This window comes from Erpetoichthys calabaricus, chromosome 6, assembly GCF_900747795.2.
Source record: "Erpetoichthys calabaricus chromosome 6, fErpCal1.3, whole genome shotgun sequence".
Classification (NCBI taxonomy): Eukaryota; Metazoa; Chordata; class Cladistia; order Polypteriformes; family Polypteridae; genus Erpetoichthys; species Erpetoichthys calabaricus.
Window position 1 is genome coordinate 5627555 of NC_041399.2, and position 515000 is coordinate 6142554.

Consider the following 515000-nt stretch of genomic DNA (forward strand, 5'->3'; position numbering starts at 1 on the left):
AAGTTCTATCTATCTATCTATCTATCTTACTAACCAAAATTTTCAAATTTAGAATTTCTCGGCAGGGTTAGACCCCATCTCAGCTGCGGTGGACGCAATACAGTAACCAGCCCAGGACAGGACGGGGCCCACACTTGAGCCAGTTTAGAGTGACCAGTTAAGCTAATCTATGATAAATGATAAATTGCAATGTTAAAAATGAAAATGAACAACTCGAGTTGCTATATGTAGAGCTAATGAAGATGTCTTTAAATTTCTGTCTTCGCCGTGGCCGTAGATGCCATCTTACACTTTTAAGTCCGAGCCAATTTTTTATACTTTTCAGCCTTTAGAAGCAGAACTCAATTGCTAAACAGGGAAATGACAGCGACAGCGTTGCTGAGATTTAATTTATTAAACCAATTGCTTTGAAAGGATTTTCTGTTTGTTTCAAGCTGGTTGTCAGACGGTGGCAAAATTGTTTCAGCGCAGCCATCGGTGGATGAGCTTATTTATTTCTAAATCACTTGATGAGCCTTCATATGCAATTCAGTCCGAGCCTAACATCTGCTTATCAAAAAAACGGCTTGTATTTTCCAAAGGACCTTTCAGGACATTAAGTAGAAGCTAACCAAATAAATCATGAACTCACTAAATGTAATTAATGCGCTCTTCTTTCAAGGTCACACCAGCCTCTGTTTGTGACGGCAGGATTTTTCTTTGGTTGTCTGGTGCTCCGCAATTTTCAAGAGGCGACTGAAGCTCTGAGAGAACAGAATACTGGATGGTTAATTCAACGTCCTTTCAATGTCAGTGGACTCGATGGCAGACTTGGAACCTTGTGGTTGAAATGAGCCCACAAAATGGTTCTGTTGACCAGGGTTGTGGGGGTCTGCTGGAGCCCAACCCAGCTATACTTTAATAATGGTATATAGCGCCTTTTGCACTAAACACGATTGGAAAGCACGTATGGTGGCACAAGGTTTGGCTTCGCTCCCCAAACTTTGTTATTATTAATATTATTAATTATTATATACTAACCAATATTTTTTCCAGAAAAGAAGTAGGTGGAAGGTGAGGGAAACTGGACAGGTTTTGTTTAGCAAAGTTTCTAATTTGAAGGCAGTGAAAGAAATGTGTTTGCTGGAAAGTTACATTTGGAGTGTAATTGTTTGTAGCATGTGAAGACGTTGTCTCTGTACAGATCTCTAACTGATTTAATCCCAAATGTTTTCCAGACATTAAAAACTGCGTATGTTTGAGAAGGGTGGAAGAAGGTGGTTATCACGCAGAGGTGCCACCGATAAAAGCTTCTCTATCTTAAAATACTTCCTACATTGGCTCCATATTCTGAGTGAGTGAAGCACAATTGGGTTGTTAGTTTATTGCCGGTGACGTCTACTTATTGGGGTACAAAGTAAAGAGTATAAAGAAGTGCTGCAGGATTTCATTTCTATTGAGGACCAAGCCTGTGTATGTTCACCTATTTGTGTCCTTGTCCAGGTTTTTATAGCTTTTATGTTTGCAGCCCAGTAATAAAACTGAAAGTTAGGTAGTGCCATGCCACCTTCTGCCTTAGGTCTTTGTAGGGTCGGCCTATGGGTACGTGGATGTTCTGAATTCCAAATAAGTGAGGTTATGATTGAATCTACCGTATATAATCACACTCCCACGGATAAGTCGGGGCTTGATTTTACTGTATAATTTCCGGTATTTTATAATGTCGGTCGTATAAGTCGAATGTGGAAAACTCACGCTACTGATCCAAGAGATTATGATATGCTAACGCCCACCTGAGAGAGTAACCATGGAGCACACAGCCTTTTTTTTCTCTCTATTGTGGCCATATGACCACACGGTAATACCCAAACTATTCCGAAGCAACGTTAGCACTGTTTTGTACTTTTTGTATCTCACACCCTCATACGCCTTTATCATAAGGGCATCCCTTATCTATGATGGAGCGTTCGATCAGAAGAAAATATGAAGCTGGTTTTAAATTAAAAGTCGTTGATGTGGCGAAAGAAATTGGTAACTGCGCTGCTGCAACAAAATTCGATGTGTCTGAGAAACTGGTGCGAGAGAAGTGTCATATTTCTGAATGGATTTATATGTCAGGGTCTGATTGTATGATTGATTTTTTGGGTTTCAAGGCCTGACTTATATGCGAGTATATACGGTAATTTCTTAAAAAAATGATTTATTGGTGTATATTGGAATGCTTTGAAATAGAAAAAGAAGCTTAGGAAGGATATTCATCTTGACAGTATTAATTCTTCCAGCTAAAGTGAGATGAAGGGTTGTCCTTCTATTCAAGTCTTGCTTAAGTTTTTTCCACACAGACGGCCAGCAAAGTTTTGTTGATAAAGAGCTTTATGTTTACTTGTGATGTTTACCCCGAGGAATTTAAACTGATCTGCAATAATAAAAGGGAAGGTGTCCAATCTAATATTGTGTGCTGGAGAGTTCACTGGAAAGAGCTCACTTTAAGTCAAATTAATTCTGAGACCAGAAATCTTTTGAAATTCTGTAAGTGCTGTTAGGACTGCAGGCACAGTATTTTGTGGGTCTGATATATACAGTACCATATCGTGCGTATAGAGAAATTTTCTGTTCAAGTCCTTCTCTGATAATCCCCTTTATCTGATAAGCATTTCGACAGTGAACTGCCAGTGGCTCAATGGCATTTGCAAAAAGTAGTGGTGATAAGGGGCATCCTTGTCTGGTACCCTGTTCTAGTTTAGAGTAGTCTGAATTAATGTTAATACAAACTAAAGCTTCTGGACTGGTATACAGTAGTTTGATCCATGCACAAGTTTCTCCAATGTAGTAAAGAGGTACTTCCATTCAACCATATCAAATTCTTTTTATGCATCCAACGATAATAATATCTCTAGGGTGTTTGACTTTGTGGGTGAATATATTACATTAAACAGGCGTCAAAGATTGCAAGCTAAGTGTCTGCCTTTAATAAATCCGGTTTGGTCTCGTGATATTACCGAAGTAAGCACTTTCTCAATCCTTCTAGCTAGGACTTTGGAGAGTATCTTAACATCATTATTCAGAAGTGAGATTGGTCTGTATGATGCACATTGTAATAAGTCCTTATTTTGCTAATTAATGCTTGGCGTAAAGTTTGAGGTAGAATTTTATTGTCTCTAGTTTCTGTAAATATTCTTAATTAAAGGGGAGCTAACTTAATTGAGAATGTTTTATAAAATTCAGCAGGGTAACCATCAGGGCCTGCTGCTTTCCCACTCTGAATTGAGGTCATAGCATCTAGTAATTCTGATAGTGCCAGAGGTTTATCCAATTCTTCTGCACTGAGAGTTGAGGTAACTGTAATTCATTCAAAAATGTGTTAGGTTGTGTCTTGTCTTCTTTAAATCGTGAACAATATAAGGACTTGTAGTAGTCTGTACATGTGTGAATTATATGGTCAATTATATGGTCAATATTTATGATCAATAATTTTGCCTCTGTCTGTGTTGGTATTTGCTGGGATTGCATTGCGAACTTCCTGCTTGCAGATTTGTTGCGCTAAGGTCTTATTAGCCTCCTCTCCATGTTCAAAGTAATGGTATCTTAATTTAAAAATGAGTTGTTCTATTTCTTTAGTTGTCAAGAGGTTGAGTTCTGAATGTAGGTTTGAATTATTTTAACAAAGTATTTGTATTTGACTTAAAACGTTATAGTTGAGTTTCTGATGTGTGCCTCTTTGTTGATTTACTATGTATTTATATTTTTACTAGGGGGCTTACCCCCTGCTCGCTTTGCTCGCCAATGTGTTGTGAAGAGGGGAGCTGAATGCACCCCAAGGAGACGCGGTTGCTCCTCCGAAACCCCCTCTTAAACGGTGATACAATGGGAAACAAATACAGCTGTTTTTTTACCTCCTCTTTGCTCGATCAGCTGCTGGCTTGCTTGATCTGCATCTCACATGGCGCTTCGAACATTTAAAAGCCTGTACAGCAGCTGTCTTTGTCATCTACTCTTTGTCTTTTATTTCCGGCCCCGTCGTGGTTAAATATCTTGGCACAAACTCTCGTCTCGCGGGACGTGAGTTCTTAATATTTTTTAGTTTATAATTTAAAAACAGAATAAGAATCTGAAAATCTAACAACATGACATTAAAGTTCGATCATTTAATTTAATATTGTTTTTTGCATCAGTATGCTGCTGCTGGAGTATGTGAATTTCCCCTTGGGATTAATAAAGTATCTATCTATCTATCTATCTATCTATCTATCTATCTATCTATCTATCTATCTATCTATAAATTCTGAAAAGAATGATACCAAACATATATATGTAGGTTTTAAAATAAGCCCGATTTAAACGGTGCAAAAAAAAGGTGGCACATAAAATTGTTGCACAAAATCGTTGCACTTTTATGCTTAGGATTTTATAGAGAGAGAGTAGATTTATTAAATTAAAGCAGCTTTAAGAAATTCTAATGTTGTGGATTCATGGAGGGGCAGGTTGAGGAGTTTTTCTCTTTTTTCAAGAAGATGGTTCCACTTAAGGCCCTGGTTTAGCTACTGGGGGGAGGCGTTTCTCTTAAGCACTAGATAGATAAGTACTTGGCATTAATGAAGCTTTCAGAAATGCCCCCATGTTTGATTTATAAATACATATCAACTCAAAAACAACCTCTTCCTTCTACTTTAGTGCTGTTCAGTCCTGTATCCCGCCATTCCAATTCTACCTCCTGTGACCACCAGAGGGCGTTGCATCAGCCCAAACCTCAGACACAACCTCACAAACACACAGTCCTGGCTTCTATGTGACAGCAGCAAAGCACACTTTCTTTCTTTCTTTCTTTCTTTCTTTCTTTCTTTCTTTCTTTCTTTCTTTCTTTCTTTCTTTCTTTCTTTCTTTCTTTCTTTCTTTCTTTCTTTCTTTCTTTCTTTCACCTGCATTCCTTCCAGGTCAGTTTTGTCAATCTGTCCCTGCCAACTCCAACTCTCCTGGATGAATTCGAGTGGTCTCTTTTATCCTGGACCCCTGGGAGTACTTCTGGTGCATAGCCCAATGGAAGTACTGAAGTCTCAAAAAGTAGGGATGGTGTGTGAATCCCATCTGCTCCTCCTGGTGGCCCCTACGGAATCCAGCAGGACTGCCTCATGGAACTACTGGTCCCAGCATGCCCTGTGAGCATCCATGTGGGAATCCCACTCCCAAGTGTATTGAGGGGAGAAAATGTTTATCAGTGTTTATCTGCTAAAAGGCCTTCCATTGTACTGCTGGTTGGGATACTCGTCCATGTGTGGCGTCCATTACACTCCGTAAAGGTGGTGTGGTGACTGGCCTGGACACAGACGGGCGGACACTGTAGGTCCAAATACCAATGCACGTTTATTCATAATTATTTACAACTAAACCGCACACACAACCCAATGCCCCAGCACCAATCACCCTTTAGTCCAGGCCTTTCCAATGCTTCTAGTCTTCCTGACCGTCTCCACTCCTCTCTCCTCTTCCACCCGACTCCAGCCATCGAATGGAGGGAGACGTCCCCTTTTATCCCCACCCGGATGTGCTCCAGGTGCCTCCCAATGAGCTACTGCCGGCACTCCCTCCGGGTGTCCCTGGCCTTCATCCCTCCAGCACTTCCGCCACACACGGGCCAGGGCTCTTCAAGTATCTGGGCGCACCCTGGTGGTGAACACAGGCCCCTATAGGGTTGAACTTCCATGCTCCTTTCCCGTGGTTCCCATAGCCATTTTTCCTCGTAGTCCGGAGGAGGCGTAATCCCTCCTTCGGTCCTTCCGGGTGTCCCAGCTGGGTACTGCCCCTAGCCGCTCGCCACAATGGGTACAAATCCAAATTCGTCTTTATAGCTTCGACTCTGGGAGCTGAATCAGTGCCTGCCAGGCTTTCTTAATTCAGTTCACGATCGACCCCAACCCAGAAAGCTTCCATTATGCTCTGCGTGTAAAGCCTGCGCTTCTTGCTCAGCTATTTTTATGTGTCAAATATCAGGAAGCTGTTGCTTCGAGGCGAATCTCAACAAATTAACATTGAAGCTCTCTTGTCTTCTCTTTTCTTTCCTGTTAAATGAACATAATTTCCACTTGAGGAATACCTTTTCAACATTCTCCTGCGCTGCACGGTATTCTGAAGGGCCCTTATTTGAAAGTCTCGCTTTTCACCGGGGTGTCTTTCATTCTAAGGCTCATCAGATCGAAGGCCTATTTATTAAAGAGCTGCTCCCATTTTCTGAGAATTCAAGTGTTTTTGCAACGTAACGTTCAATTAACCCAAATTGAATGCGCTGGTTAGAGTGATGTTTAGATCATTTAACATTGATGGGGTATTATCTCCTAATTAAAAACAAAAATTAAGTCGATTACAGGGTCCCCAGTTTTTCAGAAATGGTGCTTGGAAATGAATAATTAAAGCACAATGGTGGCACTTTTCTATTTTCTTGCAGATGTCTGTAAATGAGTTGAAAGGTGCAGAAAATGCGAGAAGTGTCCAGCTGCAGTCAGGACAGTTTTAGGCCTCGGTCAGATCCACACACTTCAGAGGTCCATAAATTGGTGCCCCCTTCTGAAGCCCCTCCCCTGTTTCGCTGCTGAACTGACGCCCCTCATCATTAGTTCAATTCCCTTTTAGTTTCTGCACTCAAATGTGTATTCAGTATTTATTAAACTTCTAAACCAGGGGTCTCCAACCTTTATTCCCCTGAGAGCTACTTTTACAAAATGAAAATGGCCGAGAGCTGCTCATGTTTTCTAACATTTCTTCTCATAGCTTATTTCAACCCAAACAAACTGAATATGCTTCTTTTACCTGAACATTTACAAAATGTTGGTGTCCACAACTCACATTTTGCATCAAAACATCACAAAAAATATTCAATTCACCTGCAAGTGCATTCTGTATGTCTTGTAAAAGATAGGCCGGCCACAGACAGACACGGCACCACAATGTCCAAAACACACACGTTTATTTCACACTATTTACAGGTTTTGCTCAGTCCTTGGTCCTTCGGCCGCCTCCACTCCTCTCTCGCAAGCTCTGTCTTCATCCACCCGAATGGAGTGAGGCGGCCCCTTTTACGGCCCACCTGGATGTGCTCCACGTGCTCCCTGATGTTCTACCGGCAGCACTTCCTGGTGTGGCTGAAGTGCTGCAATCCATGGCTCAGGAACCATCCAGGCGCCCCCTGGTGGCAGCCACGGACCCCACACAGGGATGAACTTTCCAGACCCCATGATGGAATCCAAGGAGGCTGCCCTCTTGCGTCCAGGGTAATATATTGCCCCTCTCCCGGTCCTTCCGGGTTACAGGCGTCCCTGTGGGGCAAGGTCCCTGGCCGTCTGCCATAGTCTAGTGTACCTCACACTATTGAATTAAAACGTGAATGCTGTCCAAACAAAACAATGCAATTCCAAACACACAGATCTGACTTCTTCATTTGCCATTTTGTCACATGTCACTGTGTCACTTTATTCACAGGTCCAGTCGCATGTGTGACGTGTTTTTCAGTTAGTCAGATGACTGGCACTGAGGTGGATGGTGGAGTGGAGTCACTTCGGTTCACTCTTCTGGAGTCATTTAAATGTCCGTCTGTCAGTCTTGTTCTGAACTTTGATTTCATGACATTCACGTCAGACTCACAGAGGTATGGAGACCCAAACAAAGCAGACATTTTCAGAGCTGCTTGGTGAAGATTCTTCTAGTTATCTGCCTCTGCTAAGCTCCAGAAATGCTGTTGAGACTTTAACTGCACATTATTTTGAAGGTTTACTAGTATATAAGATCTAATGTCTGTCTGTCTGTCTGCTATTCACGACAGAACTACTTAACAGATTTAGATCGGGTTTTTTCTATAATTTGCTTGAACATTCCGGTTAATTTTGTGACTTCTCTCATTTCTCTATGTATCAGAGTTCGATTGTGGTCCCGATTTATTAGCGCAAATCTGAGAAACACGTAGCGGGCCGAGGGGTGGTGCCTTCCTCACTCACTCGCCAGCTTCGGGGCGCGTGCCTTAACTCTGCTTAGCTAGCGAACGAGAGAACAAATGAATTCAACTTTGTTTGATATTTAAAATAAAGTGTTACTTAAGTCTTGAAGAGTTTGAGTCCGGATATCCTCTTAAGTGTATGCCACATTGAAAAGATAGACTGCAGCTCAGATGGTGGATCGTGATTTTGTGTTAAAAGGATCGTGATCGTGGTACCGTTGGTTTAACTTTGTGTTGCTCATGGATTCCCGTATGAGGCACATGACCTGCATTGTGAGGGAGCGTCAGTTACGGCATTACGGCCATGTGGCGTGTTTCCCCGAGGGTGATCCGGCTCATAAGATCCTCATTGTTGGGGACCCGAGTGGCTGGACCAGACCGAGGGGTCGCCCACGTAACACCTGGCTGAGGCAGATAGAGGGTCATTTTTGGAGGACAGGACTGGACTGCGTGTCTGCCTGGGGGGGTTGCAAACCGGAATCCCAAGTTGTTTCGCCGTGTAGTGGGTGCAGCAACGCACTGTACCACTGCATGCTCCCCAACTTGACTTGACTTGGGATTTATAAAGGGGAAGTGCGTAGAACTTTGCTTATGTGCAGTTTTTTTTTGTGCGTACGCAGATTTCCAGTTTTATCCATACGCCATGTTTTAGTGTGAATTCTATGGAAGGCCTTATACATGAGGCCCCTGGTCTGGTAAGATGTAAAATGATCTTTGAAGAGTTCGTAGAACGCAGAGCTTAACGTGCCTGTGTGACATTTCACTGTCTTTACTTATCTTCAGGTAATACATAATATGGCAATTTTCCATCCATGACCACCTGCGTGATATCACTTGCGATTGACATATATGTGATTGCCCACCAACACTTGAGGCAATGAATGCAATTTGCTATTAATATGAACTCACATGGAGTCGTCAGTAAATTTATACATCTGCCTGTCGCCTCACACGTTGTGATTGGTGCAAAATTCGAGAAATGGTTGGTTGTGACATACCCAAATCTTTGCTCTTGTAAAGCTGCCTTTTCCCCATAGCCAAAAAGCATAACACTACCAACACATTTATTTCGGATGACAACACATGGCTTTACCCGTGTAGATGGATTGATCACGTAACATAGATTTGTTATAAATGCTACTAGCTGCATGTGGTCTTCAGGACTAAAAACAACCTGAAAACTCCCTAGCAGTCAGTTTTACTATATTAGTGAACTTGGAGAGGCGTCAGCTAACCCTTAAGAATGACCCACTGTGGAGGACGTGGACCCACCTGTGCTTGCCTCCTCATTGGCTTTCGTAAGAAGACACTGGCGATGCCATATCTTAGCCGTATCGTTGGCATACGAGTCCTGTTAATCTTTGTCTCGAGAAAATACCTCCGGACAGGCAATGTTTTTAGTGAAGCCCTCCGTTGTTGAAATGTTTCACTTGCAAGTTGTTGAGCCGTGGCGTTTGCTTCATTTCGACGTTGTGTCTCTACATCTGTGTCATTAGCACAACGTTGTTGTTGTGCAGGGGCGTTTGCTGCACTCGTATCTTTCATAGTGAGAAGTGAGGTGCATGCAAGTGCCTAAAATATTCAAAAGTGCACGCAGGCGCCATCTAGTGGCTTAGTTGAGCATGAGCAGAGCGGACTGCTCCATACACACACACACAGGTCTTTCGTTTATATATGTCTAATTCCATTTCTGACAAACTGATATCGTTTTACAGCTTCGTTTTTGTCCAGTCTTTCCAGTACATTCCCCAGAAGTGCGTGCTGATATCTGCCTGAACATCATCCTCTGGCAACTCCCAGCAAGTTTGGACAGATCACACGCTCTCCTAAATCCTGGTGAAGTTCGGAGCTGTGTCCTAAATTATGAAAATTGCTTCTCTTATTGCAAAGAGAAGGACAACATTTGTGTCCCTCAGAGAATTTTTAGCCAGTTTGGACCAGTTTTCCCACTCTTGTGGTGTTTGATAAATACAGACTGTGGTGGACAGCCGGAGCCTTTGCCCAGCCCGGGATGCCCCTATACTGGGCAACACCTCCCCCGGGGACACGGGTTTGGGGCTTAGAAGCTCAACCCTGCTGGTGCCCGTGGTCACCGCCAGGGGGGCGCCAGGACAGTTCCGGACCCTTGGACTGCAGCACTTCTGTCACACCCAGAAATGCTGCCAGAAGAGGATCAGAGAACACGTGGAGCACTTCCGGGCGCACTATAAAAGAGGCCAGAGTCAGGAGGAGGAAGACAAAGCTTGCTGGGAGAGGAGTGGAGGCGGCAGAGAAAACGAAAGAGAAGGAAGAAGAAAGAGAAAGAGAGAGAAGGGACTGAGCAGTATTGCTGTGGGTAACTGTGTGCTGTGCTCGGAAGTGGGGAGCGGGAAATAGAGCTGTCCCACGAAGAAATAAACTGTGTGTTGTTTTGCACTTGTGTCTCTGTGCTTGTCTGCGTCTGGGTTTGGGGAGCGGCACGGCCCCGGTATACCACAGGACGCACATCACCATATCATCAAGGGGGTCTGGGATTACAAGTCAAACAGTCAAAGTGTGTGGCACAACTGAGGTGAGTCAACAAGAGCCACATGAGGACCTTTGGAAGCTGAATGCTAGTGGACCCCTGAGAGAAGGCAATAGGTGGGCACATTAAACTTCATTGATGTTTCTTTTTCTGTTTCCTCCACTTTCTGGGAAAGGTATTGATTCCTAAATAAACTATTCCCAGCCTTACCCGTGAAAGCACTCCCGCTGGATGCCACCTCTGTGTGGTGTCAAATCTCAGTCCAGACTCACTTCACGTGCAGCTCCTGGCTGGTGGAACGAGCTGCCCACCTCCATTTGAAAGTCTGACTCTCTCATTGTGTTTAAGAAGACCCCCATTTGGTGACTTTCATTCTGCTATTTGCTGTTGGATTGTATCATCTAGGAATTGTACCTCGCTTGTATTTTGCTCTCACAAGAGCTTCTCACTTGCGGTGATCAATCTGCTACCCTTGAGCTGTCACACTTGATCCCAAATAGCCCCCCAGAGTGCTGTTTACTCCATGATATTCACCACTTTTGTAAGTCACTTTGGATAAATGTGACTGCTAAGCAAATGAATGAAAATATAAATGTAAGAAGCTGCCAGTTTTACACACCCAGCTATTCCAGAACAAGAAGTGGGTCGGTAGCGTCGGTACTGGATGGGGTGCCACTTCAAGGTTTTTAGGAAAACGGCAACTCTTTTAAATTTTATTTTAACATAAATATTGCTTCTTACTGCAGAAACTTGTAATATCTTAACAATCTATATATATAAAAGCCAAATTCCACTGACTCACTCATCACGAAACCTTCTGAACCACGAGGACTTGAGACTTGAAATTTGGAATTTAGGTTACCCTCGGCCCATAGGTGCTTGCTAAAATTTCGTGGTCCAAGCGCAAAATTTCTTACAGTTTTTTAGACCTGTTTGTATGTCTGTCCGCTTTTCACGAGAGAACGACTTCACGGTTTTAAATCGGGTTTTTTTCTGTAATTTGCTTAAACATTCCAGTGATTTTGCGACTTCTCTCATTGTGCTAAGTATTAGAGTTCGCGTACAGTACCGATTTATTAGCGCGAATCCGAGAGAGACTCATCGGGCTATGGAGAGGGGACAGAGCCCTCCTCACTCATGCGCCTTACCTCCGCTTAGCTAGCAAATGACTGAACTACTTAACGGATTTTCTAGAATTTGTTCGAACATTCCAGTTGATTTTGCGACTTCTCTCATCGTGCTGAGTATCATAGTTCACTTACGGTATCGATTTATTAGCGCAAATCCGAGAGAGACTCATCAGCCTGTGGGGAGGGGTGCGGGGCCCTCCTCACTCACACGTCTGCCTCGGGGTGTAACCTTAACTCCGCTTAGTTAGCGAATGAGAGGCCTACTTAACAGATTTACTGTAGATCTTTTCTTTTCCTATAATTTGCTTGAACATTCTGGATGATTTTGCGACTTCTCTCGTCGCGCTAAGTATCATAGTTCGCTTGCGGTAACGTTTTATTTGCACGAATCCAAAAGAGACACAGTGGGCTGAGGGGAGGGGGGCAGGACCTTCCTCACTCATGCGCCAGCCTTGAGGCGTAACCTTACCTCCGCTTAGCTAGCAAATGACTGAACTACTTAACAGATTTTCTAGAATTTGCTCGAACATTCTGGTTGATTTTGCGACTTCTCTCATCACGTTAAGTGACGTCAGGAGTAGAGAGCTGGGCCGGGACCACCTCGCTGTCCTGTTTCACTAGTCACGGTGGATGGCTAGTAGATACATACAGTGCATCTAGAAAGTATTCACAGCGCATCACTTTTTTCACATTTTGTTATGTTACAGCCTTATTCCAAAATGGATTAAATTCATTTTTTTCCTCAGAATTCTACACTCAACACCCCATAATAACAACGTGAAAAAAGTTTACTTGAGATTTTTGCAAATTTATTAAAAAATTAAAAAACTGAGAAATCCCATGTACATAAGTATTCACAGCCTTTGCTCAATACTTTGTCGATGCCCCTTTGGCAGCAATTCCAGCCCCAAGTCTTTTTGAATATGATGCCACAAGCTTGGCACACCTATCCTTGGCTAGTTTCGCCCATTCCTCTTTGCAGCACCTCTCAAGCTCCATCAGGTTGGATGGGAAGCGTCGGTGCACAGCCATTTTAAGATCTCTCCAGAGATGTTCAATCGGATTCAAGTCTGGGCTCTGGCTGGGCCACTCAAGGACATTCACAGAGTTGTCCTGAAGCCACTCCTTTGAGATCTTGGCTGTGTGCTTAGGGTCGTTGTCCTGCTGAAAGATGAACCGTCGCCCCAGTCTGAGGTCAAGAGTGCTCTGGAGCAGGTTTTCATCCAGGATGTCTCTGTACATTGCTGCAGTCATCTTTCCCTTTATCCTGACTAGTCTCCCAGTCCCTGCCACTGAAAAACATCCCCACAGCATGATGCTGCCACCACCATGCTTCACTGTAGTGATGGTATTGGCCTGGTGATGAGCGGTGCCTGGTTTCCTCCAAACGTGACGCCTGGCATTCACACCAAAAAGCTCTCATGGTCTAAGAGTCCTTCAGGTGCCTTTTGGCAAACTCCAGGTGGGCTGCCATGTGCCTTTTACTAAGGAGTGGCTTCCGTCTGGCCACTCTACCATACAGGCCTGATTGGTGGATTGCTGCAGAGATGGTTGTCCTTCCGGAAGGTTCTCCTCTCTCCACCGAGGACCTCTGGAGCTCTGACAGAGTGACCATCGGGTTCTTGGTCACCTCCCTGACTATGGCCCTTCTCCCCTGATTGCTCAGTTTAGATGGCCGGCCAGCCCTAGGAAGAGTCCTGGTGGTTTCGAACTTCTTCCACTTATGGATGATGGAGGCCACTGTGCTCATTGGGACCTTCAAAGCAGCAGAAATTTTTCTATAACCTTCCCCAGATTTGTGCCTCGAGACAATCCTGTCTCGGAGGTCTACAGACAATTCCTTTGACTTCATGCTTGGTTTGTGCTCTGACATGAACTGTCAACTGTGGGACCTTCTATAGACAGGTGTGTGCCTTTCCAAATCATGTCCAGTCAACTGAATTTACCACAGGTGGACTCCAATGAAGCTGCAGAAACATCTCAAGGATGATCAGGGGAAACAGGATGCACCTGAGCTCATTTTGGAGCTTCATGGCAAAGGCTGTGAATACTTATGTACATGGGATTTCTCAGTTTTGTTATTTTTAATAAATTTGCAAAAACCTCAAGTAAACTTTTTTCACATTGTCATTATGGGGTGTTGTGTGTAGAATTCTGAGGGAAAAAAAGAATCAGCTCACTAACACATGCTGGTGCGTTCTCCTGACGTCAAGCAGCCTCTCAGGCTCATTGATCGTCTGAGGCCTCGTCTAAGAATGCCGAGGAGTTCGATCTTCAGGATCTCTTTGCACGCTGACTCTACACAGGAGTTTGATCCAGGTAGCCTTGGTAGCCTTGATGGTTCCCAGTGCGCCTACAACTAATGGAGCCAGTCTTGGTCCTCGTGTTCCACAAGTGTCTGACTTGTTATCTCAAGTCATGATGGCCTCATCAGCAGGGTCTCTCACTTGTGTTTGCTCTGCCTCCACTCCTGTTGGACTTTGCTGTGTTGGTGCCGCTGTTGTGAGTGCACCTTGGCCACAGTGCACCTTTGACGCAGCCGATGATCTTCTCGATCTCAAGTGCCATCAGTTACTTATGCTTTTCAGAGTATTTGTTTTGCGTGTTGATGTACAATGCAGTCAAGTCAAGAAGTAGGTTGGGATTCTTGACCTCCACATGCAAAAGGACCCTCAGGTTCAGGATAGCATAATGATAGGCCCACATGACTTCTTTGTACTTCTCTTTGGTCCAGTGATGCTTTGATCCTATTGCTCTCGCTGCACTGGAAGTGGATGCTTGGATGGGCAGGCCAGCTTGAGTCCTGGTCACTATCTGGGCACTGCCAACACAATGAATGGAGTTTGTTACGTGAATGGAATTTTGCTGGAGTGATGGCCTCAGGACACCTGCTACTCCGGCTCAGACCTTCATGAGCAACACAGCTGCCAGACACGGTAGCCACACTTCTAGTTTGGTGGCTCCCATTTGCGTTGTTGATTATCTTTTTTGTTTCTCTAGTATTCTATGGTTGTTTGGTTGCCTGCTCTATTAGATGTCCCCTTGGGCTTGACGCAGGTCAGCTCTTCCCTGAGCAGGTGGGCACCCAGCTTGTTAACAAGCCGCAGCCAAAGTCTCAGGAGACGCCCTGTCGGCACCACAAGATGGTAGAACTAGGACTTTGCCAACATTATTATTACTGTTTATCTCACAGAAATATTATTATTATTATTACTAGCCGTCTTAGACAAATGATTCTTTTAAATGCAAACTCTCTCCACTAAATTTACAGTGGGATGTTTGTTTGATTTCTAAGGATAGCACTGCCCTCTTGTGGCTCCTTTTAGTTAGTGGCTGATCCATGACATTTGAACAAGTACAGTACAAAAGAAATTTTCATTATACTAAGATGTTGCACTAAATGAACAAGCAAAATGTTTTTTGTGTCTATTTTGGTTTTTGTATTACAGTAATTTAAATATATTTTTGTCTTGTGATTATTGGTCGTTTCATAGTTATAATAATAATTGTTGACACTGTGTGACCCTGAGTAAGTCACTGGACCTGCCTGGGCTCCAATTGGAAAAATAAAATAAGTGTAACCAATCGGATCATAAATGTTGTAAGTCACCTTGGATAAAGGCATCAACTATCCATCCATTTTGCAACCTGCTGAATCCGAACACAGGAGTCTGCTGGAGCCAATCCCAGCCAACACAGGGCACAAGGCAGGAACCAATCCCAGGCAGGGTGCCAACCCACCACAGGACACACACAAACACCAAGCACACACTAGGGCCAATTTAGAATCGCCAATCCACCTGACCTGCATGTCTTTGGACTGTGGGAGGAAACCCACGCAGACACGGGGAGAACATGCAAACTCCACGCAGGGAGGACCCGGGAAGCGAAACCAGGTCTCCTAACTGCGAGGCAGCAGCGCTACCACTGCGCCACCATGCCGCCCAGGTATCAACTAAATAAGTCAATATAAATGTCATGTCATTTAACAATTTGGCTGCTGCTAATGTGGTGTCCTCATTTTTTCAAAATTAGTTGTGGAGGTGTTGGATAATGAAGTCCAAACTTACTGAAACCTTAGTTGAAGTTCTTTAATAAATTTACAATCAGATCAGGTTTTCCAGCAAGAAGAGTTCAGAAAGTGAAGATTCCTATTTTAAATCTTACACTATATTTGACTACTGCAAATACAATTCTGAGACTCTCACAAATCCAGAAATTCTGTTGGATCTAAGATGTTGGTTATTATTATTATTATTAGATGAACGAGGTTCAAGAGGATTGGTGAAGATTTATGTGTGTGGTTTTCTTTAAGAAAACAGAAAGAATAAAAAAGCAAATATCCATCCATCCATCCATCCATCCATTTTTCCAACCCGCTGAATCCGAACACAGGGTCACGAGGGTCTGCTGGAGCCAATCCCAGCCAATACAGGGCACAAAGTAGGAAACAAACCCCGGGTAGAGCACCAGCCCACCACAGGGCACACACCAAGCACACAACCAGGGGCAATTTAGGATCGCCAATGCACCTAACCTGTATGTCTTTGGACTGTGGGAGGAAACCCACACAGAAACAGGGAGAACATGCAAACTCCACGCAGGGAGAACCCGGGAAGCAAACCTGGGTCTCCTAACTGCGAGGCAGCAGCGCTACCCACTGTGCCACCATGCCACCCGCAAATATTAATCCATCCATCCATCCATTTTCCAACCCGCTGAATCCGAACACAGGGTCACGGGGGTCTGCTGGAGCCAATCCCAGCCAACACAGGGCACAAGGCAGGGAACCAATCCTGGGCAGGGTGCCAGCCCAACGCAGGACACACACAAACACACCCACACACCAAGCACACAACCAGGGACAATTTAGAATCGCCAATCCACCTAACCTGCATGTCTTTGGACTGTGGGAGGAAACCCACGTAGACACGGGGAGAACATGCAAACTCCACGCAGGGAGGGCCCGGGAGGCGAAACCAGGTCCCCAGGTTTCCCAACTGCGAGGCAGCAGCGCTACCACTGTGCCACCATGCCACCCGCAAATATTCATTTAACTGTAAATACAATAATAATGCAAATAATAACTAAGAATGACAATGTACTAATATATGACAATAATATAGAGAGCAAACTGCAATAAACACTAATATAACTGATAATAGTGAAAATGATATCCCTTGATACTGTCACACACGTGTGTTTAGGAGACAACTATACATGTGATTCCATGCCAGACCAGGGGGTGGCGAAGTGCACTAATTTTTCCCTCTCAATCTTTTGCAGACCATTCAAGGGAAATCCCACCCGGCTCTGGGGCAGCCAATGACGTCACTTCCGATTCTGGTATTGATGACATCACTTCCTTCACTGGCCTTTAAAGCCGCCATCTTGTCTCAAGAGAGTCAGTTCTGTTTTGGACTCAGTTGTATGAACATGTCTTGCACTTTGAATCAGTTTTGCAGCCGGGAACAATTATACGGGTGGCTGCCCCAAACCTTCTCAACGTTTTATGGTCGTTATTGTGACAATACTTAAATATAACAGTCTGAAGAGGCGCTGTCACTAAACAGTATTGATGTGATTTACTTAACATGATAATAATTCTTAATAATTCTTTACATTTATATAGTGCTTTTCTCACTACTCAAAGCGCTCTCTGCACAGGGAGGACCCGGGAAGCGAACCCATAATCTCCTTACTGCAGAGTATTAAGTATTGCAGTTACTGGTTTAAAGTAACAACTGTCTAATACAAAGAGATATAAAACTGCTTAACAATTAAGATATACAGGATATACAGTATCTATATATTGTAACAAGGCGCTATATTGTGCCCGACCCGACACAGGAGGCACGTTTAATTTTTCTTCAGCTGGAGGGCACGTCTTCCCCGTGTCCTCCAGCCACAACACACTCCCAAGTACACATTCCAACACCAAAACACTCCTCTCTTCTACCAACACTCCTCCCAGTTAATCTTGTCCTCCTCCACCTGACTCTGGCCCCTGAGTGGTGGTTGCTGGCTCCTTTTATGGCCCACCAGGAAGTGCTCCAGGTGCTTGATCACCTGTTTCCGGGGGCACTCCCGGATGGGGCTGAAGAGTCGTCCACTTGGGCTCAGGAGCCCATGCAGTGCCCCCTGGCGGCCACCCTAGATCCCAACAGGGCTGTGGAGAACTCCATCTCCCATGGAGCCCTGCAGGAGGCTGAGGCACCGCTCCAACCCAGGGGGGCGGCCATCCATCATCCAGGGGGAGGTATTGCATCATCCAGGGCTGCTCCCCCTGAATATATATTGAACAACACAACATATATACAGTGAGGAACATAAGTATTTGAACACCCTGTGATTTTGCAAGTTCTCCCACTTAGAAGTCATGGAGGGGTCTGAGATTCCCATTGTAGGTGCATTCCCACTGTGAGAGACAGAATTTTTAAAAAAATTCAGGAAATCCCATTGCATGATATGTACAGAATTTATTTGTATTGCACTGCTGCACATAAGTATTTGAACACCTGGCAATCAGCAAGAATTCTGGCTCTCAAAGACCTGTTACTCTGCCTTTAAGAAGTCCACCTCTACTCCACTTAGTAGTCTTAATTAGTAGCACCTGTCTGAGCTCTTTAAAGACACCTGTTCACCCCACAGTCAGTCAGACTCCAACTACTACCATGGGCAAGACCACAGAGCTGTCAAAAGACACCAGAGACAACACTGTGGACCTCCACAAGGCTGGAAAGGGCTACGGGGCAATTGTCAAGCAGCTTGGTGAAAATAGATCAACTGTTGGAGCAATTGTCAGAAAATGGAAAAGGCTAAAGACGACTGTCAGTCTCCCTCGGACTGGGGCTCCATGCAAGATCTCACCTCGCGGGTTATCACAGATGATAAGAAAGGTGAGGAATCAGCCCAGAACTACATGGGAGGAGCTGGTCAATGACATGAAGAGATCTGGGACCACAGTTTCAAAGGTCACTGTCGGTAGAACACTGTGCCGTCATGGTTTCAAATCACGCATTGCATGGAAGATTCCCCTGCTCAAATCATCACATGTCCAGGCCCGTCTGAAGTTTGCCAATGACCATCTGGATGATCCAGAGGAGGCATGGGAGAAAGTCATGTGGTCAGATGAGACCAAAATAGAACTTTTTGGTCTAAACTTCACTCGCCGTGTTTGGAGGAAAAAGAAGGAGGAGTTGCATCCCAAGAACACTATCCCTACTGTGAAGCATGGGGGTGGAAACATCATGCTTTGGGGGTGCTTTTCTGCGAAGGGGACAGGACGACTGCACTGTATGAAGGAGAGGATGAATGGGGCCATGTATTGTGAGATTTTGAGCAACAACCTCCTTCCCTCAGTCAGAGCACTGAAGATGGGTCGTGGCTGGGTCTTCCAACATGACAATGACCCAAAGCACACAGCCAGGATAACCAAGGAGTGGCTCCGTAAGAAGCATATCAAGGTTCTGGAGTGGCCTAGCTAGTCTCCAGACCTAAATCCAATCGAACATCTTTGGAGGGAGCTGAAACTCCGTGTTGCTCAGCACCAGCCCTGGAACCTGACAGATCTAGAGAAGATCTGTGTGGAGGAGTGGGCCAAAATCCCTGTTGCAGTATTTGCAAACCTGGTCAAGAACTACGGGAAACGTTTGACCTCTGTAATTGCAAACAAAGGCTTCTGTACCAAATATTAACACTGATTTTCTCAGGTGTTCAAATACTTATGTGCAGCAGTGCAATACAAATAAATTCTGTACAAATCATACAATGGGATTTCCTGAATTTTTTTTTTACATTCTGTCTCTCACAGTGGGAATGACACCTACAATGTGAAGTTCAGACCCCTCCATGATTGCAGGGTGTTCAAATACTTTTGTTCCTCACTGTATATATATATATATACAGTAGATATATTGTCACTGAGAATTGCATCTAAGCTCTTCCCGGATATGTGATACCACCCCAAGCCGAGAGAAAGCACTGCCACTAACTGTCTTGTCATTCTCTCTTCAAGAAACCACCCAGTGAGGTCAAATGGCCCCACCCCTTCTGGTACTGGAGCCTAAAAAGGACGATCGCCTGGAAGGAGGCCTCACTTATCAAGCAGACAACTTAGCCAAAGCAGCTCCGTGTCTGACATTTAAGGCATCTAGGGTGGGAGGGGTGTGGCCCACTCAGGGCATGGTAGGCGGAGCTATTTCTCATCAAGTGGTCTTCACAAGTGAGCAAGTGGATAACCTCACAGCAGTAACAGGGACAACTAAGGAGGTACTGAGGGATTTGGAAATTGTAGAGAGAGAAGAGCTGTGTGGATTAAATAGGCTGAAATCACCAGGACCAGATAATATTTACCCTTGAGTTCTTAAGGAGGTTAGCGAGTGCAGATTTAAATCCTTGACACATATTTTTAGGAAGTCACTGAGCACTGGAGAGATTCCAAAGGACTGGAAAATGGCAAATATCATCCCGTTATATAAAAAGAGTGACAGGGCAGAGCCAAGCAACTATAGGCCAGTAAGCATAACATGAAACATCACAGGGAAATTAATGGAAGTAATTATTAAGGATAAGATTGAGCAACACAAGGCAAGGACAGGAATTATTAGGAACAGTCAGCGTGGGCTCAGAAGAGGGAGGTCTTGTTTTACTAACATGCTGGAATTCTATGAGGAGGCAACAAAAGAATACAACCAGAGTGGAGCAGATGATGTTATTAATCTGGACTTTCAGAAAGCATTTTTATGAGGTGCCACATGAGAGGGTGGCCATCAAACTTAAAGAAGTGTGTGTTCAGGGTATTGTGTGTAGATGGGTGGCTCAGACACAAGAAGTAGAGGTGGCGAGGACCCTCATCAGAATTGGCCGATGTTAAGAGTGGTGACCAGCAGGGGTCAGTGCTGGGGCTGCTGCTATTTTTAATATCTTAATACATAATTCGCCAGTCTCCTCACTCACTCACTCACGTCTGTCCAAAGCCGAATGCGCAGTCACCTTCTGCGCAGCTGCCCGAAAAACCTTACAAGACCGACATTGCGGCAGGCGGCAGATTTACGGCCGCAAAAATTCAAAGAGAAAGGCGACTTCGATTAAAGCTCTAGAGGCCTGAAAGGCGATTTCGACTACAGCTCGAGGCCTTATTACGTATTCATTCAATACACCTATATCAGGTTTGTGGTGCTTATACTTATTATATGTTATACTATTCCACTCGTGCCCGTTTCATCTTACGTTGTCAAAACGGGCTCTTTGTCTAGTATATAAATGATTGAGATAGGAATATAAGTAACAAGCTGGTTAAGTATGCAGATGATACCAAGATAGGTAGATTAGCAGATAATTTGGAATCTGTTATATCATCACAGAAGGACTTGGATAGCTTACAGGCTTGGGCAGATTTGTGGCAGATGAAATTTAATGTGAGTAAGTGTAAAGTATTATACATAGGAAGTAAAAATGTGAGGTTTGAACACACAATGGGTGGTCAGAAAATCGAGAGTACAACTTATGAGAAGGATTTAGGAGTTGTAGTGGACTCTAAGCTATTGACTTCCAGACAGTGTTCAGAATCCATTAAGAAGGCTAACAGAATGTCAGGTGATATAACGCCTTGATGTGTGGAGTACAAGTCACAGGAGTGGACTGTGTAAACCTGCGCACAAATTTAATAAAAATAATGTTAACCTGGGCGGCACAGTGGTGCAGTGGGTAGCGCTGCTGCCTTGCAGTTGGGAGACCTGGGAACCTGGGTTCGCTTCCCAGGTCCTCTCTGCGTGGAGTTTGCATGTTCTCCCCGTGTCTGCGTGGGTTTCCTCCCACAGTCCAAAGACATGCAGGTTAGGTGGATTGGCGATTCTAAAATGGCCCTAGTGTGTGCTTGGTGTGTGTTTGTGTGTGTCCTGCGGTGGGTTGGCACCTTGCCTGGGATTGGTTCCTGCCTTGTGCCCTGTGTTAGCTGGGATTGGCTCCAGCAGTTACCCCCGTGACCCTGTAGTTAGGAATATAGCGGGTTGGAAAATGGATGGATGGATAATGTTAACCTACACCAGATTTTCTCATTACAGTATTCTGCTAAATTTTTGCAAGATAACACGTGGACTTTATTAAAATATAATGATATAATCTATTAAAACAGTGCAATTCATAATTCATGACAATACCACGACAGTGTGAAATGCGATGTGGTGTCATGCGGAAATTAGTGAGGAATCTTCTAGAAAAGGACCCAAATTAAGTCTAGATATTCTGGATGTCATAGTCCTAACTCTGGTTGCTGTCATATCAGCCGGTTATCATGTTTTTGCGCATTAATATTTGGACATTAGGCTTATGGCCTACAAATGAAATGTGTTTCGACAGGACGTGTGAAATTCTCAAGTGAATAATTGGACTTTCTCTAATGCATACCACTACGTTTCTTTGCATTTCTGCTGTATTTTCCAGATATTCAATATAAAATAGGAAAGACTGTTAATTGGGTAATAATAAAAAATAATTATAAAAATGAAAGTCCCAGAAATTTAATATGCAAATTCTGTCACACGTGCACAATGTCAGGGCTGTTTATGTGGTAAACCCACCCCAAGCTGAGGGGTGGCGCTGTCACTTACTGCCTCTCTTTTCTCGTTGGCCTCAAGTCAGAAAAGTCATGGCATGAGGACCCCAAATGCCACTTCTGAATCCAGTCACCTTGAACCTGCCCCTTCATCTTAAATCGGATGCCACCATCACCACCACTACAACATGTCAGTCGAGATTTTCGGCTCACATTTGAAAAGATGTCACCCGACACGCTGGCTGTTGTTATTATCAAAACTCTGCTGACCTTTAAATTCAGATTACATGGGGGTCACCATTCGGTACCCCAACCTTTCATCTTGTCTGCCTTTTGTATTTATGAAATGTATTGTGTACATAAGAATGCTTTGAAATCGCTTTATTTTTATTTTATTGGCACCTCCTGGTTTACCGATATGAGAATACCCTCAACTCATCCTGATGTCTAGCTATGCAGAACATTGAACTTTTCAGGGTTCCCTCACTTATTTTTGGTCTTGAAGACTTGAAAAACCCTCATTTTTAGGCCATTTTAGGCCCAAATCTTGTTCAGGGAATTACACCCTTAGGATAAGGAGTAAACCAGTAGGTGAGAAGAAGGACATGACACATCAGCTGACCACCGGGGTTCACCCACTAACGGGATACGAGAGGTTAAAGTTTCTTTTTGCACAACATTTCATAAAAATGGGGATCGGTAATAAAGCCACGTGGGGTGTCGATTTATGAAATTTCGAGGTTGCTGATCACATTTTTGGATATTGGATTCTTTACCAGTGGTCCCGACCCCTCAAAGTGCCACTCTTAGGAAGGTTAAAAATGACATATTTACAACCTCAGCATGTGGGGTATCGTTTTCGACTATTTCAAGGTCACTGATGATGAATATGAGGTTATTTTTGATTTTTGATCCTTTCCTAGCCCTCCATGGACCCCCAGCAGAGGGTGAAAAAATGACAAATTTCTATCCCAATCAACAAGTCTTTAAACTTTTCAACTGAAGCACACATTTTAATATTTCAAATAGCTGACCCGGCTCTTCTTGTTCTTGTTCTGCCTCACAAAGTAAATCATTACGTTTCTGATTGACACCCCCAAATAGGGGGTGGCGTATGCTAATTAAGGCTTTTTGGGTTCGCCGTCACCTTTCAGAATGTCTCGGCAGCAGAACTCGTCTTCAATTAGCAAACGGCGGTTTCGCTCGAGACGGCTCCTCGTCAATCCTTCCCTCGATGTGCTCGATCTTTTCTACATCCCGCTTCCTTAATTTAAGCGCGTCGTTGTCTTCCTAGACAGATTTACGCTGGCATCCAACCTCTAAGAGGACCCTGAAAGCACATCCGGTGATTTATAGCCATGCTCTGCACAAAATGTTTACGAGATGAGAAAATTGCTTCAGTTGTCCAGCAGTCTAAAGGATTCAACATGGAAAAAAAAAAAAGAAAGGAAGATGTGGTAAAACGGACACAAATACGAGAAATCGCACCGAACACGGGCTAATGCGCGGATAGAAGCTGCTGCAGTTGTGCAAATTAACACAGAAACAACCGAGAGGATCCCATGATGCAATGTGTTCAAATCAGTTTTACACTTGGATGTTTTTATCCAAAGCGACTTACAAAGAGGTTGACATAGCTGAGTAAAAACTACCATGAAGGACTGTTTAGGGAACGAGTGTGACAGGACAAGGGGACAAAACTGACCATCCCAAGTGAAGAGCTGTAAACCAAAGAGACGAACACAACACAACGTCATCATTTCTTAGCTAATAAGAACTTTGCATCAAATTCAATATCAGTTTGAACAAGAGAGGCCTCCAGAGGATGGAGGTGGGCAACTTGTTCCACCTCCGACTGTGTGGATTACGATTTGATACCATCAACGTCATTCACTAGCAGACCCGAGTGGTCAAAAGGGAGCAGAGGACCCTATGAGAGTCTCCATCCACAAAGGTGCTGACCCATTGACTACTCATCAAGGATCTGAACTCAGTGTGTGCTGACCTTCTTCGTTATCCTGACCTCAACACCACCATCATCGCTCCAATCGAGTGTTGCTCCACATCCTCCCAGATCTGACTCGCCTGGAAAATGAAGTGCAGTCCCTTTTATTAAGAACCCGGGATTACTTCCGGTGCCAGGGCCACTACCCAGTGGACGTACTTCTGGGTCATATGCAAGTCCCTGCAAGTAATTTGGTGAGCACATGTCCCTGCAGTGGACCCACAAACCCCAGCAGGACTGTGCTGCTGGACTACAGCCAGCATTCCCTTCTGGTTCCTGAATGGGCGCCGATACAAAGGGCTGTTGCCATCTAGCACCTGGGGGGAATAAACATCCACCAGGGACAGTCCTTCCCCATCCTCTTCTTCTTGTCCTGACCAGTGAAGGTATGAAGTCCATGTCCGGTTGGGATGCTTGTCCATTTATTCGAGGCCTCCTATCCAAGTAACGGATCTTCTGGACACCAGGCCAGGCTGATTGTCCATTGTGTGTGCCTCCAACATGGTCTATCTATCTATCTGTTATATATAGTGCCTTTCTCATCTATCTATCTATCTATCTATCTATCTATCTATCTATCTATCTATCTATCTATCTATCTATCTATCTATCTATCTATCTATCTATCTATCTATCTATCCTGCCTACTATACTAATATTACATTCTTTCTGTTATATAGTGCCTTTCACATCTATCTATCTATCTATCTATCTATCTATCTATCTATCTATCTATCTATCTATCTATCTATCTATCTATCTATCCTGCCTACTATACTAATATTACATTCTTTCTGTTATATAGTGCCTTTCACATCTATCTATCTATCTATCTATCTATCTATCTATCTATCTATCTATCTATCTATCTATCTATCTATCTATCTATCTATCCTGCCTACTATACTAATATTACATTCTTTCTGTTATATAGTGCCTTTCACATCTATCTATCTATCTATCTATCTATCTATCTATCTATTCTGGAAAGCCAGCCCCCGGACACAGACAGACAGACACCAGAATGTCCAAAACACACACTTTTATTTTCTTCACAGCACCACAATGCCTTGTCACCAACAACTATTTCTCTTTCTTTCTTTTTCTTTCTTTCTTTCTCTTCCTCTGACCTGACCTGACCTGACCTCCCCTCCCGGGTGCCCCTGAGATTTCTTCCGGCAGCACTTCCTGGTGTGGCAAAAGTGCTGCCATCCAGGGTTCCATAACCGTCCAGTCGCCCCCTGGCAGTGGCCATGTCCTCCCATAGAGATGAGCTTCCCAGCTCCGTTCCAGTGGCCCCCAAGCAGACCTGGGCGGCTGCCCTCTCGTGGACCATCCAGGGGTCCCGGCTGGGTAGGGTCCCCAGCCATCTGGCACACTATCTATCATATAGTGCCTTTCCTATCTATCTATCTATCTATCTATCTATCTATCTATCTATCTATCTATCTATCTATCTATCTATCTATCTATCTATCTATCTATCTATCTATCTATCTATCTATCTATCTATTTTATACATTCTTACTTTTTCATTTTAATTTCATACACTCCAGTTATGTCCTCTCACAGGTGGTGATTTCTGTCATTAGTCTTGCCCCGCTATCAGCTGATCAGATAATAGAAAGGACTGCCGAATAAGCAGACCCCCCCGGAATGTGTCTAAAAAGAAAATGAATAGCTAAATGAAACGCTGCTGTAAGAAGGTGGCACCATAACGGGTGCAAATCTCCTTAGTGAGCGGCAGACTCTCAAGTTCAATTAACTTAATGCACTTAGTGCAGTCGGTGAAGATAAAGTGTTTAAGCTGAATCAGACCATCTCCACATTGAGGGCTGTATATCTGATCGGGGGGCTGTTGTGGAGTATTGCAGGCTCATTTGGGCACCATGGGGTGCTTCTGCATCCCGTGTGCATATAAATGTGTGTGTTTGCGTGTGTGTGTATGTGCCTGTTCTGTGTCATTCACCTGTAATTCACCTGTAATAGGGCTGAGTGGTGGCTCTGAGGCTAAGGATCTGTGCTGGTATCCAGAAGGTTGCCGGTTCGAATCCCCATCACTGCCAAAAAGAGATCCTACTCTGCTGGGCCATTGAACAGGACCCTTAACCTGTAATTGCTCCAGGGGCGCTGTACAATGGGGCTGCACTCTGACCCCAAGGGGTATGTGAAAACTAACAAATTCCTAATTCGAGAAATTGTATAAAGTGAAATAAACAACAAAAAAAAAATTGTTACCAGTCTAAGCTTGGCACTGATTGACCCAGTCTAAGCGGAGCCCTCACACCCAGATGGCGCCATCATGTTGCAGATGCCAACCGTTTAGATTAGCAAGGGTGTGAATGATGTTAATGTTTTTCTACTTTTACTTGGCAACGTAAAGCAGTTTTATTCTGTTTCTGAATTTTGATATTTCAGTCTCACAGATACAGCAGGGTTTTGGTTGAACTAATTGGCATTAAGTGGCAGCTGAACAAGCCAAACATCGGTGTCACAACGTAATTCTTTTGTGTTAAAAAAAGAAAACTAAAAATAGCCGCAGCCTTACACGACTGCTAAAGTGGTAGTTTCTTAAGTCGTATTAAGGCCACTAACGGTTAATACCATGAAACATTTGCTGAAGGAGCCCAGAAGGTAGCAGACGTGTGGGCAGAGCAGTCGGCAGAGCTTGATGAACCATGACATCTCTGTTGGCAGTGCTGAGCAGAATTAAGTTGGGCTTGGGGAGAATCCTACCACAGAGGGACGATGAGGCAAAGTCGGCGAAGTGCAACACCCAAACGCTGGCACCAGAGCCAGCAGCACCAGCAGCTCCGGCGCCATCAGTTCAGGTATGTGCTGCCCACCTCCTAAAACACTTCACTTGACAGGCACACCAGCTGGGTAGCTTCAGGTCTGGGCTTTGGCTCCCTTGGAGATCTTGAAGTGAGGGTTGTGCTGCTGCTGGAAGAGATGTTGGCGAGGCCAGCAGGGAGGGCTTACCCTGTGGTGTGTGTGTGTGTGGATCTCAACGTCCCAGTGCAATGATGGGCACACTGGGCTATTAAAACGGCGCTGTCCATCGAATCAAACGTAAATCTGAAGGCCTCACTCTCTGTGGTCATAAAAAAAAGAGCAGGCTGTACTCCAATGCCCTGGCTAAACCGCCCACCGTGACCTTTCATGTCCACTACTCCCTAAACGTCGCCTGTTTGCTTATTGTCCCTGTCACCCCCTTCAGGACTTAATAGTTAATGTGTGGTGAGTGTGCTGGTGCAAAAATGTGTGGCATCACATCATCCAGGCGGGTACTGCACACTGCCAATGGTTGAAGTGACTCCCCGCTTAAAGTGCTACAAGAGTCTAGAAAAGTGCTATCTATCTATTATATAGTGCCTTTCACATCTATCTATCTATCTATCTATCTATCTATCTATCTATCTATCTATCTATCTATCTATCTATCTATCTATCTATCTAGCTATCTATCTATTATATAGTGCCTTTCACATCTATCTATCTATCTATCTATCTTATATAGTGCCTTCATATCTATCTATATATCTATTATATAGTGCCTTTCTCATCTATCTATTAATCTATCTATCTATTATATAGTGCCTTCATATCTATCTATCTATTATATAGTGCCTTTCACATCTATCTATCTATCTATCTATCTTATATAGTGCCTTCATATCTATCTATCTATCTATTATATAGTGCCTTTCACATCTATCTATCTATCTATCTATCTATCTATCTATCTATCTATCTATCTATCTATCTTATATAGTGCCTTCATATCTATCTATCTATTATATAGTGCCTTTCACATCTATCTATCTATCTATCTATCTATCTATCTATCTATCTATCTATCTATTATATAGTGCCTTTCACATCTATCTATCTATCTATCTATCTATCTTATATAGTGCCTTCATATCTATCTATATATCTATTATATAGTGCCTTTCTCATCTATCTATTAATCTATCTATCTATTATATAGTGCCTTCATATCTATCTATCTATTATATAGTGCCTTTCACATCTATCTATCTATCTATCTTATATAGTGCCTTCATATCTATCTATCTATTATATAGTGCCTTTCACATCTATCTATCTATCTATCTATCTATCTATCTATCTATCTATCTATCTATCTATCTATCTATCTATTATATAGTGCCTTTCACATCTATCTATCTATTAATCTATCTATATATCTATTATATATGCCTTCATATCTATCTATCTATCTATCTATTATATAGTGCCTTCATATCTATCTATTATATAGTGCCTTTCACATCTATCTATCTATCTATCTATCTATCTATCTATCTATCTATCTATCTATCTATCTATCTATCTATCTATCTATCTTATATAGTGCCTTCATATCTATCTATCTATCTTATATAGTGCCTTCATATCTATCTATCTATCTATTATATAGTGCCTTTCACATCTATCTATCTATCTATCTATCTATCTATCTATCTATCTATCTATCTATCTATCTATCTATTATATAGTGCCTTTCACATCTATCTATCTATTAATCTATCTATATATCTATTATATATGCCTTCATATCTATCTATCTATCTATTATATAGTGCCTTCATATCTATCTATCTATTATATAGTGCCTTTCACATCTATCTATCTATCTATCTATCTATCTATCTATCTATCTATCTATCTATCTATCTATCTATCTATCTATCTATTATATAGTGCCTTTCATATCTATCTATTTAGTACTTTCGTATATATCTGCCTATCCTTTATATAGTGCTTTTCATATCTTTCTATCTGTACAACTTTGATTAAATTAAGGTTATTTTTAACATGTCTATCTTGCTACTACCGATTTATCTAGTATATACTGTATAGTGATTTCCCGAATGCTTTCTAATTTTCAATGATGCAGTTTCAAAGGAGTCGGTCAGAAATAAAACACAGCTCCGTGTTTCCATCTTGGCCACGAGGTCCAGCCGTATTCTGACCGAAGTGGTTTTTGTCGTATTTCCCTAATCCGGAGTTTCCACTGACTCTTCCAAGCTGAGTGTTTTTTTTTTGTTTTGTTTTTTTAATTTTTTAATTTATTTATTTTTTTCCCGACGTTGTTTGTTGTGTGAATTTAATTCCAATTGTGTTCCTGCCGCCGGATCTCTCGGTGTCGTGACAGAAGATGTTCACCTTCTGAGCAGCTGAAATGCAGAGATGGAAAGTAACACATTAAATTATTTTTGTTACTTTACTTGAGTAGATTTTGTAGGGAATTTGACTTTTTTTAAGCTGAATACTTTTACTCTTTAAGAAATAGTAACAATCCTACTTCGTTACTTTTCCAAGGTCTGGACGTTACAAAGTACGATTCTTTGGCAATGTTCAAAATTTAACATCAAACTATATCCATACGTTTACATTCGGGTTGGCTCCGGAGGCTCGAAGTATTTTACTGACTGATTTATCGGCCACGCAGTTTTCTCCTTTTCTCCGGCTCAGTAAGTCACATCACATTCTGTCTGTCCAGTTTATTGGCTACGGTGGCCTTGATCCCGCCTCTCGTCTGCAGTAATTGGAGGTTTATCTGCGCATTGGAAGACGCCGCGGAAAGTTGCAGGTGTAGTGGGAGCCGCATCGCACAATTTATAAGAAAACCAAGAAACGGCACCGCACGTTATTGGTCTCAGTTAGAAGAGCTTGTTCAGTTTCAATGACGTAAGACAAGAAATCTCAGTGATGCGTGCTGTGTAAACGGAATCCTTAAACCTGTTAAGTTACCCGTATACAAGAACTCATATTTACAAAACCGCATGGAAGTAAGTTGATTTTTTAAATGTTCAAAATAGAGATAAATGATTTAAAAACATCGATTAATTGCACTGAATAATAGCACCGTAAATTTCAGATAAGCACTTTTTGTGCACCCAGTTATCCGGAACGATAAGCAAGGAGGACGGTCGGCATTTCGTTTAACCCTTGAAACTCTGCCTCATGTGTGTCCGTTTATTGCTAGAGTACTTTTCATTTAACTGGTCATAACATCCTCATCCTTCACTGAATATTCATGCTCTACCTCGGACATTTCTCTTTCAGAATTTGTACACCTCGACAATATAATTATTTTGTGCAGCAGAATAGATTACAAAATTCAGTAATGCTTCTACTAATACATGCACTTTGAATGTTACTCTTGTTTCCATACATGTCGGAATTAGCTTCCAAACGATAAAGAAATGTCAGTGAACATGTAAGGAACAGAGGAAAGGAAAGGAAACGTGTTAGGAAATATTTACAAGTAATATGTCTAGTTTTACTGTTTTGAAGCAGTACAAAAAATAAGATATTTTTTTCTCCTCTTTGACCATTTTCCACTACGGAAGCCGAGAGAGGACGTGCAATATCGTTATTTTTTAACTGTTTCCTCGAGATAATGGAATCATTTTATCGAGATCTCGATAAAACGAAAGATCTCGTTTTCACGAAATTATGAAATAATTGTATCTAACGTTTAATGTTTAGCTTATTGAAGCCAAGTCCTGTTTGAAATGACAGAAGAGCAGAACTGTATTGAAAATTGCGTCACGTTTTTGTTCAATCAAGGGCTGACGCAGGCAGAAATATGTTTATACCCTAGTTTAGAAAATAATAACGGTAGTGTCCGTCATTTAAGAAGACGTTTAGTAAGGCTTCAGCTGCATAGGCGTCGCAATTTAAGCGAGCCTGATGCCAGGAACAAAGGTTACGTTTCCGTATTCCACAGCACGCACATCCATTATTGAAGACAAGTGTGTCTCGATGTTGGTGCGATTTTGAGTAGTACTTTTTTTTCAGTCGTCGTTAGGTTCGCGTCCAGCGTTGCTAGGGGTGTGGCCTCTGAGGTCACGACCCAAGCGTAATCGACGCAATGGGATAAAAGGACAGCTCTGCGTGCAGATCCTTATGATATCCGCAGATAGGATATCCCTGAAGTTTATCTTTGTGCTTTTTCTCACGCATGTACTGATGCTTTTGTTCTCTCGACCTCGATTATTGTCTCATGTGTTGGGCTTCGGATTGCGCGCAGTAGTCGAGGTATAGCTGCGATTCTTGAGAGACGATCTACCAGAAGTTATCGCTGGTATGTGGGTTCGAATGCCGCTCATGGCACATTGCTGGATGGAAGAATATATCTCTAAAATATATATATTTTTAATTTTCTCATCAACGAACGGTGCTTTGAATTCTACTTTGCAGATTTAGTTATTTATTTTTCTTTTTTGATAAAACAAAAACTGTTTAATGAATGATTGATTTGTCAAGAAACACATGGACAACAAGCATAGTTAAAATCACAATTAAACAAACGGCAAATTCTATTGAATAATAATTATAACAAATAACGCGTTTCATTTACTTATATAGCACCTTTACCATGGTCTCGGCTACACAGATAATCGAGAGGAGTACAATGAAAATGAAAGCAGAAAAGAATGAATAAATAATAGTACACAGCCTTGTGTTTTATATGTATTTATAAAATTTGGGAAGTAATATATTCTAGTTGATGCTGACATTTAATTAATTTGAAGTTGGTAAAAATGAATATGTAGAAATATTGCAAAGGGAAATTTTTATATACTTTGCACAAAATAGCTGTGTGTTCTAGTAAAGAGCATACACACCACTTAGTTATATATATAGTTATACAGAACATCTGGAAAGTATTCCCAGCGCATCACTTTTTCCACATTTTGTTATTTTACAGCCTTATTCCAAAATGGATTAAATTCATTTTTTTCCTCAGAATTCTACACACAACACCCCATAATGACAACGTGAAAAAAGTTTACTTGAGGTTTTTGCAAATTTATTAAAAATAAAAAAACTGAGAAATCCCATGTCCATAAGTATTCACAGCCTTTGCTCAATACTTTGTCGATGCCCCTTTGGCAGCAGTTACAGCCTCAAGTCTTGTTGAATATGATGCCACAAGCTTGGCACACCTATTCTTGGCCAGTTTGGCCCATTCCTCTTTGCAGCACCTCTCAAGCTCCATCAGGTTGGATGGGAAGCGTCGGTGCACAGCCATTTTAAGATCTCTCCAGAGATGTTAAATCGGATTCAAGTCTGGGCTCTGGCTGGGCCACTCAAGGACATTCACAGAGTTGTCCTGAAGCCACTCCTTTGATATCTTGGCTGTGTGCTTAGGGTCGTTGTCCTGCTGAAAGATGAACCGTCGCCCCAGTCTGAGGTCAAGAGCGCTCTGGAGCAGGTTTTCACCCAGGATGTCTCTGTACGTTGCTGCAGTCATCTTTCCCTTTATCCTGACTAGTCTCCCATCCCCACAGCATGATGCTGCCACCACCATGCTTCACTGTAGGGATGGTATTGGCCTGGTGATGAGCGGTGCCTGGTTTCCTCCAAACGTGACGCCTGGCGTTCACACCAAAGAGTTCAATCTTTGTCTCATCAGAACAGAGAATTTTCTTTCTCATGGTCTGAGAGTCCTTCAGGTGCCTTTTGGCAAACTCCAGGTGGGCTGCCATGTGCCTTTTACTAAGGAGTGGCTTCCGTCTGGTCACTCTACCTATACAGGCCTGATTGGTGGATTGCTGCAGAGATGTTGTCCTTCTGGAAGGTTCTCCTCTCTCCACAGAGGACCTCTGGAACTCTGACAGAGTGACCATCGGGTTCTTGGTCACCTCCCTGACTAAGGCCCTTCTCCCCTGATCGCTCAGTTTAGATGGCCGGCCAGCTCTAGGAAGAGTCCTGGTGGTTTTGAACTTCTTCCACTTACGGATGATGGAGGCCACTGTGCTCATTGGGACCTTCAAAGCAGCAGAAATTTTTCTGTAACCTTCCCCAGATATGTGCCTCGAGACAATCCTGTCTCGGTGGTCTACAGACAATTCCTTTGACTTCATGCTTGGTTTGTGCTCTGACATGAACTGTCCACTGTGGAACTTATATAGACAGGTGTGTGCCTTTCCAAATCAGGTCCAGTCAACTGAATTTACCACAGGTGGACTCCAATGAAGCTGCAGAAACATCTCAAGGATGATCAGGGGAAACAGGATGCACCTGAGCTCAATTTCAAGCTTCACGGCAAAGGCTGTGAATACTTATGGACATGTGCTTTCTCAATGTTTTTATTTTTAATAAATTTGCAAAAACATCAAGTAAACTTTTTTCACGTTGTCATTATGGGGTGTTGTGTGTAGAATTCTGAGGAAAAAAATGAATTTAATCCATTTTGGAATAAGGCTGTGACATAACAAAATGTGGACAAAGTGATGCGCTGTGAATACTTTCCAGATGCACTGTATATATATATATATATATATATATATAGATATATATGCTGTTCTACAACACGATTAGAATCGTCTGAGTATTAAAGGTGTAGGTCTGTTTTATAAGCATATTTTATAACGTCAATGTTAATATAGAGTATAACTATAATTATATTTCTGTATTGGCATTGATATGAACAATTTGTGAAATTAGTGTCAAGTATTAAAAAAAAAAAGCATACCAGACATTTGTTTTTACAGGTATATACAGTATATATATATATATTTGTATGTATATATCCATCCATCCATTCTCCAACCCGCTATATCCTAACTACAGGGTCACGGGGGTCTGCTGGAGCCAATCCCAGCCAACACAGGGTGCAAGACAGGAAACAAACCCCGGGCAGGGTGCCAGCCCACCGCAGGGCGCGCCCACACACACACACAAAGCACACGTTAGGGACAATTTAGAACCGCCAGTATACCTCACCCGCATGTCTTTGGACTGTGGAAGGAAACCCACGCAGACACGGGGAGAATTACTGCAGTAATTATTGGTCTTTATATACCAGAAAGACTTTCCTAAGGTCTTCTGTAGGAAATATGTACACATAGTTTTCAGATAAAAATGAACTCACTCAAACAATGAATTAAAAAAAAAAGTTTTTAAATTGGCAAAGATGAAGTCAAGAAAGAAAAGTTTTCACTTTCTATGATTTGTATTTTTATAATTATACAGCACTTCGTATTATTATTTTTAAAGCTCATTCTGTAAAATGAAATGAAGATTATACAATTCAATGTTTATTATATTTATACATCTTTATATCTTTCATTACACATTTTGCACACATATTTAATAAATGTAATAAACTGCATCAAGAATGTTTAAAAAATCATTCAAAAATGTGTCCGTGAATGTAAATAAATCTGCACAAACCGACACTCGTGAGTAACATTTTAAGAAAGTTCAAAATGAAATGCAAATCGAGTGCCGACTCAGACGAGCTTTTGCACAATACATTTACTGACAAGAGGTTGGCCCGTCCTTTCCGAGTTTTGGTAGCCAACACGAGCTGTGATTCACCAATTCTTGTTAGCTGACCAAGCCGTCATTGGCCAATTCTTGGTAGCCGATACGGGCTGCAATTGGCCCGAGCTTTCAATTCTTGGTTGAATCTTAGTAGCAGAAAGCGATCTGATTGGTTTTCACTACCAAGAATTATCTCGACTCATGGATGTTCAGGGGTTGGCTTCGGTTTCATTTTTGTGTATATTTTTTTTCATTTGTTTTGCTTTTTTCACGCATCTATCAATTTTGGCTCAAAATGTTTGCCAGCCCGTTGTCTGTCACAACACAGTGGCATTGTGACGTTTTGAAGGGCAGATCCTACTGTCAAGAGTACATATAATTGGTAAAGAAATGATACTGTCCATCCAGATTACAGCATTAAAAGCTGAAAGGTTCAAAAACATTTTTACTTAAAACAAAATCCTGAAATCGAGAAAGTGGATTGAGGTGTCATTTGACAATCATTTTGTATATAACAGGACCCCAGTCCCTGAACTAGCCACACAGCCCCACAGCATGATGGAACCTCCATCAAATGTGACAGTAGGTAGCAGGTGTTTATCTTGGAATGCGGTGTTCTTCTTCCGCCATGCAAAGCGCTTTTTGTTCTGACCAAATACAGTCATCCCTCACCTATCGCGGGGGTTACGTTCCAGAGCCCCCCGCGATAGGTGAAAATCCGCGAAGTAGCGACCTATATTTATTTTATTATTTATACATATTTTAAGGCTTTATAAACCCTTCCCATACTCTTATAAACCTTTCTCACTCTCTTGTTAACCTTTCCCACACTCTTATAAACACTTCCTATGCTCTTAAACACTTTCTACATTCTTAAACACTGCAGACCAACACTGCACACTGCACGCAGCGATCAGACGTCGATGTGTCTGCACTCGCTTTGTGAAGGGGGGCAGCTGAACTCACACTGAGCAGAAATGGACTTTGTGCTGCTTCTGCCAAAATGCCTGCTTGTCGCTCTGCGCGTTCGGAAGGAGGAGTGTGTGTGTGTGTGTGTGTGTGAGGGCTGAACGCACGTTCGCTCAAACCCCCCTCCCCGGAGGCGGAGTACGCTCCTGCCACTTCGCATTGTCAAGGGGGTGGGGAGCTGAATGAACGCTAAGGAGAAGTGGACTTTGTGCTGGCTTTGTGCTGTTTGTCGCTCTGCCTGTCAATAATTTAAAAGCCTGTACATCACCTATTTTCCTGTCTCACTGTCTTGTCTTGCGTGAAGTTAAAATGTTTTATAATAGTGAGATGTTACTCATATCCTTAGCCCGACATCCACATATCATATGTGTTAACAAAGTGTGTTTTATAAATTTACATGTGTTTAAAGCATGTGGGATGGGTATTTGAAGGCTTAAACTATAACAATGTTTATTTATATGGTCTTTCTATATCGCGGATTTTCTCCTGTTGCTGATGGGTCTGGAACATAACTTCCACGATAGGCGGGCAATCACTTGTATTTAAAAACCCGCAAAGTCGTGAATCCGCGAAAAGGGAACCGCGAAGTAGCGAGGGATTACTGTAACTCAATTTTTGTCTCATCAGTCCAAAGCACTTTGTTCCAAAATGAATCTGGCTTGTCTAAATGAGCATTGGCATACAACAAGCGACTCTGTTTGTGGCGTGAGTGCACAAAGGGCTTGTTTCCCATCACCCTGCCATACAGATGTTCTTTGTACAAATTGCTCTGAATTGTAGAACGATGTGCAGATGCACCATCTGCAGCAAGATATTCTTGCAGGCCTTTGGAGGTGATCTGTGGGTTGTCTGTCACCATTCTCACAATCCTGCTCATATGCCGCTCCTGTATTTTTCTTGGCCTGCCAGACCTGCTGGGTTTAACAGCAACTGTGCCTGTGGCCTTCCATTTCCTGATTCCATTCCTTACAGTTACAGAAACTGACAGTTTAAACCTCTGAGATGGCTTTTTGTAGCCTTCCCCTAAACCAGGAGACTCAACAATCTTTGTTTTCAGATCTTTTGAGAGTTGCTTTGAGGATCCCATGCTGTCACTCTTCATAGGAGAGTCAAAGGGAAGGAAGCCCAACTTGTAATTGACCACCTTAAATCCCTTTATATCTCATGATGGGACACACCTGTCTATGAAGTTCAAGGCTTAACAAGCTCATCAACCAATCAGCATTGAGCAGTGACAGGCATTCAAATCAGCACAATGACAAGGGGACCCACATTTGTGCACAGCCAGTTTTTCACATTTGATTTAATTTCATACAACTAAATACTGCGTCACTAAAAATCTTTGTTCAGAAAACACCGCAGTACTCCTAGGAAATGAAAGACAGACCACTGTTATCTTTATTGTTGAAAGGAGAGTCAATTATTATGCAGGCTGAGAGGGGGTCCCAAACTTTTTTCACATGACTGTAGTCCTGCTGCTGGAAGGGGTGGGGTTATTCTCCCTCAAGGGGTGTGTCCTCATAGACATCTATAGGTAGACGCCGCATTCACTGTGTTGCCCAGTCGTCACGATACATCCGCGCGTCTGCCATTTTGCGAGTGGTAAAAGTGCCATTTAAACTAATACAGGTAGACTTGGAAAATGGGTTTTCTGATGAAAAAACAATAACATTTAAAATAGTATCATTTACATACAACAGATTTTGGCAAATCATTTAAATGCAATTATTTATATCCATTCATACACTAATAATGGCAATTATTGAGATGAAAACTTGACCAATGTCTGAAACTCAAAATAATAAGACTGCAGCTGGCAGTCCGGTCTTTCTTTTAACAGTGAAATGATGCACTCAATGACAAAAATAAAGAATTTTATTGTATACAAATTGGCTTAATAATTTCTGAAAACATTTCACTCATTCCTCTCTCTCTCACACACACACACTCACACACAATGTGGTTACTTAAATATATAAGGATAGGATCTATAATCCTTGAAACAGAACTGTCTTATAGCTTTTTCCGTGTGTTGCCACTCTGTAATTTCAGAGTATTCAGTCTGGCAATATGGTGCAGCCTTATTATGCCGAGTGCAGGGTTGGCATCTACAGAACTCATCCACCTTCGTATGATGACAAAAATCCAATTTAATCCAAATGCCCAATTCAAAATTTTTTGGACCAATTAATAATCACTGTGGCCGATAACCATAAGCAACAATTTGATCACGATGATGGGGATTTACTTAAAAGGCTTCTATTTATTATGCATCCTTATTTATTTATGGTATTTTAACCAGATTGTTTAATGGAATCTTGGAAAGTGAGAGGATGCCTGAGGAGTGGAGAAGAAGTGTACTGGTGCCGATATTTAAGAATAAGGGGGATGTGTAGGACTGCAGTAACTACAGGGGGATAAAATTGATGAGCCACAGCATGAAGTTATGGGAAAGAGTAGTGGAAGCTCAGTTAAGAAGGGAGGTGATGATTAGTGAGCAGCAGGATGGTTTCATACCAAGAAAGAGCACCACAGATGTGATGTTTGCTCTGAGGATGTTGATGGAGAAGTTTAGAGAAGGCCAGATGGAGTTGCATTGCGTCTTTGTGGACCTGAAGAAAGCATATGACAGGGTGACTGAGAGGAGCTGTGGTATTGTATGAGGAAGTCAGGAGTGTCAGAGAAGTACATAAGAGTAGTACAGGATATGTACGAGAGAAGTGTGACTGTGGTGAGGTCCGCGGTAGGAGTGACAGAGGTGGGATTACATCAGGGATCGGCTCTGAGCCCTTTCTTATTGGCAATGGTGATGGACAAGTTGACAGACGAGATTAGACAGGAGTCCCCATGGACTGTGATGTTTGCTGATGACATTGTGATCTGTAGTGAGAGTAGGGAGCAGGTCAAGGAGACCCTGGAGAGGTGGAGATATGAGGAGGAGAGGAATGAAGGTCAGTAGGACCACCATGACAGAATACATGTGTGTGAATGAGAGGGAGGTCAGTGGAATGGTGAGGATGAGGGGAGTAGAGTTGGCGAAGGTGGATAAGTTTAAATACTTGGGATCAACAGTACAGAGTAATGGGGTAGTGTGGAAGGGAAGTGAAGAAGAGAGTGCAGGCAGGGTGGAGTGGGTGGGGAAGAGTGTCAGGAGTGACTGGTGACAGGCGGGTATCAGCAAGAGTGAAAGGGAAGGTCTACAGGATGGTAGTGAGACCAGCTATGTTATATGGGGTGGAAACGGTGGCACAGGAGACAGAGCTGGAGGTGGCAGAGTTAAAGATGCCAAGATTTGCATTTGGTGTGATGAGGATGTACAGGATTAGAAATGAGGACATTAGAGGGTCAGCTCAGGTTGGACGGTTGGGAGACAGTCAGAGAGGTGAGATTGATTGCATTGGTGTGGACATGTGCAGAGGAGAGATGCTGGGGATATTGGGAGAAGGGTGGTAAGGATAGAGCTGCCAGGTAAGAGGAGGAGAAGAAGATCTAAGAGAAGGTTTATGGATGTGGTGAGAGAGGACATGCAGGTGGTGGGTGTGCTTAAAAACTTGAACAGAGTTAGGTATGTTACAGCATAATGCTATGGAAGACATCATCTAATTCCTTTAAAAAACGGACTTTTCACTGACTCTGTAATCCTTATAGCCTAACTACACACCTACCCTTTGGAGATGAGTTGGAAACCTGAACCTGATTCTCTCAGTCTGACCTGTCCAGTCCAAATCCTTCTGTCTGTGATACGTCATTGGTGCTGAAACTTTCCCGTCTAAGGGCTACCTCCCACTGCTTCCTGAGGTGGATTTCTTTGGAAAACCTTCAAAGTTTGAGAAATGTTAACAGCTAACAATAATCTACATAGTTAGTGAGTAAATACGTTTAGCCAAAACATTGTTTGGAGGCTCACGTGAGCACATGAATGCTTTGCTAGCTTAGCCTGGCATAGCTAAAGTTAAGATTATCCATCCATTATCCAACCCATTATATCCTAACTACAGGGTCACGGGGGTTTGCTGGAGCCAATCCCAGCCAACACAGGGCGCAAGGCAGGAAACAAACCCCGGGCAGGGCGCCAGCCCACGCCAGGGCACACACACCCACTAGGGCCAATTTTGAATCACCAATGCACCTAACCTGCATGTCTTTGGACTATGGGAGGAAACCCACGCAGACACGAGGAGAACATGCAAACTCCGCGCAGGGAGGACCTGAGAAGCGAACCCAAGTCTCCTAACTGTGAGGAAGCAGCGCTACCCACTGCGCCACCGTGCTGCCCACAAGTTAAGATTATAAAACGGAATTTTCTGTTGGCCAAATATAACAAATACAATTGTTCAGCCTTACTTATGAAAAGTAATCTCTGGTTTGGAGCGTACAGCGGTTTGTACAATCCCAAGCAGCACATGCATGAGGCATCAATATCCACTACTTGACTCCACAGCAGTGCCACTCGCAATATGGCGGCGACGTTGACGTTCAATGCTGCTGGTCATGCGGCGTCTACATAATTCTATGTCTGTGTCTCTTCACTGCTGTGGAGGAAGAGATAAAAGCTGTGTCTGTTAGCAACAGCACCCCCTGTGGCCCCGATGGGGTATTGCATACCTGTGATGAGCCAGCAGGGTGTTCCTCTGACACACACATATGTGTAACATTGGTTTCTAAAACCTCGGCGCCAAGAATTGTAATAATGAGTCCCCACAGCACCTGCCTTTCACGATGCATGTGGCGCCCAAGAATTGGTCACATGAAGGTCTTAGAAAAGACTGACGACCGGTGGAGTAGCCAGCCTGTTGAAGGCCCCTGTGCAGCGCCGTGGGGTGGGCCCCTCCTGTCAGGCATAACTGTTAGTAATTTATTTGCAACTTGGGCAGTGGCGTCAGCGACCGCGTCACTATCGGATCACACGTGCCGGTGGTAGTCGAAGGGAGCAGAACTTACGAGGTCCCCGCTGACGCCAAGGGATGCTGATGCCACTGGTGACAAACAAACCAGCTCCCTAAATGGAGTTTGTAATAACTTTTTTAATCAGTTCATTACAGCCGCTGTAAGTTAGCAAAAATAAAATAAATTGTGGGAATGGAATGTGGGAAAGGGCGGCACGGTGGTGCAGTGGGTCCCGGGTCTTCCCTGCGTGGAATTTGCATGTTCTCCCCGTGTCTGCGTGGCTTTTATCCCACAGTCCAAAGACATGCAGGTTAGGTGCACTGGTGATTCTAAATTGTTCCCAGTGTGTGTGTGTGTGCACCCTGCCTGAGGTTTGTTTCCTACCTTGCGCCCTGTGCTGGCTGGGATTGGCTCCAGCAGACCCCCTGTGACCCTGTAGTTGGGATATAGCGGGTTGGATAATGAATGGATGGATGGAATGTGTGAGGTTTGGGGACTATAGTCATGCATAAATATCTCTATATATAATCTTCATTTGGATCTTGATCTTTGTTTGTCCACGAATGAATTAGAAGAAGCAGCACTAGATGGCAGTAGAGAGACAGCTAAAACATAGGCATTGCATTAAGAATCTCCTCCAGGCTTATAGTACTGAAGACTGTAGCACTCCAGTCACACCTCAAAACACAGACATTCAAACTAAACAAATTGTTGTGCTTTAAATTAACTAATCTTTATATATAATCTTCATTTGGATCTTGATCTTTGTTTGTCCGCGAATTCCACGCATGCGTAGACCACCTTCCAGTTTAGTACGTTGTTGTTACTCACGCATGTCAACAATGTGCTGGAATAACGAAAGGGGTGGTGGACAGTGTTACACTGGTTAGAGAATGAGATTGCCAAAGATAAAAGGTACGTGCCTACGTAACATATGAATGAAAGAAAGACAGTGGGTAAAATGAATGACAACGCAACAGCACGTTCCGGAAATTATTATTGTTACGTTGTAGCTGGCGAGTGCTGCGCGTCTCACAGTTGTACCGTGGCTTGCTCACATGTCAGTGAAGTGATCCCTATTTATGCTTTAAAGAGCCTGGATACCTATGTGTCCCCCTTTTATAACCATTGCTCCGTGTATATTGCCTTACTCTTTGGATTGCCACAAAGCAACCTGCGAGATTAGAGAAAGGTTGAGAAGAGATCAGGAGAGGAAACGACAGCGTCGTGAAAACAAGACGGACTGTGAACGGAGAGAAGCAGAAATGCTCCTCCACCACCACATAATTACTATTCGGACAGTGATTCCGAGTAGGCCGTTCCTATCGAATCAATGTCCCAGGGTTTTCTTTTGTAATTTTCTTTCCATTATAAAAAATCATAATGCTGTGCGACGAAGGGCCCAGTTCACGACTGGCAGCCGCGTTTAAACAGGGAGCCCTTCACAGACAACTTTAACACGCGCAACGTAGTTGGGCGCACATGGCTAGTACCGTATATACTTGCAGATAAGTCAGGCTTAATTTTACCGTATAATTTATAATGTCGGGTGTATATAATGCAGAAAACTCACGCTATTGGTCCAAGAGATTACGATACGCTAACATGCACCTGAGAGCGTAACCACGGAGCACACAGCCTTGTTTTCTATGTATTGTGCCTACGTGACCACATGGTGATACCCAAAATATTCCGAAGCGACGTTTTCACTGTTTTGTGTTTTTTGTATCTCACACCCTCATACCCCCTTATCGTAAGAGCAACCCTTATCTACGATGGAGCGATCGATCAGAAAAAATATGAAGCTGGCTTTAAATTAAAAGTCGTTGAAGTGGCGAAAGAAATTGGTAACAAAATTTGATACACCTGAGAAACTGATGTGAGATTGGAGGAAGCAAGAAAATTCATGAGTGTCGTATTTTTGAACGGGTGTATAAGTCGCGGTCTGATTTTATGATCGATTTTTTCGGGTTTCAAGACCCGACTTATACGTGAGTATATAAGGTAAGTAAAATGTGGACCCACTTACTTTTCTAAGACAGCTTTGTGAAGGAAGATGATTCAAATGTAACGTAAGCTAGAAAGCAGAAACCTCTCTGTGCTATAAAATGAGGGCATTTCAATTTATAACAAATTCAAATGACAACACCGGCTGACCGGATACTACTACACCATTGACCCGTTTTACACAAGTTCTGAGAAAATGGACATCATAAAGTGGTGACACTCACGGTAGTGACACTAATGAACAGTAAGCCCTACTCAGGTACACAAGAAAACCGATGACAAATTTGTTAAACTGTCAAAGCTTACAAAAATGGAACTGATGGACAAGTGACAAATCAAATTCCTGCTAATATAACTAGTTCCTTAAAATACTCGTTTGGGTGCCTTCTGTTGCACAGTAGTCTCCACGATGTTTGACACGTGAAGTTGTCTGACGCACTCGTTTTTCGATTGAGAGCCCAGCCAAGCCACTAAGTCTGTCTTGCGACGTGGCGCTTCTGAGGTCATTTTTGATGAGTTCACCCGCAGCAACAGTCATTGGCGTAGTCAGCAGTAACATGTAAGCCGTGCAACTCTATCAGCTACTTTGAAAACGGTCGACTTGGTTGACAGGATGGATTGAAAACACGCACAAAATGACGACAAGTGAGTGGAAATGTCGGTACTGTAGCGTTCAACGAGAAGATCAGCAGCAGCGTACAATTCGTCGTTAGCCATCGAGGTCAGAGTTGATGCTAACAAGACGTGGAACGTTGAAACAACTGCATTGAGACTGTGAAGAAGCTGTTTTTGTTAAGTGATTAAATTGTTTTTTAAAAATCTATACGGCCTTGAGTGGGCCCCCCAAACTTGAACTTTGCACAATCTGCACAATCCATTGCTACGCCATAGCTGACGACACATTTGTCCAAGCACTCATTTCGACTGGATGAACAGTGACACAACTGAAGAACTTCTTACTTATCGTCCGATGACTCCTGCAGCACCTTGTAGCAGTCCGGTGCCGCTAAGATTCACACCGTCAAGATGACGGTGATTTATTTATTTTTATAGAGGATCCCTGGGATGCTTCCAGCCTTGGCCCGACCAGCACACACTCAAAAACGGAGACAAAATAAAAGCACACTGGGGAATAACAACAATTAAAGAATACAGTCGATTCCTCTTAATTGGGACACATTAGAACTAGGATATTTTCTCCCAATTAAGCGGCTGCCCCAATTAAGAGAATTCCACATAAAATTAAACAATAATTTGTTCATAAGAGTATCATCGGAGTTTACTTGCTCTTAGCCGGTTTCTCGGTCTTCTTGGGCAGAAGCATGGCCTGGATATTAGGCAACACACCGCCCTGAGTGATGGTCACACCACTCCAGCAGCTTACTGAGCTCCTCATCGTTAGGCACAGCCAGCTGCAGATGGTGAGGAATGATTCTGGTTTTCTTATTATCACGAGCAGCATTGCCGGCTAACTCAAGAATTTCAGCAGTCAGGTACTCGAGCACAGCAGCCAAATATACGGGAGCACCGGCACCCACTCGCTCGGCATAGTTGCCTTTCCTCAGAAGCCTGTGAACACGGCCAACGGGAAACTGCAAACCAGCTCGAGAAGAGTGAGTCTTAGACTTGGCGTGTGCCTTACCACCGGTCTTTCCTCTTCCAGACATGTTCACTTTTACACAACTCAGAAACAACTCTCAGGTGCATGTTAGCGTATCGTAATCTCTTGGACCAATAGTGTGAGTTTTCCTAATTTGTGAATTTCCCCTTGGGATTAATAAAGTATCTATCTATCTATCTATCTATCTATCTATCTATCTATCTATCTATCTATCTATCTATCTATCTATCTATCTAATCCTGCCGATTATACTAATATTACATTCTATCTATCTATCTATCTATCTATCTATCTATCTATCTATCTATCTATCTATCTATCTATCTATCTATCTATCTATCTATCTATCTAATCCTGCCGATTATACTAATATTACATTCTATCTATCTATCTATCTATCTATCTATCTATCTATCTATCTATCTATCTATCTATCTATCTATCTATCTATCTATCTATCTAATCCTGCCTATTATACTAATATTACATTCTATCTATCTATCTATCTATCTATCTATCTATCTATCTATCTATCTATCTATCTATCTATCTATCTATCTATCTATCTATCTAATCCTGCCGATTATACTAATATTACATTCTATCCTATCTATCTATCTATCTATCTATCTATCTATCTATCTATCTATCTATCTATCTATCTATCTATCTATCTATCTATCTAATCCTGCCTATTATACTAATATTACATCCTATCTATCTATCTATCTATCTATCTATCTATCTATCTATCTATCTATCTATCTATCTATCTAATCCTGCCGATTATACTAATATTACATTCTATCCTATCTATCTATCTATCTATCTATCTATCTATCTATCTATCTATCTATCTATCTATCTATCTATCTATCTATCTATCTATCTATCTATCTATCTATCTATCTATCTAATCCTGCCTATTATACTAATATTACATCCTATCTATCTATCTATCTATCTATCTATCTATCTATCTATCTATCTATCTATCTATCTATCTATCTATCTATCTATCTATCTATCTATCTAATCCTGCCGATTATACTAATATTACATTCTATCCTATCTATCTATCTATCTAACTATCTTTCTATCTATCTATCTATTTATCTATCTATTTATCTATCTATCTATAAATAATTTTCTTTCAATATTTTAATAAAATTATTAAACCCAAATATAAATTATAAGAAAATAATATAAGCTGTGAAGAAAAAATAATAATAAATTCTAAAGTAAAATAATTAGGTATGTACATACAATGTAATGCTGGAAAAATGCATCAAGTGTAGTGTGTCTTTTGTTTTTGTAAGTTTGTACTTTGTCCTTTGCAGTTCGTCTTTTCTGTAATGCCCATTCCTCACGCAGTTGATTTTCTTGTAAGAGACGCACTGTGGTATATTTCGGTACACCAGTTATCTCAGCGAGCCTACGATGGCTTGTATTAAATGGCTGGCTTTTAATTTTATCCAGCAAAGCAATTTTACTTGAAAGTGTAAAATAATTTCTTGGCATCTTGGCAAGGGTTATAATTTTATAAATAAAATTGACAAAAAAAAAGTTTTACTTATACGTTATATGTGGTGTAGGGGTAACTGAATACGGTTCGGTAGTGGTGACGGTAGACTATTAAGCAGACATGTGCTACTCCACTCTAAGATTGTACTATCTAAACTTACCAGTGCTTCTTCGACGGGCGACGATAGATGACTGACTTGAAGCATGCGTGTGCTACTGTACCAATTAAGTGGAATGTTGTCCCAATTAAGCGTTTAAATTATATATTAGTTTATTATTTTGGTTTTCACTCCTTGAGATTTGGCCCAAATAAGCGGAATCGACTGTATAAAGAAATTAAATAATATAAATAATACCACCCCTGTACCCCTACGGCGATATTACAAATAAACGTATAAACACAAACTCCACACAGCAAAGTCCATGGAATACCACACCGGATGTAATGAGAGATGACGAGTAAGAGCACGCCGAGAGGGAATGATAAACAGTCCTACCGGTAGACACTGTAAGGGTGAAGACGGATGGATGGTTCAGGAGGGTTCTATTCAATAAGGGCATGCACAAAAAGGTGAGCTTCAAAAGGGCGACCTCAATTGGGCACAGCGAATAAAGGCAAACGCAACAAAATTATTACAAAAAATGTATTAGATAAAGGCAATGATTGAACGTATAAAAAGACGAAAGCAAGAATATTAAAATATTCGCTCAATTGAGGTCGCCCTTTTGAAGCTTGCCTTTTTGTGCGCGCCCTTATTGAAGGATACCATTCAGGAGCACTCGTATACTTGGGGGGAAAGCCGTGAATCCACAAACAGTCCTCAGCACACAGGTAGACAGACGATCCCGACCCCAACAACGAATACAATCCAAGACACAGTAATTAAATATGGCTTAATAAACAGAAGGCAGTCCGACAGGCAAACGCCACACAAAATACAACAACAACAAAAAACACTTGGACACCTGCCCTCCTTTTAAGCCCCTCTGACCACCTTTGACCCCCAACAGCCCCTGCAGGGACTGCTGGGAGATGCAGTTTTAACTCAATAGTAGCACTGCTACAACCTGCCTACATTTTTTTTTTCTTCATGTACAGTAAGACCCCTGTTCACGAGCGCCTCTCTTCCCGACTAATCCGTTATACGAGCATTTTTCCGCCATGATGTTTGTCTCTGTACACAATTTACTTACTCGGACAACGAGAGTTTTCAAACATGTATGGTTTGCGCAGCATCGGTTAGACAAAGGAATCTTGAGTCAGTCTGAGCCCGTCCTTCGCCGAATTAATCCGTGAGTTATTTTATTGCGAACACGTTAGCAGTTTTTTTTTGTTTATTTTACTGTTGAGTTATGAAAGTCTACGTTCAGCAAGGGGCCGAAGGAAGCATTAAAGGACGCACCTGTGAAGAAATTAGTGAAAATAACCATCCATCCATCCATCCATTGTCTCCCGCTTATCCGAGGTCGGGTCGCAGGGGCAGCAGCTTGAGCAGAGATGCCCATACTTCCCTCTCCCCGGCCACTTCTTCTAGCTCTTCCAGGAGAATCCCGAGGCGTTCCCAGGCCAGCCAGGAGACAAAGTCCCTCCAGCGTGTCCTGGGTCTTCCCCGGGGGCCTCCTCCCGGTTGGACGTGCCCGGAACACCTCAAAACACCTTTCACCTTGTGAAAATAACCATAGAACTGAAAAAAGAAATTGTCAAAAAACTCGAAGACGGTGTTTGCGTGGCTGACCTGGCACGCCAATATGGCAAGGCAACGTCGACAATGTGTACCATTCTTAAAGAGAAAGAGAGATTCAAGAGTGCTGATGTGGCAGAAGGTGTTAAAGTGTCAACGAAAAAAAGACCTTAAGCAATGGATGACGTTGAAAAGTTGTTGCTAGTGTGGATAAACCAGAAATGGTTAGCAGGTGATAGCACATCCGAGGTGATCACATGTGAAAAAGCAAGGGAGTTGCCTGCTGATCTCATTAAGAAAACCCCTGGAACAGGTGACTCAGAAGAGGAATCATTTGAAGCGAGCAGTGGATCGTTTGAGAAGTTTAAATACAAGAAGTGGGATTCACAGCGTCGTAAGGCACGGCAAAGCCACGAGTTTAGAAAAAGCTGCTGCCAAGAGACACGTCTGGGAGTTCCAGGAGTTCGTCGAGAGTGACGGGGGTACCTGCCGCTGTCTACAATGTACGTGTACCAACAGTTCTGGGTTGGGGAACAGATTAATTAAATTTGCATTATTTTTTATGGGAAAATTTGATTCGGAATACGAACCACAAGAAATTTATTGCAACTTATTATTGAAAGTCTCGCTATTAAACGTGGTTTATGTTTAAAAACTTGCTTCTTTGTGCTGATTCTATGCAGATTGCACACACTTTTAGCTCTTTGATGACATTTCATTGAGTTGTGTGGTTCCCCCGTTGAATCGTCGCTTCACAAAGAGCCATTTCATTCTAGGAAGGAAGTGTTCTTTGGGTATGAAATCAGATCTTTGGGCTTTGAGGAGGTTCCTGGTATGTTAGGCAGGCACAGTGGTTAAGGCTTCAAATCCCACTTCTGACACAAGTCACGTCACTGATCTGTACTCAAATTGGGGGGAAAAAAAAATAATGAAATGTAGCCAGTTGTATCTCTCCATTGTTGTAGGTCACCTTGGATAATGATCTTCAGCAAGATAATAAGTAATAATAATGATGTGAAGTCTTTAAAATGTAGTGCAGGATGCTGATGGATCAAGAAAACCATAACGTGACTCGTGTTATTTTCATTTTAAAATCATGAGCCCATTTCATTCATACTATTATCAACTATTCATGATTGTTTAAAGAGCCTGTTATGGGGTTCCCATCCTGAGGGAGTACAACAAAGATGAAGGCTATAATTGAGTGAGGTGCGTTGAGTGACTTTATTGTGGTGCAGTCGGTGTCTTGCAGTGTGCCGTCATTTATGAGTGTTCTGTGATGTGGAAAGAGTCGAGCACACAGAAAGAGAGGAGAGGTTAGGAGCAGGCGCTGATACATGACAAACCAACTCAGGATCCCAGATTAGTTCCCGAGTGCAGCCATGCAACGGGTGACACCTCAGCACCACACTAGTTCAGATGGAATGGAACCAGTGGGATTATGGTGGCTGGAGTGCCAATTCTGCTACCAACGCCCAGGTTTTTCCCTGCAGGTTGGAGGGCCGTCATGCAGGGCTGGACGCAGATTAACGTCATACCCAGGATGGAGCAATTGCAGGTTAAGTAGAACGAAGTAGAGTCACTTTTGGCGTTGTATTATCGTAGTATTTCCCTCTACTTACCCTTTACCTGTTGTCCCTCAAGAGTAAGTGTTCTCGTCAAGTTCGTTATCGGGTTGGTCTACTTAAGATGAACACACACATACATAGCTATACGCATACACGCAGACCCTAACCACAACAGTGCCCTGTGAATGACACGCACACACACACACACACACACACACACACACACACAGCAGGTTAACCTCTATCACTTTAAACCACACAAGTGCTTTAGGAATAACACAGCCTGTCACTCAGCACTTCAAGAGACGTACTTATTATCGGCACGAACAACATACGATGTTTTAGTGATATCTCAGACCTAAATATTACTTTTGGTCTACAAGAATACATTTAAACATACAAAGACTCAGCACTCTTGACTATCGGCCATTTATCAGCCAAGAATACCTACTTTATGTCCTGTTCCCTACTATTGATTGGAGCTCTCACCCTCAGCCTTAATAAACCTCGCAGCACAGAGCGTATGGCAAACCTCCGGCTGCACCAGGTGCTCAAAGAAATCTAACTTATTATTTCAATCACTCCGTAGACATTAAGACAAAGCATAGAAAGTTAAAAGCAGCACGGTATTTATTACAAGAATAATAATAATACCACTGGAACAAAGAATAATAGAAAATAGGTACTGACAGGAAAGTCTGAATATACACAGTGCATCCGGAAAGTATTCACAGCGCATCCCTTTTTCCACATTTTGTTATGTTACAGCCTTATTCCAAAATGGATTAAATTCATTTTTTTCCTCAGAATTCTACACACAACACCCCATAATGACAACGTGAAAAAAGTTTACTTGAGGTTTTTGCAAATTTATTAAAAATAAAAAAATTGATAAAGCACATGTCCATAAGTATTCACAGCCTTTGCCGTGAAGCTTGAAATTGAGCTCAGGTGCCTCCTGTTTCCCCTGATCATCCTTGAGATGTTTCTGCAGCTTCATTGGAGTCCACCTGTAGTAAATTCAGTTGGTTGGACATGATTTGGAAAGGCACACACCTGTCTATAGAAGGTCCCACAGTTGACGGTTCATGTCAGAGCACAAACCAAGCATGAAGTCAAAGGAATTGTCTGTAGACCTCCGAGACAGGATTGTCTCGAAACACAAATCTGGGGAAGGTTACAGAAAAATTTCTGCTGCTTTGAAGGTCCCAATTAGCACAGTGGCCTCCATCATCCATAAGTGGAAGAAGTTCAAAACCACCAGGACTCTTCCTAGAGCTGACCGGCCATCTAAACTGAGCGATCGGGGGAGAAGGGCCTTAGTCAGGGAGGTGACCAAGAACTTGATGGTCACTCTGTCAGAGCTCCAGAGGTCCTCTGTGGAGAGAGGAGAACCTTCCAGAAGGACAACCATCTCTGCAGCAATCCACCAATCAGGCCTGTATGGTAAAGTGGCCAGACGGAAGCCACTCCTTAGTAAAAGGCACATGGCAGCCCACCTGCAGTTTGCCAAAAGGCACCTGAAGGACCCTTAGACCATGAGAAAGAAAATTCTCTGGTCTGATGAGACAAAGATTGAACTCTTTGGTGTGAATGCCAGGCGTCACGTTTGGAGGAAACCAGGCACCGCTCATCACCAGGCCAATACCATCCCTACAGTGAAGCATGGTGGTGGCAGCATCATGCTGTGGGGATGTTTGTCAGCGGCAGGAACTGGGAGACTAGTCAGGATAAAGGGAAAGATGACTGCAGCAATGTACAGAGACATCCTGGATGAAAACCTGCTCCAGAGCGCTCTTGACCTCAGACTGGAGTGATGGTTCATCTTTCAGCAGGACAACGACCCTAAGCACACAGCCAAGATATCAAAGGAGTGGCTTCAGGACAACTCTGTGAATATCCTTGAGTGGCCCAGCCAGAGCTCAGACTTGAATCTGATTGAACATTGTCCTCACAGGTGGCGCAGTGGTAATGCTGCTGCTTTGCAGTAAGAAGATTGTGGGTTCGCTTCCCAGTTCCTCCCTGTGTGGATAGCGCTTTGAGTACTGAGAAAAGCGCTATATAAATGTAATGAATTATTTTATTATTATTATTATTATTAACATCTCTGGAGAGATCTTAAAATGGCTGTGCACCGACTCTTCCCATCCAACCTGATGGAGCTTGAGAGGTGCTGCAAAGAGGAATGGGCCAAACTGGCCAAGGATAGGTGTGCCAAGCTTGTGGCATCATATTCAACAAGACTTGAGGCTGGAATTGCTGCCAAAGGGGCATCGACAAAGTATTGAGCAAAGGCTGTGAATACTTATGGACATTTCTCAGTTTCTTTATTTTTAATAAATTTGCAAAAACCTCAAGTAAACTTTTTTCACGTTGTCATTATGGGGTGTTGTGTGTAGAATTCTGAGGAAAAAAATGAATTTAATCCATTTTGGAATAAGGCTGTAACATAACAAAATGTGGAAAAAGGGATGCGCTGTGAATACTTTCCGGATGCACTGTATAAAGTCTTTAGAAAAAGCTTACGAAAAAGTTACAGATGACAAGGATGAATGTCCCAGGGAGGCGTTTGATTTAGCAATCGATGTTCATGATGCTTTGCTGACGACCAATAACGTCCTCGTTCTTTCCTCTTCTTCTCCTCCTCTACTTTCTTCTTCTGACGTTGCTTTCAAATGAGGCATATTTATTATGAAATGTCATGCCGTGGTTTCACAACACATGCACTTGATTGGCTGGCTATCAATATCCATCCATTTTCCAACCCGCTGAATCCGAACACAGGGTCACGGGGGTCTGCTGGAGCCAATCCCAGCCAACACAGGGCACAAGGCAGGGAACCAATCCTGGGCAGGGTGCCAACCCACCGCAGGACACACACAAACACACCCACACACCAAGCACACACTAGGGCCAATGTAGAATCGCCAATCCACCTAACCTGCATGTCTCTGGACTGTGGGAGGAAACCGGAGCGCCCGGAGGAAACCCACGCAGACACGGGGAGAACATGCAAACTCCACGCAGGGAGGACCCAGGAATCGAACCCAGGTCTCCAGGTGTCCCAACTGCGAGGCAGCAGCGCTACCCACTGCGCCACCGTGCCGCCGGCTATCAATATGATGGATGAATTTTGCTCAAACTCTTTAATCTATCTTTTCCCAGATAATAAAGTTTTTTGATATTGCCTCATGTCCATTTTTCCCAGGCTGTAAACCAAATTGTTGTCCCAGATGTCCGTCCATAAAGTAATCAATAGCCTGAGGTATTGGCTCAGCATCCTTTCCCAGGCTGTAAAACCATTTTAGCACTATGCTGTGAACAACTGTTATAAAAGTGAGGTGTAAGGGAAGAGGATATGCGTTGATTTGTCCTAAATGTAGTTCATCTGTTGTCTTGTCTTGAACAAAATATAATGGAAAATTAAACCAAAATGTACGGATTTTATACACCATAACAGGCGTTTATGGGATTCAAACCGGCAACCTTCCAGTTGCCACCACTCTGCCCGCGTAGAAAGGAACCTGCAGAAAAGTGCGTTCTGTCGGTTTACTTTCTGTGGTTGGAGCATTCGTATTTTTTTCTTAAAGGATTGGAATTTGGACCTTGCAGTGATCCATAGAGAAAGGCAAGGCTTAGTATTGATACCACGCCAACCTGTGGATTTCCAGGGAACTACCATTACTAGAGTCCTTAAGCAGTGACCTGCGCATACGCGAATGTAACGCAGTGATGTCAGTGTGATAGGCTAAGATGGTGTGATCCATAACTTTTAAATAACAATCTAAATAATATATAGCAGCTCTACTAATTTCAAGTTGTAATTAGTATAGTGCACATAGAATAATAAAAATAATAAAAATTTGGCCGTGAGTGTCAATAGGCTTTGTGCCCACAGGAACCAAGTTTCCCGAACTCTTCTCTAACATCCATCCATCCATTTTCCAACCCGCTGAATCCGAACACAGGGTCACGGGGGTCTGCTGGAGCCAATCCCAGCCAACACAGGGCACAAGGCAGGAACCAATCCCGGGCAGGGTGCCAACCTACCGCAGGACACACACAAACACACCTACACACCAAGCACACACTAGGGCCAATTTAGAATCGCCAATCCACCTAACCTGCATGTCTTTGGACTGTGGGAGGAAACCCACGCAGACACGGAGAACATGCAAACTCCACGCAGGGAGGACCTGGGAAGCGAACCCGGGTCTCCTAACTGCGAGGCAGCAGCGCTAACCACTGCGCCACCATGCCGCCCCTTCTCTAACATTTCAGTCATTATGTTCCAAATTGGTCATTATGACAGCAATTGATGGAAAGCATTCATAATTAATTGCAGAATTATGGTATTTGGCAGTTCCTCTAGAGCAGGGGTCGCCAACTCCAGTCCTGGAGGGCCGCAGTGGCTGCAGGTTTTCATTCTCACCCTTTTCTTAATTGGTGACCTGTTTTTGCAGCTAATTAACTCCTTTTTCCTTTCATTTTAATGGACTTGTTTTTTAATTGATTTGTTCCCCTGAATTTCTTCATCGTTCCTCTGACTTGCTTCATTTCTTTCCTTAATTGGCACCCAAACAGAAACGAAGTGTGAAGTGAGTGAGCCAACAGAAGACCAACTGAGTCAGGGCCTCAAACTCCAACCAATTTCACTCCAACCAGTAGCTTAATCAGGCACCGAGTCTCGTCATTAATTAAACCCGTTCTTTAATTCCACAGACTGTTGCTGCTCTCATTGTGCAATAGCAGACATTTCTGAAATTGTGGATTTTCTCTTATTCTTTGATTTTCTGTTAAAATGTTTTGTGGACCTGAGCATATCAGCATTCCTGAGACCTTCATCTTTCTTTATTTTCAGATACCGTATGATGGACACCAGTTGTTTTGGCTCATTTTGTATCTCATTATTGGTTTCCTACTAATTAAGTAAAAAAGAAACAATTAAGGGGTCTGAGTCTTCAGGAGCAAGTCGATTACAATTAGTTTAAAAAGAAGTGAATTAGCAGCACAAACAGGTCACTCATTAATAAAAGGGTTATAATAATAATAATAATAATAATAATTCATTACATTTATATAGCGCTTTTCTCAGTACTCAAAGCGCTATCCACACAGGGAGGAACCAGGAAGCGAACCCACAATCTTCCACAGTCTCCTTACTGCAAAGCAGCAGCACTAGAATGAAAACATGCAGCCACTGCGGCCCTCCAGGACCGGAGTTGGGGACCCCTGCTCTAGAGGGCCTTTTTCTCTTTCATGATTTGCTCAAAAGCTAATCAGCACATCGTCACCTCATAACAGGCGTAAATTTCGAGTTTGGGATTTTTCCGTCCAGCCGTTTGAACTCAAGACCGTCCTCAAGTAACTGTGACACACAAACACAGGCAGACACCCATCATCGAGATATCAGTGTTTTCAGTATCAGGGGACCCTAAAACATCGAGATCCATGGAAAACCGGAGATCAAAATTTTGGACGATTCTAAAGCTATCACTTCTTCACCCACAGAGCAAAGCAAAAGTATGTTGACTTGCTTTTATAAGTTTAAATCTCATTTACGACAAAATGAAAGAAGAATAACACGCTGCAGTTGATGAAGGACTCCATTTTCTACAAGTAGACAATAAGAAATAAAGAGTTTGAAAACTTCACAGCTGCTGTGCTGTTTATTTGGATTTTGGTTTCAATGTGTTTGAAATCCCATTGACATCGGATCCTTAATAATAATTCTTTGCATTTATATGCCGCTTTTCTCACTACTCATAGCGCTTAGCGATTGCAGGTTAAGGGCCTCGCTCAAGGGCCCAACAGAGCAGAGTCCCCGTTGGCATTTACGGGATTCGAACCAGCAACCTTCCGATTGCCAGTGCAGATCCCTAGCCTCCGCCTTCTGTCATATTTGTTCTGTTTTTCAGAATTCTGTCATTTAATCAGTCGATGTTTAACATTTCATAGAAAAATTGCAGTTCTGCTTGTAAGATGGATAATTTTTTTTTAAAATAAGATCTAAATAAAGAATATCACAGTCTTATTAAATTCATATTTTAATGAAAATTCTTATTCTTCTTTTGGCTGCTCCTGTTAGTGGTTGCCACGTAGGATCATCTTCTTCCATATCTTCCAGTCCTTGTCATCTTGTTCTGTTACCCCCATCACCTGCATGTCCTCTCTCACCACATCCATAAACCTTCTCTTAGGCCTTCCTCTTCTCCTCTTACCTGGCAGCTCTATCCTTAGTGTCCTTCTCCTCTGCACATGTCCAAACCAATCATAATGTAATGACCATTGTAAACCGTAAAAATGCACTGCCTGCTTCCATAACTTTAAAGTTAATTCCTGTGGAGTGGAGCACAATGTGCTGTGCTTATGAAGGCCCCTTTGATAGAAGTGGGCGAGAAGAGCCACGCGTTGAAGTGAATTTGGTGGCTGCTGTCTGTGCCGTTCAGATTTTATCAGATTTATTGTTTCTGTTTCATAGACTTACAGGTTCATTTTTATTTGAAGCTCATTTGCTATACGCACTGTCTGTCTGTCTGTCTGTCTGTCTGTCTGTCTGTCTGTCTGTCTGTCTGTCTGTCTGTCTCAATGCTGTGTCTATTTCTTTAATCTTTCCAATGCACAGCTTGATTTGAGAAGATGGACTAATTGATTCTCATTGATTTTTTTCTAAAGTAGCTAAATTGTATGTTTACTTGAGCAGTTATTCCATGCCTAGAAAGTAGATTCCATGTCAGATACTTTTACTTTTAATTGAGTTTGGTTATGTATTTATATTCTGGTTTGAGAAATCATATAAATATTGGATAATTTATTTTTTCATAAAATGTGCAATAAAAATTCTTTCTAGGTTTAATTGAAATTTTTCATAAAAAAATTGTAAGCTGGGCTAAGTGAATAAGTAACTCCCTTAATATTTATACACTTAAAGGTGGCATCCAAATATTATTATTACTATTGAGAGAGAATGTTTGTGGGTCAGCACTTGTCATTGAGCTTTCTCAATCAACCATGGAGTGACATCTGACCTGCAACAGCACGGTGCTGGTGCTCCTCATATCTAAGGAGCTAAAGAGAAAATTACTGTTATATTTACATTATATTATTATTTATTTGCTTTAGGAGACAAAAAAAGAAGAAAAAGATGAAACCCCACCAGGACCTGAGCCTCCCCAAGCAGCAGGTCAGTCCATATTTTCCTACTTCTTCATCTTTATTGTTAACTTTCATTACATTTATAATACATAGATAGATAGATAGATAGATAGATAGATAGATAGATAGATAGATAGATAGATAGATAGATAGATAGATAGATAGATAGATAGATAGATAGATAGATAGATAGATAGATATGGCAGGCACCATATGACAGATAGATAGAAAGACAGATATGAAATGCACTATGTAATAAATAGATAGATATGAAAGACACTATATAATAGATAGATATGACAAGCACTATATGATAGATAGATAGATAATGTGAAAGAATATAATAGACAGATATGCAAGTCACTATATAATAAATGTGAAAGGCACTATATAATAGATAGATAGATAGATAGATAATGTGAAAGAATATAATAGATAGATAGATAGATAGATATGGCAGGCACTATATGATAGATAGATAGATAGATAGATAGATAGATAGATAGATAGATAGATAGATAGATAGATAGATAGATAGATAGATAGATGTGAAAGGCACTATATAATAGATAGATAATGTAAAAGGCAGTATATAATAGAACTTTATTTGTCCCCATGGGGAAATTTGGCTTTTTGCAGAAGCTCTTATAAATAAACTCTAACACACACACACACTCACACTCTATGGACTGAACACACACCAGAATGACTGAAAAGGAAGAAAATTAAAAAGAAAGGAAATTCTTGACTTGACAGTCACAGTTGTTCAGCCACATCGGTCAACACAGGGTCCACATTCTCCAAACAGTTGACCCGGCCTGCAGAACACTAACACGTTTATTATTAAAACTCAGTCAGTCAGTCAGTCAAAATAATAAATACTTTGAATGAAATGAAATTTATTCAGTAAAAGTGAATAATTCAAGCAAAAAGTTAACACATGGCATTGCATCAGTAACACACAGCAGCAGTGACCGGCTAATCATTGGCAGAACCCACCGACCCTGTTCACTGAAGCCTCACATGGACAATGTGGTCAAAGTACGACACTTGCTGTGTTTCCAGGCCATCCTGTGGTCTTTCTGCACTCTCATTAGTCCACTTCTGCTTTGGTTTTATTTCTGCTTTTGCAGATTTCAGTTTCTGTCTATATGAAAGTACAAGAAGTACCATGACATGACCAGAGCTGTCCAAAGGGGATGATGGAATGGCGTGGCACACATCTGAGATAGCGAAGTTGCAGAGGTCCAGAACAGAGGTCACCAAGTCTGGTCCTGGAGGACCACCGTGGCTGCAGGTTTTCATTCTAACCCTTTTCTTAATGAGTGCCCCATTTGTGCTGCTAATTCATTTCTTTTGAACTAATTTTAATTGATTTGCTCTTGAAGACTCAGACCCCTTTAAGTGTTTCTTTTTCCTTAATTAGCAGCCAAACAATAATGAGATATGAAATGAGCCAAAACAACTGGTGTCCATCATACAGTATCTGAAAATAAAGAAAGGTGAGGGTCTCAGGAATGTCGATCTGCTGAGGTCACCAAAACATTTTAACAGAAAAGAGAAAATCAACAATTTCAGAAATGTCTGCTAATGCACCACGAGAGCAGCAACAAGCCATGGAATTAAAGAACGGGTTTAATTAACAATGAGACTAAGCAGCTGGTTGGAGTGAAATTGGTTGGAGTTTGAGGCCCTGACTGAGTTGGTCGTCTGTCGGCTCCCTCACTTCACATTTCATTTCTGTTTGCGTGCCATTTAAGGAAAGAAATGAAGAAATTCAGGAGAGCAAATCTCAAAAAAGCAATTCAATTAAAATGAATTCACAAGAAGTTAATTAGCAGCACGTATTTAAAAAAAAGGGTTAGAATGAAAACCTGTAGCCACGATGGTCCTCCAGGACCGGACTTGGCGACCCCTGATCCAGAGCACATTTCACCACTTGTTTGAATTTGGGGCTCTCAGATACCTTGAGGAATTGCTAAAGTGATGATTTTTGTTTAAGGGACTGACGATCCTACACCTTACACCACCATGCTGAGTGGGTGTGTTGTTAGCTAGACGTCGTTTGCTGTTAGGAATTATAATTGGACCGCTGACCGCAGGTCACTATGGAGTAGCTCACTGCTGGCACTGTCAGTAGTCACCACTACCTCAAGTTTAGATACATAGACATATATAGATAGACGCCTCATTCACTGTGTTACCCAGTAGACACGATACGTCAGCCCGCCTATAAGATACCTGAGCTGTTTCATTTTGGAGCCGTTTCTCCTTTGCTTCTGGTGTTTGGAGCCGTGACTCCTATGGTTCTGGTGTTTTTGAAACGCTTTGTAGGAGCCTTCATACATTAATCCATGTGGGCTCGTTATTGTATTTCCGTTAGTTGAGCTGTTTGTTTTTGGAGCCGTGACTCCTTTGCTTCTACTGTTTCAGAAGTGCGTTGTAGGTGCCTTCATGTACCTATAGCCTGTCTCAATGTGTGCGTTGTAGGAGCCTTCGTTCATTTATCCATGTGGGATCGTTTTTGTATTTCCGTTAGATACATACACATATATAGATAGACGCCGCATTCACTGTGTTTCCCAGTAGACACGATACGTCAGCCTGCCTATACGATACCTGAGCTGTTTCGTTTTGGAGCCATGCCTCCTTTGCTTCTGTTTGTGAAGAGCTTGTGTTCATTGTTGTAGGCGCCTGCGTTCGTTGTTTTTATCCATGCGGGCTCGTTTTTGTATTTCCGTTAGTTGAGTTGTTTCTTTTTGGAGCCGTGACTCCGTTAGCTATACGTCGTTTACTGTTAGGAATTATAATTGCACTTACGTTTAATACGGAGCGTTCGTTTATTGCTTTTATCCATCTGGTCTCGTGTCTGTGTTTTCTGTAGCTGTACTGTTAATAATGAATTACTGTAATGTGATTCAAATATGCTGTGTAGTGTGGACCTTTGGGGATTCCGTAGTAACTCGGGTTTGACTCTGGGGCGGGGCGCTGAATCCATCTGGTGTCGTTTTTGTTATTTCTGTGGCTGTGTCATTAGCTATGGGCTCATTTTTGTTCGTTTATTATTTTTATCCATCTGGTCTCGTTTCTGTGTTTTCTGTGGCTGTGTCGTTAGCTATGGGCGGGCTCGTTGCAGTGCGCGTGCGCTTCGATGTGTCCTGCGTCCGTGACATCCGGTTTACAACCTTCAGTTAGTAATATGGATGGTAGCCTGGCGTATCTCTGTTAGTAAAGCTTAACGACTTCATGATTTTTTTGGTTGATTGATGTGCTGTGTCCTCCACTGGAGACAAACTTCTGCCTCCACATGTTTGGCATATCAGTTTCTGCTTCTCTGAACCAAATACGTCTTTTTTAAGAAATGTAAATTCTCTTTAAAGTTCGGTCGTTAAACGAGCATGAACGCTTAGTCCTACTGACGGATTAAACAAGTGACCGACTCAGCGCCTCGACTTCAACACTTGTTCCCAGTTTGTAAGCTTTCCTTCATAAATACAAACTATCTGATTGGTCTGATTTTTTGCCTGTTTCTGAGTCAAATTGATTTGATTGGTGACTGTTAATGCATTGAAGACCACAGACTCTAACGAGCTTTTTCTTCAACGACTTGCATTCCGCTCTGTGAAGATGAGTCATGTTTGAAATTGACATGAATTGGGTTGAGTAAAATGGCACTAAGAGCACACATAAAGAGATGGGGTACCACGTTGGTAACTCGTATAATTTAGCAGGTTGAATAAACACGTGATTAACTGTGGAGCTGTCTTTAGGGACGCGAGTCCAAACCAGTCCAAAGCAGGTAGCTGGTTTGCCGGTTTATGAAAGAAGATGTCGTCAGTGATGGAAGGGCCGTCAATCACTTGGTCTGCAGGGGGGATAAAGAGAGAAAGGATCAGAAAACAGCGCCAACCCCTGGCTCGGCGGGTAATTACATTCACCAGAGCCCTTAAGCCACCTCCCATGCGCACGTGCGTGGTTAAAATATGTGCTAGGCACATTCTTATACTTCTTTTGGGGGTTTGCAAAGCAAGGAATCCAATTTTTTAGGTCCTTTTAGTGACTCGTCGCTTACTTTTTGTGTCATTATTTTTTTGCCTGAATTTGTTTCTCCTAGCAACCTGCATTGTTAGGGGCATTTCCTTGAAGGTCATGACCTCCTGATTTTTGAAGCAATGGGCTATAAAGTCGTCATTTTTGACCACTTCTTTGTCTGAGTTTTGCCTAACCAATTTATTCTCTCTGCGGTGGGCTGGCGCCCTGCCCGGGTTTGTTTTCTGCCTTGCGCCCTGTGTTGGCTGGGATTGGCTCCAGCAGATGCCCGTGACCCTGTTGTTAGGATATACTCATTTATCTTTTGTGGTGCCGACTCTTTGCTTGTTATTTTTTTGACTTTGATTTCTCCATCTCTCAGTTTTGACCGTTTTTTTTTTTGCCTTCACATGACGTCTTTTCTCCAGGTAGTGGTCGAATAAGGCACTGCAGGTTCCCACGAGAAAAATGTTGGGGTGCCAACCCGGTTGCCCCATTACATAAAGTCTCACAAAACAAAAAAAGACGTTCACAATACGTGCATCTACAAAAAGCAACGAAAAACACGGAAAACAAGCCGGTTCTTTCTCTTTAATGGTTCGAGTTGTGGAGCTCCTTTCATTGGTCCAGTCGTTCCAATACTGACCACCTCCTCTAAGGCGGGAGACCGGAAGAGGCGGAGTCAATTGCCCTCATCTAGATGTCTTCTCAGTACTCCCGAGGAGGAAGAAGAAGAGGAGAAGGTTAGGCGAGCGCCCCCTCTCGGCCCAGAGTGGTAATACCTGCTTCAGATGAGCCCAGAGGGTGATCCACAGACCTGCATGTGTTACAAGGTCCTTCTCAGAAATATTTTCTCTAGTCTTGCTAGCATAACAAAAATACACGACAAGTGAGGATTTTTTAAAAAATTAATCCAGACAGGGCGGCACTGTGGCGCAGTGGGTAGCGCTTCTGCCTCGCAGTTAGGAGACCCAGGTCCTCCCTGCGTGGAGTTTGCATGTTCTCCCAATGTCTGCATGGGTTTCCTCCCACAGTCCAAAGATGTGCAGGTTAGGTGCATTGGCGATCCTAAATTGTCCCTAGTATGTGCTTGGTGTGTGTGTGTGCCCTGCGGTGGGCTGGCTCCCTGCCCGGGGTTTGTTTCCTGCCTTGCACCCTGTGCTGGCTGGGATTGGCTCCAGCAGACCCCTGTGACCCTGTAGTTAGGATATAGCGGGTTAGTTATATATATATTTGGTTATATAGCGCCAACTCAACTGAGGTTATAGAACAGACTGGTGAGGACTCACCTGGAGTAGCGTGGTTAGTTTTGGTCTCCATTTTACAAAAATCAGACATAGCAGCACAGGAGAAAGTCCAGAGAAGAGCAACCAGGATGATCCGAGGAGGAACCAAAGCAGCTGAACCTTCTCAGTTTAAGAAAATGAAGATTAAAAGGTGACCTGAGTGAAGTGTTTAAAATTGTGAAGGGAATTAGTCCAGCGGTAGGAGACTCTGAGCTTAAAATGAGTTCATCAAGAACATGGAGACACAGCTGGAGACTTGTTAAGTATAAATTTCACACAAACATTAGGGAGTTTTTCTTAACATGGAGAACCACAGACATGTGAAATAAGTGACTGAGTAGTGCGGTGGACAAATTTAGGGATGTCTGGTAACGCTAGTCTTTGAGATAACAGAAGAACTACCCCATATATTTGTGATTATATGACTCACACGGATGATGATCTGAACTCTTTTAACCAGATTCTGTTTTCTCTCAGCACCCACTCTAGATAAAGAAGAAACAAAGTGTCCTCCTCCACCTAATCAAGAAGGTCCGACTCCTGAGGCAGAGAAAGTTGATGACCCACCAAATGATGACCAACAAGATCCACCCAAGTAAGTGTTCAAACGTCCTTTGTGATGCAATGCTGCTTCAGTGTCGGGTGGCGAGAGTCAAAAAAGACGTATCTGCCCTCACGTGAGCCTCCCCTGACCCCTCGTGGACGGTGTACATGTGCTGTATGTGTTAAGTAGAAAAATTGTATGAAAAATATGAAAAAGAGGAATTTTTTTTACCGTATGATGCTGTAGATGGGAGAATATCGAGGTGCAACATATAAGGGACCTTGGGAGATCTGGGACTCCAAGCCTTTAGAAACCTGACATGTCTGAAAATCAAAATTGTTAGGAGTCTCTGAAAATACATTATGACTTTTATGTTTAAACTAGCAAAATACCGGCGCTTCACAGTGGAGAAGTAGTGTGTTAAAGAAGTTGTGAAAAAGAAAAGGAAACATTTTAAAAATAACGTAACATGATTGTCGATGTAATTGTCATAGGCTTATTTTCGTATTGAGAGTGAATTTGATGATTGGAAAGAGTTTAGTTTATGATTGTAAATGTCGTGTATGAAAAATGCACATTTTTAGGATTTAAGGATCTCTTTGTAAACGACGCCCTCGGGCTGTAAAATGACCAGGGTGCTGGTCTGCTGAGCTCACTCTTGAGCATGTAACGTACAGTCGGCCCACGTGAGAAGCCATCTTGTTTTTCAAGTCAATGGCGACCTTTCTTAGAGTCTGGCCCTGTGACTTATTTATTGTCCTAGCCAAGCAGACCCTTACTGGAAATTGGAGGCGTTTGAATTGGAATGGGATCTCAGAGGGTATGAGAGGGATGTGAGGAATAAATCCAGTGAAGTGCCAGTGAAGACCATTGCCTCAATGAGGTTCTTGTGCAGAGATTTGATCTGAAGCCTGGTGACGTTACAAAGTTTTGGTGCGTAGTAACATAATTGGCGAGCCAACCTTCCAAAGTAGAGTATGCGGAGGCCTGCCCAGAGGATTTAAGAGTGTGAAGAAACTAAATGAAAAGGCAGGAGTCACCAGCAGGAAGATGTGAAGCAAGGCCAACAATAACAGGCTTGAAGCGGTGGAGTCAAGAAGAAGGGAGCAGTGTGTGACGATGCGGGTCCGCTCCAGGTTCCCATGCAGCTTCAGGGAGTTCTTGAACCCGACACCGTCAGTAATGTCAGCGAGGAGTTTGGCAGTGAGGCATAAACAGTGAAACAAGGGGATGGTGTAAAAGTGTCAAGTGCTTTTATTAACGCCAACAAATCAAAACTGTGTCCAAAATAAATAAGTGCAGTGCTTGTAAAGTTAATAAATAAATAATCCAGTAAAACAGATGAAAGGTGGAGGTTAAAATTAATCCTTTAAAACGAGGTTAAAACAACAGCTGGAAGCAGTCTCTTTAAAAACAAAGACCAGTGCCTTCTTTTTACTTGGCGGCTTCCCTGCTTCTCCCATCGGGCTTCACAACAGGAGAGTCGCCCACCTGCAGCTCACCTTCTTTCCACTCGACTGGTCTGGAGGCTTCCCGATCCCTGGCTTCGGTTCCATTCTTTCCAGACCGAGACTTGGCTTCCCCCAACGGCCAGGATGCTCACGCTGGGGAATTCAACTCCCAAGCCTCCCGACTCCCGCTGTCTTCCATGGCGAGCCATCCTTCTCCTGGTCACTCCAGCTCCTCACCGAATGCTCAGCGGGAGCGACCACAATCAACTGCCCAAGGTGTCGGCCAAACACCCCGCTAGGGATCAGCTGCCTGCGAGCCTGCGCTCACTCTCTCTCTCACTCTCTCTCACTCTCTCTCCCTCTCGTTCTCTCTCTCTCACGCTCTCCCTCCCTCGCTCTCTCCCTCACTCTCTCTCTCTCGCTCTCTCACTCTCTCTCTCTCACTCACTCTCTCTCTCTCTCTCTCTCTCTCTCTCTCTCTCTCTCTCTCTCTCTCTCTCTCTATCTCTCCCTCACTCTCTCTCTCTCTCTCTATCTCTCCCTCTCTCTCTCTCTCTCTCTCTCTCTCTCTCTCTCTCTCTCTCTCTCTCTCTCGCTCTCTCACTCTCAATCTCTCGCTTTCTCTCTCTCACTCTCTCTCGCTCTCTCACTCTCTCTTTCTCACTCACTCTCTCTCTCTCACTCACTCTCTCTCTGTCTCTCACTCACTCTCTCTCCCTCTCGTTCTCTCTCTCTCACGCTCTCCCTCCCTCGCTCTCTCCCTCACTCTCTTTCTCTCTCTCTCTCATTCTCCCTCTCTCGCTCTCTCTCTCTCTCACTCTATCTCTCACTCTCTCAATCTCTCGCTCTCTCAATCTCTCTCTCTTTCTCTCTGTCTCACTCTCTCTCTCTCGCTCTCTCACTCTCAATCTCTCGCTCTCTCAATCTCTCTCTCTTTCTCTCTGTCTCACTCTCTCTCTCTCTCGCTCTCTCGCAGTCGCTCTCTCTCTCACTCTCAATCTCTCTCTCTCTCTCTATCTCTCCCTCACTCTCTCTGTCTCTCTCTCTCTCCCTCCCTCACTCTCTCCCCCTCTCATTCTCTCTCTCTCATGCTCTCCCTCCCTCACTCTCTCCCTCACTCCCTCTCTCTCTCTCTCATTCTCCCTCTCTTGCTCTCTCTCGCTCTCTCTCTCTCACTCTCTCTCACTCTCCCTCTATCTCTCTCTCTCTCAATCTCTCTCTCTCTCAATCTCTCTCTCTCTTTCTCTCTGTCTCACTCTCTCTCTCTCTCTCACTCTCAATCTCTCTCTCTCTCTCTCTATCTCTCCCTCACTCTCTCTGTCTCTCTCTCTCTCCCTCCCTCACTCTCTCCCCCTCTCATTCTCTCTCTCTCATGCTCTCCCTCCCTCACTCTCTCCCTCACTCCCTCTCTCTCTCTCTCATTCTCCCTCTCTTGCTCTCTCTCGCTCTCTCTCTCTCACTCTCTCTCACTCTCCCTCTATCTCTCTCTCTCTCAATCTCTCTCTCTCTCAATCTCTCTCTCTCTTTCTCTCTGTCTCACTCTCTCTCTCTCTCTCTCTCCCTCGCTCTCTCTCTCTCATTCTCTCTCTCGCTCTCACTCTCTCTCACTCACCCTCTATCTCTCTCTCTCTCTCAATCTCTCGCTCTCTCAATCTCTCTCTCTTTCTCTCTGTCTCACTCTCTCTCTCTCTCGCTCTCTCTCTCTCGTGCTCTCCCTCCCTCGCTCTTTCCCTCACTCTCTCTCTCTCTCTCTCTCTCTCTATTTCTCCTTCACTCTCTTTCCCTCTCGTTCTCTCTCTCTCACCCTCTCCCTCCCTCGCTATCTCCCTCTCTCTCTCTCTCTCTCTCTCTCATTCTCCCTCTCTCGCTCTCTCTCTCTCTCACTCTATCTCTCTCTCTCTCACTCTCTCAATCTCTCGCTCTCTCAATCTCTCTCTCTTTCTCTCTGTCTCACTCTCTCTCTCTCGCTTTCTCACTCTCTCGCACTCGCTCTCTCTCTCACTCTCAATCTCTCGCTCTCTCACTCTCTCACTCCCTCTCTCGCTCTCTCTCCCTCACTCTCTCTCCCTCTCGTTCTCTCTCTCTCGCGCTCTCCCTCCCTCGCTCTTTCCCTCACTCACTCTCTCTCTCTCTCTCTCTCACTCTCTCAATCTCTCGCTCTCTCAATCTCTCTCTCTTTCTCTCTGTCTCACTCTCTCTCTCTCTCTCGCTTTCTCACTCTCTCGCACTCGCTCTCTCTCTCTCACTCTCAATCTCTCGCTTTCTCTCTCTCACTCTCTCTCGCTCTCTCTCCCTCACTCTCTCTCCCTCTCATTCTCTCTCTCTCACGCTCTCTCTCCCTCACTCTCTCCCTCACTCACTCTCCTCACTGCTTTCCTGCCTTCTTCCCTGCAACCTCCATCTTTCTTTTCTTCATCTTTTTTTCTCCCTTCCTAGCCGCCTTGCGCTTCTTTTTATCACAGGGACGTGGATCAGTTGTGGCAATCAGCAGCTCCCAGGAACAATTACGGATGCGGACGACTCCTCACCTGTGAACTTAAGTGAGGTTCACCTGCTTCACAAATTCCCCAGAAGTCGCTCGGCCACACACATCGCACCCCCTCACAATTATTTATTAAAAACTGGCCCTTTTGACATGAGCTGTGGCCCTGCTATACCACACAGTGAGCACGACGAACAGCGGAGGGAAGTAAAGAAGTGAGTGAGGAGGCACATGAGCGTGGGATGTCGTTAATGTATATAGTCAGGGAGCCAACCACGTGGTAGGTGTACAAGAAGGAAAGGGGACCGAGGGTGGCACTTGTGTCTCTCTGCTGTGAAATCAATTCTCTGTTAACGGAAATAAGAAATGAAACCACCATAAGGAGAGGTCAGTTCCAAAAGTTCCTTACGGCATAATGGTGAGAACTGCCAAAAAAAGACATTATTTTTCAAAAGTTTGTTACGGGGCACGGTGTGAAATGAAACATACTTAACGTTTGTAAGAACAGTGTAAAGGATGAACTTGGGAAATTTGGACTTCCTACGTATATTGGAAGTCTCAGAAATAGTGAGGATGGATTTCCCTTATCTATATATACAGTTTAGGGGGTACACCCATTTCCCCCCAATAGGACACCTAACTTTTGTAAGTACACTGCAAGGAAAGAGCACGCGAAATTTCAGCTTCCCACCTAAATGGAAAGTGGGAGAATTAGTGAGGAGTTGGTGAGGGCTCTGTCTTTTATATGTAGAGATATACCTGTGCAGTTCCAGTCAATCTGCATTTGGATTATATAGTTTTGAGATTCAAAGAATTTAAATTAGGGGTTTAATTTTATCTAGATGGGCAACATCAGTCCTGGAGGGCCATGGTGGCTGCAGGTTTGCGTTCCAACCCATTTGCTTAATTAGAATCCAATCCTTGCCAATTTCAGACCTTGTTTAATTTTATGGCTTGTTAGTCTGCAATGGTAGGTTCTTATATCGAAGATGTTGTCCTTTCCAAGGAAATCATCCAAATAATTTGAAGCCTAAAAAGGATAATTTCTCAGTCGGTCACATTTTTCTATTAAGTGTTTTATTAAATTAAATAGTGCTGGATGAATCCACAGAGGTGTAAATGGAAACAAGTTAGACAGAGAACTGCTGGCTTCTTTGTCATTTGCTTCTTATTGCTAACTAGCTGTGTAAGGCCATGCTGTAAGAAGCCTGGGGTCCTAGAAACTATTGAAATCGTCAGAAAAAAAAATTGAAATGTCGAGATGTCAGGTAATTGAAAGGAACGTCTCTCTCCTTGGAGGTTTCGTTTTGCTGATGTGCTCGCATCACTTGTGCTTTAGCAGCTGAGCGACTTTGTCTTTCTTCGGAGGTTTCGTTTTGCCGACACGTTGGCCTCACTTGTGTTATTAGGGGCTAAGTGAGTTTGTTTCCTTGGATGTGGAGCCCTTACCCCAACTCCACCTCTCACTTCCGGGCCAGACAGACAGACACACTTCCACGCGTAGACGTTCATACTGTATATAAGATAAGGAGCCATGAAGAACAGTGAATGCAGCTGTTTAAGACTGAAATAAGCCATTAAGGGAGGGGAACCTGAACAAGCGAGACCACTAAAATGACACTTGAGCAATGTAAGAGCCATTTTTCTAGCTATATAAGATTCATAAATATTTTACTAGACAACAATGCATAATCTACAGGAGGTTCCTATAACCCCCATAAGTAGAATCGTATTGGTGTATTCTTGCCATTTCTATCTGACTAAACATTATTCTTCAGTTAGTGACCAGCCTTGCCATGTGTAAGGTGTAGAGGGCACAAGGTTTTAAACCTAAAGGTTTTAGTGTATGTGGACACTAGGGGCCGCTGTTGCCCCGCTAACCTACCAGACAGACGGCCAGGACACGCGTATAAAAGCACCAAGAATATTCTTTAATAATATTCTTCAAATAAAGTGCACAAAGCTCCACAAACTCCACAATTCTTCTAATAAATCAATAATCACAATGATCAATAACAATAACCAATCCTCCACTCCCAGCATCTCCGTCACACTACCTTCCCAACTCCGGTTCGGCTTGCTGGTATTCCCAGAGTCCTTTTATAGTCCATGAACCGGAAGAATTCCTTCTCCGGGTCAAACGCCACATCCTCCTTCATCAAGTATCCCAGAAGTATTGAGGGCTTCCGTCCTCGTGACTCTGAAGCTCTTCCGGGTTAGTGTAACAGTAATAGTCCCCAGGTTCTTGGTGAGCTCCCCCTGGTGGCACCCACGGCATCCAACAGGGCTGAAGAAACGGACTCTATGTCCCATGTTGCCCTGAGGGAATCCGGGGAACCATTTCCGTCCAGGGGAGCTGCCATCTAGCATCCCGGGGGATGTAGTGCCCTGAACAGGCTGCTTTTCTTCCTTTTCTCTGTTGAGGGACATCCCGGCCAGACTGAAACGCCTGCCGTCCATCACAGTGTAACTATTTTTTCCTTGATTCTTGTGTGGATTGTTTGCTTTTAACTTTCACTAAATATTTTTAAAACGAACTTTTGGACTGAGAGATTTCCTTCGGCACGCGTTTTACCCGTGCTCAATCTCACCTTATACTTCGGCGGCTACAAGCAATAACTGATTCATTAGCAATAATTGACTTCTCATTAAGAAACTGCAGCCACTGCGGCCGTCCAGGACTGACGTTGCCTACCCCTAGTCTAGAACCTCTTCGCTATTTAATCCCATTTTGTTTGTAACCCAATTGTTTCCCTTTTAGGCGCCGCTGTGTTCAGTTTTTAGTTTCTGTCGTCTCCATGGAGGTCTTTCCCAGAATTCCCAGGGTGCATTTATTTTTGAGGTTCATGTGGTGGTGATCCCGGGCTTTTCTCGGGTATGTGAGCTTGATGGATGAGCCTTGTTTCGCTCCATTAACAGATCGTTATTTAGTCCTCCTGGTTTTTCGAATCCCCGCTATTGTTTTTCTTTTTTTTTGGCTGTGAATTTATTATCCATTATCCGTTAAACTTTGCAGTCACACCGAAACAAATCCCGCTAGTGGAACTGATTACAGCCACAGAATCTGCTATCAGAAACAACAACATTGCTGATTTGGAAGCAGAACAACTGCGGATAAAAGTTTCGGCATGTCTCAGCAATGCAAAACCCCCTGCATCCAATATCAGCATTGAGGAGAGGAAGGCCCTCACGGCACTCAGCAAGGACAACAACATCATCATCCTTCCAGCGGACAAGGGGAGATGCACAGTTGTGCTAAACCAGACAGACTACCATGAGAAAATTTTGTCTCTGCTCAGTTTCAAAAATACTTATGAGCCCTTAAAGCGAGATCCAGGTAGTGGTTACAAGAAAAAGGTGATAGATTGTCTTAAGCAGTTAGTTCAGGACAATGCTATTGACCGGACCACATACCACAGATTATATCCAGGGGATTCTACACCAAGTCTTTATGGTCTACCAAAAATACACAAACAGGGTGCTCCTTTAAGACCCATTGTCTGCATGATCAATTCAGTCACGTATAACATCTCCAAGTTCCTGGCCGCTGTTCTTAACCCGGTGGTAGGCAGCTCAAAACACCACATTCAGAACACATTGGATTTCGTGGAGAAAGTGAGAGAGGTCATTATGGAGGCAGAAGAAACCTTGGTCTCATTTGATGTTACATCTCTATTCACTTGTGTCCCAGTGACTGAAGCAGTGGAGGTAGTACGTAAGAGATTACAGAATGACCCCACTCTCAGTAAAAGAACCTCTCTCAACGCAGACCAAGTGTGCCTGCTTTTGGAACTGTGTCTTCAATCCACATATTTCATATACAAAAGCCAGTACTACAGGCAGAAGCACGGGTGTGCCATGGGTTCCCCTGTTTCACCTATAGTAGCGAATCTATATATGGAAGAAGTGGAAAAGAGGGCTCTATCATCCTATCCTGGAACTCCACCGAGCCATTGGTTCAGATATGTGGATGACACTTGGGTGAAAATCAGATCTCAGGAGGTACCACAGTTCACAGACCACATTAACGGGGTGGACAAACACATCAAGTTCACCAGAGAGGATATGGAAAATAACAAGCTAGCCTTCTTTGACTGTGAAATTTCCATCGTCAACGGGGGACATTTGAAAGTGGATGTGTACCGTAAACCCACACATACGGACCAGTATCTACGGTTTGACTCTCACCATCCACTAGAGCACAAACTAGGTGTCATTAGGACTCTACAACACAGAGCTAACACCATTCCCACAGACTCAGAGGCCAGGGAAGCAGAAGAACACCACGTTAAAAAGGCCCTGAGTAAATGTGGATATCCCAGCTGGTCCTTTGTCAAAGTAGGGAGGACACCTAAAGAACGCTCCAAGCGATTCATGAGAGAGGAAGGACATCCACTGCCTAAGCGAAAACCCTTAGTGATCCCGTATGTGTCAGGAGTATCGGAACAGCTGAGGCGCATTTTCTCGAAACACCGGATCTCAGTGGCTTTCAAACCCCAAAACACGCTACGCCAAAGATTGGTCCATCCCAAGGATTGGGTCCCACGGCACAAACAGAGTAACATAGTTTACGCAGTTAAGTGCCAGGAGGAGTGCCGTGAATTGTACATCGGGGAAACCAAGCAGCCACTGGCTAAGTGCATGTCACAACACAGAAGAGCTTCCTCGTCAGGCCAGGACTCCGCAGTCTATTTACATCTACAGGATAGTGGTCACTCCTTTAAAGATGAAGAGGTGCACATCCTGGACAGGGAGGAGCGCTGGTTTGAGAGAGGAATCAAGGAGGCCATTCACGTGAAAAAGGAACGACCATCTCTGAACAGAGGAGGGGGCCTAAGGGTACATCTGTCGCCATCTTACAATGCTGTGATTGCAGCCATTCCTCAACCCTCTATGAATGGTTCACACGTCTACTAATCAGTGGACAATTTGCATATCACTGATCAACTGGCCCTTTGTCAATGGTGCTAGTCTCTGTGATTAAGCAAAGGTACTGTTTATAAGGTTGGGGAAACCTGCAGTCAATTGAGACTGACGAAGAGACTTGGATAAGTCTCGAAATATTTCTCCCACTTAAAAACTTTGTCCAGATGAACAGAATCAAATTTCTAGGACTTTGACTAAAGATCTCTTTGACTCCCGGTTTTGACTTTTAGACCATAGCCCCTAGTTTGATTTACATTTTTCTTGGTTGTTTATTTATTTATTTATTTTTATAACAACAACAACAACATTTATTTTTATAGCACATTTTCATACAAAAAGTAGCTCAAAGTGCTTTACATAATGAAGAAAAGAAAAATAAAAGACAAAATACAAAATTAAAATAAGACAACATTAGTTAACATAGAAAGGAGTAAGGTCCGATGGCCAGGGTGGACAGAAAAAACAAAAAAAAACTCCAGACGGCTGGAGAAAAAAATAAAATCTGTAGGGGTTCAAGTCCACGAGACCACCCAGTCCCCTCTGGGCATTCTACCTAACATAAATGAAATAGTCCTCTTTGTAGTTCGGGTTTTTCACGGAGTCACTTGATGCTGATGGTCATACAGACTTCTGGCTTTTAATCCATCCATCATTGTTGGGACATCATGGTGCTTTGGGTAGATGGTGGTGGCGCACGCCACCACCAACAGGACACCGGAAAAGGAAACAGAAGAGAGAGTAGGGGTTAGTACAGATTTTGATTGAATAGTTATTACAATGAATTGGATATACAGAGTATCAGGATTAAATTACAGTGAAGTTATGAGAAGGCCATGTTAAAGTAATGTGTTTTCAGTAGTTTTTTAAAGTGCTCCACTGTATTAGCCTGGCGAATTCCTACTGGCAGGCTATTCCAGATTTTAGGTGCATAACAGCAGAAAGCCGCCTCACCACTTCTTTTAAGTTTTGCTCTTGGTAAGTCAATAGTTAGGCTGCAAATCATGTTGGGTACAACATCGGCACCCCGTCTACATCAGTCGACAACACCTCGAGGACGAGGATCACTTCACCTACCTCTGTAGCACTATGGAGACAGACTCCCTATGTCGGGCTGGGAAGGCGATGGCTGTTAATGTGCCACTTGGGGCCCATCTGGAATATACAACAGCAATGCCCCACTAAATGAAATTTGCCTTCTGAATTCCATTGTAATTTCTACCGCTATCTATGGCAGTGAAATGTGGAAGGCGACTGCAACCATCGCAAAACGCCTGAAGGTGTTAGAGCAACAGTGCTTTATACTGTGACCACGTCAGAAATGAAGAAGTATGTCATCAAACCACCAGTTGCCCTCTAGTTACAGAATGCCAGTTCCAGGTCGTGGGCCACTTTCCCTGCATGCCCTCAGAACCCCTACCAGAAGTGTTCATGCAGTGGACACCAGTGCATGGGAAATGGAAGCAGAGCACCTAAGGTAAATCTGGCGGTGCACCGTTCTCCAACTTGGTACGGGATGAAACTGCTGCTGACCGAGCTCGATGGCAATTACTTGGCGCCCAATGCGCCACCCTAAGTCTAAGTAAGTCTTAAGATTATGAGTCAATATACAGTAGTTTATACTTCCGATACTGATGCTCTGTGTAAGAAAGGACAGAGCCGGTTATACTTCTTTAGAAGGCTGGCGTCCTTCAACATCTGCAATAAGATGCTGCAGATGTTCTATCAGATGGTTGTGGCGAGTACCCTCTTCTACGCGGTGGTGTGCTGGGGAGGCAGCATAAAGAAGAAGGACGCCTCATGCCTGGACAAACTAGTGAGGAAGGCAGGCTCTATTGTAGGCACAGAGCTGGACAGTCTGACATCTGTGGCAGAGCGACGGGCGCTGAGCAGACTCCTGTCAATCATGGAGAATCCACTGCATCCACTGAACAGGATCATCTCCAGACAGAGGAGCAGCTTCAGCGACAGACTGCTGTCACCGTCCTGCTCCACTGACAGACTGAGGAGATCGTTCCTCCCCCAAACTATGCGACTGTTCAATTCCACCCGGGGGGGTAAACGTTAACATTATACAAAGTTATTGTCTGTCTGTATACCTGCATTGTTATCACTCTTTAATTTAATATTGTTATTATCAGCATGCTGCTGCTGGAGTATGTGAATTTAATAAAGTATCTATCTATCTATCTATCTATCTATCTATCTATCTATCTATCTATCTATCTATCTATCTATCTATCTATCTATCTATCTATCTATCTATTATATAGTGCCTTTCATATCTATCTATCTATCTATCTATCTATCTATCTATCTATCTATCTATCTATCTATCTATCTATCTATCTATCTATCTATCTATCTATCTATCTATCTATCTATCTATCTATCTATGGTGTTACAAATCACTTAATGCCTTGTACTGGAGTTGTGGTATGTATTGGTTTGAAGTTCAAGTTCAAAGTTTATTGTCATGTTCACAGTTTCACGTTTCCCTGTACAATGAAATTCTATCTTTGCTGTCCACACCAAATGACAAAACCAACGTATAAAGATAAAGGTAAATGATAAGTAGCAGATAGATAATAAGTAACAGAGGCAGCATAAAATATAAAAACAGAATAGAAGTATAAAGTGTAATGTGCAGGTAGGTGTGTGATGGACAAGTCCAATACAGTTGTGTGAGGTCAATAGAATGAGGTGGCCCACGGTTATAAACTCCAGTCAGTTATTTAGGAGTCTAATGGCCTTGGGAAAGAAAGAGTTCTTTAGCCTGGAAGTCCTGCATTTCATACGTCTGTACCTCCTGCCTGAGGGTAGAAGTGTGAACAGTTCGTGTTGGGGGGTCCCTGAGTGATCGAGGCAGTTCTCCTGCAGACTTTGCAGTTCTAGATGCTCTGCAGAGAGGGCAGTGGAGTCCTGGTGATCTTCTCTGCAGGCGTTTGCGGTCCATAGCAGTAGTGTTGCCATACCACACAGTGATGCTGCTGGTCAAGATGCTCTCAACAATGCAGTTATAGAAGTTGCCGAGGATCTTAGTAGACAAACCAGACTTCCTCAGCCTCCTCAGAAAGTACAGCCACTGTTGAGCCTTCTTGACCAGCTGTGTGGTGTGAAGTGTCCAAGTGAGGTCCTCACTGATGTAGACGCCCAGGTATTTAATGCTGCTCACCCTCTCCACTTCAAGCCCTCGGATGAACAGTGGCTGGTGAGGTCTCCTCTCACTTCCTCATGTCCACTATCTTGTCTGTGTTGAGGGTGAGGTTGTTGTCTTCACACCTTGACATCAGACTGGCCACCTCCATCCCGTAGGCCACCTCATCCCCTCCAGTGATGCGTCCTGTCACTGCGGTGTCGTCTGCGAACTTTAGGATGATGTTATCTTTGTGGGAGGTGACACATTCGTGGCAGTTTGCAGTAGTTAAGGGACACAGGATCCCTGCTAGTGCAGACATCTGCAAATATGTTTTAGACCCATGATATGTTTTATGGTATACTAACCGTGCCCTGCAGCTCCACCTGCATAGAAGTGAAACAGGACAGTGAGGAGGGCCCTGCCCGGCTCCCCTCTACTGACATCACGCTTCCCCCTCCCCTCGGCCTGCAGCCTCTGTCTCAGATTAGCGCGAATATGTCGCTCCGGCAAGCATACTATGATTCTTAGCACGATGAGAGAAGTCGCAAAATCAACCGGAAAGTTCGAGAAAATTCTAGAAAAAATCCAGATCTAAATCCATTAAATAGTGCTCTCATTCGCTCGCTAAGCGGAGGTAAGGTACACGCCTAGAGGCTGGCACGTGAGTGAGGAGGGCCCCGCCCCCTCTCCTCAGTCTCTCTCGGATTTGCTCGAATAAATCGGTACCCCAAGTGAACTATGATACTTAACACAATGAGAGAAGTCGCAAAATCAACCGGGAATGTTCAAGAAAGTTCTAGAGAAAAAAAAAAAAACATCTAAATCCGTTGTCTTGTGTAAATCAGACGGACAGACAGATTTTATATAGAGAAAGAGATTTTACATTTATTACAAGAAACATGAGATGTGCGCAAGCAGATCATTAATGTGAAGCTGTCTGTGGCATCCCCCAGACAAAGTGAGTAGCTCAGCTGTTCTTTTAATGAGCTGTCTTTTTCTTTTTTTTTTTTACAAAATTTAACTTATTGTGATATATCTGTGTGTATATTTATGATGGTAAATGACAAAAGTGATTTAATATTACAGATGAACCAAACCACCAAGCACAACACGATAAACACTCGTGACACAGTCCAATTTCGTGGATGCAGGATGGTGCCGGTGTGGTTATGAAATGAAATGTCCCGTGAACAGCCTCTTAAAAGTTAGGTAGTTTTGTCCTCCTGTGATGCTGTTCTAAGTGACGCTATGTAATATTTGGTAGAGCTCCCCAGACAAAGGAAGTCTCCAACTCAGATGAAATTCTTTGTGATATTGTAAGTTGATGTTACAATACTGTAACAGTGGGTAGCGCTGCTGCCTCGCAGTTGGGGGACCTGGGTTCGCTTTCTGGGTCCTCCCTGCATGGAGTTTGCATGTTCTCCCCATGTCTGCGTGGGTTTCCTCTCACAGTCCAAAGACATGCAGGTTAGGTGCATTGGCGATCCTAAATTGTGCTTGGTGTGTGTGCCCTGTGGTGGTCTGGTGCCATGCCCAGGGTTTGTTTCCTGCCTTGCGCCCTGTGTTGGCTGGGATTGGCTCCAGCAGACCCTCGTGACCCTGTAGTTAGGATATAGCAGGTTGGATAATGGATGGATGGATGGATGTTTTCATCTTCCACACCATCACCACCAACTGTTTCATCAGAGTCTATTGATATGCATTTAACCAATTTTCATGTGTAACCAATCGAGAATTTTGCCGTTAATTTGTTTAACTTCCTCATTTCTCGGTGCCAGGATTGCCCGTGTACTCATTTCTTCTGTTGATAACCCTTCGTGATGAAATTTTTCAATAAGATTTGGACATAAAAGTCTTCTTTAATTGGGAACTCAAAGTGAGGAAAACGTTTATAAGAGCTGAGAGAGCAGGAAGTGTGTCTGACAAAAGCATTCCTACCAATGAGAGGTGAGAGGACTGTGGGCGTGGCTGAATATGGCTGAGAGGAGGGCGGGACTTGAAAACATCTCATGGCCAAAATCTCGTCTTGCCTCAGGATTGTTTTATATAATAGAGAGATATTTCGTATTGTATTATATTCAGGATGACTTGTGTTCTGTTCTGTGTATTTTATTATATTGACACCCACTGCACGCCCAACCTACCTGGTATGGGGTCTCTCTTTGAATTGCCTTTTCTGAGATTTCTTCCAATTGTTCTCCCTACATGGGTTTTTTTCCTTGTCTTCTTAGAGAGTCAAGGCTGGGGGGCTGTCAAAAGGCAAGGCCTGTTAAAGCCCATTACGGCCCTCCTTCTGTTAATGTTGGGCTATACAAGAATAAATGGTATTGTTTGTTGTAAGAGAACAGACAGTCAGTTATTTGCTAACCCACTTAGTTCAGAACAGGGTCGCGGGGGTGTTATAGTAGATTTTGTTATTTTTAATGGCACTGTTCTCTGTGCCCACTGTTATGGACTCATTCATACAGGCAGACCAAGTATGGTACACAGGGGGCACAGCCTCTTCATTTAGAATTGCCGAGCCAAGCACAGGACTAGAGAGCCTAAAGACAGACTAGTATATATTTCTGTCCTCTGTCAGCACATTATCCTTGTTGGGAGAATGAGAACTGTATGTAGGCATTGTGCTATTCCTGTATTTTTGAAGGTGGGGTTTGAGTCCTTTCCTGTCCTTGTTTGGATCCAGAGAAGGAGCCTGCACATGGAGCAACCCGAATATAAGGATGGACCCACGGCCAACACTTTGAAGCTGCCGGGTGGAAGATTAGATAGATAGATAGATAGATAGATAGATAGATAGATAGATAGATAGATAGATAGATAGATAGATAGATAGATAGATAGATAGATAGATAGATAGATAGATAGATAGATAGATAGATAGATAGATAGATAGATAGATAGATAGATACTTTATTAGCAGACTGCTTTGGTCAAGCTACCCACATGCCTAATATGTCTGTCATAAGCTTCCCGTTTGTAATACCGCTTAAACCCGTCAATAAAGAGCTAAATTATCCTTTTTACTTCTCGTGTAATCTTGTAACCGTCTTATTGCATGCTGGAGGGGGATAATACCTTTTTATTTATAATTATTTAAATTCAGGTTAATTAAAACGTCGCAATTCAAAAGAACACATTACCAGAGAGCTAATGCCTCTTAAGGAAACAGGGGGTCTGTTGGAGCCTATCCCAGCTAACAGGGAACAAAACCTGGACAGGATGCCAGTCCATCGCAGGGCACACACACACATACACATGTCACTCGCCAGGGCCAATTTAGGATTCCCAATCCACCTAACTTGTATGTCTTTGGACTGTGGTAGGAAACCAGAGCACCAGGAGGAAACCCACACAGACACGGGGAGAAAATGCAGACTCCACTCAGGGAGACCTGGGACACGAACCCTGGTTTCCTTGCTGTGAGGCAGCTGCGCTACCACAGTGTCATTGTGCCACCCTGAGAGCAAACAGACCATGATAAAGAGTTAGGGCATCACCCTGGTAACCTTGTATAATTAAAATGCAGCCTCACAAAAGAAAGCAAGCAATAATTTCGGAAATGTCTTTCCAGACGCAAGTTCTAAAATGTTTCAAGATGGCGGATCTTCTGGTCTTAAGTCCTTCCAGCAGAAAGAGGTAGGTCTGGTCGGATGGACACCAGAAGTGACATCAGAGGTGTTATAGCTGTCGATTTTCCTGTCTGCAGAGGGATTAAGAGACAAGGCATTAGGACACAGCGCCAACCCCTGGAGCAGCAGGGAATTGCAATCACCAGAGCCCTTAAGCTGTCCACTCTGCGCCCATACATGACAGTATACATTGTCCTTGGGTATCTTGAAAGGCGCTTTTAAATAAAAATGTATTATTTTTTATAAATCTACTGCCTCACAGTAACAAGACTAGCGTTCATGTCCCGGGTCCTCCTCTTGTGGCGCTTGCATATTCCTCTCATCTCTCCGTGGGTTTCCCCCACACAGTCCAAAGATATGCAGGTAATATTGACTGATACAGATGAAAGTGGTCCTAGTATGTGTGTGTATGTGTGTGTGTGCGTGATTGTGTTCACCCAACGATGGTCTGGCACCCTGTCCAAGGATTGGTCCTGCCTGTGCCCTCTTCTTGCTGTGCCCCTGCTGCCCCTTCACCCCGCACAAGATTAAGCGAGCTTAGAAAGTGGTATGGCATGGTATGACCACAGACCACAATTATTTTTATTACTAGCATACGGCGGTGTAAGAATAGGAATGGAAAATGGTGAGAAAGGAATTCAGAAATCAAGAAGAAATAAATACTTTTTGAAAGACGCAGTCGTGCCCAGGTGTTTTGGTGGAGAAGACAGATAATGAGTCGAAAGATCTAACCGTAGAAAAAGCCACGTACAACTGACCATGGCTGAAGACAGGTATCAGGTCTGTGCTCTGCTCTTTGGGTATCCGACAGTGCATGTAGAATTTCCAGCCAAGCAGGATTACATGTTCCATCCATCCATCCATCCATTGTCTCCCGCTTATCCGAGGTCGGGTTGCGGGGGCAGCAGCTTGAGCAGAGATGCCCAGACTTCCCTCTCCCCGGCCACTTCTTCTAGCTCTTCCGGGAGAATCCCAAGGCGTTCCCAGGCCAGTCGAGAGACATAGTCCCTCCAGCGTGTCCTGGGTCTTCCCCGGGGCCTCCTCCCGGTTGGACGTGCCTGGAACACCTCACCAGGGAGGCATCCAGGAGGCATCCTGATCAGATGCCCGAGCCACCTCATCTGACTCCTCTCAATGCGGAGTAGCAGCGGCTCTACTCTGAGCCCCTCCCGGATGACTGAGCTTCTCACCCTATCTTTAAGGGAAAGCCCAGACACCCTGCGGAGGAAACTCATTTCAGCCGCTTGTATTCGCGATCTCGTTCTTTCGGTCACTACCCATAGCTCATGACCATAGGTGAGGGTAGGAACATAGATCGACTGGTAAATTGAGAGCTTCGCCTTGCGGCTCAGCTCCTTTTTCACCACGACAGACCGATGCAGAGCCCGCATTACTGCGGATGCCGCACCGATCCGCCTGTCAATCTCACACTCCATTCTTCCCTCACTCGTGAACAAGACCCCGAGATACTTGAACTCCTCCACTTGGGGCAGGATCTCGCTACCAACTCTGAGAGGGCACTCCACCCTTACATGTGATTACATGTGAAAGTGATAAATAAATCAGGTTTTCCGAATTTACATACTATGGCCGTGGCATCCTGATAGTTTTGTTGCATGTATCTTGGACTTCCTGGAAATGTGGATGGTAATATGATCATTTTGCCTACACGTATGTTGTTATTTTCAGCGTTTGCTTGCAGTGCGTCTGATAGTTCAACACGCAGATCTTGTTGATGTAATCTGAGATAGTTGAGACGCACGCCCTCTGTTTTAACATACGCATCTACGACGTACTGTTGGAACAGTTTGCCGCTGGAGTGCAAAACACTAAATGTATTCGTCTTTGCTGATCTGTACGCTTAAAATTGGTATTGAGTAAGCCTTTTTCGCTTGGCGGTTCTTTTATCGGGAACATATTGTAAAGCTTTGTGCCAGCCAATGTCTCCATAAGGGAATAAAAATGAGTAAACCATAGGATCGCAATTCATATTGAGCGTGGAAATCTGTTTACAGGAGTTGCCTATGGGATAGATGCAGATGTCCCTTTCGGCAGGCGGTTCGCCATCTTCTCTGACGAAAATCGCTGCAACATCGGTGTGACATGTCGGGGCATCGTATTGTCGTAAATCCTGCCTAGGGTCTTCCTTGAAAACCATTCGTACGGATGCTGTTGGATTGGACTGAGCGATTTCATGCCTGTGTTTGTATGATTTAGCGAAGGGGTTGATGGTTCTGAGCATGGAATCTAGCTGGAGAAGTACATTTTCGCTGCATGCAGAGTTTGCTTTATTTTGTAAGCGTACTTCAGTAGCTTGCGCTGTGTCAAAAACATACAACTGTCCATATCCTGGAGAGGTAGAAGGGTTAGTGTATAGTGGAGAGATTTGGTGATAAATTTGCCCGTGTATATTAAAACAGTATGGTCCGTGACCAGTAGGTTGAGTTATCTGTGCACCCATGGAAGCAAACGCTAGAGAAGAGTTGTATTCTCGAATGTGTTCACAATAATTTTTAGCTTCTGATGTTTGCTGTGTAAGAAGCTGTTGTAAAGACACAGTTGGCTCCTGCAAAGGTGGTAAAGCTACTTTACCGTTGTGGCAGCACCTCCAGTACTTGTTGGATGTATTACGCTCAGCAGGCCAGTATAGTGCATGGCCGTGTTTGAACTGCTGGTCTGGAGTCCTAGTGTTGTACTCTTGGACGGGAAGACAGGAATGAGGTGAAGAAGTACCTGTGGTAACGGGAAGAGGATTGTGTGTATGTCTGCTGAGACTGCGTTGGTTTGGAAACGTTCCTTTGCAGATGTCGCATTGCAAGAGTTGTGAATGAGTTTTGTTGTGTTTAGTCAGACAAAGTCTGTGAGAAATTCTTCAACTTTTTCCGTAACAAAATTAAAGATCTAAATAATTCAACTAACATAAGTACATCATCTGTTTATATCTGAGAAAAGCACTATATAAATGTAATGAATTATTATTATCTCTCCCTGTTTTCCCACTCCATCCAGCTCCTTCTCTAAGTTCTCACCAGTCACATCTGTGTTTGTTAATAACCTGCCGACTACTTGTGTACTGGACCCCATCCCCACCACACTACTTAAATCCTGCCTTCATGCCATAAACCCGACTGTTACAACAATAATAAACTCATCCCTCGACACTGGCTTTGTGCCGCTCACTTTTAAAATCGTTTCTGTAACCCCCATTTTAAAAAAGTCTGGTCTTGATGCTGACAATCTTAACAATTTCCGGCCTATTTCCCACTTACCTTTCCTGTCAAAAGGTCTTGAGCGTGTTGTAGCTTCCCAACTCACTAACTTCTTAACCTCTAATAATTTGATGGAACCCTTTCAGTCTGGTTTGAGGGCACAGCGCAGCTGTGAAACTGCTCTGCTAAGGGTAACCAATGATTTGCTTATGGCTGCAGACTCTGGACAAACCAACATATTCATTCTGTTAGACCTCAGTGCAGCATTTGACACTGTCAGACATGACATTTTGTTGTCTAGAATGGAGAACATGCTGGGTATCTCTGGCACTGCCCTCCAGTGGTTCAAGTCCTGTCTGACTGATAGGTAAGAGTTTGTTAGTCTTGGTAACAGCAGATCCAGCACAGTGCCAGACACACAAGGAGCTCCTCAGGGTTCTGTCCTCGGCCCTCTTCTCTTCTGTATTTATATGCATCCCCTTGGCCATATTATTCGTAGCTATGGACTGGGTTATCATTTTTATGCAGATGGCACTCAACTTTATTTCAGTGTTAAAAGTGGAACTTCATCAGAGCTTTCTCAGCTCACAACCTGCCTCAGTGAAATTAAAACCTGGATGGAGCAGAACTCTTTAAAATTAAATTGCAACAAAACTGAACTCCTGCAAATTGGAACTAAAGCGCCACTTAATAAAATGAGCTCCTTCCCAGTCCATCTTGGTGGTGATCTCATCAGACCTTCTTCTGATGTAAAGAATCTCGGTGTCATTTTTGATTCCTTCCTCTCTTATTCCGCCCACATAAATCACATTAAGAAACTTTCTTACTTTCACCTCCGTCACGTATCCCGTGTTTGCTCCTTCCTCTCCTTTTCTAATGCTGAGAAACTTGTCCCTGCTTTTATCACATCCCGCATCGATTATTGTAACTCGTTGCTGGCAGGTGCCCCTTCTAATCTTATATCACAGCTCCAGCTTATTCAAAACTCGGCTGCAAGTCCTTACATGGACCAGCGACAGCGAGCACATCACACCCATCCTGCTCCACCTTCACTGGCTCCCTGTGTCCTACAGGATTGAATATAAAATCCTACTAATAATTTACAAAGCCTTAAACAACCCTGCGCCAAACTACATCAGTGACCTTCTCCATCACTATGTGTCTGTCCACCCACTGAGGTCCTCTGATTCTGATAATCTTGTTGTGCCCCACACTAATCTACACTCCATGGGTGACAGCAGGGCCTTCAGCTGTATAGCGCCCAGACTCTAGAATGACCTACCGAAATTAATCAGGTCAGCCGACTCCATGAATTCTTTTCAAAAACAACTTAAAACTCATCTGTTCAGTTTGGCTTTTAGCTCTACTTGACTTTATTATCCTTCTCTCAGTTTACCTCCATGTCAAGATGCTCATGTGACCTGTGTGTGTGTGTGTGAGACCATCAATTAGTGTATGTTGTCTGTTAGGCTTTTCTCTGAATTTACTATCTTACTCTTTATTTATTTATCTGATTTAGTACAATGCTATATACTGTATACCCTGCCATTCTTTCTTAAACTCTGTAAAGCGCCTTGAGCATGGGAAAGGTGCTACAGTCATGGCCGGAATTATCGGCACCCCTAGAATTTTCCTTGAAAATGTACCATTTCTCCCAGAAAATTGTTGCAATTACACCTGTTTTGGTATCCACATGTTTATTTCCTTTATGTGCATTGGAACAAAACAAAAAAAGCCAAATCTGACATCATGTCACACAAAACTCAAAAACCAGGCTGGACAAAATTATTGGCACCCTCTACTTAATATTTGGTTGCACGCCCTTTGGAAAAAATAACTGAAATCAAGCGCTTCCTATAACCATCAACAAGCTTGTTACACCTCTCAACTGGAATTTCTGACCACTCTTCTTTTGCAAACTGCTCAAGGTCTCTCAGATTTGAAGGGCGCCTTCTCCCAACAGCAATTTTGAGATCTCTCCATAAGTGTTCAATCGGATTTAGATCCGGACTCATTGCTGGCCACTTCAGAACTCTCCAGCGCTTTGTCTATCTATTTCTGAGTGCTTTTAGTGGTATGTTTGGGGTCATTGTCCTGCTGGAACACCCATGACCTCTGACGCAGACCTAGCTTTCTGACACTGGGCCCTACATTGCGCCCCAATATCTTTTGGTAGTCTTCAGATTTCATGATGCCTTGCACACAGTCAAGACATCCAGTGCCAGAGGCAGCAAAACATCCCCAAAACATCTTAGAACCTCCACCATGTTTGACTGAAGGTATTGTGTTCTTTTCTTCGTAGGCCTCATTCCATTTTCTGTAAACAGTAGAATGATGAGCTTTACCAAAAAGCTCTACCTTGGTCTCATCTGTCCACAAGACGTTCACCCAGAAGGATTTTGGCTTCCTCAAGTACATTTTGGCAAACTCCAGTCTGGCTTTTTTATGTTTCTGTGTCAGCAGTGGGGTCCTCCTGGCTCTCCTGCCATAGCGTTTCATTTCATTCAGATGTCGATGGATAGTTCGAGCTGACACTGTTGCACCCTGAGTCTGCAGAACAGCTTGAATATGTTTTGAAGTTGATTGGTGCTGTTTATCGACCATTCGGACTATCCTTCGTTACAGTCTTTTATCAATTTTTCTCTTCCATCCACGTCCAGGGAGATTAGCTACAGTGCCATGTGTTGTGAACTTCTTGATTATGTTGCGCACAGTGGACAAAGGAACATGAAGATCTCTGGAGATGGACTTGTAGCCTTGAGATTGTTGATATTTTTCCACAATTTTTGTTCTCAAGTCCTCAGACAATTCTCTGCTCATTTTTCTATTCTCCATGCTTAGTGTGGCACACTCAGACACACAACAGAAAGGTTGAGTCAACTGTTCTCCATTTTAACTGGCTTCAGGTGTGACTGCTATATAGCCAGCACCTGTTTCTTGCCACAGGTGAGTTCAAAACGAGCATCATATGCTTGAAATAAAACGATTTACACACAATTTTGAAAAGGTGCCAATAATTTTGTCCGGCCCATTTTTGGAGTTTTGTGTGACATGATGTCAGATTTGGCTTTTTTTCTCCGTTTTTTCATGTTGTTCCAATGCACATAAAGGAAATAAACATGTGTGTACAAAAACATTTGTAATTGCAATAATTTTCTGGGAAAATTCCAGGGGTGCCGATAATTTCGGCCATGACTGTATATAAATACAATGTATTATTATTATTATTATAATTATTAAAGTGACAGACGTAATGCGTGGGGCCAAGTACCTGCAGTGGTCTACGTGTCTGTCTGTCTGTCTCTTCTGTCGCCACGCTTATTACAAAGTTGTGCTACTGAGCTCCTGAATTACTATCGGCAGTTTTATCTTTCTATTTTCTTTCAGTGTCAAGTCTCTTGTTCAGTTTCTTTTGCTCTCTCCGCGCCCTTTCACATTTACTTTACGTATTTGTCTAACACAGGATGAGGAAAGGGGGACATGGCAACCCCAGCCATTTTAAAATTCATGGACTGGAGGAACTGGGTGGTGGGCTTTGAGGAAGATACCCTGTGGCTGTGAATTTCCCCTTGACATTAATAAAGTTTATCTAATTGAATTTCCAGCTTGCGGATTTCACCAAACTTTTTTAGCGAGTTCTCCCCAGATGCGTGTTCTCGTTTCTAGAATCACGTCAGGCCCCACAAGATTAAGATAAACCTAACGGGCACGTTTTTTTAGATGTGGGGGGAAATGTCATTACAGGCTATGGACTTTAACACCTGGGCTTGGCTGGGCTTTGACCACAAGTCCCCCGAGCTGTAGGCCCACTGGTGTGCCGTCACTAAAAAGCCTTTTTTAATTTGCTGTTTATGGATTATAGAAACTGACCAATAACAGATTAGACCCTCACAGGTAACTGAGGATTTGTGGAGCTTTACGTGACCTCCATTATTTGATGCATTTGCTGTCTTCTGTATTTGCGTGTTTGTTTTGAACGCCTCTAATGTGTGTGTCTTAAGTGAGATCGCATTCGGACTCCTTATTCTGAAAGAGGATTATGGGATTTGCAGCTCTTCTGGCTAAGAGGATAGGAGACGCTCTGGAGGCCAAATCATGGACAGCATTTAGAAGAGAATTAGCATCTGCTTGGGGTTCAGATAAAACATTCAACTTTTATAAACCCAAGTGAGCCTTCGACATCCAGGTGCACTGTAGGCTTTCATGTCAGCTTTAAGTGCAAAGGTGTCAAAGAGAGGAGAAAATCCCGAATTACTGTGACACCACAGGGAGTGTTTGAGAAACACTGAGCTGGGGGTCCAGCTCATATGGTTCGAAGGGCCCTAGTTTAGGGTTTGCTGTTGCACTCCTGCTCACCAATGCCTCCTTTTTCTGCTTGTCTCTTCTCTTCTAGGCAAAAGGACAGGCCCGGTCGACCTATCATTAATGCGTTTGCAGATGCTCACCTTATCGAGATTGCAAGACGCTTCAAAGAAAGGACTCAGCTATACAAGGAGAAGGTAGCGGACAAATATGCAACGTCTCCGGAGCCCAGCCCTCCACCTTGTGAGTACAGCTGAAGACCCAGAGGTGCGAGTAGGAAGTCAAGGAGGTCTGTAGTCACAGCCACCTTGGGGTTTGAAAGAAAGAGCTCGGCTAATGGTGACAAGGCTCACTGTGCTCCAGTGCTCCTCAGAACGCTTAAAGCTTAATCCTCATGCCTTGATCTGTGCCCCCCACAGGAGGTCTACAGAGAGTTCCTTGGACTTCATGCCTTGGTTTGTGTCCTGACAAGCAGTGTGACTTGTAGGACCTTCTATACACAGGGACACATTTGGGCCTTTCTAACTGATGTCCAGTCGATTCAGTTGGAGCCATAGGTGGGCTGCAGTCAGTTCTAGACACAACTCAGGGACAACTAAGGCGAAAACAGGATGGACCTGAGGAGATTCTGGAGTGTCACAGCCAAGGGTTCGGAATACTTCTGGGAATGAGAGATTTCAGTTTTGATTTAAAAAAGAAAATGTTGACCTTTTTGTTTTCACTTTGTTATTAAGGGTTACTTGAGTGGAGATTGTGTGTAAATGTACATATTTAAAAATGAAATCTGCAACAGTAAAAAGTGTACAAAAGTGAAGGGGTCAGAATGATAGATAGATAGATAGATAGATAGATAGATAGATAGATAGATAGATAGATAGATAGATAGATAGATAGATAGATAGATAGATAGGAAAGGCACTATATGATAGATAGATAGATAGATAGATAGATAGATAGATAGATAGATAGATAGATAGATAGATAGATAGATAGATAGATAGATAGATAGATAGATAGATAGATGTGAAAGGCACTATATAACAGATAGATGTGAAAGGCATTATATAATAGATAGATGTGAAAGGCACTATATAATAGATAGATAGATAGATGTGAAAGGCATTATATAATAGATAGATAGATAGATAGATAGATAGATAGATAGATAGATAGATAGATAGATAGATAGATAGATAGATAGATAGATAGATAGATAGATAGATGTGAAAGGCACTATATGATAGATAGTGTGAAAGGCATTATATAATAGATTGATAGACAGATAGATGTGAAAGTCACTATATAATAGATAGATACAGTATGAAAGGCACTATAAGATAGATAGATAGATGTGAAAGGCACTATATAATAGATGTGAAAGTCACCATATAATAGATAGATACAGTATGAAAGGCACTATAAGATAGATAGATAGATAGATGTGAAAGGCACTATATAATAAATAGATACAGTATGAAAGGCACTATAAGATAGATAGATAGATGTGAAAGGCACTATATAATAGATAGATAGATAGATGTGAAAGGCATTATATAATAGATAGATAGATAGATAGATAGATAGATAGATAGATAGATAGATAGATAGATAGATAGATAGATAGATAGATAGATAGATAGATGTGAAAGGCACTATATAATAAATAGATAGATAAATAGATAGATGTGAAAGGCACTATATGATAGATAGATAGATGTGAAAGGCACTATATAATAGATAGATACAGTATGAAAGGCACTATAAGATAGATAGATAGATGTGAAAGGCACTATATAATAGATGTGAAAGTCACCATATAATAGATAGATACAGTATGAAAGGCACTATAAGATAGATAGATAGATAGATGTGAAAGGCACTATATAATAAATAGATACAGTATGAAAGGCACTATAAGATAGATAGATAGATGTGAAAGGCACTATATACTGGATAGATAGATAGAGAATGCACTATGTGATAGATGGATGGATGGATTTAGTGATTTTCTTTCTATTTGAACTTAATTTGAATTTACTTTCATCAGCACCAACATGCTTTTTAGGAGCATTTGATGACATTTCTACTACTTTTCCTCACAGCATTGTTTATTTATTTTTTTAGCTCCTGAGAAAAAGAAAGAAGAGACAAAAAAGGAAGAGACAAAGGAGGAAAAGAAAGAAGAAGAAGTCAAGGTGGAGGAGGCAAAGCCGCCAGAGGAGCATTACTGTGACATGATGTGTTGCAAGTTTAAAACTCGACATGCTAAGGAGAAGCTAAAGCTGCTTCAAGTCCCCAAATCTCTTGACGCCTATACAGGTAGGTGTAAGCGTGGGAGTCGAGTGCCTGCTTTAGTGTTCCCACATAGAGGGGGTTCCTTTTTGTTTGGTGTGTCTCCTTTGATGATTGTTATGTATTAGTACCAATACTTGTGGCGCAGATACATGGCTGGTAAATGTGGCCTCTGTGTCCTTAAACAGGTTTGCATGGATGCGGAGCGGCTTGTGGGAATTGCAGTGTGTGGTTGTAGGCAATGAATGTATAAAACCAGAAGAGCAGGACGTGTCTGGACTTTTTCGATTGTTTCTCTTCATAAACTCAATCATCAGCAGTACCCAAAAACCCTTTAATGAACTGCATATTTGCAGCAGAAGTGAATTTGGCATGGCCATTGGATACTGGGTTTGTGGTGGGCAATTTTCCCATTCCTATCTGCAGTTGTTCTGTGTGGATGAGATGCTTTCATACAGCTCTAATATGCCCTCTAAACTCTGGTGGTAGGAGTACGTTACATTATTCATTTTTTCAGGGAGAAGTTTCCTAAACATTTTGAATACACAATGGGAAGGATTTAGGAGTCATAGTGGACTCTAAGCAATTTTTTTGAAAATGGCTTCCTGAAAAGTTTTTGCTGATTGTGACAAATACCTACTGGGTATGCACAAATCTAGTTTTGGTTTAATTGCATCACGTAGGATGGAGTGCCCTCTCAGGGTTGGGAGCGAGATCCTGCCTCAAGTGGAGGAGTTCAAGTATCTCGGGGTCTTGTTCACGAGTGAGGGAAGAATGGAGCGTGAGATCGACAGGCTGATCGGTGCGGCGTCCACAGTGATGAGGGCTCTTCATCGGTCTGTCATTGTGAAAAAGGAGCTGAGCCGTAAGGCAAAGCTCTCAATTTACCAGTCGATCTATGTTCCTACCCTCACCTATGGTCATGAGCTATGGGTAGTGACTGAAAGAACGAGATCGCGAATACAAGCGGCTGAAATGAGTTTCCTCCGCAGGGTGTCTGGGCTCTCCCTTAAAGATAGGGTGAGAAGCTCAGTCATCTGGGAGGGACTCAGAGTAGAGCCGCTGCTCCTCCGTATCGAGAGGAGTCAGATGAGGTGGCTCGGGCATCTGATCAGGATGCCTCCTGGACGCCTCCCTGGTGAGGTGTTCCGGGCACGTCCAACCGGGAGGAGGCCCCGGGGAAGACCCAGGACACGCTGGAGGGACTATGTCTCTCGACTGGCCTGGGAACGCCTTGGGATTCTCCTGGAAGAGCTAGAAGAAGTGGCCGGGGAGAGGGAAGTCTGGGCATCTCTGCTCAAGCTGCTGCCCCCGCGACCCGACCTCGGATAAGCGGAAGAGGATGGATGGATGGATGGATGGATCACGTAGGAACTCTGAGAAATAGACATTTATATGTTTACTGACAATAACGTATTTAGTCACGTTTTATGTTTCGCATAAGCTATTAAATTCAACAGAATTAAAAGTGTTTTGCTCCTGATTTTCTTTTGTATTCAATTTCTGGTGTATCACGTTGCAGTGTCCAACAGTAGTCAGCAAGCATTGACAGATTCCAGTTGCCCTGGTATCATCTCTCCATCGTAGCAATGTCCTGGTGAAACCTTTCACTGTGTTCATCACTGACAGCACCGAGATTTGCTGGGAAGAAGTCCAAGTGTGAGTGGAGGAAATGAATCTCGAGTGACATGTTGAACTTCATTGTCTTGTATGCTTTGAGAAGTTTGTCTACCAGCTGAATGGAGTTTGGGGCTCCGTAATTGCCCAGAAAACTGTCAACAACGTCTTTGAAGGTTTTCCAGGCAATTTTTTTCCGGCCCAACTAACAGATCTTCAAACCGCTTGTCACTCATAACATGTCTGATCTGGGGGCCAACAAAAATGCCCTCTTTGATCTTGGCGTCAGTTATTCTTTGGAACATCTGTCTTAAATAACGAAACCTTTGCCTTCCTTGTTCAATGCTTTCACGAAATTCTTCACGAGTCCCAGTTTTATGTGAAGAGGAGGCAAAAATATCTTTTCCGGGTTGACAAGTGATTCATGTGCCACATTTTTCTGTCCTGGAATTAACTTTTTACAGAGTGGCCAGTTCTGTTGAGAATAGTGCGACTCTTTGGCACGGCTGTCCCATTCACAGATGAGATAACAGCACTCTGTATGTCCGAGCTGCAGTCCTAGTAACAGAGCAACGACTTTAAGATCTCCACAGATATTCCAGTTGTACCTGCTATACTGGAAGTGCTTCACAACAGTTCTATATTGTCATACGTTTCTTTCATGTGTGCTGCATAGGCAACAGGTACTGAAGGATAAACGTTGCCATTGTGTAGCACAAAAGCTTTCAGGTTTAACATTGACGGATCAATGAAGAGACGCCACTCTTCTGTTGTGATCACAACCCAAGGCTGAGAACAATCCTTCAATGTCACAACAGAAACAGAGACTGTCGACTTGTGCAAAAAATGTGGTTATATCATGATGTCGGCCTCGAAACACAGACATTGTCATACCTGGTGACAGCAAACACCATTCCTGCAGTCTCGAACCCAGCAGCTCAGCTTTTGCTTTTGACAGACCCAAATCTCTAACCAAATCGTTCAATTCGGACTGTGTTATCAGATGTGGATCGCCTGATGAGCACGGTTTAAAATCCGGGTCAGTGTTACTGTCAGTACCCTGCATTGCAGTTTCTTCATCTGGTTCGTCTAAGGTCCAGTCCTCTGGTGGTTTCAGAACTGGAAGACTGTCGTCATGTGGCTCGGGTCTCATTGCTGAAGGCAGATTAGGAGATTCAATTGACTTCTTGTTTTTGGCAGAGAAACCAGACACATTAGTCAAACAGACGTAACAGTCCGTCACATGGTCTTTCTGTTCTCGCCATATCATCGGAACAGCAAACGGCATCGTCTTTCAAGTGCCTCTGAGCCAGGCTCTCAGACTGGCAGCACATGTCACACAGCAAATGTGAGGCGCTCAGTCCTTGTCTTGATCACGAGCCAAAATACAGATGATAAGCTTTCTTCACAAGGGCAGTCATCCAACGTCTCTGAGGCGCAAGTGTATATTCGCCACAGATATAGCATAATGTATCGACATTGACGAGACATATCGCTCAACACCAAAACGTCTATAGCATTAATAAAGTATCTATCTATCTATCTATCTATCTATCTATCTATCTATCTATCTATCTATCTATCTATCTATCTATCTATCTATCTATCTATCTATCTATCTATCTATCTATCTATCTATCTATCTATCTATCTATCTATCAAGCTTACTTACTGTTCTATTGCTACAGATACTATCCTTTACTATACTGATACTCTACATACACACTGACTATCGATATTAACCAAATGAGCAGGATCGGTGTATGCAAGCCACCTTTATAGCACACTGAGACAGCGTCAAGCTCATTCAGACCTGCCCAGGATGTCAACTTCCACAGAAGAGCTTCCAACCTGCCCTCTGATTCCATGGCTGGACATGCCCAGGCTGCACAAACCATTGTTGATAAGTCACTTACGGGAGCAAAAATGTTTGGATACAAATAGAAGAAAAATTCGGGACAAAACTGAAACGGTACGTGATGGGTAAATGTTGATGTGATATTCGTGATCAGCACCCAAAAATCTACAAGAAACACCCAACAGTGTTCAAGAAGCAAAAACTTTGTTGTGCAGTGGTACTGCCAGACAGTGTTCAGAAGCCATTAAGAAGGCTAATAGAATGACAGGTTATATAGCGCCTTGATATGTGGAGTACAAGTCACAGGAGGTTCTGCTCAAGCTTTATAACACACTGGTGAGGCCTCATCTGGAGGTTTGCAGTTTTTGTGCAGTTTTGGTCTTCAGACTACAAAAAGGACACAGCAGCACAAGAAAAAGTCCAGAGAAGAGCAACTGGGCTGATTCAGGGGCTACAGGGGATGAGTGATGAGGAAAGATTAAAAGAGCCGAGCCTTTACAGGAGATGAAGAGGAGACCTGACTGAAGTGTTTAAAATGATGACGGGAATTGTGCAGTGAATCGAGACAGTGACTTTAAAATGAGATCATCAAGAACACAGGACCAGAGATGGAAACTTGTGAAGGGGAAATTTCACACAAACATTAGGAAGTTTTTCTTTACACAAAGAACGATAGACACTTGGAATAAGCGACCAAGTAGTGTGGTAGACAGTAAGACTGTGGTAGACAAAACTCGACTTAAGAAATAAGTGGATAGGACTGGCGAGCTTTTGTTGGACTGAATGGCCTGTTCTCATCTAGATTGTTCTAATGTTCTAGAAAGGGGATTGTCTCATCACATCTTATCTTCTAGTAAGTGTTTTTGGTATTTCAAGACCCACACCCACCATTTGCAGCAAAGACTTTCGACGCTGTATTGATCATCAGAGTATTTGTGGCCTTCATTTTATATTTTTATTGATACTTTTCATTGCTATAGTTGTATATAAATATGATGCTTAATATATTTCATTAGGTAGATCGTCACCAGTAGTAGATAGATAATGCAGACCAAGTCATCCACACAGTCTCCTTCTCTGCCCCTCCTTCTATCCCTGACATTCTAAAAACTCTCAACTTCTTTCAAAGTTCCTCCGACTTCACCGACTTTGGTAGTAAAGCACTCAGAATGAGGAGTTTCTTCATCAGTTTTGAATCCCCTTCTCATTTTGTGTACAGGGCCGTCGATGAAGCCTGGAGTGGACTTGCCCCCCTAAGATGAACCTCAATAATTGAACCCACATTTCAATGGTGTATCCATCAACCAAACACTCTCTCTCCCCCACATGTTATTAAACAAAATTTAGCCATCTTGCAGACTGAAACTTCCACTGGTGCCTTTCTTCCTTACCCTCTCTTAATTTCCTTCTGTCGACTGCCTAACCTACGCAAACTTGTCATCTGCAGCTCACTTCACCCAAGACAGCCACATTTCCCACCAGGTATTTTGAGCTGTGACAGAAGCCGCTGTGTCACTTGTAAATGATGTCACCAACAATCCCTTTGAATCAGGTCCCATTGGTAAATTCAGTATTTAACAATGGGACTTTTGAGTGCCTAAAAATCTTAATTTACGGCATTTGTTATAGGAAGTGTCCAGCCATCTACAGAAGTGACACAAAGAGATGGCTAGCAGACCACTTGAGGGAGAACATCTGAGCTGTTGAACCAAAGATCTTACAAAGCCTATTAGAGAAAACTTCACATCACTTGATCACAGCCACACTGATTTCTCGATTTGTGTTCTTTCACAGGGCTTCAAAGACGCTTTTAAAGGAAACTCCTCATCCTGGGATCTCTCCAGGTCTTAATGACTGACTAATTTTTTAATCTCTCACTTCATCTTCTCTAATGGCAGTGTTTTTCTCAACTACTCTCAGGTGTTCTCCTTTCATCTGCCCTGGCTTTGTTGTCTCCTTCTCCTCCTGTTTATGTGACTTGCTTTTGCCTTTTCAGTTGCACATCTGACGAAGACTAAACAGTCCAAAAGTTGTGCCTTTTACCTTGTTTCCTTTTCCCCGTGTAAATAGCAGCCCTTCACTAACTCCATTGGAGTAGATAGACACTGATTAGATTAGATTAGATTTAGAGGTCTTTATTGTTATCTTCTCGGTAGTCAAATGTGCCACTTGGTGCTACTGCCCACCTGCCAAGTTGTTCTGCCTGCCTAAGGTAAAGTTGTCTCTGATGGACAATAGCAGGAGTCGTCGGGTAGAGGGGTCCTTTTATTGGATTGGCTGACCCAGAGCTGTCTCAGCTGTGGAATGGCCAACAGGGGGAGGCAGGTTGATGGCCGAGGTCTCCAGGACTCTGAACAAATCCAAATCCTATTATGGGATATCACCTACTGTTGAATTCTGGTCCATACTTGTAAAATCTTTATTTTTATACTGCATTGAGGATTTGTTCTGTTCTGTGTATTGTGTTGTATTGTATTGACGCCCTTCTTTCTGACACCCACTGCACGCCCAACCTACCTGGAAAGGGGTCTCTCTTTGAACTGCCTTTCCCGAGGGTTTTTTTTTTTGGGAGTTTTTCCCTTCTCTTCTTAGAGAGTCAAGGCTGGGGGGGCTGTCAAGAGGCAGGGCCTGTTAAAGCCCATTGCGGCACTTCCTGTTTGATTTTGGGCTATACAGTAATCCCTCGCTACTTCGCGGTTCACTTTTCGCGGATTCACGACTTCGCGGGTTTTTAAATATAGTAGTAGTATTTCCTAGTCTAAGAACAACAAAACAAGTTCGGTGACTAAGTACGTTGTAACACGGGCTGTGATTGTTACATGGGAGGGAGACGACAAATCACAGCTTCCCGCTTTCTAATCGGGCCTGTGATTGGTGCTTTGACTGATGCCTAGATCCCACAGTATCTCTGTGGTGGTATGGGTCCACAGCTCTTCCAGCAAAGGCCGTTTTGTTTTAAATAAATAATCGCCGCTCTCGCGGTTTAGCGAGGGGGCGTGGCAGCTGTAGCGAGCCGCAGGGCAATCTGCGGTGTGGGCATTTCTCACCTAAGTGCACAGGTGGGAAACTGCCCACATCCATGATTGTTCCTGTGGCTAATGGGCTGCAGCTGCCATGTCCTCCCCGCATATATAGAGAAGTGCGAGCCGGTTAAGGGGAGAGGAGAAGTAAAAGAGGAAAAAGAAGTAAAGAAAAGGAAAGACGAAACGGAGGTTGCAGGAGGAGGCAGGAAGCAGTGGAGCGAGAGAGAGAAAGTCGGTGCGGGAGAACGAGCGAGTGCAGGCTCGTGTGCAGCTGTACAGGTAGCTTGGGTGTATGGCCGACACCCGAGGAGTAGCAGCAGTGGTCGCTCTCGCAGAATATTCTGAAGGGCAAGAGTGACCGGAAGGTGGATGACCGGTGAGGCGAGCCAAACAGCTGTAGCAGGACAGTGTAGAGAAGGTCAGCTGCCTGTTGCAGAGCCCGCATGGGAGACGCTGACGCTAACAGAGAAGAAGCACCGGGGATTGTCATCTGTTTTTAAAGACTGCTTCCTTTTGACGTTTTAACCTCGTGTTAAAGGATTGTTATTCTTGTGTATTTTAAACCTCCACTTCACAACTGTTTTAAGGATTATTTATTTAAAGATTTATTGAATGCTCTACTGCACTTTGGACACCTGTCTTGATTCTTTTAATAAAAGCGGTTTACTTTACACTGTGCTGTGTGTGAAAAAGAAGCAGCGGCAGCAACTGCCGATCACAATGTTTTTGCAGCCTCGCAAAAAAGAGCCAGTTCCTACTACTACGGATACACCTTCGGAAACTGTGGAGGAGGTGCCCCAGGAAATGGCACCGCCATCTGAAGAGACGTAAAATACAGTCATCGGCTGCGCAGTAAAAGTCATCATCACCTTCATCATCATCATTTTTACTGCGCAGCATATTCATCATGTCATATATAGCTACGTGTACTTCGCTATACAGTAAGTGTAAACTTATCTACCGATTTCATATTGCTTAGCAGTTGTCCCTGTTATTAATAGAGTAAAGGGTGGGTTGTAAACAATACAGGGAGGGTTTAAAAACGTCCAAATACACGTTAAATAATTAAATAAATATGGTGTCCCTACTTCACGGAAATTCAGTTATCGCGGTCGGCCTTGGAACCTATCACCCGCGATAAGTGAGGGATTACTGTACTAGCGTTTCTCAACCTTTAAGTATTTTCATAACAGTTCTAATTGTGCCCCCCTAACGTTTTTTTTGAAACCCTAATAAAATTTATTCCTGTATTTTTTGCTGCCGATACACGTTTAAAATTTTCCTACGAATAGCGAAATTACGCCACATATGGCAACATTCGCGCCCCCTTTTTTGTGGGGGGCACGCCCCACAGTTTGAGAACCGCTGGGCTATACAAAAATAAATTGTATTGTATTGTATGGTATTGCTTCAGGTGGTAATTAACCTCAATTAGGCTGCACTTCCGGGTGTGGCTGCATTGCCACCCACACGGTCTCAGGAAGCCTTGCAGCTCCCCCTGGCAGTGGCCACAGAGCCCAACAAGGATGAGCTCAGGTGTTCCAAGATAATGGCCCCAATGCAACCTAGGGGAGCTGCCACCAAGTGTTCCGGGGGATGTAGACTGCACCCTATGGCTGCTCCCCCAGATCCAGTGCTGAATGGGTGTCCCGGCCGGGCATGGGTCCTGGCAGTCCGCCACAATGCATAATAAGTAGTGTTGTTTTGTAATTGATTTCTGTGCTTTGAGTTTTTCGGTTTCTCCTCTAGCGGGCTATCATGGTGTCTTCGGTTACTCCTCCACTCCTGTACCTTATGCACCTTATGCATTTATATGCCATTCAGATCAAAGTTGTTTGTTCCAAAGTTGTACACACGCTGCCATCTTGCATTACCAGAGAATTGAAATTAAATATTCATCTAACAAGGCGCTCATTTTTGTTTCTTTTGCTCTCCAAGATCGCAGGTACATCATCTGGCTGTTCGTGGTGACCATAGCCTTCAACTGGAACTGCTGGTTTATTCCCATGAGGTGGGCTTTTCCCTACCAGACAGCCCAGAACACCATCTATTGGCTCTTTTTTGATTACCTGTTCGATATTGTCTACCTGGTGGACATGCTGGTGTTTCAGCCGCGCTTGCAGTTTGTCAGAGGTGGAGACATCATCGTAAGTCTTATCAAATTGTTCAGTAAGCACCATAAACTGGACAGATAACTCTCATGGGCTGATGTTTAATGTTTCACTCATTGATTCAGTTTCTGTGCTTTACTTATCGAATTGAGAGTCCAGTGGGGACCAGTTTGACGATCAGCAACTCCAAGTCTGAGGTCGTGATTTTCAGGCAGGCAAGGGTGGAGTACCCTCTCCAATTCGGGGATGAAGTACCTCCTCACGTGGCAGAGTTTACGTACGAGGGTCTTGTTCACGAGTGAAGGAAGAAGGGAGTGAGAGATCGATAGAGCAGCTTCTATGCTCATGCAGACATTGCACCAGTCAGTTGTGGTGAAGAATGAGCTGATCTGAAGGGCAAAGCTCTTGATTTACTGGTTGATCTTCATCCCTGTCATTACCGATGGCCATGAGCTTTAGGTGGTGACAGAAAGAATGAGATTATACGTAATAGAGACAGATATTAGTTTTCTTTGGAGGGTGTCTGGGCTCAGCCATTGAGATAGGACAAGGAGTGCAGACGTTCAGGAAGAACTCTAAGTAGAGATGCTGCTGCTCCACATCAAAAGGAGTCAGTTGAGGTGATCCTGGTTTCTGATTAGGTTGCCTCCTGGAAGTGACCCGACATTTGCGCGATAGACATATGAGCGCCGACAAAATAGTGCCTATTAAAACGTGGCGTCAAAATCGTGCAGACAAAATCGCGATGACAAGAAAAAGTAAATAAAATCACAAAATCTTCTACTTACAAAGTTTTCAAAAGTTTCATTAAATATGAATTACTAGTTTAAAGCATATATAATAATGTTTATTTTAGAAGTCAATATTATGAGACGCCTTGTGCCCTGTGTTGGCTGGGATTGGCTCCAGCAGACCCCCGTGACCCTGTGTTCGGATTTAGTGGGTTGGAAAATGGATGGATATTATGAGACACGGCACGCAGATAGTCCTTAAGATCACGCCCTGCATATGTAGGAAGAATTGCAGCAAGACGTCTTGATAGTTGAGCGTATTTAGACTTTCTGGCTGCCTGACTGCTGGTAAATCCACTTTGTATACGACTGATGGTTTGTTCTGTTAAGTCTTGTCCACGACGGAAATGATCAACCAATGTGTAAATGGTAGGATGGTGGCACGCGACAGACGACTGGAACGCGTTATGCCAACCCTCGACTGAGTTATTTGTTCGCGGCATGCCATCAGCAACACGTTCTCGCATGTTCCACATGGTGATAGGAAACAACGGGTTGGCTCGTCGATTGCGTCTCGATCGACCAACGTAATTGTCTTTCCAGTAATCCTAAACATTCTGGAGATTGTCGGGTCTACTCTCGCTCAGTTCTTCGAAAGTGGACCCAACATCTTCCGGAGGAACGAAACTCAGTGCAGTTAGCATCTTTGAATACAGTTTAATGTTCTCGTCATCGCGATACAAATTAGATAAACCTTCGTTTTGTATTCGACACCATAATGACTGACCAAGATGAAACAGATAACCAAGTACGGTAGCATTTGGAAATACAGTAGACAGTGCGTTCATACTTCCTTTTTCAATATCAATCATAATGCTAATAGGCGTGAGAGATGGTTGCAGTTCGAGCACTTTCTGGAAAACCTGCTCATAGTCAGCCTGTGTTTTTGTTCCCATGAGCACATATATTAATGGAATTGAGCGATTGTCAATTAAAGCATGTATGGTAAATACCTGTAGAAATATCTCGGGAGCTATCTTGAATGTCCCGTCCATAAACCAGTGCGGATATTGCTCCAACAATTGCAAATTTGTTGCAGTGCCGAACATGAACATTCTGTTTGTGTCTTGAGCACCTGAATCCCACAGAAGAAAATTTTCAGAATGTGTTGTTACCTTCATAGTGTCCGGGAGAATGATGTCTTTAACAGAATGTGGCCTCGGATTGTTGACATCAGGCCTTTTTCGTTTCTGCTCGATAGTCCTTTCCCGCTCATTTGTCCGTCGCGGTTTTGTCGGCGCTCATACGTCTATCGCGCTTTTGTCGGTGAACCCTCCTGGATGCCTTACTGAGGGGATGTTTCAGGTTTGTCCAACCAGGAGGTGACCTCGGGGGAGACCCTGTATATTCTGGAGAGATTATATCTAACGGCTTCTCTGGGAACACCTCTGTATCCTCCAGGAGGAGTTGGATGAGGTGGTGAAGAAAAGGGACATCTGATGCCCCTCAGACCAGGATAAGAAGGATTAGAAATGGAGCCTATACCCATGAGAGGTCAGAATCTAATCTGGGATAGGATGCAGATACATAAACATATTCTCCCACGCCGGGTCAATTTAAAGGAGTCACTAAGCCTTAACACTGGACTCCCTGAAGCCTACAAAGAAACCACCCGACTGCTTGCTGCTTGTGCTGATCGACACATTGGCAAAACAAAAGACGCTGATGGAGAGGTGTGAAGGAATTTAAGGTGGTTCCAGATTATGAAATTTTTCATAGGCTTCAGGGATTCTTGTGTTAAATCACAAAACAGAAAAAAAAATCCCATAGTGACATGTAAGGAATGTGCAGAGACCACCTAGTAACCAGACTAGAATTTGAGTAGGGGGCTAACACCATGCCATCCACTCAATTCAGTCTGTTTTAGACTTGGTCAGGTTTTCATAATGAGCACCGTCCCCTTTGAACTGTGACTAGAAAGCCTCAGGTGCTATATGGGACCTGGGAACTTCAGCCAATGGGCCACACGTCCCACTTCCCAGTGCAAGTGAGCAAATGGCAATACGTTCGTTTTCTAAATTCAGGTATTCGATACGACACAGCAGATCGGAGTTGGTGCTTGAGCAGCTCTTCACATGTCTCACGGTTCAGAGAATTCCGTGCATTCAGATGGCCACCTGAAAGGTCTGGTGAGTTCTACGGGGCAGCACCCCATTGTCTCCTAAGTTGTCCCAACCCAGTCGCTGTACGGAATCCGCATGTTCTCCTCATGGGGTTTTCTTAGGGTGCTTCATCCCAAAGACGTACACATTCAGTGAAGTGCTCCTCAAGTGTGTCCCAGTGTGCCATCCAGGGCAGCTTACTGTCTTCATGTATACATATAAAGTGCATGCGAGAAATCGAGCGAGATGACACCTTTTATTGGCGTTCTCAAGTCCAGCCACACCTTTTATTGCAATTATAGGTTTGATTACAACCTGCCTGCAGCCTCCGTGGCCTCGAAAGCCTGCATATTGGAATCGGTTCAGTTAGCCAATAAAAGGCGTCATCTTGCTCGACTTCTCGTTGTTTCCATAATGGCTAACACAGTACAACGCGGCCCTATTACTATTGTCAAAGACAAACAAAAGGAGCCACAAAAAAGGTTTGGGGCAGCCACCTGTAGATTGTTCCTGGCTGCAGAAATGGATTGAATTGATGTACAGATGTGTACAGGTTAGAGTTCAAAACAGAACTGAATTGCTGAGGTAAAGATGGCCGTTTTAAGGGCAAGCAGATGAAGTGACGTCGTTGGGGCTGGAAACAGAAGTGACGTCGTTGGAAGTGACATCATCAGGGCCAGGCGGAATTTCCCGTAAGTGGTCTGCAGTGGAAAGAATGAAAGGATTAGTACACTTCACTATCCCCTGGTCTGGTGGGGTATTGCCCTCATTCAGGCCCTTTAGCTGCCCCCCCCCCCCCCCAAGCGCATGTGTGTGATTCTGTATAAAGTGCCCATAAATAGTATTCACCCCCGTGGAAGTTTTCATATTTTCTTGTTATATTGAAAAAAGACCCAAAGTGAAAGCAGATCTGTGCAAAGTGGTGTTAATGAATTAGAAATATAAACACAAGGTGTCTGATCACGTAAGCTTTACTGTCCTATGAGACCCCCTAAACCAGGGGTGCCCACACTTTTTCGGCTTGCAAGCTACTTTTAAAATGACCATGTCGAAATGATCTACCAACATTAAAAATGCTATATATATATATATATACTGAGCTGCGGTGGGTTGGCACCCTGCCCGGGATTGGTTCCTGCCTTGTGCCCTGTGTTGGCTGGGATTGGCTCCAGCAGACCCCCGTGACCCTGTGTTTGGATTCAGCGGGTTGGAAAATGGATGGATGGATATATACTGAGTATACTTTATACATAAAATATATGTTGTCGTTCCTTGCATAACTGAATAACCCTTATGGCACAATAACAATTCAATACATTTATGGTCACTACAGTATTTGGACTTAATAATCTTAATGTGGGAAAAGGCTGACTGGCATAAATAAGTAGAGCCAAATAATGCAGTCAAGGAGGCAGCACATTTCCTGTGTCAGGAGTATCGGAACAGCTGAGGCGCATTTTCTCGAAACACCGGGTCTCAGTGGCTTTCAAACCCCAAAACACGCTACGCCAAAGATTGGTCCATCCCAAGGATCGGGTCCCACGGCATAGTTTACGCAGTTAAGTGCCAGGAGGAGTGCCGTGAATTGTACATCGGGGAAACCAAGCAGCCACTGGCTAAGCGCATGTCACAACACAGAAGAGCTTCCTCGTCAGGCCAGGACTCCGCAGTCTATTTACATCTACAGGATAGTGGTCACTCCTTTAAAGATGAAGAGGTGCACATCCTGGACAGGGAGGAGCGCTAGTTTGAGAGAGGAATCAAGGAGGCCATTTACGTGAAAAAGGAACGACCATCTCTGAACAGAGGAGGGGGCCTAAGGGTACATCTGTCGCCATCTTACAATGCTGTGATTGCAGCCATTCCTCAACCCTCTATGAATGGTTCACACGTCTACTAATCAGTGGACAATTTGCATATCACTGATCAACTGGCCCTTTGTCAATGGTGCTAGTCTCTGTGATTAAGCAAAGGTACTGTTTATAAGGTTGGGGAAACCTGCAGTCAATTGAGACTGAGGAAGAGACTTGGATAAGTCTCGAAATATTTCTCCCACTTAAAAACTTTGTCCAGATGAACAGAATCAAATTTCTAGGATTTCCTTACCTGGATTATTGAGCATGCATCGAGACACATTTCCTCATGTTTGGGTACTTTTCCTCTGTAAGTTCCAAAACTGTCCAAGAGCCCCAGACTTCAGCTGAATGTCAGCCTGTAGTGTCAAAATCTCATCTTCCACTGTAGAGGAGTTTTAGGTGAAACAGTGTTGCAATTTTTGATGCGAGTGAATCAACTTCAACATCTTCCCTAAATGGATAGCACTTAAATATAACGATTAGCTCGAGTAAAGCTGAGTCTTGAAACCGTCTGTCAAAGCCTGACAGGCAGTTTTCAGTCTGCTCTGTGTAGCGTATGCTGTCAAGTTGCGCACACGCCTTTCATTGCGTCTCCAGTTCTGACGCGAGGTTTTGGATGTTCCCTAAATCAAGGCGCTGCAGCTTTGAGGACAGATGTTGCATTTTTCGTTTGAAAGCATTAACTGAGCTAATCATATTGACCATGGAGTTCTCTTTTCCTTGCAGCTGTAAACTAAGCTCATTCAACATGTTTGTCAGATCGGGAAAAAAAATGCCAAGTCTAGCGGCCATTGATCGTTATTAAGTTACTTGTATTCTGCATGTTTAATGACAAGGAGAAACTCCTTTTTCTCCGGCCAGGAGACAAAGGCCTTTTTTATCATCTCTCCATCTTGGAAGGACTTCTTATGCTTAATGATCAAGTGACTCACCCAGAACGATGCTTCGGTGTGTCTGCGTTTGCTTTTGAATTCAGCCAAGTGAAAAATGACGGCTGTCCGATTAACTGCGATTTTAGTTCCCTCTCCTTTCTCTTTCTCAGATCACTTTTCGGAAGTAAGTCAGTTTCTTAGTTTTTATGATCAGTTCGAAAGTGCCTTTCCACATTTTCCTTCTTTGGAATAACAATGATAGATTGACAGATCAGACAAACGCACTTCGCTTGTGACATTGTGAGAAAAAAATTCCTCTTCCAATTCCACATCCAGCCCATAGCCTCCCCAAACAACTTTTTTTTTTAATCCCTTCTTTAGTCGATATAAATTGGAAGGCTAACTAGATCACAGCCGGAGTTTTGCAGGAGGTCACGCGTTTGATCGTGCGTGCAGGATGGCCAGTGTGGTAGAAGAGAAGAGATCTCAGACTGGCTGCCCTGTATGTCAATCAAGTAGCAAATGCCATAGGGAGGATATATGATAGAGTAAAGTTTAAAAAAATTTTTTTTTGAATGCAACGCAATCTATCTGCACTACCTTTGCGATCTACAGGTCGATCGCGATCAACGCATTGGGCACCCCTGATCTAAACCATAACTGATGTGGCCAACTGGTTTTAGATGTCCCATCAGATGTTACATCAATGGAGGTCACCTCTCTGGAGGTTCATCTGAGTGTATCAGGGTGGTCCGACCTGCACTGAGTCAGTGTGGTGGCCTGATTTACACGAAGAAGCACGTGTGAGGGGATGGGGACAAAAACCCCCCAAGAGTCACTGAATTTTCAGCATGAAGAGATGTATGACAGAGCTGTAAATCTGCCAGAGCGGGCCGTCGACAAAAAGTGAAGATGACAAGTGAAGGAGGCCACCAAGAGACCTCTCTCTGAAAACTCTGAAGGAGTCACAAGCTACAGTGGGTGACATTGGAGACTCTGGGCGGTCAACAGCTGTTGCCACCACTCTCTGCAGCTTTATGAGAGAAAACCAACACATAGGAGATGTCAGATGAAGGCACAGGAGAGACTCGGAAGTCAGCTGGAAGGAGGATCAGTGGTCTGATGAGACCACAACGGAGCTTTTTGGGTCATCAGACTAAACGCCGGGTCTGAATGCTGAAGGTTATCACTGTGTAGCATTGTGGTGGCAGGCTCAGGCTGTGGGGAGGCTTCTCTGCAGCAGCCGTTGTAAGGCTGGCCAGGATAAAAGGAATGTGGCAAAATATGGGGAACCCAAGAGAAAAACACCTGATAGGAGTCTGAAACAAACCTGCACCTTGGGAGAAGATCCGTTTCACAGCAACACAGGAATGACTTCACAATAACAATTTTAATGTCTTGAACTGGCTGAGTGTCACCGTCAATCCAATTGAGAATTTGTGGCTGGACTTGAGAAAGGCTGCTCACTCACGATCTCTATGGCATCTGACAGAGCTGAATAGTTTTTCAAAGAAGGAGGGGAAAAATGGCAGAGCTAATAAAGAGAGAGAGAGGTGAGCACACAGACTTAAGGCTGTCATGGCTGCCATCTACTTGACTTGAGTGGGGTGAATACTTATTGAGACCAGTGATTTTATTTTTTATATTTGTAGCTAGATATGCTACCCATCTAGTAAGCAATCAAGGTAGTTAACGTTTTCAGTGCAAACAAAACTGGAATGTATTTTGTAATGTATGTAGAAATAAAATGCATTGCGTTTGTCATTCCAACAGATGGTGCATCACAAACATCCACCTTTTAAAAAGGATGTGTTTGTGTAATTGTGTGTCCTTCTGGTTGTTGTGTCTCTGTCACTCCAACAGGTGGCGTATCACAAACATTGAGGAGAATGCAACCAAGGAGCTGCAGCTCCACATCTCACTGCAGGACTACAACCAGCAGTCTGATGGCGGAGGTGATGTGACTCCTTATCTATACAACACACAAACCCTTAACCTCAACTTCTGCTGTGAAACTGCTGGCCTAGACCTCCAGTGGCATATGGTGCTGTGGCTCTGCAATAAGTAATACATATTATTGCAACCTTTTGTGGTAATACAATGCATTGTGTTTGTCATTCCAACAGGTGGCACTTCACAGACATTTGTAGTAATGCATTTCATTACTACAAATATTTGTGAAGCACCATCTGTTGGAATGACAGAGACATAGAAACAAGATGGACTCAGAAACATTTATCCTTTCACTAGCTGTGCTACCCATCTAGGACAGTTTGAAATCAAAGTAATCAACATAGACTTCGCTGTTTTCCGTGTTAACGTTTGCAGGGCACCAACCATTGGAATGTGTTTTGTATTGCATGTAGTAAAAAATGCATTGCATTTGTCATTCCAACATAAGGTGCATCACAAATATCTGTATTAATAAAATGTATTACTACTAATTTTTATGATGCACCATCTGTTGGAATGAACAAATGCAATTCATTTTATGAGTACAAATGTTTGTGATGCGCCATCTATTAGAGTGACAAATCCAATGCGTTTAATTACTACTTATGCTTGTGAAGCACCATCTGTTGGAATGACCGAGACATAGAAACAAGATGGACTCAGAAACATTTATCCTTTCACTAGCTGTGCTACCCATCTAGGACAGTTTGAAATTAAAGTAATCAACATAGACCTCACTGTATTCCATGTTAACGTTTGCAGTGCCCCATCCATTGGAATGTGTTTTGTATTGCATGAAGTAAAAAATGCATTGCATTTGTCATTCCAACATAAGGTGCATCATAAATATCTGTATTAATAAAATGTATTACTACAAATTTTTGTGATGTACCATCTGTTGGAATGACAGAGACATAGCAAACTGGCAGACACACAGATAATCAAACACATCCTTTTATTAAGGTGGATTCATTTAGACCATTTTGCAGAGATCTATTTTAACTCTAACATTAAAGAGTTTCTTTATGTTGACCAGTCTCAAAAATGTTGCATTACATCCACTGGAATTCAATGTTGTATAAAAATTAAATATGAAAACTTTGAAGAGGAGGGTGAATTCTTTTTATAGGCACTGTAGGCCTTGTCCTCCCACATCCCAATGAACTGAATGAATCGGTTTCCCGGGTGCCTCTCAGTCAACCTGATTCTGTCTTGTGTGAAACGCTTAGATGAGAAAGAGAGACGGAGATGATTCCATTTCCACTTCTTTTACAGTCTGAGACAAAGGATATGAAGGCCAACTACCGGAGCTCGATGAGATTTCGGGTATGTTCTTGTCCTTTTTGACTGTCTGTGTTCAGTGGATCGATTCATTTGTTTCAAAGCTCTCTCTCTCATTTTGTCTTGCAGAGGGACTTTTGTAGCCTGCTGCCTTTTGATGTGCTGTATATCAAGTTTGGATTTCTACCCGTGTTCAGAGTAAATCGCCTCATGAAGGTAATTTCTTGTACTTCTTGTTTTTCCATTGTTGACGTGATTTATGCTTGGCTTCTCCAGAACCGGCCCATATTTTGCAAAAAGCCCGGAGCTTGACTTTCACACCAAGCAGGTGGGCTCTACCTGGATAGAATGTGCATGTTCTCCCCATGCGTTTCCTCCTGACTAGAGGATGACCACTGACAGCATGTCAACTGATTGTGGACCATCCATAATAATACAGACTCGCACCCAGGGTTGTTCATACCTCACTGCCACTTGTGCCAGTGATCAACATCAATTGAGCCATAAGCTTAACACTAAAATCCCTGAAGCCTACGAAAAAACTTGTAATCCCGGCCCACCTTAAATTCCTTTGCACCGCTCTGTCAGCGTCTTTTGTGTTGTAAATGCGTCGATCAGAACAAGCAGCAAGCAGCCTGCTGTCCCGTCTATCCCCCACCGCCAGAGCTCATCTCGGGCAAAAAGTTCTCCCAGCTCAAGCCAAGTCACCTTATCTGCGTGTGAGGTGCCTGGAGTTGTAGAAGGTAAATAATATTGCGTTATTTGGAATACAGACATTTCATGTGTGCTCAGTGTCCACAACGATCTGTGTAAATGTAGGATGAAATGCAAGGCAGGAATCATTGAACACATAACTATAAAAGAAACGTTTTTCATATTTTAGTAATAATTGACAAAATGTACACATGAAGTGTATAATGTGTGAAGGCTGAAGTCCAAATATCAAATAAACACTTTCAGAAAAAGTACACGTATAGCAAAACAAGCGCGCTTTTATTCAAGAATATAACCGTAGATAAAGAAATCAGTTTAGGGTACAACACTGACAGCTTTGTTGGCGCAACAGTAAGAACTGCTGATTGGAAATCAAAAGGTCGCTGGTTCAATTCTGTGCATACCTGCTGCTCTTATTCTTACAATTATAAAATAAAACATACATTTGATTTGAGTCTGTAACAGCCGGTGTAAATTTATGGTACTTGTTTTTTTTTATTTATTCAGTTTTATTCTCTCAGTCGTGTTCACACTCCCACTGATCTGACACTGCGAGTTTCCAAATAAAGACGTGTTATTGCAGAGGTGAACTCAGATGAGGATGAGGGTTCTACATCGTAGGCTTCAGGAATTCCAGTGTTCAAAACCATGCTGAATGGTCAAATGATATCTGTGGTTAATTGGCTAGGCAGACCCAGTCGATGAAAACGTGTAGTGAATGTTTCTCTGGAAGTTCCGAGTAGACATCTTGATTTGGCGTACATGCATTTTCATCTGTTACCACCAGAGGTGCTTCTTCCAGATCTCCATTGACCCTGTTCAAAGCTTCTGTGGTGCTGAGCCATTTACCTCTTTAGCCCTTGTGTTCCTGGGACTTTCAACAAACACTACCACATACTTAGGGTCTTCAGAGACCCAGCATATATTTATAGTTAAATCAAGCCACAAATAACCATAACTGTCCACACTTTTATTGAAATCTCTTTGATGAACACCTTGCCTGAGCTATAACGCCTCTACAATTTCCTGTCTACACCATTCATGATATGATGGCATCAGAAGTGTCACTCTGCACTGCGTCTCTCTCTGAAGCGTAATCTGCTATCAACAAATTGGGCTCTTTTAATGGCTTGCTGTGCTGATAAGTGTCCAGCTATGTCTTCTCTTTATCAATTTCCTCACTCAACTTATAAATGCCTACTGTAAAACAGGACACAAACAAACATAAAGAGTTGGGGAACCACCCTGGTGACCCTGAGTAAATGAAATGCAGTAATTGCAGAAACATCCTCACCGACACTTCAAGATGGCTGATTTCACTGCACAACAAAGTTTTTGCTTCTTGAACACTGTTGGGTGTTTCTTATAGATTTTTGGGTGCTGATCACGAATATCACATCAACATTTACCCATCACGTACCGTTTCAGTTTTGTCATGATTGTTTCTTCTATTTGTATCCAAACATTTTCGCTCCCGTAAGTGACTTATCAACAACGGTTTGTGCAGCCTGGGCATGTCCAGCCATGGAATCAGAGGTCAGGTTGGAAGCCGTTCTGTGGAAGTTGGCAACCTGGACAGGTCTGAAGGAGCTTGACGCTGTCTCAGCACGCTATAATGGTGGCTTGCATACACCGATCCTGCTCATTTGGTTAATATCGATAGTCAGTGTGTATGTAGAGTATCAGTATAGTAAAGTGTAGTACAGTGCATCCGGAAAGTATTCACAAATTTGCAAAAATCTCAAGTAAACTTTTTTCACGTTGTCATTATGGGGTGTTGTGTGTAGAATTCTGAGGAAAAAACTGAATTTAATCCATTTTGGAATAAGGCTGTAACATAACAAAATGTGGAAAAAGTGATGAAGCACTGGGAATATTTTCCGGATGCACTGTATCTGTAGCAATAGAACAGTAAGTAAGCTTGATGCTATAGATGTTTTGGTGTCTCGTCAATGTCGTAACAGCCGTGATACATTCTGTTATATCTGTGTGTGTGAATATACACTTGAGCCTGGGCATGTCCAGCCATGGAATCAGAGGGCAGGTTGGAAGCCGTTCTGTGGAAGTTGGCAACCTGGACAGGTCTGAAGGAGCTTGACGCTCTCAGCATGCTATAAAAGTGGCTTGTATACAGCGATCCTGCTCATTTGGTTAATATCGATAGTCAGTGTGTATGTAGAGTATCAGTATAGTATCTGTAGCAATAGAACAGTAAGTAAGCTTGATGCTATAGACATTTTGGTGTCTCGTCAATGTCGTAACAGCCATGATACATTCTGCTATATCTGTGGCGAATATACACTTGCGCCTCAGAGACGTTGGATGACTGGTCTTGTGAAGAAAGCTTATCATCTGTATTTCGGCTGGTGATCAAGACAAGGAATGGCCGCCTCACATTTGCTGTGTTACATGTGCTGTCAGTCTGAGAGCCTGGCTCAGAGGCACTCGAAAGACGATGCCGTTTGCTGTTCCGATGATATGGCGAGAACAGAAAGACCATGTGACGGACTGTTACTTCTGTTTGACGACTGTGTCTGGTTTCTCTGACAAAAACAAGAAGTCAATTGAATCTCCTAATCTGCCTTCAGCAATGAGACCCGAGCCACATGACGACAGTCTTCCAATTCCGAAACCACCAAGAGGACTGGACCTTAGATGAACCAGATGAAGAAACTGCAATGCAGGGTACTGACAGTGACATTGACCCGGATTTTGAACCATACTCATCAGGCGATCCACATCTGATAACACAGTCCTAATTGAACGATTTGGTCAGAGATATGGGTCTGTCAAAAGCAAAAGCTGAGCTGCTGGGTTTGAGACTGCAGGAATGGTGTTTGCTGTCACCAGGGCAAACCATCCCTGGGTCCGGTACCTACCTCTTAGATCCCATCTTCCAGTGGCAGCTTCCATGGCCTGGCCGCTTCCTCAGGCCTGCCGATCCTTTTACTGACGACAGGCTCCGTCAGCTTGCCCGCTGCCTTTAGGCTGCTTCTGGACGTTTTCCTTCCCATCGGGGAAACGGGGATTTCGTGGGCCTTCGGCGACTAAAAAGGCTGAGCCGCTTGCTGCTGTGTGTGCCTGCGCAGGAGCACACGTTCTTTGCACCACTGAGTGTACGCACGCCTTGCGCTGCTGTGCCAGGCTTTCACAAATTATTTTTTTGGTGGGTCCCTGCCTTTTAACAGGCAGAGAGTCCCATCTGGGATGCCATGTGAAAGATAACCCTGGACATAGCCGGATGTCCAAAACACACGCTTTTATTTTAGTTCTGCACAACACAGCCACAATAACTCACACGGCTCAAAGGTTTGCAATAACTCAGTCCTTTCTTCTCTCTATTGTTGTTCCTACTCAACAACAACAACAACATTTATTTCTATAGCACATTTTCATACAAAAAGTAGCTCAAAGTGCTTTACATAATGAAGAGAAGAAAAATAAAAGACAAAATAAGAAATTAAAATAAGACAACATTAGTTAACATAGAAAGGAGTAAGGTCCGATGGCCAGGGTGGACAGAAAAAACAAAAAAAAAACTCCAGAAGGCTGGAGAAAAAAATAAAATCTGTAGGGGTTCCAGGCCACGAGACCGCCCAGTCCCCTCTGGGCATTCTACCTAACATAAATGAAATAGTCCTCTTTGTAGTTCAGGTTTTTCACGGAGTCACTTGATGCTGATGATCATACAGACTTCTGGCTTTTAATCCATCCATCATTGTTGGGACATCATGGTGCTTTGGGTAGATGGTGGTGGCGCACGCCACCACCAACAGGACACCGGAAAAGGAAACAGAAGAGCAAGCTCCATCCTCTTCCACCCAACTCCGGCTCCCCGAATGGAGTGAGGCGGCTCCTTTTATGGCAGAGTGGTGGCTCTGAGGCTAAGGATCTGTGCTGGTATCCAAAAGGTTGCTGGTTCAAATCCCCGTCACTGCCAAAAGAGATCCTACTCTGCTGGGCCCCTTGAGCAAGGCCCTTAACCTGTAATTGCTCCAGGGGCGCTGCACAATGGCTGACCCTGCGCTCTGACCCCAAGGGGTATGCGAAAACTAACAAATTCCTAATACAAGAAATTGTATAAGGCGAAATAAAGAACAAAAAAAAAAAAAAAAAAACACCCAGATGTACTCCAGGTTTTCCCTGATGATCTTCTTGCAGCGCTTCCTGGTGTGGCGGAAGTGCTGCCGTCCAGGGCTCGGAGATGGTCCAGGCGCCCCCTGGCACTGACCATGGACCCCAACAGGGTTGAGCCTCCAAGCTCTCCATCCGTGACCCTGATGTATTCTTGCACCCCGGGGAAGATATTACCTCTCTCCGTGTCCTTCACTTTTCGAGGCGTCTTGGTGAGGCAAGGTCCCCGGTCGTATGCCACAATACACACACACAGAATTCCAAAAATAGTATTTTCGGACTCAGGGATGTGTAAAACACCGAGATTCATCAAAATCTGCAAATCGAATTTTTGAACAATTACAATACTTTCCCTATACTTCGTATACGAGAAAATAAAAAGGCGTTTTTGGAATTTGACAGCATGAATAAGGACATGAGCATTCAGAGTGACTTTTAACACCAAAGAGGTCACGACATGCACCCAGTAACGTGAGACCAGTTTTAGCATCTGAAGTACAAAATGGCACCGTCCCTAACTAAACAAAATGGCAGCCATAATAGTAAAAATAAAAAGAACTAAATGGAAAATACGAACATATTCATGATATGCTCCATCAAATATCCCAATAAAGGTGCAAGAGCACACAGAATGAATACGAGAAATGAACACAACAGTAAAGTAAGTTGTCCAGTTTAACACGGCCATCATTTGTTGTCCAGTCAGGCCCATTGATGCACTTTCTCATCATAGCTTCATTTTCTCTTTTTTCTTTCAGTACGAGTCGTTCTTTGAATTTAATGATCGCCTAGAAAGCATCATGGACAAAGCCTACATCTACAGGTAGGACTCGGGGGTTTGACTATGTCTAAGTATGAGGAGAAGAGGAAGGTCTGAATGAATGTAATCAGAGCCGCCATTTGCTATATGCAGATCACGCATTGCGTGTGGGGACCCTGATTGGAGGATTTTTTCACAGACCTCTGTGGTTCAGGAGCCAATAGGATTGCATGTTTTTGTCGCTTGGTTTTACTTGACTTGAGTCAGATAACTCTAATGGTAACCATACAGTGTAACTGGGAGGGGGGGTTGCATCACATAACACCTCTGACGTCCAATACAAAGGGAAGACCTCCTCAGTGGGGGTCCGCAGCTTCACTTTCTAGGGGTCATTGCTGTTTCATCAATTGTCGCATTAATGCTTTTGACAGTCACAGTGCATTCTACACTCATTGTAACCAATTGATGTCTTTCTTGGGTGGTCCTGAGAGGAGCGCGTTACAGTCATCTAGTCGACTAAACACAAAAGCGTCAACTCATTTCTCAGTATCTTGCAATGTTATAAGAGGTCTCACTTTTGTTGTACAGTGGACCCTTGACTTACGAACTCAATTTGTTCACGAGGGCTGGTTGTAACTCAAGTTGGTTGTAAGTCAAGACTATTTTCCACCCATCCATTTTCCAACCCGCTGAATCCAAACATGGGTTACGGGGGTCTGCTGGAGCCAATCCCTGCCAGCACAGGGCACAAGGCAGGAACCAATCCCGGGCAGGGTGCCAACCCACCGCAGGACACACACAAACACACCCACACACTGGGGACAGTTTAGAATCGCCAATCCACCTAACCTGCATGTCTTTGGACTGTGGGAGGAAACCGGAACACCTGGAGGAAACCCACGCAGACATGGGGAGAACATGCAAACTTCACGCAGGGAGGACCTGGGAAGCGAACCCTGGTCTCCTAACTGTGAGGTAGCAGCGCTACTACTGCACCACCGTGCCGCCCTCAAGACTATTTTTCCCATATGAAATAATGGAAATACCCATAATGCATTCCGAACCTCCCACAGCAACACTTACTTAACCTTTTCATAATAAAAAAGGGTTGTATAATGTGCATAATTTACCAAAAACACCAATAATTTTTCTAATGTATTAACCAAAAAGTTATAAAAAGTGCCTAGCCTACTAGAAAGAACAATTTCATTCTGTACTCACCATTTAAGTTGACATCTTTGGCTTGCAGGAAGGGAGGAGGAGGAGGAGGAGAATGAAATGGAAGGTGCTTATCTTTACTTTGTAAAATTGTCGAGATTGTGGATTTTGACATGCTGTACATATTAGCGAGATCGGTCACACGAACGCCACTCTCATATTTCCGCACAATTTCCTTCTTTGTTTCAATTGTGATCGCTTTCTTTACCTTCGTTACCTTCTCTTCCTTCCTTAGCTTCTGTAAGAGCGATTTTCCTTGTTTCATGAATACTTCTTAGATGACAATGCATAAATTATGGAAGGTTCCTATAACCCCCATAAATAGAATTAGAATATTGGTACATTCTTTGCCATTTCTAACAGCTTGGAGTAAACATTATTCTTCAGTCAGCTAGTGATAGCCTTGCCTTGTATAAGGTGTAGAGACATACGGTTTTTAACCGTGACCGCACGTTACCGTGCCTGGGCACTTGCCTATGTGCCAACCGGCTTATGAACCTTTAAGTACAGAAGAAGAAATTAAGAACCTTTAAGTATAAAAATACTAAAGTCTTTCAAGAAAATCTAAGATTACAGAAGATACATTTTTCCCCCTTTTTTTGCCTTTTATTCTACGTGTGTAACTATTTTTTCTTTTATTCTTGTTTGGATTATTCGCTTTTAACTTTCACTAAATACCTTTAAAACGAACTCTTGGACTCTGAGAATTCTTTTGACACGTGTCTTACCCGTGCCTGATGACACCTTATATTACAGCTTCTTTTCTAGCTTTTCTGGGGCCATTTTGATAGCAATTATCGAAATAAATTATATAAATCACTGCACTGACTGAAATTACGTCCACAAACACACGTATCTGGGCTCCGACTCACGCTTACGAACGCTCTCAGCTGTTACAATCGCACAAGCGGATACACGTGACCGCATTCGGGTCGTAACGCAAGACGTTGGTCGTAATTCAAAACAAAAATTTTGGGCGTAAACCAAGTTGTTCGCATGTCAGGCCGGTCGTATATCGAGGGTCAACTCGAAGTGGAAAAAATGCTGCCCTAATAATCTGAGTAATATGTGATTTAAAATTCAGGTCAGTGTCAATAATTACCCCCTAATTTCTTTAACTCTGTTTTGACTTTTAAGCCTAGTGGATGAAGTTTATTTCTAATACCCTCATTATATCCATTTTTGCCAATCACTAAGATTTCTGTTTTCTCCTTATTCACTTTGAGGAAATGAGTACTCATCAGATGAAGAAAGAGAAAACAGAAATATAAACATAAGATTACACAACATACTAAGTAACAAAGAATAAAGTAAAGTCTGATGGCTAGGAGGACAGAAAAAAACCCAAAAACCTCCAGAGGGCTGGAAAAAAAATTAAATCTGCAGGGGTTCCAAGGCCACGAGACCACCCGGCCCCCCTAACATCAATGATCTTAATCATTCCTCTGGGTTTTCAGACTTCACATGGAAGAATTAGATGATGACAAGGGGGCTCCGCCCCCTGCTCGCTTCGCTCGCCTACCCCTGGCGTTTTGAACCCGTGCCCGCTGGGCAGCCACGTGTGAGGATGACGCACGTTTAATACGGAGCGTTCACCCGTGTCACTCTGGGGCCTCCCACTGTTAATACGGAGCTCCGTCCTTACTATTATGCGGTGCATTGTGGACTACTGCGGACCCCGTAGTGTTTCCCGTTTCAGTTTGTATCTCGATCAGTCGAGCTTTTGTTTTTGAAGCTTTTGAATTCCGGTCTTTATTATCAGTAACCTGCTGTCCATGTGTTTGGCCCACTCGTTTAACCTGTTTATGACGTTTTACTTTGCTTTCTACTCTGTCTTTCATTTCTGATCTCGCTTTATTCTGCTTTTGTTTCAATGACACCTGGTCCGTGGTGAATATATTTTCCCTTTTTCGAGTAATAATTTTCATTTGTTTGCGATATTGTGATGTTTATCGTACTGTTAATAATGCATCACTGTAATGTGATTCACCTATGGTGTTTAGTTTGGACGTGTGAGGATGACGTATGTTTAATACGGAGCGTTTGCCCGTGTCACTCTGGGTCTCCCCACTATTACTATGAAGCTCTTTCCGAACTATTATGCGGTGCACTGTGGAGTGTTTCCCGTTTCACTTCGTATCTCGTTTAGTCGAGCTCTTTCTGTTTGGAGCAGTGCCTGCCTGGTCTGCGGCATTTCAGACGCACGTTGTAGGCGCCTGCATTCATTAATTATATCCAGGCAGGCGCGTGTTTGTATCTCGGTCACTCGAGCTGTGTCGTGTTGAATCCGTGCCTGCTTTGCTCAAAACACCACATTCAGAACACATTGGATTTCGTGGAGAAAGTGAGAGAGGTCATTATGGAGGCAGAAGAAACCTTGGTCTCATTTGATGTTACATCTCTATTCACTTGTGTCCCAGTGACTGAAGCAGTGGAGGTAGTACGTAAGAGATTACAGAATGACCCCACTCTCAGTAAAAGAACCTCTCTCAACGCAGACCAAGTGTGCCTGCTTTTGGAACTGTGTCTTCAATCCACATATTTCATATACAAAAGCCAGTACTACAGGCAGAAGCACGGGTGTGCCATGGGTTCCCCGGTTTCACCTATAGTAGCCAATCTATATATGGAAGAAGTGGAAAAGAGGGCTCTATCATCCTATCCTGGAACACCACTGAGCCATTGGTTCAGATATGTGGATGACACCTGGGTGAAAATCAGATCTCAGGAGGTACCACAGTTCACAGACCACATCAACGGGGTGGACAAACACATCAAGTTCACCAGAGAAGATATGGAAAATAACAAGCTAGCCTTCTTAGACTGTGAAATTTCCATCGTCAATGGGGGACATTTGAAAGTGGATGTGTACCGTAAACCCACACATACGGACCAGTATCTAAGGTTTGACTCTCACCATCCACTAGAGCACAAACTAGGTGTCATTAGGACTCTACAACACAGAGCTAACACCATTCCCACAGACTCAGAGGCCAGGGAAGCAGAAGAACACCACGTTAAAAAGGCCCTGAGTAAATGTGGATATCCCAGCTGGTCCTTTGTCAAAGCAGGGAGGACACCTAAAGAACGCTCCAAGCGATTCATGAGAGAGGAAGGACATCCACTGCCTAAGCGAAAACCCTTAGTGATCCCGTATGTGTCAGGAGTATCGGAACAGCTGAGGCGCATTTTCTCGAAACACCGGGTCTCAGTGGCTTTCAAACCCCAAAACACGCTACGCCAAAGATTGGTCCATCCCAAGGATCGGGTCCCACGGCACAGAGTAACATAGTTTACGCAGTTAAGTGCCAGGAGGAGTGCCGTGAATTGTACATCGGGGAAACCAAGCAGCCACTGGCTAAGCGCATGTCACAACACAGAAGAGCGTCCTCGTCAGGCCAGGACTCCGCAGTCTATTTACATCTACAGGATAGTGGTCACTCCTTTAAAGATGAAGAGGTGCACATCCTGGACAGGGAGGAGCGCTGGTTTGAGAGAGGAATCAAGGAGGCCATTTACGTGAAAAAGGAACGACCATCTCTGAACAGAGGAGGGGGCCTAAGGGTACATCTGTCGCCATCTTACAATGCTGTGATTGCAGCCATTCCTCAACCCTCTATGAATGGTTCACACGTCTACTAATCAGTGGACAATTTGCATATCACTGATCAACTGGCCCTTTGTCAATGGTGCTAGTCTCTGTGATCAAGCAAAGGTACTGTTTATAAGGTTGGGGAAACCTGCAGTCAATTGAGACTGAGGAAGAGACTTGGATAAGTCTCGAAATATTTCTCCCACTTAAAAACTTTGTCCAGATGAACAGAATCAAATTCCTAGGATTTGCCTACGCAGTTTGAGACGCGCGTTGTAGGCGTCCACGTTCATTAGATCTGTCCACGCGGGCTCGGTGTCGAAGCTGTGTTAGTTGTGTGGTGTGGCCGTTTAAATGTCGTTGTTTCTGCCTTTATATTCTGTATCTCGGTGTGCACGTGTATTTTTGAAGCTGTTGCATTCCAGTTTTCATCATCTGTAACCCACTCTCCATGTGTTCGTCCCCGTTCTTTAATCCCTTTATAAAGTTTTACTTTGTTTCCTACTCTGTGTTTTATTTCTGACCTCGCTTTATCCCTCTTGTGGCATGTCAGACGGTTCATAGTCTCTCTCGTTTTACTCTGGGCAGGGGGGCTTTGTTCTGTAACCTGCTCTCCATGTGTTTGTCCCTGTTCTTTAACCTCTTTATGACGTTTTACTTTTTTTCCTACTCTGACGGATCGTAGTCTCTCCCGTTTTGCTCTGGTGCGTTTGGGGGGGGGGGCTTTGTGTGGCACCTGCGCACTATGTCTTTTGCGTCCACGGGCAGGTCCCTGCATCCATATCCGGTTTACCATTCTCGTTTAGTAATATGGATGGTCATGTGGACCTCTGGCCTTCGATCCATCAAGGACAGCGTGGCGCCCTGATCGCTAAGTAGGGCTTAGTACGGAGTGCGGAGATACGATAATAGCGATAATTCAATGCATATACAGAATGTCAGGGTTGCACTAAAATGAAGGTCTGAGAAGACTACGTTAAAGTCAGTCAGTCAGTCATTGTCCAACCTGCTATATCCTAACACAGGGTCACGGGGGTCTGCTGGAGCCAATCCCAGCCAGCACAGGGCACTGCAGGGCACACACACACACACCAAGCACACACTAGGGACAATTTAGAATCGCCAGTGCACCTAACCAGCATGTCTTTGGACTGTGGGAGGAAAATCACGCAGACACAGGGAGAACATGCAAACTCCATGCAGGGAGGACCCGGGAAGCGAACCCGGGTCTCCTAACTGCGACGCAGCAGTGCTACCCACTGTGCCACAGTGCCGCCCTTCCATGTTAAAGTAATGTGTTTATATCAGTTGTGGCGGATGGACGGAGCCCATGCCCGGCCGGGACGCACCTTCGATATTTGGTCCAGGGGAACAGCCATGGGCTACACACTACTCCCCCCCAGAACACTTGGTGGCAGCCCCCCTGGGTTGCATCGGGCATGGGACTTCGGAGCTCAGCCTTGTTGGAGCTGCACGGCTTCCTGAGCCCGTCTGGGTGGCAATGCAGCCACACCCGGAAGTGCAGCCAGATGCAGGTCATCAAGCACCGGCAGCACCTCCGGGTGGGCTATAAAGGGAGCCAGCAGCCAGCACTCTGAGAGCCTGAGTTGGGAGGAAGAGGACGACAACGCTTGTCTGGTGTTTTGCTTTGTGCTTTTGTGTTGCTGTTTTGTGTCTGTGGGACACGGGTGAAGACAATAAAAGTTTGTTTTTATACGTGCCTCCGGTGTTAGTCTGTGTCGAGTTGGCGCTCATATAGTGCCTTTGTTACACAGTTTTTTAAATTGCTTCAATGTGTCAGCCAGGTGAATTTCTGTCGGTTAGACACCCAGTGGTCAAGTGACAGACGTCTCACAAAGAGCCCCAGGAGTCGCCCGGTGTGCAGGGACTGCAAACTCTAAAGGTGGTGCGACAGAACATCAGGTGAAGGGTCCAGGCCGTTTTCATTTGTGTTATCGTGTGTGACACTCTTTTGAATCAACACTCTTATGCAAAGTTGGATTTTTGTTAAATGTAAATTTGACACAATGATGGCTGCCAGTGACTGTTACAGTCATATGAAAAAGTTTGTGACCCCCTCTCAGCCTGCATAATAATTGACTCTCCTTTCAACAATAAAGATAACAGTGGTCTGTCTTTCATTTCCTAGGAGTACTGCGGTGTTTTCAGAACAAAGATTTTTTAGTGACGCAGTATTTAGTTGTATGAAATTAAATCAAATGTGAAAAACTGGCTGTACACAAATGTGGGTCCCCTTGTCATTGTGCTGATTTGAATGTCTGTCACTGCTCAATGCTGATTGGTTGATGAGCTCATTAAGCCTTGAACTTCATAGACAGGTGTGTCCAATCATGAGATATAAAGGGATTTAAGGTGGTCAATTACAAGTTGGGCTTCCTTCCCTTTGACTCTCCTCTGAAGAGTGACAGCATGGGATCCTCAAAGCAACTCTCCAAAGATCTGAAAACAAAGATTGTTGAGTCTCCTGGTTTAGGGGAAGGCTACAAAAAGCCATCTCAGAGGTTTAAACTGTCAGTTTCTGTAACTGTAAGGAATGGAATCAGGAAATGGAAGGCCACAGGCACAGTTGCTGTTAAACCAGCAGGTCTGGCAGGCCAAGAAAAATACAGGAGTGGCATATGAGCAGGATTGTGAGAATGGTGACAGACAACCCACAGATCACCTCCAAAGACCTGCAAGAACATCTGGCTGCAGATGGTGTATCTGTACATCGTTCTACAATTCAGCGCAATTTGCACAAAGAACATCTGTATGGCAGGGTGATGAGAAAGAAGCCCTTTCTGCACTCACACCACAAACAGAGTCGCTTGTTGTATGCCAATGCTCATTTAGACAAGCCAGATTCATTTTGGAACAAAGTGCTTTGGACTGATGAGACACCAGTGGAGTTATTTGGTTAGAACAAAAAGTGCCTTGCATGGCGGAAGAAGAACACTGCATTCCAAGAGAAACACCTGCTACCTACTGTCAAATTTGGTGGAGGTTCCATCATGCTGTGGGGCTGTGTGGCTAGTTCAGGGACTGGGGCCCTTGTTAAAGTCGAGGGTCAGATGAATTCAACTCAATATCAACAAATTCTTCAGGATAATGTTCAAGCATCAGTCACAAAGTTGAAGTTATGTAGATGTTGGATATTCCAACAAGACAATGACCCAAAACACAGTCTGAAATCTACAAAGGCATTCATGCAGAGGGAGAAGTACAATGTTCTGGAATGGCCGTCACAGTCCCCTGACTTGAATATCATCGAAAATCTATGGGATGATTTGAAGCAGGCTGTCCATCAAATTGAACTGAACTGGAGAGATTTTGTATGAAGAATGGTGAACAAGACCTCCATCCAGAATCAGACACTCATCAGAGGCTAGAGGAGGACAGCGTCTAGAGGACAAAAGGAGGCTCAACTAAGTATTGATGTCATATCTCTGTTGGGGTGCCCACATTTATGCACCTGTCTAATTTTGTTATGATGCATATTTCATATTTTCTGTTAATCCAATAAACTTAATGTCACTGCTGAAATCCTACTGTGTCCATAAGGCATGTCAGATATTAAAAGGAAGTTGCTACTTTGAAAGCTCAGCCAATGAGAAACAAAAATCCAAAGAATTAAGAGGGGATCCTAAACTTTTTCATATGACTTTTATGTCAGAGTCAATTGAGGGTTTTTCTTTTTTTCATGGTGGGGTTCCAACAAGCGTGTCCATATCTGTATACTGCTCTGTGCTGACACTGACAGGCAAAAGGAAGTTTAGATAAAGTTAGATTAAGGTTCACTAAATGCATGTTCATTTTTTTAATATTTCAATGTTCTCCTTAATTATAACACTCGTATTTATTTACTGCATTAAGTTGGTTTATTAAGCACATTCAGCTGTAATTCTAGTAGTTTTCTGTAAGCCACAAACCAAGCCCTGTAGAATCAGAGTATCAATAACAACTCCAAGAGGCGCTGTGACCACCAGGGGGCGTTGCAACACCTGAAAATCCCAGACACAACTGCACAGACACAAGTCCCGGTATAATAAAAAGGTTAATTCTCATAAACACTTACACTGTGGCATCAGCACAACTCAGCACAGCACAGCTCTTCACTTTCCTTCTCTCTTTCTTCTCATCCACACTTGAACTCCACTGTTATGTTGAGTTCTTCCGATGTTACGGCGCAGGCCGACGGAAGCACTTCTGGGTCAATCAGAAGTCCCATAACTCCTTGCAGCAGGGCTGCCCCACTGGACTACAGTTCCCAGCATTCCCTTTGGATGACTCAATGGGTACCGAAACCCTGGGATGCTGCCATTTAGCTTTGAAACGCAGCCTCCCCCGATCTCTCCATTATATTGGCCTCCCGGTTGGTTAAGAGAATGGGGCCAATCCCAGCCTGGATGCCAGCCTATACGTGCCATCCTTTATAGTGCCCACACATGCGATTTAACTTTAGGAGATGGACCAGCGATTTCTTGTTCTCCTGCAGGTTGCTTTGCCTTTGTGGTTTTGTGTTGTTCTGATGATGAGTGGAAGATCCTGCTGAAGGACATTCCTGTCTCTCTGTGTCTGTCCAGGGCGTCACTTCCTGAAGGCAAAAAGTGGCCATGGTGTCCGAAAAAGAGCAGCAGACAACAAGACGTTACAGAAAAGGTCACCGCGGTGTTCGTCTCGTGTTTTCTGCCCGACCTAAACATGCAGTCTTAAAATTTTATATGGTTCATAAATTGGTGCTCAGTTTTAAAGACTCATTTTAATGGATGCTGGGATTTCCTTCTCCGGGCATTTCTGTACAAACACAATTCAGCTAATCAGTCAAAATGTCTTTATTGTTTATGGCAGCAGCTGAGAAAATCCTCTCTAGTAAGTAATGAGAACTTTTGACAAACCTGTTAGAAATGTCTCTCTTTTGAAGACAGCGTCAATTAGCTTCTCCAGTCATGCCCCATAATTCAATGACAACATGCGTCAAGTTCAATTACACTCTCCGAGTCCGCCATTTAGACGTCTGAGATTTAATAAGGCCGAGGCTGCGTCGTCCTTCTTTCAGAGTTTGGATGACAGTTGTGTCCTGCCATTTCTACATGAAGCAGCGGCATGACGTGCCAAAGTCACCCTCAGACCCAGCTGATCCAATTTAGGGTCCTGGGAACGCTGGGGTCTGTTCAGGCAGGTCTGATTATGAGGTGGGAATGCCACTGGACGGCAGGGTCCCCACTGACTTGATACTGGAGCATTTTATGAGATAACAGAGGAATTATGTGAAATATACAGTGGTGGGTAGACAGATTGACTGATATGAAAGGCACTATATAATAGATAGATAGATGAGGGGCACTATATGATAGATAGATAGACTTGAAAGGCAATATATAATAGATAAATAGACTGATATGAAAGGCACTATGTAATAGATAGATAGATGAGAGGCACTGTGTAATAGGTAGATAGATAGACTGATATGAAAGGCACTATATAATAGATAGATAGTGTGAAGGACAGCCGGGTCCCATGCCCGGCAGGGACGCCCCTACTGCATCTGTTCCGGGAGAGCAGCCATGGACACTTCAATACCTCCCCCGGGACGCTTGGTGGCAGCCTCCCTGGCGAACGATGATTCCCAAACCTGGTGCATGGCTCCATGGGAGATGCAGTCCTCCACAGCCTGGTTGGGGGCTTGAATGGCCACTAGGGGGAGCTGCATGGAGTCTGCAGCCCGGCTGGTCGAATCTTCAGCACCACCCGGAAATGCAGTTAGGACCAGGTGATCAAGCACCTGGAACGCTTCCGGGTGGGGTATGAAAAGGGCCAGCCACCACCACTCAGGGAGCCAGGGTCGGGAGGACGAGGACTACGCTTGCGGAGGAGTGGTGGGAGAGAAGAAAGAATTGTGGGAGTGTGGAGAAGAGTGCTTGTGGGACTGTGTATTGCCTGTGGGTCATGGGGAAGAAGAAAATAAAAAAGTCCTTGTGTTTTATACGTGCCTCTGTGTCCTTCTGTGCCGGGTCAGGCGCCTATATAGCACCTTTTCTACAATAGAAAGGCACTATATGATAGATAGATAGATAGATATGAAAGGCACTATATGATAGACAGATAGATGAAAGGCACTATATAAAGATAGATAGATGAGAGGCACTGTGTAATAGATAGATAGATGAAAGGCACTATATGATAGATAGATAAATAGACAGATAAAAAGGCACTATGTGATAGATACAGTAATCCCTCGCTATATCGCGCTTCACCTTTCGTGGCTTCACTCCATCGCGGATTTTATATGTAAGCATATTTAAATATATATCACGGATTTTTCGCTGCTTCGCGGGTTTCTGCGGACAATGGGTTTTTTAATTTCTGGTACATGCTTCCTCAGTTGGTTTGCCCAGTTGATTTCATACAAGGGACACTATTGGCAGATGGCTGAGAAGCTACCCAGCTTACTTTTCTCTTTCTCTTGCGCAGACTTTCTCTGATCCTGACGTAGGGGGATTGAGCAGGGGGGCTGTTCGCACACCTAGACGATACGGACGCTCGTCTAAAAATGCTGAAAGATTATCTTCACGTTGCTATCTTTTGTGCAGCTGCTTCCTGAAGCGACATGCTGCACAGTGCTTCACATGCTTAAAAGCTCGAAGGGCACGTATTGATTTTTAATTGAAAAACAAACTCTCTCTCTCTCTGCTCTTGACGGAGGGGGTGTGAGCTGCCGCCTTCAACAGCTTTGTGCCGCGGTGCTTCGCATACTTAAAAGAAAAACAGCCCTATTGATTTGTTTGCTTTCCTCTCTATCTTTCTGACAGTCACTGCTCCTGACGCGCACTCCTTTGAAGAGGAAGATATGTTTGCATTCTTTTAATTGTGAGACAGAACTGTCATCTCTGTCTTGTCATGGAGCACAGTTTAAACTTTTGAAAAAGAGACAAATGTTTGTTTGCAGTGTTTGAATAACGTTCCTGTCTCTCTACAACCTCCTGTGTTTCTGTGCAAATCTGTGACCCAAGCATGACAATATAAAAATAACCATATAAACATATGGTTTCTACTTCGCGGATTTTCTTATTTCGCGGGTGGCTCTGGAACGCAACCCCCGCGATGGAGGAGGGATTACTGTAGATAGATAGATAGATAGATAGATAGATAGATAGATAGATAGATAGATAGATAGATAGATAGATAGATAGATAGATAGATAGATAGAGTGAAAGGCACTATATGATAGATAGATAGATAGATAGATAGATAGATAGATAGATAGATAGATAGATAGATAGATAGATAGATAGATAGATAGATAGAGTGAAAGGCACTATATGATAGATAGATAGATAGATAGATAGATAGATAGATAGATAGATAGATAGATAGATAGATAGATAGATAGATAGATAGATAGATAGAGTGAAAGGCACTATATGATAGATAGATAGATAGATAGATAGATAGATAGATAGATAGATAGATAGATAGATAGATAGATAGATAGATAGATAGATAGATAGATATGAAAGACACTATATAATAGATAGATATGAAAGGCACTATATGATAGACAGATAGATGAAAGGCACTATATAATAGATAGATGAGAGGCACTGTATAATAGATAGATAGATAGATAGATGAAAGGCACTATATAACATAGATAGAAACTATATAATAGATAGATTGACTGATGTGAAAGGCACTATATAATAGACAGACATATATTGCCAGTGTAAGGACGTGAGGACTGGAGTTATGTGTTCATATTTTCTTGTTCTTGTTATAATTCTTGCAGCAGCATTTTGAATTAACTGAAAGCAGTATGAAGAACAGATGTCTTCCATTGCACTGTAAATGAGAGTGTGAAGTTAACAAAAGAGAAAACATAAAATTACCAAATACGGACAGCATGAAATTTACAGTAAAAATGCAAAGTGTGAAATTGATAAGAAACAAGTGACAGCACAACTTGAGTCAAACAGAATTTTTCTGTGCATTTTTTCCAGTTGAAGTGTAATAGTAGTTGCTGAGTTTGTTTGGGGGATTGGTATGGGGGGGTGTTTATCGTGTCCCTGTCCCTGTCCTTGTCCCTCACGAGCGCAGCAGTTTTTAAAGCCCGTCTCAAGCAGACCTCCACTGTCCAAGTTTTTTGTCGAGTGGTCTTCCCAGATTATTTTGTGGCCCACAGCCTTTCTTGTTGTTTCCGACTATGAATTTCACTCCCATCCTCGCACCCCCCCCCCCCCCCCCCCCCCCCCCCCCCCCCCTTTGGATAGCCTGAGAGATTGGTTTTTTTTTTCTGGTTTGACCCCCCATTTTTTCTGATTACCTTTCATTTCCTGGCCCTTCTGTTACCTTCAGTCTGCTCATTTGCTAGTCGCAGACCATTAGAAGTGTCTCACAGTTCCCTGTAATTCGTTTTCTAGTTCATTCGAGCAGAACAGTCAGTTGAATTTTGGCAAAGTACACAAAGGACAATTAAGCATATTTTGCATTTCTTTTTCATCATTTTTTTCTCCAAACACTCCTCACATTCATCTCTTTCCTTAAATTCATCACGTGTTTTTTTTAATTGTTGCCATTAGTTTTAGTCCCAGTCCTGCCATTTCTAATGTGATCCAATAACATTGCCTCTCTAGTATATTAACGTTCATTAAGTCACATTTTTGGGACACACTGGCTTTGTTTTCCACTCACATCTTAAGAAAAAGAAATACTTATACTATAAAAATTCTCCACTAACTAAGGCTGTTGATGTTTAAACATAGCGTAGTCGGCAAGATCACCTTTGGAGCAAATTCTTAAATGGGGTGTTACTAATGATCTTGATTTTTATATCCATCCATCCATTTTCCAACCCGCTGAATCCGAACACAGGGTCACGGGGGTCTGCTGGAGCCAATCCCAGCCAACACAGGGCACAAGGCAGGAACCAATCCTGGGCAGGGTGCCAACCCACTGCAGTGATTTTTATATTCATCCTCCAATATTATTTTTCAAAAACAAATTTAGTTTGCTATTTTGTTGGACTTTTCTTTTTTTCAGGGTCATCCGAACCACCGGATATCTGTTGTATATTCTACATCTCAATTCTTGCCTGTACTACATGGCCTCTGACTATGAAGGTATTGCCAGCACAAAATGGGTCTACGATGGAGAAGGCAACAAGTAAGATTCCTCCTTTCTCTTTATGTTTTTGTTTTTCTGACGACTAAAGTCATTTGTAAGACACGATACGCGTCACGTTGTTATGAGTCTGTTTTCTGATCAGGATGCTTTATCTTTTGTTCTTACTCAATTGCTCATATTGTTCTCATGTTTCCTCATTTTCTTGATAATGTCAGTATGGTGCCATATTGTCTTCCCTTGTTCTTGGCAATGACACTACTTGCTTGTCACATAATTGAGGACACTGCTGTTGGGAATGTCGTCATTCCTATGACAATTTAAGGAGACGCCACAGTGTCGACAGTGTAAAAGGTTCTGGATACGATGATTACGGTTCTTGCTTTGTACAAAGTGTGACACTAGAGGGCGCACCCGTGTAAAACAAGACAGACACACATAAAGGGTTGGGGTTTTTAGCCCCGTATACTGAAACACAAAAATCAGTTCAGTTGTTTCCAAAAACTCAAAAGACATCGAAGGATAGGAAGACGGACAGTTTATAGAATAGGACCGGAAATTAGAACATGGGATGCTGGGTAAAACGTGGTGGTGGATGGGAGGCTGACGTCATCAATTGGGGACCAGAGCGAAGAAAGGAACCTGGAAGTGTTGCGGCTCTTTGAGTCATCCGGGCGGTATTACGGCGGCGGTGCCTCGTTCTTTCTGAGGAAATAAAAAAGAGAGAGGTTAGTACGCTGCCGTTGTCCCCTGGCGCGACTTGTCACGGTGCAAATCGGGCCCTTAAGCTGCTCCCCATGCGCTTGAGCATCACACCCGATAGACAAACATCCAGGACACCGGGCGAAAAGCACAAAAAGGGTTTGTTTTTTAATTCTTTCCTTTTCTCTAATAGTGCCACTAAGCACCCCAACCACCATACACTGGCAAGTAATACTAATAATTCATTACAATAATTCTCTCCTCCACACCTCCCAGCAAGCGTTGTCCTCCACCTCCTGACTCCGCTCGCTTGCTGGTTTCACAGCAGTCCTTTATATACTCCTTGACCCGGAAGTGCTTCTGTCCTTCCGTCCACATGACTCATCAGCATTTCCGGGTCAGATGGAGAAGAACTTGTTATTTCTTCAGCCCGGAAGTACGTCTGTGCTTCTGTCCCTGTGACTGCCAGGCTATGTAACCAGCAGGGACTCCTCAGTCTCCCCGCAGCTGTGTAGCCGAACTCCAAGTCCCATAATGCCATATTGTCTTCCCGTGTTCTTGGCAATGACGCCAGTTGCTTGTCACATAATTGAGGACACCGCTGTTGGAAATGTCGTCATTCCTGTGACAATTTCAGGAGACGCCACAGTGTCGACAGCGTAAAAGGTTCTGGATACGACGATTACGGTTCTTGCCTTCTACAAAATGTGACACTAGAGGGCGCACCCGTGTAAAACAAGACAGACACGCATAATAGGTTTGGGGTTGGGCACCACTGCAGCCCAGGGAAGCTGCCCATCTATTGTCCTGGGGGAGGCAGTGCCCTTGATAAGCTGCCTTCCCACATCCTTCCGTTACTGGGGCGTCCCGGCCGAGATAAACTGTCCTTTACAATAGTTATGTTTTGGAAATGTTTTGTGGCTCTTCAGGAATGTTTGGTTCGTTTCTTTTGTTTTTATTTGTGTTCTGACGTCTGGTTTTTTATTTTTCTCAGTTTCTAATCCACAACCTCTTTTGTTTTGCCCAACTCAGTCTCGAAATCTGTTTCTCGTCCCTCAGGATGAACATTTCCTGTTCTCACGATGCCTGTAACATCTGCTCATTTACTTTTACATCTATTTGCTTATTGTGACGCTGAGCAGCATTCTCTGAGCGACATGCGCAGTGCCCACAGCTGAAGGATTCATTGTGTTTGTTTGTGATGTGCGATGTTTTAAGTATGGGCCGCTAGCCTAGAGAGGAAGTCAGAGTAGAGTCCAACGTACCGCAGGTTAGTCAGGTGGAACAGCGCTGGCCTTGAAGTGTCTGTACAGGCGGGACAGAGAAAGTCCACGCCAACCAAACACATACACGTGCAAAGGTAATGAAACATGGCGATTTACGACAGCACGCACACATTCTGATGATGGTGGCAGACAAAAGGGGAGCCCACTGAGGTTTAGATTTGTTTTTAATTTTATCTTTAACAGCGAGGAGCTGATCAAGGAAGGGTGACGTGGATTTATGGAAGAGTATTCATTTTAGGTCAGTGACCTCTTTTGCACGGCCATCAGCCGTGTGTGTGTGTGCAGAGAGAGTGTCGACCTCGTCATTGAGAGGCTTACTTACCTCAGCGGTGACATTCATGTGGCTGGTGGCTCTTGTTATGAAGTCAGCAGACGGATTGGGATAGCATGGTTCATGAGGTCACTTTAAAGGGGTGTGTGGCGCTCCCGATATCTCTACAAAAGGACGAAGGTCCAAGTCTTTAGAGTCCTGGTGCTCCCTGTTTGTGAGACATGGACGCTATCCAGTGACCTGAGACGAAGACTCGACACCTTTGGTGTCTCTTCATTGGGTCCTTGGGTCCCGCTGGTTTGACTTTGTGTTGCTCATGGAGTCCCGAATGAGGCACATGACCTGCATTGTGAGGGAACGTCAGTTACGGCACTACGGTTTTACCCGAGGGTGATCCGACTCATTGTTGAGGACTCCAACGGCTGGACAAGGCCAAGAGGATGCCCATGTAGCACCTGGCTGCGGCAGAAAGAGGTTCATTTCAGGAGGGTGGGACTGGACCGTGTGTCTGCCTGGGGGGGTTGCCAACCGGGATCCCAAGTTGTTTCATCATGTAATGGGTGTGTACCAGTGCCTGCTCCCCAACTTGACTTGACTTGATGTAAGTTATTTAGTAGTTTGGTTAGAGTTTGAGTATCAGACGCGGACAAATGTGGTGGTCCTCTAACAGCTCATTTGAAAAAGTCCTGTATGCCTCGTGAAAAACGATGAGATGAAAAGCCACTGTCCCCTGATATGTCATCGAGTAAAGCAAAGCAATTGTGACCAGAGATCAAGTGTGGTTTATTCTACAAAGATCTTCTAAAATGGCCTGGACACGCTGGGTGGGACCCTAAGGAAAGATCCCAAACAACCGGATTGAAGTGATTTGTACAACTCGCTGTTTTCTTGAATTCATATCACACGCGTGTCTCCAATCGTGTATTCAGCCGATTTAAATGGACAGAAGTCGTCACTCTGCTGTTGGGTGTCATCGTGTGTCCCACACTGAACGTGAAAGGAGAGAGTCATCTGAGGAGATCAGAAAGAAAACAGTAAGACGAGCAAGACTAGCAGACCACCATCTCCATGCAGCTTGATGTGCCTGTGACAGCAGCTACAAATATTAAGTTTAAGGTCCGTGGGACTGAAGCCAACCTCACTGGACGCAGAGGAAAATCAACCCCATAATGAATGGAGCAAGAATGGTAGACGAAAAGCCAAAGACAACTTCCAAAGAGATAGAAGCTGAACGCCAAGGTCGGGGTCTGTTGAATGGGAGCAGCAAGGAGGTGAGGATCATCAATAATTCTTTTTTTTCTTTTGTCACACATATAGTCATACAGGACAACACGCAGTGAAATGCATCTTTTCGCATACCCCTTGGGGTCAGAGCGCGGGGTCAGCTGTTGTACAGCACCCCTGGAGCAATTGACGGCTAAGGGCCTTGCTCAAGGGCCCAGCAGAGTAGCATCTCTTTTGGCAGTGATGGGGATTTGAACTGGCAACCCTCGGGATGCCAGCACAGATCCTTAGCGTCCGAGCCACCACTCCGCCCCATCTCGGGGATTAACTAGCATTGCAGTGCCAGGCTGGAGGAAATGTTTGTGTGCCAATAGAGGTGACGTGGCTGTATTTAGGGAATGAGAATTGAGATTCGTTTTGCTCTGATAGGAGGTTTCAGAATTCTGGACATGCTTGGCTTTAACGGTGTTTTAGAGCATCTGGAAAGTATTCACAGCACATCACTTTTTCCACATTTTGTTATGTTTCAGCCTTATTCCAAAATAGATTAAATTAATTTCTTTCCTCAGAATTCTACACACAACACCCCATAATGACAACGTGAAAAAAGTTTACTTGAGGTTTTTGCAAATTTATTAAAAATAAAAACATTGATAAAGCACATGTACATAAGTATTCACAGTGTTTGCCATGAAGCTCCAAATTGAGCTCAGGTGCCTCCTGTTTCCCCTGATCATCCTTGAGATGTTTCTGCAGCTTCATTGGAGTCCACCTGTGGTAAATTCAGTTGACTGGACATGATTTGGAAAGGCACACACCTGTCTATAGAAGGTCCCACAGTTGACAGTTCATGTCAGAGCACAAACCAAGCATGAAGTCAAAGGAATTGTCTGTAGACCTCCGAGACAGGATTGTCTCGAGGCACAAATCTGGGAAGGTTGCAGAAAAATTTCTGCTGCTTTGAAGGTCCCAATGAGCACAGGGACCTCCATCATCCGTACGTGGAAGAAGTTCGAAACCACCTGGACTCTTCCTAGAGCTGGCCGGCCATCTAAACTGAGCGATCGGGGGAGAAGGGCCTTAGGCAGGGAGGTGACCAAGAACCCAATGGTCACTCTGTCAGAGCTCCAGAGGTCCTCTGTGGAGAGAGGAGAACCTTCCAGAAGGACAACCATCTCTGCAGCAATCCACCAATCAGGCCTGTATGGTAGAGTGGCTAGACGGAAGCCACTCCTTAGTAAAAGGCACATGGCAGCCCGCCTGGAGTTTGCCAAAAGGCACCTGAAGGACTCTCAGATCATGAGAAAGAAAAGTCTCTGGTCTGACGAGACAAAGATTGAACTCTTTGGTGTGAATGCCAGGTGTCACGTTTGAAGGAAACCTGGCACCATCCCTACAGTGAAGCATGGTGGTGGCAGCATCATGCTGTGGGGATGGACTGGGAGACTAGTCAGGATAAAGGGAAAGATGACTGCAGCAATGTACGGAGACATCCTGGATGAAAACTTGCTCCAGAGTGCTCTTGACCTCAGACTGGGGCGACGGTTCATCTTTCAGCAGGACAACGACCCTAAGCACACAGCCAAGATATCAAAGGAGTGGCTTCAGGACAACTCTGTGAATGTCCTTGAGTGGCCCAGCCAGAGCCCAGACTTGAATCCGATTGAACATCTCTGGAGAGATCTTAAAATGGCTGTGCACCGACGCTTCCCATCCAACCTGATGGAGCTTGAGAGGTGCTGCAAAGAGGAATGGGCGAAACTGGCCAAGGATAGGTGTGCCAAGCTTGTGGCATCATATTCAACAAGACTTGAGGCTGGAAATTGCTGCCAAAGGTGCATCGACAAAGTATTGAGCAAAGGCTGTGAATACTTATGGACATGGGATTTCTCAGTTTTTTTATTTTTAATAAATTTGCAAAAATCTCAAGTAAACTTTTTTCACGTTGTCATTATGGGGTGTTGTGTGCTGAATTCTGAGGAAAAAAATGAATTGAATCCATTTTGGAATAAGGCTGTAACATAACAAAATGTGGAAAAAGTGATGCGCTGGGAATACTTTCTGGATGCACTGTATTTACTAGCAAAATACCGAGAAGTAGTGTGTTGAAGAAGTTAACGTAACGTGATTGTCGATGTAATTGTCGTAGGCTTATTTTAGTACTGCGAGTGAATTTGATGATTGGAAAGAGTTTAATTTATGATTGTAAATGTCCTGTATGAGAAATGCACATTTTTAGGATTTAAGGATCTCCTTGTAAATGACGCCCTCGGGCTGTAAAATGACCAGAGTGCTGGTCTGCTGAGCTCACTCTTGAGCATGTAACGTACAGTCAGCCCACGTGAGAAGCCATCTTGTTTTTCAAGTCAATGGCGACCTTTCTTAGAGTCTGGCCCTGTGACTTATTTATTGTCCTAGCCAAGCAGACCCTTACTGGAAATTGGAGGCGTTTGAATTGGAATGGGAGCTCAGAGGGTATGAGAGGGATGTGAGGAACAAATCCAGTGAAGTGCCAGTGAAGACCGTTGCCTCAGTAAGGTTCTTGTGCAGAGATTTGATCTGAAGCCTGGTGACATTACAAAGTTTTACTGGTTGAACGTTTCGTAGTCACATCATTGGTGCACCGACCTTCAAAAGTAGAATATGCAGAGGCCTGCAGGAGGATTAAGAGTGTGAAGAAACTCTACCGGATAGTGCACCGCGTCCTCTAGTTCTACAACAGAGTCGACAGGTTTTTGTTTTGGAAGTTAGTCGGTGAAGTAAAATGGTGTTTCTATGTGAAGTCATTGGTGTTAGAATAGCTCTCACCCTCAACCATGAGACGTCCATTACATGCAGATTTTGTAGGTTGGGGTAAACATTTTCGATAATAGGTTTGTAAAGATATTCACCAGGAGACAGAGATCGTTAGGAACATTGATTTTATACTTAAATCGACATCACGTATTTTGATGAGGAGAGCAGCGAACTCTCCGGCTTTTTATCGCAGTTCAAGTAACCCCTCGTGTTTATTCTTAAGGTAAGAACGTCTATACTAGGCCATAGGTATGAAGACTGGTAAGGTCTGCTGGAAGTCTCCAGCCAGCAAGACTGTCAAGCCTCCCATCATTCTTGTAGGGTCCTGTCTAAATCCTCAACCTCTGCTCTGTGTGCCGTAGTGCATTCATCCCATACAACGAGCTGACAATCACGCAGCACTTGTGCCACGGTGCTCTGGTTGGATATGTTACACATGGGGGAATCAGTATGGGTGAGGATTAGAGGTAGCCTGAAAGAAGAATGAGCAGTCCTTCCACCCTTGAAGCGGTGGAGTAAAGAAGAAGGGAGCAGTGAGCACAACGAAAAGCTGAGGAAAGTAAGGAAGAGAGTGGGAGGCACACGATGTCGTTAATATACCGTCATATGAAAAAGTTTGGGAAGCCCTCTTAATTCTTTGGATTTTTGTTTCTCATTGGCTGAGCTTTCAAAGTAGCAACTTCCTTTTAATATCTGACCAGCCTTATGGACACAGACGTATTTCAGCAGTGACATTAAGTTTATTGGATTAACAGAAAATATGCAATATGCATCATAACAAAATTAGACAGGTGCATAAATGTGGGCCCCCCAACAGAGATATGACATCAATACTTAGTTGAGCCTCCTTTTGTCCTCTAGACGCTGTCCTCCTATAGCCTTTGATGAATTTCTGATTCTGGATGGAGGTATTGTTCACCATTCTTCATATAAAATCTCTCCAGTTCAGTTCAATTTGATGGACAGCCTGCTTCAAATCATCCCATAGATTTTCGATGATATTCAAGTCAGCGGACTGTGACGGCCATTCCAGAACATTGTACTTCTCCCTCTGCATGAATGCCTTTGTAGATTTCCAACTGTGTTTTGGGTCATTGTCTTGTTGGAATATCCAACCCCTGCATAACTTCAACTTTGTGACTGATGCTTGAACATTATCCTGAAGAATTGGTTGATATTGGGTTTAATTCATCTGACCCTTGACTTTAACAAGGGCCCCAGTTCCTGAACTAGCCACACAGTCCATCAGCATGATGGAACCTCCACCAAATCTGACAGTAGGTAGCAGGTGTTTTTCTTGGAATGCGGTGTTCTTCTTCTGCCATGCAAAGAGCTTTTTGTTCTGACTAAATAACTCAATTTGTGTCTCATCAGTCCAAAGCACTTTGTTCCTAAATGAAACTGACTTGTCTAAATGAGCATTGGCATACAACAAGCGACTCTGTTTGTGGTGTGAGTGCAGAAAGGGCTTCTTTCTCATCACCCTGCCATACAGATGTTCTTTGTGCAAATTGTGCTGAATTGTAGAACGATGTACAGATACACCATCTGCAGCCAGATGTTCTTGCAGGTCTTTGGAGGTGATCTGTGTGTTGTCTGTCACCATTCTCACAATCCTGCTCATATGCAGCTCCTGTATTTTTCTTGGCCTGCCAGGCCTGCTGGGTTTAACAGTAACTGTGCCTGTGGCCTTCCATTTCCTGATTCCATTCCTTACAGTTACAGAAACTGACAGTTTAAACCTCTGAGATGGCTTTTTGTAGCCTTCCCCTAAACCAGGAGACTCAACAATCTTTGTTTTCAGATCTTTGGAGTGTTGCTTTGAGGATCCCATGCTGTCACTCTTCAGAGGAGAGTCAAAGGGAAGGAAGCACAACTTGTAATTGAGCACCTTAAATACTTTTATATCTCATGATGGGACACAGCGGTCTATGAAGTTCAAGGCTTAACGAGCTCATCAACCAATCAGCATTGAGCAGTGACAGACATTCAAATCAGCACAATGACAAGGGGACCCACATTTGTGCACAGCCAGTTTTTCACATTTGATTTAATTTCATACAACTAAATACTGCGTCACTAGAAATCTTTGTTCGGAAAACACCGCAGTACTCCTAGAAAATGAAAGACAGACCACTGATATCTTTATTGTTGAAAGGAGAGTCAATTATTATGCAGGCTGAGAGGGGGTCACAAATGTTTTCATATGACTGTATATTGGCAGGGAGCCAACCACGTGGTAGGTGCGCGGAGATCAGCCACATTGAAAAAGGAAAGGGGACCGGGGGCAGCCATTGTGTGTCTCTGCCATGAAATAAATCATCTGTTAACAGAAATAAGGAGAGGTCAGTTCTGAAAGTTTCTTACAGCATAACAGTGAGAATCGCCAAAAAGAAGACGTGATTTTTGAAAGCTTGTTATGGTGCACGGCGCGAAATGAAACATACTTAACGTTTGTAAGTACAGTGTAAAGGATGAGCATGGGAAATTTGGGCTTCCTACGTGTATTGGAAGTCGCAGAAATAGTGAGGAGGGGTTTCCCCTATCTATATATACAGTTTAGGGGGTACACCCGTTTCCCCCCTTGGGTGTTGCAGTAGGACATGAAACATACCTAACTTTTGTAAGTACATCTGCAAGGAATGAGCACGCGAAACTTCAGCTTCCCGCCTAAATGGAAAGTGGGAGAATTAGTGAGGAGTCAGTGAGGGCTTTGCCTTTTATAAATATAGAGATTATGACTCCCATGATACCGTTGGTTTAGTTTTTAGTGACAGTATTTATTTGTCTTATTTAGTATTTAAGTCTTATTTATGACTGCACTTTGTCACTTTCTTGTTGAAAATCAATCATGCACTTGTTTTGCACCAAGAAATCGTTGTTGTTGTCCTCGCTTGCTGTAGTCCATTCTTGGTTCATGAACTACTACAGCGGTTCTCAAACTGTGGGGCACCCCCCCCCCCCCCCCCCAGAAGATGTGAAAAAAAAAGAAAACAAGAATCAAAACTATGAAAAAATCCATCTAATGAAACCAAAACAAATGAACTTAAACTACCTTCTGATACTAGAAAAATAAATATAGAGTTAGATAAATGTCGATAAAAGTTAAGTAGGTATAATAAAATATGCATCTATGATATATCATTAATTAAAAAAGAACAAATTTGTATTAGGGGGCTCCATTCAAAAAAACGTTAGGGGGGTGCGATTAAAACTGTTATGAAAACTCGGGTCACAAATACTTAAAGGTTGAGAAACTCTGGACTACTAGATGACCCAACCAGATGTTGTTTCAGGTCCATGGGCACCAAAGGGCTTTATACACATCTGGAACACCCAGCCAACTCCAGACATCCCCACTCACTTCATGTGCTTGGAGGGTAGAAGATCAGGTCTTAGCACCAGCAGCGGGCCTTGGCATCTCGACCCACACTCCGTCTTTTGTAATTGTTAAAATTTGCTTCATTGTGGTCCCAAACACCAATAACATGTATCCATATCTTTTTTTTTGCATAAGCCGAAATTTTTGTAAAGCAGATGTTTTTGTAATTGGAGGAGGCCTGAACTTGGGCACCTATATGACGACACTAAATTAGCAACGGTGGCCCCGTGTCGAGACCTCGTGAGTTTTTATGTGTCCTAGTCAAGGTCAGTTTCAAAGCCACCAAGACAGGAGGTGACGACCCTCCGTGACATTCAGTTGGGTTCAGTATTTTTAAGAATGTTACTACGTGATGTCTGAGGACTTTTTGGGAGGATTCAAGCACCTTTGGTCTTTAGACGTCTTTTTCTGTTTTTTTTTAGCTACATGCATTGCTTCCTTTATGCGGAGAAAGCCCTCTTGATGATTGCCGAGCTTCCATTTCCATCCACCCAGTTTGAGCTCATTTTTCAGATGGTGAATTATGTATTTGGAGCCTTCTTTCTCTCAACATTTCTTGGCCAGGTATCTTATCGTGTTGTCTTGTTCCAGTATGTGTCTGTTTGGTCCACTTCTGGCCGTTCTACACTTTGGTGTTTAGTCATGGTAGATGTTTATACCTTTCATTTTGTGCATGGAAGTACTTGAGCTGCAGTAGACTGTCTAAAGTTTACGGTCTGCTGAAGACCACCACTCTGACTCCATTAAACTTCTTGTGTTCCATCAGCAGCAATCAGGACTGTTCAATCAAAAGATCTCATAGCTCCTTCACTTGATGGAGTAGGTGGGCCGCTTGTGCCTGGTGGGAATTTCCATAATGGAAATGGTCTCCCCTCACTTGTCAGATTACTTATGTAACAGACATATGGAGACAAACCTGAGCGGTTAGAAATGTGCAACAGCAAGTCATGGCATGTCATTTACTAACCCGCTCAATCCAGACGAGGGTCATGGGGGTTGACAATACCAGCTAGCACTGGGCGCAAGGCAGGAACAAATCTTGGACTTGATGCCAATCCATCACGGGGCAAACATACCCACAAACACACACGGGCTAATTCTCTATTGCCAATTCACCTGACCTGCGTGTGTTTGGACAGTGGCAGGAAATCCACGCAGACTTCAAACACAGACGACCCGCATCACAAACCCGAGACAGCACCGTTAGGCACGCTGGCACGATGGTAACTAAAAGAAGTGCATCTCCCTGTTTATTATAAGGAGACTGACCTGTGAATGGTTGAGATACAAATCTCGTATATTAGAAAGTCATAGTAGTGATGAGTCCTGTGGTGGATTGGCACCCTGCCCAGGATTCGTTCCTGCCTTGTGCCCTGTGTTGGCTGGGATTGGCTCCAGCAGACCCCCGTGACCCTGTGTTCGGATTCAGAGGGTTGGAAAATGGATGGATGGATGGATAGTAGTGATGAAGAGAGTGGAGACCTGCGGACCTTATTGGACTGAATCTGACAGGACACAAGATAATGAAGAAAATGCATTGGAATTTATAAGTCGGTAGAGCGAGGATCAGGGTGATAACTGAGAAACTCGTAGGCCACAGAACCTGGGGGCTCACCGGGGTCCGGGTCCAGGCTACTTTAACCCTATTATTATATAGACAGATAGATAGATATATGAAAGGTGCAATGTGATAGATAGATAGATAGATAGATAGATAGATAGATAGATAGATAGATAGATAGATAGATAGATAGATAGATAGATAGATAGATAGATAGATAGATATGAAAGGCACTATATAATAGATAGATTGATTTATGTGAAAGGCACTATATAAGATAAATAGACTTGAAAGCACTATATAATAGATACATAGGAACTTTATGATAGATAGATAGATAGATAGATAGATAGATAGATAGATAGATAGATAGATAGATAGATAGATAGATAGATAGATAGATAGATATGAAAGGCACTATATAATAGAAACATAGGAACTATATGATAGATAGATAGATAGATAGATAGATAGATAGATAGATAGATAGATAGATAGATAGATAGATAGATGTGAAAGGCACTATATAATAGATACATAGGAACTATATCATAGATAGATAGATAGATAGATAGATAGATAGATAGATAGATAGATAGATAGATAGATAGATAGATAGATAGATGTGAAAGGCACTATATAATAGATAGATACTGTAGATAAATAGATAGACTTGAAAGGCACTATATAATAGATACATAGGAACTATATGATAGATAGATAGATAGATAGATAGATAGATAGATAGATAGATAGATAGATAGATAGATAGATAGATAGATAGATAGATAGATATGAAAGGCACTATATAATAGAAACATAGGAACTATATGATAGATAGATAGATGTGAAAGGCACTATATAAGATAGATAGATAGATAGATATGAAAGGCACTATATAATAGAAACATAGGAACTATATGATAGATAGATAGATAGATAGATAGATAGATAGATAGATAGATAGATAGATAGATAGATAGATAGATGTGAAAGGCACTATATAAGATAGATAGATAGATAAATAGACTTGAAAGGCACTATATAATAGATACATAGGAACTATATGATAGATAGATAGATAGATAGATAGATAGATAGATAGATAGATAGATAGATAGATAGATAGATAGATAGATAGATAGATGTGAAAGGCACTATATAAGATAGATAGATAGATAGACTTGAAAGGCACTATATAAGATAGATAGATAGATAGATAGATAGATAGATAGATAGATAGATAGATAGATAGATAGATAGATAGATAGATAGATAGACTTGAAAGGCACTATACAATACAATACAATACAGTTTATTTTTGTATAGCCCAAAATCACACAGGAAGTGCCGCAATGGGCTTTAACAGGCCCTGCCTCTTGACAGCCCCCCAGCCTTGACTCTCTAAGAAGACAAGGAAAAACTCCCAAAAAAACCTAGTAGGGAAAAATGGAAGAAACCTCGGGAAAGGCAGTTCAGAGAGAGACCCCTTTCCAGGTAGATTGGGCGTGCAGTGGGTGTCAAAAGAAGGGGGTCAATACAATACAGTACAGTACACAGAACAATTTCTCAATATAGTAAGAAATAAAAAAAAAATATATAAATTTTAGAAGTACAGAGCAGAATTTAACAGTAGATGATATATCCCATAATAAGATTTGTATTTGTTTAGAGTCCTGGAGACCTCATCCTTCAAGCTGCCTCCCCCATTTGGCCATTGCACAGCTGAAACAGTGCTGGGCCAGCCAATCCGATGAAAGGACCCCTCTCTCCCACGATTCCTGCGATCCTCCATCAGAGATGACTTTTCCTTAGGCAGGCAAAACAACTTGGCAGGTGGGCCGTGGCACCAAGTGGCACATTTGAGTACCGAGAAGAAAAACAGAATAAGTGAGGGTTAGTATCCAATTATAACTGTCATGTTACTTATGTTTAAGTGCTAATGACTAACAACAGAGATGCAGTCTGTACAGTTAATCAGCAGCTCTAGTCAGGGTGTGCTAAACTGAAGTAGTGAGTCTTCAGCCGGGATTTAAAAGCTGAGACCGAAGGGGCATCTCTTATAGTAGCAGGCAGACCACTCCACAGTTTAGGGGCCCTGTAACTAAAAGCTCGACCCCCCACTGTTATTTTATTAATACTTGGAATCAGAATTTGACCGGCATCTTGAGATCTTAATGTGCGCTCAGGTTTGTAAGTCATGATAAGTTCAGACAAGTAAGCCGGACCTCGACCATTTAATGATTTATATGTTAAAAGAAGGATTTTGAAATCTGCCCTAAACTTAACCGGGAGCCAGTGTAAGGATTTAAGAACTGGAGTTATGTGTTCGTATTTTCTTGTTCTTGTAATAATTCTCGCAGCCGCATTTTGGATTAACTGGAGGCTGTATAGAGAACAGTTTGAACATCCAGTGAACACCGCATTGCAGTAGTCAATCCTACTAGAGATAAATGCATGAATTAGTTTCTCAGAATCCTGTTTATTTAAAAAGCGCCTTAATTTCCTAACATTTTTAAGATGGAAGAAACATGATTTGGACAACTTTGTAATGTGCACTTTAAATGACATGCTAGAGTCAAAGATAACTCCTAGATTGCGGGCTGATTCAGTAAAATTGACTGGGATTCCCATTGAGTTAAATGATGACAAAATATTATTGTGATCAGCATCATTCCCTCCAACAATTAACATCTCTGTTTTATCTGTATTTAAAGACAAGTAGTTCTCATCCATCCACTCCTTTAATTCACTAACACAACTAATTAAAGACCACATTGGAGAAACTTCATTTGATTTAAATGAAAGGTATAACTGGGTGTCATCTGCATACGAGTGAAAATTAACATTATGTTTCCTAATGAGAGATCCCAGTTGAAGCATGTAAAGTGAAAACAGTAAAGGTCCCAGTACTGAGCTCTGCAGGACACCATATTGAACTTCTGTGTATAATGATGGAGTCCTGTCAGCACATTTCTGTACATATTGGAATCGATTTGATAAGTAAGAACTAAAACAAGAGAGCACAGTGCCTGTAAGCCGAACATTATTTTCTAGCCTGTGCAGTAAAATAGAATGGTCGATGGTGTCAAATGCTGCACTTAAGTCCAACAACGTAATTACAGTGGAGTTTCCTTCATCAGAGGATATCAGAATGTCGTTTACAACCCATGTTAGTGCCGTTTCTGTACTATGACCAGTGCGAAAACCAGACTGGAATTTCTCAAATAAATTGTAATGTGTAAGGTGTGTCTGAAGCTGACTGGCGACTACTTTTTCTAGTATTTTAGAGAGAAACGGTAGATTTCAAATAGGCCTATAATTATTAAGTATGTGTGGGTCTAGGTCTGACTTTTTAAGTAATGGTTTAATGACTGACACTTTTAGTGTATCAGGTACTGTGCCATGCAATAATGAACTATTGATAATGTTTAGGATAGGCGCTGCAAGAACATCCATTGCACTTTTTACTGGTTTTGTTGGCACTGGATCTAGGGAACAAGTAGTGGGCTTCATTTTAGAGATTAAAGTTAAGACTTCCTGCTCAGTTACAGGATTAAAATTACTAAAGTGCTGAGTGCAATGTGAGACAGGGTCTGCTAAGCTAGTATTTGGTTTGTACTGTGATGCAGAGATCTGGGATCTTATATTTTTAATTTTCTCATTGAAGAAGTTCATAAAGTCTGTACTGCTAATGTCTGTTGGTATTTTGCACTGTTGATCTGAATTCCCATTTGATAATTTAGCCACTGTTCTAAACAGTGCCCGAGGATTTTTATTATTGCTATCTATTAATGTAGAATAATATTCTGACTGAGCTTTAAAGAGAGCTTTTTTATATTTATTAACACTCTCTGTCCATGCAATTTGAAAGACCTGTAGCTTTGTTGTTCTCCATCTGCGTTCCAGTTTTCGACACTCTAATTTAAGAGCTCGAGTGTTTTCATTAAACCAGGGAGAGTTTCTATGTGCTTTGATCACTTTTGTTTTAAGGGGAGCCACTGTGTCCAGAGCATCTCTCAAGGTCACATTATAATGTGATGTTAGCTCATCTAAATTGTTTTCTGTGTTTACATTTGATGTTAACTGATCTAAATGGTTTTCCACAATTACACTCGACTTACTCAAAGTATCTATAAATTTTGAAGCAGAATTACAATCTAGATGTCGCACTGTCTTTGTTTTAATCTGGGAGTGTGTTCGCAAGGGCAGGACCAAATCAAATGTAATTAAGTAGTGATCAGAAATAACTTCATTTAATGGAGTAATAATTAAATTTTGAATTTCAACTTTGTAAGTTATAATTAAATCTAATGTGTGGTTATGATTATGAGTTGGACCTTTGACATTCTGACAAAATCCTATTGAATTTAACAAATAAGTAAAACATTTGCTAAAAGTGTCAGTTTCCACATCAATGTGTACATTAAAATCTCCCATCAGTACTACGTGATCATAATTTATAGCCAAGTCAGATAAAAGGTTGCTAAATTCAGACATGAACAATGAATACGGCCCTGGTGGTCTATAGACTAGCACTATAATTGTGTTGGAATCTGTTTTAATATTTAAAATGAATGCTTCAAAGGATGTAAAGTTGCCTAAATTTTTAGAAGTGATTTGCATTTTGTTACAATGAATTATTCCAAGGCCCCCTCCTCGACCTGAATCACTATCTAATAGATACATAGGAACTTTATGATAGATAGATAGATAGATAGATAGATAGATAGATAGATAGATAGATAGATAGATAGATAGATAGATAGATAGATAGATAGATAGATAGATAGATAGATAGATTGACTGATGTGAAAGGCACTATATAATAGATACATAGGAACTATATGATAGATAGATGTGAAAGGTAGAGTGACGTGTGAGTCGCTGTCTTTCACCTGAAAGATGAGGCTCAGTCTCAGGCTTCAGAACAATCAACTTTATTATTCATCATAAAACAAGAACAGCAAGCGTATTTATTAAAGTGGGAGCCTCCTCTACGTGACACACAGGCACAGCACACAATCAGTGACTTCATTAGTCGTCCTGCCTCAGCTCCCACCTTCAGTTAAAGCACTGATAATCCTCCTCATCAGGTTGGTCCCTCAGCGGTGGGTCCACGACTGGAATCGGATCATCCCGGAGGAAAGAGGACAAAGAGAAAGTGGGCCGGGTGACTGGCCAAGTCCAAGTATCCCACAGTTTGGCCATCGGTCTATGGCTGACGGGCGTGTTATGTGGCGGGGCTGTGAACCTGTCATTGAGGCAGTGAGCCCGCCACTGTCTGGCGCAGGTGCCTCACAATAGATTGATAGATAGATATGGAAGGCACTATATGTAGCTCTGTGTGTAGTTTTGGTCTCCAGACTACAAAATGACATAACAGCAATAGAAGAAGTCCAGAGAAGAGCATCACGGCTGATTCCAGGACTACAGGGGATGAGTTATGAGGAAAGATAAAAAGAGCTGAGTCATTACAGTTTAAGGAAAATAAGATTAAGAGAAGACCTGACTGAAGTGTTTAAAATTATGAAGTGAATTAGTCCAGTGGCTCAAGATGGTGACTGTAAAATGAGTTCATCAAGAACATGGGGAGACAGCTGGAAACTTGTGAAGGGGAAATTTACATAAACATTAGAAAATTTTTCTTCACACAGAGAACCACAAACAAATAACGAATAAGAGACCAAGTAGTGTGGTGGACAGGAGGACTTCAGGGACTTTCAAAACTCAGCTTGATGTTTTTTTGGAAGGATTAAGTGGACAGGACTGGTGAGCTTTGTTGGGTTGAATGGCCTGTTCTCGTCTGGAGTGTCCTAATGTTCTAATGTAAAATATGCTCATGTTTGGTATGTGGGCGGTAATGACAGCATCAGAAGAAAAATCCGCACTGACATGGTTGGGGGGGGGGGGGACATACCTGACAAAAACAGCACCCAAGTATAGGATTCAAACCCAGTGTCACACTAGGAGAAGAGAAACAATATCTGCTGAGCATGTAGCAGTGCCACAGAGTCCTATCCCAGCTGCCTCGAGGGTGTTGCTCTATTGCAGGGGTGTCCAACTCTGGTCCTGGTGGGCCACAGTGGCTACAGGTTTTCATTCTGACCCTTTTCCTAATCTGTGCCCAGTTTTCACTGCTAATTAACCCTTAACCTGGGAATTTCAGCTGTTAACTGATCCCGTTATTTTAATTCCATGGCTTGTTGCTCTTCTCATTCTGCCACAGCAGACATTTCAAACTGTTGATTTTCTTTTTCTAAGACCACCTGAGAGATCATCCTTACTGAGACCTTCACCTTTCCTTATTTTCAGATATTGTGTGATGGACAGAAGTTGCTTTGGCTCATTTTGAGTCTCGTTATTGATTGGAGGGTGGCATGGTGGCACAGTGGGTAGCGCTGCTGCCTCGCAGTTAGGAGACATACAGTGCATCCGGTAAGTATTCCCAGCGCATCACTTTTTCCACATTTTGTTATGTTACAGCCTTATTCCAAAATGGATTAAATTCATTTTTTTCCTCAGAATTCTACACACAACACCCCATAATGACAACGTGAAAAAAGTTTACTTGAGGTTTTTGCAAATTTATTAAAAATAAAAAAATTGAGAAAGCACATATACATAAGTATTCACAGCCTTTGCCATGAAGCTCCAAATTGAGCTCAGGTGCCTCCTGTTTCCCCTGATCATCTTTGAGATGTTTCTGCAGCTTCATTGGAGTCCACCTGTGGTAAATTCAGTTGACTGGACATGATTTGGAAAGGCACACACCTGTCTATAGAAGGTCCCACAGTTGACCGTTCATTTTAGAGCACAAACCAAGCATGAAGTCAAAGGAATTGTCTGTAGACCTCCGAGACAGGATTGTCTCGAGGCACAAATCTGGGGAAGGTTACAGAAAAATGTCTGCTGCTTTGAAGGTCCCAATGAGCACAGTGGCCTCCATCATCTGTAAGTGGAAGAAGTTTGAAACCACCAGGACTCTTCCTAGAGCTGGCTGGCCATCTAAACTGAGCGATCGGGGGAGAAGGGCCTTAGTCAGGGAGGTGACCAAGAACCCAATGGTCACTCTGTCAGAGCTCCAGAGGTCCTCTGTGGAGACAGGAGAACCTTCCAGAAGGACAACCATCTCTGCAGCAATCCACCAATCAGGCCTATATGGTAGAGTGGCCAGACGGAAGCCACTCCTTAGTAAAAGGCACATGGCAGCCCACCTGGAGTTTGGCAAAAGGCACCTGAAGGACTCTCAGACCATGAGAAAGAAAATTCTCTGGTCTGATGAGACAAAGATTGAACTCTTTGGTGTGAATGTCAGGTGTCACGTTTGGAGGAAACCTGGCACCGCTAATCACCAGGCCAACACCATCCCTACACTGAAGCATGGTGGTGGCAGCATCATGCTGTGGGGAACTGGGAGACTAGTCAGGATAAAGGGAAAGATGACTGCAGCAACGTACAGAGACATCCTGGATTAAAACCTGCTCCAGATCGCTCTTGACCTCAGACTGGGGCGACGGTTCATCTTTCAGCAGGACAACGACCCTAAGCACACAGCCAAGATATCAAAGGAGTGGCTTCAGGACAACTCTGCGAATGTCCTTGAGTGGCCCAGCCAGAGCCCAGACTTGAATCCGATTGAACATCTCTGGAGAGATCTTAAAATGGCTGTGCACCGACGCTTCCCATCCAACCTGATGGAGCTTGAGAGGTGCTGCAAAGAGGAATGGGCCAAACTGGCCAAGGATAGGTGTGCCAAGCTTGTGGCATCATATTCAACAAGACTTGAGGCTGTAATTGCTGCCAAAGGGGCATCGACAAAGTATTGAGCAAAGGCTGTGAATACTTATGGACATGGGATTTCTCAGTTTTTTTATTTTTAATAAATTTGCAAAAACCTCAAGTAAACTTTTTTCACGTTGTCATTATGGGGTGTTGTGTGTAGAATTCTGAGGAAAAAAATGAATTGAATCCATTTTGGAATAAGGCTGTAACATAACAAAATGTGGAAAAAGTGATGCGCTGTGAATACTTTCCAGATGCACTGTAACTTCGCTTCCCAGGTCCTCCCTGCGTGGAGTTTGCATGTTCTCCCCATGTGTGTGTGGGTTTCCTCCCACAGTCCAAAGACATGCAGGTTAGGTGTATTGGAGATTCTAAATTGTCCCTAATATGTGATTTGTGTGTGTGTTTATGTGCCCTGCGGTGGGCGGGCACCCTGCCCAGGATTTGTTTCCTGCCTTGCCCCCTGTGATGGCTGGGATTGGCTCCAGCAGACCCCCGTGACCCTGTAGTTAGGATATAGTGAGTTGGATAATGGATGGATGGATTGATATTGATTGGCTGCTAATTAAGGAAAAAGAAAAAACTAAGGGGCCTGAGTCACGTCAATTAAAACCAAGGCAATTAGCAGAAAAAACTGGTCACTAATGAAGAAGATGGTTAGAATGAAAACCAGTAGCCACTGCAGCCCTCCAGGACTGGAGCTGGACACCCGTGAACTATTGGATGGCAGTGGAGGAAGCAGGGGCTGCTGGGAAGAAGGCAGGCCCTTTAAATGGAGGACTGTTTGTTTGTTTGTCTGTCTGTCTGTCATGTTGCTGTTTCACCCGTTTGGATGACCTGTGGATTGTCTTGAATTACCGTTGCTGGTTGAGTTTATGGTCTGTCTCGTGCCAGCCTGCTCGTGTGACTTGTGGATTGGTAACGTTTCGTCTGAGGGAGCGCTCCCCAATCACCTCTTGCTGCACTGCAGCAGGATTTTCTACTCTCCAGCCATCACCTGTTGCCTCTCCATTTGAACTTGTTTTGGCCGTTGTCGTGTTTATTGTCAGGTGTTTTATTGTTGTTTGTCACCGTCCTATGGTAGCGGGGAGAGCAACTGTTTATTGTTGTTTATTTTTCTATTTTCTTATAATGTACCGCATCTTTATTAATTTAATCTGCTCTCTGCAGTGTCTCTGTGAGTGTGTGTGCCAGTTGGGCCAAGGCGGGGTGCGTCCCTGGGGTCCCCAACCAAGAAAATAAACAAATAATCGTCCCTATAACGGTGTGAATCTTAGTGGCACCTCATCCGCTACCAGTAAGAAGGCGTAATTGAAACCCAAATAGGAAGGAGATGGCACCATTAACAAAACCAAATCACGAGACAAAAATCAAAGTCAAAAAGTCAAAAGCAAGAAGAGAAAGAGCAAACGAATTTTTAAAGGCAACAAAGAAAGGGTTCGATTTTTGAACTAAACTAAACTCGGACAGGAAGTGAACCTTTCGATGACCTTTTAAAGCCACCATGTTGTTGACAGAGGCCACGACCTCTGAGGACACACCCTGAGCCATGTGGGATGTTTTCTTTGTGAAAGGACCCCCAAGTTGTTAACCCAAATACAGCAGAGTCTCGCTTATCCGACATTCCGTATTATCCAATGTCCCACTGCAAAAAAACCCCAAAAAAACGCATCAATCGGCAACAAGAACTGCAAGTTGCGAGCGTGAGCGTAGTCTATTTTTCATTGCTAAGTTCATTTTTTCAGTTGATTTTTTCTGTTGTTTTGTTGTAAAACATGATTATTAGGTTCGTAATGTGTAAAATTATAACATAGTTTAACGTTTAATAGGCTTTTCCTTAACACCTCCCATTATCCGACATTTTTGCTTATCTGATTTTCTGCCGTCCCGTTTATGTCGGATAAGCGAGACTCTACTGTAGCAGCAAAAATGGCCCTAATCAATGCATGGAATCAAAAATAAGTTACAAATCACCACACTTAACGTTAGATTCTGATTTTAAAGGATGTAAAAAACACAAAAAACAAGTCAAAAACCTTCCAAAAAGTAAGGAATTACACACCAAAAATGAAACAAATTGCATAGTCAGGATACCCATGAGGCCATTGTACTAACTGCAGCACCGCTTTACAAATGGCGAGGACTCCACACAGACAGTGACCAGGCTGGGGAGTGAATCCGTGGAGCTGATGCTATGATGGCTCTCTAGCTAAAGGATCTGGACTGGTAACTCATAGGTTATGGGTTCGATTCCTGTCCATGACAGAAGCAAAGCTACATTGGACGAGACCCTTAATCTGTAGGTGCTCCAGGGGGCTCTCGCTGTACAAAACAGCTGACCCCAAAACTTTCTATCCGCAGAGCAAGTTGGGGGATGCGAAAAATGACAAATTCCTTACACAAGAAATTGCACACGGCGAATAAAGGATTAAAAATGATGCGACAGTGGTAGCCATTGTTCTGTCACGCTGCCATCTGAAACGTGAAAGAAAAACGAAAATGTGTCTCGTTATTTGTCCAACACAAATGACAAGGAACCAATCATCGTAGGCTTTTGTTTTGCTTTGGTATGTTGCTTTGTATTTTATGCACGGATTGACTACTCTGAACTACTAATCTAATCTAGCTGGTGAAGTGTGCAGATGATACCAAGATAGGTAGATCAGCAGACAATTTGGAATCCGTTATATCATCACAGAAGGACTTGGACAGCATACAGGCTTGGGCAGATTTGTGGACGATGAAATTTAATGTCATTAAATGTAAAGAATTACAAATTGGAAGTAAAAATATGAGGTTGGAATACACAATGGGTGGTCTGAATATGGAGAGTCCACCTTATGAGAAGGTTTTAGGAGTCATAGTGGACTCTAAGCTATCAACTTCCAGACAGTGTTCAGAAGCCATTAAGAAGGCTAACAGAATGTCAGGTTATATAGCGCCTTGATGTGTGGAGTACAAGTCACAGGAGGTTCTGCTCAAGCTTTATAACACACTGGTGAGGCCTCATCTGCAGTCCTGTGTGCAGTTTTGGTCTCCAGGCTACAAAAAGGACATAGCAGCGCAAGAAAAGGTCCAGAGAAGAGCAACTACAGGGGAGGAGTTATGAGGAAAACATTAGAAGAGCTGAGTTTAATGCTTGCATTAACTTTAGGTCTTGTTAGGTCTTAATACACAAAGGGAGGTCTGAAAATCGAAGGTCCACCTTATGAGAAGGATTTAGGAGTCAAAGTGGACTTGACGCTATCAACTGCCAGGCACTGTTCAGAAGCCATGAAGAAAGCTAACAGAATGTCAGGTTATATAGCACCTTGATGTGTGGAGTACAAGTCACGGGAGGTTCTGCTCAAGCTTTATAACACACTGGTGAGGCTTCATCTGGAGTCCTGGGTGTAGTTTTGGTCTCCATAAAGACATAGCAGCACTAGAGAAGGTCCAGAGAAGAGCGACTAGGCTGATTCAGGGTCTACAGAGGATGAGTTATGAAGATTAACAGAGCTGAGCCTTTACAGGAGATGAAGAGGAGACCTGAGTGAAGTGTGCAAAATTATGAGGGGAATTAGTCCAGTGGATCGAGACGGTGACTTTAAAATGAGTTCATCAAGAACACGGGGACACAGTTGGAAACTTGTGAAGGGTAAATTTCACACAAACATTAGGAAGTTTTTCTTTACACAAAGAACGATAGACACTTGGAATAAGCGACCAAGTCATGTGGTAGACAGTAAGACTTTAGGGACTTGCAAAACTCGACTGGCAAGCTTTATTGGGCTGAATGGCCTGTTCTCATCTCAAGTGTTCTAATGTTCTAGTTTAGAAAATGTTAATAATATGAATGAGAAGTGACCGTCTGCACAGTCCACTAATCTGACCAGAAGGAAGCTCTCTGAATGATTCAAAAGGTTGCCAGGGTCCATAATGTCACATGTCAAGATGACCGTGACAGTCTTCCTTGCATGTGCTGATCAACGTGCAACACATTGCCAGTCTCCGGTGCCATGATTAGTGAATAGCGCTACCTTACCTCAGATCTTCTGTCCTCCTTACCTTGAGACTCCAAATGCCATTGGAATGGAGGCCACATTTGTGATTTGGTTGTGGAGTTGCATTTCATATTGAATAACGTATTGTGATGTGCGGGTCACAGACTTGCACAGGAGAGAAGGAGGCGAGTCCGGGTTCCCAAAAAATCAGCTCTGTTGTTGAGAAGAGCGGAACGTTCTCAAAGGATTTATTCAAATTGGAGGTGTCACTCAAACATTCAAGCAGTGACGATGACGTTGTCCTCCATTCACTCCCTCCTCACATCTAAAGAACCGAGAGGTTATCTGCACAAGTAAGGAGACCGAAAGTGCGCCCACAGTCCAGTCGGCGGCTGGTTTACTGTTACCCACATCAAGTGGTAAGTGACAGACAAGATACGCGGGCAGCCCACGAATTTGCAGTTGCACTGGCATCGGACAACCAGTCTCTGCTTATGTTAAGCGAGTGTCGCCGCACCGCACAGTTGAGGGGTCTCAAAAATCTCACGGTATGGGAATTTCTTTTTGATATTTTTTGTGCCAACAGTCACCTCCTCAAGTCCTGTAACTCACAAATCCGTTTTCTCCTCCTTGACGGCCATTACATATTTTTGTATTCCAGGTACCTGAGATGTTACTACTGGGCAGTGCGTACCCTGATCACAATTGGGGGTCTTCCAGAGCCTGTGACGGTGTTTGAGATTGTGTTTCAGTTATTAAATTATTTCACAGGGGTCTTTGTGTTCTCCAGCTTGATCGGTCAGGTAAATGACAACGGATGAATCGCTGCCAGTGCCAGTGCATTCATTGGAGTGTGCCAGTGCTTCCCACCTCGCCACCCACCGCTTACTGTGTGAACCTGATCTGGCTGCACAGGTCGTGCTGTTATTCTGTAAATCCAATTAGGTGTGGTAGGACTTTAACGTGAACCCGTGCGTGTTGTCGCGTTCCTGACATGCTTATCCTCCCTCATGTGCTCTGTTTCCTAGATGAGAGATGTTATCGGGGCGGCCACTGCAGGACATACTTACTTCCGTACTTCGATGGACAATACAGTGGCCTACATGAACACCTACAAAATCCCAAGACATGTACAGAACAGAGTGCGCACCTGGTATAATTACACCTGGGCATCACAAGGCGTGTTAGGTAGGTATGTGTGCCCAGATCTGACTTGGACTTTGGGAGTTATGGGGGGGCAGACCCTCCTCTATAAATGAATTTAATTTACCTGGTGATGTTTGTGGTGGTGTAACAGATCTCCAGCAAGAGTCTCCAGCTTCCCCTAAGCAATTCCCAGGAGTATCTGGGGTATCCAATGTCTGTTCCTGCATCTCCTCTTGGTAGGTCTTCAGAAAGTCTTCAGACCCCTTCACTTTTTCACATTTTCTTTTGTTACAACCTTGTGCTGAAATTCATTTTTTTCCCCACATCAAGCTGTATTCAGTACCCCAAAATGACAAAGCGGAAACAAAATTTTAGGAAATTTTGACACAAGGATTCAGATTCTTTACTTGGCACTTTGTTGTGGCAGCAATTCCAGCCTAGAATCTTCTTGGGTCTGACAGGACAAGCTTCACACACACACACATAGACACCAGGATTTGGTGATTATCTACCGTTCTTCTCTTCAGATCCTCTGCCAGGTTGGATGAAGACCCTTGGTGGACGGCGATTGTCAGGTCTCTCCACAGACGTTTGATTGGGTTAAAGCCTGGGAATGGCTGGGCCACTCAAGAGCATTGACATCATTCTCTCAAAGTCCCTCCAGTGTTGTCTTGTCTTTGTTCTGTTGGAGTGTTGAACCTTTGGTCCCGCCCGAGGTCCAGAGTGGTCTGCTGCAGTTTCTCTTTACCGATATGTCTGTGCTTTGCTCCATTTTGATTTCCCTCAACCCTGCTAGTCCCTGTCACTGAAAAGCAACCCCACAGGCTGAGGTTACCACCACCATACTTCACTGTTGAAATGATCTTGTGCGGATGATGAACAGCGTTTGGTTTCCACCAGACATTGTCACTTAAAATTGAGGCCAAACAGTTCAATCTCCTTGTCATCAAACCAGAGAATCTTGTTCTTCAAGTCGAATAGTCCTTCAAAGGGGCCTTTCACGTATCACGTCTGGCCACTCTGCCATAAAGTGTTGCAGTGATGGATCTCCTTCTGGAAGTTTCACCCAACACCACACAGGTGCCACAGTGATCATTGTGTTCTTGGTTGTCTCTACTAACAAGGCTGTCTTCCCCCAACTGCTCAGTTTGACCAGGTGACCAGCTCTAGGGAAAGTCGTGATCGATTCGGATGTCTCCTGTTTATGAATTATGGTGGCGGCTGTGCTCTTAGGAGCCCTTCAATACTGCAGACATTTGCTTTTTTGTTGCCTTCCCCAGATCTGCACCTCCACACAATCCTGTCTCAAAGCTTCATTGGCAATTTCTTTAACCACACGGCTGGGTTTTACTCCTCCTAGAGGTACGCGTGCGCCTTCCCTGATCACGTCCAGTCGATTGAATTGACCACCGGTGGACTCCCAACAAGGTGTAGAAACATCTCAGAGATGATCGGTAGAATGGGATGCACCTGAGCCAAAGCAAAGGGTCTGAGTGCTTCCATCAAGTCACGCCAAGTGGCTTTATTGCCCTAATGAGTGTTTTAATTTTTAATACGGGTGGGAAATATTCCAAAATCCCGTTTCCTTTTTGTTATTCTGGGGTATTGAGTGTTGCTTGATGAGGGAGAACATGAACTTAAATGGCTTAGGGTGCAACACAAGAAAATGTGAACAAAGACTTGTAGCAGGGCTACAAGTTTTTTTTCCTGTGCTGAGCGCGTTTCATTTCATCGTCCCGTTTCCTGTCCTTTATATGTGCGTCTGTAAATGTTGTCCCGTGAGCGAAGAGGGTGAAGTGTAGCGAGTTCCTCTTAAAGTAGGATGAGGAGCCCGGCACACATGAAAAATCTCCTAACCTTAGGAAAAACTAATATTATCAGGAACGGGACCAGACCAGATGTGGTGGGCTGGCACCCTGCCCGGGATTGGTTCCTGCCTTGTGCCCTGTGTTGGCTGGGATTGGCTCCAGCAGACCCCCGTGACCCTGTGTTCAGATTCAGCAGGTTGGAAAATGGATGGATGAATGGAACCAGACAGAACCCTAGCCCCAATTTGATCTCCTAAGATGGAGATGTCCTTTAAGAATTTACAAAAGGAAATAACCACCCCAACAATTAAATTATTTTAACAAACAAGAATATATATATTATAATCAATCAAACAAAACTATAAACACCCTTTAAGCAATCCTACCCAACTCTGGAACAACTAAACAAACACTAATTAATATGCTCACCCCCTTGAACCCTTCTATAATACACTCCCCAGAAAACGGCGAAACAGAAGAGAAAGAAAGAAAGGAAAAGAAAAGGAAATATCACCTATTTACAGACAGCACAAATATATTCACAGCACATACATATATATATATACAGTATACATATATATACAAATATAAATTAGACACCCACACGTTCCCCAGTCCCTTTTATATTAACTTTGTTTTATGTTTGTAATCCAACTGGCCTGGGAAGTCCGCTGATAAATCCAGTGTACAAGCCAAATGTATTCCACTGACTCGTTATCCTCTTTAATAAAATCCCTGTGTGCGTCCAGGTGTCCGTGTGTGTGTGTCTTCTGGTGAAGTGCGCATGTGCGGGGCACGGTGCGATGCGTGATATTACTGTCAGAGAAAGTTAGAGGCGTTTTAAGGAAATACAAACCAATATTAGTGCAAGAGGAAATTAAAGGTACACAATACAGTGACGCATATTACAGCCACATACAAGCCAGTATTAATGTCAGAGGAGATTAAAGGCATATTACCAACGCGCACGCCTGTGTTACCGCCAGAGAAAATTAAAGGAATATTACAGACGTACAAGCCAGCGGACGTACAAGACGGTATCCTTCAATAAGGGCGCGCACAAAAAGGCGAGCCTCAAAAGGGCGACCTCAATTGGGCGCAGCGAATAAAGGCGCGCGTAAATAAAGATCTGCACCTTTGTTGCTCTTCACATATTCCAGAGCCATTTGAACTAAATTATCTACGAACGTCTTTATTCATCGCGCTCAATTGAGGTCGCCCTTTTGAAGCTCGCCTTTTTGTGCGCGCCCTTATTGAATAGAGCCGTACAAGACAGTATTACTGTCACAGAAAATTAAAGACACACAATACACGGCGGCAGCCCACAAAGAACGGTCAGCTCAGCAAGTAAACATCAACAAAAGAAAGGCTGAAAGAAAGAAAAATACGACCAACAAAAAGAATGAGGTCAAAGTCCCTTACCATTTAATACAGACTGTGCCTACTAATGTTTATGCACTACTGTTCTAGCGCCCGTTATCGTAACGGGCTAAATGACTAGTTAGATATATAAATATATTCACGGCATTCGTAGTCTGAATCACAATCTGATTGTATGGGTGGTTACCTATCAGGTAACGCTTGTGGTTGGTCAGCAAGTCGGCTAACATCCACCACGTTGCCCTTTTTCACTTGTGAGAAGCAGATCATAGAATGGTCGAAATAGTTTACTGTCAAATAATGCAAAGAGTACGCGACACGTGTTTCACCCTAAATTGTTAGCCGACTTGCTGACCAACCACAAGCGTTACCTGGTAGGTAACCACCCACACAATCAGATTGTGATTCAGACTACGAATGCCATAAATGTAATTACAGTAATCCCTCCTCCATCACGGGAGTTGCGTTCCAGAACCCCCCGTGAAAGGTGAAAATCCGCGAAGTAGAAACTATATGTTCATGTGGTTCTTTTTATATATTTTAAGCCCTTATAAACTCTCCCACACTATTATAAACATTTCCCGCACAGTTATACAGCATAAACCCTTTGTATTCTCTTAGATATTAGGTAAGATTTGTTGAAATTATGTATGTAAACACAGTTTATATACAGTAAAACCTAAATATTATTTTAAAGATATCGAGCATCTCCGATATCACATATGTTACAGCCATTACGACAGGCAGGCCACCAGTAATAAATACATACAATGCAAGAAAAATTGTATACAGTGAAATGTGTACAGTGACACTAAACTATGTACATGTAATAAGTACTGTACGTAGATAATTAATTATGGTTACTCACCAACAATGACACGACGACTTGTCCGATAACGATGAGTTTAATTTTACTGCACAACAAAGGATAGCGTTATAGCTCTTCTAAAGGAGCCTCTTCAGGCGACTGTGTAGTACCGCCGTTGTTCTTCTTCCAGCACTCTTCAATCCAAATCCCTAAAGCAGATTCCATCCAGACTACCGCCTTATCACGTCCACTTGCAACTCGTTTTGCGCCCTGGTTAAAGGACACTGCGGCTGTAGATCTTATATGCTTTTCCTCCTTTTTAAATAAAAAGAATCGATGTCCTGCAGCGGTGTAGCTGTTCCCTTCCTTCAACATATCCAAAACTTTTACCTTTTCTGCAATCATTTGCATCTTCTGTTGGCGCTTGGACACAGCCCCTGAAGCAGTAGCAGGAGCACGTTAATGCTGAATGAGTGTGATGAGACTTCCTGGTTAATGCAACACTCCGTCACTGAGCCAATCAGTACACAGGAACTTAACTGCGTGCTCTGATTGGGTAGCGTCTCAGCCATCCGCCAATAGCATCTCTTGTATGAAATCAACTGGGCAAACCAACTGAGGAACCAAGTACCAGAAGTAAAAAGACCCATTGTCCGCAGAAACCCGCGAAGCAGCGAAAAATCCGCGTTATATATTTAGATATGCTTACATATAAAATCCGCGATAGAGTGAAGCCGCGAAAGTCAAAGCGCGATATAGCGAGGGACCTCTAGCGCTGATGTCCGAGGTTCGATTCCCCGAGACGGGGGTGCAGTAGAGTGTGTACGCCTGATGAGCCCAGAATTAGGGTGAAACACATGTTGCGTACTCTTTGCATTATTTGACAGTAAACTATCCATCCATCCATTTTCCAACCCGCTGAATCCGAACACAGGGTCACGGGGGTCTGCTGGAGCCAATCCCAGTCAACATAGGGCACAAGGCAGGAACCAATCCCGGGCAGGGTGCCAACCCACCGCAGGACACACACAAACACAACCACACACCCACACACACTAGGGCCAATTTAGAATCGCCAATCCACCTAACCTGCATGTCTTTGGACTGTGGGAGGAAACCCACGCAGACACGGGGAGAACATGCAAACTCCACGCAGGGAGGACCCGGGAAGCGAACCCAGACGGGTCTCCTAACTGCGAGGCAGCAGTGCTACCACTGCACCACCATGCTGACAGTAAACTATTTCAACCATTTATATATAAAAGAAGCGACCTCACCGGCCTGACGACGACACTGTTGTAGAATGTTGAAGTCCGCCTCACCTGGTGTATTGGCGTTAACGTCCGTCCATGGCAGACGCCAGCATCAAAAATCCAAAGTAAAGCCGTGCGCTCCGAAGATCATTCCTGGTTAGCCAGCACTCTCTTTTTCCGTGCGCCCGAACCGTTCTTGTTATGGAGCCTTATTTGCTTTACCGATAGCTTTCTTTTTATACTCGCCTTCCCAGCTCCTTCTTTACAGAAGTGTATTAGGGCTACAGTGTAAAAAAAACAAAAAAACAAATATGGACACAATGAAGAAAAACAAACTAAATGTGGAGATTAAAGTTGACATGTTGACTTTATTCTCGTAGTTTATTTTGTCAGTAGAATGTTGCAAACTAAACTTCATCTTAAAGTGAATGTTTCATTCAGTAGATTTTCTCAAACCCCGTCATAAGTTATGTAGCACATTAAATGCTTTGTGTTGTGTTCCCCGACCCAGTTGTTAATCGCTACGCACTTCTTCAACTGACTTCCTTTTGCACTGATGATGCGTCGGCAGCGATCACCACACATTGACTTCATGATAGTCCTGCTCTATGAACATTCAGAATACTAAGATAAATACTTGATATCTTTTTAATGATGAAATGCAATAAAGCAGGTATTAAACATACACGTTAGTGCTGCTCCCTCGCAGTAAGAGGTCCCCAGGCGTATGTTCAGTGTAGAGAACTTTATGGCAGGTGTGACGAGGCTCCAGAAAACTGGATGTATGAATGGGTATCGCACAGGTTTAACTGAAATATTCTATAAATGTTGGATTCGTGAGCTGGTGGTCAGAGACACGAACACAGAATTCAATGGATGTGGGATTTCTTTACTGCATTCGTGCTGTCTCTATCTGACGTACCAAACCTGAAGTTCCTATCCTTCCTTTTTCTTTCTCCACATAACCAATTGCCACACGATAAACGTCTTTGTGAAATTAGTTATAAACTTAGGCCTCAGTGTTTTCAGAACTTCATTATACATTTTTAATTATGCCATCCATTCAGGGTTGTGCCCATCCCAGCAAGCATTGTGTGCGAGGCAGGAGCAAATCCTGAACGGGGCACCAGGACATCGCAGGGTGAATACGAGCAAAACATACAGTAGCAGGGTTAATAGAGCAGAACAAAACCCGCCATCCTACATGACTATGAAAGGAAACTGAAGCACGTCGAGTAAACCCACCAGAAAAACATGAAAACTCAAAGCAGGGAACACCCGGGACCCCCTTGCTGCGAGGCAGCAGTGCAACCTCCACGCCACCGTGTCCCCACACGCTTTAATACATTTCATCCTGAAAATGATATCAAGTATTTATCTTAGTATTCTAAATGTTCAGAGAGCAGGAATATCATGAAGTGAATGGATTCTGTGCGCTGATCGCTGTCTGCGCTTTCTCTTAGTGCGGAGGAAGCGCGTAGCCATTAACAACTGGGTCGTGGAACACAACACAAAGCATTTAATGTGCTACATAACTTCTGACGGAGTTTGAGAAAATCTAGTAAATGAAACATTCATTTTAAGATGAAGTTTAGTTTGCGACATTCTACTGACAAACTACAAGAATAAAGTGGAAATGTCGAGAATAAAGTCAACATGTCGACTTTAATCTCGACATTTAGTTTCTTTTTCTTCACTGTGTCCGTATTTTTTTTTTTTTTACACCGTGGCCCTAATATGCTTCCGTAACCTTCTTAAACAATCCTTCTCCTTTTTTTAAAAAACGCACACCTCCTTGCCTCTTTAAGTCAGTTCTCCTTACGTCATACAACAGCACATTTTGGTGAGGACCCCCAGGTGTGATTTGTCCTCCTTGCGCCCCTTAAAGAGATATCACTAAGACAGTCATTCCCTCGGACATCTACTCCAAAGGGAGCAAGCGGCAGAAACAGATAAAAGCGCATAAAATATGTGTCAACTGTTACAGAAGGACGATGGAGAGAGAACGCAGCCCCGAGACTGAAATCAGCTGTTAAACTCACCAGATACATCCGGGACATTCTGTATTTAAGAAAAGAGGAATGAAGGAGAGAGAGAGAGGGAGGAGTGAAAAAAGAAGACGATTTACCCGTCCATTTATCAACTCATCCCTGCTGATCATTGCTTTAGTCCACTGCTTGCTTTTTCAACATTACGACAGCCAGAGCCGAGTAACCCCGGGGTTCAGATTCATCTCAGCCATTACCAGGACTTTGATGGTGAGGATGGAGCACAACAACAATACAGCCAGTATTAATACCGCCGGACTTCATTATCACCACATTTTAATTGCTGTGTTTAACTAATCTGTGTGTTTGTATTTGTGTTCCGTGTTTCTATTAATTGTTATGGGGCAAAGGGAGGGTTCTTTGTAAATATTGGTATATTCATGTTTTATGGTGTCATTGGGATAGTGGGGTTTTGTGCACACGTTATTGAATATTTGTTATCTTTTTAATTAACAGTATATCCGTGTTTGATTTTACATATCTGTTACTGTTTTCTGGTTATTTTGTTGTGTCGATTAAAAGTAAGACAACTTGTAAGGAGTACGGCTTGTTATTAGAGTAACAGGTGATCCAAGGAGTAGTCTTGGTAGTGTAGTGGCCGGTCTGGGTAAGGACTTTCTGAAGGTGCTGTACCTCCCACTCTTATGGGGTCAACTTCAAGTCTCCAAATGGTCAGGCTGAGGGTCTCGTTCAAGTAGGTGAACGTTTAGAGCCAGGGGTGTCGAGCTCCAGGCCCGGAGGGCCGCAGTGGCTGCAGGTTTTCATTCTAACCCTTTTCCTAATCAGTGGCCAGTTTTCATTGCTAGTTAACTCCTTTTCCCTTCATTTTAATAGCCCTGTTTTTAAGGATTCAGTCCTCTGAATTTATTGCTTTCTTCATTAAATGAGAGCCAAACAGAAATGAGATGTGAAACAAGCCGACAGATGACCAGCTAAATTGGGATTTCAAACTCCAACCAGCAAGCTGATTCTTGCTGTTAATTAAACCCGCCATTTAATTCCACAGCTTGCTGCTGCTCTCATTCTGACACGGCAGACATTTCTAAAACTGTTGATTTTCTGTTTTTTCTAAGAACATCGTCAAAATGTCTTGGTGACCTGAGAGATCAACATTACTGAGACCTTCACCTTTCATTATTTTCAGATATTATGTGCTGGGCACAGGTGAGCTGGTCGTGTGGCGACTTGTTTTGTGTCTCATTATTGTTTGGCTGCTAATTAAGGAAAAAGAGACAACTAAGGGGTCTGAGTCACGTTAATTAAAACTAAGGCAAAAGAAGTTAATTAGTAGCAAAAACATGTCACAAATGAAGAAGAAGAGGGTTAGAATGAAAACCTGTAGCCACTGCGGCCCTCCAGGACCGGAGTTCGACAAAAGAACGAGGATCAAGAAGAAACGAGGGAGACGTGCCAACTCCACTCAGACGATGGCCATGCTGGGATTTGTAGGCAGTTTTCTGACACTAGGAAGAAGCAGCACTGTCTGCTGTGCCACTTTAACTGATTGATTTATTTTTATTTCTGGTTTCAGATGAATCCGAATTACTTGAGGACATGCCGGTAAAAATGAGGATGGCCATCGCTATCGATGTCAGCTTTGCCATACTGAATAAAGTGGAGCTGTTCAAAGTAAGTGTAGCCCACAATGACCAAAGTCTGCAGCTTCAGGACGCCTCAGGGGATTCTGGCAAAAAAGTTTGACGAGTTGAAATGATTCCAGACAAAATATCTTCGTTGTAAAAGTTTACAGAAAAACAGAGAAAAAATGGGTACTGGAAAGTAAAGAAAAGTTTGGATTTAAGGCTGTTTAAGTCTTATATGTCTCGTTTGTCTCTTTAAGTTCTCTCATACAGCTGAACCATTTCTGAACTGTATGCACACCCCATTTTCGACCAGTTGTCACCATGGTAACGTGCAGTTGAGGGGTCGTCGGGGTCTCAAAGGTCTCACAGTGTCTAAGTTCCTTGTTGATGGGATTATTCCTATGGGGCGCCCAAATGTATGCCCCTGCCTATTTTTGTTTAAATGTACATTAGTTGGTTCTGTTGATCCAATTAAAAAAATATTTCACTACTGAAAAGTTGCTGTTTCCATAAAGTATAAAAGATCCATCCATCCATTTTCCATTCCGCTGAATCCTAACACAGGGTCACGGGGGTCTGCTGGAGCTAATCCCAGCCAACACAGGGCACAAGGCAGGAAACAATCCCGGGCAGGACGCCAGCCCACCGCAGGACACACACACCAGGGACAGTGTAGGACGTCAATACACCTAACCTGCATGTCTTTGGACTGTGGGAGGAAACCCATGCAGATACGGGGAGAACATGCAAACTCCACGCAAGGAGGACATGGGAAGCGAACCCGTGCTACCACTGTGCCGCCCAGTATAAAAGATGTTAGAATGAAGTTGCTGCCTCAAAAACTTAGCAAGTTATAAATTGATGCAGTGATTTTTATCACTAACTTTTACATAGCACTGCGTAGTCAGTCAGACTCCAACCCGTTATATCCTAACACAGGGGGTCACAGGGGTCTGCTGGAGCCAATCTCCGCCAGCACAGGGCACAAGGCAGGAACAAATCCCCGGGCTATTCAAATTCAAATTAAGCACGTACTAATGTGAGTTTAACTTAAAGCATTACATTTCAAAGATTGGCTCTTACAGTGGGTGGCATGGTGGCGCAGTGGGTAGCGCTCGCAGAAAGGAGACATGGGTTTGCTTCCCAGGTCCTCCCTGCGTGGAGTTTTCATGTTCTCCCCGTGTCTGCGTGGGTTTCCTCTCACAGTCCAAAGACATGCAGGTTAGGTGGTCCCTAGTGTGTGCTTGGTGTGTGGGTTGTGTTTGTGTGTGTCCTGCGGTGGGATTGGTTCCTGCCTTGTGCCCTGTGTTGGCTGGGATTAGCTCCAGCAGACCCCCGTGACCCTGTGTTCGGATTCAGCGAGCTGGAAAATGGATGGATGGATGTTTCAACTTGTAAGCAGCAGCACCCAATCTCAGGTACTGAACGTCTCTGGGCTGTTGTAGCGTCATCTCACTGTTTTTAGTCATAGCAGGTACACTACGGTATCCCATACAGCTTTGCTAAGTACTGTCATCAACTTACGACCTATGCACTTGACGACTGTCCGGCTTACGACCGCTATCACGCCTCTCAACTGGCAGTGCGAGTGTTGCTAAGCTGGGCACATAACAGTTTTCGGCACACCAGCTATCTTCTTCCTACTACGTGTAGTCGGCGTTGCCCTATGCCATGACCCATTCATCTCGATCTCAGTTTATTACCTGCAGCGGTTTCGACTACATTCAGTTTATTATTGCAGGTTAACGTCATTTTCCTCAGCTAATTTTACCACAGGGCTATCTTAACCGGTGGTTATTTTTAATTTTATGGAAGGTGAAGGGCTCAGTAATCTTGACGAAGATGTGAATGCGCAGTCTGTCAAAAGTTTGTGACATGAGCAATTCAAATGGGACTAAAATTATAAAGGTCCACCGGTAATGATCACTTCACCAGACCTTCTTGAGGGCTTTAAGACAGTAATTGTGGTTCATTAAAAGACAAAAAGGCAGATTCTTAGAAAATGAATGCAGTGCTTGGTGTAACAGTAATTTCCATCACACACAGCCATTGCAAAAACGGCAGTTAAAAAATAGCAATTAACTCTTTCAGCGCTGATTATTTTTTCTTTTTCTTTTGTCCCAGGGCTGAATATTTTTTTCCAGAAAAACGTTTGTCTAAAAGGCACACAAAGCAATGGTGTACACATATAAAATCAACACAAAATACTTATTTATGACAAATGTCACTCAGTTTTATGTTCTACGAGCCACTACAGTAATGTCAATTCCCAGACTTAGTTCTCATTCATAAGCTGAAAGGCACATTCTGGAAAACAAACAGCTTGATGTAATCGAGTGGCCGCTAATCCGTAGTGTCGTTTGATGAAGTCCAGTTGCCAGCCTGACCCCCCCCCCTCCCACAGATCTATGTCTGGTGGTCCTCCCAGGGTGAACTTTTCCGCAGGCTCGTCAAGATACACGATCAGCTGATGCAGGTACCTTACTTTCATTTTCGATCTCCAGATCACTTGCATCAAAATCGGAGTCTGATAAGTCCGATTCAGCAATAATACGCAATAAATACATTTACTTTGCACATTCGCTTTGCTCTCTCGCCCGATGTTGATGCCATTCTAGGCACCGTTTATTCTACGCCAGTGCTCCGCAACCTTTTCTCGCCTACGACACACCAAAGTTCTTCCTAGAATTCCGCGGCACGTCAAAAGCTAAAATACAGTAATCCCTCCTCCATCGCGGGGGTTGTGTTCCAGAGCCACCCGTGAAATAAGAAAATCCGCGAAGTAGAAACTATATGTTCATGTGGTTATTTTTATATATTTTAAGCCCTTATAAACTCTCCCACACTATTATAAACATTTCACGCACAATTATACAGCATAAACCCTTTGTATTCTCTTAGATATTAGGTAAGATTCGTTGAAATTATGTATGTAAACACAGTTTACATACAGTAAAACCTAAATATTATTTTAAAGATATCGAGCATCTCCGATATCACATATGTTACAGCCATTACGACAGACAGGCCACCAGCAATAAATACGCACAATGCAAGAAAAATTGTATACAATAAAATGTGTGTACAGTGACACTAAACTATGTACATGTAATAAGTACTGTATGTAAATAATTAATTATGGTTACTCACCAACAATGACACAACGACTTGTCCGATAACGATGAGTTTAATTTTACTGCACAACAAAGGAGAGCGTTATAGCTCTTCTAAAGGAGCTTCTTCAGGCGACTGTGTAGCACCGCCATTGTTCTTCTTCCAGCACTCTTCAATCCAAATCCCTAAAGCAGATTCCATCCAGACTACTGCCTTATCACATCCACTTGCAACTCGTTCTGCGTCCTCATTAAAGGACACTGTGGCCGTAGATCTTATATGCTTTTCCTCCTTTTTAAATAAAAAGAATCGTGGACTCATTGATGCTGTAATGGTGTCCTGCAGCGGTATAGCTGTTCCCTTCCTTCAACATATCCAAAACTTTTACCTTTTCTGCAATCATTTGCATCTTCTGTTGGCGCTTGTGCACGTTAATGCTGAATGAGTGAGATTAGTACTTCCTGGTTAATGCAGCACTCCGTCACTGAGCCAATCAGCAGCACACAGGAACTTAACCGCATGCTCTGATTGGGTGGCTTCTCAGCCATCCACCAATAGCGTCCCTTGTTTCAATTCAAATGCGTCCCTTGTTTCAATTCAAATGGGCAAATCAACTGAGGAAGCACACGTACTGTAGACCGCAGACATCCGCGAAGCAGTGAAAAATCCGCGATATATATTCACATATGTTTACATTTAAAATCCGTGATGGAGTGAAGCCGCGAAAGACGAAGTGCAATATAGCGAGGGATCACTGTATATAGCAGTGGCGTAGCTATTGGGGGGCGGTCCGCTCCGAGCGCCAGCTATGTAGGGGCGTCCAAACTACGGTAGTTTCCTTTTTTTTTGTTCCTTGAGGAGGCGCAAAAAAAAATTTCTTTCAGCTTTGGGGTGTCAAATTTTTCACCGCCCGGGCAACATGATCTCCAGCTACGCCACTGATATATAGATATTAATTTAATACACACATTTTACAATAAATTTTCATTTTTTATTATAAGTATACATACATAAAAACTATACTATATTTACTTTTATGCAATCTTAATAATTATTATAACATAATGACTGATTAATGTGATACCTGCGCTTGTTTCAATGAACACAAAAGTTTTATATTCGGCTCAATATTTGACAGCGCAACCCGAAGTTCTTGGTCAAGATCTTTTAAGCATGACCGCTTATCATTTTTAATTAACACAAGAGTTGTTGGTCTTTTTTGGCGTAACTGGGATGGTTTGAATTTAGATGGCGATTTAGTTTACTGGGTGCCATTGCCTCGTCTGATAGCTGATCGCCGCAAATGATGCATTGTGGCTTTGGAGCCGTTTCGTCACCACACCACGAGAATCCATATTGAATGTAGTCTTCGTTGTACTTCCTTTTCACAATCTTCTTTGTGCTGGGTTCTTCATCATCTGTACGTGAAGACGAATCTTTTCCACGTAAAAATTTTTCCATATTTAAAGGGGTATAAAACTAAATATGAATCACACGAAGAACGTTAACTGTACACAATTCAGCAACACAACTAATAGTAATGAATGATAACTACTGTCGTAAGACGAGTGAATGCGACGTAGCACGACTAATACGTCGGCTTGAATTGAATCTAGGTGAGGGCACGGAGCGCTCTGCCTATCAAAGCATACTACGCAGTTGTCTGGTGACTACGTAGGGCCTAAGTCGTAGGCGACAGGCGCCAGGCGATGGGATTTATTATTTCAGAGAAATGACACATAAAATTATGAAACCTTTAAAAGGCTATTTACGTGAATATTTCATTTCACGTATTCTCGTTATTGTGTTTCTAAGGAGGACCGTTGAAATATTATTTAGTTAGAAAATTGTCTTATTTGACCGTGTCACACCTGTATCGGCTCAAGGCACACCAGTGTGCTGTGGCACACCGGTTGCGGAGCACTGCTCTACGCTACTCACACACATGCCGAGATTCGATGTGAAGTCAAAGAGTGTAACAGTCCTCCTAGCCAAGAGGGTCTACCTATTACATAACGGCAAGTTTTATCGACGTTTATAGCTTTTATTTTTTTTTTACACTCTCTGCCCCTGGATGTTGACTTTAGTTGACATCTGCTCTCGACCCCGTTGTGTTGACAAAAGTCGACATCCGCCCTAAAAGAGTTAACTAAAGAGTCTTCTACCAAGTGAGACGTGACAGCCACCATGATGGCAAATTACAAGCAAAACCATCCATTCAATCAGCGTTCCCAGCTCTTACCTCTTGTTGTGTTCTCCACAGGGTTGTGATAACCAGATGATACAAGACATGCTCCTGAGACTTAAATCCATCGTGTATTTACCAGGCGATTACGTCTGTAAAAAGGTAAGATGGACGTTGACTTTGACATCGAGGACGGGGTTCAAATTTCGGCCTGTTCACTGTGTGAACTCTGTAGGGTTTTTCTCCAGCTATTTCTAATTTTCCTCCCACATCCCAAAGACGTGTTTGTTATCTTACTTGACCCCTCACCGAACTGGCCTGGTGTGAGCAATTGTGTTCTTTGATGGGCCGACGTCCCATCTATGATTGGCTCTTACCATGGAGCCAGGGCTGATGAAATACAGGTGCTGGTCCTAAAATTAGAATATCATGACAAAGTTGATTTATTTCAGTAATTCCATTCAAAAAGTGAAACTTGTATATTAGATTCTTTCATTACAAACAGACTGATGTATTTCAAATGTTTATTTCTTTTAATGTTGATGATTATAACTGACAACTAATGAAAGTCCCAAATTCAGTATCTCGGAAAATTAGAATATCAATTAAGACCAATGCAAAAAAAGGATTTTTAGAAATGTTGGCCAACTGAAAGGTATGAACATGAAAAGTATGAGCATGTACAGCACTCAAAATTTAGTTGGGGCTCCTTTGGCCTGGATTACTGCAGCAATGCGGCGTGGCATGGAGTCGATCAGTCTGTGGCACTGCTCAGGTGTTATGAGAGCCCATGTTGCTCTGATAGTGGCCTTCAGCTCTTCTGAATTGTTGGGTCTGGCGTATTGCATCTTCCTCTTCACAATACCCCATAGATTTTCTATGGGGTTAAGGTCAGGCGAGTTTGCTGGCCAATCAAGAACAGGGATACCATGGTCCTTAAACCAGGTACTGGTAGCTTTGGCACTGTGTGCAGGTGCCAGGTCCTGTTCGAAAATGAAATCTGCATCTCCATAAAGTTCGTCAGCAGCAGGAAGCATGAAGTGCTCTAAAACTTCCTGGTAGAGGGCTGCATAGACCTTGGACCTCAGAAAACACAATGGACCAACACCAGCAGATGACATGGCACCCCAAACCATCACTGACTGTGGAAACTTTACACTGGACCTCACGCAATGTGGATTCTGTGCCTCTCCTCTCTTCCTCCAGACTCTGGGACCTTGATTTCCAAAGGAAATGCAAAATTTACTTTCATCAGAGAACATAACTTTGGACCACTCGGCAGCAGTCCAAAGGCGAGATGCTTCTGACGCTGTCTCTTGTTCAAAAGTGACTTGACACAAGGAATGCGACAGCTGAAACCCATGTCTTGCATACGTCTGTGCCTGGTGGTTCTTGAAGCACTGACTCCAGCTGCAGTCCACTCTTTGTGAATCTCCCCCACATTTTTGTTTCACAATACTCTCCAGGGTGCGGTTATCCCTATTGCTTGTCCACTTTTTTCTACCACATCTTGTCCTTCCCTTCGCCTCTCTATTAATGTGCTTGGACACAGAGCTCTGGGAACAGCCAGCCTCTTTAGCAATGACCTTTTGTGTCTTGCCCTCCTTGTGCAAGGTGTCAATGGTCGTCTTTTGGACAACTGTCAAGTCAGCAGTCTTCCCCATGATTGTGTAGCCTACAGAACTCGACTGAGAGACCATTTAAAGGCTTTTGAGTTAATTAGCTGATTAGAGTGTGGCACCAGGTGTCTTCAATATTGAACCTTTTCACAATATTCGGATTTTCTGAGATACTGAATTTGGGACTTTCATTAGTTGTCAGTTATAATCATCAACATTAAAAGAAATAAACATTTGAAATACATCAGTCTGTGTGTAATGAATGAATCTAATATACAAGTTTCACTTTTTGAATGGAATTACTGAAATAAATCAACTTTGTCATGATATTCTAATTTTTATGACTAGCACCTGTATACTCTGGCCCTTGTGACCTCCAATTAGATAGATAGATAGATAGATAGATAGATAGATAGATAGATAGATAGATAGATAGATAGATAGATACTTTATTAATCCCAATGGGAAATTCACATTCTTCAGCAGCAGCATACTGATACAATAAATAATATTAAATTAAAGAATGATAATAATACAGGTGAAAAAAAAAAAAAAAAAAAAAACAGACAATAACTTTGTATAATGTTAAATGTTAACGTTTACCCCCCCTGGTGGAATTAAAGAGTCGCATAGTTTGGGGGAGGAACGATCTCCTCAGTCTGTCAGTGGAGCAGGACAGTGACAGCAGTCTGTCGCTGAAGCTGCTCTTCTGTCTGGAGATGACATTATTTAGTGGATGCAGTGGATTCTCCATAATTGATAGGAGCCTACTGAGCGCCCTTCGCTCTGCCACAGATGTCAAACTGTCCAGCTCCATGCCAACAATAGAGCCTGCCTTCCTCACCAGTTTGTCCAGGCGTGAGGCGTCTTTCCTCTTAATGCTGCCTCCCCAGCACACCACTGCGTAGAAGAGGGCGCTCGCCACAACTGTTTGATAGAACATCTGCAGCATCTTATTGCAGATGTTGAAGGAAGCCAGCCTTCTAAGGAAGTATAACCGGCTTTGTGCTTTCTTGCACAGCGCATCAGTATTGGCAGTCCAGTCTAATTTATCATCCAGCTGCACTCCCAGATATTTATAGGTCTGCACCATCTGCACACAGTCACCTTTGATGATCACTGGGTCTATGAGGGGTCTGGGCCTCCTAAAATCCACCACCAGCTCCTTGGTTTTGCTGGTGTTCAGGTGTAGGTGGTTTGAGTCGGACCATTTAACAAAGTCATTGATTAGGTCCCTATACTCCTCCTCCAGCCCATTCCTGATACAGCCCACGATAGCAGTGTCATCAGCGAACTTTTGCACATGGCAGGACTCCGAGTTGTATTGGAAGTCCGATGTATATAGGCTGAACAGGACCGGAGAAAGTACAGTCCCTTGTGGCGCTCCTGTGTTGCTGACCACAATGTCAGACGTGCAGTTCCCAAGATGCACATACTGAGGTCTGTCTTTAAGATAGTCCACGATCCATGCCACTAGGTATGAATCTAATCCCATCTCTGTCAGCTTGTCCCTAAGGAGCAGAGGTTGGATTGTGTTGAAGGCGCTAGAGAAGTCTAGAAACATAATTCTTACAGCACCACTGCCTCTGTCCAAATGGGAGAGGGATCGGTGTAGCATATAGATGATGGCATCTTCCGCTCCCACCTTCTCCTGATATGCAAACTGCAGAGGGTCAAGGGCGTGTTGAACCTGTGGCCTCAGGTGGTGAAGCAGCAGCCTCTCCATGGTCTTCATCACATGTGATGTCAGAGCAACAGGCCGAAAGTCATTCAGCTCACTAGGACGTGATACCTTTGGGACTGGGGTGATACAAGATGTTTTCCAAAGCCTCGGGACTCTCCCCTGTTCCAGGCTCAGGTTGAAGATGCGCTGTAGAGGACCCCCCCAGCTCCGATGCACAGACCTTCAGCAGTCGTGGCGATACTCCATCTGGACCCGCTGCTTTGCTGGCACGAAGTCGCCTCAGCTCTCTGCTCACTTGCGCTGTTGTTATTATGGGTGGGGATGTTTTTCCTATGCTGGTATCAGCAGAAGGATGTGTGGAGGGTGCAGTACTCCGAGGTGAGAGTGAGAGTGGGTTAGGGTGGTCAAACCTGTTAAAAAAGTTGTTCATTTGGTTTGCTCTCTTCACGTCTCTCTCAATGGTGGCACCCCGCTTCGAGCTGCAGCCAGTGATGATCTTCATCCCATCCCACACTTCCTTCATGCTGTTATTCTGCAACTTCTGCTCCAGCTTTCTCCTGTACTGTTCCTTCGCCGCCCTGAGTTGGACTCGGAGTTCCTTCTGCACGCGCTTGAGCTCATGCTGATCACCGTCTTTAAAAGCCCTTTTCTTCTGGTTCAAAAGGCCCTTGATGTCACTTGTAATCCATGGCTTGTTGTTAGCATAGCAGCGTACTGTTCTTACTGGAACTACAATGTCCATACAGAAGTTGATGTAGTCAGTAGTGCAGTCAACAACTTCCTCAATGTTCTCACTATGTGATCCCTGCAGGATATCCCAGTCTGTAGTTCCAAAAAGTTCTCTCAGAGTATTCTCAGCCTCCAGGGTCCACTTCCTGAATGATCGTGTGGTTGTAGGTAGGACTCTAACTTTTGGTTTATAGTGAGGCTGAAGCTGAACCAGGTTATGATCTCCTTTCCCAAGCGCAGGCAGCGGGGTGGCACTGTATGCGTCTTTAACGTTTGCATACAGTAAATCAATAGTCTTATTTCCCCGGGTGTTACAGTCCACATACTGGGAAAATGCAGGCAATGTTTTGTCCAGCGTCACATGGTTAAAGTCTCCAGCGATTAGCACAAGCGCCTCAGGGTGCTGCGTTTGTAACTTAGCAACAGCGGAATGGATGATGTCACTCGCTGACTCCACGTCTGCCCGAGGAGGAATATACACGATGACAACAATGACATGTCCAAACTCTCTGGGCAAATAGTAGGGACGTAAACTTACGGCCAACAGTTCGATATCCCTGCAGCAAGTGGAGATTTTGATGTTAACATGTCCAGAGTGACACCACCGTGTATTAACATAGAGAGCGAGTCCTCCTCCTTTGTGCTTACCACAGGCACTTGCATCTCTGTCCGCTCTAACTGTGCTAAACCCGGATAGCTCCACGTTGGCATCTGGAATGGTGTTATTTAGCCACGTTTCGCAGAAACACAACAAACTGCATTCTCTGTAGGTCCTTACATTTTTCACCAGCGCAGCCAGTTCGTCGATTTTATTTGAGATTGAGTTCACATTCCCCAGAATCACAGAAGGCACCGAAGGCTTGAAACGCCACTTTCTCGCAAGCCGCTTCATTTTTAGCTTAGTGCCGGCTCTGCTGCCACGATACCGCCTTCTTACCTCGTCGGGTAAATATGGAACCACACCGGCACTGGCATTTGTTCTCAGCGCCCGAAGTTGAGTACTTGAATAGGCGAGTCTCGGCGTGTAAAAATCCATGCCCACGTTGTAAAAGTAAGTGTGTCCAGGGAACGAATCAACATAAAATAAAGTGGTAGGAGTGATCAATAAATAAAAATAGAAAAATAAAAGTAGAAAAGTACACATACATATACAGTCATACACGGAGCTGCTGAAAAGGCTGCCACTCACGGCAAATTTTGGAAACAAATAAGGTTTAGCAGTTCTAGGGGCAGACCAGAGATGATCGCCCAAGTGCATCCTGGGACTGAAGGCCATGTTCTATTCTGACAGCTTTGGGGAATTCAATTATTTTAGTCTGGAGAAGAGAATTGAAGTGTACGAGGTGTAAGTTAATGTACGCTTGGTGGCGCTATTGCCCCTTGAAACCCAACAAACAGATGCAGGCACTGGTTTAAAAGCCCCTAGAAGTATTTTAATATTCTTCAATAAAGTGCCCAAAAGCACCTCCACCACCATAAACAATAAATCAATAATTAATAAATCACAAATAACCAATCCTCCACTCCCAGCAGCTCTGTCACACTCCCTCCCAACTCCGGCTCTCTTGCTGGGTTTCAACCAGTCCTTTAAATAGCACTTGACCCGGAAGTGCTCCTGTTCTTCTGTCCATGTGATTCCATAGCACTTCTGGGTCAGACGAAGACTTGTGTTTTTCTTCAGCCCTGTTTCTCCATCCTCGTGACTGGGGAGTACTTCCAGGCTACCGGGGAAAATAGAAATCCCCGCGTCTCCCTGAAGCATCCCACCATGGCACCCACGGCACCCAGCAGGGCTGTGAAGCTGAACTCCATCTTCCATGGTGCCCTGCGGGAATCCGGGGCACTTCCATGCTGCAGGGAAGACGCCATCTAGCGTCTTGGATGTGTCGGCCGTCCATCACAGAGGTGTGATCAGAAGGTACGGTGAGTGTTGATGCAGAGCACCATCCAAGAGCAATGCAACACAATTCACTGCCGGTTCTGACAGGTCCATCCTAGAGCCCAGTTTGTGACCAGTTTCAACTCGTTTGATACTGTCAGTCGTTTGTGAGCCACTATTGAGTTCAAGTTTGTCGTTAATAATGGATATCAAGCAACGCATTAACATGAAATTTTGTTTCAAATTGCAAAATAGTGCTCAGGAAACCCATCAGATGTTAAAATCGGTTTATGGTGACACTGCACGACTGTTTAATGGTTTGATCGATTTCGTAATGGATCTGACTCGGTAGAAGATGAGAAAAGATCAGGACGTCTTTCAACATCAATAACCGAGGAAAATGTTGAAACGGTTTCATTCTTCATCATGACAACGCTCCTTGTCACACATCCCTTCTAGTACGACAATGTCTGTCAAATAAAAATATTACGCTCTGTCCGCATCCACCTTATTTCGCCGGATCTGGCACCGTGCGACTTCCATAAATTGAAAATGACCACGAAAGGCAAACGATTTCAATCCATTGATGACATCCAGGCAGCCACGACAGCCCAACTAAAGGAAACTTCCAGAAGTGGCAGGAGCGTTGGGAGAAGTGCATTCAAAGTGGAGGAGGAGAGTGTTTTGAGGGTGACTAGTAGTTGTAAATCTTTTACCACAATAAACATTTTTTTTTAAAAACATTCACCGTACTTTTTGATCACACCTCGTACATGCAGACCATAATTCAGGTCTTCAGAATTCTCAGAGGGATTGAGAAAGAGGATCCTGCAGGACTCTTTCAATTACAGAGTAAATCTCAAGTTCACTTTAACATGACTGCTCTCTGTAATGGGTAGTCACCCCCTGGTTCTGGAACTGAGTGGGATCGAGGACATGTCCATGGGGATGGGGATATCTCCACGAGCAGCATGACAGGTAGGCGTAGACACAGAATTGAGATGGCACTTCAGATCTGGCCCTAATGTGTGACTGCTGGTGAGGCTCAAGTTGTGGACTCTGGCTTTGGGTCGGCTCACGGAGCTGGGCGGTTTGTATGACTGGACAAAGCAGCTTGGAGCACATACCACCACCGAAGACCTCAATGGCATGGTGGAAGTGGCCACTGTGGTCAAGGTAAGACACAGAAAGTCCAAAAGATGTTGGGGTGCCAGCCAGGTCACCCCGTTTAATACTTTATCTTTCATACAGAAAAGAAACAAGCACATGATGATGTGAAACAATAGAGAAAGAAAGTAGTGCTGCTCAATAAAGCTGGTCTGGTGTGGCACGGCTCCACCCTACGGTCAGCTCTGGTCAAATCAAGACCTCATCTTCCTGAAGACAGTCAGATTTTATAGGACTCCAACTGGAAGGGGCAGAGTCAGTTGCTCTCCTGAGGTGTCTTCTCTGTACTATAGACAACAGAAGAGGTGATAGTGTTAATGACAGCGCCCCCTTCCTGTCCTGGAGTGGAAATACATACATCTGATGAGTCTGGAAGGTAATCCTCCGACTGGCACGCCTGGCACTTATCACCAGTCTGACGTAAAGTGCCTAATTTCTAACCTCCACAGGTCATGAGAAGTCAAGCAAAATTACAATATGTAAGCGTTTGAGGCAACTCAGGTCCCTTCTTCAGGCAAGATCTTGCCAATCAAAGGTGTCATTTTGCTTGACTTCTCCTTACATTCATAATGGTTAACACGGAACAACACCCTACTACTACAGACATCCACAGGTCGTTACATCACCTTACATAACTAACAACAAAGAAGAAAACTTCTGACATGGCTAAGGATAAGAGAGCAGTCAGAGTGAGGCACTATAAAGACATATTGCCGTGTGTATGAAGGAGCTGCAGTTGCGTTTCATGACACATTTCTCCTGAATGTTTTGTTGGAGGAAAGTCCTCAGTATTTTTGTGTCATGAAGTGGCTGTGTCGCAATGTTCATAATGATTATCAGTTTTATCCCCATTCCACCACTACCGCGAGCAGGACCAGGGAGCTTTCCATAACTGAGCCTGCCCTTTTAATCAGCTTGTTGATTTGGTGGTCCTCACTTGAGATGATGTAACCAGCTCAGCACTCCACACTGGTCATCACAGAGTCCTAGAAGATGTAAAGTATGTCACTCCCCACATTAAAGGAACACCATCTCCTAAGAAAGAGGAGTCTGCGCTGGCCTTTCTTCTATGGCTCTATTAGTTATGAGTATCTGTTTAGATATTAGGCCACATTAGTTTGTGTTCACTTCCTTGCAACAACAGTGTAATGATCTGAGGGCTGCAGCCATCTTGTTATTAGCATCAGCCTATAATTGCTGGGACATGATCTTATGTCGACAAGCATGAGACATCTTCGCTCATTCTTCAAAATTGGTATTTGCATCTCCTGCACTCCTTTCATATTTTCTCAAATCTTGACAGCATAGAGGAAGCTACTAGGCTCTTCCCCAAAGAGTTTTTGCTTATTTCTTTCAACACAATATAGCTTTCTGATTTGGTTTGGATTCAGTAGATTCCAAAACATCTTCAGAAGCCCTCACTTTCTGCACACTTTATTGTGTTGTGGATTTACTTTTAAAGGAATTCATTTGTCAAAGGGTCTGAAGACTTTCTGAATCCACTGTACAAGTCTTTAATATCATGAACTCTACCTGAAGTCCTCAAAATGGGTTTTAACCGATGCTTTGCTTTTTCTAGGGTGAGATTGGCAGAGAGATGTACATCATCAAGCAAGGAGAAGTTCAAGTGCTCGGTGGCCCAGATGGCACTAAGGTTTTGGTCACCCTAAGAGCTGGAGCAGTCTTTGGAGAAATCAGGTACCGTAAGTCATAGCTTCAAAGTTGGCGGCTTTTGGGTAATGTCGAGTAATGAATCAACGTTGTATTCAATGGGGAAAAGGTCGTGTACTGGTTACTAAATGTCTCTCGATGGGTCACCTCGGGCAGTTTAAGTAACTATTTTTGTCTGAGGGGGAACAGGATGACTGTCACCATCAATTCTTTAAGACAGACCCTCATTTGATATGCGTCATAGAAGACACTAAGAAAGGCAAGATTGGGTTGTGAGAATATACAGTATAGCAAATTCATGTGACATAGCAGGTCCGTAGCTCTGAATGAATGGCCAGTTTTTTAAATAATCCATTTGGCTGTGCCAGTCTGTATGAGTGCGATCGTGCAGCTGTGGAGAGTCGATGAGGTAATCGGGGCGAGTCGCACCTGTATGTGAGGGTGCGATTTTTCTCAATTGCTTAATCGGCTTATATACAGTGCATCCGTAAAGTATTCACAGCGCATCACTTTTTCCACATTTTGTTATGTTACAGCCTTATTCCAAAATGGATTCAATTCATTTTTTTCCTCAGAATTCTACTCACAACACCCCATAATGACAACGTGAAAAAAGTTTACTTGAGGTTTTTGCCAATTTATTAAAAATAAAAAAACTGAGAAAGCACATGTACATAAGTATTCACAGCCTTTGTCATGAAGCTCAGAATTGAGCTCAGGTGCCTCCTATTTCCCCTGATCATCCTTGAGATGTTTCTGCAGCTTCATTAGAGTCCACCTGTGGTAAATTCAGTTGACTGGACATGATTTGGAAAGGCACACACCTGTCTATAGAAGGTCCCACAGTTGACAGTTCATGTCAGAGCACAAACCAAACATGAAGTCAAAGGAATTGTCTGTAGAGCTCCGAGATAGGATTGTCTCGAGGCACATATCTGGGGAAGGTTACAGAAAAATTTCTGCTGCTTTGAAGGTCCCAATGAGCACAGTGGCCTCCATCATCTGTAAGTGGAAGAAGTTCAAAACCACCAGGACTCTTCCTAGAGCTGGCCGGCCATCTAAACTGAGCGATCGGGGGAAAAGGGCCTTAGTCAGGGAGGTGACCGAGAACCCGATGGTCACTCTGTCAGAGCTCCAGAGGTCCTCTGTGGAGAGAGGAGAACCTTCCAGAAGGACAACCATCTCTGCAGCAATCCACCAATCAGGCCTGTATGGTAGAGTGGCCAGACAGAAGCCACTCCTTAGTAAAAGGCACATGGCAGCCACCTGGAGTTTGCCAAAAGGCACCTGAAGGACTCTCAGACCATGAGAAAGAAAATTCTCTGGTTTGATGAGACAAAGATTGAACTCTTTGGTGTGAATGCCAGGCGTCACGTTTGGAGGAAACCAGGCACCGCTCATCACCAGGCCAATACCATCCCTACAGTGAAGCATGGTGGTGGCAGCATCATGCTGTGGGGATGTTTTTCAGCAGCAGGAACTGGGAGACTAGTCAGGATAAAGAGAAAGATGACTGCAGCAATGTACAGAGACATCCTGGATGAAAACCTGCTCCAGAACGCTCTTGACCTCAGACTGGGGCGACGGTTCATCTTTCAGCAGGACAACGACCCTAAGCACACAGCCAAGATATCAAAGGAGTGGCTTCAGGACAACTCTGTGAACGTCCTTGAGTGGCCCAGCCAGAGCCCAGACTTGAATCCGATTGAACATCTCTGGAGAGATCTTATAATGGCTGTGCACCGACGCTTCCCATCCAACCTGATGGAGCTTGAGAGGTGCTGCAAAGAGGAATGGGCCAAACTGGCCAAGGATAGGTGTGCCAAGCTTGTGGCATCATATTCAACAAGACTTGAGGCTGGAATTGCTGCCAAAGGGGCATCGACAAAGTATTGAGCAAAGGCTGTGAATACTTATGGACATGGGATTTCTCAGTTTTTTTATTTTTAATAAATTTGCAGAAACCTCAAGTAAACTTTTTTCACATTGTCATTATGGGGTGTTGTGTGCTGAATTCTGAGGAAAAAAATGAATTTAATCCATTTTGGAATAAGGCTGTAACAGAACAAAATGTGGACAAAGTGATGAGGCGCTGTGAATACTTTCTGGATGCAGTGTAAATATGGGCCGGCACGGGAGATCGGTAGGAAAAGACAAAAAAGAAATAGAATGAAAGAGGCAGAGAGTGAGAGCAGCACTGGAGAAATGAGAGTGGACGAGGCAGTTGGTTGAATGAGAGATGTCAGCGCGGTCATTGGTCCCGTGTTAGAGCGAGTGATCGGTGCACCCACTGAATGTGAGGAGTGGATTCGGTCGAGATGGTGTTCTTCCTAGGGATCCAAGGGATGACGGCGTGTGCAAGAAGGAAAGACGGGAGGACAGCCGACCCCGAGCAGTCTGGCAGTCGCCAGCAGAGGCAGCCAAGATGGAGGTCGGTAGCGAGAAGACCGCAGAGGCTGAAGTCTCACCAGCTGAGCGAGCCTTGGGAGAGCTGGAGAGACAGGGAAGGAGCCGTGCTTGGCTGATTTTTTCTTTACCTTTCTATGGATTATTTATAGGAACATTTTGGAGAACTGCACTATGGACGCTGTTTTGGTTTTGTTTGTTTTAATAAAAGCCGTGTTGCACTTTTCCACCATCCCCTTGCTCTCTGTGTGATTTGTTCCCATTTGACAAGCTCATTCAGTTAGATTATCGATGGTGTTGGGTTCAAGAGGCTCCCAAAATGAGAAGTGGGAGCATGGAGCAGGACCCGCACGGTCGCACCGTGCCAGAGAGATGCACATCATTAAGCAAGGAGAAGTTCAAGTGCTAAGAGCTGGAGGAGTGTTTGGAGAAATCAGGTAGCATAAGTCATAATTTCGAAGTTGGCGGCTTTTGGGTCACAAATCACCGCTGTATTCAATGGGAAAAGGTCGCATACTGGTTACTAAGTGTCTCTCGATGGGTCACCTCGGACAGTTTAAGTAATTGACTTTGCTCTCTTTCTCCAAGGGGAAACATCCTTCCTCCAGGATGACTGTCACTGTCAGTTCTCCAAGAAGGACCCCCATTTGATAGTCGCCATAGAAGACACTAAGAAAGGCAAGCTTGGGTTGAGAGAAAAAAAAAAGTTTAGGAAACACCGTCATAAGTTAACCAAAAAGAATTATTTGATTGTAGCCACTTCTGCACGAGGTGTCCCACCGGCGGGACACTGCCATGTTTCAAAGTTGTTTGTGGACTTTGCGGTAAACCCACACGTCAGCCAAAAACCGTAATGGTATTTCTACACACCCAAGGGTGTCTTCTTTCAAATAAATCCTAAGTTTCGATGTTGCCTGTTCTCTTTTATTACTAAACCAGTAACGGCGGACTGCATGACAACGTGCAGTAAATACACTTGACTTGATTGAGCATTGACCTGAGGAGAAGGAAAGAGTGAAGAAAGAGACTTATGGTATCGTGCTGTGCTTGTGCCGGGATTGTGTTATACTTGTGGGGAACGGGGAAAAAGAAATAATAAACCAAGTGTGCATTGAACCTGTGTCCCACGCATGTCTGTGTCGGGTTCAGCTGGCACTGCCAAGCCTGGTGGACCACTAAATATACTGTATTGTCATAAGCGGCTGGAAGAACCGGGAGGTGGCGTATTTGTCCTCCGGGCCACAAGGGGGAAACCACCCTGGATCTGGAGAGGACCACGGGAGAGGAGCAAGGAGGCTCAAGCCCATTGGGGCCCGTGGCCACTGCCAGGGGGCGCCCCGAGTCTCAGAGAGCCCGGGAAATATTTACTTCTGCCACACCCGGGAACATGGAGGATGATCCTTCCAGGGATGCCCAGAGTGCTTCCGGGCGCTCTCCTGACACTTCCGCCACATCAGGAGCTGGAGCTCATCTGGGTCACTATAAAGAGGGCCGCCTCCCTATAATCAGGGAGCTGGAGTCGGGAGTGGGAGCAGGACGAGACACGGCCCACGGACACTGAGAGAAAAGCCCGGAGTAGGGGTGATTGGTGCTGGGGGCACAGTGTGCTGTGCGGGACTGTGTTTGGACATTAATAAACGTGTCTGGGTGCTTAAAGACGAGGTCTGCCTGGTTGCTTTCCGCAATATATGTGTATATATATATATATATATATATATATATATATATATATATATATATATATATGAAATAGTTTACTGTCAAATAAATGAAAAGAGTACACGACACGTGTTTCGCCCTCATTCTGGGCTCATCAGGTGTACACACTCCACTGCACTCCCTCTCGGGAATCGAACCTCGGACGTCAGCGCCAACAAGCGTTACCTGGTAGGTAACCACCCATACAATCAGATTGTGACACAGACTACGAATGCCGTGAATATATATATATATATACATTCATTGCATTCATAGTCTGAGTCCTGACCTGATTGTGTGGGTGGTTACCTACCAGGTAACACATGTGGTTGGTCTGCCATTCGTCAAACATCCACCACAGGGCCCTCTTCAGTTGCGAGAAGCAGATCATGGAATGTTGCATAGGTTTACCGTCAAATAATGCAGAGAGTTCGCATACAATCAGGTCGGGACTCAGACTATGAATACAATGAATGTAATCTACAGGCTGTCAAATAAACGAACCACACACCGTGGCGCAACATAAAGGGGCTTTGTCTCTGATGCTGACCTCCGAGGTTTGATCCCCGAGAGGGGAGCAGTAGAGTGTGTACGCCTGACGAGCCCAAATGAGGGCGAAACACGTGTCGCGTATGTGACAGTAAACTATGCAACATATATACAACATATATACAGTGGAACCTCGGTCACGACCGTAATTCATTCCAAAACTCTGGTTGTAAACCGATTTGGTCGTGAACCGAAGCAATTTCCCCCATAGGATTGTATTGTCACAAAGGCGCTATATTGCGCCCGACCCGGCACAGACTTGACACAGGAGGCACTATCAAATACAACTATTTTATTATTCTTCAGCTGGAGGGCACGTCTTCCCCGTAAACCCCCCAGCTACAACACAGTTCCAAGCACTGTTCACCACCAGTACAGCCCAAGCACAAAGCCTTCTTCTCCTTGGCACCACCACTCCTCTCTAGCAACCTTGTCCTCCTCCACCCGACTCTGGCTCTCGAGTGGTGGTCGCTGGCTCCTTTTATAGGTCACCTGGAAGTGCTCCAGGTGCTTGATTACCGAGTTCCGGTGGCACTTCCAGGTGTGACGAATCTGTTGCCCATACGGGCTCAGGAGCCCCAAACACAGCACCCCCTGGCGGTACCTGCGGGACCCAACAGGGCTGCCCCCAACTCCAATTCCCAGGGAGCCCTGTGGGAAACCGAGGCACTACTCCAGCCCAGGGGGGCGGCCATCTAGTGTCCAGGGGGGAGGTATTGCACTGTCCCCGAATATAGTGTGCAGGGGCGTCCTGGCTGGGCATGGATGCCAGCTGCCTGCCACAGTATGTAAATACAATTAATCCGTTCCAGACCATACGAGCTGTATGTAAATATATTTTTTTTAAGATTTTTAAGCATAAATATAGTTAATTATACCATAGAAAGCACATCGTAATAGTAAACTAAATGTACAAACATTGAATAACACTGAGAAAACCTTAAACAGAGAAAACTAACATTGCAAGAGTTCGCGCTATAGCCTTACAAACCGATCGCTGTAAACACTTTTTTAAATGAGTTTTAAGCACAGGGAAGAAAAAGTAACATTGCAACAATTCACACTATAAACCGAAAAATGGACATTTGAAAAATCTGTAATACAAAAACTAACCATAAACCACCAAGAAAACTAACCTTGCATGAGTCGAGTTCTAGCGTGAAGTGAGGAGGAACTGGGTGGAGAACAATCCGGTCTCGTCGCAGCTGAAGACTTGTTGCGGGGTGAAATTTTTCAGGAATTCTTTCGCAGCTTCAGCCTCTCCATGCCTTACCACACTATGAATGCCACTTCTCTTGTGAAACTTTTCAAACCATCCTCTACTGGCTTTAACCCTTTGCGGTCGTTAGGCCAGAAAACTGGCCTTAGTAAAAAGTGTGCTATAGGTCGTCAGGCCACTGCTGGTGGCCCTGCAAGTTTCTGACCGATTTGCACAGTCGCCTGGTCGAGAAAAGTGGCCTGTGTTATTCTTACGTGCTTGAAAAAAATAACTGCTGTAATTATTGCCGTTTTTTCAATAATTAATTACGACTAATGTAGCGTGACGTTGAAAATTAAATACGACTGCAAAGGGTTAAATTCCTCACTTTCGCCACTCGTAGAAGGATAGTTTTGCAGCAAATCGCCATGAATCTTCCTGGCTTTCTCGCGTGACATCGCCTCGCTTACGCTATCCCCTGCAAGTTGCTTCTTGTTCAGCCACACTAGCAACAGTTTTTCCACCTCTGCCAGCACTTGAGGCCTCTGCCTGGTTAACACTGTAACTCGTTTTGCAACATCAGCTGCTTTAATGGCCTCTTTCTGCTTTAGAATATTCTAAATCGTAGATTTTGACTTCTTGTACTCTGTGGCAAGATCAGTAACACGAACGCCACGCTCATACTTTTCAATAATTTCTTTCTTTACTTCGATTTCAATTTTCTGCAAAACTTTTTTCTCACCTCTCTTCACTTGCTTAGAAGCCATGGTTAACTGCAAAAGCACACGAAATACTGTAGAGCACAAAAGAGTTCACAGGTAAAGCACGCACGTCTGACTGAGAACAATGAACAGGGAGAGGCTGAACACTTGCTTAAATACAGTAATCGGCGTGTACGAACCAGAAGGGAGATGAAATAGAGCACAAAGAGTTCACAGCGAAAGCACGTACTCACGTACAAGCACGCACGTCTGACCGAGAACAATGCAACACATGCGGAAATCATCGGCGCACACCAACGGAAAGGGAAACTGGCTTGTTCGTATACCGAGTGTGTGGTCGTGAACCGAGGCAAAAGTGTGGCGAACTTTTTGGTTGTAAACCGATTTGTACGTGTACCGAGACGTTCGTGAACCGAGGTTCCACTGTATATACAGTATATATACCAGTAACAGTGAATCCACTTGACTTGATCATTCCTAGTTTTCCTCCTCTTTCTTTTTCTGTACGTTTATCATTCATTTGCTCAGAGGTTGATGCGCTTGCTTCTTCCTGAGCAGCTCATCTTTTCTCCACCCTAGCGGCCCGCTTCTTCTCATCTTTTCACGTTAAAACTGATTAAATCCGTTTTTGTGTTGTGATTACTTAGTACATTTTCATTAATTTTTCACTTAAGCTGGCACTTAAGTCTTCAATCTGCCTCAAGAATGATTTAAGATATGAAGACATACGGGAAGTAACGGCAAAGGTGGTAGGGATGAGGACGGCGCCCATACATTGCTGTGCTCTGCTGAGAGATGATTCTACAATAAATAAAAATAGGAATAACCTTGTAGGTCAGTCATCACCCCGAAAGTGGATAGTGGACGTCACGTAGTATATTTGGGGCGGAGTGGTGGCTCTGAGGCTAAGGATCTGCGCTGGTATCCAGAAGGTTGCCGGTTCAAATCCCCGTCACTGCCAAAAGAGATCCTACTCTGCTGGGCCCTTGAGCAAGACCCTTAACCTGTAATTGCTCCAGGGGCGCTGTACAATGGCTGACCCTGTGCTCTGACCCCAAGGGGTATGCGAAAACTAACAAATTATCTAATACGAGAAATCGTATAAGACGAAATAAAGAACAAAAAAAATATATATATATATTTCGGGTCAATAGGTCAAACGGTTTGTGAGCTACAGGTGATTTAAAATCCTGGACAGACAAATGGACAGCCACGGTGGTGTATTCTGTAAGAAGATAGGCGATTTGCACACGTATATCCCGAGGGGAGCAGCGTGTCACTGCTGAGTGAATTTGCTTTTATCAAAGATCCCACCTCCGCCGAGCCACATACAGTGAAAGGCTCATTAGCATTGGTAGCTGAGGCTCAGAACATTCCAGTGATGTACAGATGGTCTATGATTGGTCATTTTATGCTGCATGTCACAGCTGTGCGTAAGAGGTGGGAAATAAAGTCTTCAAAATCTTTATGCACAAACGTCTGTGAGACTGCATGCCGATCGTTTTGTTGATGCGCCATAAGACTTGAAGTTTGTATTCAGGAAAACATTCAGTATGTATGCTTGAGGAAGTCGTAGAAAAGTTACAAAATGCTAGCGATACGGAATATGAAGACCTCGATTCACCGTTTCGACTCTTGCACTTGCTGAAGAACTTGATGCGACTCTTGATATGCAAGTACTGTATAGCGTAACTTTGAAGTGTGGCAGCGTGTAGTTTTAAGTTTAATTAGCACACCTGGACTCCATCTCCATATCCATCCATCCATTATCCAACCCGCTATATCCTAACTACAGGGTCACGGGGGTCTGCTGGAGCCAATCCCGGCCAACACAGGGCACAAGGCAGGAACCAACCCCGGGCAGGGTGCCAGCCCACCACAGGGCACACACACCCACACACCAAGCACACACTTGGGACAATTTAGAATCACCAATCCACCTAACCTGCATGTCTTTGGACTGTTAGAGGAAACCCACGCAGACACAGGGAGAACATGCAAACTCCACGCAGGGAGGACCTGGGAAGCGAACCCAGACGGGTCTCCTTACTGCGAGGCAGTCCATCTCCATATGCTCCTTTGATTTCAGTTTCGAGCACCGGCAAACTTTCTTAGTGTAGTGGCGAGTAATCTTGTGCTCTATCTCTGCTTCTTGAATTTTCACATGGGGTACCCGAATGCCACTGCATGAATGCTTCTCAAGTCAATTGGTCAAAGCACTTGAGAGTTAAAAACCAAAAGTCATTTCAGCTACTGACTTGTTCACAGTATAATCCCTCAGCTATGCAATATTTTATTTTTAAGCCCGCTTCATAAACCTCCCTCAGCTGAGGGTGTCCAGTTGGGGAGGATTAGCATCGTTGCTTTATGCAGGTGATGTTGTCCACTTTGCCTCATCTGACTGTGCCCATCAGCATGCACTCAAGTGTGAAGCCGAAGAGTTTGAGGATCAGCACCACTGAGTGTGAGGTCCTGGTTCTCGGTCAGACTGGAGTGGATTGCTCAATCCAGTAGAACAGGCAACGACTGTTCTTACTGGAGAAGTTCACGTATCTCTGGATCTTGTTCACAAGTGATGGAAGAAAGGAACGTGAAATCAACAAGCGGATTGAGGCAGCTGCTGTTCTGTGGGCACCATACTGATCTGTGGTGTTGAAGCAGGAGCTGAGGGGTCTAACAGCAAAACTCTCGGCTCACTGGTCAATCTACACTCCTGTCCTCACTGGTGGTCATGAGCTGAAAGACCAGTACAAGTGACAGAAATGTGGTTTCTTCCGAGGGTGGCTAGGCTGACACTCTATGAGAGGGTGAGAAGCTCAGCAGTTTGGGAGACCCTTGTAGTTGAGTCACTGCTGCTCCTCCAGGTTGAGAAGAGCCATTTGAGGTGGTGTGGGCATGTCATAAGGATGCCCCCCGGATGGCTATTCCTAGAGTTGCTCTGGGCTGGAAGGAGACCCTGTGGCATATCCAGGACATGCTTATGTCTCTCAACTGGCTTGGGAATGCTTGGTAATTCCTCAGGAAGAACTGGAAGATGTATCTGGGGACAAGGAGGTCTGAGCTGAGCTGCTTGGCTATTGTCACTGTGACCCTGACCAGGAAAAGCTGTTTCAGAGGAGGACATGACATGACAACTTTCAATTTAAAATGGCTTTGGGCTCTGCCTTTGGGTTTTGGACATTTGTATTTCTTGATTTGTTCTCTGCCAGTTTAACTATCATTTTATGAGGTCTCCCAGGTTCACCAGTTGCCCCCAACCAAAAGACCTGTATTAGATTATTGCAGCCCTTTCTGACGCCTACCTCCTTTAGTTGTGTTTTATGAAATGCTAAAGCAGGGCTTCTTAAACTATTGGGTTGTGGTTTGTCGTTGGGTCTCGAGTTACTGTGCTATTTAATAGTAATGGGTCATGGATGGGTTGTGAATTGGGTCATGGTGGGTCGTTGTGGGTTGATAAACCAATCGAAATTGCTCTGATGATAATCCTCGATGACTCCTCCCAATGATCATTCACAATTCTCCAATGGGGACCCCTTCCCCGATTTAATGTTCATCTACAATCCTCCAAAAGGTGGAAACACCTCCTGCGAGACTAAAATGGGCAAGACTGGGTTGTGACAAAAGAAAGTTTAAGAAACCCTGGGCTAGAAGGATGGTGACCTTACCACAGGTGACGGGGGTCAGTCTGACTGTGATAGCCATCATGAATGTGTAGCAGGGTTTAGAAAAGCATCATAGGATAATCCAAAACTTCTCTAAACTCCATCTTTTCTCTTTAGTCTGTTGGCCGCAGGTGGAGGAAACAGAAGGACGGCCAATGTTGTCGCTCATGGATTTGCCAACTTGTTCATTCTGGACAAAAAAGATCTCAACGAAATCCTGGTGCACTACCCCGACTCACAGAAGGTGTTGACACGGAAAGGAAGGTAAAGTTAATATTGGTGCTTGAAGTGGGCCAGCACTCTCCGGTACTCAGTTACTGGAACTTCCACGTTCTTCTGTTAGGAGTGCCGGCAGGTAATGATTGCATAGCGGTACATACCAGCAATTCCCATAATGCTCAACCCACTACCAAACCATATGTAGGGAAAGAAATGTGTCCTTCCAACGAGCTTTCACACTTCCAAGGGGGACTTCCCTCCTCTCTGAAATAATTTCTTTACATTAGTGCAAAGGTGGAAGGGACTCTGAAGAGTTAATGATATCTGCATTGTGAGTAGAACATTATATATGGAGGAAGAGGAGGAGGGGGATGAAGAAGCCAACACAACAGGGCGTACCTCCAGTTCTTTGTTTCCCATTCCAGCCACTACTTGATATCCCCTCTTCTAATGTACACTCAAATGAAAAAGTTTAGGAAGCCCTCTTAATTCTTTGGATTTTTGTTTCTCATTGGCTGAGCTTTCAAAGTAGCAACGTCCTTTTAATATCTGACATGCCTTATGGAGACAGTAGGATTACAGCAGTGACATTCAGTTTATTGGATTAACAGAAAATATGCAATATGCATCATAACAAAATTAGACAGGTGCATAAATGTGGGCACCCCAACAGAGATATGACATCAATACTTAGTTGAGCCTCCTTTTGGCCTCTAGACGCTGTCCTCCTATAGCCTCTGATGAGTGTTTGATTCTGGATGGAGGTCTTGTTCACCATTCTTCATACAAAATCTCTCCAGTTCAGTTCAATTTGATGGACAGCCTGCTTCAAACCATCCCATAGATTTTCGATGATATTCAAGTCAGGGGACTGTGACGGCCATTCCAGAACATTGTACTTCTCTCTCTGCATGAATGCCTTTGTAGATTTCCAACTGTGTTTTGGGTCTTTGTCTTGTTGGAATATCCAACGTCTGCGTAACTTCAACTTTGTGACTGATGCTTGAACATTATCCTCAGAATCAGCTTTATTGGCCAAGTATATGTACACATACAAGGAATTGGACTCCGGTTTTACCTAGTATTGTCCCTGATGCTGTGAGATTGACTTAAGTGTTCATGAGAGTGATGGCCTGAGGAAAGAAACTGTTCACATGTCTGGTAGTTTTGGCGTACAGTGCTCTGTAGTGCCTACCAGAGGGAAGAAGTTGAAAAAGGTTGTGACCAGGGTGTGATGGGTCTGCAATGATGTTTTCTGCCCGTTTCCTGACTCGAGATCTGTATAAGTCTTGAATGGAGGGCAGATCAACACCAATCCTGACTGTCCGTTGAAGTCTGTTCCTGTCCTGTTTTGTGGCTGAGCCAAACCAGACTGTGATAGATGAACAGAGAACAGACTGGATTACTGCAGATGAGCAGCTCCTGAGGCAGGTTGAACTTCCTGAGCTGGCGCAGGAAGTACAACCTCTGCTGGGCCTTTTTAACAATTGTGTTTATGTTTAGTTCCCACTTTAGGTCCTGGGAAATTGTGGATCCAAGAAACCTAAAGTTTTCCACAGCAGACACAATGCTGTTGAGTAGTGTGAGAGGGGGCAGCACTGGGGGGCTCCTCCTGAAGTCCACTGTCATCTCCACAGTTTTAAGCTTGTTCAGCTCCAGGTTGTTTTGACCGCACCAGAGGGCCAGCTGTTCGACCTCTCGTCTGTATACAGACTCGTCACTGTCCTTGATGAGGCCAATGACTGTCATATCATCTGCGAACTTCAGGATTTTAACAGACGGGTCTCTTGAGGTGCAGTCATTTGTGTAGAGGGAGAAGAGCAGAGGAGAGAGGACACATCCCTGGGGTGCGCCAGTGCTGACTGTTCGTGTGCTGGATGTGATTTTTCCCAGTCTCACTTGCTGCTTCCTATCTGTCAGGAAGTTTTTGATCCACTGGGAGATGGGAGCTGGTACAGTGAGCCAAGTGAGTTTGGTGTGGAGGACTTCTGGAATGATAGTATTGAACGCCGAGCTGAAGTCCACAAACAGGATCCTAGCATATGTCCCTGGAGAGTCGAGATGTTGCAGGATGTAGTGCAGTCCCATGTTGATTGCATCATCCACTGACCTGTTTGCTCGGTAAGCAAACTGTAGGGGGTCAAGCAGGGGGTCTGTAATGTCCTTCAGGTAGGTCAACACCAGTCTTTCAAAGGATTTCATGACCACAGACGTCAGGGTGACTGGCCTGTAGTCATTTAACCCTGCGATGGAGGTTTTCTTTGGAACCGGGATAATTGTGGAACGCTTAAGGCAGGAGGGAACTTCACATAGCTCCAGGGATGTGTTGAAGATCTGTGTAAATATGGGGGCCAGTTGATCAGCACAGACTTTAAGACAGGAGGGTGACACACCATCTGGACCTGGTGCCTTCCTGATCTTCTGTCTCCTGAAGAGCTGACTCACGTCCCCTTCACAGATCCTGAGTGCAGGTATGGTGTCAGTGGGGAGGGGCAGGGGCTTGGTACTGAGTGCTGGGAGTGTATTTTGATTGGCGTGGGTGAGAGGTGTGAAAGAGGGATTATCAAACCTGCAGTAGAACAAATTCAGCTCATTGGCCAGTTGATGGTTCTCTTCAGTAGGGGGGATGGTTTCCTGTAGTTGGTGATGTCTTTCAAACCTCTCCACACTGATGCAAGGTCGTTGGCTGAAGTATTTGTTGACATTGGGTTGAATTCATCCGACCCTCGACTTCGGTCCCTGAACTAGCCACACAGCCCCACAGCATGATGGAACCTCCACCAAATTTGATAGTAGTTAGCAGGTGTTTTTCTTGGAATGCGGTGTTCTTCTTCCACCATGCAAAGCGCTTTTTGTTCTGACCAAATAACTTGTGTCTCATCAGTCCAAAGCACTTTGTTCCCAAATGAATCTGGCTTGTCTAAATGAGCATTGGCATACAACAAGTGACTCTGTTTGTGGTGTGAGTGCAGAAAGGGCTTCTTTCTCATCACCCTGCCATACAGATGTTCTTTGTGCACATTGTGCTGAATTGTAGAGCAATGTACAGATACACCATCTGCAGCAAGATGTTCTTGCAGGTCTTTGGAGGTGATCTGTGGGTTGTCTGTCACCATTCTCACAATCCTGCTCATATGCCACTCTTGTATTTTTCTTGGCCTGCCAGACCTGCTGGTTTAACAGTAACTGTGCCTGTGGCCTTCCATTTCCTGATTCCATTCCTTACAGTTACAGAAACTGACAGTTTAAACCTCTGAGATGGCTTTTTGTAGCCTTCCCCTAAACCAGAAGATTCAACAATCTTTGTTTTCAGATCTTTGGAGAGTTGCTTTGAGGATCCCATGCTGTCACTCTTCAGAGGAGAGTCAAAGGGAAGGAAGCACAACTTGTAATTGACCACCTTAAATACCTTTATATCTCCTGATTGGACACACCTGTCAATGAAGTTCAAGGCTTAACGAGCTCATCAACCAATCAGCACTGAGCAGTGACAGGCATTCAAATCAGCACAATGACAAGGGGACCCACATTTGTGCACAGCCAGTTTGTCACATTTGATTTAATTTCATACAACTAAATACTGCGTCACTGAAAATCTTTGTTCAGAAAACACCGCAGTCCTCCTAGGAAATGAAAGACAGACCACTGATATCTTTATTGTTGAAAGGAGAGTCAATTATTATGCAGGCTGAGAGGGGGTCCCAGACTTTTTCACACAACTGTATGATGTCCCGTCACATCAAGTGCTGTGATGGTTGACATTTCCTTCATAGCCAGCTGCTGTGAATTTCACTCAGTATTAAAAACTCCTTTGGAGACCTTCAAAGCTTGACTAGATGCAGTGGATTTTCCATAGCAGACTCCTGTCAATCATGGAGAATCCACTGCATCCACTGAACAGGATCATCTCCAGACAGAGGAGCAGCTTCAGAGACAGACTGCTGTCACCGTCCTGCTCCACTGACAGACAGAGGAGATCGTTCCTCCACCACACTATGTGACTCTTCAATTCCACCCGGGGGGTAAACGTTAACATTATACAAAGTTATTGTCTGTCTGTATACCTGCATTGTTATCACTCTTTAATTTAATATTGTTATTATCAGTATGCTGCTGCTGGAGAATTTGAATTTCCCCTTGGGATTAATAAAGTATCTATCTATCTATCTATCTATCTATCTATCTATCTATCTATTATATAGTGCCTTTCACATCTATATATCTATCTATCTATCTATCTATCTATCTATCTATCTAAATGTCATTTCGGAGAAGTAAGGTGAACGTGATCGATAGGCTCAGTGGGCTGAGCCCCATTTTCATCAAAATTGTTCTGATGTTCTAACAAGCTCCCTAGAAACTGGACAAAAGGAGTTCCAGGCAACATATAATGGATTCAAAAAGTCTTTGGACCCTTTCACTTTATTCACATTTTCTTATGTTGTCGTCTTGTGCTGGAATCATAAAAGTGAATTTTCCCCAGATCAAGCAACACTTAATACCCTAAAACGACAAAGAGAAGACAGGATTTTAGAAATGTCTGAAAATGTTGGGACGTGTGAGTTGTTGTCTTGCACCCCAAAACACGAGGCTGAGTCTCAGGAATTTAATTTTCCGCTTGACACAGGAACAGCAGGGTTATTTATCGTAGCTGATCTAGCACTCTCCTGTACACAGACACGGCAGTCAGGCAGGATGATGGCTAAATAATCCTGTTCCCTACATCACCCATCGACGACAGGCACTTATCGTGCGACCGGCTCAGATTTGCTTTCACGGCGTTCCGCTGTAGCGCTGTGAGCCTGCGGTTGCCCCGGCAAAGGACAAGCAATCTTCTACACACATGGCAATCGCGCTTTGGGACACACTTCAGTGTGTCATCCCATTTTTGGGGTGGTCCCAAACCTCACAATGTATTAAAAATAAAACTGAAATATCCCGCTGACACCAAAATGGTCAAACCCTTTGCTACAAAACTTGAAGTTTGTCTCGGGTGCATCCGATTCTATCGATCATCAGTGAGGTGTTTCGACACCTCGGTTGGCGTCCTCCTGTGGTCAGTTCAGTTGATGGGACCTGTCGGTAGAAAGTCCCAAATCACAGTCCTTCAGTCGGTCATGTAAACACGAGCGAGAGCGTACTCGAGTATTCGGGGAGTTCATGTGCAGAACGACAGAGTAACTTGTTGTACTCTATTGCTGAGTTCGCATGCTATGAGAACTTTCGGAGTTGCCACTTGTGACGTCTCACCTTCCCAGTTCACTGCATTCACGTGAATGTCTGGTTGGCGCATCGGGAGAAATGTGAGGTCTCTTTGATCGGTTATTTAGGCCTCACTAAATGCAATTACAGATAGGCTGTACGTTTTTTTCATGAAATTAAAAAGCAAACGAGATGTTTTCAGCATGTATAGCATCACTCTAAAACACAATTTGACGACATAAACGCTTTATTATTTATTGATTTTATATTACCAAATGAGGCAACAGGTCACCATTACATCATAACTCGGCTACTATTGCTTTTGTCTGAAACGTCGGACTGTGAGAACTCACATCGAAGGACATTCTTGTGAAATTTCCAACCAGACATTTTTGTATTTCACATCCATCCCATAGTATGTGACCATGGAGTGTTCTAGATGTCTCGACTCCACCCAGTTCCTTTTGTTCTGACTACAGCTGCGTTCATGTGCTTTTGGACAGATTGTAAATACGATTTTCCGAGTAAGAAATTAAATGTGCATGGCCGAACAAACTCGTAGGTAGAAGTCGGACAATTCGGATAAAACAAAGTTGTTCAAATTCTCTGAGTTGTGGAGTAACACCAGCCTCTCACCTTAGTCAATTGTTTAAAGCGAATACACATAACCTGCCATTTTTGTGGATGAATCGTATTTGGAGTGAATATATACACGTGATATGTTTAGTTTGCTCTTTATATTCACCGAAACATACAGCTTCTCACTTTTTACAGACCCAGTAACAAACAAACAGCCACCTCGTGTTTCTTGGAACAGTCCGACCGGAAAGTCAGGTGAACACACTGAAACGGGGAGGTAAAGCGTTAAGTCGGAGCTCGGAATTTTGCAACAGCATGTGAACGCAACATAAAGCAAAGCAGTTCTGACCCAACTCCTCCACAACGTACAAGGGAAACCAAACATTTTCTGGAATTGTGGAATTGTTCAAAAAAAAAAAACAGCTAAACGTTCCCATAAACTTGACAGCAATTCCCTTTTAGTCACCGTCAAAATATTCCCCTTGAGATGCAATCCCAGCACTTCTCTCTTCTTGTATCGTGTCTGTGGCCTCCTGTGTTTCCTCCTGGAATTCTTCCACGGTAGAAAATCTTCCCATCCATCCATCCATTATCCAACCTGCTATATCCTAACTACAGCATCACGGGGATCTGCTGGAGCCAATCCCAGCCAACACAGGGCGCAAGGCAGGAAGAAAATCTTCCCTCCATTGTCAATTTTAATTTCGAGAACCAAAAAAAGAATTTACAGGGAGCAAGATCTTACGAATGTGAGCGGTACAAAGCAACAACCACACTGACTCCTTGATTGTGTGTAAGCGTGTTGTCATTGTCTGGAATCCAGTTTTGGGAGCCTCACTTCTCGGGTTGTTAACCTCTGAGGCTTTCTTATGGACGTATCGGCATTTCAATGTGATGTCACTGATTAACAGTCGGGAAAAAAATACTCCTGTTGGACAAGTGTGCCAGGGTCGAGAAACGTGATCATCATTGTCTTATGAAAATCTACCGTGGTGACAGAACTCACTTGTGCGATTGTAGAATAAACACCGGAATTACGCACTTGATGGACTCAGCAGTGTAGCAGTCCGGTGCCGCTAAGATTCACACCGTCAACGTGACGGTGATTTATTTATTTTTGTAGAGGAGATCCCAGGGACGCCCCCAGCCTTGGCCCGACCTGCACACACTCAAAAACAGAGACAAAATAAAGCACCCTGGGAACTAACAACAATTAAGAATAAAATGAAATTAAATAATATAAATGAAAACAGTAATACAACCCCTGTACCCTTACAGCGATATTACATTAAACCTATAAACACAAAAACACAACTCCACACAGCAAAGTCCATGGAAACAACACCGGATGTAATGAGAGATGACGGGAGCGGGGAAGCCAATGAATCAATAGATAGATAGATAGATAGATAGATAGATAGATAGATAGATAGATAGATAGATAGATAGATAGATAGATAGATAGATAGATAGATAGATATGAAAGGCACTATATAATAGATAGATAGATAGATAGATAGATAGATAGATAGATAGATAGATAGATAGATAGATAGATAGATAGATAGATAGATAGATAGATAGATAGATGTGAAAGGCACTATATGATAGATAGATAGATAGATAGACAGATAAATATGAAAGGCACTATATAATAGATAGATAGATAGATAGATAGATAGATAGATAGATAGATAGATAGATAGATAGATAGATAGATAGATAGATAGATAGATGTGAAAGGCACTATATGATAGATAGATAGATAGATAGATAGATAGATAGATAGATAGATAGATAGATAGATAGATAGATAGATAGATAGATAGATATGAAAGGCACTATAGGATAGATAGATAGATAGATAGATAGATAGATAGATAGATAGATAGATAGATAGATAGATAGATAGATAGATAGAAGTGAAAGGCACTATATAATAGATAGATAGATAGATAGATAGATAGATAGATAGATAGATAGATAGATAGATAGATAGATAGATAGATAGATAGATAGATAGATAGATGTGAAAGGCACTATATGATAGATAGATAGATAGATAGATAGATAGATAGATAGATAGATAGATAGATAGATAGATAGATAGATAGATAGATAGATAGATGTGAAAGGCACTATATGATAGATAGATAGATAGACAGATAGACAGATAAATATGAAAGGCACTATATAATAGATAGATAGATAGATAGATAGATAGATAGATAGATAGATAGATAGATAGATAGATAGATAGATAGATGTGAAAGGCACTATATGATAGATAGATAGATAGATAGATAGATAGATAGATAGATAGATAGATAGATAGATATGAAAGGCACTATAGGATGGATGGATAGATAGATAGATAGATAGATAGATAGATAGATAGACAGATAGATAGATAGATAGATAGATAGATAGATAGATAGATAGATAGATAGATAGATAGATAGATAGATAGATAGATGTGAAAGGCACTATATGATAGATAGATAGATAGACAGATAAATATGAAAGGCACTATATAATAGATAGATAGATAGATAGATAGATAGATAGATAGATAGATAGATAGATAGATAGATAGATAGATGTGAAAGGCACTATATGATAGATAGATAGATAGATAGATAGATAGATAGATAGATAGATAGATAGATAGATAGATAGATAGATAGATAGATAGATAGATAGATAGATATGAAAGGCACTATAGGATAGATAGATAGATAGATAGATAGATAGATAGATAGATAGATAGATAGATAGATAGATAGATAGATAGATAGATAGATAGATAGAAGTGAAAGGCACTATATAATAGATAGATAGATAGATAGATAGATAGATAGATAGATAGATAGATAGATAGATAGATAGATAGATAGATAGATGTGAAAGGCACTATATGATAGATAGATAGATAGATAGATAGATAGATAGATAGATAGATAGATAGATAGATAGATAGATAGATAGATAGATAGATAGATAGATAGATAGATGTGAAAGGCACTATATGATAGATAGATAGATAGACAGATAGACAGATAAATATGAAAGGCACTATATAATAGATAGATAGATAGATAGATAGATAGATAGATAGATAGATAGATAGATAGATAGATAGATAGATAGATGTGAAAGGCACTATATGATAGATAGATAGATAGATAGATAGATAGATAGATAGATAGATAGATAGATAGATAGATAGATAGATAGATAGATAGATATGAAAGGCACTATAGGATGGATAGATAGATAGATAGATAGATAGATAGATAGATAGATAGATAGATAGATAGATAGATAGATAGATAGATAGATAGATAGATAGAAGTGAAAGGCACTATATAATAGGTAGATAGATAGATAGATAGATAGATAGATAGATAGATAGATAGATAGATAGATAGATAGATAGATAGATAGAAGTGAAAGGCACTATATGATAGATAGATAGATAGATAGATAGATAGATAGATAGATAGATAGATAGATAGATAGATAGATAGATAGATAGATAGATATGAAAGGCACTATATAATAGATAGATAGATAGATAGATAGATAGATAGATAGATAGATAGATAGATAGATAGATAGATAGATAGATGTGAAAGGCACTATATGATAGATAGATAGATAGACAGATAAATATGAAAGGCACTATATAATAGATAGATAGATAGATAGATAGATAGATAGATAGATAGATAGATAGATAGATAGATAGATAGATAGATAGATAGATAGATGTGAAAGGCACTATATGATAGATAGATAGATAGATAGATAGATAGATAGATAGATATGAAAGGCACTATAGGATAGATAGATAGATAGATAGATAGATAGATAGATAGATAGATAGATAGATAGATAGATAGATAGATAGATAGAAGTGAAAGGCACTATATAATAGATAGATAGATAGATAGATAGATAGATAGATAGATAGATAGATAGATAGATAGATAGATAGATGTGAAAGGCACTATATGATAGATAGATAGATAGATAGATAGATAGATAGATAGATAGATAGATAGATAGATGTGAAAGGCACTATATGATAGATAGATAGATAGACAGATAGACAGATAAATATGAAAGGCACTATATAATAGATAGATAGATAGATAGATAGATAGATAGATAGATAGATAGATAGATAGATAGATAGATAGATAGATAGATGTGAAAGGCACTATATGATAGATAGATAGATAGATAGATAGATAGATAGATAGATAGATAGATAGATAGATAGATAGATAGATAGATAGATAGATAGATAGATATGAAAGGCACTATAGGATGGATGGATAGATAGATAGATAGATAGATAGATAGATAGATAGATAGATAGATAGATAGATAGATAGATAGATAGAAGTGAAAGGCACTATATAATAGGTAGATAGATAGATAGATAGATAGATAGATAGATAGATAGATAGATAGATAGATAGATAGATAGAAGTGAAAGGCACTATATGATAGATAGATAGATAGATAGATAGATAGATAGATAGATAGATAGATAGATAGATAGATAGATAGATAGATAGATAGATAGATAGATAGATGTGAAAGGCACTATATGATAGATAGATAGATAGATAGATAGATAGATAGATAGATAGATAGATAGATAGATAGATAGATAGATAGATAGATATGAAAGGCACAATATAATAGATAGATAGATAGAAGTGAAAGGCACTATATAATAGATAGACAGACAGACAGACAGACAGATAGATAGATAGATAGATACTTTATTAATCACATGGAGAAATCCACAATCAGTCCTCGGCACACAGGTAGACAGACGATGATCCAGACCCCCAACGAGGACACGAGGACTAAATACGACTCAATCGGCAGGAGGCAGTCAGACAGGCAAACGGCACACGAAATACAACAATAAAACAAAGACACCTCTTCTTCTTCTCCCTTGGACACTTTGTAGCGAGTTCCTCTTAAGTTGGATGAGGAGCCCGGCATACACAAAAATCTCCCATTCTTAGGAAAAATAATTATATTAAGAACAGAACCAGAATGAACCTTAGCCCCAATGTGATGCCCTCAGCTGGAGTTGTTTTTGTTTTTTTATGAATTTAAAAAGGAAATAACCACCCCAACAATTATATAGACCAGCGTTTCTCAACCTTTAAGTATTTGGGACCCGAGTTTTCATAACAGTTTTAATCGCGCCCACCTAATGTTTTTTTGAAAGGAGCCCACTAATACCAATTTGTTCTTTTTTAATTAATTTACTTTTGTGGCAGGTTGTCAGATGCACTTTATTCCGTGGGCAGTTGCTGCCTTTTTGGGTGCATTGCAGGGAAGAAGAATACTGTAAATTCACCTTTAAGGGGGAGGTCATAACTCAGTCAGGGCAGTTGGTGGTGAGAACTTAAAAACCGGAAAAGAAGGGGAGAAAGGGAGACATCTTGTGGTGGAGCAAAGAGAAGAGACGAGGTGGCGCCAAGTAAAAATATCTGCTGGAACAAGTTCTTTTTTTTGAAGATACAGCGACACAAGGGAGACGCGTCTCTGAAGACGGACTTTTTTTCTTTGATTTCGCTGGAATATTCGGACCGGTAGGATTGAGCTTTGTTGTTATCGGCTCGACGGCCGGCGTATTCCAGTAGGGTTTCTCTTTGCCCTGCACAATAAGGACAGTAATCCCATTTGATCGAACTGGTTTCTCTGATTTATGAACATTGTGCGTTTAAACCAGGAAGGGGGGTTTCAATTTTGTTATTCTTTTGCTTCTTCTTTATTTTGTAATATGGCTTGTTGTTAATTGTAAGCTGGGACTGGTGGTGAGGAAATCAAATAAAAGGATGAGTGTTGGTCACGTTGCCCGATAGATTTTATATATTGAACTGTGTTACACTAGCAGTTTTCTAATCGTGCTTATCCTGGGGTTTAGTTGTTCTCCCAGGGCAGCGGTACACTTTAATTAATTAACTTTTATCAACATTTATCTAACTCTATGTTTATTTTTCTAGTATCAGAATATAGTTTAACTTAATGTATTTTGGTTTCAATAGATGTATTTTTCATATTTTTGATTCTTGCTTTCTTTTTTTTCACATCTTCACGCCCCCCTTTTTGTTACTTCACACCCCCCTAGGGGGGCCCACCCCACAGTTTGAGAACCACTGATTTAAACAAACATGAAGAATATATATTATAAATCAATCAATCAGACAAACAATAAACACCCTTTAACCAATCCTTATCAAAACTATAACAACTAAACAAACAGTAATTAATATGCACCCCCTTAAACACTTCTATAATACACTTCCCATAAAACGGCGAAACAGAAAAGAAAGAAAGAAAGAAAGAAAGAAAGAAAGAAAGAAAGAAAGAAAGAAAGAAAGAAAGAAAAACAAACAGAAATATACCCTAATTTACAGACGCACAAATATCTTCACATCACATACCACTATATATACACATCTATATACAAATATAAATTAGCACACGTCCATTCCCCACACGTTCCCCAGTCCCTTTTATATTAACTTTGTTTTAAGACTCTAATAACGCGGCCTGGGAAGTCTGCAATGAATCCAGCGCTCAAGTCAAATACAGTGCATCCGGAAAGTATTCACAGCACATCACTTTTTCCACATTTTGTTATGTTACAGCCTTATTCCAAAATGGATTAAATTCATTTTTTTCCTCAGAATTCTACACACAACACCCCATAATGACAACGTAATAAAAGTTTACTTGAGGTTTTTGTAAATTTATTAAAAATAAAAAAACTGAGAAAGCACATGTACATAAGTATTCACAGCCTTTGCCATGAAGCTCGAAATTGAGCTCAGGTGCATCCTGTTTCCCCTGATCATCCTTGAGATGTTTCTGCAGCTTCATTGGAGTCCACCTGTGGGAAATTCAGTTGATTGGACATGATTTGGAAAGGCACACACCTGTCTATAGAAGGTCCCACAGTGGACAGTTCATGTCAGAGCACAAACCAAGCATGAAGTCAAAGGAATTGTCTGTAGACCTCCGAGACAGGATTGTCTCGAGGCACATATCTGGGGAAGGTTACAGAAAAATTTCTGCTGCTTTGAAGGTCCCAATGAGCACAGTGGCCTCCATCATCCGTAAGTGGAAGTAGTTCGAAACCACCAGGACTCTTCCTAGAGCTGGCCGGCCATCTAAACTGAGCGATCGGGGGAGAAGGGCCTTAGTCAGGGAGGTGACCAAGAACCCGATGGTCACTCTGTCAGAGGTCCAGAGGTCCTCTGTGGAGAGAGGAGAACCTTCCAGAAGGACAACCATCTCTGCAGCAATCCACCAATCAGGCCTGTATGGTAGAGTGGCCAGACGGAAGTCACTCCTTAGTAAAAGGCACATGGCAGCCCACCTGGAGTTTGGCAAAAGGCACCTGAAGGACTCTCAGACCATGAGAAAGAAAATTCTCTGGTCTGATGAGACAAAGATTGAACTCTTTGTTGTGAATGTCAGGCGTCACGTTTGGAGGAAACCAGGCACCACTCAACACCAGGCCAATACCATCCCTACAGTGAAGCATGGTGGTGGCAGCATCATGCTGTGGGGAACTGGGAGACTAGTCAGGATAAAGGGAAAGATGACTGCAGCAATGTACAGAGACATCCTGGATGAAAACCTGCTCCAGAGCGCTCTTGACCTCAGACTGGGGCGACGGTTCATCTTTCAGCAGGACAACGACCCTAAGCACACAGCCAAGATATCAAAGGAGTGGCTTCAGGACAACTCTGTGAATGTCCTTGAGTGGCCCAGCCAGAGCCCAGACTTGAATCTGATTGAACATCTCTGGAGAGATCTTAAAATGGCTGTGCACCGACGCTTCCCATCCAACCTGATGGAGCTTGAGAGGTGCTGCAAAGAGGAATGGGCGAAACTGGCCAAGGATAGGTGTGCCAAGCTTGTGGCATCATATTCAACAAGACTTGAGACTGGAATTGCTGCCAAAGGGGCATCGACAAAGTATTGAGCAAAGGCTGTGAATACTTATGTACATGTGCTTTATCAATTTTTTTATTTTTAATTAATTTGTAAAAATCTCAAGTAAACTTTTTTCACGTTGTCATTATGGGGTGTTGTGTGTAGAATTCTGAGGAAAAAAATGAATTTAATCCATTTTGGAATAAGGCTGTAAAATAACAAAATGTGGAAAAAGTGATGAAGCGCTGGGAATACTTTCCGGATGCACTGTAGATATGTATATTCATTCACTTTTAATATATCTACACTTGATTTTACGTCTCTGATTTGCATTGCCTGTTATTTCATCAGACTGTTTGTAAGGAGTACATCTTGTTATTATCTGGAGAATCCTCAGGTTAGCCAAGTCAGTAGTCTCGGTTGTTGTAGTTGCCACTCTGGGTGAAGGGGTCGGCCGTCACAATACCTAATGTTATCCTCAAAAACTACACCTTACTCTCTGGTGTTATTGGCCAATTCTAGGAATTTTTGGGTCCCCCTTCGTTTTTTAAGTGTGCCAGGCCAGAAGAATGGTTCTAACGGTAAAACCAACTATCTTAACATCGCTTATCATAAAAATGTCTTCTTTTCACTTCCAGGAAACTTCTGAAAGACAAAGGCAAAGTGACCGGCCCCATCGAGAAACCCAAAGGAATGGCCAGTTTGTTCCAAGTCAAGCCAGAAACACCTCAGCTCTTCCGGGCGATCCTGAACGCCAATAGGAAGAAAGGCCTGGGCCTGTTTGTGAAGAGCAAGCCTCAAAGCAAGGTGTGGTGTGCGTCCTTGTAGACTTTGGTTCAGATCATTCTGTTTTGTGCGCTACAAATCGGCTCAGCAATAAACCATTCAACATTTCACAAGCTTTCTGTTCACCATACCCAGGTCTTTGAAAAAGTCCTTCCTACTCACTCTTTGCAGTTTCACAGGTCCAACCCTGAACATGAACACTCTAAATGTGAGCGCCTGCCAAGACCATCACAGACTTTGAGTGGCCAGTCCAGTCGATCCATTAGATGTGAGCGGTCATAGTCCAGGTGTGGTCTGCATGATCTCCCCATTCACTAGTGAAGTCTCATCTGGAGTCCTGGGTGCAGTTTTGGTCTTCAGACTACAAAAAGGACACAGCAGCACAAGAAAAGGTCCAGAGAAGATCGACGAGGCTGATTCCAGGGCTACAGGGGATGAGTTATGAGGAAAGATTAAAAGAGCTGAGTCTTTACATTGATGAAGAGGAGACCTGACTGAAGTGTTTAAAATGATGAAGGGTATTAGTCCAGTGGAATCGAGACGGTGACTTTAAAATGAGTTCATCAAGAACACGAGGACACAGCTGGAAACTTGTTAAGGGTAAATTTCACACAAACATTAGGAAGTTTTTCTTTACACAAAGAGCGATAGACACTTGGAATAAGAGACCAAGTAGTGTGGTAGACAGTAAGACGTTGGGAACTTTCAAAACTCGACTTGATGTTTTTGGAAGAAATAAGTGGAGAGGACTGGCGAGATTTGTTGGGCTGAATGGCCTGTCCTCGTCCAGATTGTTCTCGTGTTCTAATCTCCTCAGCGAGTGTGGGCTTGAGTTGGTAAAATGAGAGAAGTGGTGCTCTGTGATGGACTACGTTAGATAGAAAAGACGAAACCTTGACCTTTGGGTTAACCTCTCATTTCAGTCCTGTCCAGGGTGTGTCCTCATGCAGTCGCAACAGGTTCTGACTTGCTGCGACAGTTATCTTGTCTGGCCATTTTTTAAATTACTTTTTATTTTTGATTTTGCAGGGTCCAAGTCCAGTCCCCACTCCACAGGCAACGCCAAAAAAACCCAGTGTAGCAGCAGCACCAGCACCAGGTGCCTCCCCTGCCAATGCCCCCATCTCCAGAGGGACCACCAATAAATCGCTGGTCATCACCATGACTCCGGCCAAAGCCACTGGCGAGGAGGAGGTCCTCAAAGTGGAAGTCAAGGAAAGTTCAAAGGGAAAATGAGTCACCTCGACAGTTAACGGAGGGCTGCAGGATGCCAAATGGAACTGAAGGAGGACTTGAGATGAACGGATACAGACGCCCACCTTCTCTGACAGTGAAGAAGATGACGTATGGCTGCTCCTTTCATTTGTGCTTGTCAGTTAAAACTCTTTTCCCATTTTTGATCTTTGTATTTTTTTAGGACTTGTTAGAACATTTGTAACAGTGCCCATCTGCTCTCGAGTTACCCATTACGCTGTCAGCGTGCTGATTAGATCGGGAAAGGTCCATTCATTCTCTGTCAAAACAAATCTCAAACGTTCTAAAGCACAATTTCTGTTTGTTTCTTTATCTCTTTATACTCCGCTTTATGATTCAAGCTACAAACTAGGAATCTGGCCCAAGGGTACTTCTCAGCATATTTCAGATGCCATGTCTGCGGTGAAACAGACAGAAAAGAAAACAGAAACCAGAAGCTGAAAATAATAAACGAGAGTCAAGCCAAACGTCTCCTTTTATGATCTCTTGATTTCTTAGCCGTTTTCCTGAAGGTCCACATCCTGTGGGGAATTCTTCGATGCAAGGAATTTGGTTATCTTTGGCCTAGAAGGTCTCTGTTAAGACTTTCAAATTTTAGTTACCGTTATATCACAACATTTTGTGTGCTTTCTTGTTGAATTCGGTCATGGTAACCTTTCACAGAAGGACCCTGGAATACGCTTTGTGTGACGTCATTGGAGCAACCGTGTCAGCGTGACCGCTCACATCTCGCAATTCTTCGAGATTTGTATGAAGTTCACGTGTGTTTGGTTAGCAGTTCTAGTTACGATTTATTAGGGTTTTCTAAATATCATTCAGAATTTAAATCATCGACTTTTAGTTAGTGTCTAGGCTTCAACGACAGTGCTATCTGACTAGATATGACTCTGGCCCAAAAATTCAACAGCCTCCTGCTGTGGACCTCCAGAGCTCCTCTCCACTGAGGAGGTTGTCACTTGATATCATACCTCAGCGATAAGACCTGGCGACACTATGGCTAAGATTAGGGCTGGAGGAGTGGAATCGGACTCAAGTCATGTAAACCAGGTGACACAAACCTGCAATCTAATTGGCTGTTAAGCAGAACGTAAACTTATGCATCACACCTAAATTAAATTTAAAAAGTCGCCCAGGACATCTAACCCATCACATTACTAATTTTCAGTAAGACTGTATTATACTAGCTACAGTAATCCCTCGCTATATCGCGCTTCGCCTTTCGCGGCTTCACTCCATCGCGGATTTTATATGTAAGCATATTTAAATATATATATCGCGGATTTTTCGCTGCTTCGCGGGTTTCTGAGGACAATGGGTCTTTTAATTTCTGGTACATGCTTCCTCAGTTGGTTTGCCCAGTTGATTTCATACAAGGGACGCTATTGGCAGATGGCTGAGAAGCTACCCAGCTTACTTTCTCTCTCTCTCTCTTGTGCTGACTTTCTCTGATCCTGACGTAGGGGGATTGAGCAGGGGGGCTGTTTGCATACCTAGACGATACGGACGCTCGTCTAAAAATGCTGAAAGATTATCTTCACGTTGCTATCTTTTGTGCAGCTGCTTCCTGAAACGACATGCTGCACGGTGCTTCGCATACTTAAAAGCTCGAAGGGCACGTATTGATTTTTGACTGTTTGTTTTTCTCTGTGTCTCTCTCTCTCTCTCCCTGCTCCTGACGGAGGGGGTGTGAGCTGCCGCCTTCAACAGCTTTGTGCCGCAGTGCTTCGCATACTTAAAAGCCAAACAGCCCTATTGATTTGTTTGCTTTTCTCTCTCTCTCTGTGACATGATCTGCTCCTGACACGCACTCCTTTGAAGAGGAAGATATGTTTGCATTCTTTTAATTGTGAGACGGAACTGTCATCTCTGTCTTGTCATGGAGCACAGTTTAAACTTTTGAAAAAGAGACAAATGTTTGTTTGCAGTGTTTGAATAACATTCCTGTCTCTCTACAACCTCCTGTGTTTCTGCGCAAATCTGTGACCCAAGCATGACAATATAAAAATAACCATATAAACATATGGTTTCTACTTCGCAGATTTTCTTATTTCGCGGGTGGCTCTGGAACGCAACCCCCGCGATGGAGGAGGGATTACTGTATTGTGACTTTCGAAGACAAACAAACAAATATTTGTTATCTCTAGCCCTACACGTATCTTCAGCGACCTTGCACGTGTGAACGTCTCTTCACCGACGCTTTCTCTCTCGAGCGCATTCCTGTAAAGCCAGCTTATCAGACTCTTCATTATTTTAGAGCCGTCTTTCGCTCCCCCTATTCCGTTTTTACATGAAGCAGAATCTCTCGTACGTCTTTACTAACATGTCTTCTTTTGTGCGCATTCCCATGAAGTCCACATCTCAGACTCTTCTTGTTTTCAAGGCGCTTGCTAGTTTTATACTTGTCATCTTTGAAGGCGATTTTCTTAGCGTGCCTTATACACCTTTACTCCTCCTCCTGCGTTTTCCTCTTTCGTTGTGCCACTGAAGCTAAACTGACCAATCAAATTGTTCTGAGTGGGTTGTGTGGACGAAGACTCAGACAAGACAGCAGGTGTGGTTACAGTGGTGTGAAAAACTATTTGCCCCCTTCCTGATTTCTTATTCTTTTGCATGTTTGTCACACAAAATGTTTCTGATCATCAAACACATTTAACCATTAGTCAAATATAACACAAGTAAACACAAAATGCAGTTTTTAAATGATGGTGTTTATTATTTAGGGAGAAAAAAAATCCAAACCTACATGGCCCTGTGTGAAAAAGTAATCGCCCCCTTGTTAAAAAATAACCTAACTGTGGTGTATCACACCTGAGTTCAATTTCCGTAGCCACCCCCAGGCCTGATTACTGCCACACCTGTTTCAATCAAGAAATCACTTAAGTAGGAGCTGCCTGACACAGAGAAGTAGACCAAAAGCACCTCAAAAGCTAGACATCATGCCAAGATCCAAAGAAATTCAGGAACAAATGAGAACAGAAGTAATTGAGATCTATCAGTCTGGTAAAGGTTATAAAGCCATTTCTAAAGCTTTGGGACTCCAGCGAACCACAGTGAGAGCCATTATCCACAAATGGCAAAAACATGGAACAGTGGTGAACCTTCCTAGGAGTGGCCGGCCGACCAAAATTACCCCAAGAGTGCAGAGACGACTCATCCGAGAGGTAACAAAAGACCCCAGGACAACGTCTAAAGAACTGCAGGCCTCACTTGCCTCAATTAAGGTCAGTGTTCACGACTCCACCATAAGAAAGAGACTGGGCAAAAACGGCCTGCATGGCAGATTTCCAAGAGGCAAACCACTGTTAAGCAAAAAGAACATTAGGGCTCGTCTCAATTTTGCTAAGAAACATCTCAATGATTGCCAAGACTTTTGGGAAAATACCTTGTGGACTGATGAGTCAAAAGTTGAACTTTTTGGAAGGCAAATGTCCCGTTACATCTGGCGTAAAAGGAACACAGCATTTCAGAAAAAGAACATCATACCAACAGTAAAATATGGTGGTGGTAGTGTGATGGTCTGGGGTTGTTTTGCTGCTTCAGGACCTGGAAGGCTTGCTGTGATAGATGGAACCATGAATTCTACTGTCTACCAAAAAATCCTGAAGGAGAATGTCCGGCCATCTGTTCGTCAACTCAAGCTGAAGCGATCTTGGGTGCTGCAACTGGACAATGACCCAAAACACACCAGCAAATCCACCTCTGAATGGCTGAAGAAAAACAAAATGAAGACTTTGGAGTGGCCTAGTCAAAGTCCTGACCTGAATCCAATTGAGATGCTATGGCATGACCTTAAAAAAGCGGTTCATGCTAGAAAACCCTCAAATAAAGCTGAATTACAACAATTTTGCAAAGATGAGTGGGCCAAAATTCTTCCAGAGCGCTGTAAAAGACTCATTGCAAGTTATCGCAAACGCTTGATTGCAGTTATTGCTGCTAAGGGTGGCCCAACCAGTTATTAGGTTCAGGGGGCAATTACTTTTTCACACAGGGCCATGTAGGTTTGGATTTTTTTTTCTCCCTAAATAATAAAAACCACCATTTACAAACTGCATTTTGTGTTTACTTGTGTTATATTTGACTAATGGTTAAATGTGTTTGATGATCAGAAACATTTTGTGTGACAAACATGCAAAAGAATAAGAAATCAGGAAGGGGGCAAATAGTTTTTCACACCACTGTATATAGCAGCTTTATTCTTCAGAGTCACAGTGAGCAGAGTTTCAGAAAAGCAGGCAATCAATATTACTTGACAGCGTCAGGGCTCTTCTGAACCCCGTCTGTCGGGTGGGGCAAAGTTTTATACCCCTAGAACGCGTGATTTAATATCATTCCAGTCATCTCTCAAGATTGAAGTTTTAAGCAGCTTCATTTCTAAAACAATGATCTGCTTAGCCCTCTCAAAGTACACCGTGTCCTTGACTGAAGTTTTTAAGCTTTGCAGCAAAGATATTGGTGGCTTGCAGCTGCAAAGAGAAAAATAATAAAGTAGGCAGGCGCAGGCTTTTCATGATTAGAGGAAACGGGATAAGGCAGACTCGTGTGAGGAATGCTTAGACCTTGAGTTCCTTGGACAAATATTTTTCTGTTTGCTCATCAAAGCGTGCTTTTACATAATGTATGATTTCGTAAAGCTTACTTCTGCTTAACTTCTTAGACATGGATTAGTACAAGGGAACGAAGAGAACATTCATCTTCCACCGTTGGACACACAGACCTTAGTGTTTCATTATATAATAGATAGATAGTATACATTAACTCTATAGCGGTCATGGTGACACCAAGATTCCCACCGTCTGAAGACCGTTTATTTTATTGTGGGGATCCCAGGAGTACACCCAGCATTGGCCCGACACTCACACTTACACACAAAGACACTGATTAGCAGCTCAATGCATTGATAAATAAAAAATTATTAATCAATTAATGAGGAGAAACAAAATTACACAAAACCGCGTATGCATCTGCCCTCCCCAGTTCCTTGACAGCGATAATTATTGACACTCACTACAGCAGCGTTTCTCAACCTGTAAGTGTTTGCGACCCGAGTTTTCATAACAGTTTTAATCGTGCCTCCCTAATGTTTTTTTTGAAACCCAAATAAAATTTATTCCTCTATTTTTTGCTGCCGATACACCGCTACAAGTTTAAAATTTCCCTACGAGTAGTGAAATTACGCCACATATGGCAACATTCGTGCCCCCTTTTTTGTTACTTTGGGGGGTGCGCCTCACAGATTGAGAACCGCTGCACTACACAATAAACACTAACAACAAAATCCAATACAGTCCAGTACATCAGAGACCACACATGAAGGGTCTCGGGACGCGTTACTGTTGGCCTGACACACGACTGACGGTAGCGCCGCTCACCTTCTCTTTTCTCCGGATGCCCCAAACAATCGCAAAGAGGATTCATCAGAGACAATGACTTCACTCAGCGGTCCTCAGCAGTCCCATCCCAGAATACACTGCACAACAAAGTTTTTGCTTCTTGAACACTGTCGGGTGTTTCTTGTAGATTTTTGGGTGCTGATCACGAATATCACATCAACATTTACCCATCACGTACCGTTTCAGTTTTGTCCTGATTTTTTCTTCTATTTGTATCCAAACATTTTTGCTCCCGTAAGTGACTTATCAACAACGGTTTGTGCAGCCTGGGCATGTCCAGCCATGGAATCAGAGGGCAGGTTGGAAGCTCTTCTGTGGAAGTTGACATCCTGGGCAGGTCTGAATGAGCTTGACGCTGTCTCAGTGTGCTATAAAGGTGGCTTGCATACAGCGATCCTGGTCATTTGGTTAATATCGATAGTCCGTGTGTATGTAGAGTATCAGTATAGTAAAGTAGAGTATCTGTAGCAATAGAACAGTAAGTAAGCTTGATGCTATAGACATTTTGGTGTCTCGTCAATGTCGTAACAGCCATGATACATTCTGCTATATCTGTGGCGAATATACACTTGCGCCTCAGAGACGTTGGATGACTGGTCTTGTGAAGAAAGCTTATCATCTGTATTTTGGCTGGTGATCAAGACAAGGAATGGGTGCCTCACATTTGCTGTGCGACATGTGCTGCCAGTCTGAGAGCCTGGCTCAGAGGCACTTGAAAGACGATGCCGTTTGCTGTTCCGATGATATGGCGAGAACAGAAAGACCATGTGACGGACTGTTACGTCTGTTTGACTAATGTGTCTGGTTTCTCTGACAAAAACAAGAAGTCAATTGAATCTCCTAATCTGCCTTCAGCAATGAGACCCGAGCCACATGACGACAGTCTTCCAATTCCGAAACCACCAAGAGGACTGGACCTTAGACGAACCAGATGAAGAAACTGCAATGCAGGGTACTGACAGTGACATTGACCTGGATTTTAAACCGTGTTCATCAGGCGATCCACATCTGATAACACAGTCCGAATTGAACGATTTGGTCAGAGATTTGGGTCTGTCAAAAGCAAAAGCCGAGCTGCTGGGTTCGAGACTGCAGGAATGGTGTTTGCTGTCACCAGGTATGAAAATGTCTGTGTTTCGAGGCTGACATCAGGATATAACCAAATGTTTTGCACAAGTCGTCAGTCTCTGTTTCTGTTCTGACATTGAAGGATTGTTCTCGGCCTTGGGTTGTGATCACAACCCCGAAGAGTAGCGTCTCTTCATCGATTCGTCAATGTTACGCCTGAAAGCTGTTCTACTACACAATGGCAACGTTTATCCTTCAGTACCTGTTGCCTATGCAGCACACATGTAAGAAACGTATGAGAATATGGAACTGTTGTGAAGCACGTCCAGTATAGCAGGTACAACTGGAATATCTGTGGAGATCTTAAAGTCATTGCTCTGTTACTAGGACTGCAGCTCGGCCATACAGAGTACTGTTGTCTCATCTGTGAATGGGACAGCCGTGCCAAAGAGTCGCACTATTCTCAACAGAACTGGCCACTCTGTAAAAAGTTAATTCCAGGACAGAAAAATGTGGCACATGAATCACTTGTCGACCCAGCAAAGATATTTTTGCCTCCTCTTCACATAAAACTGGGACTCATGAAGAATTTTGTGAAAGCATTGAACAAGGAAGGCAAAGGTTTTCGTTATTTAAGACAGATGTTTCCAAGAATAACTGACGCCAAGATCAAAGAGGGCATTTTTGTTGGCCCCCAGATCAGACATGTTATGAGTGACAAGTGGTTTGAAGATCTGTTAGTTGGGCCGGAAAAAATTGCCTGGAAAGCCTTCAAAGACGTTGTTGACAAATTTCTGGGCAATTACAGAGCCCCAAACTCCATTCAGCTGGTAGACAAACTTCTCAAAGCATACAAGACAATGAAGTGCAACATGTCACTCGAGATTCATTTCCCGCAATGAGGCAGAGCAGGCTCTGAGAGAATGCTTTGGAACTACAGACTGGGATATCCTGCAGGGGTCACATAGTGAGAACATTGAGGAGGTTGTTGGCTGCACTACTGACTACATCAACTTCTGTATGGACATTGTAGTTCCAGTAAGAACAGTACGCTGCTATGCTAACAACAAGCCATGGATTACAAGTGACATCAAGGGCCTTTTGAACCAGAAGAAATGGGCCTTTAAAGGCGGTGATCAGCATGAGCTCAAGCGTGTATACTGCTCCCTTAGTATTTGTGGGCAATTTTATTATTAATACAGAATTAAATGTGTAACTTAACTTGTGCATGTTTCTTTACTCTGCCTAACTGCCTGAGGGTACAGATGTAATGTAGAAATTATCAGGTGAGGAACTGCTGAAGTACCTGATCACAGAGGTGGTAAGCATTTGGGATTTTAGACATTTAATAAGGTCTACACAATAAAGGGCAAAATAGGGTCACCACGGGACCTTATAAGACAAAACAGTAGGATAAGACGTTGATTGCTGGCACACTGCCATTAACGGCCAATCAGATGACAAACTGAGCAAACCGAGGAGAAACAAAACAACAAGACCAGCTGTGTTTTAAACTTGGTATTGATCTTGTTCTGCTGTTCTTGCACGTGAGGATTGTTGCCCATTAGCACCGTACAATGTGGTCTGGTCTTGATCCACTGCAAGTACGAGACATGTCCAGCTGCAGACCAATTCAGTAGCTCTGCTGCACAGCTAATTGCATTGCAGCTTTTTGTCACATGGTTTACTTGACCAGAGTCAGATAACCCTACCCCCCCCCCCCCCATAGTGTAACCAGGGGATATAACTGACGTATAAAATAAAGCGACAACCTCCTCAATGGAGTGGAGCTCTGGAGCCTATTGGCTAGCACCGGACTACCTCAGGTCCACGGACACGGTAGGTCTTACCAAGGCCACAGTAATAAACACCTGATGTTCAACCAAATGGAAATCAAATTCTTAACTTTGTTTCACTGGCACGTCTTTATATATTTGATAAAGATTTATTAACCCTAAACAACCACCAAGTTACGCATAATTAAATTGTAAATATCTAAAAAGCTACACAGAGCAGTTATCTAAAAAGTAATGGTGCCTCAGCATCTTCTCTTCTAAAATCATTTTACTGCCATCTCATTATGTAAATAAAAACTTCCAACAAAGGAATCCCATTTAACTCGTTCCATTTAATAATAAGACATGTATCGATAATTTTGTGCAGTCGCGTATAGTAAGATATGCCAATAAATTCATTTTCTGGATAATGCAACAGTCCGAGATTGTACAACTTTTGTCAATGAGAAAGAAAATGAAATGAATGATCACTGACTAAACGCACATGCTGTGGGAGTAAAGAGTGGGGCTTCCAGTGAACTTCCATTAAAAAAAATATCTAAAAAAGCAATTATTTGGCACAATAACATAAACAGACCTATCAATTATCAATTTACAGCACCAAAAGGTGACCAGTTGTCCGTCACAAAGGGGCTGCAGGTGACTTCTTCTTCATCGGCATTCCAGTGTCTCATGAACTCGCAGCAGGAGTCGTGCTGTTGGGTGGCGGAATATTAAAGGAGTTGAAGAACGTTGTCACTTGAGAAGGGACTTCGGCCAGGACACACTGAGCCAGGGCTTCTTTTGGGGCCTTAAACAAAAAAATAAAACATAATCGGTATTAACACGGAGGAGATGCAGAGTTGAAATTCTACACCATAAAGATTTGTAAAGCACCATATTGCTATGGCCGCTCAGGTTTATATATTGTAATAATATGGAGACAGCTACACAAGAATGAACCGTACATGTTATTGTGGATAAGGATCATTGGGAGGCTTCAGTTTAAATGAGTTGAAGAAGGACATTACTTGCTGAGGCAACTCTGCCAAAACACACTGGGCAAGTGTTTCCTTAGGAGCCTGCAATGAGAGTCAAATATAATAAAATAATACAATTACTGAAAGACTAGAAGTACAATTAGGTTCAGCAAATTTAAATTTCTTGGTACTGAAGGCATCGTGTTTTACAGAAACAGACATTTTAGATGAAAACTGCCTATGTGATGATGTGTTAAGAGCTAGAGATATACAACTGTGGTACCCGGGTGCAAGTCTCACAGAGGCAGACATATAAAACATAACGTCTGGAGATTACCATGAGCAAATGGGGCTGGAAAGTGGGTGGGATTCACCGAGTGTCACATTTCTACACCAATCCAAAGCCTCGTGAAGGGCAGAGCTCATAGGGGACGAGGATTTAAATCAATTCAATCAAAAATCAATTCAATTTATTATAGCACATCTCTCGCTACTCAAAACACTTAGACAGAGGGGAGCCACTTCAACCACCATCAATGTGTAGCACCCGCCTGGATGATGCAATGGCAGCCAGTACTGCTTCAGTATGGTCAGCATACACTGGTGCGCACGACGAAACAGCTCAGGATCCTGGTTGACAACCCCCCCACACAGACACGCGGTTCAGTCCCACCCTCAGGAAATGACCCTCTATCTGCCGCAGCCAGGTGTTACGTGGGTGTCCCCTTGGCCTAGTCCAGCCGCTCAGGTCCTCAACAATGGATTCCCCTTGGGGAATTGCGCTAGATGGCCGCGGTGCCATAACTGACACTCCCTAACAATGCAGGTAATGTGGCTCATTTGGGACTCTGTGAGCACCTGCTCATTCGACACAAAATCAAACCAGCAGTACCCAAGGATTTTCTGAAGAGACTCAGTACCAAAGCTACAGCACCACAGTACTGAATCTGTGTGTGTGCCAGTATGGTCACCACATATTAGCTATTAGGTGGTGAAAGGATGAGAGAAACAGCCAGTTAGAGACAAGGGATGATTAGAGGGCCAGAATGGATGGGGTCATGATGGGTGATTTAGTCTGGACATTGGCATATACTCTATTCTTTTCAAAAGATCCCCAGAGATCTTCTATGACCAAAGAAAGTCAGGATCTCAATTTTACATCCAATCCGAAATACGGTGCCAGATTTACAGCACAGTGTCCCCAATTGCTGCACTGGGGCATTGGGATCTACATTCAGATCTCAAGGTAAGTGGCCCCTGCTGGCCTCATCGATACCTCTTCTAGCATCAACCCAAGGTTTTCCAAGATAGTCTCCCATCCAAGTACTGGCCAAGCCCTAACATACATGCTTTGCTTCAGGTGGATGACCTGTTCTGAAGTGCACATGGTATGGCTGCTACATAAACAGCGAAGAGTAATGGCGTGCTTCTTAACCCGGTCTGATGGGCAGCAAGCCTGTGGTCACAGTGGAGGAACCTTCTGTGGATGAAAATTGTTCTACAGAGACCAGTTAAAAATATAATATGTGTTATAATGTTGCTGGAAGAGGTGAGGCCAGCAGTGGACACTTACCCTGTGGTCTGAGTGTGGATCTCAATACCCCATACGTTATATGTGTTAAAAATAAACATAATCTGCTGCCAAGGAAAAGCCTTTCCGTAAAACCCGATTACACTTTGGCATTCAAAAATGTCGCTGGGCTGGTGGTAAAAGTGAAGGATGCAGTGGTCCTGCCTCTACGTGAATTCTGTACCTCTCGGTTACAACGATCCTGAATGCAGTCAACGTAAGGTTCAAAGAAATGGCAGCTACATCCGCAAAAAGATGAACTGTAAATTATGCAGAGGGGACCCAAAAATTCCTGGAATCGGACAAATGCAAGGGACCGGGGTGTAGTTATTGAGTCTGCCACTAGCTGTTGTGTGACTACAGTCTTGTTAATCCATCTTCTGAGATGATCGAGATGCGCATTCCTGACGTTTATTCTAAATTCGTTCAGGTGACTTGGGCAATTTTTCTTTTTCTACAAGCCGAAAAAAAGCACACGTCAGGTCATATCGAACTTCTAAACGATGATTATGTTTGTGATTGTGACAGTTGTGACAGTTATTCAGCAACATTACATTGAACTGCTATGGTGTCTGTGGATAAAGCCTGAAGCAGTGAGGCATGCAAAACTGAATTTTGCACCATGATAGTGGAACTGTGTACGTCGCATTATCAGTCCAAGAGTTTTTGGCCAAAGGCTACTGTATCTGGTTGTTGCTCCACACCTCCCATATTTGACATTTTTGCTCACTATGACATTTTTTTTTAATCCCAAAATTAAAATTGAGACCGAAAGGAAGACGATTTACTATCCTGTTATATATCCATAAAAAGAAATTGCAGGAGGTTCTAGAAAGGTAACAAAAGATGAGCGCAGGAAATGCCAAAGGAAGAGGCAATGGCAGAAGTGTATTCTATTTTAAAGGGCCTATTTTTTTGAAGATCATCCCTCATATGCATTCAAGCAAAACGTTCTGCCGTCGCATCCAGTTGGAAGGTGGTGAAAAGAAGTGCCACTAAGTCAGGGATTTAATAATGTACATTTTTTTCGGCCCTCCATACACCTGATATAGTACGAGTAAGTTGGCCTAACGACACTGACACATCTCCAGCAGAACCACAGACAAGGCTGCACAGATTCCGACGTCTCGCTGCACGCTTAAAAAAATATCTAAAGTGGCATACCAAAGCTTGGGCACCCTTGCTTAAAACGTATGTTACTGTGAACAGAACTGATCACCAAAAGGCATCAAGTTAAATATGACACATTTCTTTTCAGCATTTTATGCAAGATTAGTGTATTGGTTTTGCTTTGCATAATTCTACAGTGAAAAAAAGAAAGGTGCACCATGCAAACGTTTGGGCATCCCAAGATATTTGAGATAACGTTTCCCAAGGTGATCTCCGGCATAAATGAGCTCATCAGGGTTATGGCTTGTTCACAGTTATTGTTAGGAAAGACAAGGTGATGCAGACGTTTTGAGAATGACACAAATATTACATTTTCAAAAAGTTTGCGCCCTCAGTTTTTATGATGCCAATTTGCATCGACTCCAGAATGTTCTGACAAGTGATCAGAGGAACTGCAATTAATTGCAAAGTCCCTCATTGGCATGAACATGAACTTCATCACCAAAAGGACCTGCTGACTTCATTTCAGTGGTCCTCTCGTTCACACAGGTGAGAGTGTCGACGAGGACAAGGCTGGAGGTCACTCTGTCATGCTGATTGAGTTGGAATAGAGAGGTGGAGAAGGCTTCAGGGCGCCCAAGAGAGTCCACAAAGCGCCAGGACCGTCTCCTAAAGTTGATCCAGCTGCGGATACCACCAGTGCAGAGCCTATAATCTTTTTTGCTGTCTGAATGAAAACACTGCAGTTTATGTTTCAAGGAGCCGCTGATTCTGCAATCCCAACTTTAAGGTGCTGTGAGGACCTTGGTGCACTATTCTGGGTTTGTTTGTTTCTTTGAAAAGACAAAAAAAGGGGCTCCTGCAAAGCAATTTAAGTGGACAGAGCAATACGTCAAGGGCTAAGAGGGAGCATAAAAGTGCTATCTCTCAACGTGAAAATAAAAATCTTAGATATTTTAAAAAGTGGCATGTCGCTTCCCAAAGTCATTATTCACTAAACAATTGAGTATAACAACTATTTACAGAGCATTCGCATTATATCAGGTATTATAAGAAATGTAGAGATGGGGTAAATATATGGGGGGATGAATGTAGTATTAGGGTGTTGTACCGTGTTAGCCATTATGAATGAAGTGAAAAGTCAAGCAAAATGACACCTTTTATTGGCTAACTAAAAAGATTACAATATGCAAGCTTTCGAGGCAACTCAGGCCCCTTCTTCAGGCGAGATGTAATGATTACATCTTGGGAGGATGATTGTAAGTTTTATGCATTTCATATAAGGGATTTCAGCATCCACAGATTTTGGTATCTGCAGGGGGTCCTGGAACCAATCCCCTGCAAATATGAAGGCCCAACTGTATATAACTGAGTATGGGTTTGAAGAAAATAACATTGCACACAATCAAGTTGATCTTTATGCAACAAATGACTTCACAGTTAAACTAGGAAAACAAGAAAGAAAATATAAAAAAAAAAAAGCAACCAAAACAGACCCCACCCAAGAAAAATAAAAAATAACTACATGATTAAAGAAAGAAAAAAATGCTATGCATTAGAGCTCATGGCTGTCCACACATAAAATTGTGGTTGTGAAATTCTGATCCCACCACCAAACATTTTCTCTATATAAAATAACTGTGGTATATTTTGCAATCTCTGTAGAGCTTCTACAAAATGCTGTGGTTGGTAAAGAACAATTAACAAAAATGGATTTCAGAGATTTTCAAAAACTTTTGTCACATACAAATAAAAATTATTTACATAGTTTAATGTTCAGTACATTGCATGGATGAAATGTTACTTAATGAGTGTGTAAAACAATAACAGAATTAATGCCAAATGACAAAGAAGACAACAAGACGTTGGACTATTTATGTACATTAAGTGCCTTGAGCATGGGAAAGGTGTTATAAAAATAAAATTTAATATTATTATTATTATTATTATTATATTCATATTACTTACGTTTTGAAATTTACGAAAAGGCACAAACTGTACAATGTCCCGGACAGCTGGTGCACCCGTTGGTGATCTTAAACATCCATCATCTCCATCCAGGAACTCCATAGCACTGAAGTCGGCTCCACCAACTCCCACAATTATGATGGACATTGGAAGCCTTGAAGCATTTACAATTGCTGCTCGGGTATCATCCAAATCTGTAATTACTCCATCTGTGATGATCAGCAGGACGAAATATTGCTGCATTTTGGGGAGGAAAAGTTTAAAATGATAAATACCCTTAAGGTCTGCTGATCTTATCAGAATAAGAATTCACATTATTGACCTGGTCCACCAATGTGCACTAGGAATTTGTCTTGATAGTAATTGGTGCAATATACAAGGACAACACAGAATACAAAAGATAAATCTAAAATGATAAAATATGATGCAGCAAACAAGGGCAATACAAAAAATAAAGAGATAATAGGATTAATATGGGGGCGGCACGGTGGCGCAGTGGGTAGCGCTGCTGCCTCGCAGTTGGGAGACCTGAGGACCTGGGTTCGCTTCCCGGGCCCTCCCTGCGTGGAGTTTGCATGTTCTCCCCGTGTCTGCGTGGGTTTCCTCCCACAGTCCAAAGACATGCAGGTTAGGTGGATTGGCGATTCTAAATTGGCCCTAGTGTGTGCTTGGTGTGTGGGTGTGTTTGTGTGTGTCCTGCGGTGGGTTGGCACCCTGCACAGGATTGTTTCCTGCCTTGTGCCCTGTGTTAGCTGGGATTGGCTCCAGCAGGCCCCCGTGACCCTGTGTTCGGATTCAGCGGGTTGGAAAATGGATGGATGGATGGATTAATATGGCCAAGTAGTGCAATATGCGGGAGATACTGAGTAGAAGCTCAGACCTGATTAGTCAGAATAACGGTAACCTATTTAGATGACATGTTGTTTTAGCTTTTACTGCATGATGGTGTTTGCCGGTGGGAAGTCTTTGGAACATGTGATGCCCTGGATGGGTCGGCCCACTTCCTTACCCGGGACATATATAGGACTTGAATGTGCAGTTAGTTGCAGCCTATGATATTGTCACAGGTTCCGATGATGCATTGCAGATTGTCCTGAGCCTGAACAGAGGCAGCACCACACCAGACAGTTAGAGATGAGGTCAGAATGGACTCAATGATGGCTGTGTAGAACTGCACCAATATTGCTTGAGGGAGGCTGAATTTCCTCAGCTAACAAAAAAAGAACATTCTCTGATGGGCTTTCTTAGTTATTGATCCACTTAAGCATGGTGCCCAGAAACTGAAAGGACCCTGTCATCCCAACGACTGAGCCATTTATAGCAAGTGATAGGTGAGCAGGTGATTGTTTCCTGAAATCTATAATCATCTGTGGTATAGCGGGTCCACGGCTTCAAAAAAAAAAGGGGCAGGTTAATTTTAAATCTGTATAGCCGTGTCGTTCTCTGTGGGTGCAATTGCATGACCGCCGGGAGTTAATGAGGTAGTTGGAGCAAGTCGCACCTGCTCTCATTCTCAATTGCTTCATTGGCTTCCTGCGGCGTGTGATTAAGGCGCTGCGGCCACGGAGGCATGGGGGTATATGTATATATACGGGTCGACACTAAGAAAGGGGATGGATAGATGGATCAAGAAAGAAAGCAGGAGGTTAAAGGACATGAATGGCGGTTTTGGAAGTACGATCTGGCCACCTGTAAGGAGGAGACAGCACAAGCTGGGGCCCCCACAAAGGAGCGTTTGTTTGTAGCACTCTAGGGGCTAGTTCGCCCCACTGAATGTTCTGGTGGAGTGGGGTGAGCAAAGCAGGTATCCTTCCGAGGGATCTGAGGAGCGACTGCATGAGCACAAAGGATGAAGGGAGGAGAGCCGACCTCGGACAGTCTGGCAGTGATGTCTGTATGGAAGCCAAGACGGAGGTCGGCCAAAAGGAGCTCGTGGCTGTTGGGTCTCCGCCGGCTGCAGGAGCAATGGGTGAGCCTTGGAAAATGAGAGCTGGAGGTGGGCTGTAATCGTAATAAGAGAGACTGCATTTTAACTTCTGATTTTAACCTCGGACTTTAATGGATTTATTTACTGATAATTGTTTTTATCCCCACTTTGCACTGTTTTATGGAATATTTATTGAAACTATGATGCACTGCACTTTTTGTTTGGACATTGATTTTTGTTTTAATAAAAGCACCTTTGCACTGACTGCACTTTTGGAAATATCCCCTGGCTTCATTTTAGAATTGTCCTCATTTGTCAGCTCATCTCGGTGACATTACCGATGGCTTTGGGTTCAGGGCTCCCCGTAAGGAGGATGGGAGCATGGAGCAGACCCGCATCGTCACATCATTTCCAAAGGTTTTTGAATGCTAAGGTTCAAATTATTATGGCTGCACCTCAATGTCAGATGTTTGTATGTTTATGGACTCATTTTTTGAAAAAAAGGCAAATTAATGTGATATCATCTGCATATTTAAGATGTCCGACAGACATATCGCCAAGGTTCCAGTCATCTATATAAAGTCAGAAGACCTGTGGGGAAAGGACACATCCCTATGCTGCACCAGTACAAAGGGATAGTGGGTCAGCCAAATGTGTGCCCAACCTCACTTAACACTAGAATCCCTGAAGCCTATGAAAAAACTTGTAATCCCAGGGCACCTTAAATTCCTTCGCGCCTCTCCATCAGCGTCTTTTATTTTGCATATTTGTCGATTAGCACAAGCAGCCTGCTATCCCATCCTCCCCACCGACGCAGCTCAAGTCACACAGAAGATTCTCTGAGCTCAAGTCTCTTTATCTGGGTGTGAAGTGACTGGAGTTGTATGGGGTAAATAATATCTCGTTATTTGGAATATATACATTTCAGGTGTGGTCTGTGTCTACAACGATCTGGGTAAATGAAGGATGACAGCAAATACAAAGCAGGAATTGTTAAAACATTACTAAAACAGAAACATTTTTCATGTTTTAGCAATCTATACTAAAAAAAGGCAAAGCCCTCACTGACTGACTCACTCACTAACTCACTGACTGACTGGCTGACTCACTCATCACTAATTCTCCAACTTCCTGTGTAGGTGGAAGACTGAAATTTGGCAGGCTCATTCCTTACAGCTTACTTACAAAAGTTAGGCAGGTTTCATTTCGAAATTCTACGCGTAATGGTCATAACTAGAGCCTCTTTTTTGTCAATTTACTGTAATAGACTGCAGCTCGATGGCCGTGGGAGGCGGAGTTGCGTATCACGTCATCACGCCTCCCACGTAATCACGTGAACTGACTGTGAACGCAGTACGTAGGAAACAAGGAAGAGCCCCAAAGAGCGCTGAAGAAAACATTCATTACACAATTGAGAAGGCAGCGAAACAATAAGAAGCGAGCGAGTGACGCATGCAAGCATATTCATAAGTGCAGCTACTGCGGAAACAAAGCACGGTGTAAACCGTAAGTTTATAGAAACGCTCCCGCTGCCGTTTGCAATACCATATTCGCGACATATAAGTTTAATGAGAAGACACGAGGTATAAACGAGACTTTGGATCACTTTGTAACAGAGTTAAAATTGCTGTAGCGAGAAACTTTTAAGTGCCGGGTCTTAGCTAACATTAAATAAAGCCGTGGACATCGCAACATCACACAAGAGAGCAGCTCACGTGAATTGACTGAACGCAGCACGAGTGATCACTTCGATGAATCAAACCTGTTCAAAAACACATTACACAATTGATAATGTAGGAAAAGAATATGAAGCGACTGACGCATACAGACATATTCATGAGTGCAGGTATTTCGGAAACAAAGCACCGTGTAAACCTAAAGTTTAAATTAAGTTCATAGACCTACAAAAGGTCGCCATTGATTTGAGGCAAGATTGCTTTTCTCCTGTACAAGTATACGTTGCATTCTCAACAGTAAGCTTGCAGGACTTGGTCATTTTACAACCGGAGTGCTGAACTGACAACGTGGTATACAAAGAGAACTATAACAATCGTAATAAACGAACAATAAAACAGCAGAGAACCCGTGGATTAAATAAAAAGGCTGCTTCCTTGGCGAAGCAAGGAAAAAGTATGGGCTTATATGGCATTTGTTTATAAAACAGCGGAGAAACTGTGTAAAGGCTGCTTCACAAAAAAACAGCAGAACGCCTTATATGAGCAGGCAGTCAGCTAAAGAAGGGAATCAATAAATAACTATAATCGTAATAAACAAAAAAAAAAATAGTGGAGAATCCGCGGATTACATAAAGGAAATGGGTACCTGAACAGAAAAGTTAGTCTCAAATAGCTACACAATAACTATAACAATCGTAATAAACGAACAATAAAACAATACAGAACCGCTAAGCAAGGAGAAAGGACGGCCTTATATGGTGTTCGTTTATAAAACAGCGGAGAGGCTGTGTAAAGGCAGCTTCACAAAAAAACAGATCCTTAACAAATTGTTATTGCTATATTTTCCCTCAATTTAAAAAGGTTTTGTTTTCTTCTTAATAAAAATTTAAAAGCAGTACTTCGCCGCTGCGAAGCGAGGGGATTTGCCTATATATATATATATATATATATACTAATAAATGGCAAAGCCCTCACTGACTCACTCACTCACTGACTGACTGACTGACTGACTCACTTATCACTAATTCTCCAACTTCCTGTGTAGGTAGAAGGCTGAAATTTGGCAGGCTCATTCCTTACAGCTTACTTACAAAAGTTAGGCAGGTTTCATTTCGAAATTCTACGCGTAATTGTCATAACTGGAACCTGTTTTTTGTCCATATACTGTAATGGAGGAGGCGGAGTCACGTATCGCGTCATCATGTATTACGCCTCCTACGTAATCACGTGAAGTGAAAACAAGGAAGAGATTTACAGCACGAGTCAAACGCGGAAACGAAGGTAAATGACATTAATTGTTGAGTGTCTTTTAATACTTTGTAAGCATACATATTAAGAGATGTGCAATTAAACGTGTGCATTTACGGGGTGATTTCTCAGGCTTAAAGCTCGAAGTGATCACTCGAGTGAAGGCAGCTTCACAAAAAAACAGATCCTTAACAAACTGTTATTGGTATATTTTACCTCAATTTTAAAAGGTTTTCTTTTCTTCTTAATAAAAATTTAAAAGCAGAACTTCGCCCGTGCGAACCGCGGGGATTTGAGCGACTGACGCATACAGACATATTCATGAGTGCAGGTACTTCGGAAAGAAAGCAACGTGTAAACCTAAAGTTTAAATTAAGTTCATAGACCTACAAAAGGTTGCCATTGATTTGAGGCAAGATTGCTTTTCTCCTGTACAACTATACGTTGCATTCTCAAGAGTGTGCTTGCACGGCTTGGTCATATTACAACCGGAGTGCTGAACTGACAACGTGATATACAAACAGAACAATCGTAAAAACAGGATTAAATAAAAAGGCTGCTTCCGTTGGCAAAGCAACGAAAAAGGAAGACCTTATATGACGTTCGTTTATAAAACAGCGGAGAAGCTGTGTGAAGTCAGTTTCACAAAAAAACAGATCCTTAACAAATTGTTATTAGTATATTTTCACTCAATTTAAAAGGGTTTTCTTCTTAATAAAAATTTAAAAGCAGTACTTTGCCGCTGCAAAGCACGGGGATGTAGATAGATAGATAGATAGATAGATAGATAGATAGATAGATAGATAGATAGATAGATAGATAGATAGATAGATAGATAGATAGATAGATAGATAGATAGATGTGTATGTATGTAGATATGTATATATGTGTATATATATGTAGATATGTAAATTTGTATATGTATATATATGTGTCTGTATGTGTGTATATATGTGTGTGTATGTATGTATGTGTATATATATATGTTGATATATGTATATATATATATGTGGATGTGTATATGTATATATATATATGTATATATGTAGATATGTGTATATGTACATATGTATATATAAGTATATATGTTTATGTATATATATGTTTACATAACCTCTTTAACACACTACTTCTCCGCTGCGAAGCGCGGGTATTTTGCTAGTATATATATATATATATATATATATATATATATATATATATATATATATATGTGAATGTATGTATGTATATTTGTATGTCTATATATATATATATATATATATATATATATATATATATATATATATGTAGATATGTATATATATGTATATATATATCTAGATATGTATATATATATATGTGTATATATATGTAGATATGTATATATATATATATATATATATATATATATATATATAGATATGTAAATATGTATATGTATGTATATGTAGATATGTGTATATGTAGATATGTAAATATATGTATATGTATATGTATATATATGTTTACATAACCTCTTTATCACACTACTTCTCCGCTGCGAAGCGCGGGTATTTTGCTAGTAATTGATAAAATGTAGACATGAAGTATATAATGTGTGAAGACTGAAGTCCAAATATCAAATAAATACTTTCACAAAAGGTACAAGTATAACAAAACAAGTGTGCTTTTATTCAAGAATATAACTGTAGAAAAATAAGTTGGCTTAGGGAACAGAGTAGATATGTCCACTTGTTTTGTGCAGCAGAAACAACCGCTGTCCCATAATCAAGAGGTTGTGAGTTCAATTTCCAAGTCCTCCAACATGTATCATTGTGAGCTGCTATTTTTATTACTATCCTCTTTAATAAAATCCCTGTGTGCGTCCAGGTGTCCGTGTGTGTGTGTCTTCTGGTGAAGTGCGCATGCGCGGGGCATGGTGCAATGCGTGATATTACTGTCAGAGAAAGTTACAGGCATTTTACGGAAATACAAACCAGTATTACTGCGAGAGGAAATTAAAGGTACACAATACAGTAACTCATATTACAGCCACATACAAGCCAGTATTACTGTCAGAGAAGATTAAAGGCTTATTACCGACGCGCACGCCTGTATTACCACCTGAGAAAATTAAAGGTATATTACGGACGTACAAGCCAGCGGACGTACAAGACAGTATTACTGTCACAGAATATTAAACACACACAATACACGGCGGCAGCCCACGAAGAACGGTCAGCTCAGCAAGTAAACATCAACAAAAGAAAGGCTGAAAGACAAACAAAAATACAACCAACAAAAAGAATGAGGTCAAAGTCCCTTGCCATTTAACATAGACTGTTCCTACTAATCTTTATGCACTACTGTTCTAGCGCCCGTTATTGTAACGGGCTAAATGACTAGTTACATAATAAAAACATACATTTGATTTGAATCTGAAAGAGCCGGTGTAAATTTATGGTACTTGTAAAAGTTAACATTTTTTTGTTATTCAGTTTTATTCTCTCAGTAGCGTTCACGCTCGCCCTGATCTGACACTGTTGTTTTCAAATAAAGACATGCTATAACAGAAGTGACCTCGAATAAGGGTTCTACATCAGAGAAAGAGAACAGAAGCCCTCCTCGCAAGAAACGTCCACTCACATATAAGAACAATGTAGCTGCAGCAGGCGTAAAGGCGAAAGATGGCACTGTTTGGATGTAGCAACAGGTCGGGTGTCATCCTGCCAGTCAGTGTGCCACACACATGTCCTTCAATATAACAGCAGGGCTTACAGAGCTTGCCAAGGTATCGTGGAAAGTTCTGTTTGTAATTATGTTTTGTGATGGTCTTTATATAAAAAAACATTTATATGTTGCTTATATAAAAGCCAGGTCAAATGTCATTTACCTATTTACTTTGATTTATTGACTTATCTTCCTACAGTGTAAAGTCACAAGTAGACTGCAATGCTTCCTGTGTTTGATCAACATGGGCATGCTAACAATGTACATGTGCAATGCCACTCCTTATTCAGGAAAAGATCCCAGTTGCCCCACGGGAGAAAGACTTTCCGAGACTAAGGTCATAAAGCTTATGAAACTGATTCTGGACAAAGGCAGAACCATAAAAACAGAACATTAGAACAATCTAAACGAGAAAAGGCCATTCAGCCCAACAAAGCTTGCCAGTCCTGTCCACTTATTTCTTCCAAAATATCATCAAGCTGAGTTTTGTAAGTCAGTTGTGTAAAGTGCAACAAGAGCTTCCACCTACAGCTAAAGTTGTTCGCGTACTGAAGTAGCATTGCGTGTTCATGCTTCCAGTCTGTAAGAAAAGTCTGTGATCCAATGGCAGATGCTATTCCTAGACCCATTTACTGATGAGTCTGAAACGATAATTATGGAATCTAAATATTAAAACCCTAGAAAACACAGTGAAAGAAAGCTTCCAAAGGGCCATGACAGGTTCCAAAGAAATCAACTGGCATTCTCAGCAGCGTGTTGATAAGACAGGAAATCAGCCCAAGATTTTATCAATAAGTTTGTTAATCCACAATAATGTATCTTCGGTTCGAGGTAATTAATTATGTTAATACAGATGAGTTTACACTATGTGTGCTCTACAGAATAGGTAAAATTATTACAAATAACATTTCTTTCAGTAAACAACAAGTACACATAAACAACAGATATGTCTGAACATGTGAAAATAATGAACCTGTAAATCTTCCATCCATCCAGCCATTTTCCAACAAGCCGAATCCGAACACAGGGTCACGGGGGTCTGCTGGAGCCAATCCCAGCCAACACAGGGCACAAGGCAGGAACCAATCCCGGGCAGGGTGCCAACCCACCGCAGGACACACACACACAAACACACCCACACACCAAGCAAACACTAAGGCCAATTTAGAATCGCCAATCCACCTAACCTGCATGTCTTTGGACTGTGGGAGGAAACCGGAGCGCCCGGAGGAAACCCACGCAGACACGGGGAGAACATGCAAACTCCACGCAGGGAGGACCCGGGAAGCGAACCCGGGTCTCCTAACTGCGAGGCAGCAGTGCTACCACTGCGCCACCGTGCCACCCCCTGTAAATCTTTCATTAAGCAATTACAAATCAGTTGTAATATTTGAAATGGTCACTAGATGACACTATAACACCAGATTGCATTGCAAGCAAATATCCAAACATAGCAAAACGTAAATACTGTATATCAACACAGCCATAGGGGATGCACAAACAAGTGTGTTTCTTCGTGTCGGTCCCAAGCCCGGATTAATGGGGAGGGTTATGTCAGGAACGGCATCCGGTGTAAAATTTTGCCAAATCAATATACAACAATGCAAATATCCATACTGGATCGGTCGAGCCCCGGGTTAACAACCACCGCCACCAGTACTGTTAGTCAACAGGATGCTGGCGGAAATTGGGCTACTGTTGGCCGTAGAAGAAGAAGAAGAAGAAGGAGGAGGAGAAGAAGACGGAGGAAACATGTCTGGAGGCAGGAGGAGAGGAGGAAGGTAAAGAGAGTGGAACTGAGGGTAGGAATGAAGAAGGTCAGAGGATAGTGGATTTTGCCAAAAGGATGGACATGGCTGTAGTGAATACGTATTTTAAGAAGAGGGAGGAACATAGGGTGACGTACAAGAGTAGAGGAAGATGCACACAGGTAGATTACATCCTATGCAGAAGAATCAATCTGAAAGAGATTGAAGACTGCAAAGTAGTGGCAGGGGAAAGTGTACTTAAGCAGCATAGGATGGTGATCTGTAGGATGACGCTGGAGATCAAGAAGAGGAAGAGAGTGAGGGCAGAGCCAAGGATCAAATGGTGGAAGTTGAAAAAGGAAGACTGCAAGGTTGAGTTTAGGGAGGAGGTGAGACAGGCACTGGGTGGTAGTGAAGAATTACCATACAGCTGGGAAACTACAGCAGATGTAGTAAGGGTGGCAGCAAGAAGGGTGCTTGGTGTGACATCTGGACAGAGGAAGGAGGAAAAGGAAACCTGGCGGTGGAATGGGGAAGTGCAGGAGAGTATACAGAGGAAGAGGATGGCAAAGAAGAAGTGGGATAGTCAGAGAGATGCAGAAAGTAGACAAGAGTACAAGAAGCTAAGGCGCAAGGTGAAGAGAGAGGTGGTGAAGGCTAAAGAAAAGGCGTATGATGAGTTGTACGAGAGGTTGGACACTAAAAAGGGAGAAAAGGACCAGTGGGCTACAGAGAGGGACCGAGCTGGGAAAGATGTGCAGCAGGTTAGGGTGATAAAGGATAAAGATGGAAACATACTCACAAGTGAGGAGAGTGTGATGAGCAGATGGAAAGTGTACTTTGAGAGGCTGATGAATGAAGAGAACGAGAGAAGAGGTTGGATGATGTGGAGATAGTGAATCAGGAAGTGCAACAGATTAGCAAGGAGGAAGTAAGGACAGCGATGAAGAGGATGAAGAATGGAAAAGCCGCTGGTCCAGATGACATACCTGTGGAAGCATGGAGGTGTTTAGGAGAGATGGCAGTGGAGTTTTTAACCAGATTGTTTAATGGAATCTTGGAAAGTAAGAGGATGTCTGAGGAGTGGAGAAGAAGTGTACTGGTGCCGATATTTAAGAATAAGGGGGATGTGCAGGACTGTAGTAACTACAGGGGGATAAAATTGATGAGCCACAGCATGAAGTTATGGGAAAGAGTAGTGGAAGCTCAGTTAAGAAGCGAGGTGATGATTAGTGAGCAGCAGGATGGTTACATGCCAAGAAAGAGCACCACAGATGCAATATTTGCTCTGAGGATGTTGATGGAGAAGTTTAGAGAGGAGTTGTGGTATTGTATGAGAAAGTCGGGAGTGGCAGAGAAGTATGTAAGAGTTGTACACGATATGTACGAGGGAAGTGGTGAGGTCTGCGGTAGGAGTGACGGATGCATTCAAGGTGGAGGTGGGATTACATCAGGGATCAGCTCTGAGCCCTTTCTTATTTGCAATGGTGATGGACAGGTTGACAGACGAGATTAGACAGGAGTCCCCGTGGACTGTGATGTTTGCTGATGACACTGTGATCTGTAGCGTGAGTAGGGAGCAGGTTGAGGAGACCCTGGAGAGGTGGAGATATGCTCTAGAGAGGAGAGGAATGAAGGTCAGTAGGACCACCAAGACAGAATACATGTGTGTGAATGAGAGGGAGGTCAGTGGAATGGTGAGGATGCGAGGAGTAGAGTGGGCGAAGGTGGATGAGTTTAAATACTTGGGATCAACAGTACAGAGTAATGGGGACTATGGAAGAGAAGTGAAGAAGAGAGTGCAGGGAGGGTGGAGTGGGTGGAGAAGAGTGTCAGGAGTGATTTGTGACAGACGGATATCAGCAAGAGTGAAAGGGAAGGTCTACAGGGTGGGTGGAGAAGAGTGCTGGGAGTGATTTGTGACATACGGATATCAGCAAGAGTGAAAGGGAAGGTCTACAGGACGGTAGCGAGACCAGCTTTGTTATATGACAGAGCTGGAGGTGGCAGACTTAAAGATGCTAAGATTTGCATTGGGTGTGACGAGGATGGACATTATTAGAAATGAGGACATTAGAGGGTCAGCTCAAGTTGGAAGGTTGGGAGACAAAGTCAGAGAGGCGAGATTGCGTTGGTTTGGACATGTGCAGAGGAGAGATGCTGGGTATATTGGGAGAAGGGTGCTAAGGATAGAGCTGCCAGGTAAGAGGAGAAGAAGGAAGGACTAAGAGAAGGTTTATGGATGTGGTGAGAGAGGACATGCAGGTGATGGGTGTAACAGAACAAGATGCTATGGCGACCCCTAATGGAAGCAGCCGAAAGAAGAAGAAGAAGAAGAAGAAGCAAAATGTAAATATATTAATAAACGCTAAACACTCCTTGTTAAATGTTTCTTGTGAACTACCACAGATATTTAAATGTTTCTGAAACATATTAGCAGTACTTATTTGTTTGTTACTTGTAAGCACAATTAAGTGTAAATAATTTATGTAATGATTATGACTGGTGCCAGGAATAATTCAGTACTACCCAAAATGGGGATAATCCAGGAACAGACTTGAAAAATTATCAAGTCAAAGAGACCAAAGCGAATATGCAAAGCAAAATACTCCGTGTACGACGTTTTGCGAATTTTTGCTGAATCGGACTCAGACTTGTCAGATGCCATTTTTGATGCAAGTGATCTGGAGATGGAGATCAAAAACGAAAGTGAGGTACCAGCATTAGCTGACCGGCCCTTAGCTGATTGCAGTACTGGACACATTCGTGCAACTGATGTGCCTACAGGAACGTCCACCTTGTAGGTCCGCCACTTATGATGACAAGAAATGCAAAACAGTGTGGCAGATGGCCGGGACCCTTGCCCGGCTGGGATGCCTCCACACTGGAAGGACTGGGGGAGCAAGCATGGCCAGGGTGTTACTTCCCCCGGAGCACTACATGGCAGCCCACCCTGGGTTGCAGCGGTTCCTAGGATTCCCGTAGGGCTTCATGGAAGTTGGAGTTTGGTGCAGCCCTGTTGGGATCCTTGGGAACCGCCAGTGGGTGCTGCAGCTGCTGCTGAGCCCTGGAGAGCAGCACTTCTGCCATACTTGGAACTGCTGCCAGAAATAGGTCAACGAGCACCTGGAGCACTTCCGGGTGCCTTATAAAAGGTGCCAGCAGTCACAACTCAAAGAGCCAGAGTCGGGAGGGAGACAAAGCTTGCCGGGAGGAGTGGAGGAGAAAAGAGAAAGAGAAGGAAACAGGATTTGTTTACTGTGTGCTTGTGCTATTTGGATTGTGTTGTGCCTGTGGGAAACGGAGGGGAAGACGTTTCCAACAAGGGAGAAGAAAATAAAAACGCATGTGTGCTTTGACCATGTGCCTGTTGTGTCTGTCTGTGTCAGGTTTGGCTTTCACAACAGATCGCGTCACACTGCAACTGCCACGCAAAGGCAACCAAGCAGCCGGCCCACCACGTACTCCTGCTGGCCAACGAGCCACCCCCATTAGTAGCTGCTGCCACCAGAGATGTCGAATAGGCACTGACAGCAGCCACAGCACACAACAACAGGTATTTACAGTATGTGTGAAACCATTGCTTTGTGTGCTTTACAGAAAACTGAGTTATTTGGAAAAAGTATTCAGCCTTCAAAGAGTTAAATAAGATCAGTTGTTATCGATTATTATCACCGATTGTGAAGCTGGTTGGAACAAAAAACCTGCAGCCACAGTGGGACCCCAGGATCAACTTTGTGAATGATCTCGCTCCTCCTTCTATCCTGGAAAACCTGTCCGTTTAAATTCCCAGTTGTAACCTTGGATCTTCTAACGGTGGCCTGCTTATTATTTCAAACACTAAGTGTAAAAGAAGTGGCGAGACAGCCTATTGCTGTTATGCACCAAAATATGCAATGCCTTACCAACACCAAGCTGATCCTGTGGAACAGTTTAGAATAGGGGTTGCCAACTCCGGTCCTGGAGGACCATCATGGCTGCAGGTTTTCATTCTAACCCTTTTTTTAATGAGTGACCTGTTTCTGCTGCCAGTTAACTTCTTTTAATTTTAATCAACTTGCTCTTGAAGACTCAGACCCCTTAATTGTTTCTTTTTCCTTAATTAGCAGCTAGACAATAATGAGATATAAAATGAGCCAAAACAACTGGTGTCCATCATACAATATCTGAAAATAAAGAATGATGAAGGTCTCGGGAATGTCGATCTGCTCGGGTCCCCAAAACATTTTAGGTACTTGTGTAGTAAACGGACGGCATGACAAAGAAAAACAGAAGTGTTTTGACAACTTACAGTAGAGTCTCGCTTATCCTACCTTCGCTTATCCGACATTCCGTATTATCCAACCTCCCACCGAAAAAAACAAACGCATCAATCGGCAACAAGATCTGCAAGTTGCGAGTGTGAGCGTAGTCTATTTTTTGTTGCTCCCGACTCTACCGCAGCTAATTACAGTGGAACGTCAGTTTGTGAGCATAATTCGTTCTGGAAACTTGTTCGCAGTCCAAAGCACTGGTATATCAAAGTGAATTTCCCCATAAGAAATAATGGAAACTCAGATGAATCGTTCCACAACCCAAAACTATTCATATAAAAATGAATAACACAAAATATAAAGTAAAAATACATAAAACAAATTAACCTGCACTTTACCTTTGAAAAGAATCATGGCTGGTGTGAGTGAGTTTATAATCTGTTGTGGGACTCCACCCAACGGGACGACACGCGGAAGAGCGTCCCAAAGCAATCACAGTCTCCCAGCGCTGTAGCAGTTCGCAGTAAAAGCGAATCCGAAAAGATCGCGGTTATGCTATAAGCGCCTGCCGTCGATGGGTGATACAGGAAACAAGGAACATTATAAATGCGCAGGGCACAGTATTACTTGGTCACGGCCCTGCCTGACTGCTGAGTCTGTGTATAGTTAGCGGCAGATCCTGCTACAATAAATAACCGCGCTGTTGCTGTTTCAAGCTGAATAAAGCTGGTGTTGCTAAAGTACTGAGACTCAGCTTCGTGTTTTAGGGTGCAAGACGGGGACTCACACGTCACAGCACACACACACACACACACACACACACACACACACACACACACACACACACACACACACACACACACACACACACACACACAGTCACAATGCTGTAGTAAACAGTACACGCTCGTACGGATGTTGACTATATGAGTGATGGAGTTAAGGCTCTAGAAACTGCAATTAAATACATTGAGCAACAAGAAGAAGCTACAGGAATCGACATAATGATGTTGCAAAGATGGTGAGACTTGGCAGCGAAGAAATGGTACTCGTCAGGAAAGCAGACTACGATCAAAAATTTCTTTAAATCATCACAGGACTGAACTTTTTAAGTACAGTAAATACTGTATTTAACTTCAGACAATTCTTTAACTGTAAGCTAATTTTTTCAGTTAATTTTTTCTGTTGTTTTATTGTAAAACATTTATTATTAGGTTCGTATGTGTAAAATTATAACACAGTTTGACGTTTAATATGCTTTTTCTTAACATCTCCCATTAATCTGACATTTTCGCTTATCTGACGTTCTGCTGGCCCGTTTATGTCATATAAGCGAGACTCTACTGTAATAACATATTTATTAGGATAAATATATATATATATATATATATATATATATATATATATATATATATATATATACAGTAGAAATTAATAGAAATTGGAATATTATAGAAATACATAAGTACCATTGGAAGTTATTATTACGTTTCAATTTTGAGGCTAATTCACTGCCATCCATTTAGTACACAAGTACCACATTTTAACAGAGCTCTTAGAAAGAGAAAATCAACAATTTCGAAACTGTCTGCTGATGCACCACGAGAGCAGCAACAAGCCATGAAATTAAACAACGGGTTTAATTAACAACAAGAATTGGCCCCTCATTAAGCAGCTGGTTGGAGTTTGAGGCCCTGACTGAGTTGGTCTTCTGTCGGCTCCCTCACTTCACATTTCATTTCTGTTTGGGTGCTATTTAAGGAAAGAAATGAAGCAATTCAGGGGAACAAACCTTAAAAAAGCAATTCAATTAAAATGAATTCACAAGAAGTTAATTAGCAGCACAAACAGGGTTAGAATGAAAACCTGCAGCCACAGTGGTCCTCCAGGACCAGACTTGCCGACCCCTGGTTTAGAAAACTCATATGGATGTACAGTACATATATTTATAATCATAATTAACCTCTACTATTCTCTTGTTTCTTTACTAGGGTTCTGCAGTAGCATTTTGAAGAAATCTGCATCTTTAAAAATAAAAGAGGACCCCACAAAACAAAACACACATTACCTTTTTATGGTAGATACTTACAGATGCATTTTTCTGCTGAGCAGCCTGTGCAGCAAACCTGGCAACGTGGTTTATAATTGGAGAGAAATTGGTGGGCCCATACAGCTTGACTTGAGGAAGGCAGCTTCGGTAGGCATCCACTATTCCTTGTATACCTAATAAGATAAAATGGGAAAAAAGGCATTATAATGGAGCAGTATAGAGAGGGATTAAAAAGAGGAAGCAGTGTTAATTGAATTAAAGTTTATGATCAAATACATATACAGAGTACAGTGAAATTTCTCCATGAATGTATGACCAACATGTAACACCTGGCCAGTCTCTGGTGCCAAGATCCGAAAGCATTACTAATGAAACTGCTTTAATAACTTGGTTATTCACAGAAAAAAAAATTTATAAAATGCCATGTAGTAATAATAATAATAAAAAAAAACAAAATAAAATAATAATAATAATACATTTTATTTATAGGCTATAGGACCTATCCCATTCTATAAACGCCTCACAGAAATTCATAAAGAACAACAGGGTAGGCTCAAGGGAAAGTGTGTCAGATAAGCTGGCATGCATGTGTGGGCACAGGGGTGAAGCAGTTGGCATGTACGAGGTTGGCAACGTGTAAGTAAAGAAGAAGATACAAATAAAATCATATGAATGCTTGAAGTCGCAAAGTGAAATGCACGAATGTTGAGGATTGACTGTATTTTGAATTCCCATATCACAAAATAATATGTACAATGCATTTTGTCTTACCAGCACAGTAAGGGTTGGAAGGATTGAAGTTTATGGCAAATTCATGTGAAACCTAGAAAGGAACAAAATACACTCAGTAGTACATAGAAAATAATGAATACAGCAATGGTATCTCAGAACAGAACATTTAATTTATGTGTTCAAATGCTCTGCTCTGAAAAATGACAAAAATGGAGAATGACTTTACCCGCCAATCTGGTGGAACCTGCGCTCCAAATCCTAGTGCTGGAAACATTTTGTCACTATTTAAGAAAAAACAGAATGTGACATTTCTCATCGATGACACACTTTAGGCACACCACAAAAATAAAACATGGAAAATGATCCTAAAGAGCAATAGTAACCAACTAACACTTTTCTGTTTAAAAGCATTTCTACCACCTTTTCATCTACAGGTTGAGTATCCATAATCTGAAATGCCTGGGCTCAGAAGTATTTTGGATACTTTCAGATTTTAGTGTATTTGCATATACATAATGAGATATCTTGGAGGCATCCTTGAACAAGTAAAGAGAAATGCAGATAAACCAAGCTAAATGATGACTCTCGTGTTTATTAATTCACATCACTGAGCCGTTATCAATAGCACCTGACGACCCCGACTCTCTTGATTCACTGACCCCCAATGCCTTACTTGTGTTTCTGAATGAATGACTAGTAATTTTCTCAAACTAAATAAGGAGAAAACAGAAATTTTAGTGATTGGCCAAAATGGATATAACGAGAGTATTAGAAATAAACTTGATCCACTAGGCTTAAAAGTCAAAATGGAGGTAAAGAATTTGGGGGTAACTATTGACTCTGACCTGAATTTGAAATCACATATTAATCAAACTACTAAGACAGCATTTTTTCACTTAAGAAATGTAGCAAAACTTAGACCTCTTATAACATTGCAAGATGCAGAGAAATTAGTTCACACTCTTGTTTTCAGTCAACTAGATTACTATAAAGCACTCTCAGGACCACCCAAAAAAGACATCAATCAGTTACTATGAGTGCAGAATGCAGCTGCCAGAATCTTAACTAGGAAAAGAAAATCCGAGCACATCACACCAGTCTGAGTGTCACTACACTGGTTACTGGTGCCATTTAGAATTGACCTTAAAATCCTGCTTATGGTTTACAAGGCCTTCAATAACCTGCTCCATCTTATATCTCAGAATGCCTCTCACCTTACACTCCAAATCGTAACACCTTAGATCTTTAAATGAGGGTCTGCTTAGAATTCCAAGGGTAAACTGGTGAGGTGGCCTTCTGTTGTTATGGACCCCAAATCTGGAATAGCTTGCCAATAGGAATTCGCCAGGCTAATACGGTGGAGCACTTTAAAACACTGCTGATAACACATTACTTTAACATGGCTTTCTCATAGCTTCATCTTAGTTTAATCCTGATGCTCTTTATATTCAATTAATTATCATTATCATTCATGGTGGCTCTGAAATCCACACTAACCCCTACTTTCTCTTCTGTTCTTTTTCCGGTTTTCTGTGGTGTTGATCTGCGCTCCCACCACCTGATGTCCCTACATTGACGTATTAAAGGCCAGAAGTCCACATAACCAGCACCCTCAAGTTCTTCCATGTGAACCCTGAATACAACGAGGACTGATTGAGGTCATTTATGTTAGGTAGAATGCCTAGAGTGGGCTGGGTGGTCTCGTGGCCTGGAACCCCTGCAGATTTTATTTTTTTCTCCAGCCATCTGGAGTTTTTTTTTTTGTTCTTTCTGTCCAACTTGGCCATTGGACCTTACTTTTATTCTATGTTAATTAGTGCTCCCTAATTTTATTTCTTATTTAGTTTGTCTTCTTTCTCTTTCTTCATCATGTAAAGCACTTTGAGCTCCATCATTCATATGAAAATGTGCTATAGAAATAAATGTTGTTGTTATTATAATGTGCATTGAGATGGCAAACATACTAAACCTTAAAAGTGATGAATAAGATGTACAGACTGTATTTTAGTTCCCTTTTAATTTGCGCATTTGCACTGAAGAACTTTGTTTTTTTTGTCAGTTTATATCGACTACCCGTTGTCACTTCTCAGTGAGCGGGCCAACAGGTTAGTAATATCTTGGCCAAGCTCAACTCTGTCTTGTCTGCTGTGCTGGAAGCCATTAACTGACCAATGAGTCGCTACATTTAGTTTTTGTATGGTGTGGATGTACATACATAAAACATATCGTAAGTCTGTCCCAGCATAAAAAGGCAAACAACAGGGGACAAAGCCCATCGACTTTGTTTTGTTGTTTAAAGGCGCTCGATGCTTCACACGGTGTCCCCCCCAACTCCCCTCTACCACCTGCATCGTTGTTCGTGTGTCATTTCTTTGAGGTGCTACATGCTTTGTGGGAGTTGCCTCTCCACACACCAGATCATCAGTTGTTTGTACTTGCTTCATGGCAGTCTAAGCTGCCGCACCCCCCCAACCCTCCCCACTCAATATCGCCCACCCCAACACATCTTGATCTGAAAGAACAAATCAATTTGGAATAGGCACTTGTGTTAGCCACCTCCACTTTTGGGTGTAAGCATATTTTTACATGTTAATCCAAGTAAACTTATATATAAAAGAGCCCCCTGGTGTGGAAATATCCACTTGTGCCATCATGCCGGGACTATAAACATTTGGGAATTTGGAGCATTTCAGATTAGTGATACTTAACAACCTGTATTGAAATACTCAATATGCCTATACATTGTGTTTCATACCTGTCTGCAATGTGAAAGTGATTGTTTAAAATGATGACTGAAACACTAAAGTCTCACACTGGAGATCAGCCACTATTAAGCGTGTTAATAAATGGGGACAAAACAAGTATAAAATTCATAGATTTCAAAATATATAAAAAAAGATAAAATACCTATCATAATCTTGGATAACAACGCCAACAGACCAAATGGCCATAAGGTATTCATTAACTCCTTGAGGATTAATGTAGTGGAGAGATTCTGGAGAGCGGGGGTCTCCGTTGGATCCAGTAAAATCAATACCAACCTAAAAAAGAGAAAAAGTTATTCACCTTTTAACAACATCAAAAACTTCTTCAAAAGGGGGAATGTTATTAATTAATATTGCATAATAATAACTGTATTATTGTATTATGTGCCTTGTGCCCTGTGTTGGCTGGGATTGGCTCCAGCAGACCCCTGTGACCCTGTAGTTGGGATGTAGCGGGTTGGATAATGGATGGATGGATGGATGGATGGATGGATGGATGGATGGATGGATGGATGGATGGATGGATGGATAATAAAATATCTAAGTTTTGGAAATAAAAATGAGAGATATAAAATACTGCAAATGTCTTCACCTCCCTTGGAGGTTTTCAGATTTTATTGTTGAGTCATAGTAGATTGAATTGGCCTTTTGTGACACAGGTGAACAGGAAAAGAGTTCAATGTCAGTGACAACAAATCTCTGCAAAGTGATCTCCATTCGTGGGTCCCACCACACAGCTTTACCATTTTAAATTTATTGATGACTCACCAGCAAGCGATGCAAAACTGCCCTTTTGGTGAAATGAGCACAACTGGAAGAGTTGGGGGTCCCTTTAGTGAAACAAGCTCACTTAGCAATGGGGAAACAAATTGCGAACTAACAATGGCAACCTGCAGCCCAGAAGTGACTCATGACCCAGTGGTTGGGAAAAAGGGATCTAAATTATTACAAATATAAAACAAAACATAGTTAACTGATAAGAATTATGAATTATTCACCCACTTCATGTCAGTATTTTGTTGATGGTAGCCAGGACCACCTTGAGTCTATGGGCTCAGGTCTCTTTCTATCAGCTCTGCCATATCCCCTTCTTCCCTGTAAAACTGCTCTAGCTCTGTCATGTGTCAAGATGATCCTGAGTGGACAGCCATTTTCAATTCCAGACAAGTTCATATCTGGACTCTGACTTAGCCACTCCAGGAGATTAACAATGTTGTTTTTAAGCCATTCCCATGTAACCTTGGATTCATCCTTGGGGTTTTTGTCTTGCTTGAAAACAAATTGTCTGCATTAGGGTTTCTTTCAGAATGTCACCGTGTTTTGCCCCATTTATTTTACTCTCACAACCCTTCCACACCCTGCTGCAGACAAGCATCCCCACTGGGTGCTGCTACTACCGCCATGTGTCGCGGTGGGGATAGTGTGTTTGTGATCATGTGCCATGTTCAAACATGGAGTTTAGTTGGTCCTTCCAGATAAAACTAAAACCCTTTAGATAAGATAGATAGATAGATCTACAGATGACTAATTCTAACTAAGTCCATGACTTCTAAAACCAATTTGTTTCACCAGTGATGATTTAGGTTTATCATATTAAACTCACTGCGGTGGCCTGGCGCCCTGCCCGGGGTTTGTTTCCTGCCTTGCGCCCTGTGTTGGCTGGGATTGGCTCCAGCAGACCCCCGTGACCCTGTAGTTAGGATATAGCGGGTTGGATAATGGATTGATGGATGGATATTAAACTCAGGTTAACCCTGAGTGTTACTAGGGCTCAGAATTTTATGTAATTACGGTTAGCTACGAGTCACAATGAGTGTGATGTATACTGGCCAGCTTTACATTTTCTATATTTTTGCTGCCATCTAGTGGATGAAATAAGATCATGCTGCAAATAATCATGAATATTTCTATGCTCTTTGCCAATCTTAAGGTAACTTATCAATAGTCATGAGTCGGGCAAAGCCTTTGACTAAAAATGGCACACAAAAAGCCATAAGGCAGTTTTTTCGTGCAAACTGGAACTGAACCAAAGCTCGAATCGAGCAATTGTGACGATAATGTGAACTATTCGTCAGAAATTGACATGGAAAATGAAACCAATGCTACCAGCACTATACGACGGAACCACAGTAATATGCCTGCTGAATTCAGTTGTGTGAAGAAGCTTCTTTGTGGTACAACAGTAGCTGAGTGACAAAAAGACAAAATAACTACAATCGAGTGCAAGGATAAGCAACACATAAGCGTCCTAAGCACTGTTCACAATGTGGCAACTGTCATTGTACACGTCAGTGGAAATGTGGACGTCACTAAGCCCTGCATTGTGGTAGCCTACAATAACACAAGGGGCACATCGATCATGCAGGTCAGGCACTGACATTCTACCCTCTTGTATGCAAGCAACGGAAAAAAAATGCAAGAAATTTTCACAAAAAAAACACGCAACTAATGTCGCGACTGCAACATCAGCCTGTGCGTTGGCAACTGTCCCAAAATGTATCAAACAAAGGACATGTACTAAATCGGCATGAGTACAACAGTGGACAATCAACATGCTTTTTCTACTCTATGTTTGAAACTTTTTTTTTTTTTATTTGTTAACAACAATTTAATGTTTTTAGCTCATTTATCCTGAGGTTAAAGAAGGTGGATACTTATGCCACCACTTATTTTGTGTTTTATATTTGTAATTCATGTAGACCTTTTTCATTTTCACATTAAAGAGTCGTTTTCCACTGAAAATTGTCAAAAAATTCTAAATGAATCCACTGTGATCCAGTGTTGTACAAGGCTAAACTAAAAAGCAAAAGGCAATTTGAAAGTTACACGGTAACCACAAAAGAAAGAAAATAATGCAATACAACACATTTGTGGTTGCTGGCTTACAGGTAGTTCAAACACGTAACAGCACAGAGGTTAGTCTAGTTGAATCCAAGTTCAAACGAACATAGACGCTCTGCTGCAGGATTGAACCATTGTTGAAAAACGCTCCCATTGTGAGATTTCTTTGGGCAGAGTGAAAACTGCTGAAATTCCCTGAAGCAGTGGTAGCGTTGCTGCCTCACTCTAAGGCATAGGTGTCGATCTCCGGTCCTCGAGGGCCGCAGTGGCTGCATGTTTTCATTCTAACCATCTTCTTCATTAGTGAGCCATTTTTACTGCTAATTAACTTCTTTTGCTTTAGTTTTAATTAACTTGACTCAGGCCCCTTAATTGTCTTTTTCCTTAATTAGTAGCCAAACAATAATGAGACATCAAACAAGCCACCACCATATGACCAGCTCACCTGTGCCCATCACACAATATCTGAAAATAAAGAAAGGTGATGGTCTTGGTAAGGTTGATCTCTCAGGTCACCAAAACATTTTGACAGTGTTCTTAGAAAAAACAGAAAAATCAACAGATTTGGAAATGTCTGTTGTGACAGAATGAGAGCAGCAACAAGCCATTGAATTAAATAACGGGCTTAATTAACAGCAAGAATCAGCTTCTCATTAAAAGACTGGTTGGAGTGAAATTGATTGGAGTTTGAAATCCCAGTTTAGCTGGTCATCTGTTGGTTGGCTCATTTCACATCTCATTTCTGTTTGGCTGCCATTTAATGAAGAAACAAATCAATTCAGAGGACTGAATCCTTAAAAACAGGGCTATTGAAATGAAGGGAAAAGGAATTAATTAGCAGTGAAAACTGCTCACTGATTAGGAAAAGGGTTAGAATGAAAACCTGTAGCCACTGCGGCCCTCCAGGCCCGGAGTTTGACAACCCTGCAAGACCAGGGTTCACTTTGCATGTTCTTCCTCTATTAATAATAATAATAATAATACTTTGCATTTATATAGCGCTTTTCTCACTACTCAAAGCGCTCAGCAATTGCAGGTTAAGGGCCTTGCTGAAGGGCCCAACAGAGCAGAGTCCCTTTTGGCATTTACGGGATTCGAACCGACAACCTTCCGATTGCCAGTGCATATCCCTAAACCTCAGAGCCACCACCCCGTATTTCCTCCCACAATCTGAAGACATTCATGTTAGGTGAACTGGTGAAGCTAAATTAGCCCCTAGTGTATGTTTGGTTGGGTGTGTTTGCCCTACGAGACTGGCACCCTGTCCAGGGTTTGTTCCAGCCTTGCGTCTTATGCTGGCTGGGATAGACTCCAGCACCCCCCTGTGACCCAGGTCTGGATTAAATGGGTGAGAATAAGACATGTCTAATGTGTATATACGTGTTTGAGCTTATGTGTTCATAGCTTAATGGGCTGGTGCCTTGTCCAGGTCTTGTTCCTGCCATTATGTCTGATGCTTTCTGGGATATTCTCCAACTTCCCTGCAACCCTGCTCAGGATAAGCAGGTTAGGAAAATGGATGGATAGGTGTTAGCATAAAAGAAAAAAATGCTTGTGACAGTATTTATGGAACATACTTCAGAGGATTGTGGAAGAGAGATGAAAAAGAGAGTGCAGGCAGGGTGGAGTGGGTGGAGAACAGTGTCAGGAGTGATTTGTGACAGACGGGTATCAGCAAGAGTGAAAGGGAAGATCGAAGGACGGTAGTGAGACCAGCTATGTTATATGGGTTGGAGACGGTGGCACAGGAGACAAAGCTGGAGGCAGCAAAGTTAAAGATGCTAAGATTTGTACTGGGTGTGACGAGGATGGATAGGATTAGAAATTAGGGTTAGGTTAGGGTCGGAGTGGTGGCTCTGAGGCTAGGGACTCTGCTCTGTTGGGCCCTTGAGCAAGGCCCTTAACCTGCAATTGCTGACCGCTTTGAGTAGTGAGAAAAGCGCTATATAAATGCAAAGAATTACTATTATTATTATTACAAATAAGGACATTAGAGGGTCAGCTCAAGTTGGACGATTGAGAGCAAAAGTCAGACAGGCGAGATTGTGTTGGTTTGGACATGTGCAGAGGAGAGATGCGGAGTATATTGGGAGAAGGATGCTAAGGATAGAGCTGTCAGGGAAGAGGAAAACAGGAAGGCCTAAGAGAAGGTTTATGGATGTGCTGAGAGAGGACATGCAGGTGATGGGTGTGACAGAACAAGATGCAGAGGACAGAAAAATATGGAAGAAGATGATCTGCTGTGGCAACCCCTAACGGAAGCAGCCGAAAGAAGAAGAAGACTTCAGAGCCCTCCAAGTTATGTACTTTCTACAGAATTATATCTATAAACCTTTACATGAAAGAAAAAAAAGGTACAAGACTACTTACAGTAAAATTCATCTGGCAGCCACCCATGATGTAGTCCAAGAATGAGTATTCTCTCTCTACCTGCAAATAAAACATTCATTTATTATTAACTAACCATTCCCCGTGGCTAAGCCCATGTAGTAGTGAAACAGGACAAACTTTAAAAATCAATAAACAAACAGGCAAGTTACGTTCTGAAACGCAAAGGTGGACCGACTCGCCACTCCTGACGTCACGTTTCCCCCTCACCTCGGCCCACAGCCTCTCTCTTGGATTAACGAGAATATATCGCTCCTGCAAGCGAACTATGATTCTTAGTGCAATGAGAGAAGCCGCAAAATCAAAATGTTCAAGCAAATTCTAGAAAAAAACCCAATTTAAATCCGTTAAGTAGTTCTCTCGTGAAAAGCGGACAGACATACAGACAGACGTTGGTTTTTATATATAGAGAAATATACTCTAGGTGAGTATACTGCACTTACTGTAGCAATACATGCACGTCAGTTTCAAAATCATGAATATCGATACACAAATACACATTCAGGAAAATGAGCCATAAAAGTAAAAAAAGGTGAGTTTGCACTCAGCGCCACAAATTTGACAACTATGGAAATTTAGTCGCTGAAGAATGTTGGCAGAGATGCCCACAATTCACCAATGTGATGTTTAGTTTATCATTGGTAAGTACCTAATATGCAAATTGTCAGCATATGTCAGTTGATCTTGGAACGAACACACCACATAAAGCATAACGGCTGCCTGTATCAGTTTGCACCAGCAGATAAAAGTTACGTTTTTTTCTCTGACTTCTTCCCACACTTGAGCGATCACCTTTATTTTTCGGTAGCAAATTTTGTATCTTTAAATTGCATTTGCCACAAATACTAAGTTTTTATTATCATATATCTTGGGTTTTTATTAAAGAGTTTTACCAAAAAAAAAAAAGTTTATGCTCATGATCATTCCTCTTGTGAATCACATCGCTACAGACATCACACACTTCATCGTCCTCCACTATACACACTGTGCATCTTAATCATGACTGATAATCTAAATTGTCTGATATTGGAAAACAGCACATTCTCATATTCTGATATGATTTGTCAGTCAGTCAGTCATTCATTCTCCAACCCGCTATATCCTAACTACAGGGTCACGGGGGTCTGCTGGAGCCAATCCCAGCCAACACAGGGCGCAAGGCAGGAACAAACCCTGGGCAGGGTGCCAGCCCACTACAGTCTGATATGAATTGCTAACTAGAAAAAAAAGTGGTGAATATCCAGTGCAAGATAAAACAAATATTATTATTAGTTAGCTAATAAGAGAGGAACATTTTTGTCCATATCGCGCAGGCCTAGTCCTTCTACTGTATTTTCTTAATACATTTTGCCCACTGTTTTTCAAATTTCCTTATGACAGCTTAAACACAACATTTTGAAATTCCAGTTTTATTCGTAAATGCTCCCTGATCTAAAATTAGTTTATGTCGGTCAAAATACATCAACTTAACCATTTCACTTGCACTGTGTTTTTATCACTCTTTAATTAATATTGTATTTATCAGTATGCTGCTGCTGGAGTATGTGAATTTCCACTTGGGGATTAATAAAGCATCCTATCTATCTATCTATCTATTATATAGTGCCTTTCATATCTATCTATCTATTATATAATGCCTTTCATATCTATTTATCTATCTATCTATCTATCTATTATATAGTTCCCTTCATATCTATCCATCCATCCATTTTCCAACCCGCTGAATCCGAACACAGGGTCACGGGGGTCTGCTGGAGCCAATCCCAGCCAACACAGGGCACAAGGCAGGAACCAATCCTGGGCAGGGTGCCAACCCACCACAGGACACACACAAACACACGCACACACCAAGCACACATTAGGGCCAATTTAGAATCGCCAATCCACCTAACCTGCATGTCTTTGTACTGTGGGAGGAAACCGGAGCGCCGGGAGGAAACCCACGCAGACACAAGGGGCTTCATATCTATCTGTCCATCAATTATATAGTGTCTTTCATATCTATCTATGATATAGTGTCTTTCATATCTATCTATCTATCTATCTATCTATCTATCTATCTATCTATCTATCTATCTATCTATCTATCTATCTATCTCCAAACTTTTCCTGGTGGTACCTCAGTCAATACAGGCTAATTATTTGCTAAAGCCGGTGTCACTGTGAGGGATAGTTGTACGTTACTGGGCTGACTGAGCACAAGCTGGCCCAGTCCTGCATTCCATCTACCTCAGAAGTTGGATATTCAAGCTGGGAATGATGTCACACATTCCAGTAAAACTTTCAGAAAACCAATATGGATGCGTCAAGGAAAACCTTTGCTTTGTTTTCTCCACATGAATAAATAGCAGTGCACCCAAACACCGTAGCATCATGTTCACAGAGAGAAGTTAAACAGCACAGTGTGTACGATTGATTTAATGAGAAAAAAACAGCCAGAAGTGCTATCAAACAATACAATGCTACGGCTTTCACTAAACTTTGCAGTGTGCATCACCATTTTGGATTAACATCATGATCTGAAGTTGGGCAAACTCAGACTTGAGGGACCAGGCCCAAGTTAACAAGTTGGAAATCCAACTTAAGGGGGCGCTCCACTAGGAACTCGGAAATTCCAATTTCCCACTTCAAATGGAACTCGGCACAATTCTTCGGTTAGAAAGAACAACAGCCATGCCAGAGAGTAGTCCATACACCCACCCAGGCTCTACAGCAAACACTTTTTAATAGATATATGGATGTACAGTATGTATGTGTGTGGTATCTAAACCAAAATAAAGAAAGAAAGACAGTAATAATAATAATTCATTACATTTATATAGCGCTTTTCTCAGTACTCAAAGCGCTATCCACACAGGGAGGAACCGGGAAGCGAACCCACAATCTTCCACAGTCTGCTTACTGCAAAGCAGCAGCACTACCACTGCGCCACCTGTACACAAGTAAGTACAAAAGTAGGAATGAGGTACATATACAAACACAAACAATCAAAATGTTAAAACTGATAAATTACAGATTACCCAGGAAGATTAACTACAACCACCAAATTTTCAGTTTTTTTAACTTAAAATGCTATTCTATAAGCCAACCAATAGAAGGTACTATTACCCCCACCTTCCCAATACAGGCACTGTGTGTGTGGCCCAAAACTGCATTCTTACGTAAAAAAGGAAATGGTTTATGTTTTAATACAATTTTGTACACTCGAAACATGTAAATTAGCATCTAATACAGTATAAAGTACCCTTGAATGTTAACAGTGAATACTATCAATAACCCAATCAACCCCTAAAAGAAACATGGTTATCATGGCATTTTTACATATACAAGAACTAAATGTTATTAGAAGCTAAAGTGTTAGTTATAAACCTAAAGTACACTAATCATTATTATCATTAATTATTAAAGATGACACAGAACTTACTTTTTCAGCAAAGCATAACACAATTAACGAGTTTAGAATCAAAGACTGTACAGAAAGCACAAACAGGCATGGCATCTGTGAGCCCGCTCTACACAGGGAACAAAAAATGGCGTGTATGCGTGTCTTGCCCAGCTCGAACGTGAAGTCGGGAATTTTGCAATTTTGTCACATTACGTGACTTTTTTGTAGTGAGGCATGTCAGATGTGCTGACTGCAGTCTCTGATCTTATCGTTTCACCATGACAAAACTGAAAATCGCAGGCCATGTCAGATTTACCGATCGAGTACCGATCTTACTCTTGCTAGCTCCATTTTCTGACAGCTAATAGTGTGTTGCCTGACTAAGCAAGGGTTGACAGATGCAGTGAGTTCAATGTCAACCTCTGTCCTGTTAATTTCTTTTTTCCATTCTATTATGGTATGTAAAATACAAGGCATCAGACAGACAAGCTTCTCTTCCGTTTGCGAGGTTCAAAACACATAGTGTTCTTAATTCCTCGCTGTTACATTTTATGCATTGTACTCCCGGATGAGCATCCAATGGTCATCAGTTCTCATGAGTACACAGCTGGCCTCCCTCTGACTAATGAGAAAATCAAATCTGATTTCAATCAGCTATTCACAGACTAGTTGGTCTCTGTCATTGGGAATGTGACATTAGACCAGGGGTCCTCAATCACGGTCCTGGAAGGCCACAGTGGCTGCAGGTTTTTATTCCAACTAATTTCCCAATTAGAAAGCAGTCCATGCTGATAGTGAAACTTGGTATTAAACTGTTTAGTTTGTTAATGCTTGTGCTCATTTGAATTGCACTGTAGAGTTTCCTTCTGTGAGAACATTAAATGTTTTGTGGACCAGAATCGATTTAAACTTAATGGTCCTTCCAATTCCCCTCTCATTTATTTCTAAACATTTTTTTATCACCGATACTTCATGGTAAGTACGTTAGCAGGAGAGCTGCTGGTTTACTGGCTCTCTGCATCTCATTATTAACTAATGTCTGATTAAGAAAACAGGCAACAATTAAAACTTAAATGCAGCTGCTAAAATCTAAAATAGGCAATTAAGGGATCTGAACGGTAACAGGCAAGAGAACTAAAATTAAGCCCAAAAAATGTATTGCTTTAGTAGTAAATAACAGGGTTCTAATTAAGGAATTGGTTAAAGTGAAAACCTGCAGCCATAGCAGACCTCCAGGAGTGTAATTGAGGACCTCTGATCTACAAAGGAACTCAAATTTGTCTTTGATGAATGAAGGCGCTAACAAGGCAGAGCGTTAAACACCAAGATTCATTATCAGCAAGGACTGAGTTCTAATTAGGACACTCGCTGCAATGAAAACCCGTAGCCACTGTGGCCCTCCAGGACCGTCATTGAGGACGCCTGCATTAGACCATCAGTTTCATGGGAGTGCAACACTGAATTCCTCTGACTGGTTAAAGATTACATAAACGAAGGCTATGACTGAAAATCGCTGGTAAAGTCGCCTAATGTGACATGGGCTTACATTATACCACTAGCACACCTGGTTCTGCCCAATAAACGGGTTCATTCATATCAAGCAGCTGAGTTTTCTGTGGAATTTAACAAAAACGTGGAATAGTTGGTGTGCCTTGTAAAGATGTGTGTGGTAAAATAATATTTCTTTATAGGATATCAATATTTATTTATTGTCATTCTAAATCCATGCAACAGTTTTTCATGAGCTAGTAAAATTTACTGACCAGAAAATCAAGCATTAAAAAGGATCTTTTTGGAGTGGCTTTAAACTTTTACCTATGTGTGAAAGCTCAAAGCCAATCATGTCCATGAAACGTCAAACATGTTATGTTCTTTCAGAAAATTGGTAGGGTGCATTCATTCTGGATTGCAGCAACTACAGGGGGATAACACTGCTCTCGGTGCAGGGTAAGGTCCTTGCTAGGGTCATCCTCAATAGGATCCGTGATCACTTGCTCATCTACCAGCGACCAGAACAGTCTGGTTTTACGTCTAAGAAGTCTACCATCGACCGCATCCTGGCACTGAGGGTTCTTATGGAGCGCAAACGCGAATATCGGCAGAGTTTCTTTGCAGACTTTGTCAATTTTCGCAAAGCATTCGACTCAGTAGATCGAGCTGCCTTGTGGGACATCCTGAGGGTTCGCGGGATCCCCTCGAGGTTGCTGGATATCATGGCTGGCCTGTACGCTGGTACTGGGAGTGCTGTGCAGAGTGGAGGCAGAACCTCTGTGTTTTTCCCAGTTGATTCTGGGGTTTCATCAGCAGTGTGTTCTGCTCCTACTCTGTTCAATGCTTGTATAGACTGGGTGTTGGGCAAGGACATGGGGTCCAGCGGCTGTGGGGCATCTGTTGGTGAAGAGAGATTCATGGATCTTGATTTTGCCGACACTGCTGTGATCTTCGCAGAGTCAATGGAGGCTCTGACTGGTGCGCTCGAGAGACTGAGCGAGGAGTCTGAGTGTCTGATAAAAACCAAAAACCAGGCCTTTAATGACCTCTTGGGCACGGCCATCAGCAGTGTGTCTGTCTGCGGAGAGAGTGTCAACCCCGTCAAGAGATTTACTTACAGTACCTTTGTGGTGACATTCATGTCTCTGGTGACTCTTCCTATGAAGTCAGTAGACGGATTGAGAGGGAGAGCATGGAGGGTCATAAAGTCGCTGGAAAGGGGTGTGTGGCACTCCCGTTATCTATGCAAAAGGACGGCGGTCCAAGTCTGTAGAGTCCTGGTGCTTCCTGTTTGTGAGACATGGGACGCTATTCAGTAACCTGAGGCGAAGACAGGACTCCTTTGGTACTGTGTCTGTTTGGAGAATCCTTGGGTACCATTGGTTTGACTTTGTGTCGAATGAGTGGTTGCTCATGGAGTCCCGAATGAGGCACATGACCTGCATTGTGAGGGAGTGTCAGTTACGGCACTACGGCCATGTGGCACGTTTCTCCGAGGGTGATCCAGCTCGTAAGATCCTCATTGTTGGGGACCTGAGTGGTTGGACCAGGCCAAGGGGTCGCCCACCTAACACCTGGCTGCAGCATATAGAGGGTCATTTCCGGAGGGTGGAACTGGACCGCGTGTCTGCCTGGGGGGTTGCCAACCGGGATCCCGAGTTGTTCTGTCATGTAGTGGGTGCGGCAACGCACTGTATATACTAGTGCATACTCCCCAACTTGACTTGACTTGCATTCATAGCACAATCCTGCACTCCTGGTTAATGACTTCAAGCCAAACGCTGCATATTATCAAAAATACATGAATGAAGCATAGTGGTGGTAGTATCATGCTTTTGGGATGCCTCGCTGCAGCAGGCCCAAGAAGGTTTGTGAGAGTAAAACGAATGCAGCAAAATAAAGAAAGAAGAAAAACCTGATGGTAATCTAGCAAGAAAACCAGTGCACTGGGAAAAGATTTGTTTTCCAGCAAGACAACCATAAGCCAAAGCTACACAGGTGTGACTTCAAAATAAATCAGAGTCCAGATCTCAATCCAAAGGAGAATTGTTTGGTCAACTTGAAAAAATTTGTTCACTCAACGATCAATATGCAGTTTGATAGAGAGGTTTTGCAAAGAACCATAGCGTAAAAAAATGGCAGAGTGGATACAGAGAGACCAGTGCACTCAAGGCTACCATCTGCTAAATACTGACTTGAAGGGGGTGAATACTTGTGATCAATTATTTTGTGTTTCATATTTCTAATTAATTTAGACCTCTCTAGGGAGATCTGTTGTTACTTTGACATTAAAAAGTCTTTTCATTTTGATCAATGTTAGAAAAGACCAATGAAATCCACTGTCCTTTACTCTTGAATAACAATAAAATGTGAAAACTCCCAAGGGGTGAATAATTTTTTATATTTTTTTTACTGTTTGTAACAGCTGTCATGTGTGTTTAGCGTCATTGTCTTCTTGTACCTTCTCATCATTACAGTAAATGATCTGAACATGTTTTAGAAACCTATGGGATTACCTGGAAAGAAGCACCTGACTGAGAGAGCCAATAAAAGCTAAAAGGGGTGGGGCCGACCCGACCAGACCTAAAAAGTGAAGCTGCAGTAGCAAAGGGCAGAGAAGAGAGACAAGGGACAGCATCAGAGAGAAAGTTGCAGATATTATGGGGAAAACTATGCTACCTACAGAAGATGTCAAGTGAACCTGGGTTCACTTTTAAGGCAGGCAAAAGGACTTGGCAACATAGAGGATTGTTTCACCTTTTTTTTGCACTTCTTTTTATTTGTAGCCTGGAGACCCAAACACCCAGGACTCCAGATGAGGCCTCACCAGTGTGTTATAAAGCTTGAGCAGAACCTCTTGTGACTTGTACTCCACACATCAAGGCGCTATATAACTTGACATTCTGTTAGCCTTCTTAATGGCTTCTGAACACTGTCTGGAAGTCAATAGTTTAGAGTCCACTATGACTCCTAAATCCTTCTCATAAGGTGTACTTTCAATTTTCAGATCTTCTATTGTGTATTTAAACATTACATTTTTAATTCCTATGTGGAATACTTTACATTTACTGACATTACATTTCATCTGCCACAAACATTCTCAAGCCTGTATGCTATCCATGTCCCACTGTGATGATTCAGTGGATTCAAGATTATCAGCCAATCCACCTATCTGTAAACTTAACCAGCTTGTTATTTATATTCCTATCCAAATCACTTATATATATTAAAAATAGCCATGATCGAAGCACTGCCCCGTACTGGACACCACTCTTAACATCACTCAATTTTGATAAGGTTCCTCACACCCTCATCACCCTCTGCTTCCTGTGTCTGAGCCAATTCTGCCCCAGCTACACACCACACACCCTGAACTCCCACTTCTTTTACTTTGATGCCCAACCTCTCAGGTGGCACCTTATTAAATGATTTCTGAAAGTCCAGAGGCGGCACAGTGGCGCAGTGGGTAGCATTGCTGCCTTGCAGTTGGGAGACCTGGGTTCGCATCCTGGGTCCTCCCTGCGTGGAGTTTGCATGTTCTCCCCGTGTCTGCGTGGGTTTCCTCCGGGCGCTCCGGTTTCCTCCCACAGTCCAAAGACATGCTGGTTTGGTGGATTGGCAATCCTAACTTGGCCCTAGTGTGTGCTTGGTGTGTGAGTGTGTTTGTGTGTGTCCTGCGGTGGGTTGGCACCCTGCCCGGGATTGGTTCCTGCCTTGTGCCCTGTGTTGGCTGGGATTGGCTCCAGCAGACCCCCGTGACCCTGTGTTCGGTTTCAGCGGGTTGGAAAATGGATGGATGGATGAAAGTCCAGATAAATAATATCTTCTGCTCTGCTTTCATCATACCCTGTAAGTGCTTTCTCATAGAATTCTAGCATGTTAGTAAAACAGGACCTCCTTTGTGTACATCACATTCAACATCTCATTGCCAGAAATGGTGAAATCTGCATTCTGATTCAGAATATTTGGAGGGTTTTCAAGATAAACTAAATGATACAAAGTCTTCAGCCACTCATTCAAGGTTGTGGTGGGGCCGAAACTTCTCTCAGCAGCACAAGGTGTGACATTTTTAAAATATTTTATCTTCAAGGAAAAGAAATATAGTCCTCCTACGGGCATTGCTGGCATAGCACTGAAATCACATAACACTTACAGAAGTGAGGGAACATGACTGGCACAAAAAAAAAAAGATAACCATGTAAAATAAACACAATAAACCGACTACAGTATGCTACCTTTTAACAACAAACCCCAGAAATGACATACATGAAACCAAAACAATCGAAACTATTAAAAGGACTACTTGAAATGGTGATAACAAGTTTGACAATGTCCACATGGCACAACATTCAGGGGCATTTGGCGACTAAGCTAACCGACAAGAAAGGCAAAGAGCATTTCACATATTTTATCTAATTCATCCAAGAGTCAGTTATTACATTGTAGTTTTTTTTAAATAGTTTCGTAACAATGAGTCGTATTCAAAAGTAACCTTGATAATAGAATGCAATTCCTTGTGCTAACAGACAATATGAAATCTACGTTTTTAAAGAGCACTTTGCAATGGAGTTCAAAACAGAGCACAAAGAGGCTTGTGGCGGCTCAATGGCTTTCTTTACAGCAGACTGCAATTCAAGTCATGTGACAATGGCATCGACTGATGTGTGTTAGTGATGGACAGTCTGTCACTAATTGTTATGCAATTTTCTTAAAATAAATATTTAAAGGATACCTAATAAAGTCATATCTAATAATTAACAACTGAAAAATATCAATTAATACAAAATGAACAATGCTAGCATAAATTTTTGAATTTTCCCTTGGGATTAATAAAGTATCTATCTATCTATCTATCTATCTATCTATCTATCTATCTATCTATCTATCTATCTATCTATCTATCTAAAATCAGCAATATAAATAACCTATGAAAGGAGAAAAAGAACCAAAGTAAATCCCCCATCTAGTTATTAAAATCTCTCTATTATATAAGAAAATCTTGAGACGAGACTATTGCCAAGAGATTTTTAAACACCTCAAGCATTTCCGGTTAACGGCCCACGCCCGCGGTCCTCTCACCTCTCATTCGTGTGAATGCTTTTGTCGGATACAGTTCCTGCTCTCTCAGCTCTTATAAGTTTTTATGTTTTCCTCACTTTAAGTTCCTAATAAAAGAAGACTTATTATGCCCAAATTTTATTGAAGATTTCCTCCTGAGAGTTTATCAACAGAAGAAATGAGTACACAGGCAATCCTAGAACCGAGATATGATGAAGTCAAATGAATTAACGTGAAAATTGTCCATCTGTTACATGTCAGATTGGTTAAATGCATATCAATAGACTCTGCTGAAACAGTAGGTGGTGATGGTGCGGAAGATGAAAACATCAACTTAAAATATCACGTAGAATATCTACAATCGTTAACACCAACCGGTCTTCCACCGGCCGAATTACTGTTGAAAGAAGGCTGTATTGTAATGTTATTTTGTAATTTATGTATGAATGATGGGCCATGCAACAGGACAAGATTAGTTGTATTCAAAATTGGTCAAACAATTCTGACATGTAAAATTTTAACAGGCGACAAGAAAGGTAATGTAGTACATCTAACGTTAGATACCAAAGGAGATCTTAATATGCCATTCTGATTAAAATGTTTACAGTTTGCCATTAGAACAGCTTTTGCCATGACAATTAAAAAATCACAGACAGACATTCGAAAAAATTGGTTTATTTATTAGACAGAAAGAAACAAAATTCATTCACAGGCAGTTATACGTTGCGTTGTCATGAACATGACACTAACATGGAATCCAAACATGGAATCAAAATTCAATGCGATCGTGAAGTTAATATTGTTTTTACTGAAGTTTTACAGTTAAAGTGTAAGTTTAAAAAGTATCTGCGTGTTAATTTCAAAATCCAAACAGAACGAAAATGTATAACGCAATGAATACCTCTAACGCAACATGAAACATAATTTTCTTTCAATTTATTACAATTTACTATTTTTTAATATGATTAATTACTTGCTGTAATGTAAAACAGTCAGGTCTATTATGCATATGTTAACAATTCCCATGAAAATAACGATCTGTTTAAATTGTACGTCTGCTTCCCCATACGTGAGTGGCAGAGCCGCAAAGTGGCTAGCAAATAGCGCCCGCCTGGGGGTTGGCAAGCAAAGTGAGCAGAGGGCAGAGCCCCCTAGTTATATAAAAAGGGAAAAACTTGAAAAGGAATTGATTAATTGATAACAGGAATATAAATGGTGCACAATGGGCAAGAAGATCAGGGGCTTGCCATAATTATTTGTGTGTATCTAGGACTGAAATATCAGGGCTTGGCAGCCAGAGATTAGGAGCTTAAACAACTGAAGTCCCCCAATCTCTCGATGCCACTGTCCATTTTTAATCCTGTCCTCTGTTTGTATCATTTAGGGCAGCTGTGCATTCCTGAGTTATTAATTAGTTCAAACACCGTATAGCTGCAGGTAGATAATGTTGGTTCTTTACAATAATAATCTACAAATAACACTATTCACTAAATTCGGTCTTATATATGCTTTACATAATTGTTTCTCCTTCTGTGTATCTCTACAGAAGTTTGTCCTCTTTTACATAACTTATCTAATGCAGCAGGAGGGAGCACTGCCGCGTGAGCTGTTTGCCTGTACTCCTAGTCCAGCATTGGGCATCCGAGCAGCTGTCAGACGAATAAAAGAGGTAAACACTTAAAATATGCAAGTTCAAGCAGCTGCTGTCCAGGTAAAAATGAAACAGTAAATGAATTCGCAGTTGAAGTAGCACAGAACGTTCCTCCAATTTAAAACGGAGGAGTTAACAGATTTGTCAAAGCTTCTGACAGGGACATTTTGAAATTTTAAAACTTTATAGTGTGCGATTGGTTCAAGATATCTGAATTAAAACTGAACTGTCTTGGCAAATTTCTTTGAAGAATCAGTATGATATATTTCAACAAAATTGGTCCATGGGGGGCTGAGTTGTTTAATACGGACAGACAGACAGACATGGGCTATCGCAATAGATACTTCACGCATTATATGCAAAAGCACCTAAAAACTGATTATAACTCATAACATAAAAGTCTATAAGATTTCCAAAAATGCTTGGAAAAGCAGAAAGATAACATCTCAGCTGGGTGACGTTTGGAAAAGCATCACAAACTGACTAACACATAGGTGTTGAATGATCAACAAATACCGCAGAGTTGCACCAGTCATTTTGCTACATCAGCACAAGTGTGGGTAACATAAAAACAACAACAACATTTATTTCTAGAGGACATTTTCATACAAATGATGGAGCTCAAAGTGCTTTACAGGATGAAGATAGAGAAAAAAGACAAAATAAATAAGAATTAAAATAAGGGAACACTAATGAACATAGAATAAAAGTAAGGTCTGATGGCCGGGGGGGGGGGGAACAGAAAAAAAAAAAAAAAAAATCTGCAGGGGTTCCGAGGCCACAAGACCACCCAGCCCCCTACCTAACATAAATGTCCTCAATCAGTCCTCATGGTATTCAGGGTTCTCATGGAAGAACTTGATGATGACAGTCATATGGACATCTGGCCTTTAATCCATTAATGGAGGGACATCACGGTGCTTTGATTAGGTGGTGGTGGCGCAGAAGGAACAAGCAGTAAGACAATGTCTCCACTGTAACATCCATGATAGTCACATTTTTATTTTTATACAACTAGGGGGCTTTGCCCCCTGCTCACTTTGCTCGCCAACCCCCGTGTTTGGTTTTTGGATACACACTTTTAAGATTTTTTTTTTCTTTGAATTGTTGCTATTTCATTAGTTTCATTTTTATTTCAGAACTTCGTTAAAAACAATATTTGGAATCTTTCGAGTCCCAACATGCTGAATCTTTTAAATGAGGTCCGTGAGACGTGTTTAATGACTTTGTACCATAATTCAGGATAGGTTTCTCTGTTGGGAAGTTCAGCACAGACAAAACGATCGACATCATCAGCAGTTAATAATTTTTTTTTGCAAAGTAACCAATAAATGCATGTGAGGATACCCCGTTTTTGAATTATTCTGAGTTAAACTTCAATATTTACCTACTTCTGACATATCACCTATGTCCATATATTCGATCTCCATTCCTCGCTTTGTCCTGCTTTTCTTTCAATGACACCTGGTCCGTGGTGATTATTTTCCCTTTTTTCGAGTAATAATTTCTGTTTGTTTGCGCTACTGCGATCTTTACTTTCTTTTTTTTTTGATACTTTCTAATTTTCCTGCTTTCATATTCTTTAACTTTCTTTAACTCTCTGCATTTGTATGGCTCTGTTTTTTTGAGTCTTTCGAATTCCACTGCTTTCATAATCTCTAACCTGCTCTGCATGTGTATAGTGCCAACGTTTTTGAACATCTTAACGAAGTTCTACTTTGTCTTTTACTCTTTGTCTTTTAATTCTGAGCCCGATTGGACGTGCTTTTTTTCAATTCCACTTGTTCCAGGCTGATAATTACTTTAATTATTTTCTGAATTTGCACCTTGATTATTCTTTTTCTTTTTTGCATTTTTTTTCTCTCCAACGCATTTGAGTCTCTTTTCTCCGCGCTGCTTTCTTCTTCACTTAGTCGTCAACGTTTCATTTATAACGTATTGTCCTTATAAGCTTTATATGCGCTGAGACCCTAGATCTGTGTGTGCTCAAGGCCAGTTTTGCTGCCCGTGGTCTTATTTGATATTGGTTGTAAGTAAGGCGTGTCTCACAATAATCTCTTGTTCTACGTCATTGCGAGACGGTCCTGGGTCAATCTCTTGGCACAAAGTCATGTTTAAGGTCCCTGCGAGACGCTCCGTGGCCATTCTCTTTTGTCTCACGGGTCTTTTAAGTGTCTTCGGTGATCTCCATGTGAAGATCACGTCTCATCTCCCTAGTCTTTCTCTCACAGGATTTTTTTATAATAGAGACATAAATTCATTTAACTTAAACTACTTACCTGACAAAATTTTACGCTTACTACTCCAGAGTTCTTGTAATTTTTTTTCTTCTGCTTCTTCTTTGGATTAACACAGTCAAACTCGACCTACAAGAGTCAATGAAACGCATATAAATTAAAAGACCTTTTTGACAATATACAAATTAGGTTTAATTAAAGAAAATGTATCAACATGCAATAACTAATTAATCAGAAAGAGAGAATAAAAGAATTCTGTCCAAAGTTATGAGGGAATAAAGCTGCCAGTAGTTCTCAAACTTCTGCTGATTTTTAATTCAACCAGTCTTATAACTAGCAACTCATTTCTGGTTTTGACTGAGCTCCTTGTTTAATGTAATAAATGTCTAAAAAAATACAGAAAAAGCACAAATTAACACCCAAGGTTCTTTATACATACAGTGGGGTACAAAAGTATAAATCCCCTTAAAAATCAATGCAATTCTCAGCATGACAAAAGATATGCATACATTTATTCATTCAGTATTTTTAAAGTGTAACAATACATTTCCAAAGTCCAAATAAAGCATTTTTTTGTAGATTTTTAACTGAAGAAGAAAAACTCCAAAGTTCATGTTTGCCTAAGTATTCAAGCCCTACATATTTATATTTTGCCGAGAACTTTTTGCCACAAGAACAGCCTTCATTCTTTTGGGTATGTAAGTACGTCCCAGTATTGCACATTATTCAGGAGGAATTCTTCCCCATTCTTCTTGGTAGAATTGATAGAGATCTTCTAGGTTGTTGGGATGGAGCCTCTGGACAGCAGTTTTCAAACAGTACTGCAGATACTCAGCATGGTTAAGATCCGGGCTTTGACTTAGCTATTCCAAAACATTCACCTTTCTTCTTTTGAGCCTTTCCAGTGTCACATTTGCCTTAGGCCGGGTTTATACTTCACGCCACACGACGCATGCTGCAGCGGACGCTCCTGCTACGCAAGCTTTTTACTGTTTATTCTTGCACGTGTACTTTACATAAATATGGAGGGATCCACCAGGTGGTAGTGTGAGATATTATCACTGTGAGAACAGGTTCGGCTTCGCTGTGTTGTGAACTGCCTGGAACAGCTTTTAACTTCCGATGACACCTTGCCACAATATCTCTGAAAAGGATGTTTAATGATTAAATCTATCAATCCAGGGATGCGCCCATTCCAGCTAGCATTGGGGACGAGGCAGAAACAATCCCTAGAAAGGGCATCAGCTCATCGCAAGGTGAATACAAGCACTCACAAACACGCTGGCGTCATTTTAGTGTCACCAAATCTGCATATCTTTGGAAGGAAACCGGAGCCCACTGTGGAAACCCATCAGGAAAACATGACGACTCCAGGCAGGGAATACCAGAGACGTGACTCCCTGCGAGACAGCAATGCTACCGCTCCGCCACCATGTCACCCCCCATGTGTGTAATTATTAACAGTATTCATTATTTAAACAAAATTAACAATTTATCTGTAAAATGTAACATGCATATGTGGCACGCGGCTGGGGATGGTACCCAGCCGGGACACCCAGGAGGACAGGAAGAGGGCTCATGCCTCCTCCAGACCACGAGGGGGCGACCGTCCTGGTTATATTGGGGGCCACAGGTACAGGGCTTGGAAGCTCAACCCTGTAGGGGCCCATGGTCACCGGCAGGGGGCGTCCCCATGCCTGGAGGACTTGGAACCCCAGCACTTCCGCCACACCAAGGCCTGAAGGCATATTGTGGACAGAGGCCTGGACTGTTGGGGTGATTGGTGCTGCAGCACTGGGTTGTGCACTTACTTGACTTTATATTTAGTGTAAATAAACGTGTGTTGTGAACTTAAAATGATGTCTGTCTGTCTGTGTCCGGGCTATTTCCCACAGCATACTTTAATGCATTTCATCATGAAAGTGATATCAAGTATAAATCTAAGGATTCTAAATGTGTAGAGAGTTGGAATATCATACATTTAATGCGTTCTGTGTGGTTATCTACTGCTGCTTCTGTCAGGTCAGGAGGAAGTCCCAGAAGCTCGTAGCGATTAAAAACTGGGATGACGTTTACGATGGTCTGCTTTAATGATAAAAGTAAACTACGAGGTTAAAGTGGACATTTCGAGATTAAAGCCGAAATTTCCACGTTAATCACAACATACACCTTTTCACAATGTCCTTAATTTTTTTTCTCTGTGGCTGTACATTATTGTTGCTGTTGTGAAGTTGCAAAAAAAAAAGACGGCACAGAAGACGGTATGTGACACTTTTAAAACGTATCGTGTTATTACGATCGGGAATATGCGACGCTTGAATATAAAAGCACCACAAATGCATTTGTATGTCAGCATTTTGCTTCACCACATTAAACCATTTATCAAACGTTGAAGCGCGCACATCGATCCCATAGGATCCACATAGCGACTTTCTGTCACATGTAGATAGTAACCAGAGACTCGGACGTCACATTCCAACTTTTATCACACTGCACCCCCTGACTTTTTGCTGCTACTGCAACTCGCTGACGTGTCGGATTAATTTCTGAGGACCTGCTCAGAGGACGCGTCAAATGAACGATGGGAACGCGTGGCAGCCATGATGTGTGCGCGTACACATTCTGAGCGTGAAGTATAAACGAGCCCTTATGTTTAGGGTTATTGTTATGTTCAAAGATGCATCTTCTCCTGAGCCACAGGTTCATAGCCGACTGGAACAAGTTCTCCTGCAATATTGTGTGGTATTTGTGTTCATCCATTATCCCTTCAACACTGACAAGATTCCCAGTCCCAGCATATGAAAAGCATCCCCATAGCATGAAGCTGCTGCCATCATATTTCACCATAGGTACAGTGTTTCTTAAGGCATGGGAGATGTTAGTTTTATGCTACACATCCCTCTTTGAAGTCTGGCCAAAAAGTTCTACTTTGGTCTCATCTCACCATAAAACCTCTTCCCATATCTTAACTGGGTCTTCCTCAAGCTTTGTACCAAATGTTATATATGCCTTTATGTGGACCTTCTTAAGGAATGGCTTCTTTCTTGCTACCCTCCTGTAGGAGCCTGTGTTATTTAGAGCTCTTGAAATTGCAGACCCCTGCACCTTCACTCCAGTTTCAGCCAACAGAGCACAGAAGATGTCTTAGAGGGTTGATTGGATTTTTAGTGGCCTCTTTCACCAGTTGATGTCTCACTCCGATGTTTAGTTTTGAGGGGATGGCCTGTTCTAGTAAGACTCTGGTCTGCTGTGATGAGCCTTCCACTTTCTGATGATGGATCCAATGGTGTGCAATGGGACATTCAAACTTGTTGATATTTTTTTATAGCCATTTCCTGCCTTGTACATTTTAATGGCTTTGTTTCTCACATCAGCAGAAAGCTCCTTTGTCTTTATTTTTGCAGTTATTGTCCAAAAAAGACTATGGGCCTGAAAAAAGGGGTCTTTTTACAGTTTGGCGGGACAGGCTGGTCATGCACATCAATTTACGTATTGATTCTTGGCACAAGAGTTCTTCCGCCAGCTCAAAAATAAACCAGTAATGTTACTGGTCCAATCATTTTGGTGACTTCGACAAAAACTGCTGTACAGTATTGTTTCACTTTGCAATTATTTTAATAATAATAATAATGCATTTAATTTATTGGGGCATTTTACACTAACAGTAAATCTCAAAGTGCAACATAAAAAGTTTAAACAAAGGCAAAGCAAGATAAAAACAGAAATAAAACAACAATAATTATAGCATCCTTGTTAATAAGCTTTCCTAAATAGAAAAGTCTTTAATTGTTTTTTAAAACATCCCACAATCTGTTGTGTTCTTAGGCTCTCTGGTCGGCCATTCCAGATCCATGGAGCAGTGCCTGCAAAGGCTCGGTCACCTATTGTACGAAGTTTGGTCAAGGGAGGCATTTGTAAAACGGAGGTTTCTTGCAGTGGATTGTAGTATAAGGAGTTCCTTCAGATATTGTGGAGAATTTCCATGGATACACTGGTGAGTGAGCAGACAGAGTTTGTATTCGATACGAAGATGGATAGGGAGCCAATGAAGTGATCGAAGGATTGGTGAAATGTGTTCATATTTCCACACCCTCATCAGGATTCTTACAGCACTATTTTGAATTTGTTGGAGCTTCTGAAGGCTCTTGCTGGGTATCCCGATGAGGAGTGCATTACAATAGTGCAGTCTGGCTTTTCATCATCACAGAGGGAGAGGTAGGGACGGAGTTTGGCTATGTTTCAGAGATGAAGGAATGCAGTTTTACAGAGGTGATGGACATGTGTATCAAATGACAGATGGGAGTCTAACTTGACACCCAGATTTGTAACAGAAGGGGAAAGGGTAATGGTACGGTCAGAAAAGGAAATACAATTTACAGAGGAACGATGTTGATGGGGGGTGCCAATAAAAAGAGCTTCAGTTTTGGTGCTGTTCAGCTTGAGGAAGTTATTGGACATCCAAGCCTCGATCTCATCCAAGTAAGAGAAAAGAGTTGATGGAGGTGTAAGAGAAGTCGAATCCAGTCTCACATAGACCTGCATATCATCGGCATAGCAATGGAATGAAACTCCATGCTTGCGGATGATGTGGCCCATGGGTAGCATATTGATATTAAAAAGGGTCGGCCCAAGGACTGATCCTTGTGGGACACCACAGGTGACAGTGTGGGTATGCGATTTAGCATCCCCCAAGGCCACATATTCAGCCCTATCTGTAAGATAGGACTGTTTCCTTAAGAGGCATTAGCTCTCTGGAAATGTGTTCTTTTCAATTGCGGTGTTTTAATTAACCTGAATTTAAATAAAAAGGTTTAATCCCTCCCCAGCATGCAATATGACGGTTAAAAGATTACACAAGAACAAAAAGGATAATCTAGCTCTTTACTGACGGGTTCAGACGGTATTACAGACGGGAAGCTTATGACAGACATATCAAGCCGTGGGAATCTTGACCTATGCAGTCCGTCATCTTTCGTCGCCACGCTGAAAGGATTTTAACCAGACAGAAGACATAATCTTCTGCCCGGCCTCGGACGGAAGACATACTCTTCCGCCAGGAAGCTTCAAAATGTTGGCCGTAGGTATCCATCCTTATATACTGGTTCCTCCATGTGCCGGCTCTTGGCTCCGGATCTAAACAAGGACAGGAAAGTACTCGAATCCCACCTTCAAACATACAGGAATAGCACAATGCCTACATACAGTTCTCATTCTCCCAACAAGGAAAGAGGTTTTTGCTGACAGAGGACAGAAATATACTAGTCTGTCTTTAGGCTGACTATTCAATTCTCCAGTTGTCTGTGGCTCTCTAGCCCTGTGCTTGGCTCGGCAATTCTAAATGCTGCTGCTGTGCCCCTGTGTACCTATACTTGGTCTGCCTGTATGAATGAGTCCATAACAATGGGCACCGAGAACAGTGACATTAAACTTAATAAAAACACATATTATAAGAAGGCCTCAAACCACTACAAAACAGTGCCAGAAAGTCCAATTGTATAGTGAAGATGATGAAGGAGAATATTATGATCTACTGTATCAAATGCAGCTGTAAGGTCCAGGAGGATAAGGAGTGATGGAGAGCCCTGGTCAGCAGCCATCAGGAGGTCATTGGTGACTCTGACCAGGGCTGTCTCTGTACTATGAGAAGTTCGGAAACCAGATTGAAATTTTTGAGGTGATCCTGAAGCTGAACCAAAGCAACCTTTGTCGAAAACATTAGGCACGAATGGAAGGTTGGAGATCGGATGATAGTTTGCTATTACTTCAGGATCCAAAGAGGATTTTTTTGAAATGAGGTCTAATTTTTTGTGGTTTTCAAGGCCAGTGGGACTAAGCCGCTCTGAAGAGAGTGAGTAATGATATCAGCAATAAGAGGGCTTATATCTGATACATTAGCTTTTACCAGAGGAGTAGGAAAAGGGTCCAATGAACACATTGAATGTCTCATCCTCTGTATGATGTCATCAACTGCTTTAACTGTGGTACAGAGGAACTGGGAAAGGCAGCCCATTGGCTTTGATGTAGAAACATCCAGTGATGGAGGGCTAGAGGCAGACAATGAGGAGCGGATGATGTCCACTTCAGAGGTGAAATTATTACAGGCGTAGGTGTGAGGATTGAGTTAATGATTTATCACGGAAAAAAGTTGTTTGGAATTTCCAGGACTGTTGTTGATTAAATTTGAACAGTATTGAGATCTGGCAGTGGCCAGTGCCCCGGAGTAGTTTTTTTGGTGTTCCCGATAAGCTAATTTGTGGACCGTTGAACTGGTTGCAACAAAACATTGCTCGAGGGCTCGCCCAGCTGTTTTCATCTGTTGAAGCTCACTTGTAAATCACGGGGCAGAGTTTACAAAAAGAAAGTAAAAGGAAAAAGGAAAAGGAAAAGGACCGCCATATGAAATTATACTGTTTTGTAATTAAAAATATCTAAATAAGACTGCTCCTGTTCTGTTTTGCTGGCCATGTAAGCCAAATTAAAACAGAACAATATCCCTATGTCTTAAAAAAAACAAAATGTATATTCTGCCTTCCAATCCTTTATTTCAACCTGTAACGAAAGCCATTCCTGAGCAGTGTTAAATCAAAGAGTCTGCACAAATAGAGCTGATTTAGAGGGGCCCAACAACAGAAAGCCTTTCTTTGACATGAGGGAGCGAGACTAGAATACTTGAAGACATTCCACCCAGACGCCACACTGACACTACCCAGACCTGGATTTGAATGCAAAGTCCTTGCAGCCATTAAAACTAACGCATGAAGATGCCAGGCATGTTGATTTAAATCACTACATTAATTAGCAGTCGTGCACTGAAGTTTAAACCGAACATTAGCTAATCTAAATGTACAAAACAGGAGTGCTCAGCTTCGACTTACAGGTGAAGTGCGCGATGCTTGTTGAAGCTCCTTCATTTTCGTTTCGAAGGTGCCAATAAAATCATGTGAGCCATCGTTGTCATAGTCATAACACTCCACCTAAAAAAAAAAGAAATGTAAGTTAAGAAAAACAAACTAAATACTGATTTTGTTTTCTATAGTTCGAATGTAATTTAGAATAATGAGAAACAAAAATAAATTCATGCTTTAAAACCATGTAAAACGTCTGCATGCTTGGAATAAAGTTTCCCATGAAATGTGAGACAGATGTTTTTAAATAAGCACCATAAAACAAAAGGCCACAGCAATGACAACACTTGGATTAGAATAGTAAAAGAAACCCACATTTTATTGAATGCAAAGTATATGTGTGGGTATTAGGACCATAATTCATAAAGGTCACACATTTTAGTCAAAACAGAACCTGTAAGCCATTGTCAGACGCTCTAACATAATGACATGTTGCGTTCAAAGAAGCGATCTGAGATCAATATACAATAGAAGAACACCATAAGCTTTAAAGAATGTGCAGGTACAATAAACTAAACATCAATGTAATGACATTTTATTGTTACTTAAATAACCAAACACATTTATTTTGCATTCCAACAGATGGCATACCACAAATGTTAACATTTCTACAGGAATTCCTGTAACAAATGCTCTACTTATGTTTAAGCTGAGTCTGGGTCCATTTTGGTTTACAAAATGAAACACCAAAGAATGAGCTTCAAATGAAATATGCAGTTTGCAAGCATCATAATGTAAAAATGAATTACGCTAACACACTGTAATCTCATGATCATCTGTTCAGCTTTATGTGAAAGGGCCACTTGAAGGCTGATTTATATTTAATTTATATGTTGGGCCTTGGGCGGCACAGAGGTAGCACTGCTGCCTCGCAGTAAGGAGATGTGGGTTCGCTTCCCGGGTCCTCCCTGCGTGGAGTTTGCATGTTCTCTCCGTGTCTGCCTGGGTTTCCTCCCACAGTCCAAAGACATGCAGGTTAGGTGCTTTGGCGATTCTGAATTGTCCCTAGTGCGTGCTGGTGTGCCCTGCGGTGGGCTGGCGCCCTGCCCGGGGTTTGTTTCCTCCCTTGCTCGCTGTGTTGGCTGGGATTGGCTCCAGCAGACCCCCGTGACCCTGAAGTTAGGATATAGCGGGTTGGATAATGGATGGATGGATGTTGGGACTTCTCCTCTTCTTCACTAGGTTCTCAGCCACTCAGATCTGCTAAAGCCTCATTTGCATGGTATCAAATCTCAGACCAGACTCTCTTCATATGTAGCACAAGGCTGGCAGAACAAGCTGCCCTCCTCCATTCATTGCTCTGACTCTCCTAAAGTGTTCTAGAAGCATTTGAAGACCCTTTTGTTTGGTTAATTTCTGTCGAACTGAGATTGGTTGTTATGTTTTGTTAAATCTGTGATTTGTAACTCACTTTTATTTTGTTCTGAGTCTTCTCTTGTGATGATCAATTTTGTCCCTTGTCCTTTACACTTGTCAACAGTTACTCAATTATGTTGCCTTCTTTTACATAAAAGTATCTGCTAAGTAAATAAATGTAAATGTAAGATTATACAGAATACACAAACTGGTATCATATTTTATATACTATATTGCTTTTTGCAGATGATGTTGTCCTGTTTGCTTCATCAGGCCGTGATCTTCAGCTCTCTCTGGATCGGTTCGCAGCTGAGTGTGAAGCAGCAGGGATGGGAATCAGCACCTCCAAATCCGAGATCATGGTCCTCAGCCGGAAAAGGGTAGAGTGCCCTCTCAGAGTTGGGAGTGAGATCCTGCCCCAAGTGGAGGAGTTCAAGTATCTCAGGGTCTTGTTCACGAGTGAGGGAAGAATGGAGTGTGAGATCGACAGGCGGATCGGTGCGGCGTCCGCAGTGATGCGGGCTTTGCATCGGTCTGTTGTGGTGAAAAAGGAGCTGAGCCACAAGGCAAAGCTCTCAATTTACCAGTCGATCTACGCTCCTACCCTCAGCTATGGTCATGAGCTATGGGTAGTGACCGAAAGAACGAGATCGCGAATACAAGCGGCTCAAATGAGTTTCCTCCACAGGGTGTCTGGGCTTTCCCTTAAAGATAGGGTGAGAAGCTCAGTCATCTGGGAGGGACTCAGAGTAGAGTCACTGCTCCTTCGCATCGAGAGGAGTCAGATGAGGTGGCTCGGGCATGTGATCAGGATGCCTCCTGGACGCTTCCCTGGTGAGGTGTTCCGGGCACATCTAACCGGGAGGAGGCCCTGGGGAAGACCCAGGACACGCTGGCGGGACTATGTTTCTTGGCTGGCCTGGGAACGACTCGGGATTCTCCTGGAAGAGCTAGTAGAAGTGGCCGGGGAGAGGGAAGTCTGGGCATCTCTTCTCAAGCTGCTGCCCTCGCGACCCGATCTCGGATAAGCGGAAGAGGATGGATGGATGGATGGATGGATGGATATTGCTATATAAATTGCAAGGGGAAAAGGTCTTTTTGCATGACCTTTTGAGGGTCAGAGTGCAGGGTCAGCCATTCTACAGCACCCCTACATCAATTTTCAGGTTAAGGGCCTTGGTCACGGGCCCAGCGGAGCAGGATCCCTTCTGAAAGTAATGGGACTTGAACCAGCAACCTTCCAGATACCAGCGCGGATCCTTAGCCTCAGAGCTGCCACTCCGTCCATCAGCTGAACATTGCACCATGAGATTTGGCCACACTGTTCAAAGCTGATCTGAAAGTTTTCTTTGTCTAGACTGGCTAAAGTTCATCTTCATATTAAGTGTAGATCTGGCCTAAGCTACAACAAAGCACCTCACCCTGAGCTAAATTTAAACAATGTGTGCAAAACAGCCTGGCACCCAAAGCATTCAAATACCACATGGCAAAGACAAACGGGGCATTCCAATGCAAGCAAAGCTTTTTGCCTGAACACAAAGCAACTGTAATGGTGGTCCACATAGAACCAGGTATCTTCTTAATGGTTTGGAATTATACAAGTGCTTTAGCTATATCACCTGTGCACACATGTTCTTACTGGGATCGACTATTAATTCTCTTCATAATTTTAAAAAATCCAGTTAGGCCACCTCTTAACACTTTGAACATGAGGTATGAGTTAAGTCGTATTTCATTGAGCCTGTCAAAACGAGATGTAAGAGAGAACTCGTACCTCAATACACAGCCACCATAAATGCAGCCAGCTTGCACCCGCATCTCAGTTTCCTACTATAGTGCTGCCATCTAGTGTACAACCATAGAATTTTTTTAGTCACAATAGCTTGTGGAAAATAGTGTTAAAAATAGTCCATAGTTAAAGTCATCACAAAAAATATATAACGCTGCACATGGTTTGAAACAACTAGATTTTTTGCAAGATGAATATTTTGATTGTAATGACAGTGATCAAGATAATGAGGGATGATGTAGAACCTGTAGGCTCCAGTATTGATGCAGATACAGTAGCTGCCCAGAAGGAGTTTCTTTATCACAAGGCATCGGACTTGTCACAACAGCACTACAGGGACAATCTGCCAACCACTGAGCACAAACAGACACCAATAACCAAATGTGTTCTGTGCAATATACTTGGACAGCGCAAAGAAACGTGTTACATTTACTCCTGCAGTCTGTGTGGTGCCATGCTTTAAGGACTCCTCTTTCAAATGGAGACTTCTAAGTCGTGTTGCTAGTCAAAATACAATTTCTTTACATTTTTGACAGAGTTCCTGTTGATGATAAAACTGTTGCTTTCCGATACATTTCTTCACACTTTTTACGAGTTTCCACCCAGTTCATTACTTATCATATATGCATTGACCAATTCTGCAGTGACCTGGTAATAAAGGGTCCAGTAGTCAATGTGTTAACCAACCTCTTCTCGTTTAAAATAGAAAGTTTCAACTCAGTTTAATGTGACTGCTGGTATGAATGGCCTGAGTTCATCAAGAATATCCTCAATGATTCTTCAGTCTTTCCTGATAGCTTATACCTCACAGTCCTAAAATCAGTCTCATTTTTCTTCCCTATCACTGCTATATCCTTTCTGCAATATGACAACCAAAACTGCACTCAGTACTCCATTATACAGCTTAAATGTAGCCTTACTTGATGTGTACGCCACAAATCACCGTCAGTATATTTAACATTTGCCATTACTGTACTCAATGCACATCAATTTCTCGTTGGCTGTTCCTTCTTTTACTGCCAATATTCAGAAAGAATTTCCTTGGGCCTTTTTTCGTCTTTCTGACAATATATTCTTCTTTAAATATTTCTTATGGGTCCAGACTTGGAATAATTTTCATATTTCAGAAAAAGCAGTCAAGAAATGCAGTAATAATAAATATTATTATTATTAATAATATTTATAATATGCTTTTTCCATGCTCAACATAAATGGGGCCACATTAGTGGATATTAATTCATAAGTCATTAAGTAAGCATGTATCTAGAATTTTCTTCAATTTATAGATTCATTTATAACTTGAAGTTTAGTTGTCAGTCAATGAAATATTAGAATGAGAAACACATGTGATCCAGGAGAATTTGACTGTGGAATGATCAATAGAGCCTCGCGTGTTGGTGTTTCAGCATTTTAGAAACAGCCATCTAAAAGTCATCCTCTTCTTCTTCTTCTTCTTCTTCTTCTTCTTCTTTCGGCTGCTCCCGTTAGAGGTTGCCACAGCGGATCATCTTCTACCATATCTTCCTGTCCTCGTCATCTTGTTCTGTTACACCTCTCACCACATCCATAAACCTTCTCTTAGGCCTTCCTCTTCCCCTCTTGCCTGGCAGCTCTATCCTTAGCACCCCTCTCCCAATATACCCAGCATCTCTCCTCTGCACATGTCCAAACCAACACAATGTCACCTCTCTGACTTTGTCTCCCAACCGTCCAACATGAGCTGACCCTCTAATGTCCTCATTTCTAATCCTGTCCATCCTCGTCACACCCAATGCAAATCTTAGCATCTTTAACTCTGCCACCTCCAGCTCTGTCTCCTGTGCCACCGTCTCCACCCCACATGACATAGCTGGTCTCACTACCTTCCTGTAGACCTTCCCTTTCACTCTTGCTGATACCCGTCGGTGTCACAAATCACTCCTGTCACTCTTCTTCACCCACTCCACCCTGTCTGCACTCTCTTTTTCACTTCTCTTCCACAATCCCAATTACTCTGTACTGTTGATCCCAAGTATTTAAACTCATCCACCTTCGCCAACTCTACTCCTTGCATCCTCACCATTCCACTGACCTCCCTCTCATTTACACACATGAATTATGTCTTGTTCCTACTGACTTTCATCCCTCTCCTCTCTAGAGCATATCTCCACCTCTCCAGGGTCTCCTCAACCTGCTCCCTACTATCGCTACAGATCACAATGTCATCAGCAAACATCACAGTCTACAGGGACTCCTGTCTAATCTCATCTGTCAACCTGTCCATCACCATTGCAAATAAGAAAGGGCTCAGAGCTGATCCCTGATGTAATCCCACCTCTGTCACTCCTACCGCAGACCTCACCACTGTCACACTTCCCTCGCACATATCCTGTATAACTCTTACGTACTTCTCTGCCACTCCCGACTTCTTCATACAATACCACAGCTCCTCTCAGTCACCCTGTCATATGCTTTCTCCAGGTCCACAAAGACGCAATGCAACTCCTTCTGGCCTTCTCTCTACTTCTCCATCAACATCATCAGAGCAAATATCGCATCTGTGGTGCTCTTTCTTGGCATGAAACCATCCTGCTGCTCACTTATCATCACCTCCCTTCTTAACTGAGCTTCCACTACTCTTTCCCATAACTTCATGCTGTGGCTCATCAATTTTATTCCCCTGTAGTTACTGCAGTCCTGCACATCCCTCTTATTCTTAAATATCGGCACCAGTACACTTCTTCTCCACTCCTCAGACATCCTGGTTAAAAACTCCACTGCCATCTCTCCTAAACACCTCCATGCTTCCATAGGTATGTCATCTGGACCAGCGGCCTTTCCATTTTTCATCCTCTTCATAGCTGTTATTACATTCTCCTTGCTAAACTGTTGCACTTCCTGATTCACTATCTCCACATCATCCAACCTCTTCTCTCTCTAGTTCTCTTTATTCATCAGCATCTCAAAGTACTCTTTCCATCTGCTCAACACACTCTCCTCACTTGTATGTTTCCAGCTTTATCCTTTATCACCCTAACCTGCTACACATCTTTACCAGCTCAGTCCTTTTGTAGCCCACTGGTCCTTTTCTCCCTCCTTAGTGTCCAACCTCTCATACAACTCATCAAACGCCTTTTCTTTAGCCTTCACCACTTCTCTCTTCACCTTGCGCCTTATCTCCTTGTACTCTTGTACCTTAGTAGCCCATCTAAAAGTCCAAGATGGAGAATTAGATGCAGAGATAACCCATAGATTGCATTGTGAATGGAATAATTGGAAGAAAATATCAGCAGTATTGTGTGAACAAAGAATTAAGGCGAAGGGTGAAGGTCCGGTTTTTAAGAAACTGGTAAGACCAGCAGTGATGTATGGAGACAAGAGATGAAGAGTAAAGGGAACACAGGAGAACAAGTTGGATTTGGCAGAAATGAGAATGTTGAGATGGATGTGTGGAGTTAAAAAAAAAAAAAAAAAAAAAGGAAAGGAAAGAATAAGAAATGAGACAATCAGAGAGTGGGAGAGATACCTAAGAAATTGCAAGAAAGGGGGATGAAGTGGTATGGACATGTGATAAGGAGAGATAATGAATATATGGGACAAAGAGTGATAGTAATGGAAGTAAAATGGAAATGAAAGCGAGGGATGCTAAAGTGGGTGTAGATGGATAAAGTAAAAGAAGATCTGGAGGAGGGGAAGGAAGAAGAAGAGGAAGTAGTAGTAGTAGTAATAGTAGTAGTAGTAGTATACAGTATGAGGTGATAAACACAAAACATCCAGTAACTGCCAGTTGTGCAGGCAGGAAAAAAAAAAATCTTATGAGACAAAGATTACAGGAGAATGGCCAGACTCATTCAAGCAGAGAGGCCAAAAATAGTAAAATGTGAGTAATTTACAAGTGTGGTGTGTAGAAGGTCATCTCTGAACAAAAGCACGACCGATCTTAAGGTGAACATGCTATAGAAACAGAAGATCATGTTGGTTTCCACGCCTGTGAGGCTACAGTAGGCTTGTGATCCACAAAGCTGGATGATTTAAAACTGGAAAAAAATTCCACCTGGTCTGCTTAGTGGCAGAATATAGCATACGCTGCATACATCTACACATCTATGCTGCCTTATGTCAATGGTACAAAATGCTGACAGTAGTGTAATGGTGTAGGGAATATTTTGTTGTCATATACTGGGCCCTCTGTAACCTCCTCAGCATTATGTTCACCACTGGAAAAAGAGCCAAAATTGACGATTTTTCTTCAACAAGGTATAGGTAACAGAAACATGTAAATACCAAAACATCAAAATAAATACAGTAGAAAAGGTATGTCGAGGGTCCACTGCTCCAGCGATGCAGATTTAGTATACATCCTTTGTGTGATACGCTTTGAGACAGTCACCAACACTCCCAATCAGGACACTAAAAGTTTTTCTGCCCACTCTTCTTATATTTTTTTTCTGTTGCTTGCATATGATTTGGTAGAACGTTATTGTCTGATTTGCATAATGAATGATGTCCCTTGTGTTTTTATAGAGTACCACAGCACAAGGCTTAGTGATATCCACATTTCTCCTGACCCGTACATTGACAGTTGCTGCATTGTAAGCAGTGATTAGTGGGCTAATGTCTTGCTTGTCCTTGCACTCGATCACAATTATTTTGTCTTTCTGTCATGCATCTACTGTTACACCAGGTGACCATATTCACTGGGCCTATCATGGCAGGTCAATAGTACAGTCGACCCTTGATATACGCCCGGCCTGACATGCGAACAACTTGCTTTAAGACCAAAATTTTTGTTTTGAATTCCGACCAACATCTTGCGTTACGACCCGAATGCGGTCACGTGTATCTGCTTGTGCGATTGTAAATAAACAGCCGAGAGCGTTTGTAAGCGTCAATCGGAGCCCAGATACATGTGTTTGTGGACGTAATTTCAGACAGTGCAGTGATTTATATAATTTATTTTGATAATTGCTAAGGAAGGAAGTGAAGGTAATGAAGGTAAAGAAAGCGATCGAAACGAAGAAGGAAATTGTGTGGAAATATGAGAGTGGCGTTTGTATGACCGATCTCGCTAATATGTACAGCATGTTGAAATCTACCATCTCAACAATTTTACAAAGAAAAGATTTGTATAAGGAAACTCCTTCCAAACAATAACCACCTTCCATTTCATTCTCCTCCTCCTTCCTTCCTGCAAGCCAAAGATGTCAACTTAAATGGTGAGTACAGTATGAAATTGTTGTTTCTGTAGGCTAGGCACTTTTTATAACTTTTTGGTTAGTACATTAGAAAATGTGTTGGTGTTTTTGGTAAATTATGCACATTATACAACCCTTTTCTATTAAAAAAAGTTAAGTAAGTGTTGCTGTGAGCGGTTCGGAACACATTAAGGGCATTTCCATTATTTCTTATGGGAAAAATAGTCTTGACTTACAACCAGCCCTCGCGAACGAATTGAGTTCGTAAGTCAAGGGTCCACTGTACACAGTGTCGTATCATGATTCATCTGACTTTACTTTGTTTTGTTGTAATTTATTCTTTAATATATATTACCTAATCTTACTTTTTTCTTCTTTTCTTGAAACTTTCTTTTGTTATGTAAAGCACTTGGAGCTACATTGTTATATAAAAACTAGCCGTGTAAGCCCGTGCTGTAAAAAGCCCAAGGTCCTAGAAACTATTGCAATCATCAGAAAAAAATTGAAATGTAGAGATGTCAGGTAATTGAAAGGAACTCCTCTGGGCATCTCTCTCCTAGGAGGATTTGTTTTGCCGACGTGCTCGCGTCGTTTGTGCATTAGCAGCGGGAGGAAAAGTAAAAGGGATACCATTTGGCCGATGTTAGCGGCTAAGGAGTCTTCTGAGTTTTTTGTTTTACTGACATGCTCGCCTTGCTTGTGTTGGGTTTCCTTGGAGGCGGAGCACTTACCCTGAGTCCACTTCTCACTTCCGGGCTGGACAGACACACACACTTCCACGTGTACAGATCTATATAAGTAAATGTTATTGTTATCATTTTTACTTTGGTCAATTTTTGATGACCAATTCACATTGTCGTTACTATCACTCAACTTGAACAAATGCTTCAGTTTCAGTTCCTTCTAAAATTGCCTTTACAGCTTTTCATTTGCGTTTGTTTATCTCATTGGAAGCTCCACCCCACTCATGAATATTGATGACTTATCTTACAGGCAGAACACATAGAAACATTTATGATTTTTTACAGCAGGATGTTATTTCATCCACTAGATGGCAGCAGAATACTGTCCTGAGCACGTTTTGGGCTTAAATATTTTAAGGGGATCATTAAACTTCACCCTGAGTCTGACTCGAGGTTAACCATTATTGCATAGAATTACAAGCCTGTGGTTAACAGAAATCAATGAAAGTAAGAAAATGAAAGCACACACAGAAGTGAAGTCTTCATGGTTTCACAAAAACACAAGCATTTATTCAAATACATGCTACTCACATAGGATTCTTCCTGCAGGAATGCAGACTCTGCTTCCATCCAAGGCAAAAGACCAAACCACAGATGGGAGAGAAAACAAATACGTACAACTGTACAAAGCCTATATTTTAAAATTACAGATCTAGAAAGAGCTACACAGTCAAAAATTAAATAATAAAAGAACTATAAAAGCAAAGATTTTTTCCTCTGCCTGCAAGGAAATGGTTGACTGGATTCACCTACTGTCTTTTTACAGCTTATCCATGGAATAATACACATAACTAAAATAAATATTAGCACAGCAGAATTTTAATATATATGACCTAGCCCCTGATGGCACAGTGATGAAGACCTGGGTTCACATCACAAGCAGGTCACTGCAATTATGGAGGTTTAATGTTCTCACCATTGTCTTGTGTTTTTTTCATACGCCCAGAAAAAGTGCATTCTGTTAAATCAATGGCTCGATATTAGTCTGGAATGAAGGTAGATTCTGGTCATGTGATAAATGCTCCCAGGACAGGCTCTGACTACCCATGGAATAGATAAGGGAACTGCTAGTGCACAAAAATAAAAAGATGGATATCATATTCTGGTGCCTGATTTATGGGCTCAGTACTAGAAGCAGAGGTTAACATTCTGGTGTAGGCACCACAACAATCAAGAAGAAACACCAGCAATGCACAGAGCAGAGCAGACAGGGATCACTCTTTGAAAGTTTTGGAAACTCTGTGGCGGGATTACTCAATGATAGAAATGATGCAGGCCCAACCAATGCCTTAACCCTTTCAGCTCTGACATCCTATTACTAGTACATAAATCCCGGGCATGCTACTATTAGCGCAGACTGGAGAGACTGGCAAACAGTCCATGAAACACGGAAGTGAAAATGAACGCTTCTGGACTGTACACACCACATATACTGTAAGTAGCTGCACTTTCAATTTTATTTCCTCAAGAAGACTGAAGTATTTGCCAGCTATTGTGTAATAATAGTGATATTATTTTTGTTTTTTTTTTCGTTTTTGAGCTTCCTAGACACCCCAAAGGTAGAATATCTCACAAAATCAAGGGCCAAAACGGTTAATAGCGTAATTTAATCATAACTCAGGCCGTCTTTACTAACCAGCCACATTTAGCGCTTTCAGCTCTAGCTGAAAAATTTCTGATGTGTGTTTTTCTATAATAATAATATTATCTCATTATTAAAAGCAGCTTTACATGGGGTGTGAGGTGTCACTTCAACCCCCACTAATGTGCAGCATCCACCTGGATGAGGCAATGGCAGCCATTATTGCACCAGTATGCTCACCACACATTAGCTGTTAGGTGGTGAAAGGGTGAGAGAGAGATAGCCAAATAGAGACAGGGGATGATCAGGGTACCAGAATGACCAGGACGTGGTGGGAAATTTAGTCAGGACATCAGATTGCATCCTACTGTTTACAAAGGATTGCCTGGGATCTCTAATGACCATAGACAGTCAGGACGTTGATTTTACGTCTCATCCGAAGGACAGCACCATGTTTACAGCACAGTGTCCCCGTCACTGCATTTGGGCATAAGGATCCACATTCAGACCTGTTGACCTCTTCCAGCAGCAATCCAAGCTTTTCCTGGATGGTCTCCCATCCAAGTTGTGGCCAGGCTCAAACATGCTTAGCGCTTCAGGTGGATGACCTGTTCTAAAGTTCATCCTTTAGTCCTTTAACTTAATCCTCTTGTCTATTTAAATCACTTTGAGTAGTAAGAAAATTGCTATATAAATGTAATTAATTAGTATGATGATGGTAATGAGGATGAAGTCAAGTGAAGACCAGACACTGCTCATCACCTGCCTAATACAATCCTATGGTGCTGGCAGAATCATGCTATGGGATCTCTAAATTCATTAGAAGATCAGTAAGCTGTTTAGGTAGCCATCTTGCGTAAACTTTATGGTACCCTAAGTCTTCTTGCACTAAGGCATTTGCAGATCCATTGCTGATATCCAAATGTGCAACATAATGATTATGTGACAACATAATCCGTTTGTCTTCTCCGATGAAGGCATTCACCTTGTTGATGTGGGCTTACATGTGCAATGTTGATGGTCGAACAGATTGAGCTTCATCAATTACACTTGTTCTACCTGCTTTAAACCTTGTTACCCACTCATAAGCTTTTAGTCGAGTCCTGCTAGTTTTCAGTTCCATACCTGAGCCAAAAGCCTTTGGGAAATTTCAGCAGACTTCACTCCTTCTGCTTAAAGAAATCTCACCATGGCACATTGCTCAACAATGGCGCAATCCCGTTCACCTTGGCTTCAAATTACTTAATGAAGAGTGCTGCGTGTTTGAATTAACTACAAGATATTGTGAATGTGCTGCATGGCATCAGCTTATATCTGTTGCAGTTATCACCTAATTTTCAAATTGCCTTTACCTTTTGATTTATTTTCGCATCAGTGCATCTGAAAGAAAAGGGCGGCATGCAAAACCTAAAAAACTGCAGAGTATTTATACAAAACAACAAAAATGTCAAAAATTAACAATTACAAGATCTTAAGTCTTACAGCTCTAAATATATTCATACATAAAACTAGGCTACACACAGTTTCTTTGAACAAAAAAGTCCTCAAAATGATGGCAAAATGATACTTAAAGTAATCATATGAAACATGTACAAATTACAAAAGGGAATGATATCAGACTATTATAATTTCAGTATTTGTGGAGTTTATTTGTGGTGAAAGAGCAAAATAAAAATATATGTGCATTATGTAGGAACATCTAGATATATAATCCTGAACTGCAGTGTTTATATCAGTATATAAATATAAACTGCTCAAAAAAATTAAAGAAACACTCTGAAAACACATCAGATCTCAATGGGAAAAAGAATCCTGCTGGCTATCTCTGCTGATGGACTGATATGGTGATGTGTGAGGAATGAAAGGATGGCACCCGCATCGTTTGATGGAAATGAAAAGGATCAACGGACAGACGGCTGAATTCAAAGACACCCCGAAATTCAAAGGGACAAAATGATGCGGCAGGCAGGTGAGTCCATTTTGCCAAAATTTCATTGCAGCAACTCCAACTCGTACTCAGTAGTTTGTATGGCCCCCATGTGCTTGTATGAATGTCTGACAATATCCTAATGAGATGACGGATGGTGTCCTGGGGGATCTCCTCCTAGATCTGGGCCAGGGCATCACTGAGGTCCTGGACAGTCGGAGGTGCAAGATGGCGTCGTCAGATGGACTGAAACATAATGTCACACCCAGAAGTGTTCTATCGGATTGAGGTCAGGCAGGTAATCTTTGGTTGGGGGTGTTCAGTCAATGGGATCAACTCCTTCATCCTCTCGCCACGTGAGGCCGGGCATTATCGTGCACCAGGAGCCACTGCACCAGCATAGGGTCTAATAATGAGTCCAAGAACTTCATCCCGATTCCTAATGGCAGTCAAGGTGCCGTTGTCTAGCCTGCAGAGGTTTGTGCATCCCTCCATGGATATGCCTCCCCAGACCAACACTGACCCACCACCAAACCAGTCATGCTGAACAATGTTACAGGCAGCATAACGTTCTCTACGGCTTCCACAGACCCTTTCACATCTGTCATCTGTGAAAAGCACAGGGCGCCAGTGGTGGACCTGTTGATTCTGCTATTCTATGGCAAATGCCAATCGAGCTCCACGGGGCCCACTAGAGGATATCGGGCCCTCAGGCCACCTTCATGAAGTCTGTTTCTGATTGTTTGGTCAAAGACATTCACACCAGTGGCCTGCCTGCCTGCTGGAGATCATTTTGTAGGCTCTGCCAGTGCTCATTCTGTTCCTCCTTGCCCAAAGGAGAAGATACGATGGGTCCTGCTGATGGGTTAAGGACCTTCTACGAAGGGCCCTGTCCAGCTCTCCTAGAGGAACTGCCTGTCTGTCTCCTGGAATCTCCTCCATGCCCTTGAGATTGTGCTGGGAGACACAGCAAACCTTCTGGCAATGACACGCATTGATGTGCTTGCCATCCTGGAGAAGTTCTATAGCTCTGTAGGTTTCAGGTATGGCCTCATGCTACCAGTAGTGACACTGACCGTAGCCAAATGAAAAACGAGTGAAAAAACAGATGAGAAAGGAAAAGTGTCAGTGGCCTCCCTCCACCTGTTAAACCATTCATTCCTGTTTTGGGGGTTGTCTCATTGTGGCCCCTCTAGTGCACCAAAGCAGCTGAAACTGATGAACAAGCCCCCCTGCTACTTAACTGTCCAGTATAATAGCCCACAAGTTTCATTGACTTGATGCTATACTCTCATTAAAAAGTCTTCCTTTCATTTTTTTGAGCAGTTTATTTACTGTATATACTGTCACACACATGTGCATTTGGAGCAGCTTAGAGGCTCAGATAATGGTAACTTCCCGGCAGAATACAGGAGGGTGCTGTTGGCAAACTCCTTATCTCTTCCTCTCTCTTCAGACCACAACACTGACAGCTTTATCACCTTTAATGTCACTTCCAGTGTCCACCTGCCTAGACCCCATTCTTCCTGCCAGAAGTCCTTATCTGCAGAAGCTCTGTCTTCTTGGAAACTCACGTCCGCAACAGGTTTTTCTTTTCAATGTGTTTATAACCCACATTTTGTTTAATTTATATGGGCTTTGTTTACAGGTGCCCCAACACTGAACCACTGATACAAGGTAGGATGGATCCATGCTTTCATGATGTTGACACCAGATTCTAAATGTTGTAGCAGAAATTGAGACTCATCAGACCAGGCAATGTTTTCCCAATCTTCTATTGCCCAATTTTGGTGAGCCCGTGCAAACTGTAGCCTCAGTTCCCTGTTCTTAGCTGACAGGAATGGCAACCGCTGTGCTCTCCTGCTGCTGTAGCCCATCTGCTTCAAGGTTCGAAATGCTGTGCATTCAGAGATGCTTTTCTGCACACATCGATTGTAACGAATGCTTATTTGAGTTCCTGTTGCCTTTCTATCAGCTTTAACCAGTCTGGCCAGTCTCCTCTGACCTCTGGCATCAAAAAGGCATTCTCATCCAAAGAACCGTCACTCACTGGATATTTTCCCAGTTTCAGACCATTCTCTATAAACCCTAGAGATGCTTGTACATGAAAATCACAGTAGATCAGCAGTTTCTGAAATACTCAGAGCAGCTCGTCTGGCACCAACAACCATGCCACTTTCAAAATCACTTAAATCACCATTCTCCTGCATTCTGATAGATAGATAGATAGATAGATAGATAGATAGATAGATAGATAGATAGATAGATAGATAGATAGATAGATAGATAGATAGATAGATAGATAGATAGATAGATAGATAGATAGATAGATAGATAGATAGATAGATAGATAGATAGATAGATAGATAGATAGATAGATAGATAGATAGATAGATAGATACTTTATTAATCCCAATGGGAAATTCACATTCTTCAGCAGCAGCATTCTGATGCTCAGTTTGAACTTCAGCAGGTCGTCGCAACAATGTCTACATTCCTAAATGCACTGAGTTGGTGCTATGTGATTAGCTGATTAGATATTTGCATTTGAACAAGCATTTGAACAGCTGTACCTAATAAAATGGCCAGCGAGTGTATATATAGTACATGTATGATACAAATTCATTACAAGATTCTAATACAACTCCTTAAATATCAGTATTAAACACTGAAAAATCAAGACTTACTTCACACAATAATAAAAACGAATTATTATGATGGGTAAAGCATGCAAACATATAGGTGATCAAAGTAAAGAGTTTTGTAGATTATACCTTGATTGGTTTCTCCATGTCATCACCGCAGAGAGACTGAAAATTTATTTTAAATGGCTTCCACACAGGGTTTAAATTGTTCTTGATGACCTGCCAAAAAAACAAAAGGATTGAAACAGTGTGGGCAAACGTAGGTTTATAGTTGTGAGTACGCAAAACAGACTTCATTCTTACAAAAATGTGTAAATAATGAAGGCTGGCAATTTGAGCACTTAAAAGATTGTACCTAAGGGCACTGTGCCTTTGTGACATCCTTTGGAATTAATAAAGCTACTGTAATAATCATAACCTGCATGTCTTTCCCATTCAACTTTTTGTATTGGATCAATATTTATTTACTTACTAGGTATACACAACATTTTACATAGTGATACTCAATAGTGAATGCCATCAAAAAGTGCTATTCATACCCAGACTGACAAAGATTATATTTTTCAAGTCATGTTTAATTTGATAGCCATGAACAAGTAACTACAGCAGGGGTTTAATTTTTATGGATTATCAAAGAAGGAAGGAAGGGGCCACTTGAATCTCTTAGTCAAATTAATTTGGTATCTCTCTTTATGAATCTCTCAAGTGTGAAATTCAGAATCATTCTAACACTGAATGGCCTCTTACTGAAATACAAATTCACGTTCACACATAACCCATTTTTATGCCTGCATAATCATATTCAGGGACCAGGACAGGATACGTCTATTATAGGACACTCACTTACAGGTGCATCTCAATAAATTAAAGTATATTCCAAAATATCCAAACAAACTACTTCCTTGGATAAAGAAGGGTGTTTTCTTAACTATTACAAAGCCTTGCACCCCTTATTTTTCACTTAGTGGTATACTCACGTTTGTTGCCAGCGGTTTAGACATTAATGGCTGTGAGTTATTTTGAGGGGACAGCAAATTTACACTGTTATACAAGCTGTACATGGACTACTTTACATTGTATCAAAGTGTCATATCTTCAGTGTTGTCCCATGAAAAGATATAATAAAATATTTACAAAAATGTGAGGGGTGTACTCACTTTTGTGAGATACTGTATATTATATATATATATATATATATATATATATATATATATACTTTTTTGTGTCTCATGTCCCTTTAGGAGTTCAGATTTTAATACACAGCTATGTTGACATTATTGTTTGTATCCATTCTGACATCACTGTAAAGTACTCAATTTCTAAATGAGTTGCTTTGTAAATTCCTATAGGATAAAACTCATTAGGGAATACTCCTTTTGTAGTTGATGGTTTGGAAGTATGCACTGATAGAGCACGTAGTCACACCCACCACACAACAAATGCCTTAAGAGATAAAAAAAAAAAAATGATGATATACACTGTTCTACAATAATATTCAGAAGTGATATACATTACAGTACAATGTCAGCCATGATGTACTAAGTGTCACTGCTAATTCAACTCTGTCTTTACCTCTGTTCTATGTGCCAGCTGCCATCCGGTTTCTGTTTGCTTGTAGAACTCCAGGTACGGGTCTGATTTACCAAAGAAATCCTGAAAGCAAAACACATTTACTTGTGATTAATGCATTTATATTTACTTATTTAGCCAAGGTGATTTACATTTGAGATACAACTGACTCTATTTCTTTAATTTTTCCAGTTGAAGCACAGGCTAGTGAAGTGACTTGCTCATGGTTGCACAGTGGTGTCAGTAGTGGGATTTGAAAACACAACCTTAGGGTTTGTAGTCCAAAGCCTTAAACACTAAGCCACACCACCTGCATTTATACATTTAAATGTATCAAAAAACAAACCACAAGAGGATAAATAGTTTTAAACATCACAAACATGTTTAACATGACATAAAGGAAACAAAAAATGAAGAAATAGGTTCTTACTTTTCTAGATTTATTTCTGAAAAATAATTCATAAGTAAATACTGCAACTTTGATTCTAACATTAGCAAAGAAGATCTCAAGGTGATGATAAAGACTTATTTTCCATACTAATCAAACTGGCATTATTAATACACACTGCTAAAGTTTAATCTCTGACACTTGTGCAAAAGCCCCCATAACTATACGTAATCTATAGAGAAGCTACAGTATATTCAGAACTCCACACGTCTCCCCTGCTCTCTCCCAGATTCACTGGTTACTGGTTCCATCAAGGATTAAATTCAAGATTCTGCTTCTCACCTTCAAAGCCCTACATAACCCTGCCCCTCACTCAGCTCCTAGCTTGTTACACTCCTTATCGCTCTCTCAGGTCTTCGTGCAGTAATCTCCTGACTGTCCCACACACCAGACTCTCCACCCTGGGAGGGCAGGCAGGCAGTGTTATGGCCCCTCAACTCTGCAACTCTCTTCCCCAGTCTCTCCGAGTTTGCTCCTCTTTCTGCACTCTTAAATCTGAACTGAAAACTTTCCTCTTCTACGAACTTTTGTAATTTTTTTTTAATCTGTATGTAAAGCGACCTTGGGTTTGTGAAAGGCACTCAATAAATGGAACTTCTTATTATTATTATTATTTGTAACCCCTATTGCGTTTCCTGGTGACAAAAATGCTTTGTTGATAGGACACCACACACAGCACCATCAGAAAGTCTTCCGACTTTTCAGTTTTTCTACATTTTGTTATGTTGTAGCCTTGTGCTAAAGCCACTTTAATTCAAGGCTGTGGTGTGCTGGGCTGGTAGCATCACTTCAGGAGAGGCCCACCAAATTGATCCGCAAATTAAAAGGACAAACTCAGATATAAGACGCCCTGTGGACCTCCTGGAGGTAGTAGCGGAGAAGAGAATCAAAACAAAACTGAGTGCCATTATGACCAATGCTGCACAGCCTCTTCATGACACACTACCACTGAGGACATTCAGTCAATGACTCATTCAGCAGAAGTGTGTCCAGAAACATGACTGGGAGTCCTTTATACTAACAGCAATGCATCTGAACATCACCTCACAGGGAACATCAAGTGAAGTTTTCTTTTGGTTTAGAGTTTCTTCCTTTTTAGTCATGCTAGTGTGTGTTCAGACCATAGTGGTGTGTGTGTGTATTTATCTATTTATGTATTTATTTCTTGAAACTTTATTTCTTTGTTTCTATGAGGTCGCCATTCCTTGATCTTCTGTAAAAAGCCCAATTTCCCAATGTGGACAAATGAATTTCTAAAGTTCTATCCCAGTTATTTAGATTAAAATCTTAATATCAAAAATGCACTGAAAGTTTTAGAGTATGGACTGAAATGTATACTTCATACCTTTTTATCAAGATTTCTGGCCTCCATCTCAAATTTCACTACACGGTTGTCCTTTACCTCTTCAGCAGAAATCTAGGGGAAAAAAATTAAAGCTACATTAATAAAAATATCAATACTTTAGATTTATGCTGGCATGCAAGAGTTGTAATTTAGTGAAACAAATGTAGTTAAGTTTATTAATCCAGGTGTTGGAAATATTAGGAGTTATATCAAGAACACAGACCCTAGTGGAAAACATAAAGCTAAACTTTATTATATCCAAATGGAAACATATTTGGTCATGTGTAGTGAAGAGTACTCCCTGCTGAATTCACTTTGACTCAAGTTTGGTGAAAGCATTGAAAGGTGTGGACATTTCCACTAACTTGGCAAAATCAAAGGGGAAGGAGAAACTGAACTAGTGGATAATGTGGATAACAATGAATGGATAATAATGAGTGGTCTTTTAAAAGATGAGATTTAACACCACGGTTTCCACTGCACAAACCTTCAATACCAGAATGCCCCAGGGCTGCGTGTCGTCTCCCGTACTGCACAAATTACATACAAATGATTGTCAGGCCTGCACCTTCTATAAACAGGGCTCTGGTAGGGTTCTTAAAGGCTGATACTCTGTCCAGTCAGTACTCTGATAGAGATGTTGAAGACATTACTAAACTGTGTTTTTCAGATTTTCTCATAATAAATGAAAACTAGAGATATAGTCACTGATTTTAGGAAAATAAAGACAGAGGTCCCAAGGCAAAGTAGCAAATCATGTCAAATCCCACAAATATTGAGGGGAGGAGATTGATAACCAGTTACAATTCAATCAAGAAAAGGACATTTTTCTTGCGTTAAATTGGACGACTTTAGTGTGAACTGTCACATTCTCCATACATTTACTTATTCTGCAAAACGTGCTTTCTTTCGCCTAAATCTGCATTTTCAGTAACAAACATGCCTAAGACAAAGTCAAACTCCAGTGCATGATTAGAGACCCGAGTTAACTTGGGACACTGGGGAGGAACAAAAATCAATGCAACACCTTCAGCATATAAAACCCTGGTTCTTCAAATGTTCTATCAAATACTCAACAATCACACACACCCACTGCATTGTATATTTAATTTTGAGTGTGGCACTAAACAGATACTTACAATGTCCAATAAAAATTTCCAGATTTTAGAAATCATCTGTACCCTCAGCAATTAGGCTGTTTATTGTGAACAGGTAACTAGAGGACATGTTCATCACTGACAAGGTGGATTCACAATCACTACTGGCCAGTTAGATGGGCATAAAATTGTTTAGCATATCTACTTGCTTATATATTTATGTATCTCCTGGTCTCTGGAACTCCATCCATCCATCCATCCATCCTCTTCCACTTATCCGAGATCGGGTCGCGGGGGCAGCAGCTTGAGCAGAGATGCCCAGACTTCCCTCTCCCCGGCCACTTCTACTAACTCTTCTGGGAGAATCCTGAGGCATTCCCAGGCCAGCCGGGAGACATAGTCCCTCCACCGTGTCCTGGGTCTTCCCTGGGGCCTCCTCCCGGTTAGACATGCCCAGAACACCTCACCAGGGAGGCGTCCAGGAGGCATCCTCATCAGATGCCCGAGCCACCTCATCTGACTCCTCTCGATGTGGAGGAGCAGCAGCTCTACTCTGAGCCCCTCCCGGATGACTGAGCTTCTCACCCTATCTCTGGAACTCACTACCACAAAACATTCGGGATGCAGATTCCCTACCGATTTTCAAATCTTGTCTTAAGACTTGTCTATTTAGATTAGCTTACACTACATGACCTTAGGCTGTATTCTTATTGCTGTATTTTCAGTTCCATAGATATAGATATAATAGGGGGTTTGCCCCCTGCTAGCTTCGCTCACCAACACCCTCACCATAACCCCCCAAACCCCCCCCCCCCGCACTATGCGCCAGCCACTTCACATCTCTGCTGCTCGTGTTGTGAAGAGGGGGCTGAACGTACCCCAAGGAGACGCAGTCGCTCCTCTGAAAACCCCTCTTAAATGGTGATACAATGGGAAACAAATACATTTTATTTATTTTTTATACCTCCACTTTGCTCGATCACCTGCTTGCTCTGCATCTCACACAGCACTTCGAACATTTAAAAGCCTGTACAGCAGCTGTCCTACTCTTTGTCTTTTATTTCCGGCCACGGGCGTGGTTAAACTTCTTGGCACAAAGACTCGTTTCGCTGGACACAAGTTCTTGATATTTTTTAGTTTATAATTTAAAAACGGAATAAAAATCTGAAAATCTAACAACACCACATTAAAGTCTGATACATTCTGAAAAGAATGATGACAAACATATATATGTAGGTTTTAAAATAAGCCCATTAAATAATAATAATAAGCGTGACAAAAAAAATCACATAAAATCTTTGCACTTTAAGACTTAGGATTTTATATATATATATATATATATATATATATATATATATATATATATATATATATATATATATATACACACACATAGAGTAGAAGTTTATGTGTATGTATGTGTATGTACAGTCATATGAAAAAGTTTGGGAACCCCTCTTAATTCTTTGGATTTTTGTTTCTCATTGGCTAAGCTTTTAAAGTAGCAACTTCCTTTTAATATCTGACATGCCTTATGGACACAGTAGGATTTCAGCAGAGACATTAAGTTTATTGGATTAACAGAAAATATGCAATATGCTTCATAACAAAATTAGACAGGTGCATAAATGTGGGCACGCCAACAGAGATAGGGCATAAATACTTAGTTAAGCCTCCTTTTGCAAATCTAACAGCCTGTAGACGTTGTCCACCTATAGCCTTTGATGAGTGTCTGGATTCTGGATGGATGTCTTGTTGACCATTCTTCATATAAAATCTCTCCAGTTCGGTTAAATCTGATGGCTGCCAAGCATGGACAGCCTGCTTCAAATCATCCCATAGATTGTCGATGATATTCAAGTCAGGGGACTGTGACGGCCATTCCAGAACATTGTACTTCTCCCTCTGCATGAATGCCTTTGTAGATTTCCAACTGTGTTTTGGGTCATTGTCTTGTTGGAATATCCAACCGCTGTGTAACTTCAACTTTGTGACTGATGCTTGAACATTATCCTGAAGAATTTGTTGATATTGGGTTAAATTCATCTGACCCTCGACTTTAACAAGGGCCCCAGTCCCTGAACTAGCCACACAGCCATACAGCATGATGGAACTTCCACCAAATTTGACAGTAGGTAGCAGGTGTTTCTCTTGGAATACGGTGTTCTTCTTCTGCCATGCAAAGCGCTTTTTGTTCTGACCAAATAACTCCATTTTTGTCTCATCAGTCCAAAGCACTTTGTTCCAAAATGAATCTGGCTTGTCTAAACAAGTATTTGCATACAACAAGCGACTCTGTTTGTGGCGTGACTGCAGAAAGGGCTTCTTTCTCATCGCCCTGCCATACAGATGTTCTTTGTGCAAATTGCACTGAATTGTAGAACGATGTACAGATACACCATCTGCAGCCAGATGTTCTTGCAGGTCTTTGGAGGTGATCTGTGGGTTGTCTGTAACCATTCTCACAATCCTGCTCATATGCCGCTCCTGTATTTCTCTTGGCCTGCCGGACCAGCAACTGTGCCTGTGGCCTTCCATTTCCTGATTCCATTCCTTACAGTTGAAACTGACAGTTTAAACCTCTGAGATGGCTTTTTGTAGCCTTCCCCTAAACCAGGAGACTCAACAATCTTTGTTTTCAGATCTTTGGAGAGTTGCTTTGAGGATCCCATGCTGTCACTCTTCAGAGGAGAGTCAAAGGGAAGGAAGCCCAACTTGTAATTGACCACCTTAAATACCTTTATATCTCATGATGGGACACACCTGTCTATGAAGTTCAAGGCTTAATGAGCTCATCAACCAACCAATCAGCATTGAGCAGTGACAGGCATTCAAATCAGCACAATGACAAGGGGACCCACATTTGTGCACAGCCAGTTTTTCACATTTGATTTAATTTCACATAACTAAATACTGCGTCACTAAAAATCTTTGTTTGGAAAACACCCCAGTACTCCTAGGAAATGAAAGACATACCACTGTTATCTTTTTTGTTGAAAGGAGAGTCAATTATTATGCAAGCTGAGAGGGGTTTCCAAACTTTTTCATATGACTGTATGTGTATGTGTACATGCATAGGTTTTTGTTGGTTTTATGATTTTATTATCTGTACGGTGTCCTTGGGTGTTTAGATAGGTGCCATCTTTAATATATGTGTCTATGTCAGTGTTCAGATACAGTACCTTGTGTACCTCGGTGTCTGTCCTGTTTTGTTGCATTATATCCTGGAGTTAAAATTGATTTTTGGGAGGGTCAGCACCATTACATTTACAAAACACACCTTTCACTTTGAAGGTGCAAAATATTTTAATTATTGTTTGTGTCACAATAGAAGACAAAAAAAAAAAAAAACAAATCCTGAGTGTGCATAGGTATTCACCCCCCAGTCAATACTTTGTAGAGACCACTCTGGTAGCAATTTCAGCTGTAAGTCTCCTGGTGAATGTCTCTATTATCTTAGCACAGCTCACCAGTGGGACTTTCACCCACTTCTCGAGGCCAAACTGCTCCAACTCCTTCAAGTTCAGTGGGCTGCATGGTGTACAGCCATCTTCAAGTCACACCAGAGATTCTCCACTGGATTGAGATCTGGGCTTTGACAAGGCCATTCCAAAACATGTTTATGTTTGCCCTTAAAGCACTTCAGTGTCACTTTAGCAATATGTTAGGGGTCATTCATTGTCCTGCTGGAAGTTGAATCTTCATCTCAGTCTCAAATCTCCAGCAGACTCAAACAGGTGTTCCTCAAGAATTGCCCTGTATATAGTGCCACCCATCTTTCCTTCAATCCTGACCAGTTTTCCTGTCCTAGTGCTGCCACTACCATGTTTCAGAGTCGGAATGGTGTTCTCAGGGTGATGAAAAGTGCCAAGTTTGCACCACACATGGCATTTCCCATGATGGCCAAAAAGTTCAACTTTAGTCTCATCTGACCAGAGAACCTTTTTCCATGTGTTTGAGGAGTCTGCCACGTGCTGTTGGGCAAAATCCAAACATCTTTTCTTGTTGTTATCTTGAAGCAATGACTTTTTTTCTGGTCACTCTTCCACAAAGCCCTGCACTGTGGAGTGTACAGCTTAAAGTGGTCCTATGGACAGATACCCCATCTCTGCTGTGGATCTTTGCAGCTCCTTCAGTGTTATCCTTGGTGTCTTTGTTGCACCTCTGATTTATGCCCTCCTTGCCTGATCTGTGAGTTTTGGTGGGCTGCCTTCTCCTGTCAGGTTTACAGTAATGCTGTATTCTTTCCATTTTGTTATAACGGATTTATGGGATATTCAAAGTTTGGAATATTTTTATTTTTAATAAGGCATCCCTGATCTCTACTCTGACCTGTCGGGAGTGCTCTCTGGTCTTCATGTTGCTTGCTTAGTGGCGTTACAGAGTCAGGGGCCTTTCAGAACAGACATCATGTGACAGATCATATGTAACTTTGACTGCACACTGGTTGGCCCAAACCAACTAATTATGCATTCACTACACTCTTGGCACGCAGACTTATTTTGTTAAATTGGAAGAATCCTAATTCTCCTCTTATAAGTCAGTGGGAAACCGATGTTTTATATTATTTGAAATTGGAAAAAATCAAATTTTCAGTTAGAGGATCTGTACAAAATTTTTTCAAAACATGGCAGGATTTAATCAATATTATTTTAGAATAAGAGAAATAACTATTATTGCATTTAACTCCCTTCTCCATCTCTTATTTATATAGATATTTACTTCTCCCCTTCTTTTGTCTAATGTTGCCTTATTAAAAAGCTTAAAGAAATTTTCCTTTAGCTAAGCTCTCCTTCTCAGGGGTGGGGTTTGATTTGTTTTCAAATTTGTTGGGTTATAAATTGATCTGTTTGTATGGAATGATTACAATGAAAATTAATAAAATAAAAATATTAAAAAAAAAATAATAATAATTATGCAACTTCTGAAGTTAATTGGTTAAGCCAGATCTTACTTAGGGATTCCATAGGTTCACAAGGTATTTTATTTTCTTTCCACTTCAAAAATTTGGACTATATTGTTACGTCCATGACATAAAAATCCAGGTGAAAACCTTTTTTATTACAGATTCTAATGCAATAAAACAGGACAAACACCGAGGCAGATGAATACTTTCACAAAGCACTATCTACAGTTAGGTCCGTAAATATTTGGACAGAGACAACTTTTTTCTAATTTCAGTTCTGCACATTACCACAATGAATTTGAAATGAAACAACTCCGATGCAGTTGAAGTGCAGACTTTCAGCTTTAATTCAGTGGGGTGAACAAAACGATTGCATAAAAATGTGAGGCAACTAAAGCATTTTTTGAACACAATCCCTTCATTTCAGGAGCTCAAAAGTAATTGGACAAATTAAATAACGAAATAAAATGTTCATTTCTAATATTTGGTTGAAAACCCTTTGCTGGCAATGACAGCCTGAAGTCTTGAACTCCTGGACATCAGCAGATGTTGGGTTTCCTCCTTTTTAATGCTCTGCCAGGCCTTTACTGCAGCGGCTTCCAGTTGCTGTTTGTTTGTGGGCCTTTCTGTCTGAAGTTTAGTCTTCAACAAGTGAAATGCCTGCTCAATTGGGTTAAGATCAGGTGACTGACTTGGCCATTCAAGAATTTTCCACTTCTTTGCTTTAATAAACTCCTGGGTTGCTTTGGCTGTATGTTTCGGGTCATTGTCCATCTGTATCATGAATCAATTTGACTGCTGTATTTAGCTGGATTTGAGCAGACAGTATGTCTCTGAACACCTCAGAATTCATTCGGCTGCTTCTGTCCTGTGTCACATCATCAATAAACACTAGTGTCCCAGTGCCACTGGCAGCCATGCACACCCAAGCCATCACACTGCCTCCCTCCACCGTGTTTTACAGATGATGTGCTATGCTTTGGATAATGAGCTGTTCCACGCCTTTTCCATACTTTTTTCTTGCCATCATTCTGGTAGAGGTTGATCTTGGAGTCATCTGTCCAAAGAATGCTTTTCCAGAACTGTGCTGGCTTTTTTAGATGTTCTTTAGCAAAGTCCAATCTCGCCTTTCTATTCTTGAGGCTTATGAGTGGCTTGAACCCTGCAGTGCACCCTCTGGATTTACTTTCATGCAGTCTTCTCTTTATGGTAGACTTGGATATCGATACGCCGACCCCCTGGAGAGTGTTGTTCACTTGGTTGCCTGTTTCTCTTCACCATGGAAATGATTCTGTGATCATCCACCACTGTTGTCTTCCGTGGACGTCCAGGTCTTTTTGCGTTGCTGAGTTCACCAGTGCTTGCTTTCTTTCTCAGGATGTACCAAACTGTGGATTTTGCCACTCGTAATATTGGAGCAATTTCTCGGATGGGTTTTTTTCTGTTTTCACAGCTTAAGGATGGCTTCTTTCACCTGCATGGAGAGCTCCTTTGACCGCATGTTGTCTGTTCACAGCAAAATCTTCCACATGCAAGCACCACACCTCAAAGCAACTCCAGGCCTTTTATCTGCTTAACTGATAAGAACATAACGACGGACTTGACCACACCTGCCCATGAAATAGCCTTTGAGTCAATTGTCCAGTTACTTTTGAGCCCCTGAAATGAAGGGATTGTGTTCAAAAAATGCTTTAGTTGCCTCACATTTTTATGCAATCGTTTTGTTCACCCCACTGAATTAAAGCTGAAAGTCTGCACTTCAACTGCATCGGAGTTGTTTCATTTAAAATTCATTGTGGTAATGTACAGAACCAAAATGAGAAAAAAGTTGCCTGTGTCCAAATATTTATGGACCTAACTGATAGATAGATAGATAGATAGATAGATAGATAGATAGATAGATAGATAGATAGATAGATAGATAGATAGATAGATAGATAGATAGATAGATAGATAGATACTTTATTAATCCCAAGGGAAAATTCGTGTGGAACTGTACGTGGTTCCTTATACTATACTTCTCCTTCTTTGTCTTTTATATTTAAAACTTATGTAGGCCTACTACTGATGCACAAACCAAATGTGTTTGCCTATATGGAATAATAAAGTTAAACCTGAGCTGAGTTGAACAAAGTGTCCAAGAACTGTCTGCCAACTATACTGGACTGGTCATTGTGGCCAAAAATGTGACCTGAGCTGTGAGGCGGCAGTGCTAACCACTGCACCACCATGCATCCATGAGATAAATTATGTTTTGAGTCCACAATTTCTCTCTGCATCTCCAGATCTCCTATCAGTCTGATGAACTAACACCCACAAGAGCCTGTGATGTAATGAATCAGTGTTATATACTACTCATATGTACTACTCATGCCCCTCTGGATAAAGTAAGAAGGAATAGCGCTTTTATAGCCAAGTAAGTTACTGCTTCCCCTAAATACTTTCCCTCTGCATCCTCTAATGTCTTCATTATAAGGCATTCCTTACCAAAAGCAGAATACTCACCTGAGGCCTCTTAATTAGTCCCAAGTCATTTTCTCCATGTTGCATTTGAAGCAAATTACATTCAGCCTATAAATATCCAGACTCCCTGTCTACATCTTGACGCACAATACAATGTACAATTCAATTAAATTATTTTTAATAATCTTCGTTCCACTGATGAATATACACAGTAATTACAAATATCCATCCATTTTCCAAAACTGCTTAATCTGGAGCAGGGTCACAGGGAATCTGGAGCCTATCTCAGCAAGAGAGATGGAGGGGAGTTGTCAAGGCTGAATAACGCGGACACGATGGAAAACTTTTTTTATTATAATACAGAGATATAATTATTTATCTATTGATTGATTGACTGTATGATTTGTTCTGTAAGCCTGTATCCTTGCTTTTTAGGTTTTTGCTGCTGTTTACACCTGAATTGTTCATGGGATTAATAAAGTTTATCTAATCTCATCTAAGTTTGCTAAAATAATGAGTCTTCAGCCATGATTTAAATGCTGACGACCAATGGAGACTCTCTAAAAGTTGGAGTTAAATCATTCCAGAGTTTGGGTCTCCTTTGCTAGTTAATTTAATCTTAGACACCTGTATCATCAGATGACAAAGTACAAGGTGGTCCAGATCTAATTTTGCAATTACGCAATTTTATTTACGCTATAACTTATTAAGTTTATTGCATAGAGAATAATTTTTTGTGGCTGATAGATGGCAGCACCTGCCCTGCATTTGTTAATTGCAAGATATTTCGAACAATTCTTTTGTCTTGCATTGTTTTCCTGCATTGCATTAAAAGTTGCATAGTTAGATCTAGACCACCATATAGACACTGAAGTGACAATACTGATACGTTCTCTAAACAATGGTGAGCTAAACCATTTATGACTTCACTTGCTGTGCTACCCATCTAAGATGGCTTGAAATCTAAGCAATCAACATTTACGTTTGCAGTGCACCATGCAATGCACATGTCTCTGTTAGGTATGGGACTTGTAAAAGCACTGTTAATGTGTGTGATTCACTATCTATTGGAAATACAAATGTGATGTATATGTATATGTCTCTGTTATATGCCATTTGGCATGTGGCTTGTACAAGCAGTGTTAATGTTTGTTATGTGCCATCTATTAGAATGACAAATGCAATACATTTTAGTACTAAAAATGTTTCTGATGCACAGTCTATTGGAATGACAAATGTCTCTTGTCATATACCATTTGGTATAGGATTTGTAAAAGCAGTGTTAATGTTTCTGCTGCGCCATCTATTGGAATAACAAATGCAATGCATTTGCATTTACTAAAACTGTGATGCATCATCTTTTGGAATGACAAAGACATAACAACCAGACAGACACTTTTATTAGGATGGGTATGTGATAAGGAAGTTTTTAAAATTGGCTGTTAACTTAATTAGAAGCCAGCAAAGTGACTTAAGCACCAGAGTTACGTGGTCATTCTTCTTATTTCACGGTAGGATTCTTGCTGCCGTGTTTCGAATTAGCTGTAGGGCAGCAAGTGAACAGTTCGAACAGCTTGACCACATGTGACCACAGTTGAAAAATAACTACAGCATGTGATATTATAATTTGTCATCATGGTATCTGTTTTAAATACTTAATACTAAAAACGGGTGCTATAGATATAACCAGGGTACTGGAGGAGAGATCACAAGTTACAGTATCTAGAGTGACCAAAGAGACACTGGGTGCGTGAAAAGAGATTGTGAGGAGCCAGTCACGTTCTTACAGTAGTACAGCGATGAAGAAACAAGTGACTATTTCTGATTTCATGAATATTTATTTGCTTAGAAGCTCAGACTTTAAATTATAGCCTCTTTGTTGGACAGTTATCTTATCAGAAGATCTTGTTCATATATTGTTACCCTCTGTTGCTAAATGAATCTTAGGTTGGAGATGTCTGTTAATATTGACAGTGTATGTCAACACAGGTAACTACAGTCTCTGTATTGCACCTTGCCTAAAGTACAGGCCTGCGCTTATTGTAATCTACTCAGTTAGCCAATAAAAGTTGTCATTTTGTGTCACGTCTCATTGCATCCATAAATGGCTAACATGGTACATCACTCTAGTACAAAGGCCTATTTGATTGCGACACAATAAATACACCCATTCACATAAGATCTGAATAACCGCCCGTTCCTGTCCCATCTCCTGTCTCAGTGCTCACTACAATATTTTATTGTCTGTATGTTTCTCTAACTCCTGCCAGATATACTCCCATGGCCTTGACATCTCTTCAACTTCCAATCTGCCTTCCTCGCCCACACTGCTGCCTCCACAGAGGTCAGGTCAGCCTGAAGCCCTACCATACAGAATGAGACAAGACCAGAAGAATCTGAGGTTTTTGTTCTTTTTAAACTTCTTAGCACATTTCTAAATGCAAATGTGAGGACACAGTAATTTTATCATGACTGATACAAAATGGAGACATGCACACGGTGTTGTGTATGACGACAGCTAAAGGAGAAGACAAAAATGGCAGGCAGTGATGCAAAGTTGTGGCATACAATAGCCACATTGAAAATGAACAAACTGGTTCAACCCTGAGAAAAAAAAAAGACACAAATTTTGCTCACTGATGTGATCTACACGGGAAACCAAATAGGTCAAAAAAAAAAAAAAAATGCACTTACAAGTTAAAATAAATCCATCCATCCATGTTCTAAACCCACTCATCTAGGACATTCAATATATATGACTTACAAGAGAAGTTCAGTACTTTTCAAGTCAGTTATTTCTTTAGAAACACCTTATATATAAATGTCTACGTGTGGAAGTGTGTGTGTCTGTCTGTCTGTCCGGCCTGGATAGCTCAGTTATTTTTCGATTAGATTTAAATCATGCCAAGGTGCCCCCAAGTTAACGATTCAGAAGAAGAAAGAAGTGCAAGGCTACAGCATGAACCTGAAAGAAAGCGACTCAGTCGCCAAAGTGAAACCTCCGAGGACAGAGAAACTCGCTTAGCGGCTGATAAACAAGGGAGGCGAGCATGTCGACAAAACAAAACCTCAGAGGACAGAGAAACTCGCTTAACCGCTAATACACAAGCGAGACGAGCACATTGGCAAAACAAAACCTCCAAGGACAGAGAAACTCGCTTACCAGCTGATAGACCTGGGAGGCAAGCACATCAGCAAAACGAAACCGCGGAGGAAAGAGAAACTCGCTTAGCCGCTAATACACAAGCGAGGTGAGTACATCGGCAAAAGGAAACCTCCGAGGACAGGGAAACTCGCTTAGCAGCTGATAGACATGGAAGGCAAGCACGTCGGCAAAACAAAACAGGCGAGGAAAGAGAAACTCACTTAGCTGTTAATACACAAGTGAGACGAACACATCGGCAAAACGAAACCACAGAGGAAAGAGAAACTCACTTAGCCGCTGGTAGACAAGGGAGGTGAGCACGTCGGCAAAAAGAAACCTCAGAGGAGAGAGAAACTTGCTTAGCGGCTAATGCACAACCAATCCGATTGATTGATTGAAGTGCCAGACTCCATGATATGCCAAGGTTCCATTGTTAATGAAATATTTAGAGACGGAATCTCTAAGAACACAGCACAGTCCTTTGCCAAGTAAGCCATTCTGTGCCCAAAAAATGATGTTGTTGAACGACTTAACAATCAAGTAACTGACATCATTGATGGTATGTTACTTTTCGAAGTGATGACTCCACTGTAACTGATGACGACCAGAAGAGAGGCAACTTTCCTGTGGAGTTTCTGAACAGCATTATACCGTCTGAAATACCAAATCATAGTGTTATGTTGAAAGCAGGATGTATTATCATGCTCCTTCGAAACCTAAATACAAAGCGTGGACTTTGTAACGGAACTTGCTTCGTTGTTACAGATTTGCAACAAAATGTAATTCAAGTGGGTGTTCTTACCCAATCAGCTGAAGGTGATACAGCATTGATTCCTCAAATCGATTTATGTCCATCTGAAAACTGGAGTGCCTTTGAGATTGAAACAGAGACAGTTTCCCGTAAAGCCAGCCTTTGCAATAACTATTAATAAGTCGCAAGGTCAAACACTGGATCGCATTGAAATTTATTTTCCGGAACCAGTTTTTGGGCACGGACAGTTATATGTGGTATTCTCCACAGTGAGACAAATGCAAAGTGTCAAAGTAAAAGTAGAAGAATCCTCAGTTCACAACAAGTTGATTAAAGAGTGCAACAAGGTTTTTATACGGAATATTGTTTACCGTGAAGTTTTTTTAAGGTGTATGATATTGAATGTAAAGTCTACGGGGACAATGAAAATAATATCATGAGTGCCTACTTAACTGGGCCAGTGGGACAACTTCAGACATAGATCCTCATCCCTTGCCCAGAGTAGTTCCTTTCAATTACCTGACATCTCTGCATTTCAATTTTTTTTCTGACGGTTTCAATAGTTTCTAGAAGCCCGGGCTTTATACAACACGGGCTTACACAGTTAGTATTACATATGCATTTGCCATTCGGAACTGTGTTCTAAAGTCCACCATTTTCTATAGATATTAAAAAGTATCTTGTCCACACGAACGCTGTACATTGGTATTAACAGGACCTGAAGAATCACTGGAAAACAAAAGCCTTAAAACTTACCGAATACTGTACCTCCATTTTTCAAACCAAGACAGTTGTCGAGTACGGATCCACGTCTTGTGATTACACACAGATTGCAAAACAGATTATACGTATCATTTTGTAACAAAAAACACCAATATTATGGGATTTAGCCATTTTAAAAGAAAACCAGCCATGCATGACAGCTCACCACCTGTAGTGTTCCGTAATAACCCATCAGCCTGGGGAGTGGTGTCCTCTGGGATGGCAAAATCATAATAAACTGTTTGTGTTTGTCTTGATTTACTTCTGTATTTATGTGAGAACTCACAGATCCTTACCGCAAGAAAAATAATACCAGGAATATGCAATAAAATTACCGTATTTTTCGCTCCACAAGACGCACTTTTTTTCCCCCAAAAGTGGGTGGAAATGTATGTGCATCTTATGGAGCAAATATTGCATCACAGACCATGATGTGTATTACCTGACCTGTCAGTGGTAGCGACACCTGTTAGAAGAGGAAGTGGTAGGCCCACGACAAACCCCTGGGGACGCTTAACACTAGAATTACCAAAGCCTACGAAAAAACTTGCAAATCCATCCCACATTAAATCCCTTCGCACCTCTCCGTCAGCGTCTTTTGTCTTGTAAATGTGTCGATAAGCAGCAAGCAGCCTGCTATCACATCCCCCCACCACCGCACAGTTTTCTTAGCTCAAGTCTGTTTACCTGCGTGTCAGCTGCTTAGAGTTATAGAGTGAGAAGTCAAGCAAAATGACACATTTTATAAATACTGTATCGTTATTTGGAACACATGCATTTCATGTGTGTTCTGTGTCTACAACTTGTAAAGGTTAGTTTTGTTTTTTTTTAATTTAATTTTATTCTCTCAGTCGCGTTCACGCTTCCCCAGATCTGACACTGCTGTTTTCACATAAAGATGTCCTATAACAGAGGTGAACTCAGATGATGACAAGGGTACTACATCGGAATGCACGTCGCACTTTTGCAGCGATGGCAGCTTCCACCTGCAGCTATAGCCTCTTCATTTCGAGAGCGACTCTCCATACTAGTATTTAGATCTGGACGGTGTATGTGCCCAAAAAAGAAGTCTGAGTGCATTCTCGTACCATTGCTTATGAACTGAAGTGTCAGCGTGCACTTTCACAGCATCACACATGTATTTTTTGAGCATGCCTGTGTCGATCAAACACAAGAAGCTCTGCAGTCTACTTGCAACTTTACGCTGTAGGAAGTAAGTAAATAAATCAAGGTAAATAACATTCGATCTGGCTTTTATGTAAGTAACATATAAATGTTAATGTTTTGGGCACATGCACCGTCCAGATCTTAACACTAACGTGGAAAGTCGCTCGCGTACTGAAGACTCTATAGCTGCAGGTGGAAGCTGCCATTAGCAATGCCTTAGATGGAACTGTAGATAGTATCATATATGAAGATAGCGAAGAAAGTGATATCAGTGATTGTGAGCAACTGAGCTTCATAAATTCTGACACTAGCAATGAGGAGTTCTTGGGGTTTCCAGAAAACTAGAAGAGTGCTTGAACCTTCAAAGTCTCTCCTCATTTGTTAATGACAGTGATGATGATTCTTAATACAGCTGTTGACTTTACATGGTTGAAATATAATTCTGCTATATATATATATATATAAGAATATTTTTATTTCTTGTTTTCCTCCTCTAAACCTACGTGCGTCTTATAGTGCGAAAAATACAGTAATTATCTTCAGATCCCTTTTGTTGTCATAAACATGTGTTCGAAACACGGAAGGCATGTTTTCTTTTATGAAAACTCAAAGAGGTTGTACTGCATATTCCTGGGATTATTTTTCTCAAGGTAAGGATCTGTTTTCTATTTGCTTATGTGAGTTCTCACATAAATACAGAAGTAAATCAAACAAACACAAACAGTTTATTGTGATTTTCTCATTTGAGAGGACACCACTACCCAGGGAGGCTGAAAGGTTATTATGGAAGACTACAGGTGCTGAGCTATTGCGCACAGCTGGTTTTCTTTTAAAATGGCAGAGTCTTAATGGTATTTTTGTTCCAGAATGATACATACAAGTCTGTTTTACAATGTGCTTTTAATCACAAGATGTAGATCTATACTCCACAACTGTCTTGGACTGAAAAATGGACATATTTGGTACGTTTTAAGGCTTTTGTTTTCTGGTGGTGCTTAAGGCCCCATTATTTTGTTTTATTTTAAAGTGTCCATGGGGACAAGATAAGTTTTTAAATTTATAGAAAACCCCTGGACTATGGACCATAGTTTTTGCATGGCAAATGCATATATACCATGTTTGTGAATAAATAACTTTGACTTGAAAAGTACTCAACTGTATAAGCAGAAAACAGATGTCTGTTATTTCAGTACGTCTGTCATTCGGTGGCTTGCCAGACATTCAAATTTTGTGCTTCGGTTTGGTGGTCATATGAGGTTTTCTTTATGGGTTGAAGTTGATAAACACACACACGGTCAATCTGGATGTGTCCATTTCCAATCGGAAGGTTTGTGGACTTCAAAATGACATTATTTTGCCCATACACACGAGACAGATCCACATTCACAAAAAATATGAACTGGCCTCAAGTCTTCTTTGCATGCAGGAGCAATTGACAGAAATTCAGAAGCGCCGCTCCATTGTGCAAATACTCCCTGATGGGTAGTGATTGGTTACACTTCCAAATGTTCCACTGATAAATGTTAACTTTATATAATCATACTTTCCAGGTATAAATATTATTTCACATAATAAAATTAATAATTTAACCACCTCTAATGTTGTATGGTCCATGCTATTTATCAGCGAGACTTTTTGTCTCACCTCACACGTGTTTCCTCCTTCTCTTACCCTAACCTTTGACTCTTCTCTAAAGTCCAAGCTCTTCAGACAGACAGAAAATGGGTAGCTTTACAGATCTAGCCGGACACCGCCTATAAGGTAGCCACAGGGACCACTTTCAAGACTACTCATGCTGTGCAGAAAACTTGGAGCCACACATCTAGACCTCTTTTCTGGTAACTCCAGATACTCCTGCATTTCTAAGCCCCAATTAACATTTACAGGAGCTTTTCAGGGGTCATATGAGATCCATAAAAAACATACCCACTCGTTGCGCTGCCCTCTAACAGATTGTACTAAAGAACTTCTAAAATGGTCACCCACTTCTTATTATTTACGTCATTGACAAAGGAGTAATTAACTGAGGCTCCCACAACTGCCCTTAAGGTGGCATCTTATTTTTGGCTCTGGCGTGATAATACCTCTTTTTTATTGCCAAAGTCTGCAGTTTCTCCAGCACTAGGATTGTGGATATCTGTCTAGAACTTCCCACTAATGCTTCCTGCTGGATGATATAAGAGATCCTACCTATCACACTAAGCATACTAGTGGTTTGAACTAAAATACACAATTACCACATATTTTTCATTACCATGATTGTTCCTTTTCCTGCAGGCTTCTTATTTTTCAGAAGAAGTGGTCTTGTTATTTTCTTGCTTGACACAATCTGACAACATAAAAACAGAGACAAAATGGTAAAAAGTTTTCCAAAACAGAAGGAATTTAAGACACTATCAACAGATAAGACAAACTTTACTTGTCCCCAGAGGAAAATTTGGCTTTTTGCTGAAGCTATTTAAATAAATAAATACATAAATCAGTAGATAAGTAAGTAAATAAATAAATATACACACACTTTGGCCTGAACACACACTGAAATGACTGCAATGCAAGAAAATAAAAAGTTCTGACTTGGCGTGTTTCAGTCCCAGTGAGGCACTACATAGGCATATTGCCGTTGGTATAAAGGAGTCCCGGTCGCGTTTCGTCACGCACTTCTGCTGAATAATTTGTTCATTGAATGTCCTCAGTGTTGGTGTGTCACAGTGAAGATGTGCAGCATTGTGAATTTCTCCTTGGGGATTAATAAAGTATCTATCTATCTATCATTGTTCATAGTTGCACTTGATTTTGTTTTAATTCTCTCCTTCATCGTGACCTCCAGCAGGTCCGGTGTACGTCCCATAACTGAGCTTGTCCTTTTAACATTAGAATTACCAAAGCTTCAAAAACTTGTAAACCCGGTCCACCTTAAATCAGCTCGCACCTCTCCATTCAGCGTCTTTTGTCTTCTAAATGTGTTGATAATCCCAAGCAGCCTGCTATACCACCTCACCCACCTTCAGTATGTGAGCGACTCTCCACGCTAGTGTTTAGATGTGGACGGTGTATGTGCCCAAAAAAGAAGTCTAACTGCGTTCTCGTACCATTGCTCGCGTACTAAAATGTCAGCAAGCATTTTTAGTGGCATTACACGTGTAATTTGTGAGCATGCCCTTGTCAATCAAACAGAGGAAGCTCTGCAGTCTACTTGTGACTTTATGCTGTAGGAAGATATGTAAATAAATCAAGGTAAATAACATTTGATCTGGATTTTATATAAGTAACATATAAATGTTTCTTATGTAAAGACCATGACAAACAGGAGTTTGCACGATACATTGGCGAGCCCTGTAAGCCGTGCTGTTTCTTTGAAGGACAGGTATTGGGAAGACTGACTGGCAGCATGGCGCTGGACCTCATCCTGCATGGAAACGGTGCCATCTTTCGTCTTTATGCCTGGTGCAGCTGCATTGTTCTTAAATGTGAGTGGACGTTTCATGCGGAGAGGGTTTCTGTTCCATTTCTCACAATCTGTGTTCACCTCTGTTATAGCTCGTCTTTATTTGAAAACAGCAGTGTCAGATCGGGGCGAGCTTGAATTGCGACGGAGAAAATAAAAAACGCTAATCTTTACATGTACCATACATTTACACCGGCTGTTACAGACTCAAATCAAATGTATGTTTTTATTGTATGATAGTAACAATAAGAGCAGCTCACTACTCAAAATGTTTATTTTGGGACACGTGAAGACACGAACCCAGGACCTTTTGAATAGGAGTCAGCAGCTATTGCCAAAGAAGTCACGACAACAAGAAACACTAACCCGATTTCTTTTTCTTCGGTTATAGTCTTGAATAGAAGCGCACTTGCTCTGTTATATTTATACCTTTTGTGAAAGTGCTTATTTGATATTTGGACTTCAGTCTTCACACATTATACACTTCATGTCAACATTTTGTCGTTAGTACTAAAGCATGAAAAAAGTTTGTCTTTTAGGCACAGTATGTGTTCAACATTACTTGCATTTCCTGTAATCCTACACTTACATTGATCTTTGTAGACACAGAACACACAGGAAATAGCATGTGTTCCAAATAACGATATATTTTTTAGCTTATACAGCTCTAGGTACCTCACTCCCTGATAAACAAGGCTTGAGCTGGGAGAGGTTTTTGCTGTTTCTGCAGCAGTGGGGGGGGATGGGATAGCAGGTTGCTTGCTGCTTGGGCTTATCGACACATTTACAAGACAAAAGATGCTGATGGAGAGGTGCGAACGGATTTAAGGTGGGCCGGATTTACAAGTTTTTTCGTATGCTTTGGTAATTCTAGCATTTATTAGGTTGTTGATTTGCTGGCCTTTCTTGAAGTGATGTTACCAGCCCAGTACACCACACTGTCCATCTCATGAGGTATATAAGATGGGGAGGATGTCACTTGCCACATTAAAGGATAAGGTGTGTACATGTCATACCCAATTTAACATCACTCATCAACACCAATTTCTATATTGACAAGCATAAGAATTGCAACAAAAACAAAGCTGACCACTTATAACTCTTCCAGGGCTGCATATTTTTCCAAAAAACTCAGTTTTCTAAAAAGCAATGGTTTCACACATAAATCAACATAAAATACTTATTTATGACAAATCTTCCAAGAGCCTCCTACAGTTATGTAAATTCACATACTTATTACATACCTGTTTGTCTCATAATTCATAAGCTGAAAGGCACTTTCTGGAAATAAAACAGCTACCTGTCTTTTGTTTTTGATTTCCATTCAAATTAAAGTTTGATAAATCAAACTCCGATTTAGCGATAACACACAAAAAACAAAAAAAAAAAAATAGTGTTCGTTGCGCATTCACTTTGCTCTCTTGCCTGATGTCAATGCCATTCTAGACGTCGTTTACTCTATGCTACTCATGCACACACAAAAATTCAACAAGTCAAACAGTACTTCTAGCAAAGAGGGTCTACCTATAATGCAGGGGTCTCCAACATGTTGCTCGTGAGCTACCGGTAGCTCGTAACGCCTTTCCAAGTAGCTCGCCAAAGGGTTAATGAATCCTACAGAAATTTGCAAACTTGATTAGTCAAATTAGGGGTGGGCGATCCTTTTAACACAAAATCACAATCTACAATCTGAATTGCAATCTCTCTTTTCAATGTGGCAGACACTTAAGAGAATATCCGGTGAGGATGCAGGGAGTAGAGATGGGGCCAACAGTACAGAGTAACGAGGAGTGTGGAAGAGAGGTGAAGAAGAGAGTGCCGGCGTGCATTGGAGAGCGTGGAGAAGCGTGTCAGGAGTGATTTCTGACAGAAGGGTACCACAAGAGTGAAAGGGAAGATCTACAAGACAGTAGTGAGACCAGCTATGTTATATGGGCTGGAAACAGTAGCGCTGATGAAAAGACAGGAGGCAGAGCTGGAGGTGGTAGAGTTAAAGATGTTACGATTTGCATTGTGTGTGATTAGGAATGAGTACATTACAGGGCCAGGTCAGGTTGGACAGTTTGGAGACAAAGCTAGACAGGTGAGATTGTGTTGGTTTGGACATGTGCAGAGGAGAGATGCTGGCTATATTGGGAGAAGGGTGCGAAGGATAGAGCGGCCAGTCAAGAGGAAAAGAGGAAGGCCTAAGAGAAGATTTATGGATGTGGTGAGAAAGGACATGATGAGGTGTCTGAGGGTGTAAGATACAAAAAACACAAATCAGTGCAAACGTTGATTCGGAATACTTCAGGTATTACCGTGTGGTCACGTAGGCACAATAGAGAGAGAGAGTGGTTAGCTGATACAGCGCATTGCTGCACCCACATAGAAAAAAAGGCAGTGTGCCTGTGGTTACTCTCTCAGGTAGGCATTAGCATATCATAATCCCTTGTACCAATAGTGTGCGTTTTCCACATTCGACTTATATGACCGACATTATAAAATACCAGAAACTTTACTGTAAAATCAAGTCCGACTTATCTGCGAGTATAAACGGTATTTAACAAATGAGCATATATTGAAATAAACTCTTACAATGGATCTGTGTGCAATGAAGTTTCTGAATTCAACATTGCCATGCTTAACTTATAGTCCATTAATGGTAATCCACTATCTGATTAATTAATGGCTGCAATCCCTTAAATACCAGCAGCACCAGTGACATCACTTCCAGGCCACAGATTCATACATGACAGTTCTGTATTTAGTGAGTTGTATATCTACTCTTGCACCGTGCCCTGAGCGTTGTCTCTTGGTGAGGAGTGCTGTGCAAGAACCAAGTTGTTCAGTACTGTTGTATTGTATTTCTGAGGTGGCCATGACAGATCGACCATCACAGATTACTTAGGTTTTGTTTTGTGTGTTGTATTTACCCCACTTTTTGACATACATTGCACACCCCAACCTACTTGGAAGGTAGTGTCTCTCCAAATTGCTCTTGCCAAGCTTTCTTCCATTTTATTTTCTTAGGAGTTTTTTCTCGTCTTCTTAAGAAAGTCAAGACTGGGGGGCTGTCAAAGCTCATCGAGGCATTACCTGTGTGATTTTGGGCTAAACAAGAAATAAATTGTTGTCGTAATGGATCTAATACTTTAAAGGATGAAAAAACATCGGCCAATTTTGTGCCGAAAGCTTTCCCTATCTGTACCTTATATTCAATGCTGATGAAATCAGCTGCTCCACAACAAATGCTCATTCAAACATAAAATTGACAAGTCGATGTTTCAGACTTTCCACAATTACCAGACACTCAAGTGGCATAAGCTATGATGCAGCTTTGTAACAGAAGCACAAGGCGGACCCGTCTAATGACATTCCTAATGCGTCAGCAGCAGCTCAGGTGCACAGGGATGCACAATTAATAACGGTTCTAAAAACACCCTGCTTCATTACTAAAAATGAAATGACGAACACTGAACTTGAAGTGCTTGTTGGATTTCTGAAGGTTGTACTGTCTCTGTTAGTGCAACTAATACATGATGAAAGGTGGGAAAGCACGTGCGACATACAGTATACTACAATAATGCAAGCAACTCGGATGAATGAGTACATGAATGAATGACATGTCGATACAGTTACAGGCAGGTGTGTTTAAAGGCTAAATTCCAAGTACAAACACAAGCAAAAGCAAATGTCAGATCATCTTTTCTTATGCATTATTAGTCAAAGCACCCAGTGAGTGTATTTGTATAATTGATTACGATAAGAAAGCAAATATTTGTATTTTTTAAATGCTGAACTTGTATGTCATTACTGGCTGTCCCATCCGTCACCTACACCTTACCCCTCAATTTGTCTGCTGTCATGAGTCTTTTTCTGTAGGACTGGATTCTATACTTGCAGTAGCTTCTTGCTGATTTGGAACCATGTGGACTACTTTTCTGTATTTCCTGGTGTGCTAATCGGAGCACGTAACCTGAGTTACTTTTAAAGCATTACCCCCTCAACACTGTTCTCAAGGTTGTGTTGCCGAGTTTAGCACTGTACGCTCAGCTCATTAACACAAATTTAGTGATTTCTGAAATATTGAGACAGATTATGTCATCTGAGCATTTGCCTCAGGAAATTTATCTTTGTGGACACTTCCAGAGTTTTCTACCCATGGCTGCTAAAAGCATTTGTGAAGCTAACACACGCACAAGTGACCAGGGTGCAACAGATATGAATGGACTACAAAACTCTCCAATGTAACCTGGTCGAGGGTTTACATGGTCAGTTAACTGGGTTACTCGGAGAGAAACCAACACTTGTTAAAGGAGTTTCTCTTAAGGGTTTAAATGGCATTTTAGAAACCAGGTTTCTGTGAATAACTGGGTTATTAAAGCACATGTTAACACACACATCCATACGTTCTTGTATCGTTCCATCTATTACAAACTTTGTCACACACATGCACTTGAGACACCTTGAGGGCTCATCTAATGGTGAATTCCACCCCGAGTCCAGGGTTGTCACTCTGGCCTAATACTTCTCCTCCTCGCTGCTTTACAGATCTGACGACCAGCAGCACCAGTGATGTCACTTCCAGGTCACAGATTCATTGACCCGCCTCTTCCTGCCTTGCTTCCTCTCAAGGAGTTCCTCCTCCATCTTGAACCAGTTTAATCTTTTGATTCACATCTGAAAAGATGTCTTGCTTGTTTTGCAATCTTTTTTTGTTTTCTTTTTCAAAATATATAGGGTGCCCTAACACTTAATCATTCTGCTAAGTTTTATCTTACAACTTATTCATGAAGTAACTTTTAAAAACTCGGTACATAAGAGCTTGAGTTGACTGCAATACAAACACAAAATGTCATTAACATCCATTCAGCTCCTTTGGAGTAGTATATTGTTTTTGTGGTGTTGGCCCTCCCATTACAACTCTTCTGAAAAATTTCTTGAAACTCCATGAGGCCTATATTTCAAGTTGTATAGCAAATAATTTAAATACAAAATTGCGTGAAAGTAGGTATAGCCATTTTCGACTGATGCACAATCTTTAATGTGGTGACCGATATAAACTCCCCACCATCATTTCCATTGAATCAGTGACGCAGAATGTGGCTTTCACTATAAGAAGGGCCAAAAACAATATGCCCAATTCATTACCACTAGCTGAACTGTTGTGCCATAAGATAAACACGAAGACACGAGACAAAATTTAAAAGTACTGAGGGATACCACGACAAACTGAATGCACTTTGACAGAACCATTATTCACCATCTGAATAATAATGTGAAGGTGAAAGTGGTCAGCACACAAAATAGACATCACAGTATGTGAAAGTGGGCTGGAATGGCAGGTTAAGTGCTTTACTTACACACAGCCACACACACTTAATTTAGGTAGTTGTGTCGTCTTTTTATTCTGACTGACTGTTCCATCCTCAGCATTCTTTTTCCGATGTACTCCTCATCTCTCCTCTGTATGTGCCTAAATCATCTCAATCTAGCCTCCCCCACTTGGGTCACCAAACTGTCATACTTGTGTTGTCCCTCTAATATACTCATTCCTAATCCTGTCTGCCCTCGTTACTCCAAATGAAAATTGTGGCATCTTCAACTCCGCCACTTCCAGCTCTGCCATCTCCAAACCACACAACATAGTTGGTCTCACTACCGTTTTGTAGACCTTCCCAGTCACTCTTGCAGGCACTCTTCTGTCACAAATCACTCCTGTCACTCTTCTCCACCCAGTCCACCCTGCCTGTACTCTCTTCTTCACCTCTCTGCTGCACTTACCATTGCTTTGGACTGATGAACCCAAGTATTTAAATTCTTCGACCTTTGCCACCAATGCTCCTTGCAGTCACACCATTCCACCACTTTCCCTCTCAGTCACACACATGTATTCCCATCTTATTCCTACTGACTTTCATTGCTCTTCTCTCCTGTGTGTACCTCCACCTCTCCAGGGTCTACTCGACCTGCTGTCTATTCTCACTGCAGATCACAATGTCACCTGCGAACATCATAGTCCACAGAGACTCCTGTCTGACCTCATCTGTCAACCTGTCCATCACCATCAGTGGAGGTATGTAAAACTTAATTACCTGATTATACTTAATTACATGCATTTTTTTTATACTTATAAATATTTTTATGCTTATATGTAAATTTTAATATGGACACTTTGAGCACTTTGATGAGCAGTGTCACAGACGGCCGGGGTTCTTGTCCGTCCGGGACACCTCTTCACTGTATGGACCAGCGGAGCAAGCCTGGTCAGAACAGTACCTCCCCGGGATGCTAGATGGCATCCCCCCCTGGGTGGGCAGTGGTACCTCAGATTCCCACAGGGCTCCACATGAGATGGAGTTCTCTACAACCCTGTTGGGATCCGGGGTTGCTGCCAGGGAAGGCTGCAGTTGTTCCTCAGTCCGTGTGGGGGCGGTTCTTCCATCACACCGGGAAGTGCAGCCGGAAATAGGTCGTCAAACACCTGGAGCACTTCCGGGCGGGCTATAAAAAGAGCCAGCAGCCACCACTCCGGGAGCCAGAGTCGGGAGGAGGGAGAAGAAGCTTGCCGGACAGGAGTGGTGGAGAAAGAAAAGAGAAGGAGAAGAATTGTGTGGTACTGTGCTTTTGGGACTGTGTTGTGTACTCGTGGAAACCGGGAAGACGTTCGTCACAAAGGCAGAAAAAAAAGAAATAAAAGCCCTGTGTGCTTTGAACTTGTCTCCTGCGTCTGTCAGGGCTGGCCTTTACAGCACTTAAGTTCACACTAGTTATATTAAGTATGTTATATATTTTAAAAATGGTACTACTGGCAAGCAGAAGAGGTTGCTGGCCTGTACACTGGTACTGTGACTGCTGTGCAGAGTGGAGGCAGAACCTCTGTGTTTTTCCCAGTTGATTCTGGGGTCCGTCAGCGGTGTGTTCTGCTCCTACTCTGTTCAATGCTTGTATGGACTGGGTGTTGGGCAGGGTTGTGGGGTATCTGTTGGTGAAGAAAGATTCACGGATCTTGACTTTGCTGATGATGCTGTGATCTTCACAGTCAATGGAGGCTCTGATCGGGGCGCTTGAGAGACTGAGTGAGGAGTCTGAGGGTCTGGACTTGTGAGGGTCCTGATAAAAACCAAGATCCAGGCCTTTAATGACCTCTTAGGCACAGCCATCAGCAGTGTGTCTGTGTGTGGAGAGAGTGTCGACCTTGTTAAGAGGTTTACCTACCTTGGCAGTGACATGCATGTCTCTGGTGACTCTTCCTATGAAGTCAGTAGACGGATTGGGAGAGCATGGGGATCATGAGGTCGCTGGAAAGGGGTGTGTGGCGCTCCCGATATCTCTGCAAAAGGATGAAGGTCCAAGTCTTTAGAGTCCTGGTGCTTCCTGTCTTGCTATATGGTTGCGAGACATGGACGCTATCCAGTGACCTGAAACGAAGACTGGACTCCTTTGGTACTGTGTCTCTCTGGAAAATCCTTGCGTACCATTGGTTTGACTTTATATTGAATGAGCGGTTGCTCATGGAGTCCCGAATGAGGCACATTACCTGCACTGTGAGGTAGCGTCAGTTACGGCACTACAGCAATGTGGCGCATTTTCCCAGAGGGTGATCCGGCTTGTAAGATCTTCATTGTTGGAGACCCGAGTGGCAGGACCAGCCCAAGGGGTCGCCCACGTAACACCTGGCTGCGGCAGATAGAGGGTCATTTCCGGAAGCTGGGACTGGACCGCATGTCTGCCTAGGGGGGGTTGCACACCGGGATCCCGAGTTGTTTCGTCGTGTAGTGGGTGTGGCAACGCACTGTACCAGTGCAGGCTCCCCAACTTGACTTGTACTACTGGATTTAGCCACCAATACAGTTAAGGACCTTAGAAACTGGCAGGACTACAGTGGACTGGGTGGAGGATTAGCAATAAGGGGGCATGGTTGAAAAGGACAGGAGAGAAAGAAAGCGAAATGCCAAAAGGTGTTGTCCATTAGCATAACGAATAATGGGCTTGGATGGGTATAACTTAAACATAAAGTGGGCTTGATTGAAGCATGATCAGACAATCGTGGCGAAATGCCATTAGATGCTGCCAATTAGTCTTTAAGTATCTCATCTATCTTAAGTGTTATATAAAGATGTGTCTGAGCCCATGAATAGCAGCTTTCTTTGTGGACCGAGCATGGCTTTGTTATCTTTTAATAAAGTGACTGAAACCAGAATTCCTGGCTTAGGAGGATATTCTGCAACATCTTCAGGGTTGTATGTTTTTTGTTCACTACAGTTTAAAGACTGACCTACTGAATCACATAAAAATGATCCTACATTTTATTTCCACACATGGATAAAAGTGCAACAGAATGAAATACTGTATCATAATCAGAATGCCTTCTTTGTGCTACGTTACCCTCTTGAGACTGTTGGAAAAGGTGTGAAACCAGCAGTAAATACTGTAGATATCAACAGTGATATTTATGGTACACAGAATGGAAAACTGTCAGGAGACTCCTGCGCACTGGAAAAAGGATCACAGACGGCAGTACATCCACAACTCAAGGCACAAACAAACAAGAGATGACAGAATGTTGCAGTAAATTTTAAGAATAAAGCCGTTTCCCTTCTAGAAATGAAAACAACGCATTTCAGGCACTGAAAGAAAATGTTAGTTTTTCCCAGTTCTCGAAAAACAATTACAGTTCGCTAAACTCTATGTGAAGACATCCAAACCATTAGGTCACTTGCTTAAAGCAGCATAGTATTTCTAATTGGTTTTTAATAAAAGTCCAAATGCTTAAGTCCATTTACCCTAATGGATAAGTACAATTCTCTTTAAAGTGGGACAATGATCAACAGTGCAAGTCATGTTAATCAAAATGGATTACACTCTGGTTCGATAGAACAGTCCTACTCTGAAATGCAGGTTAGTGTGGCGTAGCGGCTAAAGCATTGGGCAGAGGAGGAGTAAGATTGCAAGGCAAATAAGAACATGAGGGGTTTCATGTCTTGGACACCCCTTTTCACGGGGATCTCATTCCTGAGAATGACAGGGCTTTGGTAAGACTTGACTTACCATATCATGTTGCCATGTGGGATAATGTCAACTTCCACCCGTCAAAAGTCATTAAGGGAATTAAGGGTTTGATGTCCACCTAAGGATGCAGATGGGAGTACTTCACCCCATACTCTCCATCCCTGAATCAGATTGAAGAATTACCATATTTTACGCTCCATAAGACTCACCTGACTATAAGACGCACCTAGGTTTAGAGGAGGAAAACAAGGAAAAAAATATTCTGAACCAAATGGTGTACTAATATATTTAATAAAATCCATCCATCCATTTTCCAACCCGCTGAATCCAAACACAGGGTCACGGGGGTCTGCTGGAGCCAATCCCAGCCAACACAGGGCAAAAGGCAGGGAACCAATCCTGGGCAGGGTGCCAACCCACCGCAGGACACACACAAACACACCCACACACCAAGCACACACTAGGGCCAATTTAGAATCGCCAATCCACCTACCCTGCATGTCTTTGGACTGTGGGAGGAAACCAGAGCGCCCGGAGGAAACCCACGCAGACACGGGGAGAACATGCAAACTCCACGCAGGGAGGACCCGGGAATCGAACCCAGGTCCCCAGGTGTCCCAACTGCGAGGCAGCAGCGCTACCCACTGCGCCACCGTGCTGCCCTATTTAATAAAATATAGCAGAATAATGTTTCAACTATGTAAAGTCAACAGCAGTATTAAGAACCATCATCACTGTCATTAACAAATGAGGAGAGACCTTAAGGTTCAAGACCTCTTCTAGTTTTCTGGAAACCCCAAGAACTCCTCATCACTAGTGTCAGAATTTATGAAGCTCAGTTGCTCACTGATATCTCTTTCTTCACTATCTTCATATATGATACTATCTTCAGTTCCATCTAAGGCGCTTTCAGTTCCATCTTGAGCGCTTTGAGTAGTGAGAAAAGCGCTATATAAATGTAAAGAATTATTATTATTATTAAGGCATTGCTAATAGCAGCTTCCACCTGCAGCTATTGAGTCTTCAGTACGTGAGCGACTCTCCACGTTAGTGTTTAGATCTGGACGGTGCATGTGCCCAAAACATTAACATGTATATGTTACTTACATGAAAGCCAGATTGAATGTTATTTACTTTGATTTATTTACTTACTTCCTACAGTGTAAAGTAACAAGTAGACTGCAGAGCTTTCTGTGTTTGATCGACACAGACATGCTCAAATAATACACGTGTAATGCCACGAAAAGTGCAGGGTGACACTTCAGTGTATAAGCAATGGTATGAGAACACAGTCAGACTTCTTTTTTGAGCACATACACCGTCCAGATCTAAACACTAGCGTGGAGAGTCGCTCACGTACTGAAGAGTCTATAGCTGCAGGTGGAAGCTGCCGTTGCTGTAGTTTGTATATAAGAGCCAGATTGAATGTTATTTACCTTGATTTATTTACTTATCTTCCTACAGCGTAAAGACACAAGTAGACCGCAGAGCTTCCCGTGTACATATACAAAGTACAGAGACGGCAAAAGTGCGATGTGCATTCTTTCTCCAATGTAGAACCCTCGTCATCATCTGAGTCAGGTCAGGTAATACATTTTGCGTCTGTGATGCAATATTTGCTCCATAAGACGCACAGACATTTACACCCACTTTTTGGGGAAAAAAATTGTGTCTTATGGAGCGAAAAATACAGTATTTTCTGCATGACGCTGGAGAGTAGACAATCATCAGCCTAACAATCAAGATCTCTCCTTGCTGCATGATAGAATTTTCCCACGATGTATTGCAAGAGAGGGGGCTGCCATATAGCGTCCAGGGAGAGGTATTGCACAGTTCATGCTTCCTTCACCTGAACATATAGTGAAGGGGCTTCCCGGCTGGGAATGGACCCCAGCCGTCCACAACAAATGTCAATTAAAATTAAGGCAAAAGAGTAAATTAGCAGCAAAAACTGGTCACTAATTAAGAAAAAGGATAAGAAAGAAAAACTGCAGCCAGAGTAGCGTTCCAGGACTGGAGTTGGAGATCCCTGCTCCACAAACTCTCTCCGTGATGTGGCGACTTTTCATTTTGCTGCCTTTGAATTATTCACTGACATTATAATTACATTTTGACAGATGAGTTAAACGTTTTGAGGGAAGTTCAGTACTTTGTTTTGCTGGTGAACCAATGTGTTGTGTTACACGATTTAAACTGTTTTGAGAAATGCATAATACAAGGTGAGACACAAAAATAACCGGATTGGTAAAAAAAAATATTTATTGATGACTTACAGCATTCTAAACATTGTCACCTTCTCTATAGTCCCTCTCCCGATCTCTACACCGCTCCATACCTATATTCCATTGATTGAAACAGTGCTGGAAGGCTTCTTGCTTGAGGCTCTTCAACAGGCTTGCCATTTCTGTCTTCACTTCATTCATTGAAGAAAAATGTCTTCCCTTCAGGTCACTGTGATTTTCGGGAACAAGTAAAAATCACAGGGAGCTAAATCTGGTGACTAGGGAAGATGATCGAGGGAGGACAGGAATGTTTTAATCAGTCAAAAACTGCTTTACAGAAAAAGAGAAAATTTGCAAGAAATTTGATGTTGATTCAGTGTTCGATTTTTTTCACCCAAAATTATTGCGGCAACTCGTGTAGCAATTGTTGTGTAAATCCTGACAGGGCTTTTCACAGGATATACCGAGCCGGTCGGCGGTTTGAGAGGGCTTGTAGGAGGGGATATAGTTCTATGATTCATGTCTGGCCAACCTCCAGATGGTATTCCAGGAAAGCCCCAAGACAAAACCAGTTATTTTTGTGTCTCACCTCACATAGTAAGAAAACTGTCAATCGGAGAAAGTTAGCTAATGTAACAGGAGCAAAACTAAAAGAACTAAAGAACCAGAGCTAAACGTTGTGTCTTATGTAAGGTACTGTGCCTCACCTATTCACTTACCTGCTTGCTTACCTGTGTATGCTGAATCGGTCAACTGTGATCAAACATAGAAGGGCACTGAAAGTGTGGCTCCCACTCTTAACACTAGAATTACCAGAGCCTACGAAAAAACTTGTAGATCTGGCCCACCTTAAATCCCATCATACCTCTCCGTCAGCGTCTTTTGTCCTATAAATGTGCTGATTAAGACAAGCAGCAAGAAGCCTGCTATTCCATCCCCCCACAGCTGCAGAACGTGCACTAAGTTCTCCCAGCTCATGCCTAGATTGATTAGCTGGGAGTGAAGTGCTGGAATTTTAGAGTGGAAATAATAGATCGCTACTTGGAACACATGCATTTCATGTGTGTTCCGTTTTTACAGTAATCTGTGTAAATACATTGTTAAAACAGAAACATTTTTCATATTTTAGTAGGAAATGACAAAATGTTGGAATAAACTATATAATGTGTGAAGCCTGAAGTCCAAAGATCAAATAAACACTTTCACAAAAGGTTCAAGGGTAAGACAACAGCTTCCATGGCGTAGCGGTAAGATTTGCTGACTTGTAATTAAGAGTCCCCGGTTCGATCTCGTCTGCCTCCTGTATTTGCCATTTTCAGTAGTGAGCTGCTCTTATTGTTAATATTATACAGTACACACATACATTTGGTTTGTGTCTGTAACAGACTGTGTACATTTATAGGACTTGTAAAAATTACCGTTTTTTTTTTCCCACTTTTATTCTCTCAGTCACGATCACGATACATACTACCACCCCCCCAGGGATCTGACGCTGTTAGTTTTTATTTGAAACTGGGGATAACTGTAGATGTGAGTGGTGTTTTGAGGCAATGGAACTGGACATTCTCTGATCTAGAGGGATAAAAGCTGACACACAAACGCTGGTGAATCTGCCTTCTTCGTATGTCACCGTCACTTGATTTTTTTTTATTCAGTTTTATTGAGTCACATCTACAGTTATTCCCAGTTTCAAATAAAAACTATCAGCGTCAGATCCCTGGGTGGGGGAGCGGTAGTATGTATCGTATTTATGACTGACAGAATATAAGTGGAAAAAAAAAAGTAACTTTTACAAGTACTATAAATGTACACTGTGTGTTACAGACGCAAACCAAATGTATGTGTGTACTGTATAATATTAACAATAAGAGCAGCTCACTACTGAAAACGGCAAATATAGGAGTCAGTCGGGCTCAAACCGGGGACTCTTGATTACAAGTCAGCAACTCTTACCAGTACACCACGCCGCGGAAGCTGTTGTCTTACCCTTGAACCTTTTGTGAAAGTGTTTATTTGATCTTTGGACTTCAGGCCTCACACATTAAATTATATAGTTTATCCCAACATTTTGTCATTTACTACTAACATATGAAAAACATTTCTGTTTTAACAATGTGTTCACACAGATTATTGTAGAAACAGAACACACATGAAATGCATGTGTTCCAAATAGCGATCTATTACTTCCACTGTAAAACTCCAGCACTTCACTCCCAGATAATTAAGGCATGAGTTGGGAGAACTTTGTGCACGTTCTGCTGTGGTAGGGAGATTGAATAGCAGGCTGCTTGCTGCTTGTGTTTATCGGCACACTTACAGGACAAAAGACGCTGATGGAGAGGTGTGATGGGATTTAAGGTGGGCCGGATCTACGAGTTTTTTTGTAGGCTCTGGTAATTCTAGTGTTAAATGACCTAAATGTATGAAGAAGCTGTTGGCAGAGTGGAGTAAAAGTTTTTTATGCATTGGTTTAAAGGCTGTTTCAGTAAAAAAGCCAAAGCAACTGAGAAAAACTAAGCAAAATATGCTGAACCAAGTGTATACAATTTTAGCAAATAAACTAGAATGAGTTATTTAATTCTGTAATGGCTGCCACTTGCTTCCTCCAAGCCTATCCATGCATTAGTTTATTTCACACTCAGAACCAAACCACATACTGTATGTTACCTGCTCACTCCATTTCTTGAAGATGTTATGTTCTTTTACACCAGGAAATTAAATGTCACTTATTTTTTATGAACTGTAACGAATATCCCAAGAAAAATGATCTGTTCAATTGCAAATGGCTTCTTTCAAATCCTTAAAATTGTTTCAAAACTAGTACTGTATTCATAACTAGCGTGAGTTGCTCCGTAAATACTGCTAAACAAAGCTTCCAAATGTTGCCTCCAAAAGCAATAAATTAAACTGAGGTGATACCTAAAATTGCATATGCTCTGAAATGGATACAGCAAAAAAAAAAAAAAAACACAAATCGTTACATGAAAAAGAAATCCAAGCAAAAAGAAAACAGTAGCCATTGCTTACAGCCTTACACAGTACATACCTGGCCCAACGTGCACTCAAATTCTCCAAGAAAGTCATCATCTCCGAGGTCGACGGTCTTATTGTCGATATCATAAACGGCAAATTTCATTTTTTGTACAACCTCAAAATAATAATCAATTGAAAACTTTTTGGCAAACTTTGGACTGAGGCAGTTTTTCACCCTTTCTGTACGCCCCACCTGTAAAATATTAAAAAAAAAAAAAGAAAGATTAAGGTCACTTTTTGTCTTTTCAATTTGTCTATCCATATTTTTAAAAGCAATTTTTTTGAAAAATAATGTGTCGCTACCGACCCTTTGCCCTTCAGAGGTGAGCCTCATAATTTGTTTGGCTAGGCCGTTCTCTCGCTAGCACCGCACCTCACAAAACGCAGCGACAAAAACGAACAATGAAATGGCACATAGGATAAGCTATTAATAGTGTGCTAAACATTAAAATTGGCAAAATACAGTGGATTTAGAGAGTGCAGTGATCCCTTGTCCTGCGCTCCTAACCCTCACAAATGAGAAAATCTGCCAATATGTTTTGGGCCCATGAATGAATGAATGAATAAATGAATGAATGAAAGATAGATTGGATACTTTATTAATCCCAAGGGGAAATTCCCATACTCCAGCAGTAGCATACTGATAAAAACAATATTAAATGAAAGAGTGATAACAATGCAGGTATACAGACAATAAGTTTGTATAATGTTAACATTTCCCCCCACCCCACCCGAGTGGAATTGAAGAGTCGCATAGTGTGGTGGAGGAACGATCTCCTCAGACTGTCAGTGGAGCAGGACGGTGACAGCAGTCAGTCGCTGAAGCTGCTCCTCTGTCTGGAGATGATCCTGTTCAGTGGATGCAGTGGATTCTCTATGATTGACAGGAGTCTGCTCAGCGCCCGTCGCTCTGCCACAGATGTCGAACTGTCCAGCTCTGTGCCTACAATAGAGCCTGCCTTCCTCACCAGTTTGTTCAGGCGTGAGGCGTCCTTCTTCTTTATGCTGCCTCCCCAGCACATCACCGCGTAGAAGAGGGCGCTCGCCACAACCGTCTGATAGAACATCTGCAGCATCTTATTGCAGATGTTGAAGGACGCCAGCCTTCTAAGGAAGTATGTAAAATACTGCATATTGTAAGGTTACTTCATTAAATAAGATGCAAAAATTTGCGAAAAACATGAGGTAAAATGACCATTGTGCAAACAAACCATGTGTCTAAGAACGGCTGGAGACAAAGATGAGTGGCGTCCCCCCAAACAAAGTGCGTAGTTCAACGGTCTTTCAGTGAACTGAAACTTTTTATAAAATTTAAATTTTAATAAATTTGTGTGTAATATTTATGGTTGTAAATGACAAAAAAATGATTAATTTTATATCTACAATAGAAATCTTACAAAGCACTAAGCTCAAAACAATTACCATGACACAGTTCAGTTTGGCAGAAGGAGAAGATGGTGGTAAAGTTATGAAATGATATCTCCTGTGAATAGCCTCCTATAATTATGAAAAGATTGTCCTACTGTGATGCCAATGTATGTGAAGATTTGTAGAAGTTGGGAGCACTCCTCAGATGAAGACATTTTTCAATCCTGCCAAATTCACACAAACGATCGGGCAGAGGACAAGAACATAAATCCAGAGAAAACTGTAATCAGATGGGTGCGATTGTTGTCCATTTGTGCAGTACAGCATTAAAATTACGATCCTGCCAGCTTGATATGTCTCACTTTTTAAAGGTAGCAGCCTCAACTTTCACCAATCAGCCCTCAAGGCAACCGTCAAAGCTTCCAAATGATACGGTACCCTGGAGGATGCTGGGAGTTGCAGTCCATTCAAGTAGCATGGCTACAGTGTCATCTGCTATTTTCTGCAATAGATCGGTAAAACCTGCAAAATAACTTCCATTTAATTACTGATGACAAACCCACAAATTGATGGATCTGTGAATCATAAACCCACGATTCACAAGGGACAACCTGCACTGCGTGAAGCAATGTGTATTTTCTCATGACAGGACTCGCCCAGTACATTCTCAATTCCAATTGTTGCCATCTGGTCACAGATTCAAGGTTTCAGATATAAAAAGTAACCAGTTCAGATACTCCTTCATCCCAGCTGTGATTAATTTTCTAAATAAGCTCAACCTTAAACATATGTGCAATATATTGGATCTAATGTTTCCCCAATAAGTATGTTCATTCCTACATTATACTTATATGTACCAAGTTTATGTTTGATGGCTGTGTTCTTTGTGATGTGTCTTGGTATCTCTGAAAAACCAGCTGACAAACCAAACTTTGCTCTTGGACATTAAAATTGAATTGAACTGAATTGATGATTTAAAATGGAACTGAATTTCTGTTGGTGGTACATATTCTTCTCTAAAAATCTAACCTTCTGCACCCAAGGATGAATGTACAGTCCATTCAAGATTAGATATTTTAAAGCAGTGGTACTAAATTACATGGTCCTGGAGGTCTTCAGTGACTACAGGTTTTTGCTTTAACCAGTTTCTTAATTAGAATTTGTTTATTTACTAACAAAGCAATATATTTTTGGCTTAGTTTAAATTAGCTTGCTAGTGACAATTCAGAACCCTGCCGGTCAGGCTGACCACGGTTTGTGAGACTCAAGGACTGTGTCTCTGATACAGATATGTGAACAACACTGGAGTGTCACAAGGAACAGGCCTGTCACCTTTACTCATCCCTCTGTACACCTCCGACTAGAAACTTAACAGCAGGTCAGGTCACTTGCAAAATTTTTCGGATGACTCTGCACTTATGGAGTGTTTTGATAAGGGCGATGAAACAGAGGAGAGGAGTCAGGAGCCGAACTTTGAAAACTGTCTGCAACTTAACATCAGCAGAACCTAGGAACTGCTTACTGACTTTTGCTGCACCAAAGAGCCTCTGTGTCTGGTGGTCACTATTCAGGGAGTGGATGTCAAGGTGGCCCACTCCTACAAGTACTTGGGGGTTCACTATCAATGACAAGTTGGACCGGTCTTAAAACACAGAGGAACTAGAGAAAAAAGGATAGAGCAGCCTCTTCTTCCTTAGGATGCTGCATTTCTTTAACATAGGAAATAATATCTTTCACATCTTCTACAACTCTTGTGATGGCCAGTTTGGTGTGCTGGGCTGGTACAATCACTTTAGGAGAGGCCCACCAAATCAACAAGCTAATTAAACGGGCAGGCCCCTTGGAGGTAGTAAAGGAGTAGAGAATGAAGACAAAAATGAGTGCCATTATGAACAATGATGCACATCCTCTCTCTGACACACAAACACTGAGGACTTTCAGCCAATGAATCATCCAGCAGAAGTGTGTGAACAAACGAGACTGGAGCCTCTTTACATCAGCAGCAATATGCCTGTAGAGTGCCTCACTGGGACGGGGACCTCCAAGTCAGTAGTTTTCTTTCTTTGTCATTTTTTCTTCCTTTTTAAGTATTCTGGTGTGTATTCAGACCGTAGTATCAGCATGTATATACAATATTTATCTATTTATGTATTTATTTATTGAAGGAGCTCTTGTAAAAAGGCAAATACAGTAAAGACAAAGATCTATTTGTCTATCTGTCTGCCTATTTAAGTTTTAAACTCCTGCATTTAGGTTTTAATTGCTGTCTTAACTAGCCATCAGTTAATAATGATGTGCAAATGACAAAGGAGCCACCAGTCCTCCAGCTAACGTGTTTCCATTTAAACCTGTGTACATAAAACAAGTTTCCATGTTAATATATCATGTCATTTTCCTACTTGCTTAATCCAGACCAGGGTCAATGCTGGAGTTTATCTCAGCTAGCATAGGGCACAAGTCAGGAACAAACTCAGGACAGGGAGCCAGTTCATCACAGGGTGAAGACAGACACACACACACACACACAAACCAGGGTACATTTAACAACTTCTATCTTTGGACAATTGGAGGAAACAAGAGCAACTGGAGGAATCCCATGCAGACATAATAATAATACATTTTATTCACACAAGGCACCTTTCTAAGCACTCGAGGACACCGAACAAACAATAAATAAAACAACCACATTATAAACAAAACTTAAAACATCAGAAAATACAGAAAATGTAAACTTTAAAACCAAACGAAGCCACTGTAATCATAGAGAAAAGGCCATTTTGAACAGACGGGTTTTAAGTTTACATTTGAAGGTTGAAAATGATTCGATATTTCTAAGCTCACTAGGTAGTGAGTTCCAGAGCTTTGGTGCAGGACAGCTGAATGCTCCACTCCCAATGGTGGTTAGACAGGCGAGAGGGACGGTCAGATGGATGGAGGAAGAGGACCTAAGGTTACAGGAGGGAATGACAACATGAAGAAGGTTGGACAGATATGGAGAGGCGAGGTTATGAATGGCCTTAAATATTAGCAGCAGAATTTTAAAGTCACTTTGAAACTTAAACGGGAGCCAAAGAGGCTGCTGCAAGACCAGAGTAATATGGTGAATAGACAGGGTTCAAGTAATGATGCAAGGAGTAGAATTCTGAACCAGCTGAAGCTTATGGAGAGATTTATTAGAGAGACCAAAGAGGAGTCCTGACGAGAAGTAACAAGACTATGAACAAGAATGGCAGCGGTATGGGAGGTGAGGGAGGAGCGGATGTGATTAACGTTACGTAGGTGGAAGTAAGCAGACCGGGTGACGTTATTAATGTGAGAATGGAAAAATAAGAGTACTGTCAAGGATGACACCCAGACTCTTGACCTGAGGTGAAGGGGAAACAAAGGAGTTATCAATAGCAAGTGAAAGATTATCAGCTTTAGATAATGATGATCTTATACCAATGAGGAGAACCTCAGTTTTGTCACTGTTTAAGAAAATTTGAAGAAAACCAGGATTTGATTTCAGCAATGCAGTCAATAAGCAAAGATGGAAATCTCCATGCAGCGAGGAGCCAGGACGTGAAGCCTGGTCTCCTTACTGTGCCACCCTGCCACTCTCTGTGATAATATAATGTTTTGAAACAAATGAAAGAGAAAGGAAGGACTACAAAACAGTTTTCAGAAAACATAAACCACACAGCTTGTCTTGGAAGAATAAAATTATTAACAATCCATATAATTAAATACAGTGATCCCCCGCTATATCGCGGTTCAGTTATCGCACCCCCGCTACATCGCAAATTTATTCATATTATTATTATTATTACTAGGGCCCTGCTCGCTTCGTTAGCCCACCCCCGGGTTTGGTTTACCGGATAAACAATTTAAAGAGATTGTTATTTTCATGGGAATTGTTACATATGCATTATTTTCATTTTTACTTTAAAACTTTTGTAAAAACAACACTTGTCCTTTATTTCCTGCCCCATGCGTGGTTAAATCTCTTTCTCGTGGGACTTATAACGCTGCTCGCATTGTGAAGGGGGGGTCTGAACACACGCTAAAGAGATGCAATCGGTTCAGCTGGTGTCTTGCTGTTGTTGCTGGCCAGCTGTGTGTTCTGCTTGTCGCACTGCACGTCGATCATTTAAAAGCCTGTATAGCAGCTGTCCTTTGCCACTTCGCGTCACTGCCGCTCGCGTTCTGGTGGGTTTGGGGGGGTTGTCAGGGCTGAACGCATGCTAAGGAGAAGTCTGATCATCTGCTGGCTTGCTTCAGCTGTTGCCAGCAAGCTGCGTGTTCTGCTTGTCGTTGTTTTAAGAGCTGGGAGCACCTGAAGTTTGTCTGCCAAAAGCATTCCAACAACTGCGAGGTTAGATGTCAATGAACGCCAGTGAACTTGTTTTAAATTGTTTGTAAGTAGGGTGTGACATGCAAAAGTCACCGTCTCACGGGTTTTGCTTCCTAAGGTTGTAATGTCTAGTCTTGCGTGTTGTCAAAGTGTCTCTCCGAGATGATCTGGTCTCGATCGCTCCGCTCAACCCCACTGGAGGCGCGCTATGCTCCTGCCACTTCGCGTCACTCCCGCTTGTGTTGTGATGGGGGATGGGGGGGAGCTGAACGCATGCTAAGCTGAAGTGGACAGATCAGCTACTGGCTTGGTGCTGCTTCTGCCAAGATGCCTGTTCTGCTTGTCGCTCTGCACGTTGATCATTTAAAAGCCTGTACAGCAGCTGTCCTTCTGTCTCACTGCCTTGTCTTGCGTGATGTCAAATTGTCTTCTGAGAAGATCAAGCCTCGTCTCCCAGGTATCCCTGCCAAGATTTTTTTTTTTTCTTTTTTTTATAATAAAGAGATTTTACTTCTATCCTTAGCTCGACATCCACATATCATGTGTGTTTACAAAGTGTGTTTTAATAAGTTTACATGTGTTTATAGTGTGAGGGATGGGTATTTTAAGGCTTAAACTATAAAAAAATGTTTTTTTATATGGTCTTTCTATATTGTGGATGTTCACCTATCACTGATGGGTCTGGAACGTAACTTCCATGACAGGCGGGAGATCACTATACCAAGTTTCATTATCTGTTAGGCCTCGGTTCTAATTATGAAACTGGTTGAACGAAAACCTTCAGCTGCTGCAGACCTTCAGGACCATAATTTAGTACCCTACTTTAGTACAGACAATCAACGGTTAAAGCCACTATAAAATATGACGACGACACTGTAATAAGATACTACAGGTAGCAGAAGGTGTGGTGTTATTGAAGATTAGCTGCACACAGCCAGGTGAGCAAAGCCATGAAAATAAGAGAAGCACATGCATTTTACAAAACATCTGTTTGTCTCTGTAAGATTTATGAAATAAATGGCAGAACAAGCAATCTGGAATTTAAATAAAGGAAACATTTCCACTCTTATCTCTGGTGAGCTACTCTATGATCAACTGCCTGGGAAAAAACATTTTTGTAAACATTGAATTATCCTGCATAAATTACTTGGCTGTCAGATAAAAGCTGTACTTGAGTCACTTTAAGTCCAGTAATAAAACAACAGTAAACTCCAATAGTCAGCAGAAGTTTTTTTCTGGATCCATTAATCCATTTTCTTATCTTTTTAATCCTACTCAGGGTCAGATGGCAATGTGTAAAAGACAGAGCCTATCCATACGTGGGATGCCCGTATATTGCAGGGCACACAAATACAATTACAAATGCATTCATTTCTGTGTAATTTAGTTTGATAAGATGCTTCAGCCCCTGGCAAAACCTCTGAACAACATTAGGAACCAAGAACGTAAAAATTATTGTTTATGATACCCTCATTTTCAAGATCAACAAGACAAAGCACATCTATATATTTTTCATGAAACTTCAATAAAAGCTGGCAGGGATGGACTGATTTCCCAGCTGGGATGAATGATGTTCACTTGACCTGGATGGGACAGGGGAACAGTGCCAAGTAGGGCTATATACAAAAATCCATCTCTCCACCATGTGCTAAGTATCACATAGTATCCTTTGTCTGGATCACCCATGTGCACACCTGTGGGGCAACGTGGGAATCATAGTCCCATTAGGAAGCCCCATGGGGTGTTGTGGGTGTCATCAGAGGTATCCTGACTTTATGGGGTTTCCATCTGATGCAGAAGAGCTTTCTCCATGCACAACGTCATTGTTACGTGGAGGTGTTACTGCACACAGCTCACTTTTGTAATGAGAAGTGAGGTGCATGCAAGCACTGAAAAAAATGTAAAAGTACATGGATATGCCATATAGTGGCTGTGGGTGAGCGTGAGTAGAGCAGACTGCTCCATACACACACAGGTCGTTCATTTATGCATGTCTAATATATGTGTATAAACACACACACACACACACACACAAAGTACAACCCTGGTATCCACGGGTGATACGTTTCAAGACCTCTCATGTATACCTGAAGCTGCAGATACTATAATTTATAAATTATGCACAATAAGAAATTACCAACATTAAATAATGATAAAATACATCATACGTATCTCCCGCACTCTCGAATGAATGGGATTCTGATGTTTTAGCTTAACCCTCAAAGAACAATGGAGCAATGAAAGATATGTCTTGCACACACATACAGTTTAACAACATTTTTACGTTATATTTTTGCATTTACATCTTAAAAGATACTTTATCCCATTATGGTTACTCACCAGCTTCATTGTTCTTTCTTGTTTTGACTAATGTGAAACATTTCATGGCTACTCTTAGGCTTTGAAGAACTGCTAGCATCACTACACATACTTTACCACTTTTGGGCCATTATTAGGCAAAAGTACGGGATATTTTTCACAACAGCGCTGAAATAATGAATGTGGACAGTAAGAACGCTAGAGGCTAAAGGCTGGTTTATATTGTACTTGACGAGTTAGTGCTGTGAACATGAAATCAGACCCAGGGACACACCTCTGTGCGCTGCTAACACACACTGGCTTTTTGACGCACGCTGCACACAGAAGGCACCGACCATTTATTTCTGAAATATTCCATAGTACTAGGGTGTTGTACCATGTTAGCCATTATGAATGTAGTGAGGAGTCAAGCAAAATGACACCTTTTATTGGCTAATTAAAAAGATTGCAATATGCAAGCTTTCAAGGCAACTCAAGATCTTGTCTCAAGAAGGGGCCTGATTTGCCTTGAAAGCTTGTATATTGCAGTTAGCCAATAAAAGGTGTCATTTTGCTTGACTTCTCACTGGAATATTCCATTTAATATTTATGAGCTACAGTAAACCGCAGATAAATGAGTGGAAACAGATATGTATATTTGCAGCTGGAGATCCACGAATGGAGAAAAAAGAATCACGTATCTCGTTTTCTCCATTCGTGGATCTCCAGCTGCAAATATGCAAACCGTATCACAGACCTTCTCTTCCATATATATATATATATATATATATATATATATATATATATAGTGGTGTGAAAAACTATTTGCCCCCTTCCTGATTTCTTATTCTTTTGCATGTTTGTCATAAAAAATGTTTCTGATCATCAAACACATTTAACCATTAGTCAAATATAACACAAGTAAACACAAAATGCAGTTTTTAAATGATGGTTTTTATTATTTAGGGAGAAAAAAAATCCAAACCTACATGGCCCTGTGTGAAAAAGTAATTGCCCCCTTGTTAAAAAATAACCTAACTGTGGTGTATCACACCTGAGTTCAATTTCCGTAGCCACCCCCAGGCCTGATTACTGCCACACCTGTTTCAATCAAGAAATCACTTAAATAGGAGCTGCCTGACACAGAGAAGTAGACCAAAAGCACCTCAAAAGCTAGACATCATGCCAAGATCCAAAGAAATTCAGGAACAAATGAGAACAGAAGTAATTGAGATCTATCAGTCTGGTAAAGGTTATAAAGCCATTTCTAAAGCTTTGGGACTCCAGCGAACCACAGTGAGAGCCATTATCCACAAATGGCAAAAACATGGAACAGTGGTGAACCTTCCCAGGAGTGGCCGGCCGACCAAAATTACCCCAAGAGCGCAGAGACGACTCATCCGAGAGGTCACAAAAGACCCCAGGACAACGTCTAAAGAACTGCAGGCCTCACTTGCCTCAATTAAGGTCAGTGTTCACGACTCCACCATAAGAAAGAGACTGGGCAAAAACGGCCTGCATGGCAGATTTCCAAGACGCAAACCACTGTTAAGCAAAAAGAACATTAGGGCTCGTCTCAATTTTGCTAAGAAACATCTCAATGATTGCCAAGACTTTTGGGAAAATACCTTGTGGACTGATGAGACAAAAGTTGAACTTTTTGGAAGGCAAATGTCCCGTTACATCTGGCGTAAAAGGAACACAGCATTTCAGAAAAAGAACATCATACCAACAGTAAAATATGGTGGTGGTAGTGTGATGGTCTGGGGTTGTTTTGCTGCTTCAGGACCTGGAAGGGTTGCTGTGATAGATGGAACCATGAATTCTACTGTCTACCAAAAAATCCTGAAGGAGAATGTCCGGCCATCTGTTCGTCAACTCAAGCTGAAGCGATCTTGGGTGCTGCAACAGGACAATGACCCAAAACACACCAGCAAATCCACCTCTGAATGGCTGAAGAAAAACAAAATGAAGACTTTGGAGTGGCCTAGTCAAAGTCCTGACCTGAATCCAATTGAGATGCTATGGCATGACCTTAAAAAGGCGGTTCATGCTAGAAAACCCTCAAATAAAGCTGAATTACAACAATTTTGCAAAGATGAGTGGGCCAAAATTCCTCCAGAGCGCTGTAACAGACTCATTGCAAGTTATCGCAAACGCTTGATTGCAGTTATTGCTGCTAAGGGTGGCCCAACCAGTTATTAGGTTCAGGGGGCAATTACTTTTTCACACAGGGCCATGTAGGTTTGGATTTTTTTTTCTCCCTAAATAATAAAAACCACCATTTACAAACTGCATTTTCTGTTTACTTGTGTTATATTTGACTAATGGTTAAATGTGTTTGATGATCAGAAACATTTTGTGTGACAAACATGCAAAAGAATAAGAAATCAGGAAGGGGGCAAATAGTTTTTCACACCACTGTATCTATATATATATATCGTGGTGCAACGGTTCGATCCCCAAGAGGGGGTGCAGTGAGTGTGTACACCTGATGAGCCCATAATTAGGGCGAAATACGTGTTGCGTACTCTTTGCATTATTTGACAATAAAAGTATGCAACATTCTATGATCTGCTTCTCGCAACTGAAGAGGGCACCGTGGCAGATGTTTGCTAACTTGCAGACCAACTACAAGCGTTACCTGGTAGGTAACCACCCATACAATCAGACTGTGATTCAGACTATGAATGTATGTGTATACATATATATATATATACATATATATATATATATATATATATATATATATATATATATATATATATATATATATATATATATATATATATATATGTACACACATACATATTAGGGCTGGTCAAGTTAACATGTTATTATCGGTCCCTAGCTGATCGTGGTGCTGAACACGTTCATGTAGCTGAGGCACCTATGGCCACGTTCGCCTGTGAGGACAGACAATTACGATGACAGGAGGTAAAAACCATACTGCATCTCATTGCAACTGCCACCCATGCTCACCTGTCTCACAAGGACAGCCAGCCCACCGTGCATTCCTGCTGGCCGTCGAGCCGCTACTGCCACAAACTGCAAGCAGGCAGCAACAGACATTTTATGTTGATTTACGTGTGAAACCATTACTTTGTGTGCTTTTCAGAAAACTGAGCTTTTTGGAAAAAATATTAGCCCTCAAAGACTTGCTACTGTCCTCCCTGGCCATCGGACCTTACTTTTATTCTATGTTACTTAGTGTTCTCTTATTTTAATTCTTATTTTGTCTTTTTTTCTGTTTCTTCATCATGTAAAGCATTTTGAGCTACATTATTTGTATAAAAACGTGCTATAGAAATAAATGTTGTTGTACTTAACATAGATTATTTATGCTGCTCCCTGATAAAAGAAAATGTTTCTGCTGGTATCTGTTCAGATAAAAAATAAAACAGATTTAGAAATGTTAAATTGCTGTTGCTTAGAAGGTGCCAGTTATAATGTTGTAATCGTGGCTCTAGACTCTGAGGGTAACTTGTTTTAATATAACAAACTAGATAAAACGTTAATGCCCTGGCAGTGGCAAATAGCTTTGGTTTTATATTTGATTTGATTACATGCATGTTTAACTTGAGATTTACAAGAGATAGTTTAATTGCTACTATGTAAAGGTAATACTGCTGTTAAAAAGCACCTTATTTGTTTAAAGTGTTTGCAAACCAAATACACGCAATACACTACAATCATGTGATTAATCGCGATTACAAATTTTAATCGTTGCCCAACACTAATAAATAACATAAAAAAACAAAGCTTACTTTATTTGATTTACTACAATAAAGAACAATATTCATCTTCACTATTATGCTAATGACACTCAACTGAACTCGTCATTCATTCTCCTCATGTTCTTATGGATTGTTGTCAAGGGACTTCCAGAAGACACACAGGTTACGTTAACTCTGCAAGTGCATATGTGTTTATGAATGACCCCTGAAAAGCCCTGTTTCTCTGTCTTGTATCCAGTGCTTCTCAGATCGGCTCTGGCCTGAAATCCTGAACAGGATTAAACTGGGTTTGAAAATGTAGATACGGAAGGATGTATGTCCACCAGACTATGAACTCAAACTTGATTTCTGGAGCAACCCATTCTGAATGGACAGTGGTTACTAAATAATTGCAAACAGAAATATCTTACATCAGGTGTTAACAATACATGCAATTAACACTATTTTGGCTATTTAATAGCACAGGTAAATATTATAATTGACATCTTTATTTTCAGTAAATAGCAAAGGTAAATTTTATAATTACATCTTTATTTACAGTAATGTGAAAAGCAAGTACACCATATGGGAATTGTTGCTACCCCCACCCCCCCCAAATATTGGAACAGGCAAACATTAGATCTTCACGCAAACAGTGCCATCAGGTAAAGGGATATAACTGATTAAAAACACACAGAAAATTTGCAATATCAATCATTTATTCAACATAAACATCAATATCTGTATTGGTCTATGGGGTAAAAATAAATAAATAAATAAAAAAGATCAGGCCACCCTTGGCTTCAGAGGCTGGTATTGCTTTCTTTAGCAGAAAGGAATTCTAGCAGGTATTTTGCGTAACAGCTCACAAGTCTCTGACATCAACTTGGTGACATTTTGGACAACTTCGCCATGCAAAACCTTCAGTTGCAAGATGTTTGTGTATTTGCTTGCATCTCCTGCCCATTTCATATCATTTTACAATATTTCAATGGGATTCAATGACTAGGCCAGTTCATTAACACTCCACTTCATCTTTCTGAGCCATTCTTTTGCGGATTTTCTAGTATGCTTTGGATCGTTATCATGTTGAAAGCCCCATGTCCAGTTCAATTGCAACTTTCCGACAGATGAGCCTCACATTCTCCTCAAGCACATTTTTGATATGATGTAGAATGCATTATTAACTTGATGACAGCAAGCTGCCCAGGCCCTGAGGCAGCAAAGCAACCCCAAACCAGATCATTTCCACCACTTATGCTTCACAGCTGCCATGTGGTTTTTCTTCTGAAATGAGGTCTTCTGTTTGCACCAAATATGTCTACTGTTACTGTGCCCAAAAACTCTATCGCTGATTCATCTGTTCAGAGCATATTGTCCCAGAAGGCCTGATGTTTGTCTAGATGCTCAATAACAAACTGTAGTCTTGCTCTAATGTTTGTTTCAGATAGCAATAACGTTTTCCAGGCACACCTCCCATGTTGGTCAAGTTTGTGCAAACCATTTCTGATAGCAGATGCATGCACTTTGACAACAGCTTGTTAAAGAGTTACCTGCAGATCCTGCAATTAAACTTTAAGGTTCTTGGAGACTTCCTTTAGTATCAAACAGTTAGCTCTTGATCTGAAGAACCTGGGCCTGGACAAATTAGACATAGTCTGAAATTTATGCCACTTGTGGATTATCTTCCTTACAGTCAAATTAATGATTTCAAAATAATTTTCTTTTTAAATTCTTTGCCAGACTCCTAAGCATCCACAGCCTTTTTCTGAGGGCCAAAGAGAACTCCAGGCCCTCAAAATCTGTGCATTAAATAATATGGGTCAGGTTTTTCCAAGTGACAAATCTGCAATTTTGTTTATTTAGATTATGAGAATGAATACACCACGTCAGTTTCATGTGTCATTTGTTCAACTAGGATCACCTTCATCTGCAGGCACTGTTTGCATGAAGATCTAATGTTATTCTACATATATAAAAGCCAAATACCACTTACTCACTCATCATGAAATCTCCCGAATCATGAGAACTTAGGACTTGAAATTTGGAATGTAGGTTACCCTCGGCTAATAGGTGCTCACTAAGAAACAGTTTTAAAAATTTCATGGTCCAAGCACGGGTCCAAGACCCATTTCTAAAACGCTCCCCTTTTCACGAGAGAACTACTTAACAGATTAAGATCGGGGTTGTTTCTAGAATTTGCTTGAACATTGAACATTGATTTTTTGACTTTCTCATTGCGGTAAGTATTATAGTTCGCTTGTGGTACCGATTTATTAGCGCTAATCTCAGAGGGACTCACTGGGCTGCGGGGAGGGGATCAGGCCCTCCTCACTCACGCATCTGCCTCGGGGCGTAACCTTAACTCCGCTTAGTTAAAGAACGACAGAACTACTTAACAGATTTAGATCTTTTTTTTCCTATAATTTACTTGAACATTCCAGTTGATTTTGCGACTTCTCTCATTGCGCTAAGAATCAGAGTTCACTTGCAGGAGCGAGATATTCATGTTAATTCAAGACAGAGGCTGCGAGCTGAGGGGAACAGTGACGTCAGGAGCAGAGAGCTGGGCAGGGCCTCCTCACTGTTCTGTTTCACTACTACGCAGGCGAAGCCGTGGGGGATGGCTAGTATTATATATGTTATATATGAAATTTGACATAAATGATACCAAGAAAAGTAGATTTGCAGATAATTGAGAATTCGTTGAATCATCACAGAGAGACTTGGACAGCATGCAGGCTGGGGCAGAATTATGGATGATGAAATTTAATGCCAGAAAATATTAATATATATTATATTATATTAATATACAGTGCATCCAGAAAGTATTCACAGCGCTTCATCACTTTTTCCACATTTTGTTATGTTACAGCCTTATTCCAAAATGGATTAAATTCATTTTTTTCCTCAGAATTCTACACACAACACCCCATAATGACAATGTGAAAAAAGTTTACTTGAGATTTTTGCAAATTTATTAAAAATAAAAAAACTGAGAAAGCACATGTACATAAGTATTCATAGCCTTTGCCATGAAGCTCGAAATTGAGCTCAGGTGCATCCTGTTTCCCCTGATCATCCTTGAGATGTTTCTGCAGCTTAATTAGAGTCCACCTGTGGTAAATTCAGTTGGTTGGACATGATTTGGAAAGGCACACACCTGTCTATGGAAGGTCCCACAGTTGACAGTTCATGTTAGAGCACAAACCAAGCATGAAGTCAAAGGAACTGTCTGTAGACCTCCAAGACAGGATCAGAAAATTCTCTGGTATGATGAGACAAAGATTGAACTCTTTGGCATGAATGCCAGGCGTCACATTTGGAGGAAACCTGGCACCATTCCTACAGTGAAGCATGGTGGTGGCAGCATCATGCTGTGGAGATGTTTTTCAGCGGCAGGGACTAGGAGACTAGTCAGGATAAAGGGAAAGATGACTGCAGCAATGTGCAGAGACATCCTGGATGAAAACCTTAATCCATTTTGGAATAAAGCTGTAACATAACAAAATGTGGAAAAAGTGATGCGCTGTGAATACTTTCCGGATGCACTGTACGTCCTGGGTATGACGTTAATCTGCATCCAGCCCTGCAAGTAGGCCCTCCAACCCGCAAGAAAAAACCTGGCGGTTGGTGGCAGAAATGGCACTCCAGCCACCATAAAAAAAACTCCCATTGGTTCCGTTCCATCTGAACTAGTGTGGTGCTGAGGTGTCACCCACTGCATGGCTGCACTCGGGTCCTAATCTGGGATCATGAGTTGGTTTGTCATGTGGTGGGTGCGGCAATGTGCTGTATCAGCGCGTACTCCTAACCGCTCTCTAAATATAAAGTATTACACATAGGAAGTCAAAATGTTAGGTTTAAATACACAATGGGAGGTCTGAAAATTGAAAGTCCACCTTATGAGAAGGTTTTAGAGGTTTTAGTGGACTCAACACTATCAACTGCCAGCCAATATTCAGAAGCCATTAAGAAAACTAAGAGAATGTCAGGTTATATAGCGCCTTGATGTGTGCAGTACAAATCCAAGGAGGATATGCTCAAGCTTTATAACACACTGGTGAAGCTTCATCTGGAGTCCTGTGTACGGTTTTGGTATTCTGGCTACAAAAAGGACAAAACAGCACTAGAAAAGGTCCAGAAAAGAACAACAAGGCCGATTCCAAGGCTATAGGGGATGAATTATAAGGAACGATTAAAAGAGTTGAGTCGTTTCAGTTTAACTGAAAGAAGAATAAGAGCAGACATGTTTAAAATTATGAAGGGAATTAGTCCAGTGGATCGAGACTCTTATTTTAAAATGAGTTCATCAAGAACACGGGAGCTCAGTTGGAAACTTGATAAGGGTAAATTTTGCACAAACATTAGAAAGTTTTCCCACACACAGAGATTAATAGACATGTGCAATAAGTGCCCAATTAGTGTGGTGGACAGTAGGACTTTAGGGACTTTCTAAACTGAACTTGATGTTATTTTGGAGGAATTAAGTAGATAGGACTCGTGAGTTTTGTTGGGCTGAACGGCCTGTTCTCATCCAGATTGTTCCTTCTTACCTCAAACCATTGTGCTCCTGTAGTGTTCATAAGAAGTACACACAAAGGGTCAGACTTGGAGCCAACATCCTTATCCAGAAGGTTCTCACAAGAGACTGTGAGTTCCACTTTAGTGACACACTGTGCCGCCATTTTGGACTGAAAAGCTGCAAAACAAAAAGAAAAAAGTTAGTTGAAAAGACTGCGGTTTTAAAAATTCCAGTCAATTCACAATTATGCAAACTGTTCCACACTAAACTTTGCCATTTTTCTTTCAGGTGGAGTTTGCATGGGTTCCCTCCCACTGTCCAGACATGCAGGTTAGGGGAACTGGCGACACTAAATTGGCCCTAGTATAGTGAAACCTCGGGTCACGACCGTAATTCATTCCAAAACTCTGGTTGTAACCCGATTTAATTACCCGAAGTAATTTCCCCCATAGGATTGCATTCCATTCTGGAAAATATGAATTGTATGTAAATATATTTTTTAAAGATTTTTAAGCACAAAAATAGTTAATTATACCATAGAATGCACAGTGCAACAGTAAACTAAATGTAAAAACATTGAATAACACTGAGAAAACCTTGAACAGAGAAAAGTAACATTGCAAGAATTCACGCTACAGCCTTACGAACCGATCACTGTAAACACTTTCTTTAATGAGTTTTAAGCACAGGGAAAAACATGAACATTTTAAAAATCCGTAATTTAATAAACAACCAAGAAAAGTAACATTGCAACAATGCACACTACGAACCGATCGCTGTAAACAGAAGTGAAGTGGAGGTTAAAATCCAATAGAAAAAAGTCTTCATTTTATACAACGAGGTTAAAATAATGCTCGAATCCGTCTCTTTAACAACAAGCCCAGTGCATTCTATAACTGTCTTCTCTGCCTTACCGGCCAGCCCTCTCTCTCTATCTCGTTCACTCACTAAACAGGGAATGCACAGGGAGAGACTGAACACGTGTGAAAATCATCGGCACGTACAAACCGGAAGGGAAACAAAATACAGTAATCCCTCCTCCATCACGGGGGTTGCATTCCAGAGCCACCCGTGAAATAAGAAAATCCGCGAAGTAGAAACCATATGTTTATATGGTTATTTTTATATTGTCATGCTTGGTCACAGATTTGCGCAGAAACACAGGAGGTTGTAGGGAGACAGGAACGTTATTCAAACACTGCAAACAAACATTTGTCTCTTTTTCAAAAGTTTAAACTGTGCTCCATGACAAGACAGAGATGACAGTTCTGTCTCACAATTAAAAGAATGCAAACATATCTTCCTCTTCAAAGGAGTGTGCGTCAGGAGCAGATCATGTCAGAGAGAAAAGCAAACAAATCAATAGGGCTGTTTGGCTTTTAAGTATGCGAAGCACCGCGGCACAAAGCTGTTGAAGGTGGCAGCTCACACCCCCTCCGTCAGGAGCAGGGAGAGAAAGACAGAGAAAAACAAACAGTCAAAAATCAATATGTGCCCTTCGAGCTTTTAAGTATGCGAAGCACCGTGCAGCATGTCACTTCAGGAAGCAGCTGCACAGAAGGTAGCAACGTGAAGATAATCTTTCAGCATTTTTAGACGAGCGTCCGTATCGTCTAGGTGTGCAAACAGCCCCCCTGCTCAATCCCCCTACGTCAGGATCAGAGAAAGTCAGCGCAAGAGAGATAGAGAGAAAAGTAAGTTGGGTTGCTTCTCAGCCATCTGCCAATAGCGTCCCTTGTATGAAATCAACTGGGCAAACCAACTGAGGAAGCATGTACCAGAAATTAAAAGACCCATTGTCCGCAGAAATCCGCGAACCAGCAAAAAATCCGCGATATATATTTAAATATGCTTACATATAAAATCCGCGATGGAGTGAAGCCGCGAAAGGCAAAGCGCGATATAGCGAGGGATTACTGTACTGTAGAGCAGGGGTAGGCAACGTCGGTCCTGGAGTGCCACAGTATGTGCAGGTTTTTGTTCCAACCCAGTTCCTTAACGAGAACTCAATTATAGCTGATGAAGCACATATTGCTTAAGTGACATTTTAATGCTTCATTTTAGTGGTCTCGCTTGTTAAGGTTCTCCAACCTTAATTGCTTATTTCAATCTTAAACTGCTGCATTCAGTGTTTTAATTGCTCCTTATTAGCAATAAGATGTAAAAGACAAAGCAGCCAGCAGTTCTCCAGCTAGCTTTTTTCCAATTACATCTGTGTGTGTTCATCATGCAAGGTTTGATTTAATAAAACACTTAATAGAAAAATGTGACAGACTGAAAATGATCTGTTTTAGGCTTCAAATCATTTGGATGATATCCTTGGAAAGGAAAAAAATCTACGATATAAAAGCCTTACATTGCACAGACTAACAAGCGATAAAATTAAATAAGGTCTGAGATTGGCAATGATTGGTTTCTAATTAAGCAATTGGGTTGAAATGAAAACCTGTAGCCACTGCGGCTCACCAGGACCGACATTGCCTACCCCTGTTTTACATCTTATTGCTAATAAGGAGCAATTAAAACACTGAATGCAGCAGTTTAAGATTGAAATAAGCAATTAAGGTTGGAGAACCTTAACAAGCGAGACCACTAAAATGAAGCATTAAAATGTCACTTAAGCAATATGTGCTTCATCAGCAATAATTGAGTTCTCGTTAAGGAACTGGGTTGGAACAAAAACCTGCACATACTGTGGCACTCCAGGACCGACGTTGCCTACCCCTGCTGTAGAGCACAAAGAGTTCACAGCGAATGCCCAGGGAGAGAATGAACATGTACGGAAATCATCGGCGTGTACGAACCGGAAGAGAAACTGGCTTGTTCGTCACCCATGTGTGTGGTCGTGAACAGATGCAAAAGTTTGGCGAACTTTTTGGTCGTAACCTGATTTGTACGTGGTCCGAGATGTTTGTGACCCGAGGTTCCACTGTACATGTTTGGTGTGTTCGATGTGTTTTCACCCGGCGAATAGACTGCTGTCCTGTCCGGGGTGTGTTCCTGTCTTGCACCCTACGCTAGCTGAGGAGGCTCCAGCACGCCATACAACCCTAGTTCAGATTAAGTGGGTCAAAAAATGGCATTTGTTTAAGATGGAAAGCTTTTATTTTTGTATTGTCGATGCTACCAAGTATCAAGACAAAAGTTCAACCCGGTGAAGTATCCAAATGCTGCATATGTTGATTATCGAGTTTAAATTGGTCCATTATCAGTTAAGTGCTTGTGTGTCAGTAAGTGTGTCCCGAGATAGGCTGACAGTTTTCTACAAATGTCAAGAAGTGGTTTCTATCTGATGCTGATCTTGAGGCAACCAGCAATCATTTTGTAACACAGACAATAATAATAATAATAATAATAATAATAATAATAATAATAATAATTCATTACATTTATATAGCGCTTTTCTCAGTACTCAAAGCGCTATCCACACAGGGAGGAACCGGGAAGCGAACCCACAACCTTCCACAGTCTCCTTACTGCAAAGCAGCAGCACTACCACTGCGCCACCTGTGAGGCAGACAACACACCAATAAACAAATTTCAGAGTTGTAAGAATCATGGCCGAAAAACAATTGGAAGATTACACTTCTCAGCTTCCTGGGCAGTCTGAAGGACAAGGCCTTTTCTGCCACCTCCACTGTCGTCTCCTGTCGCAGTTTTGACACTTCATCACGGCACAGGACACTCCTTACTGCCTCTCAAATTGCCTTCGGTAAAGACGTCTCAAACGGTCCACTCCCAGACTCGAGCTGGACCCAGGTGCTGCAATGTCAGCCTTCAAGGTGCTAATGAGGCAACCGATCGCCTCACATATCCACATATGAATGCTTGGCCTACCAGTTACCCACTAATACTAATACCCACTAATCTCGAGTATCTCTCTCAGGTCTAAACTCATGGGCACTACACTGTTATTTCCATGGCACACCTGGGTAGCTCTCATGGCGCCTCAGTTGAAAAACACTTGCGTTGAGTATAATTATGAAGTCGTTGATGATGATGGACAATTGAGGATGGCATTTGCAGAGTTTTAACACAAGTTTTAATGAATGCCCATTTAAGAGATGCTTATTTCAATTAAATCTGTCTTCAGCAGTTCAAAGTCAACAGTCGTTTCGATCGATTTCATTTTTACTTTGACATAGATAGATAGATAGATAGATAGATAGATAGATAGATAGATAGATAGATAGATAGATAGATAGATAGATAGATAGATAGATAGATAGATAGATAGATAGATAGATAGATAGATAGACATGAAAGGCACTATACAATAGAATAGACATTGGCTGACCTCCCTTTGTGCCAGCCCCCTACCTTCTCTGTGTACCATCGCCACTTCACTCCACTCCTCCACAGTGCGAATCCCACCCTTATCTCCAAATGAACTGCTGCAGACTCACACCACAAAGCAGCTCAATTTGATGATTTTCACAGCTAAAACCACATCCTCTGGCTAAGAGGTGAGCACTTTGAGGTGTGAGCTAAATGGAGACCTCCATCCAACAGCCGCATAGCTCATCTCTGACCACTGTGAGAGGTACGCTTCTCTGGAGACATCAGCTGATCTCTCTGCCAGCCCCCATTATTCTCTGCTCAGAAGCCATCAGTTTTATCTCAGCATCGGTTCACATTACTTCAGATAATCAGGATTCTACAGCATAACCGTAATCAAAACATGAAAAGAAAGATTTCCTGCAGGAGATGGAGCTCCTTGGAAAGTGTCCAGCAGCTACTCAGATAGCAAACTCCATTTACATGTCTGGAGCTCCTCTCAAAGTGTCAGAAAGACAACAAAAATCCAACTGAACTGAAACTCTTTTTGAAGAAGGTTCTAATAACAGACAGCCATCGTCTCTCCCCCTTATTACCTAAAGTGAGCGCACACTTTAGCTTTCTGTCCGCTAGCAAAGCAGCTAACGCTTTTACAATTTCTCAAAATACATTAAACTGACCACACAAGCTTAAAGTTGATTCTCCAGGGAATGGAAAAGTTACACTGCAACTCTACAAAACATTCTAAGGTTCTGATTTGCCTTTCAGCTTTCCTAGAATACACTTCACTTACTGTTAGTTCAGTTTGACAAGTTTCTCAGGCCTCTGCCGTTTATGTAATAAATATGAAAGGCACTACAGTAATCCCTCCTCCATCGCGGGGGTTGCGTTCCAGAGCCACCCGCGAAATAAGAAAATCCGCGAAGTAGAAACCATATGTTTATATGGTTATTTTTCTATTGTCATGCTTGGGTCACAGATTTGCGCAGAAACACAGGAGGCTGTAGAGAGACAGGAACGTTATTCAAACACTGCAAACAAACATTTGTCTCTTTTTCAAAAGTTTAAACTGTGCTCCATGACAAGACAGAGATGATAGGTCCGTCTCACACATAAAAGAATGCAAACATATCTTCCTCTTCAAAGGAAACAGAGAGGAAAGCAAACAAATCAATAGGGCTGTTTGGCTTGCGGTACAAAGCTGTTGAAGGCGGCAGCTCACACCTCCTCCGTCAGGAGCAGGAAGAGAGAGAGAGAGAAAAACAAAGTCAAAAATCAATACGTGCCCTTTGAGCTTTTAAGTATGCGAAGCACCGTGCAGCATACTTAAAAGCTGCACACAGAAGGTAGCAACGTGAAGATAAGCTTTCAGCATTTTTAGACGAGCATCCGTATCGTCTAGGTGTGCGAACAGCCCCTACGTCAGGATCACAGATAGTCAGCGCAAGAGACAGAGAAAGAAAAGTAAGTTGGGTAGCTTCTCAGCCATCTGCCAATAGCGTCCCTTGTATGAAATCAACTGGGCAGACCAACTGAGGAAGCATGTACCAGAAATTAAAAGACCCATTGTCCTCAGAAATCCGCGAACCAGCAAAAAATCTGCGATATATATTTAAATATGCTTACATATAAAATCTGCGATAGAGTGAAGCCGCGAAAGGCGAAGCGCGATATAGCGAGGGATCACTGTATATGATGGATGGATGGATGGATGGATAGATAGATACTTTATTAATCCCAATGGGAAATTAATACATTGGCCTCATTTTCTTATTCCTTTCTTTTCAACTTGCCTTTTAGAAAGGCATTCAAAATTCAGGTGGCACTTGCTCAAGTAGTATTTTGTTCACAGTTCAGGTTTCAGGTCATTGTTTTAGTTTAAACTATGCCATTAAACTTTAAAAATTTTCTTTGTGTTGATTCTTCGTTAATTTTGTGATTCACAGTATATTTACTTCATGATTTATGTACAGGTAAAATTCTGTTACAACAAACTGTCAGGGACCTAAAAAATATTTTGTTGTAATGAGATTCTATATTTGTCACTATAGTGCTTTCTTTACCTTGCGTCCAGGCGTTTGCAATCATTTCAATAGCTTCTTTTGCGTTAATTTTAATCTCCTCCTGTCTACAAGTTATGCTGATGAGAATTTTTCTCGGCATTTCCTTGCGATAATACACTATCAGGGTGCGAATGATGCCCAAATCCATTAGCTGAAGCACTGCTGTGCAATTGGGTGGGAGGAATTCAACGTGAACATTATCTAAATGTGGAAGCATGTTGTGGGCAGCACAGTTATCAATCAGAAGCCGAATCATCCTTTTCTTCTTCTTCATATTGTGAGGTTTTTGAACTCTTTTGGGATCCTCCCCCGCTCCGCACCCAATGGGAACGACACGCTGAAGTGCGTCCTGAAGCACGATTACCGCGTCTGTGGAAGATTGTTTGTCCATTGCCAGGGCAGGGCAACAGCAGGCTCACAGCAGTGCAGTGAGGCACCACAGAAGCAAATCCTAAAAGATCGTGGGCGGGCTATAATTCCCTGTCTTATACCCCAAAACACGAGGCTGAGTCTTAGTACTTTAGCAGAACCAGCTTTATTCAGCTTGAAACATGAACAGCAGGGTTATTTATTTTAGCGGTATCTGTCACTCTCTCCTATAAACAGACACAGCAGTCAGCCAGGGTTGTGGCCAGGTCAGTGATCAAGTAATCCTGTTCCCTGCATTTACAATGTTCCATGCATCACCCAACAAGATCTTTTCTGTTTGCATCAGTCAGTCATGTCAGTCAGTGCCGAGCCGCAGCAGAGCTGTGAGCCTGATGTTAGCCCAGCAACAGATAAACAGTCTTTCACAGACATGGTGCTCGCACTTCAGGATGCTCTTTGGCTTGCTGTCTAGTTGCAGGAGGTCCCAAGAGAGTTTAGAAACCTCACCTTTTCTTGAATGAGTGCCGCATTAAGAGGAATGTTTCTTGAACGAGCATCACTGAACCACATAAAAACGGCTTTTTCAACGTCTTCAAATGCAGCAATTCGCATACATTTGCAACCAGAGATTTTTCTTCTTTTTTTTTGCTTGGTCTGTCAAGAAAGTTGACAGTGTCGATGGCGAAATTCCAAATTCACTGGCAATGTCTTTTTTATTTTTGCCGCAATCGAGGGCTGCAAAAATGTAGTTTTTTTTTTTCTAATATGAACTGTTATCGTTTTATCATGTCTGCTGTTTCTATAGGAGGGTGACAATGAGTTAAATTCCAATGGATGTTTTTCAAATGTTGATGAGCGATAAGCAAAAGGTATCACTGAAAGCAAAAAAAAAAACAACAGTACGAGGAAAAGTCAGAGGAAAGAAAAAAAATTACAGTGTTTCTGTTTGGGGATCGTTGTGCACAACTGAGCTGCGACCACAGAACCCTAACTGCTCTGTGGATGATTCATTCAGGCATGTCAAGGTCTTTTGGGCACTTCGTTGTAATGAAAGTATCTGCTGAATGTAACAAGATTTCTATAGACTCGTGTCATATGGGGAAACTGTCGGGACCATAAAAATACTTCGTTGTAATGAAAATTTCGTTGTAAAGATATTCGCTGTAACGGAATTTTACCTGTATTTATTTTATGATTGCATGTTTTAATGTTAGATGCGATTAATCACGATTAATGCCATACAATTAGGCGATTTCTTTTTAATTGATTCCTAGCCCTAATTTTTAAATTTATTGTTTAGTCACCACTTCTTTATGGGCTGCCTAGGTAACAACCCAGATGTACAGTATGCGGCACCTGATGTCAAAGTGTGAGCCGCTATAGCCTCACCAGGGTATCAAACTAGATAAGCTGAAAGCAGGCCAATCGCTACCGCTCACCTTCCTAAAATGTAAGGAAGCTAATAGGCCAATATGACTCTGAGGAACGCCCCACCGTATGTCCCTCTTCCAATATAATCATCTTTAAACAGCCAAAAGTATACAGTATGTATGTGTGCGACAATTACAAGACAATTCTAGCAAATCCAGGAAAAATATATTATACTAGTTGTGTAAGCCCGTGCTATAGAAAGCCCAGACTCCTAGAAACTATTGAAATCGGCAGAAAAAAAAATGAAAATGCAGAGTCAGCAGTTTCGTTTTGCGGACGTGCTCGCCCCCCTTGTCTATCAGTGGCTAAGCAAGTTACTCTCACGTTTGTCTTTCCCTGGCGGTTTCACTTTGGTGACGGAGTCACTTTCTTTCAGCTCCTTAACTAGGAAAGGAAAATCCGAGCACATTTCTCCAGTTTTGATGTCACTACACTGGTTATCTGTGTCATTTAGAACTGATTTTAAAATCCTGATTATGGTTTACAAAGCCTTCAATAATCTGCTCACTCCTCTATCTCAGAATGCCTCTCACCTTACACTCCAAATCGTAACCTTAGATCTTCAAATGAGGGTCTGCTTAGAATTCCAAGAGCTAAACATAAAAAGTGGTGAGGCGGCCTTCTGCTGTTATGCACCTCAAATCTGGAATATGAGTTTACCGATAGAAATTTGCCAGGCTAATACAGTGGAGCACTTTAAAAATAACTGGTAAAAACTCATTATTGTAACATGGCCTTCTCATAGCTTCATCTTAGTTTAATCCTGATGCTCTGTATATTCAATTAATTATCATTATCATTCATGGTGGCTCCAAAATCCATACTAACCCCTACTCTCTCTGCTGTTCTTTTTCCGGTTTTCTGTGGTGTTGATCTGCGACCCCACCACCTGATCAAAGCACCGTGATGTCCCTCCATTGATGGATTAAAGGCCAAAAGTCCACATGACCGTCATCAAGTTCTTCCATGTGAACCCTGAATACCATGAGGACTGATTGAGGTCATTGATGTTAGGTAGAATGCCTAGAGGGGGCTGGGTGGTCTCATGGCCTCGGAACCCCTGCAGATTTTATTTTTTTCTCCACCCGTCTGGAGTTTTTTTTTTGTTTTTTCTGTCCTCTCTGGCCATCAGACCTTACTTTTATTCTATGTTAATTAGTGTTCCCTTATTTTAATTCTTATTTATTTTGTCTTTTTCTCTTCCTTCATCCTGTAAAACACTTTGAGCTACATTATTTGTATGAAAATGTGCTATAAAAATAATTGTTGTTGTTCATTGCTGTAGCCTCGCACTTCCGGGCCGGACAGACAGACACACACACTTCCACGTGTAGATGTTTTTATATACAGTATAAGACATTTAAAAAAAAAAAAAGTCACAAAGATGAAAACAGCAATAACGTCTTCCTCCCTAATACACAATAATCACTATGGTGAGAAAGAAAAATATTTACAGTGAAATACACACCTCAGACCCTCCTCAGTATGAGCTGTCTTATTACACTGGCTGGAAGAATTGCACAAGTAGAAGCCAGCCAATGAAATAATCCAAATTCTTAAATGTAAAATGTTTCCACAGTCAGTGCTGCACCATAATAAAAAATAAATAACTTCAACGAGCCCAACAAGACCACTAGACATAACAAAGGGCAATGAAGAATTCACAGGATTACCACCCTTGGAGGTGAACGCTGACCTCCACTTATCTAGACAGGTCTTCGTAGCTGTAGGTCCTTTAACATGGCCAATACAGTTTGCATAAATCATGCTGTTTTTCAAAAGGAGGAAGAAGTACAGCAATTGGAGTAAAGACTGGAAATGTTGCAGCAGTTTCTGAAAAAACAGGAGCACACAGAGAAACAAGAGGAACAGGGGTGGAAGTCGCTGCAGCACCAGTTTACATTGCTATAGGCCGAGGTACAGTGTGGACATGTGGAACGTCCAGAGGAAGACCTTGGAGCAGTATGCTCCCCATCTGTAAGTTCCAGTCCGTCACATACAGGCAAAAGGACAAAATGTTGCCTATTACGCAAATGTCTCCATCCGAGATTGCGGATGTTAACCTTGCTCCTTGCAGTACAAAATTCTAAATGTATTTGCACTTTGGTTGCAACATTTTGCTCTCCTTTGATTTTTGTTTGAGGTCTTACGGTTTTGGTGCTTCTAATATTAAACTCACAGTTTCGATTTTTGCTTGCTCTCCAACTACATCTCTTCTCTTGATTCTTTTTCTCAAATTGTGCTATTTTTCCACATTAGCACAACACTGCCCTATGTGTCTTTTGTTGCTGGTTCCTTTAATACACTCCTCCGTTTTGAATGCATCATCCATTTTGTTTTATCCATCTATTATTAAATCTGTTTGTACATAACTGCTTCTTCCAATTTATCGAGTAGATAAAAAAAAAATTTAAATGTATTTTATCAAAAAAAAAATTTAAATGTATTTTATCAAGCTGTTAACTTTCTTATTACTGGCCAGGTGCCCTGAGGCCTTGTTCTTTGACACAGATGAGCTCATCTTCATAGGATTAGCGCTTGAAAATACTGCAGGCTGCATAAGCAGCAGAACGAGAATATTAACAACTGACTCATTGATGGGAACTGAGTAGCAGCAGTAACAGAATCCATGGCTATAAGTAGCAGGATTATAATCCCGTAAATCAATTAAAAAGGGGAAAAGGTTCATTATTCAAACAGAAGGACCTCAGCCAAAACAAGGAGACCGCTGGGTAAAAACGATGCAGAAAATAACACCAAATCAGGAGACAAGCAAAAGCAGAAAGGTACAAATATTAAGCATTTGATGAGGGGTTTGTCCTGCTTAAATTTAGATGATCTACCGCAGCATGTATCTGGACTGATAATTACAGTTACCTTGTACACTAATTAAAGGTGCAGACACAAGAATAGTTAGAAAATGAAGGACACCGCAACATGTGAAACAAGATAGCAACTCAAACGAGACATCTAACAACCGATGGGCTTTGAATAAACAAGCAGATAAGTCAGCTACTGTGACACACCCTCTGATCCCACACATAATTGCATACCTGGCTGGCTGTTTCCACACAGGCTGTGCTATTTCTCTTTTGGATTGCTACCAAGTAACTTCACCACTAAAGTGGTTAATAATGCTTATGAATTATTACACTGAGAAGAAAATATACCTTGTTGCAACTAGAGGAGGTGGGACTACACCATGATGGCGCAGACATTACTAGCTTTTGACTCCAGGCTCACTTCACTATTCTCCATGGAGTTTTCATTCATTGCATTAACACGCACACATATCTGGATTATACCCTAACCCCAACCCCAACATTTTAAATTATTTTAATGTATTACATAACCCATCATTCCTAGATGAAAGAAATCTCGATTTAGTGACACATTTATCTGTGGAGTCAGCCAGACGGATTTTCCGGAGTTGGCTCTCTGAAATAGGTATTTCACCTTTATTATAAATAATGAAAGTCATTTACTTATTTTAGTACTTCATTTATTTACTCCCCTTTGCCGTCCCCTATCCTTAGCTTAAAGTTTGTGTTTATGGGGCCCAGAGGTCAAAAATTGACCCAGGATCCCTAATATTAATCATACTCCTATCTCTTCCCTTATTTTAAAAAACGTTTTTAGCCCTTATTTTAAAAATTTGTTTATTTCATATATTCTCCTTTCCCTCTCTCTATTCTTACCTTAAAGTTTGTGTTTACGGTGCCCTGAGGTCAAAAACTGACCCAGGGTCCCTAATATTAATCACATCCCTCTCTCTTCCTTTGTCTTAAAAAATGTTTTTTTAGACTTTAAGTTAAAAATTTCGTTTATTATTTTATATATTCCCCTTTCTCTCCTTCTACCTTAAAGTTTGTGTTTATTGGGACAGGAGGTTAAAACGTGACCCAGAATCCCTAATATTATTCACACCCCTACCCCCTTCCCTTATCTTAAATCATATTTACAGCCCTGATGTTAAAATTAGTGGTTTAGGGCCCTTATCTTAAGAGATTGATTAGGGCCTTAAAATTGTTACCCCTTTTATTTATATCCTCTTTTAAATCATTTTAATACTGTTTATAATTGATTAATAAGGTTTTAGATATTTACTACTTTATTTAATTATTTCTTTTGCTGACTTTTAAATACCCTTTTAAATAGTTTAGAGGTTCTTTTTAGCCGTGTTTTAAGGATCATGAGGAATCTTATATTTTACCTCATGATTAGAAAATTAATTTTATGGAACCTTATAACCATGTAGAAATATTTATGAAAATATTTTTTAGTTCAGTAATTTTTAAGAACCTTTTAAGTAAGATTTTTTTTTAGATTTTCTTAGTATTATATTTATTCAGGGTGGGTGAACCTAATATAAATATTTACTTATATGTAGATGAGTGTGCCCATGCTATGGTCCCCGCACAGAGCGTTCTCCACTACCCTAACCTAACCTGGTTAAACCAGCAATCCGAGTTTCTTAATAATCCAGACTGTCACACATGTGTGTCCAGGAGACAACCTCAAGGCTCACTTACAAACTCCAAGCCAGAGAGTGCTGCTGCTGTCTAATATGGAAGAAAAATGAGACTTAGGGTGCATAAAGTGTTTTGCCAAGCTTTCCACATTAGAATATCTATCTTAGGAGTAGTATAAAAGGGTTAATAAATGTCAGAAACTTGTTCAAGCATATCAGGAAACCAGATAAAGGTCAAGTGAACAAAAAAGACAAGAATGTACTAGGAGATGGCTAATGTCATACACAGGATAGTGGATTAGGAAATCAGAAAATGTCCTGCACCCAGCAAACACTGGACAGTGGTCCCATACACACAGATTTCAAGGGTAAGGGCTGAACCTGAGCGATATAAGAACAAGGAAGTAGCAGAACAACACTTTCATTTGGGAATATTTAAGCTAGCTCTGCTCTCTGCCCAAAACACTTCATGTCTTTTAACCAATCAGATCGGTGTGTAAGTCAATGAACCAATTAAAGTAAATGCCAGGTAATGTGCATACATTAATTCAGCACCGTTATGTAATTTCAGTTATCTGTAAATATCGACCACTCTCTCGAGGGTGCTCCCTCGTCAGCATTTGCTGAGGAGTAATAAAGGACTCATTGAACAAACTTCCTCCTGCCTGATTCCTGATCTGAACAGGTCCTAATTAATGACAAGATTTCACAAAATATTTCCAAATTTTTACCACACTAATGCCTTCTTTCTTCTCCATTCTGCAGAAAGGATGATTGATAACTCCTCTGCCTCTGACATCACTTCTGGTTACCGCCCTCCTGAACCTGCCCCTAACTGGCTTGCAGACGTCATAACTGTCTCTATCGCCATCTTGGGGCAGGGCCGTGCCTGAACAAGACGATTGTGAATTTGTTACATTCCAAACATTTTTCTGTTTCTTCTGTGGCCATACAATATACGGGGATCACTACGGGGCCTCAACTCTTTATGTTTCCTGTGTGTTCTTACGACATTTACACACAAGATTAATCTTCTGGAGTTCTCCATTGGAAAAACGCTCCAACGTCATTAAACTGTGCTAAAAAAAGGGATAAATGTCATCGTTGGCCACCGTGAATCTTAAAATAAGCATGCCGCCTGTGATAATTTTCGTGTTTTCGTAATACGATTAGTTAAACTGACACTTTATTTGTAAGTCCCTTGTACCAGATTGTACACAGCAATCTGCTTTTCTGTTTGTCTGTATGATTGACCAGCATACCAGTACATGTGTTTCTCATCTCGGGCTGGTGACCAAGAACCCGATGGTCACTCTGTCAGAGCTCCAGAGGTCCTCTGTGGAGAGAGGAGAACCTTCCAGAAGGACAACCATCTCTGCAGCAATCCACCAATCAGGCCTGTATGGTAGAGTGGCCAGACGGAAGCCACTCCTTAGTAAAAGGCACATGGCAGCCCGCCTGGAGTTTGCCAAAAGGCACCTGAAGGACCCTCGGACCATGAGAAAGAAAATTCTCTGGTCTGATGAGACAAAGAATGAACTCTTTGGTGTGAATGCCAGGCGTCACGTTTGGAGGAAACCAGGCACCGCTCATCACCAGGCCAATACCATCCCTACAGTGAAGCATGGTGGTGGCAGCATCATGCTGTGGGGATGTTTTTCAGCGTCAGGGACTGGGAGACTAGTCAGGATAAAGGAAAGATGACTGCAGCAATGTACAGAAACATCCTGGATGAAAACTTGCTCCAGAGCGCTCTTGACCTCAGACTGGGGCGACGGTTCATCTTTCAGCAGGACAACGACCCTAAGCACACAGCCAAGATATCAAAGGAGTGGCTTCAGGACAACTCTGTGAATGTCCTTGAGTGGCCAAGCCAGAGCCCAGACTTGAATCTGATTGAACATCTCTGGAGAGATCTTAAAATGGCTGTGCACCGACGCTTCCCATCCAACCTGATGGAGCTTGAGAGGTGCTGCAAAGAGGAATGGGCCAAACTGGCCAAGGATAGGTGTGCCAAGCTTGTGGCATCATATTCAAAAAGACTTGAGGCTGGAATTGCTGCCAAAGGGGCATCGACAAAGTATTGAGCAAAGGCTGTGAATACTTATGGACATGGGATTTCTCAGATTTTTTATTTTTAATAAATTTGCAAAAACCTCAAGTAAACTTTTTTCACGTTGTTATTATGGGGTGTTGTGTGTAGAATTCTGAGGAAAAAAATGAATTTAATCCATTTTGGAATAAGGCTGTAACATAACAAAAGGTGGAAAAAGTGATGCGCTGTGAATACTTTCTGGATGCACTGTAGTACTCTCAAGATTGTGTTGCTGAATTTATAACAGAACGTTCAACTGAAGAAAATAAATTCAGCAATTTCTGAAATATTGAGAGATTGTTTCAGCCAGTAGAAGGAAAAACAAGATCTCCTGAACATTTACCTCTTGAAAAGTATTTAGTGGACAGTTTAACCTGTCGGTACTGTAATCGTGTGTGAACTAAATATTGGCACAGGCTGATTGACTGCAAACGGTATGTGCAGACTACAAAATTCTTAAACCGTAACTCAAATAGCGGTTTACATGATCACATAAACCGGATTATCCACGGAGAAATCTACCTCTGTTAATCTGGTTTTTCAGAGGCCAATAACCCGATATCTGGTTTACATGCCATTTTAGAAATCAGGTTTCTGTGAATAATCAGGAGCACATGGAAACATGCTAAATGTGTCTGTAGGGTTTATTCTTTAGGTACTCCAATTCTCTTCATGAATTTCTAAAGATTATGCATCATTATTATCATTATGATGTACTAGCTGTCCCCGGCAGCTACACCCACATAGTAGTGAAACAGGACAAACTTTAAAAATCAATAAACAAACAGGTATCGCTAGCTAAACAGAGTCAAGGTATACTCCAACACGTGGCGAGAGGTAGAGCGACTCGAACAGAGGCTGGCGCGTGAGTGAGGAGGGCCCTGCACGGCTCCCCACTCCTGATGTCATGCTTCACCCTCCCCTCGGGCCACAGCCTCTGTCTCGGATTATTACTATGATACTCAGCGCGATGAGAGACGTGGCAAAATCAACCGGAATGTTCAAGCAAATTATAGAAAAAAACTCAATCTAAATCCGTTAAGTAGTTCTCTCGTGAAAAGCGGACAGACATACAGACATTGGATTTTACATATATAGAGATTATCCATTTGTACATTTGGAGAAAGTGTCTGACAGCATGCCAAGTGAGCACTGAAAAAGTGAGCACAGGCGTGGACTAATGCTTAATGTCTGCAGTGATGTCAATGTTTGAGGAAGCATGAACTGTGAAAGTATGGGGGTGAAAGTGAACTGCGGACCTGTTCTGCTTTTTGACGGTTGAGGTGGAGACCACAGAAGTGCGTACAGGTTTGCCATAGGCGCGTTTTTATGGTGATATTGCAAAGAGGTACTTTTTGAAGTAGATGGCAGTAACTCAGTGCATTTTGGCATGTAGATATTGTCAAGACAACCTGCTGAAGTTCAAACCGGGCATCAGAATGGGGAAGAAAGGTGACTGAAGTGATTTTGAACGTGGCAGGGTTGTTGGTGCCAGACGGCTGCTCTGATTATTTCAGAAATTGCTGATCTACTGGGATTTCCACACACAACCACATCTAGGGTTTACAGAGAATAGTCTGAAAAAGGGAAAATATCCAGGGATTGGAGGTTCTCTGGGCAAAAATGCCTTGTTGATACCAGAGGTCAGAGGTGAATGGCCAGATTGGTTCAAGCTGATAGAAAGGCAACAGGAACTCAAATAAGCACTTGTTACAACTGAGATATGTAGAATAGCATCTCTGAACACAAAAGACATTGAACCTTGAAGCAGGTGGGCTACAGCAGCAGGAGACCACACCAGGTGACACTCCTGTCAGCTAAGAACAGGCAACTGAGGCTATAATTGGCTCACCAAAACTGGACAATAGAAAATTGGAAAAAACATTGTCTGGTCAGATGAGTCTTAATTTCTGCTGCAACATTCAGATGGTAGGGTCAGAGTTTGGCATCAAAAACATGAAAACAGGGATCCATCCTGCCTTGTATCAATGGTTCAAGCTGGTGTTGGTGCAGTAAATAGTGTGAGGGATATTTTCTTAGCACAACTCTGGCCTTAACTGAGCATAGTTTAAATGCCAAAGTCTACCCGAGTACTGCTGATCATGTCCATCCCTTTAACACCACAGTGTACCCATCTTCTGATGGTTCCTTCCAGTAGGATAATGCGCCATGTCACAAACCTCAAATCATCTCAAATTGTTTTTTTTGAAGATGTTAATGAGTTCACTGGACTAAAATGGCCACCACAGTCACCAGATCTCAATCCAGTTGAGCACCTTTGGGATGTGGTGGAATGGGAGATTTCCATCATGGATGTACAGCTGACAAATCTGCAGCAACTGCATGATGCTATCACGTCAATGTGGACCAAAATACCACAGGAATATTTCCAGCACCTTGTTGAATCTGTGCCACGAAAAATAAGGCAAAAGGGGGTTCAACTCGGTAATGGCAAGGTATACCTAATAAGGAGGCCAGTGTGATAGATAGATAGATAGATAGATAGATAGATAGATAGATAGATAGATAGATAGATAGATAGATAGATAGATAGATAGATAGATAGATAGATAGATAGATAGATAGATAGATAGATAGATAGATAGATAGATAGATAGATAGATATGAAGGCACTATATAATAGATAGATAGATAGATAGATAGATAGATAGATAGATAGATAGATAGATAGATAGATAGATAGATAGATAGATAGATAGATAGATAGATAGATAGATAGATAGATAGATAGATAGATAGATAGATAGATAGATAGATAGATAGATACTTTATTAATCCCAATGGGAAATTCACATTCTTCAGCAGCAGCATACTGATACAATAAATAATATTAAATTAAAGAATGATAATAATGCAGGTGAAAAAACAGACAATAACTATGTATAATGTTAAATGTTAACGTTTACCCCCCTGGATGGAATTGTCCAGACGTGAGTAGTAGTAGTAGTAGTAGTAGTAGTAGTAGTAGTAGTAGTGAGTAGTAGCAGAATGTTCAGCATTGTCATACTGTACCAACAGATGAGGCATCATAAACATGCAAAATCTATACAGAAGCTAGAGTATATTCAGAACTCTGCAGCTGGAGTCCTCACCCACACAAAGCGTTTTGCTCACATCTCCCCTGTTCTCTCCCAGCTTCACTGGTTACCGGTTCCATCAAGAATTAAATTCAAAATTCTGCTTCTCACCTTCAAAGCCCTACATAACCTTGCCCCCCTCTACCTCACTCAGCTACTAGCTCCTTACACTCCTGGTCGCTCTCTCAGGTCCTCGTGCAGTCATCTCCTGACTGTCCCACGCACCAGACTCTCCACCTTGGGAGGGCAGGCAGGTCCTTCAGTGCCATAGCACCTCAACTCTGGAACTCTCTTCCTCAGTCTCTCTGAGTTTGCTCCTGTTTCTGCAACTGAAAACTTTCCTCTTCTACGAACTTTTGTCATCTGTGTCATTTTTTATTTTTTTTTTTTTTTTACTCTGTATGTAAAGTGACCTTGGGTTTGTGAAAGGCGCTCAATAAATGTAACCTATTATTTTTATTATTATTATTATAAACATCTGTAGTAATAAAATGCATTATAACAAATGTTTGTGATGAGCCATCATCTGTGGGACTGACAGGGACATAGCAACCAGATAGACAAAGCACTTGTTGTATTAAGGTAGAATAATTATAAATGTATTGATAATTATATATTTATACACACACACTTCAAAATAAATGTACAAATTTTTAAAATATATATATTTGTGATGCAATCAGGGAAAGGGAGCATACCACATGCCCTCAAACTCTAAAGGAGTCAAATGAATTGATCCACTTAAAGGTGTAGTTCGAAAATAGTCCCTTTTTCTAATAAAACTACATTTTACTTACACTATACAAAACACAAAGCAACTTTTTCTTGTTCTAATCTCCCATCATTTACATCATAAATCACAAAAGAAACTACAGTTGCCTTTATAACACATCCTTTTCCAAAACAAAGGAAAACAAAATTATTCTTGTTGAAAAACATTTATAATTCCCTTATTCTCTTTTCATAACTCAAATGATCTTCTTTCCAAAATAATGAACCAATATCCATCTTACATATATTTATTTTGGATTAAAAACAATTCCCAGTAAATGCTCTATTTCCCGTTCCCCAGCATCCATTAACCCCTCTCCTTAGCAGCTGCGAATCTCTGCTTCTCAATGTCTCTCTTTAGTCTCCCATCAAGCTCATCTTCCAAACTCACTTCTGGGTCAAAATTTCTTTTTATTAGGATACACCTGGCACCCCATATCTTCTTCTTTGCCAGTCTAATGATCATCCATATCAAAAAGGCTTCCCTTGAGCTCCTACACTCCTGGCTAGACCATCAACTCTCAAAATGACTTCATAAGACAAACCAACAGACTAGTCTTGTAACGGTTGCTACATATTGTATGTGCTGTGTCTGTTTCTGCCCCCTTGTTCCCTTTGGAATATATGTAGGTATTGAGTATTTTAAGGATATTTCTTTAAGATTTTATATATATACACATATATATAAATGTATATTGTTTATATATATCTCATATATATTTCTCTTCTGGTTCGTCCTGCTTCCACTTCAAAACCGGTCCCGCCCACACGCTGCCAACACGGCATTTCTCGATTCCTATTCGTCCTCCTCCAAACCCTTCCCCACATTCTTCCAGTGTGATTCCTGCAACAAAACTTTTCAAACGTGAGCCTCGCTTGCTAAACACAAGAAAAGGCATTCTTTCCAACAACTATATGAGTGCCAGAAATGCAATAAGAAGTTCACTACACAGGATTGTCTGACTAAACACAACAAAACTCATTCACAAGTCTTGCAATGCGACATCTGCAAAGCAACGTTTCCAAACCAACGCAGTCTCAGCAGACATTCACACAATCCTCTTCCCGTTACCACAGGTACATCTTCACCTCATTCCTGTCTTCCCGTCCAAGAGTACAACATTGGGACTCCAGACCAGCAGTGCAAACACTGTCATGCACTATACTGGCCTGCTGAGCGTAATACATCCAACAAGTACTGGAGGTGCTGCCACAACGGTAAAGTAGCTTTACCACCTTTGCAGGAGCCATCTGTGTCTTTACAACAGCTTCTTACACAGCAAACATCAGAAGCTAAAAATTATCGTGAACACATTCGGGAATACAACTCTTCTCTAGCGTTTGCTTCCATAGGTGCACAGATAACTCAACCTCCTGGCCACGGACCATACTGTTTTAAAATACACGGGCAAATTTATCACCAAATCTCTCCACTATACGCTAACACTTCTACCTCTCCAGATATGGACAGTTGTATGTTTTTGACACCGCACAAGCTACTGAAGTACACTTACAAAATAAAGCAAACTCTGCATGCAGTTTAAACTTTCTTCTCCAGCTAGATTCCATGCTCAGAACCATCAACCCCTTTGCTAAATCATACAAACACATGCATGAAATCGCTCAGTCCAATCCAACAGCATCTGTACGAATGGTTATCCAGGAAAACCCTGGGCAGGATTTACGACGATACAATGCCCCGACATGTCACACCGATGTTGCAGTGATTTTCGTCGGAGAAGATGGCGAACCGCCTGCTGAAAGGGACATTTGCATCTATCCCATAGGCAACTCCTGTAAACAGATTTCCACGCTCAATATGAATTGCGATCCTATGGTTTACCCACTTTTATTCCCTTACGGAGACATTGGCTGGCACAAAGCTTTACAATATGTTCCCGATAAAAGAACCGCCAAACGAAAAAGGCTTACTCAGTGCCAATTTTACACATACAGATTAGCAATGAGGAATACATTTAGTATTTTGTACTCCAGCGGCAAACTGTTCCAACAGTACGTCGTAGATGCGTATGTTAAAACAGAGGGTGCGCGTCTCAACTATCTCAGATTACATCAACAAGATCTGCACGTGGAACGATAGATAGATAGATAAGAAAGGCACTATATGATAGATAGATAGATAGATAGATAGATAGATAGATAGATAGATAGATAGATAGATAGATAGATAGATAGATAGATAGATAGATAGATAGATAGATAGATAGATAGATAGATAGATAGATAGATAGATAGATAGATAGATACTTTATTAATCCCAAGGGGAAATTCACATACTCCAGCAGCAGCATACTGATACAAAAAAAAATAATATTAAAGAGTAATAAAAATGTAGGTAAAAACAGACAATAACTTTGAATAATGTTAACGTTTAAACACCCCCCAAACCCCGAGTGGAATTGAAGAGTCACATAGTGTGGGGGAGGAACGATCTCCTCAGTGTGTCAGTGGAGCAGGACGGTGACAGCAGTCTGTCACTGAAGCTGCTCCTCTGTCTGGAGATGATCCTGTTCAGTGGATGCAGTGGATTCTCCATGATTGACAGGAGTCTGCTCAGCGCCCGTCGCTCTGCCACAGATGTCAGACTGTCCAGCTCCATGCCTACAATAGAGCCTGCCTTCCTTACCAGTTTGTCCAGGTGTGAGGCGTCCCTTTTCTTAATGCTGCCTCCCCAGCACACCACCGCGTAGATGAGGGCGCTCGCCACAACCCTCTGATAGAACATCTGCAGCATCTTATTACAGATGTTGAAGGACGCCAGTCTTCTAAGGAAGTATAGTCAGCTCTGTCCTCTCTTGCACAGAGAATCAGTATTGGCAGTCCAGTCCAATTTATCATCCAATACAAAGGACTATCAGACACACTGCAAGCAAACGCTGAAAATAACAACGTACATGTAGGCAAAATGATCATATTACCATCCACATTTCCATGAAGTGCAAGATACATGCAACAAAACTATCAGTATGCCATGGCCATAGTACGTAAATTCGGAAAGCCTGATTTATTTATCACTTTCACATGTAATCCTGCTTGGCCGGAAATTCTACATGCACTGTCGGATACCCAAAGACCGGAGCACAGACCTGATATTGTAGTACGAGTAGAGATTTCAACTCATTATCTGTCGTCTCCACCACAACACCTATTCACGACTGCGTCTTTCACGAAGTATTTATTTCTTCTTGATTTCTGAATTCCTTTCTCATCGTTTTCCGTTCCTATTCTTACACCACCATATGCTACGGCGGGCATCGGCTAGTTATATTATATATTGTTTTTGTTTCTTTTCTTTTCTGGATTTGACTTTTTTTTTTTGCACAGTTCATTATAAGGGGAGTGATTCACAGGTAGGGCATACAAATCAGTATTTGTTTCCTTGTTCAGTTCAATTTCGTGTATGATTTTCTAAAGGGGAATATGTATATAATTCTGTTTGTGTTTTCATAATATACACTCTGGGCACCATCTGACCTAAGACAAGTCCTTGTCTAAACATTCGCTTCCTAACACCAACATCCAATTGAAGTCCTTCAAATCATTTTCCAGCTCTTGCGGCTGTGCCACCGTCCATATCCCCACTTTGCAAACTCCATTAAATGTTTAATAGCCTTACGCAAACCTTCCGTCTGGAGCACAAACCTGTTTCTCCAAATTCTCTGGGCCGTCTTAACAGCATCATTGGCCCGCGACAAAGCAGTCTGCTGGAGCGCCTGTCTGGATAGCAAAACAGAAAGCTCCACAGGCATCAGAAACATCGTGGGCCCCGCCCCACCCACCAAGCCTGTGCCCACTGTGCCATACATTAAATCGGACTGGCGAAATTCACTGCACTTCTTTTTCAGAAAATGTTGCCGCATATTCATAGCCTCCTGGCATCACATTTGACCGCACTGTCAAGAGTTTGCTGGGTAATAGTCGGCAGAAAACATTTTCAGACGATTTGCTAAAACTTTCGCTACTGAATGCCTTAAAAGTGAATCGAAATCTCCGCCTGCTACGAAAACCGACGACACGCCCACGGAGCGATTGTTGTCACTTCTGGTTCGCTTGAAAGTATGTTGTGTGAAACGCAACCGAACAAACTGGAGATTTAAACGAAGTCACTCGTCATCTCCTAAGTCGGTACAAAGCACGACGGACGCGGAGTGTAAAAGCACTTTGACGGTGATGAGCCGCGCCGACTCCCGAAGATGCGCCGCGCGGCCTGCCCCGAGTGTGTCAGGCGAGTGAATGACGCGAACTCCCGAAGTTTGAAAGTGAATTCTTTCGGCTCACGCTACGGAATCTGACATCTCGCTGATTGAGCGACAGTGAAAAGAAGTTTCTGCGCTGTGCTGTTGACTGTGGCCACTATTATTATTTTTTCAACGAGTAAGCAGGTTTATTTCGCCACATTGGTGAAGCTTCAGCCGCCCCGTCCCACCGATGCTCTGACAGTTCGCTCGTGTGCCCGTCACTCAGTCCGTACGGATGCCGTTTCTTTATTCAGATGCTACACCTACCTCTGCCTTGCAACGATCTGTCTCCTTTTTCCCCTTGTCGTTTTGCTTTCTCCGCGACGGATCTGCCTCTTTTCTCGTCTCCGCTTCCCCCCTGTACCGCTCTCCAGTTCGCCGAGTCGCCGGTCTCTCGCCTTTGCAGTTCGCCCGAATGCTCGCGCGCGAGATGGGGAGTGGTAAAAGAAGCAGCGTCAGCGGCGCGCGCCTTCCGTCACAACTACGAGTGCGTGAAAACAGAATTAAAAAAAAAAACAAATCAAAGAATGCATTCAGCTTACGTGTTTATTTGTTTCTTTCGTTCTTCTTTCCTGGTAGACTTTGTAAAGTGGCACGCACAGAATTAAGGAAAAGCCATTAAGACGTCATTACTACCGCAGCGCCACCTGCGGCAGGACAGGCGAACTGCGGAGGGCGGCGATGTCTTGAACTCGGTGAGACGTCAGTTAAGTTTGACTTGATTGTATGGAGTGTTATATGCTTTTAATAAATTCAATAAATAAAATAAAAAAAAGAACAGGAAGTACTTTCTGTTATCGTGACGCAAATCGGTGGGGCCACTGTCTTCCACCCCATTCTCTTATTTTAACCCCATTGTTTTTAAGACCCTTATGTTAATTCATTGTATGTGCTATCCCATCCCTTACCCATATCCTAACCCCAATTGACTAAGTGCCTACTGTTAAAATGGTACTTAGATTACCTTACCCTTTTACCCATTCCCTTCTTTTAACCTTGCATCACGATAATACAAAAGTACCAAACTGGACGTACAGTGTAGCATCTTCAGACAAGTATGTGGACCCCTTCACTTTACACATTTTATGCTGCAGCCTTTTGCTAATATCGTTTGTCTTATTTTTTTCCCCAAATCCAGTAGGTTCCCATTCTTTTCTATACCCCATACCCCTACAAAATTTTTGCTTCTGTTCACACCTCCTACAAAAGTCATATCACATTTGAAGATGAAGAAGTCAAATTTGTCATTTTTGAACCACACACAGTACTGCAGGTGAACAAATTGAACTAAAAGAAAATAAACTTTTAACTCCGTGCATAAAATGTAAATATAAATTAAGCAACTCTCAATAATCCCCCCACCCAGTGATGCAGTGGGCTGGGGTATCCCTTGAAGCATCAAGCGCTGTGAGGTAATGACACGTAATTGATGATCAAGGGGTCCAGGGGACTGGAGACCCCCCCCCCCCTCCCATGAAGCAACGTGTGCCAACATGCCACTAAGCAATGTGGACGAAGACACCAGACAAGACAGCAGGTGTGGTTATATAGCAGCTTTTATTCTTCAGTGTCACAGTGAGCAGAGTTTCAGAAAGCAGGCAATCACTATTACTTGACAGCCTCAGGGCTCTTCTGAACCCCGTCTCTTGGGTGGGGCAAAGTTTTTATACCCCTAGAATCCATCCATCTGACAACCCGCTGAATCCGAACACAGGGTCACGGGGGTCTGCTGGAGCCAATCCCAGCCAACACAGGGCACAAGGCAGGAGCCAATCCCGGGCAGGGTGCCAACCCACCGCAGGACACACACAAACACACACTAGGGCCAATTTAGAATCGCCAATCCACCTAACCTGCATGTCTTTGGACTGTGGGAGGAAACTGGAGCGCCCGGAGGAAACCCACGCAGACACGGGGAGAACATGCAAACTCCACGCAGGGAGGACCCGGGAAGCAAACTACCCCTAGAATGCGTGATTTTAATATCATTATGAAATGCAACAGTCGACACTTTTATTATACACAATCCTTGAGCCCCTTCAATGCCCCTTGTGCAACTTGATTTCTTGGCCCCTTTGTTATGGCGTTCAGATGTAAACTAAGGGAAAACGTGATAAGGCAGTCTCATGTGTGGAATGCTTACACCTTGAGTCCTTTGGACAAATATTTTTCTGTTTGCTCAGCAAAGCATGTTTTTTAAAGCTTACTTCTGCTTAACTTCTTAGACAAGGATTAGTACAAGGGAACGAAGAGAACATTCATCTTTCATAGCAATGAAACACAGTCGACGAGCTTTGTCTGCCGTTAACATCTGCACTGCAGTTCAAAAACAGACGTGCTGCACAGTTACAATTGCCAGGACCGCCACCAGGAGAGATGGGTTGAGTGGAAGCAGCAGGTGTTGCATCCAGTTCGGCTCCCCTTGGAGGTAAAAGTGTCAATGAAGCCTCGAAATCAGTTATCAGTTTCACGATCAGGGCTCGCACAGAAATCAATACAACACCTCAGCCTCTCTATCGATCATTGCAAGCCCCATTCCTTTAAAAAAAGTTATTTTGCTTTACGAATGCTCCATCTGCAGTGAGGATCCTGCAAGAAAGTGCATTTCTGGGACTCATTCCCAAGTGGCCTTTTGGCACACAATGCTTGATTCTTTTCATATCATAGGAGTGCAAACTATTAATGACCTACAAATGACGGCAGACTGCAAGACAACGAGTGCACCGCGATAAGGGCAGACAATCCACCTCATTCAATTCTGACGAATCACGACACAGCCTTCCTGTGAGTCACACCCTGGTTGGGAACCCCTTGCCTTAACCAAGCAACACTCAATCTTGCACAGTGACAAAGTAAAACAGGATTTTAGAAATGTTTTCAAATTCATTAAAGACTAAGGGGCTCCACCCCTTGCTTGCTTCGCTCGCCTACCCCCTGGTTTGTTTAACCGGATATACAATTTAAAGAGATTGTTATTTTAATTTCATTCATTTTCATTCATGTTTTATTTCGTGATATTTGCCAGTAATAAAGCTGTAGTGAATGAGTTATTCCCAACCCCAACCAGGGGGCGCTACACGCCACCAATTTCACGTTTCTGCCTATCGTGTTGTGAAGAGGGGGGCTGAACGCACGCTAAGGAGATGCAGTCGCTCCTCCGAAACCCCCTCTTAAACAGTGATACAATCTTCATCTTTCGGATGCTCCCATTAGGGGTCACCACAGCAGATCATCTTCTTCCATATGTTTCTGTCCTCTGCATCTTGCTCTGTCACATCCATCACCTCCATGTCCTCTCTCACCACATCCATAAACCTCCTCTTAGGCCTTCCTCTTCTCCTTTTCCCTGGCAGCTCTATCCTTAGCATCCTTCTCCCAATATACCCAGCATCTCTCCCTTGCACATGTCCAAACCAACGCAATCTCGCCTCTCTGACTTTGTCTCCCAACTGTCCAACTTGAGCTGACCCTCTAATGTCCTCATTTCTAATCCTATCCATCCTCGTCACACCCAATGCAGATCTTAGCATCTTTAACTCTGCCACCTCCAGCCCTGATTCTTGTGCCACCATCTCCAGCCCATATAACATAGCTGGCCTCACTACTGTCCTGTAGACCTTCCCTTTCACTCTTGGAGATACCCGTCTGTCACAAATCACTCCTGACACTGTTCTCCACCCACTCCACCCTGCCTGCACTCTCTTCTTCACTTCTCTTCCATAATCCCCATTACTCTGTACTATTGATCCCAAGTATTTAAACTCATCCACCTTCGCCAACTCTACTCCTCGGAACCTCAGCATTCCACTGACCTCCCTCTCATTCACACACATGTATTCTGTCTTGGTGGTCCTACTGACCTTCATTCCTCTCCTCCTCATATCTCCACCTCTTCAGGGTCTCCTCAACCTGCTCCCTACTCTTATTACAGATCACAATGTCATCAGCAAACATCATAGTCCACAGGGACTCCTGTCTAATCTCGTCTGTCAACATGTCCATCACCATTGCAAATAAGAAAGGGGCTCAGAGCCGATCCCTGATGTAATCCCACCTCCGTCACTCCTACCGCAGACCTCACCACTGTCACACTTCCCTCGTACATATCCTGTACAACTCTTACGTACTTCTCTGCCACTCCTGACTTCTTCATACAATACCACAACTCCTCTCGAGGCACCCTGTCATATGCTTTCTCCAGGTCCACAAAGATGCAATGCAACTCCTTCTGGCCTTCTCTAAACTTCTCCATCAACACCCTCAGAGCAAACACATCTGTGGTGCTCTTTCTTGGCATGAAACCATCCTGCTGCTCACTAATCATCACCTCCCTTCATAACTGAGCTTCCACTACTCTTTCCCATAACTTCATGCTGTGGCTCATCAATTTTATCCCCCTGTAGTTACCACAGTCCTGCACATCCCCCTTATTCTTAAATATCGGCACCAGTACACTTCTTCTCCACTCCTCAGACATCCTCTCACTTTCCAAGATTCCATTAAACAATCTGGTTAAAAACTCCACTGCCATCTCTCCTAAACACCTCCATGCTTGCACAGGTATGTCATCTGGACCAACGGCCTTTCCATTCTTCATCCTCTTCATCGCTGTCCTTACATCCCCCTTGCTAATCCGTTGCACTTCCTGATTCACTATCTCCATATCATCCAACCTGTTCTCTCTCTCGTTCTCTTCATTCATCAGCCTCTCAAAGTCCTCTTTACATCTGCTCAACACATTCTCCTCATTTGTGAGTACGTTTCCATCTTTATCCTTTATCGCCCTAACCTGCAGCACATCTTTCCCAGCTCGGTCCCTCTGTGTAGCCCACTGGTCCTTTTCTCCCTCCTTAGTGTCCAACCTCTCATATAACTCATCATACGCATTTTCTTTAGCCTTCGCCACCTCTCTCTTCACCTTGCGCCTTATCTCCTTGTACTCCTGTCTACCTTCTGCATCTCTCTGACTATTAAACGGGGATACAACGGGAAACAAATACATTTTTTTTACCTCCTTCAGCTCGATCAGCTGGATTGCGGCTGCTGCTACTTGTGCCAAGCTACGTGATCTGCATGTCGTGCTGCACGTCGATCATTTAAAAGCCTGTACAGCAGCTGTCCTTTTGTCTCACGTGACATTAAAGTGTCTCAGAGAAAATCACGTCTCGACCCAAGATTTTTTTATTATAATAGAGAGATAAATCCATCCATCCATGCATTATCCAACCCAGTATATCCTAACACAAGGTCACGGGGGTCTGCTGGAGCCAGTCCCAGCCAACACAGGGCACAAGGCAGGAAACAAACCCTGAGCAGGGTGCCAGCCCACCGCAGGGCACACACACCAAGCACACACTGGGGACAATTTAAGATTGCCAATGCACCCAACGTGCATGTCTTTGAACTGTGGGAGGAAACCCACGCAGACACGGGGAGAACATGCAAACTCCACGCAGGAAGGACCCAGGAAGCTAACTCAGGTCTCCTTACTGCAAGGCAGCAGCAATAACACTGCACCACCATGCCGCCTAGAGAGATAAAATAATCTGAAATATCACATTAAAACAGGTATTGAGACCCTTTACCATGGGGGTCAAACTTTTGTTATAGAGGGGGTACTGTGGCAGCAGGTTCTCATGCTAACCGCTTTCTTTATTAGTCACCAGTTTTTGCTGTTGTTGGGCATCCCTTCTACTCAATGCTCAGTTGAAGCCCCTTTAACAGCGATTCCAGCTTGGAGTCCTCTTGGTTCTGACGTGACAAACTTCACACACCTACAATTGAGGATTTTCTGCCATTCTTCTCCGCAGATCCTCTCAAGCTCCGTCAGGCTGGATGGACACAGTTGGTGTACAGATACGTTCAGAACTCTCTAGAGTCCAGACTTTGGCTGAGCAAACCCAATGACATCCAAAGAGTTGTCCCTAAGTCACACCTGTATTGATTTTACTTTGTGAGCAAAGCCGTTAACCTGCAATTGCTTCATCCCTGGGTATGACATCAATCTGCATCCAGCCACGCAAGCAGGTCCTCCAATAAAACTTGGCGGTTGGTGGCAGGATTGGCACTCCAGCACTCCGTAAAAAAACCTCACACTGTTCCAGTGTGGTGCTGAGGTGTCACCCGCTGCACTTGAGTCCCAATCCAGATAGTTTGTCATCAGCGCCTGCTCCCCAGCTTCTCTGTCCTGTTGGAAGGTGAACATTCGACTCAGTCTGAAGTCCAGAGCACACTGGAGCAGGTTTTCATTAAGGGTATCTCCATACATTGCTCCTTTCAGCTTTCCTTCAGCCCTGTCTTGTCTCCCAGTCCCTATTGACACCTCCATGCTTGACCCTTAGAATGGTGTTGCACAGGTGATGAGTGGCTCCTGGTTTCCACCAGAACTGGCTTTTTGAATTGAGGCCATACAGTTCAATTGTGGTTTCATCAGACCAGATAACCTTTTTAATAGTTTGAGAGTCCTTTAGGTGCATTTTTGCAAACTCGAACAAAGAGTCTTGTTATCTGATATCCTCTTATGAAGGAAACTCCACTGTAATTATGCTGTTATACTTAAGTGCAGCGTTTGACACCATCGACCATTCTATTTTACTGCACAGGCTAGAAAATGATGTTGGGCTTACAGGCACCGTGCTCGCTTGGTTTAGTTCTTATTTATCAAATCGATTCCAATATGTACAGAAATGTGCTGACAGGACTCCATCATTATACACAGAAGTTCAATATGGTGTCCCGCAGGGCTCAGTACTGGGACCTTTACTGTTTTCACTTTACATGCTTCCACTGGGATCTCTCATTAGGAAACATAATGTTAATGTTCACTCGTATGCAGATGGCACCCAGTTATACCTTTCATTTAAATCAAATGAAGTTTCTCTGATGTTGTCTTTAATTAGTTGTGTTAGTGAATTAAAGGAGTGGATGGATGAGAACTACTTGTCTTTAAATAACGATAAAACAAAGATGCTAATTGTTGGAGGGAATGATGCTGATCACAACAATATCTTGTCATCCTTTAACTCAGTTGGATTCCCCATTAATTTTACTGAATCAGCGCACAATCTAGGAGTTATCTTTGACTCTAGCATGTCATTTAAAGTGCATATTACAAAGTTGTCCAAATTATGTTTCTTCCATCTTAAAAATGTTAGGAAATTAAGGCGTTTTCTAAATAAACAGGATTCTGAGAAATTAATTCCTGCATTTAGTTGTAGCAGGACTGACTACTGCAATGCGGTGTTCACTGGATGTTCAAACTGTTCTTTATACAGCCTCCAGTTAATCCAAAATGCTGCTGCAAGAATTATTACAAGAACAAGAAAATGCGAACACATAACTCCAGTTCTTAAATCCTTACACTGGCTCCCGCTTAAGTTTAGGGCAGATTTCAAAATCCTCCATTTAACATATAAAGCATTAAATGGTCGAGGTCCGGCTTACTTGTCTGAACTTATTATGACTTACAAACCTGAGAGCACATTAAGATCTCAAGATGCCGGTCTGTTTCTGATTCCAAGGATTAATAAAATAACAGTAGGAGGTCGAGCTTTTAGTTACAGGACCCTAAACTGTGCAGTGGTCTGCCTGCTACTATAATTGATGCCCCTTCGGTCTCAGCTTTTAAATCCCGGCTGAAGACTCACTACTTCAGTTTAGCACACCCTGACTAGAGCTGCTGATTAACTGTACAGACTGCATCTCTGTTGTTAGTCATTAGCAGTAAAACATAAGTAACATGATAGTTAGACTTGGATACTGACCCTCACCTATTCTGTTTCTCTTCTCGTTACTCAAATGTGACACTTGGTGCCACGGCCCACCTGCCAGGGTGTTTTGCCAGCCTAAGGTAAAGTCATCTCTGATGGAGGATCGCAGGAATCGTGGGAAAGAGGGTTCCTTTCATCTGATTGGCTGGCCCAGCACTGTTTCAGCCGTGGAATAGCCAAATGGGGGAGGGCAGCTTGATGGCTGAGGTCTCCAGGACTCTGAACAAATCCAAATCATATCATGTGATGTCATCTACTGTTAAATTCTGCTACATACTTCTAAAATTTTTATTTTTATACTGTATTGAGGACTTGTTCTGTTCTGTGTATTGTATTGTATTGTATTGACACCCACTGCACGCCCAACCTACCTGGAAAGGGGTCTCTCTTTGAACTGCCTTTCCCAAGGTTTCTTCCATTTTTACCTACAAGGTTTTTTTTGGGAGTTTCTCCTTGTCTTCTTTGAGAGTCAAGGCTGGGGGGCTGTCAAGAGGCAGGGCCTGTTAAAGCCCGTTGTGGCACTTCTTATGTAATTTTGGGCTATACAAAAATAAATTGTATTTTATTGAAAATTATATTATCTGGCCACTCTACCATAAAATCCAGGATTAGTGGAGTGCTGCAGTGATGGTTGCCCTTCTGGAAGTTTCTTCCATCCCCAGGTAGATTTTCTGGAACTCAGTCAAAGCAAAAAAAATAAATTCTTGGTCACATATCTCTTACCAAGGCCTTTATCCCCCCAACTGCTCAGTTTGGCTCTAGGAATGAATGAGATAAAGGTTGGGTCGTTGCTCAGCCAGGATGTCCTAGTGGTTGGATGGGGTGAATGGGCATACCAGAAGCAGTTCATTCTCCCACACCACAGATGGCAGTGTTCCTCAGGGCTAAACTCGATTCAGACACCCATAGGGTGGCATGGGAGATAGAGTCCAGAAAACGGATCCTTGTCGGGGACTTTGGGCACCACCAGAGGGCACTGCTGGGGGAGGACTGCCCTGGTTTCCACACAACTCAGAAGTGCTTCGAACAGCTTGAGCATGAAACAGGAAATGGTTCCCAGGTCAGGTTTAATAGACAACCAGCAGCCTCTATTGTTTGAGTCAGAGTCGGGTGGCAGCGGGCAATGCTCTACGGGAGGTGCAAGGAAAGAGTTTGTATTTGTGTATTGTGTCTGATGTTCTTGTAAAGAAGGCATTGAAGGTTAATAAAAAGCTTTTATTGAACTGGAATTGTGTTTGGGCATTATTATGAATCTGAGCAAATCTGAATCCTCTTATGTGATACCATCTACTGCTGAATTTTGCTCTGTACTTGTAATGTTACTTGTATTGTATTGAGGATTTATTGTGTTCTACTTTGTGTATTGTATTGTATTGACCCCTTTTTTTAACAACCATTGCACACCCAACCTACCTGAAAAGGGGTCTCTCTCTGAATTGCATTTCTCGAGATTTCTTCAATTTGTTTTCACTGCAAGGGTTTATTTTTGGGAGTCTTTCCTTGTCTTCTTAGAGAGTCAAGGCTGGGGGGCTATCAAAAGGCAGGGCCTGTTAAAGCCCATTGCAGCACGCCTTGTGTGATTTTGGGCTATACAAAAATAAATTGTATTGTATTGTATTGTGTTGTGTCCATTTGATCCATTAGGATTAAAAGTCAAGTCAGAGGTAAATAATTTAGGGGTAACTATTGACTCGGACCTAAATTTTAAATCACATATTAATCAGATTACTAGGACAGCATTTTTTCACTTAAGAAACGTAACAAAAGTTAGACATCTTATAACTCTGCAAAATGCTGAAAAATTAGTTGATGTTTTTGAGAAACTCAGTCATCCAGGAGGGGCTCAGAGTAGAGCTGCTGCTCCTCCGCATCGAGAGGAGTCAGATGAGGTGGCTCGGGCATCTGATCAGGATGCCTCCTGGACGCCTCCCTGGTGAGGTGTTCTGGGCACGTTTAACCGGGAGGAGGCCCCGGGGAAGACCCAGGACACGCTGGAGGGACTATGTCTTCCGGCTGGCCTGGGAACATCTCGGGATTCTCCCGGAAGAGCTAGAAGAAGTGGCCAGGGAGAGGGAAGTCTGGGCATCTCTGCTCAAGCTGCTGCCCCCGCGATCCGATCTCGGATAAGCGGAAGAGGATGGATGGATGGATGGATGGATGGATGGATGGATGGATGGATGGATGGATGGATGGATGGATGTTTTTGCGTTTAGTCGACTAGATTACTGCAACCCACTCCTCTCAGGACCACCCAAGAAAGACATCAATTGTTTAAAATGAATGCAGAATGGAGCTGCTAGAATCTTAACTAGAAAAAGAAAATCTGAACACATCACACCAGTCTGAGCGTCACTACACTGGTTACCTGTGCCATTTAGAATTGACTTTAAAATCCGGCTGATGGTTTACAAAGCCTTCAATAATCTGCTCCATCCTCTCACCTTCCACTCCAAATTGTAACCTTAGATCTTCAAATGAGGGTCTGCTTAGAATTCCAAGAGAAGTGGTGAGGCGGCCTTCTGCTGTTATGCACCTCAAATCTGCAATACGAGTTTACTGATAGAAATTTGCCAGGCTGATTTGGTGGAGCACTTTAAAAATAACTGGTAAAAACTCATTATTGTAACATGGCCTTCTCAGAGCTTCATCTTAGTTTAATCCTGATGCTCTGTATATTCAATTAATTATCATTATCATTCATGGTGGCTCCAAAATCCGTACCAACCCCTACTCTCTCTGCTGTTCTTTTTCCGGTTTTCTGTGGTGTTGATCTGCGACCCCACCACCTGATCAGGGCACCATGATGTCCCTCCATTACTTTAACATGGCTTTCATTTCAGGGTAACCCTGATATTCTGTATATGCATTGAATTATCGCTATTATCATATCTCCGCACTCTGTACTAACCCCTACTCTCTCTGCTGTTCTTTTTCCAGTTTTCTGTGGTGTTGATCTGCACCCCCACCACCTGATCAAAGCACCGTGATGTCCCTCCATTGATGGATTGAAGGCCAGAGGTCCACATGGCCATCATCATCATCAAATTCTTCATTGTGAAGCCTGAAAACACCTGAGGACTGATTGAGATCATTGATACTAGGTAGAATGCCTTTAGGGGGCTGGCCGGGTGGTCTCATGGCCCCAGAACCCCTGCAGATTTTGTTTTTTTCTCCAGCTGTCTGGAGTTTTTCTTGATTTTTCTGTCCCCCTGGCCGTCGGACCTTAGTTTAATTCTATTTTAATTAGTATTGCCTAATTTTATTTTTTTATTTTGATATATTTTATATTCCTTCATCTTGTAAAGCACTTTGCGCTCCATCATTTGTATGAAAATGTGCTCTAGAAATAAATGTTGTTCTTATTGTCTGTGGTTTGGGTCTCAGTGGCGCCCCCTATATATGCACAGATCCTTTGCAGAGATTAATTTAAACAAAGTCTATGCCATTTCCAATACATTATTATAGCAGAAGACAACCCACATTAATGTCCAGTGTCAACAGAACACAACTTTAAACTGGTAGGAGCAGGGCTTACACTAATCGTAGCCATGAAGAAAGGCGCCTGGCACAGTCAGACTCAATCGCCAGTGCCAGGTTTCTCCACTATGGATGACGTGGGCACAGACAGGCCTAAACACGTAACACTGAACACATCCTGAGGGCGCTCAACATGCGGTATATTGTCATTTTTTTTTGTCTCCCTCTGCTTTTTTTTTTTTTTGTTCTTCATTTCGCCTGTGAATTTCCCCTTGGGATTAATAAAATATCTATTTATCTATCTATCTTATACAATTTCTTGTATTAGGAATTTGTTAGTTTTCGCATACCCCTTGGGGTCAGAGCACAGGGTCAGCCATTGTACAGCGCCTCTGGAGCAATTACAGGTTAAGGGTCTTGCTCAAGGGCCCAGCAGAGTGGGATCTCTTTTGGCAGTGACGGGGATTCGAACCGGCAACCTTCTGGATACCAGCGCAGATCCTTAGCCTCAGAGCCACCACTGCGCTCCTTTGCTGAGCGTGTGTGTCTCCTGCACCTGCTGTCATGTTTGTACTGTTTACACCGCACGTCAATGTTTTGTCTGCATTTGTGCTGCTCTGTCCTGGGGTTGAGTGTTTAATTATTATACAGTATAGCATTCACTTTATATAATATTTGATTCATACGGTATATTTTTATATTATGCCTACAGCATTAGTTGTGATGTTTGAAATGTTCAATGCATTTAGCGTCTGGTTGTTTTTTGATGCTGTTTTTTTTATTTAACTCCAGTGTGGCATCTAAATAAAAGATCTTTTCTGTTGATGTTTGTTAATCTGCTGGCTGCCCATAGTGGTACTAACGTCTTGTTATGAACTGTCTCTTCAATCTAGTGCTTGATTGATTACAGCATTTCCATCATTCCCATCTATCCATCTTCAAAATCCACTTATCCACAGTTATGGGTTGTGGGGCAGCTGGAGCCTTTCCCAGCAAGCATCAGGTACATGGCAGGAACAGTCCCTGGGTGGGATGCCAGTCACAGGGTGAACACACACACACACACTAGGCCCAATTTAGCATTGCCAATCCATCCATCTAACAATAATGATAATAATAATGATATATTTACTCTATATAGCACCTTTCCTATGCTCAGTGGGTGGCACGGTGGCGCAGTGGTAGAGCTGCTGCCTCACAGTAAGGAGACCTGGGTTCACATCCTGGGTCCTCCCTGCGTGGTGTTTGCATGTTCTCCCAATGTCTGCGTGGGTTTCCTCCCACAATCCAAAGACATGCAGGTTAGTTGCATTGGTGATCCTAAATTGTCCTTGGTGTGTGTGCCCTGTGGTGGGCTGGTGCCCTGCCCAGGGATTTGTTTCTGTCTTGTGCCCTGTGGGAGGAAACCCACGCAGACACAGGGAGAATATGCAAACTCCGCACAAAAAAACAAATGAGACAAAAATATTATACTTGGTCATTTATTTATTAAGGAAAATGATCGAATATTACATACTTGCGAGTGGCAAAAGTATGTGAACCTCTAGGGACACTGAATTTTAGCTTTTACTTAAAAATTATTACATTTATTTTTTACTAGCTGAAATACCCAGCGTTGCCCGGGAGGAAAATAAAGTTTTTTTTTTTATTTGTTTCAAAAAAACATAATAAAAAAAAAACACAATTTTAAAAATAAAAATAAATTAACAAACAATAAACATGGGTTCGCTTCCTGGGTCCTCCCCGCGTGGAGTTTGTATGTTCTCCCCGTGTCTGCGTGGATTTTCTGCGGTGGGCTGACGCTCGGAACTGGCCAACTCTATTTAATTTGAAAAGCAGCAGTGGCGCGGTGCTGCTTAAACATAAAGAATGCTGGCAGTCGCCTGCTATATACTAACTGTGTAAGCCCGTGCTTTTAAAAGCACGAGATCCTAGAAAGTATTGAAATCGTCAGAACTACTCTGGGCATCTCTCTGCTATGAGGATTCGTGTTGCCGGCATGTTCGCATCTTTTGTGCTTTAGCAGCTAAGCGACTGTCTCTCTTAGGAGGTTTCCTTTTGCCGGTGTGCTGGCATTGCTTGCGTATCCTCAGAGCTGGAGCCCTCACCCCGACTCTACGTCTCACACACACACTTGGACAAGTAGAACTCTATTTAATTTCAAAACCAACAGGGGCGCAGTGGTGGCGCTCAAAACATAAAGAAGGCTGGCAGTCACCTCCAGTTCGCCCTCTGGTGGTCGTTCCGAGTGTCAACTGGATGATAACGTGCATACACAACCTCAAGAACACCCCCACCCTAACCCAGAAGGGGGTGTATTACAGCTGATTTCACCTTACAGTATTGTTAGTCGACAAATGAGGAACATGTGTACCAAGTTTCATGAAAATCGCTCCAGCCATTCGGACGTAATGCTGGAATATACATACATACATACACATGTTGACTTTTATATATCCATCTTACTAACCGAAGGTTGTAAACCGGATATGGATGCAGGGCGCTGGGCACATCGAGGCGCACGCGCACTGCTACCCGCCACAGAGCAAAAAAAGAAACAAGAGGATTCGAAGGTTGTATTACAGTACGGACAGAATCCTCACAGGTCCATGCTGTGACAACGTGCTTGCGAAATACCGGATGTCACGCGCACTGCCGCACTGCAACAAGCCCACCACCTGTAAACTAGACTTGCTCTAATCCACTGTGCCAGTAATGTAGATCACATAATGGTCATTCAGTTTGGCGCCCGCCCCAGAGTCCAGAGTCAAACGCAGCGGCGTCCCAAAACGCTGTGACGCCTGCCCCAGAGTCAAACGCAACGACTTCCCAATACGCGGCGGCTTCCCGGAGTCAGTAGGTGGCGCCCACATAACACAACGTAATGCGCCGTGGCGCCCGCCCCAGAGTCAAACGCAGCGGCTTCCCAGAGTCAGTACGTGGCAACCAAACAACACAACCTGTTCACTACACTTGCTCTAATCCACTGTGCCAGTATTATAGATCACATGACGGTCACAGACTCTAACCCAGCGGCTTCCCAGACTCAGTGGCTGGCACACGAACACTGCAACCTGTAAACTGAACTTGCTGTGCAAAACTCTGCCAGCAGTGGGTTTCAGGAAAGGCACCGGAATCACGTCTCCACAAAACGAGACCGCTTTACTACAGATATGCGTATGTAATTAAATGACATTTCCCCAGACGCACCCACCCTCCATGATATGTCATCCATCCAGATATCGGACAGAACAGAAACTGATTGCCATTCTTGGATTTCCAATTTGCTAGTGAATCGTGGGCTTACTAGTATAGATAATAACCAATAGCTGCAAATATAAGCAGAACAAAGAAATACTCAACCTGCGCGAGTTCACGTCGTCTTCATTCAGTCCCAGATGGTCACGTTCCTTAGTTATTGCTTATACAGTAGATCCCCGATTATTTGCACCATGATTTACCGAGCTTCTGCATTATCCGAGGGGAATCGGTAATACACTACTTTTCTTTTAATTCATAAAAGCTCTGCCATGAATACCGTACTGTTTGAGGAATTCCTGTCCTTTTAACTCCGAGAATATCGAGTAAACAGTCGTGGGGCTGTGGCTGTGAGTGTGGCTCACTTACTCTTCTCCGTCTCCACCCCTTGACTATTGTCAGTGTGTCACCAGCATTGACCGTGAACTCCTGCTCTGCTGTTTCTGCATTTTAAAGTGCTGTGGTGAACTGCTGGTGGAAACTGCAAACCCGTGTTTTCTAGCTCAGAGGTGAGCACTTGTGGCGTGAGCTAAATCTTGTGCTCCATCAGTCACTGACCAGTGGGATCGGGGCGCATCCCTGGTGACATTGGCTGACCTCCCTTTGTGCCAGCCCCCTACCTTCTCTGTGTACCATCGCAACTTCTCTCCATTCCTCCACAGTGCGAATCCCACCCTTATCTCCAAATGAACTGCTGCAGACTCACACCACAAAGCAGCTCAGTTTGATGATTTTCACAGCTAAAACCACATCCTCTGGCTAAGAGCTAAATGGAGACCTCCATCCATCGGCCGCATAGCTCATCTCTGACCACTGTGAGAGGTACGCTTCTCTGGAGACATCAGCTGATCTCTCTGCCAGCCCCCATTATTCTCTTCTCAGAAGCCATCACTTTTATCTCAGCATCGGTTCACAATACTTCAGATAATCAGGATTCTACAGCATAACCGTAATCAAAACATGAAAAGAAAGATTTCCTGCAGGAGATGGAGCTCCTTGGAAAGTGTCCAGCAGCTACCCAGATAGCAAACTCCATTTACATGTCTGGAGCTCCTCTCAAAGTGTCAGAAAGACAACAAAAATCCAACTGAACTGAAACTCTTTTTGAAGAAGGTTCTAATAACAGACAGCCATCGTCTCTGCCCGTTATTACCTAAAGTGAGCGCACACTTTAGCTTTCTGTCCGCTAGCAAAGCAGCTAACGCTTTTACAATTTCTCAAAATACATTAAACTGACCACACAAGCTTAAAGTTGATTCTCAAGGGAATGGAAAAGTTACACTGCAACGCTACAAAACATTCTAAGGTTCTGATTTGCCTTTCAGCTTTCCTAGAATACACTTCACTTACTGTTAGTTCAGTTTGACAAGTTTCTCAGGCCTCTGCCGTTTATTTAATAAATATGAAAGGCACTATATGATAGATAGATAGATAGATAGATAGATAGATAGATAGATAGATAGATAGATAGATAGATAGATAGATATGAAAGGCACTATATAATAGATAGATAGATAGATAGATAGATAGATAGATAGATAGATAGATAGATAGATAGATAGATAGATAGATAGATAGATAGATAGATAGATAGACAGACAGTGCCTTTCATATCTATCTATCTATCTATCTATCTATCTATATATCTATCTATCTACCTATCTGTTAGATAGATAGATAGATAGATATGAAAGGCACTATATAAAGATATGAAAGGCACTATATAATAGATAGATAGATAGATAGATAGATAGATAGATAGATAGATAGATAGATAGATAGATAGATAGATAGATAGATGTGAAAGGCACTATATAATAGATAGATAGATAGATAGATAGATAGATAGATAGATAGATAGATAGATAGATAGATAGATAGATAGATAGATAGATAGATAGATAGATACTTTATTTGTCCCCAGATTGCACCCCCCCATTATCATAATAAAACTAAATAGGAATAAACAAAGTGACTTCATAAGGTAACAAAGTAGGAAAATAGTAATACACTACTGTATATAACGTGTGTGTATTGTGTGTGTGTCCTGTCCCTCTCAGCAGTCTGATTGGTCAGTTTGCCTTTGATTGTTCAGTCAAATGTGATTAGCTTGTGCCAAGAAAGACAGGTCCACACACACGAGGACACTGGAGAAAGGCGTAGGAGGAACGCTGAGAGTCACCATCAAACACAGGAAGTATTCTCAAGAACACAAACAATGTTTTCACAGCAGGTAATGGGGTCTTGTCGACCATTGGTGGTTGTCAAAAAGCACACAGGTGGTGAAGAAGGGTCTCGAAATGACAGTCTGACAAGCAGGCTTTACCGGAATGTGGTCAGAAGAGGAAGTGCCAGCCTGGACAGGCTGAGATACACATTTATACTGAAGAAATGTGGAGGACAAGCTGTGACTGTACATGTAGGGTAAAGATATCAAATGTTTTTAAATATATTCTCTTACCTGTCTTTGACGGTGTATTATTGAGGGATAAGTCATCACATTTGTTACTAGATTGGTCTTCTCTTGCACCTTAAAGTGAACACACACTCACAGATACGCACACACAGATGCTAGTCCCACAATTATGTATAAGTGATGCCTAACTGCCAGTCACTCTGTTCCCACATAAGGTCCCATCCACACAAGTATGTGTGAGCGAAGGATATAACGTAATTTGTCTCCAGGAGGAAAATTTGTCTTTTTACATGAGCTCTTTAAATAAATATAAATAGATACATAAATAAAAATACACACACACACATTCTATGGTCTGAACACACACTCACAGAATGACTAAAAAGGAAGAATATTTATAAAGAAACGTTTGTTTTGTCAGAAGTCCCAGTGACAGTGAGGTGCTATACAGATGTACTGCTGTTGGTATAAAGGAGCACCAGTTGTGTTTCTTGACGCACTACTGCTGAATAATTTATTAGCTGAGTGTTGGTGTGTCACAGAGAAAGGATGTGCAGCACTGTTCATAATGGCACTCAGTTTTGCTCTCATTCTTTCCTTTGCTACGAACTCCAGGGGGTTCAGAGTGTGTCCCATAACTGATCCTGCCCTTTTAATTAGCTTGTTGATTCAGTGGGCCTTTGTTGAAGTGACGTTACCAGCCCAGCACACCGCACTGGCCATCACAGAGTTGTAGAAGATGTGAAAGATGTGATTTCCAAACATTAAATCATGAATGCAAGATGAGAGAAACTGTCTTAAAGGAAGCAACCTCTGAAAAGGATTAAGGGACTCATGTTGACACCACATTTTTATCATCTAAGCAATGTCCAGAAGGTACAGAAAAGGCAAATCAAATGTTAGGTTAGATCTTAAAAACTGCTGAATATAAATGCAGGGACTCGTGAGACCATATCTGGAGTAGTGTGTGCAATTCTGGTCACCACGCTACAAGAAAGTCATAGCAGCGCTGGAAGCTGTGAAGAGGAGAGCAGTCAGGTGCATCCCAGGACTTAAGGACATGTCCTACTGTGACAGACTCAAAGAATTCAAACCGGTGAACAGAAGAGACTATGTGGGGACCTAATCCAGGTCTTCAAAACCCTCAATCAATGAAGTAGATCCATCCAAATTGTTTCAAGTTAACGATGAATCACACATTCAAGGACAGCAGTGGAAATTAAGAGGAAGAGCATTAAAGGACAGATGCCAGGAAGCTCTTCTTTATTCAAAGAGTTGTGGGAATCTGGTAAAGAGTACCAAGATATGAAGCTCTGCGGTGGGTTGGCACCCTGCCCGGGATTGGTTCCTGCCTTGTGCCCTGTGTTGGCTGGGATTGGCTCCAGCAGACCCCCGTGACCCTGTGTTCGGATTCAGCGGGTTGGATAATGGATGGATGGATATGAAGCTGAACCAGGAACCATGACAACTTTTAAGAAGGATCAGGATGAGATATTGGAACAGCTTAGCTATGAGCTTAACACATGAGCTTGATGGACTGAATGGCTGCCTATTGTTTGTCAAATGTCTATTGTTCTTATGTAGCACTAATGGATTATTGTTCTTTTATATTCACAATGTCACCTGTGTGTGCTTGTGGTGCCTCTTAAGGGCCCTGATGATGATGATGATGATGATGATGATGGTGGTGGTGGTGGTGGTGGTGGTGGTGGGGGAGTTGGCGCTGTGTTTTAATGGCGTCTGTCTTCCTCTTTCCACAGAACAGAAGACTGACAACCATTCCACTGCTGATGTCACATTCATTGCCCAATCTCCTGGACCCACCCTACCTGCCTAGAACCCTTGAGAGCGGTAGTTCGGCCATATTTTGTCAGTTCTTGTGGTATAGAAGGTCCACGGCTCTCGCTAGAAAAGGCCAGTTTTTAAATACACATATTTAGCGCGTACATTTTTTCCCGAAAATTAGCATTAGAAAATCACGTCATACACGAGGAAATTTTTTTCTGTAATGTTTACTTCTTCTGCTTGGGCTCTCTCGCTCACTCTCTCTCTCTCTCTCGCTCTCTCTCGCTCTCTCTCTCGCTCTCTCTCTCGCTCTCTCTCTCTCTCGCTCTCTCTCTCTCTCTTGCTCTCTCTCGCTCGCTCTCTCTCTCGCTCGCTCTCTCTCTCGCTCTCTCTCTCTCTCGCTCTCTCTCTCTCTCTTGCTTGCTCTCTCGCGTGACAGAAGAATGAAAAACTTTCGTCATGCAACAAAAACAGAAGGGCATTTCGCGGAAAACGTGCCCTAAACACTTCCTACACAATCACAATGCACGTTGTACACGGGGCAAAATGGTTTTCGCGATTTTCTTTGTAAAAATTAGGGTGCACGTCTTACACAAGTAGAAACGGTAGATAATCTCAGCACTTGCGGCTTATAGAGGGGCCGTGGACGTGTGGCCAGAGATGTTCCCTGGCGCTTTGTGATGCTGGCAGTCCTCGCTTAAGTGCACAGGTGAGGAGTTGTCCACATCCATAATTGATGCTAATCGCCACACCTGAGCCACGTCCCCATTATATATAATAGGAGTGCAAGTGTGGAGGGGAAAGAAAAAATGAAAAGTGGACAGAGGTTAACGGAGAAGAAGGCGGCAGGAAGGAGAAAGCCGGTGCGTGAGCCCTAGCGGGGTGTTTGGCCAGTACCCGGGGGCAGTCAGTAGTGGTCTCTCCCGCTGAGCGTTTAGTGAGGAGCAGGAGTGACTGGAAGGAGGATGGTTCACCACGGAAGACAGCGAGAGTCGGGAGGCTTTGGAGGTGGATGCCCCAGCGTGAGCCCCCTGGTAGCCCACTGTGGAACCCAAGTCTCAGTCTGGGGATCGGGAAGCCACCAAACCAGCAGGAAGAGAAGGTTAGTTGCAGGGCCTGGATGGGAGAAGCAGGGGAGATGCCAGTAGAAGAAGCCACCGGGCTTTGTTTTAAAAGGACTGCTTCCAGCTATATTTTAACCTCGTTTTTACCGGAATTATTTTAGCCTCCACATTTTTTCACTTGGTTTTTAATGGATTATTTATTTAGGGTTAGGGTTACACTGCACTATTTATTTGAACACTGTTTTAAAATAAAAGCACTGTCGGCACCTTTTTTGCACCATCCCCTTGCTTCGTTGATGTCTTCACCGATCAGCTCTTTCGGTGACATTACCAACGTGTGTCGGGTTCAAAAGCTCCCAAAAAGGTAGTGGGAACATGGAGCGAGAACCCGCATTGTCAGAGTTCTCCATTGTACTTGCGTCTGAAAAGACATCTCTATATTCTGTATGAACAGATCACCTGATTCTTTTTCTTTTTGCATGATATGGGGTCATAGATGTGCCCCAACTGTCATGATCAGGGCAGGGCAGTCTTAAACAGCATTATAGGCCCACCGGGCACTGGAGCCCCCTACCTACACAACCACTCAGCAAGTCACAACATAAAGAGATCAGCGTGGGGGCAACTGCCCGGCGTGCCGATGCATTAAGATGTCTCAGGATCAGGCCTGAATCTTGGACTCTCATATCCTTTTTCCTAAAATGGAAGCAATTTTGCATACCGTTGTTAGGGTAGCGTCGCATGTTGCTAGGGGTGCGGTCTCCGGGGTATAAGTACGCCAGTTGCACTGCGGAGAAATCCTTCAGAACCCTTATTGTATTCTCTTTCTGATTTATTTTCGGGTCTTGCCTGGCTTTCAACTTCTTGCCTGAATTTTGATTTTTGGGTTTCGGTCACTTCATATTAATTGATTTTTGTTTTCTTTGCCTTTCGCATGCATCTCCTGGTTAAACTCAAGATGTCAGTTATTTGTTTTTCCGCTGAGTCAGGACACAACCCTTTTTCTGTGTTGGCTCTCTTTTCATATAGCGACCACATGATCTTTATCAAGGAGCTCTTTTAATAAAAGACGTTTGCAAAGAAATAATACATTTTATTTATTCGTAGGCGCCTTTCTAAACACTCAAGGACACCGAACAATAGATAAAGCACACATTATAAACAAAACTAAAATACAAAATTTTAAATCAGACAGAGCAATTTTAATCAAAGAGAAAAAGCAGTCTTAAACAAATGAGTTTTAAGTTTAGATTTGAAAAGTGAGAATGATTCGATATTTCTAAGCTCAGATGGTGGTAAGTTCCAGAGCAACTGAATGCTCTGCTCCCCATGGTGGTAAGACGGGTGAAGGGGACAGTCAGGTGGATGGAGGAAGAGGATCTAAGAGTGCAGGAGGGAATGGCAACATGGAGAGGATGTGGAAAGCCTTAAAAGTTAACAGGAGAATTTTGAATTCTGCTGCAAGACGGGAGTGATATGGTGAATAGAGGGGGTTCTAGTAATGATGTGGGCAGTTGAAGCTTATAAAAAGATTTGTGAGAAAGGCCAAAGGAAAGGGAATTGCAATAATCCAAACGAGAGGTGACCAGGCTATGGGCAACTTCAGAATACAGCAAGAGAGAAAAGAATGGGAAGTCAAACTCATGCTAAAATGTAACACATTACAACAAGGTTTGAATAGAGACATGGGTCTTATGGCCAGATTTGAGGATTGTTTGCATCTCTCAGACTGACAGTAGCCAGGTTTCCATCCAAGGAGTTTTTGCGAAAAAATATTTAGTGCTTCAAATTTTTTTACCGATATAGCTGATGGAAATGCTAATTATGGATAAAATGTTGTACATGTCGACATAATATTTTTCCGTTTAACTTTAGCGCATAAATTCCATATCGATACTTCAGATGTCGCAAAAACTACATTGGAAACACTTTTTGTCGGAAAAAAGGGCTTTAATGCAAATAAATCTGTCACATTTTCATCACGTGCAATCAAAACGAGAATGGCGGAGCGGTTCGCATGGTCTGATGAAGAGAGTTTTTTTTTGATTAAATGTTGTTATTTTGTATTAATTCAAATTTCAGTTTTAATTAAAAACCTTAAGGGAAACAGGTTACAGTACTAATTCAGTTGTTATCGCACTGAGAAGGGATGTTGAAAGGTAGGCTCACCTGTACAGATCCGATGCTGCAAACACAGCTGCATCATGGGCACTTCCAGGAGTGCTAACGCAAATGTCTCGTATCATGCACCTGTCATCAACAAGGGCCTGGAGAACAATAGATGGCCACCCTTTGCGATTAATGTAATCGCGGTAGCCTTCCATCGGGGGAAGAATAGGCACATGCGTGCCATCCAGCGCACCGTAAATCTGTGGCACAAGATGCACCAAGAAATTGCGGTATGCAATTTCATTGGCCTCCGCTACAGTCGGAAGTCTGATATAACGGCGCATTCATTTTTCTTTAATAGTGGTGCACACAGCATATACACATCGATGGACGGTAGTTTTACTAACCCCGAAAGTTTCTCCAACTACTCTATACTCGGCGCAGGTTGCCAGCTTGTAAAGGGCGATGGCAATCCGCTTTTGGGTTGGAACCGGTGGTCGGTGGCAACCTGTGATGGGCGCAACATCAGGATTGATGAATCCACACAACATCTCAAACGTCGGCCGTGTCATTCTAAAATGTTGCAGCCAGAGATTTTCTGTTAAGTGTCTCTCCACCACCTCCTCCCAAAAGGTCTTATTCCGTCGTCTCTCCCATACCCGTGGGTTTTGTCGCACTGGGGTACTTTCTTCGAGCTCTAGGGCTATCAGACAAGCAACTGCTTCATTCTGCTGTCGTCTTCGGATATTATGTACAATTCCAATTATTTGTGAAACTGAAATAACAGTAAGCTGGCAAATTTCAAAAAACTGTCTGAATAATCTCTCCATTTCTTTGTTTCTTTGTTTAGTGGAGGGGGTGTAACGTGGAAAACAAAAGGTAGATAATTTGCGACATACACAAAATTATGTATGGAAACGGCTCAAGGGCAGATTTTTTTCACGATACAACAAAACTTATGCGACAGTTCGTTTTGGGGGGATGACGTCATCACGCACACCATTTTATCGATAAAAAGCCAGTTTGATGGAAACAGGCTGGAGACAGCAAATTTCGCACATTTTTTTTACGTATATTCTGTTTGTCGATAACAAAACGTCGCAAAAAACTGGATGGAAACTTAGCTACAGACAACCTTACAACAGACCCACAATGTATGGAAAAACTCATTAACTTCAAAAGACTTTGTTGGACAGTCATCTTATCCAAAGATCTTGACCATAAAATTGTTCTCCTCTCTTGTTAAATGAATCTTAGCCTGAAGAGGTCTATTAATTTCTTACAATTAAGATGTCTCACTTAAAGATTTACCAATGTTATTACTTGTCCTAGTGTCTATATAAACGCAGAGAACTCCAGTTTCTGTACAACATCTTGCCTGAAGAAGGAGCCTGAGTTGGCTCTAAAGCTTCCATCCATCCATTTTCCAACCCACTGAATCCAAACACAAGGTCACGGGGGGTCTGCTGGAGCCAATCCCAGCCAACGCAGGGCGCAAGGCAGGGCACCAACCCACCGCAGGCCTCTAAAGCTTGCATGTTGTAATCTTTTTAGTTAGCCAATAAAAGGGGTCATTCTGCTTGACTTCTCACTACGTTCATAATGGCTAACACGGTACAACATCCTAGTACTATAGAATAAAATGAAAAGCTTTAATTGTTCATCCTATTAGCCTAATGTCATTTTCTATTTCTGCTTGGTGCCGGCATTCCAGACCCTTAGAATTGACAAACATGTAATACTCAATCTGTTTATTATTCAAGTTAACTAACCCAGCGAAGGGGCTTTTTAAGTGGCAGGTTCATCATCCTCCCAATCCTGTTTTCGATGTTTGTTTGCATTGCACCCGTCGGGCAGCTCCTGGCGTCATTTCTTTCATACTCTGCTCTGTCTTCTTTCCCACATACCAGGCTTTGGGTGTGGTGCACTGTGAATGAAAACCGGTGCCTCCTGTAGAAGTCAATGGCCACTTAAAGTGACAGTGGCTTTCATACATGAAGTCACTTGTTTATCTTTGTGAAGGGTGATCAGATGCACATTAATTCATTGCACAGAGCTTTTGGCCCTGGCACAAAATGATCAGCTGAAAGTGTCCAGCAAGTTCTGGGACCATCTCCTCAGCCTGCTGTCAAGAAGGGCTGAAAAGAAACCACTTCTTTCCAAGAAGAAGGACAGACTGAAATTCTGCAGGAAGTACAAGGATTGGACAGCAGAAGACTAGAGGTGCAAAGTTATTTTTTTGGATGAATCCTCCTTCTGACTGTTTGGGACATCTGGAAACTCAATTGCCTGGAGAAGGAAAAGGTGAAGGCTACCACTAGTCCTGTGTCACTGTGCGAACAGTGAAACATCCTGAGACCATTGTGGCAGATGGCCAGGGCCCTAAGCCGGCTGGGACACCTCTACATTGGAAGAACTGGGGGAATGAGCATTTCTGGAACATTGAATCCCCCAAACGCTAGAGGGCAGCACTCCTGTAGTGTGGTGGAAAAGACGAAGCTTGCCAGGAGAATTGTAGTCAAGAGGCAAGAAAAAGGAGAAGAAAAGGTTTTGTGCTGACCTGTGCTTGTGACTGTGCTGTACTGTGAATGAATGACCTCAGTATGTGCATCTAGGGAACTGCAGGTCTGACATTGTGGTCAGCAACACAGGAGCGCCACAGCGGACTGTACTTTCTCCGGTCCTGTTCAGCCTATATACATCGGACTTACAATAGAACTCGGAGTCCTGCCACGTGCAAAAGTTCGCTGATGACACTGCTATCGTGGGCTGCATCAGGAGTGGGCAGGAGGAGGAGTATAGGGACCTAATCAAGGACTTTCTTAAATGGTGCGACTCAAACCACCTACACCTGAACACCAGCAAAACCAAGGAGCTGGTGGTGGATTTTAGGAGGACCAGGCTCCTCATGGACCCCGTGATCATCAGAGGTGACTGTGTGCAGAGGGTGCAATCCTATAAATACCTGGGAGTGCAGCTGGATGATAAACTGGACTGGACTGCCAATACTGATGATCTGTGCAAGGGAGGACAGAGCTGACTATACTTCATTAGAAGACTGGCGTCCTTCAACATCTGCAATAAGATGCTGCAGATGTTCTATCAGACGGTTGTGGCGAGCGCCCTCTTCTACGCGGTGGTGTGCTGGGGAGGCAGCATAAAGAAGAAAGACGCCTCACATCTGGACAAACTAGTGAGGAAGGCAGGCTCTATTGTAGGCATGGAGTTGGACAGTTTGACATCTGTGGCAGAGCGACGGGCACTCAGCAAGTTCCTATCAATTATGGAGAATCCACTGCATCCACTAAACAGGATCATCTCCAGACAGAGGAGCAGCTTCAGCGACAGACTGCTGTCACCGTCCTGCTCCACTGACAGACTGAGAAGATCGTTCCTCCGCCACACTATGCGGGGTAAACGTTAACATTATATAGAGTTATTGTCTGTTTTTACCTGCATTATTATTAATCTTTAATTTAATATTTTTTTTTGTATCAGTAAGGTGCTGCTGGAGTATGTGAATTTCCCATTGGGATTAATAAAGTATCTATCTATCTATCTATCTATCTATCTATCTATCTATCTATCTATCTATCTACTGGTGTGAAACAGGCGAAGGCATTTCCCACAGGAAAGAAAGAAAATAAAAGTGTGTGTGTGTGCTTGCACTTGTGTCTAACATATGTCTATGTCAGGCTGGGGCAGCGATACACCCCCTGGTGGTCCACACCATCCATGTGTGAGGTTGCTTCTCATCCAAAGGACTGGGCCTCTCACAATTCTGCCCAAGAACAATGCCATAAATAAAGAATGGTATGAAAACGTCCTCCGAGAGCAACTTCTCTGGACCTTCTCTAGTGCTGTTATGTCCTTTTTGTAGCCTGGAGACCCAAACTGCACACAGGACTCCAGATGAGGCCTCACCAGTGTGTTATAAATCTTGAGCAGAACCTCCTGTGACTTGTACTCCACACATCAAGGCGCTATATGACCTGACATTCTGTTAGCCTTCTTAATGGCTTCTGAACACTGTGGGGAAGTCGATAGCTTAGAGTCCACTATGACTCCTAAATCCTTCTCATAAGGTGGACTCTCGATTTTCAGACCACCCATTGTGTATTCAAACCTCATATTTTTACTTCCTATGTGTAATTCTTTACATTTACTGACATTAAATTTCATCTGCCACAAATCTGCCCAAGCCTGTATGCTATCCAAGTCCTTCTGTGATAATATAACGAATTCCAAATTATCTGCTAATCCACCTATCTTGGTATCATCTGCAAACTTCACCAGTTTGTTACTTATATTCCTATCTAAATCATTTATATTTATTAAAAATAGCAGCAGCTCCAGCCCTGACCCCTGCTGGTCACCACTCTTAACATCGACCAGTTCTGATGAGATTCCTCACACCATCACCCTCTGCTTCCTGTGTCTGAGCCAATTCTACACACCACACACCCTGAACTGCCACTTCTTCAAGTTTGATGCCCACCCTCTCATGTGACACTTTATCAACTGCTTCTTGAAAGTCCAGACTTCTAAAATAAGGCGGCGTGAAGGCTAGGGTGCGCCACAGAGCCCCAAACCCCAAGAATAAACATACAAACACAGTCCCGGGTTCAAATAAAAGGGATTTTGCTACACAAGTACTTTATATAATAATTAAACACTGTGTTTTTTCTTCCTTCTCTCGCCCCCTCTCTCTGCCACACTGCTACTCTTCCAGTTGAGTGTTGCCCGTGTCCGCTGCCAGCTCTGACTTACCTAAATAAGGCAGTGCAGTCTCTTTTATTGAGGACCCAGGAGTACTTCCAGTGACGTGAGATAGCCAGTTGAGAGCACGTCCGAGTTATGAGAAAGCCTAGAAGGTCCTCTCTCAGTAGCGCCCTCTCTTGTCCACCAGGGACCCATATAGGGCTGCTCCAACACCCATTCAACCTTGCTGGTGCCCAAACTGGGACTCTGTATGAGGGACACTGCCACCTTTTAAAGTAGGGGATGAACTTCTCAATGCCGTGCTTCCCTGACAGTTCTTGTAATCTTCGGGCATCCTAACCAGGTATTTTCCATATTTAGTTCATCCATCCATTATGGCATCCCGGCTGGGTAAGGACTCCACCTCTGTCCTTGGCAGGACACCCAACTGTCCTCTGGGGCATCTGCAGTGGTCACCTGGGGTGTGACATCATTCCTAGCGCCAACATCCGAGTTAAATGGAACGCAGCATAATACAATGAGTCATCTAAATATGGCTATAAAAAGAATGTCAAAACCAGTAAACAGTAAAGCTGCTAAGACATATTCTTTACTTCAAATCATTGTTAATAAGTTAACTATGTGAATTCTTAATAATGTATTTTTTCTTTTTTTGCCACGTAATGTTTCGACAATTGGTTGTTAACCTTTATTGATGTATTTGCAGTATTGTACTTATATAACAGTGAATAAAGACCTTCTTCTTCTTTCGGCTGCTCCCGTTAAGGGTTGCCACAGCGGATCACCTTCTTCCATATCTTTCTCTCCTCGTCATCTTGTTCTGTTACACCCATCACCTCTCTCACCACATCCATAAACCTTCTCTTAGGCCTTCACCTTCTCCTCTTACTTGGCAGCTCTATCCTTAGCACCCTTCTCCCAATGTACTCAGCATCTCTCCTCTGCACAGGTCCAAACCAACGCAATCCCGCCTCTCTGACTTTGTCTCCCAACTGTCCCAACTTGAGCTGACCCTCTAATGTCCTCATTTCTAATCCTGTCCATCCTCGTCACACCCAATGCAAATCTTAGCATCTTTAACTCTGCCACCTCCAGCTCTGTCTCCTGTGCCACCGTCTCCAGCCCATATGACATAGCTGGTCTCACTACCATCCTGTAGACCTTCCCTTTCACTCTTGCTAATACCCGTCGGTCAGAAATCACTCCTGACACTCTTCTCCACCCATTCCACCCTGCCTGCACTCTCTTTTTCACCTGTCATCCTCACTCCTCGTTACTCTATACTGTCGATCCCAAGTATTCCACCTTCAGAAACTCTACTCCTTCGAACCTCACCATTCTACTGACCTCCCTCTCATTCACACACATGTATTCTGTCTTGGTGGTCCTACTGACCTTCATTCCTCTCCTCTCTAGAGCATATCTCCACCTCTCCAGGGTCTCCTCAACCTGCTTCTTACTATCGCTACAGACCACAATGTCATCAGCAAACATCACAGTCAACGGAGACTCCTGTCTAATCTCGTCTGTCAACCTGTCCATCACCATTGCAAATAAGTATGGGGCTCAGAGCCAATCCCTGATGTAATCCCACCTCCGTCACTCCTACCGCAGACCTCACCACTGTCACACTTCCCTTGTACATATCCTGTACCACTCTTACACACTTCTCTGCCATTCCCGATTTCTTCATTCAATACCACAGCTCCTCTCAGTCACCCTGTCATTTGCTTTCTCCAGGTCCACAAAGACGCAATGCAACTCCTTCTGGCCTTCTCCAAACTTCTCCAACAACATCCTCAGAGCAAACAACGCATCTCTGGTGCTCTGAATAAAGACCTTAATAAAAAAATGACTCACAAATTTGACGTTTTAGGAGTGACACTGAGGATTCGTTCACAAACGTACCAATGTACGCATTAATACTGTTTCGATACGATCACTTCACAGTTACTTATACATACTTATAAATGTGAACCGTCAAGAGAGGCACATCTGATGTGAACGTAGCCGATCTGCTCAAAGAGCTCCACCTCTGTTTACAGTTCAAAATCACCGCCCCTACTCTGAGCTCCGCCCTCAAGAGGCGTTGGATTTGTTTGGACACGTGACACTCGGTGAGCCCTCTAATTGTCCCCGCCCACTTTTAAACAAAGCGCATTCCTGGCTGTGTGCTGACAGAAGTGTGCAGTTACGTACTCGTAGTTGAACTGCAGGTTTTAAAGAGTAACGAGTCATCGCTGGAGCGGCGCACTGGACATTGGGACTTCAGAGTGGCGAATTGCGAAACTGTAAACACCGCGACGATAAAAGTAATAATAAAAGTAGATACCGGCGTGCTCAGCGGCCATAACGCTAGAGCTAAAAACGCGCGGCTTATTCCATAGCGGTAACGGTTACCTGCACGCTACTTCCAGCTTCAATAAAAGTAACGTTTCAGATTTCTATGTAACTTTCCTTTGCTCTGAACAACAGGAGACGTTGCCACGGTATGTTTTAATACAAAGAAAAGGGTGCAACATATTTTTATGACGCAGTAGGCATAGATCTGTTTTGAGAAGTTTACTTTTTCCACCAGAACTGGTGCTCACTGATGAAAAACATCAACTTCAGTTGGAACAGAAATCAATAAAACGTTCCACTCGTACGCGGTGTTCACTAATAAAAGAAAGTTTCGAGAGAGCATCAATGTGACGTTCCATTCGTACACGATTTCTCAATTTTGTTTACACATACAATATAATACAATACAATTTATTTCTGTATACTGTAGGCCAAAATCACAGAAGTGCCGCAATGGGCTTTAACAGAACGTCCCTTTCCATCCTTGACTCTATAAGAAGACAAGGAAAAACTCCCAAAAAAACCTTGTAGGGAAGAAACCTTGGGAAAGGCAGTTCAAAGAGAGACCCCTTCCCAGGTAGGTTGGGCGCGCAGTGGGTGTCAACATAACTAATTTTTGGACACTGCTACAGAGGTTTAGGTTTCTATTTTTCTTTCCCAGTTCAAAACGGAACTTTGACGCTGTTGCCCTTGTTCTCACCGGAGCTGGGACAGTAGGACCGCGCATTCGTCCTTTGTGCTGCCTTCCCGCCCACTCACTGTTTATAAGCCTCAGTTAGAGTCGCGTAGTGCACTGCCGGTCAGTGAAGTGGTGTCTTTTCTGTGAGCGGTTTGGGACGCGATGGAGGGAATGACAGTCATGTTTAGGATGGCACTGTCCTCCAGCAAGCGAGCTATGCTCAGGGGGTGGAATCGACTGTCGCGGAAGACTTACAGCAAGGAAAGCCTGCCAAAAGTAACTTTTTGGATCGGGGTGCTTCCCTGGAAGAGATCGTTCGGGTGGTCGCGGACGCGGGCAAGCGGCTTCTCATTTTTGTACTTCTTTTTCGATACTGCATAGTAGCTGTAATTGTGAATTAAAAACATCTTATTTTGCTTATTTTAAAGTGTAGCACAAATGAATAAGAATTGAGATGATAATATAATTGCAGAACATTTCTTTGAATTTCTTACTTTATAAAACATTCAGTGAGGTGTATTTTTGTAGCGATCTTTACCTAATACAGGCTCGGAGCGCTGTGACAACTACTTGGGTAAACGAAATATCAATAAATTGATTCAAATTGGGGGTTTACGTGACAGATTTTTTTTTTTTTAACGATTTAACTTGAGTGGAGTCAGTGCTTAAAGCGGTCGGATTTTCTGTCGTGTTTTGGAACCCATCAAAAAGTCCTGCACTTGAGGAATTTATACAGCATGTCCTGTGTATTTACTGTATTTATAAATTATTATCTAGGACGCTAATTTATTATAACTATTGAATATTCCTTGCGTTCGCCACTTTTTTCGAACTTACGTTGTGTCGCTGGTTGAAGCTTTTTTTTCCAGTTTATCCAAAATTTATCATTACTGAGATACGTTGGGCTTTCCAGTCGTGGCTTGTATTTTATTTTAACAAGATAAAAATACGATGAACCGAAGGCGTTGTCAGATTCCATCCCGGCATCTGCAATATTTTGTACTTCTGATATTAGCATTTTACGGTGGGCTGGCGCTCTGCCTGGGGTTTGTTTCCAGTGTTGGCTCCAGCAGACCCCCGTGACCCTGTAGTTAGGATATAGCGGGATGGATATTAGCATTTGAGTATGGGAAAGGCGCTATATAAATAAAATTATATATTATGATCGACGCGTCATTTGAAGGTGGGAAATGAACACTATTGTCCGCCTATTTTTTTAAAAACGTATGCAACAGAAATATGTCGTAAGCAGTAAGTCCATTTGCAGCATTTCCTTGTTGCGCGATTGCCGTTTTCCGTTGTAGTGTTTTATTACCGTTTCTCAAGTTCATTACAAAATATCAGCAATCCGCTTTAAAGTCATGCATAGCTTGTCGTTTAAATTTTAGTTTACATTTCGGCAGTCCAGGTTTGTGCCATTTGTAGTATTTCATTTAATTCTGACGTTTAAACAACGGCTTGTTTGATTTTTAAGTGTTTTGATATTAACATGTACGTTTACTGTGCTTTCAAAATCAAATGAACCGCCGCAAGTTTTCGGAAGTTGCAACACTTGAAAAGTGACGAGAACAAGCCGTTCAGCCCAACGAACTCGTCCGTTATTCACCCTGATTGTCAAAAATAACATTAAGTGGAGATCTGGAGGTCCATAAAGTCCTACGGTCCACCACACTACTTATTCTATGCGCCTGTGGTGCTTTGCATGAATAAAAACCTGCGAATTCTGCCATTAACAAGTTTCCAACCGTGTTCTTATTGCAGGTTTACTTCAGAAATTTCGGTTTGTAATTGGAGGGCGTCTGGCATTCGCGTTGTTAAAGAGGAGCGAACTAAAGACCCGGTAACACATACACGTTTTGGGAATTTTGTCTTCTATAAAGTTATTTTTTTTAAACGTTGGTGAGTGTAGGTGGAGAAACGTGACACACAAATCGGACACGGATATCACTTTTTAAACGTAGGAGAGCGGTTAAGGTTTTGGACTTTAGTCCCTGACGTTGTGGGTTCATGTCCACTTACTGAGACTTTGTGACCCCAAGCATGTCTCTTTACTTGCTTGTGGTCCAGCAGGAAAAACAAAATAATGTTGTAAATCACCTTTGGATAAAGGCATTAGTCAAAAGAGTAAATTTAAAAGTATTATTTCCAAATATACATTTTACAGCTGTTTATTCCTTTATTTTTTCAATTTTTATTAGTGGGTTTGAGGATTTTTAAGTTTCTGTATGCACATACAAAGACCAAATACTCTGATGGGAAGTGAGAGCTGTTAACTCTGCCACAGTTTGCTTCCCTTGTTTTTGACACCTGTGGCATCAAATGTGATGAGGCAACAGAAATGTCAGGACACAGACCGCTATCCCCAAGTAATCCTACTGAGTAGGACGTCCACCAGTCTTCTGTCTTAAATGTCTATAAGGGGGAAGCACCCAACCTCCGAAGGTGAAGAAGCTGAAACACCTGGCATGACGCTTTTTAAAACATCAACCACTGGCTGCATTTTTTTTTTAAAAATGCATTTTGTTTTACTAAAAACATCATAATAATACTGAGTTGAATTTTGGGGAGATGTTTATTTTTACGTTTGCCTGCTGGAGGTGTGAGAGTATGAAAATGTGAGTTTGAAAATTTAAATTTAATTATTTACATTTCTATAGCACATTCCTAACCTACTCTAAGCACTTTACATAGGCACTGGGGTGCCACTTGCACCACCGGATGATGTGACAGCAGCCATTTATGTGCCAGTATGCTGTCCACAAATTAGCTATTAGGCAGTGAATGGCTTAGAGATAGACAGTAAAGGACAGGGATGGTTAAGGGGGCAGAAGGACCAGGCCATGGTTTGGCAGTTTTGCCAGGACACCGGGGAACACCCTATTCTTTTTGAAAGCTGCTCTAGGGCAAGGGTCGTCAACTCCGATCCTGGAGGACCACGGTGGCCGCAGGTTTTCATTCAAACCCTTTTCTTAATGAGTGCCCAGTTTGTGCTGCTAACTCACTTCTTTTTGAACTAATTTTAATTGATTTGCTCTTGAAGACTCACACCCCTTAATAAGTTTCTTTTTCCTTAAGTAGCAGCCAAACAATAATGAGATACAAAATGAGCCAAAACAACTGGTGTCCATCATACAGTATCTGAAAATAAAGAAAGGTGAAGGTCTCAGGAATGTTGATCTGCTCAGGTCCACAAAACATTTTAACAGTGTTCTTAGAAAAGAGAAAAATCAACAGTTTTGGAAATGTGCGCTAATGTACCACGGGAGCAGCAACAAGCCATGGAATTAAAGAAGGGGTTTAATTAACAACAAGAATCAGCACCTATTTAAGCAACTGCTTGGAGTGAAATTGGTTGGAGTTTGAGGCCCTGACTTAGTGGGTCTTCTGTTGGCCCTCTCACTTCACATTTAATTTCTCTTTTAAGGAAAGGAACGAACAAATCTTAAGAGAGGTCAATTAAAATTAATTCAAAAGAAGTTAATTAGCAGAACATACTGGGCACTTTTTTTAAAAAAGTCAGAATGAAAACCTGCAGCTACGGTGGTCCTCCAGGACCGGAGTTGGCGACCCCTACTCTAGGGATCATTTATGGCCACAGAGTCCGGTCCTTGGTTTTTAAAATGGTGCCAGTTTTACACCACAGTGTTCTCATCACTGCTCTGGGGCATTAGAGTTCACACACAGACCCCATAGGTTAGGCATTCCTTGATGGTCTCCTCAACATCTCTTCCAGCTGAAACACAATCTTTTCCTAGATGGTCTCCCATCCAAATACTGACCAGGCTTAAACCTGCTTAGCTTCAGGTGTATTACTTGTTCTGAAGTGCAGGTGGCGTGTCTGCTGCTGCATAGTCCGGTGCTTGCCAAGGATTCCTTGGTTTGCTACTGTAGACCAGTAGGAAGGCAGTTTACTGTTCAGCGGTTCTTCTGTCAGATTGCTATGCAGTATGTAGACCTTTTTGGGAAAGAGGGTAACATTTCTTAACTACAATCAGTTCTTTCAACACTTGTGTGTGTGCGTGTGTGTGTAAACTTTTATTTTTAAAACTCTTATCTCTGAAAATCAACCACTTTGCTGCTTTTGTGTGTTTTTTTTCTTTCTTTTTTTAATTTAACTGAATGTTTCTTCAGATTGTGTTGCCACCGTGTACTCATTAACTTAACAGCTAATCTTTTCTGTATATATGCAGACCATATATGGCAAGCTGTCCTTGACCTGGCATGCATCCTCCATGAGCAGTCACATAAATGAATACATGAATGACCTACTTTTTTGTTTTTCTGTTTCTTTTCCCATAAGGCATATGGACATTTTGTATTTTTGTTACCAGTGGCACCCTTGCCCTGTCTGTTTTATGAAGCATATGGGAAGAACCTCCTATTCAGAGTGGTCCATGCGAAAGAAAAAGGTATTTCATAGGGATTTTATAAATGTTTGCACAGTAGATGCTATTTTACACAGTCATGTGTGTAGGAAAGATTGTACCTTTAAACAAAAATAATAAATATGGTAACTTTCTTTAGCTTATGTCTATATTTGAGGGGCAGCCCAGTTGTGCAGTGGTCTGCACTGCTGCCTCTTAGATCCAGCACCCTGGGTTTAAATTCCTTTCACATAACCCAACCCACATCGTGGAGTTTTCATGGTCTGCATAGATTTTTCTTCCTACATATCAGGGTAATTTGTGATTCTAGCTTTGCACTGGGAGTTGTTAATTTTGATTGGAGTAGGCTTACACTAACTAAAACACCTAACCGGTATGGTTTTTAAGATGAAACAACAATAATCAAGTTTGGTTAGTGGTGGGATGGACTGACACAGAATTATGCAGTTTTTATTTTTAAATGTAAAACATTTAAAATTAGAAAATTGGTCTTTGTTAGCTTTGGTACTTAAAAGGTTTCATTGCATATGCATTTAACTTATTTTTAAAAACTGCGTCCATTAAATTTAATTTGTTTTTTTCCTTACAAGTCCAATTGGGTTGCTTTCCAACAAGTGGAATGCTATACAGGGAAAATTTGAAAAAGTACAACTGTATTGTATTTTGGCGTCCCACAAGATGAGACTTTGTGCCAAGAGATTTAATTAATAAAAGACAGAGTAGGATAGCTGCTGTACAGGCTTTTAAATGTTCGAAGCGCTGCATGAGATGCAGATCACATGGCACGGCAGCAGCAGCCTAGCAGCTGATTGAGCAAAGAGGATTCCCATTATATCTTTGTTTAAGAGGGGGTTTCGGAGGAGCAACCATGTCTCCTTGGGGTGCGTTCATCCCCCCTCTTCACAATGCGAGCAGCAGAGAAGTGAAGTGGCTGGTGTGCAGCGCAGGTCGGGGGTTTGGCGAGTGTAGCGAGCAGGGGACGAATCCCCTAGTAAGATATAAAAGAGGAGTCATTTTGAATGTACCAGCCATATTTGGCTTGAACAAACTTCTAATGGCGTATTTCTTTCCTAGACACAACAAGCTAGGCCTGTCAGCAGCAGCTCTTCGTTATCCAAACCAGAAATTCTCGTTCAGTTTTTTTTTTTTCCTTGTGAGCTTCTATAAAGTTTTAAGGTCTGCTTGGGGACAAATAAAGTCTTATCTAAATTGGGAGTAAATCCTACATTTACAGTTCTGGATTAGTACAGTGGAACCTCGGTTCATGAACGTCTCTGAACACATAGAAATCGGTTTACAACCAAAAAGTTCACCAAACTTTTGCATCTGTTCACGACCACACACTCGGTATACGAACAAGCTAGTTTCCCTTTCGGTTTGTGCACGCCAATGATTTTTGCACATGTTCAGTCTCTCCCTGTGCAGCGAGAGATACACACAGACGGACAGAAGTTTTCACTTCTGTTTACAGCGATCGGTTCGTAGCATGCATTGTTGCAATGTTACTTTTCTTGGTGGTTTATTAAATTACGGATTTTTCAAATGTTCATTTTTTTTCCCCCCTGTGCTTAAAACTCATTAAAAGTGTTTTTAGCAAGCGGTTCGTAAGGCTATAGCGCGAACTCTTGCAGTGTTAGTTTTCTCTGTTGTTCAAGGTTTTCTCAGTGTTATTCAATGTTTTTACATTTAGTTTACTATTATGCTGTGCATTCTATGGTATCATTAACTATTTTTGTGCTTAAAAACTTAAAAATACATTTACATATACTTTGTACGGTCTGGAACTGATTTAATTGTATTTAGATACAATCCTATGGGGGAAATTGCTTCGGTTCACGACCAAATCGGGTTATGACCAGAGTTTTGGAACAAATTATGGTCGTGAACCGAGGTTCCACTGTACACAGACATAAGCAATAGCACAGTCTGACCACTTTTAGGAGGTGGCTTGAAAATAACAGAAAAGTGTCTGTCGTATAAGAATTCTGAAATAGTAATCTCAGATTAACAAATTTGCCCCCACAAAAGGTAGCCTTAACGTTGGGGCAATTTTGGAAAATTACAGTATCAAATGTTAGACACTTGGAATTTGTATTGTTGCCACAATTTTTAAATGTTTGACAAATTTGCAGACTTTGTAGAAGTACTTTTTTTTTTTTTTTCTTCTTTTTTAAGATGAGGATATCCTCGAACAAGCTGATTACCTCTATGGCACTGGAGAAACTGACAAACTTTATAAATTGCTAATCCAGTACAAAGACAGGTACTTTTTATTTTTCTTGAAATGTTAAAGATTACATTAGTGAGTAAAATGCATGTTGCAAAGTACTGTATGTAGGTCCACAGTTTTCTTTAGGTTGTTCTATCGTGGTATTGCATTGTCCAGCAAGTTTGTGAGTAAAACAAGAAAACCCTGACAGACACCACTGACATGTACTGTGTGACAAAGAGGTACGGTTTGTATGTCTGTAGTCTTCATTCATTCTTGACCATTCCATATTGTGTATGTGGTAGATTTAGTGACCTGTCATGTTTGGTTTCCTCCCTTACACTCCGTTCTTCTGGTTCAGAGTCTTGCTCCCTACAACCCTGAATTGGCATAAGCAGGTTTAAGAATGTCAATGTTTATGTATACTGTTAAAATTATTCCTGGATACTTGGATTGTTTTTTTCAGTGATAATGCTGAATTTCTATGGCGTCTGGCACGCACCACAAGGGACTTGAGCCAGATGAGTAAAACAGTTGCAGAAGACAAGAAGAAACTAACATATGAGGCATTTGAATATACAAAAAAGGCACTGGAAGCCAATGAAGCCTGTTTTGCAGCACATAAGGTAGGAGTATGACATTTCAAAGGATTTTTGATTTATGTAATTTAGAAATAAAACTTTTTATGATGGGTTTTCACCTACTCAGTTTACTTCAGGAATGTCCTCCTAAATGATCACCATTAAACAAATGGAACAAAGTGAAGCTGTTAAAAAGCTAATCAAATTTTTTGTAGTAGTATTGTTAGGATCCTGGGGTCAGATTTATAAAACTTGTGTACACACAAAAAGAGACAAGCAATTTGTGTATGTGGCTTTCTACGTTGGGATTCATAAAAGAAAAACTATGGGAAAGTGTGTGTATATTTACGGTAATGCTGACACCCCACAACCTTTTAGATATACTCTTGATCAGCTTGGGAAATGCAGCCAAACCATCTAAATGACGACTAGCATACAATAATTCATATCACTGAGCTGTTATTAAAATGTACGTTGACGTGACAAACACAATCTCAAAAGTGATGAATATGACGTATAGGCTTAATACTTGTTACTTTTTAAAATGGTCAATGCTGCGTATTTGCACTGAACAACTTTTAGTTTTTCATCAGTAGTTTGGATGGACCAGCTGCTGGCACTCTAAGGATTAGAGACCCAAGCGCAGTAAAAGCACAGGTGGAATTCATTTCCTGTGTACAAAAAGCTCTAAATATCATGGCCTATAACATATTCATAGTCTAATGGTTTAACACTGAATGGCTTGTTTGGCACTGCTTGGAGACTATGTAAATTGGTCATACAAAACAAACAAGCTTTTAGGAACTGGTCGGATTTTTTTTTTTTTTTTTAACCCATGGTGACGACCAGCTTATGAGCTGATTTTATACTTAAGAGCCATTCTCTTGGAAGTTTGCTAAGTTGGCCTTGGCTTTAGAAAGGCAGACTGCCTAAAATCAGGCTACACCTGTTCACATTTAGGCTTTAACAACGGTTGGCTTTCTGGCAACAGGCACCTAAAAGCGGGAGTTGCCCGACAGTTCAGGAATATCTTAGTCAGGCTTCCGCTTCTTCATGCCCGCTGTGCTGGGAAACTATAAACAGACTGATAAGGAGCTACATTCAGTTTCTTTAAGTTTTGGTTGCATGTGACATCGTGAAAAGTCTATTTGTAGCAGTGTCTGGTTTTCCTAATGTAATGGTGGTATTTGACAGCTCTCGTATTGCAGTAATTATTGTTGATTTTAATTTGTTGTTAGACTAAGTTTAATCACTTTATTGATTGTAATCCATGATTGTATATTTATTAGTTATTCCACCTATTTCTCTTGTGGCAATCAACTTTTTGTTACCTGTTCTACTACACTTGCTGAACAAATAGGCCCTAGCCTAATGTTACTCGATTGATTACCTCATTTGTAAGTCACTTTGGATAAAAGCATCTGCCAAGCGAATAAATACAAATGTGAAGGCAGCTAGAGAATGATGCTGTTTTTGTTAACCATAATCGGTGACATTTTATTAAACTTACCCTGTGGATAGGAAAATGCCATCACCTAATAGGCTTGCAAAAGACAGCTAAATATGTAAATACAGGTAATTTTCCATAACCTTCAAAGTGTAAAACTGCATCATATCAATATACTGTTTGGGCTTGGCTTTAAATTGCCTGACTTAATATGATATAATTCACAATCGTGTGTTTTATATACACTGCTAATACATGCAATTGCACTTACTGTTACTGTACTATCATTACCATTAGCTCACTATGACTCATTGTTGTTTTAATGCACAAAGAAAGTAAACAAAAATAATCTCCAACTTCCGTAGGTTAGCCAAGTCCTCGAATGAACCTTAATGTTACACGCTGTGTACATTTTCTCACAAGTTGGAGGTCAGAACATTGCAGTTTTCCTTTTCAATAAACATAACTTACAATGCAATCAGCTGACAATTGTGGGACTGTGTTTGTCGGAGGCGCAGGGTGTATCTTGTTGTTGCCTACAGGCAGTGTCGGCTTTACATCTTGAAACAACTCGTAAAGTATGTGATGAGGACATTGTGTAACTAATTACAAGACAGTTTTTAGGTTGATTCGAAGTTGTGCTAAGCAAGGTTAGGGTCATTTTAGCACGCAATTAACATATAGAATGTGAACAGAAGCACCATAAACAACTTTGTTATAATGTGCTTCTTTGAAAATAAAAAGCAGTTTAAAAATGAATTTGATAAACTTCAGATACCAATGACCTTTTACTCCCAACCCCAACAACATTTCGCTAATGGATTTATTTAGCAGCTTACCCGCTAATTTAAACGGTAGAGGAAACGCTGCATTGTATAATAATCACCACAATGAACAAGTAAGAAACGCCATGAATTTCTATAATGTGGTAAATTAAAAAAAAAAAAAAATAACACATATTTCCAATTATCCTTTTAACTGTCACATCAATTATTCCAAAGTAAAATTATAAACATGCCAACACTGCAAAATTAAAAAAAAAAAAAAAAAAAAAGTGGAGTAATAGGATTACAGTTTATATTAGCATGAAATGATTATAAATGACTGAGTTTTGATGATGTAAACTCAAAAGAGAGCACAACAGGGGTTTTGTTTTTAAAACTGAATGAATTCAAGTGCGAAAATAGATGCACATTTCTACCCAAATTATCCTTTATAAATCATTATCCTGTAAACATGTTCATGAACAAGCTTTGAACCCCTTTCAGTTGCCACCCTGAAACAACTGTATATGAACTATGCTAATGAGCCTCATACATATTCAGTTATGGTGCATCCAGATACCCCCCCACCTGCATTTGAAAAGAACTGTGCTGTACTCCAGACAGCACTCAAACACCCCCCCCCCCCCCCCCCCCCCCCCCCGTACTCAGTGTCTGAGTGAGTAGCCACTATCACCTGGCACAAGTAATCGCATGACGGCTGCTCCAATGAATAGAACAGACCATATGAAACATGGAGAGTTCAGCTAGTTATCTTACCAACAAGCCAGCCATCATGTACAGCACCATCAGCAAGTCGTCTGATCAAAGCTACTTTGGCTCAATATAAATGAATCAAGGGTTGTAACAGGTCACCAATTCACGACATTAATCAGTCTCACCTTGGCATCACAGATGACATTGTGCATTAATTTAAAATTCATTTGTACTGTATACCTTTTTAGTGAGCATTTAAGTTTTAATTAAAAATGTGAATTCTTTTTATTGTTATAAAAAAAAAAAATCATTGTGTTATTGATTGTTAGCTGTAGCTGCGTTTTCCCAAAATTACCAAAGTTCAGCAGCTCTACAATAAAAATGGGATTCGACAAAAGCCTGACGTGCTGAAATGATTCCAGACAAAATATCTTCGTTTTTAAAAGTTAAAATTCAAAGTAAAACCGTTCACACAAAAAAGAGAAAATTGAAATAGCAAAAAAAAAAAAAAGTTAAGAAAAGTTCTGTTCAAAGCTTAAATCTTGTTACATTTCAAAACTGTCAGAAAACTGTATGCCTATCCCATTTGTAAGCTGAAAATGGGTCTTAAGTCCCTGTGTACTAAATAACAACTGACTTAATTAACACACTGTATCTTAGTTATAGCAAGAAAGTTCCATCTCTTACTAACTTATAGGGGGGAAAAGACTATACCATTGTGTATGGCTAAGAAAGAAATTTTATATTCTATTCAAATTAAGCAAACACTAATATGAGTTTAATTCAAGGCTTTAACTTTGTAAGATTGGCTCTTACACTAGCATTATCCGATTATTTATTGGTGCCACCTCTTTTAAGTGGGAACCCTCATGTCTATCTGCAGTCAATGACACCCACTAATCCCAGTTTCCTAGGAGAAAAAATGCAATTGTTAGCTTTTTTTTGATTTGTAGCCTTATTTTAATATGCAAGCTTTTGAGGCAATTCAGGCCCCTTCTTCAGGCAAGATGTAATTGATGACATCTCGCCTGAAGAATGGGCCTGAGTTGCCTCAAAAGCTTGCATATTGTAATCTTTTTAGTTAGCCAATAAAAGGTGTCATTCTACTTGACTTCACTACATTCATAATGCCTAACATGGTACAACACCCTACTACTGCTAGCTTCATTTTGAAATTCTTTTTAGGAGAGACTGACATTGAAGACATTCCAGAATTCATGGATTATAATTGAACCATTTCTTTTTTTTTTCCTCTCTTGTTCTCTTTAAAGTGGTATGCAATTTGTATTAGTGATGTTGGTGACTATGAAGGAGTCCGGAAAAAGATTGGGAATGCTTTTATCGTGAAAGATCATTTGCTGGTAAGATTGTTTTATTGCTTATTTGCTAGTTTGAAAAGCAAACCTAATCAGACTGGATTTTTGTTTTGGGTAATTACTCAGTTGGAGGTGACTTTCCATATACAGTGGTGTGAAAAACTATTTGCCCCCTTCCTGATTTCTTATTCTTTTGCATGTTTGTCACACAAAATGTTTCTGATCATCAAACACATTTAACCATTAGTCAAATATAACACAAGTAAACACAAAATGCAGTTTTTAAATGATGGTTTTTATTATTTAGGGAGAAAAAAAATCCAAACCTACATGGCCCTGTGTGAAAAAGTAATTGCCCCCTTGTTAAAAAATAACCTAACTGTGGTGTATCACACCTGAGTTCAATTTCCGTAGCCACCCCCAGGCCTGATTACTGCCACACCTGTTTCAATCAAGAAATCACTTAAATAGGAGCTGCCTGACACAGAGAAGTAGACCAAAAGCACCTCAAAAGCTAGACATCATGCCAAGATCCAAAGAAATTCAGGAACAAATGAGAACAGAAGTAATTGAGATCTATCAGTCTGGTAAAGGTTATAAAGCCATTTCTAAAGCTTTGGGACTCCAGCGAACCACAGTGAGAGCCATTATCCACAAATGGCAAAAACATGGAACAGTGGTGAACCTTCCCAGGAGTGGCCAGCCGACCAAAATTACCCCAAGAGCGCAGAGACGACTCATCCGAGAGGTCACAAAAGACCCCAGGACAACGTCTAAAGAACTGCAGGCCTCACTTGCCTCAATTAAGGTCAGTGTTCACAACTCCACCATAAGAAAGAGACTGGGCAAAAACGGCCTGCATGGCAGATTTCCAAGACGCAAACCACTGTTAAGCAAAAAGAACATTAGGGCTCGTCTCAATTTTGCTAAGAAACATCTCAATGATTGCCAAGACTTTTGGGAAAATACCTTGTGGACTGATGAGTCAAAAGTTGAACTTTTTGGAAGGCAAATGTCCCGTTACATCTGGCGTAAAAGGAACACAGCATTTCAGAAAAAGAACATCATACCAACAGTAAAATATGGTGGTGGTAGTGTGATGGTCTGGGGTTGTTTTGCTGCTTCAGGACCTGGAAGGCTTGCTGTGATAGATGGAACCATGAATTCTACTGTCTACCAAAAAATCCTGAAGGAGAATGTCCGGCCATCTGTTCGTCAACTCAAGCTGAAGCGATCTTGGGTGCTGCAACAGGACAATGACCCAAAACACACCAGCAAATCCACCTCTGAATGGCTGAAGAAAAACAAAATGAAGACTTTGGAGTGGCCTAGTCAAAGTCCTGACCTGAATCCAATTGAGATGCTATGGCATGACCTTAAAAAGGCGGTTCATGCTAGAAAACCCTCAAATAAAGCTGAATTACAATAATTTTGCAAAGATGAGTGGGCCAAAATTCCTCCAGAGCGCTGTAAAAGACTCATTGCAAGTTATCGCAAATGCTTGATTGCAGTTATTGCTGCTAAGGGTGGCCCAACCAGTTATTAGGTTCAGGGGGCAATTACTTTTTCACACAGGGCCATGTAGGTTTGGATTTTTTTTTCTCCCTAAATAATAAAAACCACCATTTACAAACTGCATTTTGTGTTTACTTGTGTTATATTTGACTAATGGTTAAATGTGTTTGATGATCAGAAACATTTAGTGTGACAAACATGCAAAAGAATAAGAAATCAGGAAGGGGGCAAATAGTTTTTCACACCACTGTATGTATATTGTACTTTTTAATGTTTTTAAGGTACAAGAAAGAAATGGGGTTAAAAAACTAATCACAAATGTAAAAATAAATATGATATCAAAGTGTACTCTGTACTTGATTAGTGGGGCAGTGTGAGGGAGGAAATGTTTAAACTAATAACATTTCAGGATTTCCCCATTATCATTTTACATTCTTTATGCTTATGAAGGTTTCAGTTGGCATGCAGTGGTGTGTTTTTTTGTTTGCATATAAATTTAGTATTTCTAGAGAGTCAAGTTTCATTTAGCACTTTAAACTTGTGCATCCCACTCAAAACAAAATGTTTGTTATATTTAATGTTATTAAAAAATATAATAAAGCACCAATTTTTTGTTGTAACTGATCAATACATAATATAATGGACAGACTACAAAGACATTTTACTTTTGTAAAGGTTACTTTTGTAGCAAGAGATTAACAATTGAATTCACTTACTGTATTGTAGATCGGAGCAAGGAGATTTCTTTTTGTAATATATATATAAGGAATAAACCACACTTTAAATCTTTTAAACAGTCCTGTAGCAAAATTAAAGGTATATCCTACACCCAGTGGCTCCAGCTCCACATAGCTTTTGAACTGTGCCAGACCTGGCTACATAGCCTAGACTCCTGCATGTGAACACCATCAACTACAAATGGGTACCTGTTTGTTTGATTGATTTAGAGCCAAAAAAAAACCAAAACAAACAATCAAGAGAGTCCAGTCATGAACATGTAGATATTCTAGGAATGACCTAGCAGATGGGACACCTTTTAGGGATACGTTTGGCTTTAACCTCAGGAAGAGCTCTTGTATCTTGATGTCAAGGACATGGAGTATGAATAGAGTAGCTGGAAGGAGCTGTCAATTGATAGCTGGTGGGTTATAGGGTTAGAGCCCCTAGGACCTGTTTGTAAACACCAGTAGTAAGGACAACCGTCACATTGCACAGAAGGTGTCCTTCATTAGAGCTATAAGCCAAAAAGGTGCCAGCTGTACTAGAGACCAAAATCAAGGCTAATGTGTTGGAGGAAGTTGTGAGGTCCTAAGAGGATAACATTCAAATGTCCACTTAAAGGTCCTGACGAACCCTTGAAAGGATAGGAGTAGACATTGGTTTTTAAAGATGGGCAAACATCGAACTCGAGTAGCATTATCATTGAAAGGTGGAGGGAGAAATTTTCTTCAAAGGTCCTAAACCTTAGCGGTTTTTTTTTTTTTTAAATGATGCAGTGTTAGACACATCTTTTGAGATTGGGTTTATTCCTGGGACTAATGACACTGCAGCACAATAAAGATCAGTAGCGAGAGTGCCATAAGAATGGATGAGATCTGAATATAATACATCGGAAGCACTCTTTATTAAGTGCACATGGCTTGTTTTGATTACAGTGTCTCTTCTGCCTTTAGTAAAGGGGGCAGTGTCTTGAGTTTGGCAGACTTGGGTGGTGATCCCTTGGTTTGTAAAAATGGGATTATGAGGGTGTGTTTCAGATATGGAGGAGATCTCACTTCTAAGTCCAGTTAGGAAAGGCTCTGCTGGGGTAACCGTTTCTTTATTACCCAAATATTTTAGGGTCTGTGGCAGTCCACAGGTTGTGTGTCTTGGTATGCTTTGTGGACTTGTTAAAGGCTTATGGAAATACTGCTGTCCTTTTTTGCAGATTAATTTGATTGTATACTTAGTGTTAAGAGGTTGAGTTTAAGTGTGGACATTAGATTTACTGTACATCTCGTTTCCTTCCCTCTTTGTGATTTTTTTTTTTAAATGTGCTAGAGATTGAGGCTCACCCAGTGGCTGGAAATTATCCAGTTTGGTTTACTTCCTCGCTGCTCCTTGGAGAAGACTTTTGCACCCCATTAGACTGATCTCTGGCACACACACTAGAATGTTTTTTAGCCAAGTGTGGTACCACTGGTAAGAAAGGTTGCCCCTCCAAATATAAGGTGGTTGTTCTCTTACTGGCCATGTGATTTGGGTTGTAAGTGAAAGGATGTGGATTGGAAATGTTGAAATGAGGTCCTTGTTATAACAGGGTGATGAGCTCAGCAATGGAAAAGTAACCTGTAACGGATCCCCTGGATAAGTGAGAGCAAGTTGAGGAGCTTTGGGCAAGTAATAAGAATGCTGTGTAGTAACCCACCTTGTTTGGTGCACTAAGCACAGACCCAGGACATGCTAGAGAAATAATATCTCTTGACTGACCTCGGAGCATCTTAAAGTTATATGGGAGAGGATGGCTTCATCTGAACAAGCGGACATGTTGAAACTGTGACGCCTGCCAAGAAAACTGAATGGAAAGTGAAGTGTGGAGCTGTGATGGAACAGATGGAAAATTGTTATGGACTTAACATGGAGCAGTAATCAAAGTGTTTGATTTTAGTTTTTTTCAGCCCTTAAATTTTTTCTTCTTATCCTTCATGCGTCATCCTCCTATCAATTATGGAGAATCCACTGCATCCACTAAACACTGTCACCGTCCTGCTCCACTGACAGACTGAGGAGATCTTTCCTCCCCCAAACTATGCGACTTGGGGGGGGGGGGGTAAACGTTAACTTTTAACATTATACAAAGTTATTGTCTGTTTTTTACCTGCATTATTATCAATCTTTAATATTGTTTTTTTTTTTTTTGTATCAGTATGGTGCTGCTGGAGTATGTGAATTTCCCCTTGGGATTAATAAAGTATCTATCTATGTGGTAGTTGCAGCAACGTGCTGTATCAGTGTATGCTCTCAACGTCTCTCTCTGCAAAGGCATATGAATGGGGAACAGTGGGCTCTTGATGAATTCCACATTCACTGATAAGAAAGGTGGAGAAATTGTCTAAGAACAAAACATCATTTTCATTTTTGAACAAAGTGACTTGAACCCAGGATAAAGAGGGCATAATAAGATCTACTAAAAACTCTCTTTTTGTAGTAACTCCAATGAAAACAGCACTGAGATGAAGGATGATTTTGTAAAAAGACTTCAGGTGGTCTATCAAAGAAACACATTTGTGACTTTCCAGTTGCTTTGTTTAGCACACACAATCTGTTTGTATGCTAAGTGAATTTTAATGTAAATTTTTATTTTAGAGAGCTATTGAATTGAATCCAAAAGACGCTACATCAATCCACATCCTTGGACTGTGGTGAGCTTTTTCTTTTTCTTTTTTTTTTTTTAACTGTTGAAAAATAAAGTGTACAGTACAGTTTTCTTTTATATTCAAGTAGGCAAATTTATTTTTCCTATAGTGGTGTGATGGGGTCACCAGCAGATATGACCTCCTGTAGTGCTAGTGTTGGAAGTATGTTACCGTTTTGATGTTAACATTAAATAGACTCTTGATATTTGATGGTCTGCTCACTAATATACAAGAGGCAGTGAACTGTGCAGGCTTTTCTTGGAGGTTATGATGGAAACAGTCTTACTTAATCAGAGTCTTTGTTTTCTCTGAAATAACATGGAATAGTTATCTCTGCTGAAGTATACCAGATCACTTATTTGCTAGAAGTGAACACTGCTGTGTATGATGGATATTAACACTTCATGCCAGTGTCCCTTCGATAAAAGCTTTCTGCTATAGAAACTAACATTTTATAGAGAAGTTCCTCCACACACAACTCACTTCCGCTGAAAAGAAAATTAATTGACCAAATCAAGTACACTAAGCAAGGAAACCAGTTAGACAATTTAATTTACAGGCCTAATCTAGTTGAGAGCAGTGAGGACTACGCCAGAGTGAATGGATATGCCAAACATATAGAAGGAGAAATTAATTGTGAAGAAGAAAATGGGTAATTCCCCAGGTTGACTGCTTTTGCACATTGTTTAGCCCCATCAGGAGCCCCTTTCCTTAACCTGTGATTTAAAGTTTATATTTCTTAATATTGTTGAGCAGCAGTGGTCACTTGCTGCGATTGATTGTTTGGTTTTATCTCTTATATATATTTCTCTTCTGGTTCATCCTGCTTCCACTTCAAAACCGGTCCCGCCCACACGCAGCTAACACGGCATTTCTTGATTCCTATTCGTCGTCTTGCATGTCATGCACGATACTGGCCTGCTGAGCGTAATACTTCCAACAAGTACTGGAGGTGCTGCCACAACGGTAAAGTAGCTTTACCACCTTTGCGGGAGCCACCTGTGTCTTTACAACAGCTTCTTACACAGCAAACATCAGAAGCTAAAAATTATCGTGAAAACATTCGAGAATACAACTCTTCTCTAGCGTTTTCTTCCATGGGTGCACAGATAACACAACCTCCTGGCCACGGACCATACTGTTGTAAAATACACTGGCAAATTTATCACCAAATCTCTCCACTATACGCTAACACTTCTACCTCTCCAGGATATGGACAGTTGTATGTTTTAGACACCGCACAAGCTACTGAAGTACGTTTACAAAATAAAGCAAACTCTGCATGCAGTGAAAATGTACTTCTCCAGCTAGATTCCATGCTCAGAACCATCAACCCCTTCGCTAAATCATACAAACACATGCATGAAATCGCTCAGTCCAATCCAACAGCATCTGTACGAATGGTTTTCAAGGAAAATCTTGGGCAGGATTTACGACGATACAATGCCTCGACATTGCAGTGATTTTCGTCAGAGAAGATGGCGAAACGCCTGCCAAAAGGGACCTTTGCATCTATCCCATAGGCAACTCCTGTAAACAGATTTCCACGCTCAATATGAATTGCGATCCTATGGTTTACCCACTTTTCTTCCCTTACGGAGACATTGGCTGGCACAAAGATTTACAACATGTTCCCGATTAAAAGAACTGGCAAGCGAATAAGGCTTACTCAATGCCAATTTTATGCGTACAGATTAGCAATGAGGAATATATTTAGTATTTTGCACTCCAGCGGCAAACTATTCCAACAGTACGTCGTAGATGCGTATGTTAAACTATCTCAGATTACATCAACAAGATCTGCGTGTTGAACTATCAGACGCACTGCAAGCAAACGCTGAAAATAACGTATGTGTAGGCAAAATAATCATATTACCATCCACAAGTCCCTGATACGTGCAACAAAACTATCGGGATGTCATGGCCATAGTACGTAAATTCAGAAAGCTCGATTTATTTATCACTTTCACATGTAATCCTACTTGGCCGGAAATTCTACACGCACACTGCGTCTTTCAAGAAGTATTTATTTCTACTTGATTTCTGAATTCCTTTCTCACTGTTTTCCGTTCCTATTCTTACACCACTGTATGCTACGGCGGACTTTGGCTAGTATTACATAATCCGCTTGGATCATAAAGACCTATTTGAGAAACAAATAGTGCATTGGCTGGGAAGTTGAAAAACAACATGAGTTAAATACAAAGCGGAACAGATTCAAAGAAGTATGCAACTGCATTATTATTGCATTTGAAAGGTGCAAACAGATGGCTGGAGATTGGCTTCTTTAAATTTAAAGTCAGAACAGTTTCCAGATACTTTAATGGCTACTTGTGTAGGTTGCCTTAATCATCATCAGGAGTCTTATGATTGACTTGGACACCATGTAACAGAGCACACTGACATATTGCATTCTTTACCTGACGATTTTCTGGCTTTGCTCACATAAATCTTAACCCAGGAAATTCTAGAGACTGGCCTGGGGTGTTGCCAGGTCAGCCTCCAGAGCATTCTTCACTTATGTACACTTCCTTGACATGGAAAAACTAAATTAAATTATTAGACTATGGCAATAGCCTACATTTTCGAAAGTAGCTACTCAAAATTTGTACTTTGGTTTTTTTCAAAGTGTCCCCTTTTACATATGAACTGCATAGCCACACTTTAATGTGCCTTCAAAATTATTTGAAGGACACATTGCCATAATAGTTAGAACTGGTTCTTGCTCTTCACTTGAAATGTATTTGTTTGTTTGTTTTTAGCATGATGTGTTCATGTAGTATAAAAATTAGTCTTACTTTTTAAATGGTATGAAGTTATTGACATGTGTACTAACTTTTCAGAACACAAGGTTTAATACTATATTCTTATGTGGGGCAGAGATTCCAACATTTTTCCATCTGTGATTCAGCATCACAAATATTTTTTCCCTTCACTAGAACAATAAATGAGACAATAAACCAATGTTATATACAGTACATGTCTAGTTTTAGATTTAGATAAAAAATAAGCTATTCACTATATGCAGAAATCATCATTAATTGCCTTTATATGGAAGAAATGTGATTAGTATTTAATTTTAGATTAAGATCATGCATGAGGCCATTTTAACCCATAGCACAGACTAATTTTTGTGACTCTAACTGAAACTTGGATCCAGTGTTTCAGCTGTTTATAATTCTTTAAGAAAAGCATTAATGTACAGTACTGTCCTATATATTATATATATATATATATATATATATATAATATATATATATATAATGTGTATTAATATAGTTTTTGTGTGTATGTGTTAAATATAGACTAGTAGAAAAACTATAGTCAAGTTCAACAAAATTTAAGCTCCAAACCATGCTTGCGTCTCAACTTGTATTTTTCAGGTGCTTTGCATTTGCAGAACTGCCCTGGTATCAACGTAAAATTGCTGCTGTGCTTTTTGCAGCTCCTCCAACATCTACATTTGAAGAGGTATTTGAACAGTAATGAATAAAATGTGAAATTTTTTAACTGTTAGAAAATCATGACCTGTGAAACTTTTTTAAATTAAAGTCTACTAAAAATGAAAGGGCAGAGCTGAAAGCTGAGAAATGGCAGTATGCTACCAGCATTCAGAGTCACTTGAAATAGTTACAACTTTTCTAGATTTGTTATTTTACACATACACTTCACTACAGATGGATGCTAGAACTGATTTAATGGTTTAAGCCCCCATAACACTACATGACTTTATTTGTAGACTTACCTAATCTTAGCAATTTGTGGTGAGTCACTGCACATTCCCATGATTCCAAGAGGCTTGTTTGTCTGTCTTGTGTTTGTCATACCATGACAACATGGAAAGAGAAGAGCAGAGATTGTCACTAAAGATTCCATACCTGGAAAACATTTGTACTGCCATTAATAAACTCTCAGGCAGTACACTAATTGGCCGTCAAAATGCAACAAGCTTGTGATATTTTGGAAATTTTGAAACTGTGCTGAGCAGTGGTGAGGTAAACATGTCTGCTGATGGCCTTAGCTTAGTTAGCTATGCGTCTGTGACTCTTCTCATGTAATCTTCATACAGCTTTACACTACTGTGTAAATGGCTGACAGCTGTCTTTGGAAGTTGCAGAGCTGCGTTGTACAGCTATTGATTTAGGGGATCTTTTATTACAATTATTTAAATACAAACAATATTTAAAGGATTAAGGGATTTCACCTGCTACACCTTGTGAGGAAGAACCTAGAACTGATAATCAGTTTTTAACCTCACCTTTTTAGCAAGGTGCTGCTCAGTGTTGGCCCATACTGAATATCCCATTGTATCAAACGCACATCTCCACAAAAACCTGAGATTAAGAGTCTTTCTCTGCCATCATGACAAACACGGGGTAAGGAACAGTTTGGTTTTTTTTTTTTTTTTTTTTTTTTTAAGTGAAACTTTTAGACATTATCCTATAACTTGTAGGTCAGTGATCAGTCTTGCACACCATTTCATGGTTTGGAGTTCTGGATAGTGGCTTTATTATTGCTTAACACTAGAATCCTTGAAGCCTACAAAAAAAAAACTTGGAATCCTGGCCCACCTTAAATCCCTTTGCACCTCTCCATCAGCATCTTTTGTTTTGTAAATGTGTCAGTCAGCACAAGCGTCAAGCAGCCTGCTATTCCACCCATCTCTACCCTTGACGGAGCACAACTTGGGCAAAAAGTGCACCCAGCTCAAGCCAAGGCTCCTTATCTGCGTGTGAGGTGCCTGGAGTTGTAGAGGGTAAATAACACAGCATATCATTATTTGGAATGCATGCATTTCATCTGTGTTCTGTATCTACAAAGATGGCAAGAAATGCTGAACACATACCTAAAGCAGAAAGTTTTTCCATGTTATACTAATAATGACGTGGTGTATAATGTGTGAAGACTTTAGTCTAAATATCAAATAAACACGTGCGCTTTTATTCAAGAAAATAACCAAAGAAAAAATAAAAAGCATTTACACGTGGCTGTCAATGAGTTAAAAACTCAAGCTCAAATGTCAATCGACAGGAAGTTGATATGTATTCTTGAATGATGTAGAGGTAAGAACTGCTGTCTTATAACACAAAGGTACCGGGTTCGAGACCAGGCACTAAGCGTTTTGAGTTATTATTATTACCATAACAAAAACATACATTTGATTTGAGTCTGTAAATTTTGGCTACTTGTAAAAGTTAGCGCTTGTTTTTTTTAATTATTCAGTTTTATTCTCTGTGACGTTCACGTGGTACAACAAACTTGCCTCTCCCTCTCTGAGTTGATTGCATTTATTTCCATTCTTTTCACAAGAGCAATGCTGTGGCTGATACCTGCACAGAACTATTTGTTATACCAGCAATCAAAGATATGATGTCCCGTGACCGTTATCAGACTGGATAAAGGCAGGACCGTAACAGACCGCTTCTTCACAACACTTTCACTAGCTAATAAACTGCTGCACTGCAGTGCAACTCTGCTTGGCACCATAAACTAAAATGGGACTTCCACCTGCAGCTAAACTCGCTTCAGTATGGGAGCAATTCGCCGTGCTAGTGTTTAGATCTGACAGTGCCATGCTCATACATACAGGCAGTAATCTATGTTAATGTCTTACATTTATAGTACTTTACTCTGTGTAAGACAACTCATAGTCGCACATCTGTGTCATTTAACTGTTAAACATACCATAGTGCTACACAAGTTTTCCAACAATCTTTAATCACAGACTTAATATCCTTATTCTTAGCAAGTTGGAAGCTGTCATGACTTGTTCCTGTGAACTCGGGTAGTTTGACCTTTCCAGTGATTCAGCCAGAATAGTTTGTAACTCGACATAAAATCAACCTGGTTTGACTTTGACGAAATAAGATGTAGGGAAAGCTTGTGTGTATGTGTGAGAGCTGACATTTAGTGCTCACCTGGAAGCACAATTCATACAGTGCAGAAAGAAGCACAGTTTAAAACTGGTGTATTGGAAAGCACACACAGGAGAGGGGCTTGTCTGTCTGATATCTCAGGTTTGTTGTTGTATGACAGATTTGAAAAAGGTCAATAAAATGGCCAAGATTCAGGCTGAACAGGCCTGGAAAGACTTGGTACAGGCACTGTCGGGCAGCATGGTAAATGGCTTTCAGAATGCAGTGAGTTTGTAATACTTTATAAAGTCATCATGGAGTTAGTTGTGTACTTTGTTATTCCCTGCTATTCTTCATCATGTAATCGGATATCTGCAAGATTTGGTAACTGCAGTCATTAAATTTGACATCTCCTCTGACAGCAAGTCATGTAGTGTTCCACCGGCTTAATAGTTGGCAAGAAGTACTACTTTGTGTCACCAGTACATTTAAGTCTAGTGGCAGAATCAAAGGCAGTAATGGAGAGATGTGCCCAGTGCCATCTGTTATTCTTCAAAGGTGTGTTTTGTGTGTGTGTACTGTATGTATGGTGTTGTCCACGTCTTCAATTGACATTTTTTAGGGTTACTTACAATAATTGATTTATGAATATAAACCTTTTAAAAAAAGTTTTTAAATCTATTTGCAGTTGTAGTTTATAAGGCTCTACCTTGATCATAGTCTAATTTTATTTTTGAATTTTTACTGGTCAATTTAATATTCTCTTATTTGTAAATGAATGTGGATAAAGGTAAGTAAGGTTGTTTCCACAGCTCCATAACCTTAAAGCTGGTGGATGAATTGGCTTACTCAGGGTCACAGTGAGTTGCTGATAATTTGAACTGGCAACCTTTTACAGCCTAAAATAAGTCACCAGGGAGCTGTGCTTATATACCTTTGCAGAGTATGTTTAGCTGATACGATACAATCAGAAAAATGATGCAGACTTTTAAAAAATACATTTTTCTTTTCTTTTACAGGCCTTAGCCTATTTCCTGAAAGCAGAGGAAGGTAAGGAGGAGGAAGAGGTTTAGGACATACGCCGATCCATAGAGCTACTTTTGTTGAGAGAGAACTTTAGGGATGTTAACAATACCAACTAGAGAGGAAGCTAATAATCTGATGATATGAAAGAAAAAAAAAGTACTTTTGTCCTGTAAATGCTTGTGAGCATTTTTGGTAACCTGAAATGAATTTCTGTCATTAATTTGATTATATGTGCCCTGACTTGTAAAAGCAAAGAGAATTCCATTAGTAAATAGTGCAGCTTGAGCACCAGACTTTACAGGATGTAATGCTTCCTTTTAGGAAAAGTAGATGAGCAAAGGAAATGGAGGATGTGTGGCACTACATGTGTAAAACAATGAGGGTCAGAATATCAACGCAAAAATCAAGTCACTGTATGTTAGGCTAGTAGGAAAGAGGTCAAGAGCTTTAGTGATTTAAATATTGGCATATTTAATCAGATTAGACGACACATGTAATTAAGGTGTGGTGATCATGGAGGGGATTTCAGTTATCCAAACACTGAGAAGCCCCTCTTGCAAACAAAGAGGAGGAAAGTGAAATGGTGTGAATGGCAAATGACTGTTTCACATTCAGTTCATTCAAAGTCCAGTATGAGCCTTGTGCCTGTTCAGATGTTGTCTTTTTGAACAATACAGACTGAATTAAAGAAAAATACAAAGAACACACACTCAGGAGTTAATAGGTCCTCCTTTAAGCCACACTGATTTAAAGAGTTAGAAAACCCACAAATGCTCACTAGAGCACAGATGTCATTTTTGGAAAGCGGTATAAAACACAACTCTCCATTTATAAATAATAGATGGCATCACTTCTGAGCAAGGTTATTTTAGTTTTATTGTTAGTTTTTTGTGTTTTTTTTTTTGATAAATAAAAGATTTCAGTTTAGTTAGACTTCCTTTTATTTCTGTTTTACATTATTATTGTTTTAAAACCCAATATCTATTTAGTTTCAACTTCTGTGTTAGTTTCAGATGGATCTTAAACAATTACAGAACTAAGAGGCTGCATTGCACTGAACTACTTAAAAGCGGGCGTTTCACACTCTAAGTTACATTAAGACAGTGTGAGATATGGCCGGCCATTCATCCCGGCCAATACCCCCAGGCCGCTAGATGGAGCCCTCCCTGTAGCATGGGAGTGCCCCAAAGACCAGCAGGGAATCATGGACAATGGAGTTTTTATTCCCAACCCTGCTGGAGACCGTGGGGCCCACCAGGGTACGCTGCAGGGAGGCCCAAGGACTTGTATGTGCCCTATAACCCAGAAGTGCGTCACGATCATATGACCGGAGGGAACGACATGCTTCCAGGTTGAAGACTTTTAATCTGACCCGGAAGTGATAGGGACTCATGGACTCCTGGGCTGGAGCCATGTCCGGGTCGGGGAGTATAAAAGGACTATGGGAAAGCCCAGATGTTGAGCTGAGCTGGGTGGAAGGGTGGCAACGCATCTGGGAGAGGAGGATTGGTTATTGTATTGATTGATTATTGGTGATTTATTATATGTGGAGTGGAGGGTGCTTTGTGCACATAGTTATTATAAAATAAATAATAATTATAATTTTACCCAGTGTTTGGAGTGGTACCTGAGGGTTCAAGGGAGCTCTAGCACCCCCTACTGCTACAACAGATTGTACAAGCGGTCCTTGATTTTTAGGCAGCCTTTGTCGTTTTAAACTTTTTAGACTGAAGCCATCACTATTTCCTTCCTCCAGAAGTGAGTTTTTTTTTTTTGTGCCTTTATATTTAACATGGGCACTCATTCAAGTCTACCCATTCTTGAAGTGCCAGTCTTCTGCATGTCTCTTAAAAAATGTCTTTGTCGTAACATTTAAGGTCAGTTTTCAATTCTGTGGGATTTTTGTCTTTTAAGCATTTCTTGCAAACACTGTCTATCAAAAATGAATGTTTGCTCCTACTATGTGTTTTGTCAATACATACTGAAAGTTTATTTAAGTCTGTATACTAATCAAGTAAAGCGTATTCTGTTATTTCTCACAACCGCCAGTAAAAAAGCCTTATCAGATATGTTTGTCTTAGCGCTAGCTGCCATCACTGCCTGTTTAAAGTGTAACACCAGCATATCAAAACCTGAAAGTGAGTAAGAACACAGGTGAGGAGCAGGCGTTGATCACAGTGCATTGCTGCACCCACCACATGACAAACAACAACAACATTTATTTCTATAGCACATTTTCATACAAAAAGTAGCTCAAAGTGCTTTACATAATGAAGAAAAGAAAAATAAGACAATAAATTAAAGTAAGACAACATTTAGTTAACATAGAAAAGGAGTAAGGTCCGATGGCCAGGGGGGACAGAAAAAACAAACAAAAAAAACTCCAGATGGCTGGAGAAAAAAATAAAATGTGTAGGGGTTCCAGGCCACGAGACCACCCAGTCCCCTTTGGGCATTCTACCAAACATAAATGAAATGGGTCCTAATCCGGGATCCTCAGTTGGATCTAAGTGCAGCCATGCAATGGGTGACACCTCCGCACCACACCAGTTCAGATGGAGTGGAACCAGTGTGAGGTTTTTCATGGTGGCTGGAGTGCCAATTCTGCCAGGTTGGAGGGCCTACATGCGGGGCTGGATGCAGATTAGCGTCATATCCAGGACGGAGGATTTGCAGGTTAAGGGCCTTGCTGAAGGGCCCAACAGAGTAGAGTCCCTTTTGACATTTACGGGATTCGAACCGGCAACCTTCCAATTGCCTCAGAGCCACAACTCCGCCCAGAACACGACGGAGTTTTACCAAACACTCATTCAGCATGCCAAATAAATGGATTATAATTTGCAATAATTGCAGTTTTTTTTTTCCTGATTTTAATGAGAAGTCATTGGTTGTCTGAATTAGGTTTTGATGACAGACAGATACCGGAGAGTGTGGTGTGTATTTTGGGTTCTCAGACAGTAGATTAATGAAATGTAAATGAACCTTTCCATACTACCATAAGTAAAAACAAATATTTTCAAAATATTTGTGGAAAATAAATCTCTTGCTACTAGAGTGGTTTAATTTAGGTTTTTGATCATTTAAACGGGTTGAGTGCAGTGTATTGTCATTTTGTTGGTTTGAAGGCTCATTTTATTATTTTCTTTTCTCTTTTTTTTCTACAGTTGACTCTAACTTTTACAGTAAAAACTTACTGATGCTTGGGAAGTCCTATATGATGCTGAATAACAAAAATGAAGCTCTGTTTTGGATTAGTAAAGCAAAAGATTATCCAGCACACACTGAAGAGGATAAGCAGGTGAAAAGTGTTTATTATTATTATTATTTGGGTTTTTACTTTCTTAGTTGTTCTCAAACATCCCACACCATACCACTTTCTAAGCCAGTTTAATCTTAAAACACTGTAATATTAAATTTACGCACCTTTGGGGACTTGAATTTTTTTGCAGAGTACTTGAATAACTGTAGTTGGTTTACTAAATTATAACATACTAGTTGTGTAAGCCCGGGCTCCTAGAAACTATTGAAATCGTCAGGGGAAAAAAAATTGAAATGCAGAGTCGGCGGTTTCATTTTGCCGACGTGCTCTCCCTCCTTGTCTATCAGCGACTAAGCGAGTTTCTCTCTCCTCTGTGGTTTTGTTTTGCAGATGTGCTCGCCTCGCTTGTTGTATTAGCGGCTAAGCAGGTTTGTCTTTCGTCAGCGGTTTCACTTTGGCGACGGAGTCTCTCTCGTTCAGCTTCATTGCTGTAGCCTCGCACTTCCGAGCCGGACAGGCAGACACGCACACTTCCACATGTAGACGTTTATACAGGGTGGTCCAGATCTAATTATGTAACTCTTCGACTGACAACTGTCTCCCCGCCATTTTGGAATGCAGGGCAGGTGCTGCCATCTATCGGCAACAAAATTAAGTGAAATCTTTATGTAATAAACTTGTGTTACAGCATAATGAAAATTGCATGATTAGATCTGGACCACCCTATATATGATATACAGTATTACATACAGTACACAGGGTTTAAAACATTTATAAAGTTGCTGACAGACGTGCTTAACAATGGCATTACGGTAAGTAATTGTAAATCTAATTTTGTCCAATCAGATTGCTTAATTAGAAGCCAGTTATCAATGCTGAAGCCAATTATTATTCAAGCAACACTGTGTTTTATGCTTCATTTTAGTTAAGGGAATCGGATAAGGCAAGTTTAATTGCTTTCTTTAGTCGTAAATGGGTGTATTCTCAGATCTTAATTGCTTATGAGACAGATGAAAGTAACCAAGGAGCAAACTCCAGATAACTTGGTGTCACACGCCTCTGTATGTGTTCATCATATAGTATCTATTTGAATAAAATATTTAGAAAGAAAGAAAGAGAAGAAAAAGTGAACAATTAATCTGTGCTGACTCACAAGTTGCTTGGATGGTATCTTTGGAAATGGATGAATGACCTGATGTAGCAGAATGAAAGCCATTGAATTAAATCACACGTTCTGCTGGCACCCATGATTGACTTCTAATTAAGGAATTGGGTTGGAACAAAAACCTGCAATCAAGTGCTGTGGTCCTCCAGGATCAAACTTAAGGAACCCTATATCTAGATTAATCATTTTTATCACAGTAGATTCTGTGTAGCCGCATGCATTGGTCCGATTGTCAGTTAACTCTTTCATGGAGGTTATTGACAACAAAGGGAAGAAGGGTGAAATGGTTTCTAAATGTCTGCAGAAGATGTGTACTGAGACATCTGTTCACCTTGTAGCATATGACGTCAAATACCGGCTGTCCACTTTGACTTGCCAAGCAGGCCAAACGAAGCTCATAGTCAGTCTGGTGTATCTTCTTGTTTTCATTGAACACGTGCTGCTGCTGTTTGTAGGAAATGGGAGAAAAAAAGAAAAACACAAAGTGCCACCAGTGCAACAACCAATGAAAACACAACGACTTATCAAACCGGGCAATTTGCTGCTTTTCAGTGGTGTCCTAGGGTTGAAAATGTACATTTACATTTACATCATTTAGCAGACGCTCTTATCCAGAGCGACTTACAAGAGTGTTTTTTTTTTAGTTTTTTTCGCATACCCCTTGGGGTCAGAGCGCAGGGTCAGCCATTGTACAGCACCCCCTGGAGCAATTACAGGTTAAGGGCCTTGCTCAAGGGCCCAGCAGAGTAGGATCTCTTAGATGTAGTCTTCATAGATTTTCAGATGGTTGTATTTAACAGCTATGCTGCTCCACCTCAAAAATAACTTTTAAAGATGCAGTATGCACTTACACTAACACATTTATATGACTTTTTTTTTTGTGATTCAAATATTCCATTTTGTTTAAACATTTTGGTTTGTGCATCATTGGTGAGTTTTTTCAGATCTTTTGGCAAACTATAACAATATTCCCCTTTAAATTGTTCAGAGACCACTTGCAAAAAACTGAAACTGCAACTGTGAAATTCATGAATCTGGAGGGGTGAATGTAATGAGTTGGCAAGATCCCAATATGTTGAGAAAAAGGTGATAGGAATTCACACATTGTGACGGAAATGGAAAATGTTCTGGTTTGATGAAGCCAAAAAAAACCGCCTTAAGACTAAATTTATCTTAAGCTCAGTACAAGACATTGTTGTGTGATGAATATCCATGGCGTGTAGCCCAGTGGTGACGGCGGTCATGTACTTTGGATGTTCCTTTACTGCGTCCTTTCTCCTGTATGTTTGCCTGCTTTCTGTACAGGTGTCAAATACGTAACACTTGTGTGGAAAAACAAAGAACTTTTATTTTTTTACTAGGCAGTACTTCGCCCCCTGCTCGCTTCACTTGCCAAACCCCATGTTTGGTTCCGGATACACATTTTTAAGATTTTTTTTTTTCCTTTGAATTGTTGCTATTTCATTAGTTTCACTTTTATTTCAGAACTTCTGTAAAAACAATATTTGGAGTCCTTTAAATGAGGTCCGTGAGACGTGTGTTTAATGACTTTGTACCATAATTCAGGATAGGTTTCCATCCATCCATCCATTTTCCAACCCACTGAATCCGAACACAGGGTCACGGGGGTCTGCTGGAGCCGATCCCAGCCAACACAGGGCACAAGGCAGGAACCAATCCCGGGCAGGGTGCCAACCCACCACAGAGGATAGGTTTCTCTGTTTGGAATTTCAGCACAGACAAAACGATCGACGTCATCAGCAGTTAATTATTTTTTTTGCAAAGTAACCAATAAATGCATGTGAGGTAAACCCCGTTTTTGAAATCATCTGACTTAAAGTTCAAAGCCTTACAATATTTACATACTTCTGAAATATCACCTATGTCCATATACAGTATTCAATCTCTACAGTAATCCCTCACTTATCGTGGGAGATAGGTTCCAAGGCCAACCGCGATAACTGAATTTCCGCGAAGTAGGGACACTATATTTATTTAATTATTTAACGTGTATTTGGACGTTTTTAAACCCTCCCTGTATTGTTTACAACCCACCCTTTATTAACAGGGACAACTGCTAAGCAATATGAAATTGGTAGATGAGTTTACACTTACTGTATAGCGAAGTACACGTAGCAGCTTGTAGGCGGTCATGACGTCGTCGACCTTGTTGCAAAGATTCCTAAAGCAGATTCCATCCAGACTACTGCCTTATCACGTCCACTTGCAACTCATTTTGCACCCTGGTTAAAGGACACTGCGGCCGTAGATCTTATATGCTTTTCCTCCGTTTTAAATAAAAAGAATCGATGTCCTGCAGCGGTGTAGCTGTTCCCTTCCTTCAACATATCCAAAACTTTTACCTTTTCTGCAATCATTTGCATCTTCTGTTGGTGCTTGGACACGGCCCCTGAAGCATTAGCACGTTAATGATGAATGAGTGAGATGAGACTTCCTGGTTAATGCAGCACTCCATCGCTGAGCCAGTCAGCAGCACACAGGAACTTAACTGCGTGCTCTGATTGGGTAGCTTCTCAGCCATCCGCCAATAGCATCTCTTGTATGAAATCAACTGGGCAAACCAACTGAGGAAGCAAGTAAAAAGACCCATTGTCCGCAGAAACCCGCGAAGCAGCGAAAAATCCGTGTTATATATTTAGATAAGCTTACATATAAAATCCGCGAAGTCGTGAATCCACGAAAAGTGAACCGCGAAGTAGCGAGGGATTACTGTATTCGCCTTTTCATTATTTCTTCCGAGTAATACTTTCTCTTTCTTTGTGCTAATGCAATGTTTACCTTCTTTGTTTTGACCCGGTCGTTTTTTCTGCTTTCATATTCTGTATCTTGCTCTGCATGTGTTTGGCCCTTTTGTTTTTTAACCTCTTTATGACGTTTAACTTTGTTTTCTACTCTTTGTCTTTTATTTCTGACTTCGCTTTGTCCTGCTTTTTTTTCAGTAACACCTGGTCCATGGTGATTATTTTCCCTTTTTTTGAGTAATAATTTCCATTTGTTTGCGCTACTGCGATCTTTACTTTCTTTCTTTTATACTTTTCCTGCTTTCATATTCTTTAAGTTTCTCTACATGTGTATCGCGCCTACTTTTTTTTTTTTTTTTGGAGCCTTTCGAATTCCACTGCTTTCATGATCTCTAACCTGCTCTGCATGTGTGTAGCACCAACTGTTTTTAAAGTCTTTGTGAAGTTCTACTTTGTCTTTTAATTCCGAGCCTGATTGGATGTGCTTTTTTTCAATTCCACTTGTTCCGGGCTGATTATTACTTACCTTATTTTCTGAATTTGCACCTTCATTATTCTTTTTTTTTTTTTTTTTTTTTAATTTATTTTCTCTCCAATGCTTTTGAGTCTCTTTCTTTTCTCCGTGCGGCTTTCTTCTTCACTTAGTCGTCAATGTTTCATTTATAACATATTGTCCTTCTACGCTTGATATGCGCTGAGACCCTGGATCTGTGTGTGCTCAAAGCCTCCTTTTACATGACAGAGTTTTGCTGCTGGTTCTAAGTAGGGTGTATGTTACAAGAATCTCATGTTCTACGTCCTCACGAGACGGTCCTGGGTCAAAGTCTCATGTTTAAGGTCCCCGCGAGACGCTCCATGGCCAATATCTTTTGTCTCACGGGTCTTTTAAGTGTCTTCCGTGATCTTCACGTGAAGATCACATCTCGTCTCCCTAGTCTCTTTCTCCCAGGATTTTTTTATAATAGAGATTGGAAATCTGTGCCTCTGGAGAAGATTCAAAATATTGTGTTTTTTTATTTATTGATTTTTAATGGGCCAGTCATAGTCTGGTTGTTTATCTGATGTGCGTCGCATGTTGTTCCCTGCCTAGAACCTTTCAATGTGCTGGCACTGAGTAAATGTATAATGCTTAGGTGTACACCACAACCTAAATTGACTTCAGAACAGAATTTCAGGGTTACTGATTCAGAATCCAGTTATATTAAAATGTTAAAGTGACACACCCTGAATTAATCATTGACATTGTGATGATAGAAGGAGGGCTGCTTTTACAGGTGTAGATTAATATTACAGAGCTCTGCCAGTTACTGACGCTGCCTACTCGGCTGACCTCGTGTAAAAGCATTGGTCACATTGCTGGCAGGTTGTTAACACAGATTTTTGTAAGACACTTGCGTTATTATTTTTACATCAAAAATAAACATTTTGGCAGAATACTACTGTTGGTAATAGCAATAAAAATAAGTGCTAAAGAAAACTGACTGTGCAGACTTGTTTTAAAGTGTATTCAATAGTCCTCTGACGTGTACAGTTTTATTAAGTCCTTACCTGCAGATAATGAAGTTGTTTTTAGTGTTCTGTGGATAATGAGCACAAACTCGCTCACTATTTGTAACGGCTTATGGAGCCCACATCCCATTAAGTGACTTGTTGTTTCCATGACTTGTATTTTTATTACTCTCTCCTTAGGTAGTTTGAAGGAGCAGTGGTGGGAGAGGCGCCCTGGTGGTTCAATAATGTTTTGCCGAGCCATTAAGCTGTCGGGTGCGGCTATCAGAAGAGAAAAATATTTAAGTTGAAGTAACCTGTCAATGTAAATTCACAGCAGTACGTTAATCACGTTTTTCTGTTTTTAAGGTGGACAGTTTTGTATATAAGGCAGTGCTCTTTAGTTTTCAAAAATTGTGTAAAGTGCACTGTATTTGAAATGTCTCAATGACAGTTGAACTCTTCTGATAATTTAATATACTAAATGTCAACGCCGTCTTTCTGCTAGCAGCTTTGTATTATGCAGAGAGAGGGAGAGACGGACATGAATATAACCGTCGATACACTTCATGGGACTGCACCTAAAGAAAGTCTTTGGTTTTTTGTCATTAGAAAGGTGAGTCACTGCAGTTGCCCATTTAACTGAGAATTGGCACAGCCCTCATACCCACAAGTAAATGGGCAGGATATTTTATTATGATAGAACAGCCCCAAACTGAGTGGCTGGAGACGCTCCCATTGACTGTGGAGTGATGTGCAGTCAGTCCGAGTTAAACGTGGATACAAACTTTATCTTTCAGGTGTGGCATGAAGTCCAAATCTGCTACTCTGCTGTTAATCAAGTGACCAAGGGCCAGAGGCTTGATCATCTTAATGTGTAGCAGTCAGGAATGGACAATCTCAAGCATGGGGGCTCAATATAGAATGATGGGAATGAGCATGGGACACAATCTCTCCTGTGCCAGTGGTTGATTTGATTTATTTTATTCCTACTTCTCAAAATACTGTGCATTTTAGTGCTTTGGGTGTTAGGGCGCAGATCACAAAGTGACTCTGGTAGAAGAGCCCCTGAACCAAGTTCTACTTGATACGGGCCGACGTGGGTGAAGGAGGTACGGATGTAGGCCATCAGCTGCTGGTACTGCAGGAAATGGAAGCGACCTGTGCATTTCATATTTGGGCTAACTAAGTCTTCAGTCCAGTAGCCCAAAAGTAAGAACAGTAATGAGGTCAGTTCACCAAACAGAAGACCTGAGGTTTTTGGTTGTAGTCTAAGTTTCAATCCACACTACTATATTTTAATTTAAAGTAACTGCTGAAAGTGCACGAGATGTAGCCATTTGCCACCACTGGGCCTGCATGCATATGCAGTAGGAGGAAGTGACTTCTATATGCATTTACAGCCCGAGGACAGCGATGGCAAATATGAAAGTCCCCCCAAAAAAAAATGTTGAGCTGAAATCTTAATACATAATTCGCCAGTCTCCTCACTCACTCACGTCCGTCCGAAGCTGAATGCGCAGTCGCCTTCCGCGCAGCTGCCCAAAAAACCTTACGAGACCTGCAGGCAACGGATTTACAGCCGCGAAAATTCAAAGAGAAAGCCGATTTCGACTACAGCTCAAGGCCTAATTATGCATTCATTCAATACACCTATATCAGGTTTGTGGTGCTTATACTTATTACTATTCCACTCGTGCCCGTTTCATCTTACGTTGTCGAAACGGGCTCTTTGTCTAGTTGTTAATAAATGTAACTTACAAGTATAATGCAAGTAAAGCAGCTGAGCAAATGTAATGAGCAGGGTCCATAAAACCAACTGGAGCTCCATGATTAGAGTCTGCGGTTTCAAAACTCTCCATTTCACTCATCCACTGTAACGCTGAGCTGGTGGCTTGTCAGAAAAGATCAAACCCTGTAGAGAATCGTCAAGAGTCTCAGTGTCTGGGGGTTAAAAACATCGAGAGGCAGAGATGGAGACCACCATCAACACAGACTCTCCGCCTTTTCCCCTTAAATTAATCTCGTTGTTTAAATATCTGAAGTTTGTTTTCCTGGTTTCAGCAGAAGCACATTAGTGTGAGATTTGTTCCAAGGCTTTAACTCTTTTATTTTTCTGTGGAGTTCTGTTTGTAGGTTGTACTCTATTAATGATAAGCGGGGTCGACACTGAATGTGAAAGGCTGCAGCCACACTAGTGTGGGACCACCTGGAAAATCATCTCAAAAGCAAGATTTAAAAAAAAATAAATATATAAATTGTCCCCCAAGTAACACGAGAGAGGGCACAAAAATCCCTGTTAAAATTTTTAAAAAGTAAAACGGACTGTTACTCCATTCACGTTACCTTTCTCTCTTCTCTTCTGTCAGTCATGACATCCTACTGTCCAGAATGGAGAACATGCCGGGTATCTCTGGCACTGCCCTCCAGTGGTTCAAGTCCTATCTGACTGATAGGTAAGAGTTTGTTAGTCTTGGTAACAGCAGATCCAGCACAGCGCCAGTCGCACAAGGAGCTCCTCAGGGCTCTGTCCTCGGCCCTCTTCTCTTCTGTATTTATATGCTTCCCTTTGGCCATATTATTTGTAGCTGTGGACTGGGTTATCATTTTTATGCAGATGATACTCAACTCTACTTCAATGTTAAAAGTGCAACTTCATCAGAGCTTTCTCAGCTCACAACCTGCCTTAGTGAAATGAAAACCTGGATGGAGCAGAACTCTTTAAAATTAAATTGCAACAAAACTGAACTCCTGCAAATTGGGACTAAAGTGCAACTTAATAAAATGAGCTCCTTCCCAGTCCATCTTGGCGGTGATCTCATCAGACCTGCCTCTACTGCTAAGAATCTTGGTGTCATTTTTGATTCCTCCCTTTCTTATTCCGCCCACATAAACCACATTAAGAAACTTTCTTACTTTCACCTCTGTCACATATCCCGTGTTCGCTCCTTCCTCTCCTTTTCTAATGCTGAGAAACTTGTCCATGCTTTTATCACATCCCGCATCGATTATTGTAATTCCCTACTGGCAGGTGCCCCTTCTAATCTTATATCACAGCTCCAGCTTATTCAAAACTCCGCTGCAAGAGTCCTTACATGGACCAGCAACAGCGAGCACATCACACCCATCCTGCTCCACCTTCACTGGCTCCCTGTGTTTGATTGATAGAGAGATTGATAGATAAGATACTTTATTAATCCCAAGGGGAAATTCACAAAATTTCCTACAGGATTGAATATCAAATCCTTCTAATAACCTACAAAGCCTTAAATAACCTCACGACAAACTACATCAGTGACCTTCTCCATCACTATGTGCCTGTCCGCCCACTAAGCTCCTCTGATTCTGGTAATCTTGTTGTGCCCCACACTAATCTACACTCCATGGGTGACAGCAGGGCCTTCAGCTGTATAGCGCCCAGACTCTGGAATGACCTACTGAAATCAATCAGGTCAGCTGACTCCATGAATTCTTTTAAAAAACAACTCAAAACTCATCTGTTCAGTTTGGCTTTTAGCTCGACTTGACTTTATTACCGTTCTCTCAGTTTACCTCCATGTCATGATGCTCATGTAACCTGTGTGTGTGTGTGATAGACCATCAATTATGGTGTCTGTTAGGCTTTTCTCTGAATTTACTGTCTTTAATCTTCTTTATTTATTTGGTTTAGGACAATGCTATATACTGCATACCCTGCTGTTCTTTCTTAAACTCTGAAGTGCCTTGAGCATGGGAAAGGCGCTATATAAATAAAACGTATTAATTCTTCTTCTTCTTATTGTTGTTATTCTCTTTTCCTGCTGTGCCTGAAGTCTCCCCTCCTTCTTTTTCCTTCTGAATTTCTTCTCCTGTGGTATCAGATCTTCACTCCATCAGATGTCATTTTAATTTCAGAACTAAAGAGAAGTGTGTGGGATTGAAATCTGGGGGGTGTGAATCAACAACCCGGTGATTTTCGTTCAAAGCCCTTTGTCTGACAACGTTGGCTCATCTTGGGTGCGTCACTTCTCTGGACGTGTGCTTTCTGATGCCTTCCTGTAGACGCCTCGGCCGTTCGCTGTAATGTCGCTCAAGTAATTCATTGTGTCCGCGATGAACTCACTCTTTATGAATGTCTGTCTGTGTTGAATATCTGCCTTTGGGGGGTGGGGGGGGTGATCGTTGTCTGGGAAACTCGAGTCACATGCTTGAAATTTGCCCTCAATTAGCCTGGCTTGGTGCCCCCTCGGCAGGCAGATTAACCAGAGTGCCATATTCAGGGACTTGCCCCACTCCCGTGGTACTGCCTGTCATTTGGGTCCCCCATTGTAGAAGTGCTGCCATCAGACAGATAATGTAACACACCAAGTTTTGTTCTTTTGACACAGATATTGAAAAACAGGTCATTTAATTAGGGTGGGATGAAAACCAGGGGGGGTGCCCAGGACTGAACTTGAGACCCACTGAGCGAAGGCTGAAAACACAGCAAGAGTGCACTGAGAGAGCAAACTGCTGAAAATGGACCTGATTTAAGAAAAAGCCGCTAAGTAACCAGTGAGGGCGAGAAGAAGGTTAGAATGAGGGGTGAAGTGAAACACTGAGACAAGTGCCAAGAAAAATAAAATAAAGAGTCGAGTGAACGTTTGATACTCAACTCGAGGATCGATAATAACAGTTTCGGGGCGTTTTCTGCATTGAACAGTTTGAAACAAATGGCGACCACCTTAGAAAATGAGTGATGGTAGGTTTGGACCTGGAGACGGCCACTCGGTCTGATTTTATTATTTTTATTTTCTAGGTTCAAACGGAAGCAGCTGAACTTCTGAAGAAACTCGGTGGTTAAAAGTGCTGAGCTGGCAAAGGCCCGCTGTGAACCCTGAAAGGTTCGGGTCGCGTGCCGCCCATTTTACAAACCCAAGGCGTCCGCTCTCTGCTGTACTGCAGGGGTCCACGGGGGGCCCAGCTGACCGCCGCCCCGGTCCCGTATAAACACTGCGTACTTCTACCCTTCTCTGACATGACTGCGACTCTGTAAAGGAAAAATACGAAAATTAAACGTTCAGTCGTCACCTGATATCCGCGTCGGGTGTGTGTGTGTGTGCGGCGAGAAGCCATTCATTTGAGCGGCCCCATACCTTATATGTAGGGGTCCGCCTGATTCCAACTTCTGGGGGGTATAAACGGGTCTTGGACACCTGTACGGGGCAAGGAGTAATGTTGGAAAAGTTTCTGTCAGAGGCTGGACAAAGGGTCAGGTGATGGGGATTTCTGTAATGGTGAAGACCTGCCAAGTGGGCGTGATGAGCAGATGGACCTAACTGGAGGAAGGTCCAAGGCTGCAAGATGATTGGGTGTCAGACGAGGATTAGGAATGTGTTTTATGAACAGAATTGTAGTAACAGTATGGTCCACCCACTGCTGGGCACTCCATGTTCATCTGAACTGGGACCATGCGTGTGTGCATCACATCATAAAGCCCAATTCCGCTGCCTTCTTTGGGGCGAGGTTGCCCGTGTCTGATCTGCTTCAACAAACACAGGGTACGCACCCCCTGCTGGCCTCACCAACACCTCTTCCAGCAGCAACTCCAGCATTTCCTAGATGGTCTGCCATCCAAGTTCCTCCCTGAACATGCTTAGCTTCAGGTGGGTGACCTCTTCTGTAGTGCAGGTGGTATGGCTGCTAGCTAATGATAGAGAACTTCACCGTGAACATAACCTTCAGACTGCCTGGAGCATGAAGGGAACTGGAGTTGGTGTGTTTATTCACTTAATGATGCAGACACATCTCCATTACCGTGTTTCCCCAAAAACGAGCCGTAGCATGAGCAGAAGTTCAGGCTGCTCTGTAATGTGAGCCCTCGTCAATAAGTCGAAAAGTAAGGCGCCTAAGGCCGGGTTTATACTTCACGCGATGTGACGCGTCTGCCCGAAACAGCCATTACATTCTGAGGACACCTTACCGCAGTATCTCTGAAGAGGACATTTAATGATTACAGCCATCAGTCCAGGGGTGCGCCCATTCCAGCAAGCATCGGGTGCAAGAAAGAAACAAAATTCCTGGACGGGGCATCAGCTCATCACAAGGTGAACACAAGCGCGCACACACACAGGTGTCATTTGAGCAAATCCCCAAACCTTTGGATGGAAACCAGAGCTCACTGTGGATCACAAGGGACATGACACCCTGCGAGACAGCAGTGCTGTGCCACCCCATATCAGTAATTATTTGCTGTATTCATTATTTAAATTAACGATTTATCTGTAAAATGTAACAAATGTATGTCGGCATTTTACTTCACCACATCGAACCGTTCATCAAACATTGAAGTGCGCACATCGATCCTGGAGGATCCTCAAAGCGTAGCAAGAAATTCAGGGTATGAATGTGGAGAGTTAGGACAATATTCCAGAAGAAGATGACATGACTGGATTTGGATAAACGTTTATTGTTATACAGGAATAAATATAAGACATCCCCTGAAAATAAGTCCTAGTGCATCTTCTGGAGCAAAAATGAATATGAGACCCGGTCATATTTTCAGGGAAACACGGTAGTTCAGTCGAGCTAAAAATGTTTGGCTACAGATTTTCGTTTGTAGTCTCACTCCAGTGTTCAACAGGAGTCGGCCCAACACTGGAGGACTCCACTTGGAAAACCGAGACACTTTGGGGGATTGTTGCAAAGCCTCAGTGGAACCTTTCATCGGGTTGCACACTGATGGTGTCACAATTAGCAGGGAAGAAGCCCCAGTGCATGGATTCCTAACCTTTTTTGAGTCACGGACCCTTTTAAGAATCTGATGAAAGCTATGGACCCCCTTCCCTCAGAAATATTAATTTCTTTCAAAGGGAAACCATTGACTGGGACAAGGGGGAGTCCTGGATGGTGACTGTTATTCCCAGCGCCTCACTTTTTCCACATTTTGTTATGTTACAGCCTTATTCCAAAATGGATTAAATTAATTTATTTCCTGAGAATTCCACACACAACACCCCATAATGACAACATGAAAAAGTTTACTTGAGGTTTTTGCAAATTTATTAAAAATAAAAAAACTGAGAAATCCCATGTCCATAAGTATTCACAGCCTTTGCCATGAAGCTCCAAATTGAGCTCAGGTGCATCCTGTTTCCCCTGATCATCCTTGAGATGTTTCTGCAGCTTCATTGGAGTCCACCTCTGGTAAATTCAGTTGACTGGACATGATTTGGAAAAGCACACACCTGTCTATAGAAGGTCCCACAGTTGACAGTTCACGTCAGAGCACAAACCAAGCATGAAGTCAAAGGAATTGTCTGTAGACCTCCGAGACAGGATTGTCTCGAGGCACAAATCTGGGGAAGGTTACAGAAAAATTTCTGCTGCTTTGAAGGTCCCAATGAGCACAGTGGCCTCCATCATCCGTAAGTGGAAGAAGTTCGAAACCACCAGGACTCTTCCTAGAGCTGGCCGGCCATCTAAACTGAGCAATCGAGGGAGAAGGGCCTTAGTCAGGGAGGTGACCAAGAACCCAATGGTCCTCTGTGGAGAGAGGAGAACCTTCCAGAAGGACAACCATCTCTGCAGCAATCCACCAATCAGGACTGTATGGTAGAGTGGCCAGATGGAAGCCACTCCTTAGTAAAAGGCACATGGCAGCCCGCCTGGAGTTTGCCAAAAGGCACCTGAAGGACTCTCAGACCATGAGAAAGAAAATTCTCTGGTCTGATGAGACAAAGATTGAACTCTTTGGTGTGAATGTCAGGCGTCACGTCTGGAGGAAACCAGGCACCATCCCTACAGTGAAGCATGGTGGTGGCAGCATCATGCTGTGGGGAACTGGGAGACTAGTCAGGATAAAGGGAAAGATGACTGCAGCAATGTACAGAGACATCCTGGATGAAAACCTGCTCCAGAGCGCTCTTGACCTCAGACTGGGGTGACGGTTCATCTTTCAGCAGGACAACGACCCTAAGCACACAGCCAAGATATCAAAGGAGTGGCTTCAGGACAACTCTGTGAATGTCCTTGAGTGGCTCAGCCAGAGCCCAGACTTGAATCCGATTGAACATCTCTGGAGAGATCTTAAAATGGCTGTGCACCGACGCTTCCCATCCAACCTGATGGAGCTTGAGAGGTGCTGCAAAGAGGAATGGGCCAAACTGGCCAAGGATAGGTGTGCCAAGCTTGTGGCATCATATTCAAAAAGACCTGAGCCTGTAATTGCTGCCAAAGGTGCATCGACAAAGTATTGAGCAAAGGCTGTGAATACTTATGGACATGGGATTTCTCAGTTTTTTTATTTTTAATGAATTTGCAAAAACCTCAAGTAAACTTTTATCACGTTGTCATTATGGGGTGTTGTGTGTAGAATTCTGAGGAAAAAAATGAATTTAATCCATTTTGGAATAAGGCTGTAACATAACAAAATGTGGAAAAAGTGATGAAGCGCTGGGAATACTTTCTGGATGCACTGTATGTAACTCATGCGTTAGGTCTGGGTGAGATAAATACTTGCGAGAAAAATAACGGTAAGAGATGTAACACATGAGAAAGTTCATGCGGGAAAAATCAACTGTGCCGGGCTGTATAGTGAATATAAATGTTAATATTTATCTGACCCTCACGGACCCCCTGAAACCCATCCACAGACTCCCTAGGGGTCCACAGGCCTCAGGTTAAACTTGATGGTTTTGTTTACCTGAAGCCGTCTTGTCGAGAACATTCTTGAACGTGCTCTTCACGCAACTTTCGCCAGCCCCGGCAGCAGATGTTTGAACCATCTGACATGGATGACGAGGCTGATCGATGGTCTTCTGTAATCTTGGCATCGGTTATTTATGGAAAACAACTCTCTCGAATATGGAATTCCTTTACCTTTCTTGTTCATCGCTTTCAGGAAATTTCTTCATCAGTCCAAGATTTATATGAAGAGGAGGCAAACATCTTTGTCGGGCCAACATGCGGTTGAGGTGGCACACTTTTCTTGCGGAGCGGCTAATGAGATTCTTTATCACGACTGTCCCACTCGCACTCACGCTAGCAGGGATATCCGAGCTGAAGCACACACCTGGCTCAATAGAGGAAAGGACCCTGGTCAGCATAGAAGGCTCAACCACTGGCCCCGATGGGGTGCAAAGAACCAAAAGAAGAATCCTAGTAGCAGTGTTGCTACCGTTAGACCACCACAGACAGTCCAGTCTTAGTCGTTTGTGCTGTAAACTTTTCAACAGTTCCACGTTATTGTGGGTTTCTTTCAATTGCAATGCAGAGCCAAGGTGGACTTAGAGGCTTTAATAAGACGGCTCAACAGTGACAAAGGGATAAAAAGACACCATTATCGTGGGTCCCGCTCACAACCCAAAGCCGTGCTTCAACTAAACATCACAGCCGACTTTTTCAGTAACAAGATTAGCAGACTTCAAGGAAAACTCCACCAAAAAAACGATATGTTACTTACCCCTCATGTAGTTTGTAGTGATGGCTGAAAAAAATGTTCACCTCATTGTTTCATGCAGAATGGGGAGAAAAACGTTTTATTAAGTGAAAGATATGAAAAAAGTCCATGGAAAAAAAGAAAAACCCATTTTTGAACTGAAGACAGGACTCTTGACCAATGAATTAAACGGAGAGATGGGTCTTCAGATCAAAAAGTCAGGTTTTGTGTTTACGGCATGCGCTGATCATTTCAGGAGTAGTTAAGAATATTTTAAGGAGAAAAACGTGCGTTTTACATGCTGTGACCATACGACTGGATAACGGATGTGTGGATTATGAAGCACGCGCTAAAACCCCTTTTTTTTTGGTTCTTTTCCTATGGACGTCTGTCAAGTCTTTTCCTGTTGTGCAGGTTCTATGAAATGTTTCTGTCATTCCGTTCTGCATGAAAACAAGAAATTTAATTTTCTCGTCTACTGCTGCAAACCGCACAGGTTAAGTAACAAAATAAAAAAAAACAAAAATGAGAGGAAATCAGCAAAATCGACATCTGCAATAAAAAGGCGAAAATTCACAAAATACACCGAACAGTGTTGGGGAAGCAAAATCTTCATTGCCGAAAATAATGGGGGAGAAAAAAAAAAAAATTTCAACAACTCCGAGCGCTAAAAACAGAACGAGGACCCCCCCACCCCGTCCGATGGTCTTCATCGTGTACAGATAGTAAGATTACGAGAGCCCTTGTCTGCATTTTTCTCACATTTATTAATTAATGCTCTCCACAGGAAAATGTCCGACTAAAGAGGAGGAGGAGGAGGAGGAAGGAGGGGGAAAGAAAAGAAGCATCCTGAGCGCAAGATAAAATCTGAACCCAAAACTTAAAAGTTTACTACTAACATAGAGGATTATCAACAAAGGAAATGAATTATGCTGGGAAATTAGGTAAAAATAAAATCAAAATTTTCTTTACATTTTGTAACAAGTTATCATACATTTTTACAGTGTTGGCTACACTTGATATGTTTTATATATATATATTTATATATACTTTTAGAGAAGAATAAAGCATGACAACCCCATTGCAACCCCCTGCAACTTTTCATGGATGAAGCAAACGTCCGCCCATCGTCTCGTCGTCTGACTTGGTAAGGAAGCACCGGTGAGAACGTCTCGTCTAAACCCCCCCAAATCCCCTCCTCTCCTCCGCCCCCGTGCTGGGATTAAAACTCTACAACCGGGAGGATTTGAAAATTCACAGTTCCTGCCACTTTACTGTGCAGGGGATCACGCAATGCGATTTGAGATTAAACCCCAAAAAAAAATAAATTCTCACCTGAAGTTTCATTTTCGTCTGTAGGCCGATTGAGGAAATTCCTGTTCCTTAAAACAAGAGGAACACCATTTAATAAACGTGATGTGCCCACCATATCTTGGCGTCATGGGGAGTGTGACCCTAAGCAGAAAGACCGAGGTAATCATTGAAACGAGAACACAGTGAAAGTCTGCAAAGGTGTGGTGGTGGCGGCGGCGGCGTCACCATTAAACTGAATCGCTGTGTGCTTGTCCACAACTTTCAATGTCAATTTCTTCTGAAGTCATCCAGATTAGTTGCAAATAATAAACTCTGTCGTGTGAATTCATATAAAGTATACACATCTATGGACATATTTCAATAAGCAGCAGAGAAATGTGCGATATGGACGACAGGATGCAGTTGTTACGTCTGAGATGTTTCTTACAAAGAGGGCACGAGAACGAAGAGCCTGCAATAACAAATCCCTCCCCACCAAAAAAAAAAAAAAAACCGATGCCTCCCCGTCCACCGTTTTCAACTCCTTCGGGATTCGGTTACCTGAAAGTCTTCTTTCAAACCGCGGACGTCCTCGAGCGTAATTAATGGCTGTCACTTTTATTGTTCATTATCTTGGTTTCTTTTTCAGGAGTCAGAAAAGCCAGCAGCAGGTTTAAGATACTCAAGAGAAACAGGCGTCAGCCTCAAACTACTTTTAAAGTCAGCCATGCAAAGGAGGAAAAAAATAAAAATAATTGAAGAACAGGAGCGGGGACTTCCCAACGAGAGGTAAGGTTGCATCGAGTAGAACCCAGGAAGCCACGGAGTCTCCTGGACTTGTGCAGCCACTCAACTACGTACTGCATGTAAGACCAGGCCTAGCAGGTGGTGTATTAAAGCTCTATAAAACTAGAGCTGTCGGTGCTTAAGCTATAAAAACACTTTTTTGTTTTCAAATCCAGCCCCCCCCGTCCCTCCCCCCCAAAAAAATTCCCCGTTTTTTCATTCGGAGTTGAGTTGAACGTCTCAAAATCCAAAAGGTTTTGCATATTTCCATGGAAGAATTGAGGCCATTTTGCTCAACAGTTTTCAGAGAAAGTCTGTGCAATATTATTATTATTATTATTATTTTTTTTTTCCCCTCTAAACTTGGCTGGGGGGGGGGTCCGTCACCGAGAGGTTTGTCCTTGATGAGACCCACACGTCAGGACAGAAGGCATCATGATGATGATGTGCGCTCACTCTTGTCCAAATCCTTCTGTCTCTTCAATGGCAAACAGCAACTTCTCTTTCAGTTGCTCGTAGCTTTTGTATGGCGGCAGATCCAGTCGATTAAAGCTGCAAAGCAAGCAAGAGACAAGTGAGCAGGATAACAAATTATCAGGGACCGCAAATCGGGGGGGGGTACAGAGGTGCCAGGACAACAAGTTAGGGGAAGGAGTCTAGAGGTAGAGTGGCTACAACCCTTTAGAATTGGTTGGATTTCTGCATTCATTGGTCAAAAAACAAACACAGCGGTCACCTCAAGATGGTCCCATGATGATCTGGTCTTGGTATGGATTTACAGTAACAAGACTAAGTGGACCAGCAGTGGACTTCTTGGAGTCAGAAAATAAGAACAACGTTGCGTACCAACTTAGGACCTCCTTAGCTGACACGCTACAGTGGGTAGGGTTGGCATCAGACAGCCTGTTATGGGCACAGAAAAGCACTTATAGGCCATACATAAACTAGGGGGCTTCGCTCGCCAACCCCTGGTCTTGGGTAACTCGAAATAGATTTGAAAGAGATTATTTATCTCCATCAGTTGTGGTCTTTCGTTTTGAACCCGTGCCTGCTTTGCTTCCGCAGTTTCAGGCGTGCGTTGCAGGCGCCTGCGTTCATTGATCTTATCCAGCTGGGCTTGTGTTTGTATCGTTGAGCTGTATTGTGTTTGAATTTGGTGTAAAGCGTTCAGTGGTTTGTACAATCCCAAGCAGCACATTATTCCTAACTTCACTCCGCAGTAGTGCCACTCACAATATGGCGGCGATGCCTGCGCCTTCACTCCACAGTAGTGCCACTCACAATATGGCGGCGACGCCTGCGCCTCTCGTACTCTCTTTGTGGACCTGTGGGGCCTCCGTAGCCTCTCACGTTTGACTCTGGGGTGCAGCGCAGAATCCTCTTTTTTGTGTGGTTGTGTCGTTAGTGGTAGCTATGGGCACGTTGTTGCTTCATTTCTCATTCACGTTACTTGAGCTCTTTCGTTCTTGGGCCGTGACTCCTTCGTTCGCGGTGGATACAACTTCGCTTAAAATTTATGAGACGCGTGCCTGCACATTACATCTCATGGTCCCATCGCCGTGTCCCTGCGTCCATATCCGGTTTATTCTCGGTTAGTAATATGGATAAATAGATATACTGTAGCACAGTCATCGGCTTAAGCTCATTGTGTCTATCAGGACCTGTGACTTACATGAAGATCACATCACGTTTTATGACCAATTCATGCAGTAAACCAGATCATTCCAAAGGGTTCACATACTTTTTACTTTGACTGTAACCTGTCGAACTTTTCCAATGAAGGCATTCGCCATGTCGACGTGGGCAGGTGTGCACGATGTCGATGGTCGACCAGACTGTGCTTTGTCGGTTACACTTGTTTTTCCTGCTTTAAACCTTTCGACCCTTTCATAAAGTTCTTGTTGAGTCCTGCAGTTTTCACTTCCATACGAAGCCAACGCCTTTCAGTGAATTTTGGCAGGTTTCACCCCCTCTGCCCAAAGAAATATCACTTAACTACTGCACAAAACTGCAGGAGCGTCCATGTTTATTTGACCCTGGCTTCAACTAGGCAAACAGATTACTGGGTAAGTCATCTTCTGGAGTTCTCTGTTGTCAAAACACTCCAAAGTCATTAAACAAAAGAGTTAAATGTCATTATAAGCCACCGTGATTCAGAAAATCAGCCTGACACCTGTGACCATTTTCTTGTGCTTTATACAGTGCATCCATAAAGTATTCACAGCACATCACTTTTTCCACATTTTGTTATGTTACAGCCTTATTCCAAAATGGATTCAATTCATTTTTTTTCCTCAGAATTCTACACACAACACCCCATAATGACAACGTGAAAAAAGTTTACTTGAGATTTTTGCAAATTTATTAAAAATAAACAAATTGAGAAAGCACATGTCCATAAGTATTCACAGCCTTTGCCATGAAGCTCCAAATTGAGCTCAGGTGCATCCTGTTTCCCCTGATCATCCTTGAGATGTTTCTGCAGCTTCATTGGAGTCCACTTGTGGTAAATTCAGTTGACTGGACATGATTTGGAAAGGCACACACCTTTCTATAGAAGGTCCCACAGTTGACAGTTCATGTCAGAGCACAAACCAAGCATGAAGTCAAAGGAATTGTCTGTAGACCTCTGAGACAGGATTGTCTCGATGCACAAATCTGGGGAAGGTTACAGAAAAATTTCTGCTGCTTTGAAGGTCCCAATGAGCACAGTGGCCTCCATCATCCGTAAGTGGAAGAAGTTCGAAACCACCAGGACTCTTCCTAGAGCTGGCCGGCCATCTAAACTGAGCGATCGGGGGAGAAGGGCCTTAGTCAGGGAGGTGACCAAGAACCCGATGGTCACTCTGTCAGAGCTCCAGAGGTCCTCTGTGGAGAGAGGAGAACCTTCCAGAAGGACAACCACCTCTGCAGTAATCCACCAATCAGGCTTGTATGGTAGAGTGGCCAGACGGAAGCCACTCCTTAGTAAAAGGCACATGGCAGCCCGCCTGGAGTTTGCCAAAAGGCACCTGAAGGACTCTCAGACCATGAGAAAGAAAATTCTTTGGTCTGATGAGACAAAGATTGAACTCTTTGGTGTGAATGCCAGGCGTCACGTTTGGAGGAAACCTGGCACCATCCCTATAGTGAAGCATGGTGGTGGCAGCATCATGCTGTGGGGATGTTTTTCAGCGGCAGGAACTGGGAGACTAGTCAGGATAAAGGGAAAGATGACTGCAGCAATGTACAGAGACATCCTGGATGAAAACCTGCTCCAGAGCGCTCTTGACCTCAGACTGGGGTGACGATTCATCTTTCAGCAGGACAACGACCCTAAGCACACAGCCAAGATATCAAAGGAGTTGCTTCAGGACAACTCTGTGAATGTCCTTGAGTGGCCCAGCCAGAGCCCAGACTTGAATCTGATTGAACATCTCTGGAGAGATCTTAAAATGGCTGTGCACCGACGCTTCCCATCCAACCTGATGGAGCTTGAGAGGTGCTGCAAAGAGGAATGGGCCAAACTGGCCAAGGATAGGTGTGCCAAGCTTGTGGCATCATATTCAACAAGACTTGAGGCTGGAATTGCTGCCAAAGGTGCATCGATAAAGTATTGAGCAAAGGCTGTGAATACTTATGGACATGGGATATCTCAGTTTTTTTATTTTTAATAAATTTGCAGAAACCTCAAGTAAACTTTTTTCACGTTGTCATTATGGGGTGTTGTGTGTAGAATTCTGAGGAAAAAAATGAATTTAATCCATTTTGGAATAAGGCTGTAACATAACAAAAAGTGATGCACTGTCAATACTTTCTGGATGCACTGTAGATATGTTCAGTCATATTGACTCTTTATTTATGGGTTTCTGTCAGAATATGATGAAGCACTTAATTTACTATGCGATTCTGTATGTTATAAGAAATTATTTTTAGAGTCTTTTTTTTTTTTAAAGTATATTGTAATGTCATCAATATGGTTTAAGCCAAGGATCTCCAACACGTCACTCGTGAGCTACTGGTAGCTCACCACTCCTTTCCAAGTAGCTCGCCAAAGGGTTAATGAATCCTACAGAAATTTGAAAACTTGATTAGTCAAATTAGGGGCGGGCGATCTTTCCAAAAAATCATATCACGATCCACCATCTGAACTGCAGTCTATCTTTTCAATGTGGCATACACTTTAGAGAATATCCGGACTCAATCTCTTCTAAGACCTAAGTAACACTTTATTTTAAATATCAAACAAAGTTGAATTCAATTGTTCCCTCGTTCGCTAGCTAAGCGGAGTTAAGGCACACGCCCTGAAGCTGGCGAGTCCAAGAGCAAAACTTACAAGAAGTGGTGAGGCGGCCTTCTGCTGTTATGCACCTAAAATCTGGAATAGCCTGTCAGTAGGAATTCGCCAGGCTAATACAGTGGAGCACTTTAAAAAACTGCTGAAAACACATTACTTTAACATGGCCTTCTCATAACTTCACTGTAATTTAATCCTGATACTCTGTATATCCAATTCATTATAATAACTATTCATTCAAAAACTGTACTAACCCCTACTCTCTCTTCTGTTTCCTTTTCCGGTGTCCTGTTGGTGGTGGCGTGCGCCACCACCATCTACCCAAAGCACCGTGATGTTCCAACAATGATGGATGGATTAAAAGCCAGAAGTCTGTATGACCATCAGCATCAAGTGACTCTGTGAGAACCCTAACTACAAAGAGGACTATTTCATTTATGTTAGGTAGAATGCCCAGAGGGGACTGGGTGGTCTCGTGGCCTGGTACCTCTACAGATTTTATTTTTTTCTCCAGCCTTCTGGAGTTTTTTTTTTTGTTTTTTCTGTCCCCCCTGGCCATCAGACCTTACTCCTTTTCTATGTTAACTAATGTTGTCTTATTTTAATTTCTTACTTTCTTTTATTTTTCTTTTCTTCATTATGTAAAGCACTTTGAGCTACTTTTTGTATGAAAATGTGCTATAGAAATAAATGTTGTTGTTGTTGAGTCAGTGAGGAAGGTCCCACCTCTTGGCCCGTTGCGTGGATTTCGGATTCGCACAAATAAAATCGGTACAGCAAGCGAACTCTGACACATAGCGAAATGGGAGAAGTCATAAAATCAACTGGAATGTTCAAGCAAATTCTAGAAAAAAAAAAAACGATCTAAATCCATCAAGTACTTCTGTCGTTCGCTAGCTAAGCAGTGGTAAGGTACACCCCGAGGCTGGCACGTGAGCGAGGAGGTCCTACCCAGCTCCCCACACCTGACTTCACGCTTCCCCATCCCCTCGTCCCACAGCCTCTATTTTGGATTAGCATGAATATATCGCTCCTGCTAGCGTGATGAGAGAAGTCGAAAAATGAACCGGAATATTCAAGCAAATCATAGAAAAAACCCGATCTAAATCCGTTAAGTAGTTCTCTCGTTCAAAGCGGACAGATATACAGACGTTGGATTTTATATATTATATATTAGTAAACCTTCAAAGTACTGTCTCCACAGCATTTCTGGAGCTTAGTAGAAGAATCTTCACCAAGCAGCTCTGAAAATGTCTGCTTTGTTTGGGTCTCCATACCTCTGTGAGTCTGACGTGAATGTCATGAAATCAAAGTTCAGAACAAGACTGACAGACGAACATTTAAATGACTCCAGAAGAGTGAACCTAAGTGCTCCACTCCACCATCCACCTCAGTGCCAGTCATCTGACTAACTAAAAAAACACGTCACACATGCGACTGGACCTGTGAATAAAGTGACACAGTGACATGTGACAAAATGACAAATGAAGTCGTCAGATCGGTGTATTTGGAATTGCATTGTTTTGTCTGGACAGCATTCGTGTTTTAATTCAGTAGTGTGAGATACGCTAGGAAATGCATACAGACGTACAAAATGCACTTGCAGGCGAACTCAATATTATACGCAATGTTTTAATGCAAAATGTGAGTTGTGGACACCAACATTTTGTAAACGTTCAGGCAAAACAAGCGTAGAGAATAAACGTTAGAAAACACGAGGAGCTGTCGGCCATTTTCATTTCGTAAAAGTAGCTCTCGGGGGAGAAAAAAGGTTGGAGACCTTGTAACTATTTCACCAACATAAAATGGCACCCTGAAAGCCGATAACAAAGACTGGATGAAGGATTAGCAATAAGCAGGGATGACTGAAAGGCACACCGGACACAGATGGCAAAATGCCAAGGGGTTCTAATCCCTAACGTAATGAATCAGGGGCGAGGATAAACAGAAATTAACGAGAGGTGGCCATGACTGAATGACAAATCCCACAAAGGTGTTGTCCATTAGGATAGTAAGCATGTCACGTTATCTATGTTAAGCTATGTACAAAATGCATCCCTCTCTGCAGACAGAGCACAGCTTTTTATTATCTTAAATAAAAGTCTAAACTGAAACCAGAAGGCCTCTGGACTCGGATTTCCTGGCTCTGAATATTAACTGTTTGGGATTTTATTCTACGACAAATAACTTCAATTTGATTTGCATTAGGTTACTCATTACTTTTAAAAGTAAAGGGTTGACATGGCCACGTAATCATATCAAACTCTGATAAGCAGGATTCTAGAGAGGCCAATAACCCAATTTCTCTACCCGGATTGAGGGCTTACATGGCATTTTAGATATCAGCTTTCTGTGAATAATCAGGTGACTGAAGTGCATGGAAACTCACTAAATGTTATTTAGATTTCCCAAACGTCACAGGCACAACAGACCACACTTGTGTGTGAATAACGGAGATGGCAAGCTCATTAGACACAAATCATTCATATCATCAGTCCTTTTAAATGACAATTACGTATGTATGACTAGTCGTATTGTGCAATTAGACATCATGATGAGGGCAAAGTGCACAGGAGTGACATCGGGGCATCACAAGTACATTCTAGTCATTCTGAAGTACGGTCATGTGTGCAATTTTCACATTGCTACAGAATATTTACTTGTTTTAAGTATTTGAAGTCTGATGTTTACAAATCAATGCACTTACAATCAAACTGGGAAATTCAAAGGAAACATTTTTTTAATTGAATAAAGTCAATAATATTCAAGCCTCGACTGAATGACGAAGCTTGTTTAAGTGAGACTGGATGGGCTAACTCAGGGGTCCTCAATCACGGTCCTGGAGGGCTGCAGGTTTTTGTTCCAACCCAATGGCCTAATAAGAAGCACTCATTGCTCAAGTGACACTTCTGCTTCATTTGCGTTGTCTCGCTTGTTAAGATTTTGAACCGTTCTTGCTTATTTTAGTCGTAAACAGCTGGATTCTCGTTTTTTAATGGCTCCTTATTAGCAGTAAGATGCAAAAGACAGAGGAAAGCAGCAGTTCTCCATTTAGCTTGTTACCATTTACATCTGTGTGAATTTGTTGTGCACTATTTGGTTTAATTAAATAATTGGAAGAAAAGTGAAGGGCTGAGAATTAGCCCTCTGTTTTAGACGTCAAATCATTTGGCTGAGATCCTTTTGACGATGACCTGAGATGGCAGAGTCAAAGCACTAACAAGCCATGAGATTAAATTATCGATAAGGATTGTCTTCTAATTCAGCAGCTGGGTTGGAACAAAAACCTGCAGCCACCGTGGCCCTCCAGGACCGACTCTGCCCACCCCTCAGCTAACTTTAAATTTCATTAACGCGCTTTGTGAATTGGCCCCTCTGAACGGTGAGTCAAACTCTTTTTCTTTATTTGGGTAGCACTTTTCACATTCTTACTTCAGCTGCCTATGTCGATTCAAGCTCTCGACCCTCACAGTCTACACAACTGAACGTTTAGGATAAAATCGATACGTACAACTTTTTTGGACTAAAACAGAACAGCAATTCTTCACCTGGTTTGTTGGAATTATTAATGCTCGTCTGTGTCTGTTCAGGCACAAATACTTTTTGTAATCAGGCTGTGTGTGTTTGTTGTCGGTGTATCGTATGTTTATTACTCTATGGTGTTTTTGGGTCATTAGTGCTGTCGGTAGTAATACAGTGGGGCAAAAAAGTATTTAGTCAGCCACCAACTGTGCAAGTTCTCCCACTTAAAAAGATGAGAGAGGCCTGTAATTTTCATCATAGGTACACCTCAACTATGAGAGACAAAATGAGAAAAAAAATCCAGAAAATCAGATTGTCTGAATTTATGTGCAAATTATGGTGGAAAATAAGTATTTGGTCACCTACAAACAAGCAAGATTTCTGGCTCTCACAGACCTGTAACGTCTTCTGTAAGAGGCTCTTCTGTCCTCCACTCGTTATCAATATAAAAGACACCTGTCCACAACTTCAAACAGTCGCACTCCAAGGTCCACTATGGCCAGAAACAAAATTGTAGACCTGCACCAGGCTGGGAAGACTGAATCTGCAATAGGTAAGCAGCTTGGTGTGAAGAAATCAACTGTGGGAGCAATTGTTAGAAAATGGAAGACATACAAGACCACTGATAATCTCCCTCGATCTGGGGCTCCACGCAAGATCTCACCCCGTGGGGTCAAAATGATCACAAGAACGGTGAGCAAAAATCCCAGAAGCACACGGGGGGACCTAAGTGAATGACCTGCAGAGAGCTGGGACCAAAGTAACAAAGGCTACCATCAGTAACACACTACGCCGCCAGGGACTCAAATCCTGCTTAAGACCAGTACATGTGCAGGCCCGTCTGAAGTTTGCTAGAGAGCATTTGGATGATCCAGAAGAGGATTGGGAGAATGTCATATGGTCAGATGAAACCAAAATAGAACTTTTTGGTAAAAACTCTACTCGTCGTGTTTGGAGGAGAACGAACACCATACCTACTGTAAAGCATGAGGGTGGAAACATCATGCTTTGGGGCTGTTTTTCTGCAAAGAGACCAGGATGACTGATCTGTGTAAAAGAAAGAATGAAAGTGGCCATGTATCGTCCGATTTTGAGTGAAAACCTCCTTCCATCAGCAAGGGCATTGAAGATGAAACGTGGCTGGGTCTTTCAGCATGACAATGATCCCAAACACACCGCCCAGGTAACGAAGGAGTGGCTTCGTAAGAAGCATTTCAAGGTCCTGGAGTGGCCTAGCCAGTCTGCAGATCTCAACCCCATAGAAGATCTTTGGAGGGAGTTGAAAATCCGTGATGCCCAGCGACAGCCCCAAAACATCACTGCTCTAGAGGAGATCTGCATGGAGGAATGGGCCAAAATACCAGCAACAGTGTGTGAAAACCTTGTGAAGACTTACAGAAAACGTTTGACCTCTGTCATTGCCAACAAAGGGTATGTAACAAAGTATTGAGATGAACTTTTGTTATTGACCAAATACTTTATTCCACCATAATCTGCAAATAAATTCTTCAAAAATCAGACAATGTGATTTTCTGGATTTTCTTTTCTCATTTTGTCTCTCATAGTTGAGGTGTACCTATGATGAAAATTACAGGCCTCTCTCGTCTTTTTAAGTGGGACAACTTGCACAATTGGTGGCTGACTAAATACTTTTTTGCCCCACTGTACATCTTTTCCGCCTACTTGAATGATGTTTCACTTGGGTTGAGTGAGAAGGGGCCGAGGACCAGTTTAATATCGGCTAACATTGTGAGCAGTCTAACCAATGTGTCCATTATAGGCCGAAAACTTCAATATCGTTTTCAAAATTATGAACATCTAGCTAATCTAAATAATTTGGTTTGCTGTGTGAGACATGAATTGCCCATCCTAAACTGGTCCAAGTGGGCGCCGTGGTAGACTAGCAACCTATCCAGGGCTGGCTGCCACCCCACAGCACATGACTGTGAATAGGTCAAAGGGTGTTGGAGAGTATTTGATGTCACTGCTGGTGTTTAACTACTGTACATAAGTCTCAGACTGTGGTGGGCTGGCGTGCTGCCCGGGGGTTTGTTCCTGCCTTGCGCCCTGTGTTGGCTGAGATTGGCTCCAGCAGACCCCCCCCCCCCCCCGTGACCCTGTGTCAGGTTGGAAAATGACTGACTGACATAATCCCGAGAGGAACAGAATCCCACTTTACTTGGGCACAAGACTAGAAACTAGAAGTGTGACATCAGAAGCAGTACAATTGTTTCAAGATGTGCTGCAAACCGTCTGCCCCACGAACACCTCGTCATTTTTTAAATGTACTTACCACGTATGACTTCTGGGTAACCAAGTTTCTTTGCCTACTTTTTCAATGCAGAATTTCTGAGGACCATTGCTCCCTATTTAAAAAAAAACAAACAAAAAAATCTGTTAAGACAAAGAAGTGATGTTGTCCGGTACCCGGAGAGAAGGCGAATTCCTTGTGGTACATGCAACAAAACCTACAGACTAAATTTTGACTTCTCAACACCTTGGACGCCTGGTATGTTTCTCTTTGTAGATATTTAGTTGACTGTTTAGCTCATGTAAGGACAGAGCAAATATGAATTTGGTACTGAGGTGTGCGCTGAAGAAAAGGAAGATATGAGAGATGCACTGAAGCTGAACACATTTCACATGATACGCTAAGCTGTGATCCCTTCACACCATAAATTCACGTGATGTCCTCAAGCAAACCAACTCATTTACCTGGCTGTAAAATTTATGTTTTGTTGCTCTGAATAAATTAACAAGCTAAGTAAACAGGCAGGCAGGTTGGTGTGGTAGGTAAGGTACTGGACTGTGAACCACAGGGATAACAACAGTCCATAGCACACTGTATGACACTAAACAATAATATCAAAAAATTGGATGCTGCTCTTGTAAGTCGCTTTGGATAAAGGCATCAGCCAAATACATAACAAAATGTAACTGTACTTGTGTGAAAAGAGTGGCATTGGAAGCAAAGGAGGAAAAAAAAATAATTGCTTAGTTCTTGTTGGACTTGCGGTTCATAAATCAGGTCAAGTCAATGTTATTTGCAGAACACGTTTAGAACAACAGACCAAAGTTGTACGGTAGCCATACATTCACTCTAAATGCCACATGGGATTGTCCAGCATTCCATCCAGGAAGAAAGGTGGCCCCTTGCCAGGAAGGGAGTCCGAAATGGAAGGACAGTGATGGACTGGCAAGCCTGACCGGGCTGGGAATTGATCCTTTGCCTGGACAGGAGGCCAGAATGATGGAAGGACCAGGAGAGTTAGCCTGTTCAGAGTAGCCTATATACTCCCCCAACACACTGGGGAACAGCATCCATGTGTTGCGGTTCCCATTTTCCAAACCACGGGGTGGACTGGGAATTGTAGTCTCTGAGGGAGAGCTGCAGGGATCAACCATCCCTACTTTATGACACATCCGCCCGACACGGAAAGACCTCCGCCAAACTTTGCCCAAATACTGGAAGTTGAATTAGTACAGAGGGACTTGGGCAAAGTACAAGCTTGGGCAGATATCATGTCTGTAAATGCAAAGTATTACATATAGGAAGTAAAAATGTGAGGTTTAACCACACAAAGGGAGGTCTGAAAATTGAAAGTACCCTTCATGAGAAGGATTTAGGAGTCGTAGAGGACTCGATGCTATCAACCTCCAGGGAGTGTTCGTAAGCCTTCAAGAAAGAATGTCAGGTTATATAGCGCCTTGATGTGTGGAGTACAAGTCACAGGAGGTCCTCCTCAAGCTTTATAACACACTGGTGAGGCCTCATCTGGAGTACTGGGCGCAGTTTTGGTCTTCAGGCTACAAAAAGAACATAACAGCACAAGAGATGGTCCAGAAAAGAGCAACTAGGCTGAGTCAGGGCTACAGGGGATGAGCTATGAGGGAAGATTAAAAGAGCTGAGCCTTTACAGTTTAAGTAAAAGGAGATTAAGAGGAGACATAATTGTTTAAAATTATGAAGGGAATTATTCCGGTGGGTCAAGACTGCGACTTCATCAACAACACGGGGACACAGCTGGAAACTCATTATGGGGAGATTTTGCACAAACATTACATACGTTTTTCTTCCCACAGAGAAGTGCAGACACATGGAATAAGTGACCAAGTAGTGTGGCAGACTGAAGGACTTTCAAAACTCAACTTGATGTTATTTTAGAAGAATTAAGTGGATAGGACTAGTGAGCTTTATTGGGCTGATATAAACGGGTAGACTGCTCCAAAGCTTAGGGGCAGCTACTGCTACATCTAGACCGCATGACGACCAGCAACGACAGAATGTGATTTCAAGAGAGAATAAGTTGTGTAAGTGGTCAGTAAGATAAGAGGGAGAGCTAAACCATTCAGGGACACACAATACAATTTTAAACTCCATGCTGTAGTGAACGAACAGGAAGGCAGCGAAGAGAAGTTAAAATCGGTGTGATGTGATTCTGTTTCCACGTGCCTGTTAAGACGCCTGGCCATCCTGGATTATTTGAAGATGAACAAGGGACGACTGGTTAACTCCATTATATAGTGAGTTGCAATAGTCAAGTCCAGAAGAGGCAAAAGCATGAATTAGTTTTTAAAAATCATCTGCAGAAAGAAAAGGCTTGACTTTAGTTAATACGCTGAGCTGATAGAAACAGGCTTTAACAATGGAGCTAACTTGTTTGTCGAATTTGAGGGCGCTATCAAAAATCACGCCAAGATTTTTTGTGAAGGGTTTACAGTAGGCTGTCAAAGGAACTTGCAGGAGGTACAAGAAAGATCAGAAGGTTCAAAACACACAATCTGTTTTTTAGTCATTTAGACTAAGAAAATTTAGTGACATCCATATTTTAATGTCTTTCATATATTCCAATAATAATTATTTGCATTTCTATAGCGCTTTTCTCACTACTCAAAGCAGTCAGCAATTGCAGGTTGAGGGCCTTGCTCAAGGGCCCAACAGAGCAAAGTCCCTTTTTTGGCATTTACGGGATTTGAACTGGCAACCAGCCGATTGCAAGTGCAGATCCCTAGCCTCAGAGCCACCACTCCGCCATTATTATTATTATTATTAAGGGTTTAAGAGAATTTGTGTATCATCGCATAGCAATGAAGAGAATCATGTTTTTAAAAATGGATCCTAAGGGCAACAGGTACAATGAAAAAAAGAACAGGCCCAAGGATAGATCCTTGAAGGACCCCACAGATAACAGGAGCCAAGGAAGAGCCTGTTAGGTATGACCTGAACCATTCCAAAGCACTGCTCAAGATGGGTGATAACTGATACTGCAGTTAGATCTAAAAGCAACAAGACAGCAGGATCCCCAGAGTCACCCACTAATAAACACCCTTAAAAGTGCTAACTCTGTGCTGTGGTGAGCCTTCAAACCAGACTGAAATACTTCAAGAATATCATTTTCATTAAAAAAAAGGTCTGCAATTGTAGAAAGACAACCTTTTCCAGAATTTTAGAAACAAAAGGCAACTGGGAGATGGGTCTCTAGTTTGAGAAATCTGTAAATTCTAAAATGTGATGTCCAGAACGCTAGGCCCTATCACTTCAAAGACATCTTTAAGAAGACAAGAGGGAACAATATTTACCAGGAATAGTTGTGGGTTTAAAGTGACCAGTTACTTCTGTCGGAAACAGAAGAGATCCACGGTCAATGTGACGAAAAACAGCTGAGCACGTAGTAGGGTGTAATATGCGATCAAAGATCAGGAATTTTTGGACAAAAAACTAATCGCTTGCATGATGGTCTATGGCAATCAAAACATCCAAAAGGAGTCTGCAGAACTCAGACAAGTGCTGGCACCTACCGAGAAACTAGTCAAGCCAGCAGCATGCATAAAGCGTGCTGATTGTAGAGTTAAATATTGCAGAGGCACCAGGGAATTCTAAACAACTGCACAGGGCAGGGGATGTGGACCCAAAGTAGTGGAGATTTTACTTTGTAAAAACCATGGCTTCTTCCAGAATTTATTGCTGTGGTGTGATTACTGCTTATTACTAACTGAGGTGAGCTGTGCTCATTGCCAGCAACAGCCAACTTGGTTTAATGCATTTGAAGATTTCCATGCTGGCTTCACTGCAGTACATGTAATATATAATGCATTTTCTTGTACGGTGCTCACCCTACATGAATATATACGATGAAGCAAGATACAATGTACGTAATGCACGCCAAGCAGTAGTAAGCTAGCATCTGATTGATACGGAGGTACCGGGCATACTTACTTACCAACCCAGTAAAACTCTCACGTAATATAATCAAGTTTCCTTCTTACTTGTTATTGCCTCACATACCACATTTAAGTTTGGCTAAATGGCACCTTTGGGTGACTACAACTAGCGCATGTAGTATCTCATTGGCATTTACCTACCTATTAAAACTGTTGTGTATAAGGATAGTGTTGTGATGTGAGATTTTATATATAAGTTGATGAATATTTTGTATGTCTTTGATTTTTAGGCAAAGCAATGTAATTTAGTGTTACTTTGGTGAGATGCATTCGTGTTTGCCCCCCCTTTTACGACTGAGCCTCTTTGAATTTTATGACAGGATTTGGGGGAAGATGTGCCTTAAACCGGTTCGGTTAGTGTTTCTTTGCTTAATTCATTTCTACCCCCGCAAGAAAGACTTAAAGACATATGGTCTTGAAGGTGGCAGGTGTTAAGATGTTCTATTTCCCCATTGGACTGAGGTATGGCTGTTTGGAATTGGCTTGTCTCAGAGGCCTTTAAGTACTACGACGCCCTATTGGCTGTAGGGGTTGGACAGAACATCTATATATTTACTTGTTTAAGCTCACACTCTCTCTCTTACTAACCATCATCTGAAAGAAGCATCTCTTGCTAACCTGTGATGATGAATACAACACAATGAAGAGCACAGCTCAGCAGCCATTTTGAACAGACATGTGTCTGAAAGCTGAGCACCAATGATGCCTTAACTAGAGACATTTAAGTAACTACAAGTCTGTGTGCCGCCTGAACTACATATCACCATTTAATCAGGTTGTATGGTTGCCAATATTCAAATATACTTTGCATTTTGTTATTATTTATGAATATTATCAATAATACATTATTTAAACTGTAACTTAAGTTCTGCTTGTCTTTTTACTACATCTAATTGCCCGAGGTTATAGATATAGAAGGGAAGGTGGGGATAAGTTATATATAATAGTACCTTATAAACAGTGGTAAATCTGTGAGATTATGCATTCTAAGGCTACATATTAATAATACAAAAGGGGAAAGTAGAGCAATATATATATATTACTCTTGTTAGACAAAACAGATAGATACAAAAAACTGGGTCAGTGCAGACAGTTGCATTTATATCGATATGCTGCACTAAATAAAAATCTTCAAGTCCTCTGTATCAGTTTAGAGTTAACATCTCTGCCTGAAGCGTTTAAAGATGTGCTCTGCAGGACTGTGAAACAAGATGAAGCCGGGTCAGCTTCTACCACTAAGTCTCTGGAAAGCCCTGAACAAGCTGCTTAACCTGATAAAGCTCACATACAGAAATACTGAGACAATTTTTATCAGATCTCTTAATGTAAAAGCATTAATTGTATGAACATAAATAAAACAAATGTATTTACAGTAGTTGTCAATACATACCCATAAGCTCAGCAAAGCCACCAAGTGGTAATCGACAGGTACCCGTTACAAATTGCATTAGTCGGAGACGAACTTCGTTGTCCATCTCTTTAACAAACTGTTAAAATGAAATAAAACAAAAAATGAAATGTAGACATAAGACAAAGGAGGAATAAAAGCAAAGTCAATGAAAGTACACTTGTTTGGAGAGTGGTCGCGTGGTCACCTGATGAGAAGTGCCATGAAAGAACAAAGTCGTTTGTACTGTTGTGTTGTCTTGTAAAGCAGTTTGAGCTACACTGTTTGTATGAAAATGTGCTCGAGAAATCAATGTTGTTGTATTTCTGCGGTGGCCGTGATAGATTGGCCATTGAGTCCTGTGATGAGCGTTACTTGTGTTCGGTTTTATGTGTTGTATTCATCCCATTTCTCGATAACAACTGCATGGCCAACCTACCTAGAATGAGGTCTGTCTCTGAATTGCCTTTCCCAAGATTTCTTCCATTTTTAGGAGTTTTTTATTGCTTTCTTAGTGAAAGTCAAGGGTGGGAGGTTGGGGTGTCAAATAACAGGACCTGTTAAAGCCCATTGGGGACGACCATCTGCAGATGGATTTTCTCTTTCCTCACAAACAGGCCCCAGGTAGTGAGAGTCGGCAAACACACATCCTTATCACTCATTTTAAACACAGGAGCGCCGCAGGGCTGTGTGCTTAGCCCCCTCTTGTATTCCTTGTTCACCCACGACTGTGTTGCAAAACACGGCACAAACACCACCATCAAGTTTGCAGACGACACAACCATCATAGGCCTTATCACTGACAACGATGAGGCGGCCTACAGAGAGGAGGTGCTGGCACTGAGTAATTGGTGCCTGGATAACAACTTGTCTTTTAATGTCAGCAAAACCAAGGAGATGGCAGAGAACACCAGGCCATCTACATCAGCGGCATAGAAGTTGAAAGGGTTAACAGCTTCAAGTTCCTCGGAGTAAACATCACCAAGGATCTCTCGTGGACCCTTCACATACAGTGGTGTGAAAAACTATTTGCCCCCTTCCTGATTTCTTATTCTTTTGCATGTTTGTCACACAAAATGTTTCTGATCATCAAACACATTTAACCATTAGTCAAATATAACACAAGTAAACACAAAATGCAGTTTTTAAATGATGGTTTTTATTATTTAGGGAGAAAAAAAATCCAAACCTACATGGCCCTGTGTGAAAAAGTAATTGCCCCCTTGTTAAAAAATAACCTAACTGTGGTGTATCACACCTGAGTTCAATTTCCGTAGCCACCCCCAGGCCTGATTACTGCCACACCTGTTTCAATCAAGAAATCACTTAAATAGGAGCTGCCTGACACAGAGAAGTAGACCAAAAGCACCTCAAAAGCTAGACATCATGCCAAGATCCAAAGAAATTCAGGAACAAATGAGAACAGAAGTAATTGAGATCTATCAGTCTGGTAAAGGTTATAAAGCCATTTCTAAAGCTTTGGGACTCCAGCGAACCACAGTGAGAGCCATTATCCACAAATGGCAAAAACATGGAACAGTGGTGAACCTTCCCAGGAGTGGCCGGCCGACCAAAATTACCCCAAGAGCGCAGAGACGACTCATCCGAGAGGTCACAAAAGACCCCAGGACAACGTCTAAAGAACTGCAGGCCTCACTTGCCTCAATTAAGGTCAGTGTTCACAACTCCACCATAAGAAAGAGACTGGGCAAAAACGGCCTGCATGGCAGATTTCCAAGACGCAAACCACTGTTAAGCAAAAAGAACATTAGGGCTCGTCTCAATTTTGCTAAGAAACATCTCAATGATTGCCAAGACTTTTGGGAAAATACCTTGTGGACTGATGAGTCAAAAGTTGAACTTTTTGGAAGGCAAATGTCCCGTTACATCTGGCGTAAAAGGAACACAGCATTTCAGAAAAAGAACATCATACCAACAGTAAAATATGGTGGTGGTAGTGTGATGGTCTGGGGTTGTTTTGCTGCTTCAGGACCTGGAAGGCTTGCTGTGATAGATGGAACCATGAATTCTACTGTCTACCAAAAAATCCTGAAGGAGAATGTCCGGCCATCTGTTCGTCAACTCAAGCTGAAGCGATCTTGGGTGCTGCAACAGGACAATGACCCAAAACACACCAGCAAATCCACCTCTGAATGGCTGAAGAAAAACAAAATGAAGACTTTGGAGTGGCCTAGTCAAAGTCCTGACCTGAATCCAATTGAGATGCTATGGCATGACCTTAAAAAGGCGGTTCATGCTAGAAAACCCTCAAATAAAGCTGAATTACAACAATTTTGCAAAGATGAGTGGGCCAAAATTCCTCCAGAGCGCTGTAAAAGACTCATTGCAAGTTATCGCAAACGCTTGATTGCAGTTATTGCTGCTAAGGGTGGCCCAACCAGTTATTAGGTTCAGGGGGCAATTACTTTTTCACACAGGGCCATGTAGGTTTGGATTTTTTTTTCTCCCTAAATAATAAAAACCACCATTTACAAACTGCATTTTCTGTTTACTTGTGTTATATTTGACTAATGGTTAAATGTGTTTGATGATCAGAAACATTTTGTGTGACAAACATGCAAAAGAATAAGAAATCAGGAAGGGGGCAAATAGTTTTTCACACCACTGTACACACTGTGGTTAAGAAAGCTCGCCAGCAGCTCTACTTCCCGAGGAGGCTGAGAAAGTTTGGCATGAAAGCCAACATCTCCTCAAACTGTTACAGGAGTGTGGTCGAGAGTCTGCTGACGGGCTGCATTACCGTCTGGTATGGGAGCTGCTCTGCCAGCAGCCAGAAATCACTACAGAGAGTGGTGAAGGCAGAAGAACACATCACGGGCAAGAGTCTCCCTGCCATTGAAGACATTTACCTTCATCGGTGCTTGAGTAAGACAAACAGCATCATAAAGGACCACAGCCATCCAGCACGCCAGCTGTTCTTGTTACCCACTGTCTGGCAGACGATACAGGAGTCTGGCTGCTCGGACTACAAGACTTAAGAACAGTTTTTACCACCAGGCCATTCGACGCCTCAACAGCAACACCTGAACACTTACATACACTTACATTACATCTACATTGCACTATTCACACACAAACTGTACCTGCACACACTCGGAATACTGACTGGAACTTGCATCTGCACTTTATGGGATACGCATCTGTACTTAGAAAACATTATCTGTGCAATAACTGTCATTTGTACTTGCTGCTCATTCAACTCATATTGCTCTATAACTTCTTTTAAAACGTACACATTTTATTTTATATGGCTTGTCTATTTTTAACTTGTCATTTTTTTATTTTTTTTAGCTTTATTGGATTTAGGCTGAGTGACTTGTTTTTCTCGTCATACACATTTCATTGTATGTTGACCCTGTGTTAACCTATATATGACAAATAAACCTAAACGTAAACCTAATTCCTTGTACGATTCTGAGCTCTACAAGAAATTAATTGTTGGTTCAAACAGTGGGTCCAGCAGTGGTGATACACCAATTTTTTCTCTCTTAATAAAAGCTTGTGTTTCTAAAAAAATTTTATTACTCTAACTATGTAAAACATAAAACTAACAAATGTCTGAAAATGTATGAATATTCTAAAACACAATGGCTACAAATTACTGAACACAGACTGGCTTGAATTTCTTGTTTTCATATGTGGTTAGCATAGGTAGCAAACAAGAGTGATGGTTGGTATTTGGAGGATGGACTCGAAATCTGCAGGCCTCACATTATTTAGTTGTCTTTGCTGCCATCTATCAGACGAAACCAAACAATTCACTACAAATGACTTTTTTCGATGTTTAGAAACAGTTTTAGCCCTTGCTGGTGACTTTTGTCAATGCCCACCTTGAAAAAGTTAATTGACAATCTGTTGAAATCTACTACCACCCCAGTCAGAAAAGTCTGGACAGTATGGAAAATGGCAAAAAAACAAAACAGCAATTTACAAATTCACTTTGACTTCTCATCTAATCTGGATCTATTATTAAGGATTTACACTTGTATCTAGAATGGCTGACCGTGCACTCTGATCTGCAAAGACCATGCAAAAAAGACAATTTCCCCTCAGGGATTAACAAAGTATATCAAATCAAAGTAAAATAAATAAAAATCAAACGGTATAAAGACAAGATATTTCATGTTTAGTCTGGTCAATTTCGTTTTTTCATAAGTATCCCGTGGGCGGCACGGTGGGTAGCGCTGCTGCCTCGCAGTTAGGAGACCCGGTTCGCTTCCCGGGTCCTCCCTCCATGGTTTCCTTTGGGTGCTCCGGTTTCCTCCCACAGTCCAGAGGCATGCAGGTTAGGTGGACTGGCGATCCTAAATTGTCCCTAGTGGCCTGCGGTGGGCTGGTGTCCTGCCCGGGGTTTGCTTCCTGCCTTGCTTGTTGACTAGGATTGGCTCCAGCGAACCCCCCCCCCCGTGACCCTGTAGTTAGGATATAGCGGGTTGGATAATGGATGGATAAGTATCTGTCCATTGAGGGCCTGTTACACATTCCAACAAAGTTGGGGTATTTTAGGGCCAACAATAACTTAAAAAGAAAGCATCGATGTGTGTAGAAGTAGACGACATTCAACAGGTGATTGTAATCCTGCTTTGGTATAAAACCGGCATCCAGGAAAGGCACAGTCCTTAAAAGAGTAAAAGGTAGGCCGAGAATTGCCAATTTTCCCACATAGACTTGAGAAAACAATTCAAAAGTTTAAAAACAATGTTTCTCAAAGACAGAATGGAAGGGATTTGGGTATTTTGCCCTCAACAATGCATAATATAATTAAAAGGAATCTTAAGAAATTTCGGTGCATAAGGGGGCAAGGGTGCAAGCCTAAGCTGACCCGCCTGTGATCTTTGATCCCTCAGGTAACACTGCATCAACAACTGCCATTCATCAATCAGGCTTAGAGGCATTGGGGATGGACTGGAGTGTATTGTGGTCAGACATATCAACATTTCATGGCTTTGTTTGGAAGACATGCACGTTGTGTCCTCTGGACCAAAAAAAGAAAAGAACCATCCACACTGTTACCAGCTACAAGTCCAGAGGCTGGGGTCTGTGATGGTATGGGGTTGTGCCCCTGCTCTGACTGAGGGTAACTCACGCTTCTGTGAAGGCACCATTAACGCAAAAAACTACATACAGACTTTGGAGCAACATATGCTGCCTTCAAGACGACATCACTGTCATGGACGCCCATGCCTAATTTAGCAAGACAATGCAAAACCACATTCTTCACGCATTATAAAGCCATGGCACCATAGGAAGAGGGTGTGGGGCCTCAGCTGGTTTGCCTGCAGTCCTGACTTGTCCCCAGTTGAGAATGTAAAATGCAATAGTGAAGACCCCATGCTTTTGTACACCTTACGACTTGTTTGCAAGAAGAATGGGCCAAAGACACCTGAAACACTCCGGAAATTAGGGTCTTCAGTACCTAAACGTTTAAGTGTGTGAGAAGGAAAGGCAACATTATTTAGTAATACATGTTTTATAATCCAAACTTTATTAAAATATATTGCAAGTATGAAATTCAAAGTAAGTGTTTATTTTTGCAAAAACAAAAAAACATTCATTAGTTAAGATATCAAACAATGTGCTATTAGATTGTTTTCAGGTCAAAGATCATTTATTATCATTTGCTAATCACACTGTGTTTTCCATACCATTCCACCATTTTCTGAGTTGGGATTGTAGAAGAGTTAAGAGATGTACACCCATTTATAACATTGAAAATGTCAGCGGCTTTATGGTATATTAACTTGCCGGCAGTGAAAAGTCGGTTTCACAGTTTTGCCCTTGTTAAATGCTGTAGGATTACAACTATGTTAAGACAGAGAATGCTTCAGAATCACTGCTACTTGTCAAAAAGAATGAACTGCAAAATGTGCTTGTGTTATGCAAACTGCAAAATTATTATCATCAGCGAGGTAACCTCTGCTTTTTAAATTTAATAATGCGGGAGAACACAATGGGTGGATTTTGAACCATTCTCCCTTGTAAACATCTCTTATATATATTTCTCTTCAGGTTCGTCCTGCTTCCACTTCAAAACCGGTCCCGCCCACACGGCATTTCTTGATTCCTATTCGTCCTCCTCCAAACCCTTCCCCACGCTGCATTGGGACTCCAGACCAGCAGTTCAAACACGGCCATGCACTATACTGGCCTGCTGAGCGTAATCCATCCAACAAGTACTGGAGGTGCTGCCACAACGGTAAAGTAGCTTTACCACCTTTGCAGGAGCCACCTGTGTCTTTACAACAGCTTCTTACACAGCAAACATCAGAAGCTAAAAATTATCGTGAACACATTTGAGAATACAACTCTTCTCTAGCGTTTGCTTCCATGGGTACACAGGTAACTCAACCTCCTGGCCACGGACCATACTGTTTTAAAATACACGGGCAAATTTATCACCAAATCTCTCCACTATACGTTAACACTTCTACCTCTCCAGGATATGGACAGTTGTATGTTTTTGACACAGCGCAAGCTACTGAAATACACTTACAAAATAAAGCAAACTCTGCATGGAGCGAAAATGTACTTCTCCAGCTAGATTCCATGCTCAGAACCGTCAACCGCTTCGCTAAATCATACAAACAACATGCATGAAATCGCTCAATCCAATCCAACAGCATTCAAGGAAGACCCTAGGCAGGATTTACGACGATACAATGCCCCGACATGTCACACCGATGTTTCAGTGATTTTCGACGGAGAAGATGGCAAAACGCCTGCCGAAAGGGACATTTCCATCTATCCCATAGGCAACTCCTGTAAACAGATTTTCACACTCAATATGAATTGCGATCCTATGGTTTACTCACTTTTATTCCCTTACGGAGACATTGCTTGGCACAAAGATTTACAACATGTTCCCGATAAAAGAACCGCCAAGCGAATAAGGCTTATTCAATGCCAATTTTACAAGTACAGATTAGCAATGAGGAATACATTTAGTATTTTGCACTCCAGCGGCAAACTATTCCAACAGTACGTCGTAGATGCGTATGTTAAAACAGAAGGTGTGCGTCTCAACTATCTCAGATTACATCAACAAGATCTGCGCGTGGAACTATCAGACGCGCTGCAAGCAAACGCTGAAAATAACAACGTACGTGTTGGCAAAATGATCATATCACCGTCCACATTTCCAGGAAGTCCAAGATACATGCAACAAAACTATCAGGATGCCATGGCCATAGTACATAAATTCGGAAAGCCTGATTTATTCATCACTTTCATATGTAATCCTGCTTGGCCGGAAATTCTACATGCACTGTCAGATACCCAAAGACCAGAGCACAGACCTGATATTGTAGTACGAGTCTTTTGGATTAAGCTTAAGGAATTACTTAGAGACATTCTACAACAACATCTTTTTGGGGTTGTTATTACACCGCCGTATGCTTCGGCGGGCGTAGGCTAGTTTTCTAGATTCTGAATTTTAAGTTTATATGCGGATTTCTCTTTCAGTCAGCATTTCTTTCTTCATTTTAACGGCTATTATTGCCATGAAACTGTATCCGTTTAAGGTCCACCTGGGACCATAGCAATAATTTCCTGGCAAAGGAAGCCAGGTTTTTTGGCCAAGAGATCTATATCCTTAGTAAAGTCCAAGATGCCACTGTTCTTAATAAGGCCCTAAAGGTCAGAGACAGAAATGTGGCACCACATCCTTCGTAGCCCACTGTGAGTACAAAGTTTCTTTCTTCTGATGTCAAATATTTCTTGTTGGCAGGACTTCATTTTGGCAAACAGCTAGTCAGCATGAAATCACTTGTTAATGTGACAATTACAATATATATGTCACCGGACAGTCCACTCCTCTATATGAATACTTTTGAATGAACATCTTGGAATTAAGGCTGAATATTTCACTTCTTACAATTATTTTATTATTTACCATTTTGTTAGTTCTTTGCCTTTTCACCATTTTAGACAAAATGCTATGTTGTGTGTTTTTTTTGTAGCCTAGGTGTAACAAGAAATCTAAAAATGTAGCTTAGGGTTATGTTACTAATAAAATGCATTAAATTCAGGCTATGGTCCACACGACTACTTTCCTTTTTTTTTTTTTAAACCCAGACTTTAGTCTCTATTTTCAACTTCTCTCCATAATGCCTGAACATTTTTAACCTCGAAAACTCCTCTTCCTGTTTCCATCAATGTCCACGTGCTCAGAGTAGGTGACCGGCTAAGTCACATGAGTTTAAAAGTGGACGGAGATACTTTTGTTGTAAACGATCTGAAACCATTACTGTGGATGGAGCTCGTTTTACTGTTTTGGATGCCCTTCTCTTAGGCCTCACCCCATACAGCCGTGTTTTCATTTAAAAACAAAGCAGGTAGCCTAAGACCAGGGCATCCAATTGTTTTGTACCTTCTTTATACAAAAGCCTCACTCATTTTGGTACAAGTATAATAAACACTTTGTTATCTGTACTATTAATTTTAATTATTTGAGTTTTTTGTGTAAATCCCCATAAGGCAGTAGGTAACCCTATGGCTGCAGGTTTGCATCCTAACCAATTTCTTTTGTATCAGTCCAAAAATTACAAATCAGACATGCTACATTTTTACTGAATTCATTTTTACTGAAAATTATTTTTTTGTGTCTTAGTGTTTTGCTCTTTTTACTTATCAGGTTATTTTTTGTCATTTTCCACTAAAGTAGCTGCACTTTAGCAATCAGTGGCACTTGCTTTGGTGTCTGCTATTCTTGTCATTGATTGCCAGTATTTTGTCACAATTAAGACAGACCTTACAGTAAAAATACAATTAAGACAGAGTTTATGGTAAAAATACAAACATTCACAATGCTTTTAAATGTTAATCTAAAACTATTCCACTTCTCGAAATGCAAAATAAGAGATGAAATAAAAAGGACAGTTAAATAAGGAAGTAAAAATGTTAGGTTTCAACACAAAATGGGCGGTCAGAAAATCAAGAGTCCACCTTATGAGAAGGATTTAGGAGTCACAGTGGACTCTAAGCTATCGACTTCCCAACAGTGTTCAGAAGCCATGAAGAAGGCTAACAGACTGTCAGGTTATATAGCGCCTTGATGTGTGGAGTACAAGTCACAGGAGGTTCTGCTCAAGCTTTATAACACACTGGTGAGGCCTCATCTGGAGTCCTGGGTGCAGTTTTGGTCTCCAGACTACAAAAAGGACATAGCAGCACTAGAAAAGGTCCGGAGAAGAGCAACTAGGCTGATTATGGGGACTACAGGGGATGAGTTATAAGATTAAAAGAGCTGAGCCTTTACAGTTTAAACAAAAGAAGATTAAGAGGAGACCTGACTGAAGTGTTTAAACTGATGAAGGGAATTAGTGCAGTGGATTGAGACAGTTATTTTAAAATGAGCTCATCAAGAACACAGGGAGACGGTTGGAAACTTGTTAAGGGTAAATTTCACACAAACATTAGGAAGTTTTTCTTTATTCAAAGAATGACACACACTTGGAATAAGCGACCAAGCAGTGTGGTAGACAGTAAGACATTGGGGACTTTCAAAACTCGACTTGATGTTTTTTGTAAGAAATAAGTGGAGAGGACCGGCGAGCTTTGTTGGGCTGAATGGCCTGTTCTCATCTAGAGTGTTCTAATATTCTAAAAAATAATGAGGTAAAAATGAATGGAAGTGGAGCCCATCCCCTCCAAACCCAGGACTGAACTTGAGAACCACGGCTATTAAGGATCAGCCCTGATTCTTGTACAGCAAAATAAAGACCGGCTGACCAAAGAAGCTTCATGACGTGGTTTCTGCTCTCTTTGAGATTTTTGTTTTCACCCTTTCACTGGCCCTTTGGTTAGCCTGGATGCTCTTTTTGTCAATTTCATATACCTGTGACCTTACACATCCTATCAGCTGTCCAGATTCACTCTCCATTACAGGGGAAGACAAAATGACTTACAAAAAACACCACAAGCAGATATTTAGGACAACCTGAAGGACCTTTCTAAAAAAAACATACTGTATTTACCTGCCAGAACCAAATAATCTGTTTGCTGTTTCTTGTGTAATGACGATAAATCGTATTCCTTTGCCAATCCTGCAGATCAACTTCTTGCATACCACAAAGCATAACCTGAAATGAAGAGATTTCTTCTTTAGCAAAATTGCTCGAGCAATGTCAACGTGGCTTACTGAATGGCTCAAAGATGTCAGATTGCATTGTTATGTATGACAGTATGGCCAAACTACCACAACAGTGAGGCACGTCATTTAAGACCAAAAAGGGTAAATAAAAAATATTTAAAAAATAATTCAGTTTTAAAACATCTGTAAAAGATGAAAGCTGGGAATATTCTTTACTGTATAATTTTGTGGTTTCTGTAAGTGCTGTGCAATAGAACACTTGTAAGTGCAGTTAAACTCTGTATGCCACAAAGACGACATACGACTACTCAACTCCAAATGACATATTTAAAGATTCTCTACCTCTAACTCTTTCTCATCAAAGTACTGAAGCCACTGAAGAGGCACCACTTCATTAAAGCCATCAAGGAAAGCTTTGGTTTGTTCTTCAACTCCTCTAGAGATTCTCCATTCTGACATTAAGCTGAAACAAAAGTGATTTCAACATGAAACATCAATGTATGAAACAAACAAATCTTATTGATCATTACAACAGTTTAAACTTTGGGGACTAATACTGATTGCTTTCCGTCACCGTGAAGCCTACGTAAGATCATGGTATGATGCCAAAGCTAGCAATGCTTACATTTGTAGCCCAGGCCAGAAAGTTGGTCATAAAAATCATTAGGAAGCTTTTTAGGAGTCTGGCAAAAATTAAGAGAAACGCTTGATGGGGAGACGACAGGTGATGTGCTGAGGTGGTTTGGGAATGTGGAGCAAAAGGCAAATGATGACTGGGTGATCTCCCAAGATAGAGGTGGATGATGGGGTTAGAGGTCATGCCAGATGATACGATAAGAATGGGTTTCATCCCAAAGGATGCCTAAGACTGTGGAGGGTGGAGGAAAAAGACATGGGAGGCAACGGCTAACCTGGGTAAACAAGGAAAAAGTCCATTAAAGGGGTGATGATGATCCTGCCTGTGGAACTTTTATTACTCAAACAATTCACTGTTAAAATCATGTCCTGTCTGGCAGGGTGAAATCTGTCGAGGATGCGTGACAAAATGAGAGGTTGGGCACATGGCCGTTCTTGGCTCTTGCTGATTAAGCGTCTGTCAGTGGAAAACTGGTAATATGGTATACATTTATAAGAATATTGAGAAAATAATTAAATATGCAAACATAGCAAATTGTGTTTAATTAGCGAGAAGGCAGATAATGTTACTAAATAGGCATAAGGCAAAAAGCCTGGTTGGCTTCTGTTTTTAATCTCTTTTTAATCTGTAATTAGCTTTTATCATTTTTTTTCCTTATTTAATGTTATGAATTGTAATAGTTTTGATTTTTGTAGAAGCCCATGTAAAATTAATTTAATACCAAACACTATTTAAATAACTGCAGTGGGCTGGCGCCCTGCTTTGTGCCCTGTGCTGGCTGGGATTGGCTCCAGCAGACCCCCATGACCCTCTGTTAGGATAATGACCGACTATTTAAATAAAGTATATCTCTATTATATTATATATATTATCTTCTGCACTGTATGATTACATAACTGTCAAGTTGATAACCAGATTTCCTTGCACTTCTCCTGCAATGATAAACAGGTGAAGCTATTTACTGTATTTGGCAAAATCTCAAGCCAAATGATTTGTTCAGCTAAATGTCATGAAAGCCTTTTGGACGAGGGAGGACTGAAGTGTGCACACACACCCTTCATACACAATAATAATAATAATAATAATAATAATTCATTACATTTATATAGCGCTTTTCTCAGTACTCAAAGCGACATCCACACAGGGAGGAACCGGGAAGCGAACCCACAATCTTCCACAGTCTCCTTACTGCAAAGCAGCAGCACTACCACTGCGTCACATTTTCCAAACCAGCCTTTACTATTATAGGATCTTGGCTGTGCAAGCAGTAACACGGTAAGTAATAATAATAATTCTTTACATTTATATAGTGCTTCTACCACTACCCAAAGCAGTTTTCACAGTAAGTGGTGATCCACTTCAACCATCACCACCACCAATGTGAAGCATCCACCTGGGTGATACAACAGCAGCCATTTGTGTGCCAGTACACTCACCACACATTACCTGTTAGGTGGTGAGAGAGTTAGCCAAGAAGAGAAAGGGGACAAATAAGGGGCCAGAATGACTAAGCCCTGGTGGGCCATTTAACCTGGACATCAGGATGCACCCTACTTTTTACAAAGGATGCCCAGATGACCACAGAGAGTCAGGACCTCGGTTTTATGTTACATCTGAAGGCCAGTGGCACCACATACTGCACACTTTCAGTAAGGGCTGTCGACATTTTTTCTTTTTACTTTATATTGATTTGTTGTAGACGTTTCAATTACATTATAGCTTCATGCTCAGATAGTGACGTAACCGACACTTTGACATGGTATGCAGTTTCACAATAAGATTGTATAACGTGCAACCTTAGATTCATAGCACACTGCATACATTTTAAACAGAATCTATCTTCAAATTTACTGTTTTATCACAAATCCTATGTGTTCGTAACAAAAAGAAGAAGAAGAAGAGACACTGCTCAACAAAGGATGAATAAGCCACATTTAGCTCTGCTATTTAGCCTTAGCTACATTTTAATCTTTAATTATTCAAGGGAAACCTTTTCTGAAGTGCAACTTCTTTGTACTTATTTATTGTTATTTATCATGTTAACTTACTTATTGTAATGTTATTCAAAATATTTTTTTTAATAATTACTCACATTAGCACTACCCAAAATAGTACTAATAATGGAAACCATTAAGCAACTGATACAAAAATACAGTATTTATCAATTCACCTAAAAAAAAAATAAATAAAAAATGAAATTTTCAATATTATCTCCTAAAATGGGGATCCCCCCGCTACTGTGTATCTGATTTTTGTGGGATATGCTGTATTCTACATTAAATTCATCAAAAATAATGAGCAAATCAGGTGCACCAGCTTCTGAATACCATTTGAGTTGAAACTTAGTATGCAATATTTGCTGTTACAGTGGAACCTCGAGATACGATCACCTCTGTATACGAGAAATTCAAAATACGAGGAAAGTATGAGCGAAAAATTCAGATCTAAATACGAGCATTGACTCACGTAACGAGCCACGAGCCAGGCTGTGGGTATAGCTCGCGGTTTAGCGAGGGGGCGTGGTAGCTGTAGCGAGCCACAGGGCGATCTGCGGTGTCTGCGTTTCTCACCTAAGTACACAGGTGGGAAACTGCCCACATCCATGATTTGTCCTGTGGCTGATGGGCTGGGCAGGGTTGCCACCCGTCCTTTAAAATACGGAATCGTCCAGTATTTGAGAATGAAATTGCGCGTCCCGTTTTGAATCAATACGTATGCGTCCCTTATTTTTTTGTATTAAAAGTGGTAACCCTAGCAGCTGCCATGTCTTCCCCGCATATATAGAGAAGCGCGAGCCGGTTAAGGGGGAGAAGAAGTAAAAGAAAAGAGAGGAGAGGAGAGAGAACGGAGGTTGCAGGAGGAGGCAGGAATCCGCAGCAGTAGGAAGTCGGTGCGAGAGAGCGAGCGAGTACAGGCTCGCGTGTAGCTGAACAGGCGAGCCAAACAGCTGAAGCAGGACGGTGTAGAGAAGGTCAGCTGCATTAAGTGTCTCGCCTGTTGCAGAGCCCGCATGGGAGAAGCAGGTGAGACGCTAACAGAGAAGAAGCACCGGGGATTGTCATCTGTTTTTTGAAGACTGCTTCCTGTTGACGTTTTAACCTCGTGTTAAAGGATTGTTATTCTTATGTACTTTAAACCTCCACTTCACAACTATTTTAAGGATTATTTATTTAAAGATTTATTGAATGCTCTACTGCACTTTGGACACCTGTTTTGATTCTTGTAATAATCAGTTATATTATTTACCAGTGTTATTTATTAAACGTAGACTACGGTATATATAATTTATCAGTGTTATTTGTTAGGAAAAATGATTTTTATGTTAATATATTTGGGATGCGGAACGGATTAACTGGATTTCCATTATTTTCAATGGGGACGTTTGTTCTAGATACGAGAAATTCGCTATACAAGCTCAGTGCTGGAACGAATTAAACTCGTATCTAGAGGTTCCACTGTATCAAAACAAGCAATTTTACGATTACAAGTACTTCATCTTTTAATATCCCAGTAAGCCTTGGGCGTATCTATCCTGGGGTCTCCTCCCTGCAGTATCACATGCCCCAACCACCTCAACTGGCTCCTCCCGAGATGGAGGGCCATTACTACTTCCAGATGGCCTGGGAAAGCCTTGGCATCCCAACTGTATGAGTTGGCAAGTGTGGCTGGGGAAAGGGACATATGGGCCTCAATGCTAAGGCTATTGTCCACCTAAACCAGTAACGGATATAGAGTCAAATATGAATGAATGAATAATCTGTTAATATACTAATATTAACAATAAATTAAGTGTTTAGTATTAATTTTAATACAGGTACTACAGATATTAATACATACAGTTAACTAAAAATAAATATCAAGTTTCATTTAAAAAAAAAAAACAAAACACTGAGTACATGTTAAAGGACAACATCTCACCTAATGTATTCCTCTTTGTTTTCCTCAGTTACAAGTAAATTCGCTCCACCGGGTTTCAAATCATGTGGAGTAACTTTTCCAAGAATTTCCATATCAACTGAAAAGAACATTTCCAAAGCACATTCCTCAATGTCATTGTCCCTGAAATTAAAGAGAGCAACAGAAAGCGTTTGTAGGCTTCCCTGTCAGTTCTGTATGCAGTATATAGACAACAATCAATAAAAGATAACGCAGGACCACATACTTCTGGAAAAAAAAAAACAAACAAAACATTAATAAATCACAGTACATAAGCACATGTGGATGTGGAATTAGGAACCATACTGCAGCAGGTAGAAAATTAAGATTTCCACTTATTAAAACTGCAGGAAATTACACGCACGAGAGGGAGAGCATTTCAAAGGGCGGTAGTGTACAGTATTTGCAATTCATTCTTTCTATCAGTGGTTCTCAGCCTTAGTCCTTGGGACCCCAAGTGCTTGCAGGTGTATAATTCCAACCAGTGGGTCATTTTTTTTTTTTTTTTTGCAACTTTTTGCACCATTTGTTTATTTACTTGTTATGTTCTACATACATGTCTGCACTGAAGGAGCTGCTTTTAATCTCATTGTACATGTGTATAGTGACAATAAAAGGCATTCTATTCTAGCAGGCTGTGTCCCTCCAGGTCATACAGTGAAGTGGGGAAGAATTGAATCAGAACATTTGTGGTCAAGTCCAGTGATGACTAGGCCGTATACATTATCTCACAAAAGTGAGTACACCCCTGACATTTTTGTAAATATTTTATGATATCTTTTCATGGGACAACACTGAAGATACGACACTTTGATGCACTGTAAAGTAATCCGTGTACATCTTGTATCACAGTGTAAATTTGCTGTCCCCTCAAAATAACTCAACACCCGGCCATTAATGTCTAAACTGCCGGCAACAAAAGTAAGTACACCCCTAAGTGAAAAACGTCCAAATTATGCCCAATTAGCCATTTTCCCTTCCCTGTGTCATGTGACTTGTTCGTGTTACAAGGTCTCAAGTGTGTTAAATTTGGTGTTCTCGCTCTCACACTCTCTCATACTGGTCACTGGAAGTTTAACATGGCACCTCATGGCAAAGAACTCTCTGAGGATCTGAAAAAAAGAATTGTTGCTCTACATAAAAGATGGCGTAGGCTATAAGAAGATTGCCAACACCCAGAAACTGAGCGGCAGCACGGTGGCCAAGACCATACAGCGGTTTAACACTAGAATTACCAGAGTCTACAAAATAACGCGTAGATCCGGCCCACCTTAAAACCGTTCTCACCTCTCTTTTGTCTTCTAAATGTGCCGATTCAGACGAGCAGCAAAAAGCCGGCTATTCCATCCCCCACCATTGCAGAACGTTCACTAAGTTTTCCCAGCTCATGCCTTGTTTGATTATCTGGGAGTGACTGAAGTGCTGGAGTTTTAGAGTGGAAATAATAGATCGTTATTTGGAACACACGCATTTCATGTGTGTTCCATTTCTACAGTAATCTGTGTAAACACATTGTTAAAACAGAAACTTTTTCATATTTTAGTAATAAATGTTACAAAATGTTGGCATAAACTATAGAATGTGTGAAGCCTGATGGCCAAACATCAAATAAACACTTTCACAAAAGGTTCAAAGATATAACAACACCTTCTGTGGCGTAACGCTGAGATTTGCTGACTCACAGCATGGCAGCCCTGCCGCGCTGTAGAGACCCGAGTTTGATTCCTCGCTGGGGAGAAAGTGTTTTTTTTTTTTTTTCTTTGTAGCCTCAAAAGGACATAAAATTTATAAATTGGTATGCACTGTAAATTGTTAAGTTTAAAATGTCGATCGCGGTTATTTCTGTTGATTAATTCATGCTTTTTTACTTAGAGTCAGAACAGGAGCTTATTCAGCTATTCAGCTTCTGATCTGACTCTAAGTAACAGCGCGAGTATAACTTCACACCCGATCTGACGCTGTTCGTTTTCAAATAATATTGCATTACTTCGACGATGTTTTCTGATTGGTACTATTCACATCATAAAATGATTTCTTCAAAACGTCACATATATTTGTTTTGAGATAATGAATAGAGCTGCAAATCACAGGTGCTTGTTTGGTGTAATAGGAACCATAGCACAGAGAGGTATGTACACTGAAACAAGTACACGTCGCAAACGTAGGAAGGGCGCTCCTTGGGTGAGCTATAGCGCGTCTTTATGTGAAAACAGCAGTATCAGATGGGGTAGGGAAGGATCCTGAATGCGACTGAGAGAATGAAAAGTGAATAAAAAAAAAAACACAAAAACAAAGCTAACCTTTACAAATATCATAAATTACACCGGCTGTTACAGACTGAAATCAAATGTATCTTTTTATTCTAAAATAGTAAAAATAAGAGCAGTTCATTTCTCAAAAGGGAGTCGTGCAGGATCGAACCCGTGACCTTTTGATTCTCAGTCAGCAACTGATACTGTTGCGCCACGGGGCCATTGTAGTAAATGAGTGTCAATGTCGCACACACACTAAGGTGGCTTTTTTTTCTGCAGTTAGATTTTTGAATAAAAGCACACTTGTTTTGTTATATTTGTACCTTTCGTGAAAGTGTTTCTTTGATATTTGGACTTCAGGCTTCATACATTATATAGTTTATGCCTACATTTTGTCATTTACTACTAGAATATGAAAAACGTTTCTGTTTTAAAAATGTGTTTACACAGATTACTTAGAAAACGGAACACACATGAAATGCGTGTGTTCCAAATAACAATCTATTATTTCCACTCTAAAACTCCACTTCACTCCCAGATAATCAATCAAGGCATGAGCTGGGAGAAGTTCGTGCACATTCTAAGTCGGTGGGGGGATGGAATAGTCAGGTGTTTGCAGCTTGTCTTTATCTGCACATTTAGAAGACAAAAGATGATGGTGGAGAGGTGCGAACGGATTTAAGAAGCGATTTAAGGTGGGACGGATCTACGAGTTTTTCGTAGGCTCTGGTAATTCTAGTGTTAACAGAACAGGTTCCACTGAGAACAGGCCTCGCCATGGTCGACCAAAGCAGTTCAGTGCATGTGCTCAGCGTCATATCCAGAGGTTGTCTTTTGAAAATAGACGTATGAGTGCTGCCAGCATTGCTGCAGAGGTCAGCCTGTCAGTGCTCAGACCATACGCCCACTGCACACTGCATCAAATTGGTCTGCATGGCTGTTGTCCCAGAAGGAAGCCTCTTCTAAAGATGATGCACAAGAAAGCCTGCAAACAGTTTGCTGATGACAAGCAGACTAAGGACATGGATTAGTGGAACCATGTGCTGTGGTCTGATGAGACCAAGATCAACTTATTTGGTTCAGATGGTGTCAAGCGTGTGTGGCGGCAACCAGGTGAGGAGTACAAAGACAAGTGTGTCTTGCCTACAGTCAAGCATGGTGATGGGAGTGTCATGGTTTGGGGCTGCATGAGTAATGCCGGCACTGGGGAGCTACAGTTCATTGAGGGAACCATGAATGCCAACATGTACTATGACATCCCTTTGGAAACTGGGCCACAGGGCAGTATTCCAACATGATAACGACCCCAAACACACCTCCAAGATGACCACTGCCTTGCTAAAGAAACTGAGGGTGAAGGTGCTGGACTGGCCAAGCATGTCTCCAGACCTAAACCCTATTGAGCATCTGTGGGGAAGGTGGAGGAGCGCAAGGTCTCTAACATCCACCAGGTCCGTGATGTCGTCATGGAGGAGTGGAAGAGGATTCCAGTGGCAATCTGTGAAGCTCGTGTGAACTCCATGCCCAAGAGAGTTAAGGCAGTGCTGGAAAATAATGGTGGCCACACAAAATATTGACACTTTGGGCACAATTTGGACATTTTTCACTTAGGGATGTACTCACCTTTGTTGCCAGCGGTTTAGACATTAATGGCTGTGTGTTGAGTTATTTTGAGGGCACAGCAAATTTACACTGTTAGACAAGCTGTACACGGACTACTTCACATTGTATCAAGGTGTCATATCTTCAGTGTTGTCCCATGAAAAGATAATAAAATATTTACAAAAATGTGAGGGGTGTACTCACTTTTGTGAGATACTGTAGGTCAGCTGACAGTGTTTTGTAGTGGCTGAGGCTTTGGACATTACACCCTAGAGTCCGTGACGGACGGTGTGAACCTAAATATCACTTACCATATCCACCTTGCATAAACCTGTTAGCCAAATGTACATTAATAATAACTGTAACAGTTAAGAAATAAGTAACTTTTTCCTAAGCTGTGAATGACTGACAATATAAATAGTAATATTAATATATGGCCTGTAAGAATAAAATCAGATATTCCTCATTTATCAATCTTTACATCCAGTGTAAATTATATATAAATATAAATATCTGAAGAGTATGAGCTGGTTTTATTAGTTATCATGTAAGTAAATTAAAGTTATTTGTCAATAAAAACAGTTTTAGTTTACAATACAAACTAAAGCAATCAATGTTATATATGGTTACTGTATACAGTATATTAAATTATTAAATAAAGCCCACAAACCTGATCCACATAAGGGAATTGTAAAACTCGGGGTCAATAGACTCAAGATCTTTGATTGTATGCTTCTTGTTCAACATTCGTTTGTAGAATGGAAGGGAAAACCCAGTATCAATAAATTTTCCATGAAAAAGGGCCTATAATGAAAAACAATTTATGAGAGGATCCTAAATTGCAGTGATTTCACGTTATGAACAAGCAATAGTGACATTTAAGAAGTATCCACATATACGTTTTGTGCAACTGAACAAAGCAGTTTGTGGCTTTTAAAGGAATTTCCATTGTTATTCACTATTCTGTTCTCAAATAATCATACAAATTGTCTGTTAATTAATCATGGGAACAATACACTGCAAAAAAAATGCACACGCAAAAACTCGACTAAAAATTTAAAACGGGAGCTGTTCTGCTTTTATCTAGCAAAAAAATCTGCCAATGGGGTAAGCAAAATTTACTTGACAAGACCCCTTAAAGTCAGCTAAGTAATCGTAAATACACATTTTTTGATAAGTCAATAATTCTTATAATAAGGAAGACAAGATTTAAAATATGAAATAAATATTTTTCCACTTGCTTAGATTTCATTTTTTGCAGTGATACACAGTAGTTAACATCGACAATCTCATTTATGAGCATTGAGCTTATTATTTATTTATTTTTTGCTCAGAGGAATTTCCTTTAATACTCCAGTGGAGATTAAGTTTGGACAAAGAATATCCATAAGAGCTTGCATAAGAGGAACAATTTATGCTGAGTTTTTCTTGCTTCACTGCTCTCTTTGTAATTACACTTATCTGTAAATCTAAAATTCAATATAAATCAGCCTCCATGTAGTCCCGTCAGGTATAGTTGGGCACTCAGACTGTTTGTAGTGTGCCGGCATACCTGATCTTAACAGTGCATGCAAACTATGTGTGTCATATTAAGCGTTTTCTTTGCTGTGACATTGTGAAGACAAAAACGTAGCCAAATGCACACCTTAAACATGGCAAAGGTATTAGGCACTGCAAGTTCAGCCATCATCTTAACCCCCTTTTGTCTTTTTTCATTCTATTGTGGTATGTATAACAAGCAACATCAGACGGACATGTTTCTCTTCTGCTTGTAAGGTCCAAATTACTACTGTTCCTTATTCCTTGTAGCTGCATTATATATGCATTTATCTTCTGACGAAGCATTCATTTGTTGTCAGCTCTCACACTCACAACAAGCTGCTCCCTGTGATTTACGACAGGTTTGATTTTGTCAGGGCGAGTTGTAGACTGATTGGACTGTGCTGATTTGATAAGGTCTTAAGATGTTAAAAAGAAGCTTAACCATTCGCAGTGCAGACAAGCAATATGTGCGTTTTCTGGTGGTGTCTGCATGTAGTATGATAACTGGAAAGCAAAAGCAGCATTATGGCAGCAGCCAATGTTCATAGACCTACACCAAATACAGAGTTAAAAATGACAGTCGTATCAGTGCACTTGCCATTCATTCCAAAGAGTTAAAAAGATCTTCTTAATCAACACAGATTGTGATTTTACCATGGCATACAAGTTTTTGCCTAATTCATGATTCCCTCCTTCTCCTCTGCTATGAATTACCAGATGGTTAATACCACAAAATGGAAGCTCTACACTTAAACCACATTTGCTTATAACACAAATGCCACTAAAAACAGTAAAATATGAGGGGTGTTCAATTATAAACAGGAATTTTCATGCTCTGTTCTTATAAATAGTGCAAGGTAGACCTGACTCATTGGACAAACACAATCATATATGAAGTTGTGGTTAGTAGTGCCTGCGGTGGGTTGGCACCCTGCCCAGGATTGGTTCCCTGCCTTGTGCCCTGTGTTGGCTGGGATTGGCTCCAGCAGACCCCCGTGACCCTGTGTTCGGATTCAGCGGGTTGGAAAATGGATGGATGGATGGTTAGTAGTGCTGGATGCTCTTTCCCCCGTTCTTGTCAGTTGTAATCAACATGTCAGAGCAGGAGATACAGTAGTGTTGTGCAGCACATTATTATTCAATTTTTGACAAATGAAGGAGTCATTCCACCTCAGATTTATTTGAGACTTAAAAACAGTTTGGGGATGAGCGTCTGTCTCTCTCTCAGTCTAGAGTGTATGATTGGTGCAAGTCATTCAGAGGGGGACTATCATCTCTTCGGTCCATTTCAGGAATTTTTAGGAGGGAAGAAATTCAAGTCGAATGAGGAGGTTACTGACGCTGTGCAAGAATGGGTCAACATGCAGTCAAAAGACTTCTACTCTCGGGGATTAAGAAGCTTCCTGAGCAGTGGAACAAGTGGATTGCAGTGGCAGGAGACAACATAGAAAAATAATGTGTAAGTCGTTTCATTGTATTCAATAAATATAGCTCATAAATTCCTGTTTAATTTTGAACGCCCCTCGTAGCTACAAGAAACATTGTGGTAAAAAAACAGAACACTTGCCATGGCAATAAAGCGTCCAATGAAGCAAAAATAGGAGAGATGGTCCGGGTTGATGGTAGAGGCCGGGTTGATCTGCAGGCAGTAGTTGTTTTTACCAGCGTACTCAAAGAGGCAGTACATGGGGTTTAATACTTCATGGGACAGCAGGAAGAACCATTCTCTACGGGACACAGAAAGATTGAACAGTTGATTAACAGTTGGGTGAAATTACACAAAATAAATGGCAAACCTAAATATGCCATTGCCCCCATAATTATCGCTACTTCATGAACCTTCTTTAACCAGGTGATCAGCAAAATTGCTTAAATGTTCAAAGATGTGAATCATAAAAGCAGCATTGCAGATATATATCTCTCTATTATAAAAAAAAATCTTGGAAGGCATGGAAGGAAACGATATGTGATCTTCTCGGAAGACATTCTGACGTTCTGCGAGAGACACTTTAACGTCACACGAGACAAGGCAGTGAGATAAAAGGACAGCTGCTGTACAGGCTTTTAAATGATCGACACACAGCGCGACAAGCAGAACACGCAGCACGGCAGCAGCAGCTGATCCGTCCGCATCTCCTTAGCGTGCATTCAGCTGACCCCCCCCACTCCTTGACAACACAAGCAGCAGAGACGCGAAGTGGCTGGAGCTTAGCGCACTCGGGGGGCGGGGGGAATCGGAGGGGGTTGGCAAGCAAAACGAGTTTGGGGCAAAGCCTCCTAGTGAATTACAAAGATTAACAACACATTACTAAGCTCTTTTACCTATTTTTAGGTACATTCAAATATAATTTCGAGAAGCACCTTTTGTGATAGCCATGTCTGTCTGTCTGTCTGTCCGCATAAAACAACTCGACTCCCCATTGACCAACTTAGTAGAAATTTGGCACAGTTGGTCTTCAAATAAATTAATAAGGACAGTTCAATACTCGTTGATATATCTCAACAGACAGAGTTGTACAAAGTTTTGAAATCTCAAAATCTACCACTGAAAAGCATTGGTGATTCTGCAAACTCATCTATCTAAAAACCGAGGAATGTTCTATGTAACTTCAATGAACTAGTTTACCGTTTCAATTTTGCCTTGACTGCAGTCGCACCATCTTGTATATTTCGCATATTTTCATCTTTTACTCATCTAGCAGCCACATGAATCCCCAGTTCAACCCCAACAGAGAAAGGGTGCACGCACACAAGAGGCTCATTGAGTAGCCCCTTCTGTGCTTCTTTAGGGAAGTTAACCATAAAGTACAAAAAAAAAAGCCACTTCTCTGGAAACGAATGGAAGACGAAAGCATTTATGTAAGCATATATGAGACTGAACTGACTGAACTAATTAATTACACAAGAAAGGTGCAGCTCCCATATGTGATAGCACAGGTTTAGAATTGTGAATTTCCCATTGGGATTAATAAAGTATCTATCTATCTATCTATCTATCTAGAAATGGAACCGCAGCTGGTATGTGGGAGGAACATGCAACCACGGCTAAGCTGTGTTTTACAGTTTCTACAGTGTGCAAAGAGGCTAACTGTGCTGGATTACCGTTTACGTGTGCTGAAGGAGTTACTTAGCGGTATAACGTGCAACAAACTGAGTGTGGGGTGCCATGTATCTGGGCCCGAAGAGCCGCTTCTGCTTCTGTACATCTTCAGATTGGAATTAAACTTTTTTATTTTCCTGCTGGGCAGCACGATGGCGCAGTGGTAGCGCTGCTGCCTCGCAGTTAGGAGACCTGGGTTCGCTTCCCGGGTCCACCCTGCGTGGAGTTTGCATGTTCTCCCCGTGTCTGCGTGGGTTTCCTCCGGGCGCTCCGGTTTCCTCCCACAGCCCAAAGACATGCAGGTTAGGTGGATTGGCGATTCTAAATTGGCCCTAGTGTGTGCTTGGTGTGTGGGTGTGTTTGTGTGTGTCCTGCGGTGGGTTGGCACCCTGCCCAGGATTGTTTCCTGCCTTGTGCCCTGTGTTGGCTGGGATTGGCTCCAGCAGACCCCCGTGACCCTGTGTTCGGATTCAGCGGGTTGGAAAATGGATGGATGTTTTCCTGCTATACAATAAATCAGTTACTTTCCAAGTTCTTAGCTATCACATTTTTATGAATTACAGAGTTGTAACTAACATTAATAGCTACTTGGGAAATATATCAATTGCTTTTCTTAAGGTAAAACAGAGATTTTTAGTCATAAAGCCTCCACCATTAACACATATACAGTATCAATGCCACGTTTGCATCACATGGATTGGAACCTGCTGTGTAAGCCATATAGGCCTTTGACCTAGCAGAAGCCTGTTTACACATCGTTTTAACTAGATTTTAAAAAGCACACATTTAGTCTATTGACATATGTAACTGCATTCTATTATTTTTGAATACGACTCATTCGTACAAAAATAATTAATAAAAATGTGATAAACTCACTCTTTAGATGCAAAAAAATCTGAAATGCTCAAACTTTCACAGCATTTAATTTAGTCCCCAATTGCACCTGAATGTTACACAATACGTACATCTTCTAACTGGTTTAAAACATTGATAAGATCTAAGAACAGGTTCACTCGATTAAAGCTGCTCTTATGAAATGTAAAAATAAATCCAAATGGTTCATTCCATTGACATCATTTTCTACTCACCTTGCTAGACCCCCATAGTCCAAACCTTCTTCTCCTCTGAATATTACGTACAATCGCCTCCTTAAATCATACGGTTTCAAAGCCATGATCTGTTGGGTGAAAAAAGAACACTTCAGGTATTCTAAACAAAAGCGCTATAGCTGTAATCTGAATGAAACAAATGGTTTCATAAATCTGTAAAGTAAGCAGAAACACAGAAATGACTGCATTATCTGCCAGTGTCTAGAACAGAATTTCAGATTCTGCTTTAAGATTTATCAAATTCAAATGCAAGTGTGCAAACTAGCTGTAATGTTAACAGCGATAACAGCGTTATCTGTTTATACTGCACATGTCAACACTTTGCTGGAGCAAGGCCTAAGCATCATCATACACGCTGTGCCATACAAATGGAACACAGTTGACATGAGGATGGTGTGATTTGTTTTCTAAGTTTACATTTAATATATTGATGAAAGCATTTACTTAGAAAAAACAATGTCTTGTAAACTGTTCTTGTACTTACCACATACCAGATCAGAACCAAAATAATCTAAGAACTAGGGACCCCCACATAGAAGCTGTAGACATGCAAGAACAAAAAACAAACAATTTTGACCTACCCAAGGGCTACAGTGAAAAGCAGACGGACGCTTCGGACACAGGCCTGGGTGCCACGCTGAGCCAAAGCGTCAATGGTGTTGAACATCCTGTTATGTACCCGAGTCAGAAACTGTTGGATTGGGAGACCAGGTATGTGGTGGTGGAACAGGAAGCCCTTCCGATTAAATGGGCGATTATGCAGTTGTGGTACTACCTCTTGGGCCAGAAATTCACTATTGTGACGGATCATGCTCCTCTACAATGGATGGCCCTACACAAAGAGTCGAATCCGCGGGTGACCTCCAACCGTACAAGTTTTCACTTGTTCATCGTAAGGGCTCTCTCCATGCCAACGCTGATGCTCTCTCTCGAGGCCCACGACCTATCTGTGCAGGACAATTGACCCAAATTGGTCTGGGCTGGGGGGCGGGGGGACCTTGTCACACACGTGCGAGTAGGAGGCAGCTAAATGGCATGAATAATTGTAATTGGAAATAATAGAGTATCTATCTATCTATCTAATTCCACGACAGACCAGGGGGTGGCAGGGTGCGCCGACTGTCTCTTTCAGTTCCTTGCAGACCATTCTCAGGAAATCCCGCCAGACTCTGGCGCCTCTGAAGACGTCACTTCCGGGTTTCCCAGTGCCTTTGATGATGTCACTACTGGTCCTGATGACATCGTTTCCGGTTTCGACCCCAATGATGACGTCACTTCCTGTACTGGCCTTTAAAACCGCCATTTAGCCTCCATACAATCAGTTGAGTCTTGGACTCGACTCTATGAACATCTCTGTTCAAATTCTAAAAACCTATTTAGCAGCAATGGAACAATATACGGGTGGCTGCCCTAAACCTTTACGATGTCTTTGGCTCATCCTTGTTACACTATTTAATACAGAGTCTGAAAGCGAGAACTGGTCTTCCTAGAACCCTTCCACAATAACACAACATTCTTAACTGCTGCCCTAAAGTCCAGGCAAAGAGTGGGATGGCCAACAGCAAGCCCCTTTGCTCTCCTTGACAAGCAATTACTTTAATCAGATCACTGCAGCAGCCACTAAAACTGCACAAGCCAAGCAGCTAAAGGCTAACCTTAAAAAGTAGCTTTAATGTCCAGTTTATACTGGAGCAGCAAAAATGCACAAAAATATATACACCATCTGCAACATCACCATTGGTAGTTATGCTGAAGAGCACTGGGAGGACTGAATGTAATAGGCCAATGAGAGAAATAGCGAAAAAAAAGTAAGGAGTAAAACCTGACATGGTCTTCTACTGTTGTAGGCCATCTGTCTGAATGGTTGATGTACTGTGCATTCAGACATGATTTTCTGCTCACCACAGCTATAAAGAATTACCACAGCTTTAAAGTTTGCTCAAACCAGTCTGGCCATTCTCTTCTGACCTCTCTCATCAAAAAGGCGTTGTCATCAGCAGAACTGCTGCTCACTGGATGTCTTTTGTTTTCACACCAATCTGAGTAAATTTGTGTAAATTCAATGTCAGCAGTTACAGAAATGCTTAAACCAGTCCACCTGGCACCAACAATTGTGCCACGGTCAAAATCACTGAGATCACATTTTCTACCCCCAAATTCAGATGTATGATGTGAGAATTAACTGAAACTCCTGACCTATATCTGTACGATTTTAGGCATTGCGCTGCGACTGCCTGATTGGCCGATTAGATGATCATATGGATATGCAGGTATACAGGTGTTCCTATTAATTTATTCAGTGAGAGTATATCAATATTTTCCAGTTACAGTGTTCACTGTTATCTGGTGTAGAGTGACTTGCATGTCAAGGAAAGGTTTATTGTTTTTATTTACTTTTTAAACAAACTTATTACAGCTTCAGGTCAGCTTGAAGTTTGTCTTGATTTGTATTTGAATACACAATGGGAGGTCTGAAAATCAAAAGTACACATTATGAGAAGGATTAAGAGTCATAGTGGACACAACACTATCAATAACCAAACAGTGTTTAGAAGCTGTTAAGAACGCTAATAGAATGTCATGTTATATAGCACACTGATATGTGGAGTATAAGTCACAGGAGGTTGTGCTCAAGCTTTGAAATACACTGGTGAGGCCTCATCTGGAGTACTGAGTGGTTTTGGTTCCGGGCTACAAAAAGGACATAACAGCACAAGAAAAGTCCAGAGAAGAGCGACTAGGCTGATTCCAGGACTACAGGGGATGAGCTATGAGGAACAATTAAAAGAGTTGAGCATTTACAGTGATGAAGGGGAGACCTGACTGAAGCGTTTAAAATGATGAAGGGAATTAGTGCAGTGGATCAAGACGGTGACTTTAAAATGAGAAGAAATTGAAAGTACACATCATGAGAAGGATTTAGGAGTCATAGTAGACTCAACTCTATCACAGAATGTCAGGTTATATAGCGCCTTAATGTGTGGAGTACAAGTCCATGAAGGTTCTGCTCAAGTTTTAAAATACACGGGTGAGGCCTCATCTGGAGTACTGAGTGGTTTTGGTTTCCAGGCTACAAAAAGGACATAGCAGCACAAGAAAAGTTCAGAGAAGAGCGACTAAGCTGATTCCAGGACTACAGGGGATGAGCTATGAGGAACAATTAAAAGAGCTGAGCCTTTACAGTTTAAGCAAAAAATAGATTAAGAGGAGACAAGTGTTTAACCTCTATAGTGTTCGTCCTGAGCGTCACTCGGGTAACTGTATAGACACGCCTCACATAAGCAACACACCTGAGGATTACTTGGGCTGTACATGGAATTTGGAACATGGAAGTGACCAAGTAGTGTGGTAGACAGTAGGACTTCAAAACTCGACCTGATGTTATTTTGGAAGAATTACGCAGATAGGACTGGTGAGCTCTGTTGGGCTGAATGGCCTGTTCTCATCTAGACTGCTCTAATGTTTATAAAAATGAAATATTCAATTTCACCCACCTGCTGAAAGGAGTCCTCAAATAGAGTCTGCCGGGATACTGTGATTTTCACATGACTGGGTAAGGCATTAGACTGCAAATAAAAAAGGGTAAATTTTACAATCTTTGAAGATGATACAGAAATTTTCACCAAATAATTCAAAATGTGTATATGCACGTTAAATGGCAGTACCTGGCATAAATATCGGAAATGAGCCAGCTTCCATCTAAAGCTTCGCTCATATGCAATCTGAGGACCTTTTGTGCTATAAAGGAAGACAAAAGGTTTTGCTATTGTTTAAAAGAGAAACAATTCTCAAAGAAAAATAAATAACACAGTTTTGCAAGGAAACATGGACTTACACAGAGGATTTACCAGTGCGAGGATCATTGAATGTGGTGGTTCTTGTGTTGTGATCTACAAAGTATCGAACACCTTCTCTCGTATATCGTATTTCCCATCCTTCAGGTAATGGGTCTTCATTTTGTAGGCTGAAAATTAAATAACTAAATGCTTAGGAGAGAAAGATTACAGAAAATGCACAGAATACCACATTACAGTATATCTACAAAGACAAAGGTCTCAAGTAAACAATAACGCTGGTCAAACACTTTTTTTCAAGTTATACTACCTGAAAATTTTTTGATTATGATACAGTTTCAAGCTGAACACAGCTTGGAATTTAGAGAAACACACACATTAACTTTTACTGGATTTACTGTAGCTTGTTTAATCGCTTAATGATCCTGACACTATGGCATTAGTTCTGCTGACCTAAAAATGCTTTTCTTGCTTATTTCCATTTGTGCTCAGCATCTGATGTTTCTTGTTTCAATGTCCTACAATGGTCGGTCAGCACTGATGGATTCCACTTGCCCTGATGCTGCTTTTCCATCATTGCAATGTCCTAGTAAAGCCTTTCAGGATTATCAGAGAAGAAGTACAAGTGTGAACCGAGGAAACGTATCTTTAGCGACATGTTGTACTTGATGCTTCTGTGTGCTTGAAGCATGTTGCCGAACAGCAGGACATAGTTTGGTATTCTGCAGTTGCCCAGAAAAATCTCAACATCATCCTTGAATGCCTTCCATGCAATTTCCTCCATCCCCACTAGCAGATCTTCAAACTGCTTGTAACTGATGACGTGTCTGACTTGTGGAATAACAAAAATACATTATCTTCCTGAATCTTTGTTATCAGTTATTTGTGGAAACATCGGTCTTCAAAGATCAAAAGTCTTCACCTTCTTGTTCATCATTTTCACAAAACGTTTCATCAGTGCAAGTTGTATATGATTAAGTGGAAATTTTTTTTTTGGTTCAACAAGAAGTTTGTGTGTGACACCTCTATGCTTACTGGACTCCCAGTTGCTTTTCATGTAACAAGACTCCTTAACATGGTTGTCTCTTTTAGAGTACTTGGTATATCCAAGCTGCATCACCACAGAAGTTCCAGTTGTTGATTATGTACTGCATGTACTGCATATTTAAACTTAAAATATGAAAGGAACACACCCATTTCAATAAAAAGTACATTAACAGGACAATTTCTTTGTCCAGGATTCCATGGAGGACTGATGTCTGCTTTGTTTACTCCAAGAAACTCACTGCCTCATTGGCTACAGCTATAATAATAATAATTCTTTACATTTATATAGCGCTATCACTTCACACACATTTGGTGCCGACACTGAATTCTGTTGGTTACCTTGAAAAGGGCCTTTTGCTTATTTATATGCCAGATTATAAATCCAGCTGTGGCAGATGGAGCACAGGGGGATGGACAGACCTCAAATTAGTTATTAACAGGGCATAAACAAAACACATCCATCTATTTTCAGATAAAATGATACCATTAAGGGATGTGTGTATATAATTGTTCTCAATTTTTAATTTTTGAATGCAACTGCCCTCTATTTCTAACAGTATTCCCAAGTTAAAGCTTTATTATTCATCTCAGAGAATTCTGCAGGATCTACATGATATGTTTGTGAAGAACACAGTGAGATCTCTGTTTGCATAGAGATTGCATAAAGTAAGATGTCATTTATTGTATTTTCACACTTTTCTCTTCAGTCTGAAGAAGCTACTTGGATGAGCAGTGAAACTTATCTACCTAACAAGAAAGAAGTCCAGTTGCCATGACTCAACTACCAGATAATTTCACCTGGATGACTGAGAATCTTCACAGACATACCGTCTTTTTCCGAAAATAAGACATCCCCCGAAAATAAGCCCTATCGAGATTTTCGGAACTTTTTGTAATATAAGCCCTCCCCCGAAAATAAGCCCTAGTTAAAATAATGTGAAAAAAAGAATTAGTTAAAAAATGCTGTTGATGCATTAAGTATGTTTAGCTTCCCTAATACTCGTATTTCAGAGAAATGTTTGAAATAAAATATTCCGAGAAATTCATTGTTTACCTCTACAGTTCGTTTCAAATTAATTCTTGGAATTTATCTTAAAAATACAACATAAGGCAGCATGAATACATAAATATTGTGTCCGCTCTGCTCTGCTGTGTTGTACTGCGTCGCACGTATCGCAGAGTATGGTCGAATGAGGTGGGGAGGGGGTGGAGGGGGGCATGCATATGCGGAATGCGACGGAACGCGTCGTTGGCGCACACTATAAATAATTGTTCGTTAAGGCAGCAGTCTACATTGAGCGACAGTGCAGATACAACGTTTGTTCATTTCAGTCTTGTAAGTCTGATTATTTCCTCATACGTCATTTTATTTTTTATAAAGTGAATAATTTTTAACCGCAGTTAAAATGAGTACAGACACTTGACATTGCAATAAACAAGCCATTCAAGGATCATTTGCGGATGGAAATCAATGAATATATTGAAAACAGAATGGTGAGAAATCATCGAGGTAATTTTGTAAAACCAGGCTTACAGGAAGTTGTGAATTGGGTACAAAATTCATGGGACAAAATAACTGATAGTTGTGTTTCCAATGCACTACGAACAGGCTACTTAGACAAGAAGTATTCATTTAACGATAGCTATATTGCAAGACATGAGAGATTCGGGCCAATGATTCAACAGGAAATGGATTTGGAGGAAAATCAGAACAGAATTCAGAATTTGATTTATGACGACGTTCCAGAAGAAGATGACATGACTGTAATTGAATAAATTTTAATTTGTGTATTCTGTGTAAAATAAATAAATATTAAATAAAAATATATAAATATACTTTTATTTTTGTCCTCCCCCGAAAATAAGCCCTAGTGCGTATTTTGGACCAAAAAAGAAAGTAAGACAGTGTCTTATTTTCGGAAAAAGACGGTATGTGAGGGTGATATATTTTTTTTTTGATTTCTCCAGTGCCTTCAATATCAGCCAGCCATCCTTGTTTAGGGGTAAACTCACAGATACACAAGTGGATGAGACTTTGGTGTATGGTCCAGACAAACTGCAGTTTGTGATGCTCAAGGACTGTGTTTTTGGTGTGAATGTGACCAACACTGGAGAACCACAAGGAACAGGCCTGTCTCCCATTTTCTGTTCACCCTGTACACCTCAGACTATAAATAAAACACCAGGTTGTGTCACTTGTTGAAATTCTCAGATGATAAGGGGGGTGCTGTCTTGCATTCTGTCTTTAATATCAACATATATGAAGTTATCACAGTTCCATAATCCTTGTGCTCATCAATAAATTGCATTATTCTATTTCTTCAAACAAGTGTGCTTCAATGACCTAACAGCCAGAGACCCCCGCCTTCAGAAAATGGTAAGGAGAATAACGTAGTAGCTTTGCCAAATTAATTAACTACTGACATTACCTGTGTAAATTACCTGTTCAGTTAATTACAATGGACACAATTCCTCACCTACATATACAACATTCTTTTGCAAGAGAAAAATGGTAGGTCAGGGGGTGTCATTCCACACCACGTGCCTTCAAATCAGTCCAATTCCATAAGACTTTGCAAGAAGGAACATCTAATGCCAAATTAAGACTACAGTACAGTACTATCCAGACCAAATATTACTAAAATCATTGATTTTACATCCATTTTTTTCCTAGAATGACCTAAACTGGCTTACACAAAAATGTAATTAATCACAGTAAAGTCAGCTATAAGTATTTTAAATTGTTTCTCAGCACTAATATTTGGATACATTTAAATTAAAAAAACAAATACATTTTGCTTGAGCTCCCTCAAGATATTCAAGAGGCCAAATATTATATAGCATTGTTACTTCAATCTCAGCATTTTGTAATGATACCTAAGACGCGTGTAATTTACAGTTAGGAATATGGGACTGCGGCCTATCAACTGTGTCATTTTGGTACATTGGGAACATGTTAAACAAGTTCTTTGAATACAGCCTAGAAATTACATGACACGTCAGTCAATTCTGTCCCCACTCACCCTTGTGTTCGTGGATCTTCCCACTGTGTTGTTTTCGTGTTGTGGTTTACAAAGTAAACCCGGTCATTTGAATCCACTCGCCTTTCTAGAAGCACAAACACATGGAGTTCAGTGTACCTGTCTACAAATCAAGACCATAGTGGTGCATTGTCCTTTATACTATTTACCCCATCCAGGCGGTAGAGGACCAAGAGGGTCATTCTCAGCAGACATCATTGAAGCCTGTGTGAAAGAACAAAAAAACTCATTATTTCCAAATAACCTAATTTAAAGAAGCAATCAGATACTTACACTAGTTAAAAACAGCAGACCCTTTATGCTTGACATGTTGCCATTGAAAACACAGATATAAGAATATTTATTTTTGATTTTAAGTCATCATTCTCTTTGCTAAATAAGTATATAGGCTGCTTGAATTCTTAAACCCCATGTGCTGTGAACAGCAGTTTGTGATTTCTTGCCTTGAAGAGCACCTTGACTCTAATGAAGTGATACAAATTTGTTTCTGCTCTTTTAAAAATCAACTTCTTCTTTCAGCTGCTCCCATTTAAGAGTCACTACAGGGGATCAACCATCTCCATTTATTGCTGTCTTCTACGTCATTTTCCGCCATACCGACTGCCTTCCTGTCCTCCCTCACCACATCCATAAACCTCCCCTTTGGCCTTCCTCTTTTCCTCTTGCCTGGTGGTTCCATTCTCAATATTAATTTTCCTGATGTGCTCCTCATCTGTCCTCTGCATGTGCCCAAACCATCTCAATTTAGCCTCTCTCGTTTTGTCACCAAACTGTCTTACATGTGCTGTCCCTTCAATATACTCATTCCTAATTCTGTCTACACTCATTACTCCAAGCCAAAATCGTAGCATCTTCAACTCTGCCATTTCTAGATCTGCCTCCTGTCTTTTCGTCAGCGCCGTCATCTCCAAACCACACAACGTAGCTGGTCTCATTACCGTTTTATAGACCTTCCCTTTCACTCTTGCAGGTACTCTTCTATCACAAATCACTCCTGTCACTCTTCTCCAACCAGCCCACCCTGCCTGTGCTCTCTTCTTCACCATTCTGTTCCACTCTCCGTTGCTTTGGACTGTTGAACCCAAGTTGTCTACCATCACGACCACCTTCCATCTTATTCTTCCACATGTACTCCGTTTTACTCCTACTTACTTTCATTCTTCTTCTCTGCAGTACATACCGCCATCCCTCCAAGTTCGTCTCAACATGCTGTCTACTCTCATTGCAGATCAGTGTCATCTGTGAACATCACAGTCCATGAAGACTCCTGTCTCACCTCATCTGTCAACCTGTCCATCACCGTTGCAAACAGGAAAGGCCTCAGAGATGTATTCCCACTTTCATCTTGAACTAAGTTGTAATTTGTACCGCACAACCCACAGCCATCACACAATTCTCGTACATATCCTGCACCACCCTCACATACTTTTCTGCTATTCCCGACTTCCTCATACAGAAACATAACTCCTGTCTTGGCACCCTGTCATAAGCTTTCTCACAGTCTACAAACACGCAATGCAATTCCCTTCTGACCTTCTCAGTACTTCTCCATCAACACTCTTAAAGCAAACATTGCCTCTATAGTACTATTTCCTGGCATGAAACCTTATTGCTGCTCACAGATCACCAATACGGTTTCTCCACATTTAGAAATAACCCACAAAAATAAAGACCCTATACAATGATCATTATTTTATTTGGTACAAGCTAATTGGATAAAATGCGTCCTGACTGCTTCAAGAAACCAGATTCTAATTGCTGTCCAGTCACCATCTGTATGCAGTTTGCAGGTTCACCTCCTGTCTTTACATACTTAAGACATGGAGATCAGGCAGGCTGGCTGGCTGTTTTAAAAGTGTCCTGGTGTGAATGACTGTGGATGTGACCTGCAAAGGACTGGCAACTCGCTTATTCTATCAGAGTTCCAACTGTACTTGTACTATAGCCCTGCATTTGCAAAAATTCTGGAATGGACGGAAAATGTCCTTTTATAACAAGCACAATTCCATTTCCATCCATTTTCAAATTTGCTGTTTTAAATTTTATTGTAAATCTGTCTTAGGCTGGCACAGAGACTGGGGCACTGATCAAATGTTACAGAATATATATAAAAAAACACATAATTAAAAAAGTATTTGATTACCGAGGACTGATCTTATTCTCCTATGCAAGGTATATAACAGATAAGCAAAAAATGATTTTAAAATGCATTCACAATAATTCAAAATATAATGCAAACTACACCCTTATCCTCTGAGAAGTTGTAACAGCACTCTGAAGTCCATTGCCTACACCAGGGGTCCCCAACCCCCGGTCCGCGGCCCACTACCGCTCCACAGCCGTCTGACAGCCGGGCCGCGAGAGAACTGCCGGCAACGGTGACTCACTCAGACTTTTCAGAACGCTTGGCGGGTGGGGCTTTGCAGCGGCGCAGAGAGAGGAGAGAGACCGAGGTGAGAGAGTATTACAACAAAGTATTTTTATGGTCCCGACAGTTTCCCCATATGACATGAGTCTATAGAAATCGCGTTACTACGAAGTACATTCAACAGATGCTTTCATTACAACAAAGTGACCCTGAAATGCTTGAACGAATCATCCACAGAGCAGTTAGATCTGTGGTCGCAGCTCAGATGTGCACGTTTGCATAACAATCCCCAAACAGAAACATTGTAAAAAAATCTCTTTCTTCGAACTTTCCTCGTACTGTTTTTTTTTTTTTTTTTGCTGTTTTTGTTGTCTGTGGTTTTCATTGTTTCCTTTTGCTTATTGCTTGTCAACATTTGAAAAACATCCATTGGAATTTAACTCATTGTCACCCTCCTATAGAAACGGCAGACATGAAAAAAAGATTGCAGTGTTAATGTTTGTGATGTGCAATCTGTTGGATTGGCAAATGCAAAGCATATGTCTGTGTTATATGCAAAAAAAGAAGAAAAATCTCAGGTTGCAAACGTATGCGAACTGCTTAATAACTTTAATAATAATAGAAATGTTATGTAAATTGTGCAAAAAACCACCCCCCCAACCAACCAAAAGACCGGTCCGTGGAAAAATTTGCATCTAATAAAGTGGTCATTGCTGTCAAAAAGGTTGGGGACCATTGGCCTACACCATATTCTTTAGGCAGATATTTACTAACATGGGTTACTCCATCTATATATACAGTATTATATATATATATATATATATATACACACACACACACACACACACACACACATATATATATACATATATATAAAAGTCAATGTATGTGTGTGTGTATGTATGTATGTATGTATGTACAGTATGTTCCAGCATCACTTCCGAATGAGTGGAGCGATTTTCATGAAACATGGTACATATGTTTCTCATTGGTCGACTAAAAATACTATAGGTTGAAATCAACCCTATCCCACCCCCTTTTGAGTAGGGTGGGGGTGATCTTGTGGTCTTGGATGCATGTTATCATCCAGCGGACACTCAGAACGACCACCAGAGGGCGAACTAGAGGTGACTGCCAGCATTTTTTATGTTTGAGCACCACCGCCCGCCTCTTGCTTTTCAGATTAAATAGAGTTGGCCGGTTCCGAGCGTCAACTGGATGATAACATACATACAAGACCGCAAGACAGGGACATTAGTAAGTCTTCATTGTTTGTTAATTTTTTTTTTTTTTTTAAAGTTGTATTTTTTTTAAATCATATTTTTCTCAAAAAACAACATTTTATTTTCCTCCCGGGCAATGCTGAGTATTTTGGCTGTTTTTTTTACTATACGAGATCAAAAAACGCTACTGTATTAGAGTTTAAATATGAGCTTGAGACAAACAAGCTTTACTTTATCTCGGCAGGACATGTTGCTTGTTTTTCAACTCTGCAAAATGGCTAAAATTGGTCTCCAACGTCAAACCATAAATAGCACATGGTGATCACTAATAAATCTTCAAAAGACTCAGGGAAGACTTTGCATCCTTAAAACAATTTTATATAAAAAATGATGGCACAGTCAGACCAAAACATAAGATTCTTTGGATGACGCCCGTTTTAATATTCTCCATGTAAAACGAGGGCAGCTGTCAGCAGATGCAGCAGTAAAATAAAAGCCCCTCCACACACCATGAAACCCATATGATCCAGTTCAGGGTGGCTGCTGATTAATTAATGGAATATTTGTTAAAACATTTAAGAAGACAACTATGCACTGTGTTATATATTAAACCTTCATTATGTAGTATAAGAAAGGATTACAAATCCAGTTTTTAGCATCTATAAAGACTTAATACTTCTAAATAAATTTGTTAATCTTTTAGTATGGTAGCTCTATTTGCTCTGGACAGCATATTGCTATGGTGGTCCCCATACAAGAAAGTACTAGCCCAATTAATCATTAAAAATAAATGGAGCTGAGGAGCTTACTAAAGATCTCACAGGAAGTCAGATGTGAGGGTTAGTGTTTGCCACCAGCAACATTCTAGTCTGAAGTTCAGTACCTTTGCCACTACCCAAACAACACCTTTATGAAAATTAGTAAAGCTATTTATAAATCAATGGTAAATAAGACCTTCAATCATTATTGTGGTTCCTTGAGAAATTTTAATACAGTGTGCCTTCAGAAAGTATTCAGACCCCTCCACTTTTTCACATCTTGTCATGTTGCAGCCTTTTCCTAAAATCATTTTTTTTTCCCTAAACAAACACTAACCACCCCAGTATGACAAAGTGAAAACAGGATTTTAGGAACTTTTGCAAATTTGTTGAAATTAAAATACCTGAAATATTACATTGACCCTTTGCTATGACACTTAAAATCAGGTGCATCCCATTCTACTGATCCTCAATGAGAGGTTTCTATACCTTGTTTGGAGTCCACTGGCGGTAAGTTTAATTGATTAGATATGTCAAGGAAAGGCACAGACCTGCCTACAGAAAGTCCAACAGGTGAGCAAAAACCAAGCCATGAATTTGAAGGAATTGCCTGAAGAGCTCAGAGACGGGATTGTGCTGAGGCACCGATACAGGGAAGGCTACAAAAAAACAACAACAAAAAAGCTTCCCAAGAGTACAATGGCCTCCGTAATCCTTAAAAGGAATATATCGGAAGCAACCATAACTCTTCCTAGAGTTGGCTGCCCGGCCAAACTCAGCAAATCAGGGGGAGAAGGGCCTTGGTAAGAGAGGCGACCAAGAACCCAAGTGTCATTCTGGCTGAGCTCAAGAGAGGCTGTGTGTAGATGGGAGAGACATCCAGAAGGACAATCGCCACTGTAAGACTTCACTAATCACTGGTATTATGGTTGGGTGGCCAGAGGACACATGGACCCTACTTTTACATAGCAAAAAGGCACCTAAAGGGACTCTCAGACATAAGACACAAGAGTCACTGGTTGAATGAAACCAAGATTGAACTGCCTGGCCTCAGTTCTAAGCGTCATATCAGGAGGGATCCAAGCACCGCATGGTGGTGGTAGCTTTAGCGACTGGGAGACTAGACAGGGTTGAGGGAAAGCTAAACTGAGCAGAGATAACCTTAAAGAAAACCTGATCCAGAGTGCTCTGAAACGTAAACTGAAATGAAGGTTCATCTTCCAATAGGACAATGACCCTAAGTACAATGAAAAGACGACACAGGACTAGCTTAAGGACAACTATATAAATGTTTCTGAGTGGCACAGCCAGAGCCTAGACTTGAACCATAAGCAAACCTCTCTTGAGAGACATGAAAATGGCTGTCCACCGATAGCCTCCATTCAACCTGAGAGGATGTGCAGAGAAAAATGACAGAAAACTCCTAAATCCAGGTGTGAAAAAGCTTGTTGTGTCAGAATGAAGAAGACTCCAGGCTGGAATCGCAGCCACAGGGTCTTCAGCATTGTACTGAGTAAAGGGACTGAATGCTTGTGTCCATGGGATATTTCTTTTTTTTGGATACATTTGTAAAATGATATTAGCTTAAGGCTACAAAATAAATAAATATGTAAAAAGTGGATAAGTCTGAATGCTTTCTGAAGGCACAGTACATTAAAGGGTAAAAGAATGGCACAGAGGTGGATTTAGCTAAGGAGATAAGGTGCCACAATACAGCTTCAATTATTTATTTATTTATTTATTTGTACCAACATTAACAATGACAGAATTAGAAATCAGAACTTTTAAATCACTGAAATGTGCTTCAGCAAACATAGCATTACTACATTAGCCTGCCTTTACCTCTTACATATTATGATGGTACGTGATTGCATACTAGAAAGGCAGCCTTCTGCGGTTATGCAACTAAAATCTGGAATTGCTTACCGATAGAAATTTGCCAGGCTAATACCCCATTATTTTAACATGGCTTTCTCAGAGCTTCATTTTAGTATAACCCTGATATTCTGTATACAGTGGGTACGGAAAGTATTCAGACCCCCTTCAATTTTTCACTCTTTGTCATATTGCAGCCATTTGCTAAAATCATTTAAATTAATTTTTTCCCTCATTAATGTACACACAGCACCCCATATTGACAGACAAAAAAAAGAATTTTTGAAATTGTTGCAGATTTATTAAAAAAGAAAAACTGAAATATCACATGGTCCTAAGTATTCAGACCCTTTGCTCAGTATTTAGTAGAAGCACCCTTTTGAGCTAATACAGCCATGAGTCTTCTTGGGAAAGATGCAACAAGTTTTTCACACCTGGATTTGGGGATCCTCTGCCATTCCTCCTTGCAGATCCTCTCCAGTTCTGTCAGGTTGGATGGTAAATGTTGGTGGACAGCCATTTTTAGGTCTCTCCAGAGATGCTCAATTGGGTTTAAGTCAGGGCTCTGGCTTAATGCTCTGTATGTATTGAATTATCGTTTTTATCATGACTCCACAATCCATACTAACCTCTAATTTCTCTGCTGTTCTTTTTCCGGTTTTCTGTGCACCTGATCAAGACACCATGATGGACTGAAGGCCAGATATCCACATGTCCATCATCATCTAATTCTTCCACGTGAAGATTGTAAACCATGAGGACTGATTGAGATCATTGATGTTAGGTAGAACGCCCAGTGGGGTCTCGGCGGTCCTGTAGCCTTGGAACCCCTGCAGATTTTCTTTTTTTTTTTTCTCCAGCCCCTGGACCTTACTTTATTCTTTATTTCTTAGTATTGCCAAATCTTACATTTTTCTTTTTTTTTTTTTCATCTTATAAAGCACTTTGAGCTCCATCATTTGTATGAAAACGTGCTATAGAAATAAATATTGTTGTGAAATAAATAATGCACTAAATAAATATTTTAACAAAGCATATTGAACTAAAGGTAGTTTGTTGCTTTATAACATATTCAGAAAACCCAAGATAAGGACATTACCGAATAGAGGTACCGCTGGTTAAACTGCTGCATAGCTCCTTGTAGCTGACTACGTTGAGACTGCCACTGCTCAAAATTCCTGACAGACTCCATTGTGGGCCGCTGCCACGTAGTCGTTCTTGTGTTGTGATCTACATAGTAAATCCTTCCACGGTCATCAACTCTTCTTTCCCATCTGCAATAAAAAAATACAGCTTTAAATAAATCAAAAAGATGTCACTCTCCGATTTTTTTATGAAGATCGTTTCTCTCTTTTTGTATACACACTGCAACTATAAAAAGCACTCACTCACACACACACATCCCAAGGCCTTTTTATTGTGGCACAGTAATGAAAACAAGTAATGTTAGTACACCCAGATACTGTACAATTGTTGACAAAAAATCAACACCCACAAAATATGGCATAATGTTAATGTCAAATCAAAACATTACAGGTCTTTTTATAAATAAAAAATAGCCAAATGCAGTAGCATTCAGCCCTTCAATTACACACTGATACAGGCACCACTGGCAGAAATCACTCTGTCTTATAAGTCACTGCTCTGCTGAAAAGGGAATGATCTCCTTATGTTTCAGGACTGTTGCAAGTAGTGCTGGGAGTAGGGAATTCATTCCCGGGCTGGGATTCCTGGACATTTTTCATTCCCAGGAAAATGGGAACGGCCAAGCTCACATATATAGCGTGCAAAAGTGTAAAAATCGATCAAGAAATAACAGAGTTATAATTGAAAACAATTAAGTGGCATGGTTTTTTGGCCCACGGTGTAGTGTGTTGCCGATTAATTCAGTCAACAACAGACCAGCAGCAGTCAATCTACCGGTTGACTGAGCACAGTGGACTGGGAGTTGTCTGCACTCTGCAGCTCACGAATGCCGGGACGGGGCAGAGTTCATTGATGTCTGTGCTGTTGACAGCTTTGAACAGCAACTTGAAATTGCAATGCATCAGTCTGTTGCATCCGCATTATCTGTGCTAAGAAACTTGCCATCACAGAATGATGACAAGAAACTGGATGCATCAGTAAAAGCTGAAATGATGGTGTTTCAGAGCTACGGCAAGCGCGGGCGTTGTTTAGAACAAGTGTATCAGTATCTGATGACTGTGCCGCCTACTTCAGTGGGGGCAGAGTGTGCTTTCTCAGTGGCTGGTGTACTCTGCACGAAGGTGCGCTCTCACCTAGACGACTGCACGCTGGATACGTTGTGCTTTCTACACTCTTATTACCGCAACTAACTAGATACATGTACTTAAATGACAGCATGAACTGCTTGTAGTTAAGGTTAGTCTTTTATTGGTATCAACATATTGCAGTAGCTTTATTAAAAATAAGTGTCGCTCATTCTAAAACCGTTTATATATGTGAGATGCCTGTGCACTGTGTCATTCCCGGGAGCCCAGGATTCCCGGGTATGACATGCAGGATTCCCAAATTCCCGGGAATGAATAAACCCATCCGGGAATGGATTCCCTAGCTGGGTGGTATACTGGTTCATACCGAAAACTGTTTTTTACTTTTGTTATATGGATTTGTCTTATACCGCAACACTGGTCTAAATAGCCTAAACAACGTTTGGAACGTGGCGCAGCAGGAAACTGTTGAAGGGAGGACCCTTTACAATGCAACGGAGTACATGCGTTAGTGGAAGTATTGCGCGGTGAAAATGGACAGACAGCATTCTGAAACTGAAGCTGTAGGAGACGATAAAGTCGAACATGATGACACAGAAGAACTTTTGCCGAAAAAAGGAGTCACGTCTGTTGTCTGGAGATACTTTGGTTTTAAAAGGTTGGATGCGGACCATTATTATTTTCAAATGTGTGAATACTGTTTCTATAGTACTGGATAATACTGCAAGCCAAGTAGCACTTGTTTTATTTTTTTTGCAATACTCTAATAGTGTAAAGATGCCGGTCCCCTACAGACTCCCTCTTCCCACACGGGAGTCTGTTGAACCAACACAGTTGATAGTTATATGACCGAGATGCGTTGACAAATCTCATTGAAGCCAGGGGATGGTGGAAAGTGTTCAAGCGTTTTTATTAAAAACAGTCAAAAGTAAAACCAAAAGTGTCCATTGTGCAGTGTTCAAAAAAACAGTACCCAAATAGAAAATCCATAAAACCAGTGAAACGTGGGGATAAAGTCCATAATAAATAAATCCATTAAAATAGAGGTTAAAATGCAGTCTCTCTCCTCAACCGATCGCAGCCCGCCACCTTCCGTCTCCCCAGCTCACCCATCACTGGTGCTGCCAGTGGAGCCTCTGCAGCATGAACTCCTTTCTGCTTACCCCCGTTTTAGCAGCTGTCACACTGCACAGCCAGACTGTCCGAGGTTGACACACCTCTCATATTCCTTCGCGCTCACTTAGTCGATCCATTGGGAGGTCTTACATCTCGCTTACCCACTCTACACCCTTAGTCAGTGGGGCGAACAGCCGCTGGAGCGCCTCAGGCTGCGCTCCCTCATGGAGCCCCAGCTCATGCTGCCTTCTCCTTCTTGGTGTCTGGTTCGTCTCCCAGGACTGCCTATTCCCTTCTATAACCTCCTTCTGTTCTAACTTTTCTTTTTTTTCTTCCCCCTATCCTGCCGGCACATAAAATATACGTCTCCGTGGGCGCAGTGCCTTAATCACACGCCGCAGGAAGCCGATGAAGCAACTCAGAATGATGGTGTGACTTGCCCCAATTACCTCATCAACTCCCTGTGGCCATGCAATCACGCCCATGGAGACGGACACGGCTAATTGGATTTAAAAAGCCATGGACACGCTATACCACATATAGCATTATAAATGCAAGTTGCAGTTTTATTATTTATGTATATAGCTTAGCTTGAAGCAAGGTTCATATTAATGCAATTTGCAATATGATGGTTCGGCTGGTAAAGATGTCATCACCAAGTTGCACTATTTTATTTTATTTTTATTTGGTGAATACTGTGTTATGCACCTGGGCTTGAAGCCTTGAAATTATTACTGGAAGTTACACTATAATTTATTTTATTGTTGTTATTTATTAGTTTAAATATTATGCAGTTTAATGATGGTAAAGTTGTTTAAAAAGTCACTTTAACGTGTCAGTGGACAGAGATTGTTAACATTAACAGAAAGTGTAGTTGGTTTACAAAAAAAAAAATACTATTTATTCCTTTTCTAAGACGTGTTCAGTGCAATACAACTTTTGACAAGCACCTCTGGATATTTGACTTAGTCTAAATGCCTCTTTGGACGGTTGAAAATAGGTTGTCAAAATTGTAGTTTTAAGTTGTTTGCAAAATTTGTTCAATAAAAAGGTTCTATATTTTGACTGCAACTGTCATGCAATGTGATTCCTTCTCTTCATTAGTGCCACCCGCTTGAAAACTATCACTTTATGGGGCCATGCAAACCTGTATTAATACTTATGAGCACATTAAAATGTTTTTTGTACAATTCTGACGACAGTGGAATAGGTTATTCTTAGTCAGTCTTCTACAGTGGAAAATGTGGTTAACATCCACTCATGCATGGGAACAAAATACTGTTGAATACTGTGAAACCGGGATAATTTTGAAAAATACCGTGATATAGAATTTTGGTCATACTGCCCAGCACTAGTTGCAAGTGTGCAGGATCTATTCCTAAATAATTTCTCAGCACTTGCATACATCCGTCTGGCTTTCAGCCACTAAAATCATAATCAATCTACTACAGCCACCCTGGTATCTGTTTGGTTGGGTTAATTAAGGCCAGACCTACCAGATTATCTCTAAGTGTTTAAAAAAATAAATAAATAAATGTGTGGATCAACTGCTCAAGGCAGTACAGCAAAAATCGAAAGAAAAAAACAAGACTTTGTGGCTATGAATTATGGTGTTGGCTTCGAAATAAAAATGAAGTCTTAGTACTCGCGATATAAATTTATGCTAGCTATGGTTGTAGTAAAAACTGAGACACATTTCAAAGCAAATGGCATTCTCTGTACCTCCAACAGGTCTACAATGGTGATGTAATGAACTGCTCTTGAGGTTCACTCCAAAATGATATACAGTGGAACCTCGGTTCACGAACGTCTCGGACCACGTACAAATCGGGTTACGACCAAAAAGTTAGCCAAACTTTTGCATCTGTTCACGACCACACACTTGGTATATGGACAAGCCAGTTTCCCTTTCGGTTTGTGCGCACCAATGATTTCTGCACGTGTTCAGTCTCTCCCTGTGCAGAAAGCGAGAGAGTGAGTGAGAGTGAGAGGGCTGGCCGGGTAAGGCCAAGAAGGCAGTTAAAGAATGCACCGGGCTTGTTTTTAAACACCGGATTCGAGCATTGTTTTAACTTCATAGTTAATGAAGACTTTTTTCTATTGGATTTTAACCTTCACTTCACTTTACAGCGATTGGTTCGTAGCGTGCATTGTTGCAAAGTTACTTTTCTTGGTTGTTTATTAAATTACGGATTTTTCAAATGTACAATTTTTTTCCCCTGTGCTTAAAACTCATTAAAAAAAAAAAAAAAAAGTGTTTTTACCAAGCGGTTCGTAGCGTTATAGCGCAAACTCTTGCAGTGTTAGTTTTCTCCGTTGTTCAAGGTTTTCTCAGTGTTATTCAATGTTTTTACATTTAGTTTACTATTACGCTGTGCATTCTATGGTATCATTAACTATATTGGTGCTTAAAAATCTTTAAAAAAAATATATATTTACATACAGTTCATACGGTCTGGAATGGACTAGTTGTATTTACATACAATCCTATGGGGGAAATGGGGTTCCACTCTATAGAACTTTGTCTATTGACATTTTACAGAAATACATCTACTGTGTAGTAAAACACTAAGGACTACATCTCCGGTCTCTAAGAGCAATGTGATTGGTCAGTTTAGTTTTGGTGACACGACCGAATAGGAAGTCCCAGTTTCAGATGGAAGAGGAGGAGTAAAGATGCGCATTGAGAGAGTCGGAAAGTATAAAACCAGTCGAAAATAATGACAGTGTGAGAAGCAGGCTTTACGGGAACACACTCAAGAGGGAGCGCTGGTGAACAGACGTTCACACATACAAGAACAGACGAAAGGCTCTGAAAGTACACATAAGGCTAGAGATAGAAAAACTAAAAATGTGTTATTGTCTTTGACAGGTATCATGACTCGTACGTAAATAAATACATACACAGGAGAATAAACAAATACAAACAAGAATCATTAAATTAAGAAAGTAAACTTCTGACTTGGCCAAAGATAAAAAAAAAAAAAAAAAGAGGTCACAGTGAGGCGTTATAAAGGTGTACAGCCATTGGTAAGGAGGACCCCTGGTCGCATTTCTTGATGCACTTCTGCTTGTTAATTTGTTGACTGAAAGCCATCATTGTTGGTGTGTCACAGAGAGGATGTGCAGCATTGTTCATAATGCCACTCAGTTTTGTCTTCCTTCTCTCCCCCATAACCCCATAACTGAGCCTGCCTTTTTAATTATCTTGTTAATTCGTTGGGCATCTTTTGAAGTGATGTTACTGACTCAAAAATGCACAGCATGTAAAACTGCACTGGCCATTACAGAGTTACAGAACACGTAATGGTTGTCTGTACCCACAGTGGAGAAAATGCAGTGTACTAAGAAAAAGAAAAGAGCCTGATCTGCTGTTTCTTCTACAGACCCTCTGTGTTATGAGATCAGTCCAGCCTGTCATTAATGTGGACCCCCAAATACTTGTAGGAGTGGACCATCTCTACATCCAATGTCCGAATAGTGACAGGACATAAGAGGCTCTTTGCTGTGACAAAAGTAAATAAGCAGTTCCTTGGTTTTGTTGATGATAACTTGCAGACAGTTCTCTGATATATAGATAATACAGATAATAGTGAATCTGTTTTTCAAACTGTTCACATACCCAGACATCCAAGTGCCTAATCTCTAAATTCTGCTTTGAAGCACAATTACTTTAATGGTAAAACATTTAATGTGTAAGGAGTGGTGCAGAATCACAGACAAGCATAGTTAGTGTGGCTACAAAAGATGTTTCCTGAAAAACAAATGATCAAACGCTAAACTTGTGGTGGCCTTTGGGTTTATGAAAATACAGTACAGTCCATTAGTGAAACAATTAAAATGGGATGGATGCTATAAAAGCTCATGTAGCATAAATTTTGAAAGGTAAAAGAGCAATCAAGAATCAGTTTTCAATTACAAATACATGGCTGCAGATGAGGCCATTTCTGGCTAAGTCTGAAAGAGTCCACAGGAACACACAAAAACAAAGTCTGATCACTTACTGTATATGACGTCATTGAAAACGCAACAAAACAAAGATTGTCATTACAGTGATTCTGATATACAGTACAATTCCTCTTAACCGGCCATCTCGGGACTGGACCCATGGTCGGTTGCCGTTTTGGCGGGTTAATCCGATGCATACCTATTTTCATGTAGAAAAATATTTCTAAGGTATGTACTGTTCCTCTTCGACGTTCCTGAAGAAACCTTACCCACAAGGCTTCATCCATGATTTCACACACAGGTTTTTTTCTTGTACAATGACTGGACAGTGTGGTGTAGCGGGATCCACAGTTCAAGTCAAAAAGGCCACTTTTTAAATAAATAATCTCTGCACTCGCGGCTTAGCGAGTATGTGTGGCCAATCGGTTCCCGGGGAATTCGTGATGCGGGCGATCCTAGCTTAAGTGCACAGGTGAAGAGTCATCCGCATCCGTAATTGGCACTGGGAACTGCTAATTGCCACATCTGATCCACGTTCCCATGATAAATAGAAGCGCGAGGCGGCCAGGGGGAGAACAGGAAAGAACGGGAGGTTAATGGAGTAGGAAGCAGGAAGAGGAAAGCCTGTGCAGGAGAGTAAGCGAGCAGATACAATGGAGCAGCTGGGAGGTGAACCCCTGCAGAGGAGTGTTTGGCCGACACTCGGTGGTGCTGAAGAAAGCGGTCACTCCAGCTGAGCGATCACGGAGCTGGAGTGACCAGTATTGAAAACGACTGGCCGTCGAAAGGCAGCGGCAGTCGTGGAGGCTTTGGGCTGATTTAGCCCCAGAGTGGGCGCCCTGGCCGCTGGGGAAAGAACCCAAGTCTTGGTCCAGATGGAGCCCGATGTTGCCAGGGATCAGAGGGCTACCAGACCAGTGTGGAAGAAGGCAGCTGCACCTGCAGGTAAGGCGACTCCCCTGTTGCGAAGCCTGATGGGAGAAGAAGGGGAGCCGCCAGGTAGAAAGAAGGCGGAACCGTGGAAAATTCATAAAGGAATATGTAAACACAAATCACTCTGAGCGTAGGAACCCTCTCACCTTCCAGGAAAGATTGAAGTGCATACATATAAAAATTTATTTTATTTTAACAGGCCGGTTAATCCTTCGGCCGGTTAAGGCGAGGCCAGTTAAGAGGGCTTGTACTGTATTAGACTAATTTTCATTTGGGAAGTTTTATTTTACAAAGATAGCCTTAAAGTGGAAACAAATGTAAAACATTCATCCATCCATCCATCCATCCATTTTCTAACCCGCTGAATCCAAACAAAGGGTCACGGGGGTCTGTTGGAGCCAATCCCAGCCAACACAGGGCACAAGGTAGGAACCAATCCCGGGCAGGGTCCCAACCCACCGCAGGACACACACAAACACACCCACACACTAAGCACACACAAGGGCCAATTTAGAATCGCCAATCCACCTAACCTGCATGTCTTTGGACTGTGGAAGGAAACTGGAGCGCCCGGAGGAAACCCACGCAGACACTGGGAGAACATGCAAACTCCATGCAGGGAGGACCCGGGAAGCGAACCCAGGTCTCCATACTGAGAGGCAGCAGTGCTACCACTGCACCACCGTGCCGCCCCAAATGTAAAACAGATTTCAGAAATCAAAGCATTAAGAGTTTCTGAAAAACTTTGTCTTCTTACATTAATGTTAGTTTTTAGTGTTAACTAACCAGCTAAATCTATCCACACGTACTGATGAAAATATAAATCTGATACTGTAATAGCAAATAAATGACTGCTGACAAACCTGATGTGAAAAGTATGATGTTACAAATGCAGCTTTAAAGTGTTCTTTGGAAATGGCATGCTGCAAATGAAAGCATCCTGAATAATCTTGATATTCACTTATTAAGACCACAGACTATAAATATAGCAGTAGGTCACGTCACTTGCAGAAATTCTCAGATGATTCTGTACTTGATAAAGGGGATGAGAGAGAGGAGAGGAGTCAGGTGGAGAACTTTATCTCTCTCAAACTGAAATAAAAGGGGTGTTTAATTTTCAGTTAAGAACAGAAAATGTCAGTGAAATTCTATATGCGGACTTAGAAACTGGCACAAGATAACTCAAAGAAATAACACGCCACCCAGGGCAAATGGGCAGGAACAGAACTTTGTCAAAAATTGGATTTGTAAAGTTGAGTGAAAAAAAAAAAAAGAAAAAAAGAAAAATCATACTGCAATTATTTTCACACATAACTTGACTGCAGTTTGAACTGCAATGTAACAAATGTGCAAAATGTAAATTTAAAAAGGGGAAACAAATATAATTGTGTTTGAACTAGGGATGGGAATTGATTAAAAGAAAATCAACTAATTGGATAAATGTATGAATTGTGATTAATCACATTTAACATTAAAACACGTAATGATAAAATTAATTGACAGAGGTAAAGAATGTAGGGGTAACTGTTGACTGTGACCTGAATTTTAAATCACATATTAATCAGATCACTAGGATAGCATTTTTTTCATTTAAGAAATATAACAAAAGTTAGACCTCTTTTATCATTGAAAGATGCTGAGAAATTAGTTCACACGTTTGTTTTCAGTCGACTAGATTACTGTAACGCACTCCTCTCAGGACCACCCAAAAAAGACATCAATCGATTGTAACGAGCGCAGAATGCAGCTGCTACAGTCCTAACTAGGAAAAGAAAATCCGAGCACATTTCTCCAGTTTTGATGTCACTACATTGGTTACCTGTGTCATTTAAAATTGACTTTAAAATACTGCATATGGTTTTATAAAGCCTTAAATAATCTGCTCCATCCTTTATCTCAGAATGTCTGACGTCTTATATTCTAAATCATAACCTAAGATCTTCAAATGAGTGGCTGCTTAGAATTCCAAGAGCTAAACTTAAAAGAAGTGGTGAGGCGGCCTTTTGCTGTTATTCACCTAAAATCTGGAATAGCCTGCCAACAGGAATCCGCAAGGCTAATACAGTGGAGCACTTTAAAAAAAACTGCTGAAAACTTCATTTTAATTTAATCCTGATGCTCTGTGTATTCAATTAATTATCATTATCATTCATGGTGGCTCCAAAATCCGTGCTAACCCCTACTTTCTCTTCTGTTCTTTTTCCGATTTTCTGTGGTGTTGACCTGCGCCACCACCACCTGATCAAAGCACTGTGATGTCCCCACATTGATGGATTAAAGGCCAGAAGTCCATGTGACCATCATCATCAAGTCCTTCCATGAAAACCCTGAATACAATGAGGACTGATTGAGATCATTTATGTTAGGTAGAATGCCCAGAGGGGGCTGGCTGGGTGGTCTCGTGGCTTCAGTACCCCTGCAGATTTTTTTTTTTCTCCAGCCATCTGTGGAGTTTTTTTTTTTTTTTTTTCTGTCCTCCCAGGCCATCGGACCTCACTCTTATTGTATGTTAATTAGTGTTCTCTTATTTTAATTCTTATTTTGTCTTTTTTCTCTTTCTTCATCATGTAAAGCACTTTGAACTACATTATTTGTATGAAAATGTGCTATAGAAATAAATGTTGTTGTTGTAATAAATAAATCATGAAGTAAATACACACTGAATCAGAAATATAATGCAGAATAGAACACAAAAGAATTAAAAAAAATAATGGCACAGTTTAAACTTAAACAATGACCTTAAACCTGAACAATTAACAAAATACTACTTGAGTAACTACAACCTGAATTTGAATGACTCCCTAAAAGACAAGTTGAAAAGAAAACGAGGCCAATGTATTAACTATCAAACTGGCATAGAATAAGACAACAGTAAAAATTAAACGATCCAAATGACTGCTGAACACGGATTTAATTGTCCTAAACCTTTGGACAGTTTAGTACATTTATAGATTTTATACTTTTGTGGTTGGTAGTTTCGGGGTGTGCCTTGGGATTTTTTGGGTTACAAAAAGTGTGTCACCACACGCTTCTCTACCTACACGGATTTTGCTCCTGGCACGCTAAAAAAAAAATCTCGCTTAAAAACTGACACGGTGCATTACTTGGATGGTTATGCTGCGTTCTTTGCATACATTAGTGAAGATACTGCAAACTTGACTCATAGGTAGGGGTAATCATTACACTTCTATTTCGTTGAATTTGGTCATTATGTTAGGGCAGTCAGCACTGTAAGCTGGCTGGTAGACTGGAGAGGTAAATACAGAGGTAGCATTTTGGTTTTATCGCCACAACTTATTTAGCACTTACTGTATGTGATATGACATTGATTCGATCTTCTTACAGAAACATGAAATGGAAAGGGAGAAAAAAAAAAACATTTAAACTTCACAATTTTTCTCTAGCGTTACACCAGGACTGCTGTAAACCCAACCCCGTTTCCGACACTCCCATGCACATACGTCAGTATATATCGGGGTCTCCAACCTTTTTCCCCTGAGAGCTACTTTTACAAAATGAAAATGGCTGAGAGCTCCTCATGTTTTCTAACGTTTATTCTCATCGCTTATTTCAAACTGAACATTTACAAAATGTTGGTGTCCACAGCTCACGCGTGCCATAGGTTCACCACCACTGACCTAGATGATAGGTTATGGTGGGGGAATGATCAAAGCAAAAAAAAAAAAATAAAAAGTAAATGCTGCTCATGCTTTCAGATACAGATCAAATTAACAAGATCTTCATATATGAAAATATATACATATTTTTAATAAGGTAACAAAAATTACATTTTTTTTTTCTTAATTGGAGCAACTTTTCACTTAAGGAAGACGTGGTTAGCGGTGCTGCCTCTTAAATTCAACGTTCTGAGTTTCATTCCTGTTCCTGAAGTTTTTCCTCATAGACTGTATATGTTTTCTGGGGTTTACCTCCCATATCCACAAAGACATGCCAGGCAGACTAAGTGGCAGCACTAAACTGGCCCCATGTCAGTGTTGGTGTGTAAATAAGTGGGCCTTCTTAACATACTGAGACCTGAACTAGGGCTGGTTTCAGCCTTCCACCGATTCTGCCAGGATTGGTAATGGGTTCTTTAAATCCAGATTTGAGTATGGTACTTTTAATTTTATCTTAAAAATTTTACTCAAGTATTGTTACTTAAGTACTCGCTTCACCCTCATTAGCTTCTCTTGCCATAAATTTAGGACACATGGATTCAGCAAAACAGCAGGTTACAGGACCACATCTCTTAAAAATACACCACTCAATGACTACCCAAAACAAGTAATAAACATGATCTAAACCATATAACATAAATGATAATGCGCTTCTTGAATTTTTATTATGATTTGATTTTGAAAAGCCATATAAGAATATGTGCTGTGATAAGAAGATTAACAAACTCTTGACTGCATCAGCAAAATCCAGACTGTCGGTTTGAAATGGATTTAGAAGAGCCATTAGAAAAACATGTTGGAAGAAAAATATTTTAATCCCTTGCAAAAGATCTTCGAGTAACCCAATATTCAAATGAAATGCTGTTATAAGGACGAATTAAGCTTTCCTCATAAAGTAGTGCTGAACTGCATCTCTTTGTGAGACTTAGTGCTGCCCCAAATCACAGGCATATCCTGTGTGTATCGGCGTCCTTGTGCTTTTCTTACTTCACTTCATTTTTCATTCCCTAAGGTAAAATTAACTTTGCTAATAGCACATTTTTCTATACCATGGCTACACATGCAATATGCCAGACAAATGGGTGCCATTCTGCTTAAATTTGTAACATAGATTAAATTGTGATCAAACCTCATTTTAAGCTTTGGTCAATTGCTAAATTAAAATTATGGCAAGATTTAGCTTTCAGTTTTAAGTACTTTTTATTTTTCCACTATAAATGAAACAATTACTTTTCCATCCTACATTACACATAAGGTACACACAATGACGAGGCAGTGTTCTCATATATTTAACTTGGTTACGTATAAAGAGACAACTGCCAAATATTCTTCTAGACTTAAACACCACATACAGGTGCTGGTCATAAAATTAGAATATCATGACAAAGTTGATTTATTTCAGTAATTCCATTCAAAAAGTGAAACTTGTATATTAGATTCTTTCATTACACACAGACTGATGTATTTCAAATGTTTATTTCTTTTAATGTTGATGATTATAACTGACAACTAATGAAAGTCCCAAATTCAGCATCTCGGAAAATTAGAATATCAATTAAGACCAATGCAAAAAAAGGATTTTTAGAAATGCTGGCCAACTGAAAGGAATGAACATGAAAAGTATGAGCATGTACAGCACTCAATATTTAGTTGGGGCTCCTTTGGCCTGGATTACTGCAGCAATGCGGTGTGGCATGGAGTCGATCAGTCTGTGGCACTGCTCAGGTGTTATGAGAGCCCATGTTGCTCTGATAGTGGCCTTCAGCTCTTCTGAATTGTTGGGTCTGGCGTATTGCATCTTCCTCTTCACAATACCCCATTGATTTTCTATGGGGTTAAGGTCAGGCGAGTTTGCTGGCCAATCAAGAACAGGGATACCAAGGTCCTTAAACCAGGTACTGGTAGCTTTGGCACTATGTGCAGGTGCCAGGTCCTGTTGGAAAATGAAATCTGCATCTCCATAAAGTTCGTCAGCAGCAGGAAGCATGAAGTGCTCTAAAACTTCCTGGTAGAGGGCTGCGTTGACCTTGGACCTCAGAAAACACAATGGACCAACACCAGCAGATGACATGGCACCCCAAACCATCACTGACAGTGGAAACTTTACACTGGACCTCACGCAACGTGGATTCTGTGCCTCTCCTCTCTTCCTCCAGACTCTGGGACCTTGATTTCCAAAGGAAATGCAAAATTTACTTTCATCAGAAAGCAGCAGTCCAGTCCTTTTTGTCTTTAGCCCAGGCGAGACGCTTCTGACTCTGTCTCTTGTTCAAGAGTGGCTTGACACAAGGAATGCGACAGCTGAAACCCATGTCTTGCATACGTCTGTGCGTGGTGGTTCTTGAATCACTGACTCCAGCTGCAGTCCACTCTTTGTGAATCTCCCCCACATTTTTGAATGGGTTTTGTTTCACAATCCTCTCCAGGGGGCGGTTATCCCTATTGCTTGTACACTTTTTTCTACCACATCTTGTCCTTCCCTTCGCCTCTCTATTAATGTGCTTGGACACAGAGCTCTGTGAACAGCCTGCTTCTTTAGCAATGACCTTTTGTGTCTTGCCCTCCTTGTGCAAGGTGTCAATGGTCGTCTTTTGGACAACTGTCAAGTAAGCAGTCTTCCCCATGACTGTGTAGCCTACAGAACTCGACTGAGAGACCATTTAAAGGCTTTTGAGTTAATTAGCTGATAGAGTGTGGCACCAGGTGTCTTCAATATTAAACCTTTTCACAATATTCTAATTTTCCGAGATACTGAATTTGGGACTTTCATTAGTTGTCAGTTATAATCATCAACATTAAAAGAAATAAACATTTGAAATACATCAGTCTGTGTGAAATGAATGAATCTAATATACAAGTTTCACTTTTTGAATGGAATTACTGAAATAAATCAACTTTGTCATGATATTCTAATTTTATGACCAGCACCTGTATAAGACAACGAACGTCATTAACTCTTAACAGATGGCTCAGTTTAAGTGAGTTAACATCTTATTGACTTGGAAAACTGATTCCTGTCCAATGTAACGCTATAATTTAAAAGAATCTACACAAGCCTCAGACATAAACAGTAATGGATGCTACTACAACGAAGGCTTGTGAACCTTAGGCAACAGTTAAGTGCCCCAGTCACCCAACCTTGCCAACAGTGAATCAAGACTGCACTTTGCAGAATCTCTACTTAACAGGTCTGTCCTGACTGAATAAAGAGTTGCACGATTGTCAGCCTTCTGACAGCTTGGACAGAAAAACAAATTCAATTTTTTTCTGAAAATGCCAAGGGCTTTTACTCAAAGCATAAAATTATTTCCATAAGAAAGTGGATAGACTTAGAGTAAGTTAATACTAGAGCAAGTTTTGTTTTTTCCCTGATCTACCCATACGAGGTGAGACACAAAAATAACTGGACTGGGCTTGGGGATTTCCTGGAAAACCATCTGAAGGTCAGCCAGCCGGACGTGAATCATAGAACTATATCCCCTCCTACACGCCCTCTCAAACCACCGACTGGCTCTGTATATCCTGTGAAGAGCCTGGCCAGTCGGGATTTGCACAACAATCGCTACACAAGTTGCTGTGATAATGTCAGGTGAAAAAAAAATCAAACAGTGAATCAACATCCAATTTCTCCCAAATTTTCTCTTTTTCTGTATAGCAGGTTTTGACTGACAAAAACATTCCTGTCCTCGATCATCCTCCCTTATTTGCCTGATTTAGGTCCCTGTGATTTTTACTTGTTCCCGAAAATCAAAAGTGACCTGAAGGGAAAACATTTTTTTTCAATGGATGAAGTGAAGACAAAAACGGCAACCCTGTTGAAGAGCCTCAAGCAAGAAGACTTCCAGCACTGTTTCAATTAATGGAAGATACGTATGGAGCAGTGTAGAGATCGGAAGGGGGAGTACATAGAAGGTGACAATGTTTAGAATGCTGTAAGTCATCAATAAATATATATTGTTTTACCAATCTGGTTATTTTTGTGTCTCACCTCGTACACATATTAGGGTAGCCACCAGACAAGGATGAATAGTAAAATACGATCGAGGATGTGCAAGTCCTTCAAAGAGAGAGAGGGAGAATTGCAACCTAGGAATAAACAGACACTTCTCCAGGACTCTAAAGGAGTAAGTTACCAAGCAAATGAAGATCCACAGGTGAGAAAGAGGAGTTTGGAACCTTCCCAATAGAGGGGAGCACATGGTTACAGGCAGAGAGAAACAGGACCACTGTTACAACTGAAAGGAGGCCAGCTGTCCCTCTAGCTCAGCAAATGGCAGCATACAGTTCTAAAGGCCAAGTAAGGCAGCTTGACAGTTAGTAGTCAAGTGCTTAGGGGTACAGGCACACCAGGGGACAACACTAGGTAGGGCCCTAAGCTGGTGTCGCAAAAGTAGGATCACCCCTTAACCAAGAAGTAATTCTGCAGCTAAGCTATTACCAGTACGTTTATAGCCACCTGACAGCTCAGGGAAATTGGAAGCTAAAGCTTTGACATAAGCAAAGGCAAAAGTCGGGAAGGTGCTTTATACTACCAGAAAAAAGGGAAAAAATGATGAGCCACCTAACTATATATGCAGGTATTAAAAACTGTTAGGTCACGGGGTTTTACTTTGATTATCTACTGTGTTCTGAGGCTTCCCTTCTTTTTAGTAGTACCAGTAGTAGTGGTGTCACATGTACCACTCCCTTGTGTGAGTAGGCAATTACCACAGGTGTTCATACAATCTTCCACATTATTCTCAGTACAAGTGTTTCCCCCCCAGTGTGTTAACTGTATGTATACACACTCACTCTTACACTTTAAAGTGGGCAGTGAAATCTTTTACATATTCTACAAACTCTGTGATAGCCAGGGATATTTTCTTCTCTACTGGGCCAGTAACATTCCTACAAGACCGTTTAAGAAGGCAGGTTCAGTTTATGGGGTGGGGTACTTTGGATCAGACTGACGGCCATTATGAACACTGCTGTACATCATCTCACTGACCTACTATCATTAAATAATTTCAGCAAATGAATTATTCAGCAGTGTGCCAAGAAACTGGGGCTACTCATACATTATGGTATATAGTATAATACTCTTATAATGTCTCACTATGACTGCTATTTTATCTTTAGTCAAATGAGAAGTTTTCTTCCTTTAGGGACACTAATGTGGTTACCGTTGCTTGTTATAATTTTTTTTTTTTTTTTTTTTTAGCTTTGGTAAGAAGCTAAATTTCCCCCTTGGGATACATAATGCATTAGCTAACTATTTTACATATCTATATTATTTCCTTTTTACAGTTTGCTTGCCTGAAATCATACATTGCAAGGTAATATTTTGTACAGAGTGAAAGACATTTTAATTACCCTGGTGGCAAAGGCTGCGGTCTTTCCCAAGTTGTAGTTCTTGTGTTATGGTCAACATAATACGTTCTACCATGGAGATCCTTTCTTTGTTCCCACCTAAAAAGAAAAAAAGCTCACAGTTAACAAATATTCTCATAAACACACATATACAATTCAAATTATACTTTACAGAAAGCTCGTCTGTATGGAGGTATACGTGGATGTGTAGTATCCACCACATTATATTTAAGTTCCATTAGCAGAAAAATTTAACTATTCAGAAGGTATTGCTATTTCTGAAACAGAGTTAAGTCTTTATAAAGAGTCAGCTCACTCACTATATATAAGAACATACATCAAATATTAGTAGTGAAGGTATTGTAGATTCATACATGCTGGACAGTTTGATATCTGTGGCAGAGCGACGGGCGCTGAGCAGACTCCTGTCAATAATGGAGAATCCACTGCATCCACTAAACAGGATCATCTCAGGACAGAGGAGCAGCTTCAGCAACGGACTGCTGCCACTGTCCTGCTCCACTGACAGACTGAGGAGATCGTTCCTCTTCCAAACTATGTGACTCTTCAATTCCACCCGGGGGGGTTGGGGGGTAAACGTTAACATTATACAAAGTTACTGTCTGTCTGTATACCTGCATTGTTATCACTCTTTAATTTAATATTGTTCTTTATCAGTATGCTGCTGCTGGAGTATGGGAATTTCCCCTTGGGATTAATAAAGTATTTATCTATCTGTCTATCTATCTATCTATCTATCTAGACGCACGGGGCTTTTTCAAACGTATTCAGAAGCTAGTAACAGGTACGAAGTAACACTGTTCTGTTTGATGTTCTGCAGACATTTGGGAAAGATCAATGTTTTACCACAGAAAGGTATTTGAGCCCAAAAATGAGGACACGACAACGTCTGTCCTTACTAGATGAAGGTAACCTCTCATTTGTCATGCTCTTTGTATTTTCACGAGAATTGATTAGATGATGAGTTACTTACTGCAGAACTGGACAGGCATTCTAACTAAAACAAAAAGGATTTAAAGGTTATCACCACACCAAAAAGGAAAGAGGGTGAAAGACACAATATTTTGGCTGTATAGTCTTTATCACCTGAAGAAATATATGATCCCAGGAGTTCCAAAATCTTAGAGGCCAAGTAAATTTTTTGTTTTCTTCCTTTTTCATAATTACTCACCTTTTATCTGCCCAGTTTTGTTCTCCCTCCTATGTTACCTGCTTTTTCCTTTACAGCTGCACACTTGATGAAGTCTATACAACCAAAACGTGGGGCATTTACCTTTTTAGCGTGGAAATGACCTTTGACCCCTTTTGCTCTTTTGCAGATGCATGCTTGATGCCGCTCTTCACAGTTATTCTACATGCTCTCTTTAACATTGTATTCGCAGACCACCACCCACTACCAAAGACATACACACAATAAACTTTCTTTAGCTTTGTAGGGTTCTAAATGACAAAGAGTAATGTACATATTGTAAATATTACTGACATTACATCTGGTGTAAGTGAAAACCAGAATGGCAATGAATACACAATTCCCATTTCCTATTTAGATACTGCAACAAGAGAACATCCAAATTCAGGATAACTTATGGTTATTGTAATATTTGACTACTCTTTCCAATTCATTCTAGGTTGTCGTCACAGCCCGTTAAACTTCATATTACAACCATAAAACAAACTCCAATGCCAAAACCCAGCGAGGCATAATGCCATTCTATTGAACTCGTTTATCATATTTCATTCTGCTCTGTGCTTTCTTTCAATGGCTCCTCTTTCTCAAACGAGTAATTCTGATTTATCAAGTAAAACCTATTATTTTTTTTTTTTTTTTTAATAACAGAATGCTCATCTTGCAACTATGAATTTAAAAAGAAAAAAAAGACTGAATGGCTTGTGTACTATCATAGATACAGATAAACATTTGTTTAATCGGGGCAAATCTACAAGAGCTTTTTCTTTGATTCATTTTCACTTCTTTGAATGTCACGATAATACATCACCACATTTAAATGACATATTTATTTAGCAGAGGCTTTAAACTGATCCCAGATCAATTTACAAGATATGATAAGTAAGAAGAGTAATATTGCATGATACTACAATTTCTATTAAAGGGTACACCTAAAGCAGAAAATGCCCCCTTTTTCAATTAACCAAAGGTTTCACTTCATGGACTATTGATTTTTATAGTGCACACTAGTACTCTTATGGGACTGCAGTCCACAAGAGTCGGAATGAATGCAAAAGGCACAATGGAGTAATGAAATAATGTATGTAAGTAATTACTTAGCCTGTTTATCTAAACATGCTTAGAAGATTCAATGACTTTTGACTCACTAATCCTTTTCTGAACATTTCGTTTCCCCCCAAAACCACATCGCTGTACAATGCATTTTTGTTTTTATCTTGTCTAGGTCAAGGACATTATGCTTAATCTTAACACTGAAAAAAAATACATCATTGCAGCAAAAGCTATAAGATTCTCTTAGACTATCAGATAGAAAGCTTCACTTAAAACCTCTTCAAAAATGTACTTTAACTCCGGAAAAAAAAAAAAATAAAAAGAATCCCTCACCTCAGAAACCTAATACAAGACAGCAGCCTTACTCTGAAATTACTTAACTACGTGTCTGAAAAAAAAACTGCACAGCACACCTAGTTAGTTTTTAAACATACCCTTAGTAGATGGCAGTATAATCGATGCACCAGCAGTCCAGCGCTCTCTCAGTCATCTTGCAGTATGAACTGGAGTGATGTTTCTAAATCCTTGCTGATAAATGCTTAAGCTTCCTCACAACATGCCTCAGATGCATCCTGCAAAATCTGCCAGTGTTTTAGGCTGATGCCTATCTTCAATAAAACTGGGAACGAGCCAGGTTTATGCCGCTTAGCTCTGACTGAGAAATAGGGGGACTGCAGTATCACAGTAACCAGCAGACCTCAGGCTGCATTTACTCTTACGAAATGTCACAACTTAAAAAGTAACCTAAAAATAAATGTCTTTCAATTTGTTCTTTAGATCCAATTAATCATATTATTGATATAGTTTATGATCACTGTATCGCCACTTTGGCAGCACTATAACCTCACAGACCATAAAAGTGATAAGCAGCATCTGGTAAAAAATCACCGCTAGTGAGAAACTGTAGTGTCACAGTGCAGCGCAACATAAAGTTTATGTAGAACTTCAAAAATCTGAAAACACTGACTTTTCATAATAATAAAATTATTTTAACCACCCTTAGTACATCTCTGCATTTAACACCATCGTACCTAGCCAGCTGATCAACAAACTCCATGCACTTGGACTAACTCCCTCCATATGCAACTGGTTACTGGATTTTCTCACCAATAAACCCCAGTCTGTCAGGCTGGACAAGCACACATCCTCCACCCTCACCCTGAGCACTGAAGCGCCACAAGGCTGTGTGCTAAGTCCCCTGCCTCTACACACTTTGCACTCACGTCTGTCAACCCACCCACGAATCAAACATTATTGTTAAATTTACAGATGATACAACTGTCACTGGGCTCGTAACAAACAACAATGAAGACGCTGTATACAAGGAGGAGATTCAGAACCTGACAGTGTGGTGTGACACCAACAACTTGGTGTTAAAACGCCAAAAAGGCCAAAGAAGTTGTTGTAGTCTTTAAGACCACTAAAAAGACCACTCACAGTCCAGTAACTGTCAAAGCAGAGGATGTAGAGAGAGTCTCTGGCTTTAAGTTTCTGGGAGTTACCATCATGGAGGACCACTCCTGGGCTGAGAACACCTCAGTGGTAGTAGGCAAAGTACAATACCATCTCTACTTTCTGAGAAGGGTAAGGAGAGTTAATCTCCCCTAGAAGGTGTTAGTCAACTGTTACAGATGCACTACAGAGAGCATCCTGACTAACTGCATGACAGCCTCATACAACAGCTGCATCAAAGCTGTCAAAATAGTCCTGCAGTGGGTCATAAATATAGCACAGGACATTGTTGGCACTGAACCTCCATCAATTGAACATCTACTGTATACACGACTCGCTGTGTGAGAAGGGCTGAAAACATCACCAAGAACATCACTCATCATGAACATAACTTCTTTAAGGCCCTCCTATCAGGCAGGGGCATCACATCAACTTGTACCTGCACAAATGGACTAAAAAATGTTTTTTTTTTACCCAACTACCATAAACCTGTTGACCACTGGCCACTGGTAGGTGAACATGTGACCATGAATTCTATTGAGGATGACCCTAGCAAGGGAGTAGCTGTGCTGCAGCCACCCACAGGAAGGCTGCTCGCATTAGGAAGGGGATGGGGGGGAAAGCCCTCGGGAGCCTCCTCCCCAGATGAGTTGAAATCACTGGAGTGCCAATGGAGTCAGGCCTGTTGGGGATCAGAACTGGTGTGGTGCGGAGGCATCACCCGCTGCATGGCAGCACTTGGATCCTAATCTGGGTAGGTGTGTCGAATGTTTGGTCTCTCCAGCATGATGATCATTTTCCTCTGCTGTCGGGGGAGCTTCATAAAGTCTGCATTTCAGTGGCAGCACTCTCTGAGGTACGCAGATCTCTGTAGGTGGTCTGGTCGCTCTGATGGCTGTCCTACAAAGGGAGTAACTGTGTCTGTATGGCAGAGTGGCTCCTTCCGATGGTGTCCGATGGCACACCTTTCAACGAGCGTATTATGAGACTCCGGTTAATGCACTCTCTGGGTGCCTTGTCTGTTGTCTCAGTGTATGCTCTGACCACGGTGAGTGATGTCTTGGTAAAAGAGACATTCTATTTGCAGCTTTGCTTGATGGTTGATGGGTGCCTATGAAGTGACACTCTTCTGGTTATGGGTGACTTCAATGCAACCACTAGCACTGACAGGGCTGGCTATGAGGATTGTGTTGGACCCCATGGGTCTGGTGACCGTGGAGAAAGTGGCTACATGTTCCTAGACTTTGCAAAAGGTCAGAGGTTGCAGATCACTGGACCCTGGTTCCAGCACCCTGTACAGCAACGCTGGACTTGGTACTCAATACTGGTAGTGTGGTAAAGGAGATCACATCCATGTAGGCAGGCTCTGGAGGCTCCTACAGAGCTGTAAGGTCTGCAGAAGTTTCCAATTTGTTAATTCTGACCACAGACTTATTGTTGCTACACTGAAGATCCAGCTTAGTTCCAGTAGACTACCACCTACTACGTGAATGAGGCATGACCTGGCCAGACTCCAAGATCGGACTGTTTGTAACATGTTTGAATGTAGTTTGTGTGGGGAACCTGCAGACTTGGGTGCGACTGTCGATCCTAATGTGCTGTGCGAGACCCTGAAGGTTGCTGAGGGTTGTGTTGATGTTCCCAGAAAGGAGATATTTCGTCTCGCAGGGCACCCTGGATATCATTGAGAGGAGTCGCAGCACACGGCTTGATGGTAACTCCAGTCTGTACCGGGAACTGAGGAGGACGGCTAAAGGGCTCTGAAGGCATATTAGGAGGCGTTTATTAGAAGAATCTGAGAACAAATGACACACCATCTATAGTCTCGTGACACACGGCCTGCTTACAGAGGAATCAAAGCATTACGTACATCTGAATCTGTTCCTCAGAGAGTAGCAGTCAGGGTAGGTGATGAAACGGTCCTTACGGAGGACGCTGCAGTGTTGACCAACTGTGCAGGCTACTTTGAGCAGCTGTTTAAAGCCAATCCTCCGGCTAGGATGCTGGACATCATTGGGTTCACACTTTTTGGAGCTGATCCTCCAATTAGCTGTGAACCACCCAATCTCAGTGAGTGAACCAGCTTGGGGTGGGGAGGCTGCTGGACACTGTGGTATCCAAAGTGAATCTCTCTAGGTTGGTGGGAAGGCTGTCCTCCTGGCACTGCAAGCAATCTTTGCTTCTATTTGGGAGGCAGGTGTCATCCCATCTAACTGGAAAACGGGACTTGTCACAGGTATCTGGAAAGGGTGATCGACAGGATTGCAGCAACTATAGGAGGATAAACACTGCTCTCGGTGCAGAGTAAGGTCCTAACAGACAAGGAATAGAATTTAACTATTCATAACACACACTCCTCTTCTTTGTGTGCAAAACATGACACAGAAGTGCTAAAAATTGTGCCAGGTTAAAACTACCAGAAATATCTCTGAGAAACAACTCTGACAGTACAAACCTTGTTGTGAACTATGGAGTCATATAGCTGAAGCAGAAATCATGGCATCCTTTAAGTGAGATATTGGGATAGCCTAACTATTAATAAACAAACAAGCCTGATCCTCTCATTTGTCCAATTTCTTGTTCCTCTGTCATGAACCCACTTTATTATGTTATGTTTGGGGAATGTTCCATGCTAAGATCATTGTGGAGAAATGCATTTGCTTAATTCTCATAGAGTAATAGACTCACAAATTACTCTTGATCTCCTAATAGCATTATTTGGAGTAATACCAAATAGGATAAGATTCTGCATTAATAAATCTACTGTATTCCCCTATACTACACCTCTTCTGGCTCAACTTATCATTTCTTAATAGAACAATCACAGCCCTCATATTTATAAACTTAAAAAGAACACAACAACAGAATTTAGCAGGAATTTATCAATTTTGTTTAAAACTAGCTCGCTGGGCCACTGCCTCTCTTTCTTAATCTTTCAATCTCCTAATACAGAGGAGGAATTATTTCCTCACATTTTATTGCTCCATGAACTGAATATTGGTGGAGTATTAAATTGTGGCTGTGGTTTTAAGATGTATGTCAATTATCTGGAACTTCAGTGTGATTTTAAGGCTAATAAAATTAAACAATTATTTTTTTTCTTTCTCAAAAAGTCATACTTTCTTGGGCAATTACCCAGATCAGACATCCTACATTTGAAACTTATGTCCAGTCATCGTCTGTGCAATGCTTACACATTCTTTAGTGTGTGTGGCTTGGGTTTTCCTCATGCTAATGTTCTTAGTATGATGATCAAGTTCTCAAGGAACAAATGAATTTTAGCAAGGTGCAGACAGTTTTTAGAAAAGTCTTCTTGGGGAGTGCCAAAGGTGCCAGACATGGTCAAACTTGTTGGTACTCTTCTAGCTCATATGGAACTAAAGATCACATATTGCTTATTCTACAAAAGAAATTCTAAAATGGCCTCAACACACCTGTTGGTCCCCCCAGAAAAGATCCTAAATAATTGGATTGAAGTGATTTTTTTTTTTTAATTCATATTACGTCTCCAATCATGTAATCAGTCATTTAGCCGATTTAGATGGAGAAATAGGAAAAAAGGTTACAGCTCTGAATAAAAACACTCTAAATTATCATTTTTATGCAGTCGGTGGTGAAAAAAGTGCCTATATCTCAACAGGATTCTTTTTCAATGAAAAATATTTCTGAAACTCTGGAAGTTAGGTGTAATTTATATGCAAAGTATCATCAAAATCAAAAATGGTGATGCAAACTTTTTTTTTTTTTTTTTTTTAATTTGTTGAATTAAAATATCCGGCCCAAACACCTCTCTGTACTGTCCAAGATTACTCAAAAACTATGGAAAACATTTGGCTGTGATTATGTCTGCTACAGTACCTATTATTGAATCTAAAGAGGCAATTATTTTTTCACAGGGGACATTGGTGATTGAGTAATTTCTCTCTTAAATAAATTTAAAATCTTTGCTCTACTTCTTGTAGAACAAAGTGGCATGGTTTGTTTTTTACTTGGTACAGTATGCCAGGCTTTGACTGTACACTTAATATTAAACCCACATCTTAGCCTAAGGGAAATTCCTTATAAAACTAAAGGATGAATCCATTAAAACTGCTAGCTAGTGTGGGACTCTCCATCTCACTAGACAGTATCAGTCACACTCAAATGACCGCCTCACTAAGACACTCCAGGGCTTTTTGGTCAGTCCCATCACTGATACCTAATTTACTTCTGCCAACACTCCACTGTGTTCAAAATACTGATATGGAAATAAATTGAGAATAAACCTTTGGAGATATAGCAAGAACTGCACTAATTCCTGTACTACAAATTAGCAGTAGAGTGTTGTACTGTGTTAGCCATAGATTGATACGGGAGAAAGCAGGGTGAAATGACAGCTTTTATTGGCTAACTAAACAGATTACAAATGCAAGCTTTCAAGGCAGCTAAGGCCCCTTCATCAGGAGAGGTGTAACCATGAGGAGGCCTTAGCTGCTTTGAAAGCTTGCATTTGTAATCTATTTAGTTAGCCAATAAAAGGTGTCATTTCACAATGCTTTCTCCTGAATTAAAAATTGTGAATGTGCTATTAATAAAGAATATGTGCACGTGAAAAAATAATACTAAGTTCAAATATAAGTGTGTGATACTTGCATTGTCCAACAAGTGGCATACCTATTTAGCAGTTCAGCATACACTTAAGAGTCAGCCGTCTCTTTCTTTCTTAGCAGAGTTTGTGCTATTGTAACTTGTTTTCAGAAAAAGCACCTATGCTAGCAACACTCTAAGTTGCCAGAAGAGAAGCCTATACTTGAGGTTTAGACAAGATGGAATCACTCCTTCAAAATGACCAAACGACTCCTTCAATAATAATCTGCTATAGTACATGTGTAGCAAAGGCTTTTTATGGAAGTGTAAGACAATGGGACACTGAGTTGTCTAAACAACACTGCATGAAATGAAACACTTGAAGGTTTTACTTCCACACAGTCAGCGGTGGCACTTTTACACTCTGAGCTCATTTAGAGAATTCACATTAACTTAAGTGACTTGCCCCTCACTAGAGAGATCAAAACATTTCCTTGTGTGTGGACTTAATAAAATAGATACATGGATGACAAAAGTAGTCTTTATGGCTTCATCAGATTGCTGTTTTAAGTCTCTTTCACTTAGGGGTGAATAAAGCAATGCTGCAGTTATTTGAAGCACTTCAATAAAATCAACAGTGAGTAAAATATAAATGTTAACAGTGACCTATACATGTACTTAATGAATCTTGTTAAAATACAAATTATATTTTAGTTGCAGTCTTTTTAAAAGCAGGTCTAATACATTTCCTCAAAATTATTCACTATTAAAAATAATAAAAATTTGTTGACCGATATTTCTGTTGTTGAGAATTCATATACATGTTCAAATGAGATTCCAAATAGAGATCTGCAGGAGACGCATCTTTTAAAAGCTCGCATTTGCCTACCTTTTAAACAGCTGTGGACCAATATCACTTTCATCCTTACAGAATGAACCTCCATTTACCTACTGCAAGTCCAGTCAGGATTCATAATAAATAAACGAAATAAAAGAAAAATCCTATGAACTTATAAGCAGATGGATTGCTTTGTATAACAGTAATTTGATATTAAATCGGTTCTCAGTTTTTTTTTAGAGGAGCCTAAAAATGAGGATAGAGGGCAACTTCCTACTGCTGACACTTTAGTATGCGAGCAATGGTACAAGAATTCAGTTACATTTTTTTTTGGGCACATGCACCGTCCAAATGTGTCTCGCGTACTGAAGAGGCTATAGCTGCAGGTGTTAGCTGCCATCGCTGTACTTTGTATATAAGAGTCAGATCGAAAATTATTTACCTTTATTTATTTACTTACTTCCTACAGTATAAAGTCACAAGTAGACTGCAGAGCTTCCCATGTACATATACAAAGTACAGTGATGGCAAAAGTGCGACATGCATTCTTTCTCCGATGTAGAACCGTCGTCATCATCCAAGTTAACCTCTGTTATAGCGCATCTTTATGTGAAAACAGCAGTGTCAAATGATGGGGGGTGGGATCGTGAACGTGACAGAGAATAAAACTGGATAAAATAAAAATACAAAGCTAACCTTTACAAGTATTATAAATTTACACCGGCTGTTAGACGGAAATAAAATGTATGTTTTTATTCTAAAATAGTAAGAATAAGAGTAGCTCACTTCTCAAAACAGACTCATCTGGGGTCAAATCCGTGAAGTTTTGATTACCAGTCAACAGTTGATACCGTTGTGCAATCGAAGCGGTCGTATCAAAGGGGTGTGAATGTCGCACCCTAACGAAGGTTCTTTTTCTGCAGTTATATTCTTGAACAGAAGTGCACTTGTTCGGTTATACTTATACCTTTTGTTAAAGTGTTTATTTGATATTTGGACTTCAGGCTTCACACATTATACACTTCATGTCTACATTTTGTCAATTATTACTAAAACATGAAAAGCATTCTGTTTTAACAATGTGTTTATATAGATTGTTGTAGACACGGAACACACATGAATTGCATGTGTTCCATGTAACGATACAGTATTTATAAAAGGTGTCATTTTGCTTGACTTCTCACTCTATACAACTCTAAGCAACTGACACGCAGGTAAACAGACTTGAGCTGAGAAAACTGTGCAGCAGTGGGGGGATGTGATAGTAGGCTGCTTGCTGCTTATCGACACATTTACAAGACAAAAGATGCTGATGGAGAGGTGTGAAGCGATTTAAGGTGGGACGGATCTACAAGTTTTTTCATAGGCTTTGGTAATTCTAGTGTTAGTACTATAACATAAAAAAAAAGTTTCCATTTTAGCTAACATTTCTTTCCTCGCATTTCCTGTCATCCTACATTTACACAGATTGCCGTTGACACAGAACACATATGAAATGCATGTGTTCCAAATAACGATATATTATTTAGCCTATACAACTCCAGGCACCTCACACCCAGATCAACAAAACTTGAGCTTTTGCCTGAGCTGACCTGTGGCGGTGGGGGAGATGGTATAGCAGGCTGCTTGTGCTGAGCGACACATTTGCAAAACAAAAGACGCTAATGAAAAGGAGCAAAGGAATTTAAGTTGGCCCAGGATTACGACTTTTTTCGTAGGCTTCAGGGATTCTAGTGTTAACCAACAGTGAGTAAGTTTTGCAGAAATACATTTGAACGTTAACTATATTAATAATACCGGGCAACACATGTTCTTTTCAAAAGTTTTGCTTCCTGAAACATTTTTGGGGTTAAACAAAAATATAAAAACAGATTGATGGTAATATGCAGGAATTTGCAGAAACATGAAATTAAGTTTTATTGAACTAGTCACTTAATGATGCTGACACAATGCATTTGTTCAACTGAGCTGATAACGTTTTGCTGCTGATTTGCATTTGTATTCAGCTTGTAATGCTTCTTGTTTCAATATCCAACAAAAGTCATCCAGTATTGATGGATTTCACTTGCCCCGATACTGCTTTTCCATCACTGCAATATTCTGGATAAACCTTTCACCATGTTTGTCAGTGACTGCACCAAGACTGGTGGGGGAAAAAGTCCAAAGTGTGAATGTAGAAAATAAATCTTTTGTAACTTGTTGCACTTTATGATTTGGTATGCTTGAACCATGTTGTCAATAAGCTGGATGTAGTCTGGTGCTCTGTACCCTCCAAGAAAAGGCTCACAAAGACCCTTGAATGCATGCCCTATGATTTCATCCAGCCCAACTAACAGATCTTTACGCTGTTCGTCAATGAATGATTTGTCTGTTTTGTAGAACAATAAAAATGCCATCCTTAATCTTAGCACGAGCCTATCATGGAAACTTCTCTAATATTGAAATTCCTCACCATTCTTGTTCATGGTTTTCATAAAATTTTTCATTAGTCCATGTTTTATATCAAGAGGAGGAAAAATATCTTTGTTAGGTTGATAAGATGTTTAGGTGCCACTTTTCTACACTGGAGCTGTCAGGTCTTTATAATGTAATGAGACTCTTTAGGATGGATGTCCCCCATTTGCAGTACCATCTTGTATAACTGAGCTGCATTCCTATTAGCACTGTCACAACTTTTAGATTACCACAGATGATCAAGTTGTAGTGCTGTATATGTAGACGTATAACATGAGAAAATAAAAATCAAATCAACAAAACTGTATGTGATACAAAAAATAAAATGTGATTTTTGTGATCAGCTGGCTAAAATTCATAAAATACATCAAAAAGTCTTCAGGAAGCAAAATCTCGATGTACAGTTTAAATTATAAAACATGGACAGCAAAATAAACATGTACTCGTATAACAGAAATTCATTTAGCAAAAAAAAAAAAAAAAAAGACTGCATTAGACAGGTCAAATGCACTCACTTATGTTCGTCAAATACACCAATCAGAAATAGCCAACTGATTTGTGACTAATGTGACTATATGTACAGCCTTAACAGTGACAGAATACAACACAGGCACACCAGTGATGTAGTATGCATTATGCATTTTGTATGGATGTCCACTACTGGATCATCTGACCAATTTTCTTTTTAAATTTTTCTGCTTCAGCTGTAAACAGAGGATACAATATTATCTTCAGTATTGTACAGAAATGCATTCATGGTAAATGCAATGGTGTTACAGTAATCACACTCAAGTCCTACATACTACCACTATGTCCACAGTGCTAGATGGTTGATATCCAGCAGTTCTTCTGAGGGCTGTGCTTTGGGCAAACATGAAAGTCATTATGGCACATAAGTCAAGTTTTGACTTGTTAACATACACTGCTTACAAAGTATTTTTGTTTAATTTAAATGGTCGCTTTAATTCACTCCTGCAGTAGTGTCCGTCTTGTGGAAGAATGGCTTCATCTTTCCTGTCCTTCCAGTAAACTAACATCCTACCCAAAAGGACCTGTTTCTTCCATCAGGTATTAATGGAGAGCTTTAAACTTTCCTGGAACTGTTTGGATCTTCAGGGAGTGTAAATCTGGCTTAGGTACCACTGGAGCCTCCACATGCAAATGGAAGGGGGGTGAAGTAAAATTTAAAGTTGAAAGGAAGTGTAGTGTTACTGGTGCTTTCTTCAGTGGTTATTTAATAAAGAACTTTGCATTAAGAACCAAACAGTGATCAGTCTCTACAAAATCTTAGTGTAATGTAAGAACAACACATTTAATGCAGTGCTTACAATTTTAACCCACTGTATATTCAAATACATTTAAACAAATATACACTTTTAGTATGAAACATCTGAATATCAAATATTTGCTCAAGGGACAGTCCCACAAACTGGAACTGAATCTATTAAAAGAAAAGTTCAGTATTTTTCAAGTCAAAGTTATTTCGTCACAATCAGAGTATGAATTATTTTGCTACAAGAAATTGTGTTATAAAGTGAAGCATACAGTAATCCCTCCTCCATCGCGGGGGTTGCGTTCCAGAGCCACCCGTGAAATAAGAAAATCCGCGAAGTAGAAACCATATGTTTATATGGTTATTTTTATATTGTCATGCTTGGGTCAAAGCTGTTGAAGGCGGCAGCTCACACCCCCTCCGTCAGGAGCAGAGAGAGAGAGAGAGAGATAAAAAAAATCAATCCGTGCCCTTCGAGCTTTTAAGTATGCGAAGCACCATGCAGCATGTCGCTTCACGAAGCAGCTGCACAGAAGGGAGCCAACGTGAAGATAATCTTTCAGCATTTTTAGACGAGCGTCCGTATCGTCTAGGTGTGCGAACAGCCCCCCTGCTCACACCCCCTACGTCAGGATCAGAGAAAGTCAGCGCAAGAGAGACAGAGAAAAGTAAGTTGGGTAGCTTCTCAGCCATCTGCCAATAGCATCCCTTGTATAAAATCAACTGGGCAAACCAACTGAGGAAGCATGTACCAGAAATTAAAAGACCCATTGTCCGCAGAAATCCGCGAACCAGCAAAAAATCCGTGATATATATTTAAATATGCTTACATATAAAATCCGCGATGGAGTGAAGCCGCGAAAGGCAAAGCGCGATATAGCGAGGGATCACTGTATATCATACAAAAAAAGTTTAATCACTTACTCTTGTGTGCTAAAATGGAGGTTATGGGTAGCGGGTACCATTTAAAAATAAATAAATAAATATAACCTTGTATGTCAAATTTTCAAGCATGTCATTTTAAGAAAGGAAAAAAAAAAAAAAAGGAAGAAAGAAAAACATTGCTGTGAGAGTCAGCCATTTTAAGAGGAGACTGGTTGAGCACTTCACTTTGCCAGTCGTCTTCCTCCATGAAAACCTTGAGGACCAAAGGCATGGATTCACCTCGGCAAGTCATTATCAAGCGCCATTACTGACACTGAATGTGGATGAGAACTGCTGTAGCATTTCTGTAGACAACTACACAATTAAAACTGAAAAAGTCACCCTTACATTCGCTTTTAATCTTTCATTATATGAAAGCTTATTTCGTTATTTCACAAAGATATTAGTTGCTGCTGTTACCAGTTTGTTTCAGTGAGACGGAAGCACATGTGTATAGCATGCAATCAAGTGATAAGAACTAAACAGTCATAACTCCACTCACAGTGCCAGCTGCGAGCGGAGAAGCGAACAACAAATTAACCCTTACCTCGAGAAAACAGTACCAAGAATCTGTGATAAAATTTATTACTTCGACCTTACTCAGAAATGTGCAAGTCATGCTTTCTTGAATTGGACATATTCTGTACATTTTAATGTATGTCAATGGGACCTTGGTACCTATAAGCTCCATTATAAAACGCAACAGTGGGATAGTTAGTTTTTAAATTAATAAAATATGCTTCACTTTAGAATGCAGATTTATGTGGAAACTTAATACATACCACGGTTGTGACGAAATTACTGACTTACAAAATACAGAACTTACCCTTTACTGACAGATGAGTTTACACTGCAGCACAGCTTTTCCACTCACCCAGGCGGTAATGGTTCCAGATTAATACTGTTGGGCTGCTGTCTAGGTTTTGTTCCATCGACTGTTGAATTGTTCCTAGAATCTTGGGTCACTGTATTTGCGGGATTTGTAGCTAAAGCATTTGAAGTGGAGTTACAGCTGCTCGTGGGCACGGCTGCTGCACTTTCCGATGTACATTCCAGAGGAGCAACAGATAAAGGGGCTGCTGCAAAGGATGAAACACCAGAATCAGATGCCTCACAAGGTTCTGAAGGTGCTGGGCATATGGACTCATCACCATCTGTTGACGTCAAGACTTGAGAAGAATCCCCATTCACTGCAGAATAGAAAAAAAGAGCATTTGATAGTGAAGAATAACACCTACCATTAGTTTGATAAGAATACACATTAAGAATTGTAAAGAACAGAAAGTGAAATCAAGTTTCATATAAATTCAAATTAAAAATTAACAACCACCAATTGATCTGGAGAGCTATGAAATGAAAAATTGTATAACCCACTGAATTTCACTCAAAGACACTGAAAAATAAGTTGATTAGCAGAAACCAGGCATGGTTACTTAAGGGTAACATACACTTATTTCCCAACATGTTACATTAGGTAGATTATTTTAATCCCCAAATGATTAAAAAGAGGTGAAAAAGTGACCAATGTGGTGTAAGCTATCACAACAGACTTTTCACTACTTAATAGATCATCCCTTAATACTCTGAACATTGCTCTAAGTAATAACTTTTCCAATTCTGTTTGACTGGCACAGCAATTTAGACTACAGAACAAAAAATATGAATGTTAAACAAGTTGTGTAAGACTTGCTCTTTCTCTCTTTCCTTTCTAACTCCAACCCTTCACTCCTATCTATCTTATCAACAGCCAGCACTTCAAAATTCCAGTCCTATAATAGTGCAACCAAGCAGAGCACTCCATAAAAACACCTGCTCTCCTCTGATGAAAAAATACTAAAAATTTAAATTCATCTACATTTTCCTATTAGGTAAGGAAGGCAGATATCATCAAACTGTATTAAATTGTGTTCAATACCAAACAAAGTTAATTACTTTTGATACAAGTGCTCATAAAACTAGTAATAAAAGTAAAAATAAAAATATTGCTTTTAGCTGTAAGGATTAAGTCAAGTTGGGGAGCATGCACTGGTACAGCATGTTGCCGCACCCACTACACTACGAAACAACATCAGGATCCTGGCTTGCAACCCGCCCAGGCTGACACGCAGTACAGTCCCACCATCTGGAAATGACCCTCTATCTGCCGCAGCCAGCGTTACGTGTTACTGTTAGGTGTTAAGTGGGCGACCCCTTGGTCTGGTCCCCAACAATGAGGATCTTACGAGCCGGATCACCCTCTGGGAAACGCGCCACATGGCCATAGTGCCGTAACGGACGCTCCCTCACAATGCAGGTAATGTGTCTCATTCGGGACTCCATGAGCAACACAAAGTCGAACCAGCGGAACCCAAGGATTTTCGGGAGGGACACAGTACCAAAGGAGTCCAGTCTTCGGCTCAGGTTACTGGACAGCATCCATGTCTCACAACCATATAGCAAGACAAGAAGCACTAGGACTCTAAAGACTCAGATCTTCGTCTTTTTGCAGAGATATCAGGAGTGCCACACACCCCTTTTCAGCAACCTCGTGACCCCCCCATGCTCTCCCAATCCGTCTACTGACTTCAAAGTAAGAGTCACCAGAGACATGAATGTCACTGCCAAGGTAAGTAAACCTCTCAATGAGGTCAACACTCTCTCCGCAAACAGACACACTGCTGATGGTTGTGCCCAAGAGGTCATTAAAGGCCTGGATCTTGGTTTTTATCAGGACACTCTCAAGCCCAGACACTCAGACCCCTCACTCAGTCTCTTGAGTGCCCCAAACAGAGCCTCCATTGACTCCACGAAGATCGCAGCATCGTCAGCAAAGTCAAGATCCGAGAATGTTTCTTCACCAACAGATGTCCCACAGGCGCTGGACCCCACGACCCTGCCCAACTGCCAATCCATACAAGTAGGAGCAAGAACACACCCCTGACAAACCCTAGAATCAACTGGGAAAAACGCAGAGGTCTTGCCTCCACTCTGCATAACACTCACAGTACCAGTGTACAGGCCGGCCATGATATCCAGCAAACTTGAGGGGATCCCGCGAACCCTCATGATGTCCCACTGGGTAGCTCGATCAACGCTTTGCAAAAATCGACAAAGGCTGCAAAGAAACTCTGCCAATATTTGCATTTGTGCTCCATGAGAACCATCAGTGCCAGGATGCAGTTGATGGTAAACTTCTTAGGCGTAAAACCAGACTGTTAATTAATTAGCATTAATTAATAAACTACAACTGAACCAAATAATCAAATGCTAATATTAACCATTTACAAGAAAAAACAAAGCTTAAATTAACAATATTAATAGCAAATTAATAAAAGAGGTATCAACACCACAAGTCAAACAGTACAAGCAAAACAAAGGATAACAAAGACAGTAAAGGAGACCTGCACACCTCTTAATGTAATTACCATATACATCCGCCTAATGGGCAACTATGAAGATTAAAAATCAGTAATATTTTATTTGCCAAGTTGCCTCCCTGGAATTCTAGTTCAGATTGTTTGCTGCTACCTTCTAAGCACCCATTCCAGATGCAGCTTTCATTATACTAAATCTCTCTCTTCTGGGCTACATTATACATTTTCTTCATCCCGAAACTCCAAAAAACATTAACAAACAAACCCTGGAAGAATATTTACCAGATAAGCAGTGAGATCTTTAGGTCTGGATTTTTATGCCAATTAACAATAATAATAATACATTTTATTTATATAGCTTCTTTCCCATTGCAGTTGCTTGATGCAATACATTAACATACGCTTCACCTGATCGATCTAGGTACTGCTTTTCTTTATTTTAGATTCCAGCGTGGTCATACTGCACTTGGGGTTTTTATTTCTTTCAAGTTTACTCCCAGTGTGGTGCAAAAAACAATTACAAGATCATTCAATTTTAAAACATCCTCCAAATAGCCACAATGAGCAGTCCCAGCAAGGTGCTGTAGCTGCTTACTGCTGGAGAGGGAAAAATTACTGGATGAGTGATTTTAGTTGAACAAGAAGAATACCCATAGTCCTCGCTAACAGCATTGTTAGTCTGCCGCATCTTTTCTACTACTATACTGGTGGGAATGTCAGCACTTCATCGATTCTCCACCTCCTGTTGTAACAGGCCATAATGTGGCTGCCCTGGCTCGGCAGGAAATAGACAACTAATTTTTTGAGACCAACTGAAAGAAGTGTGCAAAAGACAAGAAAAAAATACAAATGAAGCAACCGAAACCCAGACAACAGATAAGAATCAAAGTCAAAAATCAAGCTAGAAGTCAAAACCAGAACACAAATATCAATACCAAAGACAGCGTTTCTTCTTGAATTTAAAGGAATTATCCACAGATTAGATAAGGCTTGGTGCAAGCACTGACATTTTATGCCGTTGCGCCAATGAACTCAAGGTTACGACTCTAGAGACCACATCCCTAAAAATGCGGAACGTGGCCCTAATGACGGCTGCGCAAAATGCAGTCTAAAATACAGCTCGGATCATAACAGCGGCACTCTTAAAATCTTGTGGTGACATTCAATTGTTGTGGCGGTGGCTTTTTGTTGACGGCACCATGTGCTCAATACCATAAGAATCCACACCAGAGATATTCAATTGCAGTGTCAGACAAGAAGAAAAAAGGGCAAACAGGTTTGCAAGAGAAGCAGGTGTCTTAAGCATCTATGCGTAACAAACTGATGAGGCCAAAAATTACACATTTTAATAACAACATTTATAGAGAGGTGTCTTAAGGTTTGCATTTATGTGAATCCTGAAAGTAAAATCTGCTTGCTTTTCAATATACAATTTTTTATCTCTGTGCCATCAGTCCATAATATAGAGAAAACATTATATGAAGATGGACACGTATGTCTTCAATACCGTGTAATAATCTCGTCTGTTAGGTTTCACTTTTAAAGACAACAACATCTGTTCAACAATTATATTTACTTTTATTGTTTTTGATTTGCTTAGTTAGTTTAAATGCAAGTCAAAAGCATGATTATAAATCACTGCAAAGGGCGGTGAAGATGGTACCAAATATCTCCTCGTTGTCTTCTGTTCTTAATATATGCAACACGTATGCTCCCTTTAGAATTGCAAACAGTATTATTAAAGAGCCCGCCATCCTGCACAGTTGTTTCTCTCGCTTCTTCTATCTGGCAAACCGCATCCTTCAGAACTGGATGAAAACCTGGAAAATGCAGTTTAACGTAGAAAAGGGAAAAGTGCAATATGTGGGCAAAAGGAACGTCAATTATAAACACAAGATGGGATGAAACTAAGCTACAGGAAGCAACCTCTGAAAAGGACTTATGGTTTTAAGTTGACAACATTTTCACTGACTAAGAAATGCACAGTAACAATTAAAAATACTAAAAAATTGTAAGGTTACATCATAAAAACTGTTGAATTTAAGTCATGGGACATCATGTTCAAACTATATAATGCACAAGTGAGACCTCATCTGGAGTACTGCATGCAGTTCTGGTCACCACAGTACAAGAAGCACATAGCAGTTGAAGCTGTGCAGAGGAGAACAACCAGGTGCATCCAAGGACTTAAGGACATGTCCTACTGTGACAGGATTAAACCCGTTTAGTCTCGAGCAGAGGAGGTCATCAAAATCCGCAAAGGCATTGATGAAGTAGGTCCAGCAACATTCTTTCAGTTTAAGGGTGAATCATATAGTCGGGGACATTCGTGGAATTTAAGGGGAAGAGCAATTTAAACTGTAGCCAGGAAGTTCTCCTTTACGCAGAGTTGTGGGACTCTGGAACAAATTAAAGAAGAAATGTAGTTGAAGCAGAAACTCTCACAACCTTTAAGAAAAATCAGGAGGAGATACTGGGACAGCTTAGCTACAGTTGTGCTTGAAAGTTTGTGAACCCTTTAGAATTTTCTATATTTCTTCATAAATATGACCTAAAACATCATCTGATTTTTCACTCAAGTCCTAAAAGTAGATAAAGAGAAACCAGTTAAACAAATGAGACAAAAATATTATACTTGGTGATTTATTTATTGAGGATAATGATCGAATATTACATATTTGTGAGTGACAAAAGTATGTGAACCTCTAGGATTAGCAGTTAGTTTGAAGGTGAAATTAGAGTCAGGTGTTTTCAATCAATGGGATGACAATCAGGTGTGAGAGGGCACCCTGTGTTATTTAAAAATCAGGGATCTATCAAAGTCTGCTCTTCACAACACGTTTGTGGAAGTGTATCATGGCACGAACAAAGGAGATTTCTGAGGACCTCAGAAAAAGAGTTGTTGATGCTCATCAGGCTGGAAAAGGTTACAAAACCATCTCTAAAGAGTTTGGACTCCACCAATCCACAGTCAGACAGATTGTGTAAAAATGGAGGAAATTCAAGACCATTGTTACCCTCCCCAGGAGTGGTCGACCAACAAAGATCACTCCAAGAGCAAGGCGTGTAATAGTCGGCGAGGTCACAAAGGACCCCAGGGTAACTTCTAAGCAACTGAAGGCCTCTCTCACATTGGCTAAGGTTCATGAGTCCACCATCAGGAGAACACTGAACAACAATGGTGTGCATGGCAGGGTTGCAAGGAGAAAGCCACTGCTCTCCAAATAAAACATTGATGCTCGTCTGAAGTTTGTTAAACATCACGTGGACAAACCAGAAGGCTATTGGAAGAATGTTTTGTGGACGGATGAGACCAAAATAGAACTTTTTGGTTTAAATGAAAAGCGTTATGTTTGGAGAAAGGAAAACACTGCATTCCAGCATAAGAACCTTATCCCATCTGTGAAACATGGTGGTGGCCTGTTTTGCTGCATCTGGGCCAGGACGGCTTGCCTTCATTGATGGAACAATGAATTCTGAATTATATCAGAGAATTCTAAAGGAAAATGTCAGGACATCTGTCCATGAACTGAATCTCAAGAGAAGGTGGGTCATGCAGCAAGACAATGACCCTAAGCACACAAGTCGTTCTACCAAAGAATGGTTAAAGAAGAATAAAGTTCATGTTTTGGAATGGCCAAGTCAAAGTCCTGACCTTAATCCAATTGAAATGTTGTGGAAGGACCTGAAGCGAGCAGTTAATGTGATGAAACCCACCAACATCCCAGAGTTGAAGCTGTTCTGTACGAAGAAATGGGCTCAAATTCCTCCAAGCTGGTGTGCAGGACTGATCAACAGTTACCGGAAACGTTTAGTTGCAGTTATTGCTGCAAAGGGGGTCACACCAGATACTGAAAGCAAAGGTTCACATACTTTTGCCACTCACAAATATGTAATATTCTATCATTTTCCTTAATAAATAAATGACCAAGTATAATATTTTTGTTTCATTTGTTTTAACTGGTTTCTCTTTATCTACTTTTAGGACTTGAGTGAAAATCTGATGATGTTTTAGGTCATATTTACGCAGAAATATAGAAAATTCTAAAGGGCTCACAAACTTTCAAGCACAACTGTATTAGCTAAACAAACGGGACTGATGGACTGAATGGTCTCTTCTCTTACGTCAAAAGTCTTATGCTCCAGTACAGAACCCCTTGGTACTGACGCAGGTAAACTATTAAAAGTTTCTGTCCAAAGGTGGAAAGTTAAGGATGTAAATTTACTAACTACCTAATTCTGTACATGATTATAGAGCATGTATTTTAAATATGTTGCACTTGTGATAAAAGTTTGAAGCGCACAACCCAGGAGTCAATCTGTCTAATGATGAGGTACTCAAAGTCTTACAATGCACTAAGCTTGGAGCGCAGCAAGTAAAAAAAAATGTCTTTCCCATTTGAGATGCCTAGAGAGAGCAGTGCACGTCAGTCGGCAACGTTCTTTTGACACATTTTTAATTTATCTTCCAGGTATCAATTTAGCACATGCTGGGTAAGAGCAGACCTGCATAGTTTTTTTAGACACTGCTGCATAAAAATATCCTGTACACGCCAGCTGCACCAAAAGTGTGAGACGCACAAATCACACGTCATATAAAAGCAATAGTTTTACTTACATAGTTTTAAAAGGATCACACTTATTAATAAGAATGTGTCAGAAGGAAAAAAGAGGCTAAAGAAAACAAGTCCAGCTCTTTTTACATGAGATGAAGACAGTAACACACTATTTGTGCCAAACCAAAAGGTACAATTACAATACAAATAAAAAAGGATTTTAAACAAAAGACTTTAGATAAGACCAAGTCTTTAAAACATGTATTTTCTCTAGGAACCTGTAGGGGCTACACATCAACCAACCTGCCTGAGAACAGTCTCAAGTTTTAACGTGCACAAGTTTACTATGGCATGCTTTGCCTCCTACCTGGCTTGTGGAAATTCCGGACAGTGCAACATAAGATTTACATGAAAGATCTACACTCACCGGCCATTTTATTAGGTACACCTTGTTACTACCACGTTGAAGTTCCATTTGTCTTAACTGACATAATTCTTTGTGGCATAGATTGATCAAGGTGCTGGAAACATTCCTCAAGACTTTGGTCTATACTGACATGCTAGCATTACGCAGTTGCCGCACATACATGATGGGAATTTCTCATTTCACGACATTCTAAAGGTGCTCTATTGCAGGGGTCCCCAACCCCTGGTCAGTGGCCCAGTACAGGGCAGCAGCCGTCCGACAGCCGGGCCGTGAGAGAACTGCTGGCAACGAAGACTCACTCAGACTTTTTAGAACGCTTGGCGGGCGGGGCTTTGCAGCGGTGCAGAGAGAGGAGAGAGACGGAGGTCAGAGAGTATTACAACAAAGTATTTTTATGGTCCTGACAGTTTCCCCATATGACACGAGTCTATAGAAATCTCGTTACTACGAAGTACTTTCAGCAGATACTTTCATTACAATGAAGTGACCTTGAAATGCCTGAATGAATCATCCGCAGAGCAGTTAGATTTGTGGTCGCAGCTCACTTGTGCACATTTGCACAATGATCCCCAAACAAACACTGTAAAAAAAATTTCTTTCTTCGAACTTTCCTCATACCATTTTTTTTTTTTGCTGCTTTTGTTTTCTGTGGTTTTCAGTGATACCTTTTGCTTATTGCTTGTCAACATTTGAAAAACTCTGAAGATGGAATATTCAGCGGAATATTCAGATATTCAGCGTCGGAGTATATAAAATCATTCCTGAATATATAAAGTCAGCATCAGAATATATAACCTTATTCTTGAATATATAAATTTAAAATCAGATTATATTGATATTGATTGAAACGACTCAGGCACATTTTTAGTAAACTCAATGAGTTCCTAATACAATGTAATGAACTAAGTTAACAAAAACATCTTTAGAAAAATATTTTAAAAAAACCCCACTGTTCAGTTAATTTATTCAAAATGATGTATGTAGCCGGCATTTTGAACACTATATTTATTTATTTATTCTTTTTGTATGGGCGCATTTTTGGACGAACCTCACAAGCCCAATCGACTCTGAGTGGCTTCTGTCAAAGTTTACCTTTCACTAGTATGAGTGAAATGACAAGCACGAAATTTTATATATTCAAGGACGATTTTATATATTCCAACGCTGACTTTATATATTCAAAAATAAGTTTATATATTTCGACGCTGACTTTATATAATCAGGCTTTGACGTTATATATAATCGGGAATGATTTTATATATTCTGACGCTGACTTGGTATATTCAGGAATGACTTTATATATTCTGACACTGACTTTATATATTCAAGTTTTGACTTTATATATTCAGGAATGACTTTATATATTCTGAAAATCATTGTAATTGCCTGTTTGGCACGCCATAGGCACTGTATAATAGATATATAAAAAACAGCTAAGAGGATAGATATATAGATAGATAGGAAGGAAAGGCATTATATGATAGGCAGACAGGGAAGCTGCTATATAATAATAAAATTACTGTCATTACTATATAGACAGACAGGGAGTTCAGGCAGAGCGGCGAAGGTTAAAAAGAAAAAAAAATAACATTTTCTCCCCAGCTGGGAATCGAACTCGGGTGTCTGAGGCACGGTAAGCCTGCTGCGCTCTGAGTCAGCAAATCTTAGCGTTACTCCACGGAAGCTGTCATATCATTCTTGAACCTTTTGTGAAAGTGTTTATTTGATCTTTGGGCTTCAGGCTTCACACATTTTATAGTTTATGCCTACATTTTGTAACATTTATTACTAAAATATGAAAAAGTTTCTGTTTTGACAATGTGTTTACACAGATTACTGTAGAAACGGAACACACATGAAATGTGTGTGTTCCAAATAATGATCTATTATTTCCACTCCAAAACTCCACTTCACTCCCAGATAATCAATCAAGGCATGAGCTGGGAGAAGCTTGTGCACGTTCTAAGTCAGTGGGGGGATGGAATAGTCGGCTGCTTGCAGCTTGTATTTATCAGCACATTTAGATGACAAAAGACGCTGGCGGAGAGGTGCAAATGGATTTAAGGAGCAATTTAAGGTGGGCCGGATCTATGAGTTTTTTCGTAGGCTCTGGTAATTCTAGTGTTAATGAGTTAAAAAAATCTATAAGTAATATTTACTTGTACTTAAGTGCATGAAAGAGAGATTGTGGGAATAATAAGGCAAATTCTTTAAAACTAGATGGTGTCACACGAGCAAGTAGGGAGCAGCTGAATGGCTCAACAGAGAGCGATACCTCGTAGGGAACATGTATGGAACAGAGCGCTAATTCCTCTCTCTTTTGTTTAGCAGGAAAACTGAACAAAAAACAAGCCCATAATAAGTCAGGCATTCGAGTTCCCTTCCGTGTTTAAAAGCACACCTCCGTCCCAGTCTGACGACATCTTTTCCAGTTCTACGCTTCTACATCACCCAGACGTCCTTTGGATTTCTTCCCATCAACCTTTGCACTTCCTGTCCGTCCAACATGTCGTCCTGGCTGTATTCTTTATGTATACAAAAGTCTTGATAAGACAAGCAGACCTCACACTATACGGGGCAGGAAAACTCCAAACCTTTATAAGAGTGTTGTCTTTTCCTTTCTATCGTTCACAATGGATAACAATTAGTTCCGCCGATTCAGCATGTAACTTGAATACATTAGAACCAATGCTAACGTCCAACGGGTACTCAGATTATTGTAATATCCATGACATTTGTTTCATATAAAAAAAACAAGAAAAACTGAGGTGCTTTCTTACTCTGTAGGATATGTAAAAAAAAAAAGAGTATTTTTTTTAAGTACTTT

At 41.7% G+C, this 515000-nt stretch overlaps 4 protein-coding genes and 2 long non-coding RNA genes across 9 annotated transcripts in view; 3 read left to right on the forward strand and 3 right to left on the reverse strand.

Moving 5' to 3' along the window:
- Positions 1 to 26775: 26775 nt before the first annotated feature.
- Positions 26776 to 197646, forward strand: LOC114653854 (cyclic nucleotide-gated cation channel beta-3-like). The gene is made up of 18 exons (XM_051929250.1): positions 26776 to 26984; positions 55848 to 55908; positions 61673 to 61790; positions 84969 to 85120; positions 87002 to 87196; positions 95606 to 95814; positions 104628 to 104678; positions 104763 to 104849; positions 110240 to 110304; positions 124088 to 124210; positions 147820 to 147961; positions 148187 to 148346; positions 157133 to 157230; positions 162562 to 162645; positions 171141 to 171259; positions 181585 to 181731; positions 196089 to 196257; positions 197266 to 197646. The coding sequence occupies exons 1-18, from the start codon at positions 26832 to 26834 to the stop codon at positions 197470 to 197472; spliced, it is 2340 nt and encodes a 779-aa protein (XP_051785210.1). The 5' UTR covers positions 26776 to 26831; the 3' UTR covers positions 197473 to 197646.
- LOC127528443 (uncharacterized) lies at positions 96435 to 96879 on the forward strand. The gene is made up of 3 exons (XR_007935339.1): positions 96435 to 96506; positions 96571 to 96666; positions 96748 to 96879. It is a non-coding gene; the product is annotated as an uncharacterized LOC127528443 (long non-coding RNA).
- LOC127528445 (uncharacterized) lies at positions 96568 to 97118 on the reverse strand. The gene is made up of 3 exons (XR_007935341.1): positions 96959 to 97118; positions 96752 to 96866; positions 96568 to 96654 (listed from the first exon to the last, which is right to left on the reverse strand). It is a non-coding gene; the product is annotated as an uncharacterized LOC127528445 (long non-coding RNA).
- Positions 197647 to 206056: 8410 nt separating the features above from the next.
- Positions 206057 to 346696, reverse strand: cpne3 (copine III). Of its 3 annotated transcripts, XM_051929270.1 has the most exons (17): positions 346578 to 346696; positions 323232 to 323377; positions 306974 to 307153; positions 291521 to 291595; positions 274976 to 275047; positions 273186 to 273266; positions 271743 to 271832; positions 256368 to 256466; positions 249535 to 249621; positions 235653 to 235712; positions 230584 to 230717; positions 227903 to 227957; positions 227716 to 227767; positions 226984 to 227117; positions 211352 to 211588; positions 206692 to 206805; positions 206057 to 206534 (listed from the first exon to the last, which is right to left on the reverse strand). In XM_051929270.1, the coding sequence occupies exons 2-16, from the start codon at positions 323361 to 323363 to the stop codon at positions 206695 to 206697; spliced, it is 1599 nt and encodes a 532-aa protein (XP_051785230.1). In that variant the 5' UTR covers positions 323364 to 323377; positions 346578 to 346696; the 3' UTR covers positions 206057 to 206534; positions 206692 to 206694. The 3 variants fall into 3 exon arrangements, with proteins under 3 accessions (XP_051785230.1, XP_051785229.1, XP_051785232.1); XM_051929269.1 differs by lacking the exon at positions 206692 to 206805; XM_051929272.1 differs by lacking the exons at positions 206692 to 206805; positions 346578 to 346696 and adding an exon at positions 346303 to 346475.
- A 29036-nt stretch (positions 346697 to 375732) lies between these two features.
- rmdn1 (regulator of microtubule dynamics 1) lies at positions 375733 to 412591 on the forward strand. Of its 2 annotated transcripts, XM_028803375.2 has the most exons (10): positions 375733 to 375933; positions 379958 to 380066; positions 382218 to 382305; positions 382718 to 382877; positions 387029 to 387118; positions 391934 to 391989; positions 395367 to 395454; positions 398858 to 398888; positions 402029 to 402162; positions 412316 to 412591. In XM_028803375.2, the coding sequence occupies exons 1-10, from the start codon at positions 375820 to 375822 to the stop codon at positions 412358 to 412360; spliced, it is 915 nt and encodes a 304-aa protein (XP_028659208.1). In that variant the 5' UTR covers positions 375733 to 375819; the 3' UTR covers positions 412361 to 412591. The 2 variants fall into 2 exon arrangements, with proteins under 2 accessions (XP_028659208.1, XP_051785259.1); XM_051929299.1 differs by lacking the exon at positions 412316 to 412591 and having other exon boundaries at positions 402029 to 402270.
- Positions 412592 to 417678: 5087 nt separating this feature from the next.
- LOC114653195 (NEDD4-like E3 ubiquitin-protein ligase WWP1) overlaps positions 417679 to 515000 on the reverse strand; it is a 283227-nt gene continuing 185905 nt past the window's right edge. Inside the window, exons 8-24 of the mRNA XM_028803376.2 lie at positions 504712 to 505027; positions 490074 to 490169; positions 473916 to 474090; positions 466742 to 466796; positions 466575 to 466659; positions 462546 to 462674; positions 462376 to 462448; positions 462205 to 462276; positions 458690 to 458778; positions 456069 to 456228; positions 453630 to 453763; positions 449088 to 449228; positions 444875 to 444995; positions 444417 to 444521; positions 434425 to 434521; positions 429106 to 429178; positions 417679 to 419566 (exon numbers count right to left, since the gene is read on the reverse strand). Of these exons, the coding sequence (XP_028659209.1) occupies positions 419467 to 419566; positions 429106 to 429178; positions 434425 to 434521; positions 444417 to 444521; positions 444875 to 444995; positions 449088 to 449228; positions 453630 to 453763; positions 456069 to 456228; positions 458690 to 458778; positions 462205 to 462276; positions 462376 to 462448; positions 462546 to 462674; positions 466575 to 466659; positions 466742 to 466796; positions 473916 to 474090; positions 490074 to 490169; positions 504712 to 505027 (2021 nt within the window). The 3' untranslated portion in view covers positions 417679 to 419466. The remainder of the gene's footprint in view (positions 419567 to 429105; positions 429179 to 434424; positions 434522 to 444416; positions 444522 to 444874; positions 444996 to 449087; positions 449229 to 453629; positions 453764 to 456068; positions 456229 to 458689; positions 458779 to 462204; positions 462277 to 462375; positions 462449 to 462545; positions 462675 to 466574; positions 466660 to 466741; positions 466797 to 473915; positions 474091 to 490073; positions 490170 to 504711; positions 505028 to 515000) is intronic.

Bases quoted from the DNA above. Each gene is read 5' to 3' on its own strand.
- rmdn1 (XM_051929299.1), top strand. From the start codon at position 375,820: ATGGAGGGAATGACAGTCATGTTTAGGATGGCACTGTCCTCCAGCAAG. The intron at 375,934-379,957 runs GTAACTTTTTGG...TTTTCCCATAAG, and splicing joins GCAAGGAAAGCCTGCCAAAA to GCATATGGACATTTTGTATT. The intron at 395,455-398,857 runs GTATTTGAACAG...TTTCTTTTACAG, and splicing joins CAACATCTACATTTGAAGAG to GCCTTAGCCTATTTCCTGAA.
- LOC114653854 (XM_051929250.1), top strand. From the start codon at position 26,832: ATGACATCTCTGTTGGCAGTGCTGAGCAGAATTAAGTTGGGCTTGGGG. The intron at 61,791-84,968 runs GTAAGTGTTCAA...CTTCTCTTCTAG, and splicing joins GACCAACAAGATCCACCCAA to GCAAAAGGACAGGCCCGGTC. The intron at 95,815-104,627 runs GTAAGTCTTATC...CTTCTTTTACAG, and splicing joins TCAGAGGTGGAGACATCATC to TCTGAGACAAAGGATATGAA.
- cpne3 (XM_051929269.1), bottom strand. From the start codon at position 323,363: ATGGCGGCACAGTGTGTCACTAAAGTGGAACTCACAGTCTCTTGTGAG. The intron at 273,267-274,975 runs GTATGAAGTATA...TTTTGCTTTCAG, and splicing joins CCAGAAATCTTGATAAAAAG to GATTTCTTTGGTAAATCAGA. The intron at 271,833-273,185 runs GTAAAGACAGAG...TTTTTTTGGCAG, and splicing joins AGCTGGCACATAGAACAGAG to GTCATCAAGAACAATTTAAA.